Source organism: Gopherus flavomarginatus, chromosome 3, assembly GCF_025201925.1.
Source record: "Gopherus flavomarginatus isolate rGopFla2 chromosome 3, rGopFla2.mat.asm, whole genome shotgun sequence".
Classification (NCBI taxonomy): domain Eukaryota; kingdom Metazoa; phylum Chordata; order Testudines; family Testudinidae; genus Gopherus; species Gopherus flavomarginatus.
The window spans coordinates 49,619,487-50,177,511 of record NC_066619.1 but is presented as its reverse complement, the minus strand read 5'-3'; the positions used below and the strand labels follow the sequence as shown (position 1 = coordinate 50,177,511).

Below are 558,025 nucleotides of genomic sequence, written 5' to 3'. Positions count from 1 at the left end.
AAAGATTATAGAATCTGCCCCACAATTAAGTACAGTGCTGGCTGTACAAGTATAGATCTACAGATGTTGTAAATGAGTACATAGCTCTTAAATATCAATTAGCATACAGACACAGTTAGTCCACAAATAATATTACAAGCTCACAGGTGATGCACATATGTACACAGACATTAGAGTAGTGCTGGACATGTATCATAGTAAGTCTGTGCCCATATAAGTAGCCCAGCATGCATAAGTAACAATTCTTCTCCAAGTAGTGTCCCGATGGGTGCTCCATTCTAAGTGTGTTGGCAGCCCATGTGCTTTTGATCAGAAATTTCATAGTGTCTGTTCAGCCCACCCATACAGGTTACTCAGTCTTGTGCTCTGCATTGTTGCTATGTAGTGTTGCGCAGGCCAAGTGCCCTCAGCTCCTTCTCAACTGCCTTGGCCTGAGATGGAGCCTTCACAGTTGTTTGTGTTGAATTTTACCTCAGCCGTGTCCCCTTAGCTCTTACAGTAGTTTATTATAGTTGTTTCCAAAAAAATGTGGTTATATAGTTTCTCCTTCCTGGGAGTTTTACATTACTAGAAGGGCATGCCTGGCTCTGCCAGGTTTCAAATGCTGTCTGTTGTTCCAGGATGCAATTGTGGTGAGTGAGTGATCCTACTGGTGCATCCATTGCCTCAGGGAATCTCGAAGTGCAACTTCAGTCTGGCATTAAAATCTAGTGGGAGATCAAACTTTGACTCCTTAGGATGGAGAGCTTGCTGAGCCCAGACTCTGATCCAGGCCAGGAGATCCCACAGTTTGCCAGTTTCTGAATAAGTTGGCTACTTCTACTATCTCCAAGCCACACTCCTCAAGGGCATCTAAGAAGAAGGCCCAAGATTCCTGTCATAAGACTTCCAAAGACTATGCCCCAAGTTCTCCAGGAAGGGAATCTACCTCAAAGAAGATGAGGACAACGGTGACTTGAGCCACTTTGGCTCCCATCAGTCTCTGATACTGTATGCGTGAGGCTGTTGGTTCCTCAGTACCAAGAGCACTGTTAAATCTAGAGACTCCAAAATTTCAGGCTCTGATGGACCATTGGTACTGTCAGGGGAGCAAGGCGGCAAAAAAAGCTCTACCCTTTCACTTGCTATCGAAAAAGACTGCTCCAGCTCAACTCCCTTTGGACCATTCAAGATTCACAGTACCATCAACTCCCTCAGCTACCATTATTTCAGCTCAGGTCATGGATACAGTACCGATAACACACTCAGTACTGCAGGTGTTTAATTTTCCTCAAGACCTAGCTGTGTCCAAGATACCTGACTCACTATTGGTCAGGTCCAACTGTTCTTGGTACTGAGGCCCTCCAGATTCCCAGACATGCATCTGGTGCTGAGAATTGTACCTCTCAAGTTTCTTCTGCTGCTCCACCACTTCAGAGTCACTTGGGAGAGGAGGATTCTGATGAAGATCTTGCCTTGGGCTCTCAAATATCTGTCCATAGCGCTCCAATCCATTCCCATAGAGGCGCTTTTCCTTTATTGAGCATCTACCAGAAGAACACAGAGGGCAATTAGTGCAGAAGGCCAACTGTTCACTAGAACATCTCTGCAGGCCTCTCTCAACGCTGCTTATATGCCGCTCATTTGATATCTACAGCAATAGTTATGAAGAGGGCCTCCTGTCTTCAGCTCTCAGGATTTCCAGAGGAAGTCCAGAATACAAGTGAAGACCTTCCTTTCCTGTTCACTGACACCATAGACAAATCTCTGCACATGTAAGCAATCGAGGGCCACTTTATGTTCTCCGGAGATCTATATACACATCCAAAAGAGAAAACTCAGTAGGTCCCAGACATCAGAGAGCCCACCCAATTCTCAAGTTCCCACAGATCATATGAACCTCAATTCAAGAGACAGAGGTTCCAGAGGGAAAAAACCACCCACTTCCCAGCCCTCTGCTTCAAAGCACCAATTTTGATGGAGGGGTGGAGACCCTGAGCTGCCATCCCTTTTCATACCAACTGCATTGTTTCACCTGCCTTCCTCCTTTCAGCAGCTCTTTACCACTTCCAGCATGCTTGCGAATCAGACACTACAGCCAAGTGGGTTTTGGAGATCATCTCCACAAGGTACTCCATCCACTTCACTTTTGCCTGCCAACTCCCCTTCCCCATCCCTCTTCAGGGACCTCTCTCATGAGCACCTTTTAAGACAGGAAATAGACTCTCTCCTATACTTGGGTGCTATAGAACCAGTTCCCATGCAGCACAGAGGGAAGGGGGTTTATTCCAAGTACTTCCTGGTTCCAAAAAAAGAATGATGGTTGGACCCATCCTAGATTTAAGGCTACTCAACACATTTGTGAAAGCACAAAGATTCAAAATGATCACACCTTGAAGCAATAATTCCATCTCTGGACCAAGGGGATTAGTTCTCAGCCCTCAATCATCGGCACATTTCCATACTAATCCATCCATCTCACAGAAGGTTCCTATGTTTTACTGTCAGCCGGGACCATTTGCAGTATAAGATGCTTCCTTTTTGGCCTATCATCTGCTCCAAGGATCTTTTCAAGGGTCATGTCTTTAGTAGAGGCACACCTCCGCAGAAAAGGAATTCTGGTGTTCCCTTACCTAGACGATTGGTTTCTAAAAGGTTGCTCCCAGGATAAAAGTGCAAGGGCAACTTGCAATGCCATACATCTCTTCCTCGCACTGGACCTACAACTGAACATTAAAAAATCCACCTTGATCCCTTACAAAGGTTAGAATTCATAGGAGCTTATCTCAGCTCAATAACTGTAAGAGCCTATCTCCTGATGCAAGATTTGCGACCCTTTCCAATGTAGTCAAGCTATCTAAATGTAGCCCTCAGACACTTGTCAAGAATTGTTTTTGGTGATTGAGACATATGGCAGCTGATACTTTCATTATAGACCATGCAAGAGTGCAGGTGCTTTGCTTCCAAGGATGGCCTAGGACTGTTTATTCACTAAGCAGACAGTCTATCCCCACTACTGTCCATATCCACCTTCATAAAAGAATCTCTCAATTGGTGGAAATACTTTCCCAATGGCTGTGCAGGAGTCCCTTTCACCTGCCCTTCCCTTAACAGTTGGTATTACAATGGATACATGCCTCCTAAGTTGGGGAGCACATCTAGACACCCCTATGATACAGAGCAAATAGACACATCCAGAGGCGACTGTGCACATCACCCTCCTAGAACTCAGGACGGTCAGATATGCTTGCCTCCAATTTCTACCATTGATCGGGGCAAACATATAAAGGTCATTATGGACAACATGTCATGCATGTTCTGTAGCAACCGACAAGAAGGGGCAAGATCTCCCTCCCTTTGCTACAAAGCTGTCAAGCTTTGGAATTGGTGCATACACAATCAGATCATCGTCACAGCAGCTTACCTTCCAGGAGTGCAGAATGTGACTGCGGATACGCTCAGCAGGCACTTCTCTCAAGACAATGAATGGGAGACAGAGTCCATCATACTTCACCACACATTTCAGCAATGAGGTACCTCTCAGATAAATATGTTTGCCATTGCTATGAACAAGAATTGTGTCCAATTCTGCTCCAGAGGCAGGCTGGATCACCAGTCTATGAGGGATACCTTTTACCTTCAGTGGTTGTTGGGTCTAATGTTTGCACTCCCCCCGACGCCTCTAATATCAATAGTTCTACTCAAAATAAAAAAGGACAAAGCTAGAGTGAATAGTTCTGACCTGGTTCAGACAGGCATGGTTTCTCTACCTGATACAGTTGGTTATGTAGTCACCAATCATTCTCCAGGTTACCCCTCATTTTCTCTTACAGAATGATGGAAAGATCCTTTGAGTTCTTTACATCAAAGCAGGGCTAGTTGATGGTTCACAGGATTAGAAACAACCAATTCAGAGGAAGTAAAAAGTTAACATACTTAGTTTGTTATGGGGTTAGTGATGACACCTGGTCTGTGCTTCCAATGGGACTGTGGAAGGCAAGAGGTAAGGCAACCTGAAAAAACAGGAACTGTGGAAACATTAAGTGCCACTCAGTCATATCCCTCAGAACATGCCCATATAAAGCATCGAGCATATCCAAAAGAAATAGTAAAAACAGCTAAGCCGTCAAAATACTAGCTAGCCTCATAGCGAAATTATCAGGTTACTCTAAAAGAGTTTTCAGTGCACAATAACATTGATGTGGATAAAATTAGACCCTCGCTATGCTCTTGAATGAACTCATACGAAAAAATGATAAAAGACAAATTCATCCAACAGTCATAGCTGAACACTTTTCACGAAGTAATCACTTCTTTTCATCCTCAAAGGAAACTTGCACACCACCAAAGAGTTTGAGAGCTTAAATACATAACTTTGCTAAACACTAAAAATAATGAATATAATAAAGCCACTGGATTTATGGTTTATTACAACAATCTGCAATCCACTAGCTCTCCCCCTTTTTGTCCTATGAGTACAAGCAGTGTTATGTGGCCACTTCACCTTGAATGGTCTCTTACAATATATGTTAACTACTTATACTAAACAATCTATTCCACCTTGTATTTAGCTATGACACTCTGAGTACCTTTCCCAAACCTGAAAAAGAGCTCTGTGTAAGTTCAGCTCTTTCACCAACAGAAGTTGATCCAATAAAAAATATTGCCTCATCCATCCTGTCTCTAAAATCCTGGGACCAACACAGCTACATTGGTACTGCAAATAATAGTGTCCGCTCGTCAGAAAATGCAGACGTGGAGAGTTCCAGTACTGGAGGCAGAACTGGACTTGGTTACCAAGGTGACATGCTCAGAGAGAATGAGTATTCATTTACATCAAACAACCCTACACTTTCTCAAATGTAGTCAACATCAGTTGCGCTGATACGTCATAGTCTGACAGTCTGTAACTATGGTCTTACTCCAGCACCTGGGGGCCAAAGTCCACAGCATAAAATTAAATTAAAAGCTCAGATTCAGCCAAGAGGCCCAAAGCTTGAACACTGCTCGAGAATAAGGGTACATCTACACTTAAAATGCTACAGCAGCACAACAGCAGCACTACAGTGTATCTACCTACACCAGTGGGAGGGGTTCTTATATCAGTATAGGTAATCCACTTCGGTGAGAGCTGGTAGCTAGGTCAATGGGCGAAGTCTTCCATTGCCCTAGCACTAGATATACCGTGGGTGTGGTTGGCTTCATTACATTGCTCAGAGATGTGGATTTTTTTATACTCAGAGACCATAGCTATACCAATGTCAGTTCCTAGCATAGATCAGCCCTATCATCCCCAGAGGCAGCTTGTCCATAATATGTGAGAACTAATTTGCTAGACTCGCATAGAGCCGTTTGCCCTTCTGCAACATGTGCTCTACCTGGTCTGAGGCTGAACAGAGGGATGTACAGTCTACATCTTTGGTCTAGTCAAGCTATGACAGGCAGAAAATGGGCAGGGGCCAAAGGTACTGTAACCTGGTTTTTGCACCTCCCCCCCTATTCTTGTCCCGTTGGAAGCCTGAGGTAAGGTGGAGCAGCCTCAGGGCTGCTCTAAATTTATGCTAGATTTCAGCAGCCCCCCAAGCAACAGTTTTGGCAGAAGAAAGCAATGAGCACCCAGCCTGCCTCTGCCATACCTTCCACAGTGGGGAGGCACTGTGGAACTCTTATGCTAGATCATTTTACCTAGAGAACATTGTTATTGCAGGGGACATATGTGCTTTGCCAGTGGTCCAGAGCACTGTAAAGGGGCTGCAACATAGTATCGCACTAGTCCCTGCCCCTCCAAGAGTGTCCACTTTTTAAAAATATTCTCTTCAATATGAGCAAGATAATCATGAATTAATTAAAAGAAGTAGCTTTTCATTCTTCTATAATGTCACTGTATTTCTGTGTTTTACAGCAAAAATTAGCATGACTTATTTCAGAGCTGGGCAAATTATGGCCTATGGGCCAGATCCAGCCCCTCAGGGCTTTGGATCCAGCCCACGGGATTGCCCCCGAGGTGCCATGGGCCCCATGCCGCTCTCAGAAGCAGCTGGCACAATGTTCCTGAGACCTCCGAGCTGTGGGGGCGGGAGGGAACAAAGGGCTCTGTGCATTGCCGTTGCCTCCAGGCACCGCCGCCCCCCCCCCCCCCCCGCAGCTCCCATTAGCTGGGAACAGGGAACCACCTTCGGGGGAGGTACCTGGAGGCACAGCAAGCGCAGCGCACACATAGCCATCACTGCCCATCCCCACCTCCCACAGGCTACAGCACTTCCTGGAGTGTCATGGGGACAGGGCAGGCATGCAGGGAGTCTGCGCTAGCGCGCTTTAGGCAAGTGGCACTGGGCCAGAGCCTGACCCGCTCCTGCCCCCCTACCCACCCACCTCCCTGCCCTAAGCCCTCTGCATGCACCTCATACCCTTCCTGCGCCCCAACTCCCTGCCCTGAGCCCCCTTGTACACCTCGCACCCCTCTTACACTGCAACCCCTTGCCCCGAGCCCCTTCCTGCACACCACACTGCCTCCCACACCCCACACTCCCTCCCGCACCCCAACCTCCTGCCTCAGCCCTGTATACAATTTCCCCACCCAGATGTGGCAGTTGGCCCAAAAAAGTTTGCCCACCCCTGACTTATTTGCTAAAGCATTGCTAAACCTTTTGTCTCCAGTGTGGTCCTATATGCTGCTTAACCTAAAAACAGCCTGGTTGCAAGCACACTTTTAAAAGAAGTCATAGGCAAGATTTCTTTCAGAGGGGGCTGAGCACTTGGGACTGAGACATTGCAACACAGTGCTGGGTTGCCTAATTTCTAGGCACCTAGACCATCAGAGGCCCACCACTGCTAGCCACAAAGCCTGAGTTAGGTGCCCAGGTTCCCAATATGGATGGATCTGAGTTAGACACCTTATAATACGATCCACAAAAGCCAGCACACTAGGCAAGGAGCCACCTAAGCTAGCCAATGGGAGCTGCTGATTGGGGGAGGCGAGTGTGCCGAAAGCCCAACCCCCTTTCTCAGCGATACGTGTCTGTGTACCGATCCATGAATGGGAATCCCTCTCTTGGTGTTAGCAGAGGTGGATTAAGATTTACTGGGGTCCTGGGCACAAAGAACTTTTGGATCCCTCAGGGCCCCCCTCCCATGGGGGCCACACACCCCTGCTTGTCCTCCTCCCCCCCCCCCGCCCCTTAGCCAGGCCATAAGCCGAAGCTGGGCTGTGGTAAGAGCCACACCAGCTGCCCAGGGAGATGGGGCGCTGTAGGGAGGCCAAGACCAAAGTGGTGGAGGAATCCCTCCGCATTGCCCTGGGCCCCACTGCCTCCCGCTGTTGTCCTGAGCTCCCTTCCATGGCCTTGCATCACAGGCCCACCCCACTCCTTGCTTCTTTACCACACATGCGTGTGTGCACACGCACACACTTCACTTGTAGGGCCAGCCCTAGTTTCACCTTATTTCCAAACTCCACTGCCTTCATGGATTATTGGCATCAGGATACGTGTGCCAAAATTAAAACTCCCAGACTCAGAGTGGCATAAGCTCTAAACAGGAGCATTAAGATTTACACCCCCCTCCTCTAGTGGCCAAGATTCATGCCCTCTGTATATTACGAGGCATCCAACAGGGCCATAATGACAAGATTCACATTAGCGAGCCAAGATGAGTGAGGTCAAATCTTTTACTGAAGCAACTTCTGTTGGTGAGTGAGACACGCGTTTGAGCTTACAGACCTGAAGAAGAGCTCTGGGTAAGCTCGGACCCTTGTCTCTCACCAACAGAAGTTGTCCCAGTAAAAGGTATGACCTCACCCATCTTGGCTCTAATAGCCTTGGCCCAACAAGGCTTCAACAACACTGCATACAAAAATGGAGGAGTCACATTAATAGCCCAGAGTGACCATTACACGAGGGCACTATTTTCAGGATTCATATTTCTAGCTTAATGTTGTTGTTGAACCAGGGCACTAGAACTCCCTGCATAATAAGATTTATGTAGCAGGGCATGAGTGCTAAAAATACACAGTACAAGCACATTGGGATCCACACAGTAGGTTAGCAGTGTCAGAATGCATGCGCACAACAGAGTGGTGATGCACTCTATCACTGAGTGAAAGGTTCAGCTAAACACAAGGGCATCTGCAAACAGCTGCACTAACAGCAGGATCTACACTATTGACCCGGTAGGAGTTGCATGACAGGGCACTAATTCACAATGCAATGGGATCCAGGCACCCGGTCTTTAGCACCAGAATTTGTATTTCCAGCCTAGTGTGATGGAATTATAGACTTTAGAGGAGAAAAAGGCCTCTGTGATCATCCCATCTTGGTCTAGCTCCCTGCCAGTGCAGGGCTGGTCCTTACATCATGTTTTGTCCAGGCTCCTTTTAAAAACCCTTGGAGCTTGTCTACACTACTGCTTACATTGCTGTAATGTCGCTCAAGGGTGTGAAAAAGCCACAGCCCCCCCACCCCGAGTGACATAAATTACATCGACTTAAAGAGCTGTCTACACCGCTCCCACCGGCAGAGCTTCCAGCTCTCGTTGAGGTGGAGTATTACATTGATGGGAGAACGCTCTCCCATTGATGGAGTGCATCTTCACCAGACATACTACATCAGTGCAGCTGCATCAATACAGCTGTGCTGATGTAGCATGGTAGTGAAGACAAGCCCTTGAGGTTTCCAGGCCTTCTGTGGGGAGACTGTTCCACAGCCTAAGACAGAGATTGCACTGCCAGGAAGGTATCCCCTGGTAGATTTAAGTTCCCCACTCTTAATTTTGTCCTGTTACTCGAAGTACTGGTTTGTGCACAGCAGGGTAACAGTCTCAGGAGTCACTTTCCTGGTAGCATAAGAGCTGCACATCAGCCCCAGCCACAGGGGATCCTCACCTCCATGGTCTTGGGGGGAGGGAAGGGAAGTGGTGTCTGTTTCACGAGAGGGTAGAGGGAGAAGGATATTGCACCCTGGGCTCATAAATGGGGAGGGGTACAGAGATGCTTGGCTTCTTGCAGGCAATTTAAACTGCAGCAGGGAGGTGTCCCAGGAAGGGAGGAGACACAGGTGAGTGGGGGGCTCTGGGTGTGTCCCGGGAAATCCCGGATTGGGAACTGGATGTGTCCAGGATATCCTGGTCTGTAGAGGATATATCTTCTGGGATGGGAGGATCCCAGCCTCCGGGGCTAGATGTCCCAGAGGATACTGGGCTCTGTGCAGAGGTGCACCATGAGGGGTGGGCACGCGGGGAGGCAAGGCAGAGGCTACCAGAGCCCCAGGCATCGACTCGCTGCACTCCAGCCCCTGCATTCAGCACTGCAGCTGCCACAATCTGCGGCCGAAAGTTGTAAAGTCCCATCCCAGCTGCCGCAGGGAGAAGCACCCAGGGGAGATGCAGCCCGAGCAGTGCCTGGAGCAAAGCAAGAGAGCAGGTACCTGGGAGTACTAGAGTCTGCTACGATGGGGCTTGACTGAGCCACAGATTTAAATGCTGCCTAAAGGGCTGTGAGAGTAGACATGGGCTCCATAAGCATAGTTTGACTGCTATATTTGGGGGGCGGGAGCAGGGTGGCATATGCATGCTGAAGCCAGTTCCACTGGCTCTCTCCCCCGGCTTGGAGTGGTACCTGGGCTGCCGGTGCTGTGGGGGACAATTTAATTTGGGGGGCGGGGGGTCGGATGCTGCAGCCCCTCAGGAAATTCAGATGCACAGTGCCTCTCCCCACCCCATTCCCCCTTCCTCTCCCAACTGTCCTTTGCCCCTAATCCCCCCACAACCCCCTTTCCCACAGCCTCTTTCCCCACCCTACCCCACCCTCCTTCCCCCATTCTTCTCCCCACTCCCTCATCTCCCCCCATGCCCTTTCTCTTCCCCCACCCCGTTTCCCCACTGCCTCTTCCCCTATTCTGCCCCCTCCCATTTCCATCCCCCAACTCCCCACTCACCTTCTCTTTCCCTCACCCCACCTCCCTTCGCCACTGCCTCTCTCCCCACCTTCCTTTCTCACTGCCTCTTCCCCAACGCCCTTTCCCCCATTCTGCCTCTCACTGTCCCATTTCTATGTCCCAACTCCCCCATTCCCCACTGCCTCTCCCAGCCTCACCTCTCTTCCCCCACTTCCTTTCCCCCATTCTAACCCTCTCCCCAAACAGTCTGAGCAGAGCTGCTTTGCCAGTGGTGGATTAAGATTAGTTGGGGCCCTGGGCATAAAGCACATTGGGACCCTCACATCCTCCCTCCCTGCCATGGGGCCCTGCCCCCTACTCCTCCTCAAGGTCATGACCTTGGGCTGGCTAAAAGCCAGGCCATGGTAAGAGCTACCCAGGGAATCTGGGCTGCCTTGATAAGCTGGTGCCTGGAGCCGGCCTTGGCCTTAGGCTATGATAAGAGCCACCCAGGGAGCCCAGGCAGCCGTGGGGAGCCCTGGACCCTCCATCTGCCCTGGGTGGTGCACCGTAAGGGGCAGGGACATTGGCTAGGGGCTGCTCTCAGATACCCTGGCCCCCTGCCCTGGGCAGGTGAAGAGCCCAGGGCTCCACACAGCTGCCTGGGCTCCCTGGGTGGCTCTTATCATAGCCTAAGGCCAAGGCCGGCTCCAGGCACCAGCTTATCAAGCAGGTGCTTGGGTTGGCCACCCCGGAGCGGGGCGGCACTTTCAGATAGTTGGCGGCAATTTGGCAGAGGGTCCCTCACTCCTGCTCGGAGCGAAGGACCTCCCACTGAATTGCTGCAGATCGTGATCATGGCTTTTTTTTTTTTTTGGCTGCTCGGGGCGGCAAAACCCCTGGAGCTGGCCCTGCTTAAGGCAGTGGTCCCCAAACTGTGGTGGGACACAGTAGGGCCTGGGTCAGCCCCTGTGGGGGGTGGGCAGAGAGCATCACCCAGCCCTGCTGTGCCCCCAGCTCCACTCTGGCCTCGCCCCAACACCACTTGCGGCTATGCTTCCGCCCCCCAACTCTGCTCCTGGCCACAGCCCCAGCCACACCTCTGGCCCCACTCCTGACCATGGCCTCTGGCTACACAGCAGCCCCCAGCTCCCTTCTCTGGCCCCCTCCAAGACCCCAGCTACCAGGGGGGCACAACCTGAGTAAGGGCAGGCACAACTGGGGACCGCAGCGTAGGGTGACCATACACCCTGGACAATCTGACTTTTTGGCAAAATTGGGCATTTGTCCCCTTTGCTTTTGCCAACTGATCACAAATGCCTAGTTTTGCAAAAAGAAGGTCTCAGGGGGTGAGTGGCTTGGGCTAGCTCTGCATGGGGCAAGGTAAAGACTTGTGCCAGCTCCAGGCTGGGAAGGTGGAGGAGGAGGGAAGGGAGAGGGGGCTCAGGCCAGCTCTATGCAGAGCTGGCAGGCTAGATCCACCAGAGCTCCTGGCACTGGTAGATTAGCAACAGCAGGGGCACCAGAATGGGGGAGGAGGGTCAAAGGGCCATGGCCCCATCACTTTTAAAGGTCACTTTAAAAAGGCCCCATCACTTTTACCAGCTATTAGGGTGAGTGATGGGGAGAGGGGCCGAGAGAAGCCAGTGGTGGGCGGAGTCTATGGGGAAGGAGGCAGCACGGGTCCAGGGCCTTGGAGGAAGGGGCGGCGCAAGGGTAGGGGCTCAGTGAGAAGGGGGGCAGCATGGGGACAGGGTCTTAGTGTGAAGGGGCAGCATGGGGGGCAGGGCCACAGTTCAAGCACCAGTGCGCCCCCCTCACACTTTTAGGGAGCTTCCGCCACTCCTGAGAAACAGTGGCACATATTAGGGAAAAAAATTCTTGGCTAGACACCAGACAAGACACAACACCTTTTAAAAGCCACAGCTAACAATAATAGTGAATAGCATTTTAATGAGAGAGATCGAGAGAGAGAGAGAGCATGTAATCCACTCACTATCACGCTAATGGTGGCTATAACTCCCTTTCCACCACAAGCTTAGCAGAAGTGCCTAACTAGCCATGCAAGCTTTAAGGAGTCAATTGAAGTTCTTGCAGAAACCCATTTACCTCCTACGCTGTCTGTTAAGCACTGCTTAGCTTATTTAAGGAAGGTATGCCTTGGTTTCTAATCAGATTGACACTGGTTTTCAGCATTGATTTGAAAAATTACAATCTTTAGAATTTAAAAGAGCCATCACAAATATATAAATCTTTAGAATTTAAAAGAGCCATCACAAATATAATAAATCTTTAGAATTTAAAAGAGCCTCACAAATATATAAATGAATGTTCCCTTCCCAGGCCATCTTTCCCTCTGCACCAGCAGCAGCCAGAACGCAGGAAAATTAGCTCTCATCTGAAAGACTGAATTTGAGGAGGTCTCTAATATGCAGGACCCTACCAAATTCACGGCCATGAAAAACATGTCATGGACCGTGAAATCCAGTCTCCCTCTGTGAAATCTGGTCTTTTGTGTGCTTTAACTCTATACGATACAGATTTCATGGGAGAGACCCGCATTTCTTAAATTGAGGGTTCTGCCCAAAAGGGAGTTGCAGGGGGGTCACAAGGCAATACTTCTGCGCTGCACTTCAGAGCTCAGTGGCCAGAGAGCAGTGACTGTTGGCTGGGTGCCCAGCTCTGAAGGCAGAGCTCCCACAGCAGCAGCGCAAAAGTAAGGGTGGCAATACTATACTATCCCACCCTTACTTCTGTGCTGCTGCCTTCAAAACTGGACGGCCGGAGAGTGATGGCTGCTGACTGAGGGCCCAGCTCTGCGGCAGCAGTGCAGACGTAAGGTTGGCAATACCATACCACACGATCCTTACTTCTGTGCTGCTGCTGGCAGTGGCTCGGACTTACATAGAATCATAGATTATTAGGGTTGGAAGGGACCTCAGGAGATCATTTCAGAGCTGGGCTCCCAGACAGCAGCTGCTTCTCTCCAGCTGCCCAGCTCTGAAGGCAGCGCTGGGGCCAGCAGCAGTATAGAAGGGTAGAAGTACTGTAACCCACCCCCCCCCCCACAAACAATAACCTTGCGACTCCGCTACAACTCCTTTTTGGATTAGGACCCCCTACAATTACAACACCATAAAATTTCTGATTTAAATAGATGAAATCATGAAATTACTATTTTTAAAATCCTATGACTGTGAAATTGACCAAAATGGACCTTGAATTTGGTAGGGCTCTAGTTATAAGGAATAACCAGAATGGATTTGTCAAGAACAAATCATGCTAAACCAACCAAATTTCTTTCTTTACTGGGGTTATTGGTTAGCGAAGGGGGAAATCAGTAGACATGATATAGCTTTTATCAAGGCTGAATCCCCACCTCTGGCACTTCGAGTACAGAAGGTGGGGGCCCACAAGGATTTAAAAATTAATAATGGCCACTCCAGGCTTGTATTAGGCTCCCAAGGTTACAGCTTTCTCTGACCTTGGCTTGGTAAATGCTGCCACCACCCAAATGCAAAATAAATAAATAAATAAATAAAACCCACACCCTTGGACCCAAGAAGGAACACTTGGGAATTCCTCCCTGTGGGGTACCCTCAAGCCCTTTCATCTGTTTCCTCCTCCCTACCCCGGAGAAGAGCTGAGAAAGAAAACAAAGGAAATTAGCTGTGCTACCAACTAATCAAATAACCTCTTGGGACACCAAAAATCCAATCCTGTTCTTCAAAAAGGTAAATTTTATTAAAAACAAAAAGGAAAAAATGCATCTGGAACTTAGGCTTTTGCTAGATTTTAAAAGAGCAATTCCAAAAATTAGGCATCCAAACTAGCTTTCTTGGGGATTCAGTTTAAAGGTTACAAGCAAACAAAAGCATCTGGGGTTAGCACAGAGGAGATCCACACGCCAAATAAAGAAATAAACTGATCGCATCTAGCTAAACATTCCTAATTTACTTACATATTTGGGGGGGTTTCAAGTAAGTAATTCTAGGTATAAGCTGATGAATTTTCATACCTTGTTCAAGCCTTACCCAGAATTCCTGTAAAAAGCAACAAAGAGTCCTGTGGCACCTTATAGACTAACAGATGTATTGGAGCACGAGCTTTTATGGGTGAATACCCGCTTCATCAGACGCATGTAATGGAAATTTCTAGAGTCAGGTATAAATATGCAGGCCAGAATCAGTCTGGAGATAACAAGGTTAGTTCAGTCAGGGAGGATGAGCACTCTTCTAGCAGTTGAGGTGTGAACACCAAGGGAGGAGAAACTGCTTTGAATTCCTGCTTACAGCATTGCTGCTCTGTGTCTCAGAGAACAACGGATAAAGGGAAAGTGAGTATTTTCATTAATGATTTGGCTGCTGGAGCACAGAGGCAACAAGATTAAATGCAATAAAGACAAGTGCAAAGTACTTCACTTTGGAAGGGAAAAATCAAAGGCACAACTACAAAATGGGGAATGACTGGCTAGGCAGAAGCACTGTAGTACTCTGTAAAAGCAGCAGAGTCCTGTGGCACTGTATAGACTAACAGACATATTGGAGCATGAGCTTTCCTGGGTGAATACCCACTTCATCAGATGCATGTGCATTATAGTAGAGCACAAACTGAATATGAGTCAACAAGGTGATGTAGTTGTGACAAAAGATAGTATCATTGCAAGGTGTAGATGGGGAGGTAATTGTCCGCTCTACTTGGCACTGGTGAATCCTCAGCTGAAGTACTATGCCCAATTCTGGGCAGCACAGTTTTGGAAAGATGTGGAGGGAGTCCAGAGGACAGCAACAAAAACAATAAAAGGTTTAGAAAATGTGATTCAGGAGAAAAGATTTTAAAAAACTGGGTATGTTTAGTCTTGGGGAAAAAAACAAAAACAAACAAACACCGCCCCAAAAAACCCTGATAATCTTCAACTTGATAACAGTCTTCAAATATGTTAAAGGGCTATTATGAAGAGGGCTATGATCTATTGTTCTCCATGTCTACTGAAGGTAGGACAAAAAGTAATGGGCTTAGACTGCAGCAAGGGAGCTTTAGGCCAGATATTAGGGAAAACTTTCTAACTCTAAGTGTAGTTAAACTCTGCAATAGCCTTCCAAGGGAGGGAGTGGAATACCCATCACGGGAGGATTTTAAGAACAGGTTGGACAACATGTGTCAGGAATTGTCTAGGTTTACTTAGTCCTGCCTCAGTCCAGGGAACTGGACTTGCTGACTTCTTGCTGTCTCTTCCAATTCTACAGCAATATGATTCTGTGACTCTTACGATGCTGCACTCATTTATTAGTTAAATTTCAACCTAGAAGTAGAAAAGGGAGTTTAGTTTAGGGAGGACAGTTGGGAGTTTTATCTTAAATACTCCAAATTCTACCATCCACGCCAAGCAGCAGAACACTGCTCTAGCTCATTTTAAGAAACTCAAACTACCAGTGGCCTAGGAGGAAGTCAGTTGTACTCTTCATTTCTACCTCTTGTGTAGCTGTTAGTAAGATGGGTCATAGAATATAGGTGATACTTACAGGATGGTAGATTGTGTATCCTGGAACAAAGAAACTAAAATAAATGTAGGGTCATTGTAAATAACTAAGTGAAGAAGCACTCACGGCAAAAAGGGTTTACCTGACCCTTGAATGTATAAATGGGAATATCAGCTAGGAATAGAGAGGTGACATTATATCTGTCTACACCAGTGGTAACAATGTATCTAATTCTAGCATCTACATTTTAAAAGGAATGTTGGAAAAATTGGAGAGAGTTCAGAGATGATCTGCAAGAATGGTTTATAGTCTGGAAAACATAAGAGATTTAAAGATTTAGTTTATTGAAGATAAAGTTAAAAGCTGACAATCTCAATCTATAGTTACCTATACAGGAAGAAGAAATCTGATACTTCAGGGCTCTTTAACTTTGAGAAAGCTCCAGTGGTAGGACATTGTGAAGTCACATTGCTTACCGTACTACTGGCAGGCGCTCATATATAACAGTGGTGAATACAGTAGAGCAGTGTTCTCAATGACTGGTCTGCAGAGTGGCACCGATCCCTGAGATCTCCCTGACACAGTTTAAGAAGGCAACAAGCCAGTCCCTGGTATCAAAAAGGTTGAGAAACTCTGCTGTAGAGACCCTATGTAGATTAGAAATGGTCAGAGCTCAAATGAGGAAAAAATACATGTTTTTCCCACAGACAGTGATTGAACATTGGAACAGCTTCCTGAGGGCTGTGGTAGATTCCTCATCACTGAGTCTCTATGATAATGCTCTTGGTCAACAACAAATTTAATAAGATTAAAACAGAAATAAGTGAGTGAACTCCTATGGCCTGTGTTGTGCAGGAGGTCAGCTTAGATGATCATCATGGCCCCTTTGGGCTTTAAAAATAAAAAATCTTTAATAGTTTTTTTTTAAATCATGGAAGTTCTGGACTCCAGGCAGAAGTCCAGCCTTAGCTATAGAAATCCAGCCTTAGCTATAAGTATCACAGTACTGAGAGTTGTGAAGCATTCAGATTAATGATGTTCTACTTGTGGTGTATTTTTCTGATATATGACCCTGCAGATTTTGGTTGTGGGAGTGATTGCCCCCAGGAGATCAAGTGAGTCATCACAGTGCTTGTGACTAAATGTATGTATGTTGGAAGCCCTCAACTGCAGTTGAGATATGGCAGTTGTATGTCTTTCCCAGTAAGCATTGGAGCTATGAGGAACAGCCAAAGTTAAAGAACAGGATAAACAGAGGGAAAAACAGCCATGAAATATTAAAGCAGTTTCCAGAAGCAAGCACCATGGCAATAGATAATTCAAGGCATTTTAAGTGAACCACTTCAGGCTTCACTTCCCAGACCTTTATTCTTCCAAGCAAAGTGTATTCCTTCACATGATGCCCTCTGTTAACCATACACATGCAAAGTTCTTATATAACTAATCTGAGCCTTTGACTTCAAATGTTACCTAAGATCTCTTACAAATTCCATCTCACTTGAGACCAAAGAGAACTAGTGTGTAGCAATGGAGCAGAACAACAACTGTGTGTAGAAGATTTCTATTTCAATGTATTTTCTGTCACTCCATATCAGCCCAACAGATCAGATGTCCTGGTGTCAGATGATGACAAAGGTGGTGCCACTTTACTCTTTTCGGGTGTTTTTTTAGGGCTGGTGGGGATCACTTTCACAGTAATGGGATGGATCAAATATGCTGGCATTATTCAGTTTGAGCGGACTCAGTTATTAGGGCCTATTCTGCTCTCTGTTGGTGTGACTTTTGTCCTGATTGCCATTTGCAAATTTAAAACTCTGACATGAAAATCTTGCAAAAAACGTGATGAAAGTGCATCAGTTACAGACCAGTCTCCAAGTGGACAAGCCTTTGTTTTCACTAGAATGAACCAACCTATAACTTTTCATGGTGCTACAGTGGTTCAGTACATGCCTCCTCCTTATCTATCCCAGGAAGGGATTGCTGTGAATCCGGCCTATCTGCATCCAGTGCTCAGTTATTATGGTATTGCTTCATCCAGTGGATTAACAATTCCTTCCCCAATCTCTCCTCTGCACTCAAACTCTCGTACTGTCCACTCTCTGCATAACCCAGCTTTTACTGAAGATGAAAACTACCCTGCTTATCTGGTAGCAGACACAAGAGACAAGAGGTTAAGTCTACTTAAATGTTTATTAGTTAATATGGATATAGTTATTTGAATTTTTAAAGCACTTCATTAGTGCTAAGTAGTATTGTTATCCAGTCAAATGCTATTGAACCCTAGTGTTGTGGTGCTTCCTGTGTACAGCATTATTCATGTATTTATGTTTTAATATGCATGCTTTGATCTATGTCTATGTGATATCTTTTATTATTTACCTGGGAAATGGAAATGTCAAAAATTTGTTAAAATCACCATCTTGAATGGTGTCTAATAGTTGTTTGGAAGCCATTTTGGCTACCCTTCTCTTTGGAACTTTGGCACCCTTTTATTTGAATTTGGCGGTCTTTTGTGGAAAGACGGGAAAAGGACTGGTCAGGTGGTCACTAATCTGCCTAGAGATAAGAGGATATAAAAGCCCCACACACGGGCTCTAGGGTGCTATCCTCCCTAGAACCACTGGAAGATCTCTTGAGAGAAACCACCACAGCTACTTATCTGAGAAGCAATCCTGATCCTAATCCTGGTTCAGCAGTCATCAAAGGTCCGAGTCCCTCCTGCACCGCCTGTCATCCCCAAGCTCAGTGATAAATTGGATCCAACATATCGAGGCCAAGGCAGATGAACTTTGATCTGTAGAGTATAAATACCTTTTTCTGTCATTTGTAGAGGGATAGGGTTCTGGGCTTCATGCCCACGCATGCCACTGAGATATTTTGTACGTATACTCACCTTATGTTAAATAAAGCACCTTTTTAGTTTACCTTTTCTTGTCCCTTATCCTTATTTGCAATGAGATCAATTAGGTGATAGATCCTAATTCAGGGACAGCTGTACCTGTGACTTCTTAGCAGGGATCAATAACATACTTAATTTCTTCCCCCACATTGATACATGGTAACAATTTGCGACCCTGGCAGGACTCTTTGATTTTGGCCACAGTGTTAATTGATTATAATTTACTCAGTTAAGTCTTGCTAAAGGTCCATTGACCTTGCGGGAGGTGAGCTGCTCTCTCGGCGGCAACGGGAAGGTGATTCTGGCTCAGACCGAGGGGTCCGTAGAAGCCATGAGGTTTGGGGCTCAGGTTGTAAGACCCATGGAAACCACTAATTGGATTTCGGTGGCTCTGGCTTTTTGCTCAGGCTGTAAAAGCCTATGGAAGCAATCTACTGACTCTGACCCCGCAGTTAAGAGCCAAGATTTCTGCTCCAACACAGAGGTCCAGTGAGTTCAGTGTAAGGCTCTGGTGTAGTCAGCCCAGTGAGCCATAGCCCAGTCTGGTCAACAGGACCCAGACAACACACAGTTTATTGTTCCAGGCCTTTGCCTGTGGAGAACTAATATAGAACCAGGACCCCGCGGCTGGTAGAAGTGGCTTCTGCTCCAGCATACGTGGTCTGGGAAGCTGCATTCTGCTTTGGTCTTTAGTAAGACCCAGTGAGCAACATATTCACTCTATTGCTAGCTCTGATTCCACAGTCCAGTAGTTAAGCAGCAACTGTCTGTCTTTCATGGTCCACAGAACACATATTGCCAAAGACAGACACACACTCTGTTTTATTCTACTGTAACATCATAAGCAGAATCATGAACACCAACAAGAAGTATGAATCCCATGGATGGAAAAAGCAGTGCAATAAAATCTTGCTGGAAAACACTGTAAATTTGTTTGGAAAAGGGAAGAACTCATGGGAGGAGGATTTGTTTGCTGGAGATAATTCTCTAAAATGATTAATCATTAATTGGGAAGCCTTTGTAACAACCACTCCGAAACCGAGCAAGAAGCTAAGAAAAGGGCATTAATACATGGATTTGCAATGGTAGCGAAGGAGCTGGACAAATATATCAAGTCTCAGGAGGGTGCCATTTCAGAGATTAAATAACAAATTACATCAAAAAACTCTGAAATGGAGAAATTAACAGTACATGCCAATACACTGTCTGCTCAGGTCCGTAATCAGACCATGCAAATTAATCAACTGGAGCAACATGTGAAAGATCTTAAATATGTTTAGCAAAGAAAGACAAAGATAATTTTGTGCTAGCAATCAAATAGGCAGATCCACAGGCAGCCTTGAGAGAAATGGTTAAAGAGGTTAAGATTGCCAAAGAATGCTCCAGTAATCACGCCTCCTGTGATTCTAAAATCAATTTATTAAAAGAGAGGCTGAGGAAAACCCAGGGGGTGCTGAGTGCCATCCAGATGGATCCCTTGAGGGGATGAGAGTCCCAAAACACCAGTGATACGGACTCAGATGGGGCATAATCCTTTGACAGCATGGATGCTTAAGAGGAAGATAGAAGACCGGTGAAATCAGTATGACCTTCTGCTCCCCAGCAAGATCTAGAAATGGTACCGTATGGGGAAAAGGAGGAGGGAAAATTATATCCTTCACTGGCCCCAATAACAACCATGGTTGTACAATATGGTACAAACAAACCCCCAGAGACCCGGTATGAAACAAAACCATTTGGGCCGGAACAGGTCTGGGCCATGGGTAAAAATTTGGGAGCTCTCAACAAGGAGTCTTCTCTCGACTGGCTCACTAAGATCAGCAGTATGCCAGCTCTAAGCAAGGAGGGGACAGCCTCCTTAATACGAGAGCACATAAATGGTGACGACTTTGAGACATTGCCAGGAGATGTGCAAATGGCAAATGCCAGGGACATTGGGGAGGTATATGATGCTGTGTTCTATCTATATTATCTACATGAAAATATTACTGGCAAGTTTTATTCTGAGAAACAAAGACGAGGAGAGATTAGAAAAATATCTGGCTCAAAAAAGGTTACTTTATTGGTTGGCTGGTATGTCCCCCATAATAAATGGAATTGCTGTGACACCCCTGAGTTTAAATTGGCCCTGGTCCAAGGTTTATCACCTGCCATTAGAATCTCCATGGGCCTGACAAATGTGAAAAATGTAAGTCTTAAGAAATTGGAAAGGTTAATGCAGGAAGCTTTTGAATTACAGAAGGAGGCTTACCCTGGTCATTAGGGTAATAGAAGATCAGCTCCATCGTCTTCTGATAGAGGAATTGTTCAGGAAATTGGCTCAACAAGAAGGAGGTGGTCAGGATCCCATATCACCCAGTCATCAGCAGCAACGAGGAGGCCAAGCTCTCCTTCCTCTCTCTTTTGTAGCACCAATCTCAAACAATATGTAGAGGAGGCCTGTAACTACGGTTACCCTTGATGGAGAGTTTAGAATAGTTAATGAAGTTATGTTATTAGACACAGGCGCTATAACACCCCTCATTTGTACTAGAGCCGCTCCTAAAATCAAGAGACTACCAGTTCAGGAGATCATGTGCTAAAATAAATGCTATGCATCTCGGCCTGGGTTTCCCAACATACTTCTGCCCATACCAGGGTTGGTAGCTTACTCAGAATTAAACTGGCAAAAGTTGATACAAAAGTGAGTCCGCAGCACCAGCTACCAGAAAGGGATCTGATCAAGTCTGAGTCATGCTCCTTAAAAGAATTACACACCAAACTGGTGGATACGCTGTTACATGCCGCCATGCGTTTCATCTCTGACACCCTGCGTCTGACTCCACTTCCATGGCTTCCAGTTCTGAGCAATATTGCTCTTCCTCATATCAGACAAGAGGTTGCCACTGCCAAGTTACTGGAGAAAGTATGCACCAACTCAAGCCTGCCACTGCACAATGACCTTTTGAAACCACCAACTGCACGTTTGCCGGCATGTCACCCATTATGGTCTTGTCCTGGTCCATAACTGGGGTTCCTGGGCACTATGATAATACAAATAATAACAATAATGGTAATAAAATGCCACCATTCTGAAAAGTAAGGGAACGTCAGAAGTAAAAAGAAAAATATAACCTAGCAGAGACCATAATTGCTTGATCTGAATTATCAAAATTGAATTCTTTTGAAACATGAAGGTAAGAATGAAACAAAATACAGCTTGTGCTCACTGGGTGGGTGATACCTAATTTTGCCCATACATGGGAAAAAAGCTGCAGGTCATACTGTCAGCCTGAAAATTTGTATTAACATAGCAGTGATTTGTAGGTGTACTGAGTAAATTCCTTGTATATAATTTATTTGCATAATAGTGATGAGGAAATGTTTTCTTTGGCTAAATTGTTTATCATGTGATATGGCTGAATTTAAGTGCATTCCTGTCTAACAACATATCAGCAGCCACCACCAGTCTATTTTAATCCTGAAGCAACCACCAACAGTCAGAGACAGCTGATACATACCCACACACTCGAGTAATTCTTTCCTTTTCAATTCTTTCATTTGTCGTATTCTAGTGTCACATCATACTTTTATATAAAATAGTAGCGCTGGATACATTTTTCAAACAATAAATGTTTGTGCTGAAAAATGGCCTTCTTTCAAAACAGAAAATTTTCATAAAAAAATGAAACTTTTTTTCAATTAAATCAGAAAATAAGAAAGTTAGCTGGTTTATTTTTTCTCCCTTCCTCTCCTCCCCATTTTGACTAGCTCTATTACATAGGAACAAATAAAATAAAAGGTAGTGGTGTATTATGTATCCACACATACACACACAATTTGTATAAACTAACAGCTGCAGTGAGGTGCTGTCAGTGGGAACCGAAAGTATTCATCACCTCACTAGAGGGTATCAGCCCTGGGCAGGATTAGGCCTAACATAAGACAAGAGGGCACATACTGGGGAAGGTACAAAAATTCCTTCTTACTTAATGTGAGAAATGTCTCTTTCAAATGCCTCCATCTTTACAGCATCCGGTCTATATACTGTACTTAACTGTTAGAGCAATTAGAATTTGTTTAAATAGTAAAAATCCATGATTAACCTTATCATACTTGCCTATTTACTAGGTCAGAACATAGCCTTTCAGGAAATAAATGATGTAATGACCAACAGGGTAACATCTCTAAGGTGTTATTGTTTTACTTTGCACATTGGTTATATCTATTTTTATGTTGTCTTTCCTTTATTTTCATGAAAAACAAGAACATCTGCTTCTGTCTGGTGAAACAAAACAGAATAAAATGAATATACTGAAAAATTGTGTTCCTCACTTTGAAACAAACAACACTTTACTTTGAATAAACATATCTTCATAATCAGAGCCAGGCCTATGATCTAATTTGATGATACCTCACTTCTAATCTCTTCAACTCAAAATGAATGTGTGTCTTCATGGTTGTTGATGCAGGTGTAACTTAATGAATTCAGACTAGATTTATCTGACATTCAGTTGCTCAAACTGGTGTCAGAAGCATAATATCCTTCAATTTTTTGTACCAGGCAATACCAGTAAACTGCCACAGAGCAATGTAAATCAGAAGTTTATCTTCTAGTCCATAAAACATCTGATGTGAATTTTTTATAAAGCTGTCCTAAATAAATGGCTGCCAGAATACACAGCATTCTCTTAGAAATCTAACAAATGGATGATGATTGAACTGAGGAGACATTATGTCACATAGCAATTTTTGACTGGCTGTTATGTATTATTATTTCAACAGCATATAAAAGTGTACTAAGCAAATATAAAAGAGAGACCCTGTGCCCTGAAGAACTTACAGTCTAAGAAGCACGCATCCTGAAAAGGATTTACTTAGTGACCAGGTTCTTAAAGTTTGCAGGTCTGAGGCCAGGGTCGGCTCCAGCGTTTTAGCCACCCCAAGAGAGTGGAAAAAAAAAAAAGCCGCAATTGGTGGCACTTCGGCAGCAGCTCTACCGAGAGGGACCCACCACCAAATTGCCGCTGAAGACCCAGATGTGCCGCTCCTTTGTGTTGGATGCCCCAAGCACCTGCTACGCTGGTGCCTGGAGCCAGCCCTGTCTGAGGACTATATTTTAGATAAAATATATTGTAATGAGTGTGCACAACAGAGAAGTGGAAGGGAGAATAGGGTTTCAAAATAAGAATGTGAGGTTATTAAGATATGTTATGTACCCCTCTTGAATGCTTTGATGTGTGTGAGTGCATATACTTATACACACACTGAAGTATATTATCCATAAAATTCACACAAGTTATTTTAACCTTACTTGTTAATTTCTATATTAAATGGCAGTAAGTTGGAAACAAAAACACATACCTAATAGGCCAAATCTATCCATTATGAATTTTCACTCAAGTCAGTATTATGTATTATTTTTGTGTACTGAGTTACACCAGGGGTCAATACGATCCACTGTATGATAATATTTCAAAATCGGCATGAGAGTAAATGTCTAGAATATAAAATATAGATCCTCCATGTACTAAAGTGTCACTTAACTCCAGTTTAAAAACTGTCAACATAATAATCTTATACCCAAGAATAATTTTGCTTAACCTGGCACACTGGATTAGGAGAAATTTGGACATAGTTTAGTGGAGGATTCCAATTACCTTTTGCTTCTGAAGTCCCAGTGTGGATACGTTTTTCTGAACCTCTACCAAAACTCCTTAGATATTTGTTACCTGAAATACTGGAACAAATTCAGCCCTAGTGTCAGACATCGAGTTCAACTATTTACATTAATGGGAGTTGCACCCACTTACGTTGGGGCTGAATCAGTCCAATGTGCCTGAATTACCTTTATGTCAGGTGTTTCCTGCCAGATGATGACTGCCTGGAGGAGCTAAGGGCCTGAGGTGACATTTTTTAGGCCAGATAATCAATAGCTTCCAGAAAAGGCCCAACCCAGACCACCACTGTTGCTTTTACAAACCACTTTAAATTAGCTGGAGAAAATTATACATCACTGCCACCCTCACCCCATAAAGTCAGAGTTAAAAGTTGAATGGAATGTTGCTGTGGATTGTGCATTTTGTTTACAGCACTAGTCTTTCCTTGCAGTTAAGGTTTGGCAAGTCTTCAAACTTAATGTAGTGCTGAGTTTGTAATTGTAGCTTTATGATCTTGGTTATACCAGGCTTACATGCAACCAAACCCAAGCAACCACTCGGCGCTCTGCGTTTATGTAGACTTTACCCTATACCATGCAAGGTGTGCAATTCCTACACTTCTCCTGCATTATTAATAGTTGTTAAGTATTGACACCATGCTTGGCACTGTATGACACAGAAAAATTTATGGTTGTAGTTAAAAGCTGCCTTCAGGAAGTCATTTGCAAGGTATAACAACAACTTTATTGAACCTACTAATTTATAAACAATAGTACAAATTCTGTGCCAATAGGTGACGCTGTTTATATGCAATATCTGTATATACGCATATCTGGACCTATAACTTTTATATCGCACTCTCATAACAGTCTCCATATTGAGGAGGTTGTAGTCTAAACAGACAGAACATAGCAAGGGAGCTAGAGAACTGTACTAGTTTAGAATCTTTTATTTCCCAATAATGAGTGGATGACCACAGGTTAGCTGAAGTGAGCTATCTTCTGAGAATTTCACAAAAGAAGTGTGTTTTCAAGAAAGGATGAGCGCTTGGGACAATAAGATGGAGAGGGGGCATGGAAGAAGGCACAGAAATGGGAGACAGAAGAAGTGAGGAGGGATTTATTGGTGAAATGAAAGGGGTGGGCACAATAGGAATGGCAAGAAATGAGAACAGAGATGTAGAAAGGAGCAGACCTGTGTTGAGCCTTGAAGATATGGGTGGCTTAGGTTTGATACAGGAGTCAGTGGAGGCATTCAGAGAGATGACTTACATGGTGTGAGCAGCAGATCAGGAAAATGATTTTAGCTTCTACAGAACTGGAGAGAGGTGGCACAGGAATTGTGAAGGCCAGTGCATTTTAGCAATAGGCAAAGGAAGAGTCAGATTCATAAGAGGAGGCTGAAAAAGAACCAGCAGGATTCCGTGACTGCTTGGATGTCTGGTGAGATGACAAGAGAAGAGCTGAAGAGGGGGGACACACAGGGAGGCTAAGGGAGTGCGGACTGATCAGTATCAAGTGTTATAAACGAGCCCAGATGTGGGAGGAATCTACATTCCCCGGCCACCCATCCCGCCACCAGAGGGAGACACAACTAGAGCGGGGTGACATTTTTCATTGCCAAAATGAAACGTTTTGATTTCTTGTTTCTGAACGGCCTCCTTTGGAAAGTCGCTTCCACTTTATTTGTAAGCAGTTTAAAAATACTCACAACAGGAAGTGTTTGGAGATAGAACGAAACATTTTGCTCCCCCACAAACAATTCGTTTTTCTTTTCCCCTTTGTCGTTTATACTTTTTAATTTGCAGAAATCTTCCTTTTCAGGTCGACTGGAAACCATTTTTTTAACTTTCCGCCCGCTGGGAAACTGAAAGATCAAAGTTATTCGCCAAACTCGCTTTGGAACACGAGTCCCTCCCCAATCCTGGCAACGTCTCGGGTCTCCCCTGTGATACTGCCCAAGCTGTAACTGCACCTCGTGCTTTCCCCCTTAGGGGGCGCTCTATCCGCTCGCCGGTCCCGCGGCTCGGGGGAACCTCCCGGAGGCCTGCGGAGGGTCCGCTGGTCCCGCTGCTCCATCAGCGACCCGCAGAGCGCCCCCCGCGGCATGCCGCCCCAAGCACGCGCTTGGTGTGCTAGGGCCTGGAGCCACCCCTGCCTGCACCCCTCGGGAGCCGGGTGATGCCCAGTTTCTGATCCCTGGGGACCGGGCACGCAACCCTGGGCGGGTCAGACCTGGGGCTGCGCTGCGCTGCCTTATCGTGGTTTCCTCGCCTCCCGCGGGGCAGCTGCGCTCAGGCGCTGCCCTGGATCATGCCCTTGCTCGAGTTCAGCCCTGGCCGTGGATGCTGCTCCCCTACGTGGGCACCGCCCCGCAGAAGGCTTGGGTGCCCTTCCACGGCACAGCTACTCAGGAGTGCGCTTGGGGCGAACACCCCCGCGGCAGGATTTCATCCCAGCCCGGCTAGCTGTAACGCTGGGGGCAGGAGGTAGTGGGACCAAGCGTCCCAGCTGGTCACACCGAAACAGCTGCTGTGTCCACTTTCATTGCAACCGTGAGGCTGGCTGCTCCTCGCTACCCTCCCCCCTTGCATTTCCAGTCCTGAAGTCCCGTAGCCACTCACGTGTCTCTCTGCACAGCTCCTCCCCACTGCCTCGGGCATGCCCTGAGGACACTACCGCGCTCCCAGCCGGGCGGGATTGGCCGAGCCCGCCTCGGGGCTGGGGGAGCCCCAGCAGAGCACTGCGCAGGAGCAGCTGGGCTACTAGTTCATCTTTAAGGCATCGTGGGGATGAGCGAAGAGGCACAGGAGCCGGATGCTGGAGATCTCATAGTCAGGTTACAATCTAGGGCAGTTGCATGGTTTATGGGCAGGGCTCCTTATGGTGTCAGACCGTGTTTTACTGATGACACTGCAAAAACAGCCCTGTCAGGGGACCTGGTTACATCATCTCCTCTCCCCCCTCCCCTTAATGGTTTGTACTATAGTAATAACACTTCTCACCTGAAAATGCTTTACATCTTCAAAGTGCTGCATTAACTAACATCAGTCATGACACCACAGGTATGTAAGCAAGTATTATTAGCCCCATTTTACAGAGGTGAAATTTAGGCCTTGTCTAAACCAGGGATTACACCTTTTATGTAGCTGCAGTGATTCAACCCCCATGTGTAAACAAGTAGAGTGAGTTACTATAATCTATTCGTTACATCAGTGCCCTTTATCCTGCTGTCAGACTAGGGGTAAACTGCAGCTGTGCAATACATGGATTACATGGGCTCTGTGTCTACCAGTGGTTGTAACTAGGACTAATTTCCAGTGTAGACAAGGGGAAAAAGGCCAATTTTTCAAAAGTGTCCACTAATTTTGTGTGCCTCTGGGAGGGTCACAAGTAACAGGGTAGTTTAATTTCCATCCTCATTCACTTTCTGGCCTCTCTGCTCAGACTATCATCAGTGTGTGAATTACAGCCAGTTGGGAAGATGGATTTTAGCATGTGAGCACCTGTCCCCTGGGAACTGCACTGGGGAGACTTTACTAGGTAAAATAACAACATCAGGCCTACATCTACAACTTTAAAGGTCATTCAGTGATTTTAGGTGCCTCAGTTTTTGGCACCTCATCTTGAGACACCTTAAAAAGGCCAGATTTTCATCAAGTGCTGAGCACCTATCCTCTGAAAACTGAGGTGTCCAAAATTAAGTCACCTTTGGAAAACTAAGCAATGAAAATAAATTATCTGATACCTAGAAAGTTCATCTGTTTTACCTCCTCTAATCTCCACTTTTTTATAAATCCATCTCATTCCACCTGCAGCATTAAGACGTTTAGAGAGTGGATTTGAAGGGCTATTCTGTTTACAGATAGTGTCTAAAGCATTATTCTCTACCATGATCACTTGTGCTTCTTCTTTAGGAGGGAGTGTCGCATGTATTCCCATTTGCTGGAGCTGCACCTTGCCCCTACATTTTGAGCTAAGTTTTCCCATGATGGTTCTCTTTGAAATGTGTTGTTTTAATTTATAGAGTAGCTAAAGTGTGCTGGACTCTTTGCAATCAAGACATGGAGTGGCATTTTCAAAGGTACCTAAGGGTGGAATCCATGATGGTACTACATCCTGTTTTTAGGTACTACTACAATCTACAAAACTCTTCTTTGGCTGCTACCTAACCCTTTAGGTGCCTAAACTCACTTGGCACTTACGTTTTTTCCTCTAGGCATGCACACTGCAGCCTTGCCCTAGGCACCTAAACATGTACACTACTGCCTCGTGATAGACATCCAGTCACCTATCTCCCACCTACGCCCCGAAGTGATTCGCTGTTTAGGAAAGACAGACATTCAAAAGCCCAAGTTATGTATGGGAACCTGATCCGATAGCCATCTTCCCCTGCACCCCCTTGGGGCTGTTTTGTTTCGACTCCCACATGCAATTTAGGCAGCTGAGCACCTATGTTCCCCCAGTTCATGGATCACTAGCATGGCTAGGTGCTGCTGTGAAGCCCGGACTTAGGTGCACAAATCTGCGAAAGGTCAGGATTTAGCACACCCTCCTCTGGTCTGTGTCGTCTACTGGCTAGCTTAGGTGGCTCCCCCCCAACAAGCAGGCTTTGTGGGTCACAGTCTAAGGTGCCTATCTCTCTCCACTGGTTGTATAGGGAGTCTATGCACCTAACTCAGGCTTTGTGGATCATGGGGGTGTTCATGTTATTTTCTACACATCTGAAAGTCAGGTGCCTTGACACTTGGCATTGGCAATGCCTAACACACTTAATAGATCTCACCCTACATGACTTAGGATCACAAGTCCCTCATCCAAGGATATCTTCCAGTCTGAGTAGACATAAGAAAAACAACATGGAATGTGAAACAGATCAACTGCCCCTCTCCATCACTTCAAGACTAATTTGCGTTTTAAATCACGACAGCTTTCCTCCTCAGCACTGCTGCCACTTGAGATGTTTCTTGTCACTGCTTTTTGTTTGTTTGTTTCTATCTGTATTGTAGCTTTGAGTATGCTTGATATCACTCACATGCTGCTATTTTTTTTAAGCCAGCCATTATTTTTACACGTCTGTTCCCATCTCTATAGTGTGAAGCGCAAACCCATGGACCTGATACAGATGTAGTCTCTTTACTTCACTTGTGTGTCTATTCAATAAACTGGAATTTCAAGGTCATGTTCTGACTTCTCCTGTATCACTGCAAACAAGATGGTCATAAAGATCTTTCCAAGGTAGAACTTTAAAAAGAAATTAAACATCTTCTTGCAAAGCATCCTAATTAAAACACAGGAGAGTCTTGGCAATCTTCGTGATAGTTAATGTCATTTCCTATCTCTTAAACCCAATAATCTGCAAACTAGTACTGCTGTTTTAAAGATTTATATCTACTATAATTTATGTCAACTTAGATCACAAACTTTTTTTTTTTTTTTTTTTTTTTTTAAACACACAATGTTTGGCAGCCTACTGACTGTGGAAACTAGACTGTTTTACATTAGTCAGCAGTACATTTAAATCATTCCTACAAAATGATTTACTGTGGTTTACAAATTCTTATATGGCATTTCCAGTTAATGATTAGGCAAAGTAATATATCACCACAATGATTGGGCACATATGTATTTTACTTACATGATTCTAACTCTGTATATTTTAGAGGGTTTTTTTTTGAATTATTATCATTATTCTTTTTCCAGTTGAAAAAACAGAGGTTTCAGAGGAAAGGGCAGAAGAGCCAATCTCTCCACTCTATCTTTTCAGAGTATTGCCTGACACACTAGGATTTTCTTTTGTATGATGTGCACTCCATCAGTAAACTCTGTAGGATGTCTAGATCTGTATAGACAAGCATTGGCAGGGGTCAGGGATACACAGTATTTCTGCACTTTACTAAGTTTGGGATATATAAAAAGCAAGTTGGAGAAGATCAGTGCTTGTCCATTTTTCAACTAATGGTGAATGATCTGCTGGTAGAGGAAGAACATTCAGTGTTGGATCCAAGGCTGATGATGTTGCCTATCCCTCCAGAAGATGACAACTCCTTCTCACAGACATTTGTGCATGCTCCTAAGTAATTTGATGTGCCACATGTCAAAGGAAATAAGAAATGTCCTAACTCTACCCAATTAATGGGATTTGGAAGTTTCCCAGTCTGAGCACTGATGAAGAACTGGTTTATGGACAAGACTAGACTTCACTAGATACAGTTGCATAAAATAAATTGTTTATCTTATTGTACTCACTGTAGGCCTGGTCCTGCAAACACTTAAGCATATAAGTAACTTTATGCATGTGAATAGTCCCCTAAAAATCAGTGAGACTACTCCCATGTATAAAGTTACTCACGTGCATTATTAGTTGCAGGATTGGCACCTGTGGCCCTCATCCTGTGGCTTGTTGCACACCAGCCGACTCCTGCATCTATGAAGAGCCCTAGTGATTTCAATGGGGCTTTGTATGGATCCATCTGTTCTCTTTGCAGAAGCTGGGCCAATATTTGTAAAAGTAGAAGTCCTGCCAGATATTGTGGGAATATGGAGGATACTCTTGTGTGTTCATTTCAGTAAGAAATACAACAGTAGTAATATTTTTCACTGGTACAGTGCCTTTCCATCTCCAATCTCGAATGACTTATGAATAACAGGTATCAGCATCCTGTGAGGCAGGGAATTACTGTACATGTAATGTTATTTGTAAAATGTACTTTTCTCTTGCTCCAGCTACATAGACAATATAAAAGCAGCTGCCAAAAATGACAGAAGTAACCAATTTTAATTGTTAATTCTTCCTCACTCAACCAGGCTATCATACCCTTTAGTGTACCTACATCCTCTTACCATCTAGGAGAACAGACAGGCCTTGTAGGTTAACAGATTTAGAATCTGTCAGACCACAGGGGAAGTGAGTTCTAGCATCAACTGCCCCTCATTGAAAATGCCCTGATGCCATCTCTCTCCCCTTAAAACCAGGTGGCTGTTAGCATGTGTCTTGGCTGAGCTTAACTGCCAAGGTATCACATAAGATGAGAGGTAGTTATTAAGCCAAGAAGATATCAAACCATTTACAGATTTATAGGTCAAGACAAATATTTTGAATTGCTCCTGGGAATTAATTGAATCAGCTACTGCTGATCACAGTGTGCCAGTGTGAGAGCAGAACAAAAAAAAATTATCAGCATTTTCAGACAAAAAAAGTGTAGTCAAAACATTCCCAGCCAGCTCTATCCTAACCTATAATTGTTAAATAGTGTTTAATGGAGAATTGTCTAAAAGCAAACACATTTCAATAACTGTGAGACACTGATCTCTTTTCGCTCTTTCCCCCCTTTAGAGTAACTTCCTTGACTCAACTATTTATGATTCATTTCATGAAAGACTAGGTTTTCTCTGAGGGTACTAAAAAGGGCTGTAACTATTAAGTGGTTTTAGTGACTAGCACCAACAAGGAATTGTTTTCTTCCATGCTGTAAAACAGACATTGTCAATAGACTACAACCTGCAATAAACTATTTTAAAAGGAATTTATGATGGCTAGTTATTATCCTCCTGAAATAATATTGTTACAAGGCTGCCCTTTTCATGAATCACATAATAGACCACTAACAAAGGCAAAGGCAAAGGCCTAGATCCACAGACACACTGACAGCAAATAACCCAGGAATTGCCCTACATTATACTGGCACATACTCTGTCAGGTTTCCAAAGCTACAGAACAATAGTAACACATCAGCTTGTAATTATTACACAACAGGCACTTGCTTTTAAGGTGGATTTGTAATTACATATATAGAATATGTTTACTCATTTTAATGTCTGTAATATCAAATTATGTGGAAAATGTCTTATTGCTTATAATGAGGAATGGGTGAACCACAAGGGTAAAATAAGAATCGGCACAAACCTCTAATCGATCAGATCCATGTCCTTCTTAGCTTAGAAAATGTTCCACTCAATATCCAGCCTCCTTTTCCCCTACCCTTAACGGTCCCCTGTGCTTTGCTGAAGTCCAGAACAAGATCTCAACCTCTAGCAGTCTCTGCTAGACTGACTATTGACTGAAATGCAGATCTTCAGTTGTTGTAAACCGGAGTAGTACCAAGTGAAGTTAATGGAGCTACACCACTTTACATGAGCTTGGGCTGGCCCAGTGCCTTCGACACCCACAAATGCTAGGCAGATGGTGAAGCATTTTAGCCCAGGTCCTCAACGGCCCTGAAAAAACAATGGGAGTTAGATGCCTAAATACCTTTGAGGATCTAGGCCTATCTGTGGTGCCTCTCACTAAAGAAGCCTTATCATAATAGGTGAGATTTGAACAGAGGAGACTGCTAGAGCCTATCAGAAAATCTCAGGTCTGTTGAGACAACCTAATAGGAAATGTGTGGGGTGTCTGGGTAGTCAGACGGAGGTAGTTGGTGCAGATCAGAAGCCCTGCAGGTGGTTAGACAGTGGAAGTGGTGGGACCCTGGGAACGTGTTGGAAGTCAAGGACATGGAGTTTTGGGTCAGGAGAAGAGAAAGATGTGTTGGAGTTAGGCAGAAGATGAAAGGATGGGAGGTGAATAAATGGGAAAGGAATGAGGGAACAGAATGATTGCTGAGGTTCAGATAAACTCCAAACAGAACAAAAGCATTAACTCTTTGACCTCCATTCCTCAGTCATATAATAGTACAGGGGCTGATTTTCCTCTCATTTTCCCCATTCCTCATTCTCATTGTAAATCAGGAGTAACTCCGTGGAATTCAATGGAGTTACAACCTTGTCAGTTAGAGAAAAATTATGCCTATAGTTTTTTAAATTTTAAAAAAATCAGATATTTTCAGTTTACAAAGTTTACTTTCAAAGATGTACTGTTGATTCTTTTTTAAATCCAGTTTGCTTTATTTTATGAAATCCATGTACCAAACTAAAACTAACAAACAAAAAGCTGCATTGATAGAGAGCTCTCTGCAGCCATTTGAAGTAAACATGGTCCCCTTTGTTACTTAGGAATTTTTAAACAAAATCTCTTCCTAATATTTTCCTTCTGTACTCTTCTTCTGTTTCTAACACTTCTCTACTCTATTTAGCACACTAGAGACAATGAATTAAAACTACCATTGAGATAAATTTTGATTTACAGTGTGCTCAATTATTATTTCTCACCAAAGGAACCATAGTCCATGACACTATTGCCTCCTGCCTGCTGGCTTTATGGTTTACCAACTCAGTTTTCTTATGGGTGCATCTATTTATGTGCAATTAAACATTTACAAGCAATCAAAATATCAGAACAATTATATAAAAACCACAGATGTGGCAGAAACATCTATATAACATTAGACACACTCTCTGTGCATTTCTTAGTATTGACTATTGATGATAATTTGTATTATTATTTTTCACTGTCTTTTATAATAATACTTACTACTACTTTGCACTTCTGTAGCAACTTCATCCTAGGATCTAAAATAACCTCACAAACATTCAGCAATTAACCCTCCCAACACTCCTGTGAGGTAGGTAAGGAATCTCAAGTCATTAGACAGGTTTGATTAACATTTGCGAAAAGCTGGTACAGACTAGATTCTGGAGTTGTTGCTGAGGCAAAACTCCCTGTGTTTTGGGGCCCCAAATCCTTATGCTGGAATCTGTGCAAAAAAAATGTCTCTCTAATTATTTGCTACATCTGCCAGTACTTGAATACTATAAAGTGATAGCATCAACTTTCATTTAGTCCCAACAGTAGCATGGCAGGAACCGAAATCTTTCTTAAAAATGAACCAAAACACCCACTCTTTGAGTTCCACAGGTCACTTTGTATAAGCAAAATTGTTTCTTAAAGGTCCAGTGGAGCAGATTGAAAAAGATGGTGTGTATGAACAGCTTAATTAAATGCAGAGAGAACAGCTTGATTAAATGCAGAGGGGAGGAAATGATAATATACCACATTAGTTCTTGCTTTTTGGTAGCATATCCCTAGCCTATAATTGTATCTAAATAACCATAGCCACAAGCAACTAAGATCAGTGGCTTTCTGGGTGAGCGATGGAAACTTTGACGAACTGAGCTGTTGAAATCTTACGTGAATTTGTCACTGTACCAGAAGAATAAAATCTAATAGAAAACATGGTTTGAGGAACCATTTTTCCTATCATCACCTTGACACGATACAGTTCTGCCCATACAAGTGCAAGTTCTCCCTCCCCAGAACTGAAGTTATGCGAGCCCCACATTTCCGCCCGCAACATGTTCCTCCCTACACAATGTAAAAACCATCAAACTAAATAAGTCCCCTAACTGTAGCTTTCTGAGCTGGGACAATAACAAGGCTGGGGAGAGCCCTGGAGCGCAGCAGAGCGCCAGGGGAGCAGCTAGGAGAACCCTAGCTCGTCATCACAGACTATCCAGGGCCACTCAGACGCAGCTAGCACTGTTGCGTAGAAAGAGGCTTCCTGAAAGATGTAGATCTGCTGAGTGAAATGAGGGGGACCTGCGCTTGTGGTGGCCCTGGTTTCCTCGTGCAGACTGGAGAGTCTGTGTGTTCTGTCAGAGGAGCCTTTGCCAATCACCTCAACAGGAACCATAAGCTTTAGGGTAATCGTTTTCACGCCTGTACAGTGGGATAACAAGCGTTAATATCAACAAACTTACCTGCCTTCCAAGGAAAAGTGGCCCAGGCCAGGTGAGTTTCAGGTGGTGGATCAGAGAAGCTCGGTAGGTACATGGGATGGCAACACAGAGCATCTCCCAGGAAGGTGGGAAAAGGGAGGCAGTGTCATTTGAGAGGCCCTTTGGCTGTTCTTTTGCGTGGTGCCGCAGCAGGCAGGTCAGGGTTACATGGGCTGGCCGAAGGAACGAACCCCCCTCGGGAAAGGTGCGAACAGTGGGGCCCTAGAAATCAGACTAGAAAAGCAGTCAGGGAGCGGGGACGCTAGCGAGCGCACCAAGAGGGTTTCTATCCAGCAAGGGCTAAGCTCAGGGATCTGGTCCTCGCACCAGTTCCTCAGCAACACCTATCGCGAGGCACAGATCCCTTCCTCTGCTTCATCAGCCGCTGCGGGGAGGACAGAAGACCTTGACTGCAGGTCTTGGCAGGTAAACGAAAGCCGAAATGGGCTTTCAAATATTTTGATGTTACCCTGTCTGTGTTTTTAATTCGACACAGGTACTTTGAGGCTGATTTGGAATTTTAAACTTTTTAAATTATTTTTCTTTACGTTGCATTTTGTTTCCCGTTTATCATAGTAAAATCCTATAATTGTGTTGGCAAATACGTTATAAAGTGACATGACTTGACATTGGTCCGTAATGGTTATTGGTTAGGATATACATTAAAATCTAATAGATTAGCAGAGAACATTGACAGTTTATTTTATGAATCAACATTAAAATACCAACATTAGGGTCACATTCTTCCCTGAACGACAACAGTGTAAATCCATTAACTCAACTCACACCAGAATAACTAGGAACAATATTTGTTCGGGGAAATCCAAAGACCAAATGTTGCCCTTAGCTACCCACTTGCACCTACACGGCAGGATCTGGAACAGTGTTAACACATCCCTCTGGTTTCACATTGTAATGAATAGTTTGCTTTACTTTTGACTGTAACCATTTTATCCAAAACGGCTTCTTGTGCAATTCCTGGATTCAAAGCAAAACTTGTCCTTATCAGATTGTTGGTCAAAGCCAGAGTCCTTGTCACTGTTATACTTCGGCTGTTATTTGCTGCTTTAAAAGGGCAGTTTAAACACGTCTTTTGTAGAATGCAAACCTTGGAATCAGGGAATATGGAGATTGTTCCTCCGTTTGTACGTTTGACTGGACAGCTGCCAGGAAATTGATTATAAACGCGTGTGTTTATGCAATATCGAGTTTGGCATTGCCTATTGACTGAGAATAACAGGAAACTTTCGATAACTTGGCAATGCCGATTTCACTCACTGTAAATCCCACGTGTTGCAATCAAATTCTTGGCAGCTGGGAGGGCCAGAGCCATCAAATGCAGCAATCTGTTTCACCATAAATCAAGCACTGCAAGGTGTGAGTGTGAAAGCTGTTCTTTTAAACGGTAAATCGCTGTTGAAATGTACCAATTTAGCAGTGTCAAACTCGGTTTTCCACCAAAAACCTAAAGGGCAAATTGACACAGGCTGAATTATTACAATGTCTGGTGTTGCTTCCTTGAATTGAAAGAAAATGACTCATGCGAGAATTGATTTAGGCAAACAGAGTTGCAAATCTGAGCATAACATTCAGAGTGAATTCTTTGGAACTCTGATATTAGCACTCATGTAAATGTCTTTTTTGCATATTTATACCCAATTTTACAGGCTGAAACCGAGCTTTAAGCATCACATAATTGTAATGCCCCAGAAGCCAAAGAAGGAATAACTTAATTTAAATAATTAATATAAAACCTCCAAATACTATTTTAAACTAAAGTGTTTTATTCCGTTTCCTCCTATATTTAATTACAATGTATTAAATATATGAGAATAGTTGAAGGGGAGGGAATTATGATGTGCAATATATAGTCAACACAAATCTGACCGCAATAATACAAGCTCCTTGATAGCGTTTTCATTTGTCAGTGCCTAGTTCTCTCTTTAAGTCTAGTGTTTCTCCATGTTTATTGTTTTGGTCTCAGCTGTGCATTCGATAGGAAAGCTCCGTACAAGGTCAGGAGTGCGGAGAATAAGAAGTAGATTATAACGTTATTCTCTTTTTATGTGTTTTGTTTTCCCCCATGTTTTCCAGAACTATAATATTTGTGATTCTGGGAACTTATATAAAACAATTATGGACTTTAACAAAATTGGAAATAAGAATCATTTAATATAATAATTATTATTATTGCTAATAATAATAATAATCTAACATTAGCAAATGTATATTTAGTTACAAAGACATTGCAATGCAAAATACTCCAGATATATAGATATTAAAAATAAAAGACAACTAAAATAGCTCTCCTGTGCAGGCTAGGGTCTCTAACAGCGTTTTTCAGCTTGTCAAAACTCATTTGGTCAAAGGAAGTAAAAATGAAACAAAGGAAATGTCATTTTGCACAAGTATTATGTTAAATGGAAAATGGTCTAGGGACAGTTCTAAGTAGTGTTTCCCATTTTATAGCTCTGAATGGGCTAAAGTTCGACAAGAAACGATTACTTGAGTTTAGCTTTGGTTTCTATAAAATTACATAAAATATTTTCATGTGAGAGAGCTATTGATATTTCCCTTTTTTCATCTCCTAAAACAAATATATTTATATGATGCATTTTAAACCTTCGAATCACCCTACTGCTGCTCTACAAGGGGGGTCTCTCAAACATCTTTATAGCTTAGTTATTAGAATTGATTATTGTTAAATGAAAGTATATTTAAGACAGAACATCCTACGTGTTTTGTGGTTCTTTTACGCCACACCAGAGAAACAAAAACTTCGTTAGGAAGAGTGCCACAATTACAACTAAATAGGTCGAGACTCTACAAGATGTGCTCAATTTTAACCCGGGGTGGGCTTATTGCTACATTTTCTACGTTAAAACAAATGGTCTGATAATTATTTAAGATGCTTGTGGCACTTTTATTACATTTCGATTAGCTTGGGAAAAAATAAAGAGGGTCTTGAGGGCACTGTCACTGTGATATTCACCAAGGTACCATATTTTCTCCGTCGCCGCTTCATCTGCTTGGCTTTTTGTTATTTGTAATCTTCCTACTTGCCTTAATATGTCCCCTATATTCCTGCGGGAGAACGTGTAGCCGAAATAAAAGAAGTTACAAATTTTGCTTAAACTAGTGTTTTATCTGTCCTATGTTTGAAAGAAATCAGAAAATTGGTGTGGGCAATTGAGTAACTACATTCTGGAGACTTAAAAACATATTGCAACCGTTTTTATCCTGAACCAAAAATAGAATTTATCGTCTGAAACTGCGTAAAGCCTTAGAACAAGTGTGTGTGTGGGAGGGAAGGCTTTTCGGGTGTTTAGTATTAAGACCTACACGCCTCTGTAGAATATAAAACTGAAAGATAAAATGCTACCCATTTCCCATCTCAATATGCAGCATTAAAGTAATATCAGCTGCTGTTACTCTGTATCTAAAGTCTTTTAGCAGGCATCTCAGAGGCGTAAGTTTTGGAGGAACTATACATCATCGTTGTCATCAACATGTCATTTGCACGGTCCGGTTGATTATGCCTTTCAAACTATATTTTATGATAATCTCTGATATAGTTTAGCCAGCACTAATACCACCCCAACGAAATTAGTACAGTGCCAAAAACATAAGCAGCAGATCCACCTTAGTAAAGGTGATACTAAAGCTCATGTGTATAAAATGAACACATCTGTCACAGAGATACTTTAGGAGAAAACAATTAAATGCCCATTTTCAGCCGAGACTTTGCATTGATTAACTACTAGAAACACAGTCTTTACTAATCCTCTTGATTGCTTGGATCTCTCATTGCCCAGCTCTTTATAGCAACATATTGGCCATTTAGGAAAAAAGTTGACAAATATAATCCTTTGCTAAACATGTTAGAAAAATGGTTATGTCTGGGTCTGCGATAATGTGAGGCAGAAGGAGGGCGGGGAGATGAGAGAGCTTTATTTGATAACTATATTAATCTGGATTCCAGCTGTATTGTAGCGCTTTCCTTTCAAAACTCTTTCTTGTCGGATGTGGGCTTTTCTAATTAATCACTCATGCCATTGTATACACTGCAGTTCCCGAATATAATTTTAGTCGGTTGTTTTGATGAATTTCACTATTCCCATCTGATTTGTATTTGTAGCTTAAGTATACAAGAAACGTAACACTTGCAAAGAAAGTTCTTATATGTAATTCTCTCAGCTAGGATTCTCTCAGAGAGGATTCTTTGAAAAGTCAGATTCGCTTACGTTTCTTCTACCTTTCCCGGCTCGCCCTCTCTTCTTCCTTTTCCCACGGGATGTCCCCGAGTTAGTCGTCAGAGTCTGGAGAGAGATGATGGCATCTGACGTGTTTCCCTTTGCACAAACGCACTTGACTACAGTTCAGACTGAGCCTTGACCATCTCTAACCTTTTCACTTCATCTCACTTGGCAACTGTTCAGCGCCTGACGATCCGGAAGCGCCTGGACCAACAGAACAGTTCTGGTCGGCACAGCAGCTGGCTCGGGCACCAGGCATCACACCACCATCATCATCCTCACTACCTGCCAACAGTGAGAGGCTCGCAGGAACCGGTCCCCATGTTCTGGATCTGCTGTCAGCCAGCCACTTCCCAGGGATCCCCAGAAACACCTCGCTTCTCCCTTCGTTTTCTAGGCAATGTTTTCCTACCTTTAAGGCACTTCATTTACTTAAACTCTACCACAAATATTTAAATCAATTTTTTTTCTGTTTTAAATCTTCTGTTCTAGATATTGAACTGGATTTTCTTTCTAAAAAAGACACAAACTACGGATTTAGCTGGCTCTGTTAGCTCCTCTTTGGATGGAGATTACCTTCGTTTTACTGCCTCATAACGTGCTTGTAACCTGTTATTTTCCACTTAATTATTCTAGAAAGTGCCCGTAATGAAAACAATCAGACTTTAGTACCTCCCTGCTCACACAACACACACGTGCACATAACTCTGGGCATTTGCTTTGGAAACGTGTCTCTCCTCCTTGTCATTCAGGATTGGGTTTTCGTCTGAGGTTGCACTCTGAAGCTACCGAGACCTCCCCGCCCTTGAGTGACTTGACGATGGAAGTGGTCTGACTCACTCTCGATTTACACTGGTATGAGCGAGATCTGAATCAGGCCCAAAGTATATCGCTCTCTTTCTCTTCGCCCTCGTTTTAAACACAACCTTTTAGCTTCCTTTGGGTATTATGGGTGCAGCCAACAGTGTGAGCAAAATCGAGACAAACTGCATTGCAACCTCCCCCCCCACAACCGCACAAAGAACCCCCTCATCTCTTGAGGCTGAAGCCGCCCTGGGGTGTGGTTGTTTTTTGGCTAGGTCACTGACATGACTGCCCGGAGAAGGGGATCTCTGTAGGGTGGGAATGGTAAGGAGGGGATCAGGCAGGACCTGCCTGCTCTCTTAGCTGGAGGGGGAGGATCCAGGCTGGTTGCTTGAAGCTTCCCTCTGTCCTACTCCCCCTTTTCTCCTCCGGGCTCTCTCTGCCCTGCCCTGCGTGGGCTGCTAATGTCTGAAGACGTCTCACTCTGTCACCAATTCTGTTCGCCTGCCCAGCTGTCAAAACAGGGGGTGTCTCTTTCATTCCAGCTCACAAAGTACCAAAGGGGAAAGGGGCTTTAATGATTGTGTTTGGACACAAGCAATTATCCCTAATTATTGTTTTTCTTTTGAGTCTGCCCGTCCTGCTGGAGAGCCAGCAGATGAACATGCCCTAATCCTCCCCAGTCGGTTGATCTCAGTGGGTTTTGCGGGCCAGGCCGGGCGAGGGGCTTCGCGGCTTTCATCTCAATGTGAGTTCAGAGCTGATTCAAACTCGTTGCGATGGGAGAATTAACCTCGGAGCCCAGCCTTTCAGTGGCCTCTGATAAGAGATTATACGTGTTGATGGCAAGCTTTTTTTTGGCAAAATGTTTTCAAAGGACTTGGAGCTGTTAAATCAAAGCGCTATTGAATTGGTACAAGCCCCCTTTTCTGCTCTCCCTGTTTTCTCTGGCTCTGTGTGTTGGTAATTACTGGCAGGGGGAAGGAAAAAAAAGAAGGCCTCTCTTTTACACACACACAAATCTCTCTCTTTTTATACACCCCTCCACACACGCCATAAAACTATTGAGTCCGGGGGACACTGTTGGTAATCACACAAACAGATAATTACATACACAAGCAATTAGGTTTCACAGCAAAACCTGTTTGCTTACAATTTCCCTACTGTCCAATGCCTATGTTTTTTTATTAGGGTAGAGTTGCATAGCAGAGAAGGGCTGCTGTTATTTCCTGAAGAATTCACTCATAAAAATACAGAAGATCTATCTATCCATCTGTCTAGGCCAATCATATTTTGGGACTACAACAACCTTGATGATGTCTCTTTAAACAATGTTCATGTCTCCTTTAGTGGCTAGTTTGTTGTTTTCTTCCCTACATCTAGAGTTCCTACCCCAACTATGGGACTATACATCATTTTTTGTGTGGGCAGAATCATCATAGCTGCTTGTTAATTTTGGATTAAAAAAAAAGATGGGCCAATCATAATCTGTTCTTCAGAGAGACCCCACGACTGTCCGGGAGTGGGATTTTTTGGCTAATCTGCCTATCTGGGACTTGAGCTAAAAACTGAAGTTTGTCTTCCAGACCTGGGAATCTTCTAGTTTATCTGAGGCACTTCATGTCCTGATCCATCTTGGAGTCTACAGGGGAGCATGAATTTGTTAGGATGCAGTTTCAGGACAAAAGCTCTGCACTTCGAATAGGATAAGGTGTGGAAAATGGAAAAAGAACCTTCCCAGCACATCTCAGGAAAAGCCTTTCCCCCTCCCTCAAAAAAAAAAAAACAAAAAACAAACAAACAACAACAAAACCCTCAGAAAAATTACATATAAAGAAATAAAAAGGAAGTAAACATTTTCTGTCTTTCTGCCAGAAAAGAATTTTTTGGGGAGGCTTGTGGATAATTGGAAAGGTTGTTTGTTAGATCTGAGAATTTGAAAATTACAAATATGGCGCTTCACTTTTGTGAAAGTTCTCTTTTTAAAAAAGTGACACCGTAGAGTGATCCAGATTTGCAAGCTCTACATTTGATGTATTCAGTTCTCAGAATACTGGACCTTTCGAATACTGCGGGGAAGCTGGGAAAAGGAATTTTGGAGTTACTTATTCTGATTGTTTAGATTGTCTGAGAACTTCACCACGGACCCTGGGGAGTTTATAAACTAAGCAAGGTCTCAGTTGAGTTTACAAATTCTACAATATCCAACACCTTTGATAAATTCTGACTCTCTAGGTTCCCTAGCAAAGTTATCAACTCTGTTAAGAGCAGTGAGCTGTCTGAGCTGGATTCCTGCAGAGCTTGTCAGTGAGAACTGCAGTGTTGCCTGCCCAGTTTATAACCTCCATAAAGGCAAAGAGTAGCACTGAGACAGAGAAGCTTGTAGATTTTGTAATCTACCCAGGGCCAATAAGAACTGCAGGGGCCCGAGCAGCTGTAGCGTGTATAAATTCAACAGGACTAGAGAAAGCATGTGGGTCTCAGACTATTATTAATTATTTAGGCCCAATCCGAACCACATTCTGTTCACTTGTATTTGCCATATATTATGAAGAGATGGTCCCTGCTCAGAAGACTTTACAATTGAAGTATATGATGAGAGGGCAACTGGTGGACACAACAAACAGATGGCAGGAGCACAATATAACAGTGAGATGGTTATGATTATTATAAGAAGAAGCAGTCACAGCACATCAGCTGCCTAACCATGGTCAAGTGGCATCTACTACAGAGAGCTTACAAGTCCTGTGGATTTTATAAAATACACAAGAGTCCTGGATCCAGCAGCTACCTTTGGCCAAGTGGAAATTTATAAAATAAACATATGAACTACCTTCTCAGCCACAGATCTTCCTTCACTTCCAGAGACTGCTGAACCAATATCACTTCTCGTACCCTCCATGTACAGATACATGAGTTTCCCTTCCCCCCAGTGCATCCTCCCACTATAGCAAAGAGATCACATTGTTACTCTTCGCCATACAGTCCTCAAATAACCACCAGAATTCACAACTTCATCATAAGCCACAAAGACAAGGTAACCAAACATGGACACTTCTTCCCACCCCTTTAGCAAAAGAAACCACCAACACTATAGTTATTTTATTCTCTTTCCTGACATAGGTCTGACAATGTATTATATACAATCAGATATTTAGCCTGACCCCATCCACTACATCATTACTAGGACCCTACCAAATTCACAGTTCATTTTGGTCAATTTCATGGTCATAGGATTTTAAAAATAATAAATTTAATTATTTCAGCTATTTAAATCTGAAATTTCATGGTATTGTAATTGTAGGGATCCTGACTCAAAAAGGAGTTGTGGTCAAGAATAGCAGCTGTTGGCAAGGTTATTGTAAGGGGGGTTGCAGTATTGCTACCCATACTTCTGCACTGCTACTGGCAGGGCACTGCCATCAGAGATGGGTGCCCATCCAACTGCTGCCTTTCTCTGGCCACACAGGTCTGAAGGCAGTGCCAAAGGGTGGCAATGCTGTGACCCCTAAAATAATCCTCTGACCCTGCTGCAACATGCTTTTGGGTCAGGATGCCCAAGTTGACAAACACTGGTGTCCCCCCATGAAATCTGGTCTTTTGTGTGCTTTTACCAGATTTCATTGAGGGGAGACCAGATTTCACAGTCCGTGATGCATTTTTCATGGCTACAAAACAGTAAATAGGCTAGGCAGATGCAGATTTTAGCTATGGCACAGAGGGGGCAAAAGGGAGCTCACATGCAAATGCATTGAATAGATTCTGCAACCTTACTTTGATCATTCTCATTGGTCCTGTTATTTTTTCATTATTTATTATTTTTAAACAATTAAAAAAGTGGTAATAGTTATCATACATGCAAGGTTTTTCATGTACTTAGTGTATAGTGTAGCAAGGATAGAGTTAAGCTTGTATGTGGAACCTCAACTCTGAGTGGTCAAATGTTTCTTTTTCCAACTTTAATTGAATGCCCTGGCTTTCAAATGCTTGGTTTTTATAACATATTCTCATAAGGTTATTTTCTGAAGTAAATTTTGTAGACTTCTAACACTATCTGTATAAAGATTTTGTCTGAGAATAAATGTTTGGGAGTGATACTATTAGAGTAGGCCGTGAAAGATGTGTTCGAGGAAATCTGCAAACACTTAAAAGGATTTTTGTAGTGTTAAGTTTCTTCAGGGTTCTGAGATCCGGAACCAAAAAACTCCAGACTATAGTAGGTATCACAAGCTACTGGAGAGAAAACAAAAACAACATTCAAAGGCTCTAAAGAAAAGAATACGAGTCCAGGTCAGTTTAATGATATTAACCTGTTTAATCCCTCCTCCTCCTAAAAGGACAAAAGGCTAACAGGGATGCCTGGGCACTGTGGATCCTTCAAGTTGGCAACAGGATCCAGAATTATTAGTTATGGTGACAGGATCCTCTGCTGAAAATGAGGTTGGTATTCTCAGTTCACTCTGGCATGCTGCCCATGGGAGCCGTTTTCAGTAAGAGGTTCAGCATGTGAGACATGCTTCTTTCAGCTCTGTGGATGGTTGTCGCACAGTCACGGCTCTACCACCTGTCACCAGTTCAGCTGGGAGTTTTAGTTCAAAAGCTTGATCATTTAAAAAAAAGACAATGTGCCAAACTCTCCCCAACTGTAAATTAGTTAAACTCCTTATATTTTAAATTCTTTTGGTGATTATTTTATGGCAACTATTTTTCTTATTCTTTTGGTCTGGTGTGCATTAACCACACTGCTAATGTACACAGCTCCAAAATAAACAGTACATCATAACAAAATATGTTTCAAAATATGTAACAAAACACATACACAATCCAAAAATATACACCCATATATTCCACAGACAAAATATATCTTCTTCTTCTTCTCCTCCAACCAATGAAGTAGCACAGGAACAAATCTACACAGACACACCCCTACAACCCTGACCAGGTGCATTCTATCTGCTACCCAGGATCCATAAACCTGGGAATCCTGGATGCCCCATCATTTCAGGCATTGACACTCTGACAGCAGGATTGTCTGGCTATGTAGACACTCTCCTCAGACCCTACACTACCAGCACTACCAGCTATCTTTGAGACACCACTGACTTCCAGAGGAAACTACAATCCATTGGTGATCTTCCAGAAAACACCATCCTAGCCACTGTTGATGTAGACGCTCTCTACACCAACGTTCCACACAAAGGTGGACTACAAGCTGTAAGAAACAGTATCCCCAATAATGTCACAGCAAACCTGGTGGCTGAACTTTGTGACTTTGACCTCACCCACAACTATTTCAGATTGGGGACAATTTATACCTTCAAGTCAGAGGAACTGCTATAGGTACCCGCATAGCCCCACAGTATATCAACATTTTTATGGCTGACTTAAAACAATGCTTCCTCAGCTCCCATCCCCTAATGTGCCTACTCTACACTGATGACATCTTCAGCATCTGGACCCATGGGAAGGAGGCCCTTGAGGAATTCCATCAGGATTTCAACAATTTCCACCCCACCATCAACCTCAGCCTGGACCAGTCTACACAAGAGATCCACTTCCTAGATACTACAGTGCAAATAAGCAATGGTCACATAAACACCACCCTATATCAGAACCTACTGACCACTTTACTTACTTACATGCCTCCAACTTTCATCCAGACCACATCAAACGATCCATTGTCTACAGTCAAGCTCTAAAATACAACTGCATTTGCTCCAATCCCTCAGACAGGGACGAACACCTACAAGATCTCTATCAAGCATTCTTAAAACTACAATACCCACCTATTTAAGTGAAGAAACAGATTGACAGAGCTAGAAGAGTACCCAGAAGTCATCTATTACAGGACAGGCCCAACAAAGAGAACATCACTAGCCATCACCTTCAGCCCCCAACTAAAACCTCTCCAGCGCATCATCAGGGATCTAAAACCTATCCTGAAGGATGATCCCTCACGCTTACAGACCTGGGGAGACAGGCCAGTCGTTGCTTACAGACAGCCCCCTAACCTGAAGCAAATACTCACTGGCAACCACACACCACACAACAAAATCACTAACCCAGGAACCTATCCTTGCAACAAAGCCTGTTGCCAACTCTATCCACGTATCTATTCAAGGGACACCATCATAGGATCTAATCACATCAACCACACCTTCTGGGGCTCGTTCACTTGCACATCTACCAATGTGATATATGCCATCATGTGCCAGCAATGCCCCTCTGCCATGTACATTGGCAGGGCTGGTGCAAGGATGTTTTGTGCCCAAGGTGAAACTTCCACCTTGTGCCCCTGCCCTAAGGCGCCTCCCTGCGCAGCAGTTCTCCCCCTCCGCCCTGAGGAACCCCCCGCACCAGCTCACCCCTGCTCTGAGCACAAGCACCTCGAGCACGCCGTCGCTGCTTCACTTCTCCCACCTCCCAGGCTTGCGGCGCCTAAGCTGATTGGTGCCTCAAGCCTGGGAGGGGGGAGAAGTGAAGCAGACACGGCGTGCTCGGGGTGGAGATGGAGCAGGGGTGAGCTGGGACGGGGAGTTCCCCTGCGTGCCGCTCCCCCCCTTACTTGCTGCAGGTGGCCCTCCCCGCACTCCTCTACCCCAGCTCCCTCCACCTAAATGCCGGCAGCCACCAGGGCGGCCGAAGATCCAGCTGCTGTGATCACTGGCGAAAAAAATGGCACCCCCCAAATCCCAGCACCCTAGGCGAGAGCCTAGGTCACCTAAATGGTTGCACCAGCTCTGTACATTGGCCAAACCAGACAGTCTCTATGCAAAAATATAAATGGACACAAATCAGACATCAGGAATTATAACATTCAAAAACCAGTAGGAGAACACTTCAGGCTCCTTGGACACTCAATAACAGACTTAAAAGTGGCAATTCTTCAATAAAAAAATCTTCAAAAACAGACTCCAATGAGAAACTGCAGAACTGGAATTAATTTGCAAACTGGACACCATCAAATAGGCCTGAATAAAGACTGGGGAGTGGATGGATCACTACAAAAACTAATTTTCCCCTTCTGATACTCACACCTTGTCAACTGTTTGAAATGGGCCATCTTGATTACATTGGTCTCATTAGCACAACAAAAGTGATTTTTTCTTCCCTTGATATTCACCCCTTCTTGCCAACTGTTGAGAATAGCCCACTTCCACCTTAACTGAATTGTCTTGTTAGCACTGACCCCCCACTTGGTGTAAGACAACTCCCATCTTTTCATGTGCTGTAATATATATCTGCCTACTGTATTTTCCACTCCATGCATCTGATGAAATGGGTTTTAGCCCATGGCAGTTTATGCCCAGATAAATTTGTTAGTCTCTAAGGTGCCATAAGGACTCCTCGTTATTTTCAGCTGTGTAACATAATATTGCATTCCAGATCATCACAGGTCTGTGAATGGGCACCTTCTGTTCCTTGTACTCTCCCCCTGAGTTAAGTGAAAGGGATAATGGACTTTTTGTCCACGCCTCAGTGAATGCTTTGGGGAGGGTGATTCTGCACCAGGCGATGCTGTCTGGCTGTCCACCAGTGGCTGCAGAGGGACTCTACCCTCCTGCTTCTGTTCCTGCAGTTCAGCCAGATGCCTCAACATGTCTGATTGCTCCCTCATAATCCACAGCATCTCATCCTCCACCACACGTTGTTGCTCATTGGAAGCTTTCCTGCTCTCCATGTTCATGTCTAATGTCTTGGACAATGTAAAAAGAGATGAAGAGTTCTGTGGCACCTTATAGACTAACAGGTGTATTGGAGCATAAGCTTTCGTGAGTGAATACCCACTTCGTCAGAGGCATGTGGTGGAAATTTCCAGAGGCAGGTATAAATATGCAGGTAAGAATCAGTCTAGAGTTAATGAGGTTAGTTCAGTCAGGGAGGATGAGACCCTATTCTAGAAGTGGAGGTATGAAAACCAAGGGAGGAGAAACTGCTTTTGTAGTTGGCAAGCCATTCATAGTCTTTGTTTAATCCTGAGCTGATGGTGTCAAATTTGCAAATGAACTTAAATTCAGCAGTTTCTCTTTGAAGTCTGGTCCTGAAGTTTTTTTGCTGCAGGATGACTACCTTTAAATCTGCTATTGTGTGTCCAGGGAGGTTGAAGTGTTCTCCTACAGGTTTTTGTATATTGCCATTCCTAATATCTGATTTGTGTCCATTTATCCTTCTCAGACAATGAAATCCTCCATGCTCTCAGCTCTGTGTCAGCTGTCCAGAAGGCATTCATTATCTCAGTGAACATGTCCTCCCGCTTTCTCTTTCTCCTCCTTTTAATCAGTGAAAGTCTGCTTTAAGGTGTTGATGACATGCCAAAGGACACATTTCCAGCTGTCAGTCATGGGAAAAAATAAAGGAGCCATTTTACATGAATAAAATGTTTCTATAGCAAGGCTGTGTCATAAACAGATAGCTAAGGGTTAATGTCTCTTTCACCTGAAGCACCTAACCAGAGGACCAATCAGGAAACCGGATTTTTTCAACTTTGGGTGGAGGGAATTTAGTGTCTGAGTCTTTTGTCTGCCTGCCTGCTTTCTCTGAGCTTTGGAGAAGTAGTTTCTACTTTCTAGTCTTCTGTTTCTAAGTGTAAGGACAGAGAGATCAGCTAGTAAGTTATATGGTTTCTTTTCTTTGGTATTTGCATAAATATAAGTGCTGGAGTGCTTTTGATTTGTATTCTTTTTGAATAAGGCTGTTTATTCAATATTCTTTTAAGCAATTGACCCTGTATTGTATCATCTTAATACAGAGAGACCATTTGTATGTATTTTTCTTTCTTTTTATATAAAGCTTTCTTTTAAGACCTGTTGGAGTTTTTCTTTACTTCAGGGAAATTGAGTCTGTACTCACCAGGGAATTGGTGGGAGGAAAAAATCGGGGAGATCTGTGTGTTGGATTTGCTAGCCTGATTTTGCATTCCCTCTGGGGGAATAGGAAAGTACTTTTGTTTCCAGGACTGGGAACAGAGAGGGGGGAAGGGAAAAAGGATTATTCCCTTTGTTGTGAGACTCAAGGGATTTGGGTCTTGGGGTCCCCAGGGAAGGTTTTTCAGGGGGACCAGAGTGCCCCAAAACACTCTAATTTTTTGGGTGGTGGCAGCAGGTACCAGGTCCTAGATGGTAACTAAGCTTGGAGGTTTTCATGCTAACCCCCATATTTTGGACGCTAAGGTCCAAATCTGGGACTAAGGTTATGATAGGCTGTTTTCATAAAAAAAACCAACCCTTTCTTACACTAGGTCAGGGGTAGGGAACCTATGGCACGGGTGCAGATGGCGGCACGCGAGCTGATTTTCAGTGGCACTCACACTGCCAGGGTCCTGGCCACTGGTCTGGGAGCTCTGCATTTTAATTTAATTTTAAATGAAGCTTCTTAAACATTTTGAAAACCTTATTTACTTTACATACAACTATAGTTTAGTTATATATTATAGACTTATAGAAAGAGACCTTCTAAAAACGTAAAAATGTATTACTGGTACGTGAAACCTTAAATTAGGGTGACTAAATGAAGACTTGGCACACCACTTCTGAAAGGTTGCTGACCCCTGCATTAGGTGAAAGCCATAACATGAGCAGAATCCATAACCATTCACTGTGCTATTTTGCTGTTCCAGCCATGGTGAGTAGCCCCTCCCCCCATCATGGGTGACTGCACTTTTAATGAAGTTTATCGCAGGCTCATGTCAGGAACTGAAGTAGCTAGTCGAACAATGGCCCTTCCCCATAGCACCACGGGAATTTGTTTATGAACAGGGTTGGGGGCGGGGGAACATTTTCACTCCCAAATTGCAGAGTCTCCCATGTGGGGCTCCAGTCTCTCCTATCAGATACTTTAAACTACTAGCTGACCCATGCTGAGCACAGTAAAGGCACATTAGCGGCCTCATGGTTTGGTGATCCAGAATGTGGGGTGGGGTGGGTCTACATGCCCTTTATTTTCTTGTAAGAGCAGTTTTAATGAGAACTTCCCCCATTTCCCCTAGGAAACCCTATGTGATATCAGTCTCCTGAGGGTAACAGAGGCTGAAAGGAAGGAGATGCTGCAAGCATTTGGGTATATACCCATTCCTTATGCTGCTATGTTGTGTACCACAATGATGCCAGAACAATTCATTCAGGAGCTGCATTGGAAAGTGTACTCCCATGGTGGAAGAAATAAGACTGCCCTGCCCAGAAACCTTCTGCAAAGGATTGCAGAGTATCTCCATGAAAGTTTTCTAGAGATATCCATGGAGGATTCCCAGGCTATCCCAGTCCACATAAACAGTCTTTTCTGGGGGCCACCCTCTGGAGCGGCCTCTTGTAAGCAGAGAACCACAGCACCTCGCTCTTTCTTCACAGTAAACATGCAATACCACTGAATGTGTGTGCTCGCTAAAGTTTAACTGGACTCTAATTGTAATTGTATACTCAGCAGAGGTGCCTTCCTGGGCATCACGGTCGGTCACCGTGATGTCCTGCGACCTGCAGAGCTCCAGGGTTAAAAATATTTCCTGGTTCTTGGGAGAATGGATCCACCGCTTGCCTGTCTCCCATTCTCCCCCTCCTCCTCATCCACCATATCGTCCTCCTTGTTGTCCCTAGACTCACACACTGGGTGAGGTGTCCACATTGCTTGTAGGGGTGCTGGTAGGGTCATCCCTGAGAATTGTATGCAGTTTGTTGTAAAACTAGCATGTGTATGGTCCAACACCAGAACAACTGTTTGCCTCTCTTGCCTTCTGGTATGCTTGGCAAAGTTCTTTTATGTTCACACGGCACTGTTGTGTCCCCCTGGTGTAGCCCTTCTCCCCCATTCCACAAGCGATCTTTTCATAGATGTCAGCATTTCTTCTGCTGGATTGGAGCTCTGATTGCACAGACTCTTCTCCCCACACAGCGATGAGATCCGCCACCTCCTGTGCAGACCTTGCTGGAGCGCGTTTGGGGCATGTAGTCTCCATGATCAGCAGTGCTCAAGCTGGCAGGCTCCCAATGCTGATCAAACAGGAAATGGGCTATAAAAAATTCCCAGGGCTTTAGCAGGGGAGAGGTTGTTTCCTGTGTACTTGGCTACAGTGCAGTAGAGTTGAGAAGGATCTCCAGGGCAGTCACAGATGGGCATTGTGGGACACCACCTGGAGGCCAATTAAATCGAATTACACAATGCTGTGTCTGCACTACCTCGCACTCAACCCATGAAAATTGAATTAAATGCTACGCCTCTCACAGAGGTGGGTTACAGAAGTTGACATTAGAGGCGGCTTAGGTCAGCGTAAAGGACCTGGTGGTGTAGACATATACATTAACAGGTCGACTTAAGACGGATTCCTTGACCCAACTTTTTAGTGTAGACCAGGCCTTAGGCAATCTTCAAGTTCTAATATAGTCAGAGATGACTAAGAAAAAACATCTTGCTAACAGCATAGTTGAGTGGTTTAGAGAGCACAGGATTGGGAAATCTGGGTTCTAATCCTCGCTCTGGTTTTATCTCACCGTGATCGTCACAAGTCATGTAGAGATTGGTTTTCACACCTGCAGCGCCCATTGCATTTAACTGGAATGTGGTGGCTCAATTCCTCTGTCACACAGGTTCTAAATCTCTCTATGCCTCCTTTACACCACCTACATATATTATATATTCCATCTACTTTCACCTAAAACCATGATGGGGCAGAGGCTACAATTAGCAGAAAGCAGAAGTACAAATGAGCTGAAATTTCAACTGGAGGTGTGCCTGTGCATGTGTGTGTGACCCTGTATGGAATTTGGGGGACGCTTGAGGGTATTATGAATATCAATATTGTAAAATTGTAATGAGTTATGCCAGATATGCCATGTAAGGTATCTACAAAAACGTTATAATTTGCCAGATATGATCTCATTCATGTGTTTCTATTACCTTTGTATTATGAGTTATAGATATGTATGCATGTATGTATGTCTGCATTTCAAACTTGTGCTACACTTCTGGGTGACACCCCAAAACAGTTTGGCATCAGCACTGTCTAATTTGCTTGATGGCTGTCAAGGTTTTTTCCCCCACTTTGAACTTTAGGGTTCAAAAAGTGGGGACCTGCATGAACACTTTAAGCTTAATTACTAGCTTAAATCTGGTATGCTACCACCAGCCAGAATTTAGTGTCTGGCACACTTTCTGTTCCCCCAAAACCTTCCCTGGGGAACCCAGATCCAAACCCCTTGGGTCTTAAAACAAGGAGAAATTAACCATCCTCCTCCTTTTCCCCCCAGACTTTCCCCTCCCTGGGTTGCCTTGAGAGGCTTCACACCGATCCAAACTCCTTGGATCTTAAAACAAGGAGGAATTAACCATCCCCTCCTTTTTCCCCCCCACCAATCCCTGGTGAGTTCAGACTCAATCCCTTGGATTTTAAAAGAAGGAAAAATTAATCAGGTTCTTAAAAAGAAAGCTTTTAATTGAAGAAAAAAAAAGTAAAAGTTATCTCTGTAAAATCAGGATGGAAAATGCTTTACAGGGTACTCAGATTCATAGAGACTAGAGGGACCCCCCCCGCCGCCTAGCCTTAGATTCAAAGTTACAGCAAACAGAGCTAAAAATCCTTCCAGTAAAAAGACACATTTACAAGTTGAGAAAACAAACATAAGACTGATCCGCCTTGCCTGGCTATTACTTACAATTTTGAAACATGAAAGACTGATTCAGAAAGATTTGGAGAACCTGGAATGATGTCCCGTCCCTCTCAGTCCCGAGAGCTAACAATGAACCAAACAAAAAGCACAAACACTTCCCTCCACCAAGATTTGAAAGTATATTGTCCCCCTATTGGTCCTCTGGTCAAGGGTCACCCAGGTTTACTGAGCTTCTTAACCTTTACAGGTAAAAGAGACATTAACCTTTAACCATCTGTTTATGACAATGGCCCATTAAGGACCATCAGCTATACAATTAAGCCATTGAGAAAAGGAAAGGGATACACCTTATGACTCAACAAAGAATGCAGGGACAGGCCTATGGACAGAAAAGGCTTCCAAGCCCATGTGCCCAGCAGTTTGTGTTTAAAACAAAGGACGCAAAAGCCACATGGCAAAAGACTACAAAAGGCAGCTGCATCTTCTCCATTTTGTCTTCAGGCCTGCTTCATACCTCTGGAGGGACTTTGCTATGCTAAAGCTTTGAAAAAAGGACTGAATGACCCACCCCAGCTGTGGAAGTACTCCAGAGACTTAGGCCCTGGCTACACTGGCACTTTAGAGCGCTGCAACTTTCTCGCTCAGGGGTGTGAAAAAAACACCCCCCTGAGCGCTGCAAGATACAGCGCTATAAAGCATCAGTGTAAACAGTGCCGCAGCGCTGGGAGCACGGCTCCCAGCGCTGTAAGCTAATCCCCATGAGGAGATGCAGTACGTGCAGAGCTGGGAGAGCTCTTTCCCAGCACTGGCGCTGCGACCACACTCACACTTCAAAGCGCTGCCACGGCAGCGCTGCCACGGCAGAGCTTTGAAGTTTCGAGTGTAGCCAAGCAGTCAATTTGAACCTGCAGTTTATTCTATCACTGCTACAAGCCTGAACCAAGAACTTTGCCATTACTGTCTGTAATTGATTTCATTTAACCAATTCTAGCTCTCATCTATATCTTTTTCCTTTTAGAAATAAACCTTTAGATTTTAGATTCTAAAGGATTGGCATCAGCGTGATTTGTGGGTAAGATTTGATTTGTATATTAACCTGGGTCTGGGGCTTGATCCTTTGGGATCGAGAGAACCTTCTTTTTTTTCCCTTTTACTGGGATATTGGCTTTCATAACCATTTGTCCCCATAATGAGTGGCACTGGTGGTGATACTGGGAAACTGGAGTGTCTACGGGAATTGCTTGTGTGACTCGTGGTTAGTCAGTGGGGTAAAACCAAAGTCCTCTCTGTTTGGCTGGTTTGGTTTGCCTTAATAGTAAAGAAACCCCAGTCTTGGGCTGTAACTGCCCTGCTTTAAGCAATTTGTCCTGAATTGACTCTCTTAGAAGTGTCCCACCAGAGCCAACATCATTACAGCTTGTGTGATGGATTTGATCTACCTGAATATCAGACAAGAAAACATTTCCATTTGATACTATTATCTTAGTCCATAATCCACAAAGAAATGTTGATGTACAACACTCCACTAATGAAAGTAACATCTTCAATACCAGGAGATCCTGCTATTTAGTGCTAGATGACCATAAAGGAAACTTTGGAGTACATTAAAAACAGTATTCTTTTTCATGGTAGAAATGAGGAAATGATTCACACAGCTGGATTGCTCCTTGCCAAAATCTTCAGCCCTGGCCTTCAGTTTTCAGGGAGAGTTTTTTTTGAAGTATATCAAAGGAACTATGGCATATAGCTGAGCTGGGTGAATAATTCAGAGAAAATAATTTATATGATGAATTTTGCCTTTCCTTTAGATTGCAATATTTTTTTTTATTTGAAATTACTGGTGCCTTTCTTCAAATAATTGTTGAACTGAAGATCATACATGAACAGAGATACACTGGTGATGGGTGATATATTAGAACCTAGACAGACAGAGCATTGTGGATATTTGCAATTTACAATTCTTATCATGTTGGTTAGTTACTTGAATCACATTGCCTGATTCAATGATTTAAGTAACTAACTAACACTGGGTGCATTGTGAATTTTAAAACTGAATATATAATTATTTTTAAGAGAATATGTGATTGTGCAAGCTTAAAATATGTTTATGTTTTTCATTATTATGTTAGTAAAACTGAAGAGTTCTAATGCTAATGGAAAGTGAATATGAAAAGGTTACAAATACAGTCAAATAGAAATTTGCTTATGAATTCAAATGAGCATGTACATATATTTTTTCCATTATTCACTTAGTCCCATTATATAGTTTCTCCTTTAGACACTTATTTAAAAACTACATAGTTGTGTTTGCAGATAAGTAGTTTAAGCTTTCTTGAAAGAGAGTGTATAGAGCCACAGAGCTGAGGATCAGTGAGCAGATCCTGGACTACATGACTGTCACAGGTTATGGTTACAGACTTAAAGGTTTCTGCCAATGCCATGTGGGGCCTTTGACAGAAGGGGAGAAAGAAGCTGGGGACACTTGGAGGAAGAAACTCATCCCTAAAAGGAAGAGAGAGTTGCAAAACAGGGGAGCATAGACTGAAATAAAGGAAGGGAATGAGCACAGAAAGAAGGAAATGGGGAAGAGCTCACTAGCCCCCAAAGTACAGGAGATTGTGTACACCACTTATCAGAGATTTAAAGAACCACCTCACAAATCCACACACTTTTTGATAGAACTTCATGTGTGGTTCACAGCTAACAAGCTCAATCAGAGGTTATAGTGATCACATTCTGAGAGTGACCATTAAGGGTTTGTACCCATATGTGATTGTTTGATAGACCATCTATCACAGACTCATCTCCCAGATGCTCTCAATGCTGTGTCCATTTAGCAAACTCAACTGCTTACCTCCCTGGGTCAAAAAGGGGCAAAAGAGACATTGTTCTTTTGCCTAGCTACTGAAACTGTTATCTGAGGCAAACTATATTTCACCCTTTCAGTTCCAGACTCCAATTAATCCTTTCAATCAGTGTATCATTTACAATAGGGGTTCTCAAACTGGGATCCCTGAGGGGATCGTGAGGTTATTACATGGTGGGCAGTGAGCTGCCAACCTCCACCCCAAACCCTGCTTTGCCTCCAGCATTTATAATGGTGTTAAATATATTAAAAAGTGTTTCTAATTTATAATGTGGGGGGTCACACTCGGAGGCTTGCTATGTGAAAGGGGTCACCAGTACAAACGTTTGAGAACCACTGATTTACAACAACAGTTGGGAACATCTGTAGCAGTCACAGCCAGGCAGAAGTTCTACTCAACATTGTAGAAAAACAATAAGCCAGTCACCATTTTTCTCACTTGGTAAATATGTCTGAAACAATGAAAACTCAGTCTAGTGCAGTCAAAAAGTCCCACGGAGCATAATTTTCAATAGGGTTTTATCACAAATTCTGTCCATCTGGCTATCCTCATTTTTATACCATGCCACCACTGTGGTGTCTGAACACAGCAAATACAGGGAAGATATTTGTTGATCCCTTCAATACATCTTGCTATGGGTTCTTGACATAACATGTCAAAATTCTAATCCCATGGGACCTTGAAATGGGTGCACACTACTCCAGGCTGTGATCTTGTCAGATTTCACACCCTAAACAAGGTTAGGTTGGTCAGTACTTGGTTGGGGAGAATGTCAAGGAACAGCCATTGTGTTGCAGTAATTCAATAGGAAGGATGCTTTCCACTAGACCGAAACTGAACAAATGTGCCAGCATAATACTAAAAGGCACTATATCTGCTAATTTGGGGATAATACACAACAATAACATCTTGATCATTCATGGTCATTAAAGATAATGAAGCAATTTTCAAAAGAGAAGTGTTGGCCTGGTCTCTCCTGCCTCACTGTATTTCTCCTCTCCTATAGTCAGGGCCGGCTCTATTGTTTTTGCCGCCCCAAGCAGCACGCCGAATTGCCGCCACGGATAGCGGGGGCAGTCTGTGTGCCATTAGGGAGGCACATGCATTTCCGCGGTGGCGGCAATTTGGATGCAGCGTCTGTCTTTAACCGGAAGACAGAAGCTGCATCGCCTCGGACAGCTGAACATAGAAGCTGCCGCCAAATTGCCACCACCGCGGAAATGCGTGTGCCGGCCTAACAGCACACGGACTGCCCCTGCCATCCGCGGCGGCAATTTGACGTGCTGCTTGGGGGCAAAAACACACTTACTGCCGCCCCTTGCAGATTGCCGCTCCAAGCACCTGCTTGGGATGCTGGTGCCTGGAGCCAGCCCTGCCTGTAGTTTCAGTTGGGTTTGGTATACCTACTTCTTTCCTGTCCTAAACTGTTGTGTTGTGCCACAACTCACTTTATTCCACCTGAGAAGTGACAGCAGTTTTGTGAAGCGATTTGTGTATTTAATTAACTGGAGGCAGTTTGTACTGAAAACTGGTATACAAAGGTAAACTAGTATTATAGTATTATAAATGTCATATGGGTCACCATTGTTGGATATAGCAGAGATATTCCAGGAACAGAAGGCAAACAAATGCATGTTCCTCTATTGTGCCGCTTGAACTAAAACAAATCAGCAGAACCACAAACAAAGCCACAAAGCCACAGACTTTTTCTAAACAGATTTCTGCAAGATCTAGACACTATTCAAATTACAGTTGTTTTGCTAAGAGAACTGCTCAAATCCAAATAAAAGGCTAGGAGTAAGTGTACTTTTTCCTTTCTCATGTTTTATCTACCTGAGAGGTGTCAGAGCAGTTTCCTTATTCTGCAGTAGAAATCACTTTGCAAAACAGGCTGTCATAAGAACATAAGAACGGCCATACTGGATCAGACAAATAGTCTGTCTAGCCCAGTATCCTGTCTTCTGATGGTGGCCAATGCCAGGTGCCCCAGAGGGAATGAACAGAACAGGTAATCATCAAGTGATCCTTCCCCTGTTGCCCATTCCCAGCTTCTGTCCTTCATGTCTGATGGAGCTCCCTTGTGAAAAAAAGATCATGATAAGTGTTAGCATGTGACTCACAGGAAAGAGGAAGATAGTTGGACAGACTTGGAGCCAAATCCAGGAGTACTTACTTTCAGGACCAGCACCAGGGTTTCTCGCGCCCTAGGCGCACGGCCATTTCGCCGCCCTGCGCTCCAGTCCCAGGGCTCCGGTGGAGCTGCCGCAGCCATTTCTGCGGAAGGTCCATTGGTCACGGCTCCGGTGGAGCTGCTGCAGCCGTGCCTGCGGGAGGTCCACCGGAGCCGCGTGGGACCAGCGAACCATCCGCAGGCATGCCTGCGGCAGCTCCACTGGAGCCACAGACCAATGGACCCTCCGCAGACATGACTGCGGCAGGTCCACCTGAGCCGCCTGCTGCCCCCTCCGGCAAAATGCCGCCCCCTAATAATGCTGGTGCCCTAGGCAATTGCCTAAGCAGACTAAATGCAAGTGCCGGCCCTGCTTACTTGGTTTATACTTAGTCTGTACTCAAACAAAACTCTGACTGACCCTTCATTTAGAGTAATGATTGAGTAAGAACTTCAGGATTCAGCTTAGAGAGTTAAGTGACTTTTGTTCCATCCTATCTGTTTGTTATAGGTCGCACTGCCTACTGTTAAGACTGCCCAAACCTCCTTTTATAAGACCCCATTTTCAATTGCTTATAACTTTGCCAAACTTTAATCATTTGGGCTAAAATTTTCTATACTGGATGTGAGCCTCAGGCTGAAATTTTGGGAAAATTTCTACCAAAACATTTCAGCTCTTTCTGAGGATCAGGCTAAGGAAAAATACATTGTTTTGCCTATATTAAATAATTCTGGCAACCTTTGCTTTGAGAAGCTCTACACCAGGGGTTCTTAAACTGGGAGTCATGAGGTTATTATGTGGGGCGTCGTGAGCTGTCAGTTTCCACCTCAAACCCCACTTTGCCTCCAGCATTTATAATGGTGTTAAAATATAAAAAAGTGTTTTTAATTTATAATGGGGAGGAGGGTGTCACACTCAGAGGCTTGCTGTGTGAAAGGGGTCACCAGTACAAAAGTTTGAGAACTGCTTTGATTTTTGGCAAAGAGGTGGCCCGTGTGTCTGAGATCATGAAAAAGCCTCATGAAAAAATGTCCTCAGGAAAATCTGCCCAAATTTTGCCAATTTATAGAACTGTCCTCTGAAAAACTGCAACTTGCACTTGCTCAGTAGAGACTTGCTAGAGGTTTGCGGTTAAGTTCCCTAAGTATTCTGTCTGCACTGGGCCTGTTTCAGCCAGGGCTATAGGGGCCTGAGCAGAACTTTTCCTGCAATTGCAGCTCTGGACTTGTTGGAACCAAGTTGAGCTGGGCCAGGGACGGGCACTGGACTTGAGACTAGGGAAACAGCCTCACTTGTGCTCTCAATGCCCTTTAAACCCCTGTCTCCTAACGATCACCTGTGGAACCCAGGCAAGTGACAAGAAGGAAGTTGCCTGATCTGAATACATATGGGGTAGTACATTGGGAGAAGGAGCTGGGACTGAAGATTGGAAGTGGGGAAGAGAAAAATTGAGATTGGGAGTTTGGGGAGGTGGGGATGCTGGGACTTGAGGGCAAGGGGAATGTGACTGGGAGCTGGGGAAGAGCAATAAGAAGCCTATGGCTGGTGGGGAGACTGAGTTTGCATGAGGAGCCAGAGGAAGACTGGGAACCATTGGGGGGGGGGACGACAAATCTGATGAGAAGCCAGGGTGCGAGGGGAGAACTGGTCTATCTGGGCAATGATACTGGGACAACGAGCAGGGGAGGGAACACTGGGTTACGATAAGGAGCCCAGAATAGAGGTTGAAGCTAGGAGCCAGTGGGGATTGGGAATGTGGGCAGAGATGGAGGGGCAACAGGAGGGGTGAAACTAGTACTTGCTGGACAAGGAACCTGGGACTGGGATGAGAAGCCTGAGTAGTGGAAACTGGGATTGGCAAAATTAGGAGAATGGGACTGAGACTGAGGGTTCCCAGTGCTGGAGAGGGGTCATTTATTTAGCCAGAGACAACCTAGGTTATATCTCTTGACCCTTCCTTGTAGGAGGGTCTAGAAGACACATATTCACAGGATGCCTCTGCCACATCTCCTCGCACATGATACATAAATGTACAGGTTAATTGTCTCCTGCCCCAGTGGGGTTCCTTACAATGTAATCCTGGTATGCTGGACATGGAGCTTCTCTGTAATAATTCATGAATACTATATGTGACCTGATTGTCAGGATGTTTATTGTCCTACCCTGATTGTCAGTACAGAGCTATTTCCCTTTGTCCCTCTCTTTGTTTTGCATTGTATTGCTATAGTAGCCAGCAGCAGGTAGGTTACCTGAATGCAGTGGTGCCTACCAATGTGCATGGGGAATGTGATGTTTTGGCACTGACATGTTTCAGAAATGGAATTTTTTCTCTAGAAAGGCTCATGAGCCTGATTTTTTAGCAATAGAGACTGGGATGCAGAGACAGTATTTTTTAGGGAGATATTTTAGCATCAGTGACTCACCAGTGATCCATCATCTACATACAGACAACAATAGAGAACCACACAGGGAATTACAATTTATGACTTTCTGCGATAAACGCTCCTGGCCTCTGCCCGCAATACAAACTTCCATACCGGCAAAGTGATTCTAGTGTGGCTGCACCTTATATTGGCAAAACAGTGCTTTTGCTGGTATAGTTTATTCTAGCTTTGCTGAGTGAAATATGGCCATGTCTACACTATGGACCTTACAGTGGCACAGCAGTACCACAGCAGCTGTGCTGCTGTAAGGTCTCTCACGTAGCCACTTTATGCTGATGGGACAGAGCTCTCCTGCAGGCATAATTAAACCACCCCAATGAGTGGTGGTAGCTATGTTAGCGGGAAAGCATCTCCTGCCAGCACTGTGCTCTCCACACTGGTACTTTTGTTGGTGAAACTTTTGTCTGGTAGAGGCATGTTTTTTCACACCCTGACTGACAAAAGTTTTCTGACAAAAATGCCAGTATAGACAAAGCCTTAGCTACATGAGCAAAAGCACAATTTTGCTGGTCTAGCTTTGTCTGCAATAAAGGTTTTTGCTGGCAAGATACATTGGTCAGGGATCAACCCTCATCACACCCCAGGCTGACATAGCTAGGCCAATAGATGTCTGTAGTGTGGACACAGTCCAAGTTAAAGAAGAATCTGCTTCAGTTTACAGTAGCATTGCTTATCTGTTTTTCATAGTCCAGCCTCTAGTGAGTGACCGTTCAAAAATTCCATACAGAAGAGGGCAGTGGCACACACATTACCTTCACACCAATGGAAATCCTCCACACTCCTCTCATTGCAGAGGACTACTCACATTTACTAGCTCTTTTGTATAATTCACATAGTCCTTGGATAATAGAGTTGAAAGACTCGGATGTATCTAGGTTTTTGGCATTAGGAGAAGTTATAACTGAATGGAAATTGCCAAATTCACCTTTAATAGAAAATTCAGAAATATTCTCAAATCAGAGGAACATATATTATGCTAAAATTATGTTTTCAAATAAATCTCGTCTGTCTCTGCCACATGCTCTTAGATGTATTTACAGATAATTCTAATGAGCTGCTTACTTTTCCATGACTGTTATTTCTTGCTTTCTTGCTGACTTGCTCTGAAGCACCTGATAGAATTTCACTTAGATATTAATACAACAGGGGAAGGGACTAAACAAAATTCTGGCTGCTTTTTCCCTCCTATCATTTTCAGAAGGCTTTATATCTTAGTTTATACAATAAATTAAAATATTACATGTGATGTCCTTGAATTCCCATTAGACAGACAACTAGAATGTCATGGCAAATATTCATAATTCCTATTTATTTTCTGTTATTGATAGATGGCAGCTGCTGTGACTTTATTAGAGCTGCAAAACAGTATGATATTAACTATTGTAATGTGCTAATTGACTGTGCCTGTGAAAATGAAGTTTTCTGTTCATAACTATAAACCCCATTCATCTGTTGGCTTAAATACAATAGTACAAAGGGTGAGGCAATTCTTGATTTAGTCCTAAGTAGTGCATGAGATCTGGTCCAAGAGATGAACATAACTAAACTGCTTGGTAATAGTGACCGTAATAAAATTAAATTTAGCATCCTTGTGAGGGGGGAAATATCAAAGTATCCCACCACAGTAGCATTTAACATAAAAAAGGGGAACTATACAAAAATGGGGAAACTAGTAAAAGAGTGAAATGTCTGCAAGCTGCATGGAAACTTTTTAAAAACTCCATGAGAGACACTCAAATTAAATGCATGCTCCGAATTAAAAAAAAGTAAGAGCCTCTTCCCCTCCACAAATGTCACTATGGCTAAATAGTGTGAAAGAGGTGGCTAGAGGCAAAAAGGCATCCCTTAAAAATTGGAAATAAAATCCTGGCGAGGAAAATAGAAAGGAGCATAAACTCTGGCAAGTCAAATGACAGGCCAAAAAAGAATTTCAAGAGCAACTAGCAAAAGAAACAAACATTAACAGCAACACAATTTTTAAGTACATCAGAAGCAGGAAGCCTGCCAAACAATCAGTAAGGCCACTGGATGACCTAAGTGCTGAGGAGGCACTCAAGGAAGATAAGGCTGCTGCAGAAAAGCGAAATGACTTCTTTGCATTGGTCTTCACTGAAAAGGATGTGAGGGACACTCTCACACTTGAGCCATTCTTTTTAGATGACAAATCTGAGGAACTATCCCAGATTGAGTTGTTGGCATAGGAGGATTTTGAACAACTTGATAAATTCAACAGTAATAAGTCACCAGAATCAGACGGTATTCATGCAAGAGTTCTGAAGGAACTCAAATGTACAATTGCAGAACTACTAACTATGATATGTAATTGATCATTTAAATCAGGCTCTGTACCAGATGACTGGAGGAGAGCTAATGTAATGCCAATTTAAAATAAGGCTCCAGAGGCAATCTTGGCTATTTCAGGCCGGTAAGCCTAACTTCAGTACCAGGCGGATTGGTTGAAACTATAGTAAAGAACAGAATTATCAGACACATAGATGAATACAATTTGTTGGAGAAGAGTCAACATTGCTTTTGTAAAGGGAAATCATGCCTCATGAAATCATTAGCAGTTTCTGAGAGAGTCAACAAACATGTGGACAAGGGTGATCCAGTGGATATAGTGTACTTGGACTTTCAGAAAGCCTTTGCCAAGGTCCCTCACCAAAGGTTCGTAAGCAATCATGGGATAAGAGGGAAGGTCCTCTCATATATCAATAGCTGGTTATAAAAAGGATGGGGAAGGAAAGTTGGAATAAATGCTCAGTTTTCACAGTGGAGAAAGTGGCAAAGTTTGCATATGATACAAAATTACTCAAGGTAAGTTAAATCAAAAGCTGAATGCAAAGAGTTACAAAAGCATCTTGCAAAACTGGGTGACTGAGCAACAAAATTGAAGATGAAACTCAATATTGCTAAATACAAAGTAATGCACGTTGGAGAACATAATCCCAACTACACATACAAAATGACGAGGTCTAAATTAGCTGTTACCAGTCCAGGAAGAGATTTTGGAGTCCTCATGGATAGTTCTCTAAAAACATCCACTCAATGTGCAGCAGCAGTCAAAAACGCTAATAGAATGTTAGGAACCATTAGAAAGGGATGGAAAATAAGACTGAAACTATCATAATGCCACTATATAAATCAATGGTACACCCAGACCTTGAATACTGCATGCAGTTCTAGTTGCTCATTTCAAAAAAGTTATATTAGAATTGGAAAAGGTACAGAGAAAGGCAACAAAAAAGATTAGGGGCATGGAACAGCTTCAATATGAGGAAAGATTAAATAGAATTGGAATGTTCATCTTGGAAAAGAGATGACTAAGGGGGAGTATGATAGAGGTTTATAAAATCAATAACAGTGCGGAGAAAGTGAATAGGAAGTGTTATTTACACCTTCACATAACACAAGAACCAAGGGTCACCCAATGAAATTAATAGACAGCAGGATTAAAACAAAGAAAAGGAAGTAATTTGTCATATAAAGCACAGTCAACCTATGGAACTCATTGCCAGGGAATGTTGTGAAGGCCAAAAGTATAACAGGGTTCAAAAAAAGGATTAGCTAAATTCATGGATGTGTGGTCCATCAAAGGCTATTAAAGATGGTGAGGAATGCAACCTCATGCTCTGAGATGTCCCTAAGCCTCTGATTGCCAAACGCTGGGACTGGATGACAGGGTGTGGCTAACTTGATAATTGCCCTATTCTGTTCACTCGCTTTGATGCATTGGACATTGACTACTACCAGAAGACAGGACACTGGGCTGGATGGACCATTGATTTGACCCTGTAAAGCCATTCTTATGTTCTTAATAGCTGGGCTTTGTCAATAAAAAAGCAAACATATCAAGCAAATATGAATTTAAATTACACACACTTGGAAGAGAGGTTTCTTGTCCCCCTCATTACCGTGCTTCAGAGAAATGCACTCCCAAGAAGTTATAATGGTCTTTGCATGGCTGTGCTCTCCTAGGGATATTGCCAGGGAAGGGCAGCTTGAGGCTAGGCTCCACAGTGGAAGCTGCTCTGGGGAGGTGCTGAATCAGCACTTTGTCCGGACACTCTGGCTACACCATGTCTGCCACATTTGGAGAATATGCTGATTGTGTCACTGCAGTCTCCCCTGGGCGGACTTTCCTCTACTTCAGATCCCGTAGGGTCAAGCTGACAGGTGCTTAACCTGAGGGTGAACCACGTCCAGGAACATTGGAAAACTAAACTCTGCCTGAAGTACAGCTCTGGTCTTCTACCTGGATCTTCAGATGTCACTCCTGACATCCAGTAAACTCTGGAATACTTATTTGGGACCCAAACCCATTGCCACTAAAGCTCATAGTAAGACTCATCGCATTCAGTGGGAGCAGGATAGCTACATAGCTCTAAAGATAAAGGCAGAAACATGTTCCTGAAAAAGTACAACAGAGTCACAAGTCCATCTTGGGAGGAACATATCATAGACACAGGTCTGCCCTTACATCACTCACACAAGCACATTTTCTTTGCTTATTGACTAGTGGATACGTGTGTTACTGGCAGTGTCATTTAGTACAATATGAGAAGTAAACAGCTTCAAACAGGCTTTGTATCTTTGTTCTCTGTGCTGAAATTTTTAAAATGACATTTACCTTGCTATCAGATACAGTAGTTATAATTATTTTACTGGCACAAATGTAACAGAATACTCTTTTTTCCTTCTTAAACACACAGAGGACTGAATTTTGTTCTCGTTATACCAGTGTTAATCCAGAGTAACTCTACTGATGTCACTGGAGTCCTCTGGATTTATACTATTGTAACAAGAATGGAGTGTGTCGTAAGGAATGTAAATACAAAAGTAAATATATTAAAAACACAACTAGATAGATACAGATCCACCTGGGGAATTGGTTGTAATAGATAGGGCAGTTTTCAGCCGTATCCTTGGGAGACCTTATTGAATTATGTTTAAATAGCTTTGAGGTCCAGTGTATTAAATGAATGGCTTATGTATTATTGTAGGCTGGGATTGTATGCGGGGTAGGGGGTTGGAAACCCAGCCTGAGAGGAAGGCCATTGCCTGTTTATTACCTGTTCTTGGAGTCTCAAGATCAAAGGCCCAACCTGTATAAAAGAAAGAATCATCTATTCATGGGAGGTAGGCGAGTTCTGATATAAGGCAGTCATGAACTTGCAACCACAGAAAAAATTCTTAGAGTGGGTGGGGGTTGAAGGACTGACTCCTACCAGAGCCCTTGCTGGAGTCAGTCCTAGAATTTAAGGAGTGTAATCCCTAATAAATGTATCAGCATGTGTGTAGATTATTTTAGTGTTTTAATATGTTTTCTCTGTAAAGCTTTCAACTTAAGGATAAAAGTGCTTGCTTAAAGAGTTGTGTGGTAACTTACAATGCTGACTATTACTGCTGTTCATAGCCTTTGGAGAGAAAGCAAAGCACAGACAGTGATCTGCTTAGGCAGTTTGCCTTGCAAGGAATATCACAGTATAGGGAGGGAACAGAGCAGCCTGGAAAAACTCAGTCAGGTGTAAGAGAGAGAGAGATGTGAGAGTTGTTACCCAAGAGAGGTAACATCTGAGAAGCCAGGAGCCTAGGTTGGGTGCTCTTCGTGGACATGGATGGGAAAAACAGGTGCAGTTCCCTGATCTGTGACACTGGTTTATATTGAGCCAATTTTTGAAGTCAATGGGAGTTTTGCCTGAGTAAGGACTTCAGGATTTGACTCAATGTTTTTTTCACTAGTAGTTCTAGAGATATCTTTTAAAAAGTTTATTCAGATATGTCAAGCTGTTTAGAGTGGCTCCAGAGCATGAGTACCAATCTCAGGGCAGACTGTTAAGAAGCAGGGCACATGGCCCAAATTGGCTGTGAGTTCTATATTTAGATTTCACCAACCAAGTATCAAGTGTGAACTCCTCAGGTACTACAACAGTCTTACATGGAGTCACAGACAGTCCCCTTGGGTACTCTCTGTCTTGCCACCCAGATAAGCCTGTCTTTGTGATGGTCCCTTACACCAAAAATATTCAGGTTACTCTCAGTCCCAAAGGATCATCACTTACCTCAGGTAAATTGCACTTTAGATCTTACATCAAAAACAATGTTTGCAGCCAATCCTATAATAAATTAACTAAAGATTTATTAACCAAGAGAGTTATTTAAAGGTTGAAGTAGGTAAACATACACACACAAATGAGTTAATGTCTTAGGTTTCAAAAGGTGATGTATGTTGCTGTAATATTCCAGCTCCATATGTCCTCTAGGGCTAATCCAGACTAGGCAGCTGGGGATCTCTTGCTTACGCTTAGAAATTCAAGCAGCCTAGAGACCCAGTTTCTTTTTGTTTGGGATTTCTATTCCCTCCCTCCCAGAGTTCAAGCTGATGGGATGAGCTCACATGCAGGTCTCCTCGGTGGGGAGGAGGGGCAGGGGGATGAATGCAAATAACAAAGTCTTGTCTCTTTGATGTTTCACAGTGGCTCATTTGGTTTTAATGGGCCTTCTTGGTGGGCAGGATCTAATCTCTTCCATAGCAAGCCAGCATTTTACAATAATTCATGCTTCTTTCCTGTTTGGTGAGTTATGCAGTTACAGAGGTTTACACTGCAAACCCTCAATATAACCTTATAACATGGGGTACAGATGTTTTAAGTGAGATTACCCCTGCAGCATCCTACAAGCATTTCAGAATGTCTAGACACTAAACACATTCCTACAAATTTAACAATCTATTTTAACAATGCTAACACACAGGTGAACCAGATGGTTTCCAGCTATGTATTGTCAGTGTTCAGTTGAGGACTAGGGGCCTTGGCACGAGCTGGCACCAGGTCTGTCAGCATCACAAACCAATCTAGCCACTAGAGTGGGATCCACAAAGGGACTTCGGCATTGCAATGCTGAGTATCACGGCACCTAACTTTTAGGCACCTAGAAAATCACAGAACAACAGTATGGTTCACCAAGCTAAGTTAGGACCCCTGTATAATGAATGGGGTGAGATAGATGCTTAAGAATGTGAACCACAAAAGCTGGGACTCTAGGCAGAGAGCCACCTAAGCTAGCCAATGGGAGATGCCAACGGGAGGAGATGTGCTAAGCTTTGCCCGTCTCTTGGAGACAGGTGCCTGAGTCTGGACAGCGGCGTGGTGCGTAGTTCTGATAGTAATCCATAAACAAGAAACAGCTGCCTGCACTCAGGTGGCTTAGGCACCTAAGGTGTTTCTTGTAGGAATAAGTTAGGCACCTGTCCTGCTCCACCCAAAACAGCCAGAGGAGATGGTGGTGGTAGAGTCCATCTTATAATTTCTAGCCCAGTGGTCAGAGCACTCACCTGGGTTGTAGGAGACTCAGGTTCAATTCCCCCTCTGCTGGAGGGAGAGAATTGATATGAACAGGGATCTCTCCCATTTCAGGTGAGTGCTCTAACCACTGGGATAAGAGTTAGAAGATGGGCACTACCACCATCTCCTCCTCCTCTAGTCAGGTTTTGAATGGGATGCAATTCTGCAGGAGGCCTCTGAGCACACCTACCAAATTGGGCCCTGCATGCAAGATAGGCAGCCAGATGCCTGTTTTCCTGTGGTTTGTGACTCACTCTGGGGCTGAGGTAGATGATAGGCATCCGGACACTCGAAGGGAGGCAGCAGTGCACATGGTCAGAGGCAGATACATAGGCACTGAGGGAATTTTTACTTTAAAAACTTAGGCACTATGTGATCTTAAAGCACCCACAAGATTCAGCAGGAGTTTCATGGATCACAGTGGAGCCCAAACTGGGACCTAGGTGGCAAAATCTGAGAGTTAGGTGCCTAAGTCTGGGGTTTAGCCACTTAAGTGAGAGCAAGTAATGGTCCTTTTTTTCCCCACTCACCAATGAGCATCATATTTGTGTTAAATAGTTTGTCTATCAGCTCCATCATTCAGATTGTAAACTCCCTGCAGCAGATACTTTGTGAGTGCTCTGCTAAAAAATAGTAATAAATCTTCACTAATTAAAGGTCACGTTTCCTGGAAAGCTCCAGCCATTTTGCACTGCTATTGTAACTGCACCAGGACATGGTGTTTTTTTCCTATATGTGTCTTCTTCACCTTTCTGAGATCCTGACCTGTGATCACTGTGATCATGTAACATCCACAGAGAGGATTGAACTGGGGACCTCTTGAGCTTAGCACATGAGCCTCTACTGCATGAGCTAAAAGCCAACTAACTCTTAGCTAAAGGTATAGAGCAGACACATTTTCTCTCTCTTTAGGTAGTCTCAGTGCCGCTAGATGGACAGAACACCACAACCAAGGAGCTGTGTGGGCTACAATCAGGCCCCCTATGCTATTCATTAAAATCTTCCTCAAGGTCATCCAGGTTGGCCACCTTTTTCCTGTGGAAAAAATACTATGTGATCATATAAGCAATGACTGTATCATAATGCACATGCACAAAGGACTGAATTAAGATTTGCACAGGCAACCTTAATTCTGGCATTTCCTAATATCTGACTGCTTGGTTTCTCAACCTTAATGTTCTTTTAACATAGTTTTTTAAATGTAGTAAATAATATTAGTTTTAAAATACCTTTTGTACTATGTGCTCAACCACCCTGAATCTGTGCCATTTCCAATGACTCAGCCAGACTGCATTGTCTGAATACGTAGGAGTCATGACACGATCTGTGTATTTGGTGACTGCATCTCTTCTAATATGTTTTGCATTGTGGGTTGCTCTCATGTATGGGGAGTAGGTGGATTTCCTGTTTTTGTTTGCTGCCAGATTGAGTTTGGGTGGCCTCGAGGGAATATGTGTGTATATAGTCTATTATAATTTCCATCTATGCTGAGTATATCACATAACTATCAGCATCAGTTTGCTCTTGACGCTGCCTTCTCTTGGGACACTGATCAGTTTGCCTAAGAACTGCATGAACAGTCGGAACTATATTTTCATTAAGTGAAAACAAGACAAAAACACAAAGAAGTCAACAGGTTCTGTGACAGTGAAGGTGGAGGTGAGGTGGGGGCCAAAAAGCAAAGGACACAGCAGTCTTCTGGTTTTGCTTCGGGTCTCATCAAGTCTAATACCAACCCATTAACAATATTTGTTTAAAATGTCATTGCGACCAAGCAGCTGAAATCTCACACACTAGTTAAACCTCTCAAAGGGAGGGCAGTTATTTCTATTGTGTCTGACCATATCCACTTTACTCTTTAATTTCTTTCTATTTGGCTTCTGAATTTCAGAATCATCTGAACAAGTAGCCTGAAATGTCTCACCCTTAAGAAATGGAGAAATAATAGTGTTAACAGATATTGTTATAAGAAAGTTGCATATATTTTTATGTGTATGTAGGTGGACAGGTATTACTATGAACAGTAACAGCAAGAGAATGTGCAGCATTGTCCGTAAGTTGGTCAATTCAATAAAGTTGTTTTTATGCTTTGGAAATAGCTTCCTTTGTGCAGCTCATCACATGATGCCAGAGGTGAAATAAGTCTTTGTTGTGGGTAACCAGAGGCAATGAATAACTTCAGGAAGGCTGTGAACAATGTCCCACCACCTGCTGTAATGCAAATGCATGGGGATGGCTATGAAAACTGGAGCTTCTCCAGGGCTGTATGGACAAGCTATGTCAGTGTTTCTCAAACTTGGGGTCCCGACCCAAAAGGGAGTTGCAAGGTTATTGTAGAGGGGGCATAAGAGTGGTGGGTGTTTTCCAGGAGCCACATTCTGAAGGTCGCAGCACCACCAGCAGCAGCAGCTCAGAAGTAAGGAGGGCAATACCATACCATGCCACCCTCACATCTGCACTGCTGCTGGCCACAGAATTGCCTCCAGAGCTGGACAGCCGGAGAGAGAATGCAGAGAACAATATAAGGGTCTGCTCAGTTCCTTGGAGCTGAGACTGAAAAAATTCTGTGCTTCAAAACAGCAATACCCCTCACATTACATGGCCAGAACCTTTTTATTTATAGTGGTGTATAAAGCTGCAAACCTTGGACAATGTTATGATTACCACAAATTAGACAATGTTATGATTATTGCCACAGTCACTGAAAAAGGCTTCCAGCTCCCCAAAGTGTATCTTGTCGTCTATTTCTTTCCAGAAATGTTTCTTAAATATCCACGTATTTATTCCTGAAAAATGTTGATTTACACTCTTTCAAAGGCTTCAGCATCTTTGACTGCCGAGATCATGATTATATGCTTCATTTAGTGCTCTTATGAGCATGTACACTAATTTGCTATCACTTTTTGGGGGTGGGGTGAGGGGGTCATGACAGCCTGAAACATTTTCAGAGGGAGGCCCCTCAAAAAAAAGTTTGAGACACAGACGCTGGCTTCCTCCTTTCTCTGGGGGTGCTCAACCCCTGCTCCACCCCAGACCCTGCCCCCACTCCACCCCTTCCCCAAGGCTCCACCCTCCACACCTCTTCCCACCCCTGCCCCCTCCCCTGACAATGCCCCGTCCCTGCTTCTCCCAGTGTCTCCTGCACACCATGGAACAGCTGATTGCAGTGGGTGGGAGGCACTGGGAGGGGGGTGTGTGGTTGATCAGCCAGCGGACGGAAGACACTGGAGGCAGAAGGGGAGCTGGCTGCCAGTGGGTGCTAGCACCCATTAATTTTTTTCAGCCCTGGAGCACCCATTTGGTCGGTGTCTATGATTTGAGAACTGGCTGGAAACCACAAGCCTGGCAGTCAGAGTGGTCTCACTGAATGCAGTCATGGGTAAGGACTGCTTTCTTACCTGTCAGCACTTGGAGTTAAAGATGAAGTAAGGAAAGATATACCTACATTCTTACATGCTTTTTAAAAATACTTTGTATCTAAAATATAATATTTTCAGTCTGTCTGATCAAATTGAAATAACTGACCACCAGGGAACCAGGTCTTCATCAGCTAGCCCCATCAGGACAATCTGGCACACTTAAAAAGACTGAATTTATTAAAGTCTGAATTTATTAAAGACTGTACAGCTTTAAGAGTTAAACACAAACAAACACAGAGACCAGAACAGGAGTCTTCAAAGAAGGACAAGCAATATGTGTATAATGGAAGAAAACATGAAGACAATTGTTTAGTGCAGTGTTCCACATGTTCTTACTGCCAGAAAAGAAATCATTTTGCCAAAGTACACAAATAGCAACAGAAACAGTCCCATGTATTGTACACCAAGGGGTGAGTGATAGTGTCACGTGCTCAGGTGAGTTTATCTTCACCAATACCTGCTGAGTTTGGGCTGTGAAAAGCAAAGATAAAAAGTGGTTTACACAATTAAAACTTGAATTATCAAGGCAACTAGCTCGGACATTCAAACGTCAAATTGACAGTGGCTCTGCCTATGAGTAATTAGGTTTAAGGATAAGTGCATAATTGTACAAGATAAATCACATGAAATATTGGCAGCCAATTCCTGGCAAAAATTCTGTAATGTCACATTAGTATATCTCTGGCACAGTGCACATTAGCATGCTCACAAAAGAGTACGCTCCACAAAGTATATCAATACCTGAAAGCGTCTTTGCTGCTTTTGACTGAATCAAATGAAAAGCTGGGGATGATACAATGATATGTACATTTCCAGCCACATGCCACTAACAAAGAAACAAATTCTTCACCCATATGACAATGTTTTTAAAGGCCCTGGATGCTTTTCCAGAGACTATCACTTGGAAATCAACCAGCTAAGGGATCTGGAATCTCACATGTCTGATACCACACCATATTTCCTTGCTGACCCAGAAATGTTGCTTTTCAAAGTGTGACCTTACAGTACAACAAGTGGACTAGTAGTTTGTTTAGTAGATGCAGTTTCATCTGATACATAATCGCAGAAAACTCAACATTCTGTGTTAGGGTTGGTAGTAACGGCATCAGAGAGGTAAAATCCTTTGGCGATACACCTCTGTACTCACGAGAGTTTTCTTAAGTGAACAGCATCCTTAGCCAGAGTTAAGAATGTTAAACAAAAACAGCAATGACATGGAGATGTAATAGAAGTCAATTGAAGTGGGTTTGGGTAGCTTAGAAAGTCTGTAGTCTGAATCCTTTGATTTGTCAGCATGTATTTATTTTGTTTTACAGCACTAATGTGGCCTGCCCATGGTCCTATAGTAAACTGGTTTTTGTGTTTTTTTTTTTTTTTTTTAGCAACTGTCAAGCTTAATTTAGCCTGTTTGGATAGTTGAGCCTGTAATCTCCAAGTTATGTTACTGCAATGTGTTCCACTTAGGATACCCTTGAAACAAAAACTTGGGAACTTCAGCTAGTGCAGACACATCACTTGAATGGGGAAGTCTGCTGTGAGCTACCTGTCCATTTCAAGGTGATGTTAAAAGAATTGGTTATGATGTACAAAATCTTAAACAGCACCCACTTAATTGAGAGACAGCCTCTTTCCTGTGTTCTATTATAAGACTATAGGCTCGTGTGGCCGCCCGTCACTGCCAGTCTCTGAGGGTGGCCATGTCTCTTCACTATCACGTGCCTGGAATGACAGTCTGTACAGGGGGAAATTAGCTGTCTCTAGGGCTCAAACCCTCAGGCAAGGTAGAGCAGTGAACAGTTCAGGGGCCCAAGCCCTTAGGCAGGGCAGGGCACCAAGCAGTCTAGAATGCCAGCCCTCAAGCAGGGTAGAGCAGGTAGGAGCCCAGCCTTCAGGCAAGGGTGTGCCCAGCACAATCTAAGGGGCTCCGGCAAGCGCAGGTCTCCTGACCTAAGGTGTGGGGGAGTACTGCCACTCCAGAGGAGGGGTGGCAGGTGGTATGCAGGCCCACCCAACTCCACCAGGTCCCAGCCCAGGTCCCTAACAGTGGCAGAGTGGTCTGCCACTAGGTCAGCAGGGAATCCACCCGCAACATGCTGACTGTGTCTCTGACACCACAGCCAGACGATAGTCTGGTTCCCCTGGGCTGCTTCCTATACTCCCCCTTGGGTGTACCTTCCAAGGATCGTCCTCCATCTCCCCAGGGTACATTGCAAGTGGCAGTCCTAGCAACTCTTCAGCATCCAGTGGGTCTGTCCGTACGGGTAACTCGGGGCCCTCCTTGGGACAGCAGAAATCTTCTGCGGGGTCCTGCATCTGCAGTGGGGAGAACACATCTGTCTCCCATGGCAGCTACTCCCCAGCTGAGTTACAGGGCCCACCTTTTATACCTCCTGTTCCTGTCCCGCCCCTCTGCTTCCATCATGGAGAGCGTGGCCTTCCAGGTTCTGCCGACCTGGGGGCGTCTGGCTGCCCTCACTGTCAATCTCTGAGGGTGGCCACGCCTCTTCGGTTCAAGGACTTACGATCTCTTGTGTGTCAGTTCCAGATTCCAGCTTGCTTTGGCCAGCTTGTGCCTCTGGAAACTGCTCCTTCTTGTGGTATGGTGAATTCATGGCATGGTATTAGAATGATTTTTTTTTGCCAGGATTTTGTTTGGCCTTTTAAATAAATTTGGGGATGGCATGTGGGTTTATTAACAAACTGGGGGACAAGGAGGAGGGAAGGTGCCTAACTTTTTAAAATTTATATTTGATTATTTTTACTGCAGCAAGGTGCCCACATTCTAAGGGGACAGGTGACAAATTACACTTCTAAACTAACACTTGCAAATTCTTTTAAAAGGAAGTAGACTGCTCCTCTTAACTTGGGTAATGGATTTCCTATGGGGGGAAGGACATCAGTTCTATCTTTATTAGCGATAATAATGATACCTAGCTCTTATGTAAGCTCTTTTCATCCATAGAGCTCAAAGCACTTTACAAAGGAGATCAGTGTCATTATTCCTGAGGCACAAGGAAGGAAGTGACTTGCCCAAGTTATAATTTCTTTTAATTGCTAATCTGGATCCTGGTTTGCTATCTGATCAAATCTTTGAAATCATCCTCCCATCTGATGGCCACAGGATGAGGGAGGATTTCTGTTCAATCTGTCATCAGAATTTGACAACACAGGTCATGAGATGCTGCTGATGAGTGAGGGTGTATGTTAAAATGTTTTAATATACGTTTTATTTTGTATCATTTCTTTGTTTGCCCCATGACTGGTGAGTCAGCAGGGAATGGAAGCCTAAAAAGCAGCAAAATCTGACTTTGCCAGTCCCTGTGTCAGTCTCCAGCATGCTGATTCTGTGTCTGTCAGTTTCCAGCTGAGCTCACCACTTCCCCACTTGTTTTTCTGCCAGGGACACCTTCTTAACCCATCAGGGGCTTTTGCTCTTTTGGGGACTCAGTATGGACAAATCAAAACCTGTTAGCACCTGAAAGTATCATCTTGCAGTCATGGTCCCATTGTTCTTAGTTGTCTTGAAGCTCAGTACCCAAGGGCCTCTCTTATCTGTATCATTGTTTTTCCTTTCCTGAATTCTGTAACAACCCCCGTTTACTGTCTCCTTTGATTTAAATCTAGTCATTCAGGCATGGTAATATCACACAGATACTCTGAGGGCCATATGTTGTTTGTAAAAAATATTTCCCAGTTCTCCACACCTGCTGATAATGCTTTTGTTTAGTCTAGCAAGTTTTTCCTCTACATCATCTCCAGGATCCATCTCTTCCTTTCCATTTCGACAGCTAAATCCCTAATCCCTTTGATTGCCTCAACTACATCAGTCTTTTGTTGTCTGGCCTCTCACCTTGTCCCTCTCAAAAATGGAGCTATGGAAGTCATATTGCAACGATGTACAACTCCCTTCAAGCTCCTTGTCTTCCCATGCAAAGTCCTCTAAAGCTCCTGCCTCTTCTCTTTTCACTCTCTCTGTGCCACCCAATGTGCCAATCTTATCATCTCCCTTGTTCCCTTCTCTCATTCATGTCTCACTGCCTTCTTCCATGCTCTCTCTCCACCCTTCCCTCCTTCAAGTCTCTCTTTAAAAACACTATTTGTCCACAGATCTGTAAGCCCTCCCCACTCTTTAATGCAATACAATCTTAAAGAAATAAAGTGAAAGCATCAGGACTTATGCACTGCTACCAAACAATCACATGATCATTTTGTTTGCTAGCATTTCACATCAAAGCATATCTTAGAGCCCCAACCTGCAAACACTGCTTACTACTACTCAGAGTAGTAGGCCCTACATTTGGAAGTAACTGCAGGCTTGTATCTTTAGATTGTCAGCTCTTTGAGGTAGGGACATTGTCTATAAAGTGCCAAGGATCATTATGATGGTATCTAATTAATACATAATAAAATATTATGACAATTAATGAAGCTAGCTCAGTGAATTGGCCTTTGTTTAGCAATCCAGACTTGTATATGCACATTTTACTGTTAGTTGAGACATGTAACTTACATTTTGTCTTCATTTTCACATGCTTTAATTTGTGAAAATCCTGTCTGATCCTCCGTGTATCAGATGTTTATACCGCCTAAAACTTATTACTTGCTTCTGCTCATTGACAGTAGGGAAATGGCCATAAATTAGGTTGGTTTCACAAATTAATCTGAATTATTCTGAGTCATTTGAGGAACCTGTTCTTTTCCCCACTTACTTTTTAAAAAATAACTGGTTTGTATTTAATCCTTTGGTGCAGCCATGATCAGAGCTTCTCACATGTCATTCTATGTAATGTCACCTGAGGTGTTTGTCCTCAGGTGACCTACAACAAATGTAATACTCTTAGATATGAAATCACACACTGTATTTTGTATCATATGCATTGAGATGACTCAGTTGCCCACAAAGAGGTGAAAAGTACTTGTTTCCAGTCACTGAGCAGATTTCTAATGGACAGATTTATCACTAATCTGATTTACACTTTTTTCAAACATGCTTTTTGCTTATCCTTGGTACCATTCATGGCAGCCTCATAAAAATCCACATCTATAATTGTTTGTGACATTTGTATGTTAATAAAATGGAGGATGCATACCAGCCTTTTAAAGATATTCTTTTTTTTATAGTAACCTATATAGATAAAAATAATTGTATTAATTGGCATTGACATGTGAACAACTGTGTAAGGCAAGCGTTACCATGAATATCTGAAAATAATTCTGTCAAAATCCTGTTTAAGGAGCAAACAGTGACGGCTAATATGACCATTATAATTTCCTGCTTTTTCATATTCGTGCAGCAATCTATTTGTGTTTTCAGGGCTGTTCCGAAAGTGAAGGCTCCAATGCTTGGTGTTCCAGGAGTCTGTTTTAGTGCTCTTTAAATGGACTCTGATGACACTTGGGTTATTAGATTCAATGCATCCAACTAATAGTTTCATAGACCCACCACTCCTACGCTAGTCCCATCCTCGCATCTTTGATTATGTTACCATTTTTCTCCTGGTATGTAATGGCATGGCTCCTGGTCATGGAAATGTTTGCCTTTGTTTGAGGGTTGGATGGGGAAGGATCAATAAACTTTTCATTAGGACACACTTAAGCCAGGAGAAGAGCCTTTGGGATGAATTCGGAGGCAGGGAACTTGTACTTGATCTGTCCAGTAGGTTTGACTACAGTCACTTTGAATGATAAGAGAAGGCTAATTCAATTAACCAGAATTTTCAGATGATCAATAGTATTTAAGGTCTTTTAGGTCTTTGAATGGTTTTCATCTGGTAGAAACAGACAACATAGATAACTGGAAATATTGGCTCCTGAGATGTTTAAACATTATGCATTATGTTCTTAATAGCAGTAAACAGTGTACAGACAATTCACCTATTTTAAAAGTATAGGAAACAACACTGAACATCCACGAACTTTTTACTTTAGATCCATTATAGTCTATCAAGAAAATAGTATGCTTTTCAAGAGTTGCCTAAATACACTTTTACATGATAGACCATTAATGATTCGAATATTATTGGGTTTTACAAATAATTTTTATGCTGTGTGCACATGTGACATACTGAGGACTAAACCAGGTTTATTAAGAGTTCAAAGAATGAACTGCTACAGCTTGAGCTAAACAGCCAAGACCTCCTAGTCAGCAGCTGTAACAACACACATTGTCAGAGGATCAGCGCAGACAGGGACCTGTAACAATCACCAGTGCGCTACACGTACACATTTCTATTCTAAAACATACGTCTCTCTGCTATAGTGGAACCTTTTTACAGTGAAGTCAGTGTTTTCAATGGCCTCGTGGCTGACCTCATTACGCCTGCCTTGTAGAAAACCCTCCTGATTAGAGAACCAGCACCTTCAAGTCAGAAAAGACCACACTGAAGGCCCACCCCTAATTTGTTGTCTGATTTAGCCTGAAGGAAAAGTCCTAACTGTATAGTAGGAGTAAGGCTGTTTCTCTTCAGAGGAACAACTCAATGATGCTGTGGCATATACTGTACACTTAATCTAAGACACATTTTGTAAAAACCTCAAGTTATATCCAACATATGGTAGAAGATCATTATTTAACTTTAATTTGAACCAGATATACAGTTGGAGGTGGATCTATCATGATCTGGCAACATTTTATTTCACTGGTTGACTTTAACAAGTGTAGAAAGGAATTAAAACTCAGAGCACAAATTGCAGTGATGTGCTGGAGGGGGGGCCACTGACAACTTCCAGGTGCTCTTTATTAAAATTCTACCACCAAGATGACAGGGAGGTTGGGACGATTTCTCTAACTCTGATGGTGCTTACTCCCCTCTAGATCCTGCTAAATCATGCCTGACAGAGATGATGTACGGGACTCATAAAAGTACTTCTGAAGAGCATTTTTTATTGTTTTTACTTTTAGAACGAACCATTGTACCAAGTATCAGGTATTTAAACAAAGATTCCTCATGCAGGAGACCTACATGGTCTTCATATCCCTTCCCACATTTCATGTTATACTTTCTGAACATTGTGCTATCAATATACTTTGGACTTTGGTCTCATTTCCATTAAGACCCCTTTGCATCACTGTCATGAGGGGTCTTTCACCTTCAGAATGCCTCCTAGTGTCTGAGTGCAGTACTACAGGGATTCTTAGCCTAGCACCCCCTTCAGTCATCCTAGCCCCACCACCGTCTGTCCATGTACATGGCCTCGCCTTCCATTCAGCTCACTGCTCAGTTCATTCCCCTTCCAGAGTTAACAAGAAAGTCCAGAAAATAGGAAGCTTAAAATCAAATGTCCTTCAATCCCATCCTCTATCTGGCACTTGCTGCTTGGCTTCTTTTATTCTTGACACCCATGTTTCACCTCCACACCTGCCCTCTCCTTTGGGTTACTGCTCAGGAAGCTCATTTAGGCAGCTAAGGAGCATTCCTTCAATCCTGCCACCATTTTCCTTCGGCTGCTCCTACCTTTACCTCAGTCACGGGCATTTTCATAAGCAGACTCTGCTGCTCCCATCCTTTGGGACTTTGGAGTTCCTCACAGCTTCCCTTGGGCTCAGCTACAGAAGTGTTTCCTAATAGCCAGTCTTAGCTCTTCCCCATGGCAACTAGAGCATACTGCCCCTTTCCTTAAAGTAGTCAGTATCTCTCTCCTTTAAACAGGAGCTCCCCTCAGCCTTCTCCCTGGGATGGGAGTTGTACCTCTAGACCTCTTTGCCTTAGAGTAATCTGTCCTACCCTCCTTCAAGCAGAAGCTCCCTCAACCCTCTCTCTGGAGCTGGCATTTGTGTCTCAGGTCTCTTGCCTAGGCAGTTGTAAGGCTTTTGCCACCTCCCTTCAGCTTAACATCCCTCTCCCATTAGCCCGTCAGTCTGGAAGGTTCAGCAGACTAGCCTTCTTCTGTCACTGTCTGTCTGCTGTGAAGGAGGAGGCAGCCTTTATGCTGCTCTCCGTCTCCCAACTCTTTTCCAATTGGTGGGGTGAGAGAAAAACTCATCTTGTCTTCGCTGCAAGGTTTCAGGCCCTTAAAGGTGCAGTCTCCTGACTCCTTCCCCAGTCGCCACATTCCCAGGACCCTTAGGTCTCTATATGTCTCTTTTGGACCCTTCTGAACACTTAAAGGGCTAAACCAGGTGGCGGGGTGTGTCTGACCACTAGGTGATACTGCCCTTAATGGCAGACTACCCTGTCACCATGGCAGCGTAAAGGGCCATTAAAAAGCAGGGGGCTCAGGAAAAGAACATAAATACTTCCACCAAGTACATTTAATATAGGTATGTTTGCCTGTAGTTTCGTCTCTCCACTTGTCTGTGATTATAAGATGGCATTTTACTTAAATGGGAAAACAAATAAATAGATTTTCCAGTCTCTTCCATGTCCTCTCTGCAGCATCCATGCCCAAGGGACATGGGCACTGATCATAAGATAGGGAGAAAATGTTCTTGGGCATTTCTTGTTCAAATATTACCAACACATCATTGATAAACTATTTTACCTTTCAGAATCGGACTTGGATAGAAATGAAAACAAATCCAGGCTAAAGAAAGACTTGCAATAGAAGTTTTGCTCCAAAACTTGAGGAAGTTCTGAAATGTATTCAAGTTTAGTCAGGCCTGAGTTGTGAAGTTCAGATCTGGATTTCATTGCGGATTCAAGTTTCTTGACATGTCAGGCTGTTAGGACCTAACTCTTCAAATCCAGTTTGCGTGCAACTCTCCTTAAACGTAAAAACCTATTCACATGCAGAGAATCAGAAGTAGTATAACCTACAAAATGCATCAATTGGCACTGATTACTAAGAAATCACTTGCAGGACATGTTCCCCTTCCTAAAAAGAGACCAACTTTCCTTTCAGCCCACTGTGGTTAGTTCAGACAGTCTTTACTGTTAAACAATAATTTAAACAAAATATAGCTGCAAGCATTCCCAACACTTATATGACAGTATTCGTTTATTTTTTAATAAGGATGATTTTATATCTCCAAATGTTTATTCTCAGATGCTGGACTAAGTATTTGGGGCTAATGTATTTAAATAAATATTTAAAGCAATAAAGGGGTTGGGGGAGTGGGAAAAAGGCCATTTGCAACGGTTGAATGATTTCATCCAACCAGACTCACAACATTCAGTGAACTGAACAATATTTGTTTGCTCCTCCAATTCCATTTAATTTCCATTACAAAGTCCATCCTTTCAACAGCTTGATGGTGAGCAGCACACACAGAGATCTTTTGTCTAGTGGGAAGGTATTCTGTTGTCTGATTTAAGTGCTTTTGCTATATTTGGCTTTTTTTGTCATTTGCACATTTAGGAAGATTTCTGACACTGCATTGAAAATGGGTTTGCTATGGTAAGGAAGAGTGCATCTGTAAAAATTGACATCTTGGTATTGTATACAGTACAGTCTTTCAGGAAGACATTCACTCACATTATGTGCTGTTTTCTATACATAAAACCCAGTGCTCTGTACAATGATAGACATATCTTTGTGGATAGGTGATATTATTGTGTATATATTATAGGAAAATTAATTGCAAATCAAAGGAATCATGGTAATGACTACTTTGAAGAAATGTCCACTTTTCCCTTTTTTCAGCCTGGCCTTTTGTGATCTGGCACTCCAAAATACCCCAGCCAAATAACTGTAAGACCCTCAGTGGAGTTACTGGAGGTTTACTCAAGTAGAACTCAGAGCAGGTTTTGGCCCTAGGACTCTGTGTGAATCAAAACTAGGAAGGTGTGTTTTTCTGATTGGTACAGGCAGACTGGGCTACCAACAGTATAAGCTGAAGGGTAGAGCGGGCACAGGTGTTTTTACCATATAGTGATGTCTAACACCTGTGCTCAGTCTACACTACATTGTACCTAGTTGGTAGCAATGATGTTGCACCATTGCAGAAGAATGTTCACTATTTTCCCTAGTGTAGGCAACGCCTAGTAGGCTGTAGGGAGTAGCTAAGTGCATTAAATAGCTGATTCTCCCAGCTGGAAATTCCTTGCATCCTCTTTTTATTTCAAGTCTTGGTTAAAACAGTGTTCAGGCCACAGACACAGAGAGTGAGTTCAGGCAGGAAAGGAGAGTCAGCTAATTGGTTAAAACAGTTTGTTGTGTCTAATCACCAGCTGGTAGATAACACTATTAAAATAATGTTTTTCTTTTAAGAAACACTGACTTAATTGTAGACTCACTGTATTTAACTTGAGCCTGTCCTGTTCCTCCTCATATTAGTAACATTAATAGGAAAGCATTTTCCCTTTGTGTAAACTACTTGAAATAGATTTGAATTTAAATAATGAAGGTATTTTCCTAGAAAACTCTCTGTTTGACAAAGCTGAAATCCTATCTGCCCTCCATTTTGTTGCACACTTTGGAGACAAACTAGGTTTCAGTTATGTCAGTCAGCCTGAGACAGAAACAGCCTAGGCTAATAGGGCAGGAGGAAAACCCTTACTCACTGAGATACCACTTTTCCCAAACGAACATAGCTGGGATTTTTTTAACTGTGAAAGATGTTATTTAAATATCACCTGGAAAGGATAGCTTTAAAAATGGGCTTGTGTTCTGTTTTGTTTCTTCATGATTATATATCAGTCTGGAGCGCATTTTAAAAATATTTATGTTTGTTTTTCACCTTGGAAATTTTAGGAGTATCAAGTCTGATCTTCCCAGGTTTTGCTAGAGAACCTCACAGAGATGTCAGAGGATGTGTATTTTGAACTCTCAGATCTTTATTAAAGGGGCAGTAGTGTTGAATATTTACCAAAGACAACCTTTCTCCAAAATATGTATTAGGTGTTGAAGTTAAATGGGTGAGCTTGTATTTGTTTGTTGACAAAAAAACCTTTCAGACTTCTTTTATACATCACAAAAAAGAAAAAAGAGCACAAGTTCAATTTACTTTTTATTTGCAAGTTACCTTACCATAAGAATATTAGGCGTCTATGAATAAAATTGGACAGGTAAGCATATTAGTGGGAAGAATGGTGTCCCTTATTAGCAAGAAAATCAGTAGGTATATTTCTTTTCATTTTCTCCTTCCTTTTAGAGTAGCTATTCTTGGATTTGAGTCACCTTTCATTAGCATTGGTGTTACATCTTTGTAAAACTGAGTATATGAGAAGAGACCTGAATCCCTTGTGTCTTTGGCCTACACATAAGTGGTAGAAGGAACTGTGAAAGTGCTCTAAACACTGCCAGTATTAAGCAGACCTTTAAGAATTTTTATTAACCAGTAATCTAACTTTCTTTGAAAACTAACAACATGAGTAGACATCAGATAAGTCTCCTGACTTTTAAAAAGCTTATTCTTTGTTTGACACCAGTAGGTTTGACCCTTTTTACTCCCCTAATTTTCATAATGTGAAAGTCTGTTGGTACTCTGATCAGATCAGTGTCCCATTGTGCTAGGCACTGTACAAGCAGATAGTAAGGGGCAGCCCTGGCCTGAAGAGCTTATATTATAGGTTTAAAAATCAAACAGAGCAAGTGAATTGTAGGATAAACATTCGACAAGACCAGAGTAGAATAGCTAATTATATCTGAGGTTTTTCCCCCTCCTTTTACTAGAACATTTAAGTTCTAGGAGAAATAAAAGGAGATTCTTGCAACTTTGTGATTTTTGTTCTAATTTTACTAGTCTACAGAGCTGATAATTTTTGCTGTTTGATTCTTTCAATCTTCTAATATTGAAAGCACAGAATGAAGAGTCGATTCTATTCTATGTAGGTTCTTCTATTGCTGTTATCACCATAGTATCTGAGCACCAGCAGCACATTAAGCAATGTGACTTAACATCTGTCACATGCTGTTTGTTCTCTCATTCTCTCCCCAGAGAGAGAAGTATATGCAGTGAAGTGTCTTGTTGTTTTTTTTAATAATATACTTGTCTCTATGTACTTTTATTACAAAAGGCAAGGTCAAAGAAATGCAACTTGCACTTGAAATAGGGTGACCAAATAGAAAGTGTGAAAAGCTGGGATACCTTTTTGGCGGAGTGGGGGTATAGTTGCCTATTTAAGACAAAGCCCTTAATATCAGGACAGTCCCAGTAATATCAGGATGTCTGGTCACCCTAACTTGGAGTGGAAAGTGTTGAGGTTTGTGATGGTCCTGGGGGTGTTCATTCCAGTCTCAGACAGCCCTCAAAGAAAAGTTCTGTCTGCTACACATCTGAGATTTGCTCTTATGGTAAAGAGTTCCATTGTGACTGGAATTGTCAACCACAGTCTTCATCCCATAGCTGTAGATGTTCCTTTAGCTATCCTGGACCCAGTCCAGTTAGCACCATGAAGATAAGGACCAAGACCTTAAACTTGATTCAGAATTTTATGGGAAGCCAGTGTAGAGAACAGAGTGCAGGTTTGATGTGCTTATGGTAGCTAAGGAGATGCACGATAGAGTTCTATGGTAGCTGGAGTTTCCTAAATGCTGAAGGCTTCATGCTCAGGTATATCGCAGTGCTATATTTCAGCCAAGAAGCGACGAAGACGTGAATAGCTGAGGCCAGGTATCTGTCTGCCAGGATGGGATGGAGTCTCCTCACCAACCAGAGATGAGAGAAGGCATTACTTGGGGGTGCTGCTATGTGAAAACTCCTAGACTAGGGACTGAATTGACCAACTAAAGGGGACTGCACTATGGCTGCAAACTCTTTAACACTTTCCTCTGCCCACTTTACTGGGGTTCAGCTTTAGTCAGATGCTTGCAGGAGCCTTACAGAACAATTTTGTTACATTTTACAAAGGCTTGCTGCATGAAAAACAACTCTTTGCTCTACCTCCATTGACTTTTGATAATGTGTTACACATTTCTAAAGGTAATATACATCTTAAGAGTGCCGAGACAAACTAATCAACTTTGAAGCTTGTATGACATGTAGCAGATGTCTGAAAATAAACAGATCACAACAGCTTTATGGTCAGAGCTGTGTTGTATGAATCCCATTAACATACAGAAGATAAAGGCAATGGTGCACACACTTTGCAGTATGCATTTGATATATAATATTTGTGTAAGCTTATGTCTGCACATGACATGAGTATGTACTTGAAGGCTAGTGGTCTTTCAAGATCTTTAATATCTCCGTGTGTTTCAAGCCAATCCTAGCATCCCATATATAAGCAGTTGGTAGGAAAATGTAAATATTTCAAGAACTCTGGGATTTTGTTGAAAACAGAATTGGATCAAGGGGGAACAATCTGAAATGAAGGTATTAGTTTGTTGCCTATGAAAGATACATTTTCCAGGCAAAGACCCAGAAAGAAGGGAGAACAAGAAGTATTAGTCACAGGTTTAAAATTAAAAAAAACAATCTTGCTAATTTGGAATGTTAAAAAAAGAAATCCTTCATTATAGAACAAACACTTTTGGCGTGCAACAATAAAAAAAAGTACTTGAAAAGCTGTTCAGAGACTCGACCCTTGAAAAGGCAGTGTTCATGTACCAAGCAGTAGAACAAAGAGAAATGTAAATACAGGCACTAGAGAGAGGCACAGAGCACGACTGTAAATACCACGGTTACACAAGGAAGGAAGCAGTTTACAGAAAATAAAAAGGGAAAGACAAAACACATGCCAAATAAACAACAATGTCAGTGATGTGGCAGCTGGCATGAGAATAGGAAATGTCCAGGGTTTTTCTTTGCAAAAAAGGAAAATACATGGATTGCAGTTAGACTGCAAGGATTCCTCAAGTGAAGGGGAAAAGCTGTTCATAAATACACTTAAAAGAAAGAAGCTGCAAAGTCAAAATAAGGGCTAATAAAAATATGTGCAAATGGTCCACATATGACATACAAAGTTAACACAAGAACACAATTGAGTGTAGTAACAAAAACTGAAACAGAGAGGCTCAAAGAATGTATAAAGCTTGAAAAGTCAAGGTGAGATTGGAAACCTATAATAAGGAACAAATTCCAATCCTGGGTAAGCACCAACTGACACTCCAGTGCAAAAACAAAAAGTAGAACAAGGGTCTCTCTCTCTCTCTCTCTCACACACACACGCACACAGCTTGTCCTTGCTTCTATGAGACAGGTTAATATCTCTGAGCATTGTATGATGATGTTGTAATGATACTGCCTCTGCCAGGACACTTCTGAAAGAATCAGTTCAGGACAAATTGCTTAGAGCAAGGCAGTTACAGCACAAGGCTGGGGTTTCTCCACTTCTAAAGCACACCAAACTAGCCAGAGAGGACTTTGGTTTTACCCAACTCGCTAATCCTAAGTCATACAAGCAATTCCCTTAGACACTCCAGTTTCCCAGTGCCACTCGTTATGGGGACAAATGGTTATGAAAAGCAATAACCCAGTAAAAGAAAAAGGGTTCTCCCAATTCCAAAGGACTAAGTCCCAAACCCAGGTTAATATACAAATCAGATCTTACCCACAAATCACACTGTTGCCAATCTTTTAGAATCTAAAATTTAAAAGTTTATTCATGAAAGAAAAAAATATAGATGAGAGCTAAAATTGATTAAATGGAATCAATTACATACAGTAATGGCAAAGTTCTTGGTTCAGGCTTATAGCAGTGATAGAATAAACTGCAGGCTCAAATCAAGTCTCTGGAGTACATACACAGCTGGGATGGGTCATTCAGTCCTTTGTTTAGAGCTTCATTTTGTAGTAAGCTTCCTCCAGAAGTAAGAAGTAGAATTGAAGACAAAATGGAGGGGTTTTCAGGGCCTTGTATATTCTCTGCCCCTGGAAAGACCCTTTTTGTTCTTCCTGTGGAAAATCACAGCAGCAAGATGGAGTCTGGAGTCACAGGGGCAAGTCACATGTCCATGCATGACTCAATTTTCAGGCCAAGGCCATTGTTTACATGTTAGTTTGAATATTCCCAGGAAAGTTCAGATGTGGATTGGCGTCTGCCAAAGTTCATTGTCAGTTAAGTGTTTCTTGACTGGGCACTTTCTGAGAATAGTCCTGTCTCAAGAAGCTGATCAAATGCTTCACTGAGGCTACTTAGAATCAAAACACATTGAGATACAAGTACATAGCTAATATTCATAACTTCAACTACAAAAATGATGCACACACACAGATAGCATAATCATAACCAGCAAATCATACCCTATTTATAGACACCTCCCATGACAACCTTTGTACAATATTTGCTGCAAATATATACCAGTAGTTGCATCAATGATCTATACAGACACAATTTATGTCAATAATGTCACAGATGTGTGCACAGGAAGGGATTTATCTGGTAATATATAAGAAATGGTTGTGGGAGGATGCAAAGCATGTTATACATGCCACCCAACATGTTCCATAATCCTTTAAAGAACACTAGATGAAGAGCTACAAAATATTTGTAGAATCAAAGAACCAACAGTCTGGGCTCATTCCTTAGGCCTGGTCTACTTGGGGGCGGGGAATCAATCTAAGATATGCGAATAGAGTAGCTGAAGTCAACATATCTTAGACTGACTTACGTCGTGTCCTCGTGGCGCAGGATCAATGATCGCCGCTCCTCCGTCAACTCTGCTTCCGCCTCTCGCTCTGGTGGAGTTCCAGAGTCGATGGGGAGCACGTTCAGGGATTGATGTATTGTGTCTAGACAAGACGCGATGCATCGATCCCCGATAGATCGATCAGTATTCTCCAATCCAGCGGGTAGTCTAGACATGTCCTTAGTAACTGTTGAGTGGGAAGGGAGCAGACTCAGACTTTGCATTGATCCCAAGAAGGTGAAAAAGAAAATTAAAGGGAAATACTTTCACATGCTTACAAGGAACAACATGTGTGCAGAGATGGAAGGAACCAAATTCTCCAGCATATTAGTTGCATTTTGTCAGGGTTTTGGCAGATTTCCCTGCACACAGAAAGCTGCAAATTTTGCATTTTCAGTACACTGTTTGGCAGATGCTGCTTCTTCAGATTTCTGGTGCCAGACATATTCTAAAAAGCAGTGTTTCACTGCACAATATCCCAGATACTGGAAGTTCATCACTGTCATATCACTCCAGAAATCATTGAAAACAAGCTGCCTATATAGGAGTACAGGTGAAGCCCAAAAGTAAAGATGTTAGCCAGGGGCTCAAGAGACCTGGGTTCAAACCTCTGCTCTTCCTGTGTGACATTGGAAAAGTCACCTAGTTTCCCTGTGCCTCAGTTTTACAAATAGGGATATAATACTTCCCTACTTCACAGTGTGTTATGAAGATAATTATAGCAAGGCCATGAAGTGCTCAGTTACTGTGGTAAGTGGGGTATATAAATATCACAGATAGATACAGGAAGAAACACAGTCCTCCTACTTTATCTTCCCAACCCCAAACAGCATCCCCAGCAACCATGCAGATGTTGGGAGAGGACTTTGAATCAACTTCATTTTTTACAAATAAAAGTATGATTAGAGGTTTCCCCTGACTAATGTAACAGTTACAAATAGGAAGGGCCAGATCGTCAGCTGGTATAAATTGGTTTAGCTCCATAGTCTGTGGGGCTATGTCAACTTATACCATTTGAAGACTTAGCCCCAAGAACACTTTGAATGAGGTATTAGCTAGACAATACATTTTGGCTCTTCTCTCTCCTGCTACCCAGGAAGCCCAAACTAGCTGAGTTTGGAATGGGTGGATTTCACTGGGGTGGGATTGCTGGACAGTAGAAATCCTGTCCCCATTCCTCCCCAGAGGTTGGGGATCCGTGAGTGTCAATAACCAGTTGATCTACGTACATCTATATCATGGACTAGCTTGCCAAACACCATTCTTTTGCCCCTGCAGTCTTTACCCCACTGCCCTCTTGCTGTTGCCTGTTGATTAGGTCTTTAGTGGCCGATTCTGATTCAGTTTCAATTTAACTGCCCTGCGTATGTAGCCTGGCAACCTGTTTCTGAGCTGCCTCAGCCCTGCTGTATTCTCCTACTTTGTCTATCTGACACACCCTTTCTTTTTCTGCTTATATAAGGAAGTAACTGTATTGTCAAACTAACACCAAACATTCACACAAACCAGATAGTTCAACTGTCCTGTTGGCTCAATTCACATTCACTTCAGTGCTGGCAAGAAGCATTTCAGTAGCAGGAACTACTGGGTACGGGAGTTCTCCTTATTCACAGAACTAGGCAGCAGCAGTGCAAGCGCCCCCACGCAGCCAGTCTAAGAGACCGCCAGGGTGAGGGGGTAATGTAGCCCCTTGTACATTGAGTCTCTGGTCTCTTTGCTGAGGCTGCCAATTAGTGCCAATTGTACTAGTGGCTTTTGTGAGGTGGACACCTGTCTGCTCAGAACTGAACTGAAATCACCAACTCTTTCACACAGGTCACCGAACAGCCATTAGATGGTAATAAATTTTGGTCAATGCCAACTTGGGCCACAATCTAGCCAGTGACCTGGAGGTGAAAGGCTGTATATATCCCATTACCAATCAGCTAAGCCATCCACTCCCCCATTACTGCAATTTTAATTAACTGAGCCAATGACATGAAAGCTGAAGGGAGCAGGAGCAAGAAAACATTGGCTTTTCATGAGATTTGTTTCATTTGAGTGGATTCTGCCTTCCCCAGAGTAATCTCATCCCAGGCAGCACACTGGACTAGCTGGGGGACACTCACTGCACTATTGTTCAGCACCAGACCTAACCAAACAGCATTGATTAACAACTAAGGGGGTGAAATTCTGCCCCGCTCCCCCAAGGCAAAAGTCCCATTGACTTCAGTGGGGCTAGAACTTTACCTTAGACCTTTCAGTTTTGTATGTTCCTCAAAGTAGAACTCATGACAATTAGAGATGGCCCCAAGACGCAAAATCCTGATCTGGGTTCAGGTTCTAAGTAGTGCCCCAAAGTTCCACAGTATTTGGCTCTAGAGTTTTGGTCAGGGCTAACTCTAAAAAAGGGAAGCATATCTTTGATTGTCCATAGCAAAGATGTCTCTATTGTGCCAGTGAGTGGCAGAGAAGGAAGTCATTGTTAGATGGGAAGTGGTATGACCAGCAATTAAGTCTGTGGAAATGGCTTCACATTTGTTATGTTGTGAAAGGTGAACAAAACAGCTGCTTTAATGGAAAATGAGGGTATCTTTAGCAGTGGAAGAAAAATAGAAGATTGTGACTTCTTTCTTATGGCTTTAACAACAGTGCTTTTTACTTCCACATCTTCCTTCTCTGCTCCTTTCAGTAGCTTTTGGCCAGAATCTTTCCCTATAGCTTGGCACACTGGAGAAAGGATGAAAAGCTACTGTTTCTCACTTACACGTATGCTAGTGTTATCAATAGCTTCTTAGGCACTGTAGCGAGGCAAAGACTCACCATCATGGCACTTCCTGCTGGCCATCTTGGGAATTAGCTCTCCAGCACATGGAGTGCCTCCTACTAGCCAGTGGCTCACCTGCCTCCTTCCCAGACCATGGTGCCCTTTCCTCAGGGTTCTGCTCCCAGAAGAACCCCCTCAGTCTGGGTTTCCCCTCCCAGGGGAACCCCCAACCCTCTAAACCCACCTCACATCAGTGGCTACTGCCAGTCATCATCTAGCCCCCATTCTCGGGACAACTTGCAGTCTGTAATGGCCACTCATCATTGGCAAGGGATTAAGACCTGCTGCCTCTTGCCTAAACCTGGACTGCACCTCTCAGCCCTTGCAGCCTGGGGGGTTTACCAGGCTAGAGCTCCCCAGCTCCTCTTGTCTTGCCTCTGCTCTGCACCAGATATCTTGCCCGTAGGCTGCTAACCCTTCCCACTCCAGGGCTAGAGTGAGACTTCATCAGCTCCTGGCCTACAGCCCTCTTATCAGGACCAGCTGGGCCCTGATTGAGCTGGTCACACCTGTGGTCAGCTACTCACTCAGCTGCTCTCACTGCTTTTCCCAGACCTCTAAGGTTGCTTTTAATCCCTGCCTACTGGAGTGGGGGGACTCATCCCACTACAGGCACTGAGAAACATCTAACCTTTCCTCTGGTCTGTGTGACTAAGTGTATTACTTGAATGATGTGTGAAGCCTCTGCTTATTTACAAACAGATGATTCTGAGTAAGTCTGGACTCCTGAACAACCACACTAACTTCTTCTCTGTTTGCATGCACATCCTGCTATTGTAATGGCACTCTTGTTTGGGGATATTTACCAGGCAATTATTGGTGCTACTCCTTAGGCTCCATCTTGTTTCACTACTATGACCCAGGTATTAGCCATTATCCTCTATAGTCTCCCCTGTTTGTAGTTTCCACCTTGGGCACTAGATTGCAATGTTCCCTTTCCTATGCCACCAACTGACCACCCAGTTGTTGGGCTCAAACCTGGGACCTTTGGAGCTTAGAGCATGAGCCTCTACTGCATGAGCTAAAAGCCAGCTGACTCTTAGCTAAGGCTGTAGAGCAGACTCATTAATCTCCCCATCTCTCTCTCTCTGAGTGGTCTCAGTGCCACTTGATAGGACAGAACACCACACCCAGGAGGTGCATTCTTTACACACCTGCATCTGAAGAGTCATTGCTCTGGCTCCTTTTCTGTGAATGTTTCTTGGATAATTATCCATTACTGTCTAATCCCACAAGACAACATACAGCCAGGGGTACCCTAAAACACAGCAACAAGCAGCAGCTTGAGGCCCAGCATCATCCCGGGAAAGCTCTGCTACTTAGAGGCCATGCCTGTCTCCACCAGTGTGACAAGAGGAGGAGGAGCAGCAGCTCACAGCTTGTTTCTCTTCTCCAGCTGTCTGGAAGAGGGTCTCTTTGCTTTGGGCCTTACACGCTGTCAGGCCAACCCTTCCTACAGTACTGTTTAGCAGCAGCAAAGAACTAAACTGAAAGCCCATCATGAAGATGAGACTGTCTTTGATTCTCTCAAGCAGAGCTTGCCATGTCATTTCAAATGTTTTACATGTGTAATTTATGTAACAGGTCTGGAAAAAAATGAGCAAAAGAAAGTCATGGCTAAATATGTGCCTTTAATTATATCTGTGGTTAGGATGGAAAGAAAAGTCAAAAGCCAAAATTATACATTCCTCCTCTGACTATTCTCCTTTCCTCCAGATGCTGCACTGAGCCTCTCTGACCCTCCTCAAGTACCAATGTGGATGCCCATATCCTTCATCTCTTTAAAACTCTTGTATCACTTGCTGTTTAACCTTCACCCAGTCTTCCTGAATGCAGCCTCACTCCACTCCAATCTCCCATCCTTCTCTGACTCTTCTCTTCTTAGGCAGCTCACCAATCACCATATAATCTGCAGCAAAATGGATTTAAATTCTGCAGCACAGCACTCTGGATTCTGTGGCACCATTGTGCAGCCAGCTGGAAATTCTTTGGCAGTTTTATTTAAAATACTTCAAAATGGAGGTTTTATTGAATTAAATATGGACATAAATAATACAGTCTCAGAATAATTGTCCCTCTACCATTCCTTTTATTTATGGTCTTCAGGTATTTTAAATTTTCAGTATGTTGCAGATTTTAAGTATGGAAAATGCAGAACTGCATCGTAGTAGTGGGGTAAGAGCTAGGTAGACCCTTGGGGCTTTTGATATCTGGGAGGTGAGGGAGATGATGAGGAATTGTGTAATAGCCAAATTAGCTGGATGTTTCTGCTACTGTGATCAGCAAACAGTTGTCAGTATTGACTGTCATCTTTGGATTTCGGAGTTAATAACCCTTTGAGATAAATGGGACAATTCACCCACCTCAGAGCTATTTTTTAGACTTCCACAAACTCAATGTGACAATGATTTATGCTTGGTTCATGCTATGGCACTGGCACACTAGGTACCAACTCAGACCCAGGCTACTGGGCCTCACTGACCACTGACAAATACATAGCTGGAAACCAGTCTGGCTTTCTTGTGTGTTAGTATTGTTGAAACAGATGTTAGAGTTACCAGAACGTGTTTAGATTTTATGAAATGCTTGGAGGATGCTGCAAGTATTGATCTCACTTACAGTATGTGTATCTCATGTTATAAAGGAATATTTAAATGTTTGCTCTGTAACTATAAAATGTTTGTTAAGACAATAAACCCCCCCAGTCAGAGGAGAAGCATTATCAGGTGGTATCTCCTCCCCAACAAAAGAAGGCCTATAGATATCAGACAAGCCACTGTGGAACATCAGTGGACAAAAGACTTTGTTGATTGCTTTTCTCACACCTATGAAGTGGATACATACACAAGCCCTTGTCCCATCACAGCTTGAACACTTGGTGGAGGGAATAAAAATCCCTGTTAAGGAGAAATTGCTATCCCTGTGCTGCTTGAACTCTAAGGGGTGAAGATTTCTAAGCATAAGCAAGGGATCTCCAAGCTGCTTAGCTTGGGTTGGCCTTAATGGATGCTTAGAGATTACAAGCTTCTATTACTTTTGGAACCTAAAATTGTAACTTGTTTGTGTGTGTATGTTTACGTGCTTTAACCTTGTAAATAACTTTTTTTTTCTAAGTTAATAAATCTTTATCTTTGGTGAGATCTAGGGTTACTCCTGGGGGAATTCTGCACCAAAAAATTAAAAATGCTGTGCATAATATTTTAAAATTCTGCAAAATTCTGCATATTTTATTTATCAAAATATCACAGTATAATCATGCCAGTTTCAATTATTTTGGTAATTTATTTCAAAATACCTGTCAGCAGGTATGTCTGTAATAATAAGACAAAAAAAAATAAAAAATAAAATTCAGGAAATGTTTGACAGATTCCTTACCAGGCAAATTAATACGGAACCTTGAGTAATTCATTTAAACTGCAATACAGAAATGTATTTCCTGCATGCCTCAGAAGTAGTGCAAACACCTGGGGGAGTCAGAGGTAATGGAGGAGCTAAAGGAGAGGGAAGGAGCCCTGGAATGAATTTGGAGACTTGTTGGGTGTGGGTAAGAGAAGTATGGAACATGGTTTTTTTGGGGGGGGGAGGAGGGATTGTTAGGGAGTTGGGGAACCTCCCCTATGCAGACTCTGACTGACCCCTAGCCTCTTCCATTCAGTCAGGGGCATCTGTCCCCCATCTCTGTGTGCCCCTGCACCTCTCATTACCATGTGGTCTTGCAGATCCCCAGCCCACACCCCCATATGACACTGCAGCCCCCTCCCATTCAGCTCCTGGTTCAAAGCAGTCACCTCACTAGTGTCTGTGACCCCACCCCCCAGTAGCCCTGTGTGCCCCACTCTATCTGTCCCCTTCCCACATCCCGTCTTCTAACCTGGGCTCCGCAGACAGGGTACAGTGATGAACACAGCTGCTGCTTTCTGTTCTTGCACCACAGCGGCCTCTGGTGGGTGAAAGGTGGAATGGCAGCACTTCTCAGGCAGAATGTATTTTCTGCATAGAAAAAAATTCTGCACGTGTACAGTGGCGCAGAATTCCCGCAGGAGTATAGGGTGCACATGACCTTGTGTAAGTGACTGGTCCTTTGGGACTGTGAGTAACCTGAATATTGATGTGAGTTTTGGTGTAAGGGACCATCTACCCCAAGGCAGGCTTGCCTGGGAGGCAAGTTAGACTGGAGTGCCCAAGAGGCCTGTCTGTGTGTCCATATGAAGGCTGTTATCATGTTTTAGGAGTTCACACTTGTTACTGGGTTGATTAAAATAATAGAATATACAGCCAATTTGGGGTTTGTGCTTTGCTTCTTGACAGTCTGCTCAAATGGTGGCACCCATGTTCGTGAGCCACTCCAGACAGTATGACACACGCTTTTAGGAATGTCTTTGTACTCATTATGATGTTACACCCCATATTCTTCATAGAAATATTGTTATGATATGAATATGGCATAACTCAGATGTCTTTTATGCAAGATGGGTCATGTGAGCTATCATTGAAATGGTTTGATTTACTGAATGTGTTTATCCAATCTGTATGCATGTATCATTTATGTATCCAAAGTTAGGAATATTATCTATGTAACAATTACAACTGTGTGGGTATGTCCTTGGGAAATGCTCACCGGACAGTGAGCAATCAGCTTTAATGGACCATTAGGAAAAGACAACGAGTCTTTGAAGATGTGGATCCCCCATCTTCCCAGGAGTTCCTTGCTGTGGACCTTGTCTCATGGTTGCCCTGATGCTGCAAGATCATGTGATAATGTCACCTGGTCCAAAATACCACCTTGGACTCTGCTGATACTTTTCCACTGGAAATAAAGGCTTCCTGCCTCATGTAATTCTATTTAAGGCTGGGAAGGAAGGCCATCAGGACTCTCCTCTATTGCCTGGCCAGGAAGGAAGACTGCTAAAAACACCTGGCGGGAAAGGCAGGGTTGAGCCCAGGCTGAGACAGGGGTCCAGTCTTTAAAGAGAAATAATTGGAATTCTAAGCTACAGAAACTCTGCAACTTGCCTAAAACAACACTGTGGATGAGAAATTACATTTTGTAACTTGTTTCTTGCGTGTACTAAACTTAGTTTGCATGTTTTATTTTATTTGCTCAGTAATCTACTTTGTTCTGTTTGCTATCCCTTATAAGTACTTAAAATTTACCTTTTGTAGTTGATAAACTTATTTCTTGTTTATAACATAACCCAGTCTATGCAATTCATATCTGGGGGGGAAAAAGCTGTGCATATCTCTTTCCATATTGAGAAAGAGGGTGATTTTTATGAGCTTGCGCTGTGCTGATTTTTCTACACAGCACAAAACAATATTATTTTGAGTTTACTCCCCAAATGGGAGTGCACATGAGTGCTGGGTGAATGCCTGAGCTGATTTGTCCCACAAAGAGCTGATCTCAGTATCTCTGTGTCCATTTGCAGCTGGGTGCATCCCTACCTTTGTGAGTGTGCTGGAGAAGGTTTGAGGGCCTGGGACAGGGTGAGGAAACTCGGGCTGATGGAACAGGCGGAACCAGTGGGACCCCAGCACATCACGTGGCATCCCAGATCAGGCGTCCAACCCGTCACACTCATCACAGCTAGAAACTTATTATAGCTTACCTCCCGGAGCACATTTCTTGTATGAGGGGTGGATTGCACAGGAAATTCCATAGCTGCAGAAGCACAGAACACGCAGGGCTCAGTTTATAATACACTCTCATCCTTCTTACTCAGGCAGACATAAAGTGGTTGGGTTAGATATCAGGATGCTATTCTGCAAACTAATGTCACAATGGACATACCTCCTGCCTAGTGAATACAGACATCCCCAGCACTACATATGCATAACCATGTAGGATAGGATTTTCAAAACCATCAGTAGTGATTTAGGATGGAGCACAAATCCCATTGACTTTTAGGCACTTTTGAAGATTCTATGCCCAGAGCAGAAAGACATCTGCCTTAAGGGCGGGTCCTAAGTGCTGCTGTGCAATCCTGGTTGGTGGAGCTAGTGTAGGTGGGTGGCACTGGTGTTACTGGGTGGAGCTGCTGGGACTCAGGGATTAATACTATATGTTTCTGATAACTGGTTGAACGCTTCTGGTCTTAAAGGGTGTTTTCATGGTCTGTCACAGTGACTCATCAGGACAGAAAAAAAACTAAATGACTCAGAAGCATGGCCATCACTGTCACCCAATTTATTACATTATTTTTTTCCCGTATTTTTGTGATCAATTAATGTTAGTTAGATAAAATAACAACAGTGTCACAAAACAAAGCACAGATACTATATATCCCTTTCCTGGTTCCCTTCCCCAGCAAATTCTGAGAGGCCCTTTCGTACCTGCTGCTGCTGAGGTTCTTGTGAGTTCCTGTTTTCATGTTTGAGGAAAGCCAGAGTGGCAGAGTCCAATACCTTCTGTTCTTCTCATCCCTCCAGGCCAATATTTTCTCCACTTGACATCACATGGCAGCTGAAGTGCCTCTTGAAGCTGGAAACAGGACTTCCTCAGCACAGGGGCCTGTACACAATGATACATCAGAGTTCTGAATAATTTTATAATTTAAAAAAAATAATAAAATACTCAGGGGGTAGTAATTAGGCCTCATTTAAACTGTCTTCTGAGTAAACTTCACCTCCACAAGGTCCTTCATGAAAATTAAGCTCCACATTCCCCTTAAACAGGGATGGTACAGGCACTGGCTGTTTAGAAAGGGTCTTTACTCTGTAGAGGGAGTTCCATGCTAGGCCCAAGTAGGCTGATGAAGATGAGATCTTTGGTGGGAGGCTAAGTTTGGGGCTACTGGATTCTTGTGGCCTGCACAGAGATTGGGGCAGAGTTCCACGCCAGACCCTAAACCCCTACAAAGCCCAGTTATTTGAGCTAGGAGAGGTAAATTTCATCCTTAAGGAGAATTAAATGATATATCTTTAAGAAGATCACTGACGCTGCCTGGTGAACTGCAAGCTTCATTAATGTTCCTAGGACCTCTGCCAAATATAGACTCTGAAGGGGAAAAAAAAAAAAAAAGGCTTGCAGTAAAATCCTTGTTTATCTTCAATAATCTCCTGTTGCTTTGTAGGCTTATTTTAAAAATATTAAATATAAGGCTATTGTTAGACTTTACTGATTTGAGGATTTAACAGGTTACAGTTTCACACATGAATGCTCTCCCAGCCTGTTTGTAGCTAATGCTTTCCCTCAGGAAAATGACTTCATCCTTACCGTTACAGATAATAACATGAAGATCTTCTAGCATTTGGTTACACCTCTAAGAATAAAGCTATAACCTTACATTGCACTCACTTTTACAACAATATCTCATAAAAAACACAAAAATGCAGTTTGAGGCTTTTCTCAGATCAGCTTTGTAGTGCCTCTGGCTCCTATTATCACATCTAGGATAATGAGCTCAAGCCATATAAAGTTTACATTTAAAAATATCTTGTTCAATGGGATGGTTGCCGAGGGAGAGAGGAGTTATGCTTCATTAACTGTACCAATTTTCATGTGATTATTTTGCATTCCATTTTCATAGTAGTTCTCCATACAAAATGCTGCATTTCATAAATATCTTTAAATATGTAACTTACAACAAAGCAGAATGTGAGGATACAGAATATTTAGATACATAGATGCCAAGGGCAGAAGGATCCACTGTAATCATCTGATCTAACCTCCTGTATAACACAGGTCATAGATCAGTGATACTCAGACTTCAGTAGTTCAGGAGCCAAATCAGTGGTCACCATTACCCAAAAGACCCACAGTAGTGTGACTTCTTTCTTTCATTTACTATTATATATATTCTCACATCAAAATGACTGACTAGATATTCTATAATTTGTCAATAACATAATAAAAGCATCCTGATTGGTTAATAATTAAATTGCACCATGTTTTAATATCATGGGCAGCAAAAAGCCAAAGGAGACACATTAAAGAGTCATTGCAGCACCCAAGCTTCAGTCTGCATATCACTGCCATAGAACTTTCCCAAAATAATTCCTATTGCCCATCTTCTAGATAAGTGGTTCTCAAACTGTGGATCGCAACCTGGAAGCCAAAGCCTGAGCCCCACCACACAGAGCACCAAATCCAAAGCCCAAGGGCTTCAGCCCTGAGCATTTGGGCTCAGGTTATAGGCCTTCTGCTTGGGGCTGAAGCACTCAGGCTTCGGCTTTGGCCCCTCCCCATCGGGGCAGTGATGCTTGGGCATGCTCAGGCTTTGGTCCCCCTCATGAGGTCGTGTAGTAATTTTTGTTGTCAGAAGGAGGGTCATGGGGCAATTAAGTTTGAGAACCACTGTCTTAGGGTACGTCTATACTACCTGCTGGATTGGCGGATAGTGTTTGATGTATTGGGGATCAATTTATCGTGTCTCATCTGGACATGATGAATCAATCCTCTAATTGACGCCTGTACTCCACCTCAGCAGGAGGAGTAAGCACAGTCAACGGGGTGCCGCAGCAGTCGACTCGCCGCCGTGAGGACTGCCAGGTAAGTTGAACTAAGATACTTGGACTTCAGCTACGCAAATAGCGTAGCTGAAGTTGCATATCTTAGTTTGAACGCCCCCTCAGTGTAGACCAGCCCTTAGATAATGTAATAACTCTGAGCTTTTCATTTTATAACTACTTAAAGGGCTGAGTCTTCTTAGTAGACTGTTACAACATACTGCCTTTTGTAGCTATTTAAACTTTAAAGCTATGACCGTATTGTATCACTTGCATGTGTTCGCCTTTGAAGATAAACAAATGAGAAAAAGTAAATGATCTTAAAGACAAAAATGTCTGTGTATATAGTGATATTGCTGTCTATGCTCAAGATCTTTGTTAGAGTTTCTGATGCTTTCTTTTAAAAATCTTTTAAGTTAATTTTATGCCTATCAGGGGGCCCAGTCCTGCACTCTTTACTGAAGAAAAATGTGCACTGTCTTCAACAGAATTTTAACCTGAGAAAAGGAGTGCAGTCCTGGAGTGTATGCTGCATCCTTGATCTTGAGAGGCTACGTTCATGGGTGAGAGAAAAAAATACTTCTGTTCTTGACTGATACATTTAGTGGTCTCTCTGCTGAGCCTGGCAGTTTATAGTGTCAGTTGTGATGGTTGTTATTGGCACTAGGAACTGGAATGAGACCCACCAATTTGTTTCACATAGACCATGAAGGGGGTGAAAGGCAGTAATTGTTTCTGACAGGGTTCAGACTGGAAAAAAGTAGTGGCATGCTACTCTAACTCTGCTCACATTCACCAGGTTCACTCAGGGTACAGCTGCACTACGCTTAAAAACCTCTGACTGGCCCATGCCAGCTGACTCAGGCTCATGGGGCTCAGGCTAAGGGGCTGTTTCATTGCAGTGTAGACATTTGGGCTCTGGATTGGAGCCAGGGCTCTAGGACCCTGTGAGGTGGGAGGGTCTCAGAGCCTGAGCCCAAGCATCTCTACTGCAAATAAACAGCCCCCTAGCTTGTCAGCTGGCATGGTGCAGCTGCAGGTGTCTAATTGCAGTGTAGACATATCTTTAATGTCCAGGACTAGCTGCATGTTTCTGCAAAAATGATCAACAATCATAAATGACAACGATAATTTTTAAACCTGTGCTGAAAAAGTTAACAACTAACACCAAACTGAGTTTAGTGGAAGCAGTTCATACTTGTCTTTAAACTACTGGCCAAATTGTACTCTCAGTTATACTTATCTAGATTAAGAGTCACTCCATTGACTTTGTGGAGTGACTCCATTTTGCACTGGTTTAACAGAGAGCAGACTTGGCTCCATTGTTCATATCTTTTTGCAGAATCATGAACACAACCTTTGTTCACATTCAGGAAGTTATCCTGATAACCACAAGAGATCTAAACTTTGTGTTTTTGGAAATGAAAGCTTATATTCTGCAGAAACTGACAGATCCAGTATGAAAACGCCAGCATGATGTACCACTGAGCACTGGCTCAAGCCAGCCCCTGATTTTTTGGTCATTGATAGGATAAACCAGATTTAATAAACTGATCTCTACAGGAGAAGATTCTGTATTAATTTATAAAACTGCTAGTCTATATTGAGTTCTATATCTGTATAAATGCTGCTTTTTTTAAAGTTTAGAGCTTCATTTACAGTGACCAAGCTCAATACTAATGCTGTAATATAAAAATATGGAATTCTCTCCTATGAATCTGTACAGATATAGAGTGTACGCTACTCTCCCACGCAAAACAAAATAAAAATGAAAAAAGTGTCCAGCTTACTTATTACACCACAAGGATTTCAGCCAACACACAATCTAAAAGAGATCAAGTGTTCTCTCCTCATAAATGACACCTACACCTTTAGACACCATGCCTACTTGCATCACTCTTTGTCCTCACAGACTGCTAATGACCTTGGGAAATTATTTGGTTTAAAGAATCTGCCATCATCCAACTGTTCGCTTTTTAAACACACCCTCAAAAGTCACTCCCTAAATGTGACAATTCTGGGATGTCTGAGAGAACTAGGACAACAAAAACTAATGTGGGAAGAACCATATATATTACATTTGCTTTATGGTTTGTGGTATCTTTACCTTATCATATATTAGCTATACCATTCATGGGTACTGGCATAGCTTTTCAATAAATGGCATTTGCAGTTATCAAAAGTCTTAGCTTCACTTCAACATTCATTCCACCAACCTCAGAAGTCAGGTATTGCTTCTTTTTACGTTATGACATGTAAATAGCTTATTATAACTTTAATACAAATACAGGTATTTTACTGACAATACAAATGAAAAAAACCAATTATTGCTGAGAGGCAGTGTCATCCAATGGATAGGGCACTGGACTGGGGCTCAGGAGGCCTGGCTTCTGCCACTCAGTGACCTTCAACAAGTCAGTTTATCTTACCTTTTGTCTATCTTGTGCATTTAAATTGTCTGAGCAGTCTCTTACTGTGTCTTTACAAGGCCTAGAACAATAGAGGGCCCCAACAAAGCTCAGGGCCTCAGGTGCCCCTGTAATAACAATAATAAATAAAAATGATGGTGTGGCATATTCTACAGGCATCACTCATAGAAATGCAGGGCTGGAAGGAACCTCAAGAGGTCATCCAGTCCAGCTGCTTTTGCTGAGGCAGGACCAAGTATACCTAGACCATCCCTGACAGGTGTTTGTCTAATCTGTCCTTATATCTTCCAGTGACAAGGATTCCACAACCTTCCTTGATAACCTATTTCAGTACCACGTGCAGTGGGTAAAACCCTTTCTTCAGGGATGCTAGCTCCCGGTCCGCCCCTTCCACCCAAAACCCCACTCCTACTGCCCTCCCCCTCCCATGTCCGCCAAAGCCCTGAGCACTCTCCCTTCCCCATGGCTGGAGGAGCCCCAGCCAAACCACCCCAACCCCTGAGCTAGCCCAAGCACTGGCCCTGAGCACCCAATTGATCCCTGAAGCAGCCTGACCTCAAAGCACCAGCCGAAGCACTGGGATGGCCCTAGCAATGGTCCGGGCCGCTGGCCAGCGCAAGCACCAGCCTGACCTCTAGGCTGGCCTAAGCAATGGCCCAGGCTACCAGCTGGCCTGAGCACCGTCCGGAGCTGCCCGGGGCTGCTGACTGGCCCAAGCCACCTTGGGCCACTGGCCTGAGCCACCTTCTGTCGTCTGGGGAGAGGGGGGTGAGGAGAGATGTGGTGGGTCACCTCACGAGAGAGGGGTGTGGAGGAGAGGAGGGACACAGTAGGCGGGGTTTTTCACAGGTGAGTGTGGAGGTAAGGAGGGATGCGGCATGTTAAGGACCTCCAGAAGGGAGGGTGGAATGGAGGAGAAGAGCAAGGAGGGACTCACCAAGCAACGGTGGGTGGTGGGGGCCTCAGGGAAGGGGCAAAGAAGGGAAAGGAAGACGTGGAACGCGGGTGGGCACACCCCAGCCCAGGCGTCTGGGGATGGGTCAGCGGTAGCTGGGCTAGGGGAGGCTTAGCCTCCCTTGGCCTATTATAGCCATCACTCATGTTCAGTACTAAACTATCCTTGTAATTACAAAGTTTTTCCTAATATCTAACCTAAACCTTGAGATGATGACATTGCTTAGCAAGATCACAAGTGATCCATCTAAAAGGAGTGACCTCCAAAAGTAGTGATAATACAAAAATTATACTGTACTATGCCAGCATGTATTCTGTACAGCCTCCATATTTTCAAAAAATAACTTTATATAATATCATCTCTAAAACATTTCTAAACACTAAAACTCTTAGTATTCCTCCATCTATAAAGCCAAGTGCTTCAGTTACTATGGTCCTGATTCTCAACTGCCTTGAGCCCTAATCTCTAAAATTGTCTATGGAAAACACTCACCGTTTGAAATCTGTTAGTCCATTCCAAATGTAGAAGAAAGTGCTCTGTAACGTTGGAGATATATATATATATATATATATATATATATACACCCTTGCCCCCCCACCCCCACACATAACATATACATACCATAGGCTGACGGTGTCGAAATTATTTTTATTTTGTGGGGTATATTTTGCTGCTTCATGTTACCAGATGAGTATGTCATTTAATTTTGTTGTGTGTGGGTGTGACGTTCCCCTCTGGTGTTATCTGGACCGGTGATCTGCTAGGTCACTCCAATCCTTGATTCTGGGAGCCAGCCTTACCCTGCTTTGCTGTGAAAACCCCCACTCCTGGGCTGTTCACGCACAGCCTCTGGTATGTAAGCTGCTCCCAGCTACTTGCAACCGAATGACACTAGCCAATATCTCCAGCCCCAGACACAGCCCTAGAAACCTCCATCTTGCAGTGTCCAATTATGCCTGCTGGACGCTGCAAGCTTATATGAGTTTGTCAATTTAACAAATAAATTGATATATACCAGGCTTGTTATCCTAAGGGTAGTCTCTGACATGCTTCAAACTAAATGCACTGCTTCAGTAGAATAAACAAACAAATTTATTAACTATAAAGATAGATTTTAAGTGATAATAAGTCAAAACATAACAAGTCAGATTTTGTCAAATGAAATAAAAAGTAAAACTCATTCTAAGCTGATCTTAACACTTTCAGTGTCCTTACAAACTTAGATGCTTCTCACCATGGGCTGGCTGGTTGTTCTACAGCCGGGCTCTCCCCTTTGATCAGTGCTTCAGTCGCTTGGTGTGGTGCCTGTAGATGTAGGTGGAAGAGGGAGGAAGAGCATGGCAAATGTCTCTCCCTTTTATCATGTCCTTTCTTCCCTCTTGGGGTGAGCATTACCTGATCACAGTTCCAAACTGACCAAAGGAAAGGAGGTGACTCCCTCAAAAGTCTAACAGATTCTTTTGTTGGTGTCTAGGCCAGCATCCTTTGTTCCTGTGAGGCTGGGCTGGGTTTGTCCCATTCATGCCCTGATGAGGTGTGAACTGCCCCTCTAATTCTGGAAAGTTTTTGTCTGAGCTTGTTTCAAGCCACAGGGATACATTTTCAGCCTCAACTATATGCATGAAATTATAATCTATAATATCACTATACCAACAATGTTCAGTACATCATGAGTTTTCCAAAGACACCAGACATGACAAACTTTGCATTGGATACCATACAATCATTTTACAAGGATGAACATGGGAGTGCTGGATATTCCCCCAAGGTACAGAGCATCAGTGGTTTTCTTTTGTTATTGGATAATTATTCTTATAGGGATTGTTCTTTAAAATAATGGATAGTACACCAAGATTTGTGAAGGGACATCCTTTTCAGCATTAAAAAAATGAACAAATAATGTAATGGATACATATCTTCAGCCCTGCATACGTGAATAAGAAGTATGGCATAAGATGTGGCATGTTCTTTTCTTGCTTCATATGTGTTCTGTACATGTTAATGGAAGTTCAAACATGGATAACAAGAATTACCAGTTCTGTTGCTGTTCCATTGCAGATTCCATTGCAGAGCTGAGCAGTGTTAGAACTGAGCTCTAAGTATCCTTGAGTTTCCTTAAAATGGGAAGTAAGGCATTTGACTAATACTGTTGTGGGGTCATCATGAACACAGATAGCAAAGCCTGGAGGGTTTGATGTCACCTGTACGTCAAGAGAGAATTATAGTCTTAAATGCATGATTTTCTTTCTTTTGTCTGTAGCAATATACAGTAACAAAGCACACTATTTTTGGTCTCTGCTATTGTGTAAGATCTGTCTTGACTGGATGGCAGTGGATGGATCACTCATAATTGCCCTGTTCCATTCAGTCCCTCTGAAACATCTGGCACTGGCCACTGTTAGAAGACAGGAAACTGGGCTAGATGGACAATTGGTTTGACCCAGTATGGCCGTTCTTATGTTCTCATGTCTCCACTTCTGCTACACCCTTATCAGGTCTCCTCTCTCTGCTTCATCTCTTGTCTCCTACTCTTCCCAATGTCTGACTCTTCCTTCTTCCACAGCACCCTGATGTTTCTTTGTCTTCATCCATATTTGCTATCGGCACCTGCTACACTAAATGTTTGCTGGGTGTAGGCTTCTTTTGCACTTCGCTGTTTTTTGAAGTGAGACTTTGTTGTTTTTATTGTTATTTGGCATAAGAAGAAAAGGATACATTTGAATATAGCTTTATTTGTGCAAGGGAATAGTTTCTATCACCTAATTACTAATGAAATAAAGGAGTTCTGGACATTGTGAATGAGCTCTAACATAAATCTGGTCTTAGTATATTTATTCTAATTTTTGGCACAATAGTACTGCAAGATCACTGCTGAGACTGAGAAATAATAGCAATACTAAATATAGCAAAAATGTATTAACCTTCTTCAGTACGCTGTTATCTCATTTCTGTACCGTTAGCTGAGCTCCAGTTATCCTAAAGGTCTGAGACTGACCTGAATGAATGTCCTGAAGAAGAGCTCTAAGTAGCTTGAAAGTTTGTCTCTTTCACCAATAGAAATTGGTCCAATAAAAAAATATTACCTGTCCCACCTTGTCTCTCTAAGACTGAATGTGATTTTATCCAATTTTCCTATGATGTCTTTTTTATATTTAGTCTATATTTTGCAAAAATTTGGTTATGCACAGAAAACATGATACAGTGATTAAAATATAGTGTTGAGAGTTAGGAGATTTTGGATTCTATTCTCAGCCTGCTGTGGTCTTGCTGTGTGACGATGAGCAAGACCTTTAACCTATCTGTTCATCAGTTTTCCATGTAAGATGGGTTAATAATACTTATCAATTTCATAGAGGATTTTGTGCAGTTTTATTCTTTAATGTTTGTAACATGCACTGAGGCACTTGGATAGAAGATACAAACGCAATAAAAATCAAATAAAAAATTTAAGTATTATAATGTACAATATGTCATGCATACTTTTGGTGTAAGAATAAATATATTAACTTACTATTAATATTAATAACTAAAACTTTAGATATTTTAATATTTTCATTTTATTTCAAGACAATTGTGAAGCAGCTGAGTGTTTGGTTTCAAGATGAGAGGTGAGTGGCCCATCCACATACAGCTGACTATTTCATGTTCATACTGTGTAATCTTGTTGACTGAAATGACATGTTTTTGAGGGTGGTTATTGATGAGCTGATTGATAGTTGAAGGGGGATTAGAGGAATGCTATATTTTATAGTTGGAGATTTAAGGAATTGTCAAGAAATGCCTAGAGCAACGTGTTATGTTTCTTAGCATGCACCCAGAGAAGTTAGGAAAAAAAAAAAAAGTATTTTTGCTGGAAGGTTGTAATGTAATACTACTTTTTTTTCCTTACAATTCAAAACAATAACCCCAAACCAGAGTGAGACAAAGCAAGCTGCTCACTAAAATAGAGAGGCAGAACTCACTCTACCTTCCTCTCTGCTGGTAATCCGCTAATTGCCACAAGGCCCAGATAACATGCTTCCTTACAGAACCCTACCCTGCAAGCAGGACCGGAAAATAAAACGGCTAAAGTTGAAAGTGACAGCCTTCAATTTTAACACAGTTTTCAATACACCACAGAGGGACAGAAACTTCCTTTTTTTTTTGGACGCATGTATAAACTTATCTTACCTTATGGTTTTGTACTACTGCCCATGACCAAAGTATCTGAGTGCTTTCCATGGAAAACAGATTGGCAATAGCATGTCTCTAGTGAGTATAACAAAGTCTCTTGTTCTTACAGGTGATAAAAATTCTGCTTGTGGTGAGTTTTTTAAATAAATAATTCATTTTTATTTATATATAATAATTTAGTGATTTTTTGTTTGTTTTACATTTCTAAAAACAGCCTCTTTTATAGTGGTGAGTGTGAGCTCACATTTCTGAAATACGATCCCTTCATGGCAAGTTGGTGTCCTTTGCTGGCACTGGTCGTTTAAAGCTCTCTCCTGACTTTACATGCAGAATAGTCAGAATTTGCTGACCATCACAGCTGGGAAGGGGGACCTTTGGGAATGAAGGTGGTAACCATCCCCCTTTTGAAAACAAAAATACAATAGTCAAGAAAAACTCAGCTTCTGCAGCACCTAAGGATGAAGTGCACTCCTGCATCAAGGTCCAGCACTAGGCACCTTTTAACTTTCAGGCCTATTGCTGGCACTCTACACAGAGATGAACGATTTTCATCCCTAATGAATAGGAGTCAGTATGGGGAGATACTTGTTTATTTAGAACAGCAGCACTTTGAAATGGACTCTCTTGGTTACTAGTTTGACACTATATTTTAGCAGTTAGGTAAAGCATTTTCTCATGGAAATGTGGCTAAGTGGTTGAGGGGGTAGGTTAAACTCAGAGTATGGTCACTGGCCATGCTTGGGACCATGATGCCATGAGAAGGAATCTCCACTGCTCCCTCGTCCCCTTATTCTACCCTTCTGTCCTCACTACCACATTTTACCATCTGAGCCTGCTCACTTGCTCTTGCCTGACTTGTTGCCTTTGCCTCTGTTCAGGCAACTGCCCCATAGACTTCTGGATCTGCCCCCTCTACTCTCATTTGTCCCCCTCTTCTCAATGGCCCCTGAGTTTTGCTGCCCCTCCTGGCCCTCTGGAATCTGCCCCATTGCTCCTCAATGTGCCCCTTGCTCTCCCTCCTTCCAGACTCACCCCCTGATGAGCTTTCCTCCCCTCCTCTGAACCTTTAGTGAGTTCCCAGATGGGATTGTCAGTATGAAACTCGCCTGGCTCTTCACAAGATGAGACGACCACCCAGGTTTCAGGCTCGGGCCTGGGGCTGATCTGAGCTGAGCTAGGTTGCTAGCTATACAGCAGAGCCCTACACAGCCCTACACCAAACACCACCACCCAGCCCCAAACATGTGTGTATGTGTAATTGACAGGTCTTTAGGGAGAGTGGGTTCCACTGGGTGACTTATTATGCAATAATATTATAGTTGTGCAATACTTGTCCACTCAGAAAAATAGTTGAAACAAGAACACTTTCAAAGGCCTGCCTGATGTGAGAGGGTGTGTGTAATAAGAACCCTTTTTTTCTTTTTTTTTTTGGGGGGGGAGGGAAGAGACACACCTCCATCTGAGCTGACACGCACCAAACAGACAGCACTTGCTCTAACCTTTTGTGCCAGGGATTTCTTTATATTCGCTTAAGGTGAGTGCATATTTTTGGGGCCTTGGAAATCGCCACCTTGAGCACATAAATGAGACACTGCCTATTTCATAAGCCGGTAGAGTCAAAGGCAGGGGTGTTAAAAGTTTGACATTTCTATTAAAATGTTATTGAAAATTAACTCAGCCTTGATGTTATCTAAAATACTAAGTCCCATTTCTCATTACAGGAGATACACCAGTATGTTTCTTATTTTTATTTCCCCCATAGTCTGTTAAATTGACTAATAAAGTCAACACAGAGTTCTCTGTGTGGCTTCAAAAAACTTGGTAATTTTGTTAGAAAACGTTGAAATCCAACCCCAAAGTATTCAGCCCAAATATTTAGTTAAAGTAACCCTGTGGGTTAATAAACTAAACAAAGGCAAACCATGCAAAACTGCAGCAATGAAAACCAGGCTAAATAAACGAAGGAAAGTTTATAAGAACCCTTTAGTAGGAAAAAACAGCGAAGGAAAACTGCATGAAAGTTTAATATGAAGCATGTGATAGACAGGGGCTCATTTTACAGGTACTGGGCTTTACTTACAACATTCACCATCAACAAGGAATTTCATATTAGTTTGCACATATTTCGAAGCCATATTGATGAGACTTCTGATCAAGATTCCGAAGGCAGATTACATGTGGCTTAAAAAAAAAAAAGTTTTATTCTTGTTTAGTTTTGCCTCCAAAACTCATTACACTTTTAGTTTCAGCATCTGACTGATTTACCTGTTTCAGTTTTAGTAATGTGGTTGCCAAATATTTATCTTTTGCACAAGAATCTGGCTTATTTTGGTTAGAGACCGATGCCCTGCTGCAATGTTTGCTCATTTGCAAAAGTCTTTGGAAATGGAGATCTAACTACAATATCGCATTTAAATCACTACTTTTAAAACTAGCTAATAATAGTAAATCATACTTTTATCTAGCTGGATCAAGTCAGTCTGTTAAAGTGACATGATTAACAGAGCAAAGTTTGTTATTCAATATTACACAGGCGTCAATACACTGACAATTTGGTAATAATTATAATCATTATTATTCTGCAGTTTACATCACGACAGAAGAAAATTTCACCTGCAATTGTTTCTTTGATCAAACAGAGAACATGGGATTGGTTAAATGTTTTCCTGTGGAATAATGGGTTTCCAAAATTATTTTCTTTTGCATTATAACCCCAGGAAGAAGTTGGGGAGGAGACCACTGGAAAAACAAGCCCAAAAATAACAGGAGATTGTTTAAACTTCTCTTAGTTGCTGTTCGTTTTCAAGAAAAGCTGAATAAACAGCCTTGGCCCCTCCTGACACTGCAGAAAACAGGTTTGTAATGAAAGAAATGCAAGGGAAAAGTTATTCTTTTTCAAGCACTTAACGTTTCCCTTTTCAGAAAGTATCTGCATGCAACCCAGGGAGCACTTTATTTACCACGCAGAGGAAACAAGTCAAATTTAAAATTAACCTTCAGTCATGCTGGGAATATACTGACCAAATGTGGGGGCAGTTTCTTTTTTCTTCTCATTCTTTTTTAAATTCCACTGCTTAGCCATCACCCTGTTGAGCTGCAAAGGAAGGGAACGGTCCATTTTGGTGACAAGCCCTGATGAAATTATTTTCTTTTAAAAGATGGACTAAGCCAGCGAGGCAACAAAGCTTTACAAGAAAAAAAAGAGAGAGAGAGTTGGGTAAAATACAACACATTTATCTATCAATTGGCTAGACAAGACAAAGAGGGCTTAACAACAGTTTGAAAAGAGTGGCCTGTGAATGGTTACTATTCAATTTGTATTTTATTCCCCGCTGGTCATGGAATTGAGATCAGAAGAAAAAGTGAAAACACATGGCTGAGGTCAGTAGGATCAGAGAACCACCACATACAGCAAAGGGAAGGAAAAGCAATGGGAACTTGTGTGAAGAAATGGATTATATAAACAGAGTTTACCATCGCCTGCACCCCATTATCCTATAATTTACACTGCATGGGAGCATAGAAATATATTAAACTAGTGATAGGTTTCACCGTTGCTTTACAACCTCGCCTTATGCCAATCAATTCCACTATATACTTTCAGACATGTTTAGAATTCTTGAACTAATGTGTTTATTTTAAATATCACAGGGAAATTATTACATCACCAGCAAATAATGCTGGGGAAGGTTGCCTTCCTTTTGAAGTATGCAGCAGTGAAAAACATGATTTTAATTACATAATCATTTTGAAACTGTAATTATACAATAAATGAGGGGGATTAAGCGGGAAGGATATAGTATATTAAAAATTGCTTAGGTCTTGGGAAAACAAACACCGACACAAAAGAGGAGCTAGTCATGGGGACTGGTTGATAAATTTGAGCGATCACATTTATTTTTTATTTTTGTCCATGGGCTAACCCCCCCCCCCCCCCCAACAACAACTGGGGAAGTTTGCTTTCTTTTCCGAAGTAAGGAAACCCAGGAATTTATTCCATGAGGGTTCAACACAAATCTGTTGACGTTTTGCAAAGTCGAACTCCAGAAATGTGAGTGGAGGGTAGATTCAAGGCGGCAACTGGCTTATTACAGCCTTAGCAGAGTAGGTTTGCTGTTGTGTTACCGAAAAACAAATGCACGTTAGGAAAAATTCCGTCTCAGGGCGAACTAGGAGTTCAGCGAATGAAACCAAATGAAATCGAACAGCTCAGCCTTTCAAACAGTTTTTTCCTTCTTTGCAGAAGGAAGCAGGTCCATCCACCCTACTCACCTCAAATAATCCGCAATCAACAGCGTATCAGCTCCTTCCAATCTACAGGCTCCTTCTATGTATGTATTTTTGCCCTAAGAATTTTATCTTTGTGGGTTCGAGATCGCTTTTAACAGGACGGGGTGGATCTCCTTAATACCCCAAACTTTTCTTTATTTAAAGTTTAGAATAACATTCGCTAGCATCCGTAGCCGTAACTCATCTTCTGCATCTCAGAAGACCGAGGCAGACGGAAATCGAGTTCCAAAAGGAGAATTAGTAGCTCTTCCCTCAGTCTGGAGATGAATTACGTGAAGCCTAATCACGGGTAATGTGCAGTTTAGCTGACGCCTATTTTCCATCTTAGCCTCTCTAATCAAACTGTCACAGAATCTGACATCTTGGGTATCTTACATTAAAAATATTAGAAATAGCCGTCAAACAAAGGATCGCGCGTCACTCAACCCAGAATCCCGGCAGAAAGAGTCCCCTTGCTCTGGGGCTGTATGCTTTTCCCCACCGTAGAAGAAATGCGTTGACTTTATTTTAAGGGATTTATTTTTAACAAATGAGAAATTAAACAGGTCAAAACTAATCTAAGTGAAATCCAGTGGAAGTCTTTTCATAAATGTAAAAACTAATTTGCATTCAGCAAAAGCCTATTTGGAAATGCATCTGGATCACAAAACCACTAGGGATTTAAAAGCAAACAAAGCCAGAACAGAACACACGGGAGAGGTTTGGAAGGGATATGAACTCTACCCTTCAGAGTATGAGCAAATCTCTGACTCCGGAGGGGGAGGAAGAAACTCTGATTCATGGACAAGTCTTCCCATGACTGCCAGTGCCTACTGGGGTTTCTGGTACCTTCCTCCCTGAAGCATCTGCTATTGGCCACTGCCAGAGCCAGGATATTGGACTGGGTGGACCGCTGATCTGACGCGTTGTAGCAATTCCTATGTTCCAGTTTCCTTAGGGAGGGGAGATCATCAGTTCTGTTTTTAAGTCTTGGTGGCAAAACCAAGTGTGCAGTGAGGGAGGGAGCAGAGCTCAAGAGAAAGTGTCTGCACATAGCATTAGTGCAGGCAGCCGATTTATTGGAAGGGGCATCAGGTGCCAAGCACAGCGCACTTTGCTAGGGCAGCTCCTTGGAAGAGACAAATCTTGTTTTCTGAGCGCACAGAAGCTATTTCCCTCCTGAGTGTGTTAAACATTGAGCTATACAGTCTCCTTGTCAACAGCTATTCTGAATCGCACAGAGACGTGTTGATATCAGATCTACCCAAGCAGACCAGAAAGAGAATTTGAAACATCGACGACAACGCTAGGCAAAGAGCCCTGCGGACAGGGGGCTTCTCTCGCCGCTCCCCCTGGCCAGTCACGCAATGACAGGTCTGTGGAAAGGCGGACTGTGTGCCTGGGAGAGCCCCCGGTCCTGTGTTAGAGTTGTGCCCCGAACAGTGTGCTAGGGACACGGCCGCGGCCCTCCCCGAGAAGCAGCTTAATGCGAACTAATAATCCTCGATCACTATAGTCAATTAATGGGCCAACTAACGACTCCCCCTCTGGAAATCTCACGCAACTAGTGTCCCCAAAGAGGGGCAGCTGGAGTAGAAAAAATAATACCCACCCCGGGCAGCACTGATTCAGGGCAGATTTAAAACAGCCCCACAGTAAAGAGCGAGGGGCGTCGCCCTGTGCTCCCCAAACACAGTTAACAGTTAAACAGCGTCCGGCCGGCTGCCCCGAAGGCGCCGAGGCAGAGGCCCGTGTGGCTCGGGGTGGCAGACGCTGCAAGCCGAAGCCCGCAGAAGCAGCAGGCTCCCCAGGGAGACGCACGTGCTGCAGCTCGCTGTTTGGCTGGCTCGCGCCCCTGGCTCTGACCAGGTCCCGAGGCTGGTCGGCTCAGAGGAGGGTTAATAACTGGCCTCCCTCTCAGCCCCGTTAGTCCCGAGACACATGGGAACGTCAGTCGTTTCCAACGGACCATCAACTAGAGAGAAACCCGTAACCGAGGGACCTGTTCCTGCACTGTTACAAGGGTTTCTGATTTATCTGGGTCAGTTCGTGAATCTCGTTTCCTTATTGCAGCCCATTGAGCAAAATACAGCGCGTTATGGGACACCATTCAAGCACAGAAGCGAACCCTGCACACACGTGGGTAAAGTGATGACATGAGTGGCACTGTCTGCACTGCTGACAGTCGATGCTTTTAATATCAGCTTCCCCCAAACTGCATTTGTCATCGTTTCTTTTCTACACTCAGCTCCATTTATTCCACAGTGGGAAAACCGAAACACGGGACAAATACAAACAAACCCTCAATCCAGGCTATTTATCTTCATTTGGGAGGGGCGGCATGAGAGACGTGTGTAACATTCATTCCCACCAAAACAGCCGTCCTACCTGTACCTTCAATAACTGGGACTTCGCCTTCATTTTGATGTAAGCGATGTAAAAGTGACCGCTTGCGTGGGAAGTGCTTTATAAGCGATCTCACATCAAACTCCCACGTTACAAATTGCACTCGCACTCAGGATAGGGTAATCACAATGTGTGCTGTCAAATGATCTGATCTTAATACGTGGCTAACAAAGTAAAGCCTAAGGGACGTCAGAAAGAAAGTCACAAACGAGTAAATATAAGCAATGCCGCAGTCTCCCAAGTTAATTCTCTATTGAAGAATTGCTTCTATTATAATCTCCAAGTCTCTGTTTACATAGAAACACATCTGAATTGCATCAAGAGATGGCGTTTACAAGAGATTTCCAATTACAGGCGATTGTGAGCCCTGTATCAAGGGATTAACGTGGCTAAGTGGTGTAATGCGTTACTTTCTCAATACACACCGAACATGAAAGTGTGTTATTATTTCAGAGTAGCTTTATTACATTAAAGTGGATTTTCTCTTGATTAGCTTTCCTGATGATCTCCGAATGAAATGGTGATTGGATGCTTTCACATATGGATCCTATATGGATCACCAGCTGTTAGACACCTAGCGATACAGACGGCAAATACTTTGTTGATCTGCGTGGCATATTCATATTGGAGACACGCGATGTTTTGAATTTCTGATCAATAAACAAAGGCTTGAGCCTCCTGGGAAAGTTTGCATAGTGGTTTAAACAGCACAGCAGCCTTTGGTTGGGTCACCCCATGCTCATTGCAAAGACCATTCTGGTGTCCCTCGTGCCTGAAATTATTGCCGTGGTCACCGTATTTCCTCTTTTGTGTGCTGGCTGTGGCTAGTCTTTCTCTCTCTCTCCCACCCCCCTTCCTAAGACTGTAAGATGTCCTTCAGTGAGTGTGCTTCTGGTAAACACGAAGTTCAAAGGAAATCGTACGTTCTACCTCCAAACTGATAAGGGTTTCGCCGAGCTGGGGAGATAATTGTGCTGCAGCAATGTTTGCCTTGGTTCAAAGAGCAGGTGCTCTCGAGTCAGTTGCACTGCGTTTGGTAATTGAGGCGGGCAGCCAAACATGTTATTTCCCAGTTCTCCTTCCCCGACAGCCTTGGTGAGAGAGGATCATGGAAAGGGCGAGGGAATGAACGAACGATAATGGTTAACCCGCTAATAATGTCGTCCCACATGGCCAGCGTCCAGCTAGAAACATCTTCACCTCTGTATTTCCTCTGAGTCCCAGTGCCTGAGACCTTCCCTTCTTTGATCACAGAGCAGAGAGGAGAGCACGTGACGGGAGGCTAGCTGACAGTGCTCTGGTATATTGCCAATACACCTGTGCTTCAGTCAATCCAAGCGGAGCAAATCACGTCCTTGCTTGTTCCGACGAAGGGTTTTTTTTAGCTGCATCGTGACATAATCGAAACTAAGGAGCTGCGATATTGGTTTGAATCAGACAAGCGCATCTTATCTTCAGGCAAGAAACTTTTCTTAATGACCAGTACTGGCAACTTCTCAGTGCTTCTGTCTCAGCAAAACCAAGTCATGATCAACACATCCTGCTTCTTAAATTAGTCTGAAGGTGTCTGGATCAACGCATACTCCTTTTTTTTCCAGGTTGTATTGTTTCCAATAAAAAAGCGAACCAAGTAACGCCTCTGGGTTTAGCAAGGTTACAAAATGACATTTCTCGATCACATATTAACAGTCTCTTAGACTGTATTAAGGTAGAACTGGCTGTGGAGTAAGACACCACTCCCGTGAGGGGCTATGGTCTCGCAAACCCCTTTCTAGTCCAATCCACTCACCTTTATAAAGGTAATTCACAAACAAATAAAATAAAAGAGCCTGAGGGGTCGTTGATCTTCCCAATCCCTGACGGTGTCTATAAACTTCACATCCCCAGCCTCGAATCCTGAGAATTGATTTTGATCACGTACTTTGTTTTTTGCTGTATTAAAAGATGTATTTTCCCTTAGACGTGCCATTGTAATGGGTGATGAAGAATGAGACTCCTGTTAAACCTGCGAAGGAGGGAGCTGTGTAAGCCAGAAGCCCATGGAGTACCACAATAAGGATACTGCTCATAAAAGAATTAATACTTTGGCTTTCTATAGGTTCTTTTATCTGAGTATCTCAAAGCACTGCACAGAGTTAATTAGAACAACGCTCCTGCAGAGTATTATTTGTTTGTGTGGCGGTTAATAAAAAGGGCACTCACTGAAACAGTCTCTGGACACATATGCCAAAAAGTTAATACAAAGTACAATACTAGCAAACAGAACGGACACCGCCCCCCATAAGTTCTTACTTACAAGCATGCGTGCAGGAGGGGGTGAGTGCCAGACCTGAGGACCTTCCACTGAAAACCTTGTCTTTACCGTTTAACAGTTAAGCCTACAGATTGTTAATAAAACCCCCTCGTCTGATCGCAGCCGTCCTGGAAGAGTACAGGGAGAAAGATGGTCTCGCAGACACTCAGGACTCCTGAGTCAGGAGCCAAACCGTAGCCTCTGATGGATGCATCAACACTTTGGAATTGCACTCAGGAAAGACAAAAGGAGCGTTAGATGCTTCCTGTGTCTGACATCACTCTCTGTGGGCAGCCACATTCTGTACCCGTTGTAGCTTCAAGAGTTCTCCTATATACAATGTATTGCAATAATCTAATAGAGACAATACAAAGCGTATGTTTACACTACGGGATTATTCCGATTTTACAGAAATCGATTTTTGGAAACAGACTGTATAAAGTCGAGTGCACGCGGCCACACTAAGCACATTAATTCAGTGGTGTGCATCCATGTACCGAGGCTAGCTTTGACTTCCAGAACGTTGCACTGTGGGTAGCTATCCCATAGCTATCCCATAGTTCCCGCAGTCTCCTCCACCCATTGGAATTCACCAGTGCATGATGGGGCCAAAAATTTGTTGTGGGTGGTTATGGGTAAATGTCGTCAGTCAATCCTCCCTCCGTGAAAGCAACGGTAGACAATCATTTTGCACCCTTTTCCCTGGATTGCCCAGGCAGACACCATAGCATGGCAGCCATGGACCCTGTTCAGCCTTTTTTCACTGTCACTGTATGTCTACTGGATGCTGCTGACAGACACGGTACTGCAGTGCTACACAGCAGCATCCCCTTGCCTCTGCAAGTTAGCAAAGATGGTTACCAGCCATACTGTACCATCTGCTGCTTTGCAAGTTGTCAAAGATGGTTACCAGTCATACTGTGCTATCTGCTGCTGTGATGGGTGCTCCTGGCAGGCCTCAGTGAGGTCAGTTGCACCTGGACAAAAATGAGAATGACTCCCCAGGTCATTCTCTTCTTTAAGTTTTGTCTAATGGAGAGTCAGTCCTGCCTAGGATATCTGGCAAACCTACTAAAGAACCAGAGAGGCAAACGGCTGCTCCAGGTCAGAGCCCTAGACATCCCGCAGAAATGATGAGCTGCATGCTATTCTAGGGGGTGCCCCGGCACCAATCCCATCCGTTGCTTCCCTTCTTCCCCACCCCCATGGCAGTTATCCCCCCCATTTGTGTGATGAAGTAATAAAGAATGCATGAATTTGAAACACTGACTTTACTGCCTCTGCAAGCAGAGATCAAAGAGGGGAGGGGAAGGCGGTTGGCTTACAGCGAAGTAGAGTGAACCACTATTCTGCACTTGCTCAACCTATAGGGGAAAATGGGAATCTGTGATAAGCACTAGGATAAAAGCACAGGCAGGACTGAATCTCCATTTATGTGTGGGCCTTTGGTTGACACTGGTAAAATAGAAAATGTCCCAGGATATGTATGTTGGAGGACAGTTCTAAATGGCAGCTTAATTTTTTTAATTGCAGCAAAATGTAGAGGTCTAAGTATCTGATTGTGAGCCCTAGTAGCAAGGGGTAGGCTTGGGTAGGTGCGACCCCACAGTGCTGCTGACTGGGAGAGCAGCCTGAGGCAGAAGCCTCCAGCTGGCAGGATATTCCAGGCAGGACTGAATCTCCATTACCCAAAACTTAAAGAAGAGAATGACCTGGAGTCATTACCATTTTTGTGAAGGCGTCCCCGGCCAACCTCACCAAGGCCAGCCAGGAGCACCCACGGGACGACAATGATGGATCCCAGTCATACTGTATCATCTGCAATCTGGAAGGCAAGGCAAGGAAATGCTGCTGTGTAGCGCTGCAGCACCACGTCTGCCAGCAGCATCCAGTAGACATACGGTGAAACTGAAAAAAGACGAGAAACGATTTTTTCCCCTTTGCTTTCACGGGTGGGGGGGGCTGACGACATATACCCTGAACCACCTGCGACAATGTTTTTGACCCTTCAGGCATTGGGAGCTCAGCCCAGAATTCAAATTGTTTTCAGAGAGTGTGGGAACTCTGAGATAGCTACAGTTGTCAGTCGCCCCTCTCTCCATGAGTGTCCATTTGATTCTTTGGCTTTCTGGTACACTTGTCTCAGCTCCTTAAGTTTCATGCAGCACTGTGTTGAGTCCCTGTTGTGGCCTCTGTCCATCATGGCCTTGGAGATTTTTTCAAATGTTTTGGCATTTCGTCTTTTGGAACGGAGTTCTGATAGAACAGATTCATCTCCCCATACAGAAATCAGATTCAGTATCTCCCATACAGTCCATGCTGGAGCTCTTTTTTGATTCTGGGACTGCATGGTCACCCGTGCTGATCAGTGCTCCATGCTGGGCAAACAGGAAATAAAACTCAAAAGTTCTCCGGAGTGTTTCCTGTCTACCTGGCCAGTGCATCCGAGTTCAGATTGCTGTCCAGAGTGGTCACAATGGTGCACTGTGGGATAGATCCCGGAGGCCAATAGCGTTGAATTGCGGCCACACTAACCCTTATTTGAAATGGTAATGTCGATTTCTGCACTACTCCGCTTGTTGGGGAGGAGTACAGAAATCAATTTTAAGAGCCCTTTATGTCGACAAAAATGGCTTTATTGTGTGGGCGAGTGCAGGGTTAATTCGATTTAACGCTGCTTGTAGTGGGGTGGACTGCCCCACTCCCTGGGAGGATGGGCTGTGGCAGGCCAGGGAGCCTGCGCAGCCTGGGAGCCTATCAGAAAAGGGCTAAGAGGATGCAAACGAGCAGGGAGCAAAGTGGGTCCAGAAATGCCAACCGAGGGCAGAAAACGGATGGGACACCACCAGGAGGGGGCGCTCCAGTGGAATCGAGCTAATTCCCAGAGTTACCAGCAGGAGGCACCAGGTGGTGAGTCCGCACCCTTTTACACTGCTAAATTCGACATAAATTCATAGTGTAGACCAGGCCAAAGGCAAGGATCACTGTGGTGAAGTCTATATATGAGGTCTCGTCAAAGGTGTAATTTTAAACCAATTTCAGAGCAAAAGGCTGGGTGGACACTCTTACTTTGGTTTAATTCAGGTTAGCTTAAAACTAGTAAGGGAAGACAAAAGGGAAGACAGACTGTCTATTTGAGAAATGGTTTCCTGCAACCAGAGTGATTTAATCTGGCATGGGAAGGTGTACCTTACATTCTCCTGCAGCAGTATGGTCCCGTTGTGTTGGAGTGGGGATTTACACTGAGGGAGGACAGGTGGTGTTGCTGCTTCCTATTTTCGCCTGAGGATTTTGCCAGGAAGGGGAGCTTGAAATCATATTGCCAGCTCCACAGGTGCTTGCTGATGGAGGCAGATGCACTGAATCAGTGCATTCTCCACCACCCTGGCCATGCCTTTTCCCTAGACACCCATTTTTGGCTGCACTGGCCTCCTATGTCCACTGGAAGAGGCTTGCATAGACCTGGGGGTGAATGTAGCCATTTGACTGCGGCTAGACCATCCCTGGTAATCAGGACTGCTGCTTGTCTGCTTTCAAGCATGAGGGGGCAGCAATGACGCCATCTTGGAAAGTGCACATTGTTGGACAGAGCCTAATTTTCTTTAAACTTATTCACTGTTCCATTATGAATAGGACAGGAATGGGACGAAACTCTCCCCAGACTTGGTTAAAAGAACAGATCATTAGAGAAACACTTTATGATGCTAAGAGGCCCTGGAAGAGAGTGAGAGCACACAAGTATACCTGGGCCTCAGCTTCCTTCCTTCCTTCTGTAGATCTAGAGCTGTGCATGGCTCAAAGTCTGCTCATGTCAGTGCTACCAACCTATTATTTCCAATCAAGTTTAAAAATGAAAGTTCAGAAAAACACTCATGCTAGTGGCACATCTTCTATACAAGGAATCTGGATCATCAGCTTTATCACCTTCCTTTCATCTTACTTAGTTACCAGAACACATTTAGAAGTGCAGAAGTGGCCCTAAGGTCTAGAAGCTGTACAATGTGATTTCATGTTGGGGGTCAGAATTCAGGTTATTCCTGAGCTCACCAGCTGACAGGATGGGAGCACTGAGTATGCTTAGCCACCCAAGGTGGGGAAGAGAGAAGGGATACAACAATCACAGGCAATACCATCTGCTGCATGTTCTTTAATTCTTATTAGCTCTACTACAGCTCTTGGTGTTGCTCTAGTAACATATCATTCATCTTAATTGAACTAGTGAGTCTGCTGCTAACAGCATCATTGTTTTCCCTGCAGAGAAAGAAAATAGCCTTGGACATATGTCAAGATAAGACAGAAAAAGGACTAATCCAAATAAAGATTTCCAGGACTTCCAGATTTCATGCTTCACCAAGAACTGTAACTGGGATCCATTTCTCAGTGTCCTGTCAGTGCTGGCCATGGCAGCATAGTTTGACCTCCCTGGACATTTAGCTTGTACCCATACAGTCAGCAGCTCTGTTTTTGCCTTAAGGCAAGGGTTTCTTGGACTCCAGGATCTGGGGCAATGACTCCTTCTGTCTGTTCTGCTTCAGGGAGAGACAGGGTTCTGTCTAGGTCAGGTAGCTCTAGGTACCACATCCCTGTCTCTCTCAAACTGTATCTTCAAAATAAACCTGCCATTGGTATCTTACAGAAAGTAGCATTTATTTCACATATATCTATTATTCAGCAGGGCTAAGCCATAATCCAGATCAAACAGTGAAAAAAAAATTTTAAACTTAGCCCTTGCAGGACTACATCTTTACAATAATAATTGTATTTATAAACCACCTCCCTTGGCAAGGTGCTCTGAGAAACACAGCATAACAGAACAAAAACATAGCTTAGAACATTATTAAAACAGCTCCCAGCACTTCAGATGAGAAGAACAACAAACGGGGTGAGGGAGGGGATGTGAGAGGAGCTGAAACGGGAACAAGGGGATGGAGGAAGGCTTGAAGTCTGGGACCAATAGAGGTCAAGCTAGAAAACACAAATGGGAAAAATGATGTTTTTAGTTGTTTAAAAGGCTAAAGAGATAGGCTGAGAAGGAGAAGTGAGTTCCATGCCCACAGCAAAGAGATGACAAGCACATGCAATTGAGGATCCCTAAAAAGGTGTGGTATGGTTGAGCTCAGATCATTATATACAAGGTCCCTTCTTTAAGGCTTTTTTGCGCTCATGAAAGTGTTGGGGGCTTTATGGCAGGGTGTTCTTGGTGGAGTACTCTGGAACTCAGTTCTCTGCTACTCAGAGAGCCAGAGCCACCAATAAGACCAGTTTCAACCAACTGCTTGTCTGCTCCATGATACTGGCAGAGCAGCTCATGCCAAGGCCCCTAGGCATCACTGAAGACTGACAAATGCATAGCTGGAAACCAGTCTAGCTCACTTGTGTGTTAGCATTGTTAAAACAGATGTTAAGTTTATAAGAATGTGTTTAGTGTTTGGACTTTATGAAATGCGTGTGGTTTGCTGCATGCATTAATCTCACTTATAATATCTGTAACCTATGTTATAAGATAAGTTTTTGCTATGAAACTGGGACACACTCAAATCAGGAGAGAAGCATTTCCTAGTGTGAATTACTAGTTTAACATAAGAGGTGGAATCTCCTGCCCAGCAAAAGAAGGCCAGATGAACCATTGTGGAACATCAGTGGACAAAAGACTGTATTAATTGCTCCCCACACGCTCAGGAAGAGCGGACAAGGCTATGTGCATGTCCCATCACAGTTTGAACTCTAGGGGAAGGGAATAAAAATCCCTGACCAGAAGGCTCTGTATCACTATGCTCCTTGGAATTTGGAGAGGGCAACATTTCTAAGCATCAGCAAGGGATCCCCAAGTTGCTTAGCTTGGGTTAGCCCTGAAGGACATATAGAGCTTGCACATTACAGCAGCTTCTAAGACTGTAACTCATTCATGAGTCTATGTTTACTTGCTTTAACCTTGTAAATAACTCTTGTTTCTTTTTCCAGTTAATAAATCTTTTGTTAGTTTATAACAGGTGTGACATTGCACTCCATATGCTTTATGAAAATATGCTTGGAATATGAATATAATGTAACTGGAATATGCTTTATGCAAAAGGCCTCTTGTAAGGTATCATTACAAAGTTTATAATCTACTGAGTGTGTTCATCCTATCTGTATGTATGTATCATTCTTGTATATAAAACTAGAAATAGGACGTTAATTCTAAGGTCCTATTGTAATTATGCAAAGTGTGGGCCGTTAATGGTGGTTTAGAATCTTGATGTCACCCATTGACTAGGACAATTAGCTGTAGATGGTTTATTTACCTGCAACATGGGGACATGGGGGTCAGCCTGTGGCTAATGAAGAATGAGGTCTTACAGTGACATATGACCATGTCACCTGATACTGGAATCCATCTTAAACCTGAGGCTTTTCCATTTAGAATGAAGAGTGGGAACCCAGAGAGAGAGACAAAGGATACAAAAGGAGGTGGAACAGAACAAAGGGGGCTGCAGTCATGAGAAATCCCCTAGTTACCACCTGAGCTGGAACTAACAAGAACTGTACCAAGGGAAAGGATTGAACCCAGACTAGAAGGAGTCTAGTCTGTGAAAGAAGCTTATTGGAACGTCTCTGAGGGTGAGATTTACCTGTATTCAGTTTTTTAATGTATTAAGCTTAGACTTTTGCTTGGTAACTTACTTTGTTCTGTCTGTCATTACTTGGAACCACTTAAATCCTACTTTTATACTTAATAAATCACTTCATTAATTAACCCAGAGTAAGTGATTAATATCCGGGGGAGCGAACAGCTGTGCCTATCTCTCTGTCAGTGTTATAGAGGCTAGACAATTTATGAGTTTATCCTGTATAAGCTTTATATAGAGTAAAATGGATTTATTTGGGGTTTGGATCCCATTGGGTGCTGGAGAAAGAAAACCTGCAAAGTTCTTTCAGTTAAGTCTGCAGTTTTGGGGGTGTGGTTCAGCCCCTGGGTCCGTGTTGCAGCAGGCTAGCATGTCTGGTTCAACAAGACAGGGTTCTGGAGTCTCAAGCTGGCAGTGGAAAATGGGCTCAGAGGTAATTCCAGTATGTCAGGTAACAGTCCCAAGGGAGTCTCTGTGACCGAACCCATCACAACAGGATTGGCTACAAGCATTGTCTTTGATGAGAGATCTAAGGTACAATCGATCTTGGGTAAGTGACTGGTCCTTTGGGACTGGGAGTAACCTGAATATTGTTGTGATTTTTGATGTAAGGGACCATGTATCACACAGGCATGCTTGCCTGGGTGGCAAGATAGATGGGAATGCCCAAGGGAACTGTTCTTGACTCCATATTAAGGCTGTTCTAGAATGGCACGTGTAAGGGAAAAATACATCTTTTAATACAGGCTGTTCTAGTGCTTGAGGAGTTCACACTGGATACTTGGTTGGTGAAATCTAGTTATAGAACACACAACCAGCTGGTTTGTGGCAGTCTACCCTGAGGTTGGCACCCATATCTGTGAGCACTCCAGATGACTTGATATGCTTCTCCCACAAATCTCCTTGCGCTTTCTTCCATGACATTCCTTATCCCTCCCCCACCCCCGCAAATCCTTCCCGTAACCCAATGCCATCATAAAGCCCACCAAAAAGTCAATCTAGAGTAGGAGGGACAGTTGAGGAAAGAGCACTACTTATTTATATAATTACAAAATGTAACAAAACAAATGCATTTACATATAGAAAAGATAGTCTGAGTTTGTCTCCCTCTTCCCCACCTTACATATGTTGCTCATCTACTTAAACTGGAAGCTCCATGGGGACCATGTTTATCTGTATGTTTGGACAGTGCTTAGCACAGAAGTTCCCAATGTGGCCTATGGCTCACAGAGCTGACTAGAAACATAGTGCTGGCTGTCCTCCTTCCAGCTGCTAGTCACATTAAAAGAAGCTAAAATAAGTTAACTAGTTTCCTAATAATTACTTTCCATGTTAGAGATTGCTATAGTTCCCATGAGGCTGTTGTGAAAAACCCAGATAATCAGAAGACTATAGTGAAAGAATATTGAGGTTGCAAAGTCAAGCAGTCAAAAGCTGGGCAAAGCCACACTTAAGATAGCCCATGCAACCCTAATTTGGTCCCCTTGTGCATAACAATTGAGATATGTCTCTTCAATGACTTGATCATACATTTTTTTCCAACAGGATCTCTGCCCCATTTAGTGCACAGGATTGGAACAAATAAAGGTTGTGTAGTGAATGAGGCTGTTGTCTGTAGAACCCCTGGAAAGTGTGTAGTGAACAAAGCAGGGGACAGCAAGAAGAGATTGGATCATCTCAAGGTTAAGGCAGTTGGTACTTTTTTTTTTTGCCCTTAATCACTCTGTGCCTCGGTTCCCCCATCTGTAAAATGGGATAAAGCCATCTATTCTCACCAGGGAGTTATGAAGTGTTTGTGAAGAATTTGGCTACTACTGTGAGAACACCATAGAAACACCCAGGAGGCAATTAATACTCTGCAATCTATGGAGGGTTTGGATGGTATGAATTAAATAAGGCCTGGGGCTACACTTTGGACGAGGAAAAAAAGCAATATTGAACAACTACCTGTTCACAGAATGAGGCAGAATTTTGGGAAAGAAAAATAGTACACAAAGACTATCATAAAACATATGCACAAGGTGAGTGAATAAAAGGTCATACAGGCAGCGTTAATTCTGACATTTCCTAACCACCAAGTGCTTGTCTTTGCAACCTTGACATTCCTTTTAATTAGGGCTATCGATTAATCGCAGTTAACTCACATGATTAACTCAAAAAAGTTATCATGATTAATTTCAATCACACTGTTAAACAATAGAATACTAACAGAAATTTATTAAATATTGCAGATATTTTTCTACATTTTCAAATATATTGATTTCAGTTACAACACAATACAAAATATACAGTGCTCACTTTATATTATTTTTATTACAAATATTTGCACTGTGAAAATGATAAAAGAAACAGTATTTTTCAATTCACTTCATACAAGTAGCATAGTGCAATCTTTTATTGTGAAAGCGCAACTTACAAAAGTAGTTTTTTTGTTACATAACTGCAATCAAACTAAACAATGTAAAACAAGTACACGCAGTCCTATTTCTTGTGCAGCCAAATGGCTAAGAGAAAAAGTTTGTTTATATTTCAAGGAAATAATGCTGCCTGCTTCTTATTTACAATGTCACCTGAAAGTGATAACAGATGTTCACACGGCACTTTTATAGCTGGCATTGAAAGCTGGAAGTGCTAGATATGCTAATCATTCGTATGCCCCTTCATGCTTTGGCCACCATTCCAGAGGACATGCTTCCATGCAGATGATGCTCATTAAAAAAAAAAAATTCAGTTAATTAAATTAGTCACTGAACTCCTTGGGGGAGAATTGTACGTCTCCTGCTCTGTGTGTTACCCACATTCTGCCATATATTTCATGTTATAACAGTCTCAGATGATGACCCAGCACGTTGTTCATTTTAAGAACACTGTCACTGCAGATTTGACAAAATGCAAAGAGATTTCTAAAGATAGATACACCACTCAACCCAAGATTTGAGAATCTGAAGTGCCTTGCAAAATCAGAGGGATGGGGTATGGAGCATGCTTTCAGAAGTCTTAAAAGACCAACACTAAGATGCAGAAGCTACAGAACCCAAACCATCAAAAAAAGAACATCAGCTTTCTGCTGGTGACATGTGACAGATGATGAAAATGAACGTGCATAGGTCTGCACTGCTTTGGATCATTATTGAGCATAACCTGTCATCCACACGGACGCATGTCCTCTGGAATGGTGGTTTAAGCATGAAGGGACATATGAATTTTTAGTGTGTCAGGCGCGTAAATATCTTGCAACACTGGCTACAACGGTGCCATGCAAATGCCTGTTTTTTCTTTCAGGTGACATTGTAAACAAGAAGCGAGCAGCATTATCTCCTGTAAATATAAACAAACTTGTTTGTCTAAGTGATTGGCTGAATGAGAAGTAGGACTGAGTGGACTTGTAGGCTCAAGTTTTACATTGTTTTATTTTTGAATGCAGTTATTTTTTGTACATAACTCTACATTTGTAAGTTCAACTTTCATGATAAAGAGATTGCACTAAAGAACTTGTATTAAGTGAATTGAAAAGTAATTTTTACAGTGCAAATATTTATAAATATAAAGTGAACACTATACACTTTGTATTCTGTGTTGTAATTGAAATCAATATTTGAAAATGTAGAAAACATCCAAAAAATTTATATAAATATTATTCTATTATTGTTTAACTGCACTATTAATTACAATTAATTTTTAAATCACTTGACAGCCCTACTTTCAATGTAGTTTTCTCAATGTTCTATAGGTGCAGACAGAGGGAGAGAGCTCAGTTGTGTCATGTAGGCACATCCTAGAGTAGGGGTCCTTGAGGAGGAAACAGGACTTCTGAGGCTGATAGTGCCTGTTAATGCCATGGTGGGCCTGGCAGTGTGAGGCAGTGTGAAGAAGGTGGCAGGAAGATGCACTGACTCCTCCTTATTCCCCTTAGGGGGCTATGTACCCCACAGGAAATAATCCCTGTGCTCATACAAATGCAGGGATGGTGACTGTGACTGGCCTTTGCACAGGATGTGGAGGGGAGGCTCCTGGTGCTCTGCTCCCACCAATTATGTTCTGGCCCATACTGCATGTAAGTGTCAGATATGCATCCAAAAGGCAAACAAACCAAGGTACCATGATATTCAACTCGATTCCTGTGGTGACTGTCATGTTGTCTCTATTCAGGGAAGAGAAAAGCAGCCACATGAAAGGGTGGAGCAGCACGTGACACGAGTCAGCACAAAGGTGGCAAAGTGGCAGCTAGGCAGGCATGCCGTCATGACAGGCCGCAAAATCAATGCAGAAGCTGCCAAACCAAAGAGGCCCCTACATAGTTGTGTAACAAGAAACCCAATGAATAAAACAACCTATGCTCCTCCAAGTGCCTTACCAACGTAACAAACAGCCAGAAAGCCCTTCATGATGAGACACCTGCAGAAATACCAACAAAGAAACAGCAGGAACTCTAAGGGTGTGGCTACACTATGAAATTAGGATGATTTTATATAAGTCGATCTTTAGAAAGCAGTTTTATACAGTCGATCGTGTATGACCCCACTAAGGGCAGTAGGTCAGCGGAGTGCATCCTCAGTACCATGGCTAACATCGACTCACAGAGCGGTGCACAGTGGGTAGCTATCCCGCAGTCCCCACTGCCCACTGGAATTCTGGGTTAAGTTCCCAATGCTGATGGGGCAAAAACATTGTTGTGGATGGTTTTCGGTGCATGTTGTCAGTTTCCCCTCCCTCCCTCCTTGAAAGCAATTGCAAACAATAATTTTGCACCTTTTTTCCTGGGGTACTTATGCAGATGCCATAGCTTGGCAAGCATGGAGCCCGCTTAGCTCAGCGCTGCTGTTGTGAGCATTGTAAACACCTCACACATTATCCTGCAGTATGTGGCGAACCTGGCTGGGAGCCGTCAGAAGGTGCCTTTGGACGTTTAAAAGCCCACTGGCTCTGTTTGCTGACTAGGTTAGACCTCAGTGCAACCAATATTCCCATTGTTATTGCTGCTTGCTGTGCGCTCCATAGTATCTGTGAGAGTAAGGGGGAAGACATTTATGGCAGGGTGGGAGGTTGAGACAAATAGCCTGGTGGCCAATTTTGAACAGCCAGAAACCAGGGCAATTAGAAGAGCACAGCTAGATGCGCTGTGCATCAGAGAGGCTTTGAAAAACAGTTTCATGACTGGCCAGACTATGGTGTGACAGTTGTGTGTGTTCCTCCTTGATGCAAACCGCTCCCTTTGTTGAATTTACTTCCCTGTAAATCAATCCCGCTCCCCTCTTCGACCACAGTTGGCAAAGGAAATAAAGCCTCTATTGTTTGGAATCCATGCATTCTTTATTTATTTTTTAAAAAGTGAGATCACTGACAAGGTAGCCTGGGTGGGGTGGGGGAGGAGGGAAGGACAAGGCCACATTTTTAGTGTGGTTACAATAAGCAATCAAAGCTGTTTGAATGACAGCCTTCTGTTGCTTGGGCCATCCTCTGGAGTGGAGTGGCTAGGTGCCCGGAGCCTCTTCCTCCTCCCCGCGTTCTTGGGCGTCTGGATGAAGAGGATATGGAACTTGGCAAGGAGGGCAGGCTGTTATACAGTGGATGCAGTGGCGGTCTGTGCTCTTGTTGCCTTTCCTGCAGCTCCACCAGATGCCTCATCATGGCCATTTGCTCCCCCATTAGCCTCAGCATCGACTCCTGTGTGTTCTGATCACACTCACTGTATGCTTCCCTGCCCTCTGCCACTGAATGCCTCCATGCATTAAGCAGTGCCCTATCAGTGCGGGAGGACTCGGAAAACATGTCATCGTGAATGCGTTTTTTTCATCTTCTAATCTGCAATAACCCCAGGGATGGAGTTGATACAGGGAACATAGAAACATTTGCACCTGAGAGAGTAAAATTTCAGAAGATACATTTCTGACAACAAAAAAGAGACTCTTTCACAGTGAATCAAGCAATTCACAGCAGACAGCACATGTGCTTTAGGTACAAGGTCGCATTTTGCCTTTTACATTGAGCGCCTGCTGGTATGGTGACACATCACACATGGCTGGGCATCAAAATTCTGTTTCCAGGCAGCCATGGTAAGCCAAAGGGTATGCGGGGCTGGCTTCTTCCGCCTTCATAACATGTGGGAATGGTTTCTGACTGCAGCACCCTCCTTTCACATAGCAACCAATGCCAGTTGGGTTTGCCTTTTAAAAGGAGGGGCTGCTTTCGGGTGGATGTGCAGTACACCCCTCCCCCCCACCGCATGGCTAGTCTCCGGGATGATCCCTTTTAGCCAAGCGCAAACAGCCCAGCATGAATGGGGTCCTTTTACTGTTCCCTTACAAAAATTCCCCTATTTCAACCAGGTGACCATGAATGAGATCACTCTCCTGAGGCTGACACAGAAAGATAAAGACCAAATGTTGCATGAATGTGACCAAAACCCAGGACCATTTGCTGCCTCGCTTTGTGCTGCAATGATTCCAGACTACTTGCTACTGACTCGGTGTGGTAAAGTGTCCTACCATGGAAAATGAAATAAGGCAGTCCTCCTCAGAAACCTTCTGCAAAGGTTTTCAGAGTACATCCAGGAGAGCTTCATGGAGATGTCCCTGGGGGATTTCTGCTCCATTCCCAGATATGTTAACAGACATTTCCAGTAGCTGTACTGGTCACAAATGCATCCTAATTCTTCAGGGCAAATCAAACATTAAACACAATTGCTTTTAACCCCTGTAATGTAGTTACAAATGTACACTCAGCAGAGGTGCCTTCTCCACCTTCAGGGCCTGGGAACCCACCTTGGAAAGGTATTGGCTTCAGGGCAATGAAAAGGTCCTGGCTGCCGGGAAGAACGGATTCTCTACTTGCCTGCTGTGCATTCTCCTCCTCTTCATCCACAAATCCTCCTCCCTGCTGCGTGAGACTCCCCTCTTCCCCCCTTGAGGGGTCCATGGACAGTGGTGAGGTACTGATAGAGTCCCTCCCTAGAATGGCATGCAGCATGCAGCTGATCATAGAAGTGGCATGTATGGTGCTCTGATCTGGAGTGACCATTTGCCATCTTTGTCTTGTAGTAGGCTTGCTTGAGCTCCTTAATTTTCAAGGAGCACTGCTGTGTGTCCCTGGTGTAGCCTCTTCCCACTATGCCCTGTGCAATTTTGGCATCTGTATTAGCATTTCTTCTGCTGGATCAGAGTTCTGCCTGCACAGATTCTTCTTCCCATACAGCAATCAGATCCAGTGTCTCCCATTTGCTCCATGCTGGAGCTCGTTTGTGATTCTGGGACTGCATGATCACCTGTGGTGCTGAGCTCACCATGCTGACCAAACAGGAAATGAAATTCAAAAGTTCCCAGGGCTTTTCCTGTGTACCTGTCTAGTGCATCGGAGTTGAAAGTGCTGTCTAGAGCGGTCACGTTGGAGCATTCTGAGATAGCTCCCGGAGGCCAATACCGTCAAATTGAACAATGCTGTGTCTGCACTATCCCAAATTTGACCCAAGAAGGTTGATTTTAGCGCTACTTCCCTTGTCAGGGAGGAATATAGCAGTCGATTTTAAGAGCACTTTAGGTCGACGAAATGGGGTTGGTTTGTAGCCACATTGCTTATAAAAATAGACCTAATGTGGCTAAATTCGACCTAACCTTGTAGCATAGACCAGCCCTAAGTAAGTGGCCAAAAGGGAGAAGAGATGTGATTAGATAGAGCCATGCATAGTGCCGATTGCAACAATACTTGATCATCACAGCCCACTTTTGTGACGTGGGCTGCCATCTTTTGCCAAAAAAAACAAAACAGCAAACAAAAAACAGATTATTAGGAGGAAGAATGATCTTTCTTATCATTCCTTCCTCTCCCTCCCATACTAGTCTCCTGTAAGTTCTTACCTTTTTTTGTTCAACCACATGCTTCATTTTTGTTTTGTTTTGTTAATAGATCTGTCAAAGGGCACTCGACTCACTGCTGGATCATCTCCTTTTTAGCCATAGCTGGGGATTAGCTCTGCAAGCCTGACACCCTCTTCTCATGGCTCCTTGGCACATAGTCTGGCTCTCTTGTGCTGCAGCCTCTCTTGTTCCTTAGGACCTGCTGCCTCCTCTTCGTGGCTTAGCCCTCTGGCCAACTCATAATAGTCCTCCTCTTCCTGCATACTCTCAAAGTCTTCCATACAGTCCCAGGCAGTCCTTAAGCCGACTACCGTGGCTGAGCCATTCCTTCAGTGAGTGGAATAAATGATCCCAGACAGTTTTCAAGTTCACTGCCAAGATTGTGACTCATTCAATGGCTGGTACAGGGCAGGCCAGAGTTCCTTTATACTCAGTTCTAGTCCAGGGGTTCCTATCTCCAGCAGCTGAGGTCTGTACTACCCCAAACCTTCCTGCCACTCTCCTGGAGTGCTTCTTACCTTGCCTATTCCAGGCTCACCTTCTCCACCCTTCTAGCTAAACCCTTCTCTCCTTGGTTGGCTAGACAAACCCTTCCTCTTGGGTCTCAATCCCTTTTTTGCCCTTGTCCTAGACAGAGTGACTACCACTCGTCTCCCTGCAGCCTTCCTTTCTGCTACTAGCTCCTTGGTTTTATAGAAACCCTACTTGTTCCTGCACAGGTGAGCTTCCCTTAATTAGGGCTTTCCTCACAGCCTTAATGTCCGCCAGTGTGCTATCTAACAGGTTAACTGGTCCATCTGGCCTAAATAAACCTCTTCAGGGTGAGTGTGGGGAGCACCTCCCATCCACAAGGTCTGGTTTATTATATTACGATACAAAAACAAACAACCAAAAAAAATATCTAAGATCCATAATAATCTGACAACTCACTCATCAGCACAACTTTCCAGTGGAATATGAGAGAAGGGAATATGGCTCATACACACACAAGATACTCGTACTGAGAAGATTTTCAGCTGTATGATTCCAAATGTGAGGAATGATTGCAAATTGTCAAGCCTGAGAGCATGACATATCTGAAATTTATAAGTCAAGAAGAAGGAACAGATCCATTATAGATTTTATATTTTTTTATATTTATTTTATTTATCTAGTGGTCTATATGAAGTGGAGCAGCATACTCTCAACCCCAAAGGATTACTTTAATGATTGAGGTTAATATTATATCTACATTTTGTGATACTAGGTCCTAATCTTTGCCAGCGGAGAGACAAGTGATCAATCAAAATGGTTTACTGTCTAATTTGTTTATTTTCTTTTTTTTAAAAAAACCTACCCATTGGAAAATTAAGACACTGAAACACGAGTCTCCCTCTAACAGGTTGGTGCTTTGTTAGTCTACTGGAAAATCCAAGGAGCGCTACTCCCTGGGATTGGAGGACACACATTGGCACACACAGATTTAACTGAACTTGTCACAAAAATAAGATTTTATGATCCAGACATGCCATCTCTCTCTGTTTAATTATAGCTTCAGTGGTATACTGAAGTTCTGATTGGCTGAGTTCTCATGTCTAGTCTTACCCAAGCCTTTTTAACTTACTCACAACTTTCTCAGACAAATTTCTTTGCCAAGTTAAGGCTAATAAATCTCATGCTTGGTCTTGGCTTCCAAATAATTATTTTTATTATTTAAAGAAAGTTTGAGACAATTTAGTTTAGCAGTTTGAGTTATATGAACAACAAGACATGGCTGCACATGGAGAAGTAAGGCCAGGATACAAGAAGAATGGAAGAAGTGCAATCTATACAAGGTCTGAAGGACCAGATCCATCAAGGTGATTATTTAAGAGATCAGACTACATGTTATAATTGTCCCTTCTGGCCATAACATCTTGGAATTTTAAGATTATCATTTGAGTCCTTAAGTGTCTTAACATTAATTATCCTTATTTTTTGCAATTCATAAATACAGAGTATGAGTCAAATTGTAGCTGCGTTGGTACACTAGAAGAAAGGGAGAGAAAAGTGAATGGCGTCAGCTAGAACAGTGTAATTATCCTCATCCTCTGAGGTTGCTGGAATGCCACAATATGCCAGCTTCCTTCAGATATCAGGAACATGTAACATGTACCACTCACAGCAAGAGGTTAAAGTGCCTCAGCAGCCAGGCCCCAGTTTCTAGCACATGGTTGCTCTGACTTGGCACTCTGCCAAATGCCTTCAGTGCAACACTTTTTCTAGAGCCTTCCAATACCCTGAGGCAGAACCCGAGTGGATATAAATCGCCATAGCTCCACTGAAGTGAAGGAAGTGATGACAATTTAACCCAGCTTATGTACTAGCTCCTATCTCACTTACCCACTCCTCCCGAGCTGTCCTCTCAACTGCCTGGAACCTTCTCTCATGCTGTCACCTCTCATCCTGCAGTCAGGGGAGAGAACAGCAGATTCATTCTGAATCTGAGCAGATGCTTCATGCTGCCTTCTGCTGACATATGTCTGCTGATCAGATTCAGCACACCACTATCACAATATGCACCTGTTTGAGATTGTTGTAAATAACTTCTTCATTATAGTTATATTTACATATGTATTATTTGTATAGCATCAACAGCATGCTTGGCACTGACTGAAAAGAGGCATTCTTGAGGTAATGGAGCTAACTATCACAGTGATCATACGGGAGTGACTGAAGCTGTTCTGTTCAGCAGCCCTTCTTATATGGTCCAGCCTAGCCCTGATTGGCTGTCTCTCTCTAAACCTTCTCCCAGTTGGCTGTCTCTAGAAGCCCTTTCCTAATTGGCTGTCTCCTGCGCAGCCTCCTCGGGGCTCCTTTAACCTCTCTTCTGCAGACGCCCCACTACATAACCTGATTTTTTTTGTGGGGCTCTTTTGGCTCACTCAGGTAACAATAGCCCTTTTAGACCCCTAGTTCTCAACAGTGAGGATTCTCATGTCATTAATTCTAAATCACATTCCTCTTGGAGCTTAACTTTCCAGTAGTTACTATTCAGTCTACTGCTGAGGGTTAAGCACTGAGCATTCCTGGTGGTAACTCCATAGTGAAAAAAAAAACAAAAAAACCCCCAAAACCGCTTGAGATCTGGGGATATCACTTTGGTCTATCTATCCAAGGAAGATCCTTCTGCCTGCTTCAGAAGATGGGTTTAGTGAATGCTTTTCACTTCCTCCTTTCTGGGAACTGCAGCATCTCAAATATTCACTGAAGGTATTTGACTGAAACAATGTTATTGGGTTTCTCACATATTGGTAAGGATTATTATTAGACAAGCCATTAACTTGTTTTCTCCCACTTAGTGCAGTAGAATCCTGATTAGCCGTTAATTGCTTTGGTACTAACTCTCAATTATCCAAACTGATTTAGGGTGTGTCTTTACTGCAGAGTTAACTTGTGTGATTGGCACATGGGTCAGCCTTACCTGGGAGTGAGCAGTCACACCTCAAAGCCCTACCCAAGTTACTGTGTCCTCCCTGCTGCTGCATTCTCCATGTGTCTCATTAGGACTTCTGGGGGGTATATCCCATGGTTCTTTGCTCTTCCAGTAAACGGAGGCACATTCATTCTCAATGATTTGTGGGAGAACTTGTCTGTCTGTTCAGGCACACAGGGTGAACTGTGGGTAGGTATTGGAAGAGTATCAGCACTCAAGTGATTTAGCCTGTGTCCTCACTGCGAAATGGGCAGGTTAACTCTGCAGTGAAGACATACTATCAGTGTCACCAAAGCAATTTGTAAAAGGCCTGATTCAACCACCATTGAAATCCATGGAAAGACTAATTGCCTTCAGTGAAGGTGGATCAAGGGCAGTAACGAGGATCATATTGAATTTTAACAGAGATATTCGTATTAAACTTCTGGGGGACAAATTCAGTGCTGGTATAAACAGACACATTGCTAACTGAAATCAATGAGAATTGTATCTGTTTATGCCAGACTGAATTCAGCACTATCTCTCTTCCTTAAAAGCGTGAGAAAGAGAGAGGGAGAAAGAAAGGCATCACCTTTGCAAGGAGAACAAACATGTCTTATTACATGGCCTGTGCAATCTGTCTAGAATTCTTGATCACACTCACCTGTCTGTCTCTTTTCTTGGATAAACTAAACTTCAATTTAAAGTAGCTGTTTGGAGATTGACATTTTATGTTTTCTCTCTCATTCTGTCAGTGAAACGTCTATTCTACATACTGCCCATAAAAACGTCTATTTTACATACTGCCCATAAAACCAGTTAATGATTTTTTGGCATTATGTTAGTTTGTATAAAGAACATTCCACAAGTTAAATGGACAAAAAGAGCTCAGTACCCAAATGCCAGTTGTTTTGGTGTCTAAATGGGAGCTGAATTAGTCAGAAAATCTGGCCCACAGTGGGTTGTCACAGTTCCTGAGCTCTGACCACTCCTGGTCTCTTTAATGGCTTGAAGCCCCCTCAGTTGCTTGGCTTCAAGCCATCACCTCTCTCTTGGGGTGGAGTCACATGGTTCTTCCACTCTCAGATCAGGCCTTGGGTTGCAGGCCCCAGGTGCTAACAGTTGTTACCTCAGCTGGCTTGATTTATTTTCAGCACCTGCAATTCTGTTCCCTCCAGAAACAATGATAATGGTAACCAGTAACTCATCAGCCTTCTTGAAGCAAAGCATTATTTATTTCAAACACAACATTTAAGAAAAACAGATCTTAAGAACAATCAAGCAGTCTGTCTGCAAATCTGCCTTTCTCTATGGCTTACCATTCCCTGGATCTGGGGAATAGGCTGACCAGATAGCAAGTGTCAAAAATCGGGACAGGAAGTGGGAGGTAATAGGTGCCTATGAGAGGAAAAGGACCCAAAAATCAGGACTGTCTCTATAAAATCAGGACATCTGGTCACCCTACCGGGGAAAGATCCAATTCTTTCACATGCCTGCACAGACCCTCTCTCTGTGTCAGCCTATCTTCCTGACAACTGCTGACAGCTGACCCCTCTTGTTCTCCAGAGAAAGAAGAGCTTTTTAACTTTTCTTTTGATCTCCTGGCCCCCAGCTTTGGTAAAACAAAGCTTGCAACTTGTTAGAGACATGATCCTTGAAATTAACAGTCTGCCCCATTGTCTTTCAAGTATGTGCCTGGACATTCTTATCTGGGGATTGCGTTGTCTTCCGCACAGACCTCACTGAAATCGAACCATATAAGCATATAATAAACATTCCACTACTCTCAGTGTAAATTATACAATCTATCAGAATAACTAAGGGCATGTCTACACTACAAAATTAAGTTGACCTATGTTAGGTTGACTTACAGCCTTCTGTCGGTGGTGTGTGTTTTCACCAGGAGTGCTTCCACCGACTGAAGATGGGCAGTATTGGAGGCTGAGAACCAGGGCTTTCAGCTCCACGCATCTCCCCACTGGGAGCTCAGCTGACCCTGGGCTTCTTGCCTCTGGTGAGGAGATCCACGCCTGGAGTCCAGTTGGCTACTGTGCTCCCAGCAGGGATTTGGGAGCCAGGAACCTAGATACTGATATAGTTAGGCCGACATAAACTGCCTTAAGTCGACCTAACTGTAGTGTAGACCAAGTCTAAGTTGCATCTCAGTATTCTTAGGTTATTATGATTTCCACATCTGTCACATTAGCTATTGAGGAAAGGACTAATTATCTTCTACCTCTCTCACTTGTGAAAAGATCGATGTTCGTTATATGATGTGAAAAACAGGGTTGTATTTTTAAAAAGGAGAATGAAGAAATCTTTGTCTCTTGCAAAGTGATGCTGGAGTTTATCAACATTTTACATGTGGTACCTTCCACACCAGGATTTCAAAATGCCTTAGCAAGAATTAAACACCTATATATAGATGAACATCATTTGTTGAGGAAGAGTCAATGTGATTTTAGTAAAGGGAAATCATGCCTCACCAATCTACTAGAATTCTTTGAGGGGGTCAACCATATGTGGACCAAGGGGATCCAGTGGATATAATATACTTAGATTTTCAAAAAGCCTTTGACAAGGTCCCTCATCGAAGGCTCTTATGCAAAGTAAGCTGCCATGGGATAAGAGGGAAGGTCCTCTCATGGATTGGTAACTGGTTAAAAGATAGGAAACAAAGGATAGGTATAAATGGTCAGTTTTCAGAATGGAGAGGTAAATAGTGGTGTCCCCTAGTGGTCTGTTCTGGGACCAGTCCTATTCAACATATTCATAAATGATCTGGAAAAAAGAGGTAAACCAGGGATCTCAAACTCAGTTTACTATAGGGCCAGTGCTAGTTCTCAAATCCTCCCAGTGGGTCAATAATGTCACTCATGCCACCCAGAACTCACCCCCCAAAATTCCTCCCCCCAAAAACTTCACCCCAAACCTGCCTAAGGTTCTCGGAGGGAGTTTGGATGGGGCAGGAGATCTGGGGTAGGGGATTGGGGTGCAGGGTTCAGGCTCTGGAAGGGAGTTTGGGTGCAGAGGGGGTGAGAGGTTGGGCTCTGGGAGGGAATTTGGGTGGGGAAGGGTGTCTGGAGTGCAGACTCTGGGATGGAGTTTGGGTGCTGGGTGCAGACTCTGGGCTGGGGCAGGAGGTGGGGGTTCAGGCTCTTGGAGGGAGTTTCAGGATGAAGGGTGTGAGGACAGGGGTGCAGGCTCTGAGAGGGAGTTTGGCAATGGGGGGGTTTGGGAAAGGGGTGGGGGTGCAGGATCTGGGAAGGGGTCAGGGGGTGCAGCACTGACCTGGGGCTCCAAGGCAGGGCAGGCTGGAGGCCTCCGTGCACTGCTGTCACCAGGCACCACCCCCGCAGCTTCCCATTGGCTGCAGGGGTGCTCGTGGGGGGGGAGGGAAGTGCACAGAGGCACAACCCCACCCTGGGGCCTCAGGGAGGGTCCGGCAGCCACATGGAGCGAGCAGGCCCAGGCCATTTTATGTCACCAAAGGGACAAGTGCGGGAGAGCATCTGGGGGCAACAGGCGGGGCCAGGGCCGGTGCTTCCATTTAGGCAACCGCACTAGGATTTGGGAGGACGGCAATTTGGCGGCGGGGGGCCCTTTCGCTCTCTGGGTCGTCGTCGGCAATTCTGCAGCGGGTCCTTCACTCGCTCTGGGACCCGCTGCCGAAGTGCTCCGAAGACCGGGAGCGCGGAAGGACCCCCCTCCCGCCACAGAATTGCCGTTAATGACTGGGAGCGCGGAAGGACCCCCTCCTAGGGTGTCAAAAACCCTGGTGACGCTTCTGGGTAGGGCCAAGGGAGAGATCCGGCCCCAAAATTGCTGGAGTCCCATAGACCATATTGGGGAGGTTCTCGGGCTGCAGATGCCCTCAGGCCGGGACTTTGAGACCCATGGAGTAAACAGTGAGGTGCAAAGGATACAAAATTACTAAAGATAGTTAAGACCCAGGCAGACTGTAAAAAGCTACAAAAGGATCTCTCAAAACTGGGTGACTGGGCAACAAAATGGCAGGTGAAATTTAACGTTGATAAATGTAAAGTAATGCACATTGGAAAGCATAATCCCAACTATACATATAAAATGATGGGGTCTAAATTAGTTGTTACCACTCAAGAATGAGATCTTGGAGTAATTGTGGATAGTTCTCTGAAAATATCCACTCAATGTGCAGCGGCAGTCAAAAAAGCAAACAGAATGCTGGGAATAATTAAGAAAGGGATAGATAATAGGACAGAAAATATCATGTTGCCTCTATATAAAATCCATGGTATGCCCACATCTTGAATACTGTGTGCAGATGTGGTCACCCCATCTCAAAAAAAAAAAAAAGATATATTGGAATTGGAAAAGGTTCAGAAAAGGGCAATAAAAATCATTAGGGATATGGAATGACTTCCATATGAGGAGAGATTAATAAAACGAGGACTTTTCAACTTGGAAAAGAGATTGCTAAGGGGAGAGGTCTGTAAAATCATGAATGGTGTAGAGAAAGTAGATAAGGAAGTGTTGTTTACTACTTCTTATAACACAAGAACTAGAGGTCACCAAATGAAATTAATAGGCTGCAGATTTAAAAAAAAATAAAAGGAAGTATTTCTTTGCACAACACACAGTCAATCTGTGGAGCTTCTTGCCAGAGGATGTTGTGAAGGCCAAGACCATAATAGCATTCAAAAAAGAACTAGATAAATTCATGGAGGATAGGTCCATCAATGGCTATTAGCCAAGATGGGCAGGAATGGTGACCCTAGCTTCTGTTTGCCAGAAGTTGGGAATGAGCAAAAGGGGATGGATCACTAAATGATTACCTGTTCTGTTCATTCCCTCTGGGGCACCTGGCACTGGCCACTGTCGGAAGACAGGATACTGGGCTAGATGAACCTTTGGTCTGACCCAGTAAGGCCATTTTTATGTACTATAGATTAGTAGATTTTAAGGCCAGAAGGAATGCTTCTGCATAACACAAGTCATAGAATTTCATCAAATGATTCCTGCTTCAAGCCCATTATTTCTGGTTGAGCTATAACAGTGGTGCCCAACCTAATTACACAGGAGGGCCACATTAACCTAAGCAAGACCTTGTGTGGGTCAAACGGATTCCACATATTTTAATAAGTTTTAAAATTACCTGTACTGGTTTAGCTTTTAAGTTCAGCTTGTTTCAAATGTATTTATATACTGTATGTAATACTGTACATAGAAACAACCTATTTACAGACTTGTGTAAACTAAAATAATGTCCACATGATGACAAAGCACTAGTATACTGTGTTGAAGCAGGCTGCGAGCCTGATGAAATGCTCTGGGCAGGGGGGCAAAGGTTGGGCACCCCTGAGCTAGAACGTCTTTTAGAAAACACCCCATCTTGACTTAAAGACTTCACATGTCTTCCATATCCCTACGTAACATGTTCCAATGCTTAATTACCCTCACTGTTAAAAATGTGTACCTTACTTCTAGCCTGAATTTGTCTAGTTTCAGCTTTCAGCCATTGGATCTTGCTAAGCCTTTGTCTGAGAGATTAAAGAGCCCTGTACTATCAGAAATTTTCTCCCAGTGTAGATATTTATAGATTGTGATCAAGAAGTCAAGCTGTCCTGCAGTGACTCAAGAGAATGGGTACCAACATCAGGGCAGACTGCTAAGAACCAGGGTATCAACCCCAAATTGGCTGTGAGTTCTGTATTTACATTTCACCAGCCAATTATCAAGTGTAAATTCCACAGGCACTATAACAGCCTTAACATGGAATCACAAACAGTCTCCTTGGGCATGCTGATCTATCTTGTCCCCTAGGTAAGCCTGCCTTTGTGATAGATGGTCCCTTACACCATGAATCACAGCAGCATTCAGCCTCCAGTCCCAAAGGATCAGTCACTTACCCCAGGTCAACTGCACTTTAGATCTCAAACCAAAGACAATGCTTGCATCCAATCCTACAATAAACTATCTAAAGATTTATTAAATAGGAAAAGGAGATAAGAGGGTTATTTACAAGGTTAAAGCAGGTAAACATATATACACAAATCTTAAATTTAAAAAGATAATATATGCGTCTATAATAAGAAAGCTCTATGTCCTTTAGGGTTAATCTAGACTTGGTAGCTGGGGATCCCTTGCTTATGCCTAGAAAACTATCCCCCAGAGTCCAAGCAGCAATGAGATCCAGTTCTCCTTGTTAGTGGTTTTTATTCCCTTCACTCCTTCTGTTTTGAGCTGCAAACTCATCTGTTGGGAGGAATTCACTTGCAAAACCCATCTTAATGGGGAGCGGGAGTAAACAACAAAGTATATCGTCCTCATTAATATTCCACTCTAGTCTATCTAGTGCCATTGGGCCTTTCTTGCTGCGCAGGATATAACCCCTTCTGTTGGAGACCAGCATTTCACACTAGTTAATATCTCTCTCCTGTCTGGTGATTTATACAAGTTACAGAGGCTACAGTGTAAAGACTCAGTTATCTTACAATATGGAATACAGATGTTGTAAGTGAGATTAATGCATATAACAACTCACACACATTCCATAAAATCCTTTTGATAAATTACATAAATTGAGCTTTTTAAGTCTCTCACTGTAAGGTGGGTTTTCTATATCTCAAATAATTTTTCTAACTTTTTGCTGAATCCTTCTGAATTTGTCCAAATCCTTTAAAAAGTGCGGACACCAGAACTGGACACAGTATTCCAGTAATGGCTTGTTAATGTTATATACAGTGAAATAATTTCTTTATCTATATAATATATCATCCAGTACTTTCCAGACAAAGAACAGAAATATTTATCAAACACTTTTGCCTTTTCTGCATCATGATTCACAATTTTAACATCCCTATCTATTAGTGAACCTAACCATTGATAGGATTTCTTTTACTCATGACATATTTTACAAATTCCTTCTTCTTATCCTGATCCCTATCAGCCATAGATTTTTCACTAATGCCTTTAGCTGCCCGTAACGTTTTTCTGCATTTCATAAGTGCTAATTTATAGTCATTGCTATAAACGTCCCTCTTTTTCACTTTATTATACATTTAATTTTTTATGCTGTTTTTTGTGGATTCATAGAGTTTTGGGGCTAGAAGGGTCCACTAGATTATTACGTCTGATTCCTGTTTAACAGGTGTAGCGGGGCGACGACTCACCGCTGTGATGCCTCCTGCTGATTGTCCAGGGAATTAGCTTTTCCAGCTCCAGATTCCCCCTTTGTTGGCTGATGTCCCACTTACCGCTGGCCCCCATGTCCCTCCTGGACCCCAGTGCCCCTTTATGTTGGGTGCCACCCCCTGGCAGTACCCCCATAGACCCTCCCTGGGGAACCCCCAAGCCCCTATCCCCACCTCACCTCAGTGGCTACTGCCAGTCACCATCTAGCCCCTGTTTACTGGGGAAGACTGCAGTCTGTAAAGGCCACTCATCGTTGGCAAGGGGGATTTGGACCTGCTGCCTCTGCCTACCCTGGGCTAGGCCTCTGCAACCCCAATACCCTTCTCAGCCTTTAACAAGGCCTGCAGCCTGGAGAGTTTCCAGGCTGGAGCTCCCCAACTCCTTGGCCTTCTCCCAGCCCTGCTCCACTCTAGGTACCCTATTCTAAGCTCCTCAGCAGCCAAGCCCATGTCCCTCCATAGCTAGAGAGAGACTGTCTTTTGGCTTCTGTCCTCAGCCCTCTTATAAGGGCCAGCAGGGCCCTCATTAAACCAGCTACCCCCTTAGCTTTCCCAGCTTAATCCTTCTTACTCTGCTGCAGCCCTCTCCAGGGCTGCTTTCACTCTTCCGGAGCGGGGTGATCACCCCACTACAACAGGCAATTACTTTTCACTCCATTACCCCGTATTGAGCCCAAGAACTTGTGTTTGATTAAAACATAACTTCCAGAAAAAATATACAGTCTTGATTTGAAGACATCAACAGATGGAGAATCAACCACTTTCCTTAGCAGTTTGTTCACATGTTTAATTACCCTTTGGGTTCAAAATTTGTGCCTTTTTTCTACTTTGAATTTATCTGGCTTCAGCTTCCTTCCAGCCATTGGTTCTTGTTATGACTTTCTCTGCTAGATTAAAGAGTCCTTTATACCTGGGATTTTCTCCCCAGGAAGATCCTTATACACCATAATCAAGTTAGTGCTCAATCTTTGTGATAAGATAAACAGATTGAGCTCTTTAAATCTCTCACTGTGAGGCATTTTCTCCATTTCTTGAATCATTTTTGTGTCTCTTTTCTGCACCCTCTCCAATATTTCAGCACTCTTTTTTAATATATGGACACCAGATGCAGTATTGCAGTATCTGTCTCATGAATGCTGTAGACAAAGGTAAAATCACCTCCCTGCTCATACTTGCCGCTCCCCCGTTTATACAACCAACGATTGCACTAGCCCTTTTTGCTACAGTATCACACTGGGAGCTCACATTCAGTTGATTATCCACTACGACCCTTAAATCCTCTTCAGAGTCACTGCTTTCCAGGATACAATCCCCCATTCCTAGGCATGGACTAGATTCCTTGTTCCTAGATGCATAATTCTGCATTTGGTTGTATTAACATGTATTTGGTTTGAATGCAGCCTGGTTACCAAGCCATCCAAATGGCTCTTTATGACTGCCCTATCCTCATCATTTACCACTCCACCAATCTTTTTGTCTTCTGAAAATTTTATCATCAGTGATTTTATATTTGCTGCCAGACCATTGATGAAAATGTTGAATAGCATTGGGCCTAGTGCCAATCTGTGATGATTCCCCACTGAAAACTGCTTTTTGAGAGCTGTCAGTTAGTCAGTTCTTAATCCATTCAACATGTGCTCTGTTGACATTGTATAGTGCCAATTTTAAAAATCAGAATGTTGTGTAGTATTAGGTCAAACGCCTTACCAAATTCTAAGTATGTAACATCTGCAGTTACCTTAATTAACCAAACTTGCAATCTCATCAAAGAATGAAATCAAGTTTGTTTGACAAGACTTACTTTCTGTAAAACTATGTTCACTGGCTTTAATTATATTCCCCTCCTTCTTTATCAACTGAATCCTAACTGACCAATAGTGACCTGGATCATCCTGGTTGCCCTTTTTGAAAATTGGCCCTTTTCTAAGATGGCACATGACATGGATTCCTGTGAATCTAACTTATTTCTTATAATAGATACTGTAGTCTCAGATCCAAGATTTTTTGTATGAATTCTTCAAAGCTGAATGATGTTTTCCCCTCTGGGTTTAGACTACCATATAATTTTTTTCAGATATTATGTCTGTCATAGTATGATCCTCACCAAAGTAGTACAACTGCTTTTGAAAGCTTACATTATCATTTTGTGAGTGCCAAGAAAAAAAATTAGTCTAACTGATTATATAAACCTCAATGAAAACCAATCTTGTAAAGTGGTGTTGTTTTCATGTAAATAATATCTGCTTCTGTGCAAAGTGCATGCTTGCATTTTTTCCCCTTGTACTTAAAGGAGCCTTACTTTTGTTTACCATATCATTATTTTTTAAAAATGAGAGTGATATGGTTTAGTTGTCTGAGAGCATAGGACAGGAAACCTGGAATCTGTAGGTTTGAATTTTAGCTCTAGCACTAACTTCCTCTGTAACCTTAGGCAAGGCATTTAGCCCCAGAATTTTAAAGGTATTTAGCTGTTGCTGATTTCATTGTTGCAACACCCGCGTTAGGAGCCTAAATCTCACTTTCAAAAGGAATTTAGGCACTTTGGAGTCTAAACCCCATCGTCTGTCAATGGGATTTAGACTTAAGTGACGAAATCCATTTTGAAAATGAGACTTAGGCTCTTAAATCAGTTAAATATTACAAAGCTTAGCACAGCAACACCTAAGTACCTTTAAAAAACTGAGCCATAAACCCAAACTCTCAAACTCACAACTGAGAATACCAAATTCAGGATAAACTGCTGAGAAATAGGGCAGATACACCCCAACACTGGTGGTTATTCCCCCATAAGATATACCAAACCAGCAACAACAGTAAACTTCTCTCTCACCACACTGGCTAAGACTAAGCTTGATAAGTTTATGGAGGAGATGGTATGATGGGATAGCCTAATTTTGGCAATTAATTTTGACAATTGATCTTTGATTATCAGCAGGTAAGTATGCCCAGTGATCTGTAATGGGATATTAGATGGGATGGGATCTGAGTTACTGCAGAGAATTCTTTCCTGGGTGCTGGTGGGCAGGGCCGGCACTACCATTTAGGCAGCCTAGGCAATCGCCTAGGGTGCCAGAATAAATGGTGGGTGCCGTTTTGCCGGAGGGGGTGGCAGGTGGCTCCGGTGGAGCTGCCGCAGTGGTGCCTGTGGAGGGTCCGGTGCTCCGTGGCGCCGGTGGAGCTGCCGCAGTCGTGCCTGCGGATAGTCAGCTGCTCGCGCGGCTCCGGTGGACCTCCCACAGGCACGACTGCGGCAGCTCCACCGGAGCCACGGAGCACCGGACCCTCTGCAGGCACCACTGTGGCAGCTCAAGCGGAGCCGCGGGGCGGCGAAATTGCCGTCCGCCTAGGGCGTTCAAACCCCTAGCACCGGTCCTGCTGGTGGGTGAGCCTTGCCCACATGCTCAGGGTTTAACTGATCGCCATATTTGGGGTCGGGAAGGAATTTTCCTCGAGGGCAGATTTGCAGAGGCCCTGGAGGTTTTTCACCTTCCCCTGCAGCGTGGGGCATGGGTCACTTGCTGGAGGATTCTCTGCAGCTTGAGGTCTTCAAACCACAATTTGAGGACTTCAATAACTCAGACATAGGTTAGGGGTTTGTTATAGAAGTGGATGGGTAAGATTCTGTGGCCTGCATTGTGCAGGAGGTCAAACTAGATGATCATAATGGTCCCTTCTGATCTTAAAGTCTATGAGTCTAATAAGAAGTCAGGAAAGCAGTTTCCTTAGGTATTCCAGTCCTTGTATCACCACCAAAAACACTGGATTTAAAGATGAGTGGTTCTTTAAAACCAGCCTAATCAAACAAAAGGTTTTTCTGATCCCAAAGGACCAGCCACACACCCAGGTCAATATATAACTCAGATCTTACCCAAAAATCACATTGATGCCAATCCTTAAATATCTAAAGACTAAAGGTTTATTGAAAGAAAGAAAGAAAGAAAGAAAGAAAGAAAGAAAGAAAGAAAGAAAGAAAGGTGAGAGTTAAAATTGGTTAAAGGAATCACATATAGTAAATGCAAAGTTCTTGGTTCAGGCTTGTAGTAGTGATGGAATAAACTGCTGGTTTAAGTCAAGTCTCTGGTTGCATCCAAATCATTGGAAGGACCTCAGTCCCTTGGTTTGAATGCTCCCACTAATATAAGTCCATAGTCCAGAGGTTTAAGCAGGAAAGAGGCAAAATGGAGGTGTTTCCAGGGCCTTTTATAGTTTCTGCAATGTGGAAGGAAACTCGTTGTTTCAAATGAAGCCCTCAGCATAGCTAGTGGAAAATCACAGGTGAGAAGATAGTGTTTGGAGTCAGGTGGGCAAATCACATGTCCATGCATGATTGCATTTGGACACGGTAGAAGCCAGAATCTGTTCCATTATTGATACTAATGATGACATGGCTTCCTTAGGCATCTGGTATCAAAACAATATTTATCAACAGAAATGTAGCCATTTCATTATGAATTGTTAACAGTATCTTTGTCATGCATCAGTTAACCCTTTCAAGTGAAATAATTTTATGGCAAACAAGGGTTTTTGATATGTGTGCTGTCTAAAAGATGATTTTATTATGAACTTCATTCCAAGGTTTTCAGTTTTGAGGCCCCTGACTACAATGAGAAGGCACTGAACTATTCCTGCCTTCTGTTTTCTTTTTCTTACCCATTGATTTAATAGGTAAAGGACTAAAAGGAAGGAGAGAGAAGTGATGCAAAAGGCAGATTATACTTTAAAGTAACATGATATGAAAATGTATAAGTTTAGTGACTGATAGGATATGATTTAAATTGTCAGCTCTTAAAGTAAAAAGAATGAATGAAATACAAAAATTAATAATATAATAGAATTACATAATATTTTTTGTTTAAAACATTGCCTTTCTAAAGTCTTATGACTACAGAATTTAATACTATAATCCCGTCATTAGCTAACTAGAATAAAGTACAAAAATTGTTATATAGAACTTGAATTCCACAACTTTTGTATTTTGGAGAGGTAAGATGGTAAGAGGTAACGTTACCTGTGTTGACTGATTTGACAATGTGGAAAATAGATATGAAGGCACAGAATAACATGCTGGCCAAGATTAGGAAAATGTTCAGGCTTTTTTACTCACGAGAATGCAAACCTTTAATTAGATTTCCACAATAAGTTCTTTAGCTAAAATACCGTTCACATTACTTTTTAGAAATATTCTCTGGCCTCTAATTATTTTCAGTCTTTAACAGCTTTCAGATTCCTTCAGCATTTGCTTTGGTGTGGCACTCTGTAAATAATTAAAAGGGTTAATTATTGTAAATAGAATTATTGGATTATGCTGTAAGTATTTATTGTTCTGTGGTTTCACTGTCAAAGTTAGGCAAGTCTGTGCTGTGACATTCAGTTGAAGAACTGCAAACTTCATGCAGATACTTGACGGTTTATAGTTTTTTAACTATTAGTATTGGCTAGTTCATTTCTAATGTACAGTATTGATCCTGCTTATTAATTTTATATTGTCAGAAGTTAAAGATACAGAGTGAAAGTCTGATGTTCTTACACAGCCAAGTCCCAAAGTCAATAAGAATTTTGCTTGACAGTAATGAACTATTACAGCTGTTTGATAGAAGGGGTTTAACCCTTATTAACACAAACCTGTATGTCACTTGGAACCCTGATTGATTTGGATTCTATTTAAAGGAACATTCTACACTGAAATTGCTTCCTTGCCAAATCTCTCCCTTGCAGCTAGAGATAATGGGAGTTTCCCCTCCATCCACTTCAGATCTGGGAGTGGGTTGGTTTTTGGTGAACACTTTCCTCCTTTCAGCACCCCATAAGAGCTGAATATGCTTCTGAGGACACCAAACACGAATGAAAACAAAAACAAGAAGGGTTTCTAGTCCACCAGTATTGAAATTGTTTGGAATTTTGCCTAAGCAAGGACTGCAGGAGTAGGTACCACATGCAGAGAACACCTCACAGACTTCAATTTGAAAAAGTCATCGGGATTTAGAGAAAACTTCTGCTCTCCCTTTCGTAAGGGCTGCATCTATCCTGAGAAACATGGTACTTGTATTTCATCACCCATGCAGCTCCCCTGGTAATAGCAATGATAGAAACTGCAGCATAGAATAGGATTCAGGCAGCCTCATGTCAATGTACAATAATTAGAGTTGTGTGAAATGTTTATTTCAAACCACCAAGCATTCAAAACCAGCTTTGATTTGAGTTGGACTTCCATTCATGAAGCAGAAGTGGTTTGTTAGAACTTCTTTTTTTGGGTCTCTCTGAACTGTTCAAAGATCTTTACAATTTTTTTTTGCTTTATGAGGCTACCCACATATGTCCCCAGTCTGCTATTGCTGGTAAGTTTGAACTGTGTTTGCTTAGCAATGTACAGGGATAAGCTGCATGGTGTTCTAATATTGGACACTAATTGCACATGGATTCCGATGAATCTGAGTGAACATGAAAGAACCAGTTGAACACAATCCTGGCCTTTGGGTTTTCAGTGAGATTTTGCTATGGAGAAATGGGTTCATTCAAACCCAACTTTTTCAAATGTCAGGACTTGAGTGCCCATGAAGATACACACTGGAACCTTGTCTACATTACTGGGGTAAGTCGACCTAAATTACTCTACTCCAGCTACATGAATAATAGCTTAGGTCGACTTACTGCGGTGTCTACACCACACTGCATCAACAGGAGATGCTCTCCTGTGGACTTATCTTACACCTCTCGTTCTGCTGGAGTAGCAGAGTCATCGGGAGAGTGCTCTGCCATTGATTTAGCAGGTCTTTGACCCGCGCTGTATTGATTGCAGCAGCGTCAATCCCCGATAAGTGTAGACATGGCCTAGTTGCACAAAACTGAACACCCTAGCCCCGCCCCTTCCCTGAGGCCCTGCCCCCCGCTCACTACATTCCCCCTCCCTCAGTGGCTTGCTCTCCTCCACCCTTCCTCATTTTCATTGGGCTGGGGCAGGGGGTTTTGGGGTATGGGAGCGGGGTGAGGGCTCTACCTGGGGGTGCAGGCTCCAGGATGGGGCCAGAAATGAGGAGTTCAGGCAGAAGTGCTAGAACAATTTTTATAGTGGGGGTGCTGAGAGCTGTTGAACAAAACTGTAAAGCCCTGTATATGATGGAAACCACTTCAAGCCAGGGGGTGCTGTAGCACCCCCTGCACCCTTGGTCCCAGCACCTATGGATTCAGGATGCAGGAGGGGGCTCCAGTATGGGGCAGGAAGTTGGGGTGAGGGAGGTGGTGAGGGCTCTGTAGTGGGGCTGGGTAGGAGGAGTTTGGGGTGCAGGAGAGGCCTCCAGGTTGGGGTGTGGGGCCAAGGAATTTGGTGTGTGGGAAGGGGCTGTGGGCTGAGGCAGGAGATTGGGGTGCAGGAGGTGGTGAGGGCTCTGGGGTGAGGGTCAGGGTGTGGGCTTACCTCGGTCAGCTCCTTGTCAGAGGCACAATGGGAGGGGGGGCGGGGGCTCTAAGGCAGGCTGCCTGCCTGTCCTGGCACCCTGCTGCACGCACCCTGGAAACAGCCAGCAGGTCTGGGTCCTAGGCGGGGGGGCCAGGAGGCTCCACATGCTGCTTTCACCTGCAGGTACCATCCCCCCTGCTCCCATTGGCCAATTCCCAGCCAATGGGAGCGTGGAGTCGGTGCTCAGGGTGGGGGCAGTGTGTGGAGCCCCATGGCACCCTGCCTAGGACCTGCTGGCCTTCTCCAAGATGCAGCATGGAGCCAGCCAGGACAGGTAAGGACTAGCCTGCCTTAGCACTGCAGCACCGCTAACTGGACTTTTAATGGCTCGGTAAGCAGTGTTGACCGGAGCTGCCAAGGTCCCTTTTCGATCAGGTGTTCTAATAGAAAACTGGACACCTAGCCACTTTACCTATGTCAGCATAATTTACACTGCTCAGGGATGTGAATAAACCACCCCTCCCCTCCAGCGACATAAATTACATCGACATAAGCGTTTGTGTACACAGCACTATGTTGGTGAGAGAGCTTCTCCCGCCAACATAGCTTCTGCTGCTCATGGAGGTGGATTTTTTTATGCTGACAGGAGAGCTCTCTCCAGTTGGCCTAGAGCATCTTCACCAGATACACTGCAGCGGTGCAGCTGCATTCGTACAGCTGTGCTGCTGCAGCGCTGTATGTATAGATATGGCCTAATTTAATACAAATGTATTTGAAATCAAGTGCCCAATCCTATAAAGTGCTCTCTGGCCTCCAGCCCCATGTAAGTCAATGGGAATTGGGACTGCTCAGCAACTCTTATGATTAGACACCTTTTTATAGAGCGTTAGCAAAATTCAGCCTCATATATATGGAATAACAGACCAGGTAAACCTCTAGATGCAGTACATACTCTCAGCCAACCAGGCTTCTCTTTGTTATGCAGCTTCAACTTTCCCCATCACACTACCTCTTTGTGGTTTTGATTTGTCAGCGTTACAACAAACTAAGTAGAAAGACTGATTTGAACCTTAGAAATTACATGTACTGTATTGTAAATGATTGAGGACTCCAGAACTATTCCCAGCTGGGTTTTTTGTCATTTTTGCACAAGTGGTTGATTTAATAGGAAGCACATTATTTTTCAAACTTACAGGAAGCCTGTATTTTGTAAAGCTGTTTTATGTGGAATATTAGTATAAAGTGTGAATTATAGGTCCTGGATCACCATCTCAGTCTTAGAAAAATAGCAAGCTGTGATCAAACTATTTTAAAAAATGTATGCAGAACGGTTCTAAGAACTAGCTGCAGACTGCTGGGACAGTGGGGGGGAAATGTGAATATTCTGAAAATTTCGCTGTGGTGTAAGGATAAGGCCTTTTCCTGCAGCCATATTCTAAGGACTAAGACCTTTTTCTGCAGAAAGCAGCAGCCATTAGCTGAGAAGCAGAAAGTCACATCCTCACATTCCATCTAAATTACATTAAAACAATGTACTATCGGGCTGTTAGGAAGGTGATCCTGTCCTAATAGTACCCGTCATCACCAGATAAAGAAACAGAGCATAAGATGGTTAAAGAAAACTTTGTTTGATAGTGTCTGTCTGGCAAGAAATCACTTATCAACAGTTGTGACTGTAAAATCTATACTTCTATTGTTTTGCTTTTCTGGTCCCTACTTCTTTACTGTTTATCTGTATGGTCTGTCTGGTTCTTTGATTGTTTCTGTCTGTTACATAATTAATTTTGCTAAGTGTAACTCAATTAAGGTTGTGGGGTATGATTGGTAAAAGGATTTGTTTTACAATATATTAGGATTGTTTAGAAGATTGTTTAGCAATATTTTAGTAAAATGATGTGTTAAGGTATAGCTAAGCATGTTTCACTATATAAACTGGAGACCAAAAGGAGGTTATTTGGAACGAACTCCAGGACACAGTCCCGAGATCAGAGCTGCCAGACCTCAGTACTCTGCTAATGACACCATGCAGAAGCTGAAGTCCCCAGATGACCTGATCCTGACAGGCCATCAAGAAAAGTTTATCTGCCTTATTGGGAGTTGTGAGCATTATATTCTTAGCATGTGTATTCTCTTTTGGTGATTGTTAATAAATAAAGGTTAAGGAGGATATTACTATGTAAAGCTCTTTCACTGGTAAAAGATCCCACAAACCCACAGAGTGTAGGTTATGCCCTAAGCCCACGGAAGGGTAAGAATGGGTGCCTAAATTAAGAGGGTTACGCCTTGAGCCCTAGGAACTGGGTAAAGGTGGGTGCCCCTAGAGTGTGTGAGTAACAGAGAATTTTGTGTGGGAAACATTGGTACAATTTTGACCATGTTTTGTCTCATTGGTTGTCACAAAATCTGGGATGCAAACCAGAGCACTGAGGGGTTGTGTCACTTTAACTTCAGGCACCATAAATGCTCTACTGCTGTGACTCACAGCCTGGACACTAACAACCTGCAGACAAGCATGCACTGAGTGTCTGTGCATTCAACTGCTCTGACTCAGCAACTCTGATTCCAGCAGCCTGTCTGCAAACACAGCAGCACCACTGTAGAATCTCTCACACAGTTACCTTATGCAGAGGTGACCCCAGCACACTTTCTGTCCTGAATTTCCCCAAAACCATCTGCCCTGAAGTGCCTTGCCCTGTCCTGGAATACTCAGAATACCTTAAAAGAGACAAACTTCACAGCTTATCCCATTGACCAGGGTTAACAAACACTAATTCAAACACAGCACTGTGGTGTTAGGATTAAAAATAAAACAAGTTTATTAATGAAAGGAAATAGGATTTTAAGTGAATTCAAGTATAAGAGAAGTGTTAGAAATGGTTACAAGTAAATATGAGTGAAAAAACGCTGTCTAACACACAAAGCTACAGCCTTTGGAAAGGAAAATACCTTGAACAATGTATCTTCCAGCTAGATGGCTGACCAAACCCTCTGGTAAGTTTCTCCCACAAAGTCCAAAGTGCTCTTTTTCTTTGTCATCTTAGATGAAAGACAACTTGGGATTCTTTGCCTCTCTCTTTTATAGTCCAGGGGACCTTTGAAAATCGATTCTCCTGAAGATTACACTCCAAAGTAAAGTTCATTCAAGCTGTGAGGAAAACAACATATAGTGTCCAAGTAGAGGAAGTTCCAGGCTGGCTTCTTCCCATGCTGGTGTTTGCTAAAATGTACATTGATCTGCTTCCTGCTATCTCCTCCCTGTGCTGTGATGCTGAGTGGTTGTGTCCTCCCCTTGCTGGCATGATGCTCCTGTTTACTTTCTATGTCAATTGTATTCCCATTGTCTCAATGTACCTTAGAAATATCTTCCAGATGGCAGAACTACATTTCTTTGTCTGGGGTGGGGTTACGTTAGCCCTGCCTGGCAGACACACTTTCAGAACATAATTCCCAATGTTTGTCATTTTGAATTTGTCTTCCGTATATACATCATGCAATAATATTAATTATCGTTAAGATATTAGCTTTCTATTGATGTCTTATATAGCACCTTTTAGATAGAAGTTATGACGTTAGTAAGTTGGGGTACATTCAACTGGTCAGGCCAGCTGAAACTCACTACCAGACAGCAGTGAGCCCCTTGCCCTCTTGCATTGGTATTCATGAATGAATTCACAGCACTTCAGAGGTGGTCTGGATGATTTGGTCAAATACATATAATTGGATTCACTAGTGCTGTGAGAAACCAGCTGGAAAGAGATGTTTATAAATCTCCTTCATCTGTCAATTCCCTAGGGCTCCTGCTTCTCTGTTAATATGTCCTGGCAACTCTCTCAAAAAGTGCTCACACTCTCAATTCCACCAGAGACAATCAAACCTCCAAAGAGTTGTGTCCAGCTTAGGTCATCCAATCGTGGACCAGAAACTAAGTCACATGACTCAAAGTTCAAGTTGCCATTTGCTCACTCATGCTGTTGACTGAATATTTCTGAACCGAATAGATGCTCAGCTGATAGGACTGGTTTCTAAATCCCTCACCAAGCCAACTCCTCTCCCGTACATTTACAAATTTTAGTGTTCAATTATCACCATTCAACCAGCTCCTGTTAATATTTCTCCTGTAGAATAAATGTCAATGTCACTTTACAAACACTTCAATTACAATGGACCAGATTCTGATCTCAGTTATGCTGCTTTGAGTAAAACTGAAAGCAAGCCCACAATCTCCATTCTAAAGAATCTATAGTTACTTTGCACATTCACACAGGACGCATGCCATGTTATTTAACTTCCCTTCTACCCCATAGTCCCACTTTTGTGTGGCCATATTATGCATTCTCCCCACATTTTTAAAGTTTAGGACATCCATATTGTTTGGATCCCTTCTTTTCATTATTTGACTGTTTGCAATTATTGTACAGTTCATAGCCAAATAATATATAATATGTTTTGCTGAATATTGCATTAATAGATGGTACTGAATTTTGCAACACTTCTGCTGCCATATGCGTCACTCTAAATTGCACAATCTGAACATATTGGGTAAGATAAAGGACACCCCCCAACTATTTTTCACATCAAAGTGCCACAGTGTTCCTTAGACAAAAGCTCAAATCCTCTGAAGCCCTTCCATTAACTTTGTTTCAAATGTCAGTGATAGTGTAAGTAATATCATTAACAGAAGGCGAAAAGGCAATTAAAACACTCACAATGAATTTGTCAAGAAATGTTTTCCCCTTATATATGACAAAAATATTTGCAAACTTATGAAACAAATTGTGTTCTCAGTTTTATGCCAAACAAAACTTGGACTAACTCCTCTGAGGTATCTTCAACTTCGGTAGAGTTACTCCAAACTTCCACCTGGTTAAAAGAACTGAATTTGGCCTGGTTCATTACTTATAGCTATGGGTAATTGTTATTACATTGTACAACATATTAAAAAAATCTGAACATTAAACTAAGATGAACCATTAATCCAAACTCCATAATTTATGCATAATGAAGTTCTGATAGATCTTAGAACTACTGTCAAGCATCAAACAGTACTGGTTGCATTTTTCTTTTTTAAAAGGACATTTAAATTAGAAGTGGGCCAATATCAAATCTTAGATCCAAAAAACATTGAACTTTGGGAATGTTTGGACCTGGATTTTGATCTTGATCCAATCTCTGTGGTTCAGACACACATCTACTTAAAGGCAAATACAAGGTCAAGAATCAGATGACTGTTTGCTCTCACATGCAGAACCAAACAAAGAATACTACACAGCCAGATGAAAAACAGTCCAAATGAAATATCTCCAAGATTTTATTTCTCTGTGCCTTTAGAGCCAAATTTTGCCACACAGCATGTATTAATTGCATCCACAAAAATTGTGTGTGGCCCCATTGTTCCTGTAAACAGGCATTTGTGTGTGCAAATAGGGTAATTTGCAGTCCCAGTTGTGTTTGTGTGCATCCACTCTGTTAATGATACTTTTGCAGATACACACGAGAGTTTATGTAGGCACAACAGGTGCACATGGGCATTTGGTAGGTGCAAATCCTATACTCACCTTTGGAAAACCTGGCCCATGATGAGTTAGCCCCGTAAAGTCTGAGGATTTATTCTAGCAGCCTCAGCATATATTTCTCCCTCCAGATTACTGTACTGGTCCCACAAGCCAATACAAGTGTGTTTATCTTCATTTTATTATTTTCATAATCTAATGGCAATGTACAAAGAATGGGTCCTTTGTCTTTTGTAAAAGTATTTGCTTTGGGGTGGAGAGGGAGTATCAGTCATTTGTTAATAATAAGGTCAGACTCCTTCCATCCCTATAGTCAGATGTGGCAGCTCAGTATGAGGAAACAGAGCCCCAGGAGTTACTGTTCTCCCCTCGCAGATGGAGAGGAGTTCAGGGTCCTCCCCGCACCCCCTTAATCACAACAGCCATTTCTAGCTCTCCTCCTGAGAGCTGCATACTTTGCATTTTCCCTGTACAAATAACTGCTTAGGCCCTTCTTTCAAAGGGCCTTTATTAAACCACCAACTATTTGCTGTCGAGACATTTAGGATGAAATCATCGTGTTAAACAAATAAACGCAGCTTCATACAGATCTCTGCTCTGGGAGCAGAGTAAGAAAATAATTTCTGTCTGCTTGCCCCAAAAGCGGCTGGAAAGGCCAAAAGGAAAATATTATTTTTACTTCATTGTGTGAAATATCGTTTTGGAGGATCTGACGCGTTGAGCGTTTGAAGAGTTTTTGCTGGCAGGTTTCAAGGGTCCCCTGGGTTGACCCCCTGGGATTGTTTTCTTCATTAATAAACTTAGCATGATGTGTGTTAAAAGGAACATTCTGTTTGCTTTGTAAATAAGGGATGTCAAACAAGAAGCAGAAGCCTGGCAGACACTAGGTGATGTGTTCTTCGCGCAGGAAAAAAAGCCCTGGAAAACTTGGGAATATCAGGGTTGCCTGAACCAAGCTGAGGCTTTGTTGGGAAAACAATTCAGTCTGTGAGCCCAAACAAGGCATTTTCCTTACTCATCCTGGTGGGAAAGCTGAACACTCTGCCCCAAAGCAGCAGGGGATGGGCTTGGGAAGGGAAGCTCCCAAACGTCCATCCCAGGCGTAGCAGAAGGTGCATAATGTATACTCGTTTTTATTTGGAAGGCACATTTTGTCAGCTGTGAATGTTGCCATAGGCTTGGGACAGGGGGAGGGGAGAGGTTTTTTAATGATATGGTTTTTAATATCCTGCCTTATTTCACTGCTACTGGGGTAGTTACCTTGGTAAAGCTCCTGATTCAAGGGGGTCATTTGCAAGAGGGCAATTCTTTCCCTTCCAGAACTGGGGTTCCCACCCTAATGCAAAGCATGATGGAGCAAAAGAAAAAAAAGCCTCTTATTTATCTAGATTTATTTCCCATTGTCTGCCTCCCTGCTTCCTTACTCATATTTCTCAGAGTTCCTGAACTCGTTCACTTTCCATCTGCTGCCTGCCCACCTCAACAACCCTAATGACCCCCAGAAGGCGGCTTTGCTCCTGTCATGCCCAGATGGATTCTGGGATGTTTCAGGACTACTGCAACTGAGAAGAGAAAATAAACAGTCTTGAGAGCTTGGAGAAGACAACTGTATTTGGAAGGGGGAGGGTATTCAGGTAGGAGGGCAACAGTAACACTAAGGGAGGGGCATGGAGATGGGTTGAGAACAGTGGTAGTAGCCCTGATAGCATTCTCATGAGAGAAGCCAAAAACTGAATGGATATGGAGACTGACTTCTCCTTCTGCCCCTGTGTGACCCCTCCAGAGGGCTGAGACTTGTTGTTGAGGTGCCATGTGGAAGTTTGTATTGTTGCTGTACTTGCTCTGTAAGTAGAGGTCTTCAGGCTCTTGCACTGTCATAGTGCCTTTTCACAAGCACTAAGTGCACCATCCTCCACTCCACATTTGCAATGGAAGATTTCTGAGGATTTATAAAGAGTTGATTTAGCCGTATGCTGGCATCCTCAAGACTACGTGCAACACATAGACAGCAAAATAATACTAATGTACTGCCCATACAGGGATTCCAAAGTTAGATTGTCATCACACATGGCATTGGAAATCTCCAACGCCTCCATACAGTGAACAATAGAGTTATGGATGTAATAGCCACCCCACTGGTATTCAGTGTGAAAGCTATGAGAGCCTGTTATAGTGTCAAATCTTAAGGAGCAACAGTGATCTCCTTACAGGAGATGTCTGATATGCGCTGTCCACATAGATTAGCATTGCTGGCTCAGCCCAACAGGCACCCATAACTCCTGACATCATGGGCAGAGTCTCTGTATTGTTACCTGGTTAGTACTGAGATGCCACTCAGATCAAAGGGTTTCAGTGTGCCCACTGTCACTCTTTTCACAGAATTGGCACCAGTCCCAGGTGCACCAGTCCAGCAGGTCACTCCTCTGCTGTGCACACCTGGCAGTAGCTGGATCTCCTTCTGTAGGCTTTTAGAGTGGTAATTATTAAATTATCCTTATGGCCTCCCCACCCGTCCAGTTCCCATCACTGCTCTTCCTCCCATGCCAACCTCTCATACTTCACGCTGAACTTCTCTGGCTCCCTCTCCCTACTTTCAGTGCTGCCACTCTCCCTTTCCAACAAGCTCCTATCAATACTGATTTCTCTCCACCTCTGAATTTAACAAAAAGGAAGGAAAGGGTTAACATTCCTTTGCTGTAGCCATTAGAAACTAGTAGCTCCGAGGTCACTGCACCCTACAGCTGGGTTTCATGGTGGTCTAGTTGGGAAACAGCGTGTTGTGTTACATGGGTGGATGAGCAGTGTGCTGAGATGAGCTCTCTGGGTAGCTTGGCAGCCTGTGCTTTGGCTGCACTGTGTGGGTTGGTAAGACAACACACACTGTTCCATGCTGTTGGGTGGATGGCCAGTCTGTTCTGTCAGACAAATGGAAACCATGCACTGTGTGGTAGTGCCTGAGTCACTAACAAGGGTTGTGTTGTTTTATTTTCTGGTTATATTGGCTCATGCATTTATACAACATCCTCTGTCCAAGAGCCCCAACATGCATTGCAATGAGGCATAAGCATTCTCCCGTTTATAGATAGTGAGGCACCAAGAGGTGAAATGACTTGCCCAAGATGATGGAGTAGGTTGCAAATGAAACACTGGGGTTTTGTCCGCTGGTTCCCTGTTTTAGTCACCAGTTCAAACTGCCTTCCAGCAGCTGAGACTCTTGATTTTTCTAAAGTATTCTAAACCCGCAAACATGCCTGGGGGATGGGAATGTATTGCTATCCACATGGAGAATGGTCTATGGTGGGAATGGTTCTGTGGCAGAGTTCAGAAGATAGTCTCTGACTCTCACTCCTGAGCCTGAAGTGGGAGTTAGAATATTTTTTAAAATCAAAGCTATTAAATTCTCTTTCTATTGTGACAAAGTTCCTTCTCCACCTTGGTGGGTCCTACACTTATTGGCAGATTTGCTCACCTCAGTGATCTTCCCCACAGTCTGGATCGACTCCTCCTGTGTCTGATCAGGAGTTGGGAGGTTTGGGGGGAACCCGGGCCCACCCTTTACTCTGGGTTCCAGCCCAGGGCCCTGTGGATTGCAGCTGTCGATAGTGCCTCTTGTAACAGGTGCATGACAGTTACAACTCCCTGAGCTACTTCCCCATGGCCTCCTCCAAACACCTTCTTTATCCTAACCACAGGACCTTCCTCCTGGTGTCCGATAACACTTGTACTCTGTAGTCCTCCAGCAGCACACCCTCTCACTCTCAGCTCCTTGTGCCTCTTGCTCCCAGCTCCTCACATGCACTTCCTCTCCTCTAGCTCCTCCCTCCCTGACTGGAGTGAGCTCCTTTTTAAACCCAGGTGCCCTGATTAACCTGCCTTGATTGGCTGCAGGTGTTCTAATCAGCCTGTCTGCCTTAATTGGTTCTAGCAGGTTCCTGATTACTCCAGTGCAGCCCCTGCTCTAGTCACTCAGGGAATAGAAAACTACTCAGCAAGTGACTAGTATATTTGCCCTCTACCAGACTCCTGTACCACACTGGCCTGGGTCTGTCACACTATATATTTAAAATTGCTAGGTGAGGTATTTTAAAATGTGCTTATTGTGCCGTAGAGATAGTGTAGTTTACAATCACCAATTCTGTTCAGAAGCTAGTTCAGTGACCTTGAAGGAAGCTAGTCTTTTCCTTTAGCCATTTAAAGGTTATGCATTGCAGACAGAAAGTTTCAGAAGCTCTCGCTCCAAAGTCCTCTACAAAGATGTTTTGCTGTAGTTTTTTATTTTTAATAATGAACTCTTTCCATTGATGAGTTTTTCACAGGGTCTGTTTTGAAACCTTGGTATTTGAAAAAGCTTGCTGCTGTTTTCTTAAATTACATCCCCTTGCAGGTCCATAAACCCCGAAGTTATTACAAATAAATAAACGGAGTTTCTCTTCATGATGTAAACCAGCTTTGAATGAAGTCATTGAGTGGAAGATTGACTTGGATTGCTTCTGAAAAGCTGCTCAGACCCAGGGCAAAGTTCTGCTTTTCCTCCCGGGGCTGAAAAAATTGGTGAGCAGCTGTTCTAAGTCAACTGAGCAGAGCAAATCCCTGTTGCTTAATGTCTTGTTGCAATTTCCAGTGGGAAAGCAAATATCAAGAAGTCCATTGCTCCCCCCACCCCATTTTTCTCTCTCTCCCCGTTTAGACTGGCACTCTCCTGAACACGTTGTGCGCTTGAGACCTAATGAAGGAGAGAGGATTTGAGCGGCTCAGTAACCTTCCTTTCCCCTTATCCCATCCAACAACATAGGGGGCCTAATTCATCCCTGGTGTCAGCAGAGTTTGCACTAGTGTTTAATGACCCACGCTTCTCTTAACTGGGCTACAAACTCTTGGTGCCAGCATGACCAATACAGTGTAAATTGTGAGCTCAAGCTCCCAGAGTTTGGCCTCGTGGAACAAATGTACATTGGATCCTGTTAAATTCTATAAATTGCACCTAGTTCTCCTCTCCCTTTCACTAGCTTTAGACCAGTATGTTTCCACTGATTTCTATAGAATTATTTCTAACTTACTCTTAAACAAGAGGAAAATCAAGCTGCCTGTGTCTACCACCAGATAACACCCTCTGCACGGGATCAGGCCCAAAACACATTCTGCTTCAACCTAGTTTTATTCCAGCATTCAGTTGGGAAAAACTTCTGGGTTCTGTTAATGTGTTCATGACATTTCCTGGGTCCATGAGTTTTAGTACAAGTTATTATTTGTTCACCAATATGTACTGGAAATGCGTTATTCATTATTTGCTATATGGGTTGTGTGATTGTTCACCTAAGTAATGCGGTGTTGATTTTTCTTCCTAATTGGCTGACAAACATATTAAAGAGAATATCTAAAAACAGAAAGCGACTAGAAATTGATCAATGTACTTCTGGTATTGATTTTTGGATGAATAATCAGTTTGTGCTGAAATTTGTGAGACTTTCCAGGTTTACCAACACTTTCCCAAATACTCACCAATTACAGTGCCATGGAAACATCACTGTGACATCTCAGAAATGAAATATTTCCATTTCCAGGCATTGCTTTTTGATGAAAAATGGAAAGTTCCCATGGAAAGCAGAGATATTTTTCCCACAAGAGATTTAATCTAGTCTAAAACTTTGCTTTTTAAATGGAAAATTCTTGACCTTCCCTAGTAGGCGCTGCAACCTATCTTGAGCCTTTTATTACCTTGAGAACCTCTGTTCCACTTAACCCCCACTGTTTTATCTTCCTCCACATAATGTAGAGATTTGTTCATCTCTTGGGGTGTTTAGTCAGCCCCTGGATCCCCACATTGACCACCAAATCCAAATGATAGTTCCAGTTCCACAAAACACTAAGAACGAGAGAGAAAAAACAGGTAAAAACAAAGAAAAATTGTATGTATTGATATTATGGTAGCTCCATAAGGATGCAAGCACACTTGAGCGCCATTGTGCTCAGTGCTGTACAAACAGTAAAAAATAGTCCTTGACCTGAATCACTTAAAAATTTAATTAAGATAAGATTCAATAAGATGGTGCAACAATCAGTCAGTGGGAATGGGGGAAGGAGGATTAGGGGACCAGTAATGCCACACTAGTAGAGCTTACATGTTAGTAGCAGTAATTATGATTACAGATAATTATAATTTACATGTTAGAAATTGTACTTGGTTCTCTTTTCCATTATTAATCCTTGGAGATGGAAGCCTATCTCCTTCCCTGGGTTCATAAAAGGATATCAGTATGTTTATTGCCCCCACCTCCATCTTTGTGTCAATGTTTCTCTGTCATTATAGAAAACGCCTTCCATTAGCTCAGAGGTACAAACTGGACTCATTTTTCTCAATGAAATGTTAACTCTTAAAACATATAGATGACAGTTTAGATACCAACCTTGTTAACTATTTCTCTGTAACCCTTCTGCCAGGTGTTGCTGGCAGCGAAAAGGGCTAGATTCAATTATCTAGGAGTTCCTTCTGGTATCAAATAACACCAGCTCAAGTCCCCTCCCAGAAACCTGGGAAAACTATCCTCCCAAAATCAGGGGAGGCTCTAGACATTTCGCAGCCCCAGCATGTGCTTAGGGCGGCATGCCGCGGGAGGCGCTATGCCGGCTGCTGGGAGGGCAGCAGGCGGCTCTGGTGGACCTCCCGCAGGCGTGCTTGTGGAGGATCCACTGGTCCTGCAGCTTTGGTAGACCTTCCGCAGGTCCACCAGAGCCGCCTGCCACCCTCCTGGCAGCCAGCATAGCGCCTCCCGCAGCATGCTGCCCCAAGCACGCGCTTGGCCTGCTGGGGCCTGGAGCTGCCCCTGCCCAAAATGCCCCCCATGCTTCCCTAAGGCCGAAAGCCCCAATCGTCACCTAACTGGATTCCAAAACCTCCAGCTTCTTTGGCATACTGAAAATTGAAAATGTGAGACCAGCATAAAATACATTGAATATCCGAAGAAACAAGGGAGGGGCTACTGTACTGATTGCATTTTTCATTTGCATGTTTAAATGAAAATTTGTGATTTTTAATTGAATGAAGTTGCCAGAATATTTAAGCCCAGCTTGTCACAGTACAGGGGTCTCTGAACATAGTGTATATGAATACGAATATACAGAAAGTTATAGATAAAGCTGAGTTACAGTTAGCTCTTACAGTAATATAAAGAAGTATGGCAAAGAAGATGACATTGCCTTGGGAATGGTTTATGTTCTCCTTGTGTAGTAATTAGGATACAATTCTGGTCAAATTTTTTCTGTTCAAAACTTGTTTTCAATAGAAAAATGACCTTTTTCACTTTTGAAAACTTACAGAGTTGCAAAAGGAAAAAGGCAAAATAAAGGAAAATGAAAAGTGAAATAAATACCTGGATGTAACTGGTTATGTTATAGTCAGTGGGGAACAGGAAAATATGGAGGGAAGGGGAAGAAAAGGAGAAAACAAAAAAATTTCAAAATTTTTCAACAAAATGTTTCATGAATATTTTTTTTTAAAAAAACCAAACATTCCATTTTGGAAAGAAAACTGAAATTTCCAATTTTTTGGCAAAAAAACTTTTCCTTTTCATGACCAGTTCTCATCACAGCCTTGAGGAGTTGTGTTAATTAGCATAATATGTAATACAACTCTTCACTTCGTGAAGACAGGGACCACCGTATTTAGCCTTGTGCCAGTTAATCATAGGTAATCCTATAAGTTTATCTACAAACATTTGATATGATATCAAATGTGATCATCCCTGCCTATGTTGACTACTGACGTATGCTTAGTGTTGCATTAGTTAACATGACTTCTCAAGGTTATGCTCCAACATGACCCAATTGTGAAGGCAAGCCCTGGGAGATAGTAGTAAGCCAATACCACAGCAAAGGGCGTGGGGATGCTGTGCTGATTCAGAGACACAGGGCTTGTCTACACTGCCTAGTTGTCGACAAAACTTTTGTCTTTCATGGGTATTTATAAAAGCTCCCTTCCCCCAAAAAGATAAAAGTTTTGCCACGGTGCTTTCCTGTCGACAAAGCGAAGGTTGCTTGCAGGACTGGAATTAGGGTGACCAGATGTCCTGATTTTATAGGGATAGTCCTGATATTTGGGGCTTTGTCTTCATATAGACACTTATTAGCCACCACCCCATGTCCTGATTTTTCACACTTGCTAGCTGGTCACCCTAGCTAGCTGGTCGCCCTAGCTGGAAGTATTTTGTCAGCAAAAGTGCCGACAAAGAGCGTTTACACATGCTGACATTTGTCCATGCAGCCTTGTTGCTAAAAGCTGCATGGTGTAGACAAGCCCACAGTTACTCAAAAGAGCTATTAAAGTAATATGATAACTGTGATCACTAAAAGTGTTTGGTCCAGCCAGTCATAAAATTAGAGTGTTAACTCAAGTTACCTGGCTATAGTCCTGTAAAGGTAATTATATTTTGCCTATAAATTTCTTCAAAAAGCTACCACATTCCACCTCAGAGTTGGCTGCATTTCAACAGTAATTGAAGTGATTCTTGTCTACATAGCACCTGAGCTGCAAAACTGACCGGCACAAGTACCTGAAGATTTATTCCTTTTGTAGTCTGAATAAAGGATTCAGAATTGGGGTCCATAGCATATAAAGCAATTTGAGATGAAGGTTGTATATAAATGTAAAATATTTATTATTTGTTGCTGTGGAATTATTTAGTGCTTTACCCTGAATTCATGCAAGCAGGAAGGATTCCCATTTGAACTCCTCTGCCTTTTCATCAATACTTGTTCAAAGAGAAGTGTAAACTGCAAATTGATAAAGTCCACTTTGCAAAAGAATCCTGGAGAAAGTCTTGATCATTTCCAAACAGTAATAACCAGCCCTGCACATGTCTGTTTGTAGGGCTTGCTTTGAGTCTTTTTTTCTTAGTATCTTAGCTCTTTAGGATAACGTTATTGTTCTCTTTCAACAGGAATATAAGATGATACAATAGGATTATAATAATTGCCTTTTACAGTGCTGGGAATCTGCAGGTCTCCATGCCTTTTTAATTCTTTGCTTTCGATTCAAATTCCCATGACATGTTTCTCAAGTGGCTCAGTAGGATTAATACAATCTTACAAAGCTTGTATTAATGGCATGCAGGTCAACTCCTGATTTCTTCACTCAGACAGATGGTAGAAACTATACTCAGAAAATGAGAGTTAGTGCTTTAAAATCTTTTGCAAACTTGTAATTAAGTAAAGTCTATGTTACATTAGCAATCAAAGGTCCATTTCTTTATAAATTGGTAGGATTATATTTTTTAAATGTACAATTTCTCATTGCATGGCAGAGGGTCTGAACATTAAAATATAGCAAGCTCTGAGCCATGTTTTTAGTGAGCTCATCACCCAATAGGTTAAGAGGCAGCTTGATTACAGTCTATAAGTATCTACATGGGGAACAAATATTTAATAATAGGCTCTTCAATCTAGCAGACAAATGATCCAATGGCTGGAAGTTGAAACTGGACAAATACAGACTGGAAATAAGGTGTACATTTTTGACAATGCGATTAATTAATCACTGGAACAACTTACCAAGAGGCACAGTGGATTCACCATCACTAACAATTTTTTCACCAAGATTGGAAATTTTTGTAAGAGATATGCTCCAGGAATTATTTTGGGGCTGTTCTTTTATCTAGGAGGTCAGACTATATTATCACAATGGACCCTTCTGGCTTTGGAATCTATAGTCTATCTTCCCATGAGGAGTGCCACTGAACTAGCTTGGGTTAGTCAGGTAAGGCAAAGTTTACAGAAGTGAGCCTATGATCCTTTAATAAGAGGGGCTGACTGTGAGTCCCAGTTTCAAAAAGGCACTTAAGGATATGCCCAAGTGTCACTGACTTCAGTAGACTTAAACACTTATTTAAATTGAGGAATGTGCTTTAGCGCCCTGCCTGAATCGGGTTCGTAGGCAGAACTCCCACTGGGATTTCCAGCTGCAGGGTCAGGGCCTGAATTATTTATTTTCTTTTCAACAAATATAAAAAGCAGGAATAGAGTTACAATATAACCACAACACTGAAACCGTTAAAAAGCATTTGGACAAAATGTGTTTCTGGTTAGTTTAAAGGAGGATAAACAAGATTTAATAGCTGGCAATGAACATGAATATTTTCCTTCCATAAATAATATTTGGATTCATTCAGACTCATGTGGCTTCTATACAAGTAAGGCTCCATTCAATTTTCTAATTTTTCCATCTTCTTTATTTCCTAAAATGTGATTTGTTGAGTTAGTGAATTAAAATGCTCGGAGGATTGGTTTTGGTTCTGTGTACAACCGTGCCATTTTACCCCATTATTCAGTGTGACAAGTTTATTGCCCTAAAACACACTAGCACACACCTAGTGCAGAAGTGTAATTGAAAAAGAGAGAACAACTCTATTAAGTGGCACATTTTCTACGTATAGTGCCATATTCCACTCATTTCAAATTCCTTAGATTTTCCTCAGATCTTCACCTCTCTTTTTTCTTCAGCATGTTCATCACATGTGTAAACCTGTTGGCTGAATTTGAGTAGTTTAGCGCGTAAAGCAATAGACTGGAGCTGAGACCGTTCATTAGTAGTATTCTAATAGCACCTATAAGCCCCATTACAGGATCAGGACCCCATTGTGTTAGTCACTGTACCCTCATAAAAAAGAATGAGGAGTCCTTGTGGCACCTTAAACACTAACAAATTTATTTAAGCATAAGCTTTCATGGGCTAAAACCCACTTCATCGGATGCATGCAGTGGAAAATACAGTAGGAAAATATATATACACAGAGAACATGAAAAAATGGGTGCTGCCATACCAACTGTAATGAGGGTGATCAGGTAAGGTGAGCTATTATCAGCAGGAGAAAAAAACTTTTGTAGTGATAATCAGAATGGCCCATTTCCAACAGTTGACAAGAAGGTGTGAGTAACAGTAGGGGGAAAAATTAGCATGGGGAAATAGTTTGCAAGTTAATTCCAATTCTGCCATGTACATTGGCCAAACTGGACAGTCTCTACACAAAAGAATAAATGGACACAAATCAGACATCAAGAATTATAACATTCAAAAACCAGCCGGAGAACACTTCAACCTCCCTGGTCACTCAATTACAGACCTCAAAGTTGCAATACTCTAACAAAAAAACTTCAAAAACAGACTCCAGTGAGAAACTGCAGAACTGGGATTAATCTGCAAATTGGACACCATTAAATTAGGCTTGAATAAGACTGGGAGTGGATAGGTCATTACACAAAGTAAAACCTATTTCCCCATGCTAATTACCCCCCCTACTGTTACTCACACCTTCTTGTCACCTTCTTGTCAACTGTTGGAAATGGGACATCCTGATTATCACTACCAAAGTTTTTTTCTCCTGCTGATAATAGCTCACCTTAACTGATTACTCTCATTACAATTGGTATGGCAACACCCATTTTTTCACATTCTCTGTGTATACATGTTTTCCTACTGTATTTTCCACTGCATGCATCTGATGAAGTGGGTTTTAGCCCACGAAAGCTTATGCTCAAATAAATGTGTTAGTCTCTAAGATGCCACTAGGACTCCTCATTCTTTTTGCTGACACCTACTAACAGGGCTACCACTCTGAAACCTGTCTACCCTCATAGAACACAGACTCTGTGCCACCAAGCACACAGTCTAAAAGGCAAGACAGACTGGTGTAGACAAAGCTCAGCAACAAATAGAAAGTACTGTAAATGTCCTAAATGGTCCTGTTAAAGTTAATGGCAAAAACCCTATTGTCTTCAGTCTTGCAGTATCATGTAGGAGCTGACAAATGTCTCTGCACATACTAATCATGCTAAGTACGGTCACATCACTTTAGATGAAAGCTGTCAAGCTGTCCTGCAGCGATTCAAGAATGTGGGTACCAACAGGGCCGTCCTTAGCCATAGGCAGAATAGGCAGCTGCCTAGGACACCACTAGGTCTGGGGGCACCGCTCTGCGAGAGCCTGAACAGACGGGAAGCAGTGGAGCATGTAAGAGCAGGGCTGCTGGGTCCTAGAGAGAGCCGAATGCAGCACAGTCTGAGGGAGGGGATTGGCTGCTGGTGTCTCTGGGAAGGGTTGGGGGAAGGAAATCACCTGTGAGTGTGACTCTTTCCCCTGGCGTGAGGTGAGGCAGGCTCTGCGGCTCTGGCAGTATCCTTTGTTGTCCCCCATAACTTCCATTCTTCTCCCCTGTGCCCCACAGAGCACCCCCCTGTTTCTCCCTCCCCTCTCATGGAGCACCCCTCTCTTCTCCCTCCCCTCCATCAGCGCTGGGTTGGTGAGGTGCTGGGGTGGGAGAGGAGACTGGCTGGCTGCCTGTTGAGGAATGAAAGTGAAAGTGACTCACTTCCTCGGCAGGCAGCCAGGATTGGAATGGTCGCACAGGGTTGGGCTGGGGATAGCCAGATAGCATGTATGAAAAATCAGGACAGAGGGTTGGGGTAGGGTGAGCAAATGTCCCACTTTTATAGGGCCAGTCCCAGTTTTTGGGTCTTTTTCTTATATAGGCTCCTATTCCCCCCCCCACCCCCGTCCTGATTTTTCACACTTGCTGTCTGGTCACTCTAGATAGGGGTAATTGGTGCCTATATAAGACAAAGTCCCAAATATCAGGGCTGGCCCTATAAAATCAGGACATCTGGATCTGATCACCCTAGCTGGGGAGCGCATCTCTCCCCTGGGCTTGCAGTGATCTATCTCATCCGGAGGGAGCTGCACAGGGCAGGATGAGCTGCTGTGGCTCCATGGGTGCCCCATCTCTGAGATCAGACTCTGTGCTAACTTCACCATGGTCCGTTGGGCTGGTGGTGGTGCCCATTGGCGTGTGATCAGACCTGAGGGTTTGCTGCTTCTGTTGCCACTCTGCACCCCAAGAGGTGGATTTTGGGGTCCTGCAGTTTTCCACCTATCTCCTCCTCTACTGCAGCTGTTGGACCAGCAGGCTGGGGGGTGAGCCAAGCATGAAAGCAGTACTGTGTTGCCATTTAAAGTGTCATTTAACAACTTTGTTTGCCAAAAATGCTTGCTAACAATCCTGAATTCAATTTCAATATTTTTTTTAAAAAAATCAATATCTTAGCCAAAAACAGAAAATTAAATTGTTGACAATTATTTGTGACAAGCTTGGTATGGGGAAGGGAGTGGGCCAGTTTTCATCAGAGAAACAAAAAATGTTGACTGACTTTCCTATAGCCCTGTTACTGCTAAATAGAGCTCTCCAGCAACTGTAATATGCTCATCTCCTTACTACTGTATAGAGCAGGAGTCGGCAACCTACGGCACACGTGCCAAAGGTGGCATGTGAGCTGATTTTTGATGGCACGCAGCGGCGAGCTGAGCGGCTCAGCCCGCCATTGCTCTGGGGTTCCAGCTGCTGCCCCATTAGCACCCAGGATCCCAACCGCCGGCCCCACTCAGCACCCACTGCTGGCCTGGGGACCCCCCAAGGAATCCCAGGCTGGCAGCAGCTGAGCAGGCCAGAGACTGAGATCCTGGCTGAGCCACTCAACCCACTGTCGGCCTGGGGTTCCATTCACTCAGCTGACAGCGGGCTGAAGGGACTAAATTCAATGAAATAGGAAAACAAGAGCAACTAATGACAAAGTGCAAGAGCCTAGAGCAATGGTCCCCAACCTTTTTCGTCTGGCGGGCGCCAGATGAAAGACCATGGTGGCGGACAAACATCTGCCGAAATGATGCCGAATTTTGGCTGCACTTTGGCAGATGCTCATCCTCCGGCCAGCACATAGGTGCACTGAGAGGCCCCTGCGGGCGCCGGGACACCTGCAGGCACCGCGTTGGGGATCCCTGACCTAAAGAGCCTTCTGAAGCATGGTGATAGTTTTGATTTAAATGGACTTTACCTGTACGAAAAATTGAGTTGTTGTCACATGCAAAATCGATGATGGACATTGTACAGTTTATTCATACCAGCAAACTTGTTGATATATATCCTAATGTGTCCATTGCCACTCGTATTCTACTAACAATTCCTGTAACAGTAGCATCAGGAGAATGGAGTTTTTTCAAAACTAAAGCTCATTAAAAACTATCTTCACTCTACAATGAGTCAGGAATACTTGACTGGTCTTGCTATTCTTGCAGTCGAACAAGACATCACTTTGTCTTTGTCATACGATGACATTATTACTGATTTTGCAGCCAAAAAAGCCAGAAAGATTGCTTTTAATTAAAAACTAATCCTTGTTTCAATACCTCTTCATAGAAATTTCCAATAAAATGTTGACAAATTAAAAAAATGTTATTATTTGCATCATTCTGTGAAATCAGAATTTTTTCTATAGCACTACTTCTTTAGTGCTAGTCCATCAGCATTACAGTGTGCTTAATTAAGTTAAACTGGTTTTAATAACATGCGTGTGGCAAGTTTTCCAGTAGTGTAAGCTTAAGTTTGTGTTGCTAAGAGCAAGACAGGCACTGGGGCATCAGTTTAATAATCTCGCCTAAGGCACCATAAATCCTAAGAACGGCCTGGGTACCAACCTCAGGGCAGACTGTTAAGAACCAGGGCCCAAACCCCAAATTAAGCACAGAAGTCACAGCGAGATTTCACCAATAAATTATCTACTGTGAACTCCTCAAGCACTATAACAGCATTAACATGGAGTGACAGACAATCCTCTTGGGTACTCCAATCTGCCTTGCTACCCAGGCAAGCCTATCTTTGTGATAGATGGTCCCTCACACCAAAAATCACAATATTCACATTACTCTCAGTCCCACAGGACCAGTGATTTACCCCGGGTCTACTACACTTTAGATCTCACATCAAAGACAACACTTGTAGCCAATGTTATATTAAACTATATAAAGATTTATGAAATAGGAAAAGGAAACAAGCAATTTATTTACAAGGTTAACGCAGGTAAATTTGTATACACACTAATGAGTTCCAACTTTAAATTTCAAAAAGTAATAGTAGCTTATATAATAAACAGGCACTGTATGTCCTTCAGGCTAACCCAGGCTAAGCACTGGGGATCTTTTGCTTATGCCTAGTAACCCCTCTCTTTCCCAAGTTCAAGCATCACAAAAAAATGTTTTTTCTTGTTAGAAGTTTTTATTCCCTTCTCTCTTCTGCTTTGAGCTGCAAACTCAGCTGATGGAAGGAATTCACTTGCATGACTCATCTTCACGGTGCAGGGGGGGATCAGGGGAAGAGAGCAATCAACAAAGTCTTTTGTACTCCTCAGTGTTCCACAACAGTTTATCTGGTGTTGATTGGCCTTCCTTGCTGGCCAGGATGTAACACCTTCTGTTGGAGATCAGCATTTTACAATAGTTAATGTCTGTCTCCTGTCTGGTGATTTACCCTGTCATAGAGACTTGTACAATATGGGATATGGATGTTATAAGTGAGATTAATGCAATTTACAAGCATTCGGTAAAGACTAAACACAAGCACATTTTTATAATTATAATACCTATTTTAACAATACAAACACGCAGGTGAGCCGGAATGATTCCAGCTATGTATTTGTCAGCGCTGCACTGATGGATGGGGACATGGGCGGCACGTGAACCACTGGCGGAGGAGGCTAGCCCCCACCCCACCCCTTCTGCGCCTCCCACACCAGAGCCCAGAGCCCCCCCCCCACGGCTGCCAGCCCTCATCCCGCCCCAGTCTAGTGCCCCCAGGAGTGATCGGAGGGCAGGTGGCATGGCCTCAGCCTTGGAGCGCCGGGCGGGCTGCATGGCCCCAGCCAGGGCTATGACACAGGGACGGGGAACTGGCAGGAGGGGACCTGGAGGCAAAGTGTTGGTGGGAATAGGCCTGGCTGTTTGGGGAGGCACAGCCTCCCACAGCGTATGATACCTGCCACCTGTGGATGGGAATCTTGAGAAGAGCTGGCACCTGGTCTACGAGTGTCACAAATACCTGTTCAAAAAATTGTACTGAGTAAACTACAAGTACTGCTCAAAATAAAAAAAAAATGATAATTTCGGGGTGTACAAAGCTGAGCTCTGATGGGGCTCATGGTTTCTACCTAGCCAATAATCTTTCTATGATCCTAGAAAGTTGCCTATAGAGGGAACAAGATATTAACTGAATAGGTTTTATTATACCAAACCAAAAGCACCACACTGGGATACTCCCATTCCTATTGTCCATGAAACAATGAAACTCTCTTTCCTGAATAGCTGTGAAAAGACTAATTCTTTAAAAGATTTATTTATTAATTGCAGCTCTCGGTAAATTTTACTAGCATAATACCAGAAGGGTGGTCACACACCAGTATACAAACTAACTAGTCATACAGTTTCTTAGGTGAAAAGGTTAATATCCAGAACTGGCCTTCAGTGAGAAATGGTAACTGGTTAGATTGGCAAAAAGCTACAAGTGCAGGCTCCATCAGTCCCTTCTCTTTCAATTACATGGAACGACGTTGCCAAGTAACTAACAAATGTATCTTAGATAGTTTCCCCCTAGTAAGGACTTGCCCAAATTCTTGCTGGCTAGGGGCCCAGAACTGCAAGACAGTGAAGCATCATCGTGTGCTATTAAAGTCAAGGGGAGCTGAGAATGTTCAGCTCTTTGTAGCAGCAAGCGCTATATTTTTTTGGTCTTGTGCCATTCTGCGGTGACAGACATCCTAGCAGCTAACATTAGGCACTGTAGGAGTGAATCTGATTTTAATTTAGGCATTTATGATATTTTAGTGAAGTGATTATATACATGCAGCCGGCATCTGGTCCTAACGTATTTGGCACAGTTAAGAGAAATTTTATTTTACCCAGATTTCATTCCTGATTTTGTTCAATTATTACTAGTGGCAGGAGATGTCAGATTCTGTTCTCAGTTACACCAGTGCAATCTAGTTGACTTTTGTGGTATAACAGAGCAGAATTTAGCTTGCTGCATTTACAAGAAACAAGGATCAAAGCAGCAAAATAAGTCAGCTTTTTCACACACTGTTTTTTCTGATACAATGTTCTTTTACTTGTACAATATTGTGTCTAAACTGGAAAAATATTCATGTATGAAATCTACGTGTTTGTTACAATAATTGATTACTAATATAAAGAAATATCCATAGGATATACCCTGCATACTTTGTACCTATAGAGATGCATGTATGCAGATCCATAAAGACATGAACATTTGCTTGCACACAAGAACAGTATACAGTGGTGATCTCATCAGCGTCGCACATGCAACAATTTCACTAAGCAATTTTACTACCTGGAATTACAGTTTGCATATTGCAATGCACTGAAACAATTTGAGAGTTTCTTTCCTCTTCACTCTAAGCAGAGTTTCTGGGAGATAGCATGGTCTGGGGGAGAGCCAAACGACCTGGATTCTATTCCCAGCTTCTCTGCTGACTTGAAGTAGCAAGGCTTGGCCTAACTCTCCCAGCCACATCAACCAGCAGAGTTGAGCTGGTGTGGGAGGGCGGTGGGAGTGCATGCTGCAATCTGTTGAAGAGAGTAGATGCTGCTGCTGCTGTGTGTGTGCTTCTCTAAACCCTCCCAGAGGCATTATGCCTGCTGTAAGCACACTGCCTCTGGGAGCTTCTGCCAGTGTGCAGCCCCTCCCTATCCACAAAAGTTATACTCTTGGAGAAATATTTATTGTACACATATGGGCTAACTAGGATGAAGGCATAGAAATACTTTTTTCTTCCAATTGAACTCAATTATTGGATTATTTGTATGGAAAGCAACCCTGGAACAATGAGCTATAAATCCTAATCTGAAATAAAATGCTGCTCCATTAATAATGTTGTAGTACTATACATAAAAAGTTGATCCTCAATTTGCAGATCTTTGATTCCTCTTAAAAGAGGACTACAGCATGCCCTGGTAATGCTCCCCAAACCATACGCCTTACTGTCGCTGCAGTGTATTGAATTGTTAACGTGGAATACTGTGATTGGGTTTGTATAATGGATGCCTCTTGGGCTATATATTTGGACTTTCCCAACTACACCATTGGTGCACAACAAATAACATATTTGTTATGTGTCATGGAAACTTTACGTAGGAATGATATAGTGGAAAAAGTGGTCTGGAACTAGTTAAACTACTTGTAAAGTTACAAGCCAAGGCCCTTATCCAACTAGTCACTCAGGCACATGCTTGACTTTGAGGGTGTCAGTAGTCCTATTGAAGTCAATGCCCATGCTTATATCATAACCTTAGTCCCAGATTTGGACCTTAGCGTCCAAAATATGGGGGTTAGCATGAAAACCTCCAAGCTTAGTTACCAGCTTGGACCTGGTACTTGCTGCCACCACCCAAAAAATTAGAGTGTTTTGGGGCACTCTGGTCCCTCTGAAAAACCTTCCCTGGGGACCCCAAGACCCAAATCCCTTGAGTCTCACAACAAAGGGAAATAATCCTTTTTCCCTTCCCCCCTCCAGGTGCTCCTGGAGAGATACACAGACACAAGCTCTGTGAAACTACACAGAGTGACTCCCCCTCTCCGTTCCCAATCCTGGAACAAAAAGTACTTTCCTATTCCCCCAGAGGGAATGCAAAATCAGGCTAGCAATCCAACACACAGATCTCCCCTTGATTTCTTCCTCCCACCAATTCCCTGGTGAGTACAGACTCAATTTCCCTGAAGTAAAGAAAAACTCCAACAGGTCTTAAAAGAAAGCTTTATATAAAAAGAAAGAAAAATACATACAAATGGTCTCTCTGTATTAAGGTGATACAATACAGGGTCGATTGCTTAAAAGAATATTGAATAAACAGCCTTATTCAAAAGAATACAAATCAAAGCACTCCAGCACTTATATTCATGCAAATACCAAAGAAAAGAAACCATATAACTTACTATCTGATCTCTTTGTCCTTACACTTAGAAACAGAAGACTAGAAAGTAGAAACTGCTTCTCCAAAGCTCAGAGAAAGCAGGCAGACAGACAAAAGACTCAGACACACAATTCCCTCCACCCAGAGTTGAAAAAATCCGGTTTCCTGATTGGTCCTCTGGTCAGGTGCTTCAGGTGAAAGAGACATTAACCCTTAGCTATCTGTTTATGACAGCTTAAAATTAAGCATGTGCTGACATGCCTTGCTGAATCGGGCTGAAGAGTTGAAATAATTTTTCATGCCAATAGTCCTTATGCAAATGGTCCCACTGAAGGATTAAGTAAGCAAAGATTTGCAGGATTGGGCCCCAAATTCTTTATCAATTCATCACATACACAAAATCAAACTTTGATTTCAACTGTTTTTCAATGACGCGACTAAAGAAACCAAAACACCATCACAGAGATCATGCCAAGCACTCATTCTGAACAAGTCTCGGCAATATTAAATGATCTGTAACTAATATTTTCATCTGATCACTTAAAAAGTCATAGCATCAGAATGATGCTTGGCTAATTTTCCAAAGAACTCATTTACTATAAATTTCTCTACAGTGCTGTTGAAGTGAGTCAGGAGCAACAGTGAGCCAAAACATACTCTGTCAAGAGAAGTGTTTGGTTGATGAAATTATACACAAGTCATCAAGCAAAAGCCTGATAAAATGAATTTCTATTAGATGCTTCTCTGAATACGGTGTTTCAATTCAAACTTCAAAATAGCAACCTTAAGAAGTTCCTTCCCTACTTCATTCATAGATCTGCTCTTAGAACACATCATACTGGTATTAATTTAGTTAAATTAACGTGCACATGCAGAGAAGCAAGGCTGATGTGTTTTACATAAAGCAGGCTATTGTGCACTGATTTAGAATGTGTAAAGAGGAAATAAGTTTTTACTGCACTCTATGCCAATTGGCAGCAAAATACTCTGTGTTTATACATATAAATACAAAAACTATGGTAAAATAACATTAAGGATCTGGATTCTGACTTACACTAGTTTGCTGTTGCACTGTAACTCCTGTGACTTCAACACTGATTTATATCGATGTAAGCAATATTAGAACCTTTAACTCACTCTAAGGCCACAGATATGGCAGGAGCATCAGAATAGAGGGAGGTGCTACAATAATTAGGCACTAAAAGTATATCTACACAGCAAAAAAAAGACTTGTGGCAGGGAGTCTCAGAGCCAAGATCAACTAACTTGGGCTTGCAGGGTTCAAAAATAGCAGTGTAGACTTTCAGGATCAGGCTGGAGCCTGGGTTCTGAAACCCAGAGACGCGGGAGGGTCTTAAGTGACTTAAAACTGGAGTAGCAGATCTAACTCTACTGTTGCCTCCCTTTAAGAGTTTAAATCAGATTATAACATTAGAGTTTGCCTTGATTAGTGAAATTTGCACTGAGGTAATTACATCCATGTAGGCCCCCTGCACTTAGACTCATAGACTTCAAGGTCAGAAGGGACCATTATGATCATCTAGTCTGACCTCCTGCACAATGCAGGCCACAGAATCTCACTCATCCACTCCTGTAACAAGCCCCAGACGTATTTCTGAGTTACTGAAGTCCTCAAATTGTGGTTTGAAGACCTCAAGCTGCAGAGAATCCTCCAGCAAGTGACCCGTGCCCCATGCTGCAGAGGAAGGCGAAAAACCTCCAGGGCCTCTGCCAATCTGCCCTGGAGGAAAATTCCTTTCCGACTCCAAATATGGCGATCAGTTAAATCCTGAGCATGTGGGCAAGACTCACCAGCCAGAAACCAGGAAAGAATTCTCTATAGTAACTCAGATCCCACCCCAGCTAACATCCCATCACAGACCACTGGGCATACTTCTGTGATATGGGCCAGCAAAATAGTTACAACAGTACAAAGCACTCACTTTAGCAAACATTTTTGTTTAACTTCTACTTTGCAACATCACACTGACATATTGAATCTGTGGGATTCAGCAAGGGTGGCTGGATCACCCTGATCTAGCTATCCTACATTTTATATTGCACTCTTCACGGTAGTGTCTGAGCTCCTCACAGTCTTTAATGAATTTATCCTCACAACACGTCAGGGTGGTAAGGAAATGCTTTTTGTCACCATTTTACAAATGGGGAACTGATACACAGAGCAGCTAAGTGACTTGTCAAGGTCACACAGGAAGGTTGTGGCAGAGCAGGGACTTGAATCCAGTCCTAGGACAAGCCCTAGGCTACTGTCCTGACCACTGATCCATTAACTTTAGTTGTTTTATTTAAAAGATATGCCTATTGTTCTCTACATAAAGAGACAGCTCCTGGAAAACAAACATGCTCCCATCAAGACACCCCCATCTTGTTGTATGCCCACCACATCAAACAACTCTGGTTCTGTCAGAGCAGTTTTAACCTGTGAAGAGACTCTTGACTCTTCTCCATTTCCTATATTTTTAAGAACACATGGACTAGCCAACCCAATACTTTAGCGGCAGCACAATGCACTGCCATGTATGGATTAGAATTCAGGTAAGCAGTTTGGTACCAAGCTTCCTGCAATGGCATAGACTGCAGTGCTTCAGCAGCCATGTGCTAAATACTGACGGAGGGAGGGAGCATGGTCCCCAAGCTACCTCCTCTGGCTGATCCAGGCAGCAGAACTAATGGGCTTCAGAAAAAGGGCCATCCAGCCCTCCTCATCCAAAGGGAAAGTTGCTACAAGGTGCAGACAATGAGAGTGCTGGGGAAAGTCAAGAAGTGGAAAAATGATGGTATCCCAGTGGAGTTCCAAAATACAAACAGTGACTAGACAGTGGAATTTACCTAGAGGAATTGTTGCAGGAATTGTATGTCCAGTATTACTGAATGCCAGGTCTGATGTGTATTAGCTACAAAGAAGTTACAGAAGTGAGGACCATGTTGAATCTTATGCTTCCAGTTAATTAAAGATGATGTTTTTTTCTGATTGCCTCACTTTTCTGTATTATCCTTCAAATGATATTTCATGAGACTTTTTTATTTACAACATTACTGATCATCTGCCTGTGACTAGCATTATTACACTATATAGGCTGAAGAATCATTGCTCCAACAGCCAATCCTAAAGAGCATTACTCTAGACACTCCGTTCCTCTGAGTACATGCCATTTGCTAATTGGATCCAGGATACTTAGTCCAGTAATATTCTTTCAAATTAGCTGTTTATTCTTCTGAAATTCCAGAGCCCTTCAGATTTGATTTACAGTTAGTGAGATGATCAAATACGAAAGAAGTTATCTGCAAGACATCATATGTGTATAATTCACTTTTCAGGCAAACAAAAGGCATGGGGTTCTATTCTTATTTCATGTACAATAGTGTAAATCAGTAGTAACTCAAGTGAAGGGGAGTTAGAGTGGTGCAAAGCTGCTGTTAGAGAGATCAGAATCAGACCCATTGTTCCTGACTGAAAGATAGCAAAGAAATTGCCAGGAAATTTGTTCTATATTAGAGAGCCATAATGAGAGACACTGCACAAACAAACATGCCAGATGAGAGCAGAAGGATGGATTAAAACATTACTATATAAGGCTGGGTAGAAGAGCCAAATGCAGAGACAGAAACCCTGCCCTTAGCCAGATCCAACACAGATCTTCAAAGAAGGTAAAGGCATCAACTCAAGTAAATTGTGCTGCCCTGCATCATGCAGACAGCAACAAATGTTGATATGCATATACATGCAGAGCCTCAAAAGGATGAAATTTGGCCCCAAATGCTAATATTCTCATCTCCATGTATGGAAAATGTACACATGTACTCTAAGTCTCATTAATATGTAATGAGAATTACATGCATAAATCTTTTTGCATCTGCCAAGTTGTTTCATTTTTTAAAAGTAAGCTTTTTCCTAAATATACATTAGAAATAAAAGTATTTGGAACCAGGCTAAAACCATTTTTGATCCTAGATTTGAAAGCAAGTTAACCAATTTAAGCCTTTATTACAAATACAAGAGAAAAATTAATTTATTAATATGAGAATTCAGTGACAATGAAAACAGACATTTTCAACCTCTTACAAGTTTGCATTCATACTGAAAACACTTTAATAGATTAAGATTAGCAGATGTCTTTCTCCCTGCAAAGAGAATCACACACATTTCATCTGCATGGATCCCTCACCCTGTAAGACAAGAAACTTACAATCCACTTTTTAAGGGGAAGATAATAGTACCTGCACCACCATCATGGTGCTTACAGTTTTCATTCAGGCCAGATTCTGATCTCCATTATTCTTGTGTCAATCTGGAATAACTCGATTGGGGGATGGTAAAATACTGGAGTTACTCTGGATTGACACTTGTATAATGGAGATCAGAAAGTGACCTGTAGTCCTTCTGCACAGCATCCTAATTAATGCAGATTTTTTAACACTACTTGGTAAAATGAAGGAGTGGGAAGGGTGGAAGATCTGTATTCAGTCTTCCAATCATTGGCTTTCTAGTGCTGATCAAACTCTACACACGTCTGATATATTATATACATACTATTAAATTAAATATGACTGAAGAAAAATCAGATGGCTTAACATTAACTGTAATGTTTTAATCACATTAAGATGAGCATGAAAACCTAATTCAAATGCATCTGCAAACATAGACATTATTCTGTTAAAGGCTTAAAAGATAAGAGTCCTTATTAATAAAGCAAGCATAGGACCGACTCAGTAGTCTACACATTTTTCTTCCTTGTAATCACCTTTTATCAAGCATGTTCTACAAGTTACTCTCAGACAATTAAATCCTTCAGATTAATCCTTTGTTGGTAGAACTGCTCTGCATTTTCTGCACTGTAACATCTGTTGAATTGCAAGAGAGGAAGCCATGGCTTTTTCATTAATTGATAATCCAGTTAACATTATTTTCTCAAGACTGAAGGTGACAGTATGGGGCACAACAAAATGATGGGGATTTGCGAGCTTAGGGAAATTTTTACAGTATTAAGTGAATTTAGTGCTAGTGAAATATGCACTATTGACACTTCTGAGGAACACACTATTTGTTTATCCACCCAACTGGCACAGTTGCCACCCACCCAGATACAGACCAAGAGACCTAGCTTTGCCCTCCAAGTGTTGACCCTGGAACCCAAGTCCATTCTCTAATTTATTTATATTTTTTTAACTGGAGCTTGACCTGTGCCAGGTCAAGGGCAGACAGGAGTGATAGCTCCCCCACAAAAGGTCTCAGGCTGAGTATTGAGCAGGGCTGCATTCTCTCAGCCTGGTCTAGGATGGAGTGAGCTGAGTGCCAACCGAAGGATCAAGCAGAGTGGAGATCCTAGCATCCAAAACCCCCAGAGGCACTGAAGATACCAGGGTACAGAAAGAGCCATGCAGAGCTCTCACTCCATTGCCCAAGAGAGGAAGAGGGGAGGCGAGACACCGTTCTAGAAGCTAGGAGGGATGTACTGCAGCACCCACCTGAGTGAAGTTGGTCTCCATTTTAGCAATGAGATGAAGGGTGAAGCAGCTGGTATGAGATTCACAAAGGCTTCTCCTTCCAGCCAGCCAAAGGGAGTGAGGAGGAGAGTAAGCAAGTTTGCCTCTCCCTCCCTTGCAGCTAAGAGGACAGTTCCTTTGTAAGTCTATGTGAAGGGAAAGGTCATGCCCAGCTGGCATGGTGGGGGAGAGAGCTTGCCTTAGCCCCAGCTCACTCACTGCTTGACTGTGCAGTCTTCTTCCCCTTTGCCATGGCAATGTGTTTCAGTTCTGAGAGAATAGTTCAGCCTCCAGCCCCTTCCAATACACTGGAGTCCAACAAGGGAGTCAGACTGAGACTTTTGTCATGTAAATACGTTTCCACTGGGAACTGGACCGTGATCACCAAATCATTTCACAAAGGACACCAAACTGCTTGTGGAAAAATGTCCCTGTCTTCAGGTGGCATGGGACTATCTTCATTACTATTTTCCACTGTGATTCTCCCCTCCCTCCCCACCAACTTTACTGTAGTTTCTGCCACCTTGAAACAGACTAAGCCAGACCTCTTCTCTCTTACAGCTCGGGTGCTGGTGTCATCAGTCAAATGCCCTCATCAGTCTTGCTGACACCCAAATCTGAGAGCTGGATTCCTGGAAAGGGGGCTGAGAGATATTCCAAGTTACACTGCTTCACATAGCCTTACTGAACCTAGCAGCAGAGCAGTTAGCCAGAAAGCTTTACCACCAAAGTCAAACAACATCCAAAAGATCAGGATTTACACATGTCAAAGTCTGATTACAGTTTTTCAGACCCGCCAGGCTAAGTGAGGTTAGAATAATTTCTCCAATGACCAGTCTTTTTGTTCATGTGAACCGCCATGGGCAGACACCCTAAGATCACTGTTTCTCACTGCTCCAGCAAGGACTTGGCATGCTACAGAAAGAAAGAAAGAAAGAAAGCCTGTAAGTTCAGACTTCACTGACTGGATTACTTTTGTGAGCCTCGTTACGCAGATGCTGTGCTGGGTGGCTAGCGATTATCATTTTTCTGCAGTGTTAGGGTACTTGACATTTCCATTTCTCAGTGACTCCAGTTAAAAACAAATTGGTCTACCTGCAGTCCACATCTGATCGCCAGATGGTCTCTGCCTACGAAGCCCCCATCTCTAAGTGCATTCAAATGACCTCACACATACATCTTCAAACATTGCTATCTGACCACAAAAGCGTATGGAAAACACAACATCTGTACATGTCTGCATCTTAAATCCCTGTTGTTTTACAAAATATATTGCTTGTCACCCTAAAATCTTGGCTGCTTAATGATCTGCAGGGAAAAATGCAAATAGTAGCTTATAGCACTAGGAGATTGCATGTTGTAAGAAAAAATTTAATTTCAAGCAAAAGTCTAAAGATAGACAACTATATACTAAAGCTAACAAATAGTTCCCATTAAGTACTCCAAATGTTCTTTACTCCCAGTAGAGTGTGTGTGTGTGTGTATGTGTGTGTGTGTGCGATCAACAGATATTACTTGATTTCCAAATAGTTATGATAAACTTAAGATCTAATTTCCTTTATGAAATTTACCATTAAGTCTACATAAATTTATTTTGACATATTTAACAAAGGGTTATTAACAATACAAAAACTATATGATCCAAAGCATTAGTTCAAGGGAATACTTCATCATATCAAGAATCTCGGTACATGTAAACCAATTTTCTCGACAAGAAGATAAACACAGACTCACTTGAATGGCTAGATGAAAAAACATATGGGATATCACAAACATTTTCTCAAACTACAACAGACTTCTAGGCCAATTAAACATGGTTAGCTTTGAATGGGAGAGGAAATAGTTTTCTTTGCTGCTAAATGTCACAAAATTTCACCTTAAGGCATAAAGGGGCTAAGTCATTTCTAGGAAACTTGCTAAAATTAATCAATCCTATGTACAATTCCTTTAAAAATGTAGAAATATAAAGTAAAAAAATAATTGTAAACCAAGGGCGGGGGAGAACAAAATGATCCAGAACTGAAAAGGGGAATGAGCTTGTCCTTGTCATGAAAAGAGTTTCATTTGAATGGCTAACCAGGATGGCAAGACATTTATACATTAGACCTAAAAGAACAGTTGCAGAAGAATATGAGTTTGTCAAAAATGGGATGTGTTTTGGGTTGGGGTTTTTTAATTTGTTTTTGTCTTTGAACTTTAAAATGCCAGAAATGAAAAATCAATGTGACCATTTTTTGCTGCAATGTAAACCTGCAAAAAATTTCCCAATGTTTTTCTTTGGCACTCATAAAGTAATCTTAAATTTCGACACCCAAGAACTGTGATCTGCCTTCTGTGAAATTCATTAGGATTACTGCTTACAAGGGAGGAAATGCCCGTCTAGTTATTTGTCCTTCCTGCTTTTGTATGACTTCATCTAAAAAGGAAGAAATCGCATTTGAAAGCTCTCAGAATAGCAAGCTACTCCAAAGTTCAAGCATGGCAAATTTCCTGCTTTGATACATGTTTAGCTCCTTCGAAAGCCTTCATCACACAGCAATGTCAATAGCAGCCATCGGGGAGAAAAGAAAACATTGGAGAAATTTGGTTAATCTATCCTAGTAGACGAGGTCATGACAGGACCACGTGCATAAATAATAGAGGTATTATTTTCAGATGTAGATGTCCTGGTCAGGAATGGACCAGCCAGGGAAAGCGTTTTTTTCCTCAAGTCCCCTGCCTGACTGAGGGGCAGCTCTGGGCAAGAGAGAGATTTGTGCCAGCTTGTCATCCTTTATATCAGGGTCAATACAAGGGAAAGTGAAGCAAATATAATACAAAAGACACAAAGAGCATCTCTTCTGCCAGACGTGAAATAGGAAGGGGGAGGGAGGGAAAACCCCTGGCTTTTGTAAGACTCCATTTTTTTCCCTTTCTCATTCCCTTTCTTACATCTGAAAGAGGTATATGTGTTTGTATATTACTCAGGCTGCAGTCATTGTGAGGATATATGAAAACTAAGCTCGGCGAGAACTCCTTCAGCCTTCAGTCATGAAATCTGGTTGCTTGTCAGGAAGTTCATTTTTTTGACAACACGAGGACTAACAATCCATGGTCTAAACCAAACCGATGCATCATCCCAATGTACTAAAGCAGCGTCTCTCAATCTTTTGACTTCTATACCCCTTTCAAGAGTTTGATTTTTCTTGTGTACCCCCACTTAAAAACTACTTACTTACAAAATCAGACATAAAAATACAAAAGGGTCACAGAACACTATTACTGAAAAATTGCTTCCTTTCTCATTTTTACCATGTAATTATAAAATAAATCAATTGGAATATAAATACTGTACTTACATTTCAGTGTATAGATAGAGTGGTATAAACAAGTCATTGTCTGTAAGAAATTTTAGTTTGCATTGACTTTGCTAGCGCTTTTTATGTCGTCTGTTGTAAAACTAGGCAAATATCTAGATGAGCTGATGTGCCCCCTAGAAGACCTCTGTGTACCCCCAAGGGTACACATACCCCTGGTTGAGAACCACTGTACTAAGGATATTTCACTGATTCTGCAGCACTTGACATGTTAAGCATTTGGACTGAGATTCATCCCATATTAGCAACTGGGGGGAGGGATAGCTCGGTGGTTTGAGCATTGGCCTGCTAAACCCAGGGTTGAGAGTTCAATCCTTGAAGTGGCTGCCTAGGGATCTGGGGCAAAAATTGGTCCTGCTAGTGAAGGCAGGGGGCTGGACTCAATGACCTTTCAAGGTCCATTCCAGTTCTAGGAGATTGGTATATCTCCAATTATTATTAAACTGTTCCTCATGATAGTTCCCTGCACCATCGTAATTTCTTTCCTTTGAAGCACACATTGTGAACACTTTTGCACTGTTTATCAGATGTGAAGAGAGGCTGATATAATAAAAGCTTTTATTAAAAAAAAAGTCAAACTGACATAATATTGCTAGTAACTTGACAGCTGTATGTAAAGTGTTCCGCAGCAATCCCAAGCTGGTCACACTGCTGAGGACAATCAGAGTTTATAGAGGAGGTTTAGGCTCTAGGACTCCTAAACTCAGTCTTTCAGAGATTCAGCCATATTTAGCTTGACCTTTGACATGACCCAGCCTTAAACAATAGTTTCCTGGTATGCTAAATGACCAAATCTGGCCAGTCACTGCCAAATTAATGAGCCCATGTCAATTTAAGTTTACAGTTCAGTCATAAAGCAGCCAAGTGGAAAATGAGTCAGGGACCGTTAAGAAGCCTCACGCAAATTTTCAAAGGGTATAGTTCCTAATTCCTTACTCCCCCCTTCAGAAGCCTCTAATCATCATTCTTTCCCCACTCTTTGCCTCCTCAGATCCTTTAAATATCCCTCTTCAGGATGCAAAGGAGGGTGTCTAGAAAAAGTAGATGCCAATGGCTCTAGTTGGCTCAATATGAGAGAATCCAAGCTGGGCAAAATGCAGCATACACTTCTGATTTGTACCACAACTGACGCAACGTGAGTACTCTGCTGAAAGACCTCCAGTGGTTCAGAACAAAGCAGAATGCGTGAGTTTCTTAAATAGAGAATGCATAGGCACAAGGGGTATAATATAAATAGAGAGTTGGATTAGAATATCAAGGGAGACCTGTCCAGGAAAGCACTTGGAACCAAGAGAACCCAATTCTCCACACTCCACCACTAACAGCCAGGAGAAACTTTTGCTCTGAAACCCCAATCTCCCTCAAAATAATATTTGCTTTGTCTGTGGTTTGCTCACAAACCCAAAACTCAGGCCTGGTTTGCAAAACTTTCTGCACCTGTAGGACAATATATGTTTCCAGACCATGCTTTCATCCTGAAACCAGGCTAATCTTGCCACTTCTGCAGAGTTTCTCTTTGAATTTTGAGCGACTTCATTCTCCACCTCTTCCACCTCCATTGACTGTTAACTTGGCATAGTTTCTCATTTGGAATCCTCTTTCTCCTTCCACATCTCCCAGATTTGCAGGTCTGCCTGCTCCTACCTCTGCACATTGTACGTGTACTCCACAATGTCGGCTGGACCTGTCCTGGAAGCCTTCATCTCCTGTAACCTGGATTATCACAGCTTTCTTCTGTGTGGCGTCTTCTGCATGTGCAGGATTCTGTGTCTGTTTCTTTTGCAAGTGTCAAAAAACAACATTCACTTCAACTTCAAACAATCCTATAGGCTCCCAGTTTAAAACTGTCCTTTTTGTTATTAAAGCTCTCCACAGAGAGCTCTCTCCTGTAGTCTCTCTTTCTTTCTCTGTTCCTTTCTTTGCTCCTGATCATTCAGCAGTCTGCTCCTTTTGTCCCTCCAGGAGCTAAGTGTATTCCTTGAAAAATTTTCTAGTACAATTTACTTAAATACAAAAATTAATTTACTTCAGCTGTGTTCACACGCCTTTGGCATTAGGCTATTGTGAATGAACTGACTAGCAGGAATGGTCATGGAAGCAGCACATTTTGAGGACAGATGTCAGAACATTCACAGAGGCGAATTTTGAATGCATCAGTATGAGTATTCATGCCCGAAACCCAATTCTGAGAACTATGCTCATCCAATCAGATAACAGAAATGATATCATGTGGCCAACAAAAATTACCAACACATTTCAGATTTTAAATACAGAGTTTCCTCATTGAATCTCTTGCAGACCATCTGTAGAACCTGGGCTAGACTGTGGCATTTAGCCATAAACCCAGCGTAGGGAGTGGGGAAGGGCCACACAGAAGGAACTAAGGAAATTTTGCCTCAGATGCTTCTCTCTCTGTGTGGTGAACATTTACCCCAGGCATTAGCCTAGCACAGAATGCTCCCCGCCATTGTGCTGGTCTCATTCTAAAGTAGGTAAGGAGGAAGTACAGTAATATGGCCCTGCTGCCTCCTCCCACTGCTCTCCTCCTCCGTTTCAGTATCCAGCTTCCTGCAGGGGGAGGCGGAAGAGAGTAGGGACTGCTACTTCCTTTGCAACCCTACAAGGAGCAGGGGGTCTTCTAGTTTAGTCCCCAAAAGCTGTGCAGACACTCAGTCTGTTTCCCACAGGTATTGTGAAAGTACCCGTAAGCAACAGGTGAACTGGAGAAAAAATTGTGGCAGGGTTATGAACAATTCACCAACAGAAGAGGGGAGACATACGCTTCTTGAATAAATAATTAATTACAAACAATTCCCTCAACTCTTGTCTTTCCATCCAAGATCCTTTTTCTTTGCAGCTTTGGACACCTTCTGCGTTCTCCCTGCTGCGCTGACTGTCCAGCTCAGTTTAAAATGCGGCTGAGATAGTCTTTCTTTCCTTACCTTTAGCTCCTAACTGCTGTCTCCCACTGCTAGTGTTTATTACTTCGCTCTGCCACTGCTTTAAAGCAGCTCAGGAAAGGGTACTTCTAATCACTGGTGTGTAAGATTCTATAGAAAATAACATTAGACAGGGTTGCACTGGATGTTTTACAGTAGACAGCTAGTTTTTTCTTCATTTGGAGCCAAAAAGGTCCCACTCCCACAGAAGTTGCTTCTACTAAGTTACTTTTGCTACTACCTTGTGATAGAATAAAACTCCATCATGGGCTAGAAACAGTTAAAGAGCCACGTTCACTCCAGGTGATAGGCTAATTATGAGGCCCAGGTGGCCGTTGAGAGTTCAGTCAGAGGAGGAATCACAAGGACTAGGGGGACTTCTGTGAAGGAACTAGAGGGAAAATACCCAGATACTTCAGGAAGACAGTCTGAGGGGCCAGTGCTCAATACCAGAGTTCAGGGAGAATACTCTGGACTAGCGGGGAAAGGAGATTGAAGACAGAGCCTAGAGGTAGGGCTGATTTGCTGACAGACTTTGGATATTAGTTTGGGTTTTTGTTACCTCAAAAGTGATCTTAACTAGATGCTTCTCAGCTAGAGGGCTGAATTGCGCAGAGGCAGATGGCCTAGAAGGAAGGGGAGCTGGAGATAAAGATGCCGGTAATTCTGGTGGGGAGTTGTGAGTATGCACCATAACATACCCTGAACAAACATCTCATGTATGCAGGTAAATCTTAGCCTGGCCATTTACACATTATGCAAACCCTACAACAACTTAAAAATGCAGCTTTTTTAAGATATACACACATGCTTATTAAAATTACATGAACTGGTAGTCAAGTGACTGAACCTGGATATGGTTAATGGAATCCATTACACTTGAAACCTCACACAAGGCAGAGATAAATATCAGTGGACCAGATCCTCTGCTGGAAACTGACAAAGCCAGTGCTTAATTTGTGCTAGGTCAAGCCCTAGCACCTCCAAGCTTGGCAGTTCATAGCAGGGGCAATAGAACAGGGCAGGTCAGGGGGCCATGGCGCCATTGCTTTTAAAAGTGGGAGGGCATAGCTACTTCTTACCAGCTGTAAGGATTAGTGACAGGGAAGAGAGGAACAAGCAAGCAGAGGGGTGGGGCCTTGAGGAGAAGAGACAAGGCCTCAGTTTGGGAACTGGTGGCCCCTCACTTTTAGGGCATTTCTGTAGCTCCTGGTTCATAGCTCTGTCACTTCTAGCCTTTGCATGTCAGTTATAAAAGTAAAAAAAATTGCTTGAGCCCTGGCATCTCCTTCATTACAAATGAAGCACTGGGCAAAGCCCATTAAGTCAATAAAGCTATGCTGACTCACAGCAGCTGAGGGTTTGACCCAAATATATTTTAAAAAGCAAATGCTCAGAAAACAGCCAACTCAAAATACTTCTGTCATCATAAGTCTGGAAAGAGGCCAATTTAGACAAATTCAAATTATTTGGTGAAATATGTAAACAGAAATTCCTGAATGACAGACAGTTTAAGGCCAAAGAAACTATTCCAAGTTGAATTTGGTAACCACTGGGTTTTTACTCTAAAGCATAATATTAGAGATTGAAGTATGATTATTAGCTTTTATACTGGGTTTTTCTCCTGATACTGGCTCTTCAAATGTTGTGGAAACATTGTACAGCTGAGTATGATCCTTCTGGAGGCATTTTTCCCCATTCTTTATTCATATTGGAATCCCACATGAAATAAATCTGATTATTAAAATTGTGGCTTGGGAAAGCTATTCAGAAAACTAACACATTGGTGCCTCCTTTTTCTCTTTGCACTGGAGACAATGAGTCCCGTGGTGTTCCACTTGTAAAGAGAACTCAAGAGTAATGAATAACCTATCCAAATACAACCTGTGTTAAAAGAAGGTTACTGGGGTTGGAAAGTCAAGCACTCAAAATGTAGGAAGTGGCCATGTAATCCTAACGCTGCTCCCTTGTGCATATGGCTTATCAGAACCCTTAGTTACATTATTGCACACTATTTTTGCCACTGGAACTCTGTCACCCCCTACAGGACGGACATTGAATGAGGCAGGGCTGCATAATGAATCAGGCTGCAGTTCATAGGAAGCCCAAGAGATGGCACTCAGAATTGTTAACTGGGGTTCACACAAAGGCAGAGAATCAGAGGGGGGTGGCCCTGAGCACCACTATGGCTCCAGAACAGCATCATTGACAGACATCCCATGCATAGGGATCCCAGTTGCCCTGTCTCATGTTCTAAAGGTGGCAACCCACACAGTTGGGTGCTCCTACAGCTTAATCTGTCTGAGACTCTGTCCTTCAGCCCAAGTTTGCCAGACATAGGCCAGTGCCCCTGCCCACTTGTTAAGTGGAGTAAATGCCTGTTGCAGCACCCAGCTGGGGAGGGTACAGTATTAGTTCAGCTCAGAACTGCTGACCAAAAAGCCACAAACAAAATAAGAAGCACATACACTCCACCCTCACCACTGCACTTCAGACCTTTACATTTTCCTTTAATCCCCACATCACTTAAAATCAAATTCACACTTACCTCAGACTCACTCAGGTAGGGTTCCTTTAACGTTTCTCTGTATGAGCAAAAAGCCTCACATGTTCTTCATGAGCAACTTCTCCAGCACTGACTTGGCTTCAAAGGGCCATGCAATCCAGTACCTTTCACCTCCAGCATTACCTGACTATCTCTAGCTTTCAACCACTTAAGCATCCTCAGGTGTCCCCACCTTTGGCCACACTTGTAGCACCCACATATTAGGCACAACCACCCCTTACTCAGACAATACTTGCATGGGTTTACATACCCCTCTGAAAATTGCTTACGTCCCATTTTCTACTTAGGTATTCAGTTAGATATCTCTCTGGCCACTTACACTAAGAGTTTTGGCTGTGGAGGAAGGGTCCATGCCTCCTCTGCATCCACCAATCCTTTGCTGTGATATTTAAGCAATGGTTCTGGAATGTCAAAAAGTTGAAGCCCAAAGAACCTGTTCCAAGCTGGATTTGGTAGCCACTGGATGTATCCACTAATCACTTCCTAGGCACATCCAAAGCTATAATTCAAGACTAAATTAAGGTGTGTACACATATAGATCATGCTCTCTCCCCCACCCTTCCTGAAAACTCAAAGATTAATTCTGGAAACCAGCTCAGCAATTTAGAGGTAACATATGACTAGGGAGGAGGGGGAATCTGAGTTCAGGACTCTAGCTTGGTCATTTCTGCCTAGATTTGCAAGACTAGGAGTGCTACAGGCACAACATGCTTTCCATGCCCCAACAAGGAAGGGACAATTTACATTGTTTTTGAGCTGCCCGTTTAACCATCTCAGGAGCTGTATCAACAAGTTCTGAGAAAGCTGTATGCAGCCCTTCTTTACTAAAGTGATGGTCAATCTGACACAGAGTTGAGGACTGAAGGAGAAGTAGTCGGGGGTTAGGAATAGCAGGGAACCTTGGGACTCTGAAAAGACCCCTCTCCCCCCATTTTTAAGGATTTTTTTTTAAATTTACAGCTGAAAAAGGAGTTACTGGAAGTCCATATTTCATAAGTGATAAGAACATCCCTCATTCTTCCCTCCTCAACCTCCTCATACTCTCAATTTTATAGGCCTGGTTACTGGCCTGAAATTACAGATCAGCATCTTGCACTTCCATTTATGAGCACATTTGTGTATTCTGAACAGTGAAACCTGTTAATGGTTACAGTGTTTATGACCTGGGTTAAAACAGGAAAGCTATAAAGACAAATCTCTGATAAGGTGATGCAAACATCAGTGAACTGAGAGATTTCTACTGGGCACCTAGCTCTCCAACCTCATTACTGAGTCAGAGGGGCAAACTGTTCTCAAGAATGGATGTATTATGAGGTAGTTAAAGCTAAATTGGATCGGTGGGTTTAGTAGAGCTAGTTTTCAAGGAGTAAGTGCTTGTTTTGGACAATTCAATGACTTGCTGAATCTGCTTTTTCGTTAAGTACAATTCAAATACATTACTTTTTTCCTATTTACTTTGAAAGAGCCATGGGCAGTTACATGACAAAAATTGCTTGTCTATAAACTATAGTTTACAGCCTTTATCTTCATTGGAGTACACCAGGCCTCTTATTTCTTCCAATAAGTCATATTATAATTGTGGTCTTGCAGAAACAATATGGGACAATGGGTAATTTGGCAAAATCAGAAAGGAGGCTTTGTAATCAAATTCCAGATACTTAGAAAAAAACATGCCTTTGTCTCTAATGTCTTAGCTGAGGTACCCATCTGTACTGAAACACATTGCCGCAGGTGTAGTTTGTTGTTGTTTCTAACATTTTACATCTGTTCCTCTAAACAATCAGACAAGTGTCTTTTTGTTTCTTGGATATGCTGTTTGTTATATTCCCTGCAGCTAAAGCTTTGTACAGTGAGAACTGCATGCAAAGAATGACTGAACTACAAACAAAAGGCTAGAAAACTTAGTTAGCTCAGTGTTGCAGTCACTCAAACTGAGTTTGGAACTGGAGCCCTGAAACCTTTACAGACCAAACTGGAGTGTGAGTACTTTGCAGTTGTGACCTGTTTACCTTCTGTGAAGAGAAGGCAATAGCAGTTGGGTGGTATTATCACTCTCCGAGGAAGCTGTTTGCCCTAAATACAGAAACTAAGTGATCAAAATGAGTGGCTACAGACACTGAATGGGGAAGGTTGCAATTTAAGGATAAAGAGCATAAAAATCCTAGGAGTGCTCTTTTGCAAATACCAGCCTGAATCCAGCCAAAGGCTGAGAGCCCTCCACTTCAGGTGAAGCCAATAGGCCCTGAGGGTACTCAGGACACTGCAGGATTAAGCTAATGGTTGCTGCTGAACTATTCAGATGTTCTGTGTTCTAAGTGCACGGTAGAAAAAAGTTCCAATCAGTGTGAGGCACCAAGAGATAAACCTTTTCCTCAACACTTAGAAGGTACCAAATACTGTGATGGGTGCCTTGTAAAAGCATAGACAGAGTTCTCATTACTGCTGCATAAACCACTGGTAGTCTGAGCAACACCAGCTACTGCATGTGATTCATACAGTACATCAGATTTGTATTAAATTTCTTTTTTTCCTCAAGGTGCCTTTTAGCATTTCTTTCTAATCAAAACACTATGAATGTATGTTTTTGTTTTTGTATAAATTAATATATGTTTGCTATGAATTTCTGTCATGATGATAAAAATAAAAACCACTGATGTTTTAAAGTTATTAAACAAACGCTGGATGAAAGGGAAAAAGAGCAGAAATGTACCTGTACAGTGGAGGATTCCCAGGGACTATATATTGTTCTTAAATATGAACTGAAAATGTCTTTTTCCTGACAAAACACCTTGGACTCATCATGTGAAAGGGACTTTCAGAACATTTACTACTTTTCATCAACATTAACTAAGCGATCCCCAAAACCTCCTGTCAGGCGGGTAAATAAATTCATCTCCCCATTTTACAGAAGAAGTAGAATGTGAGAAACATTATAACTTGGAAGTTCCTGGTCCTATTCCTCAGCTCTGATTACTAGAACGCACTTCACAGTGCATTAGCCCAGCAATTCCTAAACAGTTATCTGTGTCCGCTGATGTTCCCTGATCATTTGCTGGTGGCTGATGGAGAGTTGGCTGACCACATGATGCTTGCTTTCCTTTATGTTTCCAGCTGCTTCTACAGGCCTCCTGGTTCTTTGTTGTAAAAAAGAACTTAGTGCCTAGTCCTCTATAAGACGAGAAAATGAGATAGGAGCCACCCTCTGGGACTGTAGCCACTAGTGGAACTAGAGTTGTCAGATACTAGCAGGAGAGGAATGTCTGGGGACAAGGGAACAAGGCAACCAGGCAAGACATCCAGGGGAACATGAAGACCACATGGCTAGGAAGTCTGTCCAAGGGCAAGGGGAACCATGCAGCAGGGAAACATGGAATCAGAGGGTAATTAAAAGTTTGTGACTGGCCCATGCCAATTGACTGGGGCTCAGCCTAAGGGGCTGCTTAATTGTTGCGCAGACATTTGTGCTTGGGCCGGAACCTCGGGCTCTAAGGTCCTGTAAGGTGGGAGGGTCCCAGAGCTTGGGCTACAACTTGAACCCAAACATCTACACCATAATTAAACAGCCCCTTAGACAGTGGTGGACTTAGAGTTACGGGGCTCTGTGCGAAACTTCATTTTCGGGGGGCCCCCCTTGGGGCCCAGCCAAGAAAAAGAACATTCTCTCTTATCTCCCTGCCTGTTTTTCATTCTTGTTTTCTTTCATCCTCCTCCTATATTATAAGTAATGGGAAGTAGATGAAAATAAAGTGAGGTACCTTGATTGGGGCATGGGGTTGGGGTGAAGGAGGGGGGGCAGGCTCTGGGAGGAAGTTTGGGTGTGGGGTGCAGGTTCTGGGCTGGGGCAGGGGGTGTGGGAGGAGGAGAGGAGTGCGGGTTCTGGGCTGGGACAGGGTGTGGGTGGGGAGGGGTACGGAGTCTAGGAGGAAGTTTGGGCTGGGGCAGGAAGTTGGGGTGCAGGAGGGCAGCTCTGACCTTGGGCAGCGCGGCTCCCAAAGCAACTGGCACACATACCCCTCTGGCACCGGCTTCTGGGCAGGGGGGGAGTCAGGGGGTCTCTGTGTGCAGCTGCCCGCAGGTGCTGCCCCTACAGCTCCCAATGGCCACAGTTCCCAGCCACTGGGAGCTGTGGAGTCGGCGCTTGGGGCGGGGGCAGCGCACGGAGACCCACACCCCAGGGGCTGTGGGAACATGCTGGTCGCTTCTGGGAGTGAAGCGGCATGGAGGGAGGAGGGAGAGTGGGCAGGGAGCCGCCTTAGTCCTGCTGCTGGCACGTCTCTGTGCGCCCCTTGGGGAGGGTTAGCAGAGGGTCTCTGTGTGCTGCCCAGAGCTGAGACAGCGCGCGGAGCTGCCTCCCCTCCCTGTCAGTGGCACGTGCGCACAGAGATGTGCCAGCAGCCGGCCGCTTCCGGGAGTGGCTTGGGGCCACCAGCCATGGCATGCAGGCAGCCTGCCTGCCTGAGCCCTGCTGCACCGCCGTCCGGGACTTGGGGGCAGGTTGTCAGATATTTGTCCTGCATTTTACAGGGTCCTCTGCCATGCCACCGCATGGTTTGTTTCATGGTAAATCTGCTCCTGCCCTTAGCCCCAGTCCCAGAAGCCAGAGCCAGCTGGCACAGGCCAGCCACAGGTGTCTAATTGCAGGGTAGACATACCCATGGAAAGGTAGGGCTAGAAGAGACCTTGAGAGGCCATCAGTTCCACCCCCTTTACTGAGACAGAACCAAGTATACCTAGACCATCCCTAACAGGTGTCTGTTCAATCTGTTCTTAAAACCCTCCAGCGATGGGGATTCCACAACCTCCCTTGCAAGCATAATCCTTGTGCAGAAGAAGAGGAGAAGAAAGGCACTAGGTGACACAGCAGCAAGTACAGAGAGTAGTGGGAGAAAGATGAAGAGACAGGAGGCAAGGGATGAAAGCAATTAAAACCCATAATAGATTATGTGATGATTTTGAAAGTACAAAACACATGCTGCATTAAAACAGCTACAAAAGTTACTTTCCTCCTATTACTGTTCCATGAAAGGTATTGCAGTAGCCGCCACTGGGATGGCACATGACCATGAATAGGATAAAAAATGTCCACAACATTTCTCTATTACATGGATGGGCAAACTTTTTGGCCTGAGGGCCACATCTGGGTATAAAAAATTCTATGGTGGGCCATGAATGCTCATGAAATTGAGGGTTGGGGTGCAGGAGAGAGTGAGGGCTCTGGCTGCTGGGTGTAGGCTCTGGGGTAGGACCAAAAATGAGGAGTTCAGGGTACAGGAGGGGACTCCGGGCTGGAGCAGGGAGTTGGAGTGCAGGGAGGTGGGTCTGACTGGAGGTGCAGGCTCTGGGGTGGGGTTGGGGATGAGGGGTTGGAGGTGCAGGAGGGTGCTCCAGGCTGGGACTGAGGGGTTCAGAGGGCAGGAGAAGGATCAGGGCTGGGGCAGAGGGTTGTGGCACAGGAAGAGGTCAGGGGTGCAGGCTCCAGGTGGCACTTCCCTTAAGCAGCTCCCAGAAGCAGCAGCATGTCCCCCCTCCAACTCCTATGCAGAGGGGCAGCCAGGCAGCTCTGTGCACTGCCCCATCTGCAGGTGCCGCCCCTGCAACTCCCACTGACCGCGGTTCCATGCCAATGGGAGCTACAGGGGCGGCACTTGGGGCAAGGGCAGTGTGCGGAGCACCTTGGCTTCATAGGAGCTGGAGAGGGGGACATGCCACTGCTTCTGGGAGCCTCACATCATCACAGCATGTGCAGAGTGGGGCAAGCCCCTGACCCTGCTGCCAAGCTGGATCATTGGAGCAGGGCAAGCTCTGGACCCTACTCCCCGGCGGGAGCTCGAGGGCCAGATTAAAATGTCTGAAGGGCCGGATGTGGCCCCTGGGCCACAGTTTGCCCACCCTTGCTCTATTAAGATGTGTTCCTCACTATGAAAAACCTTGAAATCCCCTGTGACAATGGGCTATTTCCTCAGGAACAAGATAAGGAGGAGGAGGATGGAGGAAAGGAAGACCTAGTAGACCACACCGACTTGTAAAATGGCCTTTTTAAGGACTTTAAGACTTTGCCAGATATAAAGGGCCATCCCCTCCAAAAGGCCTGATAGGAAAAAAATTCCTATAAATTGGCAAACCTGCACTAGGGAACAGTTAGGAGGAAGTAAGCAGTCACCAAATAAAATGGTTTCTTTGGAAGAGGCAACAGCGGTGTGATACATACCGCCCCCAGAACACAGTCTGCTTGAGCCTGTATGAAGGCATGTATACTGTGTGTAAAATAAGTACTGTCCTTGAGATGCTTCATGGTCTGAAACCTTCATTTTTATGCAGTAAATAAACTGCTTTTGTTGGCAAAATTCCCTTATTCCTTAGTTGTACTCTCAGCCACAAGGCTGGAGCCTTATGTTTGTGCATTGGCCTCAGCAGGGCTAAGCATTAGCACAAGGGTCCACCCACATGGATTTCATTGCAGAACTGGTGCCCTGGGAGGCACAGATACAAAGCTCTCTCAGTGCAGCCTGCCATGGCTTATTGTGTCACTTAGAAACGCGAGCCACAATAAAATCTTATAAACTTAACTGTTATAGAATTATTACATTGTGCTAAAATTGTATATACTCTTTCAAAACCACATAATTAAAATAATCCAAGCATTGTGTTTCAGGGTACATGATGATCAGAGAAGGAGTCAGGAAGGAACCCTTCATCCACGTGTACGGAATTCATCAGTCAACCAGGTGGATTATGGGGGGGTGGAAGAGGATTTACCTGACTTTGAAGCATCAAATACCGACGATTGCCAGGAGCAAGGTATGGGTCTGGTCCAGCCTGGCAAATCCTACATTTTATGGTTATAAATCAAAGGCAGGTTTCTAAAGCTTGACTTGAATGTCTGAGGATAGGAGTTTATAAGCCAAAACCAACGATGTTGGGTTCTGAATAACAAGGGGGGCAGGAAGTGTTCTACAATTCCTTTTTGTACTTCTACACTATAACTAACATGAACTGTAGTTTGCTTATCTCGTTACAGTGGATTTGGCTGTGGGTATTTCAAAACTGGATATTATTCCAATATAACAGAGATATTAGCATTTTTTAGATAATATTCATGCACTAGGAAAACTGAAGGCATTGTGAAAGCAGACTTACTGAAGGCTTAATGTGGCTTAACATGCAACTGATGTGATTTATATCATTTGGATGTGGAAACCATATAAATCATGTACTATGCACAGGTAAAGCAAGTACTACACTCAGTGAGTTCACATAGTAAAACATTTTAATGTTTCTGTCAGTAAATTTAACTTTAGTCTCTGGGCTGCAGAAACTATATGGAATCTTCAAGGAGAAAAGGAAACATGAGGAAATTAACCTATCATAAACTACAATAAAAGAATATTAATGGCCTGGCGTGAAGTTTAAACAGGAAAATAAATGTACCATTGAAGATTAAGCCTCCACTATTTTGCCACAATGGGGTACCATTTGTAATGTAGCCAACTACTCCCTTTTGTGCCTAGAATACCTGACTGTTTCTGAACCCATTTAACCTCCCTTAATGTATATGAATTATAGTTCTGTGCTAGTGATGCTATACTAAAGGTTGAGGAGTTCCAATAAAAAAATTCCCTTTTTTTTCAATTGCTCATAATTTTAGCAAAATATTTTGTCAGCCTCTAACTTGGCATATCTGAGAGAGAGAAAGAGAGAGAGAGAGAGAGAGTGAGTGTGTATGTGTGTGCAAGCAACGTTGTTTATGTAGTTTGCCTGTTTGGAAGATGGGAATACAAAAACCCAATCAATACAACAAAATAAAAGGGTTTAATACTCATTTTTCTACATAAATAACTACCAAAAATTATTTGTAAAAGTCAAAATATGCTTCATGCATAATGAGGCCTGTTTAAAAATATATATTTTAAAAAATGGATTGTGATATTAGTCAGTTCATCCAAGCCAGCATCAGGGGCGGCTCCAGGCCCCAGCACGCCAAGCGCGTGCTTGGGGTGGCATGCCGTGGGGGGCGCTAAGCCGTCTGCCGGGCACGCCAGCAGGAAGTCCACCAAAGCCCCAGGTTCAGCGGACCCTCCGCAGGCACACCTGCGGGAGGTCCACCGGAGCCGCCTGCCGCCTTCCCGGCGGCCGGCATAGCGCCCCCCACCGCATGCCGTCATGCTTGGGGCGGCGAAATGTCTAGAGCCGCCCCTGGCCAGCGTTCTCCTATATTGGTCTGTCCCTGAGTCTGGACCATGCAGTCTCTTGCTCATGCTGCTATGTTCCCTATCCAACCTTTTGGCTGCAGCAAGTCCCCTGGCATGCAATTGCATGCACATTTTTGTGCATGTGCCTTCTGCACCTCAAGCGTACATGAGAGGAGAAAAGAGGGAGATCAGCATAGAGGATAAAAGTAATTCATTCAGTTACAAAAATCTAAAATCAAGATTTTAAAATGTGGCCATGTTAGGCATCTAAATCCTATTGAAGTCAATGAGAGCCGCAGGTTAGGTCACTTATATAGGTACCTAATTCTAGATTTTAGTTGCCAATTTGAAAATTTTGGCTCAAGGTTCTCCGATTCTCTAATGCAGAGTTTCTCAACCTTTTTCTTTCTGAGGCCCCACAACATGCTATAAAAACAACCCACCTGTGCCACACCAATTGTTTTTCTGCATATAAAAGGCAGAGCCAGCGACAGGGGGTAGAAAGCAAGACAATTGCCTGGGGCCCCACGCCACAGGGGGGCCTGTGAAGCTAAGTTGCTCAGGCTTCAGCTTCAGCCCTGGGTGGCAGGGCTTGGAACCCTAGACTTCAGCCCCATGTGTTGGGCTACGGCTTTCTGCCCTGGGACACAGCAAGTCTAATGTTGGTCCTGCTTGGTGGACCCCCTGAAATGTGCTCGGGGCCTCTGACCCCTGGTTGAGAACCACTGCTCTAATGCATCTTGTCTACTGTGTCTGTCTTTTAGGCTCCACTCCTTCAAAGACTTATATACATGTGTAACTTTAGACATGTGAGCAGTTCCATTGGCTTCACCAGGGGTACTCACATATAAAGTTAAGCACATGCGTAAGTCTCTAGCAATGTTGAGGCAGGCCTTAGAAGGCAAATTCCTTGAACAGGGACTGTCTTTATCTTTGTTTTGTACAGTATTAAATATATTGTACTTAACAAATATAATACCACCTCGGGCCTCCAGTATTAATAATGTGGCCATTAAAGGACTCCTTTCAATATTCAGAAAGCATCATTTTATGTCAAATATTAACAGTTGGGCAGCCCCACTGTACTTCTAGTTTGAAGAATGCTGATACAAATAGCTATGTTGGTAAATTTACATAATATTCTTAATCCTCCACCACCAAAGAAAGCATAAAAGAATAATAATAAAATTATCTGAACCACCCAGAAAACAAAATATATTCAGTAACAGCCAGTCAGATATACAGAGAAAAAGACACTGCATGCATAGAACATATCTAGGGGAGTTATTTAAAGTCCGGCAAGACAAAAATGATTACCAAAGCAATCTGCCTAAGCAAAACTGTTAATTGATGGCAAGCTGTTGCACACTGTGCTACATTTTGTTTTACCAATCAGATGTCTCAGTGGTTTAAAATGAATTCACTGAGAGTCTCATGGATTAAACAGGCTAGAATGCACTCATCCTCTCTTCAAGCAAAAGGAGGAGATTTGGTTCAAATGTTGATTCTGCATGTCAAGAAATGTTTTCTTCAATTAAGTAATCTCTTTTTAAAGTTAACTCTGTGCCAGAAAAATAAACAGTACATCTTTCATACATACATACAGTAGTATATGCCGTATAAAATTTTATAATTACTAAGAGGCTGCTTTTGGAAGCCAAACATTTTTTATTTATAATGAGATCTGAACTGCAAAGATATTGGGCCAAATTCTACCTTCCATTACATCCATATGACTCAATTGTCTTCAGTGTTACCACAGGATGGAAACAGATTTGCATTTCATAACAGAGAAATCTTATAGCAGAAGTATCTCATAATGGAGACTTACAGGTGCAGTATGCGTCAGTCTTCAGAATTTCCTTTGTATAACATGCACTATTTAAAAGTCCTTATGTTAAGATTCATTTTAATTCCTCAATCAAGTTTTTTCTTAGTCTAGAGTTGAAGAAATGTTAAGTAGCATAAAGATAATCTCTCTGTTTCACAAGAGTGAGAGAAATTCTGTTTCCTAGATTTAACTAAGAAAATCAGGAATACACTATAATCATGATTTGAAGACTTCAGTAACTCAGCCAGAGGTTAAAGGTCTATTACAAGAGTGGGTGGGTGAGGTTCTGTGGCCTGCAATATGCTGGAGGTCAGACTAGATGATCATAATGGTCCCTTCTGGCCTTAAAGTCTACAAGTCTATAATATATATTTCCAACTCTCAAAAAAACCTGTTACAGGACAAGTCAAGTCTGGGAAGAACTGAGTATGCTACCTAGCTTTGTCTCAGCTTTGTGCTCTGTGACTGAGTTTGGACCAAATCCATCCTGGGTATAAACTTGCTGAAATCGATTGCATTACGTCAAGGACGAATTTGACCCAATGTTAAAGATTTTAGCATTACTTCATGACATTACTTCATGGCTGCCTAAGAATTACAGTACAAATTGTTGTTTAAAGTGAGTGCTTACAAGGAGCTAGACTGGGGAGTGAGCAAGATCCTGACAAAGGTTCAGCACATAGTTCTGATGCATGATGAGCAGACCAGGGACAGAAATGAGACAGAGTTTGCTGCTTCCTCCAGTTCAGCTGCAATGACTGGCATGATGGGAGAGGGATGTAGCCAATGCTCCACCCACCGTTGCCCACGTGTCTGGGAAAGGAAGTAGAGGCCCGGCAGGGAATGCTCTCTCCCCTGCACTGTGACCCTTGGATAGCCCAGCATGGACACATGCCACAGGTCACAATTTGGCCCCCAATATTTTATATATCACAAGTATCCTTTTCGGGTGCATATATAGTAGTGATTGGTTGGCTGTATGACTCATATTCACTTTAGGTACAAATATGTGCAATTGTGTGTAAGGTGTTTTTGGTACATGATTATATTCTGTTAGGAATGTTGCTGCAATTCAAAATGGAGATTAGAAATTCAAGATGGTGTACATGTTAGGGAGGGTTTGAACTCCATCTTGATGCCCTTCTTCATGGCATTTTCCCACCAAAACTCTGTTTCCAGGAAGAACTTGAGGGACTGAGAACTGTTTGGAACTGGTTGGGGGCAAGGCCTATCAGTATGTGTCTGTCAGAGTGTGCCTCAGAAAGGCGCACCACAGAGAGCAAGTAAGGAACTGTCAGCGGCCACGTCCAGGTTCTTTGCGCGGCATCGGATCAAGACTTTGGCTACTAACATCTGTCAAGGACTCTGATACTTACCTGATTCCTACAATCCACAAAAGGATCCAGTGAAGGCTTGCAGTCAGCTCAGATCTGTTGATCTGCTTCGGCAGTAAGAGAGCCAGATCCGTCGATGTTCCAGAGATCCTAAGACGGACCATCCATTGCCGGTGTCCTCCATCTGCAGTTATAAGAGAGACAGTAATTATTTGTAGGCATTTATTAGTTTAGCCAAGGGAAAGTTTAAGGGCCTGGGCTTTATGCCCCCCTTCCTGGAATCTAGTATTTTGTAGTGTTCTCCATAGTGAATCTTCCCCTAGTTGTATCTATCCCTTGATAAATCTTCTTCCTGTTTAAGGTTATATTCTTCCTATCCTTTATTTCAATGCAACACGGGTGGGAGGCACATAGATTTCTAATTCTCCCAGTTGATAGATGCTGGTAGGAGTTGAACCTGTTGTATATGTCACCCACTTATTATTCTACACTGAAATTTGGGATAACATGTTAGTCACTGTACTTATATCTGAGTGCATGTGGACGAGGGGGTGCCGGAGCTCAACCCTCCCTGGGGAGGAGGGGAGCCACACCGGCCTCGTCTCGTCGTCCGAGGGCCTCTGCCCTCGGGATCGCAGTCCGCTCCGGCAGTTCGGATCCTGTGTGCTGGACCAAACAGCTACACCGTTAAATACTAGGGGCCCAGCCCTTGGTTCGGGAGGGGCACCAAACACAGTTATCAGCTCTGGCCTTTTGGAGCAGGGCAGAGCAGTGGCAAAGTCAAAGGGGGCCCAGCCCTTGGTTCCGGCGGGGCACCAACAAACACAGCAACAGTTAGCTCTGGCCCTTTGGAGCAGGGCAGAGCAGTGGCCAAGTCAAAGGGGGCCCAGCCCTTGGTTCGGGCGGGGCACCAACAAACACAGTAACAGTTAGCTCTGGCCCTTTGGAGCAGGGCAGAGCAGTGACAAAGTCAAAGGGGGCCCAGCCCTTGATTCGGGCGGGGCACCAAACACAGTTCAGTTAGCTCTGGCCTTTGGAGCAGGGCAGAGCAGTGACACTAGGCGGGAAGAGGGGGAGTCTGCCACCCGGTTACGGGTGTGTCATAAACAGTTAGCTAAGGGTTAATGTCTCTTTCACCTGGAAAGGAGTAACCTGAAACACCTGACCAGAGGACCAATCAGGAAACAAGACTTTTTCAAATCTGGGTGGAGGGAAGTTTGTGGGTGTGAGTTCTTTGTCCTTTGTCTTGTGTCTGACCCTCTCGGCTCTGAGAGTGATCTTTCTGTCTCCTGGCTTTCTAATTTTCTGTTTCCAAGTTGTAAGTACAAAAATAGTAAGACAATAAGGTTTATATTGTTTTCTTTTGTATTTACATGTGTGTAGTTGCTGAAATGTTTTGAATTGTATTCTTTTTGAATAAGGCTGTTTATTCATTTTTCTTTTAAGCAATTGACCCTGTATTTGTCACCTTAATACAGAGAGACCATTTTTATGTCCCTTTCTTTCTTTTTTATATAAAGCCTTCTTTTTAAGACTTGTTGGAGTTTTTCTTTAGTGGGGACTCCAGGGAATTGAGTCTGCAGCTCACTAGGGAATTGGTGGGAGGAAGAAGTCAGGGGGGAAAATCTCTTTGTGTTAGATTTACTAACCTGACTTTGCATACCCTCTGGGTGAGGGGGGAAGTACTTGTGTTTCCAGGACTGGAAACAGGGAGGGTGGAGTCCCTCTGTTTAGATTCACGGAGCTTGCTTCTGTATATCTCTCCAGGAACCCAGGGAGGGAACACTCGGAGGGGGGAAGGGAAATGGTTTATTCCCCTTTGTTGTGAGACTCAAAGAATCTGAGTCTGGGGGTCCCCCAGGGAAGGTTTTGGGGAGACCACAGTGTGCGATTCCTGGCTGGTGGCAGCTTTACCAGGTCCAAGCTGGTAACTAAGCTTGGAGGTTTTCATGCTAACACCCATATTTTGGACGCTAAGGTCCAGATCTGGGAAAAATGTTATGACATGGTGGCAGTGGTGGGATAGATAGAAGAATCCAGAAGCCAGTAGAAATATATTTTTCTTTTCTCTGCTAGGGGCTTTTAAGCAGAGAGGGTTTGGTTTTAAAAGTAACCAAACAGAATTTTTTTTTTCTGCTCTCTCTTGCAGTTTTTGGCTTGCATATTAAGCAAGGAACCATTAAGGAACTATTAAGGGTCTTTTGTGAGACAATAGCACTCCGATTGTGAGTCAAGTACCAGCCCAATACACATGCAAATAAAGTGGTTTTTCTGGTTTACTTTACATTTAAAAGATTAGCTAGAGGAAGAAAGGGAAAAAGGCATTGTTGCTAGGCAGACCCCAGGAGGCAACAGAGAAGCTGCAGTTCAGACAATAAACACCAGAGGGCGCCTCAGCACAAGAAAGCAGAAAACATGAGTTCCAAGGAAAGCCTAAGGCAGGAGCAAGCACGGCAACAAGCCATAGACAAAGAAAATGAACATAAGAGACGGATAGAACTAATTAATGCAGAACTAGCCAAGGAAGAGGCAGCCCACAAAAGAAAACAGCAAGAAGAAGAGGCAGCTCACAGAAGGAAACAAGAAGAAGAAGATGCAACCCACAAAAGACAGATAGAACTCCAGAGGGAGGCCCACCGCCAGACCCTGGAATTAGCAAAGGCTAAGCAACATGCTCCAGCCAATCCTAACAACCCTTCGCCAATTATGGTTCCACATCCCAAGAAATTTCCCACCTACAAGGCAGGTGATGACACTGAGGCCTTCTTGGAAAATTTTGAAAAAGCTGTCTTGGGTACAGCATCTCTGAAGACCAGTACATGGTAGAATTGAGGCCACAGCTCAGTGGACCTTTAGCAGAGGTGGCAGCTGAAATGCCTAAGGAAAAAATGAATGACTATAAACTTTTTCAAACCAAGGCCAGATACAGAATGGGGATAACCCCGGATCACGCCCGTCGGCGTTTCAGAACTCAAAAGTGGAAACCAGATGTGTCATTTCCCAAACACGCCTACTAAGTTGGAAAAAATTATGAGGCCTGAATATCAGAAAACAATGTTAAATCCTTGGACGAGCTGCACCTCCTCATACAAATGGAGCAGTTCTTGGATGGTGTTCCTGAGAACATAACACAGTACTTACAAGATGGAAAACCCAAAAATCTCACCGAGGCAGGGGAGATTGGAGCTAGATGAATAAAAGTGGCAGAAAGCAAGAAAGCTACTGTCAAGGGGAGCGAATACCCCAGAGGGCACACCGACAATAAACCCTACAACCGAAGGCAACCAAAGACCCCACCTACAGCCCAAGTAAAGCCACAGATGCCCTATTCTTCCACCTCACCAGTCTCCAGTAACCCACCTCGACCCAGTGACCAGTCAGATGGAAGATGCTTTAAGTGTAATGAACTGGGTCATATAAAGGCCAACTGCCCAAAGAACCCCAACCGCGTGCAAGTCATTACACCACCATCACCCAAAAGATCCCCAGGCCCAGATGCCTCTCAAATACCCTTGGTGCGAAGGGAAATTTTGAGAGTGGGCAGAAAGAAGGTTACTGCGTGGAGAGACACAGGGGCACAAGTGTCAGCTATCCAACAATCCTTCGTCGACCCCAAATTCATCAACCCAAAGGCCCAAATGACAATTTACCCCTTCATGTCACAAGCCGTAGACTTGCCTACAGCTGAACTGCCTGTCCAGTACAAAGGCTGGTCAGGAATGTGGACTTTTGCAGTCTATGACAATTATCCCATCCCCATGCTACTGGGGGAAGACTTGGCCAACCAGCTGAAGCGGGCCAAGAGAGTAGGAATGGTTACACGTAGCCAAACCAGGCAAGCTTCCAGACCCATTCCTGTTCCTGAGCCGTCCACAGACACCCCGTCTGTGTTACCAGAGACCCAGACAGAGGTAGTGGACCCGGATTCCATGCCAACCACTGAAACAGCCACAGCACCTCCAGTCCCAGGCCCGGAACTGGAACAGCAACCAGCACCAGCAATTGCAACCACATCTTCAAACTCAACGCCAGTGGGCGCCAGCGAGCCAGAACTGGCAGAAGCAACAGACAGCCAGACCCAAAAGGCTCAGCCAGAGCCAGAGCAGTGACACTAGGCGGGAAGAGGAGGAGTCTGCCACCCGGTTACGGGTGGCAGGGGGAACGCAGGCCCACCCACTCATCTGCGTTCTAGCCAGGGGCCCTAGTAGCGGCTGACACCGCTAGTGGCAGTCAGTGGGGAGGTCCTGACCGAAACATACTGACATAGGTGCAGGGCCTTCTGCAGCCTGACTGTAGTCAGCTGCCCCCGGGCTACTCCCAGCCTCCCCCCTGGTTCCTACCTGGTCCGTTGGGGCGTCCAGTACCATGGGCTCCTAACAGTCCGGGCAGGGCGGTAGGTCCGGGAATACCTCCAGGATGGCAAACCAGGTCTGGTCTGGTGGCTCCTCGGGGCTGTAGTGGGGACAGGGCAGCTCTGGTGGCTCCTCGTCATAGCGACTGTGGGGTAGCTCCCACTGGCCTCGGGCCTCAGTGGTTTCCCGGTGAGGAGGGTCAGCGGGCGCGTCTGCTCCTGCCGGCGGCCGGGCCCTGACTGAGGGCTGAGGCCCGGCTTTTATCCTTCTGGGTCGCCACCTGACTCTTTGAGTGGCAGGACTTCCTTCCAGCGGTTCCGCCCTGGGGGGTGATTGACGGGGCTCAACCCTCCCTGGGGAGGAGGGGAGCCACACCGCCTCGCTACAGTGCATAACAAAGCTAGAAAAACTAAAATCAGGCATGCAAATTACCCACTATTGCCATGGACTTGTCTTTCTCAGTACCAAAATAGATAGCAAGAGAGGCTAACAGTCTGGGAAGCTGTCCTGTATGCTGGTGTTTCCCTAATATTTACACCTCTGAGGGTATGTCTACACTACGGGATTATTCCGATTTACATAAACCGGTTTTGTAAAACAGATTGTATAAAGTCGAATGCACGCAGCCACATTAAGCACATTAATTCGGCAGTGTGCGTCCATGGTCCGAGGCTAGCGTCGATTTCTGGAGCGTTGCACTGTGGGTAGCTATTCCGTAGCTATCCCATAGTTCCCGCAGTCTCCCTCGCCCCTTGGAATTCTGGGTTGAGATCCCAGTGCCTGATGGGGCAAAAATCATTGTTGTGGGTGGTTCTGGGTAAATGTCGTCAGTCATTCCTTCCTCCGGGAAAGCAACGGCAGACAATCATTTCCCGCCCTTTTTCCCTGGATTGCCCTGGCAGACGCCATAGCACGGCAACCATGGAGCCCGTTCAGCTTTTTTTTACTGTCACCGTATATCTACTGAATGCCACTGACAGAGGTGATACTGCAGCGCTACACAGCAGCATTCATTTGCCTATGCATGACAGTAGAGATGGTTATCGGTCGTTCTGTACCATCTGCTGCGCCATTTAAGATGACGGTTATCTGTTGTTCTGTACCGTCTGCTGCTGTCATGGGTGCCCGTGGCTGAGGTCGGCCGGGGGCACAAAGACAAAAATGGGAATGACTCCCCAAGTCAATCCCTCCTTTATGGTATCTAAAAATAGAGTCAGTCCTGCCTAGAATATGGGGCAAGTGTACTAGGAACCAGTGTATCAGAGAACCAGAAAGCACAGCTGCTCTGTGTCAGGTCCTGCAGAAATGATGAGCTGCATGCCATTCACGGGGGGTGCCCCTGCAACAACCCCACCCATTGCTTCCTTCCTCCCCCAACCTTCCTGGGCTACAATGGCAGTGTCCCCCCCATTTGTGTGATGAAGTAATAAAGAATGCAGAAATAAGAAACACTGACTTGTTAGTGAGATAAAATGAGGGGGAGGCAGCCTCCAACTGCTATTAGTCCAGGCAGGACATTAAGCAGTGTGGGGGAGAGGAGCCCAGCATCCCACTGCTATGATAGTCCAGGCAGTACAGAATCTTTTCTTTACACATGAAAGGGAGGAGGCTGATGGAGCTCAGCCTCCAGTTGCTATGATGAAGACAGTTACCAGCCGTTCTGTACCATCTAATGGGAATGACTGGGAGTCATTCCTATTTTTACCCAGGCGCCCCCGGCCGTCCTCACCTGAGGCCAGCCAGGAGCACTCAGCAGATAGCAAGCATATTGTACCATCTGCCACCGGAGAGGGAAGAGGAGCGGATACTGCTCTTTACTGCCGCAGCATCGCGTCTACCAGCAGCATTCAGTAGACATAGGGTGACATTGAAAAAAGTCAAGAAACGATTTTTTTCCCTTTTCTTTCATGGAAGGGGGAGGGGGTAAATTGACGAGCTATACTCTGAACCACCCCGGACAATGTGTTTGACCCTACAGGCATTGGGAGCTCAGCCAAGAATGCAAATGCTTTTCGGAGACTGCTGGGGACTGTGGGATAGCTGGAGTCTTCAGTTCCCCCTCCCTCCCTCCATGAGCGTCCATTTGATTCTTTGGCTTTTCGTTACGTTTGTCACACAGCACTGTGCTGTGGACTCTGTATCATAGCCTGGAGATTTTTTTCAAATGCTTTGGCATTTCGTCTTCTGTAACGGAGCTCTGATAGAACAGATTTGTGTCCCCATACTGTGATCAGATCCAGTATCTCCCTTACTGTCCATGCTGGAGCTCTTTTTGGATTTGGGACTGCACCGCCACCCATGCTGATCAGAGCTCCACGCTGGGCAAACAGGAAATGAAATTCAAAAGTTTGCGGGGCTTTTCCTGTCTACCTGGCCAGTGCATCTGAGTTCAGATTGCTTTTCAGAGCGGTCACAGTGGTGCACTGTGGGATACCACCTGGAGGCCAATACCATTGATTTGTGGCCACACTAACCCTAATCCGATATGGTAATACCGATTTTAGCGCTACTCCTCTCGTTGGGGATGAGTACAGAAACCAATTTAAAGAGTCCTTTATATCAATATAAAGGGCCTCATTGTATGAACAGGTACAGTGTTAAATCGGTTTAACATTGCTAAAATCGGTTTAAACGCGTAGTGTAGACCAGGCCTGAGTCTACCAGGCTGTTGATACCCCACAACCCAATCTGACAAGTTCTGTGATTTCATAACTTGAGGCTGGACCCAGCTCCCATTGATTTCAGGAGGTGCTGAATGGTTTGCAGGATTCACTCTGTGGTATTAATACTGAGGAAGGCTAGTGGTGCACTGAGTTTTTTCCAAAGCTGGTTCTTCACCACCAGAGGATCCCTTATTCTGATTTTCCTGAGGCCACTTACACCAGCGGTGCAGCCAGAACCTGCCTAGGAGGAGGCTGAAAGTGGCCAAGGAATCTAATAGATTCTAAGATGTTCAGCACAGGGATTTTCTCTTTGCAAATCACCATACACAGTCACAACACTGCACAAACATTTAATAACAAAATTATAATAAATAGCATAGGGCAATTGTCTGCACTTTTAAACTCCTCGAATGCTAATGAGTCTTTGAATTGTAAAGAGATCTATAAACAGTTTTTTCTTTACAATGAGCTTTTAAGTAAGGATTCAGCTTGAGGATTGTTCCAAAATGACTGGAAATCTTATTTTAAATGCCTCTGGGCTGCTTATAATCAATAAACTGTCCACTTGTTCTCCACCTACACCTGTACTTTCTGTTACCAACCTTTCAACTTTCTTCTATTATCTACACTCTCTTCTCAGACATTACTGGAATATTCCCATTTTAACTGATGTGGGTGGTAATCTGGTTTTATGAACAAGAAATTGTTGTTTCCCACTAGTCAGTGTGTTGTGTCCCTCTCTGTGCCTAATCTACAGAGGATGTGAGTCTATTACAGGCCCTAGTTACAGAGGCTGACTCTTTAACTGAAGCTGTAGCAATTCATCCTTTTAAGTTCTGGGGTTCCCTGTTCAGTCCCCCACTGCATGGGTCAAGATGGCAGACAGCAACACATAGAATTGAATTAGATGGGTCCTTGTTAGTTACTGTAGTAAATATTGACATCTGTATAGTTACTGGGGTTTTCAAGCAATTGGATTGAAACAACACATTCCTGCTTTTCATTTGTTTCCTGTGGGTGGCACTATGCCATGGAGGATGGAGTAAGCTGCTGAAGATCAGGACACTCAATTCTTATCCTGCTAGCTGCGAGGATTTGGATTAATTTCTCTTTACCTCTCAGCCTCAATTTCACCATCTGTAAAATGGGGATATTTTAACTCCTCTCTCTCCCAAGGATGCTGTGGTGATTAATTGTTCTGTGCAGCTCCACGAAATGCTAAATATTCTCCATTCAAAGGACTGAAGGTTACAGTTGCAGTTAATAGGAGATGTAGGGTCAGATCTTCAGCTGCTGTGAAACAGCTCTGTTGTCTCCAGTGTACCTCCCCTGAATCTGCTGAGTTCTTAGTTCTCTGGGGTTTTATACAGATATTTTCCTACAAACCCAGAGGCATGTATGAGTGACTTTTCCGTGTACAGTTTCATCACCTCATCCCTTTCTCTTGAGATCCCCAATGACTCATTTGGGCCCCTGGGGAAAGTGGAACTCTGCCTTGGTCTTTTTAACTGGTCGACTGCTTGTTATCTTGGGGTCAGTTTCCTGCTCCTTTGACTACAGCTTGGTTTCCAGCTCTCCCTAATCTGTTTTATTCACTAAGATGGATTTCCCTCTTTCCTGTGCTGGGCCGAAGCATCCAAATGATCTGTCTCTTTGGACTTTTTCTGACTCACCACATGTGAGATAATTGTGCCCCGAGGAATTCCTTCCAGAGTGCCTAAACACAAAAGAAAAACACACGGCCAACTTTTTCTCCAGGGCAGTGCAAACATTTCCTTAAACCTAAGTGTCTCATGAGGGGGATTGACAGAGGAGCCCTTTCGCCCAGAAAGTCCACCCCGTGCTGAGCTCTAAATCTCGCCCTACATTTTCACATCGAGGTAGCTACAATTTTGCCAGTAAAAGCAGCCACATCCTCTGACTCCAGCAGAAAGGAGGCCGGAGGTAATGACTCAACTGCTGGGGATTATGAATGGAAAAGAGATGTAGGAGCCAGTAATGCTTGGATTTTACTGACAACCAGATAGTGTCAATAAACGTGCTTGAGGAAGGTACAGAGGTGTAAGCCCCTTGATAAGACTAGACTAGACTAACATCAGGGCAGGCAGTGACAGATCCTGGGGAAGGCAAAGTAGATCTTACAACTGTTCTTGTGGTTTGAGCATCACAAGGAAACTAACCCTATTCTCTGAATGCATCTCACTGAGGAAATGAATTCGATTTCTTCTCTGAGCCTTTTCCTCGGGCTTCCATTGCTGGCCCCTGCTTCGAATAGATGAACTCTGACTGCACTGACTGCAGATCTAGCAGATTTGATTCTTCTCTTTGGGAGTTTCTAAGGAAGCGATCTTACAAGCATTTCAGGCAAATCCCCTCCGGTCAAGGTGTTTTTGTTACAGGGCGCTAACAGACAGAGTCACTTTTACCAAGAAGTAAATGTGCCTGCCCTTTCCCCCAGGTTCAATGTATTTTTGGAAAGAGGTGTCAATTGTGATTTCACTTCACAGAAGAAACAACTTGACTGGGAGCACCCTACCTACCCCACCCCCGTCTCCCCTCTGTCAGCAGGAAACTTAAAATGCTGCCTAAAAATTGGTATCAGAGACTGTCTCAATTCTTGCGAACATCATCTAAATATGATGATTGTCATAGAGGGGCCTACCCATATTCTCACATTGAAGTCTATGGCACAATCCCCTTTGATTCGAATAGGAACAGAATCAAGCCCTAGATTTCTTGTCAAGGATGGCTTGGCTGCATCGTGAGTGGGTATATATGCTCATTTTTGACGGTTTGTCCCTTCTGGCTCTTGCCATTTTTGAAAAGCAGCAACATCAGGCTCAGAAAGAGCGAGTGCCAGGGGCTAGGCTGGGAAAGGTCTGTGAGATTATTCAATCCATGGGGTGGGGGAAGCGGGGAATAGCAATGATTGGCTGGATTGCTGTTATCGCCCAGGTAAAACGATACCAAACTCAACCTGCTGTTGCCATTTTTAGAAGTAGGTTGTTTCCTGTTCACGCTTTGGTTTGAGGGCTGAATGTTGTGGATTTTAAGCGCTGTGTGATGGTTATGGTTTTTATACAACACTCGTAAGTGATATTCACAACCTCACACAGCGGTCAGTTGCTCATTGCCCTGCGGTGTATCCAGATTAACGCAGCAATCTGAGCAGTAGTTTTAGAGGTAGCAGAAATATTGTCCATTAACAAATCCATAATTAAAGGAGCCTCCAACCCCGGAAACGATGTCAATCCTACAAAGCATAAGGCAACACCAAAATGTGCTGCTTTCCCTTGAGGATTCGGCAGTGCAAAATGAAGCAAATAGGTTTTCTCCTCCAAACCCGGATCCTGCCCCTTCTACTCAAGCAAACGCCTCAGTACGGATTGCGAGATCCGGCCCCCCTCTCGTTCCTTTTTATTTTTTACTTGATTGAACAATTAGAGTAATCCAGCTGATTCACACTGGAGGAGTGGATAGGAAATCGGATTTAAATAGAAAACCTTTTCACATACAGAAAACCTGATGGCAAATACAATCAGCGAATCCGTGTGGTTTCGGTGCAGATAGTATAACGGATAGCCCTAGAAAGAGGGATGGGAGATTTCACGGAGCCAGCCTAAGGCGTTTTAATAAACCATACACCATAGCACTATATGTATCAAGAGCTATCGTGTCCTGACATAGTGAAAGCGTCGGCAGAATGACATCTCTGTTGTTCTCCCACTTCCAACAAAATAATTAAGTGATCACAGGATTAGCAACAAACATGAGAAATGTGGCAAATTCTTTGTCAACTTGTACAATCAAACTTGGCTCCAGATTTTATTTCCTCTCAGCACACTCAGTGTCATGCAAGAGGCAGCCCTGCCCAACGTTTATCATAAATGTTACAACTTTATCTATTCTCAGGCAGGCAGTAGGTTAGGTGCGTTGTATCACATTGGATTTTCCACTTCAATCAATAATCTTCACACGTTTAAAAAAAACACTATTTAATTACTCCTGTCTGGCTTTTAGTAATTGGAGAGAGAGAAAAATAAGCTACATCGAAAGTGTAAACCTTTCACCCGTGTTTGTCCAAACATCAAAGGGTTTTAAGTGGAGCTATATAGCTATAAATATTCTCAGCTGCAGAAATCACATTTCAGCCGAGTCCTGGCGAAGGTAATTTTCGGCAAGAAAACTACGCTGTATTCATCTTTCTAAGAAGGAAAAAAAATATTACATCCATCCCTGAAAGCAGAAGTTTTAGGTGCTTTAAAAAATCTTTACCAAATGCATAGAACACCAACGCACAGAAGTAAAGTGTAGAATTTGGTGCGGAATTTGTATTTTTAAAAATACCCCGGGGTTATGGAACGTTTTGACGCCATTGCAAACAGATAAATTTGATTCCTGAAATTTTTGTTGCGGGGGAGGAGGTAAATCCTCAGCCTTTCCAATACGTCATGACACCAGAATGGACGGGTTGTTATTAAAATGTCTGGTTAGGTTGGGTCTCCTTGATTGCAACTGGATTCGCGTGCGTATGTGTTGTTAACAGATTTAGAAAGAACGTGACTGTGGACTTCAGGACATGAGTGAGTGCTTTTGTCAAACCCGATGCAGCGGCAACAACAGGAAATCGCATGATAACGTTGGACTCCTGGCTGGCAGAAGTAGGTTAACCTTTCATTCATGTCAGTGGGTTTAATACGCTAACTTTGTACGAAAAGCGTCTTCGCTGAGCCTGGGTTCATAAAAGTGTTCCTGGTCCTTGATGTTCCCAGTGGAGGATAGTAAGGAAAACACAGCCCTGAATAGCTCACATTGATTGCAGCAAACACAGAGCAGGAGGGTCAGCGCTGTTTCCCAGCTCAGAGCCAGCGCTATAGAACTGAACAGCTATTCATAGTTACTGGACTGGCTCCAAGTCATGAGTGTAAATTTACTTGTATCTTCTTTGCAGAGAGGAACTGTAGTCCCCAGTGCCTCCTGCTTGATTTGGAGAGACTGTTTATTTGTTTAGCCCTGTAATGATATTATCCACAGGGCTGGAGCCACACAGGGAGGATTAGGAATTCCTGGAGGAGACACTGTGTGTTTATTACCATGACAGCCCTTCATGACACAAGCCAACGGTGACTTTCATTTGCTGCTACCCTCCTCTAAAAATGCAGAGTTTAAATTGGGGGAGGAAAAGGGGGACTCGAACTCCAAAACGTACAGTGTAGGAAGCGGTCGGTGCGGGTTAATATCCCAAACACCGGCTTTGTCTCCCTCTGTAAGGAGCTCCACCTCCGTGTGCTTTTACTTTTAACTGAAGGGCGAGGAGGGGCAGAGAGGGGGAGGATGGCAATAAGGTAATGAGGCTGAAAGCTTTAATGCCACACAAACAGTCCCAAACCTGTAGTTACATCTAAACTGGCCTTCAAGAGGATTTAACTAGCCATTCAGCCAAGGCTTTATTCGTTCTGCAAAGAGCTTTGAGTTGTCCCCAAAGCACTTACAAATAAAGCTCGCCCAGCCCCAGCAAAAGAGGGGAAATCTCTTCTTTTTAATAAATATTTAGTCATGAGCAGGGGAGGGAAAGGCCAAGAGTAACAGAGCACGGTGGGTTGTTTAGATTGCCTGGTCTGAGCTGGAACTCCCTCTTTGCAGCTGACCATTGCTACATATAGGTTAATTTCCACATGGAGCTGTAGAAACTCTATCCCTGGTTTGTGAAGTGTGGGTCAGCCAAAGCATGTTAATCTGTTTAGCATGTGTGCTTCGTGGAGGAGCCAGACCACCGCCGTGCAAGAGCAGAAGCAGCAGTAATGGTCCTTGGGGGTAGTTAATAAAGAGTTTAAGGGAAATCAGTTTATAAAGGTTTCAGTATGTGAACTGTGGCAGCTTTGGACATTTAAGGTTTCCAGCCTCCTGCCCCGCAGACCAGAAAGCTGAGAACTCTATGTGTTGTTTATAGCACTTGCACAACAGCGCTCGCATGTTGATGCAATCAGCGTGGTCGGGAAGATGTAGTTTAGTGCTAGGAAATATTGTTGCACGAGGTGCAGTTGTCAGACTTCTCCCCAAACACGCCAAGGAGAAAGCCAGTGCAAATGTCAATTCCCTAACAGACGCACGTGGAAAGTGCTCTTAGCCGTAAAACAATGAGATCTTTATCTCCTTCGGCAGGGTGAGATGTAGTCAGAGGGGCTGGTTTTAATCCGCGCCCTTTCGTACCCTTTAACTGAATGGATGGATTGCAACATCACGAGAACCACCAAATGACATAATAGCAAATAAAACGTTGAGTCTATTCCTAGCGTCTCACACCATGGCGGACTAATCACGGGCGGCTCCTTTCTCTACCGCTCACAGATGGCCTGTGGGCTGGGGTGTTAGTACCCTTCTCTCCTTTCTGATCATTATTATTTTCCATTTAAAATTTAGGTCCTTTAAATCAAAATATTTGCTGATGAGTATTTATTTTCACGAGGTTTTGGTTTGGCTTTTGCCTTCCCCTTAAACAATATAGGCTGCGGTATTAATGGGGCTATAAAACCAAATGTGGTTGGGATTATTCTGCCATCACTCCGGAGATCAGTCATTCCTGAGATGTTTCTCTGGGACGCGGAATGAACATTCACAAGCACATCTCTCGGTATTTTCTAGCACATTTCACTGTCCCATAACCATATGTTCCCGAGAGCAAAGGAGACTGCGAGAGTGCTGGTTGAGAGGAAAAGCATACATTTACCCTCTGTTCAGCCGCTGACTAGGAAACAAATTCACATAATGGTATGTAGAGTTCTTTGGCTTTAGGTGTTTAAAGGGGTGTTAAAATAAGCTCATGGTCATCTACAAAAAAGGAATATTTTTATTTTTTTAAAAATAGACGAGATTTAAAAAAAAAACGAAAAACCCACCCTGATGATTTTACTTGCCTCCTCTTTTGTTGTCTACCTTAAAAGACGCCTGATTTAGAAAACATACCGAACGCTTATCCTCAAATCTTTTACATGCCTTGCTTCTGAAATGCTTGGTCTCCAACTCTACCAAGCCCATATTACAACTTATTGAATATTAAATATTCACTGCAGACTAGGTGGTGAAATATCAGTGCCTCAGCCATAAAATAATCTTCTTGTTTTGTTTCTACAGTGCCAATAGGAGATATAAAATCAACCCATTTTTGTCAGAAAACTAAAGGTATTTACTTTAAATACAGACAGGAAATAGATTTACTGAGGTACCAATTTTTCCAGTCTCTTTTCTCACCATAACCACACTGTCATCAGAGACCATTAAAGCACTCTTCGGGGCTTTTATGGCCTATAGCATATTTTCTTTACCTGCCTGACTCAGTCAGAGCTGTTTCATTTGTAATAATCACTGTATAACCTGATCACTTACCAGATGAGATTAGTACAAGTTGAAAATTTAGATCTGTGGAAATGTATGATCTTCTCTTTAAACGTGTTTGGGATCAGACTGTGTAATTAGGACACCTACTTACTCAACAGTTTTGCTTCCTGTCAGAGATACATCTGCTTACTTTAAAGATAACAGCAAATTTGTACTACCTTTTACTTCTGTTAACATCAGAGTCAATACAACTACAGGAGAAAGTGGCTCATATATCAACACTACATTTGTTAGGTAAGTTCTAATTGAAGAATCTTCATTACTGATTATCTTGTTTACTGAGCCAGAAATATCACATCTTGACCATCAGAACTAGGCTGAATTTGCAGAGCTGGCAAATAGCAGAAACTTCTTTTCGCTTTTGAACACAGCCAGTTTGCTAAGGAAACATAGAGAGACAGTAAACATGGAACCCTGAGACGTCACCTCTAGTCACTTTGAAATATATAATTACGCTTTAAGAGACACAGGGACTGATTCTGCTCTCATTTACTTCAATTGAAAGAGTAGTTCCACTGAAGTATAAAACTGATGTTAGTCAGATCAAAATCAGGCCCATTGCGGGATGGTAACAGCAATATCTGCATGGGCCAATACCAGAAATAGGTCTTGCTTATTGGTGAATACATTCCTGGGCCCCAATAGAAAGCAGATACTCTGACTGGCCGAGTGACACTTCAGCAATGCATTACTCAGTAGTCTGAAATTACTTTTTTTCTAAATCAACATAAAACAAACGTGCCAGAGAATATGGTCTGCAGACACATATAGCCTGCCTATGCATCGCAAGAGGGCGATTTTGGTCCTCATATGCCATCACCCTTCGAGGATAGATTCTGATTGCAGCCCTAGTGGTGGAAATCTGGAGTCACTGTCAATTTCAATGGAATTACTGCAGATTTCCACCAGTGTAACTGAGACCAGGGTTTAGGAGAAGTGACAAAGCCACAGGCACACCACTGTATTGTCTCATACAAGTTCAGAAGACAGGCATGGTTCCCAGACGGGTTCGTGAAATGTTACGGGGCGTTCGCTGGAAAAAAAATCCCTAATGGCGGACAGAGCTGTCCCTTAGGGTCCTCGGGCAGCACAGGGCCTGCAGCCTGGAGCCCCTGGACTTCCAAGAGCTAAGCAAAACAAAGCAAGCATGTCTATCACACTGAGGAGATTTAAACTTCAAGACTCCTTATAAAAATGGAAAGGGAGATGGATTCTTTTTTGCTGTTCTTAAAATTAAATAGGAAGCTAGTATTGTATTTTCAATTATTAAGAAGAACAAGTTTAAGTTTTGTTGTAACATGTGTTGTTTGCCTGAACTGCTTAAGACCTGAATGCTTGTGTAGGAGGAACTCTGAGTTGGCTTCTTAAATACCTTCATTCTGTTCCACATCTGATACTCCTTGATGAAACATAGGAGCCTTGTCTTATAAACAGGCTTATTCAAAGCGATACAAGCTAGGAAAGTGAGATCTTGGAAGAGTGTTACCGTTTTCATAAATGTAATAAATACTGTAATGATAAATAATGTGTGTCATAGGCATGTCATAAAAACAAATTTTATACTCCCAAGAGTATATACTGCTTTTATCATTTATACTCAGGTAAAGGAGAAAATCGCTGGAAATATTCATTTTTAGGACGGGTTCGGGAAACTAGACATTTTAGTGAAAGAGGTTCATAGGTTGTTAAAGTTTGGGAACCACTGGGCTAGAGGAAGGATCAACCCAGGACTATGTCTGTATCCACTGAATTATCGTTCATAGAGGGACATAGTAAAACTTTAAAAAAAAAAACAACAGTGCCCAAATCGAAAATGAGACAATAATGAAACCTAATAGTAAACTTTCTATGATATTTGAAGTCTCCTGGTGGAAGACAAAGCCATCCTCTTGTTATGGCTAAAGAACAGGCTCTCTCTCTGTGCTAACCAAAACAATCATAACATTTGTGGTCAGAAGAACTGGGCTCCGATCGCAGTATAGGAAATATTATGGAAACAGAATAATAAGATTTATAGTCAGTTAAAAAACAGACACAGAACCTGCCCGCCCTGACTATGGGAAAACCATCTACTCTGGTTAATGAAATGGAATCAGTAGTTAAAACTTTATCCGTCTAAAAGGTTAGTCTTCATTAGTGTATGTCTGTTTTCTCTTCTGCTTTTTGGTCATTGTGTAAAGAGAGAGAAAGGAGCAAAAAGAGCAAGACACTTGTCACTAAGAAAAATAATCTTGACTTGAAATAGAGATTTTTACAAAGGTCGTTGTAAAGTATGGGAGACGTATTTACATTTGACTTCCTTCCTCAAGAGAAGGTCTATTTGTGTCTCTCCCCATCACATCTCTCCAAGGTCCAATCAGAATTCCAGACTAAAAGACCGATCAGCCTTGGCAAAAGGCAGAAAGAGATCCTGAGAGAGACACCCTGAAACAGAAAGATCTTATGACAGAAACGAGTTGAATATTCTAGCATATTGCAAGACTTGCTAGACACTGAATTACACCTAGCAACACAACATGTAAACGCTACGTCATATCTTATTGGGATCTTGATAAACCATGTTCTCTTCAGTTGTTTTCTGTCATACTGTGTTTATAAAAAGGTCGACCACAGTTTTAGAAAAAGCAGCAAAGAATCCTGTGCCACCTTATAGACTAACAGGTGTATTGGAGCATGAGCTTTCGTGGGCGAATATCCACTTCGTCGGATGCATAATGACACGCTCATGCTCCAATACGCCTGTTAGTCTATAAGGTGCCACAGGATTCTTTGCTGCTTTTACAGATCCAGACTAACACGGCTACCCCTCTGATTTTTTTAATGGGCTGAGTCCTTCTCCGTGTAGGAAGGGTATTATACTTGTCCATCTCAGACCATTTTTTGGAAACAGGCGTGAAAAAAAATCAAGGATTTTAATCGTATTTCATTAAATCCAACAGAACAGATGGACATTAGATATGTAATTCATGAATTCTCGATTACACTGAAAGATTAATCCTTTCTCCTTCAGAGACTACAGGTACCAAATGTAGCCTCAAAATGTGAAAGAGGTGTACAACTGGGGACATCATGCACGTCTCCTTGAGGTCTACAGAGGGGAGAGAGGTTTACACAAGTGCGGTCCCACTTTCTAACTTCTGGGATGCATACAACATTCCAGACTAATTTCAACCCAGAACAAACGGAGATCTTAGTTCACCGGGATTCTAGTCCTTATGCAATATGTGATCTCCTGGATGGGAGTTAAAGTTCACACCAATATTTCATAGAAAATTCATCATAGGGAAGAATAATATTGAGACAAAGCCCAGTTGCTGTGGCCATAAGAGCACGCACTGTACCTATAACTGCATTGCATTGCCACTTTCCACCCTTCTCCTATGTGGCTTTCCACTTGCTTGCAGAACAGATGTTGGAGGTGGGTGCTGCATCAGATATGTCCGCCCTCCGCCACCTATGCAAGCCAAGGAGAGAGTGAAAAGACCATAGACAACGTTTCACTGAACACCACTAGCTCTTTCTTATCTTCCACACAGAATCTTCAGGCAGCCTCTGCTCTGCTAAGTGACACAAAAGCTAGTTTTAAAATTCATTGACGGTTTTTTGTACCATAAAATTCGGTCGAATCCAACCCATCACAAGCTAGCTCCTCCGCCACCGTCCAAACGCCCAGAGATAACCCTCTGCTGAGGAAGGCAGCAACACTCCTTAAGCCGTAAGTAATGAGCCAGGATGTGGCTTGAATCCATGTACTGTGAGGGCAAATCCTCAGCTGCTGATGTCTGGCAAGTTGCATCAGCTGCTGACGATCTGCCCCTACAGACTGGTTTCTTCCCCTGCAGGCCGTAGGAGAGATGGGAGACCCGAGGCTATTATCACTGTGTAAAAACTGGAATCCCTCTCGGAAGTCTGACGTGATAAGTGCACAGAAGGGTGTCCTGTCCTTGCGCTGATGAGCTCACTAGCTTCTCGGTTTGACCCTGGTTGCCCATTCCACCCGAGATTTGAAAGCGAAAAGGAGGTTTAAATCAAATCTTCACCCACAAGCTCCTGTCAGGATTCAGAAGCACTTGCCGGAGTTTTAGTAAGAATCCGAAGACAAACAGCATTCGAAAATAAAATGCTATTCTCCGATAAATTTCCCCCATGCAATACCTGGTAGATTTCACATTTGGAAATTATCCCACTATACAAAGGTATTTGTGTTGTCTCTGAAATCATAAATTCCAAAATTTACAATCACAGGAGTAACGGACACCTAACCCATTCTAACCAGGTTCCTGGAGAAAATAACATAATCTCTGGCACACTAGAACACATGGTTTTCTTCAGACATGTTTCATTTTGTCATCGCATTGAGTGTACAGTATTTCTCTTTGGGTGCAAGAGTGATTGATATCGTTGGAAGAATTGTTTGTAAGAACATGAAAGTTGCCAAAGCAAACACGTTGGAGGGAAGTGTGCAGAAGAGGGGAGCAGCGGCATTTGGAGTAGATCTGGGTTTGGGGAGTTCATAGAGAGGTGAGACAGCGAGATGTAGAACAAATAAAAACATTCTGCACACTTCATCTAAATAAATTATATACAAATATTGGCCTTTTTGTAGATGTTAACAGCCCAGTTACTGCTCTTCCCTCCTGCCCCTATAGAATGTGGGCTGGAAGCCAGCTTTCTTCAGCTAATGATTTGTAACTTTTGCTCCAGTTGAACAAATCTATTAATATTTAGATCTCTCCAGTTTTATTCCACGAAAGCTTTCAGCATGGTAAAACAAAATAATCTGCTATATGGGTGCAATATTGACTTACATGGCTTGATGATGTACATTAATAGGTTTTTCTTATACTGGGCTGAGTTGGCCAAAGGAAAAACAATGTATTTTGACCTATTTTTCTTTTACAAATAATGTCTGACAGCACTCATTAGAAGGTGCAACCTTTGGTGTGTTAATTTAATAACTTCCATTGCTGACGAGGAAATATTTATTTTAATTTCATTTTTCTCTTTTTACTATCAAATTATAGAAATATTTCTCTGTGTAGCCATATCATAAGGCACTGTACTAACTGAACAGAAGACTGTGAACCTTTTAAGTTCATGGGTTTTTGTCAGTTGGGCAGATAAAAAGAAACAATATAACTATGTAGCGGAGGCATTCTAGCTCCTAAACTCCTCAGAAGTTCCTGCTGCTTGTAGCAACAGGTAAAACCTATACAATATACCTGATGAACTCACGGCGTGATCTAATTCCGAGGCTTTGCTTTCCTCTGGTAGGAAACACGGCCAGTTCTTCTCGCACTGTACAGAAAATCTCCAGGCAATGCATTGGCTCCACACCAACCCCTCTCAAACCTCCTTTGTATGAGGCATCGTAAGGAAAAGTCTGTCTTATGCCCTAGAAATCTCTGATTCCATTGGCTTTTCCAGTTGCTCTGAATTACTCTAGGGACTGGACCTGGTGCACTCAAACCTCCCATCACCTGCAATGGAACATACAGAATTATAGATTGCAGATGGCTTAAAAATCATAATGGTCTTTAATTTTGTCTTCAGGTTTTTTATTAGGAGCAGGGAGACAGAGAGAGAGAGAGAGTCATCAGTAGTAAAAACACAAGAATACGATGTTGTAATTGATTATTTTCAAATACTTTCCCTTCTGCTCACACCTCCATTTTCTTAGAAGACCATTTCTTGCTTTTGATTCCTATGCAAAACGAATTATATCATCAAGGGAAATGAAATGTACCAGCAAGTATTGAAAGGAGGCATGACAGTCCAATGTCTGGAAACCTATATCATTGTCTTGATCCTGTAGTCCTTACTCAGACAAACTCCCATTGATATCAACGTGCAGTACCCGGCCCTTTACTTCAACACTGAACTTGAGATGTGAAATCCACAAAAGCCAGGAAATTAATTATCCCTAACCCATGGCTCGATCCTGGACATCTTTCTATGCAAAGCAGCCAGGGGGAATCCCGTGGTGGCGTAGTGTGGACCTGGGGGTGTGACCAGTGTGGGAGACGGTTTGCCTATAACTAGGGTGCTTGGTTCAGGGCTGTTGAGTTTCTTCTAACCTGCTGTGTATCCTAGTGTACAATAATTACGAGTCTCTCCTCACCTGTTACTTATCAGTAGCTTTTACTCTGCAATGAAATGCACAGAAGTTGGTGGGTTTTTTTTCTTCTTGAATAAAGTGGATGTTTTGATCACTTTTACAAGATGCAGCGGTCCGGCCAAACTACGCTCATTGCAAGTCTGGCAGGGGGCAAAGGTGGTTGATGACCAGGGCCGGCTCTAGACATTTCACCCGCCCCCCCCCAAGCACCGCCGCAAGCTGCGGGGGCCGCTCTGCCGGTCGCCGGGAGGGCGGCAGGCGGTGGACCTCCCGCAGACCAGCGGATCTTCCTGGAGCCGCCCCTGCTGGTGACTGCCAGATCCTTGGAATGGGTTAGTACAGGAGAGGGATAGTACTGACTTGGTCTAAATTATACGTTTTGTATTGTAATTTCACTTTAATTAGTGGAGTTCCCAACTTTGCCTAGCATTTGGTTAAAAATGTTTTCCCCCCAGTGCTAACAAGGAAGATTGACTAGTAACACCCACAAGGAAAACAATCTAAAAGCATGCACAAAACTTAGACAAACATTTCAACCACCTGCTGATTGAGACTGGCTACCAAGCCTGCAGCTGGGAAGACCCTGGATCTGGGGAGGGCGCATCCTAAGCCATTGATCTACTTGTTTTTAGAACTGTAAAGGTCATCAGGCTCATGCCTTTGCGGGTTCTGGCCCTAGGGAAATCCCTGAAGCTCTAAACTCAAGTAGACTCACAGCTGTAAGAAGATACCTCCTTCACCACCTGCTACTACTTGCTTAGCGATTTTTAAAACAGCAGCCCAAAGGAACAAGATGAAAAGTTATCCAGGTTCCTCAGCCCAGAGGAGAAGGTTCAGCACTGCCCAGCAGGATTAAAAGTTCCAGGCTGCGTAGACAGTATACAAATAGGTTGGAATAGTGACCTCAATCCAGGAGAACTCCCACTGACATAGATGAGAATTGTGTATACAGATCTAGGGCATGCAGTATAGGGCCCCGCCCCTTAGAGAGTTCAAGGTCTTTACTCTCTTCTGCACCTTCCCCCTCCTCTTCAATTTACAGAAACAAAATAGGATAAGAAGCATGTTTCCTGTCTTTAACATAAACTGAAAATATTGTGAATGGCCAGTGTTATCTCCAAGCGCCTACTGTGAGCAAAACAACAGCAGCCACTTACAGCTTGAAGTTATTTGGTAACACATCTTTGATGCTTTTGAGGTTATGATGCTCATTTTCATACTTCCTCTTCTGTTTCACACGTCTTCCCGACGGAAATGTAAAGAGGAGGAGCAAACGAATCTATATGAACTTTGCTGGATCGCAGAAAGAGGAGTGCTCCGACTTCTTGTATTGGTCTGCTCTTCCAGAAAACAACTATCCATTTTTAACTTTCACATGCAAAAAGCATAACATGTAAACAACAAAAGTGTCCTCTTAGGGTAGGAACAATTGATGGATTAATCATATTCTTCGTCATTCTTTGGCTTACAGCCGCCATGAGTAAAAGTCTCCGAAAGACAAAAAATCATTGGAAAATACTGACTTGCTTTCTTAAGTGTATCTGGTCTGCGGCCAGTCCAAAAAAAGAATGCCTGAGCTTTCATTGAGCGGTCACTAGTAGGAGAAGCACAGATTACACCGTACTTCTTTCCCTCCTTACAGCTGACCAGAGTCACCTCTAAACGCCCTGCAGACTCATGGTATTTATCAGATAAAAACACCTCCGTGGTCCCTCCTTTTTTAGAAAGATGGAATTAAGGTTCCGTGCCTGTCCTTTATCAGAATTGGTGTATCTGTTTAAAATTCGAATAGAATATTCCACAGTGGTACTGACCTTCCTCTGGTCTAGTTCCGTGTAAATCCGGGGGAGGACGGGACTACATTCAATATCATGGAGTTAAAAAGGCTTAAAACTGGAGCGAGAGAAAAATAAGGTCTAACTTGTTACATGTTCTATTAGCATTTTATATGGATAACACCAGTATGGTGTTCAGGCTCAGTATGCTTTTTTCCTTCAGGATTCACCACAGATTAATTCTTGATCATAAATGCATTTAATTGTGCCTACTCTCAGCCTCTTGTGGAGCCAAACTGGAACACAGAAGCTGAACTCCTTTGAGTTTTTGCAGAAGTCCAGATCTAGTTACAGATCCAAACTTTGTATCTGGGGCATGTCTCCTATTATCACAGGATACCTATGTGTGTATATATATATATATACACACACACACACACACACTTCTGTTTTACTTGTTTAAGGAAACGCTTTTCTCATGGCTTCCGATAGAAAAGAGAACCGTACTGGCCAGTTACTTTAGCTAGTTTCTCCTCTGTAGTCATCACACTACAGCGAAGAGTTAAAGGAATGATTATATTACAATCAGTGTGGCAGGTCCTGCACCTCTTTACAGGCCAGAAGTCTTTAGGCACTTGACCAACCCCATTGTCTTCATTGAGACAAGAGTAAGGATTACGCACATGTGCAGATTCTGTTCTGACATTATTAAATCCTGCAGGGGATAGGGACGGGGGAGAGCCCACACAAGAAGGGGAAAGTTATCCTGGAAACCACATAAAGTTCCAGATACTACAACCTCTCTGCTGGGAGAAGCTGGAGAAGACAGGGAATGAATGCACCCCCTGAAATGCTGAGATCTGAAGGCAAACCCTATGTTTCTTGGTGTAGCCTGGAGGAGTAAATTATCCTTCATAAAACTCTCCTTGCCTTCTCCTCCCGCTGGCAGCATAACTGTCCCGTGAGCCGCCTCTCCGAAGGCGATGAGTAATAAAAGACAGCGAGTGGGAGTTAATACTGAGCCCACCAGAGGCAGTGTCTCCCACTGCCGTTTCCTTGTGTGCCGCAGACCAGACTTCCTTCACTCTGCAGTTGGCCACAACCAGACTAGGGTGGAGGCCATTCGCAGGGAACTCTGCCACCTAGGAGGGGAAGGGGTAGGTTCTACACTGGTTCCATTCCCTTCTTTCTCACAAGTTTGGGACCATCCACCACTGTAGTGGGATTTCCACAACTTTCCTCTCCTTTGTGATCAAAAAACAGATTCTTCCTGGCTTTCCTCTAGCAAAACACCGCTTGATTATATTGGGAGCATATTTGGTCCCGAATGCTTCCCCCCTCTGCCAATGTTTAATGTGGGGATTTGGATTTAACAGGTTTAAATAATGATCCGTATGAATCCATCCAATAATGCATATTTGTCAAACTTCTTCCAAGTCTACTAACCTAGCGTGCATTGGAAATATAATATATCTGGGGATGGGGTCCTGGTAGACCTGCTGGCTTCAACCTTCACCTCCGTGTCGTCTCTTGCTGGGAGTGCTCTACGTTGTAACGTTAACTAACTGTCAGGGTAGTTAAACACTGGAATAGATTGCCTAGGGAAGTTGTGGAATCTCCATCTCTGGAGATATTTAAGAGTAGGTTAGATAAATGTCTATTAGGGATGGTCTAGACAGTATTTGGTCCTGCCATGAGGGCAGGGGACTGGACTCGATGACCTCTCGAGGTCCCTTCCAGTCCTAGAGTCTATGAGTCTATAAGAATGGGGTAAAGGAGGGTATAAAGAGTGAGCCTACGTATTAATTCTGGAGGCAAACACGATGCCCTATGTTGTCAGCTCTGAATGTGCTGGGATAAGGCTGGACCGATAGAAATCCCAGTCCTGCCATTGGTGGCAGCGGAGTAAGTGTCATTTCCCAGTGTAACTCTCCGACATATTAAACAGCTTGGAGAAATATCAGCCATTCGGCTTTATTTCCCAAATGAGGACAATCTTCAAAAACAGCTGTGCATGCCCACTTCCTTGCTGCGCTTACACACTGGAGTCTCAGCTGCCTGTCAGACGCAGGGGAATGTAACTCTTCAAATGCGCTCTAATTTGTTGATTGACTTTTGGGGGGTCGTCTCTTGCCAAGTAATAAGTGAGAGCTTTTTTTCAAGACACTTTGGTCATATCAAGCCAGTAAGTTAAAGCATCTGTGCGCAGCAGGCTAGAGTTAATGAAGAGGAGGTGGAGAGTTTTTTTATTTTATTTTATTTGGTTATATGATCGCAATGTCGCTGTTCTATCCTTGGAAGGATGATGGCAGCAGAAGTGTTTAGAAGATAGAATGATCTGTCTCCGTTGGCACTGGAGAGCAGTAAGAAAAGGCCAGGACTAACCTGAAACCCATGGCTTGAAATCCGCTAGTTGGTTATGAGTGGATTTACTTGGGTCATGGTGACATTGTAAAGTTCGCACTTACTCTACATGAGGAAAGTCATATCTAAAATTATGGTGAAAATAACCAGGGGTAGTTATAGGAGTCCTGCCCGGGCTAAAGGTTAGGGGTAATAGCACATAGTTTACTAAAAGAGAGAGGAAAAGGGAGGGGGGAAGGATGAAAATGATACATAACACACTCCAGGGAAAAAAAGCTTAGAAAGATATTTATGTCATAGGGCTGTGAATGTGCACTAACTCTAATAAATCAGCTCTCTTGTACTTATATTAAGAGATTTATCTTTCAAAAAAGCTCCCAGTAAAAACCATGAGGTAAGGAACATATCCTATTATACACTAACGTCAACTAATAAAACTAAAAGCAAAACTTGCATATCTTTTTACTCCAGAATATCTAACCACGGCAGGAGAGGGACGTTGTATTTTAAATTGAAGACTTAATTACAATGCCATTTCTCAGAACCAGTCGGGAGAACGGTGTCACAAACGGAAAGTGATTGGCCCCGCTGGTTCAATACTGGTTTAGCCATCGGAGGAAGAACTTCACTGTTTAATACTTCTGGCAGCCCACACGGGAGGGGAGGCAGAGCCGCGACTAATCAATGAGCTGCGCGAAGCACGGTCTTTGTGCGCCTTGTGCTTTCTGCCGGATGGGTTTCGGGACAGCTGGAGAGAGGAGAAGGTGCATCGTGCTAATGATCACACAGGCTTTCCCCTGCTTCAGCTAGCACTGCCCGGGTTACTTTTTTCCGAAGTACTGAGCCCCACCTCGTTTACTTTCAAGAGCACAGTGGGCGGCGATCCCGCAGGCCTTTCTCTAGCGAGTAGCTCCATTTATTTTAGTGGGATAACTCGCTTGAAAAAGGGGCTACAGTTTCAAGACTGGTCCCGGTGCGGGGGATGGGTGGTTGGTTGAGAGACTAATCAGGCGTTTCAGGTGACAAGAGCTTTCCAAATCGGAGAGCAAGAGTTTAGATGCACCTGAACTCTCATCTGATCTTGGGTTTAGATTTGCATCCTACACAAAGATGGAGCAAGGCTTTCCAGCTGTGGAACAGAGGGTTCCTCGGGAGTAAGGTTTCCACTGGTTCTGCTGCAGTAATTCCTTTTACTGGAAAGGAGCCAGATGTAAAAAGAAATACCATCAGGTCACTGTTCTTAACCTTGCTAGGTTAGAACATGGAACTCAGCAAAAACTGTTATTAACTGAATGTCAGCCTACGCAGTCTGCAAAACTCCCCGTACCCAAACTGTAAACATAGCCAAAGAGATCTACTGTAGGGGAAACGTGACCTCACAGCCTCGTCCCTGAAACTGGCCTTACTGCTTCCAAACGGCTTTGTTTTAGACTGTTTTCGTGTTATCCTGTACAGGACGATGAGATAATATGTAGCAAGTTTTGTATGTAAAATTCATCGTTACTTGCAACAAAGTGGCTGGGCTAAATGGTTGTTTTCAATTGCACTAGGAAACAATACAGTTTTCTGTATATAAACGTGAAGTTTTTGAAACCTTAAGAAAACGAAGTAGGAATAATTTTCCAGATATGATCTAACAGAAGGGCTACCAGTCTAAGAAACCGAGGCATGATTATTTTGACAAATAACACTGTTCTACAGCCAAAATGCTTCTGAAATAAATGTAGTCCAACTTTACTAATTCTGGGTCACTGAGAACAAAAATGATGCTTAAAATTGTTGATTGGCTCTAGTTTTCAAGATATGCTATTGGGTCAGTATATATGACCCTTGACTTGGGAATGGCGGAGGATAAGTGAGTTAGAAAGGGAAGGGATCTCAATTTAAACTAGAAATGACTAAAATACATCTTTGACTGGATCTATGAATAAATCTACGACTGGGTTTGGACAGTATTTGCTTTTTAGGCAAAACAATGAATGATGCAATCTGAAGCTGGTATTGCATCATACATGAGATGAATTGCATCATGTTATTCCTAGACATCATGGATGATGCAATCATAACAAAGCTTACATCACTCTGCTGAACAAATTGCCCTATATCAGCTCTAGAAATCATACAGTGTCATGCTCTCTTATTTGTCAGTGTTTGATTTTGCAAAGGGACACATTTCTGTTTAGCCAAAGTGAGCAGAGATGCCTCGTACTTGTGTGAACAGTGCAGATAACTTCTGCTATGTTTGTGGTGAAGTGACTTTTGCATCACAAAAGTGCAGTATAACCACTATGGTTAAGAAAGCCTATCACCTTTATCTTGGCTGCAAAATTGGAGATCAGGACAAGAGGTGGGCCCCACATATATGCTACAACACTTGTGCAACAAATCTTGGCCAGTGGTTGAACAGGAAAAGGAAATCTATGCCTTTTGCAGTGCCAATGATTTGGAGAGAGCCAACAGATCATACCAGCAATTGTTACTTCTGCATGGTGCCTCCAGTTGGGAAAGGTGTGTCAAAGAAGAAAAAGTGGACTGTGCATTATCCAAACATTCCATCAGCTATACGCCCAGTACCCCATGGAGAAGGACTGCCGGTTCCTGATGCACCAGAATCATTCTCACTTGAGTCAGACTAGGAAGAGGAAGAGAATGAAACTTCTGGTCCTGAACCATCAATGTCAAAGGACCCACATTTTCTCCCATCCTCCTCCTCTGAACTACACCTCCTAACACAAGGTGAACTGAATGACCTTGTCAGGGATTTGGAACTACCCAAGAGTAAGGCAGAGCTGTTGGGCTCCAGACTACAGCAGTGGAATCTCCTGGCAGGCTATCAAGGCAAATGGAGCCCATCAATGCTTGCAGACTATTGCTGGACAGTGACAAGAGATGCTCCATTTAATGAATACAAGAGACAAGCCAAGAAGCGCTGAGTAGACACTGAATAGGACTAAACTATGTACATAATAGTTTTTTGACATTTGTTTCATAATAAATTTTATTTATGTAACCCTTTTGCTGATTTTTAAAGTGTTACATAAACAGGACAGGTGAAATATTATCATGTAAAGCAACCATAAACACATGAAAAGACCTAGGTTTACAATTTATGATTAAAACTCTACCATCTACACAATAGACATAGACATAAAATGTAAAAAACTTAAATATCTTAGAAACAGTAGCCAATCAGTTGTTTTAATTGTCATATTTGAATTCAGCACATGAAAATACATAATAAATATCACATTTTATCTCTGAAGCAGACGACTTCTAAAAAATTGTAGACCAGTGTAATTGCTAAAACTGCTAATTTTTCTAATAGATGTGAAACACACATGCAGTTAAGTAAAAATCATGTTGTGACTAAATTAGCCTGACATGAAAAGTTAAAGGGGGAACGCTGTCATCTGATGTTGCCCTTTTTCTGTCAAAGCATTGCAGCAAATACCGACACAGTCATCACATACTGGCCTTTGCAAGGAAGGCGAGAGCTTTTGGAAGAAAAATCGAAACTCGCGGCTACCCTGCTTGGTGCAGTACTAACATAAGAACGGCAGTACCAGGTCAGACCAAAGGTCCATCTAGTCCAGTATCTGTCTACCGACAGTGGCCAATGCCAGGTGCACCAGAGGGAGTGAACCTAACGGGCAATGATCAAGTGATTTCTCTCCTGCCATTAATCTCCATCCTCTGACGAACAGAGGCTAAGGACACCATTCTTTACCCATCCTGGCTAATAGCCATTTATGGACTTAGCCACTGTGAATTTATCCAGTTCTCTTTTAGACATTGTTATAGTCCCAGCCTTCACAACCTCCTCAGGTAAGGAGTTCCACAAGTTGACTGTGTGCTGTGTGAAGAAGAACTTCCTTTTATTTGTTTTAAACCTGTTGCCTATTAATTTCATTTGGTGACCCCTAGTTCTTGTATTATGGGAATAAGTAAATAACTTTTCCTTATCCACTTTCTCTACATCACTCATGATTTTATATACCTCTATCATATCCCCCCTTAGTCTCCTCTTTTCCAAGCTGAAGAGGCCTAGCCTCTTTAATCTTTCCTCATATGGGACCCTCTCCAAACCCCTAATCATTTTAGTTGCCCTTTTCTGAACCTTTTCTAGTGCTCGAATATCTTTTTTGAGGTGAGGAGACCACATCTGTACACAGTATTCGAGATGTGGGCGTACCATGGATTTATATAAGGGCAATAATATATTCTCAGTCTTATTCTCTATCCCCTTTTTAATGATTCCTAACATCCTGTTTGCTTTTTTGACCGCCTCTGCACACTGCGTGGACATCTTCAGAGAACTGTCCACAATGACTCCAAGGTCTTTTTCCTGACTTGTTGTAGCTAAATTAGCTCCCATCATATTGTATGTATAGTTGGGGTTATTTTTTCCATTGTGCATTACTTTACATTTATCCACATTAAATTTCATTTGCCATTTTGTTGCCCAATCACTTAGTTTTGTGAGATCTTTTTGAAGTTCTTCACAATCTGCTTTGGTCTTAACTATCTTGAGTAGTTTAGTATCATCTGCAAACTTTGTCACCTCACTGTTTACCCCTTTCTCCAAATCATTGATGAATAAATTGAATAGGATTGGTCCTAGGACTGACCCTTGGGGAATACCACTAGTTACCCCTCTCCATTCTGAGAATTTACCATTAATTCCTACCTTTTGTTCCCTGTCTTTTAACCAGTTCTCAATCCATGAAAGGACCTTCCCTTTTATCCCATGACAGCTTAATTTACGTAAGAGCATTTGGTCAGGGACCTTGTCAAAGGCTTTCTGGACATCTAAGTACACTATGTCCACTGGATCCCCCTTGTCCACATGTTTGTTGACCCCTTCAAAGAACTCTAATAGATTAGTAAGACACGATTTCCCTTTACAGAAATCATGTTGACTATTGCTCAATACTTTTTTTTTTCTCTGTGTCTGACAATTTTATTTTTAACTATTGTTTCGACTAATTTGCCCGGTACCGATGTTAGACTTACAGGTCTGTAATTGCCGGGATCACCTCTAGAGCCCTTTTTAAATATTGGCTTTACATTAGCTAACTTCCAGCCACTGGGTACCAAAGCCGATTTAAAGGACAGGTTACAAACCTTAGTTAATAGTTCCACAACTTCACATATGAGTTTTTTCAGAACTCTTGGGTGAATGCCATCGGGTCCCGGTGACTTGTTAATGTCGAGTTTATCAATTCATTCCAAAACCTCCTCTAGTAACACTTCAATCTGTGACAGTTCCTCAGATTTGTCACCTACAAAAGCCAGCTCAGGTTTGGGAATCTCCCTAACATCCTCAGCCGTGAAGACTGAAGCAAAGAATCCATTTAGTTTCTCCTCAATGACTTTATCGTCTTTAAGCGCTCCTTTTGTATTTCGATCGTCAAGGGGCCCCACTGGTTGTTTAGCAGGCTTCCTGCTTCTGATGTACTTAAAAAACATTTTGTTATTACCTTTGGAGTTTTTGGCTAGCCGTTCTTCAAACTTCTCTTTGGCTTTTCTTATTACACTCTTGCACTTAAGTTGGCAGTGTTTGTGCTCCTTTCTATTTACCTCACTAGGACTTGACTTCCACTTTTTAAAGGAAGTCTTTTTCTCTCTCACTGCTTCTTTTACATGGTTGTTAAGCCACAGTGGCTCTGTTTTAGTTCTTTTACTGTGTTTCTTAATTTGGGGTATACATTGAAGTTGGGCCTCTATTATGGTGTCTTTAAAAAGGGCCCATGCAACTTGAAGGGATTTCACTTTAGTCACTGCACCTTTTAACTTTTGTCTAACTAACCCTCTCATTTTTGTTTAGTTCCCTCTTTTGAAATTAAATGCCACAGTGTTGGGCTGTTGAGGTGTTCTTCCCACTACAGGGATGTTGAATGCTTTTGTATTATGGTCACTATTTCCAAGCGGTCCTGCTATAGTTACCTCTTGGACCAGCTCCTGCACTCCACTCAGGATTAAATCTAGAGTTGCCTCTCCCCTTGTGGGTTCTCGTACCAGCTGCTCCATGAAGCAGTCATTTAAAGTATCGAGAAATTTTATCTCTGCATTTTGTCCTGAAGTGAAATGTTCCCAGTCAATATGGGGATAATTGAAATCCCCAACTGTTATTGGGTTCTTAATTTTGATAGCCTCTCTAATTTCCCTTAGCATTTCATCATCACTATTACTGTCCTGGTCAGGTGTTCGATAATAGATCACTAATGTTATATTTTTATTAGAGCAAGAAATTTCTATCCATAGAGATTCTATGGAACATGTGGATTCTCTTAAGACTTTTACTTCATTTGAATCTACATTTTCTTTCACATATAGTGCCACTCCTCCCCCTGCACGACCTGTTCTGTCCTTTCGATATATTTTGTAACCTGGAATGATTGTGTCCCATTGATTGCTCTCAGTCCACCAGGTTTCTGTGATGTCTATTATATCAATATCCTCCTTTATCACAAGGCACTCTAGTTCACCCATCTTATTATTTAGACTTCTGGCATTTGTGTACAATCACTTTAAAAACTTGTCCCTGTTTATTTTTCTGCCTTTTCTGATGTGCCAGATTGTTTTTTATGTGACTGGTTATCATCTGATCTGGCCCTTACATTATCCTCTTCCGTCCTCTGTTCCTGACTGTAGCCTGGAGATTCCCTATCATCAGACTCTCCCCTAAGAGAAGTCTGTGTCCGATCCACATGCTCCTCTGCAGCGGTCGGCTTTCCTCCCCATCTCCTAGTTTAAAAACTGCTCTACAACCTTTTTAATGTTTAGTGCCAGCAGTCTGGTTCCATTTTGGTTTAGGTGGAGCCCATCTGTCCTGTATAGGCTCCCCCCATCCCAGAAGTTTCCCCAGTTCCTAATGAACGTAAACCCCTCCTCTCTACACCATCATCTCATCCACGCATTGAGACTCTGATGCTCTGCCTGCCTACCTGGCCCTGCGCGTGGAACTGGGAGCATTTCTGAGAATGCCACCATAGAGGTCCTGGATTTCAGTCTCTTCCCTAGCAGCCTAAATTTGGCTTCCAGGACATCTCTCCAACCCTTCCCTATGTCATTGGTACCTACATGTACCACAACCACCGGCTCCTTCCCAGCACTACACATAAGTCTGTCTAGATGCCTCGAGAGATCCGCAACCTTTGCACCAGGTAGGCAAGTCACCATACAGTTCTTCCGGTCATCACAAACCCAGCTATCTATGTTTCTAATGATTGAATCTCCCATTACTAACACCTGCCTTTTCCTAGAAACTGGAGTTCCTTCCCCCGGAAAGGTAACCTCAGTGCGAGAGGCAACCCCAGCACCATCTGGAAGGAGGGTCCCAACTATGGGAAGGTTTCCCTCTGCTCCCATTGACTGCTCTGCTTCCCTGGGCCTTTCTTCCTCCTCAACAGCGCAGGGGCTGTCTGAGCGGAGGTGGGACAATTCTGCAATGTTCTGGAAAGCCTCATCAACATACCTCTCTGCCTCTCTTAGCTCCTCTAGTTCCTCCACCCTGGCCTCCAAAGTCTGTACATGGTCTCTGAGGGCCAGGAGCTTCTTGCAGGGACTGCACACATAGCCACCCACCCACACGGCAGGTACTCATACATGCTACACTCAGTGCAATAAACTGGATAGCCTCCACTCTGTTGCTGGGCTTCTGCCTGCATTGTCTCCTAGTTAATGGAAGGGTGGTTTAAAGAAGGAGGCTTTGAAATGTGGTTTGGATTATAGGTTTTAAGGGAACGACAGGGGAACAGATAGGACCAACAAGGGACCCCCGCTCCCTTCCCACTCCCCTTCCAAACTCCCTTTCGAAACTCCGTTAGCAGCCCCTGTTCACAAAGCTCCCTGGTCGCCTGTGCGCGGCTTTATAAAGCCCTGGCCTGAGTACTCTCCAAGCTCGCGTGGATGGGAGCGGGGAATACCTTAACGTGAATCCTTGCCGCGCGGTCCTGTTGCTGAGTGGGCGCTACTCTTATAAAAACATTCTGTCGAAGACTTTGAAGTGGCGCTCAGCACATCCGGGACCACCGAGGCGCCCAAGGGGGCGGCCGATGCCCTGCGGAGAAAGCTCTTAGTCAGCCGCAAAGAAGGGGCGAAAAGCCGGGGGTTCCTGGAGCCTGCCTTTGTGTGCAGTAAACGGAGATCCTGACATCACCAGGCTGCAGCCCGCTGACATCTTTCTCCTGGGTTTTTAGGCCTGCTTTCTCTTTTAAAACAACTCATTCCAGCGCTAGGGGAAGGCAGAAGCCTGCGCTGAAGGAGTTTCTTTTGAGTGATCAGGCCGATCTATCCAGGCCCTCTAATTAGAGAGGGATCCAGGGAGGCATTAGTTTCCAAACATTTTAATCGAGCCCTAAGCAGGGCTCTTTTCAATGGCAGGGGATAAACGTAGCAACTGTTACAGTCCCACTGAATAGCTGCCTCCCATGGTGGGAATTCAGGGTTCTTTTCATTGCCCCCACGCAGTTTAGTCTATGGGCCCAGCAACCCTCCACAGATCTTCTAATTAGTCTAATTAGAAAGGTGGATTGATCGATGTAAGGAAGACAGAATTGAGTTAGGAAGATGCCAATCTGTACTTGGGAGCTGTTTATTCTCTGTGAAAGAAGGTCGTAGAGTCTGACATGGTGGCAAGGGATTCAGGATGTGCCCAGGACTGGATAATGAAGCTGGCGAAGAAAAAACTCTCCTGAACTTTATTTGGGTTGCAAAAAAATTATGAGAAACTGCCCTTGTTTCTTTCTCCAGATAAGTGTGTTTTCCAAGCTAAGCTCTCTGTCCCCAGTTGTTACCTTCGTGAGAGGTGGCTAAATTCTAGCATTATTTTTTTATGGCGAGCAGCCGGATCTACTTGCAAGACACCGACTCCCTTACAAAGTAGTCAGCCATCAACCCCCCAAGAAAATCTACCCTGAAACGCAACCTACCTCCCCTTTCTGTAGAATAACTCCTGAAAGGAGGAGTCAAAATCATAAACTTCCCGTACGTCAAGTGCCATCAAAACACAATAGAGAACTCGTGTTAACACGTGCATTTGTTCAATAAATGCTCCCTGTGCCGAAGGAGATGCTCCCCCCCCCCCGATTACTGACAAAGCAGTGACATTGTACTATTAAAATACCTACTAAAATGAACAAAAGGTTTGTGCGAAGTGGCCTTGGTGTAAAGGTTTATATCTGTGCCGCAGTTTACCAATTACAATCAGGAAAAGTCTGTTTTTTACTAACTAATCCGAGTCCCAGAAAGAAGATGTTTGTTACATTTGAAGAAGTCGCTGGGCCCGATCCTGCCGTCTCCATTTCAACGAATACCGCAGGATCGAGTCCACTAGGCCTTTTCCACACTTATGATGGCTGTTGGTAGATTAGGAATTTATGGTTAAATAGTCCGGTGTCTATGAATTAGGATTTTGCGCTGTGTAATAGAAGCCTCCCTTCCAACTAAAAGTAGAACTCTATGCAAGAAGAAAGTATCCTGGGCTTTGTAAGAGAGATCGAAAGCGGGATTTAGTTTCCAGTTCCTTGTTCAGTTCTGTTATGGACATAGGACGATACCCTATGTAATATGTAAGGGCTTTTTCATGACTGACTATACTGCATTTCTACAAGAGCTGATTGATGTGATTTCCTCCTGCTGCAGCCTACCAAAGGCTGGGAGAATGAAAGATGAGGCTCTGGCTGACGTTGTGCGCATTCCAGCACATATTCTTGCTGCAGGGAGCAAGAAGATACCGAAGGGAAACTGCGCGGGTGGTTTTGGGAAAACTAAACCTTTAATTGGGCTATAAATCAGCCAAAGGAGTGTGGGGTAGTGTGTGCAGGTGTAAAAACAGAGGGAAAGTCTGCCAATCAGCAAACGCATCAGGGCAAGTCACAACTCCCTCCGAACTGTCACCTTGATAACTCAACTGACAGCAGAATAAACACTGGAGAATTAGAGAAAGGAAGGGACTCGGGATCTGAACACATCCTGTGCATAAACAGCAGCAAACTTGAGCCTGTTTGAATGAGGGGAGTTGTTCGGCTTTTGCAAATGGCATGCAAAAGTGGGTCGGGAATTCCTCCCTCCACTGAGCTCCTCTCCAGGCACAACCCCGCTTCCAGCTGCACTAAAACCGCCTAGTAAGGATTACAACATAGAAATGTAACCAAGTGCAGTGCTCCCATTGCCGGGGCCACAAACGGATGCAAACCCCTTCCGTGCCCATGGGAGAGAGAGTGCGGCGAATTTCCGTTTCCTTTCGCATGAACCAGATTATAAAATGCCCAAGCGTGTAAAAGATCTGTTATCACACACCCCCTTTTCTGCATCATGTCAGCACAAGACCGCATAAGAAACAAATCACAGGGAAACACCCGGTTTTTCCTTTCAGCGGCGCTGATTTTTAGAAGCGCCACTCATTCTCCTCCAGATTGAGATTACAAACAAAATTGCCAACGATTTGAAATTAAATACTCTGCTCAGGAGCAAAACCCTGCCAGGCCTCCAACAAGCCGTTGGCAAAAGCCGTGAAGGGATTCGCAAACAAAGGAAAACAATAGAAGTCTAGTTAGATCATTTTTCTGGACATTGTTTACGGTCTGGAAGGGATCAATCGTTTCAAAATGTTACCAGTAAAAATGATCCTGTATGGAATGCAACTAATCCTCTTAGGTCCCTGTCAACTGCTTCCACGCAAGGAATCCGATTTTTCAAATCAACGATCCAGAACTCAATTGGTGAAGAATTTAGTTTGCACGAGCGTTTTAGTACAGGAATCAGCCTGCAACGCCAAACGTTCTGCTTCTTCCCCCTCCACCCTGTATGTGAGGATCCCAGGAGGGTCTGCAACAATTTCACACAATGCATACGATCCCCCCCGCAAAACTGACTTTCTTTTTACTTATTCTCAATGAAAACGAGAGAAGTAAAAGACAGGTACGAGGCTGTAAACAGGTCCATAAATCCAACGCCTCCTCAGTACAGTCCAGAATCCAAGAGCTAGCCCGGGACATCAGCAACTATTGTATTTCAAAGGATGAAGAGGGAGTCCGGTACATTTGTCTCCTGTTGGGGCGCTCTCGCCATTAAGAGCAGTAAAAGTGGCTCTGGCACGACTGGATTATTTGCAACAGCACCACAAAGGCGTCATGATAATTAAAAGTCTTGCAGTCAAGCAAAATGTTAATATCTATATTACCTTCCTTACTATGTTATTTAACTGAAACACTTTTACTTCTTTCTCTATTATCAGAACAAGCAGGGTTTTTATTAGTTGTTCTTAAACTCTTTGAGGCTTCTTACTAGCATTTTAGATCTCTCTCACACACAGACACGCACATACATACACATCTATCTCTAAAACTAGGAGATATATCTTGCCAGTGATTTTTACCGATGAAGAATGTTCTAGGCCAAACTTAAGCGATTTAAATCACTTCCCTTCTCCCTTTCTTCCTTTTGTGTGCCAGAGATCTTTGGGATTCAAAATCTGAAGAAAGCAAAATAATATATTATTGTTATTAAAGCAGTTTGTTCACTAAAAGACGTTTCAGACCATTCACTCCTAATGTCAGCAAACTTTGAGTGCTCTAGACAATTTGTGTCACTCGAAGGAGATGCTTCTATGCAGGTACAAGGCAGGTGACATTCGCTTGAGTTCCCCTGAGACACAGCCGTGTACTTTGGTGTTTGTTTATAGAGAAAGCAGATAAGACCGAAGTATCCCGAACACAATGCACAAAGGTATTTTCCAGTCCAACACCCCAAACCACCTACTCAATTCTATCTACATTCTATAGCGCAACTTGAGGTACTTACTGACAGAGAACAGCTCAGCAAACAGGATCAGACTGAGGAGGGGGATGTTGGGCTCTTAATATACTTAGATTTTATTTCAAATTAAAATTTCTTCCGGGCTGTAGGGTTGTTTTAAACATGTATGCAAAATGCCTCTCCTAAGGGTCATACTCGTCAAAAAGTTATTGGGATTCTATGTTTGTGACTCTTTAAAGGAGTTAAGCAGATGTTGCTCTTGAATAACGCAGATTAGGTTGCTTTTGCTGGGGATTGAAAGTTTATCTAGTTTGTTGTCGGCCTGTCAGAACGTTCCTCTGAAAAATAGGTCCGGATCAGAAAAAATTGCAAGTATCGTCCTATTAAATACATTATCACAGCGGCAGGCGAGCAAATTTTTTAAATCAAGAAAACAGCCTCAGTACTTTGAGGTGAGTAATGTGCTGAAAGTGATCTAAAGAAGTTAAAGAAAAAGACTCCTTTTGGCCTCGCCGACAAAGCTTTGGGGCACTGTGTTGTTTTGTTTTACTGTAATCAGTCACTAGTGAAGAGATGGAGCAGTACAGCGAAGACTTCACAATGTTAGGTATATTACATTGACATTAACTATCTTCTAACAACCCCAAAGCCGTGTCCGATGGTAAAGTTAGAGGAAGGAATAAAGCTAGATTTAACAATGAGGATTATTTTACATAGGCAATAGTTCTTGTTGCCAAATAGTATTGAAGCAGGTAAATCATCTAGGGAACCTGTAGTCTGGACAGGTGGAATTTCGAATCGTCACATACATATGGATGAAAAAACTATTAGCTTCATGTTGTGCTTGTTAAATATATTAGTCAGAGCTATGGGTCTTACTTTTAAAAGATTACAGGTAGATAGATTAGATTATGTTAAACACACATATAATCAACCTGTAGAAACACATAGATACATAATATAACTGGAAAAGAAATGTCCACTGTTCTTACGTAAAGTATTTCTGTTGAGTGGACATTTCTTTCCCAATCTTATTCAACAAAATTCTCTGAGATCCACACCTATATTTGCAAAAATACTCTCAGACTTAATCATAGACAATTCTTTCCCAGTTTCATCCAAAGGATTAATGCAATTTAAATATCTATTTATCTCTTCTCTTCCAATTTAAATTGTGTGATTTATCATCTAAATACAAGGCCCCGCAGAAGTTTGTCCTTTGTTTTGCACCATCAGTGAAAGGAAACATTAGAATCAGTGCAGTGTGTCTTTCCTGATTTGGAGGAAGGACAAGTTTAATTGTTTTGATAAAAACACTTTCCCTCTGAATTCAGTTCCCTGATGTCATTTCTGGAATTGACTAGACACTGCATCTAAAAACAATTCTTCTGTGTAATCCAGTTCATAATTAACGCTGCTTTCTTGACACCCACAAACTATACTCCGTGGCCTAAATCAACTGTCTATTTTCAAAGCCCAGAAGAAAAGACCACGTGAACTGCAAGAAATACTCCACCAATGTCTTTGTGAGAGCTAGAACCTTTCCATATTTGTAAACATGTGGCCTCATTTCAAGAGGTGCTGAGAACCAGCAGTGCCCTCAGGCACTGAAAACCAGGTCAAATTTTCATCCAAGTGTTAAGCAAATCTATTGCACTGAAAAGGGTCCCCGCGCCTTCCTTAGAGACTATTCACAATGGGAATAGTGGATTTAAGGTGCGTGACACTTTCATGGTCCCCCCACACCTGGTAATTACCGGTTGGGCCATCCCTGGAGTATATATACTCCCTCTTTGCCCTGCTTCAGATCCAGACAGGCAATACTGACAGGCTCCTATCCCTTTCAGCTCAGAAGCGCAATGTGTGTTACAACGAGCATATCTAGAAAACCTCTCCAAGGACACTGCAGCGACTAACGCCCCCCACTTTGCACCCACAGAAGAGGCTCGCGCTCTGGCTCTCTCTTCCCCAGCCAACAGAATTCCGCTCCCTCCCCGGGACAGCCTTCCCCAGCGCCCTGGCCACACGGCTGTCAGGGTCGACTTGCCTGCTCGCGGCAGACCCTCGGAATGCCGAAGGGAGGCAGCTTCCTGGTGCAGCTGGTCAAATGTTCTAGCAGGAGAAAGACTTGCCGGAGTGTGCACCTCAAATAATCAGCAGCTGCGGATGGGCACAGGTGGAGAGTTTCCGCAGGAAGGTATAACAGCAGCTCGGGAAATATTTACACACAACAAAAGATGGAGCAAAGTAATCAGTTCAATAAACCTATGACTGTGAAATATAGTACTATTGTACCGGAGAACAATATTAACAAACCATTTGCAAATCTGTGGCTCCCAGCGGGTATGCCCTTCTCATAAAATAAATCGGAACATAGTAATCATTAGGACTCCCATGCACATGGTTCTCTGGTTTTATCATGGCAGCACGGATGCAAAACGAGTAAGTGTTCCAGGTTTTCTGTGAAATATCTATTTAAGGTGATTGGAGGACAATCAGCAGGGAAATAGGATGTTAGGAGAAGAATGCAGCTGTTTGTGGCGCTGAAAGTGATTTGTATTTGCACACAAACAGAAAGAACTACAGAGTAGAGCAGAAAAGCAGGTAAACAGCAACACGGGGCAGCAACACGGGGGAAAACAGTTCTGGGGCAGGGAAGGGGATATCAACAATGGTTTAAAAGTTAGTTTGTTTGCAAGAAAAAATTAACATGTGTCATAGAATATAGTACCAAGATTACACTTACCTGCTGCAGATCTGGAAAGCCTCTGAGCCGATGAAACTTCCTCCATACGAGAAATCAAAATCTGCATAATTGGTACAACCTCTTTCGAAATTAAAAGGGAAACCGGCGAAACGTTGGATGAGCTGGGAGAGACATGCTGTTAAGAATACTCGAAAAATTGATTTGGTTATGATAGTATAAACCCTGAAAAGCAGGGTTATGATCACAATTTCCATTATTTCTGTCAAATTCAATATTATCGGAGACTACTCAGATACTTACTGTGACTAATGAAGGAAAATATTACACACAGTGTATTGTCTATCATTCATACCTGAGGCCATTAAAGCGCACACATTTTCCACCAGATCCACAGGCCTCAGTCTTAGTGAGAATAACTGCAAGCTACTTCTTGTGTTTAATAGTCTTTGAACTAACGAACCACACCGTGCTGAAATAGATCTGGGAACAGGTGAAAACAGTTTTCCTGTGCAGACAGCCAGGACAATTCTGACACTGAATACTTGAAATAATACTACATAGAAATGGACTGAATCATCAGTAGCAGCAAATCTACTTCCCCAGGCAGTAACAGAAGCAGCTCCTGACTCTAACTCAACCCTCAGCCAAGCCAGAACTCAGAGATAAGGGACTAAGGAGGGAGAGATCCAGAAAAGACAGATTCAGTTGTTCCGCAGGAAGACTTTTTTTAAAATGACAAGAAACAAGTGCATCTTCAAAATAATAGCCACACTACCTCTGGGCAATATTGTAAAGGAGGCAATCTATAAAAAAGAGCCAGGAGTATAATGACCTTCGCTTTCCTTTCTTTCTTTCTTTCTTTCTTTCTTGTTCGTTGACACTAACGTTAACAGCAAAACTATCACAACTTTCAGTTATATCAGCAGAACCTTTGGGTGTAACAGAACCATTGGTAAGGCAGGAAATATGCAGATATGCCAACTACTCAGGTTTGAAATTGGGGAACAGTTTGTTTTTTTAAAGGAGGAGTGGGGAAGGACTCAAAAATTTGTTTTATATCTGAGAGAAATAGTATATAATCTGGTCGAGAATAATTAAAAATAAATAAATTATCCAATAGAAACAAAGCAATACGTTGAAGGAAACATTTCTCGAAAGAGGCACCGTGTGTGGTATAAAAAGCGATTGAACCACATAAGGGCTGCATTAAATTCCCAATAGATAACATTTGGCTAAATCTATCACTAAATTAAAACGCTGCATAATAGCACCATAAACTAAAAAGTTTCTTTTTGTGTGGTCCTTCTGGAGGAACTGTTTGAAACATTAGCCCCCATATAGAGCAATCCCCGCCCTGTTCAGCTTCAGTAACTCGTCTCTCAGCCCTACGGGGATATGAGGAGGAAAAGAGCCTGGTTAATGAACCCACACTTTTGTAGCTGAGAGGAGGAGGAGGCGACACCATCATGTTTGTCTCCCCACCAGTTTGTTTATTAGAGGCCAGCCTATTTAGGAAGAATGGCTCCACTGGGCTCCATCCCTGCAAACACTACAAATGTCCTTCTGTTTGCCTTCAAAGAAAGGGGGACACTGCGCTACATTTGCATGCGAATGGGGACCCCGGCTCAGAGATGTTGTTAGCCCCATCAAAGGCTTTAGGGCTGGCCGGTCGGCCGGCCTTTGTTGCAGCACCTGCTCTGGCAGAGCAGCCTGGACACTAGCTGCTCAGTGCAGCGGGCACAGGGGCGCTGGGCCCTGAGGGCTCTGCAGAGCCCATGGCTGTTTGGAGAAGCACAAGACACAAGAGCTAAAGAAGTTAGGTCTTGCCGGTGGAGTCAGACTAAACAGCCACATTTGTCCCCAAATTAGTGATGGGAAGTCATTTCAACTCTATCTGCCAGCGACTAATTATCGTGTCTTTCAATTTCCAAATGGAAGCCTCTGCCCAAATTCGAGGGAAACCACTGACATGAAATATACAAGAAGTCTTTAATATACCTTTACTCGTGAAAGGTACCCAAGGGGAAAGTAACACGCAGGCACACACACGCATCTGCGTGTGTGGAGACAGCCTTATGGACATGTAACATGGCTTTCTTCCTGGGTTTGGTTGTTATAAAGCTAAAAGAAACAAGTAATGGGAAGTGGACCACCTGAGGCTACTTTCCCTGTTGCACCGATAAAAGGTGGAGATTTACGAGTTCTGTATCTAAAACCACAATCTTGCTAACAAGAAGAATAAAAGCATGAATATTATTCTGTGTGTTTGACAACTCTATTTAGAATGCATAGATATAGACCTGTTTTCCCACTACAAACTTCCACTGATTAATTTTAAATCTTAACTCCTATGGATAACATTTTTAAAATTGGCTATTTACTGTTAGGCTACTAAATCCATTTTTAGACATCTAAATAAAAGTAGCATGATTTCCCAATGTGCTGAGAACTTGCATTCCCATTGGGAGCTTACTAGTCACCCACGTTTGAATACGTTGGCCTGTATTTTTAGAGGGCTGCTATGAGTAGTTTAATTCATAATTAAACCATGAGTTTAAGGATATTGGGCAGCTAATTTAAACTCTATTAGTGCAGTGTTTGCGAGATTTAACACATATTTACTCGAAGTGCAATATATTACTCCATCAACAAACATGTCTTGCAATAGTTGACTTTAAACGTTTCTGAAAAATGTAGACCTATTTCTTCTTCGGGAACTTTTATAAACCCGTATTTAATAGATCATTTGTAAATAATAATGAAGTAAAATATTTTTCCAATCTTCTTACAAGGACAAATATATGATGCCTTTGAGATTTTTCTGTTATTCTAAAAATTAAATGTGACTTTACACACTGTTGTTCTCAGGCGACCCAAAGCGGCCCTTCATCTATATGCTGCAAATAGAACTCAGCGGACACCAGACGTCCAGTCATTCCGCGTATTAAAAACAATTTTAACACCGCATTGCTACAAAAGAATTCCGAAATCATTATTTAGCTGTTCACGAGACCACAGGCCACTATCATTCTGTAAACTGACGAAAAAAAACACTTGAAATGTGAAAGCATATAACTGAAAAAAACTTCCGTTTTCCAGGAAATCCGGATACCTTGTTAAATAAAATTACAGAGGATACCTTTTAAACAGAACTCTCTGATTTGGAATCCGTATGTTTGTATTTCATAATATTCCATTCGGTCACAGGCCCATTTTTTACAAATATGTTTTTCAAATTCAGACTTTGAGTGTCTCAATTTTTGTCTAAATCTGATATAATAACTGCGTATATTTTGTATATTTATATATTCATATTTAAATTACTTAAATATTTAATAAATGGTTTCGACAGAAAAATATTATATATTTAAATGTACCTTTTGTACTCTCTCTCTATATAAAAGTAGCTGAAAGTGCTTGTATTGTCTTTACTTCAGCCTAAAAGTGTAAGGGGAAAATTCCCCATAAGAGCTGTTTATATAGAATTTATTTTTCTTTTCCTTCATACCGTTTGAAAACTAAACTGATGTAGTTATCATTTAAAACACCCTCAAAAGTATTAAAATAGTCTACATTTATTGACCCAAATACAAATACTTTTAATGTTAGAGCATTGTAATTTGCAGGAAGTGGATATCTTCCAACAACAAATAGATTTACTTACTCCCCTCCATTTATATTTTTATTTTGTATTATTTGTTATAGCTGACAATGGCTAGACTATGAAGATCATCATCTGATTTTCTTCTTGGTCAAATCCTTTTATAAATAACTATTTGCTGTAAAGTATCGTGGTTACTGTTGTATTAACTTTTCTATTATTCTACTAATCGCAAATCAGAACACTCACTCTATGGGGGGGGGCGTCTAAGGAGGGGAACGTCCAAAGCCAATTGTATGGGAGGGACTTTTTTGGAAATTAAAAAATTTATTTTCGAAAATGTGTAAAAAATGTACATTAGAATAGTACAATAATACTTGCCAGTAATTTTAACAACATTCCTTGTAAAGAATACGCATAACGTACAAAATAAAAACTCCGCATGTCTATTATACAAACACAGGTTAAAATAAGAAAGGATAATCTTGACTTTCTTCGGTGTAAACATGTTAATTTCCTTTTATAAAAGTACATGAGACAAGTGTACTAAAATGAAAAAGTATTGCTTTATTGTCCTCCCTCAAGACCTTTCATTTCTCTTGTACATTATTGTTTTTGAATTCCTGGACCTGAGAATCTCCGAACTTCAATGGTTTAGAGATATTTTTTTAAGGAATAAGATATAACTTTCCAACAACAAAAGTTTCTGCCTATGCAGCATATAGAATTGGCTTTGCATAAATATAGGTACCGAACAACAAAGTGGCAGGACACAAATCGGCTGCATAAAATGTCCGTTTCAATTCGTGTAGGTGAAAAAAAGATAGACCTCGAATCCTACCTTCTGAAAGACTTTAAATCGTTAACAGTTTGAAATCCTAGCAGTAAAGTTCTCGACATTAGACAAGGCTGTCCCTTGGTGCAGTGCCCCTAAGGCCGCGGCGGCAGAAGAAACGGAGGAAGAGGAAACCAGAGACCTGGCTAAGACTGGAACCACGGCAGACTGGGAGGCACAGCTGCTGCCAACCCCCCCGATGATGCTCTCAATGGAGAAGGGAGACCGGGCCAGAGCCGAGCTGCTGGATTTGGCAGCGTGCAGAGAAGTCAGGGACGGGCTAAGCTGCGGCGGGTAGCTGAAGGTCCTGGCCAGCTCCGCCGCTGGCAGTAAGGAAGCTGGAGGAGCTGCCGGAGCAGCAGCAGGAGGCAGGACTGGGCCGGCGGCGCCCGGGGGCGGCTGCCGGGCCGGCGGGGAGTGGTGGTGAAAGGCAAAGAGAGCGGCGGAGTGGGGGTGGTAAGGCTGGAGCTGAATGCCATATCCACAGCTGTACGGTCCGTAGCCGTAGGGCGCCGGCTGCTGCGGCGGCGGCGGCTGCTGCAAGAAGGTGCCGGGATCCACCCCGCGCAGCAGCAGCTCGGGCGCCGGCAGCTGCTGCCGCTTGAAGCGCTTCCTCCGGCGCAGGAAGCTGCCGTTGTCGAACATGTCGGCGGACTCCGGGTCCAGGGTCCAGTAGTTGCCCTTGCCCGGGTTGCCGGGCTCGCGGGGGATCTTGACGAAGCAGTCGTTGAGCGAGAGGTTGTGGCGGATGCTGTTCTGCCAGGCGGGGAACTTCTCCCGGTAGTAGGGGAAGCGGCCGCTGATGAACTCGCAGATCTCGCTGAGCGTCAGGCGCTTCTTGGGGCTCTGCAGGATGGCCATGGTGATGAGCGCGATGTAGGAGTAGGGCGGCTTCACCAGGCTGTTCTTGCTGGCCCCGCCGCCGCCCGCCGCCGCCTTGTAGGGGCGCTGGGAGGAGGTGGGGGAGCTGCCCGCGTCGCCGCACGCCGGGGACCTGGGCAGCGAGATGTCATCGGGGAGCTCCCCCACCTCCTCGTCGTCCTCCTCCTCCTCCTCTTCCTCCTCCTGGGCATAGGGGCGCCCGCCGCGCCGGGGCTCCTCGTCTTCCTCCTCGCCCACCACATCGATGTCGGTCTCTTCAGCCAGTGCCGAGGCATCGGACATCTCCGAGCTCAGAGTCATGGCTTGTCGGAGCTGCTCATCGGGGCCGGGGAGCCGTGCACGCTGGAGTCCCCCTGCTTTGCTCCAGGCGGCGAATCCGCCCAGACACAGCCAGGATCTGCTGCCCTGGTGCGAACAAGCAACAAACACAGCAGCCAGCAGTAGCCTCAGCCGAGCAGGCAGCGGGAAATCTCTCCCCCTTGGCTGCGCCCTGGAGTTGGTTCCTCTCTTTCTCCTCCTCGCAGGAGCCCTCGGACATTAATGGATCCAGGGAAGGAGGAGAGCGATTAGTATTGGGGGGCGGTGTGGGGGAAGAGTCTTGGGAAAGGTCTTGAAAAGGCTGGGGCTGAGTCCAGAAGAGGGCGGCCTTTCTTCTCTCCTTATAGCGAAAGGGGGCCCATCACATGGCTCCAAACGTCAGCGCCACAACTGGGGAAACATCTTAGCGCGTTCCTCCTTGGAGAAATCAAACCAGCCCAGAGCAGGCAAAGTCCGGGGGCAGGGGACTGCGGGGGGAGGCACGACAAAATCGCCCGCCCCACTAGTCCTGATGCTTCCAAGAAACTCGACTGCTCGCACTGCTAAAGGTCAGGGTTGGGAAAGTGAAATACGCAGTACTTTCTGCTGCATCTCCCAATATACAGTGTGCCATCCTATTGCAGTTCTTCCCCCGCCCTCCGCTCTCCATGGGCCGCAACCCCAAAGTGCACTTCTGTTGCTGGGGTTATTTTGAGTAGTCGCCGGAGAACATATTTGCAACCCAAATCACTGCCCAAATCGCAAGGCATTTCAAAAACAGAACGCCCTCCATGTCTTTTGTAGCTCGAACCTTCCCAAGAAAAGGCGAAATCGCACCAAAAAGGGAGCGAGGCAATCCCAAATACAGGAACCGTCCATGCAAATATCCCACGGGTGGCAGGGAAATCTGCATTTTACTGTTTCATTCATTAGGATTTTGAGACTCTCAGCGGACATGTTTTCTTTTTTTCCCCTGCGGAGGAGAAGTTGCAAAACCATCTGTTTTCACCGGAATGTTAGCAGAACATAGTCGTTTTTGCAGATGGATTTCTTCTGAAGACAATTTGATTTTAATTCAATAACTGCAATTTAAGCCGAAGGAAAAGGAGAACACGCCTGATACAAATATAGACATTATTTTAATATAGGAGCCCTTGAAAATTAAAGTCAGTCTTCGAGTCCAGGACAGGATCTGAATGGAACTTTTGGTAGATAGGAACATTTCCTAACCATCAGGATGGGGGTAGTGGTCTAAACCTCCAGTGAAAAATGCTTCTTAGGCAGAAACTTTTAGAAAACTCTTTTTTTCCTCTCTTCATGGTATTTGTCATTTAGGAGTGGTATCACACATACTGTATAGCTCTAGCTGTCAATCAAATAAAAAATACCCCCACTATTTTTGTATTTGATTTTAAGGACTTTATTTAAAGGAAGAAGTGTAGCCCTTTCGGTTGTAGGAAACACAGAAAACTCCTGCAAGGAAAAACAAAACATAATATTTTAAGAATCTCTTCGCCTTTGAGCTGTGGAGCAAAAGTAATAAGAAAATGAAACAAAATTATATTTCCTAATAAAATCATGATATTTTTCAATGTCAGACGACACACTTTATGATGACAAAAGATCATACTCCTCTCAGAGGGCGCACACATTTAATGGATCACTTCCGACGTTAGAGCACTTCTAAGCACTCTGATATTAAAAAGAACCATCTTAAATACATATTATACATAGTTCTACCGAATTAATTCTAAATGATCATCTGTTTTAATGTAGGATAGTATATACAAAATATATTTTTATTCTGATTACAATTATTTTGAGAAGAAAAAATAACCACGCGCTATAACACATACGCCAAATATAACATTTTATTCAAATACACTTTCAACATATTTTCTAAATCAGAAGTTGCAAGCAAAACCGTTTCAAACTCAGGTTCATGGATTTGCGAACATAATCCTTGTTACTATTTCCAAATAATCCTATTTACATTGTGTTCATTACTGAGAAGCCAAAGGAGCATACCGCAAAAAGCTACAAAAGCAAAAGAATAATTAAAGCAATAGCTATGTTTTGGCTAATAGATTTTGTACCTTTGGAGAAATGATAAAGTAACTCGAGTTGTATTTAAAAATAGTGAGTAAAATATCGTTTATGTGGGAAAATAGTTTTCCGTTTTGGATACCAAGGCAAGTTATTATAGAAAGTTTCCCTGCTTGAAAAGTGTTTACAGTTGGTTTTTGTTTGTTCTAGTTTCTTAATTAGTGTTTTTTTTTCAATTCTCCTTGTCTTCTAGTACCTCTCATTGTGTTTTTATTACATTCCAGAATGTTTATAGTCGCCCAAAAAGAACTAAATAAAAAGAATGGAGTTTAACATTCGTGGGTCGGCACCAGCTTCACAGAAATAAGAATGCAAAAAATAACCAGACCTGCCTTTATCTTGTCTGCCAAAACCCGTGCATGATTCATCTATGTACATTTTATATGCCTAACACATGCAGAAAACAGTGTTCGAATATGACCCGTATCGCAACATTCTATTTCCATGATTTTGACGCACACGCCGATGAAAAACTGAAACATTCACATACCCTGAGTCCCTTTGTCTTAGGTGATTAAAATGTATCTTCCCAACACACTTTGAAAATGTTATAAGTCATCGTCTGTCACTCGAGGAAAGAGAGGCGGGGTTTTCTGAAGGGCAGTGAGTCAGCTCTGTCTACAGACAATTAAGATAAGGTTTTATTGCAGTCCCTCAGAATGATGGGGACTTTTTTTTGTCCAAAAGAATAGACTTCTTTCCTTCCAAACTTATAAAGGCTTTGCTAAAAATGTGTAACAGAAGACAACGAAACAAACAACGCTCATCAGGGAAATAACCTCGGGAGCAGGCCCTGGCTGCAGTTCTCTGGACAGTTCTGCTGTGTTTCGCTCGTGCAGGAAATCAAACAGCAGGTAAAGAAGGAGAAAGCAAAGTCCATTTTCTTGCATGTGTCAAATGAACGACAGTGCTCGGCGTGAAGAACTGTCGGTCCTAGATAGGAGCTCTTTGCTAAACAACCGCCAGCCCAGCGATTTGATGTTTTGCTCTTTTTACAGACAAGACAGCGAAACTCAAAGTTGAGTTTGCTCATCAGAACCGAAATCGCGCTGCTTCTCTGCAGATTTCCTTTCAGTGAGCTCTCTTTGGCGGAGATTCTCTGCGGACAAGGGATGCCACCTACCGGCAAAGATGCTGGCATGCCGGAACACGGGTATTTGTGCGCTCTCCACCGCGGTCGGCCAAGTTTGCTTTTGGAGTTTGTTCAGTACAGTGCGCTGGGATGACAGCCCTAGTCCCCAACCCCAGAAACCTGAGCATTGCCACGGGGTGATTAGCTCCAGCCCCAGCTGTAGGAAAAGACACTGCCGGTGCCTGGGCAGCTAAATGGAATTCTTTGGGCCAATATTGTGCTATCGATTGTGAAATCAATAGGGAGTTCTGCTTCCAGATCCATGGCACAGAAGTGCAGTTTGCATTAAAAAATTTGATGAGAATGCTAACAAGCAAAGATTAAAAGGAAGAACACAGGAATTTATATGATTCTAAGTATCTGCAAATAACAGCAATCCACTGGAGAAAATATGTAGGACTGTTATGGAAACAAACTACCAGACTACATTGTTTATATCCCTGAGTTTTTTCCCGGATTAATTCTGATTGACGTTTAGTGTCTATTCTTTGTACACTTGTCAAATGCTAATTTCAAGGTGTGGAAGCGCTTCCACCACTTCATTCTTCTATTGACAATGCACTTTGTACAAGTTCATAATACTGGAGAGAGTTTTAGAAACTGAATACATTAGTAATATGCAGCATGTTAATATAATTCCTACAGACAGTTATGGCATGTTGTTATTTAATGTGAACAGTAGAGATCCGGATATTAACTGTTAATGGCAATGATTCTACCGATTTGTATACTTCATTCTAGACAGCAGAGTGTGTAAACATAAAAGTCTTCGCTAAAACGATATGGGGCCATATCATGCTATCGATTTGTAACCAGAATTCCCTCAAATTGATGACACAATTAGGCTCATAGAAAATACATTTACTCATTACATTCTTGCTTTCTAGTCTATATTCATGTAAAAGTGTCCCCATTTATTTACTGTGTACATTTATTTAAATGGAAGCATTCCTCTGGAAAACCCACAGTCAATAAAGAAAAGAAAAGAAAAGAAAAGAAAAGAAAAGAAAAGAAAAGAAAAGAAAAGAAAAGAAAAGAAAAGAAAAGATGCAGCCATCAGCGTTCACAGCAAACAACTCTAGCCATTTATTCAATATGGATATTTCAACTGATACAGGAATGTGAATAGGAGATTGCCATTCAGTACATTACACTGAGCAGGAAACTTGTTTTCTAAGCAGGTTTCACAATCGGGAAGAGTTGGTGTCAGCAAAGGTTTAACCGACAATGCAAAAAGGGACAATTATTTGCCCTAACTAAGGAATTTTCATGACTGCTGATAACACTGAACATCCTCTGCAATGAACAGGCCATTTCTGAGGAGAGAGTCTCTCTAGTATTTGCCAACCCTGACATTGTCTAACAAACCAAAGCAGTCGCATTGTGGACAGGTTAATCATTTTTATACCCACCTTCTAGACAAGAGGAAACTATTAGGATTTCCATTCAGACCCCGTCACCAGCCCCAAATTGGGCCAAATTCTACCCTATATTCCTTGATCCTCACTGACTTCAATGATCATGGTCTCAAGGGTATGACTGAGAGCAGAATTTGTCCCAATGTACTTTCAGATTTCTTGTTTAATTTACAAATCATCAGTGAGCTTTTGTAATAAAAGAAACATTTTCCTGGGCTGTATCTGCTGCTATATGACCCAGGGGTGTAAGAGATGGGCCTTTTCAATGCCAATTATATAAGGAGAGAAACTATAAATCCAAACCTGCAAACCTTTACACCTAGAAATAGTTCCATTTTAGTCCATGGGATTACTATCAGGAGGGAGGCTTGTTTTCTTGTTTCTATCATTCATTTTTTATCCAGTCCCCATTTAGTTCGCTTATAGGGCCTTTAGGTTAATGGGAGTTTTGCCACTGACTTCAATGAGGGTGCACAAATAATGTAGGCTGCTAAGTGAGGGGGCGGGGAACAATACAGACAAAGTGGGAGAGATGAGAACGGGGAACGGGCAAAAGCATGATTTAACCTGCAACACCAAAACAACATGAAAATCGTAGTGTGTAAAAAGTTTGTGAAGCCCTAGAGAAGCAGCAAAATAGTAAATGTAATGTATGTATTTGTATTTCCTTTAGGGCACTTCTCCTAAGGCCTCGGCACTGCTACAACAATTACACAATACAGCACAAAAGAATAAAAATGACAAAATCCCCCAATAGTTTCTCACACCCAGACTACAGCTATATTTGCAAAATAATAATCATAATGATCCACAATAACTCAGACTCAGATCATCCTTTGTCCTTCTGTTCATGCAGAGTAAGATTGCCAGCATCATTAGCAGGAATATGCCTGGGCATGAATGATTACCATGGCAGGTATTCTATCCTGGGTTCACTGGCAGACACATAATATGAGACACTTCCTAAAAAGAAACAGAGTCTTTTTAGAACTTTCAAACAACAGGAATGTTTAAAATACCAGAACTGGGAAGGAAGGGAAGTTTGGGTTAAAAGTCTGTAGCTCTGTTACCCTGGGGAGGACAACATGATTAGAATAATGTTGGGATTTTTTTTTAAGTATCCACACACATACACATACTTCTTTTCACTTGCTAAAATGCTTGTATCATATACTCCATAACTTATACCTTAGAGTATGTCTACACTACAAAATTAGGTTGATTTTATAGAAGTCATGGAGATGTCCCTAGAGGATTCCTGCTCCATCCCCACACACGTTAACAGACTTTTCCAGTAGCTGTACTGGCCGCGAATGCATCTTAATTCTTCAAGGAAATCAAACATTAAACACAATTCCTTTTAAACCCTGCACTGTAGTTACAAATGTGCACTCACCAGAGGTGCCTTCTCCACCTTCAGAGTCCGAGAATCCGCCTTAGGAGGGTATTGGCTCCAGAGTGATGAAAAGGTCCTGGCTGCCGGGGAGAACGGATTCACTGCTTGCCTGCTGCACATTCTCCTCCTCCTCTACCTCATCCCCAAATCCTCCTCCCTGTTGCGTGAGACTCCCCCCTTGCAGGTATCCACGGACAGTGGTGGGGTAGTGGTAGGGTCTTCCCCTAGAATGGCATGCAGCTGATCATAGAAGCAGCATGTATGGTGCTCTGATACCTAGAGGCCAATACCATTGAATTGTGTCTGCACTACCCCAAATTCGATCCAGCAAGATCTATTTTAGTGCTACTCCCCTCGCCGGGGAGAAATACAGAAGTTGATTTTAAGAGCCCTTTAGGTCGACAGAATGGGGTTGGTTGTGTAGACGCATTGCTTATAAAATCGACCCAGCGTGGCTAAATTCGACCTAACCTCGTAATGTAGACCAGGGTTTAACTACATACATAGGATCAAATCCTGCTTAGTTTACTAGTGCAAATAGTCCCCTTGACTATTATTCATTCTAACCCATCTTTTAAAATCCCTGTATATCCAAACCACCTTCAAGCACATATTTGATCCAACAGACCAGTCCTATGCTGTTCCCTAAAAGTTCACAGTCTCAAGAAGGCTGGGGATGAGCAAGTTCCAAAGCCAAGGACATTCCCCTGTATCCAATCCCCAGGATTCAAATCTGGAGATGGAACAAGAATTCTTTAGTTGACCGCCACTGTTGGGAAGGATGACTAAGCAGAGAAGCAGTCTCTTAGCTAGTCACAAGCTGAGCATCTGAGGCATTCTAGGTTAAAACCAATACCTTGGATTGCATATGGAAACAGATGTAGCACCTGCTAAATCAAATATGCTTCTTGTAAGAGATGAGTAAATTCCCATCTGACCTGGCATTTTAGTCATCTAGGCTGTTCTGGGTGGCTTCACCGCTATGTTGATGGTGAGCCTTTTGAGTCTTATAAAAAATAATAGCTCAGAACTAATGATCTACACAATAACCTTCCCCAGGTGATTTTTAGTTCAACACATAGCACGGCACCCTTTGAACCTTATGTTTGGATTGGCACTGGAGTCAGGGAATGTGAGCACACTTTGCCAGACATTTAGGATGAGGTCAGACTTTGCTCTTGCTCAGAAGTACTAACAACTACATTATTTTAGGGGAAAATTGGAAAAATCTGCAGGAATTATTTCTGATTTGGAAGAATTAGGATGCCTCTTCCTCATTTTCTCAAGAAGTCAGGAACATGCATATTTTTATTCATTAAGGATGATTTTCTCAAATTAATGCATATTATCTGAATCTGTAAAAGTTGGGAATTTCACCTGTAAATTCATGCAAAGGCTGCTCAACATCAAATTAGATTCACATATTCTCAAACACAGTTCACATATGCATGTACATGTCTGTAAAACTTCCTATTCACTGCTCAAAAACTGGCCGAGTGTGGGCGGGTTGAGCTATAGCTATTGACTTGGAAGGAAGAAGAAATGAAAGGAGGGTAGGAGTGGAAAGGATGTTGTGGAGTAGATGATGGTGAAGAAGGAGGCAGAAAGGGGTCATAAGTTTTGGGACTACTTTCCTTAAGTAAGGCAAGTGAATGGAATATGCCCTATGCAAGGAATATTGGAAGGAAGTGAGCCATGCCTTATTCAGTGTGTACTTTATAATACAGTGAATGAGATGTGCATGATCACTTCACAGCTCAGTTAGGTCACACAAACTTGTGGCTTTCCTTCACTTTGAAGGCAATTCCCCAAAGTACAGGTTGGGACCCTCATGGTTTCAGAAGTGACCTAAGAGGGTCATGGGAAGGTATGCAAAAATGTAGCATTTTGCAAATAAAATAATACAATTAATATGATAAAAACGGATATACAACGTAAGTTTTGGAATGCTATGGTATACTTTAATGCAGCAGTTCTCTAACTGTGGGGCTCAGGAATGTGTGAAGAGAGGCATAACCTGTGTGGGTTTTGGTTTTTTGTTTGTTTTTTTAAAGGGCTCTGACTGTCAGCCCTGGGAGGCTGGGGCATGTGCAGAAGGGCCCTGCACACCCCAGACGTGGGGATAAAGCGGACAGATGGAGCCTGGGCTCGGTCTCTCCCCTCCCACCATTCAATTACCTGGAGGCAGCAAGGCAACAGCTGTTAGCAGCAGTGCAGAAGTAAGGCTGGCAATATGGGCGCTAAGTCTGCTGTGAAAAGTGATATTGACAAATATCACTTTTCACATTGCCACCTTTACTTCTGTGCTGCTGCCTTCAGAGCTAGGCACCCAGTCAGCAGACACTGCTCTCTGTTTTGCCTTCAGAGCTGGGTGGCGGTAGATGTACTTGCAGGGGGAGGGGACATAAATAACTACAGACACAAAGAAGGGAGGCCTGATTAAATAAATTTGAGAATCACTTTTTTAATGCAATCACTGTTAAAAACCAAACCAAATTCAGCTGGGATTCTCAGAGTGGACTGGAATAGCACATGAGTGTGCACAGCCAGCTGTTTGAGCCACTGCTAATAAAACAGGTTCTTCAGTGTGTGCCCAGATTTACCTCACTCAAAATAAAACAAGCCCCATTAAAACACATTATTTATTAAGGATGACACAAAGTGTCCTTTACACAGACTTCTCAAAGCTTGTTCATGAATTACAACATTGACATGCTGGATGTAATTGCTGTGGAACAGGAACACTGCTGAGCTTCACACAATTATGGTATTTGTGTTTACTCTTCATTGGAGCTCAGTTCAGACCAATGGGTGATTTGGAAAGATGGTTTCATTGTAACCCTGCCTGCTCAGAGTGGCCCTCTGTCCCCTTCTGGTGGTGGCTAGGCCAGCTAGTGCTTGATGAGCCTACTACAGCCTTAGCTAAGAGTAAAATATCTTCTAGCCCAGACAGTAGAGGCTGATGCATTTAGGTCCCAAGTTTGATCCCTTGTTGATACCCAGTGTGAGCCAGCAGTTACATCATTAAAAGAACAAGTTGGTTCCAACCATGACAGGGAGGGGAGAGAAGAAATACAATGAAAGAAAAATATGACACAGGTATGGTTTTACATTACTTGTGAAATTTAGAAACTAAATATCCATTGCTGAAAGATAATATTTTCTCCAAGGAATATGCACCCAGAATGTCAGATTAGTCCACATTATTGGGATCCTTTTGCACTCTTCAATACTTCCAGCTTCTCAAATACCTGCAGCTACAACATATGCCTTCTTGCAACGGAGTCTTACAAAACTGTGTCCCATGTTATCAGATGATGACTTGGCCATGGTCAGTTACACCTTCATGTCCTACAGGCTACATCACTGCAACTCGGTATACTGGGCATGAGTACTCTGCATTTTAAAAGCTTCAGTTAGTTCAGAATGCAGCATGCAGTCTCCTCAGTAATATCCATCACTGAGAGCATAAATAACTACGCTTAACTCACTACACTGCTCCCCATAGAATACCTAGTCAAGGTTAAAGTCATGGTCCATTTTCAAGGCTTTCCATGAAACTAACCTTAAGTATCTCACAGAAAGCCTCTCATTTTCTCAGATAACATTCTCCCTTAGCAGCTATATACCTCAGAAACTATTATCCTCAAGGATGAAACTTACGAGACCAGGCAACAGGACTTTCTTGGCACCAGAGCTTTTGAATAACAACTAATTTCACAACCCTCAGAATGAAGTGTAAAACTCACTTCTTTGACTTTGGAAAAGCTAATCCCCAACTACAACCAGCAAAGAAGTAGAGAGGAGGTGGAACAGGAATAAAAAGTTGTGAAAACCAGAAGGAAAAGAAAAAAAGAGAGAAGTAAAAGAAGAGGGAAGGAGGAAATAAAATCTCAAATAAAAAAATTCCCCTACTGTGTTGGGGGAAGTTGAGAGAAAATGTAAGCTATGGGACAGCTGTAAATTTTGTATGCAACTCTTCAGGAGGTATTCAGAGATGACCACAAAGGGTGACATTACAAAAACCTGGACGAACAGATAAACAGAAAGCAAACTCTGGAGGAATCAAAGTTTTGAGGACAAAAGTTGAGGAGGATGGTGGTGTCTTCAACAGTAATGGAGCATAGAAGACAATTTTAGGAGGAAAAATAAGGAGTTCTGGTTTAGCGATAGTGAGTTTGAATTGTTTGCCAACCAACACTTTTTCCAAGATGGCTTGCTATTAGAGGGGCATATAAGGATCAGGGATGCCTTAAGGCAGCAATTTGAAACTGAAAGCCACTAATATTTGTTGCTATGCTTGGGATTGCTGTCCTTGTAATGCTTGGAGGTGATTGATGTACATGATGCAAGAAGGGGCCTTAACATAATTATATGTTGCTTTGCAGTGCACTCTTTCACTTAATAGAATAAAAGATTGCTTTCAAACAAACACAATTATTTTATTAAAAGACAACAACCGGAAGAGAGAGTAAAAAGAAAAAAATTCATCATCAGGGAGGAGAATGGGGGATGAGGTAAGGGGAAGTCTCAAGAGGAGGAGGGGTCCCAGGACAGCTACAGATTTGTGTATGTTCAGGGATCATACCCAACTTTCTCCTTTGGAGTACAATGCAGTGGGTGCTATACTTCAGCAGGGCCAAACTGCAGAGGGATGGGTGTTGAGTGCAGTGGGTAGTGGGAGTTGAGAGTGCTGGACTGTGAGGAGGGAGGAGTGGAGCTGCTGGTAGAGAGTGGAGCCAGGAGGTTGATAACTGTGTGTTGGCGGTGTGTGGAAAGCACATGGGAAAGAGTTTTGCGACAGCAGCTGCAGGGGAGGGCGGGCACAGAGCTGCTTAGTTTGAAGAGCTAGTATCGCCTGGAGTGTGTCCACTTGACACTCCATAATGTTTAAGAGCTGCTCCGTGGCTTCTTTCTGGTGTTTTGCGTTCTCCTTTAGGTCCCTCTTCTCACTGTCCCGCCACTCCTTCAATTCCTGTTTCTCGGTGGCGGAGTGCATCATAACCTCATGGAGAAGGTCCTTCTTAGTTCTTCTTGACCACTTTCTAATTCTGCACAGCTGTTTTGCTGCTGATAACAAAGAGCAAGGCTGGGCTCTCAAGGTCATCTCTGTGAAGTTTACATTTTACAGAAGCAGTATTGTTTGCAACACAGACAACACTGATTTAGTGCTTTAAAACACAGCCAGTACTCAGAACACCTGTCACTAACTGTCTGACCCCAGGCAAGCGCACATGAGCCACAAGACCCCCAAAATAGTGAGTAACCGCAAGACAGGGATAGTGCAGACCTGCCCTGAGCAACAATGTTGTTGCTGAAGTACTGGCAGGCCCTCTCAGAGGTCCAGAGAGGCCTGGACCACTTCCAGCTTTTGAGGCCCAGGCCACTTCCAGCTTTTGAGGCCCCTAGTCATAATAAAAATAAAAGATGATGACACTTGAAAACAAAATAAGGCACCAAAACAAGAGTGAGACATAATTTGAATATTTTTTTATCTAACAAATGCTTTTCTAGCCTTTTTCTGTGCAAATGCACTAATTATTGAGGAAAAATCTAGCTTTCGTGCAATGTCACAGTTGATATTAAGCATGGTGAGCCCATTCAAACGTTCTTGTCCCATAGTTGAACGGTGATAGTTCTTTACCTGCTTCAACACGTTGAAGATGCGTTCAGCTGAAACCACTGATGCAGGCAAACGGACAAAAATACGCAATGCAATTGTGATATTAGGAAGCACCCCAGAAAGTCCAAATTTGAGTATTTTTTGAAGCAATTCCTTTGTCTTGCAATCCAATTTAAAGTTCATGGAATATATTCGTTTGAGGAAGATGACCTTGTCACTGAGATCTTTTGAGATTTCTTTGTTGTACAGTTGCTGAAATTGTTCAGTTGCAGAAAGTAGATCTTCATTACTCTGCCTGTCGAACTGGCAAAGAAATCCCAGAAGGGTACAAATTAGTCGCAGTGACTCAAATCGACGTGTAAGACCTGATTGAATAGAGTCAATGATGACAAGGAAGACAAGGATGACCCTATAATACTGCTCGACATTGGATTCAGTAGGTAAGATACGATTGGTGGAGAACTCAGATGAAATGTCAAAATTCCGTGCTACTAATTTGGACTCAAGTATCAGGGAGTAGCCGTGTAAGTCTGTATCCACAAAAGCAACAAGGAGTCTGGTGGCACCTTAAAGACTAACAGATTTATTTGGGCATAAGCTTTTGTGGGTAAAACACCACTTCTTCAGATGGATTAAGTCAGGATCGCTTCCCATTGTTCACGAATTTGTTGAATGTCATTGATAAAACTTTCAATGTTATCCCTCTCAACATCAAGTGTAGCATTGCATGATTCAATTACCAGATTCGTTTGGTGGATCATTGTAAGTAGCTTCAACCACAAAGATGACATCAGAATGCATTAAAATTTGGACATGTGCTTTTGAATAGACTGAAGTTCAGTTCAAGCCTGTGCAGTGAGAATGAGAGACTCAAGCTCATATAAAGCCTCTCTCACTGAATTCAAATGTTGCACAACTGGTTGAACACCATCAATCCATGCAGACCATCTAGTTTTGGACATCCCATGCAGTGAAACAGGAAGATATTGCTTCAGAATTTCCCACCTTTGTGGACTGCTACTGAAGATATTGTACATTTGCTGAACAGTTCCAAAGTAAGTAATTGCCTCCTTGCATGATTCAGCACAGTCAACACCTACAAAGTTTAGTATGTGGTTTCCACAGCTGGAGAAAATACAATTTGAATTATGTTCAAGCAGAACTGCTTGTATACCTTTGTACTTCCCAGCCATGTTAGATCCATTGTAATAGGCTTGACCAATGCAGACTTGAAAATCTCACTTAAAACCTTCTAGAATTGCTAATACTCAAGCAGCAATTTCTTTTCCGGTTTTTCTCGTGAAATTATCAAACAAAATAAACCTTTCTTCAATTGAAAATGTTGAGCTGTCTAAAATCTTAAAATATCGAATAACCATAGTAGTCTGTTCCTTGTGAGAACAATCTGGAGTGGAATCAACAACGATTGAAAAATACTTGGCATTTTGAATCTCATCAAGAATTGTTATTTGTACAAATGACCCACATAGCTCAATAAACTCGTTGTGTATGCATGTGGAGAGATAATGGACTTGCATGCACTTCTGTCTCTCTTGTGATTCTCGAACACGTTTAACATGCTCTGATAAAAGTGGGTCATCTTTTCTGAAGAGCTCAACTATGCCTAGAAAGTTTCCATTTGCATGATCACCAATACGTTGACTGGAACCAAAGAAAGCCAATCTCCTCAGAAAGAAAAAGGATGACATCCAGGATGTGCTCAAGAAGTTTTTTCCAGTTATTAGTTTCTGTGGAGAGTTCAGTCAAGAGTAAATTTTCAACTGAGCTTTCAGCAGATGCTGCCCTACTGGCTGATTTCATGCAACACAGTTTTCTTTGTGTGACACTGAACTCTCATGTGACGGTATTCGGTCTTTCAACTTCCTCCAATCTCTGTTGATGCTCTATCCTGATTGATCAGAGAGAATTGATGCATTTGCAGCACTATTGTTCAAAATGAAGAAGGATGTACAGTACAGAGATTGTTTTTCCGTACTCCAGCATAATCAGTCTCTTGTGCAGGTCTCATCATTTGGAAAAGTTTTTCTCAGCAGACGAGTAGGGAAAGCATGATTACTTGGATGGAATGTTACTTGGAATTTCAAAACAACTAATTTGAAGAAAAGACTGCATTTGGGTAGCATTGCTCTTATCAATAATTCCAATGTCTGTCACAGTCAAACCTGTAGTACTCATGAATTGTTCTTGATGCGCAAGATCTACATCTTCCTGTTGCTGTTGAGTTTCTTGATCCTACACAGTATCTTCTGCTGCATCTGTTACTGTTGGCACATCTTCTTGACTACTGATATTTCTGTAGCATTGTTTGTTGGGTAAGATGTGTTTTCCAGTGGTTTGAGAAATGAAGTTATTGGCTTTGCGCTCTTAGCTGCTGCTTCACTCACTTGTTTTCGCTGTCTGTTGCTTGCACCACTTTCAAATCTCCTCTTCATAGTGATCTATCTGGTCAATATGTAGCCTATTCACACTTGAAATATTCTGCTGTAAACATGTACACAACTGCTGAATGGTACACAAATGATGAAAAGACTTAAAACGAAGGAATACTAATTAAGAACACAAAATTAAACAGTCAGACAAGTTATTATCCTTATCACTGAGTCAAATCTCAAGTATGCAAGGTATAACATAACAGGCTGAGCTGAAGACAAAGGAATGACATATATATAGTAAACACAGACACGGATACAGACAGAGGGATAATGTCCAAAAATTTCAAATGTGTGCAGGGGTGGCAGGTTTGTAGAAATTTTGGTGGTGCCAAGAACGCCCAGACTCTGCCCCTACAAACTCCTCCCCCACCTGCTTAAGGCTCTGGGAAGGAGTTTGGGTGGGGGGAGAATCTAGGGTGCAGGCCCTGGGCTGGGGCAGAGGGTGGGTGTGCAGAAGGGGGTCTAAGGTGCAGACTCTGGGATGGAATTTGGGTGCTGGGTGCAGGCTGTGGAATGTGGCAGGGGGTGGGGGTACAGGAGGGGGTCTGGGGTGCAGGCTCTGGAATGGAGTTTGGGTGTAGGCTCTGGGATGAGGCAAGAGGTGGGGGTGCAGGCTCTGGGGGAGTTTGGGTGCAGGCTCTTAGAAGGAGTTTGAGGGTGGGAGAAGGTATGTGGGAAGGGGGTGTGGGTGCAGGCTCAGGGACGGAGTTTGGGTGCTGGTTGCAGGCTCTGGGCTTGGGAAAAGAGTGGGGGTAAAGGCTCTGGGACAGAGTTTGGGTGCGGGCTCTGGGCTGGGGGTGCAGGCTCTGGGGGGGAGTTGGGGTCCAGGCTCTGGGAGGGGGTGTGGAGGGAGGGGGTGCAGGCTCTGGGAGGTAGTTTGGGGGCTGTACAGAGGATGTGGGAAAGGGGTGGGGGTGCAGGCTGTGGGGGGGGTGGTGCTTACCTGGGGCTCCTAGGCAGGGCAAGCAGAGGGTCTCCATGCACTGTTACCCCCAGGCACTGCCCCAGCAGCTTCCCATTGGCCACAGGAGTGCTTGGGGTGGGACACAGACCCACCCCGCCCAGAGGCCTCAGGTAGGGGCCAGCAGCCACACAGAGCAAGCAGGCAGGAAACTGCTCAGCTCTGCTGCACTGCTGGTGAGTGTTGGCCCCGGGTGGTTTTAAATGGCCTGGGGAACGCACAGGGGGGAGGGGGCAGAAGGCAGGGCTGAGGGAGAAACCAGTGCTGGAACCAGGCCTGTGGTGCCTGGGCACCTGGTGCCCAGGCACTTCGAGCCCATAGAACTCACTGCCCATGAACATGTGTCCCAACGAAAATCACTGTACAAGATAGTCCTCTCAAATTTTCACCTTGAATCTGAGCCCATAGACTACAAAAATCTATGATGATAGCCAAGCTACCAAGCTAGGGCTCAATCAGCCAACCAGTCACCAATTTTAGCTACCATATGAAGATAATAATGAGGAATTCTCACACATAAATAATTCCTTAGTCAACTAGATGTAAAACTATAAAGACATTAAAATGTAACAATTCTCTACCTTGCAATACACACTTGATCCAGCACCAGCCACTAGTAGTGGTTTCTTTATATAATCAGCTGATCTGAGGACACATTCATCACGGTCTAATCTTATGCCACCAAAACTGACATTTTTATTAATATTTATGAACATTTTAACTCTTTAATATGATAAAATCTATATCAGTTAACAAAAAAAAATGTGTTTTACCAAATCACATCTTCTATTTGCTTAAATTTGCCACTCTAATCTGTGAGAAGGTGTCACATTTTGATCTGATAGGGATGCACAAAAAACACATTGTTAATTTTTTGGCATTTTATAAGTTTAACAAGTGTCTAAATTTGAGGTCCCCTTTGAGCTTGAGGCCCAGGCCAAACGGCCCTCCTGGCCCGCCCTCTGATTGGCCTTGAGTACCAGAGGGAAATATTTAAATACTTAAAACAAAAAATATTCTCATTTTTTAAAACTGATTACATAATTTTATATTCATTTTACTTTTCTGTAGACTTGTTAAAACAAATAAAACTATATTTTGGGGCTAAGTTTTTTAACAGTCTTTTAAAACATGTCTTGTTATAACAACAAATATTAAAACTGTAATTTAGTCATGAAATTCCTAGCAAATAAGTCACCAAAAAGTTATCAAAGTTAAAGGACAAGTTAATATTCTATTATTATTATTAACGTATATAGCACTAACAACATACACTGAACTTTACAAAATGTAGGCCCAGATTCTGCAAAAGCTTATGTATGTGCTTACTTTTATGCAAGGTGATTAGTCCCATTGAAGTCAATCATATGAGTCCCAGTTAATCATGTGACTTGGCCCACTTGCCTCCTCACAGTGAGCAAAGTCAAGTACATTGCTAAGGGCAGGTCTACACCTAAAAAGTTGCAGCAGCAGCACTAGTGCCGCTGTGCTTCTGCAGTGCTTTAGTGAAGACAGTACTACTCCGACCAGCGAGCTTCTCCTGTTGGCTTAGTTAATCCACTTCCATGAGAGGTGGTAGCTATGTTGATGGAAGAAGTCCTCTTGTGGACACAGCACTGTCAACACTGGGGGTTAAGCTGGTATAACTGCATTGCTCAGAGTATGGATTTTATACTGATGTAAATTCATAATGTAGACCTGGTCTAAGTCTGTGCAGAATCGGGCCTTAGATGAAGAAATGGTCCCTGCCATGAAGAATTTACAACCGAAGGCCCTAATCCTGAAAACATTTACACACCTGAATAACTATGCACATGAGAGAGACAAGGTGGATGAGGTCATATCTTTTATTGAACCAACTTCTTTTGGAGGAAGGGATAAGCTTTTGAGATGATTCACTGAGCTCTTCTTCAGATCTGGAGAAGAAAACAAGAGTGTTCAAGCTAAATACAAGATAGGACAGATTGTTAACCATAAGTTCATACATGTTGAAGGAGATCACTTAGAATGAAGTGGCCAATTAATACCTTTGAAGTCACAGGACTATGAAGGGTTAGTAGGCAGTAAGGTGTATTACGAGTTGTTGTAATGAGCCATAAAACCAGTCTCTCTGCTAAGTCCATGGTGTTTAGCATCCAGCAGACTCACGAATTTAAGTTTCCAGGCTCACCTTTCAAAGATGTTGTGCAGGTTTCCTTTGAGGATGAGGACTGAGAGGCCAGATATACAGTGATCACTTAGTGAAAAGTGTCACCCACAGGTGACAAGATGTTTTTGTCTTTTATAATTTTTCTGTGTGAATTCATTCAAGAGCATAGTGCTTGTCTGGTTTCACCCATATAGTTGTGGCTAGAGCATTTGATGCACTGGGTGAGCTACACTACATGTTGTGATAGGCATATGTAGGACCCATGAATCTTAAAAGGTGGTATTTTGAAGTAGTGATCATCGTAGCAATGGAGATAAGTCTTCAGGTTTTACATCTGTTGTTCTGGCAGGATCTGGTGTTGATTTGAATTGGTATATCCCAGTCTGTAGGGAGTTTGCTTCTGATGATGAGTTTAGCAAGGCTGGTGGGTTGTTTGAAGGTTTGGGAAAATTTTCTTTCATGATGTGGTCCCCATCAGGCACAGGTTGTATTTGTTTGGTGATACCTGTATGGGTTCTAGTATGAGGTGGTAGGTGACAACTAAAAGTGTGTGATCAATGTTTGTTTTTTCCTGTATTGAAACAGATTTTCCGCGTATTTGGGTGTCCCATTCCACACATAAGTATTCTCAGTGTGGAGTTATGTGTTTAATGATTTGCAGTATCAGGATCCAGTTCAGATAATACCAAAATGCAGGGCAACAGTCCAGGTAAAGAGAGCGTGAAGAATTATTGATAAAAACACTAACCTAGAGAAGACTCTTGGAGATGACCACAGAGGGTTTGTTAGACAAGAAGTGGGAAACTGTTCTAAGTGTAGGATATAACATGAAAAAAGGTATGAAGCCAAAGAGAGTCTTGAGGTGAGAGGAGTAAGATGGAAAGGGAAAGAGTACCGGAAAATAAAAACAGAGATGTGGGCAGGATTGAGATTATATAGGGCCTCAAAAGAAAATCCAAGGAGCCTGAATTATATATCCTGAAAAACAGGCAGGCAATCAAGAGAGTGAAGGAAGGATGATTTGATAGAAGGAAGCTTGGTGGAGGAGAATGATTTTAGCAGTGGTTTCTGGGGATAAAATGAAGGAGATTAGAAAATAACAGGCACAGAGGCCAGAGGAACAGAGGTTACTGCAATACAGGGAAGAAGCGATGAAAACAACAACAAGGTTTTAGCAATGTAGATAGGAGGGAATGGCCAGAGTTTAGCTGTATGCGAGCAGAAAGAAGAACAGGGTTTAGGGAAATGCAGAAGAAAGCCCACGCGCGTGCCCAGAGACAGAGCCGCAATTCTCCAGCAATCCCGATTGCAGCAGCTAGGGAGGCAAAACACAGACCAAAGGCGGCGACCTGGTTTCGTGCCGCGGTTGCTGCAGGCAGGCGCCTGACAAAGGTGCCCAGCTGAGAACGGGTTTCCCGGACGCTCGGTCCAGCATCCCCCGCCATCTCTGGGGCTGTGAAGGGGCCGCTCTCTAGGCCCCAATCCCAGCTGCTCTCGGGCCCCGGGCTCCCACCCGCCCCACCTGTGTGACGGTCCCCGCGCTGGCTGGGCTCACCCCAGCGGCGCCACACAAGGAGCGCGCGCCGAGTTCCTGGGCTGAAGTAGGAGGAGCGCGAGCGCCGGACATTGGGTGTCGTCGGCGCGTCGCGTCGCGCCGCCCGCCCCTAGCTCCTTCCTGCCTTCCTTCCGGCCACCATCTTGCGCCCCTCCGCGTGTGTGCGCTCAGCTCGGCGCTCCCCGCCCTGTCCTCTGCCAGGACAGAGCCGCTTCCGCCCGGGAAGGTACAAAGGGGCCCGGGGCTGGCCTGGGGGAGCGGGGTCGCGGGGAGGTTCCCTAGCGCAGCGCTCGGGCCTGTGAGTCGGGAGAGACACCGGCGGGTTAGGCCGCGCGGGGCCCAGCAGTCGGGGAGCGATAAGCCGCGGCGGGGGCGCGGCCCTGCTGCTGGGAAAGGGCCGGGATGCGGCTGTGGGAGTTACTCGGGGTTGAGTAAATTGTCCTTCCCCCCCCCCCCCCCAGTGAGAGGCCTCGAGCCCCTGCCTCCGCTCCCTGGTTTCGCCTCCTGCTTCCCCATCCTGTCCCCGGGATGTGGCTGGTGTCCGCAGCGTGGCCTTGCTCCCTGGCTGGCCCTCCCGGTACGGAGCGTGGGGTGGGGGGCAAGGGAGGCTTCCCCTCGTTCCGGAGATAGCCGGGGCCTCCGCCGCGTTGGAGGCGCTGCCCGTCGCGGGGCTGATCTCCCCAGCGAGCAGAGCCGTGTCCATAGTGTCGTTACTGTCCTTCCTTTTCAGATGAAAGAAACAATCATGAATCAAGAAAAACTAGCCAAACTCCAGGCTCAAGTGCGCATTGGGGGAAAGGTAAGGCACAGCTCCGCCATGCAGATGGGCACAAAGTAGCGTACGTGAAACTTTAAATCTGTCTAAACTTATTGTTTTATCTTGGCGAGGTATGAATATGATCTAACCAATGTACTGTTTCTGTTAGTAATATGTTTTCCCACAGTCTCTTGCCTATCAAATCCGACATACTTTCCTTATGACTACATATTACCTATGTATTTATGGTCTTCTGGGTCAGTAGTAAAAATAGAATGGAAATTCTTCTAATTGATTTTTCCAGTGAAATCTGGCAAAAGCGAGGCTGATCAAGTGTCTCATTAAATGTGTGATTCATAACTTGGATTGGGAAACCTTTGGATTTTAAAAAGCAAAATATACATTCAGTTTAAGCATAGGGGTTTTCATAAAAAGAAACCAAAATTACATTTATGATACTGCATACCATATTTCTTACCCAACAAGATTAATTGCCCATATGTATGTTCTAGTTTTCAGACTGACTAGGTTTTCCTGCATTTGTCTGGTATCATTGTATTGAATAGGTAAACTACTTTCTGAAGTATCAGTTCCATGTCTTTAAAACAAGATCCAAATCATTAACAAATCTCTAGACACAAAATTATTTGTCATTTAAAACATTTTAAAACCAGGCAGTCCTTTGTTTGTTTGTAAAGAGGGATTAAAGGTTCTGTGCCTTCCTGCAAGAACTGATATCACTAGTACCAGAACTAGTGCCTTGTTTAGATTGTTAGTGATGTCATCAATTCTTGCAGGGGAAACATTTTCTCAGGGCTTGTCTACATCAGAAAGTTGCAGCGCTGGTGAGGGAGTTACAGCACTGCAACTTAGGAGGTGTACACATCTGCAGGGCACCACCAGCGCTGCAACTCCCTGTTTGCAGCGCTGGCCGTACTCCCGTTTTGTCTCGGGTGTAGAGGATCCAGCGCTGGTGATTCAGCGCTGGTAATCAAGTATAGACACTTACCAGTGCTTTTCTTGACCTCCGTGGAATAAGCAGGTATCCCAGCATACCTGAGGAAGCCTCTGGTAATCAAGCTGGTCTCCTTCCCCGGCTTGCTCTCGCGTTCCCCGAGCAAGCAGGTCTCCTTCCCTGCGGTTTGCAGGGTGGTTCCGGGAACGTGAGAGCAAACCGGGGAAGGAGACCAGCTTCGCCGCGGTTTGCTCTCGCGTTCCGCGAACCACCCTGCAAACCGCAGGGAAGGAGACCTGCTTGCTCGGCGGTTCGGGGAACGCGAGAGCAAACCGGGGAAGGAAACCAGCTTCGTCGCGGTTTGCTCTCGCGTTCCCCGAACAAGCAGGTCTCCTTCCCTGCGGTTTGCAGGGTGGTTTGCGGAACGCGAGAGCAAACCGCGGCGAAGCTGGTCTCCTTTCCCGGTTTGCTCTCGCGTTCCCCGAACCCGAGCAAGCAGGTCTCCTTCCCTGCGGTTTGCAGGGTGGTTCGCGGAACGCGAGAGCAAACCGCGGCGAAGCTGGTCTCCTTTCCCGGTTTGCTCTCGCGTTCCCCGAAACCCCTTGAAGCCGCCCAACAGCGCTGCAGTGTGGCCACATCTAACACCACTTGCAGCGCTGGTTGCTGTAAGTGTGGCCACTCTGCAGCGCTGGCCCTGTACAGCTGTACTAATACAGCTGTAACAACCAGCGCTGCAAAATTTTAGATGTAGACAAACTGTCAGTTATTGTGTTGGCTGGATGAACACCTTTCTATTAGCCTTTGAAATAGGCCTTTATGTAATTTTACATCTACAGCTGTTAACTACTTAAGCTAGGCTTATTTTAAATGATTTCCTTAATGTTAAGGGAATTTTTCAGGAAAACACTACTGCATATTATCTTTGAGATGTGGAGTTGTTGCACGCATGTAGTGTGAAAATTAGAAGTGGTGGAGGGAACCTATTGATGGCTGTCTGCTATACCCACCCTTGAGGGAATAGATTTGTAGTTTTCTTTAAAGGCAAACTTTTGTCTTGTCTTTGTTTTGAAGGAAGGGGGTTATAAAATTGCTGCAGAACCAGGAAATAACAAATGCAGATTGCGATCTCTATAAATACAGATTATAGTGAACTAAACAGGATTTTTCTGCATGAAAGCATTTAAGTAGCATAGTCATTACATAAATCTGGTTTATAAAGCACACAGAAATGCTTTCAGCCACAAATTGAAGTGTCTTGTTAATGAGGCTTGTCTGGTTACATACCTAGTCTAGATAAACCTGATATGGCAGTGCTGGCTATAGACATTTTTATTCTAGTCACGTACATGTGCACACCTAGTTTGCTCCAGATTACAACTTGCTCATTGTAGTGTTGATAAGCGTCAAAACTGGGTGTGTTTGTAGGCATACTAGCTGCTTTGTGACTGTAACCGAAAACAGTGGAGTTTTAATATGGTAGAGATGTTATAGTTCAGTTTCAAATAGGCCTGGGAGAATTGGGGCAGAGATAGTACCTGAATATGCTATTTTAAAAATAGACTGGATTTGATGGTGTCTCATACTGTCAGAAGTACTTTATTGCAGCATTGCAATATCCTGCTCCTCCACTCACTTGTTATAAATACTATTTTACTCATGGGGAAAACTTAAGTTTGGTAATCATGCACAGAATAGAATGTGCCTAGTCTAGAAAATTTTCAAGGCTGTTTTATAAGACTTCTTTGTCAGCTCCATATCTAGCTTTAGCAAAATTTCTTTCAATTCATTTGGGTGGAGTTTCAGGATTATTATGCCACTTGACGATACTATTATCACTTGCTGTTTTTGCCTAAGATATAGTCGTTGCCAGTGAGCAAGGGCACTTCAAATTTTTTTTAATTTTAGGGCAGCGTTGGCCAGATGTGTTTCACAGTATTCCAAACATAGTCTGCAGCAGCCACTCATCTTTAATACATAGGTGGAACCCCAGGAATTGTGCATGTCTCGGCAGGATCAAGGTGGATTATGCGTCAGAAACCTGTAATCTGTACAGGCTTCAGTTCTGTAAAGATGAAAGCTGCTATCCTCTTAATGGAAATTAACTATGAGATTCAGCTAGTAGACAACTCTAACATAAAGACTTAAATCAGTCCAAATGCATTTGACACCTGTTTTAACCTATTGTGAATTGGCAGGTGTCTCTGCAGACACCTGCTCAAAAAAACTTTTTTGTCAGATTCCTGCAAGGCATGACTTTCTAAATGTATTAAAAAGCCGTTTGTTCTGAAATACTAATGTAGTCCTGACAGGCTGATGAGTGATCCAAAAAGAGCTTTTCTTACATGAAAGGTCGCTGTTCTGGTTGTAGTGACTTTCAAATTGCTGAGTGAGCTGGGTTCAGACTCTAGGCAGGCAGAGAGTTTCAGGCTGAGATTCCTTTCCAATTTGGTGGTAGAATTTCACCTTAACTGGGGCTACTATTGGTCTTCCTATACTAGCCTACCCATCCTGGGGGGCCTTTCTCCACACACAACTTTAAAAGGGGCTGGGCTTTTTGCTTTGACTGGATTAAAGCCCATAATGTCCACCCACATTTTTCTTTACACCAGTTCACTGATCCGTACGCTCTCTGAGAGAATTATGTCTAAATGGATGTGCAACCGTTTCTTATTGCTAGGATCTGGCTGGCCTGAAGCAGAACCAGCAAGGTTTGGGACAGCAGGCTCAGGGAGGAAAAGGAGTGAGGTTAATAGAGCCATCAGTTTTGTGCTCTTTTTAGTTCAGGGGATGCCAAAATCTTGTGACCGTAATAGAATCATTAAGTGGCAATGCTGATTTTTGACGTGGGGAAGAGCAGTCTTCCCTGCCAAATAACTGCACCAAATCATAAATCTAGGGCTCTTTGGTTGGGGGGAGTTGGCCCTCAGCAAGGAGAGAACTCATCTCATCTGCTTTGTAAATGGGTGTGACCTAGAATTCAGTTCAATAGTTCCTTTATTGATGTGCAAAATATGAGTTGCCAAATCAGAAAAGACCAATCCCAATCTGTCAGACATAGGTATCATCTGCTTGGGGCAAAGTTTCTCTGTGTTTGAGTGACACATTCCTATTTACTGCTGTAGCATGTCTTATTCTTGGGGTTCTGTATAGTTTTTCTCATTTCTTTTTGAATAGATATTGATTTCTGATAACTTGAGGAAATCATTCTTGTACTTGTTTCCTTTAATTTTAAGTTTATAAAAATATCAATTTGGATATAATTTAAGAAACCTAGAAAGGTTTCCATTCTCCTTTCTAGAAATGTCTCTCTTGGAAAGAGGATTTGATAGACTTTCCATAAAGTATACGTGGCAAATCTTTAAAGTGTGCCAAGATGGGATGTTTCTTTGAAATCTTTAGCGCATGATGTTGACATAGATGTCAAATTTACCAGTTCTTCCTTCTTAACATTTATACTATCATCATCCCCTGTGAGTGATGTGTGAAATAAGAGTACTTTAATTTGAGAACTGCTGTAGTATAAAGGTAAAACATATGCCCTTTCCATAAAGGGAACTGCTCGCCGAAAGAAGAAGGTTGTCCACAGAACAGCTACAGCAGATGACAAGAAACTTCAGTTCTCCTTAAAGAAACTGGGAGTCAACAACATCTCTGGTATTGAAGAGGTAACTGCTTTATTTAATTAATTTTAATTAGTTTTGTGAAATTTGTTATATCTACTTCTGAGTACATTCTTGAGCTGTTAGAAATGTTGGAAGTAAGCCTTGAGCTTGAACAATGCTTAGTAGTTCAAGTTTTCTGTTGACATTAAATTGTAGTCCAAAATTTGACTGTCTTTATGATTTTACTTTTTCTTGCAGGTAAACATGTTTACCAACCAGGGAACAGTCATCCACTTCAATAACCCTAAAGTTCAGGCATCTCTGGCTGCTAACACTTTCACTATCACAGGCCATGCTGAGACAAAGCAGCTGACGGAAATGCTTCCCAGCATCTTAAACCAGCTTGGAGCTGACAGTCTGACTAGCTTGAGGAGATTGGCAGAGGCTCTACCCAAGCAACGTAAGTAGTAACCTCAACGTACTTTTTTAGCAGATTTATACGTTTTTTTTTTTTTTTTTTTTGTATCACAGCAGTAAACTTCAGGAGTAAAAATTTGGTGTTCCACCCATAAGCTAATAAATGTAATCAAGAGAAATTTAATTCTCAGATCCTGTTCACACATCATTTTCCAACATGATATAATAAAATAAAAGAAAGTGGCACACATCCCTTAACCTGCATGTAGTTTTCCAAATTCCAAGAAATTGGAAGCAACGTAATTAATGGTTATTTTACTCCCCTAGGTCAGCTTGCTTAATTTGAGGATACTCATCTGTAAAATAGGTTAGCACATTTGTATCTGGAAAATTTATTAATTTACATTTTTTTTTTTTTAAAAAGTAGCCTGGGCTGTTTTTCCTCTTGAACTGGCTGTGTTCACTTGCACAGAATTTCAGGAGGGGATTTAGAGGCACTAAGGAGCTCTGCTGTCATGCTCCCCGTCTGGTTTAGCAAAGGTAGGTCTGCCTGGCGAAACATTTCAGTAGCCAGGAGGCAATGAAGCAGTATCAGGGAGTTCCTAGAGTTGGTATGGGGGAGAGAGAATCAAGGCTTCCACCTCCAAATTGCTAGGTAAATGAGAAGAGGGGAGCAAGACAGCTCCCACCAGCAGCAGAAGCAATCATCACCGTGCAGCCTTGGATTAACACAGGTAGGGGCTGAGAGAGGTACCATCAAGGCCATATGCCTGAATTGTAAAGAGGAGGTAAGTAGAGATGAGTGTGGGTCCCCTCAGCACAGAAAGGTGCTGCTGCTACAGAGCAGGGTTTGGAGGAGAGGGAATGGGTGGAATGTGGCTAGTTTAACTGTCACTGGGCATCTCTCTTACTGCCTGTGGATGGGGGCTTCCTGGTCTTGCTCTTCTCTTCCAGGTTAAACTTTTGAAATACCTGGGAGAGGAATCACAAACTGTTCGCCCAAGCTTGTCCCCTCTCCTTCGGAGGATGAGGCCTTTGCGAGCAGTTGGAGTGATAGCCAGTTTCCAGCAATAGTGAGCCTAGCTGCAGCTTTCCCTGTTCCAGTGCACCCTACTTAGGATCTAAGACATTTGTTTTTTGGGGGGTGGAGAAATGTTGCTTAGACAGTCCTCTGGCTCCGCCTGCTGCTTTTATATCTGCGGTCAGGTAGTGAATGGCTTAGGTGTTGTGTACACTGCAATTAAAAACCTGTGTCTGGCCCATGCCAACTGACTTGGACTAAGGGGTTTAGATTAAGGGGCTATTTAATTGCAGTGTAGATGCTCTGTCTGGAACCCAGACTCTGGGACCCTGCGAGGTGGGAAGGTCCTAGAGCTCAGGCTGCAGCCTGAGACTGAATGTCTATACGGCAGTTAAAGAGCCCCTTAGCCCAAGCCCTGCGAACCTGAGTCAGCTGGCATGGGCTAGCCACGAGTGTCTAATTGCAGTGTGGACATACTGAGTCTCCTCCAGCATGGCCCTTTTCTGGGTAGGGGAGGCATAGTTGTCTATTCTATGGATGGGAGAGGGTCCTGTTTTCTGCTGTTAATTCAGATGTTGATGAGGAGGTTGCTCGATCCCCTCTGATAGACTAGAGGGTTCTTTATGCTTTCCTATGGCCCAGAGGAATCTGCAGAACATCTTCAGCAGCTGGGCAGCCTGTTCCTGTCTCACCAGAAGTTCAGATCCCTCCCTTCCTCCTGTCATCCTTTTAGGTTTCCTCAGGACAGCAATAGCAAGATTCCTTGGGTCTCCTAAATCCTCAAAAATAAAAGGACCCTGTGACACCATAATGGACCCTGACTCTCTTTTATATGACCAAGTGCTAATCTTGGATACATCAAAACTTTGAAGGTCTAATATTAAAAAGTTTAAAATGTTACTTTGAGCCAGTAAAACATTCTTCAACTTTGAATTGATAAACAGTTGCTTAAATCCACCATGCAATATTGCTTATTGGATTTGGGAATCTGTAATTGTTGAAAAGTAACTTGCCCATGCTGTTTTATTAAAACTGCTCAATTTATAACTGACTGAAATAGCTGATTTCCTCCAGTTTATTGGCTAAGCTTGTGGAGGCCTTACACTTGATGGAGTTTCTCTGTAGAATGCTAGCTTTTGAGTGCTGCATCTGATCAGTAATTTCAGGGAATGTGCTAGACATCATTGGCCAGAACCTTATTGATTTGGGGGAAAATGAGGGACACAGGAAGCTCTTTAGCACAACCACAACTTTGAGTATCTCTGCAGTTGGCTATAGATCAGACTGCTTGGCAGAACCCTTCAGCGCTTTCCAGCTAAAGTGTATCTTATCTCCTGTTATCCTCCCAATAGAGTTTAACATGTTGACACACAGTTCTGTCCCAGACAGAAGAATGGTGGGGGCAAAAGGGGAATGGAGGCATACACACAGCCCCAGCTATGGGGCAAAGAATGGGGGACTTGGTATGTGGAGGGGAAGGGGGCAGAATTGGGGATGCTGGAATAAGTGGAGGTGGGGAAGGGAGAAATAGAAGTGTGCACAGAGTCCCTGCCATGGGAAGGAGAATGGGGGATCCTAGAGTGGGGTAGCGGAATGGGGGGTACACAGAACCCCTGCCATAGGGGGAGAATGGGGAGAGTGAACAAAGGGCACATAGAGCTGCCAGAATGTGGGACTCTAATGTGGGATGAGGGTGGTGCAGGATCCTCTTGGTTGGGAGGCGGGAGCTTGAATTTACTTCCTACCTACCCTTTTGGTCCCCAGAGCCAGGATTTAGTGATTTCAGAAATCTGCTGCAAAGTCATCACGCTCTTCCCAGACTTTTAATGGGAAGGATTGATTGATGAAGGTGTTCAGTCTTCCCAACTCAAATTTCTGGTAAACACACTCACTACTTTTTATAATCTCCAAGATAAGCACAATTAAGCATGCTGTAGCTTATTGTTTAGAGCAGGGGTCAGCAACCTTTCAGAAGTGGTGTGCCAAGTTCACTGTAATTTAAGGTTTTGCATGCCAGTAATACATTTTAACGTTTGTAGAAGGTCTCTCTATGTCCTATATTTTATAAATAAACTGTTGTGTTTAAAGTAAACAAGGTTTTAAAAATATTTAAGAAGCTTCATTTAAAATAAAATTTAAAATGAAGATCTTATCAGTTTAGTGTGATCTTTGTCTGGGGTTCCAGCCAGCAGCCCCGCTCAGCCCGCTGCTGATCTGGGGTTCCATTCACTCAGCCGGCAGCGGGCTGAGCAGGCCGGTGTTAGACTGAGAGGAGCCGGCGGGGGGCTGAGTGGTTCAGTCTGCTTGTCAGTTTGGGGTGCCGGCAGCACTCAGCCTGCTGCCGGCCCCTTGCCAGTCGGGGTCCCAGCCATCGGCTCCACTCAGCCTCCTGCTGGCCTGGGTGAGCAGAACCTCAGGCTGGTAGAGGCCTGAGGGGGGCTGGCGTCCAGGATCCTGGCTGGCAAGAGCTGGTCTGGTCTGAGGTTCTGTCCGCCAGCTCCTGCCAGCCAGGATCCTGGACGCAGGCCCTGCTCAGCCATCTACCAGCCTGTGGTTCTGCTCACCCAGGCCAGCAGGAGGCTGACGGGACTGGCAGCTGGAACCCCAGACCGGCACCCTGCCGAGTGCTGCCAGCACTCCCCGACTGGCAGTGGACTGAGCCACTCAACCCGCCGCAGGCTGAGTGAATGGAACCCCAGGCCGGCAGCAGGCTGAGCGGCTCAGCCCGCTGTCACTCTGGGGTTCTGGCTGCTGACTCCTGCCAGCCAGGGTCTCAGCTGCCGGCCTGCTCAGCCTGCTGCCAGCCTGGGGTTCCCTGGGGGTCCCCAGGCCAGCAGTGGGTGCTGAGTGGGGCCGGCAGCCAGGACCCCGGTTGGCAATGAGGCAGCATCCGGAACCCCAGAGCGGTGGTTGGCTAAGCCACTCAGCCTGTCATTGCGTGCCATCAAAAATCGGCTCACGTGCCACCTTTGACACGCGTGCTGTAAGTTGCCGACCCCTGGTTTACTGTCTGGGATAGACAGAGAACAAATGAATTATCAATAGATCAAGATGCTGTTTTAATCTGAGTAAAATCCCAGCTTTTGCATTTGCAGATGAAAATTGTTGTTCATGCAAGGCACTTAATTTGCAGTGTTGATTGAAATAAGTGTACATTGCTGTAATAAGTTGACCAAGGAAACAGGACATATGCTACAACTATTTTTACTGATGTGCTGGGTGTCTTCTGATGAGACATAATGAAATAGCCAAAAAAAAAAAAAATATACTGCTAGCTGGGTCTTATTTCACAATTGTGTAATAAACTTGCATCACAGACACTTCCCCTGCTGAAAATGTATTTCAAGTTTACGTCAAACTTCAGTTTTGGCTTTATTCCAAAAAATTTTTTGTAAATTGAGATTTTTACAAATAAGCTTGGCATTTAAAATGGACATTACATTATTTGTGGTTACAGCTGTGGATGGAAAAGCACCACTTGCTACTGGAGAGGATGATGACGATGAAGTCCCAGGTAAGAACAAACATAAAATAGAAACTGATGAAACTGTCCCGCAGAGTACATACATAATGTAGAATTGAGGCATAGAATAGAAGCTAAGAATTTAACAGGATTAAAAAGAAAAAGATTAGGTGTTTGACAATGAGAACATCACACACATGAAACAGACTTGGGGTGGGGGGCATGGTGGAGAAATGGTTAGGGGATTAGTCAGCCACTAATAGTTAAATTTCCCTATGGGCAAGTTATTCCATGGTGGACAACTATGAAATTTTTTTGCACCTTCCTCTGAAGTATCTGATACTGGCTGCTGTCAGGATATGAGACTAGATGGGCCTCTGGCTTAATCCACTCTTTTAGCTATTTTGTAGAAATAATAGCATCTGCAGTTTTTAATATTGGTAAACTAAAAATAATACATGCTATCAATAGTGTGAATCAAGGAATTGGCCTCATACGTATCAGGAGAGTGCAGAAAAAACCTCCCCTTCTCTTCCCACCACACTTGTGTGGTATAGCACAGTTAAGTGTGCAGTCTGGCGTTGGTGGTTGTTGAAGATAGGATTTATAAGATACTAGTGGTTCATCTACACCTGTGTCTTAAGTGGCATTTATATTTTTATGTAGAAATTGTATCATTGTAAATGCTAAAGCTTTAACATCTCATAATTAAAATACTTAAAGTTGACTTAAGATAAAAATCTTAGACTCGATGTATTTGGTAAGGTGAAAAAGGTACTGATGCTTTGGTTTCAACATGTACTTTTCTTTCTCTCTAGATCTTGTTGAAAATTTTGATGAAGCTTCAAAGAATGAGGCAAACTGAACTAAATGTCACTTTCTGAATAAAATTAAAACTTGAAAAAAGCTACATGAGCTGCTATTTTATATTGTGACTGCTTTTATTTGTAATTTTTTTGTATTATGTTTACTGATCTGATGAGGTCTAAAATCTGTAATATTTCGAAACTCCTTGAACATTGCAGCTCTTTTCTGTTATTGCTTGTACACAACATTAATAATCTTTGCAGCCTGGTTGAACTGAACAAACCTAAAAATTAGTATAAAATCAAATTGCTAACAATCTTTGCCTATACAGTTAATTTTCTGAGTAACTTGTATACAAGCAAAAACCTGGCTTTAGTGAATTTTGGCATATAATAAAAGATGTAAAATTGAAAACTTGTTTAGTGTGGCTTTTATTAGAAAAGCAAATATTTTTAATTGGGAAATAATCTGGCCTAAATATTGAATAATCGTATTCCTAGAAGATCTTGCTTCTCTGCAAAGCATCTCCCAATTGCCATGTCACAGAACAATGCTGCTTAAAGTTAGTTCTAGAATTGATTGTCATAAGTTTGAAATGCTGATGATTAAGCAGCGAAGCCCCCTGATAGTTGTAGCCCAGTACAATACCTGTTGGGTTTCAGGAACCTTTTTTCTTTTGACCCAACGGAGTTTGATCAAAATTTCTTCTACACTCTGGTATTGCTTTGGTGCTCAGATTGACCGATAAATCCATATTATTGGTCTGTAATAAAACTAAGGGTTGCAGATAACTTGGGAAAACTAGGTATTAGTGTCAAGTGTTGTGTTCAGAAATTACAGATACAGAGAAACCCAATCCAGTGGATTATAGCAAAATTATTTTTCTCACTAAAACTGTCCCAATATCAATTTTCACTTAAATCACTATAATTACTGTAGGAAAGCTAGGCTGTACTATGGAGTTTGGGAAAGGGAAAGATTCAGTAGAGCTAATGGTTGTACTCTGAAAAGTGTTTTTAAAAAAAATAAAAATTACAAACTCACAACAGAACTGTTAACTGTCTGGTCACCTCTGCTTGCTTTAATGGCAAGTTTGTGTTTCTTTGAGCAGCATTTGTTGTAATGGGCTAAGACTAAAATGATTATACTCATATAAAAAGGGTTAGTCTGACTTGGACTAATACCTGAAGGGAGTGGAGCTGAAAGCCAGACTTTGGATTGGAGAGCCTGTTTCTGGTGAGGGATGAGAGAGAACTTTAGTTTGACTTTGAGGTTGAGAATGTAGTCCTGGCAGCTAAAAAGGTTATTTTTTTCCTTTTGTGGATTTCTACAGGGCAGTTATTTCTTCTAAAATAAACTACGTGTACAATGTCATGTTTAGAGTAACTTTGACTAAAACCACACTTCAGCAGTGATCCCAAATATGACACTTTGAAAACTGGTAGCAAACCAGTCTTGTTTCCTCATAACCAAGAAATGGTGGGGCTCCGTGTATCTTGCCAAGCCATGGAAGTCATGCCATGACTTCATTGTGCAACTTGTAACAAGTTTCTCCACTATTTCTTAATGGCCACAATTTGAGTCAGGGTAGAAGTTGTGTGTGTCTGGTCTAAGAATTCAAACAGTAATTGTTGCAGTTTAGTTTCCTACTTTATGGAAGAGGAATTCTGTTTCACAGTGCACACTTACTATATAGCATTAAACTGGAATATCTGTACTGTCGCACTTCCATGCTTCAATTAATCTAGTTTCTGTCAATAATAAAATATGGGGTATTTCAGTAATAATGGACTGCAGTAATGTCTCAAAGCACTTATCAGAAGAGCAGTGGCATAAAGATGGCTGATGGAATGTGTTGCACAAAATCAAGATTTGATATAGGATGCTGGTGAAGAACTGTCCCTTAGCAGACACTTCCAAGAGGTACAAATGGAGAATCATTTTCACAAGACTTTACTTGAATATCTCAGAATAGCAGCATTTCTGCCCACCTGTAGAACTAGGCAGAAACTTCCTTGTAAAAGTTGCCATTTTGTAAATTAACTGGGCAGATCTAATACTCTTAATGGAGTCTTCTGGAGTTCAGGGCATGCAGCACTTAAGAAATACTTGCATTTCCTAAGATAGTCTGACTAATTTAGAGGACTATCCTGTCATAAACAGATAGTTAAGGGTTAATGTCTCTTTTACCTGTAAAGGGTTAACAAACAGGGAACCAAATACCTGACCAGGGGACCAATCAGGAGACAAGATACTTTCAAATCTTGGTGGAGGGAAGCCTTTGTTTGTATTTTTTGGGTTTGGCTTTGTTCTCTCTGGGTCCTGGAAGGGACTAGACGTGCAACCAGGTTTCTTGCCAATCTCCCTGCTACAGTCTCTTATATATTCAGAATAGTGAGTATTTAGTAAGAAAGGCGGTTATAGTCTTTTGATTGTTTTCTGTATTTGCAAATGTGTATTTGGCTGGAAGTATTTTAAATTGTATTTCTGCTGGAGGAGGTTTTTTCTCCAGTTTCTATAAGCTGACAGACCCTGTAACTTTTACCATCTAAATTACAGAGAACTTTTATCTTTTTCTTTTTTTATTAAAAGTTTTTTGTTTTTAAGACCTGTTTGATTTTTTCCCCTTGTTGAGGCTCAAGGGAATTGAGTCTGTACTTAACAGGGAAGGGAGAGAAGAAGGGTGGAATCCCTTTGTTTTAGATTCAGGGAGCTTGAATCTGTATTGCCTCTGGGTGAGGGAGAAAGGGGAGGGGGGGAAGGGACATTCCTCCCTGTTTTAAGATTCAAGGAGTTTGAATCACGGTAATCTTCAGGGTAACCCAGGGAGGGAAATCCTAGGAGAGGCACGGGTGAGGGAAAGAGTTTACTTTCCTTGTGTTAAGATCCAGGGGGTCTGGGTCTTGGGGGTCCCCAGGGAAGGTTTTTGGGGGGACCAGAGTGTATCAAGCACTGGAATTCCTGATTGGTGGCAGCTTATCAGATGTAAGCAGGTAATTAAGCTTACAGGAATTCATGCTGGTACCCCAACTTTTGGACTCTAAAGTTCAGATTGGGGAAAGATACTATGACATATCCAAATATCTATCAAACCATGATTACAGTAGATCCTAAGAAGGTGAGAGGGGGCACACTTTTGTTGTGGTTCATGGTAATATAATTGACTAGCAGATTGTAATTTTTTTCTGTATGTGCTTAGTCTGATTCCATGTTCTGTTGTCTCTACCTCTTGAAGTTAACATTGATTGCCCTAAACATTTAGAGGTTGTCACTAAGTATTTCCAGTTTCTGGAAGTTGAGCTGATTTTTTTTTTTATTAATATGTACTTTCACTCCAGCCCGCGCCATGTTGAATGCAACCATTACAACACTAGGTATAGTCACAGTCAGCAAAGAAAACTTCATACCTTTATTCTGAACAGCTTTGACAATGCAGAATTGCAAACATGTTCACATTTCTGTTTAAAACAGGCCTACGCAAATCATTAAAACTGACCTAGCTTCCCTGTAAACGTCAAATCAAACCTTATAACACCTGGATTCTAGTATAGTAGTTCAGTGCTGAAAGGGCATTCTTTACCAGTTTCTAGGGTCACAGTTTGAGCTTTAATCTAGTTTATTTTAAACTTGCTACCTATTCCGAGCTGTAGCTGTCCTGCTGTCAATCAAAAAATAAAGTTCATAATAAAAACCAAAGCAGCTGCAGAGCCCTTCAGATGGACAACAGCAAGTCAGCAAAACTACCAAACAATCTTTCCCTTTCACAGCTGTTTGAAAGAACCTTCTCAATCCACCTGATGCACAGTCCTCACTCAGCATGACCCTAAATAGCTATTCCAAAAGTTACTCTTTGGAGCATATTTTAAGGATCAAAACATTTCAGGCTATTCTGGAACAGGGGGCATAAGCTCCAAAGTTGAGAAGGCTCTCACAGAGATTGCTTTGTCAGTAGTTTAAATGGGAATTTTAGCTTCAGTGACTCTGCTAATGGTATTAGGAGAGAGCACTTGAATATGAGTGCCAAAATTTTCAAGCTTGTGCCTAGCATTAGATACCCCAAAAATCAATTCTTAAAAACCTAAACGTTTCAGTGGAGGTTGTAGGTACTCTGTGCCTTCGGTGAACAAAACTACTTTTACTTGCCTAAATACAGTTTGTGTATAGAAAATCCTATAGATTCATGCTTCAGCTGGAATAGGTTCCTGTATCTCCATAGCACTGAGTATTTAACATCTTTTCATCTTTGCTTATTAATTTCTCATCATTTTAAATGTTCAGATTATTTTGGGGATATAATTTATTTAGTGTCTAAGCTGTTGATCCTTTTCGTAAGAGTGGAGATTGCAAAACATGGCCATTTAAGAAATTGGCTTATCAAAGAGTGTAAGTGGATTTGTATTTTATATTTGAGATCTAACTAAAACTTAGCAAGGGCACCCAGGAAATACAAGGCACATTTGAATTTGAGTGCTATCATTCTGTCAAGGGGCTTTGATGACAAACCTTGAGAACTGGACTCAAGGCACTAAGACTTTGAGATTAAAAATTTATAGCCCTGTAATTTAAAAATTGCCTATGGACCCAAGTAACTGATCCATGTCCAGACGCCCTCTTGCCCTTCTGTCTCAACCTCTTCTGCTGCTATTCCTTGATCCTCTCTGACTTTCTGTTGATGCTGCTATCTCCCTTCAGTCAGCTACTAATGGCTCCTATCTGCTGCCTTCTCTTTTTTTGAGCAGTCCCAAAATATTTACTCCTACCCTGGCAGTTTTTTCTCTATCCCTGGACCAGATATAACCTTCCACTGTGGCTCTCTACCTCACTGGAGTGACTCCCCTTCCTCTCAAATAGGGACATGCTTATTGTGTCTGAGCCATCTCTCCACACCTTCACTGCCAAAGCCGCTATTTCCAGCTGCTGTTGTGGTTCAGACTGAGGTAAACTGCTGGCTGAATGACTAACTCTGCAATCTATGTGTGGTGAGTCTGTTATATAAGAATTTATGGAAAACAAGCATCAGAAGTTTGCTTCTCTAAGGTCTTACCTGGACAGTCTCTGCAGCCCTTTCTTGCATCTCAAACTGTTTGGAAAGCCAGACCACCTTGTTAGGACACTTAAATATCAAGTGTTGTGGAAGCCTGCTAGGTAGATTACCTGTTCAGATGAGAATTAAAATAAAATATAACTTCTTACTAGAGATATTTACCACTCTTATACAATGACTTTCATCTTCAAAGGGCTTTACGAATTACTTCATTCTCTCAGTTCCCCTTGCAAGGTAGGACTATTACCTCCTTTTTACAGATGGGGAAACTGCAGCACAGAGAGGCTAGGTGACATGCCCAAGGTCAGAGATAGTAGCAGAGCCAGGGGTCAGTATTTATGAGTTCCTAGATCCCAGCCCTGTGCTGAGACCACTGCAGCATGCATGTTGGATCTGATTCAAAGTCCATTGAAGTCAGTGGAGTTTTTCTACAGATTTCAAATGGCTTTGGATCAGGCTTATTGCTGTGACACCTCAAATTTCAACTTGAGAAGATCCAAACACTTTCATGCATAGGTAGAGCTCTTTTATTGGATGTTGAGGTGGAGATCTTACAAGAAAGCACTTTCTTCCAAGATTGCTAGTCCTACCTGGTTTCATCAGGACTAGAAAAACTCTTTAAAAAGCTAGCCAAAGTATTTCTGCTTGCGATTTCTGACAAAAAGGTGTGCAGAAATGCACAGGTTTTAAGTGAAATATTAAGGGAAGATAATGTAGTGGTATTGTACAGGGAACTCCTTCCATGCATAAAGAGAGAGGCTATGGGGAAAAGAAAGAAGGTGGTTGTTGGAAAACTTGACAAATGGGCAATCAATGCTGGCAGTGGTGATAGAGCAAAGGTGGGGTTGCCTTAATAAAGCAAAGGTTCAACAGGCTCAACCCACAAGGGAGTCCTAGTCAGCCCCTCTTCAAGAACTTCAGGTGGAAAATTCCTCTCCCGCAACTGCACAACAAGACTTGCTAGAATTGGAGTTCTGTGATGAGGTATGTCCCTTTCTCTGCAAGGAAAAGGACTAGCTTTGTTACTTTCTAAAATTAAAAAATTAGGTCTCCAGCACTTTTTTCTTTTTTTTTTTTTTTACGTCCTACTCTAAGCACTGATGTTCCATAACAACATTACTAAGTTAAAACCTTTTTGAAATTAAACTTTAATCAATGACATTTTGGCTATGGGCACTAGATCACTGGGGGGAGTTCCGTGAACTAAGACTTATTTCTTTCCTGCTTTCTGGTGGGGCATTTTCCTTTTGGGATTTTTTTTTGGTGACAAAATGGCATAAACTGTTACAAAACTTCTTTAACTTTGCGCCATCCCTGTGTTTAGGGTGTTATGAAGAACAAACACCCTATCCAATTTTCTTCAAATTTTGTAATACAATTCAGTCTCTACCTTAGGTCTAATCATCTAATTTTGAGGCTATTATGTTACTTTGTGGATTTTTGAGAGAGGCTCAAAACAGGGTTTAGAATGACAACTCAGTTGCAACTGTAACTATCCAGCCATTACTGTTGCTTCATAAAACAGATGTACCTGTCCTCAGTTGTGTTTTTTTCCTTTAATTGTTCTGAGTCATAAGTGAATCCTGTGGTGTTTTATAGTAATGAGATACCTAACAGTACAAGTCTTAGCAAGACTATGTACAAAGGAATTACTAATTCCCTCTTCTCTCACACAATACTTCTCTAGATACGTTTCAATATAGTAGTAACCTCTTGTTCCAATAGCTCCACATGTAAGCTACAGACTGTTACAGTTCACAGACCAACTGCTTATTTTATGGTTGCCCTAGTATTCCAAAATGAATTCCTAGGCTGCTAGCAGCAACTGTTACACTGTGTGGCAAGGGCACCCCTTCTGCCTCTCCGGGCTTAATGCTCCCCCTCTGATAGGGCCAGGGCAGGGCCTGGGGTCAATCAGCCCCCTCTCTGGAGCGTGTCTGTCTTCCCCCTTTGGGGTTTTTCTGAGAGCCTTCCTCGTAGGTCTCTGGGCAGGCCTGAGGAGTGCTACCCTGCCAAACAAAGAGGTACAAGTCTATAAAGCACCAAAACAAAAAGGAAATGCCCTTCCCTGGCCCCCGGGTGTCAGTCCTTCCCCTAAACAGACACTGGGTTTTGGTGTCTCTCACACTTCAGAAACCTATCTCCCTGCTGCCACCAGCCTTGCAGCAGTTTGGATCCCCTCTCACTGGGAGAGAGATTTTAACAGGTTTCAGGCAGCCCTGAATTGGACAGGTGTCCCTAATTGACCTGAAGTAACCCCTTTCCAGCTTGTAGGAAAAAAGGCCTTTAGCATTCTAGGGCTAACATACCTGTTTTCCCAGACCCTCCTGCAGCCATCCAGCCTGACTTTGTCACAACAGATAATAAGGACCTATCTCCTAGAAAGAAGCATGACTTCTAATCTAGCATGAAAGTAGAAAAGGGTAGGAAAAGGCTAGTTAAATTGCTTCTTATGCTGTAGATGTTTTCACACTGTAAAGGCATAGTGGATTTAAAAAATAGGATTTCCAGTTACATGTTCAGTGAGCAAAGAAACAACATAAATTAGATTGGAAATGTTTTCTATTGTGGGGGGAAGAGTTTGTAATAAATGACGTTGCAGGTCAATAATAAAGCTTTCTCTTGGGTAGATGTGCTACTGTATTTTATTGTGGTGTGTATAGGCACCATTAGTAAATGGGGCTGTTGTCCATGCATAGTTTAAACAAAACTAACAAAAAAATTCACTGCATGTCACAACTGCCCACCATCATTTGGTGATTCGTGAATTTGTGTTTGTCATTTAAAACTAAATACTCCCATTATTATGGGCCTGGTCTAGAACTCTACTAGGGAAAACTCCCACCAAAGCTAGAGGGAGTTTTGCCTGAGTAAGGACTGGGGGTTCTGGGCTCCTTTTCCACTTATGGTGAGGAGAGGAGGAAATTAAAGTAAAAAGGGAGGGAAAAGCTACCAAAGCATCTGTCCTAACTGAGGATTTGAGGTATCCTGAGATTTTAAAATGAGGTACACAAATACCTGCTGCTACAGTGATGAGGTCTGTATACATTCTGATGGATGGATAAATGGATGACAGAAATGTATGCTGGGGAAGGAGCCAGGGAGCTGACTCTGCAATACCCTGCACTGTTCTTAGTTCCTGGCAAAGCTTTGGCAACCCTCCCCCCCGGAGTTGCATACAGTCTCTGGCTCACAGTGATACATAAACCATTCAGACCCTTAATACAATATGGTCGCTAAAGATATTGCATGTGGTTGCAATATGTGTCTCAGTAATCCCGTGCTAGATCATTTACTTATACAGAAAAACTCGTCAAGGGAAGAGAGAGGACTTTTTAAAACCAGTGCAATATTATTGTAATTTAAAGACCTTTCATTGATGCAAATGTTGGGCACATCTTGTGTTTTCATACATGCATGGAACAGGATTGTGTACTTTTCTAGACTGTTCTTAACACCTGTTTGACACCCCTGACTTAGGGCTTGCTCCAGCACCCATTGAAGTCAGTGGGCATTAGAGCAGGCATTTAGAGCGTAAAATGGGATTTGAAAGTTCTAATGAAATCTTTCTGTGGAGAAGGAACTGAAAGGAAAACTCTCTATCCATGTAATGAGTGATGCTGTACATACAGTGGAAAAATATTGATCTGACTTTGTGAATCAACCTGGATAGTTTTAGAGAAACAGAAAAGAAGGAGCTAATTTTGTAGCTGTGATACTGAACAGGACTTTATTTACTCCGATTCTTTTGTGTACTAAAATCTGATTTTAAGCAGTAATTTATAGGTTAAAATTGTGAGTTATTTGAGCCCCTAGGCTGAAGCACTTAGCAGAGCAGAACAGGTCTTTTTGGCTTTTCTATTGCCATGATAGTCACTCTTCTTCTGTAATTACTTTTCATAAATGGCTCACCATTAGGGAACGATGGTGCCCAGCAGAAAGAAAACATTTTACATAATGATATTACATTTCCTGTTGCTAGATTCAATGCCCTTGTGAAAAGTATGTTTAAAGCAGGAGTGTTTATTGCTGTCACCTATACACCACACTGAAGTTATAGCTTGGTAAGGCAAGAATCATCCTAATAAATAGTCCTCTGTTCTGCAGGGATTAATGATGCTTTTATGGCATTGAAACTACAAACCAAGCCCTTTGCTTTACTAATGATTCTGAACAAATCTTAGGCTAAGTAATGTTTGTAAAGTGCATTGAGATGCATAAGCACTATCATTATTATTCATTGTGTCTCTATGCCAATTATTAATATGTAGGTTTTAGAAATTAGAGGCTCTATCTTCCACTGAGCAAAGTGTAAATTCTAAGGGAACTTTTTGCCTCCCTCATCCCCGATCCTAGGCCAGTTGAAGATCAAAATGGCTTGGAGTAATTTAAAGCAACCTAAGGTAATTATATTGGCTTATGGTATCCAATCATAAGCCACATTATGCCTGTGCTACACTTTCTCAGTTATTCCCACTCAGCCAGAGGTTTGATATGCAGCACAAGGTCTCAGATGACATACAGTGGCAACCTGTGCCTCACTCTGAACCCTCTTTCCAAACACACTGGGTAATGCATTTCTTCTGCAACCATCATGTGACTCTTTGTGCACTGCCTGCTGGTTTCATGCTTAAATGTCAAGTATTCACAGCTGTTACAAATATTTTATTAATATTTTAACATTGCTATTAATTTAAAATGCAGAACTGGTGTGTTTCATTTCATTTTTTCCCAAGTTAAGTATTCAAAGATATTTGAGAGTTCTGTCTTGTTGCATGTGATGGAGTGTTCAGCAGGGGTTAATCCTACTCTGTGGGCCAAGGAGGCCATGCCCCCTCGGCTGTGCTGAACATGCTCCAGTTGGAACCAGGATATAAAAGGGAGCAACTTAGCTCAGTCTAGGTTGACTACCAAAGGGAGTGGAGGTGCGCTGCAGGCTCCTGTGGAAGGACTGCTGACACTTCAGGATTCAGAGGCCAGCCGGATGGTGATGACCCATGACCCCAAGGCTTCTGAGGCCACAGAGGGAAGAGAGACCACGAACCCCAAGATGACAAGCTGCAGAGAAACAGGTAGAAGTAACCCATGGGAATTTAATGGGGAATGGGTCGTAGAACCAGAGATTAGAGTGGCATTTTTTTTGGCAGGATCCCTGCCAAGGTGGTGGTGGGCAACCCTGCCACTGCCAGGGCCCTTGGTTGGGACCCAATGGAGAAGGGAGGGCCTGGGTCCCCTGACCCTGGCCACCACCCACTTTGAGGTGGCAGCCTACCCCTCCAACCCATCAGCCACTAGGCCTCACCACCCTGACAGAGAGGGACCCCTATTGACCTCGGCCATTAGGCCACACAGCCCTGACTGGGAGGGCAACTATAGGGAGTCTGGCCATTAGGTCATACCGCCCTGACAGAGAGGGCAGTCATATTGACTCTGGCCATTAGGCCACACAGTGCCACTTGGGAGGGAAACCGCATTGACTTGGCTATTGAGCTGCATAGGAAAGCCCAACATAGGAAGGCCGCCTTGTTGACCCCAAACATTGAGCCATACAGCCCAGAAATTAGAAGCAGTCATTCAAACTAAGCGGCAGGACCATAATGCCCCTCCACCTCATACCCAAAGGGTGATTGGGTGTACCACTCTCACGACACTGCTGTTGAAGCAGGAGAAACCTCTGGGTCGTACAGGAAATAAAACTGCCGTACAGTTTGATCCAGTGGTTTAAAAAAAAAAAAGCCAATGAGAATATCGAAATGTGCTGACTGTAGGAACTCTGCTAGGTCACACCAGGCTTGAGCCCTGTTATTTCAAGAGAGTCAGTCAGTAATGGAGGAGCAGACTGTCTAAGACCTCTTTTACACTGGCTTCACAACTCCATTTAAACATAGTCTAAAGGTCAGATCTGCTCTGAAAAGTGACCTTTAAGTGGCAGTGCAAGGTTCCATGTTTGTGTCTTAGTGATTTCCATAGCAACTGTACTCCCATTTACAAGTAAAAAGATATTTTAACTGTTATTCCTGAAAACTCAATTGGGATCTAAGAGTTAAGCTGCGGTCTTTGCTTCTCATGCATTAGGACCTGTAAAAAAGGTTCTGCAGGCAAAATCAGTCCCTCAGCAACATATATGAAGCCATATTGTTAAGAACATAAGAACGGCCATACTAGGTCAGACTAAAGGTCCAGCCAGCCCTGTATCCTGTCTACCGACAGTGGCCAATGCCAGGTGCCCCAGAGGGAGTGAACCTAACAGGTAATGATCAAATGATCTCTCTCCTGCCATCCATCTCCACCCTCTGATAAACAGAGGCTAGGGACACCTTTCCTTACCCATCCTGGCTAACCCATCCTGTCACATTATGCCTACAGTCATCATCCCTGGGTGAAACTATCTGCAACTTAATAAATAATTACGTTGATCCTGCACAAGCTAGAATAGAATCCAGCTTCTGTGTCAACTGTGTTGTCTCTGCAGGGCTAACATGAGTAAAAAACAGTGAAAACTCATTTTAGCTACTAACTTATGGTTCTGAATACCCAAAGGACGAAAGTAGGTACCATTTTTACAGTACTTTTTTCAGAATAGAACCCCACTTTAAGTTCCATTGCAGTCAAACTGGTTTCTAAAATTGCTTGGCCTCAGCTGTGCCGGCCACTCAACCAACATTAATATTCTATATTACTGCCAGGGCCGGCTCCAGGCCACAGCGTGCCAAGCGCATGCTTGGGGAGGCATGCCACAGGGGGTGCTCTGCTGGTTGCTGGGAGGGCGGCAGGTGACTCCAGTGGCGCTGCCCTGGTCCTGCGGCTCCGGTGGACCTCCTGCAGACACGCCTGCGGCAGGTCCACCGGTGCCGCGGGACCATCAGACCCTCCACAGAAACGCCTGCGGAAGCTCCACCGGAGCCGCGGGACCAGCTGACCATCCGCAGAAACGCCTGCAGGAGGTCCACTGGAGCCGCGGGACTGGCGAGCAGCAGAGCGCCCCCCCGCGGCGTGCCGCCGTGCTTGGGGTGGCGAAATTGCTAGAGCCGGCCCTGATTACTGCATTATTGCAATTCTCAAAGGTGCCAAACAAAATTGGGCCTTGCATAAGCAGATAGTCAGAGAGAGTCACTGCCCCACATATTTTACAATCGAAGGTCCCAATCCTGTAACGTTACACAGGAGTGTAAGTGTTTGCAGGATTGGGATGAAACCAAAAACCAGATTAAGTGAGGGAGAGCTGGACAAAGTATAATACCAAAGTGATAGGGCACATAGCATGTTAATTCCAGCTTTTGATTGGGCATTTTTATTTTTGTTCCGAGGACAAGGGACAAACAAGGGATAGGAGACAGAGATATCATAAAAATGCTCATCAGTCACCCTTCTGCCTGCTTTGCACTGCTCAAACAGCACACAGGAGCTGGAAAGTTGCCTTACAGAGGTAGCTGGGGCTCCCTCTGGAACAGGCGAATTCTTGGATGGTGTAAAGCCATCATAGCCAGCTCTCTGCCAGCCAGCCACTCTTGTCTCCAGGGTTAGGGATAGGGATACATGATTGGTGCAATGTGGGAATACGATGGGACATGACTGGAGTGTGTTATGCTCCAGTAATCCCTAGCCAGAGGAATGGTCTTCAACAGACTGTTCCTGCCAGTGTAATTTAGAGCAGCCTAAAGGCCCCAGGATCAGTGTAACATAGATTAGTGCCAGTACATTAAACATGCTAAAAGGGCTACATGACATCCATCATTCTCTGGCTGATAATGTTCTGGAAGGGTTGGTTCATTCATACAATATTATCCCAGGATGCGTGCAAGAAAATAACTGAATTTCAAAGATACAGTATGTGAAGGGAATGCCAGCCCTAAGGGCACATTTTGTATCAGAGAAATAAAACTGCTAACATATCATAAAATTGTGCTGGCTATGAAAAGATCTGTCATCCAGCTGTATTTGCCACTCTTTCATGCAGCTGCTCCACAGAACAAATGAGTCCAAGTAATTTACCACCAATACAAGCAGTGCTGCTTGTTGGATTTCTAACAGTTCAGAATTTCTTTGGGGTACCCAGGATTACTTAGCCTCCCTCAGCAGGAAATTCAGAAAACCCCTATAAATACCTGTGTGTGGATAAACTGCTGCAATTCACCTTCCTGGCCCTCCTGCTGCTGTGGCTACTTTGTGTTCCAGACTGTCTCCTTCTTTCCACCTAGTTTTGCTGCTCTCCCCAGATCCTCTAATTCTCTTGTGTGCATGGTTGACTTCATCAGTGCTTGTCTGTTGAAGACGGATGTGCCCTTCAGTCCTGTGCGCCTAAAGAACTGCTAGCTTCATTTGGTGACAAATCAACCTCAACTGAGAGATCTATTCAGACATCTTCCCTGGGAATAACCCCTAACAATATCTTTGATCTTTAACGTTCCAAGTGACTGGATTCTTAATTCACCCAGTTGATACATTCATTGCCAGACATTGCAGTATACTTCCTGAAAGCATACATGTTGCACAGCAGGAGGTGCATACAAGCGGAACTGCTATAACAATACTAATGAAGATCTGTCCATTACCAGGCTATGTCTACACTCCATGGTTTTATACCATTGTTTGGAGAAAAAATTGCTGTCCACAATGGTCAGGGAAACTGTGCTGGAATGGAATGCTAACCATCTTTCTGGTGTAGGAGTGAAGGACTGGAGCAGTCATCAAATGATCAGCCTTTTCTTGTTTCCATCCTCCTGCCATAAGAATGATGAAAAACATTTTCTTTAGTGAGTCATGAGACTATGGAGTCACATGTGGTTCATTTTGCAGTAAATGTGAACTATTTAGGAGGAATAGATTACCTGAAAGTGTAGATAAACTCTGTTTGACTGCATCTTTCATTGGTGATGATATACTGCTTCCAACATGCTTGTCCAAAAATGAAAGCAATCCTAAAATAAAAATAAGAGCAATAAAATATCTTTGTCTCTAGTTTATTGCTCTCTATAAATGTTCTCAGTTGATTCAGGACTCAAAGCTTGCTTCAAAATCATATAAAGGTCATTAAATGATGAGGCATAAGAAAAGAGGCACCTTCTCTATGGAAATCTAAAATTAGTCCTAGTTTGTCATGGCTATAAAAAGGGCAGCTCGTTAATGACTGACAATGAGATTGTTGCTCAAAGCATGTTTACTCTGTGGAGTGTGCTTGAGATGGACCATTATATTTGCACAAGGAAACATAAGAGGTATAATGAAAACAGGCCAAGAATAAAGGATAGGAAGTGGACAGTTTTCAAATCTGGCTCATGGGATTCCTTGTGTGGATACCAAACTACTCTTTTATTACTATTTAATGGCTGATTTTAGTCCCCTCTAGAGATCCGTAATCAGCATGTTTCTTCAGACCTGGATAACATTTGTACACAAATGGTTTGAATTAGCTACACGCAGAGAGCTAGATCATCTCTACATGAGAGACCGCAGAATGGCCAGGGAGTGGGACTCACAAGTTTTCCTTTGCATCAGCCCTTTGGAACACAGCCTACTCCCAACGGTATGGCCAAGGGTTTGGTCTCCCATCCTGGATCTCAAGACAATGTGGAAGCCTGATACTGTGCTGCAGGACTCCCATTGGCTCCCCACCCATACCAAACCTATCCTTGGTTGCGGGAAAGGAGGAGTAACAGCACAGTATGCTGATAAGTTCAAAAACATGATGGAAAATCCACACAAGGGTGAAGGGGAAGAAGGCTGCAGAGCAGCAAATGCTGGCATCAGCCCCTCCGTGCTCAGCCACATCCCCACCAAAAACACCAAGCAGCAAGCACCATGAAGAAAATGGTATATGGTTAAGACCCCACCTGAATCATGGGATGATCTTCAAATAATTGCAACTGAGTTGCAGACAAAACATGGAAAATCGGAAATAAGTAATAATGGACTTTTATTAATAGTGGTAATTTGGGAAAGCCACAGTAGACTTATTTGCTTAAGAAAAAATTGCTGGAATGATATAAACACTTAACTATTGTTATCCCTGTGAAATTTTTTGATAATCAGACAATTTGGTGCATCTATATTACATTCATTACAAACATGACCAGTACAATATAAAATTCAGAAGACTAAAAGTCTTAACACAACTGCTGTAGAAATTGAGCCCAGTCACTTTAGCCATTTACATTTTTCAAGCATTGAATGTTCATGCAGTACACCCTGCAGCAGTGGTTTCCTTCATGCCCTGTCTTTCCTTTGTGAAGACTTGTCCGTACCAAAATACTGCATGCTTGGCCTCCACAGAATTAGGCAAGATCAAAAGTGATCCCTTTGCTCTCTCTGGACAATGCTGTACAACTACAGGTGAATCCTCAAACTGTCCAAGATCATTTTAATGTACTAATGGGGGAAAAAGTGTGTCTTGCAAACCTCAAAATGTGTGCTAAATTGTGAACTGGGCAAAGTAAGCTCATTTAAAACAAAATTGTGGTGAAAACCTAATTGTGAAATCTGCAATTTTCACAATATTGTGAATGAAGTAGGACCTTATATATGGTCAGCCTCAGGTGTAGGAGTTTAGAATACATTAACTGGGAGCTTTTTGAAGGGTATATAAATCATAGATTATTAGGGTTAGAAGGGACCTCAGGAGATCATCTAGTCCAACCCCCTGCTCAAAGCAGAACCAATACCCAAATGGCCCCCTCAAGGATTGAGCCCACAACCCTGGGTTTAGTGGGCCAATGCTCAAACCACTGAGCTATCCCTGCCCTCTCCCTAGGGTTGTGAAAGATCACACCAAGCTGGGAGTGGATGGATGAATGAGACAAAGGAAACTAGCAAGAGAGAAGTTAATTTTGTATCTTCTGCTGCTCCCATTGAAGCCAAATGACAAAGTGCCCACCTGGCTCCAGTAAGAGCAGGGCCCTTTTCTAGTACGGGTCTTTAACAACCAAACTTCAGAGAGACACTTGCCAGCAATCATACATTGCTGTACTGTGCCTTGCCATTTCATCACTGACATCCACTCCCAGCCTCTGTCCTGGTTTTGCCCCCAAATGTAGACAAAATAAAAAAACTAGTAAAATGCAAATGGAATAAGAAGTATCTCTAATCTGACCCTGTTGTGACCCTTTGTTTGTCATCCCAGGTTGTTTTATGTCTAATTTAGGGCCAACTTGTGATCGACCTGTGCATGAGTGCACACGCAGGGTAGCCAGGAGCCACCTTTCCCCCACATGCAAAGGCTAAGCTCAATTGCATTCTTTGCACTGGGGGAATGAAAGGCCGGATGTCTCCAGAGATCCAGGAGGCATGAGACATGGTGGTAGGGAAAGGGTAGGAGAGGTCATGTAGCCAGAACCTGCCTCCAACTCCCAGCTGGCCCCCACAAAGAGTATGTCCACATTGCAGATGGGAGCAAGCCTCCCAGCTCAAGTAGACAGACTCATGCTAGCAGGGCTTGAGATAGTGCACTAAAATTATCAGTGTGGATGTTGAGGCTCCAGCAGTGATTCAGGCTACGTGGCTCAACTCCCTGTGACCAGAGTCCTGGGGGGCCACACTGGAGTTACTCAATTAGGGTGAACTGCAAAGAATGAGGCAGACAATCCCCAAAGCTGGTGAATATTCCAATACTTAGATTTAACAAACCAGCACAAAACAGCTTCTGTACTACCTTATTGGTTACCTAGAAGCCTTAAAGCAGTGATTCTCAAACTTTTGTACTGGTGCCCCTTTCACATAGCAAGCCTCTGAGTGCGACCCCCCTCTATAAATTAAAAATACTTTTAAATATATTTAACACCATTATAAATGCTGGAGGCAAAGCGGGGTTTGGAGTGGAGGCTGACAGCTCATGACCCCCCCCCCATATAATAACCTCACGACCCCCTGAGGGGTCCTGACCCCCAGTTTGAGAACCCCTGCCTTAAAGCAACCCAGACACCCAAGTCAAATATGATGAGGATTACTGAAAATTTTATTCATAATATAAGAAAGTTCTACCAATCCCAAAGGATCAGACACATTACCTCCCAGGTTAATGAATATTCCAGCTCTTACCCAAATACATGCTTACAGCCAATTCTTATTAACTAAACTAAAATTTATTAAAAAAGAAAAGAGAGAGGGTATTGGTTAAAAGAACCATATACACACAGACATGAATACAGTTCTTGAGATTCAGATTCATAGTACAGATGGTGAGCTTTGTAGGTGCAAAGAGTCCTTTCATAATTAGTTCATAGGTTATAGTCCAATGTTTATATTCAGGGTGATTCCAGGTTAGGACTGGAGAGCTCAGCCTTTTGGCTTAAGCTTCCCCTGCATGAAGCATCAAGCAGATCTGAGATAAAAAGGATCAGGACCCCAGACATTCTTGTACTGTTCGGAATCCTCAGGCGCACAATAGGCAATTATGGAGACGTTTAAATAAACCTATTTCCTAAGCATCACTGATAATTAGCTATATGGCTTAACATAAGGCAATCGCCCGTTTTCCACCATTCTCAGGTGATTTGCTATACATTTCAAAGAGAGATGAATACAGTGATTTACTATGTTTACAGTTCATTTAAATGTTGATATTTCCTTTTGATCGCTGAATTAATAGCTATAGGGACACACAGGAACTGTTTGTTTACACGGCTAACATCTAACACGATATACACACACAATTAGTATCACCTCCAATTCTCTAACAATACAGGTTTGAACTTCTAAGTTCTAGCCTGTCTAACATGGAGTGGCCCTAATTACCATTTATATACTTTTCTAACATGGCTCTACAAGTTGACTCTGGGTCATTTAGCCTGCAGGATGCTTAACCCTTTCTGGCCATGTATTACAGTTTGTATAAGATTCGTTGCAATTATATAACAGTGGTAGCAACAATGATTTGTGTGGTCAAATTCTAATTAGATAATGTCACATCCCCCCAGGCTTGGGCGCAGGGGGCTAGCCCAAGTCTCTGCCAGAGCCGCAGAGTCCACACAGAGTCCCAGCTTGAGCCCCACTAGTGCGATGCACCTGTCTACCTCAGTTAGGAGGCTTGTGCAGACATACCCATATGGGCTCACTCCAGCCAGCAACAGGAGTTGCTTAAGAACACAAGAGGAAGCCCCAGAGACTACCTTTGGCTCCTTAAACTTTGGCAGTGTCTTCTGTTTGGCTGGTTGCGTGTACCTGTCTCATAAGCACAAGTAAGGAATTCAGACTGGGAGGCTGATGGACCAGAGCGCAACAGAGTGGAGTCAAGAGAGCAGGGCCCCATAGCAGAGGAGAAGCAGCAGGGTTATATATACTACCTAGCAGTTTTATAAAGTGCCTAGCACACTCTGGACGCTAAATAATAAAGTTATTCCCATTACTAGTGGTTGAGAAGAAATTTCCCTAATGGACAGATTCCCCCCAACCCCCATTAGTCATTATAGGGATTCTTGCATCTCCTTCTGAAGCATCTGTTAGCGGCTCTGGTCAGAGGCAGACACGGGACTGGATGGAGCACTGGCTCTAATTCACATCTGCTAAAAGACTGGATGGTTTCTTTGGGCCTGCCAATCACTACAAGCTACCACAGGGAGATGCATCTGGATTTCAGAAAAACAAGTTCTTAAATTTCATCTGTTGTATAAAACTCTTCACAGGATTGTAATCTCTTGCTATGTAAATTGTGTATCTATTTATATTCTCTTATGAGGATTATTAAATGAACAGACCTTATTTTTTAAATGTGTAAATATTTAAAGTGTTCTATTTGAGGTTATTCTTTATTTTTCATCTTTCCATCAGCTCTGCCTTCTCTCACCACTGCTGCCCCTTTCTCTAATCATGATCACAAGTTAAATAACAGTTCCCCTATCTAGATCATTAACTCTTGAAATGACACGGAAAGCAGAAGTGTTAATTTTCAATTTTTAGTTGATGTAACTCATACTGTCTTCACTGCTGCATTACATGAACAGAGTTTCACTTTTTTCTTTGGCTTTCATTAGCCTGTCTTTAAGATCACTCAAGGCTGTCTTCCACTGCCAAGTGATCTCAACCTGTCACTAACAAAGTAGCAGCTGTCAATGTATTGCAGTCATGTAATTTTAGTTCTAATTAATTTATTATGTGCCCTCCACAAAGTAGATCACAATACACTGCAACTTGGAAACATGAATGAACAGGAGAAAGGCTTTACACTGCTCTGGAAATGTATTAGATACTGCACCACATAAAAGTGTAAAAAGCAGTCTGTCCTTTCTGAGGCAGACTGCAATACATCTAGGATGGAAGAGCTGCTCTGGTGGTAACAGGCCCACGGTATGCAGAGTAGGGCTGGTCAAAAATTTTCTGTTGAAACTTATCAGAAAACTGGGATTTTGACTAAACTTTTTTGTTGCAAATTGTCTGTTTTCCAGGGAAAATGTTGATCTTTTTGTCAGAAAAACAAATGCCCCAAAATTGAAATATTTGATCTGAACATCAAAATATTTCAACTTGGAAATGCAGCTCCAGGGCCTCATGGGAGTTGTAATTTGTGGATATGAGGCAAATGTTCTCCTCTATAGGCGGGACACCCTGGCCACAATGGTACACCATGATACACCAGGGTCAGGGACTCCCAATATACACTACTTCACTTCTCAATATGTGAGACTGTGGTGTACTTTGGGGAACAGTCTAACCAGGGAGCTCAGCATGTAGAGGGGACTTGGAGCATAAGGCTCCTGAACTACAATTCCTGTGATATACCATGGCAGTATTTTCAAATAGAAATTTTTTTTTTTTTAATTTCTTCTGCAAAAATTTTTTTTTCTGTGAAAAAACATTTTTGACTAACTCAAATGCAGAGTGGCAACACTGAATATAACACTTGGTAAAACTGTGCAAGAAAATTGTTTTCTTGTGCCACGAGAATCTGAGATATAAAACAAAACCTTCTCTTACATCAGGATGGAATGTTTAAAAACTTGAAAATTTTTTGCAAAACAAAAATCCTAAAAGCTTTTTGGAATGGGTCAGTCAAAACATTTTGTTTCAATAATTTCCACATTTCCTTTAGACTGACCTTTTAAAATTTTACATTTTTTCTTAATTATAATAAATTAAATAATGAAAAAAATAGGTTGTGTTCAACCAAAAACTGAACTTTTTCTTTCAAAAATGCCAAAATGGGATATTGACAATTTAAAAAGGAAGTCCAAAATGTTTTGAAATGGGAAATTCATCAACACCAAACTTTTCCCATGAAAGGTTTCAGTTTTGATGAATCGGCATTTTCCAACAATAACATTTTGTGGAAAAATTCCTGTCTGACTACTAATTTGCAGCACTTCACAGTATGTTTTGAGCTTGATTTGTTACTCTCTCACACCAGCCTTACTCCATTGATTTCACTGGAGTTTTTGCTGATTTACACTGGAAAGAAGAAAGAAATCCTTCATTTTCAGAGCATTTCAACATCCTTATGAGATAAGTAGGGAAGCATTATTTTCAATTCCTATAGGAAGAGACTGAAGAAGAGAAATCAAGTGACTTGGCCAAAGTCACAGAGGGAGTCGGCATAAGAGCTGCAATCAAAATTAAGAACCTTCTTATTTCCCAGTCCTATGGCCCAATCATAAGATGCGTCTACATTCAAAGACGGAGTTTGGCTCATAGGTAACCAGTAGTACCATCAAAACCATATGACCCAGAAGATGAAGGCTAAAGAAGTCATTTATTCTATCAAAGCTAGTGTGGTGGCCTAACTTTTAGAATGTTAGCAACTGTATCAGGGTTTCTCAGCTTGTTCCAATTTTCCTCCTTTAAGGTACAAAACAAACCCTTTTGTATTTTGTACCACTATTGTATTTTTATACTGAGTAGTGTTTACACCAATAAAAGAGTGCGCTTACATGTGGACTAGGGCCACCCTGTTGAATACAGAACAGTAACAGATGTCTGCACTTTTTTTGATTCAAATGAAAACAGAACAATAAAGGTAGAAGAGTTCCCCCTCCTTAAACTTTCCCTTCACAGTTCTCCTGCTCTTGACTGAGCCTCCCTCAGGATGCTAGAATCATAGTTCATGAAACACTTTTATCTATTCCCTACAGTGCCATCACAATGGCTTCTGAGTGAACTTCAATTCCAGTTGCATTGCTAACAGCAAAAGGTCAAGCTACAGAAAGTGTTCCTGACTTCAGAAAATAGGTAACTTTCTAAAGATGAACATTTTCAACTTTATTCATAGGCATTTGTATGACACATCACTGTAGAGCCCACAAAATGGTTTGAAATTCTATGGCAAAAAGGTGAAGACAAATTGTTTTTCCTACTTTGTTTCTTTCCATTTATTCTATCTTTCATCCACCCAATCTGAAAATCCAAGTTGGGTGAAATCACATTTTAAAACTATTGGATGGCAATAAATTTATATCGATTACATTTATTCAGTACCAACTGAAGGTTAAAACAAAATGTGAAACAGCTATTGAATGCTTATACTTTAAATGACCCCTTTCTATTATATAAATCCACAGGAAAAAGGACTTTTTGTTCTTTATACATATTTATATGCCATATATACATGAAATATATTTGAAATGAAGTATTTGACAGATCATAAAACCATTAATTTCAAGAAAAATTGTTTCTAGTATATATACACATTGTATAAACAGATATGAAAACTATTAAAGACAACTTTAAACATCAGTTAACTTCCCCACAAAGGCTATTACATCTAAATATTTCCAATATTGCAACTCTACAATAATTACCATCTCCTTCAGGCTTTTTTTTTTTTATTAAAGAGTTTACTCACATTACAAGCAATAGATAGATTTAAAAACTTGCTAATACAGTTCTAAAATTATAATAGAACATTTTTACCTTCCCCCCCCCCCGACCTCAGATTTGGTGTTCTTTTTACTTGACGAATATACATAATTTAACTAGAGCCATGATGGGATGCAAGAGATATAAATGTTATGTAAGAAAAAGTATGTACTGTAGTTGTAGCTGTGTTGGTTCCAGGATATTAGAGAGAGAAGGTGGTGACCTCACCCACATAAGAAAAAAGGCAGTTAAAGATGTTGAAAGATGAAGTGGTACACATAATAATAATGCTCAGTCAGCATTAGCTAGGATTTTAGCAAACCATGCAAGATCAATGGCATTCTTCTGTTCAAAGCTCCTTCTTTATGGTTCACTCTAAGGTTTTGACTCTCCGAAAGAGAACTCACTGTCACAGATGTTTAACTGGCTTTCCTAGCAACCAAAATCCAGAGTGTAAATTCTGCCCTGACTTATACCTGGTACAACCTCAATGAAGGTACAGTGTAAGTTAGGGGAGAATTTGGCCTGGAATTCAAGCTAAATTCATGTAGCTATTTAAATTTGCCCCCGGTTGTTTCATTCACTTTGAAACGATGAAACCAGTATTTTATTATATCTCTGGCTCTGACCCATGGACTAGTCTGGGGGTCCATGGCCTTCCCAAGCCCTTTGTTCTGACATTTTACATGTCATCCTGTTATATTTTTTAGGATAATTCTTAAACAGCACAGTGTAAGGGACATGTAGAGGAAAAACAGTGCTAAGAATCCATAACACTCTAACATTCTGTTTCAGAAGCTGATTTGTTGTTTGTGCAAAGATTAAGAATCACATTCTTTGCCTTTTTGAGTTTAGACTTGGTAAAGCAGAGGGAAGCCTACCAGGGAGCCAGTCACCGCTTCCTGATTCTCTGCCTTTCCCCGGTGCAGGTTAAATTGGCCTAATGACTGCTCTAAAACTGCATCAGCTGGCAAGGAGATACTCAAGGGACTATGTCAGCTGAAAATAGCTGGCTGGGGTACAGTGCTCTCTAGGTACTTTTCCCCTCCTCCCCGCCCCACCAATCACTGACATTCACTATGCCAGGCACTTTGAAGAGGGTGGTTTAGGAGCCAGATATGCCGGGTCTAAGACTGCTGGGGACTCCCCCATGCCAGGGGAAACCCAGCTAAGGGAATGCTGTCTCTGCACAACCTGATTGGCAAAAAAGAAGCAGAGCAGACAGTCTGTTTCTGATTTAGGTCCTTAAATCCTTTGGAGCAAACTACTGAGTGGAATTGAGCTCCCATTGCCGAATTGCTTTTTCCCCCCACAAAAAACAGTTTAATCAGACAAATATAGAAATTGACAAAGTATTTTAATTCAACTGCATAAGAATTTGTAAACAACCACACATTGTGCACTTTTTTTGTCCTATAAACAATAAAGACACTTGTCTTCTGTGGTACACACCTAAAAATCTAAAACGAAGTCTATGTGAATACCATATCATTGACACAACCTAGCGGAATACTCTGTAGAAAGTGAACTACTGTACTTATGTGAACATTTACGCAGCTATAATTACATTTTTATTCAAGGTTTTCATGCAACACAGATTAAATTTTTTAAAATTTACATAAAATACATTTACAAAAGGATCAATTATCAGAGATTTCTATGAACATCAGTGAAATACATAAAGTATGCTAAAATCTGACTAAAACCAGCAAATATTTTCACTGAGATAAAGTTAAATAAGTTAACAAGCCTTTATCACTGATTGTGGGGCTAAAACACAGTCCAAATCTTCAGGCCTGGAACAATTTTCTATTATCAGCAGGGCATTACTCCTTGATATTTTGAAGGAGCTGCAATAAATGAGCCTCAATAACCTGTTGAACTAAAGTGGAGAAACAACCTAGTTAATTACTGTTCAATGATTTCCAAATCACTACTGTTGTTGTATTTTACTGCTAGATGCTGACTTGTTTATTTTGATTAGATGATTGTACAAGACGAACTAATGCACTATGGATCCGTATCACCTATGAAAATTAAAACATCATGTAATGCAAAACACTGAATACACTAACAGAGGGCCAGTGTGTTGAGTGAGCATGGGAGGAAGCCCTGATCTGTGGCCTGGTTTGGAAATGTAGATGGGATAGGCTAAGGTAGGGTATGGGGGATTCTAACCTAGAAGTGCAGAGCATGTGAGTACTAGGGGGTAAAATCATCGTCACTGTTGGAAACTTTGTAGTGATTTTCCTCAGTGTTCAGAATTTACACACTGAACCCGCTATGGAGTCCACATCTGAGCCATCCATGAAGTTATCAATTCCAACATAAGCCCAGGGGCTTGCAGCAGTTACATGCCTGGATAGGCTTATCATTTTTTATTCACTTCAGGGTTTAAAAAAAACTAAAGATTTCACATGGTTCAGACACCAGGGTCACCACTGAAGAGGCCCCTTTTTGACTCTGTACAACCATGCAGGACCCTGGAAGAAATGCCCCCTACCACCATGAAATGTTTGTGGTTTTAGATGAAAATACAAACAATTTCAAATAGTTCACAGAGGTAAGTCCAAGAATCCTGTGACTATTTAATGTACATGAGAGCAGATGCCTGGCCCAAGTGCTCAAAAAACCGAACAACAATGTCCCCCTCTCAGAGAATGCTGGACCCCAGGCTGAAAGGCTGCTGGGAGAGGGAAGGCAGCCTCAGCAGACAGGGCTCTTGTGTATCCCAACACACGGTTTAACGCTGTCTTCCTATGGCCAAACTCTTAGAGGTGGAGGGGGTAGTAGTGTCACTGCCTGCCCTCTCCTAGAATAAATCCTCTCTCTGGTACAGTTGTCTCCACATAGACAAAGGAGTTTGTAAATTAGATACACTCCCAACTGTGCCTAAAAGACATGGCTCAAGAACAGTGACTCTTTCACTATTGACCTGGGCTCATGAACTAGAGGTGAAAGACCTGTGACTAGTTCCTTGAACAATCCAGGTCTGTCCTCTAAATTACATATTGTAAGATGTACGCAGCACGTGCTGCTAGAGCTGACATTTTAATAGATTTTGAAAGCACAAGTCAAGCAAATAAAACAATGTGAGTTTAGTCAATTAATATTTACATAATTAAGATGTTTAACTAGCCCATAATCAACTGAAAATAACAGCCCTAACAGATTTAGCAATCTAGAACTATTTTGGGACAGGGACTTTTATCTTCTTACATGTGTAAAGCACTGTTACTGTAACTACACAAACAAACTGCAATAAAAACAGCCAAACCTAAAGGGCTCTAAATCCTTACCACTCCGATGGCCTAGAGCCACAGCCAAATCCATGGAATTATAGCCAGAATCTGTCTCAATAGTTGGATCAGCACCATTTTCTACATAAAATAGAATGAACAAAATCCCTAAATTATGCTGATAATTAGTAGTTCATCATTATCAATAATAAAATTATTTTAGGTTTGATTTCTTAATGTTATCCTTAATGTGCTCACCTAAGAGAATTTTTACACATTTCACATGGTTTCCATGTACTGCATATAGAAGAGGTGTCCCTCCATTCTGCAAAAGAAGAAAAAAGACTTACAGTCTTTAATAGCTGGAGTTCATGTATCTAGTTCAAAAACTGAACAGACTGTATCTGTAATTCCTTCCTGATAATAAGTAGTACACATATGTGACTCCTTCAGATAACAGGGGTCATAAAGTGCAATGAAAAAGTCACCAGCTCTTCTCCAACTATGGTTTTCTGTGTCCCCCATCTTCTATAGGTCTATATTTAGGCCATAATGCTGGAAGTGGGTTGTGTCTGCAGACCCCTGTTCCTGTGACTAGTCCTAATGAACTGAAAAGACCTTTGCATGGGCAAATCTGTCTCTGTGAGTCAGACTGCAGAACCTAAAGTTTGTTGACTCTTCAAGGCAGAAACTGCCCCAAATTGTTTGTGTTTCCATGAAGGCTGTTCTAAATTATAGCAATTGCCAACAGCCCAAAGAGCAGGAATTAGCAGATCAACTCCCACACAAGGGGTGATCACAAGGGCTGGTTATGCCAGTTCCATGCCCAAACTCCAGAGTGGCACAAATTAACCAATCCACACCTCAATTCTGGATCACTGTTTTTACTGCTATTGCTTAGTACTGAGCACACTGTTGATGCAATATAAATAAAGTGGCAACAGACATTTTTACTGCATTAATATGGAAAAATATTTAACTTGTACAAAATCTTCTGAAGCACTCATCACGTACATAAATTCCAGCCACTTCAGAAAACTGTCTATAAATTCAAAATCTGAAAACTGAAACCTTTTCAAATGTGACTATTAACCTGAAATACATTCTCATCTCTCTTATTTATATTTTGTACTGCTGCCATTGTTCTAAAGGAATCCTTATGGTGAAATGTAAATAATTCAACTGTAAGATTCATCACACCATAAAAATTGATTAACTTGACATTTATGTTAAAAAAGGGAAAACTGAGTACGTGAATACTTTTTTAACTTAGACCCTTTCTCTGTTATGTTATCATACAGGCTTTTTTGCCCTTATGTTTCTGACAGTGCAGTTTAATCAATGACATCTCCTTTGAAATGCAAAATTCACAAGAGTCAAAGGCCAGTTTCTGTCTTCTAAAAGCAGCTGCATTTTAAAGGTTATCTTAGATTTTGCCCTCGTCCCAGAGATATTTTTTCCCTGGCTTCAGGGAGTAGCCCTCCCCTGTGCTAATAATATCATAGGTAATTCTCTGTAATTTTCTGCATAAGGAACTCTTCTATAGTAAGTACTGATATAGCAAAGTTTTCTGTGGCAACAAGACCTGGGTAGGGAACACCCCACTAGTTTGGAGAAAAACAAACACTTCACCTTCCCAAAAGGTCCATAGTAAGCCCTGGGGTGTGAGGACAAACACTCAAGGTCCCTGATTCACAGCTATCATGTGAGCCCAGGAACAATCTCATCTAGCCCTCCTATTTCAGCTTAGAAGACACTCCCCATCCATCCCACCAAGAGACTACAGTTGGCCACAGAGACCTGAAAAAAAGTCTCTTGGTCCTGTACAAAAACAGGGACAATCAATTAGTACACCATGTCCTAGGTTTTCCAAGCTTACATTTCTGAAAACTTAATATGGGTTTCAAATCCATGTCTGTTCTAGAGTTAGGAGCAAATTTCTGACCAATGCACACTAAGATAATGTATGTTCCAGTGACAGACTTACCCAGTCATACTCGTTTACATCAACTCCACAATCAAGCAGCATTTTGACAATATCTGTGTATCCCTTACTACAGGCCAATGAGAGTGCACTTTCTCGCCCTTTCCCCAAAATCTGAGCATCTGCACCCTGAAGGAAAAAAAAAGAAAAAAAAAAAAGATGTTACCAGTCCTATTTAGAAACCTTACTGTCACAGGCTGGAGGGCCCTTTAAGGCAAGCTGGGCTCAGACTTGCCCCAATCTAGCCACGAAAGGGCAGTTAGCGATCCCAGCTGGGTGCACTAGAGTTAGAGTGATTAAAGCTGCAGCTGGAGTCTGAGAGAGACTACAGAGGCAGCAGAACTCTACTACAGACAGAAATCTACAGGGATGTGGGGGGCGGGTAGTCCCAAAGACACCCATAGGGAGTAGAGTAGGCTCCTGTGGGGGTGGCCCTGAGATAGGATTTGTAAGTAGAAGACTTCAGTAGATGAATGGAGCAAGAACATTATTCAGATTTGTTTGGATTTTCATTTGGACCTTTTCGTTACCTCAATGGGGATTTAAGCTTGATGTGACTTGGCTGGAGGGCTGAGCCACAGAAGATACTTACAGGAAGTGCTGGAGCTCAGGATACCAATGACATTATGCACTGACATAACGCAGAGCTCCAAAGCAGAGTGTGCCCCAACCACACTGGCCTTTTATTTCCCCTTTGTGGGGCAATTAAAGTTATTACTTTTGCAGATGCTACTACATCTCTAAACTTAGCAATATAAAATGAACTAAAGATTTTGAGAAGAACTGTATTTTCTCCTTACATTCTGAAGCAGAAACTCTACCACTGCTATCTGCCCATGCGCTGCAGCCCACATCAGAGGGGTAAAACCTTCTTCATCTTTATGGTTGATTACATTTTCTGTTCAAAAGAAAAATACAGTTCAATGATCATTTTTGCTGCTGTACTGCAAGTGCTGTTAGAGTAAAGGTTGTGTCAACATTTCTGTTATGAACAGCTGTGTTTATAGTTCTACCATAAAGTCCACTCTGGCCTGACATTTTACATACAAAATCTAACCCTGACAGTGACAGAAATACACTTATCTATTCTGTGGGGGCGGAGGGGGAAGGAAAACCTAGCTTCTGATGACTTTCACATTTCCACAAATAAAGTTTTATTTTTATTCTAAAATATTGCAGGTCATTTAGCCATAATGTTGGCTATGGATACTTTTGGAGATAGTACAGCAGATGCCCCCAAAATAAACAAACATTCTATATTAATAGTTATTAGGCAATCTAAAATGTGTTTTTCCAAGATAATGAGCCATTCTAGTCTCTCAAATAAATAACACGTAAATCTAAGGTCTAGAATAAAGAACTGGCAATTTCATGTATTTGAATGGGGTTCTGTGCAGAGGGTTAAGCGTGTTCCCAGAAATGAAGGGGGGTGGTAAGTGTGTTTTTGTAGCTGATTCATTGGCTGGATGAGTTAATTTGTCCCTGATGGATGTTTGTTTTTTCAATGCTGTTGAGTATATTTACATTGTTGTAAGATAAATTAGGTGTCAGAGTACCCAAAGCTCTTATAAGGGTAACTTTTTTTTTTAAACCATTAGTCAAATCTAAATAAATATATGCTCAAATTTTTAAAAATGAATTTGCTTTCTCTGGATTCCCAATCCTTTGCCTCCTACAAAGGCGAGACAGTTTTACTTGCATGAATGCCAACAAAAAGCAAATTTCAGATTTGTATATTCAAGCATAACACCGCCTTAGGCCAACAAACAGATGTCAGATGGTAATGACTTTCAATGACTGCCTACAACGGCCAGATTCGTACCACAGAAGTTAATGTAAATGCTTGTGTAGCCTGTTGAGCCAGCCAGCGAGTCATCCATATTCACGCTAATATAATTACTTAAAAGGAGTGATGTACAGTACAGTGGATGCTATTTTGCAGTTTATTTTACAGAAAATAATATCCATTATAAAATTACAATAGTTTCACTGCAGGATATTGCATAACTCAGATTTGGAATGATAAGCAGTGAAGAGCTGGCTGAAACTACAATATAATGCTCTATAGTTTAACTGATAAAATTATGAATATAAATACACCCACTTTAGCGGGAATTTGTTTCAGACTATAAATGCAGTAAAGAAGAGTACAGTTAAATCACCTCATAACTAATTTGCAGATTTTTGCATCACTCACTTTCACAGTTTATCTATATGCAGTCTGTAGCGTTTCTTCCCCCTGCTTCAGTACAGAAAGGATTTACATGTCATTCCCATTAAGACTAATGTTACTCTGCACACCTGAACTGCAGTGATGGGAGACACGACATCTTTAAAAGTACAGACAGATATTAAAAAATCCATGTCCATCATGAGTTTATGGGGCTTGTGACAGATCTGTGGGGGGGTTTTCTATGCAGCCGATGCATGTTGGGGGATATAATCTCATGTAACAAGGTTAAAAATCCTCCAAAGAAAAGATGAGGTTTAAAGCCCCTCAGACTCTCACCTTGTTCAATACGTGTGGCCAAATAAAGCATTTCCCCTTGAGCAGCCAGCTGGTGAACTGACAGAGCTGCAAAAAGAGCACAAAGATGTATTATGTGCACATAAGGCATGGTCCTGCTCCACCTGAAGCCAATGACAAAAGGAAGTGCTCATACTGATGTCAGCTTAGCTTCTGAATCAGGTTTGCAGTCTTCTTAAAAGTGGTTCCATTTTTCCCACCAACTCTCATATTAGAAGGGCAAAATATTTTCCACTGATGTTGAATTACAAACTTTATTATGTTCTCAATATCTCCATGAGATGGCTTCTTGCCACCCGGCTTGTAATTTAATGTCACTTTGCCATCAAGATTATATTGCCTTCAAGAACATTTAAAGGAGAAAGATTAAAAATACCGAATCACTGATACACTGAGGACATGTTCTTTTCCGTTTTGAAACTATTAACCAATGTTTCCTCCAATGTTCCTTCCTTTCTGTTTAATTCTTAAGCTTATCTCAGGTTGCTTCACCAGCACTGAATTTTTATAGAGACCGGCTGCTGATAATGGTCAGACAAAGGGAATATTCTTACTTGTTTTAAGACTTAAGAAAGCTGCAAGCACTTATCAAACTCTTTGTTGCATTAGAATATCCAAAATACTCTGTGATGGGTGTCACAGTGTTCAGTATGAATCTAGTTGACTGCTTGTTGAAGTCAATAGCATAACTCCCATTGAGTACAACAAACATTGGATCAAGTCTTTTGTAAACATACACAGCATGACCTACTTTTCTATTGGGGAGGAAAATATTTCCTTTAACCTCCCTCTCCCCACCCCAACCCCCCAAAAAAACTTGGGGATGGAATAGGTTATTACAGCAGAGTGCTTTAATAATCTAAGAGCAAACATTTAAGGCCTTGATCCTGCAACGTGCTTTGTACAGGCACAGGGGGTCGGCCTATGTCAAGCTCACTGTGGGTACCACCATCCTGTCTTGGGGAAAGGCCAGTTATACATATTAATTGATAACACTTCGTGTTGTTTGCCAGTGGTTATCCATTACATAAATGTCCATTGTGCCATTCCAATTCACTGTTAGTTTGATTTCTCAGAAAGGATACACCTTTTATTCAGAAAAGGGCATTGTATGATATACCTCTGTATTCACTAGCCCAGTAGGAAAGAGGTAATTTTATAATTGAACTTCTAAGTTTAAGAGGGGTGTATGCTTAAGATTTCAAATTGTGACCATTTGTAGGGTGAAAATTCTACTAGGTTATCAGTTTAAATTTAAAAAAAAAAATTGTACAGCTTCCTCTGTCAGTGCATCACTACAGAGCAGAGACTGTCTGAATATTTATTGTATAACATCCAGGACATTGTTGGCACTTACTCATTAATTAATAAGTTCTACTTGCTGTACCTACACTGATAACAGATTAATAGGGTTAAAAAAAAATCAAGTACTTTCATTTAAAGACTACAAAGAATCAAAAAGGTCGTCTGTACGGTCTTCAGCTCAAGACTCGGATACTTTCCCTGAAGATGTGCTTAGCTAAAGCATAACTCATTGGCTTCCATACAGAGTGAATGGAGATGCTATGTGCTATGCAGGTCAGGCTAGATGATCTAATGGTCTCTTCTGGCATTATTCTATGAAAGGTCCCAATGAAAAAGTCAAACATCTGACAAGCAATTATTAACTTACAATTCACAACATTTACTATACCACAGAATACTTACAATTTACAAGGAGAGGTGTTGTAGAGACCTCATTTCCCCTATGTTTGTTAGTTAAAGTAGTTGACTGTTTTATGGGCGAAAAATGTTTAGTTGTTGATGGGGTGTAGACATGTCTGACTTGAATTCCAGGAGAAGGGGAAGTATGGATGTTGCATTCAGCTAAATTCAACAGGGAAAAGAATTGATTTTAGAGACTGTAAGAATGCTAAAAGGAAAGCTACAGATTCTAAATCAAACTAGGTTACGCTAATGTTATAGAATATTTAAAACCTGCATTAAATAAGAATGATGGAATATATTTCTTTCCACTATTAATTACATGTACAGAATAATAAAGTGAAAGGGCCAAATTAATCCCTAAATCAGTGATGCTCTAGGGATGAATATGGCCTACAATCATCCAAAGACCATAATAAAAATTTTCTACCAGGTGTCTACAAGAACTATGTTTCCTTATTGGTACAGTTTCACCATTACTTTAGCAAAACTACAACTGCATTGCAAATGATGTTTTATGACTATTGATCTAATAGAAATGGAGACCTCCCAAATTAATTGATGACTAGCTGTTATAGTGTGGGGAAGCTGGAGTCCTAAAGGTCACTCTATGCCATGTTTTATCTGCACTTTGCATGGGCTTATTTTCCTAGCTTTCCATTAGATGAGCATAGGAACAGTAATTTAAAATGATCTATTATATACAGTGTCCTTTGGATTCCAATTCTCAGGAGTGGCTATATTACTTCTGCGAACTTAGATTAGAAGCCAATGAATTAAAAAAACAACAAAACAAAACACTTTAAATGTAGGAAGTCATAAGTAGAATTAAGCTGCATTACTGGCTGAATTGATTTGGCATTAGTGTGCAATAGTAATTAAATGACTGAGGTTAATTAACATGTCCAGTAACTCTGGAGTCATACTGTAAAGAACTTCTGAGTGCAAATTCTGGAAGAGAACTGATTAAAAAAGTGTGTGACCCTGAGGCAAATGTATTTCCAGCAAAATTACATTTTACTTGTAGGTCAAATAGCTGCAGCTGTGGTTACAAAGTTAAATGCCCTAACCTGGTGGCTGAACTGGAGCCCAATACAAGAGAGGGGAAAATGGAAACCCGTAACGAGTCAAAGCTTGTATTCATTATGGCAAATTGATTAGATTCAATGCCATGACAAGACTGATTACTGATTGTTTGATATAGTACAGAAATGTGAAAATTAAGTTTAAAAGCGCAGATATTTAAGAAGTAACAGACATAAGCCTAGTTCTGAAAGCTGTTCTGTGTGAGCAGCCCAATGCCTGCACAGAACCCCCCTCAACTTCAATGGGACTGCACACACAGGTGTTAGGGTTTGCCCACATGGAACAGCTCACAGAATTGGACCCAGAATCACTAACCGCTTTCAAAAATAGGTGAAGATGACTCAACAAGGCAATTATTGCAATGATTGCAGGTCTAGCAGCATCATACTGATCAAACAAGATCAAAAGAGGCCACTGTAAGTGACAAAATAACTTAAAAGTTTGTATCAATATTGGGGAAAAGATAAAACTCTCTAAACTTCCCCCAAAAGTGTATTAAAGCTAACAACTGATCCTGCAATTCTTTCAGTGGGGCACTGTGTGGGTACAAGAGTCTATCTATGTGCAACACATTGCAGGGTTAGGGACTAAGCCATCAAAAGATGATTATATTCTCAATGTGGCAGTAATTTAATTTTTCCAAAAATATCGACATCTGCCTCAGTGTAGACTCATGGTCTAAGTACATTTATGACTTTTCTTCAGTCCTGTTTTTGTTTGTTTGTTTGTTTTTTTAAAAGCCTGAAAGATATGTATACATATGTACTCTCAGGAGGGAAATGAGTTTTGAATTAAACCGTTTTTTAACGGGATGTGTAACAGAAATGTTAGGGAATAAATTATAGAAAATTGCTAATGATTAAAACATCAATAGGCTAGGCAAGATAGTTTTACAAGTCAGCTTGCATGCTTTGCAATGGAACTTGCCTCCTGCACCTAAAATTTTCCACAGACTTTAATGGAAGTTTTGGGTACATAAGGAATACAGGAATGGGCACTACTTATATTTTCCTATGCAATCTTTTGCAAATAGAAGACAGTGACGTAATCATCCTGAACTTTGTTTTTTAGTTTTAAAACCACTCTAGAATGTTAGGAAACTATATGAATTGATCTATAATCTTAAGGATAAGAAGCAAAGAAAAATATTGAAAAGTGAAGGGGGGGTGGGACGGGGAAGATAGTCCACATACAACTTGTACCATAAAGTTCAACCTTTAAATAAGACAGATGCCACTTCAAGGTCAGAGTTGACCTGGTCTTGAATATTTTTACTATCTTCTTCATTCAATGACTTCACAAACCGAGAACAGACATTCATATCAAATCTATTAGGCAAAATGAATTTCATTCCCATGGCGACATTCTGAGCTGGACCATCTTCGGTGGTGGAGTCAAGCTGATGCTCTACTTTAATGTTCGGCATGTGAGAAAGACTATAGCTGCTGGTGCACTCTTCCACAATTATCTGTGCCCCAACATCTAGATTTGTTGAAGATGCCATAATTTCAATCTCAACTATGTAAAATGTTGCTTCATGGTTTCCAGTTGGCAGTGGTTTACTATCATAATTTCCAACCAGTCAAGCAGTCTTTGAAGAGATCTGGACTTCAGAACAATCTACAATTGAACACAAATATTCTTAAGGTTTGAATACAAGGTCACAGCTTCATAATGAAATAAAAATACATTATTACTTCTTCCTTTAAAGTCGCTGCAATTATGTTACTATGGATATAAACTTCAGGCCAAATCACAAAATCGGTATTAGATATTATTTATTGTTTATTCAAACAAAATTCTAATTGAAGCAAACAACAATTGTATCTAAATACGGATTTCAAGATTTGACCTTTTAATTACTAAGGTTACAGCCAGCTCAATGCAAATAAATAAGACATAACATTGTCGATAACAAGGGATTTTGCCTCTTTGACTATCATTTAGCTGTCCCCAGCTATTGCATGGAAAACGTGGTTTGAGGAAGCACTGAAAACGTGTAGTTTGAAACTCTGATTTATTACTATGTGCCTGCCTGAAACACTCACCCTTTTAGTGAATACTTGAGAAGAAAGGATTACGGTAGGTGCATCTTATAACTCATTGAGGTAGGTGGTTCACTTTGTCCCACGTGGACATAAGTGTGACTCACTAGAGAAAAAGAATCAAGACTGAGTAGTAATGAGGTAGGAATCCTAGAATCAGTCACACCTCAGAAGAAGACTTAACCTGAACTCTGTTGTTAATTTCTGTATTAAAGATACCCGAGGGGGGAAGACAGGGACTTGGTCTTTTTGACTCTATATAGTGCATAAAGCATCTCCTCATAGGGCCATATCTTGTAGGCTTCATTAAGAGCTTTGCCTCAGTAAGAACTGTAGGATTTGGGCCTAAGGTTACATGCAGAAGGAAATATTTTTTTCTTTGAACAGTAAAGAAAATTGTTAGGAAAAAAGTACCGTTTCAGTATTTGGTTTTTTTTTTTTTCCCCTCTCTCCCTCCCATAGCATGACTGTGTGTCTCAAAAAGAAAATAATCCTGAGTGTAGCCTGCTGGTTTATAGTGAAACTGCAACACAATTATTAGGCCTGATTCTGATCCATTTATGGTTGTTTTACACTATTATAACTCAACTGACTTACAAAAATGTAAATAAAAAATATTGTTTTCGGATATGAGGACTAGACACAATGTTGTTAAACAAAGCTTTTGGATTTCAATAAGCATGATAATTCATTGACCCATGCAAGTTAGGTGACTTCACATCTCACAGGATTGTATCCTACATCAAAGCCTAAATTGCCATAGACAGGATCCAATTAGTAAGTTAGCAAGAAACAGTTGTTGTCCTTTATCGTACTTTATGTCACCTTGCAAAATCAAGATCTTAACAGAGTTACTATAGGTTAGGTGAAACAAGCGGCCATTCATTTCACTGTACCTAGGAAAACCTTTTCCAGCTAATTTGCTCTAAAAGAAATGTGTGTGAATTGCAATACATTTAGAGCTAATTCAAATCTCTAACTTGTAGACAAAATCCAGGCTATTATTAAACCAGAACAGAGTTCAGGACCCCAGTCATCTTCTTTTTTCTAAATAAATAAATAAATAAATAAATAAATAAATAAAAAAGATAAACTCCAAGTGCTGGATACTATAAGGAGGAAGAATGGTTTATAGGTTAGGGCATTCCCAGTTCTGTGTAATCTTGGGGAAGTCACTCATGTAAGTCTTCCTGTGCCTGTGTAAAATAAGGATATTTCCCTAACCTGCGGGCATATTACAAGGCCTAATCTGTTAATGTTTATGAGCTACTCAAAAACTGTCATGATCACTACTAAAAATGTCTATATGTAAATTAAACTGTGCAGAAGTAAATGTTTAGTTCCTCCAAATTCAGAGTCTTCTTTAACTCAGTTTTTCAGAGAAAACAAAGATGAGGTAGGAAGGAAATGGAAGAAAACATGATGGAAAAAGATTGCAAATGTAAGGACAGGGACCCTAAAATGGCAAGAATTTTTAATAGTCGTATGTTTGTTTTATTAGTATTTAGAATAAATAAAAAAGCACCCACCCCAGATTGAACCATTATTTAAAATTATAAAAAACAAAACTCAATTAAGTCAGCTCATCCTTTGTCCCAGGCAACTAAATACTAACAGCCCCACTGGACAGAACTTTAGTTACTGACTCTCTTCACAGGTCAAATGAAACAAGCACTGAAAGATGGTAAATCCAAGCTATTTCAGACGGGGGCAGAAAGGCAGTCCAGAGTGCTGGGATCCTTGTTATTATACTAAGGTGGAATTGGGATCAGTGCCTCCAATGATTACATCTCCAGCAGTGTATTATGGAGGTACGCTAGCTCTAGGTTATTTATGACTATTTATATAACCTTAAAATCTATCTGGAAGCTCACAGATACCAACTACAGATCCTGAGCATAGAAGTTATCTGATCGCTATAAGGTGTCCTGCTTACTAAGCAAGCAACCGCTTTCTACTCCAGTTCCAGCTTCCCATTCATTTTAAGCAGTGACCTCCTATAAACCAGAGGCTTGAAGCGACAAAGACAGTAGCTAATGGCAGCGCGATCCGCATCCAGAACAAACGTTGTGCTCGTTGGGCCACAGCTTCTAAACCAGCTGTTAAGCTATCAAGACCCCCACGTGACAAGTGCACTTCATTTCCGGATACCTTTGTTGCCTTATTAAGACAACGCCGCTGGCAGAGAGTCACCAAACGCTGCCTGGGGCGAACCTTAGGCCCGCTACCGCCCGCAGCCACTTTAATACTGGGCCGCGCGCCTGGTGTCACCGTTATTCGCACGGCGAAGAAGGGGGTGGGGAGCGAGCTCTAGGCGCGAGCCGTGGCAGTTCTCTGGGGTCGGACCTTCTCACCTGCGGCTCCTCAGTATTGTTACTGGCCTTGTTGTTATTCTTCTCCGTAACGTCACTTCCTCTCTGTTTACAGGATCCGGAGCAATGAAGTGTCTTCCAGCCTCACGGGCGCGCGCGTCCCGGAAGAGAGTTCCCATATACGTTACTAGTAACACTCGGTGTGATTGGACACCCTGGTGTCCTTTTTCTTTTTCTCATTGGGCCTCTCAAGAGGTCACACGGGTCAGAGACGTGGGTGTGAGAGGTGACGCGAAGCGCTGCGTAGCAGTGATGACGCGGTTCTTCCGCGACAAGCTCAACCTGATGCTCCATGGCAGCTTCCGTGGGACGCAACGTGACTTCTGCCTGCTGAGGCGGAACCAGTCTCCTTCATCCGGCGCTGCCGCAGTGACATCCATTTGGGACGGGATCCTGCTGCGAGGTGAGGATCGCGATGGGAGAGAGCAGCGCACCCCCTCCCGCCCCGCCCCGCATGGCCCGGGAGGGAGCCGCGCCGCTCGGCCTGTAGAGCAACCGGGCCCCGGTCTCTCCCGCCCGCCTCCTGAGGCTGGTGAGCTGCCGGCTCCTTCTGCTCCGCTCTACCTTGTAACTCCGCTGCTGGGTAACGAGCCCCTGTGCCTAGATACCCCCGCCCCGTGCAGAGCGCGGCGCCAGCCAGTGAGCCGGGCCCGACCCGCGTTGGGCTGCCCCGTCCCGCGTTCTCCAAGCGGGGCCTGCTGCCGAGCGACGGGGCTGCCCCTGCCCTAGGCACCCGGCGGGGTGCCGCTACTGCGCGCACCGCTCCACACCGGTAACTCCGCAATTATTGGCCAAGCCGGAGTCCTGCTGTACTGACTGGGGAGGGGCTGTCACGGTGGCGGGGTGGGGGGTAGCCGAGGTGGCGTGGGAAGGGGGGGTTATCACAGTGGCTGCGTTGTGCAGGCGCTGACTAGTGAGTCCTTAGTCTTGGTCTGAAATGTCTCTTGAGCAGAGCACTGTGTTACTGACCTGTGTGTGTTGTGATGAGGTGGATGGAAGCTAAGGTGAGCTCACGTGTGATCTGATCCAGCTTCAACACTCTAGATGTAAGGCTGCTGTATTAATCTACTGCATGCCCTGGCCTTATGTTTCACACTGTCCCCTTCATCCTTGGGTCCTTGCCCCCCAAAACTTAAAATCAGGAGGCTGGATAAGATATTTCAGCACATGCATAATGGAATTTCACTTGTATTTTTTTTACGGTTCAAATTTAAAATTTATTGTAAACTCTTGTTTTTCAGCTGCACTTGCATTTAAAAAAAGAAATACCACACTTTTGCTTTACCGAGAGCATAACAGCAGGGGCTGGACTTGCTGCTTTTGGGAACCTAATTATACAAAAAAATGGCTAGTTATAAACCTGTAGTGGTTCAGTCATTTCCCAAACTTGGTGAGAAAATCACGCAAGATACTTTGTATTGGAAGAATTACAAGGTAAGAATGCATAGTTAATATATGGGAATATAACTTAAGTGTTTGTGTAGTAGTTTTTGCTTAAAGATTTTTGTCTTGATTTTATGCAACAGTATAAATGGCCAAAACTTAAAAACAAAAACGACTTTCTTATCCATTGTTGTAACTGGACTCTCTCTTTGTGCACTTTATTAGCTTCAGTAGAGGTGACCTTGAGAGCTTGCCTATGTTTATTTTTAAAATCAAGTTTGAAACTTACTCATGTAATGAGTAAAAGTCAACGTTTCAAGACCCCAGACTGATTTGAATCACAAATTGCTTCCTTTAATATATGCAGATCACTCTAATAAATATGGTCACCTTCATTTATCTTACTGGCAATCATTATGTTTGTTGTAGTAAGTCTCTTTTTAAAAATGAAAATGTATGCCAGACAATTTAGGTATAGTGTACATATGGGTATTTGAAAAGTACATATTTATACAATAGGAACATGTTTTGCATTTTGGCAAATTCCCTAGTAATGAAACAATATAACACTTAAAACATAAAATTAGAAAAAAAAATTCTTAAAGGGGAAGTAAAATTTTGGGAGGGGCAAAAACTTTTTTTTTTTAATACAGCCATGATTTTTTCTGTTCTAATTCTTTAAAAGGATTTTGTAATTCAGTTTAGAAACTAGACAGTGGTAGAGTATCCCATATCAAGCTTTCATGTCTTTGTAAGACTACTGCTAAGAAAAATCTTTGGTAAAGATTAAATTTCTTTAATCTCGCTTCCATTCATTTAGACTCCTGTTCAGATAAAGGAATTTGGTGCAGTGAATAAAATTGACTTCTCTCCAATTCCTCCACATAATTATGCAGTCACAGCCTCTTCAAGGGTAAGTTTTCATATTAAACCCTATTTTGTTTTTCAAGTAGTGTTTTATGAGAATGTACTAATTTAAAATTTATTTTTATTAGATCCATATTTATGGTCGGTACTCTCTGGAGCCAATCAAAACATTCTCTCGCTTCAAAGATGCTGCTTATTGTGCTACATATAGAGATGATGGCAAGCTGCTTGTTGCTGGAAGTGAAGAAGGTGTCATTCGGCTCTTTGATATCCATGGAAGAGCAGCACTGAGACAATATGATGGTCACACTAAGTAAGTAAGACAACATGGTTTTATTCATTGTGTATAAAAGCTTTTTTTAATGTACATTTTATGATTGAAATGCCATGGAACACTTTGTGAAGGTGAAGACATTAACAGAATTCAGAAAAGAACTAGATAAGTTTGTTACCCTAAATTTTACACTCCAATTAAAATTAACATACATTAGCGTTTCTAGTTTAACGAAAGGGAAACAAGGTTGTGGCCTGGCCTAAAAGAATTGCTAGGGTGTTATGGACACAAGCAGAAATTCTTCGAAAACAAAATAATTATTTATTTAAAAGAAATAAGTGGTTACAATATTTTTAATAAAGCAAGAAAGAATACATAGAACATAATAAAACACAATAAAATTACATTTAAAGAATCGTGTAATTAAAGCAGCGCACCAAAATAAAAGACACAGATTATATGGAATATTCCTATATCACATCTAGAATTATTATGTAAGTACATTTAAATGAGGTTACAATCTGATATTACCATTCTGAGGGTGGCGGCCAACCAGTTACAGAATGGGATGGGGTAGATGTCACTCAAACACAGGCATCCGGCTTTATTGATAACCACACCCAGGCACTCCTAAACAAGAAATATTAAAATCAGACTAACACTAATACCAAAATCCCTTACAACTTTTGTATAGAATTACTAGGCTCCTACTCTATTTGAATCTTCTCTTTATATACAAAAGAATATGTAATTGCTCTTGATGGAGGGGTGGAGTGTTATTAATGCATATTCTAAGAAGAAAGTCAGTATAGCCCATATTTTGTGATCTGTGTTTTTAATATAAACTTTGAACTGCTGAAGGAGTATAGTGCCGCAGCTTGCAAGTCAGATATCTTCCATAGCAGATATTTTTGTTAGCCAGTTTATCATAGCACTTCAGATTAAGTGGACATATTTTCCTATAATAACTGTGCACTCAAAGTTTGAAATACTTGTAGTAATCTTGGACATCGTTCATTTTGGTTTCTAGAGCAGTACACGTAGTGGACTTTCTGACTGATAAATACCGTATAGTCTCTGGTGCTGACGATTATACTTCGAAGTTGTGGGATATTCCAAGTGCAACAGAAATTGTGTCATACAGTGAGCATATGGATTACGTGAGATGTGGCTGTACAAGTAAACTGAACACAGATCTTTTTGTAACAGGTTTGTTCTGTAATATACTTGTCTGTCTTGAATTGGTCTCATGTAAGAAACTCAGAAAAGCAGTTTCTTCATGATCTGGGTTCTACATCTAGATAGCACTAATTTCCCTTCCCCTGCACTGGGAGTCTCCTACCTTTCATGTGTTCTCTCTCCTTGATTTTCCTGTTTAAAATATTGATTATCTTAGCATTTATCTTTACAGGATGACTCTTGTTATTACAGTAGGACAGTGGGCTTGCCTCTTATGCCAGTTCTTTTTTTCTGTGTGTTTTTTACATGTTTCATAGTGAGTAGAACATTACACTAGTCCTTTAGAGTTAATGATTCTGCTAAAATATTAGACTTTTTCTTGAGTTTTTAAGAATAAGTAAGCAAGCATTCCACTTTCCTAATACAGGGCTGCCCAAGGGGGCAAGTGAGGCAATTTGCCCTGGGCCCCACAGGGGACCCCACGAGAATACAGTATTGCAACTTTTTTTTAATGGAGGGGGCCCCTGAAATTGCTTTTCCCCAGGCCCCCTGAATCCTCTGGGCAGCCCTGACTTAATACATCAATGCAATTGAAAATTTTTGCTAAGACTTTAGGAAAAGATGGCACCAGTGAACATGGCTTGTGTGATCTAGAAGTTGAAGTTTCAAAATTGGAACAAATGCAGCTTAAGTAGCTATTAGAATCAACTGCTACTGAGTTTCCTGATATTTTCATAATATTCTAGATTAAATACCATGCACTCTTATAGCACAATATAATTGATGGATAACTCTTACACAGAACACTACTAACATAAAGTTATGGTTATCAGACCACTGGTTGGACTGTAGTTATGCTTCATTACACTTGAAAACTGGCATTCCAAGTTTTTACATGGTATAAAACATTGTGTTCTAGCTCTAGTGGGTCTTGTGATTCATATGAATTCAAGGGTGCGTAGGAAGAAAACTGATCTGAATGACATGGTTTGTAAGGTCCAGTGTCTTGGTAGTAGGACTAAAGGTGAGATCCTTATAACATCTGAAAGAGGGAAATTCATTTATGTAAGATACTGGCTATTTAAACTGAAGCAAAATGCTTTTCTGTTGGTCAGCAGTTTCTATGGACTTGGGTTTGAGATTGAACATTTAATCTTAAATGGATGTGTGGAGTTTTTTGGTACTTGAAATATTATGGGTTCTTAAATTGTTCTCTGGGGTATTTTTCAGGTTCATACGATCACACTGTGAAAGTATTTGATGTACGGACAGAAAAAAGTGTTATGACTGTAGAGCATGGACAGCCTGTGGAGAGTGTTCTTCTCTTCCCTTCTGGGGGTCTTCTAGTGTCTGCAGGTATTTGAACAAAACGAAATTTCTTTCCTTTCTTTGCCCTCTTAACTTGCAGCCACAGAGTAGGTATCACATTTGTCATTGCTGAGACTGAAACACCAAGGCTGCACACTTTTACTGCGTTATGAATTAATAATGCATTGAACTCTCGATTGTCATGCAGCCATGAGTGGCCTGGTTCCAGCTGTCTCAGAGATCACTATAGTAGTGAATTTGTGTCTGTCCTAAGAGCTAAACTCAAGGAGTAGGCAGCAGGGCATTCTCAGAAGAGGGTCTTCATCTTTGTAATCTGCTCCCACTTGCTGTTAATCAAAACTTAAAAAAGAAACCTTAGGACTGGAAACTGACTCTCATTGGCGTAGTGCCATAGTGTGCAAGGGTGGAAGAATGGGATAAATTGTTTCGTGGGACAAAGATTATTCTTGAAAGATGTCAATTTTTCACCCTTGATCTGAAGAGCTAAGAATCTTTATTTTCTTCAGGGTCCATCCTCTTCCTTCCCCCCCCCCCCCCCCCCTGCAATTTGCTTGAACACAAACAGAAGATCCCCAACTCCATACTGAGCCTCCATAATGTTCTTATAGAGGGAAATTACACATTTTCTCCTTTTTTAACATTTCTAACAGACCATGATTGACGCCCACAGCTGCTATAACCTGAGTGATACAATATTTTTCTCCCAGTTGCTTCTAGAGGAAGTTCATGTCTCTTATAGAATATAAACTCAAATTGTTTGTTTGACAGGTGCTTATGCCATAATCGTAAGTGGACAAGGGTGGAGGCAGTGAATTTAGTGTTAAAAGGAAACCATGACTTTCTGCTAATTTTGTTCTTTTGTGCTCTTAACTTGAAAATTTATGCAAAGAAACTTAAACATGTACATGTCAAAACTGCTTTGCATGTGTTTCCTGTTTACAGGAGGCCGGTATGTTAAAGTCTGGGACATTCTAAAAGGAGGGCAATTACTAGTGTCGCTGAAAAATCACCATAAAACTGTAACCTGTTTATGCCTCAGTAGCTCTGGGCAAAGGCTGCTCTCAGGCTCATTGGACAGGTTAGTATCTTTCACTTGATCTAACTTTTTAGAGGTTTTTGTTATTTTTAAATTTGGGAAAAACACATTGTAATCGTGACTGCTATAGATCAAGGTGGGAGACTAACACCAGATTAAAAGTAATAAAAACAATATTTTTCATACTACAGTTACTGGTGCAAGTAACTTTGAAACACATTCTGGGGCCTTATTCTACCTTTTAATTGTGCACTTGTAATTCCCATTGACTGACTGACTGACTTAAGTGGCAAATGAATAAATCATTCAAAGGGCCAAACTCTGACTTTCCACCAAATTGCTATTCTGTTTCCTGAAACTCCAAACTTAAGTTGCGCGTTCACCCCCCCCCCCCCCCGCCCCATGCCAGTTGCTCCCATTTTAATATGAAAAGAGAGCTGCACTTACTAGTGCCTCTGATTTCAGTCTAGGTCAGAGTCCTCTCTTGCTAATAATCCTCATTTGCACCTTACATCAAAAATGGTAACCTCCACCCCACTCTTTATTCATATTAGCAGTTGTTCCCTACCCCCAAAAGTGGCTGCCCTGGTCCTTGAACCCTAGATTGGGTCACAGCTCAGTATAAGAGCTCCAAGGGAAACTATCTCCTCTACTTTCTTCTGAGTATTTCCTTCTAACTCACTAGCAAGAGGGGCCCAAACCGGCAGAGGGATGTACCCAGTGCAAGAAGAGATTAAAAAGATAAAAGGTTCAAATGATTGAGCCATTGTTTCTGGCTTTTCCTTTGGTGCCTAGGGAAGGCAGTAGTACCCTGACACTCAGTTCATGTTTGGAAGGTTATTTGAAAGCTAGAAATTAAAATATTATTTTAAGTGAAAGCTTAGTTTCTGCAGAATCTGCATATCATAGATCAACCACGTAAGTATATCGTGGAGGCCAGGTCTGGACCATGAGCCAGATGTTTGAACCACTACCTGATGGTACAGCAAGTGTAAGAATTTGAAAGTATGAAATCTTTCTGCAGGCTAGAGATCTGAAGAGACCAGTAAAAGTAGAATCTGTTGTACAATGAAGAAACTTTTTTATGTAAAATTTGAACTCTCTCTAGACGCATCTGTGACATTTGTAAGAGAGGTGAAATTCCTGTAAAATATCTAGACTGAGACATGGAAATGTGAAGTTGTAAATAAGTTGCTTTTCTATGCAGGCATGTGAAGGTTTACAGTACAGCCTCCTACAAAGTAGTCCACAGCTTTGATTATGCTGCGTCAATTCTGAGTCTTGCTTTGGCCGTAAGTATAATATAAAAATTAATTTTTAGGCTCTTTGGGAACTGGTGTATTTAAAAAATGTAAGTGGTCTACATAATTCATCTTAGCTTTTGTTGCAATCTCTAAATGTCGGATGTGTGTGTGTGTGTCACTAAGTGAATTCTACACATACAAATATTACCTGGAGACTTTGAGTATTATACATTAGGCTGTCATAACAATCCATTGGCTTAACATGCTGTCCCGCAACTGAGTTTGGCACCAGTCTTAGCAGTGTACTCTGAGCTGGGAGTGTGTTGAGCAGTGTGCTCCCCCAAGGAGTGAGTGATTGGGAAGGGAATGTTGCTGTGGTCTGACCTTCACTTTGTAAAGAAGGCTGCACTTTTTCTTATTGCGGAGCCTTCTGCAGCTCCAGCTGGAAATGGACCAGTTGTTGAAGCTAGTCAGCAGTTGTGTGAGGACCTGCCCCAGGAGCCTTTTAGAGCCAATCTGGTCTGGGAAGATATGGATAGAATCAAACAGTTCATCTGCCGAAACCTTCCTCACTCTACAAACAGGCTTCCCCTGTGATGAAGGGTTAAGGATAGAGACATTAGAAACTAGTTTCCATAGGAGGAGCTATGGACAAACAACATCCTGGCAGGGAATGCAGGGCTGGCTTTGCTTTTCTCTGGCTGCCTGACAGCTCGCTCCTCCTGCAGGCAGAGCTAGCTGTGGCTGCTCTCCTGTCAGAACTTTTGCAGAGGAGGAAGGAAATGAACTGCATGGCAAGCCATCCCTTTACCTTCCCTGCCTGAGAGTCAAGGGAAAAGCCAGATTCTCTGGTGGGGCTGAGAAGGCTGGTCAGACCCAGCTTCCTTCTCCCCCCAGTGGATAGTTCAGAGGGCCACCCTGATAGCTGGTAGAGTGTCTGGCATCAATTGACTACCTCTTCTCCCTTCCCATAACACTCCCACTCCCCCTGGCTCTTCTGGAGGTCTCCTTGTCTTGGCCTCTCACAGCCATCTCTTGGGGACCAAGGGGGAAGGGAGGTATTGAGTCCTAGAAGGGTCTGTGGTATTTAGATAAATATGAGCCCAAAGAGTCAAAGATGCTAACGTGACCCTGTCTCTGTACAACATTAACGGTTTTAAACAAAGGTCAAGGTTCAGAGTGTAGAGACCTCAGCCTGTTTTAGTACCATGGCAAACATAAGAACTACCATACTGGGTCAGACAAATGGACGATCAAGTCCAGTATCCTGTCTTCCATCTGTGGTCAGCAGCAGAGCTTCAGAGTGAGTGTACAGAACAGGGCAATTTTGGAGATATCCACCTCATTTTCCCTTCCTGGCTTTTGGCAATCAGAGATTTAGGTTTGTCCTGAGCATGAGGTTACATTCCTGACTATCTTGGCTAATAGGCAGTGATGGACCTGTTCTCCATGAACTACTTTAGTTCTTTTTTTGAATCCACTTACCGTATACTTTTGAGCCTTCACAACGTTCACTGGCAATGAGTTACGCAAGTTAACTGTATTGTGTGAAGTGCTTCCTATTGTTTGTATTAAACCTACTTCCTCTTGTTTGTATTGAACCTGCTGCCACCTGTCATCAGGTGATCCCTGGTTTTTGTATTGTGGGAAAGAGAATTTTTTTTTTCCACACCATTAATGATTTTGTAGACCTCTATCATATTCCCCCATAATCATCTCTTTATTAAGACAACCAGCTCTAATCTTTAGTCTCTCCTCTGGGAGTTGTTCCATGCCCTTGCATCCAAAAATTTTGCTTAGATCAGCAGGCCTTAGTATTTTGGGGTTTTTATCAGACCTGTTTCATACAAAATAGATTAGCAATGTTTATATAACCAGGAATTCTGCCTGCTATGGAAAGCTTCATCACAGCAAAAACACTTTGTTACTAACTCAATTTCTTGTTCGTTTTTAGCCTGAAGATGAAACTATAGTTGTAGGTATGACCAATGGGGTACTAAATGTGAAAAACAGAAAACGCGAAGAAAGCAAAGAACGTTTTCCAAAGAAGAAACGCCCAGGATACAGAACCTTTGTAAAAGGAAGAAACTACATGCCGAAGCAGGTATAGGGGGAGAGGAAGGGGTGTGTGTGTGTGTGTGTGTGTGTGTGTGTGTGTGTGTGTGTGTGTGTTAGCTGCATTCTGTATAACTCTTGCAATTTTTATTTTGAATTTATTAAAAAAAAAAACAAAAAAAACTACACCCCTAATATTAGTATGAAGGGTTTTAAAGGGAATGATCTAACTAGCTGTGCTGACAACTGTGTTTTTAACATGACTTTCCAAATACATCATCCCCCCTCCTCCCCCCCCCCCCAAAAAAAAAAACTTTCGCAGAACTCTGATAAGAACAGAAGGCACCTGGACAGCAAATTGCAGTATCTGGAAAAACAATATAAAGAAAGTGAGAAATACACTGAAAAAATACATATTAAACATGTTTGCTCTGTCCTGAACTGTCCTTTCAATTCTAGGAGGATTTCTTTGTCAGTAAACCTGTGAGAAGTCACTTGAGAAAGTATGACAGACTACTAAAAAGCTTCCAGGTCACCAAGGCTCTTGATGTAGTACTTGAGGTAAGGCCATTACTGCTTTGTGCGCCAATACTCAGTGCCTTCATTTGACGTTTATATTTACATATGGAATAATGTAACTTCTAGACAAGGCTAGAAGGGGAAGAAATCTCTCTTGTGTACATAGACCTGCTTATGCAGGTTTCATTTCATGTTGAAGATGAGCGCTCGTACTAAACTCTTTACATACACTTAGGCCCGTAACAGGACGCCTGAAATTACAGTTGCAGTCATGCAGGAGCTAAATCGCCGAGGAACACTTCAAAATGCACTTGCTGGACGAGATGAAACACAACTTAGCGTCCTCCTGGCTTTCTTGATAAGGTATCACTCACCTAAATTATCTCTGACAAGGCTATTTCATCAGGCAGATGTTTCTTGTTGCCAGCTTTTGCCACACTTACCTGCAGATAGCTCTTTCGAGACTGTTGGAGTGAAACTTTGGCCCTACTGACATCAACAGGAATTTTGCCACTGACCTCAGTGGAGGCACAAGTTTAGAATTTACCCCTACCACTGTTCACAATTACTTTGTGTTCTTAATGAACTTGTGCTTATGTGGTAACTACACTGTCTTTCATTTATAAAATGCATGTGGATCAAGGTTGCTGCTCTCTTTTTAGAGGAAGTCTGAGACCCACCAAAAAGAGGATGAGGTTTCTTTAAACGTGCTGCCTTGCCCCTTTGCCTGCTACCCTCCCACTTCACCTTAATGAGCCCTGTTGTCTGAAGCTTGTGTTTTATCTTCCTTTATTTAAAAAGAATATTGCCATCTTTCCAAGTGCTTTCCTCACTGAGGGGTTGCCACCTGTGACTTCCTGATTATCCCATCCCTTGGACTGCTTTTACCCCTTCATGTGAATGAAAAGTTGTCTAGTTAAACTTTTGTGTGGTAAATTGTACATACGTATAGGAAAACCTGTTTGTTTATTCATACTAGTGGAATGGGAGTAAATGGCAGGTATAAAATTAAGATACTAATCTCATAGAACTGGAAGGAACCTTGAAAGGTCATTGAGTCCAGTCCCCTGCCTTCACTAGCAGGACCAAATAGTGTCCCTGACAGTGGTGTGTGTGTGTTGTTTTTTTTGCCCCAGATCCCTAAATGGCTCCCTTAAGGATTGAACTTACAACCCTGTGTTTAGCAGGCCAATGCACAAACCACTGAGCTATCCCTCCCCCCAGTTTTAAGAATTGCTCTGTCTCTGCAGGTATGTGGTTGAGCCAAGATTTGCCCCTATGCTGATAAAAGTTGCAGAAATGATTATTGGTAAGTAGCGACGAAGAGTCCTGGGGCACCTTATAAACTAACAGATGTATTGGAACATAAGCTTTTGTGGGTGAATACCCACTTCATCAAATGAATGTACTGTAAGTACTGTACCAAAAGGAAACTCCTAGTATTCCAAGCTAAGATTACGGTGTTCCAAAGAGAAAAGTTCTACATTTTGCCTAACCACCCACGGTGGAATTTAAAACTGATATAATAAAAAGCCAGTGGTCAAAATAGAAATCAGAAAATTCCAGGCTTTATTTTTTCTTGCCAGATGATTGATCAGACTGTACACTTTGATTAATGCTCGCTGTACAGAAGAGCACCCATCGCAGGCTCTGAATGCCCTCGGCGCTATTTTTATGCAGTTGTGTGGTATGACTAGCTTCCCCAACTTCTCTCAGTGCATAATACCACAAGTAGTAAACATTTAAACAAAAGTTAAGCCCTCCTCAGGCTTACTAGAATGAAAGTTACTATAAGACTATATCAATAACTTTTCAGAAGGCTATTAAAATATTCTCCATCTTGCCACAAAGCAGACCTTATCAGAAATAACTATATATTTAAAAAATAAAATATATGCTTATAAAATATGAACCAAGTGAAATGGATGTCTGCACAAAGATTAACTTAAGTAACTTTCCGTCCTCCAGATATTTATCTCCCTGTGGTTGGACAATCGGCAGTTATTGATAAACAGTTCTTAAGACTCCAAGAGATCATAGAAAAAGAAATTGATTACCAGGCAGAACTACTTGAAGTTTTGGGAATGATGGATACACTGTTTGCTACCATGACTAAGAAAAAGGCCACTTCTCTAGAGGAGAACAAAACTAATGGTATTTTGAGGATTCTGGAACAAGCTACAAGTAACTAACTGTCTAATTCAATACATCATATTTGTGGAAAATTCCTTGGATTTGAAATCTACGAAGCTTTCCCCAGATAGTATTTTGAAAGCTGCTGCAGAAAAAGAGTTACTTTGCTTCAGGAAATGGAAACAACTCCTGCAGGATGTGTTTTGAAGAGACTGGATTAATGATGACAGAACGGACCTTTTCAAGACAAACTTTCCATGTAATGTTTTGACCACAAAGATTTTAAAGTTTTATTCCAAAGCTATTTAACTACTAAAATACATCTTGCGGATCAGTACAAAGTGAGACTTTGTTCCTCCAAATATGTTTATGAACTTCATTTTATATTGCTCCTCTTTTCTTCTCCATTGTGTCCCCCCCCCAAAAAAAAAATTGTTTGTTTAACTTTAATATACCAATTCTTACAGGAATGATGTATATCTCAGATCTGTGGTACTTGGCCACAAGAATAAAACCAAGTATGACTTTGACATAGCTTGACTGCATTGTGGCATTTTTTTCATTCCCTTTTCATTACCCAGTTCAAATCTTTGGCATCTTAGTAAAAAGCAATTCTCTCTCTCTTTCTCTTTTTTTTTTTTCTCTCTCTCAGAAAATAGTGGACAACAGTGAAGCATTTTTTAGAGGTACAGGAAGAGTCTGAGCTCAGTATCTTTACTGAAATCCTTGCAATGCATTCACTTCAGAAAAGTGAATGCTAACTCATAACTCAATTCTAGGCAAAATAGGTTTTCTTATTTGAATTGAGTTTTTTCCCTTAAAGCAGCTTAGGTTTATTTATTTTTTTTAAACTAACTAAATTACTCATCAGTGAGGAAATCCTCAGTTACAGTTCTAGCATCATATTAACTTTTGCTCCTTCCCCTTCCACTCTCCCCATATCAGTTGAATCCCTTCACTTGCATTGTGCAATGCATTTAAAGCTGCCTTATTGCATATATGAATTGTTTGTTTTAACCTGTACCCACTCTTTAAGCTTCTGTCAAGTGTTGAGGAAGGAAATTTTTGGTCGATATTGCCAGGAGGCTTCTGGTGGTCAATAGTGCATATGTGTAGGTTGCAGTGAGGACACAAGTTGATTTCTAACATGCATCTGCTCTGATCTGGATTTGGAGGGTCACTGGGATACAATATGACTTAAAGCCTACAAAGGGTGATACCACGTGATCTCGGTATCTTGGTCCAATGTGGCAGATACAGATATTAGTGGCAGAAATAAAATGAGACGTTCATGTAGATTTTAGTTAAAATCCTGGATATCTTGCAGTTTAGAGCCCTGATTGAATCTCCAGCCTTCGTACCCGTTAACATGTGCAGGCCAGTGTGTATTTTACTCATGGACACTAAACAGGGAGGGTGAAGGAGAGGTTACAATTAATACTGGAACACTGAAAACTTTGACTCCTATGCATTAATTAATTTGTTTATTTTGAAAAACATTCCTGGAAACATAGTCTGAATGGTGACCTCATTTTTTTTAATTTGGAATTTAATACATTATAACATTAATCTGTTAAAGTAGTTAATCCAGGTTCAATCACCTTAGAGACTTCATGCGAGTTGCAAAGGCTGTTGGCACACAGGTGGTGGGATGTGTAATTTTACTCAGGCCTCTTAGTCCTCTTGCAAGTATGCTCATGTGATCCCTCTGGTGGGTGAATTTGAATGCAATTTTGAGTCAGAGGTGGATGTTTCTCTTAAAAGCCAGATGTTTTACTAGAAACATCTTGGAAAGCTTCTTTGGTGATGACCAGTTAAATCTCCTGTGTAAAGAAATCTGGGCCTGTGAGGCAGGTATCTGGAACTCCCAAGATATGCTATTATATGGATAGAGCCACAGAAAGAGGAAGTGCAGTTAAAATGGTGAAATAACCAATAGCCCAGAGTTTGTAACTTAATGTAAAAAAAAAAAAAAAAAATTGGTCATCTGTGGTTGTCTTAAAGGTGAGCTTGCTAAACTAAAACAGTTGAGGTAGAGTGTAATTAGAAATATATAATTGAAACAGAAGCATGGTTCTCTGGTACTGCTAGTGATATCTGAGACCTTAATTTTAGGAAGATTACTAAATAACCTTGTAAAAGCAGCAAAGAATCCTGTGGCACCTCATAGACTAACAGACGTTTTGGAGCATGAGCTTTCGTGGGTGAATACCCACTTCCTCAGATGCATGTAGTGGAAATTTCCAGGGGCAGGTATATATATGCTAGCAAGCAAGCTAGAGATAATGAGGTCAGTTCAATCAGGGAGGATGAGGCCCTGTTCTAGCAGTTGAGGTGTGAAAACCAAGAGAGGAGAAACTGGTTCTGTAGTTGGCTCAACTGCTAGAACAGGGCCTCATCCTCCCTGATTGAACTGACCTCATTATCTCTAGCTTGCTTGCTAGCATATATATACCTGCCCCTGGAAATTTCCACTACATGCATCTGAGGAAGTGGGTATTCACCCACGAAAGCTCATGCTCCAAAACGTCTGTTAGTCTATGAGGTGCCACAGGATTCTTTGCTGCTTTTACAGATCCAGACTAACACGGCTACGCCTCTGATAAATAACCTTGCAGGCTTTTGATAGAATTTTTCACTGGTACAAGATTGTACAATCCTAAAATTCATGTCATCTTGCTTGGGATGAGTTTCTCTCTAATGGTAGGTCAGGTGGCCATTGCTATTCTGACACAACAGCACTAACAAACTGGGAGTATCTGGGTTGTAATCAGGTTCACTGCCTGGTACGGCATCAAGTTTTAGCAAGCTGGGGGTGTTTGATGTGATGGCTGCACCCACAGCTTCTACTGCTTACCAGGATTGTGTTCATGCTGTCTGTTCTGAAAATTACCCCAGGTCTTCCATAGTTAGCAGGATTTGAGAGATTACATGGTAAAATAAATATATATTTTAATGCATTTACATTTTTCTCTGAGGGTCTGTAAAGATGAGGGTTATTTGTTACCAATAGGGCTTTTGTAATTTTTCTAATTTTAGCGTTATAATGGGAGAGACTATCAAACTGAACAAATGACTGAAACCGATGTAGATATTTACTTGTCTATAATGGTCTCTATATGTATGCTAGCATATGTGCTTGTTTTTTTTAAAGCACTAATGCATTGTTGATTGCAAATGTAAGCATAAGGTTCTCATAATATCATTAATTCTCTTGAAGTGCATGTACTACAGACTAATATTATATGCCTAACAGTCTATTAATCCAAAAACATTAGAATGCAGTAGGATGGCTTTAAATTGCTATAAGAACCTTAACCATGTGTGTCGCTTCTTGAATTTAGCTTTCTGGGTGTATGTGTGGGGTTTTTCTCACCTTAAAGGGGGCAAGAGGAAGAAACCTTTCATGTGAAGGTCACTTTGGTATTACAAGGTTGGTATGTCTTTGAAATGCACAATTAATACACTTTCACCAGTCCGGTTGTTATACAAAATATGCATCTATCTGATATTTAGGAAGGCTTTTGATGGGATGTGTTCTCCAGTTGCCACTTTAAAATAGCTTTTGCATCTTATACCTTTGGTCCTCCCAAACATGGATAATGTGGAAGGATGACGGAAGAGAGGCTGCCAAGTCCCTTCTCATGCATCCAGAAATGATGATGTTGTGTTTGTGAGTAAAGTGTTTTAAAACTTGTCTCTTCCCATTCCTTTGCCACTTAAAGTGCAGGGGAGGAAGAAATGGGTGGGATGCGGCCCTACCCCTCCCCCCACGCCCCCGTTTTACTAGAGCAGGCATTTCTCAATGAGGACTCTAACTTCTCTCTTTTTGCAGAGCAAAATAAACAGACTCCAATGAGAAACTGCCGAACTGGAATTAATTTGCAAACTGGGTGCCATCAAATTAGGCCTGAATAAAGACTGGGGGTGGATGGGTCACTACAAAAAGTAATTTCCCCTCTGCTGATACCCACACCTTCTTGTCAGCTATTGGAAATGGGCCACCTTGATTGCATTGGCCTCATTAGCACTACGAAAGTAATTTTCCCTCCCTTGGTATTCACCCCTTCTTGTCAACTGTTGAATAGGCCACTTCCACCTTAATTGAATTGGCTCGTTAGCACTGACCCCCCACTTGGTAAGGCAATTCCCATCTTTTCATGTTCTGTAATATACATAATCTGCCTACTGTATTTTTCACTCCATGTATCTGATGAAGTGGGTTTTAGCCCATGAAAGCTTATGCCCAAATAAATTTGTTAGTCTCTAAAGGTGCCATAAGGACTCCTCGTGGATTTTGCTAATACAGACTAACACAGATAGCACTCCGAAACCCATCACAAGTGAATATTTCACAAGTACAGCTCAACTTAGGTTACCTTATTAGCCTCATGGTTTTTATTTTAACCCAAATATTAAGACCTTAGATATATCATGCTGCTTGATCTAGAGCAGTTTCACGAAGTACGATCTGTGGACTACTGCTTGTCCAGTGGCCTCTAGAGAGCTAGCTGGTTATGTTTTCAGGAGCTAAACTTCTTTAGGCTAGCTTAAAATACATTACTGCTCCTCCTCTGTGTGAACAATTCCTGTAGTTGCCACATGGATGTGTTATGAGCGCAGTTGCAGCAGTGGTGGTGATTTAAGAAACCTTGGCTTTGAGTTCTTTGTAGAATTAGCAATATTAAGCCCTAGTTTTGTTTGCGAGTAAAATGGTGATGTTGTCACGATGCCCTGAAACCCTGAACTGATACTTTGTTCTCTAATGTGGGCATAGAGTAGAAGCCAGTGGAGAAAGGGACAGGATGGTAGATATAAACTTGGAAAGATGCAGCTCAAGTTTCAACCTGTTGTGAAAGCTTTCTCCCAGTCCATTCTTCCAAAGAGTCTTCCACCAAGAAGAGGAAAATAGGAACCTGATATTTATATGGGAAGTGTTTAAAGCCTGTGTGAACCCAGATGCAATGGAAAAACTATTGGGCAGCAAGGAGGAGTGGAGAAAAGGCCTTGGAAGAGAGGAGGTTGTAAATCTTAACTGGTTTAAGACTGGAAATTAGGGTGACCTGCTTAAATTGTCTTTTAGCTAAAGATAGTAATTGGCAATGACATCACTTGTTTATCAAAGGGTGTAAAAAGTAAACTCTTGAACGGTTCAGTGCTATCTTGATCAAATGCTTAGAAATGTTTGGTTACTGTTTGGATGTAGTAAATTGCTTATTAGTTAGGCTTTTTAGCAGGGCCAGCCTGCACCATTTTGGCACCTGAAGAGGGGAGCTCAAATGACACCCTCATGCCCCCTTGCTTGGGCCAAAACTTTGAAAGGTCTCAATTCTGCCTTCTTCCTGTTCTTCTCCTTTCATGGTACTGCTCTGCTACCTAGCCCAATAAAGGAGAACTAACCATTTTAAATGCCTTGTTCAAATATTTTAAGTAACACATTTGTTGTTCAGGTGTTTTGAAAATTAACTTTTCTTGTCTGCATAGTAAACACTGGCATTTTTATCTGTTTGAATAATCAAAGTGGTGCTTTCCGTGCCTTCTTGGTTGCAAAGATTTGAACTGCTTTGTGCTGAAGGTCCGCAGTCTGGGCCAGCTCATGCTCTGTTGAAATGGTTGCAAGGCCGACTAGCCTCTCCTGTGTCATTGTGGAGCGTAGATCTGTTTTTATTAACTTCAGCTTGGAGAAGATGCATTCTCCACTGGCAACTGTTACAAGAAGTGTTAGAAGTATGTGCAGAGCAACAAAAGCATTTGGAAAGAGGGTGGTCATCTTATTTGTGCACATATATTCCAGAATGGCCTTTGGAGTTGATCCTGCTGAAATGTATCTTGAAAGAACTTCCAGTTCATCACCTAAATTACTTGCATCAATATCGCGCATGTCATCATGTGTCAACACTGTCTCTAGTGTCTTGCATTGCTCGTGTAGGTCTTCTTCAGGTATAGTGAGGAGTTTTGGAATATTATACAACATCCCAAATATACTGCTGTGTTCCTTGAGCTGCATGAAATGTTCTTCAACTGACTGTATTGTATAATCTAGCACCTGGTTAAAGAATTCAACTTTGAATTGTTTGGGGTCTCTTATGGGATTATCCGATGCCTCGTAATCAAAATGTCTTCTTTGGTGACTCTTTGTATTCTTGAATGGGTAGGAAAATAGCTTCAGTGTGAAGTTCCTCTGCCAGCTTCTGTGCACTCTTCTGAATGTTTTGAATTCCCTCATGTGACCAGTAAGACTGTAGGTATGACTGCTTTGTTCCATTGCTCCAGATATATCAACTGGACAAAGTCAGCACCTTGGAGTCTTTTGCTTACAACACTTATTTCAAACAGTATGTCATGCCACAACACTAAGCCACACAGAAATTTGAAGTTGTTTCTGGTGATTCCATTTCCCTTTGCCACTGTTCTCCCATGAACAGTTCCTGTCATAACGTTATCCTCCATAATGGCAACTGTGGCATCATCTATCTCAGTGGTAGGCAACCTATGGCACGCGTGCTGAAGGCGGCATGCAAGCTGATTTTTTTTCCGTGGCATTCACACTGCCTGGGTCCTGGCCTCCAGTCTGGACGGCTCTGCATTTTAATTTAATTTAATTTTAAATGAAGCTTCTAAAACATTTTAAAAACCTTATTTACTTTACATACAACAATAGTTTAGTTATATATTATAGACTTAGAGACCTTCTAAAAACATTAAAATGTATCAGTGGCATGCAAAACCTTAAATTACAGTGAATAAATGAAGACTTGGCAAACCACTTATGAAAGGTTGCCGACTTCTGATCTATCTTCCCAATTTGGTGTTTCATAGGCTTCATCGCCTCCACTCGACTTTCCCATCGTATGGCACTCAGTGGTTTCAGTGTCAGAGAGGATGTTTCCAGATGTTCCGTCAAAATTTGCTGTTGATGAGTTGATGGAGAGAAAAATAAATAAATGCTTTGAATTACATTAAAAAATTCAGCAGCTTCACTAGAAGTCGATGCTGCATCACTAACCACGAAGTTCAATGAATGAGAACTGCATGGGACAAAAAAAAGCTTGAGAATTTAACCCTTGGATCCGTGTCTGCATGCCTCTTTTCTTTCCTCTCATGTTGGCATCATTATTGTACCTCTGACCTTTCATGTCAGCTATCGCAATTCCCTGTCTTCCAGCTTTTTAAGAAGCACATTTTTCATACCAGCTCCGGTAGCTCAATGTCAATAAATTCTTGAAAATGCTCTTTAACAGTCACCATTGCAGGGACACTTTCACTAGGTTCTTTTGTTGTTACAAAACGCTCCATTAAAGTGATTTGTTCCATATGGCTGATGTCAGGTGTGCAGTCCAGAAAAACAGAGTAATATCTTGCTGACTTCAGATCTGCCACAATCTTCTGTTTGACTTTTGTTGCCAGTAACTGTATGATCTCATTTTGAATTGTTTTTCCAAGGTTGTGATGTGTGTACATTTCTTGGGTGGTGACTCTCTTCTTAGATACTCCTGGAGTACAGCATCAAACTCAGCCATCAGCTCCACAGTTTTAAGGAAGTTTCCATTGTTTGGCACATACAGTTGATCTGAAGTGCCACATAGTGCTAGGTTTTGGGTAGCAAGCATTCTCACAATGGCAATGAGCCTTTTCAGAACATTTTGCCAGTAAAGAAACTCTGATGCAATCTTCTCTTGATTTTGACCGTCTATGTTGGCCTTTTAACTTTTAGTCTCATCTCAAGCTCTTTCCATCTATGGAATGCTCTCTGGTGATTTGCTGCCTTCTCATGGCATGCCAGATTTCTAGCCAGATTTTTCCAGTCCTTTGTTCCTGTAGAACCCAATGTAGCTGGAACATTAGACTGGAAGAGTTTGCAACAAAAACAGTATGCAGCATACTGGGTTTTTGAGTACATGAGCCATGGCCTCTCCACTTCATCACCATTGGGGATTTCACGCCAGTAATATGTAGGATGGGAACTTCTATTTTCATTGTCTTTGGGGAACATGAAGTTTTTCACTTGCTGTGGCCCATGCAGTACGAGGAAGACCCTCAGGCTACTGCTCAAGTGGGTCCACAGTCCTGGATCATCTAAACTTAAGGAACTAAACTCAGCAGCAGCTGTTTCTTGCGCCTCCACCTCTGATCTACACTTTTCTTCAGGAATGTGCATGGTTACATCCATTTGAGATGGAGACATGGATGCTGCACTAGCTGCCAGGTCACCTGCACTCTGACTAACTGGAAGATCAGGCATCTCTTCATCACTCGCATCCTCACTGGGGCCAGAAGCCTCACCATGAACATTTTGTGTCTATGTATCTCAGGAGAGCTCCTTCCTGCTTAAACAGAAAAGCTTCCTGTGTTTTCTTTCTTTTTCTGAATGCTTCCCTAGAGGGGCGTTTTCTTCTTTCACTCATGACTGCTGTTCTGTGCCAGCTATAATGGCTCTCAACACTTAATTGATAAATAAGCAGGCTGGTAGCAGGGCCTGAGTGAGGGCAGATATCAGCGTCTTAAGGGCCTAACTGGCTCTTACTACTTCAGTTGACTGCCTGTTCTCCTCAAGTGGGTTCAGGGAAGCAGCAGGAAACAGGAAGCTCCCTGAGAAGCTGGTGTTAAATCACTCCAGGCTCCTGGGGGTGCTAGAGAGGTACATAAGAGGCTCCTCCTCCTCTCGCTCCCTGCAGCTCCTGCTGCTTTCTGTTATTTCTTCTCATCTTTTCTCCTGCCTGCCTCCAGATCACGTTATAGCAGCTCATGCTTTATGTTCTGGAGGTCCCTGGTTCAATGCCTGGTGTGTTTGACCAAGCTGGTGACTGTTACATAAGGATTCTGGGCTTCCTTGGAGAGCAACTCTCACTTCCCATGTCCCTAAGGCAGATGTCCCCAAAGTGTGGGGCACACCCACCCTAAGGGGGCATGGAGGAACATCTACGGGGTGTGGTGGGACCTAGTGGGGAGGAGGGAGCATCACCTAGCCCACCCCTGCCCCCAGCTCTGCTTCAGTCATGCCCTACCCGCATCCTTGGTTCCCAGCCCCATGCCTGTCCCCTGCCTTGGTGCAGCTCCACTCTCAGCCTTATGCCAGCCCCCAACCTTGGCCACTGGCTTCATTTCCGGCCCAGGGCTAAGGATGTGGGCAAGGCCGGGAGCAGAGCCACACTTGGATGTGAGTCCAGCTGCCAGCCCCCACTGCAGCCAGGCTGTGACTCTGTTTCCGCCCCATCCCCTGGCTGCAGCCCTGCTCCCAGACCCAACCCCACCCGCAGCTGTTGCCCACCCTCAGCCCCCTTACCGATGTCCCCTCCCTCCCACCCCAAGCCATGGCCCCGCTCCTGGCTCTAGGGGGAGTGCAGATGGGTAAGGGGGGGGGCATGACCCTCAAAAGTTTGGGGACTGCTGCCCTAAAGATAAGAAGTAGGGTGTGATGCTACTCAAAATTGTGATACTTTGTTTGATGGGAGGAGGTTTCAGGGAAGTTGCATGAAGTTGTAAAGAGTGGGCCAGGTGCGGGTAGTTCAGCATCCTTTGCCTTCATCACAGGGTTGCAATGGAGAGTCTATGAAGTTCCATGCTGATAAAAGGGAAAGCTTAGGGGTGTTGTAGCTGACGGATGAGAAACCAGAGCCTCTTAGCTTCTGGGTTTGAATTTCTAGTAAGAATAGGAGATAACAACACCATTGTTTCTGGGTGAATGGGAGGTCCCCCACCTTGAAGCTTTAATCACATTTTGATGTACTCGAATAATCTAGTCTTGGTTTTGTAGCAAACCGGTGTGGACTGAGAGACAAGGCCTAAAACCAGCTCTGAGGTAAATCAAGTAGGTCAGTTGTTAGCAAGAGAGCAGTGGTATGGCAGAGGAGTGAAGTAGTGAAGCCACATTACTCATTTTTAATGGTGGAGAGCTACATCAGCCTCCCCAGTTCCTGGGATACCTCTCTCTGCTTCCTGCTCTTCTCAGAACATAATGCTATTAATAATGGTGCCCTAAACCTCATATCCTGGATTTAAAATCTCATGCATTCAGTGTGGTTTGCTGACTTTTGAGCTTTACCAAGTGAAGGGTGACTAAAATGGTAGTGCTTTTTAATGAACAGGTTTGCTGTGATGAGAGCTGTTTCTGGAGCACTCTGTGTTGCATCTTTTAATTCCCAAGTGACAATTACTGGGAGGTGTTCTCATTTTGGACCAAATTAGGCCTGTATCTCATGCACAAGAGAAGAATGACCTCCCTACTTGTAGCAGTCCCCTTCTTGCGGTAATGTGCAGATGAAGAAATGATCCTGTCATGCTGGCTCAAAATGATACTTTGGTTATGTAATACTATCTTAAAAATAATAATTTTGAGTAAGGACTCAATTTACATTTGCAGATTGAATCAGTTAAAACTCAGCAGATCAGAAGTTTCAGTTTAAATGACGTGGGTTATTTCATAAGAGGCATCAAAGAGAAAAGCAGAGACAATCAAGCTGCATAATTATGCAAAATTGCATAATAAAAGAAGGATTGTCCATTAAACTTGGCTAACAACTCTTGTTTTCACCCACATAAATATTGCTGTGTGACACCTTTTATTTCCTTGGCTGTTGTTCTCTAAATAGAGACACACAGTGCCTGTATTATGACAGTAACAGATATGAATGACCTTTACTTCCATATTTGCTGTGCAGTAAAAAAGACATTCTATATAGCATGGGAAAAATTAAATAACCATTAGTTAATTACATTTAACTGCATGACAACTCAAGTAACTTGATGCCAGGAACACTGCAAGCAGTGTATTTATCAAATATCCTGGATTTACATGTGATAAATACATATTTTAAATTGAGGAAAGCACTTTTGAGTTACTAATGCTAAAATCTATATTATTTCCAGGTAAACCAACTTGAGCTGTGGTCTATGCTAAGCAGAGAAAAATATGGTCAGCATTTGTTTGGGAGCCCTTTAAAGATACTTAGGGCATGTCTACACTGCATACTTTTGCTGACACAAGTTGCATTGGCATAGAGCTGCTGCAGTTAGTATATCACTTGCACGCATGTGTACTTGGCTTCTTGCATTGGCACTGACTGTACTTAACAGAAGTTCTTGTTGTGATGCACCATGGGTAGGTATCCCACTGTGCAACTTTCCACTGTCCAGCGCCATGACTTTTGGGAAGTTTTGGCAATGCATAGTTGGGCAGAAACAAGTTGCACAAGGGTGACTGGAACGAGAGGTCAAGTTCCCATCATACAGTTTTCTCCACCCCGTAATGCCATCTCTATCCCATAATTTTCATGCCTGTTTTGAAAATTGTATGAACCTGTGCGGGACTTGTCACTGTCCATCATTTCTGACAGAAGCATGGAGCCTATGGAGCTCTGTCCTATTGCTATTAGTGTTGTGAGCACAGAGCTGCAAGAAGAGCTGGGGGAACATGATGATTTCCTGGCGAGCAGACTGCTGTGGGACAAAGTGAAAACCATTTCAAGGTTGTTGGTGGCATACATAAAGCAGCTGCAAAGGGTGGAGTACCACTTCTGAACCCAAGAAATGAGTACAGATTGGTGGGATCGCATCATAACGCAGCTATGGGATGATGAGCAGTGGCTGCAGAACTTTCAGATGCACAAGGCCATATTCCTGGATTTGTGTGCTGAGCTTGCCTGCCCTCCAGCATAGGGACACCAGAATGATAGCTGCACTGATAAGAAGTGAGTGGTGATCACACTGTAGAAACTTGCAATGCTGGATTGCTACTCATCAGCAGGAAATCATTTGGGTGCTGGAAAATCCATTGTCGGAGTCATTTGTCATGTAAGCATGTAGTGCCATTAATTGTCTGCTGCTATACAGGACTGTGACTCTTAGTTCTTTGTGGGACATAGAGCATGGATTTGCAGCAATGAGGTTCCTGAATAGCTGTAGAGCAATAGATGGCATGCATGTCCCTAACTGAGCACCAGACCACCTTGCCACTGAGTACATCAACAGCAAGGGCTATTTTTATATGATTATGCAAATGCTGATGGATCACTGCCAGGGATGCTTTACTGACATCAGTGTTAGATGGTTAAGAAAGATGTATGAAGCCTTCATCTTTAAGAACACAGGATTGTTCGGAGAGCTACAAGCAGGGACATTCTTTCCAAGCGGTGGATTGCAAGTGGTGATGTTGAAATGCCAATAGTGATCCTAGGGGGACCCAGCCTACCCCTTACTACCCTGGCTCATGAAGCCATACACCTGCCACCTCGACAACACCAAGAAAAGACTTAAATACTGGCTCAGTAGGTTCTGAATGACAGTTCAATAAGCTTTTGGTAGATTGAAGGGATGCAGGCATTGTTTACTCACAAGAATGGATCTCAGTGAGAAAAATATCCCTATGGTTATTGCTGCCTGCTGTATCCTGCTTAATATCTGTGACGCAAATGGTGAAAAGCTGCTGCCAAGCTGCAGGATGGGGGTGGAGTGGCTGTCTGCTGAGTCTGAGCAGCCGGATGCAAGTGCTATTATCTGAAGAGCTCAGCATAGAGCTATACAGCTCATGGAGGCTCTAAAAGAGTGCTTTAAGAGAGACACAGTAAAACATTGTGGTGTACTATGCTCTACCAGGCCTTGCAGTTTGGGGGCCTGTTAGGAATTGTGTTGTGCTTGGTGTACATCTATGAATATAAAATTGACAATGCATCTATTAATTTTGTGGTGTTTGCTGTACATTTATGATTATTGCACAGAATGTCACTGATCCTATGAGTAGTATCAAAGTATACAATCGCAGGTAAGTTGGTGCTTTCAATACCACCAGGCAGTCTGCAGCATATGTTGGGAACTTATAAAAAATGACGTGTTTTCCAAACAATCGAGTTCTATTGAATAACAAAAACATTTGAAAAAATTCTGTGCAAGTTAAAAGCAAAGACATTAAAACTTTAATTTATGGAAGAGAGCTTAAAGAAGGGGCAGGAACATTCATGTCCATTTTAGCTACACATGCATCAACCGTGGCCTCTCAGGTCCATGTATGTGAAGCTGTGATTTGTCCTTAATATCTCCCCCAGTGTGTAGTGGTAGGAACAGGGATGCAGCCCCTGATGCCACATGGAAAGTTGAGGGAGGTGCTATTCTGGAGTTCTCCAAGGGCTGCAAAGGGAGGTGAGTCCAGGATTGTTGAACTTGCAGGTCCACAACAGTCTGAAGCATTTGTGTTTTCTGCAGAAGGAAACTCCATTATGTCCTGGTACATCATGTCCCTCTCCAATTCCTGGACCTTTCTCCTGTCTGCTCTTTCCTTCTCCATACAGTCTGCATTATTCATCCTCCAGGCCTTATGTTCACAGTCTGATGCAGCTCTGGCTCGCAGGAGCTCACTGAACATGTCATCCGGAATCCTCTTTCTCCTTATCTGGCTCAGGCGTTCCACAGCTGTGGAAGGGGAACCCCTCAAAGCTGCACTGGCAGCTCCTACAGATAAAACACAGAGGTACCACTGTTAGTATAATCTTCCCTTCTCTTGATCCCTCAAAGTTTTAAACAAGACATGCTGATTGGTGCTTCTCCTTCAGAGTACTTTTGCATGGTGTCACTCACAATACCAGCCGTGGTGAGTACTGCCTGCCAAAGGTGAGGGAATTGTTCAGTTGCATAAAGCTATGAGTATAGAGAATTGGTACTGAATACGGGCATAATTTTCCACAGGCCGAGGTGATTTTAGCTGATGTTTCTTTACAGCATGGCACTGAAAGCAAAGCAAAAGAGACAGTAATAATTTTTTAAATGTAATGTTTTTAAAGCCAATCTTCTGACTTTTTTTTTTCTGCCATGAGAATTAAGTGCTTGGGTTGGCAATTTTTAGGCCCGTTGATTTTACTGGGACTGCTAACAAGAATAAAGTTTTATGCAAGTGCTCCAGTGTTTGTAGGATCGAGGCTTAAGTGACACTTCTCTCTAATTCAGTTATGAACCAATGTCCCAGCCTAATGCTAGAGGCCACTGTATGGTTAGAGATGAGATGTAAATGAAAGATCCTGAGCACTTATTTTCAAGAAAGTTTCCATAGCACTTTTTGCAAAGGGAGCGGGGAAGGGAAAGGAGATCTTCATTTATATAAGTAATTCTTCATTTGCTTCATAAATTTTAATGAAGTGTGCAGGTGCCGGATGGATTGCTTGCAGATGAGAGGTGGCTGGATTTCAATGGCAGTGAAGCAATCCCTCTGTATGCTGTCTGTAAAGCGCATCTAAAAGACCAGTATGCAAGATCACATCCTGGTCCCACTGAAGTCAATGGGGTGTTTTGCCATTGGCCCTTACTGTAACCTGGATTTGGCCCAGAGAGCCATGGAAGTGACAAGCTTGGGGTTAAGCTACAAAGATTGGAGGAACGAATGATTGTCAGCAGATTCTGAAAGCAGGTTTATTTTCCTTGTGGAGGGCAAGGTTCCTGGTCTTACAAACAGTGAGTACATAACCTTGTTCTGATCTCCTTCAGAGATCCAATTCAAACCCCGTGGGGCAGGACTGCCTCTCTCAGCTGTATTTTTGTTGCAGCAGGGTGATAGGTCTGCCTCTTTAAAGGGATGGCAAACCTATTTATTTTTAAATACAAGAAAATGATGGGCAGGTAAGCCAATTATTACATTGAGGGCATCTAGTGAGAAGACCGTAAATGAGAAGCTTGAGTCTTCCATTATATATTTTGAATCTGGTAATAACCTCATGTTCTTAGCAAGGAGCCTCCAGTGTGTTAACATTCTTGGTCACAACTTTTCTATAATTTAATTTAATGTGTGGCTCTTGCTTCTAACACAGACAATTTTGGACCTAATTCTATAGCTGCTCTCAATGCAGAATGTTTTATGCATTCAGACAGCTTACCGAGTGCTGTACTAAATGCAGACCTCCTTGCTGCAAGGAGCTGGTAGTCTGAAAGGCACACAAAGATCAGAAACAATAGATTGGAATCCCTTGAGCCTTGTAGTACATACACTGCTTTTCAGTCAGTGGGTTAATATTGTGAACCTTGCTGAAGTGGGGTTTCAGAGATGATTTGAATGAAAAGAGTGGGCACTCAGCACACTGCGATAGGGAGAGCGTTGTAAGCATGGAAGAAATAAACCTGCTGCATATGCAATATTTATAATGATTCTCCCAGGCAAGGAACCAAAGGAAGACAATTGCTTTCCAGATAACTTTTTTTTTTTTTTTTAATTCCAAGGGAGGCTCCCACAGAGCACAGTAACAACCTCTAACAAAGTGAACTTGTCACATTAGCATCTGTGTGTATTATTGGAATAACAGGTCATGTGAAAGAAACATAAAAATATAAAACTACATGCTTCGTAAGGAACCACTTTCCCAGTTCTGTACCTTTGGTCCAAGCTACACTATAAATTCTACCCTTTGGGCTGATTGGTTACTACAGACTAATGCCCTCATAGGTTTAACACGTGAATTTTGGTCGTACCTGTGTAGATGGGACCAAACCATGTCTAACTTTCTTACCAAACTGTGCTGTAACCCAGCAATATCTGAATTAAGTGGGCACTCTAATAGAGTAATTTTCATACTGTAGAGGGGGCTGTTGACCCATTGCTAGGTCAGCCACTTTGCGGAAAAGTCAACAATCAAGTCTGAAGGAAGGCGGGGAGAGCACTTCGAGGATTTTCTCCTTGTCTGATAGTGACAATCACAAAACATAATGCAAGCATTTTGAATGGGAGGTGAGCAACACCATGGGTAGGCACAACAGGCTCTGTGGAAGATTATGTAGGAAATACTTCCAGCATGATCAAAGAGGTTGTGCATTCATCAGGACCAGCATTTCCAGGAATTCAGGTTAAGACACTAAAACTCAGGCCAACTATATTAACCTTTTAAAACATGTTGCAAATGTAAATTTTGTGCAAACTGTTTGATTATTTTAATAAGAGCCTATACTATATCATTTAAAAATGGGTAGGGAATTAAGAAAAAAAATTCAGCCAATTGGAGTCAAGAAGACAATAGGTTAATTATCATTTTGTCTATTAAAATTGTAAACATTAATAACTGAACTAAGACATCCCTTATTCTGCCTATTCAATGACACTGCAGTGGACCATTTCATTTGGGGATGAGACTTAAAAAAAAAAATACAGGGAAAACTGTTAATGGTGGGCATGTAAGTGGCTATTTTCCGTGAAGTTCTAACAAGCAGCTGTATAACAGAGATTGAGATTTCATTGCCCATAAGGACAGGTGGCCAGGGTTAGTAAGTGACTGTTAACAAAAAGTTTCACTGTAATTGCACCTGTTGTATCATAATAGGAAAATGCTACAGACAAGGACTAGTGTATACCTGAATAGATAATTTATCACATTAGCACTACAAAAGGCATATAATATAATATACTGTACATTCAGGATCGTATGGAAAGCAGAATGTAATGTGATCCTTTCAAATGAAAGTTCTATTCTGTAAAAGACTATACTGCATTATCTGGACTCTAGGGTATATGTTGCAGTACCACTGCCTTGCTGTGTGGCTTTGAGCTAGTCAAGAAATCTTTTTTGTATCTGTTGTCTTGTCTGTGAAGTGGGGATAAGAATATTTATACACCTCACTGGGGGCTGAGGGGCATAAGGATTAAAGTTTGTGTAGTGCTCTCTGTATTATCAGAGCACACACCATATAATGATTAGTAATAGTGTGGCAAATCTCTGGCATTCAAAGAATGAACATTTCTCACTACGCATTCTAGCTGCTCAAAAGGTGATGGCGGAGTGTAGAATTTAGAACTTTGATCCCAAACAGGGGCGGCTCCTGGCTCCAGCATGCCAAGCGTGTGCTTGAGATGGCAAGCTGCGGGGGGGGGGGGGGGCGGCCGTGTGCCGGCGCCGCAGGGGCGGCAGGCAGGGTGCCTTCGGCGGCTTGCCTGTGGGAGGTCTGCTGGTCCCGCGGCTTCGGTGGACCTCCCGCAGGCAAGCCGCAGAACGCAGCCTGCCTGCCATGCTTGGGGCAGCGAAATGCCTAGAGCCGCCCGATCCCAAAGCACAGCCTCCTACAAAATGCGTAAAAGGAAAGAAACGTTGCTAGCGATATACAGACTATGGCATACAGTTCATCCCTCATGCCTTGCGAATCCATCCAGTAGAGGGCAGTGGTACCATCCTAGAGCATGAATTACAAGCACAGCCATAGTAGAAAGACAAGGTGGGTGAGGTAATACCTTTTATTGGACCAATGTCTGTTGGTGAGAGAGACAAGCTTTTGAAATAAAAGATATTACCTCATCCACCTTGTCTCTCTAATATCCTGGGCTGACTTGGCTACAGTAACACTGCATACAAACATAGCAATAGGGTTTGTTTTTTTTAGAAATTAACAGCAACATTTATAAAATAACATAATAGGGCTTCCTGAGGGTTAGATTAAGGACACTGCAGATCATTAAGCTTTCTTTTTCTAGGTTCATGGAATTAAAGTTGTAAGCACTTCAGGGCGGAGACCTCAAAGATATTTAGGCACCCAACTCCCATTGAAATTGGTGGGATTTAGGTGCTTAAATACCTTGTGAGGAACTGTGTGAGTCTGACTATGCATTTTACAGCAGTGTCCCTAACACTGCAGCTTTTGTGTGCTACCATAGTATGGCTGGAGCTAACTATCCTTAACACAATTCCCGACTTCCACCAAGGGGAAATGCCATGGTGCTGCCCCCTGTAACCTCATCTCATGATAGTTGATGGTTTTCCTTAAAGCCTCAGCTTCTGGAGGCTGGTGATTCCCTGAGCCCCTCCAACGTGCAGGTGTGAGGGGGGAAAATAACCTCAGGAAATGATCGCAAACCGGAAGGCAAAGAAGGGACAATTTGGGGCCCTTTTTAATTAATAAAATCTCAGGCTGCATGGCAGCCTGACTCAGGCGTTTTGAAGGTTTGGGGCCCCCATGCTCCACTGAGGGGTGCTATAGGGGCAGCCGGGCCTTCCCCGATGCCTCAGTCCCCCCAGCTGGGCAGCAGCCAAAGCTGCCCAGGAACCAGCAGCAGGGCCAGTCAGTCTCGGCCGCTGGAGAGAGCTGAGCGCGCTCCCCCAGTACACTCAGGCGCGGGGGAAAGGCGGCGGCGGCGGCGCTCACACGCAGCTGCAGGTCCGCTGGGCTGTGCAGCGCCGGGCTCCTCCCCTCGGCTGCCGACAGGGGGGCGGCGCTGCAGGCAGCTAGCCCGGCGGGTGCTGGTCTCTGGGCAGTGTAGGGCGCCTTCTCCATCAGCGCGTCTCCAGCCCGGCTGCCCGCCTCCCCTGCCAAGACGGCCCCGCAGGTGAAGCCTAGCGCCGGCCGCCCAGAGCAGGGCTGAGCCTCCCTCCCCCAGGTAAAGGCTGCAGCCTGGCGTTTGCGCGGTGCCGGGGGCTGGGTGTCCAGCTGTGGCCCTGGGTCAGTTGCCTTTGCCCGAGGCGGCTGTTCTCGCCTCTGCTGCGGGTTCGTGTCCCAGGGCTAGTCAGTCCCCCCTGCGGGCGGGGCGAGCTGCCCCTTGGGCAGTGTGACATGCAGCGTGGAGGAGGGGTGCGGGGGGCAGAACTGACCGCCACGAGTACTGGGGTCCGGCTCCGTGGGGGGCTGCCCGGCTAAGGATGTGTTTGCTGGAGAAATCGCACACCTGAGGAGGGTCTGCTCTGATGATGAGCCCATCACCTCCCTGCCAGGCGCGGCGGGGTTCCTGCTAGAGCTGCGCAGGGAGAGCTCGTGTCTGTGCCCTACGGTGTGTGTTGTAGCCGCGTGGGTCCCAGGCTATTAGAGGGACACGGTGGGTGAGTGAGGTAAGATCTTGGACTGGACCAACTTCTGTTGGTGAGAGAGACATGCCTTGGCGCTACACAGAGCTCTTCTGTAGGTCTGGGAAAGGTAGTCTGAGTGTCCCAGCAAGGTTGAACGGATAGAATATGCTAAACCAGGGGCAGTCAACTATTTTTTGTCCAGGTCTAAATTTCTTGGTCAAAGTGTAGTGAAGGACCAGAATGCCCCCCCCCAAACCCCCAACAATGATGATAAGTACATAAAATTATTTCAGGGTCCATTCAAAAGCATCTGGTGGTCTGGATTTGGCCCGTGATCCACCTGTTGCCTACCTCTGTGCTAAACTAAGGGACGATTCAAGGTGAACTGGCCTATTAACACTATAGGACAAAAAAATCATAGGACAAAAAAAGGGGATTAGTGGGTTATAGATTGTTGTAATAAGCCATAAATCCAGTGTTTTTAGTAAGACCATGATTTCTAGTGTCTAGCAAAGTTATGAATTTAAGCTCTGAGGCTGGTCTTATGAGTGTGCTGATCTGACTGGGCTGTCATCAGGGCACCTGGTGAACCAGGTGCTGGCTTCCAGCCAACAAGTGGATTCCCAGAATGATTCTGGCTTTACTGACCCAGGGTGTGAAGGAAGCAGCAGTTTATGCTCCTGCTATTTTTCCCCCAAGTTTGAGCTAAGCACCAGCACTTTTGCTTATTTTTATAGTATCTCAATTAACAAATGAAGGCAGAAGTAATAAACTGGGACTTTCAGTGAGTCACTTGCATTATAGCTCAGAGGTGGGCAAACTATGGCCCCTGGGCCAGATCTGGCCCACCAGCCATTTTAACCCAGCCCTTGAGCTCAGACTGGGGAGCGGGGTCTGGGGCTTCCCCGCTCTGGCGCTCCAGCTGGGGAGCAGGGTTGGTGGCTGCTCCATGTAGCTCCCGGAAGCAGCGGCATGGCCCTGCTCCGGCTACTAGGCATATGGGCATCTGGGGGCTCTGCTCTACATGCAGCTCCCGCCCCAAGTGCCACCATGGCCAATGGGAGCGGCAGGGGTGGTGCCTGCGAATGGAGCCGCGGCTCTGTGTAGGAGTCAAAGTGAGGACATGGCTGCTGCTTCTGGGAGCTGCTTGAGATAAGCACCGCCCAGAGCCTGCACCCCTGAGCCTCTTCCCATGCCCCAACCCCCCCTGCCCCAGCCCTGATACTCCTCCCGCCCTCTTAACCCTCGATCCCAATTTGGAGCATTCTTCTGCACCCCAAACCCCTCAGCCCTGCCCCAGAGCCTGCACCCCCAGCTGGAACCCTCACCCCCTGTGCCCCAGCCCGGAGCCCCCTTCCGCACCCTGAACTCCTCATTTCTGGCCTCACCCCAGAGCTTGCACCTCCAACCTGAGCTCTCACCCCCTCCTGCACCCCAACTTCAATTTTGTGAGCATTCATGGCCCACCATACAATTTTTATTCCAATATGTGGCCCTCAGGTCAAAAAGTTTGCCCACCCCTGTTATAGCTGGATTGAAAAATGCTTATACTGGTACTTCTGAACTGGAGAAAAGCATTGTTTCAACTGACCCTCAACAACAACAAAAATGAACTGGAGAGCTAAAAGAAATAAAATTCTGAAAGAAAGTAGGAACAGTTTATTTGAGAGACTGATGGGAATGGTTTCTGCCATGCTTGCAGGTATTTTATCAAATTGCCTCTGAGCTTCCAGACTCATACTTGCACTGTAGAATTACATGAATTTTCACCCTGATCATTGATATGATAAAGAGAGGCTTTAAAATAACTTTATCGATTTATTGCTGCTGATATACTGAGCACTGTACAAAGACAAAAATGAAGACAGTCCACCCCTCCCCCCCAAAGTATTTGCATTCTAATATGCAGACACATGGAAGACAGGATGTACTGATAAATCTAGAGGGGGGATAATTGAGAGCCTTTTGTGGTTTTTTTTTAATAATTATTATAAGTTGACTTCTTGTATGCTTTGCAGAAATAGGTTTTTAGGAGGAATTTCTATTAGAAAAGACTTGGCAAAATGGCATAGGGGACTGTGTGAAATAGGATCAGATATGAGAATGGGTGTAGGAACAAGGCATTAAGTCTGGTGTCACTAGTGGAGGGAAAGAAAGGGAAAATGTGGAAGGAGACAACATCTGGCATGTATGATGAGGGAGCTGTGCCAAGGCCTTGAAAGTGAGGATGAGATACTTCAAGTTGGTGCAGTGTACAAGAGACCACGAGTGGAGGAATGTTAAAGGGCCATGTGTCAGATTCCTACAGAGACAAAGAGTTATCTTTGTCTCCACAAAACTGTATATGTTAGCAAGCCAAAAACAAAAATCGGAGACTGGTATTTTCATAAATGTTTATACTAAAGATATGTTTGTTTTGGTTTTCTTCTTTCAGGACAGTTTTTGTGTACTTGATGATAAAATAATGAAATTGATGAGCAGATCCTATGGCCTGGAATGTTTTAAAAATAAAAGGTCAGGTAATTCAGCTGGTTTTCTCAGTTAGGCAGAAATTCTTGAGTTAAAGACTAGATTTTGAAGCCCACAGTCAGTTATTTAATATACAGGACAGTTTTTGTGTACTTGATGATAAAATAATGAAATTGATGAGCAGATCCTATGGCCTGGAATGTTTTAAAAATAAAAGGTCAGGTAATTCAGCTGGTTTTCTCAGTTAGGCAGAAATTCTTGAGTTAAAGACTAGATTTTGAAGCCCACAGTCAGTTATTTAATATACAGAACTTGCATGCTGTCCTAATTCAGCCAAAAATCCTGTTGACACCATTGGGAGCTTTCCCTGTGGAGACTTCAGCATTGGGCGCCAATGACATTTCAGAAAACTATGCTGTACGGAATGGTTTAACTTTCTTTTAATCCAAATAAGAGTTTTTAAGTATGTGCTTCAGTGATGATAGGAAAGATGATCTATGGCTAAGGCACTGGGCTATGATTCAAGAGATCTGGCTTCAGTTCCCACCTTTGCCAAAGACTTCCTGTGTGGCCTTGGGTCAGTCACTTAATACTTCTGTGCCCTAATTTGCAATCTGTAAAATGGGATGATGATAATACTGTAGACTCTTTGGGGCATATACTCTTACTTAGTATGTGTTTGTACAATTCTTAGTAGAAAGGGGCTAGTAGGTGCTATTGTAATACTGATACTAAAAATGATACCTGTACTGCTAGGTTTCATCTTATCATAGTAAAAGGTTATGGTCAAGTGATGAATTTCTGGAAATTATTTACACTGAAAGATCCTTTATTCTAGCAACACTAGTTGGTGATGACATGATACTGAACACAGGTTGTTCAGCAGGCTCTTTAGGTTTATTAAAAATACATCGAACTGTATTTTATTGGTCCAATATGGTTTATTGTTTTTACTGTAGAGATGTAAAGCTTCCCAAGTCACCAAAATCACAGCCATGCTTCTCATTGCTTTTACTTGCGCAAGCAAGACTTTGGAGAAAGCTGCTCTATCTTGTGGCCTGGTGCAAGGTAAAATATAAAAGGAATATAAAACAAACCTTCTGCTGAGTGCCCAGCTTAGATCTGAGCTATGCGTTGCACAGATATAGGGAAGCGGGGCTCAAGGGAGGAATTCTCCTTGTTCCCACAGGCAGCTGAGCCATTCCGGCGCAATGAAGCAGATAGCCTCCATGGGCCCCTACATAGCTGTGCTTGGTGAATGATGGGAGAACTTGCATGCTGCTACACAGGCAGCAACACAGAGCAGAGCTGCACGCTGTACACAGGGTGCACACACGGATACATTTGAAGTCCTTAAAAACACAATAATTTTCCTATTGACTTTTCAGATTGTGCCTCAAAATCTCTCTTCAGTCTGGCACATTAACATTTAATATTCATTATAATAATAAAATCCTTGGAAATGGAGCTGATCAGAGACCCACACCCATTCCCTCTCCATGAATCATTTTCCAACCAGCCATACCACTTCTATAGATGCTACCTGTGTGATGTACTGCAGTCTGCATAGATGCATTGTACTTGCATTTATAGACTGCAGTCAAATGTGATGAGGTCTGATATTTTCATATACAAGACCCAAAATAGGTTACAAAACAGTTTAACAGTACCGAAGGGAGAAGTGGATCCAGCAGTAATAGTTAGAAGGGTAACTTAAAAGGCTCAGTCTCTGCACAGGGCTCCTGTTGATAGCATTTGGAGCATTTCCTTGGAGCAAGAGCAACACATAGCTTTAGGCTTGTATCTGCATCACCCAGACATTTGCACTCATTGTGGAAGTTATATTAACATTCACTAGGCCGAAGTGGATGAGAGAACCTTCACTACATTTCTACAACCTAGATATTTTTAGACAACAGAAAAGATGATTTCTTATTCCAGCTATCAACTAATGTGTAACTCCCTTCATTAATATAAAAGTAAGAGGTCACACAACTCTTGTTGCCTGCTTAGGTGATGCAGGTGTCTGAGGCAAAATTGAAGAGAGAGACCATATAATCAGGAGTGTATGGTAGAAATTGATCTATTTTATTAATGCCTCTAGAGATTGGGAAATGCTATTGTACATCAAAAAGCAAATTAACTGTTGTTGCATTAATCATTTTGAGCTGAGCTACATAGTTTTGAAAACAATGGACTCAGTTTTCAGAAGTGGCTGCCTAGAATGCAGATTCCTTATTTGCATGTGTATATGAACACTTAGGTGGACAGTTCATCATTTTGTACACCCAAGAGCCCATTTGCAAATGCAGACCACAGGATCTGCACATGCATTTCAGATCTACATTTGACAATTTGTGTCTGTCTATACCCAAACATTTAATTTATAGTGTAACTTTGTAATAAAAACTGTATTTAGTATACTTGTAAATCAGCTCACATATACTGCTACAACCACAATTTTTCATGCATCTAAACTTCCTTAGATGTCACTTCTCAATTTTATCTACTGATTATGTTTTACTCCTTTTGGTTCTGAATTGCTTTTCTAAGCATCTTGACACTTTTCAGGTAGTTTCAATATTTTCTTCACAGTTGTACATTGATAACTGTTTAAAAATATATATTGATTTTTAACTTACTACAGACTCTTTGATCCATGTGATCACTTACAGTCTGAGTATCATTAAGATGGATACTGAAAGCCATAAACCAGGGGTTCTCAAACTTGGGGTTGCGACCCCTCAGGAAGTCATGATTTTATTACGTGGGATGTCACAAACTGTCAGCTTCCACCCCCAAAGCCTGTTTTGCCTCCAGCATTTATAATAGTGTTAAATATAAAAATTTACATTTTTAATTTATAAGTGAGGGGGTTGCACTCAGAGGCTTGCTGTGTGAAAGGGGTCACCAGTACAGAAGTTTGAGAACCACTGCCATAAACAACACACTGAATTGTATTTCTGATCAGAAAGAGACAGTTTAAAAATAATGCCATCTTACCCAACCAAATCTGCTCCCTGCGACACTGAGTCATATCTGATGACTTTACTGACAAAAATGTTACTATTACTTACTCCTTGATTGCTCTGCAATGCTAACGTGGCCATGGGAGAGTGAACAGAAATCTGTTCTGCCTCATGCATCATTAACATAATTGTTTAAGCAAGTTTAAATTGTAGAAATGTTATTACTAATGACGGCGTGTGAATAAAACAACCACACCTTGATTCTTAGAGCTCAGGTTGAATTTGCGTTGCTGGCAGATGATGGGGAGGGGGGAGTTTTCCATAGTGCTGCCACATTTTAAGGAAGATAGCAGGAAAAGTAGGTTAGTCTGCTACAGTCCAGGACTGAATATGTATCTTTTGTGAGCCTTCGTACATCTACAGCTCATGCTAAGGAGAAATGGATTCACCTCCAGCCCTTCTTGTGGCCCTATCAAACTCCCACTTGCAGAGCTCATGAGCTCCCCATTGGGAGAGGGAGGAGCAAAGGGAACCTTCATTCTTAAGAAATTGGTTCTGTAAGAGGGGGAAGAGAAGGGGCGAGTGGCTGCTGGAAGAGCTTGTGGATTTTGAAAAACCTGAGGGAGTTTCCTAGCAAAACCCCCCCTTCAACCTGCAGTTAAAATTGAACGCATGTATCGCTTTAGGCTCAAACTCCATTGTACTGTGATCCCTGCATGATTGTTACATATTATGGTATGATCCCAGGAGCAGGGACCAAAGCCAAAGCCCGAGCCCAATCGCAATGGGCAGGGTGGACGAAGCCCAAGGGCTTCAGCCCTGGGTGGAGGGACTGTAGCCTGAGCCCTGCCCACCAGGGCTAAAGCTGAAGCCTGAGCCCCACCACTCAGGGCTGAAATGAAAGTATGCAGATATATAGCTAAAGTTACACAAACACCTTAACTCCGTTCCATAGAGTCACCCTCAGAACAAGGGTGCTGAGACAGAATGCTGAGACAGCCTTATGTCAACATAGATGTATTTCAGCAATTCCTGATTTAGACGAATAAGGTACCCAAAGCAGCCTTTTCCACTGCTCAAAAAAGCAGATGAACTGCAAATTACAAAAGTGTCATGAGACACACAGCTAGTATAGCTTGGTATAGAAACCTCCTAAACTTTATTCATGAAGTTAGACCACTTATGTGGAAAAGTCAAAGGTTGAAGAGGTGATGAACCAACACACTTAGTATTGGATTATATGTTTGAACACAGTTATAAAAGCAGTGTTCTAGGATTCACTTATTCAGTACTCTTACCAGCAAACTACAGGGGCAGAGTTTTTAGGATATCTCCTGCCTATGACTGTGAGCTTTGTGGGACCCTTATGAGAAACGATGGAGAAAGAAAGATTGGTTTTAATGGTGGTACAAAATTATTGCGCCAGTATAATGGCTGCTTTCGTATTTAAAATATCTTCTTCAGTAGGCTGGTGCCTTCTAAAACTGTTAGAAAAATCACTCTTAAAAAGTAACACGGCTTCCAAAACTGGTACTAAAGGAGCAAGAATGGTACACTGGGAGTTTGGCAATGCTATAGGAACATTTAGTTGGTTTGAGTGATCTTATATTTTAATAAATAAGGTGTAACCTTAGCCTTAAATTTTTGAACAACTCCCATTTTTATTTTGGCTCTGTAAATATTTTCTCTGCAATGCAACACAAAATAGTGGGTGCTTTAACTAATGAAAGCATTAGGATGTTAACTGAGCAATGAATTGAGTGATAATCTTCAGGAAGATACGTGATCTTTCATTTTAGCCCCAAATAAGATGAGAAGTGTGTTTCTCTTGTTGATATGAAGAGTGTTGTAAAAGAAATTTTAGCTGAGTTTCTCCAGTTGCTTTTTTTCAAGAGCAGACTAGTGCAAAGTGAGGTGATCAAAACCTATGCAAGCTGCTTCCTTATACATTTGTAGGCAAGGGATTATTTTACTTCTCAATTTAAATAATATTAGAATGAAGTAAATGACTTCAAAGCTGGTAGCTGTTCCCCACTCTTCCCCCACTTCATGCTATGTATCTTCATCAGGATTAGAGTTAAGACTGATTTGAAAAACCTTGGTTATAATGGTACAAATCCATGCATTTTGGAATTAAGTAGTCGTCATATGCTTGCTTCAAATGGCTACTTTTTTTCTGTCACTGAATTATTTTAAAATCTTTTAGTTTTGGTCTAGGGCAGGAAGCTATGCATAAAAGTACATTCTGTGCTGAAAAAGATCTGATCTCTGTGCAATGTGTCCTGACAGGAAACAATGATATTGCCTTTTAGTATATAATGTATTGTGGTTCAGTTGCCACATATGTTGCAATAAAGCAGTTCTGGCCAGCAGTATTTTATTGGAAATCTCTGGTTTTCTAAGCACCACTCAGAATCTCATAATTTTGTATAAGGAGCAATAAGGGTATCATGGGTGTGGGGGCGTGTATGTGGAAGTGGCAGTATTTTCTTGCCTGCTAATGACCTTTACATGGGCCACTATTGTTAAAATATAAAGACCCCTTTTGTTTCCTGTTACTCTTAATCTATCAAAAATCAAATCTGGGGTGCTGGCCTCTAAAATAATAATAGGACTTGTTTTCCTAAAGTGTTTTACAAACATGTATTAAAGTATGGGGCATCACAATCATGGAAATGAGATATACATTCCAGGGCACTCATGGTTTTTAACTGCAGGTTTATTTTTACAGGTCAGCATTTTGATTTCAGTAATTTACACTACAAATTATGGGACAACAATAGGTCTGTGTGGTACAGAGGTGTTGGACTATTATGCAAAAAGGAACATATACATGTTGTCTCTACACTCAACTTTGTATTCTACGTACAGTTTAAAAGACAATAGAAATATGAATTTAATTTTTTATACTATACTTTATTCTGAAAGGCCTACAAACACTAAATGACTGATGCCCCGATTCTGATTCTGAATCTGGTACAGGCAGTCTGTCTGCTTACCTGTGTGGAGCCCCAAGTTTAATGGTGCAGCAGTGTGGCTTTCTTAGCTCACAGTGCATGATTGGGGCCTAAATCCTCTACTTATGTACTTCATTTATTTATCTTATGAGTAAACACCTCATTTTTTGGGAAGGTGAGACTCAAATACTGAGTTGCAGGCCAGCTTATGGGATCAGGGTGTCACGGAGTCCTCAGGTGATGCTCTGGAACTGCTCCCTACGAAGCCAGTCAGGACTCTGGTGAAGTCTCCTCTCTGTGAGCAGACTCTCTTCAGGGCAAGAAGCTCACACAGCTTCCACTTTCCTGGGTCTGACCTTGGAGCATTCAGCATCCTCTGCCTCTCGTGCGCTTCCCACAGTGAGCCCGCCCAGGCGGGGTCCTGGGGAAGTCAGAAGGTCCCGCACCCCGACTTTGCAGACGTGATTCTTAGCCAGCCAGTAAAGCAGAGGTTTATTAGATGACAGGAACACGGTCTAAAAGAGAGCTTGTAGGTACAGAGAACAGGACCATCCTGTTCCGGGTCCTGAGCCGGGTCCATCCTGGAGGCAGCGAGCCAGACACCCAGGTCTGCCCTCACCTCTCGTCCCCAGCTAGTTCCAAACTGCCTCACCCTCCAGCCCCTCCTCTCTGGGATTTGTTCCTTTCCTGAGCCAGGAGGTCACCTGATCTCTTTGTTCTCCCACACCTTTAGCTATCTCCTTGCAGGGGGGAAGGGCCCCGGCCATTAGTTTCCAGGAGACAGAGTGCCGGCCATTTATGCACACTGGCCTTTTGCTTTGCAATAATCTCACCCCCTAGAGACTTAAGAAATGCACAGGGGAAACTGAGGCACCCCTACCATATTCAGAGGAAACATTAAGAACAGACCCATTTCGTCACACAGGACTTTTGCCTTTGGGCCAGGAAATATGTCCTTCTCCATTTAGAAAGCATCTAACACACAATAGGTGCTGCTGCAATCCAAATAATAGTCTCAGAAAATTCTCCTTGAAAAAAACACCATTAATAAAGTAAATTGGCTGTCTGATGATCCCCTTGTCAAGCACGACAAAAGGCATTATTGCTGGAATTTCTCCTGTGTACTTTCCATTATCTAATTTCTCTAGTATGTACAAATGAAAAGGTTTGATAACAGAAACCTTTTCCATTAACGTGTTCTCAGCATGACACACTTCCATTCACATTTTCTAGTGACAGATTTCTTTCCCAGGTCCCTTATTAAAGGTAGCTCCGATACTTGGGAAAAACACAGTTAAAAACTAGAAGTAGTGGTATATTTACAAACAACAACAACAAAACAAACAAAAAAAACCCCACCAAAAAACAAAAAAAACCTGAAATATAATTTAAGATTCTTGTAAATAGGTAAAAATTGTTAAAATATGTCTTAACTACGATAAAAGTAATAAACATTCTTAACTATCTCAAGTAGGTTAGGACACAAAATTCAATTTCCATTGGGGAAAGTGGCAAACTAGACATTTTCAAAACTCTTGTTGGGTAAATTCTATTCTTTTAAACTTTGGGGATAATCACTGATAGAATTTACCTTGAGATGTAATTTACTTACAGCAATTCTGAGTATCAGAGGGGTAGCCGTGTTAGTCTGGATCTGTAAAAAGTGGCCAAGAGTCCTGTGGCACCTTATAGAGTAACAGAAGTATTAGAGCATAAGCTTTCGTGGGTGAATAGCCACTTCGTCAGATGCATGTTCTGAAATTCACAGATTTCCCATTCGCTCCAGCGGTAAGATAGTGTAAATTGATGTACTTGGTGCCGATTTTCTTAGATAAAGCGTAGATATTCAACTATACTGGACAATAAGCCTGTGCCTTGGACTTCTCCAAATTATGGCACATAATCACGCACATTTTTGTCAAGTTCACTACTGAACTGACTCAAATTTGCATTTAATGAGGAAAGATCTGATTTATAGGCTGATCCTGCCACTATTGAAATTAATGGAAGTTTGACTTCAGCGGGAGAAGGCTGAAATTGGAAATGGTGGTATTTTTTAGGCCCAAATCCTTCCCAGTTCTCTCTCCCATCACCCAGATTGACCCCTGACACAAGGGAACTCACGTAGTTCTGCTATGTGGAGGGGTGTGTGTATGCCAGGAAACTGCATGGGCTCTGCACACATTGTGATCAGTGCAGCTGCTCCCTAGTGCCTCTCAGTGCAATTGTGTGCAGTTGGTCTATGGTGGCAGTTTGACTTGCACTAGAGAATCTGCTGTTTCGTGAATCCTCCAGAGATGGTGGGCGATGTGGTGTCAGGACCCTGGAAATCTCCGTTCCTTAGACTGTGACTGCATTCCTTCTGTAGTGACTGAGGAGCAACTTTGTTCTGGTTCCATGGCTGCGGTGGGAGAATTTCTCCTGTAGTCATAGAATGATAGAAATGCAGGGCTGGAAGGGACCACAGGAGGTCGGCTGCTCCATCCTGCCATGCTGAGCAAGATGAAGTACACCTTGACCATCCCTGAAAAGTGGTTTGTCTAGCCTGTTCCTAAAAACTTTCAATGGTGGGAATTCCACAGACTCCCAAGGTAAACTGTTCCAGAGCTTAATAGTCTATTGTTAGACATTTTCCCTAATATCTTACCTGAATCTCTCTTCCTGCAAAATAAGCTGATTACTTCTTATCCTACTTTAAGTGGACAGGGAGAACAATTGATTACCATTCCCTCTGTAACAGCCCTCAATATATCTGAAGACTCTTATCATGTCCTCTTTCAGCCTTCTCTTTTCTAGACTAAACGTGCCTAATTCTTTCAACCTTTCCTCATGTCATGTTTTCCAAACTTTTTGTCATTTTTGTTGCTCTCCTTTGAACGCTCTTTAATTTGTTCATATCTTTCCTACAGTATGGTGCCCGAAACTGGACACAGTACTCCAGCAGAGGCTTCACCAGTGATGAAAAGAATGGAACAATTACCTCCCATGTCTTGTAGGCCAGGGGTTCTCAACCTTTTTCTTTCTGAACCCACCCTCCCCCATGTTATAAAAACTCCATGGCCCACCTGTACTACAACAGCTGGTTTTCTGCATATAAAAACCAGGCCCAGCATTAAGGGGCACCAAGCATAGTAATTGCCTGGCACCCCATGAGACTTAGGCCCCCATGAAACTACACTGGTCAGGCTTCAGCCCTGGGTGATGTGACTCAGGGTCCCAGCCTTCAGTCCCATATGGTGGGGCTTTGGCTCTCTGCTCTGGGCCCCAGCGAAACTAATGCTGGCCCTGCTTGACGGACCCCCTGAAACCTGCGCAGGGTCCCCTATGCGGCCCAGGACCCCTGGTTGAGCACCATGGTTGTGGATAACACTTCTGCTAACATATCCCAGAATGACATTTGCCTTTTTTGCAGCAGCATCACATTGTTGGCCCATATTCAATTTGTGATCTGCTGTAACCTCCAGATCCTTTTCGGTAGTACTACTGCCTAGCTAGTTATTTCCAATTTTGTAGCTGTGCATTTGATTTTTTTTTTCCTTCCTAAATATAGTGCTTTGCATTTGTTTTTAGTGAATTTCAGAGATTCCCAGTAGCCAGGTGAGTGAATTGGGCTAAGCACTGGGGGAAGACTCGGATCATTTGTGCGGAACTTTTTCTAAACAACAACTGCCATCAAAACAAATGTGAAAAAAACAGCAAAGCAGAACTGTTTGCTTAGAACTTACTATAATATATGTTGACGTTAACAAGTTCCTATGCAGGAAGTGAAAAGAGGATCAGTTAAGTGCCCTTTTGTTTCTAAGAAACATCATTAAAAGTTGGTGATTGTAAAGTTTGTTTATAGACAATCACAAGTGTATTTTAAACCAGTAGAGCCAGCATTCTACACCACGTTTAATGTTTTCATAAGGCTAGGCAGTTTGCAGGTTATAGGTATTTATTAGAAGAATATGAAAATACTAATAGAACTGCCTGCTTGAGAAATTGATCTTTGTGTAAATAAATTTAAAATTTAGATTTCATTGAGTTCTGTGAGTTTGTTCTTGTAACTCAGTGACACAGTAGGAATTCAATAAAAATTGTGTGTTTTTTATCTTCATATGGGTATACATCTCATGTGAGCAAGAGCATAGGTCAAATTCAAGGCCTCATTGGAAATGTAATAGCTTCTTAGTATGTTAATTGTGATTTACATTTTTGAAGTGCTATACAAACAAACATTAACCAATTAATGCTAATAACTTGGAAGGCTAGGTTAGTAAACATCATTTATTAGGGGAAATTGCCATTCAAAAGATCTACTGTATTTATATTATTTATCTCTATAGCATCAACATTATGCTAGACACTTTGTGTGAATATGAAGAGCAGATCCCTGTCCTGAAGAGCCTATGATCTAAGTAGCATATAAATAAAGCATGAGGGAACGTGTATGCTAGGTCCATGTTTTTAGTGAATGTTATTTATTGTGTGTGCTGTACACATGTTATGAACTTCACTTCCTAATAAATGAAGAGTTGTACAAGTCTGACCATTTGCACAATCATAATCCCCAAATTAGGTACTAAATTATGCCTCCCCTTGCATAAATGCACTGGAATAGGGAGAGGGCATAGGGAGCCCTGCCTTTCCCATCCCTCTGTGCACTCATGCAGAACGAGAGGGAGTTGGTGTGTATCTCTTGGAATTATATCTATTGTGTGAGCATAATTAGATGCATGTTTTGTTTTATTGAGATGCTACTATTTATGTGAGGGTCAGCGTTCATGTTGTAAAAGAGGTTGTGTGGGTTTAAGTCTGATGGTCTGTGAACTCCTTTATGAACATGGACAATTGGAGATTAATAGATTCCCTAGAAAACAGAAAAGAAACATTGTGGAGATTCTGCTAGCTGGCATGTTGCATCTCAAAAGCAGATGTGACATGCCTTTCATTTCATTGTCATGCATGACACCAAATGATGCAGTTCCTGCTGACTTGTTTATAAATATAACATATTGGTGGCAATAACTATGGCTTGATGAGAGATCCAAGATAGGAGGTAATGGGCTTCATCCTTTCTGAAATACGACACTTTTGGAAAACAGTGTATTTGATAATTCCTCAAGAAACAACTTTTTGGGTTACCTTTCGTACCCCCCTTTAGTCTGCACAAACATGAGTGTGCTTCAGATGTTAATCTCAGATTGGGTCAGATTCAGGGCTGGCTGCAGAATAACTAAAGAACCTTGTCTATATTTGGCAGTCAGAACAAGGCACCTTAAAACCAACTTCCTCCACCCCCTACCAACAAAAACAAAACAAGAGCTTCTATCTGAGTGTAGATATTGACTAAATATTGACTTCATTTAACTACTGTTTGGGAGGGGTTAGCAGGTGATATCTGACCTGTTAATCCAGACGTTGGTTTCAGAATGAGTATGATATAGGGGGAGATCTGCAAAGCTTATGATGTGAAAGACTGGCCTTGGTCTGACGTTTGTGCTCAATGTTCTTGCAAAGGATTTTGCCTTTTTGTCAAAATTGTGTGAAAATCAAAACATAACAGCATGCCCAGTTTTGCTTGTGTGCATATGAAAAGATGAGCTGTATGAGACTAGTATCAATAAACCGTTTGCTAAAGAAGTTTTGTATTCATGGTGGAAACTGTAAGTAAATTTTGCAGTGTGTAAAAGGGGAAACATTCCAATTATATCTGACTCATAGCAGGCTCTGCATATGCATGAACAGGCTGTGCACAACATAATCATATTATTACTGGAAAGGGTTCAACTTTAACAGCACAGCCACATCCGAGATGAGAGAGCCTCCTTTTAGGACAGGTTTTCTTTTCTGTTTTGGTGAGTTGAGGAAGAGGATTTGTAAGTATGTTTGTCCACCTGGGCTTTCTAAAGGCTTGGTTGATTCCAGGTTGATTTTTTCCTAATTTAAAAAAAAAATGTTATTTTTAGGGAATGGTGGATGCATCGGAGAAGGAAATCAAAATATAATACTAGAAATCAGTGTTATCTCAACTATATTAAAATAGTAATAATTGAAATTGATCATCTAAAATACAGTTGTTAAATTACTCTAAGCAGTTGCCTGTCACTTTAGGTACTTTTTTAGGCAACCAATGACAGACTGAAGCCTGTGGGGTTCTTAAGTGAAGGAGTTAAAAAAAAAAAATACCCAAAAACCGGACACTTGATTTTTGATGTTAAATACAAGAGTAGGTGCAACTACATCCCTGGATCAAATTTACAATTCCTTTCTCTGCCTTTGTTGGTATACTCAATAAGTTTTAATACTTCACTTACTGTCAATATTAACATCTTGGTCGCTGGATTCAGAAATGTTCACTGACCCATTTAGTTTAGTTTACTGTGTACAGTATTGAAAAAAAACATGAACACGCAGCATATTAAGTAGAAACAACCCCTCCTCCAGTAATATATATGCATGCATTTCTTTTCCCCGTGAGGTAAGAAATGGAGAAGAACTGCACATTTGATAAAGTTAGTCTCTTAATATCCTCATTCTGGAATATATTCAGACACCATGGTGATTGGCGTGCTATAAGAACCTGAATAGTATCAGTTCCCTGTGATTCAGTGTGTGATAATTACTCTGGTTTATTCTGTTTGTAGATGCTGTAACAATGAAGCTAAGCTGCACTGAAGTACCTCTTTATGTAAGTTCTACAACATTAGGCTTTCACCCTAAGAGGTTCTTTCTTTTGGATAAAGGCGAATGAATGAAACAGAAAGCTGTTCTCTGGTTGACTGAATGTTACTGTTTAATTCAGGCATTTCTGGGGATAGTGCTCTTTGAATATTATGGTTCACATTGCTGAAGTCAGTTTAAAATTATTTTCCCTTTTTGGTCATTATTTTAGATTTTCTTAATTTTAGTACTTAGAAACATAGATAATACTTAGGGAGGGAAACCAATTACTCCATGGTTTAAAGTTGCAACTGTGTTTCTGCTATAAATGCAAATTTTTCATCGTCCCCCCTTTTCCTTCCTCAGCATATACAAAAAAGTCCTCTCAGCTTCAAAATTAGTAGTCTATAGCTGGGGCTAAGGTACAGTTTTTCAACAAAATGTGGAGTGATTGGACAAGAAGTTTTTGCATGACGACACCCTAAAAATAGAGGCACTCACCAGAGTTCAAAAAGCCACCTGACTTTGAAGCAAAATAGGACCTACAGTGAATAATATTTTGTTTACTGGACTCCCTAGCTGTGATCTGGTGTCCCGGATGAAAAGTTAGAGGATTAAACTTTTAATTTCAAAAGTTATTAATGTTCAGATTTGTAATGGTGCTATCTGCTGCAATGAGCTTAGTATTTGGTCATCAAAAGACTGTTGTTGTTGTTAATGAAAGATCAGAATTCCAGCAAAGTCTCTTTTCCTTGCAAATGTAGATTTCAAAATGTTGTAACCTGTTGAGAGCCTTATTGAAGGAAGAAAGAGAAAATGGCTGCAAAAAGGCTTGCAGAGGGAATGATGATCCTTCTAAAGCTCTCCAGGGACTCTCTCTTCCTGCAGACCTCAGAAAGTTCACAAGAAAGGGGGTATCCTTCTGATCCCTTTCTTTTCCAAGCCCCCTGCTCAGTCTAAGGGGCTGTAGAGAGCAGGGTTTGGGGTGGTGGTTAGGGGCTGGGCATTCCTTCTTTCCTGTGGAGCTACTGAGTTTACAGGAGAGGAGACCTAGTAGTGAGCCTTAGGAGGGCTTATCAGCCCCCCTGCAGGCCCTAAGGGGCTTGCTGGGTTAATCCCCCAAACTTTAGAATCAGTGAGTGCCCGTCACTATATTTGAGCTTTGGGAGGCTCATTGAAGGTCATCCTCAACCTCACATAAACCTTAGTGGATTTCTTAGTCCCAGATAAGCCTATTTTGACTATTTGGGCAGGGATGGTGTCCTAGCCTCTGTTTGTCAGAAGCTGGGAATGGGTGACGGGTGGATAACTTGATGATTACTTCTTCTTTTCATTCCCTGTAGGGGGGACACCTGGCATTGGTCACTGCCAGAAGACAGGATACTGGGCTAAATGGACCTTTGGTCTGACCCAGTATGGCGGTTCTTATGTTCTTATTGGAGGCCTCATGAACATAATGTAGTTTGCATTTGGACAGCTGCCAACTCTTCCTCTGAGTCTTGCTGGGGTGGTAGTTGTGGTTTGGGAGGGCACTAATGATCCCTGCCTGGGCTGAGAGATGGTGAGATTTGAACTTCCTAGGATTAATGGAGGGAGTTCCTGGAGCCGCTGGTGTCCTGACGAGTTTTGTAAGTCTTAGAAGCTGGAGTTCAAGACATCCCTGAATAGCCTATTAAGGCTGGCATAGAAGTGTTGGGAGATGCAAATCTTCTAGGGCTCATGGGGGACCCTACAAGCCTCTTTGGGCCAATGGGAGAGAGAGATGGTTCCTGAGGACTTCAATAACTCAGAGATAGGTTAGGGGTTTGTTACAGGAGTGGGTGGGTGAGATTCTGGGCCTGCATTGTGCAGGAGGTGAGACTAGATGATCATAATGGTCCCTTCTGACCTTAAATCTGTGAGTCTATGAACTAGATCATGGAGGCTCCCTGACAAACCTCATGAGGCTCAACAGGAGGTTGATGCAGTTACTCAGGTGGAGTCTATTTCTGTGCACCCCTTTCTGCCCCCCCCTCAGGGTTCATAGGCAACAGGTTTCTTTCTTAAGGATCTTGTCAGTCATGATATTTTTCCCTGCCTGGGTGATTTTCAATTTAGATCTGAAAACAACTGAGAAGTCTGTTCTATCCTCTGTGAAGGAGCCCTTGAGTAAGGGCATTTTCCTTTACCCAGGTCCAATTAGTGTACACGTGTATCTTGCAGGTTCCTTCTATTAGAGCAACTCCTGCTTTATTTGTATGGCTTTCATGGAAAACACAATCTAGTCAGTATTTAAATTAGATGTGAAAGTGCTTCTTTTGTCCACTTTCACTAAGCAATTTTCTGGCTTTTTGAATTTGTCTGAAATACCCTGAATTTTGGTCTCTAAAGAAGACTTTGAAGAAGTGCCTGAGGTGAGTTTTTGCATTAATTCGAAAAATAATGGAATTCATTGAGTTCCCTGTTTTGACGGAGGGGGCAGAGGATGGAGGAAGAGGACACAGAAAGAAAAATGATGATGCTTATATGCTGAGCACATGTAACTTGACAAAATTCAGTGTTACATTGTAAGGTATTGTGCCCAATAGGAGTAGAATGATTTTTAGCTCAATGTCATCTCCACTCAGTCTGTTGGAGAATCTCACAATGAAGACTGGCAGAAAAGGAAAAATGCACTGGTTGTAGTTCAAGACTGACTTATCTACTTTGTATTAGTAGAGCCCTGCAAATATGCAGACAGCCATGGACCATTTTTGCGGCTTGTGGATCAGATGCAGATAGAACCACGCAGGGCTCTATTTGTTAGTGGCACCTGGCCTGCGGCATCCGGCATGGGCAGCCCGGGGGGGCGCAGTGTGCTCGGGGCTGGCAGCCAGTGGCTGGGACTTGGCAGCAGGTTGGAGTCAGGGCTGTCCAGCACCCACTCATTGTGCCACTTCCTGTCCAGCAGCTTGGGCCCAATGGGCAGCACCAGTGTCCCCACCATGGCCCAGCCTGGCAGCACTGGCTGAGCTCCCAGTCCTGGGCATGGCCTGCCAGCTCTGGGCAGCAGGGCCCATGCCTGCCCATGGGGATTGGAGCAGGTGGGGCCCCGGCACCCCATCCCTCCACCCCTCTGTGATGCAACACGCACTGCTGCTGCCGTGTGCCATCTTTCACAAGCTCCTGGGAGCAGCACGCAGTGCAATGCTCCTTCCCTCCTGTCCCCCCCTCGGCGCTGCCCCTTCTCCTTGCGACACTGCCCCCACGCTGACCCTTACCCCCAGTCCGCACCCTCGCACTGTCTCTTTCCCACAAGACCCTGCCCCCCCATGCACTTCCTTTCTTCTCCACCTCCAATCGCTAGACCTTGTGAGATGGCTTGCTGCTGCGGGTATGGATGCAGATACAGGTAAAAGACAGCTAGTGGATTGCGGGTCGGATTGCAGGTTGATCCTGCAGATGCAGATCCACATATTTGTATCTATGCCAGGTGGTACATATGAGGGCTAAAATTGGCCCCGTGGAGTGTTTGTTTTTCAAACTCTTTCCCAATATTTTTAGCATCTGTGTGTACTGGTATCCACTGGACTATATTGCCTCCATAATCTGAGAATATCTGAAGTAAATATAAGACAGCCTCAGTGATGTATACGAAATGTATTCTAATAATAATAATAATAGAATAATCATAGGCTATGTCTAGTATTATGTTCTCCTGCTGTAACTCTAATAATCATGAAGATCAGGTAGGAGATGAATTTTTAACCACCTGGGTGCATGCTACCATTAAAAGCCTTCAAGAGGCTTATTGGGATTGGTGTGTGTAATGCAGTGTTATTTGGAATAGTCACTCAACACCTAAAATTCTTTGCAAGTCTAAGATTTTACAAGCATAGTATAGTCTAATCTAGTCAAATGAATAATGACTTCTGTTTATTTTTTGTTATTTAAAAGGAAATATATTCAGAAAAGTCAGTTGCTGGGTTATCTGATTTTATATGAAGTATAATCAAATACATATGGTCCGTATTATTCCTTAAATTAGAAAATGCATTATTTTGATAAATTTTCCATATACATAATTTCAGTGACAGCAACAGGATCACAATCTTATTACCACACCTATAAACGTCATGGTTTCAAAAATAAATTATAATGAAAGAGAAAATTAGAGGTTTCAAGCACATATTTTTCAGCTAATTGAAGATCCTGTTTCCAGCTTCTAGAAAGCAAAGTATTATTGTCCACGTTACAGAATTTTCCCTTGCAAACCACGCAAATGTTCAGGGTTACTCAAACCAGTAACACATGATTAATAAAATAACATCATGTGATTCTGTGTAGTCCATGTCCAATAATTATGATAAATCATTTGAGTCAATCTAGTTTTAGTTCAAGTAACTTGAACTTACAATAGTATATTTGCTTCCTTCTCTTAAAATTTATTATTTTAATTTTTAACTTGAACAGAGTAAACTGACAGAGAGAAAATAAGCATTTGATGAAACACTTGCAAGATGTTAAAAGTAGGGCTGTCAAGTGATTAAAAAATTAATTTTGATTAATCGTACTGTTAAACAATAATAGAATACCATTTATTTAAATATTTTTGCATGTTTTCTACATTTTCAAATATATTTAAATTTCAACATAGAATACAAAGTGTACAGTGCTCACTTTATATTTATTTTTGATTACAAGTATTTGCACTGTGAAAAAACAAAATAAATAGTATTTTTTCAATTCACCTAATAAACAGATTGCACTACAGTATTTGTGTCATGAAAGTTGAACTTACAAATGTAGAATTATGTACAAAAAAACCTGAATTCAAAAATAAAACAATGTAAAATTTTAGAGCCTTGCAAGTCCACTCAATCCTACTTCTTGTTCAGTCACTCAGACAAATAAATTTGTTTACATTTGCAGGAGATAATGCTGCCCGCTTCTTGTTTACAATGTCACCTGAAAGTGAGAACAGGTGTTCTCATGGCACTGTTGTAGCTGATGTCGCAAGATATTTATGTGCCAGATGTGCTAAAGATTCACATGTCCCTTCATGCTTCAACCACCATTCCAGGGGACATGCGTGATGCGTCCATGCTGATGATTAGTTCTGCTCGAAAACCATCCAAAGCAGTGTGGACCGATGCATGTTCATTTTCATCATCTGAGTCAGATGCCATCAGCAGAAGGTTGATTTTCCTTTTTGGTGGTTCGCGTTCTGTAGTGTCCACATTGGATTGTTGCTCTTTTAAGACATCTGAAAGCATGCTCAGCACTTCGTCCCTCTCAGATTTTGGAAGGCACTTCATATTCTTAAATCTTGGGTCGAGTGCTGTGGCTAACTTTAGAAATCTCACATTGGTACCTTTTGTGTTTTGTCAAATCTGCAGTGAAAGTGTCCTTAAAATGAACAACATGCGCTGAGTCATTATCAGAGACTGCTTTAACAATGATATAAAACATGCTATAACAGGGGTAGGCAACCTATGGCACGTGTGCCGAAGGCAGCATGCAAGCTGATTTTCAGTGGCACTCTCACTGCCCGGGTCCTGGCCACTGTTCCGGGGCCTCTGCATTTTAATTTAATTTTAAATGAAACTTCTTAAACATTTTAAAAACCTTATTTACTTTACATACAACAATAGTTTAGTTATATATTATAGACTTGTAGAAAGAGACATTTTAACGTTTTTAGATGATATTACAGGCACGCGAAACCTTAAATTAGAGTGAATAAATGAAGACTTGGCACACCACTTCTGAAAGGTTGCCAACCCCTGTGCTATAACATGAAATATTTTTAGCAGGTAGTGTCCTGTTGAATCCCTGCTGCTGGAGCCTTTCTGTGCTGCTGGGAAAGGCTCTGGCAGTGGGGAAAGCCTCCATTAGCTCCCTGTGGTGGGGAAAGGCTCCAGCAGCAGGAAGCTGCTGGAGCGTTTGCCTGCCACTAAAAGACTCTAGCAGCAGGGAAGATTCTGGTAGGCAGAGGCAGAGAGAGAGGCTCTGGCAGCTGCTGGAACCCTTTTCCCACTGCCAGAGCCTTTCACTGCTGCACGGAGCTACATACCACAGTGTGAATGCAGCCTGCCTTTCATTGCTGCACGTAGCTACATGTAAGCTAGATGCCACCATCACTGTACACAAGGCCTAAGGCACCATCAACTCACACAGCTGCAGATATTTCCTTGTAGAAAATAACAGTGCCCCAGTTCGTATCATCTTGAAGCAGATTCACCTTCTGTGCTGTGAAATCCGCTTTTGCAAGGCTGTTCTCCATAAGGAGCCATGTTGCTACAGAGGAGAAGAGGCCAGGAGAGCAATATGGAGCCACTGGGTCTTCATGTAGCTGTCTTGATATCCATAAGATTCCCCTACAACCCATAAGGATTGGGTAGGCCTCTCTTCCATCTTGTATGGTAGTGCATCGTTTCTGTCCCTCTCAAAAGAACATTGGGACACTAACCCCAGTTTCTTAAATTTATGACGTTTCCTTGGTGCTTTTGTGGGTTTTTGCCACACAGGAGACAGTTTGCTCCTGCAGTAAGTGTTACTGCTTTGTACTCCTGTAGCATTGCAGAGCCAATTCAGCGTTGGTCAAATGACCTGTTTTCACACATCATTAACAGAATTGTTAAAAGGCAGTGTCAACTTGAAATCTTGTCTTAAAAAAATAAATGGAGTTAGCAGAAGCTTCAGGCACTACATCTGCCCCTTAGTTTCCCTGCCAGTTTTTATAATTTTACAATCAAACTCTCCTATTTAAAAAAAAATAATCCCATTCACTTCTGCTGTATTAAAGACCCATGTAAGCAACAGAGGAAATTGGCTAACAGGCTATACCAGGCTAAAAGTGAAACTGACCTTTAGAGCTGGTAAAAAAAATTCTCACAATAAACTTTTCTGCTGGGAAATGTGGCTTGTATTTAAAAAAGAAAAAAAGAAAATGTAGATTTAAAAAAAAAAAGGAAAAGAAAAAAAAGATTTACCATTTGGATAATTGAAAATGAAAAATTTATTTTGATCTGACACTTTAAAAATAAATGCATTTGTTTTGTTTTGACTACAAAGTCATTTTGTTTTGGATTTTTGGAAACCAAAAAAAAGTTTCCCTTTTTTGATTTTGGGGGCTTTCACTCACTGTTTTACTCCCACTCCTTTAGCTGTTAAAAGAAATTGTGGAAAAGCCCACTTTTTACTTTGTTCCAGCTAGTAAAAGTTAGAAAATGAAGCAAAATATTTAGTTGTTTTTCAAAAGTCTGAAACAAAATGACGTGTTTTGTTTTGAAATATCCTTTTAAATCAAAACAAAATGAAAATTTCCACAGAAACCCCAAAAATTTTCAGAAGAAAACTTTAAAAGTAGGTTTTTCCAATGAAATTTCTGTGGAAGAATGTGGGTTTTCAGACCAGCTATAGATATCTGTTCCTTGGCTTGTCCTTTTGTTTTTGTTTGGGTCAGTGCTTTGTTCTTGGTAAGGTTCTTGGAGGCAGGGCCGACTTTAGGAACTGTGGGGCCCAATTCGAATACCTGGCGGTGGTCCGGTCTTTGGTAGCAGGGGGTCCTTCACTCGCTCCCCGGCACTGAAGGATCCCCTGCTGCCGAAGTGCTGCCAAAGTGCTACCACCGCAGGGTGAGTAAAAAAAAATTAAAAAGGCACCTTAGGCGTGGGGCCCGATTCGGGGGAATCGGCCTAAAGCTGGCCCTGCTTGGTGGTGTCCTACATTTCATTCTTAGGTACTTATGTGGGCCCCATTACCATAAAATCCAAGTGCCGAACAATCTTATTTATATTCGCATCACCCCGTGAGACATGCTGTTATTCCCATTTTACAAATGGGGGCTGAGGGACAGAGAATCGAAGTGACTTGCCTAAGGTTATGCAGGAAGTCTGTGGGTAGAGCAGGTGCTTGAACCCAGTTTCACAAATCCTAGGATAGTACCCTAACCCCCAGATCCTCCTTCCTTTCTAATGTGTCTAGATATCAAGGCTCTGTCTACACCGTCATTTTTCTTCAGATTTCCCACCGTTGCCACCAGTGTAGCTTAGTTTAGGTAGTAGCAATGGTGGAAGAACTAGTGCAGACCAGCAGCTGGAGTTTTACCTAGTGTGCCATCTAAAACTTGCTCAGAGCATATGTAGACAATAGTATGGTTAAAATGCTGCCAGCCATGGGCAGTCTGTCTGATGGAGCTTTGCTGCTAGTGCAAGGGATGGGAAATAAGAAACAAAATGCTAGTATAGCCAAGACCCGCGTTGGCTGTTTTTCTCAGAAGTCAACATACATATAGCCTATCCCTATAAAGGCATCTCTATATTACAACTTACTTCAGTTAATTGTACTTTGAGGTACAATCATCATTTCCTTCTGCAACTGTACAAGCATTTCAAAATTCTTTTGATCCTCTGATAACTTTTCAGAGGATGTTTCCTCTCTCCAGGGTACTTGGGCAAAACACCTGGGCTAGTTAGGTTAATTAACTTCTTAATTATTTTCTTCTTTCAGGATGTTTCTTTCTGGTAGGGTGAGTGGGCATAGTTCCTTAAGACCCAAAGTGAAACCCATTACAGGTATTTGTTCACAGGTACCTTTATAGTATATGGTATATGAATAAGAACATACACAAAATTATGCCTGATTTTAAAAAAGTTAGTTGTCAGATCTTTTCCTAAAGATACAAGGAATGAAAAATGAAATAATGGAAAAGCTGCATCAGGGCTCTGCCACAGCCACCTGGGATAGAGAGTGAAAGCAACAAATTCCTTGACTGACTTTCAAGGTTTTTGAAAGTACAGGCTGCCATACTCATGGGCAATTTTTAACTACCCAGACATCTAATGGGTAAGAAAGACAGCAAAACATGCATCAGCCAAGAGATTCTTTGCTTATGAAAAGGGTTGTTTTGTGATCCAAAACCCACAGCATTATACCAGGGAGAAGTGATAATGAATCTACTCTTTGAGAGGGAGAAATTGATTGAAAAAGAGAGAGTAGGAATTTTGGTACTAGTGACCATGAACTAAATTAATTCATCATTATTTGTGTCACAGTAGCATCTAGATGCCCCAATCAGGGCCCTATTATGCTAGGCACTTTATGCACATACAGTGAAAAGATTTTTCCGTCTCCCCAAAATCTTACAATCAAAGTGCAGTATAATAGGGAATGGATGTTAGATTTCAGGAAAGCAAATTTCCCATTGACTTCAATGGGAATTTTGTCTGAGCGAAGACTGAATGAAAAAGTGCATGAGAACTAAAGGAGATTACCCTTTGGGCTGGATAACCAACTCCTTCAGAAAAGTCACAGAGAAGGAGAAAATGTCCATCAGAAGGAAAAAAAATGGATATGATATAATTCCACACTTGCCAGTAACAGTGAAAAATTGTGTAGGCAGCTTCCATATACTTAGACCTGTTTGGGTAAATTAACTGCTGTTGTACATGTGAATAAATTAAATGTGAAAACATTTAGACACGTGTTTTCATGTTAGAAGTTAAATGGTTTTGGATTAATAAGAGGAGCCCTCTTAGAGTACGTCTGCACTACCCACCAGATTGGCGGGTAGTGATCGATCTATTGGGGATCGATTTTATCGCGTCTAGTGTAGACGTGATAAAATCGATCCCCGATTGCTCTGCCGTCGGCTCCGGAACTCCACTGCGGCAAGAGGCGGAAGCAGAGTCAACGGGGGATGGCAGTGGTTGACTCACCGCCGTCCTCACGATCAGGTAAATCGACCTAAGATATGCTGACTTAGCATAGCTGAAATTGAGTATCTTAGGTCAACATCCCCACCCTACCACCCAGTGTAGACCTGCCTTAGAAGGAACAGAGCCCATGGGAAGGGATGGTGAGCATAGGCGTGTCACAGTTCCACCCAGATCTGCCCTATTGTACTGGGAGGGTAACTTGTGAGATCACTTTATGAGGTGCAGCACACTTCCTCCCACATGTTCACCCTATTCTGTTGGCCAGCACTTGAGAGGACAGAGCCATAACTTTGCCTACTCCCTGCTGCCTTCCTCCTGGGAGACTGAGGAAGGCTTCTCCTTTCTGCTCCTGTGCTCAGCTATATTAGGGCTAGATACAATTCTAGCCAATAGTTTGGATGTTCAACCAGCCCAAAATAACTGTCATATTTAAGGGTAATTTCAAGCTGTACAAATGAAAACACTATTTAAAATGTGACGACCTTTTATAATGTATGTTAATCTCCTATTTACATTGACTAATCCATGGAGCCCCTCCTGTGGGGCTTGATTCAGCTCTGATTGAAGCCAGTGAGTGTTACTGTTGACTGCAGTGTGAGCTGGGGTTGGGCCCTTAGTGGGTAGATACTTTGGTGTGAACACAAAAGTACCTATACAGTTACTGACCTACATTTATATGCAAAGTCACTGCCAAAATAAGACATGCTGAAGAAATATATTTAGAACAATGAGACCTGTTTTAAAAGAGAAGGAATTGGAGCTTACAAACCATGTCCCTCATCACCCTGACCACTTTGCTTGTATGGTGTATTCCTCTCCCCTCCCTTTTATTTGATATTTGGTCTTTAGATTGTAATCTCTGCAGGGCAGAGGCTGTATCTTCCTATGTGTTTGTACAGTGCCTAGCATATAGGGACCCTAATGGTTACTGGGGATGCTTTAAAACTATCACATTATATAATAATAAATAATCAAGGCTATCCATTTACAATGAAGTAAACTGAAGGCGGTAATCTATCTAATAAGTCGTCTTCATTGCTTCAGCTAATAGTAAAAATCAGATGGCGTGTTTCTCTTCATGGCCCTTTTGCAAATAAAAAAAAAATTGGTCTCTGGTTGGCAGTAAAACTGGTGAAAAATAGGGAGATGGGGAATTTTCAAAATTCCTCTCCATTTTGCATTGAATATCATATTGATAGACATTTTCTGACTGGCTGTTGTCAACAGCTCATTCATAAGGTTCTTGAGGTAGCTCTTTTGTTTCTTACATATGGTTCTATAAGTTTTGCATTATTTAGTGTAGATAGTGTGTTTTAGCCTTTATTAGTGTTGCGAGAAAGGAAAGGAGAAATCTTGAGTGATACTTCTAATAATGGACAAGATTTTCTCCAAAGTGTTTGCTGAATGGTGTAATGTTTAAAAACTGGTTTATCACAGACATAAAAATTGGGCTAGTTCCTCAACGGCCTCCAGGTAAGCCCCATCTCCAGCCAGCAGTTCCACTGGAGTTAGGACCTGACTGCCCTCTTCTCCAGCTATATTGATTACATCACCAAGTGGGAGAATCTGAAAACTCCCCACTCCCTTCTCCTCAGACTAGCTGCCATTTATGCCATTAAAAATGTGATTAGTGTTGTTTTGTGCTGGGTTTTTAAAAAAGATTACAAGGAGAAGCTGGTCACTGACTATTACAGAACGATTTGATGGGCGCATTTGTCTGCTTTTATTCTTTAATAATTGTGTTAACGTTTGTGATTGCTGTTTCTTCCCTGAGGCTGGTCCATTGGCCTGTATTTTGATTTAATATAATGCTGATATAAAATGTCTTCTGAAGAGGTCAGGCAACCTAAACAAGTCTGTAAGACACAGAGATCACTTGGCGTGAGTCTTAAATTTGGAGAAGTGGCTTCTGTGGGATCGCCTGTAGGTTGGTGGTTTTTAACCAGACCTTTGTCATATGTTCAGTTGTTCAGAACATGAAAGACATTTGTTTCTACCTTGTTGTAAAAATATCATTTTATGTTTTCTGAGCAACCATTTCCATTAAAGACTATTCCACACAATGACGCCAATTCATATATTACTTGCGGGGGGGGGAGCAAATTCAGGTTCCTTCTGTCCCCTGGCTGGGGGCCTGTTCTGGTTCCTGCTTGTCCCCTTCCCCTCAGGGACCTCGGGTCTCCCTTGGCCAGGGAGACCCCCCTCTCTCTTACCCACACAGTGCATGAGCTGCTGCCTCCAGGGAACAGACTCCCTGTATGCTAGGTTGCAATCTCATTTTGGCCTGGTGGTCTGGGCAGAGGTACAGCTAAGGCATATTTGAGTGTCATTGTGACCACATGCACCAGGTTGTAATTGACTGAAATTTGACGTGGCTGCCTCTCTGTATGGAGGGGTGGCCAGGTCAAATTTCTGTGGCATTGTGACCATGCAGCTGGAGCAAAGCTTTGGACTGCTCTGACAGCAGCATTCTGGTTTAGAATGGGACCATTGGTTAAAAGTGGTCAGGCAATGCCTTCCCATCTTGTCTCCGTGACCTATGGAACTTTGAGCAAACCCAAAAACCTTGGGGTTGGGGAGAGAGTGTTCGTTCCCCTCAGCTCTCTCTAATTGGTTCCACTGATTCCACATCCTGGCACGTTCTACTTTCACTAAGTTCTCCTGGATGTTCAGCCTAAGTTTCTGAAGTTTGTCCTAGTACTCCCTGTTATAGCTCTGTGTATCACAATAAATAACTCCTCTCCACCCTTGAGGATTGCACCTTTTGAATGCTCATAAACTACTAGGTTTCCTTGCCATCATCTTACTTGACACGTGTACAAGTTGTACTCTAGGAACTTAGTTCTCAGTCTTCCATTATGTATTAATCCTTTCAGTATACTGGTAATTTTTATTTCTGTGCTGTGATAAATCAGAAGGATTTCAGTGTTTAGCTGATTGTGTTGCCCAGACTTGAGTGAAATTTTCAGGGTGTCTCCACACCAGAGTCCTATGCAAGGGGTCTTGTTACCTTCTTGCTGCATGACACAGCATCCACTTTTTTCGTGTGCAACCATAATTAATTGTAAATTCCTGTCTTGTTTGTTTGCACAGTAAATCTCTCTCAGCATAACTGCTCTACATGCAGAAGGAGTGACTGAGCAGTGAGGTGGAGCAGCAGCCCACAGGTGGAAGGAGCAGGGTGTAATAAGGGGTACACCAGATGAAATGGGACTGATGGAGTGGAATAGGGCCAGGGCATCCCCTGGTTGTGGGAAGATGGTGCTGTGGAGAGTTAATAGCTGGGTAGTAGTTGGTAATTAGGGAAGGGGGTTTGACAGTTGGGATCAGGACCAAAGAGGGAACTTGGGGGTTGGGTTGTGGGGAGGAGTTTGCTTTTCTTCTGCCACTTTGCTTTCCCTGAAAGCATTAAGTGATCTCATTTGTTGTCTTACTTTTGTTTGTTGCATTTTCAGTACAAATTGTATTTTAACCTCAGACCTTTGATGCTGTGGGACTATCTTCATTGCAGTGTTAACTGGAGCTATCTATTCTTGAGTTACTTCTCTCAAGTTAGCCTGGCTTGAGTGAGGGCAGCTGCACAGAGAAATAACACTTGAGCTGTGGTGTCCACCGTGGTGCTGCACTCATTCATGTGTGGCACTAAGACTTCTAAGAGCTTTTCCTATGAGCTTTTTTGCACTGTGGTAAGTTGAGTGGCTCTATTAATTCTTTCCCAGTGAATTGTAGGAGAACTTGTCTGTCCTTTCTGTGCACATGGAGAATTGTGGGAAGGGTTTGGAGGACTTGTAGCATACTAGCATGTGCACTGTTACAGAGTGGTTGCGTTAGCAGCTGACGAGTTGTGCTAATTACAGCTTTTGCCTATACTAGGAGTTCTCAAACATCATTGCACTGCAACCCCCTTCTGACAACAACAATTACTACATGACCCCAAGAGTGGGGACTGAAGCCTGAGCCTGCCCAAGCCCCACTGCTCTGGGCGGAGAGGCCAAAGTTGAAGCCCAGGGACTTAGGATACAGGGCCCCCCGCCTGGAGCCAGAGCCCCGCCACCCAGGGCTGAAACCCTTGGGCTTTGGCTCTTGGCCCCAGCAAGTCTAACTCCAGCCCTGGCGACCCCAGTAAAACGGAGTCATGACCCACTTTGGGGGCCCGACCAATAGTTTGAGAACCACTGGCCTATACATCCTGCCAGGCCATCCAACTCGAGTTAAAAGCACCATCACACTTGAGTTAAGGGTTTTTGTGTGTGGATAGGAAGTGAGTTGGGACAATACGTGTTATATCTCAAGTTAACTTCGCAATGAAGGCAAGGCCAAAATATTAAAGCCACATTTGCTGGTCCTGGATCGCTTCCATTTCAGAGGAGTTGTATTTGGTTGTGCCATAAATAAATGATATTTTACATTCCTCAAGTCTTCTATGATTTTAATTCCTCCCTCATTGAATCTTCCACATGAAAGGCTAAATTAGTGGGTCCTAAGCTGTGGATCATGACCTCAAGTGGAGTCGCTTCATCACCCGATGGGGTCATGGCAATCCAAAATGTGTGGAGGACACCATTTTATAAAATAACATCTTCCGTATAGTGTGACCTCAGATGCAACGTATAAATGAGGTCACACCGCATGAAAGACGCTATTTTGCTCTACAAAATGACACACTCCATGCAGTGTAACCTCACACACACTGAACGCATGTGAAGTTATGCTGAGTGGAGGGTGCCATTTTTAAATGGCATCCTTGGTACTGTCTGGGGTCACAGGAAGCAATATTTGTGAAAATGGGGTCACACTGGGAAAATGTTTGGGAACCGCTGGGCTAAATCCTGGAGCTCTTAGGTGTGTGAGTCCCTTTCTACTTCTATGAGCGCATGTGAGCCTGTGTCAGCACTTTCTAGGCGGGGTGGCGGGTTGAGCAAGCAGGAAGTACAGCTTGATCTGACACACGTATTGTGAGAATATGTTAGTTCTCTCCACATATCTCTAGGACCAGTGAATGAGTGGACTTCACTGAAGATGATTTTAAAATAAATTTTGAGAAGGAATGAGGTTTATGGTTTTCTTTTGTAAGAACTAGATGTGCTGCTGCTGCTGCCAATCTGATCTTGCTTATTAAACATAAATCATATAGCTTCTTATGTTCACTATTTGCATAATGAGTCACTGCATCTCAGGCTTAAAGAATGGATCTCCGTCATCCCTGTGCACATAAATGCATGCTCTACCTGTGCAAATAAATATTTATTCAAAAAGCCTCTGGACGTGGTGTTAAGCAACTGACATGGGAGAGAGGCGGCAACAGCTACTGCAACATTTATTTTTCTTTTTAATGTGAAATAAATCAAAACCAAACCAGTGAACTTGGTGAAATTCCAAATCAAAGGGCATTTTATGGGCCTTCGGCAGGAAATTCCTCTGATAATGCTTTCCTACACAAGATAATACTGATATCCAGGTAGAGAAACCCTATACATTATGCTCTGAGAATTGTAAGGATCCTCCTCACTCCTTTCTCTCACTGTGTTGACATGAACTGTGAGAACAGCTGTAAGCCTCAGCTGTCAGTTATCACCCCTCTTCCACCTCACCATCTTCTTGTGCAAAAGGGGAATTTTTCACTTGTTTTATGTTTTTGCAAAAAGAGGTTTCTATGGAAATCCTTCATGTAAATTCCATGCAAAGCTTCTTCATTGTGAAAAAGTATTTATTCAGTCCAGTGCTTGATGTGTACAGCTCATGTGTTATTTTCAGAGCAACCCATATGCTTGTAAACAAAATTTTTGCTCAAGGCATTTTTTTTTTCAAAGATGCAAATCTGGAGCATACTTCTTAGTGTCTTATTCACATGCTCACATCATAAACTCCAAGAGTGTGATTGTTAGCTGGTGTAAATCAATGTAATTCTGTTTACTTCAGTTGAACTTTGCCAGTTTAGGCCAGCTGAGGATGTGGCCTTCATACACTCGAATGTCCATTCATATATTACTGTTTGAATTTGTATAATAAGTGCATGAGTAAACTTGTACAATTTATAACACTATTTTTAACACTAGCATACCAAAGTGCATCCCTTGTTTCCAGGATATTTGTGTATCTAGATAATAATGTTTGTACATGTAATTTGGATGTGGAGGAACTTCGTTATTAGGGTTGTCAACCGATCAAAAAATAATCACAATTAATCATGAGATTTAAAAAAATAGTCACGATTAATTGCAATTTTAATTGCATGGTTTATAATAGAATGCCAATTTGAATTTATTGTAGGAAAACATCCAGAAATATTTATAATAAATTCAAATTGGCATTCTATTACAAACAATGCAATTAAAACTGCTATTAATCGTGACTATTTAAAAAAATCTAGTTAATTTGTTTTGCATTAATCAAATGCATTAACTGCAATTAATTATCAGCCCTATTAGTTGTATTTATTAATTTCCTTTTTTAAGCAAAAGAAACAGGAAAAAAACTCTTTTAAACTTTATGTAAGATATTATTAGTCATACTCTGCTCCTAAGTCAATGACTACACAAAGTGTTGGGCTTTTTTCTCTTAATGTCTGGCTTGCTGGTCTGTGTTTTAATTTAATACTCTTCCTTTGTATGTGTAGTTGTTGTTTGAATACTTGCTTAGCCTTGTATCCAGTTACATTCCATTCAAAGAGGTAATCACATGCTTTTTGAACAAATCACCAGCAATTGTTTACTAGACTTCAGCAGCAAAGGAGAGCATGCTAAACATTATAAATGATCCTAAAGATGTCAGGTTTTTATTTTTGTCCTCATTTTTAATTATTAGGTATAGAGCAGACAATATGGTTGGGTTGTGTTAACTGACCTTTGTTACTAAACCTGGACAAGGAGTGGCAGGTATTTGTCTCCTTTTGATGGCTCAGGTTTTGTTCGGGTATTGTTGATAGTAACAGCTAAGCTTCCTTACAAAGGTCTTTGTGATGGCTCATAGCAAATATTTTGACATTTTAACTAATTCTCATCTGACCAAAAATATCACTGAACTAAAAATTTTTTTAAGTGATGTTGCTTTAAAATATTTAGGCTGTCAAACGATTAAAAAATGAATGGTGATTAATCCCACTGTTAAACAATAATAGAATATCATTGATTTAAATATTTTTTGATGTTTTCTACATTTTCAAATATATTGATTTCAGTTATAACACAGAATATAAAGTGGACAGTGCTCAATTTATATTTATTTTTGATTATTAATATTTGGACTGTAAAAAATCAAAATAAATTGTATATTTCAATTCACCTAATACAAGTACTGTTGTGCAATCTCTTTATAACAAAAGGTGAACTTACAAATATAGAATGATGTACAAAAAAAACTACATTAAAAAATAAAACAATTAAAATTTTAGAACGTACAAGTCCACTCAGTCCTACTTCAGCCAATCGCTCAGACAAACAAGTCTGGTTACAGTTTTGCAGGAGATAATGCTCCTCATGCAGGGCCATCCTTAGGCATGGGGCATTCCTGGGTCCTAGGCCAGGTCCACACTACGCAGTTAAACCGATTTTAACAGCGTTAAATTGATTTAACGCTGCACCAGTCCACACTACAACGCACTTTATATCGATTTAAAGAGCCCTTTAAATCGATTTCTGTACTCCTCCCCGGCGAGAGGAGTAACGCTAAAATCGATATTAACATATCAATTTAGGGTTAGTGTGGCTGCAAATCGAAGTTATTGGCCTCCGGGCGGTATCCCACAGTGCACCACTGGCCGCTGTGGACAGGAATCTGAACTCTAATGCACTGGCCAGGTATACAGGAAAAGCCCCGCCAACTTTTGAATTGCATTTCCTGTTTGGCCAGCGTGGAGCTCTCATCAGCACAGGTGACCACGCAGAGCTCATCAGCGCAGGTAACAGTGCAGTCTCCTGAGAATAGAAAAAGAGCTCCAGCATGGACCGCACGAGAGGTACTGGATCTTATCACTATATGGGGAGAGGATTCAGTGCTAACAGAACTGTGTTCCAAAAGACGAAATGAAAAAACTTTTGAAAAAATTTTTAGGACCATGATAGAGAGAGGCCACAGCAGGGACTCAGTGCAGTGCAGAGTGAAAGTTAAGGAGCTCAGACACGCCTACTAGAAAACCAAAGCAGCAAAGGGAAGATCAGGGTCAGGGCCAAAAGCATGCCGCTTCTACGCTGAGCTGCATGCAATTTTAGGGGGCTGCGCCACCACTACCCCCCCCTTGTCCGTGGATTCCGAGGTGAGGGTTATAATCTCAACCATGGATGAGGATTCAGCGGAGGGGGAAGATGAGGAAGAGGAGGAAGAGCTTGCAGAGAGCACACAGCACTCCATTCTCCCCAGCAGCCAGGAGCTTTTTGTGACCCAGACGGAATTACCCTCCCAAGCCACTAGCCCAGACAGTGAAGCCATGGAAGCGACCTCTGGTGAGTGTACCTTTTGTAAATATAAAACATGGTTTAAAAGCAAGCGTTTTTTTTAATGATTGATTTGCCATGAGGGCTTTGGATGCATTAGCAGGCAGTAAAGTTACTGGAAAAGTTTGGTAACATGTCTGGGGATGGAGCAGAAATCCTCCAGGGACAGCTCCATGAAGCGCTTCTGGAGGTACTCCAAAAGCCTTTGCAGAAGGTTTCTGGGCAAGGCAGCCTTGTTCCGTCCACCATGATAGGACACTTTACCACGCCATGCATGTAGCAAGTAATCGGGTATCATTGCATGACAAAGCATAGCTGCGTATGGTCCCGGTGATTGCAGGCATTCAAGAAACATCCGTTCTTTATCTCGCTGTGTTATCCTCAGGAGAGTGATATCGTTCATGGTAAACTGGTTGAAATTAAGGAATTTAAGTAAGGGGACAGAGAGATGGGGGAGGAGAGGAAGGATAGCTTTGAGCTTTTTAGCGTTTGGCCAGCAGGAATCTTCCCAGCTACCAGCCACGCGGTGGGGGTGGGGTGGGGTGCGAAAGGTTGGTGATTAGCAGTGATCTTCCATGATACCAGCCATGCGGTGGGGGGAGGGGTAAAGCAATTCTAGAGAATTGGATTGGGGGGGGAAGGGGTTGGCGTCTGCTGCACCTTGTTAACAGGAAAGAAGCAGCAAAGGTAGAAGGTATGCCTTACCATGACAGCATGCAAGCTGAATTGTGATGCCCGCACCTGCGTCTGTGTTGATCTGTAACACCAGAGCCGCAGGCACTCAATATTAAAAGGTTCCAAATGGGACCTTGTAGTGAAATCACATGTGCTATGCAAGGTGAATAGTGTTGTTCACTGTGAAAGAGTATAACCATTGTTCTGTAAAATGTATCTTTTATAATCCTTCTCTCCCTATTTTCCCCCACTCATGCAGCTGCACATTTTTCAAGCCTCCCTACTCCATCCCCAAGGCTAGCTCAGATAAGGCGGAGGAAGAAGAGGAGGCGAGATGAAATGTTCTCAGAAATCATGGAAGTAACCCGCAATGAAAGAGCTCATCTGAGGGAGTGGAAGGACATGGTAGCAAAGTACAGGAAAGATGTCAGTGAACGTGAGGATAGGAGAGACGCTCGAGATGAGAGGTGGCGGCAGGAAGATCAACGGTGGCGGGATTCAACGCTGGAGCTGCTGCGTGATCAAACTGACATCCTCCGACTTCTGGTAGATCTTCAGGAGGAGCAGCGGGGTCACAGAGTGCCGCTCCAGTCCATGTTTAAACACCCTCATTACTCACCATATTCCATGTCTTCCTCACCCAGAAGTGTAAGAACACGTGGGGGAAGGCTTTGTGCACCAGCCCACTCCACCCCCGTGGACAGTCCAACCAAAAGGCTGTCATTACATTGAAATGTGCTTAATGGCCTTTTCCTTCCCTCCTATCCTCCTCCCAAGCCACTCCCGGGATACCTTATTAATTCTCTTCCTCTTTTTATAATTACATGCTTTTTAAACGAAGGGGGAGGGTGAGTTGCTTATAGGGAATGACTTTTAAGAAAGAATACATGCTTTCTAAACGATAGTGACTTTATTTCCATAAGCAAGCTGTAATCGAAGGGGGAGGGTGGGTTGCTTACAGGAGGAGTCAATAAAGGGGAGGAGGTTCATGAAGGGGAAACAAACACAGCAGTCACACCGTACCCTGGCCCGTGATGAAACTGGTTTTCAAGGCTTCTCTGATGCGCACCGCTTCCTGGTGAGCTCTTCTAATCCCCCTGGTGTCTGGCTGCACGTAATCAGCGGCCAGGTGATTTGCCTCAGCCTCCTACCCTGCCATAAAGGTCTCCCCCTTACTTTCACAGAGATTGTGGAGCACACAGCAAGCAGCAATAACAAAGGGGACATTGGTTTGGCTGAGGTCTGAGCGAGTGAGTAACGTTCGCCAGCGAGCCTTTAAACGGCCAAATGCACATTTTACCACCATCCTGCACTTGCTCAGCCTGTAGTTGAACAGCTCCTGATCACTGTCCAGGCTGCCTGTGTATGGCTTCGTGAGCCATGGCATCAAGGGGTAGGCTGGGTCACCCAGGATAACGACAGGCATTTCAACATCCCCAACTGTTATTTTCTGGTCCGGGAAGTAAATCCCTTGCTGCAGCCGTTTAAACAGAACAGTGCTTCTGAAGACGCGAGCGTCATGAACCCTTCCTGGCCATCCCTTGTGGATGTTGGTGAAACGTCCCTTGTGATCCACCAGTGTTTGCAGCACCACTGAAAAGTACCCCTTGCGGTTTATGTACTGCCCTGGTGCTCCGGTGCCAAAATAGGGATATAGGTTCCATCTATTGCCCCCCCCACAGTTAGGGAATCCCATTGCAGCAAAACCATCCACTATGACCTGCACGTTTCCCAGAGTCACAACCTTTCATAGCAGCAGCTTAATGATTGCTTTGGGCTACTTGCAACACAGCAGCCCCCACAGTAGATTTTCCCACTCCAAATTGATTCCCGACTGACCGGTAGCTGTCTGTCGTTGCAAGCTTCCAGAGGGCTATTGCCACTCGCTTCTCCACTCTGAGGGCTGCTCTCATCTTGGTATTATGGCATTTCAGGGCAGGGGAAAGCAAGTCACAAAGTTCAAAGAAAGTGCTCTTACGCATGCGAAAGTTTCGCAGCCACTGCGAATCGTCCCACACCTGCAAAACTATGCGGTCCCACCAGTCTGTGCTTGTTTCCCGGGCCCAAAATCAGCGTTCAATGGATAGAACCTCCCCCATTACCAGCAGGAGCTCCAAAGCGCAGGGGTCCGCGGTTAGGAAGAAATCAGTGTCCATGTCCTCATCACTCTCGTCGCTGCGCTGTCGTAGCTGCCTTCTCCTCGCCTGCCTTTGCAGTTCATGGTTCACCATAGACTGCACGAGAATGCGCGAGGTGTTTACAACGTCCACGATTGCGCTATTGATCTGAGCAGGGTCCATGCTTGCTGTGCTATAGCGTTTGCTTTCAGTTCACCCAGGAAAAAAGGCGTGAAATGGTTGTCTGCTGCTTTCAGGCAGGGAGGGGTGAGGCTGTACCCAGAACCACCCACGACAATGATTTTTGCCCCATCAGGCACTGGGATCTCAACCCAGAATTCCACGGGGCAGGGGAGACTGCGGGAACTGTGGGATAGCTACGAAATAGCTACCCACAGTGCAACGCTCTGGAAATCGATGCTAGCCTCAGACCATGGACGCACACCGCTGAATTAATATGCCTAGTGTGGACACGTGCAATCGACTTTATAATATCTGTTTTATAAAACCGGTTTAAGTTAATTCGAAATTACCCTGTAGTGTAGACGTACCCTTAGTGTCTATCCTCCTGCCTTTTCCTATCCCTGCTCTGACCCTCCCTGCAGGCTCCCACAGCTGGCTGCTGCAACCTGGTGACTCTTATTTCAGAGGAGACAGAGGGTATGGCTACACTTGAAATTTCAAAGCGCTGCCGTGGCAGCGTTTGAAGTGTGAGTGTGGTCGGAGTGCCAGCGCTGGGAGAGAGCAGCGCTGCACGTAAACAACATCCCTTACGGGTGTAGCTTGCAGCGCTGGGAGCCACGCTCCCAGCGCTGCGGCACTGATTACACTGAGGCTTTACAGCGCTGTATCTTGCAGCACTCAGGGGGGTGTTTTTTCACACCCCTGAGTGCGAAAGTTGCAGCGCTGTAAAGTGCCAGTGTAGCCAAGCCCATAGTATCTTAAAAGTGAAAAAGCCTTCCAGCCTGCCAGACCTATTAGCACAACATTGAAACTGTTAAAGAGCCATTCAAGTGATAATGAAGCCATTCAACAGGCATTTGCCACCCCCTATGTATATATTGTCAATTCCTGAATTTACTGACAAAAACAGTTATGCATTACTGTGATATTTACTCGGAACATGTTAGTCTACAGGACCTTTATTTAAAATTTGCTTTAAAAATATTTCATTAGAAGATTGCTTAAGATTATAAAATCACATTTCTAAAAAATCCTTGGATCTTCAGATATAGTTTTTTAAATAAATCCTTCAAAAGACCACTCTTATCTAAAATACACATTTTAATTTTAATTACTATAGTACAAAAAATTTGCTTCCAAAGTCTTCCTGTCCTTTAGGTCCATCCCTTTCTCCTTTCACCCCCCACCCCCCGCCCCCCGTTGAAGAGAGGCTAGCCCTTAAAGGGACAACACTCCTTTCCTTTCAGATAGCTGGACAAATGAGTTTCCCTTTCTTTACTTCTGACTATTTGATGAACTAGTTTTAAGAGAACCCTCCAGCAAAATCAGTATCTTAGTAAGGTATAAAGTCCTTTGTCATGCCTAACATCTGTAGAAATATATTTTTTAAAGTTGGTGAAATTTCATAAACATGTTGTCATAAACAGATGGTTAAGGGTTAATGTCTCTTTTACCTGTAAAGGGTTAAGAAGCTCAGTGAACCTGGCTGACACTTGACCAGAGGACCAATAGGGGGACAAGATACTTTCAAATCTTGGTGGAGGGAAGTCTTTGTGCTTTTTGTGGTGTTAGTTGTTCGCTCTTGGGGCTAAGAGGGACCAGACGTACACCCAGGCTTTCCCAATCTTTCTGAATCAGTCTTTCATGTTTCAAAATTGTAAGTAATAGCCAGGCAAGGCGGATTAGTCTTATGTTTGTTTTCTTAACTTGTAAATGTGTCTTTTTGCTGGAAGGATTTTTACCTCTGTTTGCTGTAACTTTAAATCTAAGGCTGGGGGGGGGGGGTCCCTCTAGTCTATATGAATTGAAGTACCCTGTAAAGCATTTTCCATCCTGATTTTACAGAGATAATTTTTACCTTTTCTTTTTTTAATTAAAAGCTTTCTTTTTAAGAACCTTATTGGTTTTTCCTTGTTTTAAAATCCAAGGGATTGAGTCTAAACTCGCCAGGGATTGGTGGGGGGAAAGAAGAGGGGGGGATGGTTAATTCCTCTTTGTTTTAAGATCCAAGGAGTTTCGATCTGTATAAGCCTCTCAAGGCAACCCAAGGAGGGGTTGTGAGGTATCTGTGCAGCCTTGTCCATCCCCCACCCAAGTTGTGAGCTCAGGCTGCCATCAGGCATAGGTGCATCAGTTTAATAATACTGTGTATGGGCCCATAATTCCTAAGGATGGCCATGTGCCCATGTCTTGTTTACAATGTCACCTGAAACTGAGAACAGGTGTTTGCATGACACCATTGTAGCCAGCATCACAAGATATTTATGTGCCAAATGCGCTAAAGATTCGTATGTCCCTTAATGCATCAACCACCATTTCAGAATACATATGTTCATGCTGATGACAGGTTCTGCTCAATAACGATCCAAAGTGGAGCGGACCGATATATGTTCATTTTCATCATCTGAGTCAGATGCCGCCAGCAGAAGATTGATTTTCCTCTTTGGTGGTTTGGGTTCTGTAGTTTCCGCATTGTTGCCCTCTTAAGACGTCTGAAAGCATACTCCACACCTCATCGCTCTCAGATTTTGGAAGGCACTTCAGACTCTTAAATCTTGGGTCAAGTGCTGTATCTATCCTTAGAAATGTCACATTAGTACCTTTTTTGCATTTTGTCAAATCCGCTGTGAAAGTGTTCTTAAAACGAACATGTGCTGGGTCATCATCAGAGACTTCTATAACAAAATATATGGCAGCATGTCATTAAAACAGAACAGGAGACATACAGTTCTCCCCCAGGGAGTTCAGTCACAAATTTAATTAACACTTTTTTTTTTTTTAACGAGCATCATCAGCATGGAAGCATGTCCTCTGGAATGGTGGCCGAAGCATGAAGGGGCATATGAATGTTTAGCATATCTGGCATGTAAATATTTTGCAGTACTGGCTACAAAAGTGCCATGTGAATGTGTGTTCTCACTTTCAGGTGACATTGTAAATGAGAACCAGTGAGCAGTATCTCCTGTAAATGTAAACAAACTTGTTTGTCTTAACAATTGGCGTAACAAGAAGTAGGACTGAGTGGACTTATTGGCACTAAAGTTTTACATTGTTTTGTTTTTGAGTGCTGTTATGTAACAAAAAAAAATCCACATTTGTAAGTTACACTTTTACAATAGAGATTGCACTACAGTACTTGTATGAGATGAATTGAAACATATTATTTCTTTTGTTTATCATTTTTAGAATGCAAATATTTGTAATAAAAATAATATAAAGTGAGCACTGTACATTTTGTATTCTGTGTTGTATCAGAAATCAATATATTTTGAAAATGTAGAAAAACATCCACAAATATTTATAAATTTTAATTGGTATTTTATTGTTTTACAATGTGATTAATCACAATTAATTTTTTTAATTGCACTTAATTTTTTTGAGGTAATCGTGTGAGTTAACTGTGATTAATCGACAGCCCTAATACTTAGACTCACCTAAATGGTTCATAACAATGCTTCAAAAGTATCATAATGCTCAATTTAAAAAAAAAATCAGAGACTTCAACAGGGACAGTCTCATACTATGTATATGAAGGAATTATTTGGTGAAATTACATGGCCTGTATTAGGCAGGAAGTCAGGCTGGATTATCAGAATGGAGACTACTGGCCTTGAATTCTGTGTATGTGTGTAGAGCACCTAGCACAGTGAGATCCTGATCTTGGTTAGGGCATCTGTATGCTAGTGTAACACACACAAGTATATTATTATTAATAATAAAATGAGGTGTCCCCTGATTAAATAATGAAGTGAGCTTAATGCAGTCAGTAAACCAGGTTTATTTTAGCATACTGATGGTGCATCAGTGCCTTAGTTGCTGGCTTTAAATATCTAAAATAAATTCCTTTTCAGTGACACTGCCTACAAATCAATCATGGAATGCGGTAGTTAGTATTCCTGTGACTAGGTTGAATTCTAAAGGCTGCTTACAGGAAGGGTGAAAGTTCCACTTCAGTTAAGAACTTACTGAGATTCTCCTCAAGTTGTTGAGTTCTGTATTTGTGGAACAATGAATATGTTCTACTCCCAATGTATCTTTCTTACAACATGCCACTGCAAGTTTACAAGTTCTCATCTCACCTTTATAGGTGAATGTAATGTTGAGAGAATTCTTTCCTTAGAATCTACAAAGTTTATGTCTAATGTCTCAAGCTATGCCTAAAATAAAAATCCTTTTTTTCATGTAGTTCAGTGAAAATATTTGTCGGGTAGTTTTAGGACTCATTCTAGGGGCAGATCAATAGGATTGTAATTGTCTCATTGTCTCCTTATATAGTAAAAGTTAGATTTGTTAAGGCAGCTGGGCAAATGTGCAGGCAGACATGAGTGGGAACCAAATGCTTAATTTCCAGAGTAAGGGTTTATCTACACATGGAACTGTTCCTGATTAACTCCATTTGTGGTGACTCTTCTTCCAAATTTGTTGCATGGGGTAATGGTAAATAAGAAGGCACTCTTGTTTTGGAATAGGAGTGTCCACCCATGAAGCTAATCAGAACCAACTCCAGCGGTAGCAATCCTTTGGCAGATTCAATCTGCGGTGCACACTGAAGGGTTGCTATACCTGAAGCCCAAAAAAAGGGGACATCTGGGATGATCCCATAAAACTAGACAGCTGTCAGTATATACTGAGCACTCCTACATATTTCTTGGGACAGCTATCTCAAAAAAGGGGCAATCTTGGGAAAACCTGGACAGGTAGCAACCCTACTCAAATACAGCAAAGTGGATATCTCATTTGCATTGCATTTTTTTCAACCAAAGAAGGAGGGTGAAGCGAATAGAAAGGAAGAAGGGAAGGAAGGTGGCAATATAACCAAATCAGTCCAAAGATGAAAAACAGCTTTTGGTTCAGTTCAGGATTAAGGCTGAAATTCAAACTTCTCCTTACTTTATGAGAACTTGGAGTAATTTAAGACAAAGTGATGTCCAAACCCGTGAAAATTCTAGTGGTCACTTCTCAGTCCTGAGGCAGTTACTCTTCCCCAGCTCCAGTGTGTTTCCCTTATTTTCCCTCCCCCTTGCTCATGTGCAGGGGCATGTCTGCAGCCTCCCATGTGAGCAGAAGGCCCAGCTGTTCCCAAACACCACTGAGTCTTTGTGCTGACCTCTCTGATCAGTGTGTGGAAGGAACTGACTACTGAACAGCTCACTCAGCATTCTGAGAGATGAGCTGCTGCTCTGACATTGTTGGTGGTAGATGTTTAGAGTTCCCTGGTTTGAAAATTCAGAGGCCTCCACCAAACCAGAGGCTCAGAACTTGGTGTTCCAGGAAGCCTGCTTTAATCCACGGCTGGCAAGAACCAGTTTGCCCTGCCCATCCCTGCTGTAAATTACCATCCAGTTCCTCACACAACCTACATCAATCTATGTGTGTGAAAAACCTGTTTTTCCTATTTGATTAAAAGAGAGAAAATGGCTGGGTCAATAAATCCTGTTAGATGCATAAACCCTTCTAATCTCTTCTTCGGCTCCAGTGTCATGGCAGTATTTTCACTAATATGAGGTGTGCTCTGTTTAAGCCGCAAATTGAGGAAATCAATGACACAATTGCTTAGTCATGGATTTAAAACATTTAGAATTTGGCAAATATCTTTATAAATGCTCAGTAACTTAGCCCAGCCCACACTTTGTCCATTCCTTTTGGTGTCTTAAAACTCTTCGAGCATTATGTACTTGCTTGCACAAGTTGTGAAGCTCTTTGGTTCTGTGTGAAAATCTGTTTGCCTCTGTATTTTCTGCCATGTGTATGTCTGGAGCCAGGTTCTGTTCTCATTTGCAAGGAGGGGAAGTCAATGGAATTGCTCCTGATTAAGGCCTGGTCTACACTATGTGTTTAAACCGATTTTAGCAGCGTTAAACAGATTTAACGCTACACCCGTCCACACAACGAGGCCCTTTATATCGATATAAAGGGCTCTTTAAACCGGTTTCTGTACTCCTCCCCGATGAGAGGAGTAGCGCTGAAATCGGTATTACCATATCGGATTAGGGTTAATGTGGCCACAAATCGACGGTATTGGCCTCCGGGCGGTATGCCACAGTGTACCATTGTGACCGCTCTGGACAGCAATCTGAACTCGGATGCAGTGGCCAGGTAGACAGGAAAAGCCCCACGAACTTTTGAATTTCATTTCCTGTTTGCCCAGCATGGAGCTCTGATCAGCACGGGTGGCGATGCAGTCCCAAATCCAAAAAGAGCTCCAGCATGGACCGTGCGGGAGAGACTGGATCTGACCACTGTATGGGGAGACAAATCTGTTCTATCAGAGCTCCTTTAGAGAAGACGAAATGCCAAAGCATGTGAAAAAAATCTCCAGGCTATGATACAGAGTCCACAGCACAGTGCTGCGTGACAAGCGTAACGGAAAGCCAAAGAATCAAATGGACGCTCATGGAGGGAGGGAGGGGGTACTGAGGACTCCAGCTATCCCACAGTCCCCAGCAGTCTCCAAAAAGTATTTGCATTCTTGGCTGAGCTCCCAATGCCTGTAGGGTCAAACACATTGTCCGGGGTGGTTCAGGGTATAGCTCGTTAATTTACCCCCCTCCCCCCTCCATGAAAGAAAAGGGAAAAAAATCATTTCTTGACTTTTTCCAATGTCACCCTTTGTCTACTGCATGCTGCTGGTAGATGCGATGCTGCGGCAGTGAACAGCAGTATCCTCTCCTCTCCCCTCCCCTCCCCGGTGGCAGATGGTACAATATGACTGTTATCTGTCATCGTCATCAGCCCGTGAGTGCCCCCGGTTGGCCTCAGGTGAGGTTGGCTGGGAGCGCCTGGGTAAAAATAGGAATGACTCCCGGTCATTCCCAGTAGATGGTACAGAATGGCTGGTAACAGTCTTCATCATAGCAACTGGGGGCTGAGCTCCATCAGCCCCCTCCCTTTCATGTGTAAAGAAAAGATTCTGTACTGCCTGGACTATCATAGCAGCTGGAGGCTGCCTCCCCCTCATTTTATCTCACTAACAAGTCAGTGTTTCATATTCCTCCATTCTTTATTACTTCATCATACAAATGGGGAGACACTGCAATGGTAGCCCAGGAGGGTTGGGGGAGCAGGGAAGCAACGGGTGAGGTTGTTGCAGGGGCACCCCTAGAATGGCATGTAGCTCATCATTTCTGCGGGATCTGACATGGAGTGGCTGGTACACTGATTCTCTAGTGCACTTGCCACATATTCTAGGCAGGACTGACTCTATTTTTAGATACCATAAAGGAGGGATTGACTCAGGGAGTCATTTCCATTTTTGTCTTTTGCGCCTCCAGCCAACCTCAGCCAGGGGCACCCATGACAGCAGCAGACGGTATAGAACAACTGATAACCGTCTCTGCTATCTTGCAAAGGCAAATGAATGCTGCTGTGTAGCGCTGTGGTACCGTGTCTGTTAGCAACATCCAGTAGACATATGGTGACAGGAAAAAAAAAAAAAAAAACTGAATGGGCTCCATGGTTGCCGTGCTATGGCGTCTGTCAGGGCAATCCAGGGAAAAAGGGCATGAAATGATTGTCTGCCGTTGCTTTCACAGAGAAAGGAATGAATGACAACATTTACCTAGAATCACCCGCGACACTGTTTTTGCACCATCATGCACTGGGGTCTCAACCCAGAATTCCAATGGGTGGGGGAGACTGTGGGAACTACGGGATAGCTACCCACAGTGTAACACTCTAGAAATCGACGCTAGCCTCGAACCATGGACGCACACCACCGAATTAATGTGCTTAGTGTGGCCGAGTGCACTCGACTTTATACAATCTGTCTTACAAAACCAGTTTATGTAAAATCAGAATAATCCCGTAGTGTAGACATACCTTTACGTCGGTATTATCAATGAATTGAGATCAGATCTCTGTCCATTGTATACGTATGTTTGAAAATGTAACTCTTGCTTCTCAGCTGGAGAAACTATTAGTAATTTTCAGTAATATTTTAATTGAATTTAAACAATGATCCAGCCTAACTCTTGGTGATGCTCTTTGTTATTTTAGAGAGAACATGCTTATAAAATTATAGAGTGAAATCCTGTCACCCTGTAAGTCCAGGGCAAATCCCCATTCACTTAAAGAAGGCCACGATTTCACCCATCTTCTCTAAATGCTATGGCTTTTTCTATTAAGCAATTTTTGGATGACAGCAGGTGGACTGTGACTGAATCTTGATATGTTGGAGCTGATGCTAAGAGGCTTGGAGAAGGTCTGGAGGAGATGGCCGTGTTGGTTCCTGACCCTCCTGCTGTAGTATTTTGCTCAGTCTAATGTGTATCCAAGTGGTTTGTAAGCTAAGAGTCAGCTTTTATCCCTGGCTTCTTCTGGAATTCCAGGTAGCACTGGTGGTCAATGCAGCCTTTTCTCACCTGCATCTGGTTAGGCGTTTTGTAAAGTTTTCTCTAGCTCCAGATACTGCCACAGTGATTTGTGCCTTTGTGGCTTCCATATTGGATTACTGCAGCAATATGCTCTGTATGGAAATTACCTTGAGGACCATCTGGAAGCTATAGCTTGTGCAGAATGTGACTGCTCTTGGGGCTAGTTGCAGGAACCCTGTCCAAAACTTAATTCTTCTGTCTGACTTCTGTGTACACTTCTGGATTCTGATTTTGTTGTATGAAATTCCATATGGCTAGGGCCCTGGTGGTCTGAGATCTCCTCTCTCACAATGTGCTCCCAGGGTAACTGAGGTGTTCAGCTTATCGTACCTGGATGGAAACATATGAAGGATGATGGCAGGGTGTTTTCTGTGGAATGGCCCTTGGGTCAGGCGTTTGCTTCCCACATAGGTCTGCCAGGCCTAAATTTTGAGTATTCAGGCATGATGGAAGGCCCCTTTCCTAGGCATTTGCCTAAGAGACTGAAGGACAAGAAGGCAGGGGACTGAGTTTATTTGGGGGGTGGGGAGGACATGTTAGATATGTTGATTGAACATATTTTTATCCATGAATAAATGAACAATCAAGATCTACTGATACCATGTTCTTCCCTGATAATCAGGAAACAACGTAGACGTGCTTGGCATGGGGAAAGGAAAAAGAGAATTTGAATCGTCAGTAGACAAATGAACTTGTGAAAGCAGTGTCAAGAGGGTATGTGATCAATTTACTAAGCACCATGCAAGTTCCTAGGAATCTGGCCAAGAGAAGTTCTGTGCTGTCCACAGTATCAAAGCTGCTTTGTATTCAGACCACTCGGCCAGTTTTTCAGTAGAGGAGAGATCTGTGTGGCTTTTTAAAGTTTGGGTTTTGGTATCTAAAAAAAACACTAGTAGTTTTAGATCAGTTCTATATCTTAAAAATGTACCCTTTGTGCAGAATAAATAAGGAAAACTGCTCAACCATAGTGTCTGAAACAGACCTTGAAATATCCTTGGTTTTCAGGATGCACATGTGCCCGTGAGTTTAAGGTTTGCAGCAGGGATCGGCAACCTTTGGCACGTGGCTTGCCACGGTAAGCCCCCTGGTGGGCTGGGCCAGTTTGTTTACCTGCTGCATTCACAGGTTCAGCCGATTGCGGCTCCCACTGGCTGTGGTTTGCTGTCCCAGTCCAATGAGGGCTACAGGAGGCGGCAGCCAGCACATCCTTTGGCCTGTGCCAATTCCCGCAACCCCCATTTTCAGTTATATGGTGCATTATGTTTTCAAATCGCTGTATGAAAAGTGCTGACATTAAAAAATAAAAGTCAAGTTTAGAACACATGAGAAATTAATTGGGCAAACATTATGTGAAACTTTTCCTACTAGTTTTGCAGAGCTCTGACACATGCACACTAATTCCACTTACAAGCCTAGAAACCTTCTAATCAAATGCTGTAAAGTAACAGAAACATAGCCATTAGCTGGCTGACATTGCATCACATAGGAACCGCTTTGCATCACAAGTAGTTTGCACTAAATGAAGACATTTCTAATTACCCAAATAAAATAAAATACATTTTGAAGTGCAGCAATAGTCTCCTTTATTACATGTTTTCTAGTCACAAGGTGTAACTAACATCACTTTAGCTTTAACAAAGTTATCAAAGCTAACATGGAAATAATATTAAACAAGTCTATAGTGTAGTAAATGAACCTTATAAAACATAGACTAAATAAGGTCCCTGACTTGGAGAGCATATAGTCTAACGCAGGACAACAGTGCAGATAAAAGAAAGTGTATTTGGTCCTTGATGAGACCAGTAGAAGAGGAGTTGTTTGGTAGACAAGAAGTGGGCAACTGTGCTGTGCAGAGGAGAAGCATGATATAAGGTGCAAAGGCAAGAGCAGATTTGACAAAGGGAGCAGTAAGGAGGAGAGGATTGGGAGTAGCATGGAGTGAGATGGCGAATAAAGAAGGAAATGAACCAAAATGCAGAAGGGACATAATTGTATAGGATTTGAAGAAGAGTCAAAGGTGCTTGTATATGAGGCAGTAAGAGATAAAAAGCAATGGAAGGGAGTCAAGGTGGTGAGTAGGTGATAACATGGATGGAGCAGTGGGAGATTCCAATAATATTAGCAACAGTATTTTGGGTAGAATCAGGTGGGAAGAGGAGAGGGATGGTGTTATTGGAGAAGAGACATTTCCTGTAATCAAGACACACAATTGCTACGGTAGACATGGGTTTTACCAGAGAGAATAAAGACTAAAAAGTAGATTTTTGTGTTATTAAGCAGGAAGATATGAAGAAAGAATCTGGATGTGAAGGGAGGAAAGAAGTTTGAGGCTAGTATATGAAGTACTTGGGTCCAATGCCACACCAATCAGGCATCACCAGAAAATCTGGGGCTCCAGTGCCTCCTCTAAAAGCTCACTTTCCCTAGCATCTTGAATTTTCTGTAGTAACACATAGTGAAGTCGTCTTATTGCAGGATTTTCCAAATGAGTAACCCAAATGTTTTCCAGATAAATGTAGCTGCGAAGATGCCTTCTTCCTGTAAAATCTTTCTTTACAGTATTAGGCAGATTCTTCCTCAGTAAGGTACAGGCCGTGAAAAATCAGTATCTTATCCTACGTCCATCAGCTGCCCACTGCTCTTTCTTCCCTTTTTTCCTCCTCCTCCTTTTTGTTTTAGTGAGTTGTTGTGAAAATTCTGAGTATCAAATAATTCTGAGCATCAAATAATATGATTAGTGTTCCCTATATCTTTCTTCTATCTTTATTTAACCTAAGTGTTTTTAAAGAAAAGAACAATGTTGGCCTCTGGGTATAATAATAAACTGCATTTTAAAATTTTAAAATTAGAGTAGATTGATAAGACTAGAAGTGCTGTCATGCTGCATCCCCCTTGTTCCAGTCTGCTGCTGCAAAGTGGGTAGATCCGGCCAGCTGTCCATGCCTGAGGGGAATCCCCAGGTAGTACAGAACTAGCACAGGGAAAAGAGGCTAGGGAAAAGGGGACACAGCTGAAGTTTCCCTGTGCTCAAGTGATCTCACTGGATCACCCCTTGGAAGACAAAGGCATTCAGGTGTAACTTAGACCCATTCCTGAGGTGCTCTAAGTTATGCCATGGACTGGTTCAGTCCCTATCCTCCCATCCAGAGAAGTGAGTCACAAAGTTGGAGCTCGTGGCTAAAATGGGATGTGGGATATTCACACCTAAACATCAACAGTTTGCTGAGTATAAATAAAGGAGTACAAGCGAAAGGAAAGTAGGAAAAAGCACTTCGCAGGCGCAGTAACGTTTCAGACTCGCCCTCATATGCTAGCAGATTGAGGAACCTGTCAGCATGAGGGTAGGAACAGACATATTTGTTTGTGGGGCATGTGTACGTTACAAACTTTTGGTGACACGAGTTACTTTGGCATAAAGCTGCTGCAGTTAGTACATGGCTTGTGTGCTTGCATACTTTGCTCATTGTGTTGGCACTGCGCACGCTCACTAGGAGTGCTTGTTTCAGTGCGTGGTGCAATGCCGCATGGGTAAGTACCGTTCAACTTTTGGGAAGTTCTGGCAACGCACGGTGAGGCAGAAATGAGTCGCTTGGGGTCACGGGATTGCGGGGTCAAGTTACAATCATGCTACTTTCTCCACCCCATAATGCCATTGCTATCCCATAATTTTCATGCCTGTTTTGAAAAATTCCACAAACTTGAGTGGGATTTGTTGCTGTCTGCCATCTCTGACAGAAGCATGGAGTCCGCACAGCTCTGCACTATTGTCATGAACACTGCAAGCATAGTATGTGCAATCCTCAGGTATTTGCAGAGCCACGGGTTGCATGATGATTTCTTCAAGGGCAGATTGCTGTGGGATGTTGCAAGAACCAGTTCAAAATTGTTGATAAAGTTCATGGAGCTGTAAATAATGGTGTGCTGCAGAAATGAGCATTGACTGTTGGGATTGCATCATAATACAGGTTTGGAATGATGAGCAGTGGCTGCAGGACTTTTGGATATTCCTGAATCTGTGTGCTGAGCTCACCTCAGCCCTCCAGCACAGGAACACTAGAATGAGAGCTGCACTGACAGTGGAGGAGCAATTGGAGATCACACTGTGGAAACTTGGCTTTTAGTAAATTGAAGGGATGCTGACGTTGTTTACTGACAAGATTGGATCTCATTGAGAAAAGTAGTCCAATGGTTATAGCTGCCTGCCATGTCCTGTATAATATCTGTGAAGAAAACAGGAAGAAGTTGCCACAGGATAGAGGGTGAAGGTGGAGCAGCTGTCTGCTGAGTTTGAACAGCCATACAGTGGCTCAGTGGTTTAGGGAGGCTTTGAAACCGCATTTTAACAGTGAGCCACAGTAGTGTGTTGTAGTGTACTATGCTTTACCTAGCCCTGCAGTTTGGGGGCCTGTTAGGAATTATATGGTGCTTGATGCACATCTATGAATATAACACTGTCAATGCATCTATTAATTTTGTGGTGCTTGTTGTACATCTATGATTATATCCTTGCATGTATCGCTCATCCTATGAGTTGTGTCAAAGTATACAAGTACAGCTAAGTGGATGCTTTCACTACCACCAGGCATTCTGCAGCATATGCTGGGAACTAATAGCGATACATTGTTTTTCAAACAATAGAGTTTTATTGAGTGATGAAAATACTTCAAAAATTCTGTGCAAGTTAAAAACAAATATATTAAAACCTTAATAAATTTATATCACAGAGTTTAGAGAAGGGGAAGGAATATTCCTGTCTATTTTAGCTACACGTGCATCAGTTGTGGCTCTCACAGGTCAGTGTGTGTGAAGCTGTGATTGTTCTTAATGTCCCCCAGTGTGGAGTGGTAGGGACAGGGATCCCATGTGTAGTATTGGAGGGAGGCATGTAGAGAGGTGCTGTACTGTAGTTCTCCATGGGCTGCAAAGGGAGCACAAGAGTCTGCAGAATCTGTGTTTGCTGCCAGAGAAGCCCCATTATGTCCTGATGCAGGTCCCTGGCCTCTTCCTCTGGGATTCCTGGAATAGTCTGCACTATTCATCCTCCAGGCATAGGTGCCGACTTCCTCTCTTTCCCCTGGGTGCTCGACCTCCTGCTATCTCCCTCCCTGCCCCCACTCCACCCCTTCCATGAGGCCCTGCCCCCATTCCAACCCCTTCCCCAAAGTCTCCACCCCAACTCTGCCCCCTCCCTGCCCCTATTCCAACTCCTTTCCCAAATCCCTGTCCCGGCCCCGCCTCTTTCTAGGCTGCTCCCCTGAGCACACCACGTTTCCGCTCCCCCTCCCCACTCCCGGGGTGGGCTAATGCTGCAAAACAACTGTTTGGTGATGGCCAGGCGGGAAGTGCTGGGAGGTAGGCGGAGAAGCGGGGACGCGGCGCGCTCGGGGAGGAGGAGGAGGTGGTGGGGCAGGGGAGGAAGGGAGCTTGGCTACCAGTGGGTGCAAAGCACCCACTAATTTTTCCCCATGGGTGCTCCAGCCCCAGAACACCCATGGAGTTGGCACCTATGCCTTCAGGCCCTCTGTTCACTCTCTGATACAGCACTGGGTTGCAGGATCTTGCTGAACAGGTCATCCTGAGTCTGCTTCTTTCCTCTCCTTATCTGGCTCAAGTGTGGAGGGAGAACCCCTCCAGACCGCAAGGGCAGCAGCTACAGATAAACCATGCACAGATACCATTGTTAGCATAGGCACAACAGAAAGCAAAAGTTCAGATTCAGAACTCCCTTCGTTTGCACCCCAAAAGTTTTATACAAGACATGCTGATTGACACTTCTGCTTGGGATTGCTTGTGTATGGCACCACTCAGCGCACCTGCCAGGGTGAATAGTCTGCCAGATGTGAAAGAAATAAGGAGGAAATTGTTTGGTTGCATGAAACTATGAATATAGGGCAATGGCACTGGATACTGGCACCACTATTTAACAGGTGGTGATTTTAGTTGATATTTCACTCAGGTAGCAAATACATAGAAAGCATAGCTGCAGCTGGCATCTCAAAGCTGCCTGCACCTGTATGCTGCTAGTCTGTTGACTGCAACAGTGCCTGCCAAAGTTATCGCCGACTAGCGTGGGGAAAGCATCCTGTTGTGGAGACAGAAATAGGGCTGCCAGCCCTTGAAACCTTTGGCAGAAGATTGCAGAACACCTCCATGAAAGTTTCATTGAGGTCTCTCAGGAGGACTCAAGGGACATCCCTAACTCTGTAGGGGAATGAAAAGCAGATAACACTACTTCTCTATGTTGTATTGCTACCTCTTCTAGTAGGAGTAAATTAATGAAAAGTTGATAGTCATGTCCTATTAAGTTGGGAGCACCGTCACTGCAATAGGAAATAAATGTACACACTTACTCAAGGTTCCTTCTCCTGTGTTGGGCTCACCTGTGCTCATCCGACTGGACTGAGATGGAGTCTCAAATATTTCCTGGCTTGCGGTGCAGCTGGACCCCACCCCACCTCTGGTCTCCCGTCCTCCATCCTCTCCTCCTCCTCTTCCAACTCTTCCTTGTCCTTGCTGTTCATGCCAGGGAATCTGAGACTTGGGCTTCTCAGAAGTATCCATGGTGGTATGCAGGGTGGTTGTGGCATCTCCCCAAGTATGGCATGCAGCTCTTTGTAAAAACAGCAGGTCTTCAGCTCGGCACCAGATCGCCTGTTGGCCTCCCTGGCCTTCTGATGTGCCTGCTGCAGTTCCTTGGCTTTCACTTGGCCCTGCTGCTGATCCCTGTCATACCCTTTTTCCTGCATCCCCCAAGCAATCTGCTCATGGATGTCCATGTTTCTACAGCTGATCCGTAACTGTGCTTGCACAGACTCAGGCCCGTAAGATACAATCTCTTCTGTTTGCTCCAGGCCAGAGTGCATCTTGAGTGTGTAGTGGCATGGTCAGCTGGGCATAGTGTGTGTGTGTGTGTGTGTGTGTGTAATAGGCGCCTTTATAAGAGACAGCCCCAGATATCGGTATTGTCCCTATAAAATTGGGACATCTGGTCACCCTAGCTGGGCAGTTATACACAGCGGTGAAGAGCTGCTAGGTGTGTTCCCCTGATTGGACAGTCAGGAAAAGGCATTTCAAAACATTACATTAAAGTGTAGACACATGCACAGCTAGGTCAATGCAGGTGGCTTAGGTTAACCTAACTTTGTAGCGTAGAGCAGGCTGTAGTGTGCTAGGCTTTAAACTTTGCTCACATTTAGGATGTAACTTAGGATAAATCTTGTATCTAAACAAGATGATGTGTAGTCTGACACTATTTGCTTTAATTTTATTTAATTTCTGTACACTTGTTTTTATTGAAGACACTGTGCACTCATAAGTGCCATGAGCCATTTCCAGAGAGAAGGGCAACAAAGAATTCAGGCAAGTCTGAGTGAGGAGTGGGTGACGGTGCCCACTCCGAAGACTTGGTCAGAGGTGTCATACCATGGAAGCCCTTCCTTAAGAGGCACTTTCTGGATTCTGCTTTTCAACTGAGACACAGAAATAAACTAAAGTGAAAATCAAGAGGGTTGGCAAGCAAAGAGGGGACTGATGTTTATAGGGACACCTCAAGTACTTAACTGCATGCTTCTTCTTTGATAATTACAAAGCACCAGAGGAAGTGTGAATTGAGGGCACAATATACATGTAATATTTTTATTGTATATTGGTGTAAATGGTCATAATCTTTTGAAACTCTTTTGAAAAGTTCTCTTCTGGTTCACTCAGTTAGGAACCTGTTTTGAATAGATGCAGCTCAGATATCCATTTGAAGTATGAAAGATTGTGATGTTTTAATGCAATTTGTTTTCCGTAAAATACATATTTAGTGACATGTTCAGACAATTCTGTCTGTGCCTTATTAAAAGTAATCGTAGCAACCAGCAACCCTTGTGAAGCAAGCTGTTCTTCTCTTTTAGGAAATACAACTTCATCTAAATTTCCTCCCTCAGAAATTGCAGACATTTGTTAGTTTGCTTGCTTTCAGATCCCTTTCCTGTGCTTTTTTTGAAGCTATTGTGCAGTGGATTTTTCTTGGCTTGTTACTTTCTATTGATTATTTAAAAATGAAACAAAAAGGGCAGCTCTCTCTAGGACCTCGTATTTCTTCAATCTTGCACAATCATACTAGAGAGCGATATTAGTGCTTTTTTTCAACCAAGTGTTAACAATAAGATAATTTCATTTGAAGAAAATTCTAAAATAAATTAGCATAAAATAAATTTCAGAATGGAGACATTTTATATTTTTTATAGAATGTTCTCATGAATATTAAAATACACTGGTTGATTGGCCTACTTATTTTGACACACTTATTTATGCTTGGTTAAAAGTTTGATATTTTTCTATAGGTATGAATTGGGAGTACAGGAATTAGTTTAAAAAGTTTTAAAAGTTAATCCTATCCATTACAGTTTGATAAATATAGTATTGCCTTCTGAACAGGGATGAATAATAGCAGATTTTTATTTGAACTACTGTATGTTGCAGAGTTGAAAAATAACCAACAAACTTTTAAAATCTGAAATATATATTAGTAGACTTATTGGCTATTAGAACACTGCTGGGTGTATACAAAGTTATATTCTTTTTTCAGGGACAGATAACTGTATGTGCAAAGTTTGACAAAGATATTTACCTCCCAGAAGATGCTGAATGTTACTTTGTTTACAGTGGATCCACTCAGAGACATATAACGTTTGCTGAGCGAATTAACGATAGTGCTCTTCAGTCCATCATTCCAGGTGAGCACGGTTGTTATATCACATTTTTATTGCTCTCTCCCATCCCCACTTTCCTTTTCGATGTGAACTAAAATCTGATATTTTGACATAGTTGTGTTTTCTTATTAAGTTTTATAATGGGAAACATGGTGTGGTGGGGTGGACTTTGGGGATGAGTTTGAGTGGTTAGTCTTGTTTCTGCTCTCTTGTGCCTTTTGCAACACTATATATTGTTTGCAGTGGGGGAGCAGTACAGTGCATGTGGTCTTCAGATGTGACTTGATTATTAAGTCTACAAAACAAGCCAAGTCTCAGCCCAGGTCTTTTGCTCCTGGACTTCTGAAGCCTGCAGAACCCTTCTGTGTCAGTCTGTGGGCCATCCTAGGATGTAGTGGTTAAGTTCTTCCAGTTCTTCAATCTTGGCTTGCTCTAGGGATTTTACTGAGAATTGTGGATTTGTCCAGGTCTAGATTATGTGTGTGCCGCTCTGTGGCTTGCTGGGTATGTGGCTTTGTGGTATGAGGTTTTGTGGACAATTCCAGCCTGCATTGTATCATTTGACAAATGATGTGAAGAGATTATATTATGGGAGGTAGATCCAAGGAGGCAGGGTTCAGGTTAAGTGCCTAGAGCTGCCTCTGCATTTTAAGTGCTTGTTTCTTTGGGTTGTGGGGGGAGGGAGAAAAAAGAATGGGAAACACACTTGTTGGTGAGTAAGTAAACCCTCTTGTTTTTGGTGGGGTGAGAAATGCCTGTACTTATTTGACTTCTGGAATTAGTGTGGCACCCAGGTGCAGTCCTGGGGAGCATCACTTCTTAATTCTCTCTTCTGATTTGAAGTCTTTTAGTAGGAAGTTGTCAACACTTGTGTTTGGAACATTGCCTAAGCTGATGATACATGTGGAAGGGGAGTGGGATGCAAACGTATGATATTGGTGCTTCACAGTGAAGGGTGTGAACTTGGACTAGCCTAACACCCCACTTACTGCCTTAAAAAGAGATTATCCCCTTGGCTGCTATAAACCGATTGTTGTTTTTTTTAAAATATGACTTGTGAACTTTCCGTTTGTTAGTAAATAGCAGATATAAATACATTTTGCCAGTGCATTAGACTCTGCTTGTTACTCGTTCCTATTTACTTATGCAATAACTAGAGGAGATTTAGATTCTGAAAACTGGCAGTTGATTAAAAGGAAAAATTCTGTGCTGTCCCACGACTGCTTCTTTAATTCATTAAATGGGAAGAGATTATCATGGAATAAAATGAAAGAAATGTAATGTCATGTTTTATTCCAGGGTATCCAACTAATTTTTTATAGAGGAATGAATTTGTTTTTAAATTGTTTGTGGACAAGAAATAAAAACATAGGGCCACAGACTACACTCAACCTGCTACCTATTCCTATAGAAGATAATGGGAGAGTAAAACAGAGATTGAAAGTTGAATAGTCTTTATATTGTAACAGAACTTTACTTAGCAAAGTTGCCAAATAAAAATACTTTGTATCATTTTATGTTTAAAGACCACTATCACTGCTTCTTGTTTACTTGCCCATTTTTTGCGTGTTAACTGATTTGTATGAACAATTGTAGTAGTAGTAGTGGTAGTATGCAGAAATTAGATGCATACCTACATCGTTTTAAAATCTCCCCTTTAAAATAGTATCAGAAGGTTTCAGCGTTCACTCATGTGGGATGTATAAGAACAGTGCACAGCTCTTGTAGAGATATTTCTAAGATGTCCGTATGCCAGCTCAGATTTAGAACCTAACCTTGGGGTTTTCAAAAGAGCCTGACGGAGTTAGGTGTCTAGGAGAGTGGGCTCCTAACACAGCTGGGCACCTGTGAAAATTCCAGCCGTAAATTGAAAGCTTAAAATTGCTTTAAATCAGTGTTGTCAAAAATGTGGTTGCATAAATAGAGACATACATTTGTGGAAAGCTTCTGGGGAGATCAGTGGGTATAAAATCCATGTTAAAAATAAATAAAACCCAGTGATCTCACTCCTTGTCCCTCAGGAATCCCTTTCTTTGCTGTTATCTTTTTTTTTTTTTTTTTTTTGCTTCTGACCCAAAAAACTGCTTCCATGATCGGTGACAACAGTCACAAATAAAGGGCTGATCTTGCTAGGAGAGCAGAATGGAGGTATAGAAAAAGTTGCCACTGGGGGCAACTCACCATCTATACTCGTCCTACGCTGAAAGTTGTAATTTTCCATTCAGATGACTGTTGCATCTTTAATTTACATGCCAACAGCTGCTACCCTGCAGGTGACATCTGCTGCCCCGTCCATTCACTGCTCCCAGTTCTGTTCCCCCCTCCTTACCCCTACTCACTGTGACCTAGCAGATATGCTTTGGGTATGGGGTTGGAGGTACCTAGCTGTGCATGGCCCCAAAATTTGCATGCTGGGATCTGTTCACCTAGCACCCATGCTCAGATGTGGTCTGCCAATGACCACCTACCTGTCTCTCACTTTCTCCCTGTCTCTCACTGCTGATGAATACTGAGGACTCTACAGGGTAGAACCAAGACTGTGAAAGGAATTCTAGGACTCAGATAATTTAAATTTACCATTTCCCATCTCTTTTTTTTTCTTAAATTACTGTAGGTGTTGAAATGCCCTAAGCCACCTCATGCTTTTGAATTGGGGCATTCAGCACTTACTGTAATCTGACAAGTGTTTTTAAACAGACCATGTTAAAGTACCCAGGACTGGAAAGTCTAGTTTTGAAACCAAATACATCAGTATAACTGGGAGGACATTTGTTAACAGTATAGTTAGTTTTAAATTTGTGACCAAAAGTGATTGATAGATTCCCTTTAACAACTGGATTTAAATGGAGGGAAGTAAAATACAGCAACTTCAGATACATTTTCAAAGTATTTCTTAGGTTAAAAAAGAGATGAGGGAAGAGCAATATATATTCTAAAAGTAGCTAATGTGTTAATAATTAATCTATGTTATATTTCAGGCCATGGATGCCAAGAAACCGTTTCAGTCTCTGTGGTCATGTACATGAAGGGTTATTCTCCTGTGACCTTGGGCTGCTGTTCTGTCACTTACAAACAGAATCTGTCTTGCAAGTTATCTCATTTTCTGGTTAGCCACTTTGACTGCGTCACTTCTACTAGTCACCAGACACTACTCAGTAAGTTTGGGCTAACTGTGGAAGATTTCCAGTCATTGGATCATGATTTGATGCTGGCCATAGCTCATGAAGAGCTGCCACCTACATGGAACATCCTTGGAAATTGTTCAGAAGACGGTAGGATTTTTCATTTAAAAGCTTTTAACTGTAATTTTCCTGTACCTGTACAATTCATACTAGTGTTTGTGACCTTTCATAGCAGATTCCACATCCCTATGGTTTATTTTACTGTTCTCTGAACATAAGTTCCCCATCATAAGGGAAATCAAGGCTTCAATTTTTTCCTGTAGCATCACATTGTTATTGTAATTCAGTCTGTCAAAGAACCCTTTGTACATTGACTCTTACTGTGAATTTAGTCCTTTTGATGAATAATGCCTGTCTACAACTGCTGACATAGTTGACACTTCAAAAAAACCAAGGGTTATAATAATGAAGTGTCTCCACCTTGATTCCAAACTGATGAAATATTAAAGAAGAAAAAAGGAAAAACAGATTACACCAACAAAAGAAGATGTAAACAAATTATGATGTCATGGAACAGGCAAAAGAATGTCTCAGTACAGGAATTCTAACCAGTGACTATGCATATTGTTTACCACAGTACAATCAATAGTGATGCCTCACTTAGGATTGCATTAACTCCTTGACGAATAAGTATTCCATAGGTTTCAGGGCCACCCCTGCACAAGATGGACTCATCATTAATATATAATATGCTCTACTAGGGAAGCATGGGATTTTTTAAAAGCAGCAAAGAATCCTGTGGCACCTTATAGACTAACAGACATTTTGGAGCATGAGCTTTCATGGGTGAATACCCACTTCCTCAGATGCATGTGGCTGGTTGTGCGCTGAAAGAACGTAGAATGAAAAATAGCCACAGTACTTTATTTGAACTGTATTACTAAAACTTTTGTAATGAAATCAGGTGAAGCATTGGTTTCAGGTTTCATTACAAACACACAACTGGGGTTAGGTTTGCTGAGGAGCATGAACTTTTTCTTTAGACCCAGCTGATTTATTGCTTTGCTTGTAAGCCATGTGAAACTTGATGGCTTCACGGGTTTTCCACTGACAGTCTGGTACATTTGTCTGAGTTTATTTTGAGTACTTGAAATTGTTCAAAATTTGAGGACAAGCAACCCCATGTGAACCTAAGATGGAAAAAAGACATTTGAGAAACCAAACCACTGAGTTTCACCCCGTTCTATTTATTGAGTGAGAATTGTTTCAAGATTTTTCTAATTCCGCTATGTCTGTAGATAGTAATGGATTTCATCCTGCTTTGGAGTGTTCTTTTCGAAAAAAGGTTTTTCAGGACATTGGAAATCTGTTTTTAAAAAATGGGTTTAATTCATAGGATTATTTTCCCTACAAAATTTGATATTAGGGATATACCTGAAGAGTGTTTTTTTTTTTTAAGGTAGGGTGGCTTGTGTGGTGCATTGAATTAGTGCGCACATGTATGGTGAGTTGATGGCTTAGGCGATAAGAAAGAGTGTGTTCAATTGTTTCCTTCTCATGTGTACTATACATTGGTTCACATAATTAAACTACATTGTGGTTGAGCATAGTTTCTAATCAAGGGCTTGATCCAAGGTCACAGGAGGCAATGGGAATCTTCTCATTACTATAGTGGGTTTTAGTTTGGGGTCCTAGCGAGGACCATGTCTAAAATGTCAGTAGACAGAGCTATATGCTGAGGTAGAAAGCCAGAGCTGTGTTGAGACACGTGCATGGCATCTGCTCACACTAAACTTGCTGCAGCTTCACTTACTTCTACTAGGCCTACTGAGTTTTAAAGTCAGAGGGTCGTGAGACTGTCTCAGCCAGTATTAGGAACTCCTGTGAAAATAGCAGCTTCCATCTAAATATCACTGGACTATTTCTTTAATTTGTAGTTATTGTCCAGCAATTTCACTTCAAAATGTTCCTTTCATTGCATATTGCACTACTCACTACCAGAAGAGTCTGAAAGGGCTTCACTTTACCTTTTGTTTTCATACCTTTTGCACATGCTTTCCACTTTGTTTTAGACTGACAAGCCTCAAATGCAGTGATAAAGCTGGGAAATGTGTCCCAACTACTGCATTAAATGTAATTGTTTGAAATATGGGATCACTTTGCCCCAAATGTGTTTCTTTATCAGTTGTGTCGTGTGGATACTTTCTATGTTTTAGATTTTCCCTGTAACCTGTGATTCTGTCTTAGCCAGTAACTCATAGTCAGTAGGTAGTCCATCCCCCTTGAAGACCACATGGAATCATCAGCATGTGCAGGATACCTCTCACCTATGCAGGGTGAACTGTTCTGAGCACATAACAGCCTTACGTAAAGTTTGGTACTGTCTTCCTGTTTGCTTCTGGGTGCATTTCAAGGCAGTGGTGACAGTCTCTAATGTGGTACTTATCTATCTGTGAAACCAGCTCTCACCTTATACCTGTGTCATGGTTGTTAAAGTTAGCAGTGATTCTCTTGTTGCTGGTTCCTGAATAAAACTCCCCACAACTGGTAGCACAGTTGGTGAGGGCCCTCACTTCTATAGTCAGGAATGTAGCACACATAATACTGCAAGGGCTTTAATTGTATTTATTTGGCATGATAGGGTACATTCTTCTCTCCATAAGTGTGCAGATCTCTTGCTAACACGGAATGATATACATGAGTCAAGAAGAGAATATATCTATTCACTCAGGAAAATGAACTCTGATTACTCCTGCTGATCCCTTCTGATTTGCAGTGTTCTGAACAGCTTTTCTCACAGTGTCACTATTCTATACAGCTGTCTCTTGTTTGTTTTTTTGCATCAGGGTATGTACACCAGTGTAGCTACAGCGCTTCAAACCCCACATTGTAGGTGCACTGCAATGGTAAGTTAAACCTTGCACCAAGGTGACTTGCTCTGCTAACTTACTGGTGTGAATTGCACCGGTGCAATTCCTGTTTGTACTGTTGCAGTGTCTCTACATCATGGACATTTGTATTAGCTACATGGTTGTAGTTATACTGGGTTGCTTTTTCATAACCTATATGAGCTCTTATTCTTGTCCCTTTTTAGCACATGCGCCAATGAAAAATGTCTGAATGGGTCCTGTATTATTCATTATTTGCATTTCATTATTGCCTGGGAACCCCGCTCCAAACATGGATCAGGGGTCCCATTGTGCTAAACTCTGTGTGAACACCCAACCAGAAGGCAGTCCTTGTCCCAAAGAGCATATAATCTCAGTTGTCAGGGAGCATCTCTCTCACACTACTTGTCAAGTTTACAAATTACTGAGCAGGATTGTGTATGTGTGTGTGTGCGCGTGTGTGTGCATAGAATCATAGGACTGGAAGGGACCTTGAGAGGTCATCTAGTCCAGTCCCCTGCACACATGGCATATAAGCTGATTGACTTTATTTCTGTCAACTTCTTTGTCTACACTGCATGTTTTTTTCCTTTTCCCTTCACTGTATTCTTTTCATCTCATTTCTATGTGTATGGTTTTATTTTGTTTCTTATGTTTCTTTTAAAAAAAATTCTTGTATAACTAGTATCTTAACTTCTCTTATCCCAGGTTGAGAGCTACTAATATACATGATTTGTTCACTAATTAGTTGCTTATCAGTTACTATAAGAGTACTGTACCTACATTAGGACCACACATTTATCAGACAAAAGAGCTGTTTGTTTGAATTGTTAGTTTTCAAAGGGCTGCTGTTACCGATTCCCAGAGTGTTTATTCAACGAAAATGACTTTAGAATGACATTGATGGAGGAAATTATTCTACCTTATGGTGTTTTTGGACCTCATTTTTTTAATGAGTATTTAGAGACATATGGTTTGATGGAAATACAGTCAAAAGAATAATTTATTCATAAGAGTTTTGGTATTTGGAACCAGTTCTTGTAATCCCTTTGTAAGTGTATAAAATGGGCTGGATAAAGGGAGAAATTGAATTGGCTACTGAGTGTTCTAAACAATCCAGGAATTTAATACAGTCACACAGGTCAGAACTTGTTAGCCGCATTATTTAAACTTGAAAAATGAACGGTTAATAAAAGCATGAACCTTTCAGGAAGCATAAATTATTATTGTAATAAGTGGTGTTTGCACACACAGAAAGCAATATCACCGGCTACCCATATACATAATACTTGAGGGGTCGTGATGTTCTGCTTCATAGTCGCAACCAGAGCTAAAGGAGACTCCATGTGGTCAAATACCCTTTAAAAAAAAATGTAGCCTTTATTTCTGAAGAAAAAACCCTGCAGGATGCTAATCACTGAGGTGGATTAAGGCACAGAATTTATTAAAACTGGCCGGAAAATGAGAGAATGTTTCCCTTTTTTTATCAATTTGTTTAAAAAAATTGGATTTTTTTTCAAGCAGCTCTAGAATTCATATTTTAAAATACTTCCTGTGATAGGTACTTTTTATTCCCTTTATAGAAAACCCCTGTAGATCAGAATAGAGATTAGGGGTTCTGTAGAAATTGCTGAAAGAAATCTGTCAGCCCAAATTGACCCTCCCATGGGCACAAACCTGTGGGAGAGGTCTGGGCCAGGCAAGAAAATCTCTGCAAGGATCCCTGCACAGTGTGTTCCCTATTTTGTCAGTGGAGTAGGATTTGTGGGGAACAGGCTGTGGCACTCACCCATACAGTTTGCAGACCCATGAGAGAGAGAAGGATGTTTTCAGAGGTCTGCTGCAGGGTGGAGTTAAGATTGTCTGTCTGGATGACTGTAACTGTGCTATTAATGAAATAAGAACATTTGCTACTTCCTTTGTCACAAACCATAATAATTTTCAAGGTAAATAATGTTCTTTAAAGTTTGGAACCATTAGTGGAAGCAACAGCATTTTCTGTTTCTGAATTTTCATGAATATTATTCACCTTGAAAATCAGTTATAGATATAGCAAGGGAAGTAGCCTATGCTCATATTAAATTTTCTATCATAAACAACACTGATTTCCTATTTCATAAATATGTCATAATTATTTCTTAGGAATAGCTCTTATAGGAGAAGCTGGTAGAAAATTCAAACCCACTGCATTTATCATCTACTTTTCTGAACAGTATTCATTATTTTGTGACATTTTAGACTTTATCTATTTTTCTTTGTCTACTGGCGTAATTCTTTTTACTAGTACTTCCTGTGATAATAGTCATTCCTGATAAGTCTCAGCTATTCACACCCAGCTTATCCACATTGTATCCTTGCTCTAAATTGAACAAAACATTTGTGTATATGACTTTCTCACTTAATTTGCATTAAAATTTGGTATTTTGAGAAAGAAAGGTGGGGGAATTGGCAAAACTCGTGTTCTCCTTCAAGGATTTGGGGAAATACTGGATGCATAACTTAGTTAGCATGGAAGCGATTTCTGGTATCCCCCACTCCATACCCCACCCCATCTCAGATTTTAAAGGGCTGTTCAAAAAGGGATTTGACATTTTTAGAGAGAAAAAAAATAATGAAAATATCAGAGGGGTAGCTGTGTAAAAAGCAACAAAAAGTCCTGTGGTACCGTATAGACTAACAGACATATTGGAGCATACGCTTTCGTGGGTGAATACCCACTTCGTCAGATGCATGTGGTTATTTATGCCTGCCTTTGGAAATTTCCACCACATGTGTCTGACGAAGTGGGTATTCACCCATGAAAGCTCATGCTCCAATACATCTGTTAGTCTATAAGGTGCCACAGGACTCTTTGTTGCTTTTTTAAAAAAGTGAAAGTTACAGTTGCTAGTGCTAACAAATTTTGAAACAGGCTTAATATTTCTGTGGTTAAGCCAATCTCTGACTACTGGGGATTAGAAGGTTTCTTGCATCTTCCTCGGCAACATCTGGTACTAGCCTCTGATGGAGATGGGTTATTGAACTGAATGGGCCTTGGATCTGCTCCATTATGGCAGTTTCTGTTGTCTTCTCAATATTTGTTTTTGAGATTCTAAACTCTCCGCATTAGGCACATTTTCAGTGCTCAGTAGAAAATAACAGCAATAATAATAAGCTAGACAACTTTTGAATGTGTTTGATATTTCCCTTCCATTTCTATAGTAGCCATTCTGCTGACAGACCCCTTGTGTTGCCTCAGAACTTGTTGGAATTGCCAAAACAAGCAAACATAATTAAAGCTGTGGCTACACTAGAGAAGGTTTGCTGGCATAGTAGCAAACCCTCCTAGCATAGGTGCAACAAACAAGTGCTTTTGCTGGTATAGCATATATCTGTTCCCTGAGTGAAATAAAATATACAGGCAAAAGAGCTTTTATGTTGGTATAACTGTAGCTACACTAGTGGGGTTTGCTGGGATGTCACAAAGAATGTGTACCTGTAACGACATTGCTATATTGAGAAAAGTTTCTAGGGCAGATTTGACCTGTGTGTGAAATCCCCTGCTGACTGCATGTGGGAGATTCTGTGCTGTGCCTCTATTATCATTAGGACCCTACCAAATTGATGGTCATAGGATTTTTAAAATTGTAATTTTCATAATTTCGGCTATTTATAGTGTTGTAATTATAGGGATCCTGACCCAAAAAAGAGTTGTGGAGGGGTCGCAAGGTTATTGTAGGGGGGTTGTGGTATTGGACAAGCAGAGGTCATCCAGTCTAATCACATTGCACTAAGGCTCTGATCCTGCACAGACTTACTCACCCAGCTGTGATTAGTCACACTGAAGTCAACTCACATGACTATTCACAATGTGTAAAGATAAGTATGTGTGTAAGTTTTTCAGGACTGCGGTATACTGAAGAACATTTTATAAACAATCTCTTATCTAATATAAAGGTCTGACAATGCATTAGGAGTTCATAGGAAGATGGAGCCAGGAAAAACTGAAAAACTGTCGGCCTGTTGTGGTGTCTCTGTCTTTTCTTCAAGTGACAAGTATGGAGTTTTCGGTCTCCTTCCAGGAAATGAATGAGGTTCATAGCCCAGAAAGAGCTTAGTCATTTCTGTCAGAGAGAAATATTTGTTTTGTTCTTTTATTGTTTTGGACAGAGGAAGGGATTCAGGTGCAGTAAGAACAAAAGGATTTATTTAATGTTTAAAACAGATTGTTTGGCTCAGATTTTTATCGCTCGAACACAGTGTTTTGGCAGCGGAATCAAGATCTGATGCAAAACAAGGTCTAGCGGGCATATCCCCTCCCCAACACTACCTTTTTTTTGTAGCATCTAGGCCTTTGTTAAACAACTGCCATACTGTTGTGTTTAGAAATAGTTTAAATCTTTCATTCAGATCTTGGAGGGGAGGGGGAACAGTTCTTTAATGAAAAATGGCCTTTTCTCAAAACTGAAAACTTTTCCAAAAAGCTTTTGCCTTTTCAGATCTTTCCATTTTTTAATTTAAACTTTCCCCAGTCTTGTCTTTTTTTTTCCCCTCTTCTTTTTGCAACTGAATGCAATAGAATGAATGATGCCCAGGTTTGTTTGTTTGTTTTTTGTCCCACCCATTTTTTCATTTTTCTTTCTCTTTTCATTTTTCCTTTTGCCAGTCTGTACATTTTCAAAACTTCCTCAAGTTCTGCCCATGCTGTCATCACTTGATGTGAGTTTTGGAGTGAACCTTTGAGCACTGAGCAGTCAGAACTTGACCCTTCGTATGGAAGCAGATTATCTTTCAGCTTCTAAGAAGCCATGAAAATCCAGGATTATTAAACCTCTTAAAATATACTGATAAAACAGGATTGTGCCCATTTAAGCATGATTATTTTTCAAGGCAGAAAAAAAAATAGACTAGAGGTGGCCATGGCCATTCTCAAGTCCTCTGAGATGTGCTTAGATGATATGGGGTGGAAAGATTTATTTCCTCTTTGTTCTGGGCAGTGTTTGTTGTCGTCCCTAACTTTTCACAAGTGATTAGTTAATCAATTCCGAGTACCTAGATTTCTGGGGCATTTTAAGGGAGCTCAGTATTGTGGAAAATCAAGCACAAGATGTCTCGGGGTGGATCACCCAAAAGTTGGGGAACCCAAGCGCAGTGGTCACTTTTGAAAACTCCCACACAAATAGTAGTAATCACCTAGTTTACCTTATACTTAACGTAAGGGATGATTTTTGTTAAATTTCATTTTTCCTCCCCCAGTGCAATTATAGTGGGCTGAGTTTTTGTTACAGAGCCAGGTGTGTTGTTCAAAGTGTTTTCTTTAAGTGGTATAGCGTGATTAATGTTGAGGCAGTCATGCAGTTTGACTGGCCAAATTATCATGTGATTTTTAAGTAATAAGTACCTTATAATATAAAACATATTTTGATATGTCTTGAAGTTACAAATAAATAAGTTACCGCAATGCCTATGGTAAGTTTATAAAAGGTGTCATCATAGGGCAAGGGACTATTCACTGTATTGATGGTAGAATCTGTCCCATTCTCAATTTTAAGCCACTGTAGTTGTCTGTTGTTACAGTGATTGCACTGGTTGATTCGGCAGTATTCTTGAGTAATATAATTATTTAATTCTTTGACCAGCTACCCTGTCTCTCTTTTGAGTAATCTTTCTGTCACTCTATTTGTTGTAACTATTGTGGTGGGGCATAAATTTTACAAACCTCTGCTGCTCTTTATTAATGGATTATTTACACACACATACACACGCGCACACACACAGAGCTCAATCATGGATCACACCTTTTCATTGTCATCGGTAGAAGGTAACATATTCTAAATGATTGTGCAAATTGAGCAGAATCGTAGAACTGGAAGGGACCTCGAGAGGTCTTCTAGTCCAGTCTCCTGCATTTGTGGCAGGACTAAGTATCATCTAGACCATTCCTGACAGGTGTTTGTCCAACCTGCTCTTAAAAATCTCCAATGATGGAGATTCCCCAACCTCCCTAGGCCATTTATTCCAGTGCTTAACCACCCTAACAGTTAGGAAGGTTTTCCTAATGTCCAACCTGAACCTCCCTTGCTGCAATTTAAGCCCATTGCTTCTTGTGCTATTCTCAGAGGTTAAGAAAAAAAAATTTTCTTCCTCCTCCTTGTAACAACCTTTTAATGTACTTGAAAACTGTTATCCTGTCCCCTCTCAGTCTTCTCTTTTTCAGACTAAACAAACCCAGTTTTTTCAGTCTTTCCTCATAGGTCATGTTTTTAGACCTTTAATCATTTTTGTTGCTCTTCTCTGGACTCTCTCCAATTTGTCCACATTCTTCCTGAAATGTGGTGCCCAGAACTGGACACAATATTCCAATTGAGACTTAATCAGCGTGGAGTACAGTGGAAGCATTACTTCTCGTGTTTTGCTTATAACAATCCTGCTAATACATCCCAGAATGATGTTCGCTTTTTTGGCAACAGTGTTACGTTGTTGACTCATATTTAGTTTGTGGTCCACTATAATCCCCAGATCCCTTTCCGCAGTACTCCTTTCTAGGCAGTCATTTCTGATTTTCTATGTGTGCAACTGATTGTTCCTTCCTAAGTGGAGTACTTTGCATTTGTCCTTATTGAATTTCATCCTGTTTATTTCAGAAAAATGGATTTACTTCATGAGATAATGTTTAAATTGAATTGCAGAAACCAGTGGCCCCAAAATGAGATTTTTGTTCCTTCGGACTTTGATGATTGTTGTTATGAGGACTATAGACTGACTAAACTGAAATATCGAACATATTAATAGTTCTAGCTGTTCATTTAACTCCATGTTGAAATCAGAATGCAAGATGCTGGTCAGAGGAAAATATTTTGAGGAGTTTGCAGGCATAGGTGCAATCTCCTTTGATTGAAGGTTTGCAATTGATAAGTTCAGTCTGTAGTCTTAGATTCCTTGCTCTGCTGAGCTCTCACAGAGCAATGGCTGTGAACAGAGCTTTCATAGAATATCAGGGTTGGAAGGGACCTCAGGAGGTCATCTAGTCCAACCCCCTGCTCAAAGCAGGACCAATCCCCAGATAGATTTTTGTCCCAGATCCTTAAATGGCCCCCTCAAGGATTGAACTCACAACCCTGGATTTAGCAGGCCAATGCTCAAACCACTGAGCTATCCTTCCCTGCCTCCCCAGCATTTCCAGTTGTATAGGACACTCAGTCCCACCCTGTTGGCTGAAGACCTGGCCTCAGTTGTTCATGCCTTCTTCACCTCTTGTATAGACTACAGCAATATGCTATACCTGGGCATGAAACCTTCAGCAGTTAGGAAACATCAACTAGTACAACATGTTGCAGCATGTCTCCTCAACAACACAGGCTACTGTGAGCACATCACACCTGTCCTCCACTCTCTACACTGGCTTCCCATAGAATTTTGAATCAAGTTCAGGGTCTCTCAGTCCTTATCTTTAAAGTGCTCCATGGCTTGGCCCAGCATACCAGTTAAAGCTCTAGGATGAAGACTGTGATCGTCAACTTCACTCCTCTGGCATAACAAAACTCTCAAGAATAAGAGTAAAGCACGAAACTTCTTCAGGCTGGGACTGTGGAATGAACTCCCTCCCTCACAAACCTCACCACTTCTTGCTCCCAGTGCAAGGGATATTTGTTTGATCTTGACCCCCCGTAAACGCTTAGCAACAGGTATGTTTAACAAAAAACAAAACCAACCTACCAAAATCTCCACTACACATGCTTCTCCCTCTGGGTAGAGGATGAGAGAACAACCAGCATGTGACAGATGTGTAGTTACATTGCTGGAAGGAACTCAGATACTACAGTTATAGGTGCACTCTAAAAACCTGTGTAGAACAGAATAGAAGAAAAATCTGAGCTTCAGGCCCACTTTTTTTTTTAATTTGTTGCCCGAGCATTTTCTTTATGAAATATGAAGGTAGGACGTGACAGAAAGAGACTCAGTCTGTCTTGTTCACTGTTATCCTTTAAGCTTCACCCTCCATTGACCTTGATGTTTACATGTTAAAAAGCAGAGAACAAAGAGGCAGGTGAGAGGAAAAACAGGCAGGTGCAGCCACCATGTTGAAAAGAGAAATGAAAGAAATGCATCCTGTACATTTTATCTGCATATCTACATCATTAAGAATCTTCTGCTGTACTTATAAACAGCCTTATTGGGTAAATCACATGCCTTGTAAAGAAACTGCTTTAGATTCTTGGTCCCAGCTGTGTCTGTTTTGTGCTGTTGAGGAAACGCAAAGCAGCTGGAAAGCTGCCTTATTGTTTATAATTTTGTAGCATAGTAGAGCCTAGAGGGCCCAGTTAGCAATCAGGGCCCCGTTGTGCTAGATGCTGTACACAGAGAGAGTTGAGATGTGGAAAATACAGACTCCAAGCATTTTCTTTGTCTTTTGGAATAAGTGGCTCTTTGGACTATATGTATTTTGTATTTGTACCGACTTTGAAAAGATTTATATGATGCTTACTAACAAATACACACCTGTGTTTTTTTAGAGTCTAATCACAAAGAAACGCTGCTTCATCTCACAGGAAGATTGGGCTTGGTTAAACTCTCGCGATTCCTGTTATCTCAGCCTGGTGGGCCATTGGCATTAGCTTTACCTAATGAAGGTGGAGCAACACCATTAGATTTGGCTTCACAGAATGGACACTCCAGACTTGTTGAAATCTTCATGAAGTGAGTGCAATGGCTTGTTACCTCTGTTAAACTATTAGCCATTAAAACTGAAGAGCAAAATGTTTATTTCAAAATAGTTTAAACTGAATGTTTATTTCTGTTTTGTTGGTTGTTGGCAGTGTTGTGGTTTTAGGTGTGAAATTTTGTTTCTTGTTTAAAATAAGGTTTCATATATGTCTTCCATTCTAGATGTGTGGCAAAATTGGTAAAATTTTTAACAGTAATATAATGGCAAACATACAAATCTAAATTTGGTTTAAACTCTGGCTTGATTAGATAAATACATGAGGGATTTATTTTATTTGTCCTTTTTGAGTAAATAGTTTAGGTTTGGCATCTGACTGAAGTCTATTGCTTTAAGAATTAATATTTTAAAAATATCACTGTTATTTTGGACTTGTGGGACCTCAACACAAAATTGTACAGTAGCATGTAATTATTTTTCCATGATTATCTGAGTGTTTATAGTCTTTAATATACTTTTCTAGTCTGAAAAGTGATGTAGAAATGGCACCTTTTTTTAGTCCTCTGAGCTGCTCCCTCTGTATAGTCAGAGTTAAATCTGCTTAATTTAATGACAAAAATATATTTTTACTATTGTTAGTCCTGCGGTATCAATGTGGCAAAAAGGAGGGAGTTGTGTTTTATTCATTTTTGTGCATCGGCAAAATTGTTTACTAAGTCCCAATTACAAGTTTTGGTGGGGAAAAGTGAGTTATAAAAATCTGTTGTTCGTAGAAATGCTTCATGAAATGGGAAGATAAATTGAAAACCGCTTTTTGAGTAACTTTAAACAGTCATCCCCCTGTAGTGTTTGCAGCCCAATTCAAGCATTGCTACGCTGGTCTAGCGCTAGTGCACCCAGAACTAGAAAATGAAAGTGACTGCTCTCAAAAGTGGAAGTTTATTTTCATTGTCCAAGTTCTGGAGATGCAAAGGAGCAGTGAAAAAGTATACACACTGTTTAATTGGTGAAAATCAAAATAACTTCTTACAGGTTTGTGTTTTAATAATCTAAAGTGCTGATAGGAACCAGAGCAAGGAAATTTGTTTTAAAAAGTACAATTGAACCCCACTTTTACTAAGGTCTTGGAGGACTCTGAAACATCTGTAAACAGAGGTTTGGATAAATGAAGGTGCTGAGTATCAACCCAGGCAGGGTTAAGTTTCTGGAGTTGCCAGGGAGCTTCATTCCTGACTGAACTTGCAGGACTGAAGCTTCCAGGAACCTTAATTATCTGAAGTTTCAGATGTATGGAGTTTAGGACCTCCATTGTATTTGTATTTGCCCTGCACTACCAAATAATCATATTCCACCATCAGAAAGTCCCCATTAGAAATGAAAAGCCACAAGTGAACAGAAAAAAAAATACATGCAAGAATTCAGTTACATTTTTGTCTTGGAATGGAGCTCTTTTGTTTATGGCTCTGCACAACATACAGTTTGTGTGAGTATTATGCCTACTTTAATTTGCATGAGAAAATGACTTACAAAGCTGGTACAGTACATTTTGTTATGAATGTCTCATTTGTTTGTAACATCCAAACGGTGCAGCGCTCCCTTGAGAGACTGTCTGTTTTTCACTGTAATCGGCTAGTAAGCCTGCCAGTTCCTTCAGGCTACTATATATGGCAACATTAACAGGAAAAGGTACTATTTCTATTTTACAATAGTAGGGAAAACTAGATGTTGTTTAGTGTTGCTGTTTTATTTTGCTACCATTATTCCTACTGTAACCATTTTTTCATTTTGATGGCTCGAAACAACAGAATTTCCTTATGATGATTGGATTCATTGGTAACTATTTGTTTGCCCAGATATGTTTTTCATGGATGTTTCATATTGTTCGCCTTAGATTTTTTTTTGTACAGTAAGTTAGAATATTGAAGTGCTGTGCACCAATGAGAACAGAAAGTTCTGTGTGTTTGTATTTTCATTAAACCTGTGCACATAGCATATGTTTTGATTTAAATAGTGTGTTATTTCAGTTTTCAGGGCAGTCACTCGTTTGACATTTCTAGAGCTGAGATCAGTGAGTGTGCTTGCCTACAGTTTGTTCATTCATCAGGAACTCTGACACTGACATTTAATCACACTGCAGAACATTTGCTGGAGTCTGACATTAAGCTCTTCAGGAAATACTTCTGGGATAGAACCTTTCTTTACAAGGTTGGTGCCAAATTAGCAGAATATATAGAAGCATATTTTTTTTGACAATTTGCACCATTTGCTATTCATACTCAATATGTTTTTCTTGGGTCGCACTCTTTCTTAGTTTAAACCGTGCAGGTTTTAGGGATGGTAAGTGTGTTGGTGTTGTAGACAAAGGATTATTGTCATTAGCTTTTCATCTGTGCTAAAGTGGTTGTTTTCACGCATGAAACTGAAGTGTAGAAAAAATGTTAAAGGAGTACTTGATAAAGCTCTTGTATTTCCAGAGATGTTTTTAGAATGACCCTATGGTAAATACCTTTCTTGTAAAACTCTTGCTCTCTGATTTTTAATCTTGCCTTTTCCATTTGTGTTCATATTTTGAAGTGGGAGGTATTTTTTTTTAAGTTGCTGTTACTATTTATGGCAGCAGGGAGCCCCAGTCATGGACCAGGACCCAATTGTATGCTAGTCATTGTACAAACACAGAAAAGAAAGATAGTTCCTGCTCCAAAGAGCTGACATTTATATTGTGTTTGTTGTACGGTATTTTGGTAACTTTAGTCTTGATTCAGTGAGGTACGTAAGCACAAGTGTAACTTTAAGCATGGTGAGTAGTGTAATTGACTTCAATGGGAATATTCATATGTTTAAAGTTAGACGTGTTCTTAACTGCTTTCCTAAATTTGGGCCTTTGTCTATATCAGATTATTGGATTAAAAGGTTACATAAAATTATTATTATTTATTGTTTTACATTTTCCTTCTGTTTTTGCTTTATTTCCCCATGTCTTGTTTTTCTGTTGTTTGTTTATTTTTAAGCATTTATCAAAATGGTGTTAGGTTTTTAAACTAACAGTGAGATAAATGATATACTTTGACCTTTACACACCAGTTTTATGCGTTTGATTTATAACACAGACATTCATATTTAGTCATTCTCTAGATTTCTAGGCTTTCCAATATAAAAACTGGTCCCAGATTCATAGCTCTAACTTGTACAACAACTTTCACGCAGGTGTCCTGATTTCCTAATGCAAAAACAAAATCATGACAAAGATGGTAATATTATTTATATCCCTTGCACTTATCAAACCCTGTGTTTTTTGCAGCACTTGTGAGTTGAGGAAGGGAGAAAATGCTAATCGATGTGCCATATTGAAAGTGCCCATGACAAATATTCTTAGATTAAAGGTTGCAAAATTCTACGATTGTTATGATAAGTAAAACATTCTGCCAGTCATCCACGTGGGGTTTCCCTCTTCCTGAAGAGGCAGACACAGACCTGTTCTGTAGCTTAGCTTAGCTCAGCTCCTCCTCATTGGGAAAAACCACTAGAGATCATCCTTTCAGTGATGCAAGATTTTTAATAGTAGGCTTAGTGAAACCTAGCTAGCAGAAACAAGCCACTATACCAAAGCACACAATCTTCTTATTTAAATATTAGAGCTTAGGAAATCAAATTGTCATGAACTCCATTTGATAAATGATTACCCCAAGTGGATGGTCTGATCTAGCTAACTTAGGCTAAGGAAAGTACAGGGTAAAAACACATTCTTCTTTGAGTGTTTGTTCATGTCCTTTCAAAGTAGGTGCGCGCGTGTGCGTGCACGCCAGCTGGAAGATTTTCCCCTAGCAGCGTCCGTAGGGTCGGCCCAGGTGCCCCCTGGAGTGGTGCCACCACAACGCCCTATAAAGGGGCCCACCGACCCTCCACCCCCTCAGTTCCTTCTTACCGCCGGTGACAGCTAGCTGGAACTTCTCTTGCATAGCATTTTGGCAGTGTCCTTTCCTTACCATTTTTAGTTCGTGTATTCAGTTATTTTATAGTTAGTTAGTTAGATCTTTGTATATAGTTTTCGTAGTTGGGGGGGTCCCCCCCCAGAGTCGTCTTCACTCGCTGGGGCATGCCTGGGTCCCCCGGGTTCAAACTCTGCGAGAACTGTGGGAAATTCATGCCCAAGAGTGACCCGCACTCTGTGTGTTTGAGGTACCTCGGAGACACCAAAAGGACCGGTGCTCTATCTGTAAAAGCTTCCACCTGCAAACTCTTAAGGACAGGGCTCAAAGACTTAGAGTCCTCCTGATGGTGGCGGCCCTATGACCACCCTCTGATCCAGAACCGGCCGAGGCGGGGCCCAGCACATCGTCCTCTGTGCGGAGTGCCCCGGCATCAGCATCAGGACTTAGGGCCAAGCCCAAGTCGTCGAAAACCTGGCACTGGCCGGAGTCGGGTCATAGGAAGTCTGCCTCAGTGCGACACCGCTATCCTTCGCTGCTGCCCACCAAGAGAAGGAAGCTGGTGAGGGATCGGTCACCCCACCGGGATCTGAGGCCGACGCCGTCTGCAGGTGTAAGCGGACAGGCTGGGCTGCAGCCCTTGGTGGTTCCGTCGACTCCAGCACCGCAGAGAGGGCGGTCGAGTCTGGGCCAGCCTAATTCCCTGGACCTCAGCGGAGACATATGCTCCCCGTCGACGCCGGAGGTGTTCAAGGTGACCTCAGGCCTAATGGGTCTCCCAGCACCGGCCTCCCCGCATCGTAGGGAGTTGTCTACTGTGGCCTATCCACCAGTGCAATCTAGAGGCAAGCCATCCATGCTGTCACCTCCCTTCCTGCACCGCGCTGTGAAGACAGCACAGGACCAGATGAGAGGCTCCTTGGCACTGCTCTCCTTCGGCACCAGGCGCTGCTCCCCCCAGGTCCTCGTACTCAGACACCTCAGACTCAGAGGCAGACTCCTATCACTCCAGCTGGTCGCGGAGCAGGAGATCGGTGTCAGGTATGAGCCACCAGCATTACCTGCAGTGGCAGCAACAATGGCAGCCGCCCTCGCAGTGGCCGTTTTGGACTCCCTGGGCCTACCATCAGTGGGTAGGCCAGGCGTTTGGCCCTCTGTCACGGTCGGCTTCGGTGTCCTTGACGTCGGTGGCCCCGGTGCAGCTGCCTCCCCCACCGGCCCCGTCGCCGGGCAGGGGTGTGCCATCGTCAAGTTCTGCACCCCCTAACCGGGCAGCGGCACCAGCAACAGCTTTCATTCAGGCTCCGCCGGCACCGCATGATACGCCAAGTCTCTCTCAACCTCAATAACGTGTGCCGCAGGATCCCGAGGGGCTGCATGCACCGGAGGAAGGGCCGCTCCATGTAATCTCCTCGTTCTCCTCCCCGAACGAGGCGGTCTTGGGCATGCTGTGGCACCAGCCCTAGAGGACACTCGAATCCTCCAACAATTGCTTCAGCGAGCAGCTCAAAGCCTCACAATCCAAGCGGAGGAGATGGAGGGGGACGTGGACCCTGTAGTGGACATTCTGGCCCCCCCAGGGCCATCCAGGGTGGCCCTCCCGCTGATAAAGACTATAGCTGATACGTCCTGCACCCTATGGCAAACACCAGCCTCATTGGCCCCTACCGCCAAGAGGACGGAGCGGCGCTACTTCGTCCCCTCTAAAGGGCATGAACACCTGTAAACCCACCCTTTCCCGGACTCCCTGGTAGTAGATGCAGCTAACCAATGGGAGCATCAAGGGTTTCAGGGATCAACACCGAAGAGCAGGGACGCAAAAAGACTTGAGCTCTTTGGTAGAAAGGTGTACTCCACGGGGGGACTCCAACTCCGCATTGCCAATCAACAGGCAATAGTAAGCCGATATGGCCATAACACGTGTTCGGTCATGTCGAAGTTTGCAGAGCTCCTTCCCCAGAACTCGAGATCAGAGTTTTCGGCCCTAGTGGTGGAGGGCAAACTGATCTCTCGAGCCTCCCTCCAGGCTGCCTTAGATGCGGCGGACTCAGCCTCGTGCACCCTGGCCACAGGCCTGGTCATGCGGCGGGGAGCCTGGCTCCAGGTCTCGGGCTTGCCCTATGAGGTCCAGCAGATGATTCAAGACCTCCCCTTCGAAAGGCAGATGCTGTTTTCGGCGAAAATGGACAAACGTCTCCATAGCTTAAAGGACTCGAGGGCCACGCTTCGCTCGCTGGGCTTGCATACCCCCGCAACCCAGTGCAGACAATTTAGGCTGTAGGCGGCCCCTCGCCCATACCAGCCACAGACTCGCCAGGAGCTGGGGCGCAGGCAGGGCAGAAATGACAGGAGGCGTCACCAGCGCCACCCCTCTGGCCGGGCGTCTGGCCTGTCGAGACCACCATCTGGGCCTAGACCCCCTATTTGATGGTACGGTCGAGGGCGACCTACCAATTGAGATTCTGAATCCTTCCACCCCTGCCTTTGGGTCACGTCTGTCCCACTTCTACCGTGCCTGGTCCTGAATTAAGTCGGACAAATGGGTGCTCCGCACGGTAGAGAGGGGTTATTGTATCCAGTTCTCCTCCCTTCCACCTCACCAACCTCCTTCCCCGTCCCTCTTCAGGGACCCATCTCACGAGCAACTTCTAATTCTAGAAGTGAAGTCCCTCACGGAGGCAGGGGCGGTGGAGGCAGTCCTGCGGGAGCTCAGGGGCAAAGGCTTCTACTCACAATATTTTCTCATACTGAAGGCAAAAGGGGGCCTGAGACCCATCCTAGACTTGCGGCCACTGAACAAATTTGTGAGGAAACTCAAGTTCCGCATGGTCTCCCTGTCCTCGATCATTCCCTCCCTGGGTCCAGGAGATTGGTATGCCACCCTTGACTTAATGGATGCCTATTTCCACATTGCCATAATTCCACGGCACTGTTGGTACCTCAGGTTCATCGTGGCTGATATCTATCTGCAGTTCACAGTGCTCCCGTTCGGCCTGTCAGCTGCTCCCAGGGTCTTCACGAAGTGCATGGCGGTCGTGGCAGCCTTCCTGCGCAGGCGGGACATCCAGGTATTCCCCTACCTAGACGACTGGCTCATAAAGGGCCGCTCCAAGGAGCAGGTAGAGACCCAGGTGTGCTTCATCAGGTGGACCTTTCTCAATCTTGGCTTCCTCTTGAATGAAGCCATATCCATATCCATCCATATCCGACGCAACGAATAGAATTCATAGGAGTGGTTCTGGACTCCACACACGCCAAAGCGTATCTTTCGAAATTCCGTGCAATTTCCGAGCTCATCCTCGGACTGAACCGCGCCCTGGTCACCACGGAGCGAGTTTGCCTCTGGCTGCTGGGCCACATGGCGGCGTGCACCTATGTGGTGGTTCATGCCAGACTCCGGCTTCGCTCGCTGCAGTCCTGGTTGGCGACAGTTTATCACCTGGGCAGGGACTCCCTGGACTCAGTGGTGTCTGTTCCCCGCTTGGTGCTGAGCTCGCTACGGTGGTGGCTCGACCCCTAGGAAGTCTGCATCGGTGTCCCCTTTGCTGCGCCACAGCCCTCCTCTCCCTGGTGACAGACGCCTTGGATCGAGGTTGGGGAGCACACCTGGGACGCCTCAGGACGCAGGGCTTGTGGTCGCCGGAGGACCTCGAGTTGCATATCAATGTCAGGGAGCTGAGAGCGGTCTGCCTGGCGTGTTTGACCTTCCGGTCTCACCTGGCCGGCAGGTGTGTTTCAGTCCTTTCGGACAACAAGGCAGCAGTCTTTTATACCAACAAACAGGGGGGTGCATGCTCCTCTCCCCTCTGCAGAGAAGCCCTCGTGCTGTGGGATTTCTGCGTTCACAATGCCACTCACCTGATAGTGTTCTATTTTCTGGGGGAGCAGAACGGTTTGGCGGACACCCTCAGTTCCAGGGTCACAAGTGGTCCCTCCGATGGGATGTGGTGTGCTCAATTTTCCGGCTCTGGGGCTTTCCCCGGTTCGACTCATTTGCTTCAAGGGAAAACAGGAAGTGCCGACAGTTTTGCTCCCTCCTGGGCCGCAGTTGGGGGTCTCTGTCGAACGCCTTCTTTCAGCCATGGGAGGACGGTCTGCTCTACGCCTTTCCTCCGATTCCCCTGATACACAGGGTGCTTTTAAAGGTTCGCAGGGATCACGCCAGGGTAATCCTGATAGCTCCGGCATGGCCGCGCCAGCATTGGTACACGTCACTCCTGCACATGTCCGTTCAGGCGCCTCTGACGCTGCCCCTCCTCCTGGACCTGATCACGCAGGACCGGGGCTCCCTCCACCATCCGAACCTCGAGTCCCTTCACCTCACAGCCTGGATGCTCCATGGCTGAACCTGGTGGAGTTGCAGTGCTCCCAGCAGGTCAGGCAGGTGCTGCTGGGTAGCAGGAAGATGTCAACTAGGGCCACCTACCTGGCTAAATGGAAGTGCTTCTCCATATGGTTGGGTCAGCGGGGTCTCGACCTGCTGGGGATACCAATTCCAGCTGTCCTTGACTATTTGCTTCACCTAAGACAGCTGGGTCTCTCCCTTTCCTCCAGTTGCGTTCACTTGGTGGCCATATCTGCTTTTCATCCAGGAGAGGGGGGTGCCTCGGTGTTTGCGAACCCGCTGGTTGAGTGTTTCCTCAAGGGTATGGACAGACTCTTCCCGCATGTGCGTCAGCCGACCCCTGCTTGAGACCTGAATCTGGTCCTCTCCATCCTCTCGGGACCTCCCTTCGAGCCTCTGGCTTCGTGCTATCTGCTGTACCTGTCGTACAAGACCGCCTTCCTGGTGGCGATAACCTCGGCCTGGCGGGTGTCGGAGCTTCAAGCGTTAACATCTGAGCCCCCTTACACAGTCTTCTGCAAGAACAAGGTCCAACTTAGACCTCATCCGGCTTTCTTACCCAAGGACTTTTCACAGTTCCACATGGGCCAAGATATCTTTCTCCTGGTGTTTTATCCGAAACCACACGCCTCCAGCGGAGAGCGGAGGCTACGCTCCCTGGATGTCCGCAGGGCCTTGGCCTTTTACACAGAGCCTACCAAGCCATTCAGATGCTCAACCCAGCTCTTCGTCGCAGTGACAGAAAGGATGAAGGGCCTCCCTGTCTCCTCTCAGCGAATCTCTTCATGGATCGCGACTTGCATCTGGGAATGCTACCATATAGCTAAGACCCCTGTCCCTCCGGTCACGGCCCACTCCATTAGGGCGCAGGCCTCCTCTGCGGCATTCCTGGCTCAGGTTCCGACTCAAGAGATTCGTCTCACTATGCCATCAAGCGCCAGGCTAGGGATGATGCAGCCTTTGGTCGTGCAGTACTCCAGTCATCAGTGATCTCCGACCCCACCTCCTAAGGTTAGGCTTGTGAGTCATCTACTTTGAATGGACATGAACAACCACTCGAAGAAGAAAAAATGGTTACCCACCTTTTAGTAACTGTTGTTCTTCGAGATGTATTGTTCATGTCCATTTCAACACCCACCCTCCTGCCCCCTGTCGGAATGCCAGCAAGAAGGAACTGAGGGGGTGGAGGGTCGGTGGGCCCCTTTATAGGGCGCCGTGGTGGCGCCACTCCAGGGGATGCCTGGGCCGACCCTACGGACGCTGCTAGGGGAAAATCTTCCGGCTGACGTGCACACGGCATGCGCACACCTACTTTGAATGGACGTGAACAACACATCTCGAAGAACAACAGTTACTAAAAGATGGGTAACCATTTTTTTTTCTTTCTTTGTCACAGTCAGGACCGCTAGTCATCCTAATGGGATTTTGACAGCTTTGAAAGCTGAGGAGGGAAGAAGGCAGTGAACAATTAAATGTAGCTACTTATATTGAAATAGATGTAGAATTTACAGCATTCAACACTTCTACCACAGGATGAAGATTGCATATCTAATGTAGTGTCTTGAGAATGTGTGGATAAATGAGCACATGGATGCTTTATATACCGCTCCACAGACAAAGTGTATATCTGTGACCCAGGAAGCAGACGCGGGCAGAGCAGGATGGGCTTTAATCCATTGTGGTGGCAAACGTCCTTTGGTTTTGTGTGCTTTCCTGTGCATGAAATGGCTACTGATAGCTTTGAGGCTTACTTGAACTCAATTGCTAGAACTAGTTCATGCCATTCTGTCTCCTTTTAGTGAATGGGCTGATGTTGGGCAGAGAAATGGAAGAGAGATTTCCTGAGATGGTGGAATGAACAGTGGACCCATCCTCAGAACCATCTTATCCCTGTGGAAATGGCAGTATTGATACTGCTCCCAATATTTAGATGATGTGATTATATTATAAACAATTCTATGTTGACACCAAATGTAGGGAGTAAGGGGAACCTGATTGGTGGGGCTGAAAAGGAAGCTCTTTTTGTTAGGGAGTCTGGGACAGGGTTGAGTTTTCATCATGAGGGACAATGGGTGTCCTGCAGGCTGAGTAGCCCTACTCCCTTTAAAAGTGTCTGACAGCACGGCTGTTGTGTTTGGGTGTATCTGCTGTTGATACATTAGTGAATGAAACCAGTGTGGGGAAAGAGGACTCTATGGAACATCAGTAGAGAGAACAAATTTTGTTTCTAGTGACCAAATTTAAACCGTAAAACAGAGAAGGGAGAAATGGTGCATTAGGTCATTGCTTCTAAAGGCTCTGCATAAGGAAGCCCTTTTGTTACCTAGCCCTCGTCCAGACTAACCCGCGGCATCGGCGGGTTAAAATCGATTGCTCGGGGATCGATATATCGCGTCTAGTCTGGACGCGATGTATCGATCCCCGAGCGCGCTTACATCGATTCCGGAACTCCATCAACCCGAACGGAGTTCCGGAATCGACACGGAGAGCCGCGGACATCGATGCCGCGCCGTCCAGACGGGTGAGTACCTCGATTTTAGAAATTCGACTTCAGCTACGTTATTCCCGTAGCTGAAGTTGCGTATCTAAAATCGATTTTAATTCCTAGTCTGGACGTGGCCCTAGTATCAGAAAAATCTAGTGGTGTCCCAAGGAGGAGCTAAGCTGAGTTGATGTTTCTGTTCCTTAGCTGCAGGAATAGGAAAAACTCAGACTTGGGTTGACAGTTAATGGGATTTAGCGCCTATCTCACTTTTGAAAATGAGATCTGGGCTCCCAAATCAGTTAGGCATTGCCAATGCTGAGTGCAGCTATACCTAAATACTATTTAAAATCTGGGCCAATTTAAAAGCAGTCCAGCTCAGCCTCATCTAGTGGGGTAGTCCCTGTGAGACTCCGGCAGCTGATGTAAAATTGAGTAGTCCTTAGGCTGCTTGCTCTAAATTATGTGGAAACTATTTTGGCTCCTTGATCTTTCTGGGATCCAGAGACTGTAAAGGTGGCAGTGCAGTGTGCATGTGATTTACTGGCTAATGCTCTTGTAGCTTAAAAAATACTTGGAAACAGGGAACTTTGTGTATTTGTTAAGCCTAGGGCTGTCCTTACCCAAATGCAAAGTACGCAGCTGCGTAGGGCACCAGGAAATTTGGGGCACCAAATTGTCCCAAATTTCCTGGTACTCTACCAGGGCCAGCTCCAGGCACCAGCTTATCAAGCAGGTGTTTGGGGCAGCAACTCTGGAGTGGGGTGGCACTTTCAGGTATTCGGTGGCAATTCGGCGGAAGGTCCCTTACTCCAGCTCGGAGCGAAGGACCTCCCGCTGAATTGCCGCAGATCGCGATTGCGGTTGTGGCATCTTTTTTTTTTTTTTTGGCTGCTTGGGGCAGCAAAACCCCTGGAGCCGGCCCTATGCGCTACGCAGCTGTGTACTGCTCCAGTGGCCAGCCCGATCCCTTGGCCAGCTGAGCCACCCAGGAAAGCTGCCCCTGCCCCTGCTCCGCCTCTTCCCAATGCTCCCCACCCCTGCTCCACCCCAGCCCCGCCTCTTCCCACCCTTGCTCTGCCCCAGTTCCGCTCCCACTCCACCCCTTCCCCTGAGGACTGCAGCAGGAGTCGGGCAAGTCCTGCACTCACTGGGTGGCAGGAAGTGGAGCAACCCAGACCCACCCTGCTCCATTCCGCTGGCTCTTGCTCGGGGGCGGTTTTCCCCCGCCTCCCAAGCCTGCTCCCCACCCCCGCGGAGGCCTGGGGATGCCCCTCTGTGTGGGGGGTGGGTGGGCTGCATAGGGCACCAAAATGGCTAGGGATGGCCCTGGTTGAGCCTTTATTTAATTGTGTAGCATCACAGGTTACAAATTCAAACTGACTATATGACACACACAGTTCAATTCAGTACCATCTTTATATGGATTTCCACAGTATGGTGGAATGAGCACACAACTAAGAGTCAAGGAGGTTCTGAGTTCTAATCCTGGCTCACCTAGTCATTCATTGTATAGCCTTGGGGATGTCATTTCACCTTTCCATCTTAGTTTCTTCAGCTGTAAAATTCTTGTACCTTTCAGGACAGTTTTGGAGGTTAATAAGTACAGAACTTTGAATATATGAAGAGCTATATTAACGCAAACATTTTTTTTCTAGAGAAAGGATGTGCAACATACAGTACAAATCTTAAATCTGATATGTTACACAACACAAAGTAAATTTTCCCCAAATATTTTAGTTTAAAATATTTTATAAATTCTCTCCCCAAATATATGTATAACTTTTTAATATTAACTTTAATGTATGTATTTGACTTTCTTTGTTTTTGCATGTGTGCGCATACATGTATGGGGGTATTAATTTGTATGGGTATCCAAGAAAGTTGTTGTTTGAATTTGGTGTTTTTTAGAGTCTTAATTCAAAACAAGCTGGTACAGTGGAAGGACCACAAATGACCTGCAATTCAACAGATTCTGCAGAAGGTACAGCTTTTAATCTTTGGTTGTAATAGCTTTCTAAAGTCCCAGGTAAGGTAGCATATGTCCTTGTGCCATATATTTATTTAGGAAGATCGCTTAGTATACATGATATCAGAGATCTGTGCAATAGATAATGGTAAAATACATTAGGTATTTCGTTATAAGGGAGGTATGAAATTATGCATTCTACAGACCGTTAAAATCGTTAATTTACCTTTGTGAACCTAAAAATGGTCACAAGCATTTCTAATAATTGAAAGTCTTTTTAAAAGAATGTTAAAAAATTATAACAGCTAAATTACAACCTCACTACAATTCCAGAAGAGGGCAGTGTTCAGCTGAAATAAAAACAGGTCAACTTGCAAGAAGTTCCAGTGAAGTCAAAAAGATCTGGTTAATAAAGATAGGAGTGAATTAAAGAAGAATGAATTAAGCATTTTAAGAACAATTTTAGTGGCCAGTCCTGAACTCTTTACTGTGGCAAAATTGAAATGGTTATAAATGAGTTTCCCATATTGATTTCAATTGCAAGTTTGTATAAGGATTATAGGATATTGTTTCATGACCATAATTACTTTTCTTTACCAGATAGATCATACTGAGCATTGCAGACCTTGTAACAAGAAGGTCCTAGAACAAAAGTTATAAAAATATTCACTAAAAAGTCTATAATACTCTGATGTGGCATTTAGTAGTTGACTATAGACTCATAGACTCTAGGACTGGAAGGGACCTCGAGAGGTCATCGAGTCCAGTCCCCTGCCCTCATGGCAGGACCAAATACTGTCTAGACCATCCCTGATAGACATTTATCTAACCTAGATTCAAGGTCTCGTTGCATGCACATTAGTGTCTATCTGGAAGAAGTGGCTAGTTTGTAGTGGCTAATTCTACAAGATAAGGTCCTGATCCTGTAAAACATGCACATACGCTTAACTTCATACACTCTGAGAAGGCCCATTGAAGCTGACATAAAGTTAAGCAGTTGCATAAACATTACAGGGCCAAGCACTGCATGATGATGTAAATAAGAATTGGATTCCAAAGGTATTACCTAATTATTCCAAGTGAGTTGACAGACTGAGGAAGTGACCTCCTTAATAGACATTAGCTCCAGTTACATAGTTAAGAGTTCCTTAAGTGTGATTGCCACCATTAAGCTCTTGCTGGAAATTTGTGCCCAACTTCTCCAGCAACCCCCAGGCAATTAACATAATAAAGGCAGTTCTAAAGTCACCATCAGCAATAATCAGCATTAACACTACCGGTCTGAAATCTACTTTTGTAAATATAAGCAACTGTTTATAATACAAGGAATTACATATTGTGCTATCAAAAACTTTATTATCTTGGGTGCAGTCTTCTCAGAGTGCCAATGGTCAATGTGATCTTGTACCTTCTGCTGTGTGTCGCTAACAGCAGGTGATATCATAGCAGCAGTTGGGCAATGCATGTCATGCATGGTAGTTTTTCTTAGTGCATGTCCAAGCAGCCTGACTTGGTGCATGCAAATAGCAAATATCAATAAATATTGATTTAGCACTTCAGGAATCATTTAATTTCTGACTATACTCTCTCATTTTGGGTTCAGACCTGCAAACTGATACTGAGCAACTTTGTGTGGTGCCAAATGCCTTCAGCTCCTGGCATTCAACCATTACAGGATTTGCTCATCATCGTAGCAGGCTGAGTACTTGACTTTTGCAGACCTGTATATTTGTACAGTGCCCAGCACGGTGGGGACAGAATCTTGACAGTGGGACCTTTGGGTACTACCACTATAGAAGTATCTAATAATAATGAATCAGTGTTTCTGTATCTTCATATAGTTTAGTACTGTCATCGATGTTCATTTTTCTATCACCTGGCAAAAAGGAATATTTGTAGCTCTAGTTATATGTGTATTTGTTGCTTTTCATACAGTCATTGAACCCAGATACCTGAAAATCACTAATATAATTGATAACTTTGATCCATGTTCTACCTTCTGCTAACAAGAACTAAAAAGACAAAACAAAATTAAATTTTTTGCTGCTACAAACAAAAATCATGTCACAAATGATCCATAAAACTCCTAGAATATTCTGCTAAATACCTTTGTTAATTTAGGTGCTGAGATTAGAGCACAAAATTCTTTGCAGTAACTTCATAAAGGGATGTCTCTTAGAGTTAAAAACGCCTATTGTTCCAATAAATAATACTTATTCACTCCTGGGTGGGCCTAAAGTCAAGATCAACAGACCTTTAAAGCATAATACTATCAGAAGCTCTGAGCTATTATCTACTGAAGGTTGCTATAGCAATACAGCAGTTTGATTGCATTTCACGATGGGCAATGCTGTGGGTCAATGTAAGGTGATATTGCTGGCTTAACAGTGGATCTCCCATAGCAACTTAATTAAATTCAAATACACAGAATGACACATCCTCTATTAAGGATGCAAAATAAAGTACAGATATATTTTACTTTGATTATTTCAGCCATTCCTATGTTATACAAAAATCTTGTGATTTTTCTAATTTTGAAAGTTTGTGGCAAGTAATAATTGTGCAGAATATTATTATTTAGAGCCATAGCTAATTTATGTCTACATATTAAATTACTTACTGCATAGTAAACAGAGTTTCCCCAAGGATTGTAGGAATGAATTACAGTAATGTCAACTGAATGCCAGTAATATTAGAAAAATTTCTAGAGGAATTTAGTGGAGAATTCCCAAGGGTTATCTTAATACAGTTCAGCTCTTTTTCTCCATTTTGCTTTTTAAAATTAAGGTATGTCTCCACTGCATCTGGGAGCAAGCTAATGGAGCTTGTGCTAGCATTAGCAGAGTTCGAGCTAGAGCACTAAACCAGCAACTGTATGTTCTGGCTTGGGCTCTGAAGCCTAGGGGGTCGGGTAGGCTTGCAAGCCTGAGCTTCCACCCCAGCGGGAATGTCCACACAACTATTTTTAGCACGCTGGTTTGAGCCCTGCCAGCACATGTCTGTGTATCTGAGCTGGAAGATTTGTTCTCAGCTGCAGTGTAGACATACCCAGAGTTACCATGGCCATCATTAAAGGATCATTCTTTATCCACAGTTACTACATGGTGGTGTCCGGGATGATCTGTTTCCATACTATGGGTAATTTTTTACATTATCATGGCACCTATTTTATCTGGATGAATTCGTTGTTTTATAGAATTGTTGCCTGGTCCAAAAACACCTTTTGGGAATCTTGCCTTTAGACTTTGGTGGCACTCATGAGGTTCAATGTAACAATTGCAAGATACAGGACCAGTGTTCTGTCTAGCTATTTATATTTGGCCCTTATCCAGAGCATCTCCTAAGCAACAGAGAGTTTACCTCTGTGTGGCAGGAAGATATTGTTGTCCTCATTTGAGAGACAGAGTGGTAAAGTGACATGCTCAAGGTCACATGACAAGCCTGAGGCAGAGGCAGGAATTGGAGTAGAAATGTACTAATGTTTTTAGAGCATTTTCTCACTGGTGGTGCTAATAGCTACTAGCCTGTAGTTGAAATTGCTGCTGGTTGTGGTGCTTGTAACTTGTACCTCTGCGCCATCTGCAGGTTGGTTGGAGCTTGTGCGCTGTGTACCAAGTGGGTCCTGCCTAGCGTGCAATACAGTGATCTCTCTGCAAGACAAGGACTGTCGCATCTTCTCACATTCCTGCTGCATTTCAGCAGGAACCCGCTAGGTGGGGTCGGGAAACAGGGCGAGGCACACATCTGGTGCAACAGAAGATAGTGATGAAGTGATTCATTAAGAAATTAATCAATATGGAGCCAATCCTGTGTAGCTTTTACTCGTACAGAATGGCAAAACTCCTATTGACTTCAGTGGGGCCAGGATTTCATCCTCAGATAGCTTAATTTGAATAAGGATTGCAGGATTAGACCTTATTATTGTTGCTGGAGTCTGCAGCTGAATTTAGATACCAAGCAGCTGTTCTTGTGAGGGGATGGATTGGTACAATGTTACTGGTTTGTAACCTCTCCCTGGGCTCTGCACAGAGTTCAGGATGGGAAAAGGTATAGCAAGCATAAAAGGTCTGTGAATGATATCCCCCAAAATACTAAGATATACATGCTTTTTAAGTATTAAGTTATGGTTAAATTCATGTGCAGTAGCTGATTTTACAAAGATAAACTGAAAATGCAGCTGCATATCTGTGTCTGGCTGGAGGGCCTTGCCCATGTGCTCAGGGTCTAACTAATCACCATATATGGGGTCAGGAAGGAATTTCCCCCCGGGTCAGATGGGCAGAGACCCTGGGTGTTTTTGCCTTCCTCTGCTGCATGTGGCACAGGTCACTTGCGGGTTTAAACTAGTGTAAATAGTGGATTCTCTGTAGCTTGAAGTCTTTAAATCATGTTTTGAGGACTTCAGTGGCTCCGCCAGAGGTTAGGGTTCTATTACAGGAGTGAGTGGGTGAGCTTTTGTGGCCTGCAATGTGCAGGTGGTCAGACAAGAGGATCATGATGGTCCCTTCTGACTTTAAAGTCTATTAAGATATAGGCTGAGTCTGTATCTGAGGGCAGACCTGAATCTTGATTTACAAGCCTCAATATACAAGAAATAAAACTAAATATAAGGAAAAATTGTGAAAATGGGAGGGTTTATTTTAACTAGCAAATGTGACAGTAGCTAACAGTTTTAGGAAGCCCTGCAGATGCTTGTGGTGCTCATTTACATGCAGATTACTCCTGCTCTGTTTGCTATTTTGTACATGTCTGTGCTTGGGCAGATCCTGCAGAGTTTGAACATGTTTTTGTGTTTGCTGTGTCCTTTCCAATTGTCTTGAGAAGAAACCATATAAAAGAGAGTGACAGAAATGAAGTTTTTTATGACTTTTTCTTAAAAATGCAGGGGCTAATTTTTAAAATGCATGACGTCTTTAGGACAGTGTGCAGCAGTTGGGATCTCCCATAGTTTAAGGCACAGCTTCTGATTTGTGCTATTGTGAGGACAAATCAGCAGCCTCATTTATGAATCAACATGTATTTTCACTGCCTGTCCCTTTAAGCTCAAGAGCCTGTTTACAATTGGTCCATAATAACATAACAGCTTGTTGTACAACCATCTAGTATTCTGCCCACTGGTATGCTAGTTTGGGGGGATGTGTATGCTACAAAAGTACATTGTTCTGTGTTGCTTGCTTGCTTGCTTCATTATTTTTTTCCCCTCTCCTAGTTGAAAAAAGAGCAAACTTCCATTGTTTTTCACTAGAAGTTGATAAGAAATCTCGCTTTTACAGATCCCATGAATTTGGCATCTGATGAACCAGCACCTGGAAGTGAAGATGTAAAGGTACAGCTTTATCCTTGTATGAATAAGTAGCCTCTAAGTTCTCCTGCTGTACCTTATGTTGTGGTATCTGAGCATCTTCCATAGTTAAAAAAATAAATAAGGTGACTAATGCCTGCCAAGTGACATTTTCTTTCCATTCCTGCCCCAGGGAAAAGTTATGTGTATGTATGTTTATTATTTTCTTCAATAAATCTGTCATGTGTTGGTGGGCTGGAAAGCCAGGTCAAAGAAGTGAAGCTTACATCTGAATTGGAAAGTCATGATGATTGTGGTCATTCCTATGGGAGTGTGTTCTACAGCCTTGGGACCAGCTGAGGTGAAGCCCTATCTCCTACATGCATCAGCTTCCACCTTGAGATAGAGAGATCCATTGTTCGCGAGGAGTGGAGCTGAGAAGGGCAGTGGAACTCCAGGAAAGTGATGTTTTAGGTAATCTTGAGCCTGGGAGATAACATGAGGGAAACTCTCATTAGCAGTATTTGCAGGATCATACACAGAGCCTGCTAGAGACTGACAATGAGAAATTCTGGCATAAAAAAAGATTGATCCTTCTTGGGATTATTTTTACGTCAATCTAACGTAAAATAGGATGTTTAACACTTGATAGAAGAAAGAAGCTATGGTGCTTGCATGTAATCCCATTTTGATTACTCAGCTGTATTTGTTGTCTGTTTTATATCATGCTTTATATGTATGTCTCAGGTTGTGCCCTAAGACATCCTTGGTCTCAGTTTTACTTTTTCTAGTTTACAAAATTGCGATTTGGGTGTGGACGAGAGCTAGCTGGCTGAGGCTCAGAATGTACAAGGTTGAAGTGATATTTGTAGGTTGAGAAGCAACTGGAAGATATGGGTGGAATAATATCTTCCCCTTTCATTAGGGCCCGTGTCTGTTGTTTGTCAATAGAGTTTGCAGTCTGGGGGTGGTGTTGGAGCTACAGCTGGGTATAGATGATTATAATACTTAGTCCTTCCTTGAGTGCTGGGAACTGGACTAGATGACCTCTCGAGGTCCCTTCCAGTCCAGTGATGATTCTGTGTAGCAATGGTGGCCTTGTTGGTTTTCTTTTTTCTACGTCTGGCCAGGAGACTGACCATTTTTTGTGGACACGGACCATAACTACCATAATCCATGCCTTTGTCACCTTCAGATTAGATTACTGGAGCTACATAAGGCTACATCAACCTGGAACCTGAAGTTGAGGTAGAATGCAGCAACCCACCTATGTTGCTGGGAGCATATGACACTAGTGATCCCTCATCTGCATTGGCTGCCTGTTGATTTCTGGACAGCGAGGCATTAGTTCTGACCTATAAAGCTGTAAATGGCCTGAGACTGCCTCTCCCTATATGATAAGTTCACAGCTTTGGTCATTAGAGATCTTTGAGCTGGACCTCTCTTGTTTTAAACTTATATCCCACTCTGCTCCAAAACGGTCTGTATTTGTTGATCCTCCAAGGCACAATAAAGCCTGATCTCTTGAGGAGGGAGGTCTCCATGAAGACTAGTGCTTGTGAGGAGGTGGGGTATTATCTGGGTTTGATTTTTATCTCTATATGGTTATTTTTTGTCTGGAGGAGAGGCTGCTAGTTTTATCTTTTAGGCAATTGTATTTTTAATGTATGGTTGCCTCTTTCTTCCTCAGCTTGCTAGTCAAAGTTCAGGGGATGTTCCAGTTGGTGGAATCTGGTATTCTCTTTGATGCAGTTTTGTTTATTTCCAAGGGATGTACAAAGTCCTGCTTTTCTGAATTCAGGGGAAAGCAAGAACAAAAGGAGTGTAGTATCTTATTTTACAGCCCCAAGCTCCTTAGACCCAAAAGTTCTGTCTCTTGCTGTTTCCAGGGTAGCACTCTGCTCACAGGCCACTGGTTGGCTTTCTTGCTTTTTGCCTCTGCCTCCTTCACTATTCTGTCTCTTCTCAGTTTCCAGGTGTTCTGACTTGGCTTGCACGCATGCATCTGGTTGTGATGCCCAGTGAAGCTTCCTGCTCATTTCTGAGCAGATTCTGTTAGGCCTTGTTTTAGGTGTTGCCCCTTAACTGTCTCTTACAGCTATCTTAAATGAAGGACATTTTCACCCATCAGTTAGAACAGGGGTTCTCAAACTGGGGGTTGGGACTCCTCAGGGAGTCATTAGATTGTTACATGGGGGGGTCATGAGTTGTCAGCCTCCACCCCAAACCCTGCTTTGCCTCCAGCATTTATAATGGTGTTAAATGTATTAAAAAGTGTTTTTAATTTATAATGGGGGCTACACTCAGGCTTGCTATGTGGAAGGGGTCACCAGTACAAAAGTTTGAGAATCACTGAGGTAAAACAAGGTTTTTAACCCAACCCAGAACAAGGTTTCACCCAGCTCATAACAGCATTAAAGGTTCATAAAGCCTGGGGTAGGCAGTTCTTTATTTTATGAATTTATTGAAATAAATGAACAAATGGTACAGAAAAGATTTTAAGAGAATTCTGGAAGCACCACACACTGTTTGTAATGAAGTTCAAACTTGACCATTCATCTTAAAAATCTAGCTCAAATTTCCTTTTTCTAGCCTTTCAGAGATCCTGTGGTTCCCTTGAGTGAAAATGAAGACCAGGTCTTGTTGGATATAGGTAAGAAATTGTTAGTAGTTTTCCCTCTTCCAAAAGTGATTGATCTGTATGCTACAATGCTATCATAGATCCAAATACATAGCAGACAGACAGGTGTCAGACAGTTTCTCTAAAAGAAGCAGGACAACTAACTTTAATGAGCAGCACCACATGGCTACAACCAAAGGCGCAATCAGCCAAATTTGTGTTATTCAGAAGGAAAACTGTATCAGACTCTTGTTTGTATTTAGGTCCTTGTATCCACCTGTGATGTTCTAGGACCTTCCAGCAACGTAAACGTAAATGAAAATCTTGAAAAGAATCGATGCAGTTAACTTAAATGAGTGAAGATTAAATGAAACACACGTAAAGAAATGTCTAGATAGTATGGGGATGGATGCATTATAGTTCCCATAGATAGATTAAAGATATAGCTAGGTCAGCCCAGCCGCCAATAAAACAATCAAATACAAGCAGAACAGTGAGGAAAAAGCTACAGTACAAAGTGCAAACATCTGATAATACAAAGCAGAACAAGAAGGAAGTGGGCAAAGAGTCAATTAGCTCAGCCAATGAGAGCTGGGGTTCCAGCCAGAAATGGCCAGGCTGTTTTATTTGCAATAAGGTACAGTGGCATAAATGGAACAGATAACTCAGATTGTCGATACTCAAACAACCAGTGTGCAAACTTAACAGACCTTGCTACAGAGATAAGAGTCACTTTTTTTTTTTTTTTTTATGTATCAGAGGGGTAGCCGTGTTAGTCTGGATCTGTACAAGCAGCAGAGAGTCCTGTGTCACCTTATAGACTAACAGACATATTGGAGCATGAGCTTTCGTGGGTGAATACCCACTTGGTCGGATGCATGTAGTGCATGTATCCTCACACACAACTATTTCAAATTTGATGACAATATATACCTCCAGATCAGTGGCACTGCTATGGGCACCCGCATGGCCCCACAATATGCCAACATTTTTATGGCTGACCTGGAACAACGCTTCCTCAGCTCTCGTCCACTCACGCCCCTTCTCTACCTACGCTACATTGATGACATCTTCATCATCTGGACCCATGGGAAGGAGACTCTGGAAAAATTCCACCATGATTTCAACACTTCCACCCCATCATTAACCTCAGCCTGGACGAATCTACATGGAAGGTCCACTTCCTAGACACCACGGTGCAAATAAGTGATGGTCACATTAACACCACCACCGACCGCTATGCCTACCTTCATGCCTCCAGCTTCCATCCCGGGCACATCTACAGCCAAGCACTGAGGTACAGCCACATCTGCTCCAACCCCTTAGACAGAGACCAGCACCTACAAAATTTTCACCAAGCATTCTCAAAACTACAATACCTGCACGAGGAAATAAGGAAACAGAGCCAGACGTGTACCCAGAAGCCTCCTACTGCAAGACAAACCCAAGAAAGAAACCAACAGAACTCCACTGGCCATCACATACAGTCCCCAGCTAAAACCCCTCCAACGCATCTTCAGGGATCTACAACCCATCCTGGACAATGATCCCTCACTTTCAAAGGCCTTGGGTGGCAGGACAGTCCTCTCCCACAGACAACCTGCCAATCTGAAGCATATTCTCACCAGTAACTGCACACTGCACATAGTAACTCTAACTCAGGAACCAATCCATGCAACAAACCTCGATGCCAACTCTGTGCACATATCTACACCAGCGACACCATCACAGGACCTAACCAGATCAGCCACACCATCACCGGTTCATTCACCTGCACGTCCACCAAAGCAATATATGCCAGCAATGCCCCTCTGCTATGTACATCGGCCAAAATGGACAGTCCCTACGGAAAAGGATAAATGGACACAAATCAGATATTAGGAATGGCAATATACAAAAACCTGTAGGAGAACACTTCAATCTCCATGAATACACAATAGCAGATTTAAAAGTAGCCGTCCTGCAGCAAAAAAACTTCAGGATCAGACTTCAAAGAGAAACTGCTGAGCTTCAGTTCATCTTTAAATTTGACACCATCAGCTCAGGATTAAACAAAGACTATGAATGGCTTGCCAACTACAAAAGCAGTTTCTCCTCCCTTGGTTTTCATATCCCAACTGCTAGAAGAGGGCCGCCTCCTCCTTGATTGAACTAACCTCGTTATCTCTAGCCTGCTTCTTGCTTGCATATATATACCTGCCCCTGGAAATTTCCACTACATGCATGTGACAAAGTGGTTATTCACCCATGAAAGCTCATGCTCCAATATGTCTGTTAGTCTATAAGGTGCCACAGGACTCTTTGCTGCTTTTTTTTTTATATGGGGCAGTAGGGGGAATGGGTCTAATTCTACACTGGTGTAAATCTACAGATGCCAGAGATAACATTCTGGCTCAATATTTCTGATAATCTCTAATAATAATCCATTCTCTAATCATCAGTGTCGCAAATCACAATTGTGTGAGAGATGCTGTCAGTTTAGTAACTTTAGCATGTATATGTTGCATCCATGTATTGCCTCCCTGTCCCAGGAATGTAGAAGTTTATAAAGGGAATTAAGAGTATGTTGGCAAAAATAATAGTTTGTGTGTATGTGACTTGGGTGCTTTTGTGCATAGACTGATTCATATTCTGGAATAAGTCTACATGCCCTGCATAAGTAATAACACTGTAAAGGCATGTAAAATGATGGTGTCCACATGATCACATTCTGTTTTGTTAAGCAACACCAGTTATTGGACTGGATCTTAGCACAGGATGGCATGAGCCATCAGGGAGCGATCATGGCTCATTAATTTTGAAGCCACAGCTGTTCTGGTTTCTGCTCTGGTTACACCAACTGCATGTGGTCTTGAAGGAACTGAACAGCAGCAGGTAATTGGAAGATCTGTGCTCTGCCCTGCAACGGACTCACCCCTTTTCACCCTTGATATGCTCTGTCCCTCCACCAGCACGCCATCTACCTAATGGTTCTCAACGGTGGCCTGCGGGCCACTTGTAGCCCAGTCAGCATACAGCTGCGGCCCATGTGACATCCTCAGAGCCATAGAGGTAGAATATATATTGTGTAGGTGTGGCCCACATATCACACAGAGAGCTGCGTATGCGGCCCATGATGGTAAATAGGTTGAGAGCCACTGATCTACACTGAGCCTAGAGGCAGCTGTCTGAGGAGCCAGTTCTGTGGGCTTTACATCAGCTCAGAGCTCCCCCACCCACAGCTGAGAGAGAGAGAATGCTCGATACCACCTCAGAGCTCTGGCCACCTGCAATGTCCCATCTCCAGCTGTGGCCACCTCCTATTAATTTCAATAGGGCCTGGACTCCACCCCTAGTCTGCATTGTATGTGAGATCTCATGGGGTTAATCCATGAAGTGTTGTTGCAGGCTCGGAGAATTGAACAAGGGGTAAAATATAGCATAGAAATAATCCAGGAAAGGGGGGAACTATATCTTTAAAAATATTTTGTATATTAAATTAAGGTGTTTTGATGGGTTTATTTAAGAGTAAAAATCTATGCATGTTTTAACTGGAACCATACCACAATAACTGTCAAATGTCACAATTTTATTGTCCTGTACTGCTTTAGACTGGTTTTTGTTGTGTTTTTTTGGCACTGTTATGTTAATGGCTGTGTTTTTGGCAGGAGACACACGCAGTGGGGGATAAGGAGAGAGAAATGAGAAGAAGAAAAAGAGTGAGATACTGAGGGGAGGTGTGAGGGAAGAAGAATGAATAGAAAAGAGCAAGTGGTAGAGAGTTCTAGGAGGTAGGGATAGGCAAAGCAAAGAATACATTTAATAGTGAGACTGGGTAGTGTTGTTTGATCATTTACATGTTTCTGAATATCAAGCAGCTGATGGATACTAGCTTCTCCCTTCTCTGCTCCATTTTTCCCTCCCACATGGCCCCTCTGTCCAAAACCTCTGTCAAAAATTAATATTAATAATGGCAGCTCTTGAAAGGACTCTCAAGTCCTTTTCTGCTTGCCTGGATTAGCACCCTGCTCTTATACCAAAGCCCTCATGTTCTAGCAGTACCCTTCTTCGAACAGGTATTTGCCACAATGCCCTCTCTGGAATCTTCAGGGGAGCTAGGTCTCCATGCCCCTCCTATACATTTTTTGGGGTGGGAGCTGTGACCACATGGGTGCCTTGTGGGCCTTTACCTTGCGCCCTGCCACGGGCTTTTTCTGTTCTGTTTCTGTTCAGCAGGAGGTAGATTGGCTTCCTGCCTCTCAGCAGCCCCTGTCAGGATGAGAGAGGCAAAGAGCTTTCCGCTTTGTCCCCTGGTCCACTTTCTACAGAGTGAGGGGGCGGGGGTAGAAGCCACCTAATACCCGCTGAGCACCTCTGGGGGCATTTAAGAAGCCATTTGAACTGTGGAGACATCTAGGGTAAAGGGTTTTAAGAATTTTTGGAGGCTGTGTTTACTGTATTTGAGAATTGGTGGGGTAGGTATAAGGTGCTGGGGGAAAGGAACTATTAGGTAAGGCTTAAAATTGGATTATGGGGACTCCTGAATCCAAATACCAGCCATACCAAACAGTCTCTTCATCTCTCTCTCCTGGGAGTTGATAGAGATCTGGACTATGTAATTAAAAACAAAAACAAAAGCACTACCGATACATCTTTATTTATTCAGTGTGAGAGAGAGAGAGAACAAAACTTCAAAGGATGGGAGAGAAAAATGAACAGGGAATTAAGGAGAGTGAGTAAAAGATACAAAAAAAAAAGAGAGAAAAAGCAGAAATGTGGTTTTTAAATTTAATGTTAAAACATGTGTGTCCTCACGTGCATTGTATTTCTCCAGTTCCACAACTCTGTATTTTTGGGAAGGAGTCTGGAAAGTGACAGCTGAATACTCTTACTGTTTGGCATGTAACTGAATTAACAGGGCATGTGTTTTTAAACATTTATAATTCCTTCCTGTTTTGCATAACTCGTTTGAGAAGGAGGATTCCACAAGGCCATCTATAGAGCCAGAAAAGCTACTTTTTCCAATAGAAAAATCCTAGTTTTTCCAGAGAAATATTAAACCTTATAAAGTTCAAAATGTAAGTGTGCACTTTTTTCTCAAAATATAAATTAAAAACACGGAAGCAGGAATAAGTTACAACTTTTCAAAATATTTGTCTTGCTCAGATAGTCATAGTGCGAGTGACCTGGCAGTGGTTTTGTATGTTCCTAGTCTACCCTGTTTGCATTACTAGCAGCAAGAAAATGAAAACAAAAATAAATTAATTAAAATGACCGTCATTCTTCAGTCTACATTCTGCACGTTGAAAGATAAAAACACTGAAGCCAAATTTTTGGCAAAGCTATACCTGACCAGGGCAGCACAAAACTTTTAGTGGATTCTTGTCCTTTGATTTTCATGCTTTCACAGAAATCCTAGTTTAGCCATATATCATCTTAAGGAATTGAACATAATGATCTTTTCTTCTGTATGAACCATGAGGACTACAATGTAATCTGTATAAAATCTGGTTTCAATGTTGCTGTTTAGTTTGTTTTAATTAGCTTTCCTTACTGGAGTTGGTAAGATTTAAAATGTTTTCTGTAGAAAGAAATTGATCTGCTTTCTCGATGTTCTCTTATGCTTAAATAGTATTAGCCTTTAGTACTACTGTTAGGTCTATAAAGTAATTACTACTACTGGTCTGGATAAAATATCTTTTTTAGATATTACATATGTGCTGTCAGAGATGGGCAAACTATTTGTAATTAAGGCTTTTATAATCAAATATGCCTGTTTGTGACCATAGAAAGTAATGTTTTAAAAATATGTAAAAATTTATTAAATATTGTCTATTGAGATGACTGAGAATTTTGTGACAAATGTGTTATTTTTTTCTTACTTGGCACTGTTCATTCCTTTTTTTTCCCCCCACTCCTGCTTCATATTGGAAAGGGACCTTCCTGACTGTCAACTCTGCATGAAGAGTCTCAGAAACGCGTGCCTTTATCCAGTTTTATGAAAGAGGGATGGCCTGAAAATTGCAAAGCAACATCATAACTGAGGAGACCCATGATTTTATTGCCCTAGCAGTCCTTTATTGTCTGTGAAAATTACACACCACTCTTGTTTGCAAGGGTCTCAATGTTCTTTAAGAGTTGTTCTTGGTCTCTTTGCAAAACCCAAGGTGCGTGCTACTGCACAGTGAAAAGTGCTTTAGCCTGTGGCTTCTCACAAAACCTTGCCAAACGCATTCTTTAAACAATGGATAGGTGATCCTAGTTTATTTCAATAGAAAGACAAAGTGTATGTATGCTTATATGTCTATAAACAATCAAATGTCAGGGTTTACTTAACAGCTGAGAGCTGAAGACGATCTGAGAAAAATCTTCCTAAGTATGTGAGCCTCTAAACACAGCTTAACTAAAAGTTCATGGAAAAATCTCCAAGCATAATGTTAAGCTTTAAAATATGCAGGCTTTTGTTCTTGGCTCTCAAAGTTTCTCCCTCTTTCCTTGATTTGTCTCAGACACTGTTATGCAAGTAAACCCCTCTCTCTCGTCATAGGATTGGAAAGGACTTTGTGAGGTCATCTAGTCCAGTCCCCTGCACTCATGGCAGGACTAAGTATTATCTAGACCAGTGGTTTTCAAACTTTTTTTTTCTGGCAACCCAGCTGAAGAAAATTGTTGATGTACGCAACCCAACGGAGCTGGGGATGAGAGGTTTGGGGTGTGGGAGGGGCTCAGGGCTGAGGCAGAGGGTTGGGGTGAGGGTTGTGGGGTGGGGCTGGGAGTGAGGGGTTCAGGGTGTAGGAGGGGGCTCTGGTTTGGGGCAGGGGGTTGGAGTGCAGGAGGGAGTCAGGGCTGTGGGTGCAAGCTCTGGGGTGGGGCTGGGGATGAGGAGTTTGGGATGCAGGAGAGGGCTCCGGGGTTGGGGGGAGACTCAAGAAGGGTTGGGGTGCAGGGTTGGGGCATGGACTTACCTAGGGCAGCTCCCAGTCAGCAGCGCAATGGGGGTACAGAGGCAGGCTTCCTGCTTCTCCTGGCATTGTGGACCGCACTGTACTCCAGAAGTGGCCAGCAACAGACCCGGCTTCTAGGCAGAGGTGTGCAAGTGGCTCCTTGTGGCTCTCACCCGCAACCAATGGGAGTGCGAAGCCGCTGCTTGGGGCGGTGGCAGCGCACGGAGCCCCATGGCCCCCCCACCTAGGAGTTGGACCTGCTGCTGGCTGCTTCCAGGGTGCAGTGACTTACCTTCTTCTTCGAGTGCTTGCTCATATCCATTCCAGTTAGATGTGTGTGCGCCACATGCACGTTCCTCGGAGACTTTTACCCTAGCAACACTCGGTGGGCCGGCAGGGCGCCCCCTGGAGTGGCGCCTGATATATACCCCTGCCGGCCCATCCGCTCCTCAGTTCCTTCTTACTGCCCGTGTCAGTCGTTGGAACAGTGGAGCGCGGCTTAGCTGATCTCCACCTCCCTAGCTCTTGGCTCGTTTATATAGTTATTGTGTACATAGTTCGTTTTCTATTGTTCTAGTTAGCATTTATATTAGTAGTTCTTATAGTAGTTAGAGGGGATCAGGGGCTAGCCCTTTCTCCTCCCCCGGTACCGGGGCCCATGCCCGGTTCACCGGGCTTCAAACCCTGTGCGTCCTGTCATCGGCCAATGCCCACAGGAGACCCGCACGACTCTTGTTTAAAGTGCCTGGGCGAATCCCACCTTGCAGACAAGTGCCAAATCTGCAAGGCTTTCAAGCCCCGGACGAAGAAAGAGCGAGACATTAACCTCAAACATCTTTTGATGGAGGCAGCTCTAACTCTTCCATCCTCGGCACCGGGGACGAGTGCTTCCTCCGCACCGGAGCGCACGGTTCCAGTGAAGACTCCTCAGCACCAGCCTTCACCAGCTCAACCTTCTGGCTGGCACTGATCCCTCTCCCCGAGGAGCACGAGGCACAAGGCTCCTGCAGCACCTGTATCTACGCCGCAGTTGGAGTGTACATCCAAGGCGGACTGCCCGGCACCGTCAACTGCCACGGCACCGCTTGCCTCCGCACCGTTGATTCCGGTCTCTCAGGAGCCGTTGAGTCTGGTGCCTACCAGCTCCCCAGCGCACGCTGTGGTCGAGCTCGTCGTGCCCTTGATGATGGAGACTTTCTCCACGGCTTGGGAACTAATTGCTCTGACGGAGCCTGAGCTGCCCCAACCCCCGGCACTGCCGATGCGGGTTGTTCAGTCATTGGGCAAGCCCGCCATGATGAGGCCATCTTCGCCGAGCACCGCAGAACGCCGCCGGTCCCGATCCAGGTCCCGCCATCGCTCCTGATCCCGGCACTGCTCGCAGTCCCGGTACCGCTCTCCATCCCGGTACCAGATATACTCACGGCACCGCTCGAGATCCTGGTCTCCATCGCGGTACTCTCAGCACCAATCCAGATCCCGGCACCGCCGTACCTCTCGCAGCCGATCTTGGCCTGGAGACGTGAGGCACTGGTCGACCTCCTGGCACTGTGCTGGTTGCCGGTCCCGCTCCCGGCACCGCTACGACTCTCGGTACCGTTCGCCGGTGCCGCACAGGCAGGAGTCCAATGGATGCAGAGACCTGGTCCAATCAACTTCAGCTCCTCCGTGGCTTTGTGTCATCCATCAGTCTCCTCCCATGCGGACAGTGCCTCCTACGGGAACTCGGATACACATGCCCATGGCCTGGACCACGAACCTCATCAGTGATCCTTTTGGACACCTTGGGCATATCATCAAGCCCAAGGCGAACCGACTGGCCCATCATGCTCCGGTCACTCAGAGCACCATGTGCCTGAGGCCACCGTCAGCTGACCTCCCCCCGCTGGCACAGAGGAAACCAGTGCACACGCACTGGACCCGCATGATCTTCCAGAGACGGAGGTCCCCCCGGACCAGGCATCAGTGCAGGACCCACTCGTCCTGGGGCTGTCGTCCTCCTCTTCCCCGGATGAGGCAGTTGTGGGGACGTCATCATCGGGGCCACCTCTGATTGACCTCCTGTCACACCAGGACCTTCTGTGGCATGTCGCCCAGAATATCAGCCTGCCGGTAGAGGAGGTTCCAGAGGTGGAGGACCCAGTGATTAGCATCTTGTCTGCAGAGACACCCAGCAGAGTGGCTCTCCCCTTCATCCGTTCGATCCAGGCTAGAGCAGACACTATCTGGCAATCCCCGGCTTCCATCCCACCCACAGCCAAGGGGGTCGAACGGAAGTACATGGTGCCTTCCAAGGAGTATGAGTACCTCTACGTCCACCCCACTCCCTGTTCATTGATGGTACAGTCCATCAACGAATGGGAGCGCCACGGCCAACAAGCCCCAGCACCTAAATCTAGGGAGGCCTGGCGCATGGATTTGTTGGGACGAAAATCTATTCCGCGGCAGGCCTCCAACTCTGCATAGCGAACCAACAAGCCCTCCTAGGCAGATACAATTACAATACCTGAGAGGCGGTCGGGAAGTTTGCCGAGTTCCGCAGGATTCCCGCCAGGAATTTGCAGCACTCCTGGAGGAGGGGAAGAGGGTCGCGAGGACCTCCTTACAAGCCTCGCTCAATGCCGCCGATTCGACGGCTAGAATGGTCACCTCTGGCATAGCTATGCGCCGTATATCATGGTTGCAGGTGTCCGGCCTGCCACCTGAGTTGCAACATACCATACAAGACTTGCCGTTTGATATACAAGGTTTGTTCTCGCAAAAGACGGACCCCAGACTGCAGAGTCTAAAGGACAACTGAGTAATTATGCGTTCATTGGGAATGCATACGCCTCAGACTCAAAGACGGTCCTTCCGCTCCCAACCTCAGCGCCCTTACCCCCCGCCTCGGCCAAGGCAAGACTTTGCCAGAAGACGAGGGTCGTACTAATCGCAGATGTCAGTCTGGACCTCAAGGGGGTAACAATTCCGGTCCCACCAAACCAACACCAGGACCCAAATCAAAATTTGAGGGTGCGCCCGAGAGCAGTGTACCAATTGCCTCCCCGGATCCCTTTCAGTTCTACAACCGCCTTTCCCCGTTCCTTCCTGCGTGGTCCCAGTTGACATCAGATTGTTGGGTCCTACGTACGGTGGAGCTTGGATACCATCTTCAGTTTTTCACCCCCTCCCTTCCACCACCCCCCCATCCCGCTTCAGGGACCCCTCTCACGAGCAACTCCTCATCCAGGAGGTCCGCAGACTCCTCTCAATCAGAGCTGTTGAGGAGGTACCGGAGGAGTTAAGGGGCAAGGGGTTTTATTCCCGATACTTCCTAATTCCCAAGGCGAAAGGGGGCCTCCGGCCTATCCTAGACCTGTGAGGACTGAACAAATTCATCAAAAAGTTCAAGTTCCGCATAGTATCCCTGGGAACCATTATTCCTTCCTTGGATCCCGGAGAGTAGTACGTCGCTCTCGACATGCAGGATGCATATTTCCACATTGCAATTTATCCCCTGCACAGGAGGTATCTGCGCTTTGTGGTAAATCATCGACACTACCAGTTTACTGTCCTCCCCTTTGGCCTCTCCTCGGCCCCTCGTGTCTTCATGAAGTGTATGGCGGTTGTCGCTTCTTCCCTACGCTGTCGTTGAATACACATCTTCCCTTACCTTGATGACTGGCTTATCCGAGGGGCCTCCGAGGCACAAGTCGTCAGCCGTGTGACCATTATCAAGGACCTGTTTATGCGTCTAGGCCTGATCATCAATTTAGACAAGTCCACTCTGGTGCCTACGTAGAGGATAGTGTTTATCGGGGCAATGCTGGACTCCAATCTTGCAACGGCCAGTTTACCCCCCCACCGGTTTCAGGCCATAGTCTCCCTTGTCCAAAGTCTTCAGAGGTTTCCAACAACCTCTGCCCGCACTTGCCTTGGTTTCCTCGGTCACATGGCTGCATGCACATTCGTCACAAAGCACGCCAGGCTGCGAATGCGTCCTCTCCAAACCTGGCTCATCTCCGTCTATCGGCCGGGCAGAGACGCCATAGATATCATTCTGACAGTTCCGCCGAGCGTTCTCGGCTCCCTCGACTGGTGGTGAGCGTCCTCCTGGGTGTGTGCAGGGCGGCCGTTCCATCCTCCCCAGCCCTCCATGTCCCTAACAACGGACACGTCCTCCCTGGGCTGTGGCGCTCACCTGGGGCACCTGCGCACCCAAGGCCTTTGTCGTCCCAGGAGTTGACGCTACACATCAATGTCCAGGAGCTGAGAGCTGTCCGGCTGGCGCGCCAAGCGTTCCAGTGCCATCTGCAGGGCCGTTGTGTTGCAGTATTCACGGACAACACAACGGCCATATATTATATAAACAAACAGGGAGGGACACGGTCCTCCCCCTTGTGTCAGGAAGCGATCCAACTGTGGGACTTCTGCATAGCCCACTCCATAGACCTAGTAGCCTCCTTCCTCCCAGGAGTCCAGAACACGCTCGCAGATCATCTGAGCAGGTTCTTCCTGACGCATGAGTGGTTCATCCATCCGGACATTCTCCATTCAGTTTTCCGGAGGTGGGGCTTTCCCCACATAGACCTCTTTGCCTCCCGGGAGAACAGGAAATGCCAGGTGTTTTGCTCCCTACAAGGTCACTCCCTGGGCTCCCTGTCGGACGTGTTCCTCATTCCGTGGACGGGCCACCTTTGTTATGCCTTCCCACCATTTCCTCTCGTCTACCGAGTTCTGCTGAAGCTCCGCAGGGACAAAGCCCACCTTATCTTGATCGCTCTGGCTTGGCCGAGGCAGCATTGGTACACCATGCTGCTCGACCTATCTTTGTCAGACCCGATTCCCCTGCCACTCTGCCCAGACCTGATCACGCAGGACTTCGGCAGGCTGCACCACCCGGACCTGCAGTCCCTTCATCTGACTGCATGGCTGCTGGCTGGTTGAGCCAATCGGAGTTGCGCTGTTCCGCCACAGTGCAACAGGTGCTGCTGGGAAGCAGAAAGCCCTCCACACGATCAATATACCTCACTAAATGGAAGCACTTCTGTCACTGGTGCGCCCAGCAGGACCTTTCTCCGCAGTCTGTATTAGTCCCCACCATCTTGGACTATTTATGGTCTCTCAAAGAGCAAGGTCTAGCGATCTCTTCTCTAAGAGTGCACCTTGCAGCTATTTCCACCTTCCATCCTGGGGAGGCTGGCAGTTCCTTTTTTTTCCCAACTTATAGTTTCCAGATTCCTCAAGGGCTTGGAGCGACTCTATCCCCAGGTCAAATGCCCAACCCGTACCTGGGGCCTGAACCTCGTCTTAACCAGGCTCATGGGGCCCCCCTTTGAGCCTTTAGCCACATGCTCGCTGCTGTACCTGTCCTGGAAGACAGCATTCCTAATCACTGTCACCTCGGTTAGACGAGTCTCAGAACTTCGAGCTTTGACTGTGGATCCTCCGAATACGGTGTTCCATAAGGACAAGGTACAGCTGCAACCACGCCCGGCATTCCTCCCTAAGGTCGTCTCTGCCTTTCACGTTAATCAGGACATCTTCCTGCCAGTCTTTTTTCCAAAGCCGCACTCATTGCGACGGGAACAGCAGCTGCATACTCTGAATATCCGCAAGGCTCTTGCCTTTTACATCGAGAGGACCAAACCCTTCCGGTGTTCACCTTAGCTATTTGTAGCGGTGGCAGAACATATGAAGAGCATGGCAATCTCTTCCCAATGGATTGCATCTTGGGTGACATCCTGTATTCGGACATGCTACGACTTGGCTCACGTTCCGACTGGCCATCTCACTGCCCACTCTACTCGGGCTCAAGCCTCATCTGCCACGTTCTTGGCCCATGTTCCCATACAGGAAATCTGCCGCGCGGCCACCTGGTCTTCCATCCACACCTTTGCATCGCACTATTCATTGGTCCAACAGTCCAGAGACAATACCGCCTTCAGCTCAGCGGTCTTACATTCCGCAACGTCTTGCTCCAATCCCAGCGCCTAGGTAAGGCTAGAGAATCACCTAACTGGAATGGATATGAGCAAGCACTCGAAGAAGAAAAGATGGTTACTCACCTTTGTAACTGTTTTTCTTCGAGATGTGTTGCTCATATCCATTCCACAGCCGTCCTCCTTCCCCACTGTCGGAGTAGCCAGCAAGAAGGAACTGAGGAGCGGATGGGCCAGCAGGGGTATATATCAGGCTCCATGGTGGCGCCACTCCAGGGGGCGCCCTGCCGGCCCACCGAGTGTTGCTAGGGTAAAAATCTCTGACAAATGTGCGTGCGGTGTGCGCACACCTAACTGGAATGGATATGAGCAACACATCTCGAAGAACAACAGTTACAAAGGTGAGTAACCGTCTTTTTAGCCAGGCAGCACTGCCAACGGGACTTTTAATGGCCAGGTCGGTGGTGCTGACCAGAGCCGCTACGACCCAGTGCCTTCCATTCTCTGACCCGATTCTGGGTCGCAAGCCATGGTTTGAAAAACAATGATCTAGATCATGCCTGACAGGGATTTTGTTTGTCTGACTTCCTCTTAAAACTCTTCAATGATGGAGATTCCACAGCCTCCCTAGGCAATTTATTCCAGTGCTTAAACACCCTGGGGTTTTTCCAAATGTCCAACCTAAACCTCCCTTGCTGCAATTTGAGCCCATTGCTTCCTATCCTATCCTCAGGGGTTAAGAAGAAACAATTTTTCTCACTCCTCCTTATAATAACCTTTTATATACTTGAAAACTGTTATCATGTCCTCTCTGTCTTCTCTTTTTCAGACTAAACAAACTCAATTTTTTCAGTATTCCTTCATAGGTCATGTTTTCTAGATCTTTAATCACTTTTTTTGTTGTTCTCTGGACTTTCTCCAATTTATCCACATCTTTCCTGAAATGTGGCACCCAGAATTGGACCACAGTACTCCAGTTGAGGCCTAATCAGTGCAGAGTAGAGTCGAAGAATTACCTTTTTTGTGTCTTGCTTACAACACTCCTTCCAATATATCCCAGAATGATGTTCGCTTTTTTTGCAACGTTACACCATTGACTCATATTTAGCTAATGGTCCACTATGACCCCCAGAGCCCTTTCCACAGTACTCCTTCCTAGGCAGTCGTTTCCCATTTTGTATGTGTGCAACTGATTGTTCCTTCCTAAATGGAGTACTTTGCTTTGGTCCTTATTGAATTTCATTCAATTTGCTTCAGACTATTTCTCCAGTTTGTCCAGATCATTTCGAATTTTTAATCTTATCATCCAAAGTACTTGCAGAATGAATGAGTTGCAAACCTATGCTCTCTGGCCTCCCAGAACATGTCTTCCTCCCTTGTCTAAAATCCTCCCCAAAATTTGCTTGATGAAATAATTCTTCAGAAAGGAAGATCCCTTTGTTCTGACGTTTAAATCAGCTTCTTTGCCTGTCTTCTGCCTTATTAATCTCCATTTCACACTAATGTAAATAAACAATTTGGGATCCATAAAATGTGAAATTAGCCATCAAGGTATGAATTATATTCCAGAAATAATATTTATGGAACAGAGTTAGAATCTTGGCATTCCATATATGGACACATACCTCTTCTTTCTCTTTGACACCCAGTTTGACTACTCCTGCCCTTGAAATCTCCTGATAAAACACAAAAAATCCTAATGAAATTGTTATGCAGTAATCTTGTTTACAGTGCTGCAGGTTGTCAATGTAAGCATAGACTTGCTTTCTACTGCAAGTCTATTAGCTAAACTTCTGTGAGGACCAGATCCAATTAAAGCTCCATTTAGCTTTCATGCAAAGCTGTGCAAGCTCTAAATGTTGGAGATTTTTGGGCGTTAGATTGGCCTTCACTGCAGGAGTTGGAAGGAGGCTTTTTTGCTTTGCTTTGTTTTGTTTTCATTTTTATAATCAACTGTAGCCCTTAATACTCAAGCTTTTGCAAGATCAAGGGACCTCTTCATCAGAATCAGGGACAAACAGCTAATAGCTTTCTGTCCATAGCTTTACTATGGACCCCAACTAAGTATATCCTACTGTGCATTTGATGTGAATTGACATTGAAAAAGAAGAGTATTTAGGCAAATTGTATCAGTGCATATATTTTGTTGGATCTGTTTTAACAGTAGGCACAGGAGCCAGTGGATCCTGACCCCTGTCATCTGAGAGTTATTAATGTGTTTGTTGCCTTGATCAATGTGAGGTGAACGGGGCCAGAAAGTAAAGACCAGAGTCAGCCCTAGGCTCCTGTCACAGTTGTCTTACAAACTGAAGGCTCTGGAGCCAAGAAGAGCTGTGAGCTCACAACACTGTTGCAGTAAATTGAGGGGCAGATCCTGAGCTGGTGTGATTTATCATGATTTCTTTGGAGCTATGACAAGTCACAGCAGCTGAGGATCTGCCCCTCATTGTATATGGTGGTCAGTTGACTGCAGCACTGCTTTTCTTCATCCTAATCACATAGATAGTCATCTACCATTTTGGAGCACTGCCATACACATATGAAAAGCTATTGTTCTTAATTTCAGTCCTTGCTAAGGTTAAGCTGCTCTTAAATTTTGTGAGAGAAACAAGACTACTGACTGCAGCTCTTTTTACAAATGTTGGGTTTTGAAAAGAGAGTATGTATGTTTGTATCAGACAGTCCATAGCATACTCATGAGGTTCCTTATTGCTTTTCTTCTCACTGCACTGTCTTTTATTTCTCTTAGGTTATGTCTACACTAGAAATGCTACAGTGGCACAGCTGCGGCACTGTAGTGTGGACACTTACTACAGTAATGGAAGGAGGTCTTCTGTTGCTGTAGTAAATCCACCTCTCTGATCTTTTGGATTATGTATCAAATTCATACATTTAGTAGATAATCTTCTACCAATGCAAGTATATATTTTATTGACCTCTTTGTTCCCCAGCATATTAAATACACCTGTTCTCAGTGATAAGGAGAAAAGGTGTGGAAAGCTGTATGAAGAAGGGACCACATTCACACCAATTTACTCAGATGATGGACTCAGTTATAAATCAATAGGCTGAAACAATGAGTACTTTATTTTTTTTTTTTAAACTCCAGGTTTTGTGGTGTTTCTCTAGTAGGTCTGTAAAAACAGAATCTGCTTTAATGTAAATGTCTGTCAGAAGAACACAGGTATTGCCAGGAACAGAGCAAGTGGTAAAAATATGATGAATAATTGTGAGGAAAACTGGTAGTTCTACTGTGGTAATTCTCCTGTCCCGCAGCATACAGAATATTAAATGCCTTTGTTCTAAGTAGCTGGGAGTAGCAGTAGATTAGAGGTAGCTTTAGTGGGTGGCTTGGTTGGTGGCATTTTGTCAAATAACACTTGCGGAAATTTTGAAATTATTGTTAAAACATAATGTAAATAACTGCAGGTAAGTTATCATTTGCGGGCGTTATCCAGGCATGGTTGCTAATCAGGAGCATTTGGTCTAGTGTGCAAACCAAATAGAGTCAGGTTGGGAAAAGCCATGCACACCTAGAGATTGCAGAGTTCTCTGAAGAGCACATGTAGATGAGCGCCTCACCACTTGTGCACCATAACTCCCTATGCCGTATCCAGTCCTCTCACCTCTGATTTCCCTCTGAGGCTGCAGTATAGATGTGGGTAACTGCAGGCTCTACTGCCTTCTGGACAAGGTGAAGATGGGGAGAATTGCAGCTGTCTGTTTTTTCAGAATGAAACAATATGCCAGTCTTTGTGAGGAGAGTGTGGGGCAGAGAGCTGTGGCTTGGGAAGCTCCTGCCATGCATAAGCAGAGATTTTGAGGTGGGCCCCATCTTCAGCAGTGCTGGTTGGGTCATTCCCTGTTGAAGTGGCTGCTCCATCTTCCATGCCACGTTTACCATTTGTGGGGAAGTGATTTTTGATGTAATGGATTTCTCTCTCTTTTTGACTGTGCTGTCAGTCAGGGAGATGGGTTTCAGACATGCAGTCCATTTAAAAGTTTTCTCATGGTGATTGTAAACCAGAGGAGAGAGAATCCTCCTCCTTTTCTACTCCTCCCTGGTCAGGGTGTCCCCTGAAGTTTGAGAATTTGCACTGTAGATAAAACAGCTGCTTCTGAAAATGCCATTGATGACTTCAATACACCATGTATAAGCTAAGAAAACTGGTTACATTCCTGGACTTCCTTCCCCTATTACTGTAAGTTTAGAGACTTTTCAAACAATAGACAATAGACTGTAATGTCTGCAAAGGACATTTGTATCATGTTGATGTGTCTTGGCAAGTACAGGTTGTAAGAATTTGAAACTTTAAGAAATTAGTACTTGTCATATATTTATAAATGATCCTGAGAAGGTGAGCAATAAGTAAGCAAAATTTATAGATGACAGACAAGTATTCATCTTAGTCAAGACTAGAGGAGACTGAGGAACTTCAAAGAGACCTAACAAAACTAGGTGAATGGGCATTGGGATGGCAGAGGAAAATCAATGCTGGCAAATGCAAGGTAATTAAAGCATGTTGAAAGGAATGATTTGAACTGCTCATACACATTCCTTTGTTCTAAATTAACTCTAATGATTTAGGACAAAGATCTGGGTTTCACTGTGAACAGCTTGGTGGAAACATCTACTCAATGTGCAGAAAAATAAACAAAATCTGAGCATGAAAGATGTAGTAATTCAATGCCATTAAATATATCTGTTGTATGCCATCACTTTGACAGTTGTGTTTGGTGCAAGCAGGGGTGAAAGTAACTTAAAGGATTTACCGGTATGTCAGAGTCCAGAGCAGGGGGGCGGAGGCCTCAACCGGAAGGGGCGTGGTCTCTACCAGAAGAGGCAGGGCCTTTAGAGCCCCGAGCCCTTTAAATCTTGATGCGGTAGTGGCAGCTGGGAGCCCAGGCCCCATTAAATCACCCCCGGAGCTACCAGCTGCGGAGGAGGCCGGGAGCCCTGGGGCTCGGGGACCATTTAAAGGGCCTGGGGCTCCAGCTGCCACTACTGCAGCAGAGCCTTGTATCCTTTAAATCATTGCCCGACCCCCACTGCCAGACCCCCAGGCTAGCAGTGGCGGTGATTTAAAGGGCCAGGGGCTCCTGGCTGCCACTACCGCAGTGGAGCCTGGGGCCCTTTAAATTGCCCTTTAAATCACTGCCTGAGCACTGCTGCCAGAGCCCCTGGGGTAGCAGTGGTGGCTGGCTTCCCCAGGCAGCGATTTAAAGGGCCAGGGGCTCCCGGCCGCCGCAACTGCAGCAGAGACCCCGGCCATTTAAATCTCCGACTGAGCCTCGAGGGGCTCCTGGCTGCTGCCGCTACCCTGGGGCTTGGGGCTCTGGCAGAGATTTAAAGGGCCAGCGACTGCACTGCGGTTGTGGTGGCTGGGAGCCCCTGGCCCTTTAAATCACCACCAGAGCCCCGCCGTCGCTAACTGGGGGCTCCGTCAGCAGGGCTGTGGCAGCAATTTAAAGGGCCTGGGGCTCCAGCTGCTGCAGGGAGCCCCCAGCCCTTTAAATCACCACCTGGGGAAGCTGGTCTGGTATGGCGTACTGGCTCTTGCCGGTATGCCGTACCAGACCGTACTGGCTTACTTTCACCTCTGGGTGCCAGTCACCCATTCTCAGAAGAACTTAGCAGAGTAGGAGTTCAGAGGAGGCTGATGAAAACAAACAAATTCATGGCTTTTTATAATAGTATAGACTGAAAATGTGAAGACTGTTTAATTTAGAGAGAAGATAAACAATGAGACATTGTAGAAGTATGCAAAGTAATGAATGGCATAAAGAAGGGAAATCAAGTCCTCTCATTATTTACCCTTTATTATAGAAATCTCTGCTTACTTTTATTAGGTCATAGAAGAACACTTTTGGTGAAATTGAAAGGAAACAAATTTAAAACTGATGAAAGGAAATACTTCCCCTGATGCCCATTAATCTGCATTTCACCCATGAAACTCACTGCCACTGGGTATCACTGAGGTCAAGAATTAGGATTCAAATTAGGATTAGATACTTGTATGGGTAATGAGAACATCCACAGTTACACAGGACTGGATAATTATATATAAGGAATGAATCGTCTTGCTTCTGAGCAAAAGCCAACCACTAACTGCCTGTGGTTAGGAAAACAAATTTCTTCTGTGGACTAATGAGCACATAAATGTCTGTTTTGTGGTTTCTTGTCCCTATTTCTGAAGGAACTGGTAGTGGCCACTGTTGGAGACAAAATAGTACCCTAGATGGATCCCTGATGTGAAATGATGTGACAGTTCCCATGTTCCTGTATATCTATGGGATTTATCAATGCAATATGAACCTGACGTTCCAGGAGGTCTAGGTATTCCAAAACTGATGCCTACACCATCCATTTATATCCGAGTAACCCTTTTGAGGTCATCCACGACCTGTTCTAATTCACTGGAGTCACTAATAATACATATGATTCAAACAAAATGTGTGTGGTGGTATTTAATATTGAAGTAAAAATCCAACACTTGCAGCCTTTGAGGAAAATGTTCTTCTCTGGCCTAATAAAAGTGAGCAGAGATTTAGTTAAGGCAAAGAACAATGACCATTAAATTACATTTTGCATAAATCAAGCACTTTATTTAGTGCTTGTATACTGCTGTTATTTTCATCCATGAAAATTTGATAATGTTTGTATAATCGCACTTGTGAATTGCATTTCAATTGAGTTATTTTCTTCCAACAAATGTATCATTATCTACTACAAAAATGTGGATTGAGGAATCACTTGAAACATAATACAGAAGTAGTCCTCCAGACCTCAGCAGTCCAAAAAATAATTGAAGTGAAGTGAGGAATGTTAACAAGCTCAAATGTCATCATCTTCCAGACCTGACATTTAAACTGCATCACATATTCACTCTTCTCCTTTATGTGAAATACAAGAACACATACATTGTGGGGTAACTAAAAGAAATGTTTAATGGAGTTCAGCTCGCAAACAGTGGACATGTCATTTTTGTGTTGGCTCTTGTATAGCCACATTTGAGCCTGTTTATAAAATGTAGTTTGTGTAGTGTAAAGATGCTGGGGGAGGAGGGAATAATGAGTTCCTGCTGAATACTAATTGCCTACGAGTTGTTCAGGGAGACTGTATAAGAATGGAGGATTTGTTGTAAATTAGTCACTAGCTCTATTGTGCATTGCTGTGAGGTTAGACCAGTGCTGTAAAGGTGCCAGCCTTACAAAATCCTTATGATTCATTGTCTAACTTGGTGACAGTATGAAGGAGAAAATGCTATTCAGACTAAATATTATTGGAAAGAGGGCTCCCCTAATGCCTGTATAATCTTCCTTTATAACATTTAGGCTTCTAGCTCTTGTAGATTTGGAAAGATGGGATCTGCAGCCTATTGAGTGGGGTTTTGGTGTTTTTTTTCAGCTGCAAGATCCGAATGTCTGCTGAGACTGATGGGGAACCTATTGCTCTGGAGAAATATATAGTCTAGCAGATTGATTACGTAATGTTATTAGCTTACTTCTTTAGATTTCTTAATCTTCTGCTTCTAAAGCTCCAACTTTTAGCATAGCTTTACATGCAATCCTTTTATTAAAAATTATAGCACAGAAATAAGGTTTTGCATTTTTTAAAAAAATGTATTGTGCTAGGGTTGTTTACTTTTGAGACACATTTTCTGGTTCCAAACTTAACTCCTATTGTTTTCATTTACATCAAAATGAAAAGGTGGGTTAATGATTCATTGGCACACAATGACCTTTCAAATAGCTGTGGACCATGTTGTGGCAGCACTACTCTGAGTTCTCATATTTTAACCTCCTTGGGTCTGCCTTCATATTTACAGCTTGATCTGTCTACGTGCTTGGACGCCTGAAGAGAGCAAACATTTACAGCTTCTCCCTCCCCTGCATTTAGAAGGCAATTTGATCCTGCCTTTTCCATTCCTTTATTTTACATCCCTCTTAAACTCAACTTGCTTTTGAATACAACTAAGTGCAATTTTGAGTATCTGCTGTCTGATCTGTTTATTTTGTAAAAAGGATGGACTCAGATTCTGATTCACCTTTCAATTATTCTTGGCCTTCCTTACCTAAAATGAGGATTCGAAGAAGGGGAACCAAGCAAGGTAGAAAAAGCTATCTTCTTTTAAACCCCTGTTCCTTAATAGTTCTACTTCCTTTTCATTGTCTTCTTGCTGATTATGTGCAAGTAGATGTAAAATGCCTTCTGGAATAAACAGATTTTCTAGCTTTTTTTTCACCCTCAGTGTAACTTGTCTTTTTTAAATCAGAGACACTCAGTTTGTTTAGTAAGAGAAAAGAGTTTTATCCATATTACACATTGTGATTTTCCATCTTGTTTATATTTCTTTACATGCACAGTGAATTTTTCTTCAGGTTACAGGAGTTCTTTGACTCTGAGCTGTTCTGACATACTTACAAAACAGTACTGCAGCAACTGTTATAAGCAGATTCTCTGTACATATAAGACCTACATAAAGTCCTATTTTGATTTTAGGGGTGATTTGTAACTGAACTGTGTAGCAGTGGTTAACAGCTAGTAGGGAAATATTTAGTTATAGGCAAAAATCAGAAGACGGAGGAAAATCCTTTTCTGTCCATAAAATAATAGATGACAGGTCATCTTTACTTTGACTTGCAAGAGTTCTTGTTTAATTAGATTTCCTCTTTCCTCTTTGCAGAGAAGACTTTGGTAGGTAAGTGTTATGAATATCATTGTAGCAAGGTGGTGTTGTAGAGAGCGTAATTTCCTAAAAAGAAATTGTAGTTGGAAGGTAGTAGCTTTATGACACAGAAGGTGATCATTGAAAATCTTGCTGGGGATAGATAACTTTTACTTCCTTCTATGAGAAGTGGTAAAATAATTACACCAAAGGGAAATGTATAATCTTTACCCTTTCCTTTCATGAAGTTGATTTTCAGTTTTTTTTAGGAAAGAAAAAATAAACAAGAAAAATAAGGTCCACAACCTCAGCTGCTGTGAATTGGTTTAGCTTAATTAAAATCTGTGGAATTAGGCTGATGTACACCAGCTGACAATCTGGCCCCAAGTTTGTTTAGAGCTAAAAAATATTTATGAAATGAACATTTAAATGGGGGGGGAGGGAAGAAAGGGGGGAGAAGCCTTTTTAGTTTGCTACACTTATTCCTTTCCAAGAATGTAGGTTTTTTGTCGTGTGTGGGTAGGTATGAATTCTGTCAAGAAGGTGAAATGAGTTTTTGAAGTATCATGGGGGTATAGTCTCTGTTCAATATCTATGAAGTGTCAAGCTGTAAGCCCACACTCTTGTCATGGCTTTATAATTATTCTGTATTTTATCAGCTTTTGCCTTCAGACAGTAAAATGTTTGGGACTCCGTTGCTGTATTTATGCATCACATTTTACCTGCTGCACAGCACTGGGTACACCTGCGATGTTATATATGTTATAATTATCTTCTCTCCTCCATAGGTGGTTTTTATCTCATTAATGTTAATAGTATACCAGTACATCTGTCTATCAAATGCAGACTAGGCCATATGTGTGGTGGTTGCTATAGCAAGAATACACTACTTTATAGTGTGAAATGTATTCTACCTGCATAAATGCCAAGTACTCTGGGAGGTTGGGGAAAGAAATCCAAACCAGGACAGGATTTCTATAGGAGGCTACTGGTTTGTCTCTTCCCTATTCACCTCTGGTCAGCCTCCATTGTGTCCTCCTAGGCCAAACCAAGGGGTCCCAGTACAGAGACCCTTTCCTTGGTGCATAGGTGGTGTGCAGGCATCCCTGCCCACTTTCAATCCCAATAGTGTCTCTCCTCAATCCTTATGAGTTTATGGAGCTTAAGTGGTACAAAGAGCCTTGCGCTTCCCCTCTTGCACAATGTGTTAATTCCTCTCAGATTGAATAACAAAGTAAACAGAAACACAAATGGTTGGAATTAAAGCTGTGGACATTTTTTCTGGAAATTGCAGAGACGTCATTCTGTAACTTGAAGATACTTTCCATCTGGCTTTGTGGTGATTTATAAGGGATTCAAAATATAAAAAAAAAAACACCCCAAACCCATGCTTTCCTACAGACAGCTTAGTGTGATCAGATACACTTTCAGCAATTTTTCTTCTGGCCAATATAAGTTAAAGAGAATTACTAATTGCTGCTACCACAACCAGCAAAGCATAAATCATAGGCACACAGCAGGCATGGTGAGACATCAGTAGTAGGAACCGGTGAGGCCTCTCAAGTGTGCTACAGCTACTCTACAACTAACTCGTTTTAGTAATAGGAAACTGCCCTGAACAAGTTATGTAAATTTGGTTCTGCTTATTTTCCAAGCTCAACCCTGCTGAACTACATGTCTCTCATGAAATAAGCATGTTGAAAATTATGATCAAGATTTTCACACATGGGTGCCTAAAGTTAGTCACTGAGGTCCCTGCTATGCAAGCTCCTTAAGCACATGTCTGACTTTAAGCAGGCAAATAGTTGCATTGAAGTCAGTCTGGCCCCTTAGACTCCTCATATGCTTAAAGTTAGACAGAAGCTTAAGCACCTTGCTGAACTGGGGAGCGAGGGACAAATTTTGAAGAGCTGACCACTTCATTTGGATGCCAGTGTGGGAGCTGAGCTCCTTTAAAATATCTCACTCCATTTGGGCAGCTGAGTACTGTTGGAAATCTGGGTCCAAATCTGGATTGAAATGCTTAAGCATCCAGGTTTGAAAAGGTTGGCCAATGTACGTACTTGTCTGATTTTTTCCTTCCTTGTTCCATAGCTGTAATACTTCAAGTTATACATTAATCCATATTCAGATTGCTGGAGGTAATTCTGGTGAGCTGTCTGAAAGCTATTTATTGTATCCAGAGAAAGGAATTAGTCATTTTTTTTCCTGGCTCCCAGTCTGGGCACATTGCTGTATTTCAGTTCTCTCTCACTATGCTTGCTTTTTAAAAACTTCTTGACATAAGCTTTGACTTGAGTGGAAAAAAATCTTCAGTGTCGTTATGTACTCGCCATTCTCTAAAGTAGGTCATTCAAGGCTATACGTTTTTTTGTGCCAACACAAAACACATTTGAAATTAGTATTATTTAGTAGCTCTGTTGTTAAAAATGAACATATTTTTGTTAGCATCCCTGCTTGCTGAAATGTGAGATTCTCAGATAGGATGACAACTTAACATGACGGAGAATAAAGTTAGATGGTGCACTGTGTTTCCAACCAACACTTTTTTAACATTTGGGCATTATTATTTCTCTCATCCAGCAACATTTTTTTTGCTTTTGAATCTAAATAACAATAACATTCTTTACTGTCATTTAAATCTTCATTTACCATGTCAATGATGTTGATCTACATACTCTGTTAATAGAGAGAAAAGGTGGGTGAGTTAATATCTTTTACTGGACCAACTTCTGTAGGTAAGGGAGACAAGATATTATCTCATCAGCCTTGTCTCTCTAGTATCCTGTTAATGATATGGCTACAACAACTCTGTTAATAGAAACAGGCATGCTTTTTTTGATACTAACTTTGCCTATTGTCTTGGTATGGAACATGGCGTAATAGTATTGAGATTTGTCACTTAGAGCAACCCAGCCAGCCCTGCTTGAAAATTGCATTAAAAAGTGAAGGCCTTAATGACCTTTAGGTTTTGAATCTGTCAGATTTTTCTGGGTAAATAAATCACAACCCCTTACAACAATGTATCAGACATATAAACATTTTAGGGCATGTTCACCATCACCCTAAACACCAACTGCTGGATTTTCGTCAGTGTATGTTGGCTTAAAGGTGAAGGGGGGAGCTCTGGGGTGGCAGAAACTGTTCTGAGGTACCAGGTTGTGGCCGCATAAAAAAGCCATAACACTATTTACAGGGCAAGAGAACTGCAACAGAATTGCATATCCTGAAAGCAGGCAGCATTGGAGTGTGTGTGTCTAGGATGATACACAGTGATACCAGTTGAGTGACTCTTCTTAAAGTCTTCCACCTTTGGAATTCGTACTGTAGGCAATGAAAGCTCCATTCTGTAGAACCCACAGTGCCAATCACAGGCAGATGGCATATGCTATCTAAAGGGGTGACTCAAATGCTGTCATAGGGTTGACCATACTCTACTCATCCTTGTGCCAGCTTTGCTAATTTGGCCCATTTTTTTAAACAATGTTTTGTCTTGGGTCTTCAATCATAGCAACAGTGATAGAGTAGATGGGTATTTTTGTTGAAGCCACTCTTTTAATTGGCATTTCTAATTTTTCAGGAACATAAGTAAGGTCTTTCAGCATGTTAGTATTAGCAGCTGAATTGTAATATAATGGGCCAGAAGTTACTTCCATCGAAATCAATAAGAGTTTTGCTATTGATTTCTCTGACATCAGGATTAAGTGCAATATTTGAATTGTAACTGATTGCATGTCAGGCAGAAAGCAGTCAGTGGGGCTGCAGGAATTTGGTGCATAACATGTACGATTGCTATGGTTTTGACAGTTTTAAAAAAAATGACTTGGCCTTTCCAGAGGAAATAAGTTACTAGTGCGGTCAATGTATAATTATTAGTGCTCTCACATGAGTTCAGCAAAATCTTGAAATACTTTTCCTGTTATGAAGTTAGACTGACTTAGTAGTCTTTTCATGCACGTATGAATTCAGTGGGAGGGTCTGCTTTTGTAAGAGCTGCAGGATTGCATTATATTGGAAAGCCTAAATAATCCACTGAAGTTTAATATTTAGTTAAAGGCCCATTGGACTATTCAGAGACTGCAGCTTTAAAAATAAATGAACTGAAACATCACCAGCAAAACACATTATCCCTATTAACTAATAAAATGCTATAAATAAAGATTTAGTGGCTGAAAATATCCCAAAGAATTATATATCTTAATATACCCATGTGTATTCACAATAGCTCTTTGTTGGAGTTTTCTGCATCAGATTATTACTCCCTTATACAGTAGTAAAATCATGCAGTATTGTATGTGGTATTAAAAGTGCCCTATGAATAAAAATATAACATATGGATGTGTCTTCGGCTTGGGATGCATAACTTGTAGCATGGTCGGTTACATGATGGTAGCACTGTGGCAGTGGGGACTGTTGCTTACATGAGTAAACCATCTCAATAGGAATTGGCTCTGATTTGCACATTGATTCAAAAAGGCCTGATACCTAGACTCTTATTCAGAGCAGTATATCAACTCTATCTACTCTACTGTCTGAGTGTTGCCCATGCCAACTGCAATCGAAATGTATATGTACTAAAGGGGGAGCATATTGTGGAAAGTAATAAGTATGTAAGAAGCTGTGCAGGGCTCATTATTTTTATTTTCTGACCCATGGTTCAGAACCAGCACTGGAAAAGTTCACTTGCTATGTACTGGTTTGCCAAATACCAACATTTTCCATGTGATTTTAACTGCCAAGTATCTGCCAAACTGCTGTAGAAAACAATGATTTATACAGTTTTAAAACAGGGATTCCAGGTTTTAGTCAGGCATAAAGAATTGATTTATAGCTCCAACAGTTCTCAAGATGGCAGTCACGAAAATCATTTTGGGATTCAAGCAGGAAGGAAAAGCAAAAGGGTAATATAAAGGATGTGGTTTTGTGGTTTGAAATCTCACGAACCTGCCAGAGCTAGAAACCAAATAGTTTGTTAATATACTATTTAAAAATTGGAATTTTCAACTTCCAGGTGACAAGAAGATTTTTGTTTCAATCCTCATGGGTTGTGAGAGATGAGATTTCACAGTGATGTGAAACCTGTATTTGATTAGGACCAGGACCGGCACCAGGGTTTCTCGCGCCCTAGGCGCATGGCCACTTCACTGCCCCCCCGCACTGATCCCGCGGCTGTGGTGGAGCTGCTGCAGGCATGCCTGCGGGAGGTCCACCAGAGCCGCGGGAGCAGCTGACCATCCGCAGGCATGAGTGCGGCAGCTCCACTGGAGCTGCGGACCAGCGGGCCATCTGCAGGAACGCCTGTGGCAGGTCAACCAGAGCCGCCTGCTGCCCCCTCGGCAAAATGCCGCCCCCTCAATAATCCTGGCGCCCTAGGCGATTGCCTAGGCTGCCTAAATGGTAGCGCCGGCCCTGATTAGGACATGCAGGTGAACCAATGACAGACATGTGGGATGGGTTTTAAGAGGCAGACTACAACTTGATTTAACAATGGTGAGTGGTGTTATGTGCCCCACCCCCCATTCTCACATATCAGGCATTTAATTGGATCCTGGTGAGTTACAGGGCTCCTACCATATAACCAGTAACCCAGGGAATACCTCTTGGCCTATGCCTAGGACCTAGTTTACTTCTGAATCCTTTCCATCCCTCCACGTCCACCCGAGGTCCCATCCCTCCAAGTGGAGGGGTAGTAAAGGATCCAAAGGGAGGACCTCAGTCTGCAAAGACTTCAGGCCTCCTTTTTCTCCCATAGGTAAAAGGACATAATGCTGAGTCTCATTTACCCCTTGGCAATGGTCCCTTTTAGCCTTATCTGCACTGGAACACCGCCTACAAGTAGAGATGAGCTAAGCAGTCCTTCCTAATGTGAACCTTTTAAAGTTTTGAATGCTGTATCCTGACCATGATGCTGCGAGGAAGGTGGGGAAAAAAACCACCAGACCTCTCGCCAGTTTGGTTCAACAGGAAAAATTCCTTCTTGATCCCAAAACAAGGAAATGATTAGACCTGTAGCATCCTAAAAACTGCAGCAGCTACACTGCAGCTAAGGAGACGGGAGTACTGGGTAGGTAGCAGGAGCAAGGGGCTTTTGAAAAGCCTGGGAGAGAGCTGATTGGCTAGCCTGTTACCCCATCCCAAGCCAATGAGAAGGAGGCTGTTTGGGGTGGAGCAACCCCCCACTCCAGCCACACACATGCTCCTCCATTAGCTGCTCCTCTCTTCTCCCAGGCACTGTGTACATCACCTGTGGTCCATTCAGCATCCCTTTTCTGTTAGTTGTGGGGAATGGGCATTGTTCCTTGGTCTAGCATTGCTATTTTGGCACTGGTCCTGGATTTAATAAAGCACGTCCCAGACCTTGACCAGTGTAATTTCCAGTCATTGCCGTCACATCTTCTCATGTCTGTGTGCACTTTGAGGGCCACACAGCATCTTCCAGAGGCAATTATATTGTTTTCTTTGTTTTTCCGCCTATATCCGTAAATCTTTATTGGTTTCCTCCTCCTCCTGTGCTTTGCAGGAAATAGGTTGTAGTCCACAGAACTGAGAGGAAATTCCTGTATAGTTTTTGATGCCAGACAAACTTGGGTCAAACTTGTCTTTACTGAACATGTTTATACTTTTTAAAAATTAAAGAGCCTGATGTGTGTCTCAGTTTTACATCAGTATATTGCCGTTGATTTCACTAGGGAACTCCTGGTTTTACATGTTTTTTTAGAATGTCACCTTTCAAGTCCATGATGGCCCATCCTGCCAAAAAGTGAATTGGCTGGCACTTTGTGCATTGTTGCTCTCTGATAGCTTTCAAATTTAGCAATCAGCTGGTGAGATGAGGCTACATTTACCAACTTGACTTAATATTTAGTACTATCTAATTAGGCATATTGGTCTGCTAAGTGGTGAATTTGTCCATGAGCCCTCTCCTCATAAGCAGCTTGAAAAGCAAGGTGTCTGCAGAACATACTGAAAATGTTTCCATAGCTGAGCTAGGTTTTTCTCTTGGATAAAACGATAGGGTTATGGAACCAGCATCCTGCAACATCCAAAGCTGTGGGTATTTTGGCAGAAACTAAAGTAAAAAATGTGTGTCAGAGGTACAGTATTTTAGTAACCTTTTATTAATTAATCATGAAATCAATAAGTTGTTATAGTTCCAAAAGAAAAACATGCACAGCCTTCACTGGCAGTGTCTTACTGTCAGGCCAAGTCCTGATTTATTACAATAGATGAGAAATGGTCACTTCTTAACTGCATTTTATTGATAAGCATTGTTCAAATGACCTACCATATATTGGGTCTGACAAGTTTGTATATGTTTCAGCACTCGGTTGTACTCCTTTGATATACTTGAGAATGTTCTGAATACAAATATGGTGACTATGGCCAATTATTGTTATCAGTGGCACCTTGCTACCGAGTGGAAGTAAGACTGTGTCAAGTGTCTTCCACTTGCATCATGCACAAGTGGGCAGAGATCTGAACATAGTTCTCAATGGTCAGCGAATAAAGCATGATTCCTACCCAGTCTATCTTGGCGTCACGTTGGATAGAACTCTTGCAGAGTATGACAGTCTTCCAAAGAGAGGTCAAAACGCACAACAACGAGCTTGGAAAACTGGCCAGAACGACATGGGGTGCTAATGTCCAAACTTTATACACTTCAGCCTTGGCACTCTGTTATTCAGTGGCAGAGTAGTGCAGTCCAGTATGGGCTCGCTCATCTCACACAAAGATGATCAATTTACAACTAAATTCCACCATGTGTATTATTTCAGGCACACTTAAATGTATTGCTCTACCATGGTTACTGGTTCTCTGCAATATTGCTCCATCCAGTGTTTGCAGAGAGGAAAACATAGCAAAGCTTGTGACCAAATTGCTTGATATGCCACATCTACCATTAATTAAAAACTTGTTCAATGCACCACATGGTCTTCTGCCCTCATGGTGCCTGTTGTGAATAAGTTTACTGGGTGAGGGATTTACAGTAGAGGATGTATGGCAAGCTTTATAGTCTGCAGAGAAAGTGATAGTTATTTTCTCTTGGACCCCACTCAGTGTCAACCTGGGTTTGATTTACTGCAAAGGAAATGAAGCCTTCTGAACTGGTTTTGTACTGGACATAGAATTTGTGTTGCAGCAGAATTTCGGTGGCATTTCAGAGACAGTCCACTGTGGGCAGCCACAAACCATGACACATTGTTGAGGACTCCAAAATGACTCAACTTCCTGGAGGTCTTCGTGCCTTGAATATCATGGATAAGAACACTGAGGCTTGACTCAACAGGATGCCATACGCCAAATAAATAATTGATAAGCATTATTTATCTCTTTATTTTTCTACCATATTGAAAGTAGCATGGTAGAACGATAGAGAATATCTGAGAAAATGGAGGCATTGTTTGAATGTAAATGTGTAACGTCTTTTTACATGAGAAGTTCAGACCTTATATAATATACCATAGTTACATAAATTCCATCCCAGTCCCAAAATCTTATCTCACCATGTACACCTTTCAAATATGGTCATTGTGCATCAGGAACAGAATCCTAATGCATTTTGAAAATAGAAACCAATCCTATCCAAGGGCCAGGAATCCTTGTTTTAAAATAGCATAAATCATTGTTTTCTGCTTCTAGCAGCTTGTCCAGATACTGGACTGATACATGTGGGAAAGATGGTAGTTTGACAAACCAGTAAATATGTTTTTGTGGTACATAAACTTTTCCCAGTTTTTTTTTTCTGAACCATGGATCAGAAATAGAAATTGCCAAGCTCTGCATATTTATCACCTTCCATAGTATGCTCCTCCCACATCAGGGCTGCCCGGGGGGGGGAGGGGGAGGGGGAAGTGGGGCAATTTGCCCCAGGCCCTGGGTCCTGCAGGGTCCCCCACAAGAATATAGTATTCTATAGTATTGCAACTTTTTTCTGTGGAAGGGGCCCCTGAAATTGCTTTGCTTCGGGCTCCCTGAATCCTCTGGGCGGCCCTGTCTCACATACACATTTTTGTTTAAAGTTGACTTGGACAATATCTATCACAGAGCTAGATTCCTATACCAATGAATGAATTATGCTAATGATTAAATATGGATCTTGTCTTGGAGATGGGAGACTGGAGTACAAGGTCTTTCCAATTTGTATTTCATTGTTATGAAAATAATAATGAAAGGCTTTCTATTGCACCCACAGCAGTAAAGGTGTGGCACTATAGAGTATTTAAAGATGAATGAAACTATGCAGTAATTAATGCTATCAGTCATTTCATTGCAAAGCATATTACTATGATATTTATAAACTGCCTTTAAATGTCCTTCTGCAAAAATGTAAAAAGGAATTTACTATCCTACATAAGGAAAATCCTGGAAGTAATACACTGTATATCTGGCTGGACGGCACACTGGAGTCTATGTGGAATCAGGGAAGAAATCCTTTCTCCAGGCTCTAGCATGGCTGCTGCTATATTCTGGTTTCTCCATCTATAAAATGGTGGTAATAATTTTTATTATGAGCAAAATCTGAAAATCTGTAGAATTTAAGATGATCCACAGTGCCATGCTTGGATAGCTAGCTAGGTAGCTATGACTATTCTCATTTGCAGTTTATTGAACATTAATATATTGCTAGAGCTATGCAAGTAACTAATTTTTTGGCTTGTTGCAATTTTGACAAATTGAAAAAAAAATTCTTTTGGATCAACCCAAAACTGACAATTTTCAGAATTTTTGACCAAAAATTCTGGAAAAAAAATTATTTTGGGTTGAACAAAATGTTTTATTTGGATTTCAGGCATTCTTACTGTTTTTTGATAAAAGCAAAGGAAATTTTGAACTGAAGGGCTCGATTCACCAAAGGGCTTAGGAACCATTCACAAAACAGAGGCAGTGATGGGAGTAGTGATGCCCTCCTTGTACATAGTAGTTCATTGGCCAAGACACTCACCTTGGAAATGGGAGACCCAGGTTTGAGTCCCTGCTCTGAAGAAGGGATTTATCTCCCCAGTGAATGCCCTAGCCACCAGGTTATTGGCTATTCTGGCCTGAGTCTCTCTGTTTCTTCTATTGAAGCTGTTCCAATATGTGTAAATAATAAAATATTAATCAAAGTAGGGAATAGAAACCAGGTGTCCCTGCTCTGGGTGAATGCCCTATCCACTAGGCTCCACCTCCTCTTCCATTTTATCAATAGCATGTAAGTCCCTTCATGAATCATGCCTGAAAAATCAAAATGCTTCATTTGGGAAGTGTCAAAATGAAACGTTTCAACATTTGGGGGGAAATTTTTATTTTTTTTTGACTGAAACAGTTTGGCTTAATTGGCCAAATGTTTTGGAGGAAAAAAAAGTTTTTGGCCAAAAAATGTCACTTAACTGTATTTGTTGCTCACAAATTTCCATTTGACAAATGTCATGAAATCAGATAGTTTGGCAAAGAGCTTCTGCATACAAATGCAGATTTTTGAATGAATGCAGAAATGTAGTCTTAAATGTTCTGGGCATAACTAATAAAAGTCTCTTTAAAATATGATGCTTAGTGACTAGGCTTAGCTATTTTTGTGGCAGAATACAGAAGAGAAGAGAAAAGGAAGTGGTATGAAAAAATAAATTCTGTATTTTCCCATAATATTTCATTCCAGAGCAACAACATTCTACACTTGACGTCCTCAAGAAATCCCCAAATCCACCTACCTTCTTTGCTGCAGCCACACTTACTGCCATGCTGAATGGAAGTGATGAAGTGTATGCAAATTGCATGGTTGTGGATCAAGTAAGATAGTCTTGCATCTTTGTGCTCTCAGTACACTGCTGTTCATTGTCTCCCGGTAAAAATATATTATTTGAATTTTAGTAAAATGTGGTTCAATCGGTAGAGCCTTCCAGTGATTTATGTTTATAAATATTACATATGTTTATTAGGACTGTTGATTGATCAGTTTATTCATGCAGTTAACTCAAAAAAGTAATCGTGATTAAAAAAATTGATTGTGATTAATTGCAGTTTAGTTGCACTGTTAAACAATAGAATACCAATTGAAATTTATTAAATATTTTGGATGTTTTTCTACATTTTCAAATATATAAATTTCAGTTACTACACAGAATTCAAAATGTACAGTGCTCACTTTATATTATTTTTATTACAAATATTTGCACTGTAGAAATAAAAAGAAACAGTATTTTTCAGTTCACCTCATGCAAGTACTGTACTCATATGCTTGTTTTGTTAAAATATTGTATGTTTGCTGTTGAAGAAAGAAATCCAGTGTTGTTTTAGTGAAATAAAACAATTTAAATGTCTGGTGAGGTTCTCCTCATAATACAGCACAGCAAGAAATTCCTCCAAATATTAATGATTAACCTGTTGAATTGGAGATTGTCCACCTCCCAATGACTTCATAAATATCTGCTTCAGTTACCTTTGGTAAATGAAATAACCAAACATTTGTTTTCTGATATAGCTGTAAAACTAATCTGAAAGTTTTCAAAGTAAATCACTTAAAAATGTTTAAGATCTCACTCAGTTCCTTCCAAATTTCAACAGCATCAGCAATAAAACAGCTATTTCTCTGCATTTTGTTCAAGGCTCCAGAAGTAGGCTTCATGGTACTCAGCATGTGTTCAACATTTCTCTTAAGCTCAATGTTGAGAACTTTGGTTGTGACAGTACCATCTATTTTTTCCCAATTTTGGTCATAAACTCATCAAATTTAGATGAGTTCTTGATATAGTGCTCTACCGAGATCCACCGCGTGTCTTGTGGGAGAGTTAGCTTAGTTCCTCCCACTTTTTTCAGAGCAGCTGCTGCAAAGTGGTTCTTATGAAAGTGTTTTGCAATTTCAACAACATTAGCCTTTATTTCTGGAATACTGAAGTCTCTGGCTAGGAGGTGCATCAAATAAGCACTGCAACAGTATGTTGTTAGCTTGGGACTCTCTTCACTCTCGTCTAAATTTCTTTTCATCTTGCATACATTTGCAGCATTGTCTGTGACCAAGCTGCGTACTAGACTTCGAATTTTTTTTCACAGTTTGTTACAGCTTTTACTGCTACTTCTTATAAGTATTCTGCTGTTTGTGCATTTTCTGATGTATCAGTTGTTTCTGTAAGGAAGACATTCCCTTCTTCTGTTGTTACACAAGCACATACAACAGGATCATTGTGGACATTGCTCCACCCATCAAGACTCAGGTTAACAATTTCATCCTCTAGACCTTTTGCACACTGCTCAAGTTCTCTTTCATGCACTTTATCCAGCAATTTACCTGTGACATCTGCTCTTTTGGGTGGACTGTATCCTGGTCTTAATGACTGAACCATGTTAATGAAGTGTGGGTTCTCAATCATATGGAAAGGAGAGTGTGTTGTAAAAACAAGCTGGGCAATTTTTTCATCAATTACCTCTTTTTGTAATCTGCTGGTTCTTATTGCAAACTTATCTGTGGTTTTTTCTGGATGATGGAGAATTTTTTTTCTTTTTGCTTCAGGTGATATACTGTGGCTGTAACATACATGATGTAACTGAAACACTATCATTGGCAGATAACTCTGAAACTATAGAAAATGATGGTGATGGTGGATAGTGTATGTTCAGAATCCTGTATGTTGAGGATGGATTCTCCTAAACAAAATAAGTCAATGCAATTATTTAATTATTATTACCATACTGATCATTTAGTATTACTTATTGCATTCACTGACATTCAGTACAACTTTAAAGGTGAAATTGTAAAAGGAAGATCTGTCTATTTCAGATATTTATTTTTTTTTTATCACAGCTGCATCTAAAGTGATAGTACCATAGAGTAACAACTATATTTTTTGCTCAAACATGAGAATTAAAGAATGGTCCAGAAGGAAGACAGGCAGTCCTTAGGAAAGAAGTATGAAATAAAAAAGTTTACCGACCTGAAGATCCTGAGTGTTCAGACATGTTCCTTTCATCTTCTTCAGCGTAGCTTCCTCCTGAGAAGGAACGCTTCTCGTGATGATGTTTCATTCAGGAAACCAGGCCTTGCATTTCTTTGTTGCACCGTTTGCATTTTGCACACATGTCAGTCTTACCCACAGATAGAGGAACTTCATTAGAATATTCCCAAACTGGGTCTTTTATGGCCTGCGGCCATTATAGGTTTTCCTTTCTAGTGAGAGAATCATATGGTAGATCTCAAAGCAATGAAGGCTACACTCAGAAAGACCTCAAGACTTCTGGAATATGCTGCTCAAACAGTTTTACTTTTGTTTCTACTGCCTGTCCCTCCCTTCTCACATTTATCTCCAGACTTTTTCTCCTTGTCCAGATCTATTCTGCTTCCAACAATCTTCTATTCATTGAACTTTTTGAAACTTTGCACTTTTAGAGAGAGGTAAGGGATTGACTCTGTGTACACAAATTTGCAGAGGGACAATAGGGTTGAGGTCTGTTGTTTCTCACCTCTAAATGTTGTTTATTTAAACACATTCTTGCTGTTATCAAGCATGTTATCTCTGGAGACACAAATCCAGTTTGAGAACTGCAAAACAAAGCATCTCTGATGGTATCTTCTAGACCGAGCACTGAGTCCCATTGGGGAGATAGAAAGATTAACCTAAATAATCTCTACAGAAGCCCCTGGAGCCCCATAAAATTGGGTCCCTAATCCATGAACTATTGGAACTCATTAAACATTACATTAATATATTGTCTCATACTATAAAATTAGAATTTATAATCCCTAGTCCATTATGAGATATCTTTGAGCTATAGTGTATCTTAATTAAAACTATCTTTAGATAGGTTTTTCCCTCAAAAAATCCGATTTCAATTTAAAAAATCCGATTTTTTTAAATCTTTTTAAAAAATAATTGGTTTTTATCCACCCTGAAAACAAAACAATGTAAAACTTTAGAGTCTACAAGTCCACTCAGTCCTCCTCCTTGTTCAGCCAATCGCTCAGACAAACAAGTTTGTTTACATTTACAGGAGATAATGCCTGCCCTCTTCTTATTTACGATGTCACCTGAAAGTGAGAACTGGCATTCATATGGCACTTTTGTAGCTGGCATTGCAAGGTATTTACATGCCAGATATGCTAAACATTCGTATGCCACTTCATGCTTTGGCAACCATTCCGGAGGGCATGCTGCCATGCTGATGACACTTTTAAAAATGTAATGTTAATCAAATTTGTGACTGAACTCCTTGGGGGAGAATTGTAAGTCTCCTGCTCTGTGTGTTACCTGCATTCTGCCATATATTTCATGTTATAGCAGTCTTGGATGATAACTCAGCATATTGTTCATTTTAAGAACACTTTCACTGCAGATTTGACAAAATGCAAAGAAGCTACTAGTGTGAGATTTCTAAAACTAGCTACAGCACTCAACCCAAGGTTTAAGAATCTGAAAGTGCCTTACAAAATCTGAGAGGGATGAGGTATGAAGCATGCTTTCAGAAGTCTTAAAAGAGCAACACTCTGATGCGGAAACTACAGAACCTGAACCACCAAAAAAGGACTTTCTGCTGATGGCATCTGACTCATCTTTCTGCTGATGGCATCTGACTCATGGTGATGAAAATGCACAAGCATTAGTATGCACTGCTTTGGATCGCTATCAAGCAGAACCTTTCATCAGCATGGACGCATGTCCTCTGGAATGGTGGTTGAAGCATGAAGGGACATATGAATCTTTAGCGCATGTGGCACGTAAATATCTTGTGACACCAGCTACAACAGTGCCATGCAAATGCCTGTTCTCACTTTCAGGTGACATTGTAAACAAGAAGCAGGCAGCATTGTCTCCTGCACATGTAAGCAAACTTGTTTGTCTGAGCAATTGGCTGAACAGGAAGTAGGACTGAGTGGACCTGTAGGCCCCAAAGTTTGACATTGTTTTATTTTTGAACGCAGTTATTTTTTGTGTCTAATTCTAAGCTTGTAAGTTCAACTTTCATGATAAAGAGATTGCACTACAGTACTTGTATTAAGTTAATAGTATTTTTCAATCTTTTGCTTTTAAAGTGCAAATATTTATAATAAAAATAAATATAAAGGGAGCAGTGTACACCTTGTTTTCTGTGTTGAAATTGAAATGAATATATTTGAAAATGTGGAAAACATCCAAAAATTATTTAAATAAATAGTATTCTGTTATTGTTTAACAGCACGATTAATTTTTTTAATCACTTGACAGCCCTAATGTTTATGTAATAAATGCAACTTTGTTCCCTTGTCTGCTGTCGTTCTCAACTCATTTATTAGATGCTTTTAATAAACAAAATAAGGTTTATGAAAATGGAAATCTTTAGCTTTTTTTTGTTTTGTTTTCTATGAGCTGAACAGCTCTTCTTCTTTGATTATATGCACCTAAATTCCCTCTTATCTAAAACAGGGTCTTGTTTCCTCATGTTTGTTAATTAACAAGTCCCTCAATGATCAATTCAACAGGAATAAAAAATAAGAGACCAGACAAACCAATGTCCAATTATTGTTACAGGGCACCATAAAGTTGGAAGTGCTTTCTGCCAGATGTGATGTAAAACTGAGGACTTGGCCACTTGTGATTATTAACTGTGCTATATTACTTATCACAAAGGAGACTAGCTCCAGTAGATTCTGGCCAAACTACATTTTAGGTAATTGCATCCTACCTATCCAAATTTTCCCCGCAATCTCAATTCAGAGTTCTGTTCTTCCTCACTTCTTGTCCTACCGTAAACTGTTGTGGATAGATGCTATGTATTGTAAAACACCTGCCAAGTTCCAGCAAGAGTTGACTGCATTTCAGTGGTGGTAGAAGTGATCCTTGTGCAGTAGAACCTCAGTCACAAACACGAGAGTTACGAACTGACCAGTCAACTATGTACCTCATTTGGAACCAAAATACGCAATCAGGCAGCAGCAGAGACCTCCCACCCCCCCAAAAATACAAATACAATGCTATACTGTATTAAACATAAACTACTTAAAAAAGAAAAAAGTAAAGGAACATTTTTCTTCTGCATAGTAAACTTTCAAAGCACTGTTAACTCAATGTTCAGCTGTAAGCTTTTGAAAGAACAATCATACCGTTTTGTTCAGAGTTACGAATATTTCAGAGTTACAAACAACCTCCATTCCTGAGGTGTTCATAACTTAGGTTCTATTTTATATGTATAGAGAGAGTAAAATATATTTACACTCTCTCTCTCTCTCTCTCTCTCTCTCTCTCTCTCTCTCGTAAAATAGTTTGGGATCCTTCAGAAGGAAAGGTAGTATGTAAATGTAAGACATTATTGTAGTCTATTAAGTGAAAATCTTGGAAGAAGGCAGAGATATTGAAAGTGCATCTTCATATTCTTTTTCGTCTCACTGAAACATTCACCCATTGCATTAAAAGCTAATATTGTTCTTTGTGACAGACACAAAACATGTAGTTAAGGCCAAATTTTCTCAACTGAAGGTCAGTCATGACCTAAAATGTCCAATAATGCACCTTTGATTGCCACAATTCTGTATAGAATCATAGAATATCAGGGTTGGAAGGGACCTCAGGAGGTCATCTAGTCCAACCCCCTGCTCAAAGCAGGACCAATTCCCAACTAAATCATCCCAGCCAGGGCTTTGTCAAGCCTGACCTTAAAAACCTCTAAGGAAGAAGATTCCACCACCTCCCTAGGTAACCCATTCCAGTGCTTCACCACTCTCTGAGTGAAAAAGTTTTTCCTAATATCCAACCTAAACCTCCCCCACTGCAACTTGAGACCATTACTCCTTGTTCTGTCATCAGGTACCACTGAGAACAGTCTAGATCCATCCTCTCTGGAACTCGCTTTCAGGTAGTTGAAAGCAGCTATCAAATCCCCCCTCATTCTTCTTTTCTGCAGACTAAACAATCCCAGTTCCCTCAGCCGCTCCTCGTAAGTCATAAAACTACCACTTTTATGTATGCAAATTGAATAACAGCACATGCAAATAGCTAATTAGGTGTGTGAACACCCATTTGTGTTTGTGTTTATCCAAGTTGCACATATTCTCATGATAATTCAATCACAGATGCACTGTGGCATGTGCATATTCTTAGGTGGGGGGTCACAGGACTGAGCTTCTACCCTTTGACAGTTTAACTCATAATAATATATCAGAAAGTTGAATCTTGCTTGGGCCATATTCTCCTGTGGGATCTGTACAACAGGACTTAAACTTGATATTCTTCTCTGCTAATGTATGTGGACTTCTCTGCTAATGTATGTGGAATGCCCATAGCTGCAATGTGGCAGTACTGCCCAGACATTGTATTGAAATGTAGAACTGATGTGTAATACCCGAGAGGAGAATTTTACCCTTCTTGTACATGATTTGCTTAGTACAGCAAATGATAGCAGGTTTCTGACAGATTAATATCTTTGAATATAGAAACAGGACTTCTATAAAAATCTTAGGAGTTCCATTCATGGTTTATTAAGAGATGACTCTACCTTATGACAACCTCCAGAATTGGATGAGAATAAGTCAGTTGGCTAAAACAATAGAGCTTTTCCCTTTTGAAACTCTCAGTGCTTTTGTTCTTTTTGGTTATATCTGCTCTTTCTAGAGGTGCTGAACAGCCAGATGTTGGCTACACATTTATCCTTTCAAGAGTCTTCCACTTCTAACTAAGCAAGGACTGACACTTAACTGTATAGTACTGTCCTTTGCAGAAGTGATACATGAAAATCTACCTTGGTTTCTAAAGGAGTTACATAGTCACCATTACTTACCAAGGTCCAAATCGTGGTCCTTGCACTGAACCTGAGTAAATGTAGCTCCAGCTGCCATTCCCTTCTACATGTGAGGGTAGGGGTATACCATATGCACAAGCTACAGAAGCGACACCCTAGTTTCTTGATGGTGTTGGGATAAAGATTCTTTCCCCCTTCCAAGTCCTGGAGAAGCACTGTGGCAGGTCATGTACAGGGTCTGTCCCTAAACGTACAGGGTTTGTGAAAAGACACATGCCTGCCTTGTAAGCTGCTTTTTCCATATGAAATGACTCAGTGTTTTAACTCTCCCCAAATAACCCTGAACACTAGACTATATTATGGGCTACTGGGCTGCACAATCTCAGCTTAATAAACAAACAAAGCTGCTGTTAAGGAGTAAAGTAAATTGTGAGTTATTGCATATTATAAACCGGATGAAACCGAGTGGGAAATCCATTAGACAAGTGGTTTTCAACCTGTGGTCCATAGACATCTAGGGGTCTGCATTGTATGTCTAAGATTTCCAAAGGGGTCTGTACCTCCATTCGAAATTTTTAGGAGCCCGCAAATGAAAAAAGATTGAAAACTGCTGCATTAGGCTATGAGATTCCAACCCGTTACTCCTGTAATTATGGAAGAATGACCTGGAGGTCTGAAAAACTTATTAGTCATATTAGTTTGTCTCCAGTTTCTGTGCCACAGAAAAGTAATCAAGGAAAAAACGGTGGTGCAGAGCAGTGTAGTTTGAAGAAGGATCAGTATTCTCTAGAGATTCATCGTTATTTACTTTTCACTAGCATTAATACATATCTACCTCATGTTCCAGGTTGGAGATTTGGATGTTAACTACATTAACGTAGACAGTGTCACCACTGAAACGAGCACAGATCAGACCCACTCATCCCTGACACCCAAGAGCTCATCATCTGCCTCACTTAAGGAAAATAACCAATATATTTATGCAGAAAATGAAGATAACCAAATGGCAATTAATAACATAGACAGCGTAGGCTCACAGCCTTTCACTTCACCTTCAAGTCTGTATGCAGCAGGTTCATATCTACCACTCAAGTCTCGTGGGTTTAACAAGGAACGAAGTCAACTGTATGCTGACATGAAAAAAAGAAGGTATGGAGTTGTTTTGAAATATTGTCCGGAAAAGACTAAAATGTAATAATATGTTTTATCTCACACACACGCACACGGCATTGCATGGAGTTGTACTGTAAGGGTGGGTTTCTATTGCATAGAGCAGCTGGGAGCACAGTGCCAGGCATGGTAACAACGTACAGCTCAATCAGAACAGCTAGATAAATAGCTCTGTGGCCTGTGCTATAAACGTTCTTCTTGAATTGGCCTATGGAGTCGCATGAAGACCCATTAAAACAAATTGTAACTAAGTATATTTCAGTTCAGAAAAATAAAACAAAACCTGGAATATTAACATCTCTACTGAGAGAAAATCTAAAGTATCTTCAGAAAAACTGTCCTGTGGTCACTTATATCCCAAATTTTGTGTGATGCTTTATTTAGTTCTGTATTTTTATAATGTGGTTATAAGAGTTATTTTGGTTTTATTCCTGTTTTTCTTTGGCTTTTGTTTCTTACAAATTGTAAGCAGTGTCTAAGCAACTTCATACTTCTTGGCCTAAATTGTGGTAGGTGCTGCAAAATGAGACACCTGCTAGAAAAACAGAACTAGGTAACTATTAATTGTGTGAATTTTCACTGAGAAGTTTTTCATAATGTCATAAACTGTGAAAGTGAAGCATAAGCCAATTTATAATTGTTATTCTCCACTGAGGGCCTGTTCCTTTAGTGTCTGTTTGGAATTGTGCATTCCTGAATGCATATGACTTTTTCAGATTGGCAGTAATACCATGAACCGAAATCTCTGGTGTGTTCGGCCTGCTTTGTGCTGCCCCCCTGGTAAAAAGCAGCGCTAAACTCAACAGGTCCAGCCACTGGAGGATTCGCCTACAAGCAGCTCTATGTTATGGTGGGAATAGGACCTGCTTCAGGATTGGGGAACACAAAGATGGTTTAAAGCTACCTTTACACACGCACCACATTCTTTCTGAGCTGTGCTTGGTGTTCCCCAGCTGCAGCGCAGGATTTGTCCCCTATTTTAATGTCTGCTTCAAAATTATCCCTCCCTAAAACATTCATCGGGAGTTTTTCCTGAGTACAGATTACAGGATCAGATCAGGTATGAAGTAATACTACAGTAAAATAATATAAATTTGCTGTTAAATAATATCCTTATTCAAGGACCTCAGAGTGCTTGGCAAACATTAATAAATCTTCAACACCTTTGTGTAGGTCCTGTCTATATTGGAGAAATTTGTGCCCATGCAACTCCTAGTGCAAGTTACTGTAGTAAGCCAGGATAGACTACGTTCTGCTTCACATGGGTGCAGTGTGTCTACATAAGGTATTTGCATGGTGTAACTTCATCATCATGGTTTCAATGATGATGTTTTTCTCATGTGGACAGGGCCATAGGTAAGTATGATTATCCCCATTTCACAAATGAGGAAACTAATACACACAGAGCCTAAGTAACTTTTATTTTTCCAATATCACATGGCATATTCGTGGCAAATGTGGTGATGGATAACATCCAGAAGTCCAATGATAAAACAGCTTTGGACAGTGTTGAAAAATAAATCTTATAATTAGGTGAACTTTAACGCTGTGTGAAGGAGTTACAATGCTACTATTCCCAGCTTGGATCTGTAGTTATTGAGAAATACCATGCATATTCTAAACATTTTGTCCTGGAAGACTGGAATGTTATTGCAAGCAGTCAGCCATTCACTTCAGTCACATTAATAAAGAAACCATGAGTTTATGTATACAGATAAAGGGATAAAAAGATCGCAGAGAAACACCCCTGTGGTGTTGATGCTGCTAGGAGATCTCATTGTAATGTTATATTCAAGACCATCTGCAAATCAAACATTCTCTAATTGTTTTCATTTTTGATTTCGTGAGTGTTGGGGTTTTTAAGCTTTGTCGTAATCCTTCATTTTTCTATCTTTAAAAAAAAGGAATAATGTATACACCTTAAAATCAGATTTACTCAAAAAGTAGCTTCTAGGAAACTCCTCCAGCATATCTCTGCTTTATGTATATATCCTGGTGGATTTTTCCTTCCACCCTCCATTCATTCTCATATGTTGGAGAAAATAATTTGAGAATTGCCACATTATATAGGCTGTTCGCACTTTCTCTTATCATGCAACTTCTCGCTTAAACTGGACTTTGAAGTTCAGAAGCAAAAGAGGAACAGATATCAAAGTCCCTGTTTACTCTACAAATGCATTTAGGTAAGGACCCCTGGTTCTAAGCCTCTTGTATCTGGGCCTGATTACAACATGACCATGTTTTAAAGTATAGACAAGATGCATCTGGAATAAAGCCATGGGCATGATAAGGGGAGACCACAAAGCTGAGAGGGGACTAGAGCATGACTAATCCAAGCACCATTTACTAGACTGTTCTCTTTGCTTGTTGTATTAAGTTTGAAAGGTTGGTAATTAGATTGCTTTACATTCCATACATTTTGTTGTATGCTTTAGTTCTAGTCTTGATGACCTTGAAGTAGACAGTGGAAGTGAAGGGATTTCTGACAGATCCTATATTCGCTATCCTTCCCTCAATTCTTCAGTGACCTTGGCTGGCAGCAGGCATGAATTAGATTCTTCTGAGACAAGCACTGATCTGGATTATAGCATTCACAAGATGGACTCTAACAATCTGCAGTCAAAGGTATTTGGATATCATTTTGGTTTCGTTTATTTTGCTTTCAACTAAGTTGTTGAAAATATATAAGAATTTGCATTTGAAGGGCCACATTCACCTCTCAATTAAATTAGTATAAATTCGGATTAACTCCATAGAAGTCAACAAAGCTTTTCCCAATTTACACTGGTAAAACAGAGAGGAAAATTTTGGCCCAGTGTATTCTCTATGGCACAAGAGGAAGGTTAGTGCCTTTGCAAACTAGTATTTTTAAAAAGGACAATCATGGAGTTGGATGAATTTTATACGCTAACTAATACAAGCTCCTTTCTCCACTAATGCTTCCCACAGATATTCTGGCTACTGTAACTTCATTGAACCTTTGGCTATTTCTGGAAACATCAAACACATACACAGAGTTCTTCTCTCTTTTATTCAGAGGCATGAGATTTATTTTTATTTTTTCAAACAGATAAAAAGTCCTGGCTCCCACTGGGTTTTACCTGATTTTCATGTAAGGGGAGGAGGAAAGATTATACCAGAGGAAAAAAGGTTCAACTGCCAAACCTAAATGCAAGAGAGCTATTTTTAAAAAACACTGGTTTCTTTCTATCAAGCAGTTTAACAAAATTCTCAGTGAAACATAAATGCTTCCCCCCCCTGAAGTTTTCCAGCCTGCTCAGCAGTATTTATCCTGCAAATCAACATACTGTTTTCACAATATTTTGGAACTCAAGGCTGCTTCAGCAAAGTTTTTTGCAACATGGAACGCTCTTTGCTGCAAGTGCACGATGGAAATTCCCGTTAGTATTTCTAGGTCAGGTACATTGTGAGCAATGCATTTGTAAGGCAATGTCAGTGCTATCTGTGCTAATGATTTCAAATGACCATCCTCAGTAGGGGTGAAAAGTAGTTCAGTTTTCATGCAACAGTGACTCAGTCACATAGTGTCCTCTTTGGAGAAAAGACTGCACTTTATGCTGCGTATACTCATTGTTGGTGTCATGATGCAAGCTTCCATCTGATAGAGTACAGACCATCACTGTTGTTTCTTTCAGAGCCTTTAAAGTTGACTTCAGATCTGGAACTGAAACAAGCATAATATTGTTTTATCTGTGAAGCCACCTATGCACTTAGCATGTCAATAACATATCTGCATAGTAGTGAAAATATAGGGTTTTTTTTAATGCAAGTCCAAGTATTTAATGAACCACAAAAATCAGATGATGTTAGTTTGATTTAAATTCTCAAAAGAAATGGACTTTGCACAGGTAATTGTGACTTTGCTTTCAAGGCATATCAATAACGGATCTCTGGCTGGGGTAGGAGATTTCCACTCATGGTATCCAGGCACAATTAGATAAACATAAGGGAAAGGGAAGAGAGAGGTTAATTCCTTCCTCTGGAATATCCAGGTCATGGCTGGAGACAGACTACTGGGCTAGATGGAACACTGGTCTGTTCTGCTGTGAAAACGCCATGTTCAAGTACTGTCAGAAAAAGGCAGGGGAGATAACTGGCCATCTGATATAGTAGAATAACACCACTGTTCAGACTTTGGTCCACATCAAATTGAAATAATTTAGGATTTTTCTTGCTCTAATTTGCACACATGCACTTTCCTGTAACACCAATTGCCTTTCCTTAACATTAATGTGCTTTTCCCCTTCATTTTGATTTCTTCTAGGAATCGTTACTTTCTGGAATCCGGTCACGTTCTTATTCATGTTCTTCACCCAAAGTTTTATTAGGGAAATCTCGCTTTGCACGTGACTTCACAGTGTGTGATTCAAATGAAGGTGAGCATTAGTTCTACTCCATTTGTGTGTATGGAATGCCACAAACTCCATGCTTACTACAGGCCAAATGCTCACTTCTTTACGCAGGCTCGATTGTCTCCCTGGTATCCATGTGAAGAGTGGTCCCCTAAGTATGCAGCTCTCCATCAGCCCATGTGGAAGTGGGGTTCAGCCGCCTCCATATCATCGCTCCTGGCCCTTCAAAGGGCACTCTGTAGGTCCAGAGCCTGCAGTGTGGGAGGGCATAGAGACAAAGTTGCAAGGGAGAAGTGGGCAATCTGGAGCTGTGGCTAGGAGGGAGATGCACATTGCCCCTGCTCCAGACCTGCAGAGCGTAGTCAGAAGATAAGGCAGCCTAGGACACAATTTTCTTTTCCAGAGTCCAGCAGAGAGGCCAAACTTGGTGCACAGGCACAGGCCCTCTGTGCACAAGTTCCCTGCATCCTGCAGATCCTTGGGAATCTGTGAGGTTTGTGTGTAAGCTGTGGCCTTTTCCACAGGCAGGGGAGCAAACACCACCCTCTTCATGGGATGATGTGTGAATTTATTGTGAGGGGATTCTCACAAACCTGCCTTCCCTCTGTTCCTATTCTGCATGTTTTATCATGGTAGGGATAATCTGATTCTCTGCTCCAATTCAGTCCTAACTCAGACAGATTTATATTGAAGTTAATAGGTGTTTGTCCATCCTTGAGAACTGATGAAAACTTGTAAGAACCTTATAACATAGCCCTGTGTTACATAATTGACTGTTCTGCTTATGTGCTGCCTGCAGGATGTTAAAAATTGTTTCTAGCAGCCTTCTATTTAAGGGTTTTTTTGTTCGTTTGCTTGTTTGTTTTTAAGTTTAGCAAACAACCCAGGCCTTCCTTGGAGAAAGCTATGTAACATGCTACATTAGAAATCCATAAAATGATATAAAGTATGAGATATGTACTCAGACTTATTCATGATCACATCTCTGAAAAACAGTTCATTTTCAATAGAATCCATTTTCTTTGTTTTTTTTAAATTACTTTTGGAATAAGAACAAAAGGAATTCTTACTTCAAGCTATAAGCATGAGAAAATATGGGTTGGAAATGGTTGTGTATTTTTTTTCTGATATGTGCTGCATCATTTAGGTAAAGCATCCTTATTAGAGTCATAGACTTTAAGGTCAGAAGGGACCATTATGATCATCTTGTCTAACCTGCACAATGCAGGCCACAGAATCTCACCCACCCATTCCTGTAATAACCCCCTATTGAAGTCCTTAAATCATGGTTTAAAGACTTCAAGGTGCAGAGACAGCACTTACTTAAAGTTATGCTTATGTGCTTAAAGTAAGGCGTATGCATAAGTGTTACAGGGCTGCCCGTGGGGAGCAGGTGGGGCAATTTGCCCCAGGCCTCAGGCCTCGCAGGGGCCCCCAGGAGAGTTTTTCAGGGGCCCTGGAGCAGGGTCCTTCACTCGCTCTAGGGGCCCTGGAAAACTCTCGTGGGCTTCTTCTGCTCCGGGTCTTCGGCGACGGGTCTTGTTTCGGTGGAATTCGGCGTTGGGGAGGCCCCTGCCACGGGTCTTCGGGTCACTTCGGCGGCAGGTCCCAGAGCAGAAGGACCCCCCCCGCCCCTGAATTACCGCTGAAGCAGGGGCCCACCACCACCAAAGACCCCAGGCCCCCTGAATCCTCTGGGCAGCCTTGCAGTGTTATCCTGAATTGGCTCCAGAAACATCTTTATTTTATTTAGGCCTGTATCCTGGGAAGACTTACTCACAGGTTTAACTTGAAGTACCGCTGATTTCAAAGTTAAACACATGTTTAAACCTTTGCAGGATTGGGGTATTTTTCAGATGATGCTTAGTGGCAGAATGCAAAAAACAGCAGCAACAATCTTGGTTAAAATGTAGGTGAACATGTTTTCAAATTTGTTGTTTTTTGTCCCTCAAATCCACATTAAAGCTTTGTTTCTACTCAGAACTCTTTTATGCACTATCTGCAACATCTGGGGTGTTTACAAGTATTTGTATTGATTTTTTTTTAAATATAACTTTATTTTTAGCAATTTTTCATCCTGCAGATTACCTGAGAAGTCTAAAACAAAGGCGTATGTCTCATAAGATCTAAAGCCCTCAATTCAGGAAAGCACTTAAGCATGTGTTTAAGTCCTGGTAATGTCAATGGGACTGCAGCGAATGCGTAAAGTGAAGCACATGATTAAGAGCTTTGCCCTAATCAGGCCTAAACCCTGACCTCCTATATAAAGTCAGAGTAAACTAGTAGGGATTTACCTGGGGCTTGGGAGAGCTAGAATCGTCCTTCTTCCCAAGCTATGGAACACAAATAGTCACTTTGTAGCCCATCAAGGCTGCGGAAGTGTCTGCAGTCATTGTGTTCTTCAAGCATGGGGCGATTTGGCCAATGCATTTGGGTCATCAGTAGGGCTACAATTATGTCACGGAGGTCACTGAATCTGTGACTTCCAGAAACCTCCGTGACATTTTCTGCCCCAGGGCTGGACTGCTGTCAACAGGCAGCCCCGCAGCTCTCAGCCACTGCTGGTGGAGGCCCTGGGCAGCTCCTAGCCGCTGGGCAGCAGGGCGACCCCAGAGCTCCAACTCCCCATGAGCATCTGGGCTCCCAGCAGGTGCCCAGCTGTGGCACGGCTCCCCCCCCAGCAATACAGCTGCTGGGGCAGCCGGCAAGGGAGGGACGGGAACCATGCAGCAGACAGGTCACAGGCTTCCCTGGATTTCTGTTTATTGCCTGTGACCATCTGTTATTTTTACTAAAAATATCCCTGACAAAATTGGAGTCTTAGTCATCAGGGATCTGTTGAGCACATTGCTGGTCCTCCTGCCCCATTGCTTCTGTCTCAGCCTCTCGCCCCCCATTGCAACATGTTGGCATGGACAGTGCTGTTACATGGAACTACTCTGCAGCAAGCAGAGGAAGCAGAGATTTCCAGATGCAACTTCTCAGCAGCTGGGAACTCCCATGGCTCCACTGCTTTGACATCTTGTTTAGGATTTGGCCATAAATGAAAGTCTTGTAAAGTCTGATCTTGTAAATTAAAATCCAGTCTGAGTTTGCTGATTTGCATTTTTGAGTTCAGAAGGATTAGCCCATAATAAGAGAGTTTCATTCTTGCATCTTGAGGTACAATCTAAAAGTAGGAAATGCGCTGCCTACTGCCATATCAATAACCAAAGTTTTTAATACACATAGGAATTAAATGGCTACATACGTGTTTAAAGGAGGATATTTCTAGTATGTAACTGTAAAGAATTTGTTCCTACTGTGTAGATGGTGTGTTCATGAACAGTGGTCGATCCCTTCTCCAGGCTATTTCACTCTCTAAATCAATGTCTCTGCTCCATCCCTGTAGTAAGTACTGCAATGGCTATCTTCATTTTTCTGTGGGAACATGGCCTTTCTTTCTTCAGAAGAGCATCTTGTTGCACATCTTTGGTCTGACAACTAACTGAAATGTGATTTGATTCTCATTGTGTACATGATAAAATATACTATCTTACTTGCTGAACTGCTGGGTATTTTCTCATATGGGCCCTTATTCAAGAAGGTACCTCACTTTAAGCATGGACCTAACTTTAAGCATGGAAATAGTCCCATTTAAGTTGTTGGGGCTATGTATGTACTTAAAGTTAGGCATATGTTTGCAGATAATCTCTACAAAACTAAATAACATCTGGTCTTGGAAATAATAGAAAAGAATCGTGTATGCGCTTTACAAAGAATCACTAAAAAGCAAAATGAAAGATTGAACCATTTAAAAAAAACAACGAGTTGCTCAGAAAAAGATCAATATTAATTTTCTTTACTTCTTAAAAGCAATTCGTCAGTTTTCAAAGACTGGCATTCTCTGATGTTAACTCAGATCCAAGCAAACTCTGTCAAGTACAACCTGTTTAATAAATGATTTGTATTATCCTGGGCAATACTGCTTCTAATAATTTTTGCTTTCTAAATTTCCAACCAACATGCCAGAGAATAATGACTGAGCTTACGTCCTGGTGGAGGTTATGTGTTTCAAACAAATAAATATCCCAATATAACCACGTTAGTTTTCATTAACTTTTTGTGTTTTGTAGAACAACGAGCATACAGCTTGCCAGAGCAATTGAAGGAAAAAAGGTATTGACACTTGCCACATATGAATTTCTGCAGTGTAATTTTTATCCATCTACCATTATTTACATGTTAATGCTGCTAGTTAAACACTAGTAGCACACATCTTTGTAATGATCATCGTAATTCAAAAGTAGCAGACTCAAGTAGACCAACAGATCGTGTTCTATTGTGGTGCCTTTTACTAATGAAGTTCAGAATGCTTCTTTAGGTTATTGTTATACTCCATACTAGTGTGAGAGTTGGATATAATCTATAAAAATGTTATTTGCAACACATTTGTTGTCTGACTGTGCGACTTTAGAGTTTGGCCTTTCTTAAGTCCATTTAGACTCATAGACTTTAGGGTCAGAAGGGACCAATATGATCATCTAGTCTGACCTCCTGCACAAAGCAGGCCACGGAACCCTACCCATCCACTTCTATAGCAAACCCCTAACCTATGTCCGAGTTATTGAAGTCTTCAAATTGTGGTTTGAAGACCTCAAGCTGCAGAGAATCCACCAGCAAGTGACCCATGCCCCATGCTGCAGAGGAAGGCGAAAAACCTCTAGGGCCTCTGCCAATCTGCCCCGGAGAAAAATTCCTTCCCGACCCCAAATATGGCGATCAGCTAAACCCTGAGCATGTGGGCAAGACTCACCAGCCAGCACTCAGGAAAGAATTCTCTGCAGTAACTCAGATCCCATCCCATCCAACAACCCATCACAGACCACTGGGCATACTTATCTGCTGGTAATCAAAGATCAGTTGCCAAAATTAAGCTATCCCATCATACCATTCCTTCCATAAACTTATCAAGCTTAGTCTTAAAGCCAGATATGTCTTTTGCCCCCACTACTCCCCTTGGAAGGCTGTTCCAGAACTTCACTCCTCTAATGGTTAGAAACCTTCGTCTAATTTCAAGTCTAAACTCCTAGTGTCCAGTTTATACCCATTTGTTCTTGTGTCTACATTGGTACTAAGCTTAAATAATTCCTCTCTCTCCCTAATATTAATCCCTCTGATATATTTATAAAGAGCAAGCATATCCCCCCTCAACCTTCTTTTGGCTAGGCTAAACAAGCCAAGCTCTTTGAGTCTCCTTTCATATGACAGGTTTTCCATTCCTCGGATCATCCTAGTAGCCTGTCTCTGAACCTGTTCCAGTTTGCTTTCGTCCTTCTTAAACATGGGAGACTAGAACTGCACACAGTATTCCAGATGAGGTCTCACCAGTGCCTTATATAACGGTACTAACACCTCCTTATCTTTGCTGGAAATACCTCGCCTGATGCATTCTAAAACTGCATTAGCTTTTTTAACGGCCATATCACATTGACGGCTCATAGTCATCCTGTGATCAACCAATACTCCAAGGTCCTTCTCCTCCTCTGTTACTTCCAACTGATGTGCCCCCAATGTATATCTGTAATTCTTATTATTAATCCCTAAATGCGTGACCTTGCAATTTTCACTATTAAATTTCATCCTATTACTCTTACTCCAGTTTACAAGGTCATCCAGATCTTCCTGTATGATATCCCGGTCCTTCTTTATGTTAGCAATACCTCATCCGCAAACTTTATTAGCACATTCCCGCTTTTTGTGCCAAGGTCAGTAATAAAAAGGTTAAATAAGATTGGTCCCAAAACTGATCCTTGAGGAACTCCACTAGTAACCTCCTTCCAGCCTGACTGTTCACCCTTCAGTACGACCCGTTGTAGTCTCCCCTTTAACCAGTTCCTTATCCACCTTTCAATTTTCATACTGATCCCCATCTTTTCCAATTTAACTAATAATTCCCCATGTGGAACCGTGTCAAATGCCTTACTGAAATCAAGGTAAATTAGATCTACTGCATTTCCTTTTTCTAAATATCTGTCACCTTCTCAAAGAAGGAGATCAGGTTGGTTTGGCACGATCTACCTTTAGTAAAACCATGTTGTAATTTGTCCCAATTACCATTGACCTCAATGTCCTTAACTACTTTCTCCTTCAAAATTTTTTCCAAGACCTTACATACTACAGATGTCAAACTAACAGGCCTATAGTTACTTGGATCACTTTTTTTCCCTTTCTTAAAGATAGGAACTATGTTAGCAATTCTCCAGTCGTGCGGTACAACCCCTGAGTTTACCGATTCGTTAAAAATTCTTGCTAACGGGCTTGCAATTTCATGCGCCGGTTCCTGTAATATTCTTGGATGAAGATTATCTGGGCCCTCCGATTTTGTCTCATTAAGCTGTTCAAGTTTGGCTTCTACCTCAGATGTGGTAATATCCACCTCCATATCCTCATTCCCATTTGTCATCCTTCCATTATCTCTAAGCTCGTCATTAGCCTTATTAAAGACTGAGGCAAAGTACTTATTTAGATATTGGGCCATGCCTAGGTTATCCTTAACCTCCATTCCATCCTCAGTGTTTAGCGGTCCCACTTCTTCTTTCTTTGTTTTCTTCTTATTTATATGGCTATAGAACCTTTTACTATTGGTTTTAATTCCCTTTGCAAGGTCCAACTCTACATGGCTTTTAGCCTTTCTCACTTTATCCCTGCATGTTCTGACCTCACTAAGGTAGCTTTCCTTGCTAATCCCATCCTTCTTCCACTCCTTGTAGGCTTTCTGCTTTTTCTTAGTCACCTCTCTGAGATGCTTGCTCATCCAGCTTGGTCTGCAACTCTTGCCTATGGTTTTTTTCCCCTTTCTTGGGATGCAGGCTTCTGATAGTTTCTGCAGCTGCGACTTAAAGTAATTCCAGGCCTCTTCCACCTTTAGATCCACAAGTTCTTCAGTCCAATCCACTTCTCTAACTAATTTCCTTAATTCTTTGAAGTTAGCCCTTGAGACGTCAAAAACCCTAGTCCCAGATCTATTTTTGTTTGTCCTTCCGTCTAGTTTGAACTGAATTAGCTCATGATCAGTCGAACCAAGGTTGTCCCCTGCAACCATTTCTTCTATGAGGTCCTCACTAGTCACCAAAACCAAATCTAAAATGGCATCCCCTCTTGTTGGTTCTTCAACTACTTGGTGAAGAAATCCATCTGCTATCACATCCAGAAAAATCTGAGCCCTATTATTCTTGTTGGCACTTGTCCTCCAGTCTATATCTGGGAAGTTAAAGTCTCCCATGATCACACATTTCCCGTTAGTGTTTACTTCATTAAAAACATTGAAGAGGTCTCTATACATATCCAAATCAAATCCCGGCGGTCTGTAGCACACCCCAAGGACTATCTCAGGGGAGGCTCTAGTAGCTTTCTTTCCCAGTGTGATTTTTGCCCAGACAGGCTCAGTCTTGTCCATTCCATCACTTCTTATTTCTTTAAAGTTAACCTCATCATTGATATACAATGCTACTCCACCACCTTTGCCTTTATTTCTGTCTTTCCTAAACAGCACATAGCCTTCAATACCTGTACTCCAGTCATGACTACTATTCCACCATGTTTCTGTTATCCCTATAATATCCAGTTTCACTTCCTGCACCAGTAGCTCTAGTTCCTCCATTTTGTTACCTAGGCTCCTCGCATTAGTGTACAGACATCTTAATTTTTGCTGTTTGGCTTCACTGCCATTCTTTACCCTGTTAGGCACAGACATTCTACCACCAGCATCACCTGTTAGTCTGGTATCTACACTACCCTTCCTCCTTATGTCAATTCTTCTGTCCATGGCTGTATCCCCTCTTACTTTGTTTTCTTCACTCTCAAGGTTAAATTCCGGCGTGGAGATCACCTGGACATCTCCCAACCATCTCCCCCAAATTCCTAGTTTAAAACTCTCTTAATCAGTTGGGCAAGCCTACATCCTAGGAGTCTATTTCCCTCCTTACTCAGGTGAAGTCCATCCCGAGAGAACAGTCTTCTGTCCATAAATGCTTCCCAGTGGCCATACATCCCAAAGCCCTCCTTATAGCACCACTGCCTGAGCCATCTGTTGATCGCCATAATCTTGTCACACCTTTGTCGCCCTTCTCTAGGAACTGGCAGAATCCCACTGAAGATCACCTGAGCCTCGATTTCCTTAAGCGTCTTCCCCAGTCTGGCATAGTCTCCCTTGATAAGTTCCAGCGAGAATCTAGCCGTATCATTCATTCCCACATGAAGGACAATCAACGGATTCTTTCCCGCTCCCGCTAGGATCCTTTTCAGCCTCAGGTCCACATCCTGTATCTTAACACCCGGCAGACAGCACGCCCTTCTGTTCTCCCGATCAGCTCTAGTTACAGGCCTGTCTATTCTTCTCAGTAAGGAGTCTCCAATCACGTAGACCTGCCTTTTCCTGGTGACAGTGTGATTCTCCGGTCTATCCCCTGCACCCACTGGCTGCAAGTCCTCTTGATTCCTATTCACCCTTACAATCCTCCTGGGGCTTATATTTGGTGTTGCCTCCATTGACTCCTCCCCTCCTCCTGTAGGACTAACAGCTCTTCTCTTTTTCCTTGCCCTCTCTCCTTCAGCGACCACCTGCTGGTGCCCCTTCTTCATTTTCCAACTCTGCAAACCTGTTCCTGAGTTCTGTTTCTCCTTCACTTGCCTGTCTTTTCCTCTCCCTGGTTCTCTTAGTCACATGCTTCCACCGTCCACTTTCCTCACCCAGCAGTCTCTCCTCTGAATTCTTTGGTCCTGCTTCCATCTGCAAGTCTGAGCTTATCCCTTCAGCCCCCTCGTGTCTGTGCTCCATCATCTGCTCGAACCCCCTTCTAAACTCGACCAGAGTTTCCACCTGCATCTCCAGTCCTTGGATCTTTTCTTCCATCAGCTCTATCAGGCATTTGGCATACACAACCTTAACTCTCTCTGTTTGTGCAATAGTCTTTACTTCGGTAACCACTTACTGTTTGTTGACTATAGTGTCATGCACTTTTCCCTACAACCCTTAAATGTAGGTGGGCTGCATCTACTGTTACTCTATACGTTATTTTGTTTGCCGAACAAATAGACACCATGAGAGCTGTTTATGTACAAGGTGCATACTGAATGAGGAGAGGATTTCCAGTTCATTTACTGTGCACATTAAAAAACTTTAGAAAAAAACCTGAGTGTTCAGGTTAGTAAAGACTGTATTATAATGAATACACACAGGAGAGCAGAGTTACAGGTTCACAGGCAACCTTAACTGGCATCTCTTGACTTTTGAGTTCTTCATTTTGCAACTTTTATTGAAATTTCCTTTTATATTTATTTATTGCAAATAAAAAGTCAGTTGCATGTTCTGGAACTATGTGGCTGGATACCAGGGAACCATCCTGTTCTATGTGAAGTGCAGGAATCCAAATCTTCCCTTTAGTCTGGCAGTGACACTCCCAGCAGGGCCCACTGCTGTGTCATGTGCTCCATCTGATCCCCAAGTCAGGGCAGCATCATGGCTTTGCAGGCTGGCTGAGAGACACCTGTGCTCCAATGCCATCTAGGGAGAGGAGGAGGGAAACAGCACACATCTGTGACCGATTCACAGGCCAGCCAGTGTTCAACAGAGCACCTAAGCATGTGCTAAAATGCTGTGCTGAATTGGGACCTATGAGGCTGGCGCTCATGCAGAAGAATCCCTGGCTGCTGCAGCCCAAGCTGCTTATTTCACAGCTGACTGAGATCAGACATAGCAAGGAAAAGGCATTAATGTGGGAGCTACCCAAAGGAACATGCAAAATATGGGAATATGCATGCTGAGAGGTTTGATAACAGTATAATTATGGCAAACTTGCAGTATAGTTTGCATTACGTGCAGTACCCATGCATGTGTTCATAATCAGTATTATGCAGGGACTAATGTCACTTTTTGGTTTGATGTTGACCATTTTTTTATGGTTTAAACCTGAATAGAATCATAGAATATTAGGGTTAGAAGAGACCTCAGGAGGTCATCTAGTTCAATACCCTGCTCAAAGCAGGACCAACACCAACTAAATACATCCTGTGATTGTTAAAAGCAGTTGAAGCAGAATATCAGCCAGGTGCTGCTCTGTTTTAAGATGTTCTGTCCAGTGTAATGAACTGTATTCACTGATTTACATTTTAGGATTCAGGAGGAGGAATGGGATAAGTATATTATACCTACAAAATCCGAGTCAGAAAAATATAAAGTGAGTCGTACTTTCAGCTTCCTGATGAACAGAATGACTAGTACACGAAATAAGTGCAAGGTAATTTTAGATCTACATATAACTAGGTGCTTGTTAGCGTAACTGAAATGCATTATAGCTTGGGATCAGACCTGTCTGGCCTGTTAGGTAAAGATAAGTGGCTGATTTTTCCAATTATTTAAACTATATTTATAAGACATTTTAAATTTAAAACTTATGACAAATATGTTGTCAGTGTCCTTTTATAGACAAACAATATTGTTCATTTTTAAAAGTAACATTGTTTTCACAGTACTGAATTCCCTTGCCACTTTTTAATTATTATTACTCATTCGTGTCTTGTGATTTAGCTCAAGTTTAAATGTCTGCAGTATATTTGGAAAAAGTTTTCTTACTTGATATACAAAAATAGAAGTATTAGAAAGTGTATGTCTATTTTTCTTAGTATCCACAGTAAGGACTTGATTCAGTAGTCTTTACTGTAGCATTTACTCAGTTGAGTAGTCCTGTTGAATTTAATGCATGAGTAAGTGCTGCGGAGCATATGTGAGTTTTAGAATCAGGGACCAAACAAAGTGCTAAATGTAACCACAAAATTAGTTGTGAAAAGTAAATCAGATACTTTCAGTGTTTCATTTTTAGTAATCTAAAGTCTAGATTGTGCAACATATGTCTATGCTGGTGAGCACTTACTCACATAGTAATTCTATTAATGTTAACTGCTGGGACTACTCATGTGAGTAAGTGTTGCACAATGTAACCATAAGGTGCTATCAGTAACACAGGAAGGGAAACTTGTTTATTTCAAAAATAGATGATTTTTAACCTAGCAATGTCCCTTTGAATACCAAAAACTGAGTTGTAAAAACTAATTTTAAAACCTACCTTTAATTACAGGTGCATCTACTTGTATATCAGATTAAGTTAATGCAGGCACACATCCCCACTGTCTCAATTGTTACCAGAGAGAGGAGATAGATATTTTAAAATCCATTTTTTCTTAAGAGACATATTTTTTAAAGTTATAATATTATGGTGATTATTTATCTATTTTAATCTCTCTTCTTTTGCCTGCTCTGTTGGATCTGAAGACAAAGAATAAGGAAGCCAAAGACAAACTGACTAGACATCAGTTTATAACTGGGAACTTCTCAGGCAGTATCCTGTGTATGGCATGTGACAAAGCCCTCTTAGGGAAAGAGTCATTGCAGTGCTCTAGTAAGTAGCTACTGTCTTTTATGTAGCTTTTATGTAACTTTTGAAAATCTGCTGCAGGATACTTGTTTAATATTCCATTTCAAGAGCGGCATCTGGATTTGAAGATGCATACTTCTCTACCTAGTCAGCCAGGATCCCCAGGCCTCAGGGAGAGGGGACAAAGATGATGGCCACTTGCTTCACAAGAGACTCCTGCTAGTTGATTCCTGAAAGAGCCCTGGGGAAAGATAGAAGAAAATTAGAGCCATATTTGTGGCTATTCAGTATGTGGGCCTGAAGGAGGAAAAATGATGAAGTCCCAGATTAGAGTGCACTACAGTATTTGACCTCTTTCAGTTTCAGGCTTTGAGATCTGTTTTTCCTTTCAGATTGCAATGCAATTGTGCATAAAAACTGTAAGGATTGTGCTCCTGCATGTACAAAGGTAACTTTCTATGCCTTACTGTTCTTACAATGGTATTGTGTATATTCTCCCTCTTTTATTTTTTAAATCAATCTCTGTAGTTTCTTCTATAGTGATTAGCATATGCGGTACTTATTCAAAGCGTTTGAACAGTACTTTGTCTTTGTAGGCTGCTTCATAATAGGTTCGTATTGATTGACTTACTTGTTATATGGAGACTTAGAAATAATTAGTTACTAAAACAAACAGGATGCCAGAAAATGAAGCTGAGAAAGAAAACAGTGCAGAAATGAGCCAACCAAGTGTCTGTACACAAAGGGCTGGGGGAATGTCAAATAAACATCTAACACAACCAATAGCAATAAACAGTGGCCTTGAGCAAATACTTTATAAAAGGAGTGAAAAAAGGTAGGGTCACTTCCTTTATATCTCTGGAGGGTTGCAGGATAAATTGGGATATGTGGTTTGATTTGCATTTCTAAGGTGTACTTAAATGGGGCGACCTTGAGGAACCATTGATTTCCCCTGAGCTATATCATTTCAGTGCTTCTGACAGTAGGCAAAATCATCGAGTAGAGCTGAAGCATAGCGGAGCCCCCTGGAGTGTAATAACCAACATACTTCAGTAGGTAACCCCCAATTAAAATGAGGGCTACATTTTCAAAACTATACAGTGAAGGGGGTTTCTGTTTTTTAGTGACTAACAAGTGATTTGCACTGGAGTAAGCCACACCAATGCAAGTCACTTTTCAAACTGTTGCAGTGCATATAAACAAGGGATTTGCACCAGTGTGGCTATATTGGAGTAGCTATTGCAGTGCACAGATCTTCAGGGTAAACATGCCCAACGTTGCACTTATAAAACATGCATTTTTTATTTTATTTTGTCTTTATCAATGTACACCCACTGAATAGTCTCTGGGCAAACTTACAAAAAGGATCTAAAACATAAATTATAATGCTAAATCAGCTGCCTCTAACAGGTACTACAACTACTAGGACTAATGGATATTTACCAGGAAGAGAGAATATCACCAACCAATCATCCAAGAGGATAAGAGAGGAAAAACTACTTACTTGCTCTCCTCAAATGCAACACTTGTTTAAGCATATGAACCTTGTACAATGTAGCAAAGGACAAACTTTCTGGCTTGGATGGACTAACTTAGAGTCAATTTCCTGCCTCAGGTCTCTTCAGACTCATTTAAGAAGTATAGCCCTACATGTGTAATTGTTTTCTTTAAGCCCTCACAAATCATATGCATGTTGCAAAAGAATAATTCCATAACAACATAGTAATTTGAAAGAAAATAAATTGAATTAATTTTGTATGATAATGTGGCTGAAATTCATTATACTTTCACTTTGGTTTGTCAGTAGCAAAAATTCAGGATCATAATGCAGTTTGCTTGAGGGCTTTACTGACTATTCAGTGTGTAATCAGCTGTTATTTCATTTTAATAAGATGAAATTCTTCTTTACCAGAAACTCCAAGAGAGATATCATATTAAGACCAAACCACAAGCTGTCCTAACAAGTACGTATTATAGTAAGCAAGCAAGCTAATAGTCATAAATCTGTCATTTTAAAGTTTAGTGTGTTACCTGATTAATAAAATAATAGGGAAAGTATTATTCACAATTTTGTGTGTGTGTGTGAGAGCACTTTTCCATGTGAGTCCCATATCTACAGGAAAACAGGTGCATTTGTTAGTATCTAATACATATAAGGTAGGATTTTCAAAAGCACTCATCTCCCATTGAAGTCAATGACTTCACTGCATATTAAGCAGTGGGGGCTGTTGTTTGTCTTGTTGAAAAAGGTGTGTGCCTCTTTAAGGGATAGAAAGTCAGAGAGTGACTTGCTGTGGCAGCTTCATATCCGGTTAGCATAGGGATGTTGACCTATTTATAATAATAGGAGATGTACCTATCTCCTAGAACTGGAAGGGACCTGAAAGGTCATTGAGTCCAGCCCTCTGCCTTCACTAGCAGGACCAAGTACTGATTTTTGACCCAGATCCTTAAGTGGCCCTCTCAAGGATTGAACTCACAACCCTGGGTTTAGCAGGCCAATGCTCAAACCACTGAGCTATCCCTTTCTCTCTCTGTCCTGTGCCCCAGGTGACTGGAAAGGGGTTGGGAATTATTTAGGTCCATGCCAGTGCAGGAAAAGCCCTCTTTTACCTCGACCAGGAAAAGCAGCACTCATCCTCCCACCCCTGGATATAGATAAATACCAGGTTTTGTCATGATCAGCTGTGGGCATTACACTAGTCACTCCTTTCTCTGGGGGCTGGGATGGAATTTTTTCTCTCTCACTCTGCCGGATTGGTCAAGGTGGGGTGGGTTTTTCATCTTTCCTACAGTTATTTGGGGGCTTAGTTTGGGCATAAATTAATTGAGGGTTAGGCTATGATGTCACAACTCTTTATGTATGCCTGGGGCAGATGTCCAGTGCAAGTATTCTCAAAGCTGGTCTGCTGCTTGTTCAGGGAAAGCCCCTGGCGGGCCGGGGTAGTTTGTTTACCTGCCGTGTCCGCAAGTCCAGCCGATCGCGGCTCCCACTGGCTGTTGTTCACCGCTCCAGGCCAATGGGGGCGGCGGGAAGCCACAGCCAGCACATCCCTCAGCCCACACCGCTTCCTGTAGCCCCCATTGGCCTGGAGCGGCGAACCGCGGCCAGTGGGAGCTGAGATCGGCCGGATCTGCGGACATGGCAGGTAAACAAACTGGCCTGGACTGCCAGGGGCTTTCCCTGAACAAGCGGCGGCCCGACTTTGAGAAGCACTGCTGTATAGGGAAGAGATACAGTGATCAGACAAAATGGATTGGTAAAGGATTTAAAGGAGGTATTCTTTAAAGGAGCAGAAACGAGGGCGGGGTTGGGGCTCCTATGACTGATGCAGCAGGGAGTCAACCCCCCACTCCTTTATACCCCCCCATCTCATTTAGGGGATGGTTGTGAGTTCCCAACAGGTTGGACGGGGACCAGGATGGGTGAAAGGGGAGGGCTGACAGCAGCACCCCGCCACACCAACTATGTGTAAATGATTATGGAATTACCCGGACTGCCCAATTTTATCTGCCGGTACTCCCAGACATTTAAGAACAAAATTGTGGCCTAATTAAATCACATCCAATGTCTCCTGTCCTTCCTCCCGCATACCTGCACAATGGAAGTTTTACCACTGTGAGAGCAGAGGAAAACCAGTGTTGAGTGCTTTTGAAAATCCTCCCAATCATGTACCCCAATGTGTGGCTCAACCATGTGGCTGAACAAGGTATGGGTGTGATGTAAGTGTGTCCATGGCTTAAGCTTGTTCTCTAATTGACAGCGTGGGCACCAAAACCACTCAGCTTCACCTTGTGGCTTGTTTTTCCATCTCACTCAGAAAAGAGCACAGTGCTCTTGCACCATAAGAGAATACGCCCAGTGGCCTGTATTAAGCTATAAGAGAATTGTATAGCATTTCATGGTGTAGTCATACGAGGCAATAACATATGAGGTTTTCTATAAGACTTACACATATATTTCACTCCACAGATTCATCATTTAGAGACATTGCTCAGCCCATGTTCTCCTCAATGCATCCGTCTTCCTCAATGCCCATTGGACTTTCTGCTGTAAGGAAAGAAGTCTCACAGCAATCTCACTCTTCATCCAAAAGTGTTCCGAGTGCCAGTTTTGAAAGGTAGAAGGCAGCTACCAGCACAGTATGCTAACTAGATTATTCATCATTCCTAAGTGAGTTGCTGCAATTAAGTGCTTTTCTCATTGCAGAAGATCTATGCCATCTTCAGACCAAGACACTGATAGTAGCAGCTGGATATCCAGCTCACAATCTGAAACGCTGCTACAATCTATAGGGACCCTTCCATCAATGGATTCTTTTGTAATGGAAGGTGAGAAGTAAACTGAGAAATTTACATGTTATAACCTATGCTGCAAAATGCAAAGTGGAATCATTAATTAGTGTGTCTAAGAATACTACCTGCTGCATCAAAAGAAGATACGTGTGTAGTAACTTAATTATGATTCTGACCGCCATTAAAAGGACGCCATCAGATAAATGAGAATTAAAATTTGACCCATAATACCTTGCAAGTGGGTCTAAATTAGTGATGAACTCTTTGCTAATTTTAAGTGTTGTGTTTTTTTTTAATTTTTTGTTGTTAAAAATTAACGGATAAAAACATTTGTCCTGGGCTCTCCACAGCCTTTGCACTAATTAAAAATATAATATAATATAAAAAGAGATTACAAAACCAAAACAGCCTCATATTTCTTTCTGGCGATCAGATAGCCGGCGATCAGATAGCCAGCCCTCTCCTGCCCTCATTCAGCACACACATTACAAACAGTATCACCCATCACTCGTGTTCCTCCCACAACACAAAAATCCCACCTCCCAACTGCCCTCCTCAACCCGCTATTCATGTCTGGAAAGTCAACAGATATGGGCTATTTCTGAAAAGGGGTTGGGGATGTGAATTCCAGAGTTGAAGGGCATTCACAGAGAGAGAGAAAATCTGGCACAAGGAATCTCATGTTGGGCGCACATAAATTTGAGGCACCTCAAATCAGAGGGCACTTCTGAGGGGGTATTTCAAACAATGGATCCAATCCTGAAAAAAATATTCCCTCTGATTCCCAAATCTCTGCTTGCCTCCATGCTATTCTGTTTACATTTTAGTGTGTAAGGCTTTGTCTTTTCATTTTAATCTTTTCTCAGTACTGGTTAGAATCGTTAATTAAGGCTTACCTCAGTTCAGCAATATACTCACTGCATGAATAAACATATATGCGCATGAGGATCTTCCCTCGCTGTGATACTGCCAACCTGTTTGTGCGACCAGTGCTTACAAGGTTTTTATTTTGTCATAGATGATGTGGATGCCTCCCTGTGGACTGACCTCAGCACAGAGGCACAGGAGTTTGAGGCAGAATCTTGGAGTCTTGTTGTGGATCCAGCATTTTGTAGCAAGCAAGAAAAGGATGTTATCAAAAGGCAGGATGTAATTTTTGGTCAGTGTTTTAATTATTTTTTAAAAGTTGAAAATAACTTGGCACAGGCAATAAGGTGGGATACACAAGTCATATAACTGGAATAAAACGCTCAGTGCTTAGATTTTAATATGAATAATGAAGAATATTTAAAGACTATGTTGTCACATATAATAATGTAATGTATAATAATGTAGAGCTAACAGAATATTGAAGACAATAGCCTAAAAATATTCATTTGGATTTGAAAGTTAATTTCAATTTAACCATATTCTTGACCCATTCATGTCCACCTTCTGTGAACAATTGAGTACTGAAACTTTACTAGCATGTATATTCCTGAAAGGTGAATTTTAAACTCAAATGTGGGAACGGTAATGAAAAGCAAATTTTGAATTACATACTTAATTATAAAATTCACAATTTGCACTGTTTAATAGATATGATCCAGTCAGGGAACAGAAATTATACCATATGCCTTATGTAACTAACCAACGCAACATGAAATACAAATAATTGTGATGAATTGTTTACGGATGAGTTGCAGACCAAAGAATTATTTGCTAAAGAAAGTTACAGATAGTTTTGAATAAATAATATATTTGAGAAGTTCACAACTTTTCCCTAACAGTTGGTGGGGGGAAGAGATGAATTCCCTAAATTACTCATTGCAAATTATTTCCTCTGTTCTTTCGTTTACTTACCTTTTATTCTTCAGAAATCAAAATAAAGTTTCTAAAATGATTAAATGTTCAGTAATTAATAAAAAGTGCTTTGAAAGAGAAAGCTAGTAGTTATCTGTAAGAATAAAATATCGAAGATCAACATTCAGACATAGATAAACTGAAAATATTAATATCTTTGCAGAAAATCGATCTTTTTAAAAAAAAAACATTCTGGAGCCAGTTTGGAGATCCTTACTCAAGGTTTTATTCAGTTCTTACTCAAATAATCTTCCAGGGACTTCAGACTCACTGAATGAGTGATGCCTGTGTATTAGTGTGCAAACAGAGCAGGCTAATGTAAAGAATCTTGGTATTCAGTTACGTATGATTCCTAATGTTTACTGCTAGGACTTGAGAGATTTAAGTTTAATATAAGTTGTTAATATTGTAGAGGTTGGGAGTTTCCATGTTTGAGTTGACACACTTTGCATTAGTGCAGCATATTGGTAAGTTCTAACTTTTTGGTGCTAAAGTCAAACTATGGTGAATAATTTAACAAAGGACATGGTTCAGGCAAGAATTGGATTTCGATATTTTTAACTGTGGCTTTGCTGACTTGGTCTGTGATGCTGTATTGGTCAGCATAGTGCAGTAGAGGGAGCCAGCGGAGCTTTTTGCAAAGTAGCTGCACAGAGACACCTGCCTGTGTGAAAATGGTATTCTGCTCTCTGCATGTGTTCCTGCATGCAAACACCTGCATTGTCCCCTTTGTTCTCTGCCTCCTTCAAACCCAAAACTTGTGTCATGGGGCAGAAATGGTAAAAGAGGAAGTGGGCTGGTTGGAGAGCGCATGTAACATAGCTGGGACTGTTTTGTTAGTTTTAATGCTTATCATGGAAGAAATTGTATTTATGTCCATATATTTGAATGTAAAACTATGTGATGCATGTCAAATGTGATGAAAAATATCTAGTTGGATTATTACACTGCACCATCTTCCTTTAAACTACAGAGCTGATGCAAACAGAAGTTCATCACATCCACACCCTCTTCATTATGTCTGAAATATTCAGGAAAGGAATGAAAGAAGAATTGCAACTAGATCACAGCACTGTAGACAAAATATTTCCCTGCTTAGATGAACTGCTAGAGATTCACAGGCAATTCTTCTGCGCTATGAGGGAGAGAAGACAGGAATCGTGTGAGGGGGGAAATGAGAGAAATTTTGTAATCAACAGAATTGGAGATATCCTTGTGCAGCAGGTAAAGAGATCAGCGAAATTAAATTTTCACATATTCAAGGCCCAAAAAAGATATTTGTTGAGTTCAAAATTTTTGTGGGGCAGGGAGATAACTAGATCTCTTAGGATTGGCTAATAGGATGCAAAGATTTTAATCTCTTGGTTATTGCTTCAAATTTTGTAGTGTGAGAAAATTATTGATGACGTGGTAGAAAAAAAACACTGATGACAGTTTTCGTAACCTATTTGGGTATTGATGGTCTGAATCAGGTTCATAGTGGACAGTTGCTTCCATCACTTAATCTACCACCAAAACTGACACTAGCTAACACAGTTGTTAGACAAAGGATTGAAAGAATGAATTATCCTCTCATCTCTTGAGGAGGGTCTTCCAGAACAGTGTCGATATATGTTAGCCAGGATATATGGGGCAGCTTGTGCTCCTGCTGCATGTGTTGACTTGTACTTGAAGGTGGTATCTTAGACCAAGTTCTGCTGGTGAGACAAGCTTTCTTCAAGTCTGGGAAATGTACTTACAGTGTCACATCTAAATACAAGGTGGAATAGATTGTTTAGCATAACGCATATTTTAAAGGATCATTCAAGGTGAAGTGACCCATTAGCACCTCTCCAGTCATAACGGAGAAAGAGGAAAAAAAAGCTGGTGGGGAGTCGGGGAAGATAAATGGGTTGTAGTTTGGATTTTAGACTCATTACAACGGTGTCTTTATTCAGTCCCTGATTTTTAGTATTTAGCTAAGAATCTAACAATCTACCAACCTCTTCATGGACCACCTTGAAGAATTTCTGGACAAATGCACCACAGAACCATTAATACACCTGAGATACATCAATGATACTTCCATCCTCTGGCTAACAGACTTTTCCAGTAGCTGTACTGGCCACGAATGCATCCCAAGTCTTCAGGGCAAATTAATCATTAAACACGCTTGCTTTTAAACCATGGATTATATTTACAAAGGTACATTCACCAGAGGTCCCTTCTCCTCCTTCTAGGTCCAGAAGCCTGCCTTCGATGAGTTGGGAGGGTACTAAATCCAGGGTGATAAACAGTTCCTGGCTGTCGGGGAAAATGGTTTCTCTGCTTGCTTCCTTGCTGTGCGCTATCTTCAACCTCCTCCTCCTCATCATCTTCCTTGTCCCCAAAATCCGCATCCCTGTTGCATGTGAATCCATTGACTGAGTCCATGCTCAGGGCTGGGGTAGTTGTAGGGGCACCCCCAAGAATGGCATGCAGCTCATCATAGAAGCGACATGTTTGGGGCTTTGACCCGGAGAGGCCATTTGCCTCTCTGGATCTTAGGTAGGCTTGCCTGAGCTCCTTAAGTTTCACGCGGCACTGGTGCAGGTCCCTGTTTATAGCCTTTGTCCTTCATGCCCTTGGAGATTTTTTCCAAATGTTTTGGCATTTTGTCTTTTGGAACGGAGTTTGGATAGCACGGATTCGTCTCCCCATACAGCGATCAGATTCAGTACCTCCCGTTCGATCCATGCTGGAACTCTTTTGCGATTTTGGGACTCCATGGTCTCCTGTACTGATGAGATCTGCATGGTCACCTCTGGGCTCGCCACGCTGGTCAAACAGGAAATGAAATTCAAAAGTTTGTGGGGCTTTTCCTGTCTACCTGGCCATTGCATCTGAGTTTAACAGTGCTGTCCAGAGCGGTCACAATGGAGCACTCTCGGATAGCTCCCGGAGGCCAATACCGTTGAATTGCGTTCACACTACCCCAAATTTGACCCAGCAGGGTTGATTTCAGCGCTAATTCCCTCATCAGGGAGGAGTACAGAAATCAATTTTAAGAGCCCTTTAAGTCAACAAAAATGGCTTTGTCGTGTGGATGGGTGCAGGGTTAAATCAATCTAACGCTGCTAAATTCGACCTAAACTTGTAGTGTAGACCAGGGCTGAGAGAACCTGCTTCAGTATGAAATAAAACCCCCATCGACCTCACATCTCTATTTGCCACCTTGCTCTCCACAGTGGAGCCCATGTGACAAGGTGCTGAAACAATTTATATAGCGCGGGTGCTGTGAGCCATTGAACCAAACTATAAACCCTGTAGATGATGGAAACAGCTTTAAGTAAGGTGCAACACCCCGACTTCCAGCCCCTATGCCATATGGGTTATCTTCAGACGGTTACGATCCATACTTGGTGGGGACATTCTGAAAGAAACTTTTCCTCAACCTCCTCTTCTGGCCTTCAAACAACCCCCCAACTTCGCCAAGCATGTCATTAGAAGCAAGCTCCCCACAGACCAGGACTCAAAGTAGCACCTGACCTAGCCAGAATAACAGATGCAAAACCTGCAGCCATATATCCGATGCTACAGCAATCAACACACTGTTCAAGATTCATGTGTCCTATCACAACATGTGGTGTACCTCATCGGTGCACTAAATGCTCCAATAACAACTATGTGGGTGAAACCAGATAATCACTGCACTCTCAAATGAACTCACACAGAAAAATGATAAAAACCAAAAACGCTATATGACCTGTGGGTGAACATTTTCACAGAATGATCACTCTATGGCTGATCTCTTAGTCCTCATCCTCAGAGGAAACCTGCAAAAGATGAGCTTAAATTCATAATTCTGCTAGATACCATAAATCATGGCCTGAATAGAGACACCGAATTTATGGCTTATTACAACTATCCATAACCCACTTAACCGTACCCATCCTCAGCTTTCTTCCTGCACCTCTATAAGTAGAAAGATGTTAATGGGCCACTTCACCTTGAATGGTCTCTTGAAATATGTGCTAACTGCTTATGCTAAACAGTCTGTTCCACCTTGTATTTAGCTGTGATTCTCTGTGTACGTTTCCCAGACTGGAAGAGCTCTGGGTAAGCTTGAAAGCTTCTCTCTCTCTCACCAACAGAAGTTGGTACAATAGAAGATATTGCATCACCCATCTTGTCTCTCTAATATCCTGGGACCAACATGACTACAACAACACTGCACATTGTACTTGAAAGTGACAACACAAATAACGGTTACAACAAGTAGACTTCTAAAATTCTCTGTTTTATTAAACTAAGGTAATATTAATGGCAGATCTAAGGAGATTTGTTTGAGGTTTAAAATTAAATATATGGGACCACATCCAATTCATCCTACTTGTGTGCATAGTTGTTTTTACAGTCCATCTCCTATATATATTCTAGCCTCTATAGGCCTGATTCTACATTCCTTATGCAGATTACGACTCCCATTGATTTATAGGATGCCGTCAAGACCCTTTATGTGGTTTATTTCCATTAACATCAATAAAAGTTACAGTCGATAGTATGCAAAAATCCCTAAACATACTCTTTGCAGTTAGATATATTGTTGAGTACATTTTTATTATTTTCATTAGTTTTCAGAGGAAAATGCCAATAAAATGAAGAAAATATATGGAGAATTTTGTAGTCATCAAAAAGAAGCTGTTAATCTCTTTAAAGAGCTGCAACAAAACAAGAAGTTCCAGAATTTTATTAAAGTAAGTTCTTACAAAAATGTAACTCTTGTTAACAAAGTGGCCAGAAAACATGTTCATAATTTGTAGTTCTGATTTAAAGAACACAGGGCCTGATTGTAGGAGGTAACCTCCCATTTTATTCATGCAATCTTGTGGGCACAAATAATTGTAGGTGCAAAATGGGAAATAGGATTGAGTTCCCTTTCAGAATCAGGTCCATGATATTCAATAGATCTATTGCAATATCTTATTAAAAAAAATAAAAAACACCCAGAATCCTGCGTAATCAGAGAGTTGGTAAATTCCATTTTTGTTTAGATTAGAACATAAATCTGTAATACACACATATTCCAGTTATGAGCCACCTCATCAATTATATCTTTCAGACATCCAGCTAAACCACCTCTGAATGTATAGGAAAGATCTCCACACTGAACAAAGGATTATATATCAAATGAGGCACAGATAATGAATGTAAAGCTTGGTTTTGTGTATAATTTGCACTTTCTCAGCATTAATGGAAATGTAGATATAGACTCAATAGCTGGGAGTATCAGGATGATATCTGACATTTCACTGTGGATAGTGCAGATAATTTAACTTTTTTTTTCAGTTTCAATTTATTTAGCACATGTAGATCTAATGCCTTTTGCTAGTAAATTTAATATTTTAGTGTAACTTTCCTACTTACAATAAAATATGCATAATTATTTTTAAAGCTGCGAAATAGCAATCTTTTGGCTCGACGTCGAGGAATCCCAGAATGCATTCTGCTTGTCACTCAGCGCATCACGAAATACCCAGTTCTGGTAGAAAGGATACTGCAGTACTCAAAAGGTGAGTAATAGATTCAATCTTGCCTCATATCAGAGACAAATCTGGAACTTGAATACATCTCCTGCATAATATATGCAACATAGTCCCAAAGCGTGAAATTTGCAATTGTTCTGAGAGCCAACACAAAGCCTCTGTGCACCACTTAAGCTGTCTACACAGGGTAAATGTCACCCAAACAGTATGTCTGGTGTATGTATTTGTTAGGAATGGGCAGACTTTAAAAGTTTCAGAGGTCAGGTTCAGATAAGCCTCAAAATTCTGAGGAGTCTAATTGTTTTAGCAGAAGATCTTGAATGTCAGATGTGGAACTTTTTTGGGACTAAGCCTGGAAAACTATTTAAGTGAATTCAAGGAAGTTTCTCATAACTAGTGCTGGACAATAAAATATTACAAAATGTTTTCCATTAATAGTCATACAAAGTTGCTTCAATTCTTTTTTTGCCACCTTTGAATATTATAGTGATCAATAAACTGACAGGCATATTTGCAAAGATGGAGAATATGCAACTATTCATGCTGTAAACCAGATGCTAAATTATTTTCATCCAGTCAGGAGACATGACATGCCATGTGATCTATGTGTATAATCTAAATTTTAAATGTTGAATACTGCAAGTGAATTGCTTATAAAGAATCAACAGTATATGAATTATTTGCGGAAACTATTTGGCAAGTAATTCTGACTATTGAATAAATCTGAGATGATTACAAACTGCTCAGGGACATATCACAAATACAAAAAAAGACTATATTTTTCAAATAAATTACTTATCAGAAATTAATTTCCCAGGTCTGTTTACAACATATCAGTTGATTTAAGTCTTGAACTGTGTTAAGCAGATCATATAAAATCAGGAAAAATGTCATCTCTTGAATAGGGTGAATACTGTAATGTTGTCTGTTCTTTGTTTCATACAGAAGGAACAGAAGAGCATAAAGACTTATGCAAAGCCCATTGCCTGATTAAGGACATGATTGCAGCAGTAGACTTGAAAGTCAATGAATATGAGAAAAGGCAAAAATTGCTGGAGATTCTCAGTAAGATTGAAAACAAAACTTATACCAAACTGAAAAATGGCCATGTTTTCAGGAAGCAGGACCTGAAAAAGAAAGAGAGGACGCTTCTGCATGAAGGTTTGGTGTACTGGAAAACTGCTACTGGACGTTTCAAAGGTACCACATCTTTGCAAAGAAATTCCATAGCTTTTTATTTGCAAATAATGTATGAAAATTAACATTTGGGTTAAAAAGAGAAAATCACTTGTAACAATAGTTCACAAATGTGAGTTCGTGAGGTAGTGGAATTTAAGGTACCATAAATGAACAAGAAATGCTGCTAATTGCTGACACGATAATTCTAGATTAGAAAGTGTTGTGGTTTGTATGTGATGCACAGTATACCTAGGCATGGGGCCAAATTCAGACATGACATAACCAATCACACAAGATTCTTGCACTCTGCTGCTATTTGCATTTCTTGCTGCAAACCTCCCTCTCTGCACACTGTCTCGTGACATACTGACATATACATTTACACCACCCAGTACTTCACGTCTGATTTTGGCCCCTGGTGTCAAAATCACACTCACCTGCACTTGCAACACCTTCATTTGAGAAGAAAACTCAGGACCAAATTAGACTGGAGCCACATATGTACATCTAAGTGCAGAATTTGGTGTTCAGTGTTTAATCATACACGGTTTTCTTTTTTGCTGCCATTAACATCCCATTAAAAGCCATCTATTCATGGTTTATCTTATAAATTAGGAAAAAATACACAAATGCTTTTACCCATATTTCCTTGTTCTGTGATTATATCAAGCCTCATAAACATCAACAACAAGGAAATAAATTAGTGTGGATCTGTCTTTGGATGCGATTTCTCTTCTGAAGTGACTCTCACCTAGTCACTTCAGGAGGAAGTGCTGGCAATTTGGTGCTTGTCCCTTTTTTCCATACAAGTTAGTACTTACTGATCAAGTGATGCAGCATTCTGTTGCAGGAAGGTGGCAGCTAAAAGTGCCATCATTCACACAAGCTGTAAAATGGTAGCCTGAAATTGCTTTCGGCAGACTGTGATGGGATGCACATATTTCATACTCAGTTTACTGTAAGAATTCTTAAGTTTCCATTGATCAGGATTTGTCTTCAGGTTAAAAGGAGAAATTGATTGTGATATCTTTCATTAAAACCACTCTCTTTTTTTGAAGATAGTTTAGCCCTGCTTCTAACTGATGTGCTGCTGTTTTTACAAGAAAAAGACCAAAAATATATATTTGCAGCTGTTGTAAGTATATAAACAACATTTTAATACATATTTTAAATATTTTTCTTGTGCATTTCTTAAAAGTTAGCTGCTCTTCTAGGTTTTATTATCCAGTTATACTGATAGTAACATTGTTGGGTTTTTTTATGGTGCTGGGAATCTTGTCTGAGCAAAAATGTATTTGTATATGGAAAACAGATTATTTCCAAAGTTAAAGTCTATGTTCTTCTTCAAGTGCTTGCTCATGTCCATTCCGTATTAGGTGTGTGTGCTCGCCACATGCACCAGTGCCGGAAGTTTTTCCCTCAGTAGTATCCATAGGGGAGCGACTCTGGTGCCCTCTGGAGTGGTGCCCACATGGTGCATATAAGGGATGCTGCCAGCTCCCCCCACCCTCAGTTCCTTCTTGCCGCCAGTGACTGTGCACGGAACGCTCACTGGTCTTACTAGCATTGCTTAGGCTTCATTCGTGCAAACTAGAGTTCTTGTAAAGTTAATGTACGTAGTTAATAATTGAGTTAGTTAGCCCTTAGCAGTAGTTAGTTTTGTTAGTCCTTTCGGGGACTTAGGCAGGGGAGAGGCGTGCCCTGGACCCCAGGCTTTAAGCCCTGCGATCACTGCTAACGGTCCCTGCCCATGAGCAATCCGCATAGTAGCTGTCTCAGGTGCCTTGGTGAAGGTCACATAAGTGTTAAGTGTCGAATCTGCAAGTCCTTTAAATCTAGGACCAAGAAAGAGCGTGAGATCAGACTCAAAGTGCTCCTGATGGAGTCAGCACTCACTTCGACCCCAAAGCAAAGGTCTGACTCAGCACCCAGTACCGGGGCATCAGTGCGTAGTGCCCCACCAGTGCCATTGACAAGCCGGCACTTATCCCCATCCACAGCTGGAGCCAAAAAGTCAAAGAAGGCCGGTAGGGGGCGGTCTCTGATTCTCTGCAAGGGGAAAGACAGGGCTGGGGGCAAGTTAAGACCAGCGCCAGGTGGTTCATCTCCCCCATCAGGAAGTCGAGCTCAGCTCACGTCGAGCAATGCAGCCCACCCCATTCCTTGCCTGCAGGCTTGGATTAACTTTTTGTGGGCCTGATGCAAACATATTTGTGGGCCTCCATGGGGAAAGGTGCAGGGGGGCAGGATGGTGAGTCTCCAGAGTGATGGGTGGGCTGGGGGCACAGCACGGCGGGAGCAGCCCCGCTCTGTGCAGCCCAGCAGGAGGCACTGTTTACAAACCTGCAGTTGCCAGATGCATACTGGCCTGCCCAGCCCTGTGCTGCCAGCATGCCCCTTCCCCTTGAGGGCAGGCCCGCACCACACCACACCACTGCCCAATCCCCCAACCTTATGCCCAGCACCCCTCACCTAGAGACCTCCACCACAGATCTTTATGCCCAGCCCCTACCCTCCCAGAGACCTCCCCACTGGCCTCCTACGACTGCACAGCACCCTGCACAGCACACTGCTTGCCCAGCACCGCCCACCACCTTCCTCACAGTCCCAGCATCACAGCTGCACAACACCCCATATTCCTGAGGGGATTCTGCACCAAAAAGGTAGACATTCTGCGTACAGTATTTTTAAATTCTGCAAATTTTGTCAATAAATAAATGTGGGGGCTCCAACATGGCAGTGGGGACCACAGGCTACTTGTTGCATGGAGGTGGGAGATTACCCTGCAGCCTCCCCCACCCCACCCCACCCCGGGACAGGGACTCGGCAGTGAGGCTGCACCCGACCCTGACACAGTGCAAAGACCAGGCCTGCCCCAGAAACACCCTTGGGCCCTGCCCCCTGTGCCAGGTGCACCAGGTGTGAGTGAGAAGGCTCAGCCTGGTAGCAGGATCCAAGTGCAGAGTGACCTAGTGTGGAGGGATCCGGGGGGGGGGGAAGGGAGTACTTTGTGGGGCAGTCTGGGTGCAGGTGGCTCAGTGGGAGATCTGGATGCACAGAAGCTCACTGAGGGGTTGCAGGGGCAATGGGACTCTGCAGGGGATCCAGGTAAAGGTGTTTGGGGCTCAGCACTGGGTGTGTGTCTAAGTGCAGGGGAGGTGAGGTTCATCGGGAAGGATGCAGGTGGTTGGGGTTCAGTGGGGAGGGTGTCTGCGGGAGCTCATCAGGGTGGTACAGATGCAGGGGAGGTGAGGGTTCAATGGGCCAGCTTCTGCCAAGGGGATGCTGCATGCTGGGGTCCAGTTTCCCCTGCCCCCGCATCCCCCATCCCCTTCTCTTCCCCATCCTATGCCCCTTCCCCACTGCCCCATCTCCTCCTCATCCCACGCCCTTCCTTCACCCCTGCCTCCGTTTCCCCCAACCCCTTCTCTTTCCCATATCATGCTTTTTCCCCACTGATTCATCTCCTCCCCACCCAACCCCCTTTGTCCCCACTGCCTCTTTCCCTCCGCCCCTGCTTCTCTTCCCCATCCCATGCCCCTTCCCCACCACTTCATCTCCTCTCCAGGCTTGAGGGGCAAGAGGGAGCCCCACCCCAGCATGAGCTTGCGGAGTGGGTTGGGGTCAGTTCGCTCCACTTCCTGCCACCTGGTGAGTGCAGGGCAGACCTGATCCGCACTCACAGGGCGGTGGGAATTGGCGTGATCCGGCCCCAGCCCACTCGGCTCTGCTCCCCTGGCTCCAAGACTTTGCGGGAGGGAGAACTGCCCCCAGGCACTCACTGCTGGCGCAACTAGGAGCCGGTGGAGCAGGCTGGGGCCAGGTCGCTTCACTTCCCACCGCCCAGTGAGTGCTGGGCGGGCCCAACCCCTGCTGCAGTCCCCTGGGATGCATAGCTCAGGGGAGAGGGTTTAGGGGGAAAGGGGCGGAGTGGGGATGGGGCTGTGGCAGAGCAGGGATGGGAAGAGGCGGGGGGGGGGGAGCAGGGGTGGGGACAGCTTTCCTGGTCGGCTCAGCCGGCCAGGGGATTGGGCTGGCAGGGGCCCCTTCTGACTCTGCGCCCGGCGCCATGGTAGACCCAGTACTGCTTGCCTGGAAGCCCAGACACAGAGGCGAGCCTTCATCATCTTCAGGTGTCATCGATGCTTGAAGCGCTCCAGGCTGTGCAGGAGATCCTGATGTTCCTAGTGCTGCTCATACCAGCTCTGGCGGTGCCCAGACCTCGGGATAAGCCCACCTTGGGACCTTTCTGTCCTCCCTCGCCTCAACGGTGCAATTCCCCATCGAGGGGGATGTCCCACCACCGCTCACCCACTCTGAGCCATCATGCCTCGGATTTAGGGAGGCAGATGCATCGAAACCCTCTACCTTGGGCCTTGGGCACCAGCAGCAGGATTCGAGGCGGACTTCGCCGATTACCTGGCACAGACTCTCGGAGGCACACACTCCCCGACAGGAACGTTGGGGCCAGCCCTTCATGTCACCGAAATGTCATTACAGATCCTGGGAATGATTGGAGGACTGCCGCCGCGGTTCCCGCCAACAATCCCTGAGACGGGTGTCACCATATTCAGAGAGATGCCCCCAACATCCGGCCCGCAATACCTCCAAGTCCTGCTCCTCATCCCAGTACTGGTCTTGAAGCATGAGGCTTGGATTGCCAGTCTCCCATCGCAGATCTGCCGAGCATCACTGGTCCCCAAGGTTCCCGTGGAGGCGCATGTCCTGCTTGGACTGGTCCTCCTCTAGATGTGACCGTGATTATCGCCAGGCACACAGTCGCCGATCCAGTGGATCCAGGTCACCGGGCAGCAATCGCTCCGGATATGGCATGGCTCTGGTATGGCTCCACATCGTTGGAGCAGCCTCCCAGACCCTCAGTGCTGCCTGCATCTTTGCTACTAAACCCTGGCTTGTGGCCCCAGGCCCAGTGGCCAGGCCTATGGTACCCCTGGAATCTGTGGGAATTCACCCAACCCTCCCAGCATGCATGCTCAGGATCGGGAGCCTTGGACAGACCTGTGGCATCGACAACGCAACTCTGGTGCCTGAGGCCCCGGGGATAAGACCCAGCAAGTCCATGTGGACCAAAGGGAACAGCCTTCTGGACCACCAGTGGGTGTCATGTAACCCACGGTACCAGCCTCCTCCTTGTCGTCACCGGACGAGGCCATCATGAAACCCCTCACTCGATTCCTCTGGATGAGCTGTTGAAGAGGGTCACGTCCAACCTTGGCCTGCAGGTGGAGGAGTTGGAGGAGCAAGTGGACTCCGTATTTGATGTCCTCTCCACAGCCCCTGCTAAGGTAGCCCTTTCCCTTCACAAAGGGGTACTGAAGATATCCAACACCTTGTGGCAAACCCTCTTCTCTCTGCCCTCCATTTCCAAATGGATAGAGCATAAGTACTTTGTCCTGATTAAGGGGCACGAATACCTTTACTCCCATTCTGCCCCAAATTGCCTGGTGGTCGAGGCAGTTAACCACAGGTAACGCCAGGGGCAACCCGGAGCTACCCAAAAAAAATAGACTCCAGGAAACTGGACTTGTTCAGACAAAACATTTATTCCTCATCTAGCTTACAGTTGAGGGTGACCAACCACCAGGCCCTCCTTGGCCGCTATGACTTTAATATGTGGCAGACTGTGGCCAAGTTTAAGAGTGCCCTCCTGGAAAGTTCCTGAAAAGAATTCCGGGTGATCCTCAATGAGGGCACGGCCACTGCCAGGGTGGCCCTTCAAGCAGAATCTGATGCTGCTGAAGGACTGCCCATATACCCTAAAAACTCTGGGGCTCTATGTTCCGGGCCCGGCACATAAGCAGTTCAAACCGCAACTTTGCCAGGGGCAAGGGAGCCAGTCCCAGCAGGACCTGATGCACAGAAATCCCAAGGGCTACAGATGGCCCACGAGCCACCCACCCCGACCCTCTGCCCAGCTGGGCTAGACCCGTTCCAAGCAAGGAGCTAAAAAGTTGTTTTGAGGGTGTGCCTGGGGGTGCACAGTCTGTTTCCTGGATCCTATTTTCCCAATTTTTTTGTAATGCCTTTCCTTTTTCCTCCCGGTGTGGTCGGCAATAACTTCGGACCGCTGGGTCCTCAGTATGGCAGTGCAGGGATACACCCTCCAATTTATTTACACTGCCTCCATTCTCCCTGTCCCTCATTAGGGACTCTTCTCACAAGAATCTTCCTAAGCAGGTGATTCAGGGACTCTTACAGCTGGGGATGGTCCTGCCTCCATACCGGAACAAGGGTTTCTATTCCCAGTATTTTCTGATCCCAAAGGTCAAGGCTGGTCTGTGTCCCATCCTGAACCTGTGAGACCTCAACAGATATCTAAGAAAGCTAAAGTTTCTCATGGTCTCCCTGGCCTCCTTTATCCCCTCCCTGGATCCGGGAGACTGGTATGCCGCTCTCGATCTGAAAGACGCATACTTTCACATAGCAATCTTCCCAGGACACAGACGCTTTCTCTGTTTTACGATTGCCTCGGCCCACTACCAGTTTGCGGTCCTTCCATTTGGCCTGGCAAGAGCACCAAGGGTGTTCACCAAGTGTATGGCAGTAGTCGTGGCCTACCTCAGATGTCGAGGAATCCAGATTTACCTGTACCTCGACGACTGTCTGGTCAAAGGCAGCTCCCAGGCTCAGATCCAACGTGACGTCACTATATTATAAGCTATATGCTGCTCCATAGGACTACTGGTCAAGCACAAAAAGTCCATGTTAGTTCCAATTCGAAGGATAGAATTCATTGGAGCCGTGCTCAACTCGACCCGGTGGAGAGTGTGCCTGCCTTTAGACAAGTTTCGTTCCTTCATGGACTTCATCACAGAAGTGTCCGCGTTTCCCCTGACAACAGCTTGTACATACGTGGTCTGCCTTTCCAGACTCTGCATGCTGCCCCTGCAGCAATGGACCTATTCCCAATCCAGGGACCACCTGGAAAAGATTGTAACCATCCCTCTGCTGGTTCTCACCTTGCTGCAGTGGTGGACTGATTGCAAGAAAACCCTAGAAGGAGTCCCGTTCAACAGTCCCGCTCCATCTGTCGAGCTAATGTTGGATGCTTCGGACCTCGATTGGGGGTGCATCTCCAACATCTCTGGACCCAGGGGATGTGGACTCTGAAGGAGACAATGTTACGTGATAAATGTCAAGTTGCTCAGAGTTGTCCAGCTGGCCTATAGGGTCGTCCTGCCGCACCTGGTGGGCAAAGTGGTGAGAGTTTTGACGGACAGTATGTCCTCGATGTTCTGTATCAACAGGCAAGGAGGAGCATGCTCTTTGGTTCTCTGCCAAGAGGCTTCCTGTCTCTGGGATTCCTGCATCGACCACGGCATCCATCTGGAAGCTGGTCACCTCCCCCGGCATCAGGAACGCCCTAGCAGATCACCTCAGCAGGGACTTCTCCTCTCACCACGAGTGTTCGCTCCACCCAGAGGTGACCTGCATTATCTTCCAGAAGTGGGGAAGCCCTTCAAGCAGAATCTGGCAAAACAGAAAGTGCCATTGGTTTTGCTCTGACAGGGCCTGAGCAAGGACTCCCTCTCCAATGCCTTCCTCCTGTCGTGGGCCGAGGGTCTGATGTTTCCTCCAATCCCTCTGGTCAGGCGGGTCCTAGTGAAGATCAAGAGAGACAAGGCACAGATTATCATAATCACCTCTTTGTGGCCTCGCCAGCACTGGTTTGGCACGCTCATGAACATGGCAGTGGCCCCTCCTAGGCCCCTTCCCTACCGCCCAGACCTGCTGTCACAGGATCACAGTCGGCTCCTACACCCCAACCTGGAGTCTCTACACTTCTTGGCGTGGATGCTCCGTGGTTGAACCTGGAGGAGCGTACCTGCTCGGAGAAGGTCCAGCAGGTCCTCCTCAGAAGTAGGAAGCCATCCACAAGACTAATTTACTTGATCAAGTGGATAAGTTTTTCCTGCTGGACATCAGAGTGTGGCATTTCTCCCTCGTGTTCTTCAGTGCAGTCCATCTTGGACTACTTACTGCAACTCAGGACCCGGGGTCTGGTGCATTCTTCCATTAGAGTGCACCTTGCAGCCATCTCCGTGTTCCACCAGCCGATCCAAGGTCAGATGATCTTTCCTCACAACATGACTGTCAGCTTCCTGAGATGCCTTGAGAGGCTTTACCCACAGGTACGGGCCCCTGTCCCGCAGTGGAACCTTAACCTGGTCCTCTCCAGGCTCACTGGCCTGCCTTTTGAGCTGCTGGGCTCCTGCTCCCTTTCTTACTTGTCCTGGAAGGTCACTTTTTCCTAGTGGTGATGATGTTGGCGAGACGAGTCTCAGAGATTAAGGCCTTGACCTCGGAACCGTCTTACACAGTGTTTTATCAGGGCAAGGTCCAGCTGCGGCCCCACCCAGCCTTCCTACTGAAGAGTGGTATCTTCCTTCCACATGAGCCAGGATGTGTTCTTGCCTGTGTTCTGTCCAAAGCCACAGAAGACTGCTAAGGAGAGGTGTCTGGACACGCTGGACATCCAGAGGGCCTTGGCTTTTTATTTAGAATGTACCAAGCCTTTCCATAAATCGACCCAGCTCTTCATCGCTACGGTGAATAGGATGAAGAGTCTTCTGCTTTCTTTGCAGAGGATTTCCAACTGGATCACCTCTTGCATAAAGACCTGTTATGACCTAGCAAAGGTCTCACCGCCGCGACCGATCGTCAGGGCCCCTTCAACTAGAGCACAGGCATCTTCGGTGGCCTTCTTGGTGCACATCCCTATCCAGGACATCTGTAGAGCCGCGATATGGTCCTCAGTCCACACGTTCACGTCTCATTACACCATCACTCAGCAGACCAGAGATGATGCTGGGTTCGGCAGAGCTGTATTAGAATCTGCCTAGCTGTGAACTCCTACCCACCTCCACAGGAACTGCTGGGAGTCACCTAATGGAATGGACATGAGCAGGCATTAGAAGAAGAAAAGACCTTTTCCATGTTCTTTGAGATGTGTCACTCATGTCCATTTCACGACCTGCCCCCCTTCCCCACTGTCAGAGTTTCCTGCAAGAAGGAACTGAGGGTAAGGGGAGTCAGCAGTGCCCCTTGTGCCGCACCCTGTGGGCGCCACTCCAGAGGGCACCAGAGCTGCACCCCTACGGATACTGCTGAGGGAAGAACTTCTGGCACCACCGGTGCATGTGGTGAGCACACACACCTAATATGGAATGGACATGAGCAACACTACTCGCAGAACAACAGTTATGGAAAAGGTAACTGTCTTTTTTAGGAAGAGGGAGTTGAGCAGAAAAGAGGGGAGAATTTACTTTTAAGTTGTGTCTCACCTGATTATGAAGGTCCATAATAGAAAATTTAAAATCTGTAAAGCAAAAGTGAAGATTTATTTTAGTTGCAAATACAGTAATAAATACATTATATGTCAAATATATAAACTGTGAGTAAATTTTTCAAAAGCACCTACATGAATTTGGAGCCTAAATCTCATAGAAAATCAATGGGATTTAGGCTTCTAAATCACTTGGATGGTTTTGAAAATTTTACCCTTGAGGAACTCTGCACAAGCCTATGCAATTAGACATCAGAGGAAAAGACAGAAACATTATTCCTAACCCAGGTAGTCTATAGGACACTACGGAGTGACATTTTTTAACACAAAAACACTAGTTATAGCCCAATAATTTATCCCAAGGACAGTGTAAAATAAAGCATAATTTGACTATTGAAAGGAATACTTGACAGAATATTTGTTTGCCTGATCATTCAAAACTTGAGCCCACCAGCTGATTTTTGGCAAAATACACTTAGAGTGTGACCATAAAAGTCAAGAATAAGATTAATTTGAAAAGTAACAATTGTGCTTTTAAAAATGCTTATCTTTTGTTAAAGGATAATTTTTCTTCTGCATTTGTTGTGATTATTTTCTATAGGACCAGAAGCCTTCAGTTATATCTCTTCAGAAGCTGATAGTAAGAGAGGTAGCCAATGAAGAAAGAGGGATGTTTCTGATTAGTGCTTCGTCGGCAGGGCCTGAGATGTATGAGATTCATACAAATTCTAAAGAAGAACGCAATAACTGGATGAGGCAGATTCAAGATGCAGTGGAAAGGTACAGGAAGGTGTCTGTATTTCTTTTTACCATGCAAAGAAGGCGCATGTCTTATGGTAGGAATTGTATCTCACTAGAGCTATGCCACGTCTGTCAGTTCAGGCTTGCATGGGGCTCAGCAAGCCATTTTGCTTGTTGGTTTTGTTTCATGTGGATTTTCACCCCGCAGCCAAATTCAGCAATGGCATAAATGGACTCAGGTTCATTTGACGTCAGTATCTGGCTCCCACTATTCTATGTTAGTTCATTGCCAAATACTCACTGGAGTCACCCGTATGTTTCTGTGGTGAAATGGAGTTTTTTTCTTTGAATTGGGGTCTCACATAAACTCCAAAACCTCAGAGTGAAACTTGGCCAAACAGCTGAGTTTCTCTGAGTTTCCATCGGAAGCTGTACACCTTTCCCCTTTCCCTATGAGACCTCATGTGCAAGCAGCTCAGATTCCCTTTCCCTAGTCTTTGGCATTCATGATATTCTGGGGTGCTATAGACCTCCAGACCTTCTCATGTCCTTGGGAAATCTTCTTCAGATCTTCTTGGGATGGCCAGCTGGCCTGCTGCCTCAAGTTTAGATGACAAGGTAAATCTGCTCCTCATAATCCCCCAAAATATCTTCACAGTACCACAGCTATGAGGGGGCCATCCATTCATTCTTAAAGACATTGGAGGGAAGGGTCAGGGCATACTATTAGCCCACAGAAGTAGGTGTGGTCTCAATCTTTGCCCAATTTGCAAATCTCAGTGAACTAAGGTTGGACTGAGTATTTGCCAGGTTTGAAGATCTGTTATGAAATATTTGCACAGCTGTAGTTTTCCTTTTTTTTTTTTTTTTTGGCAGTCCTGTGTGAAGAGAAACACAGAGCTTAGTTTTGAACTACTTAATATTTTAAAAGAGGGTCTGCTTCTCTGTTAGAGCAGAAGTTGCTAACATTGCATTTTATTTTTTATGGCTGAAAAATTTCTGTATGTGTGATATATACAGATTTACTTTATCTGCCTTTGTTTGCATTTCAACATTAAAGTTGCCCGGAGGAAGAAGGAAAAATTAGCGAATCTGATGAGGATAGACGGATAGCTGAGGCCAAAGCAGCCAAGATTCAAAAATGTCAAGGTACAGTGCCTCTCACACTACGCTTAAAATTCCAGTGCCAGAGAGTTAGGAGTGTAAAAAATAATCTGGATTACTGACTAATAAGGGGATGTACAACAGGTGCTCAGACACCATAGTGATGACTTCAGGATGGTTGGATTGATAGATAAACTTCAGACGTGGAAAAGCAAGGGAGTGCTTTGATGTGTGTGACTTGAGCCTAGACTTATTTATTTCTTTGATATTTCATTGTATCCACCTGTTTTGTATTTTGACCTACTGAAATCAATACAAGAAAAAGTATTGAAAAAGCCAAAGAAATCGATGTTTTCAAATAGGCATTGAACAGGTATAGTTCTTTATTTGCCAAAATAGCCTAAACCTACAGTAGTTACATGGATTTGTATTTCTTTATAACAACTCATCTGTTACTACTTCATTGTATATTATCCAAACATACAGCATTTAGGCCTAGGCTGCGCACTTTTGACACGGTGAGATACAAATTGCACATCTTTGCTGCTGCTCCCAGGGATGATTGACTCCAGGGGAGAGCAAGTGGTAGAGTTGCTAATATTTGAGTATTACATTCCAGGGGTGTAATCCAGACCTGTGAGGGGTTGTCACTGCCTGCCCTGCAACCTTGGGTGCCTCACAATGCTTTGCTGCTGTAGCTCCAAACCTGGGTTGCTCACAGACAGCCAAACAGCATGCAAGTCACACTGACTGCCTGTGTGTAGCTGCAGCCTGCCGGCTATTCACAAGCCACGTTCTGGCTTCCAACAGCCTTGGTAACCAGTTGCAGGGTCACCCCAACACACTCCCAGTCCCAAACTTTCCTCAAATATGTGTGTTCTGCATTGTGCAGCCCTCTACTGGACAGTTCCAATATTATTGGCCTGTTGCTCCTGGAAGGTGTCAGTGTACAACAGTTTTCTATATTAACTGCAGTTACCAAACAATTCAGTTTAAACACTACACTGGAGTAGGTTTGATTAAAGAATAAAACAAGTTTAACTACAAAGAGAGAGATTTTAAGTGAATACAAGTACAAGGTATTAAAGTCAGAAATGGTTGCAAGAGAAATAAAGATAAAAAGCTTTTTAGTAACTAAAATGTAACAAACTAGTCTTGGTTCAAGGTAAAATTCTTACCACAGGTTCCAAGCAATACTGCTGATCAAATTTTCATGTCAGGATCTCTCACAAAATCCAAATGCTGGTTCCTTTCTCTTCTTCGGAGAAAGAGAGAGAGAGACACAGAGAAGTCTGGGGTGTTTTTGCCCCTCACTTTTATATTCCAGGCAGCCTTTGAAATGCATTTTCCTGAGGGTTATCCCTAGATAAAGTTCCTTCCTGCTGTGAGGATTGAGACAAGTGTCTCGTGGTGAAAGAAAAGTCTCGTTGTTTGTTAAAATGTAGATTGATCTATTCCAGCCTCCTCCCTCCCTCACTTTGCTGCCAAAGAATGGCCACTTGATGGGTGATTGCCAATCAGATTTGATGACACCTGGCTAGAGGTGCCAGCTTGTATTTTGTCCTTGAAAAACAGGTTTCTCCCCTCCTTCCCCCGATTTGTCTGGTGGACACATTTCACCATGATATTATTGACCTGCAAGTTATTGATACCTCACAAAGCATATTTTGTTCAAAGATTACAATCATATATACAATATGAATACTGCGGTGCGTTTGGTCATAATGGGGAGGACAACTTTAGATCTCCACTGGGACCTTCATGGTGGAGGCTAATTAGAGATGCACTGAATCCTCACTTCCTCTAGCTGCCTTAGCCAGGCCTCCTTCATGGAATTGCCCACTTTTGGGGCTGCATCAAATGGCTGAGGGGCCCCACAATGTAGTCAAGATTACATCATCAGAATTCCTTAACGGTCAGACTTTCTGCCACTGTGGGAACTTTGTCAGAATCTGGGTCAGCTTTCATTAGTGCAGACCATGGATGGAATGACTCTTGTCCCTTTCAGTTTACAAAAAGTATCATGCAAACTGAGTCACTCCTTGGCTTTGTTTGTAGGTGTGTAGTAGCTTTGAATTAGCAATGATAATGTGGCAGATGGATAAGAGGAGGAGTGGGAAGCGTACTTTACCTTCAGAACAGAATGGTATTATTGCTAACATAATATGTCCAAATTTGGTTAATAGAATCTCTGAGTAACCAGGACCAGCAGATCTGCAGTTATTTGGAAGATAAGCTGCATATCTACGCAGAGCTTGGAGATATGAGTGGATTTGAGGATGTCCATGTGGAACCACATCTCCTTATCAAACCTGACTCTGGAGAAATGCCACAGGCTTCCTCATTGTTGGCAGCAGCACTCAGGGAAGGTGAGTGTCTAGAAGGAAATGAAGCAGCAACTGTGTAGATCACAGATGCTGGCTTCCAACTTTCCCCATGTGTGCTCAACCCCTGCTCATCCCCAGGCCCTGCTCCCACCCCACCCCTTCCCCCAAGGCCTGCCCTAACTCTTCCCACCCCCGCTATGCCCCTGCCTAGCTCCACCCCCTTCCCCGAGTGTGCCCTGTCCCCACTCCTCCCTTTCCCTCCCAACACCTCCTGCACATCACTAGATGCCCTGGGAGGAAGAGGGAGGAGTTGATCATCCGGGCCGCCAGCGGGCGGGAGGTGCTGGGGAGAGGGGGGGAAGGGTAGCTTGGCTGCTGCTGGGTGCTAAGCACACGCTAATTTTTTTCCGTGGGTGCTCCAGCCCTGGAGCACCTCCGGAGTCGGCTCCTATGGTGTAGATAGGCCCCGAGGGAGGTATTTGAAGTGAATAATCCATTGATATCCACTTAGTTTGCAGCCATATTGCTTTATGGTATGGTTTAGCAAGGACTCAAAAGCTCAGCAGGTTTGAGCTATGTGAATAGCTGGATAAGAGACCTCCAGAAAATGTCTACCCTAGTGCTGTGGGAGGTGGTGCTGTGGGTTACATGTTTTATGGAGTCATAAAAATGTAGGGCTGGAAAAGAAATCAGTAAACCTGGACCACTCCTGACAGGTCGAACCTGTTCATAAAAACCTTGAATGCTGGGGATTCTACAACCTCCCTTGGAAGCCGATTCCCAGACTTAACTACCCTTATCGTTAGAAAGCTTTTACTAATATCTAACCTCCCTTGCTGCAGATTAAGCCCATTGCTACTTGTGCTACCTTCAGTGGACATGGAGAACAATCAATCACTGTCCACTTTATAACAGCCCTTGACATATTTGAAAACTGTTATTAGGTCCCCCCTCAGTCTGCTCTTTTCAAGACTAAGCATGCCCAATTTTTAACCTTTCCTCAAAGTCAGATTTTCTAACCCTTTTACATTTTTGTTGCTCTCTTCTGGTCTCTCTACAGTTTGTCCACATCTTTCTTAAAATGTGGAACCCAAAGCTGGACACAGTACCCAGCTGAGGCCTCACCAATGCAAAGAGGATTGGGACAGTTACCTCCTGTGTCTTGCATACAGTCAATGCACCACAGAACGATATTAGCTTTTTTCACAACTTCATCATGTTGGTTCATATTCAGTTTATGATCTGCTATAAATCCAAGATCTTTTTCAGCAGTACTATTGCCTAGCCAATTATTCCCCATTTTGTAGTTGTACATTTGACTTTTCCTTCCCAAGCATGGTACTCTGCACTTTTGTCTATTGAATTTCATCTTGTTGATTTCAGACCAATTCTCCAGTTTCTCCAGGTCATTTTAAATTCTAATCCTGCCTTTCCAAGTGCTTGCAACCTCTCCTATCTTAGTGTTCTCCACAAATTTTGTAAGTAAACGGTCCACTCTGTTATCCAACTCATCAATGGAAATGTTGAATAGTACCAGACCCAGAAAAGACCTCTGCAGGACCCCACTAGATATGTTCTCCCAATTTGACAGTGAACAGTTGATCACTACTCTTTGAATATGGTTTTTAACCAGTTGTGCACCCGCCTTATAGTAATTTCATTTAGATCACATTTTCATAGTTTGCTTATGAGAATTTCATGTGGGTCTGTGTCAAAAGCCTCACTGAACTCAAGATGTAGCACGTCTACTGCTTCCCCCCACATCCAACCCTGTCAAAGAAGGAAACTCTGCCTGATGATGGGTGAAATCTATAGGAAAAAACTTGTCCATGTTTTGGAGGTGTTCATGATAGAAGAATATTTTCTTCTAATATTATTTCAAACCAGTCATATTTTAATTAAATATACTGTCTGAGTATAACGTTATCATTCTGTCTACTGAGAAATACATAGATTCACAGTGAAAAGCCCCAAGTTCAAAGTAAGTTCATCTGTTGCCAAGAAGGTATTACTGAGATGCTGGAAAAATGTATCTCCATTTTCATAGTGGAGCCTGACCTCTCTGAGGGTGCATCTTATGAGATAATTATCTCTTGGTTATAGGATAAAAACAATAATGTACATGGGAACCCTAGGTAGGTCACTTACAACTAAGTATAATAGAGCATACACACATCCTCCTTTTTCTCCCCATTTTTAATTTTGATTTTCCTTCCCATCTCTGTTGCTGTTGACGGTGCTGTAAACATCTGGGTTTTGAGGTTAATGTTACAGCAGTTCCCAAGGGGATCACTTTCCAGTACAAAAATACTGTAATTATTTATGTAGAATGTATTTGTTTCATTGGTTTCTGTAACACATATTTTCCTCTCCAGCTGAAAGCCTCCATGTTGCTGTAACATCATCACAAGCAAATGACACAAACCGGTCATCAGAGGAGAGTACTGGAGAACCAAGCTTGACACACACACTTAGTGCCAATGAAATATTTGAATCTCCTACTCGTAAGTGAAACGTGACACTTTTACTTGCCCAGATAACAGTACTAATTGTCTCAGGATGTTTCCCAGCCTTCTGCAATCCATAACAGTCTAGGTTCAATAAAGAACAATATAGTAGTAATAAAAAAATACAACAGAGCAGATCCTCAGCTGGTGTACATTGGCATAGCTTCATTGAAGACAGTGGATAATTTACACCAGGTGAGGATCTGCCTTGATGTGTACCTTCCTCCAGTCCACATTAATATTTCATATATGTATTAAATGCACTATCTTGTCTTTACTGTTGAACTCCATAGCAAGCATATATTCCCTTTTAAATAATTTCTGCTGATTTTCATGAGGCCCTATAAATCAACTGATGTGCAGAGCTTGACATTCCAATTGTTAGAGCTATTATACAGGGTAGATTTCTTAACTAGTTGAAAATTCTGGTACTGAACCTTGTATCTGGTACTGTATCTGGTACTGATACAGTGAAGTTCCAGCTATATTTATTTCATAACGTGGTGTTGGATTTTTTTACAAGTGGGGCATTTCTTATTTTTTGAGATAGAAAAGGAAGAAATGCCACCTTCTCTCTGTCGTATTTCCCATCAGCATCTATATATGGGTTGGGGACAATTTATGTAAAACTGTAATTTCAGCATACTGTAGATTTAACACATGTGCTGTTTGTTTCTCTGTTCAGAAAAGGAGTGTACTGTGTAATGTTTAGCATCTTTCTTATTTTTCTGTCTGTCCCACACATTTTGTTGGGTTTTCATCACTAGTTACAGAAATAAAAAGAGATGAAGACTTCAGTCCCAGGATTTGTCATGCCGTGAATGAAGTGGCAGGCTCTCTGATGGGGGATAAGGTACTGTAAATGATCTATCTTCCTATGTGTTTGTATAGCACCCACCCCAATAGGCTCTGCAATCCAGACTGGAGGTTCCTGCAGTGCAGATAAATAAAGAATAATAACGTGGTATTTAAGGACTGTATCTGTGCCCACAGCACTGGATGGGTGCATTTTATTAAACCCAAATAAATAAATAAATTAAATTAAATGAAGGTCACTGGCGCTAACTGTGGCAGCCTTACAAGCCTGTGGGCTTAGAGCAGCAGCTGCAGGACCACTCTGTGCCGGTTGTGCAGTGTTAAGGTTCCTGGATCCATCCTGATCTGCTACTTAACACCAACCTATGTTGGGAGGATAATGGTGCTCCCTCCACTCCCCTCTCTGACACATGGTAGTGAACGCCCCTGCTTGGCATAGATCTCTGATGGCACAAATAGGACTTGTGCTGGCTGTCCTTACCAGGGTGACTTTCACCTCACTACCATCTCCCATATAGAACAGACTTGGTGTTCTTACACCAAGTCACTTTTGAATTTTAAGTGGACACAAAACAGAACAATTTCAAAATAAGAGAAACTACCAATATTGCAAAATCCCTTAACTCTTTAAACAACTCATGCAATTAATTCCAAACTGTTGGACTGAAAAATCTCTCCCTGACGGAGCATACGTGGGAAACATTTCAGGCAGCAGCAAGATGCTTTTTCAGAAAGTTAGAATGGGGATCAAAATTGGGTGAAAACTAAGGCCTTCCTGTAGAGAGAAGGGGCAAACTGGGAGCTTTACAGAGAATCAGAAAAAGGAGGAAAGTGGAAGAGAGAGGGAAAGATGGGGGAAAATATTAAACATGGAAAGCAACACTGTAAAAATGCTTAGAAATGGCAGGGAAAAGACAAAAAGTTAAAAAAGAGATCAGACGGGTAAAAGTGAGAGAGAATGAACAAAAACTAGGTGAGATGCACCAATCCCACCTGGGGTTTGAGGAGACACATTCAGACCCATCACAGACTTTGGGCTTCCAAGGCAAAACAGCTGGGAACCAGAGCTGCTTTCTGTGTAATAAATCAGCCACCACGAGGTGGCAGAACAAGCATACACAAGACAAGAGACAAGGGATTTCAAGGGCAGCCAATGCTCTCAAACCTTTCTTAGAGGATGGTCATGGGCACGGATTGTCCAATACTATGTTCTGATTGGCCCATTTGGCACTTTTTAGTGATGTCAACTGCCATCCAGGCCCAGCTGTGGTCTCAGTTCCATCTCATGCCCATTATATGGAATTCAAAAGGTTTAATAAGAATAAATAAGGGGGAATGGTTGGTCACCTTTCCCCTCATAGATACTCCTCTTTCTCCATTTAACATAAGAGCTGTAGGATTTTACAGCAATCCCTCTCTGCCCTGCTTTCTGTGCCAACGTTCCCTCCTGTCCTCCTCTTTCCCCTTCCCTCCTCCTTGTCCCCCTTTCTCTGCCTCAAACCAAACCTTAACCAAAGCAGCCCAGTTCCTTCTTCAGTGCTGCTCAGCTCTGCAACCTGCCCAGAAGGGGAGACGGCAGCTCTTCCATCTTTTAGTGCTCCTGCTGCACTGGGATTTCAGCAGGGAATCTGCTGCAGAGCTGAGCAGCACTGAAGGAGCAGCTTTTCAGTTAATGTTTACAGTGGGGAGGGAAGACAAGATGAAGAGAGAAAGGGAGGGGGAAAATGTATCAAGTTTAATGTTTCCACTTCCCCCCTGACCTTGGCTGCATTCTCAGCAGCAGCTTGTGACCTTTCTTTTTCTGTTCTCACTTTTGGTTATCAAAACTAAATCAGGCCCCTAATCTACTTTTTATAATAGAAAGTAAGACTCAGCAGTGAGTTTTGGTCACAAAGTGTTGTTGACGATGCTGCTGTTGTCACAGAGAAGTGAGAGAGAGTCCCGATATTCCAGGTAACCAAAAACAGTGTAACAGTAATCACATAGCAAGTATACTCAAAGTAGTCTAGAAAGGATTGTGTTTGGCTTCTTCTCTATTTGTTTTTCCCCATCCTTCTCATAGGGGCTGTTTTTCATGATAGAAGGCTTGTGAGTAACTTCTCCACCTTGGCCCAAACCCTTACTCCCAAATTTTAAAAAGGTTCTTAGAAAAAAAATGAAATGTAGAATTAATGACCCAGCTCTAATAGCAACAAGCCTTGACGGGATGCATATTAGTAGGCCATTGATGTACTTTTCAGGGGGCTGAATGCACTCACCCTTCTGCTTCATGCCTCATGACACACCTAAGGCATTCACCCTAGTTTGCTAATGTAAATCCTGTTGTGGTTTCTTGCTGTGTTAATACATAGTTTGTAGTTCTTCAGAAATCTGTTACAACTGACTGTAAGTAACACAAGTCACTCTATTGTACATATTGTAATCAGGATACTGTATTTGCAAAATTGTCAAGGAAACAAAGTGTTAATGGAAATATCATTTCTTTGCAGGAGTTTTCCACATGGGGATTAAAATTGTGGATGAAATACTTTTGTTTTTACAGTTGTCCTTGGGATCGCTAGTGATTTCCAAGTAATTTCTGGTGTTGGTGAATTATTAGTCTTCATAGATTACTGTTCCTGTCTTTTGTCACATGACACATAAAAACGTTTGTATTGTATGAATTAGCAATATGAGTATTTGGGCTAGGAAAAAACATTACCTAGAATATCCTATTTCAAAGTTTATAACAGCTATTCACAGCTATATGTATTTATATTTATTGTAGGTTGAATGCATGAATTTGTCACATTCCACACCGACAGAGGTGAGTATAAAGTTCAAATATGAATATATTATTTAGTTAAACTTGATAGTTTTCATAGTTTTGAAAATCCTTCTCTTATTTTCCAGATTGTACAAGCAATCCAGAATTTAACCCGCCTCTTGTACAGCATACAGGTGATTACTCTGTTAACTTCATACAGTAATACATCTATTAATGTTTCCCCTTAGAAGAAGTTTCTTTATCTTGCCCTACTTTCAGACACTGTCACCATGTTACATTCTATTGACCTTTTACTGTTGCATAATTTAAATAATAAAGCAATATAATATGTGTTGGTTTATATTGTGCTATAGTGATATTCTCCTTCCAAGAACTCAGAAGAATGCTTCTTTGGAAAACAATCCAAAGGGCTGCGGAGAAAATAAGATAGAGGATCTAAACTAATTAGTCAAATTGCACCTTATCTCCTTTCCAGATACCATTCAGAATTTTGGAAAATTTGGATATTTAAATTAAAACATTCTCCAGATTATGTAAATTGCACAGCGAGCTCTTGCATAATAGATTCCTGACTCCTAACAAGATTGTGATATGGTTAACCAGTAATTGAACAGTTTTGTCTAATGCTTAGCATAACCTACTGGGAGCGGGACTTCTAGGTTCTATTGCCAGCTGTATGATCTTGGCTGTATTATTTAACCACATAACTGTAAGCAAAGTACAATTACCCAAACTGGTCAAAAACTGGAATTTCCATCCCACAGAAAAATCCTATATTTCAACATTAGTTTTCATCTCACATCAAGACAAAATTGTTGAAATATCAAAAATTTTCTTGGAAGGAAAAGTGCAAAAAAATTTTGATTCAGAAACTTTGAAACACAAAATGTTGACATTTATGATCAAAATGACACATTTTTTACATTTTTGAAATGAAATGGTTTTTTGTTGAAGAAAAATTTAAAAAGAAAATTAAAAATGACACTTTTTTCCATGATTTTTAAAAATTTTGATAAAGCCATCTTTTCCCCTGGGAAATTTTTCAGTCCAAAGATTTGGACCGGCACTAATAATTGCTTGGCTACATGGTGTTGTGAGGCTACATCTACTTTACAAGCGCAACAGTGGCATAGCTGTCTACTCCACAAGCGTCTACATGGCCGTAGACACTTCCTGCATCAGTGGAAAGCTTTTTCTGTTGATATAGCTAATCCATATCTCCAAGATGCAGTAACTAGGTTGATGGAAGAATTCTTCCATTGACCTAATTGTATCTACACTGGGGGTTTGGTCAACCTGTCCTTGGCAATCCGGGCTCAAAATTTATCTCAGTCCTGAGCGACATAGCTAGGTGGATCTAATTTTTAAGTGTAGACCAGGCCTGATACTTTTGAATGAGGGGCCCTGTATACAAGCACAGTTCTGTTGTCATTTATTGTATGGTTTAGGGCATACTGGGCAGGCAGAGCCACTGATCTTTTCCCACTTGCCAGAGTATCTATCTATTTTATCTAATGGCTAAAGAATTTCCTTCCCTCAACATTTCAAAATACAATATTTTGTCAAAATACGAAATTGATAGTTAATTACTTTATCATTTCTACAGCTTCACCATTGTAGACCCAGACTGGGCCTGGCAGTGGGTGAATGTTCCTGGATGAGGGCACTGTGATCTTGCCACCTTTTAAATTTCTGCACAGGGGCCAGCCATAATCATTCCCTCATGTTAAGAACTGTCATAGTTTACTTCTTTTGTAGTAGCAGCCATAGAGAGGAGCCAGGAGAGAGAAGCATGGCCCTCCCCATCTTCCAAACTAAGCAATGCAGCTGAGCCAACACAGTAAGCAAGAGTCAGGGAAACTGGGAAGTGCACACTGCACCCAACTAAAGACTGTCACTGCACTGGGGTGCATTTCTGCGGCAACCTTAGAGGAATTATAATGGAGTCACTTGGAAGCCTCAGGTGACTCCTGCTGGAATGGATTCCCTCAGCAGCTCCAGCCCCAACACAGGCTGTTGCTCAACTGCTTAAGTACAGCTCTTAGTGAAAGAAGAAGTTACTCTATAACAATATAAACAGGGCTTTTTTCAGCTATGTACTTATGTGGACCTCATCCATGTAGTAGCTGAGCACCACACAGTCATTAACGTAGTTAGCCTCACAACACCCCTGTGAGATATGAAGTGCTGTAGGTCCCCATTTTACAATGAGAGAACTGAGGCACAGAGAGGATAAGTGATTTGCCCAAGGTCACACGGGAATTCTGTGGCAGAGCAGGGACTTGAAGCCAGATCTCCCAATTTCTAGGCTAATGCCCTAACCATTCTTTTTCTCTGTGAACTCTTTTGGGACAAGGATTGTGTGGCCTCATGGATAGAGCACTTGACTGGGACTCAGGAGGCCTGGGGTCTATTCCTCACTCTGCCAGTGGCCTGCTGGGCCACCTTGGGCAAGTCTGTGACTCTGTGAATCAGTTTCTCTATCTGTAAAATGGAGTTGAAGATTCTGACCTCCTTTTATAAGGCTCTTTGAAATCTAGTGATGAAAAGCTTCATTTCAGGTTTATCTGCATACGTTCTTTCTCTCTATTGTTATTATTACAATACAGCATCTAGAACAATGAGGCCCTGATCCTAATTTGGGTTTCTGGACATGGCTGTAATATAAAAATTAGATGATAATATTCATCACTAACCAGAAACTCCATGAAAAAGAGTGAAATGATTCAATTTATTACAAAATGTCTCTCAGAACATGCATGAATACAGAATTCTGTACTTTTAATAGGCAGCAGGTTTAAAACAAACAAAAGGAAGTATTTCTTCACACAACACACAGTCAACCTGTGGAACTCTTTGCCAGAAGATGTTGTGAAGACTATAACAGGGTTCAGAAAGGAACTAGATAAATTAATGGAGGATAGGTCCATCAGTGGCTAATAGCCAGGATGGGCAGGGATGGTGTCCCTAGCCTCTGTTTGCCAGAAGCTGGGAATGGGCTATAGGGGATGGATCACTTGATGATTACCTGTTCTGTTCATTCCATCTGGGGCACCTGCCATTGGCCACTGTCAGAAGACAAGATACTGAGCTAGATGGACCTTTGGTCTGACCCAGTATAGCTGTTCTTATGTTCATGATGAATAAACTCGAAAGAAGCACTTGAGTGTTGATGCTTAAGGAAAATAGTAATATTTTTACATAATATTTATTAAAAATAATTCAAAACCAGGTAGAAATTAATATTTGGTTTTGGTGACTAGGCAGCCTTAACCATCCAGGACAGTCATGTGGAGATCCATAAGATACTACTGCAAGAGCATGAAAGGACCAATCGGGGTCACAGTTCTTGTGGAAACCTACTGCTAGACCAGGAAAAATACCGAAATTTGGAAAAACAAAGGGAAGAACTGGCAAATATACACAAACTTCAGCAACAGTTTCAACAGGAGCAGCAGCGTTGGTCCCGTGAGTGTGACCAGCAGCAACGGGAGCAGGGGATAAGAGAGAATCAGCTGCAGGAGAGGGAGAGAGATTGCCTGTGTCAGGAAGAGCTTCTTCACCGGAACCGAGGAGAACTGGAGCTTCAGCTGCAAGAGTTCCAGCAGAACCTAGAAAGGCTTAGAGAGGGCCAGAGGATGGTGGAAAAGGAAAGAGACAACGTGAAGATGCAACAAAAGATATTGTGGCACTGGAAACACAGCCGCCAGAGCAGTCTGCCTGCAGCATTTCCATCTTCAGGGAGCAGTGAGGTACATGATTTCCCTTCGATAATTTTACCCTAAGCCAGTCAATACTATTATGGTGACCTACACTTAAGATGCTGAAATTGCAGAAAGTGTTTTTTGAGACAAGTCTGATACTTCATTTGGCAACTTGTTGAGTTGGTGTGTCTGGAACCTAGCTTTAGGAGCATCCAACGGTTTCCCATAGGCGGGGAGCACTGCAGAATGACACTCGGCCCATGGGTATTAACGTGGGGAATAGAAAGAATCATCATGTCCACATTTTACTCTGCCACTTCTGCTTTCCCATTAAATAGTTGGGGAAATGTTTAGTTTTCTGGAACAAGAGAATCCCCTTGTTTCTCAGAGGAAGGCTATATCCATGTGCGGGGTGCAAACTATCTAGAAACTTCTAAGGGACAGATCCTCAACAGTTGCTCCAGTCCCTTTGCAACAGTGCTGGGGCTTTTCCTGTTGGGTATAAAACCTCCTCTGTGTCACCCTCTCTCACAAACAGCATCTTAGGTGTGGGCAGGAGCAGTTGTGCTTCAGGCCAGTGAACCCTGATGGTATAATAGCCTGGTGGGGGCCATTGTCAGTTGACGCAATTTGCAGAATCCCTGAGACTGCTCTGAGCTATGAAGGGAACCAAATTGCCTTTCCCCCTCCCACCCAACAATCCTGGGAGTTGGGGGCCAGAGAGCGAAAAGTTGGCAGAAAACCACATATGTCCTGACCAGCCCCAGCTGAGGCTCGGTACTGGCCAGCGCTCAAAGTGAGAGGCAAGTGGGTGCCTCCTCCCACTCACCTCTCTATTTGATCTAACCCTGGTGAAAGCAGTGTGAATGTGACTGAATCTGTGTACTTACCAGTCTGAGCACTGGTGCAGCTGAAGATTTTTTCAGTTTCCAATGCACTTTGACTCACTGGGCAGGACTTACTAAAAGGGATGACAAAAAAGAGTCTGCACATCAGCTGTTATGGAGGGGATGGGGGTGTCTATTTGAATGTTCTAATTGGTGAGAGAAATGCTAACAGACTGTGATGGACAGAGAAGAACACCAGAGCGATCTAGGCAGCCTCCAGTATCAAGTTCCTGCTTCCCATTCCTTTAACTAAGATCTATAAGCTCCTCATTGCTATGGCTCAAATTCAGTCTTTGTCCCCGAAGGCTGTCTCAGTGGTGGCCTCATGTATTAACAAACCCTCTCTGCCTGTTGAAAGAATGACACTCTTAAGATCTGCTTGAAAAGAAAAGACTGATGACTTTTTAAAAGCCTCTATGAATTTGCAACTGGAGTGGTTGTCTTGCCATTTCTGCTCATTCTTTCTAAATGTCATGGTCCAATGTTGAGCAGAGGGACAGAGTTTAACCCCTTCAAAGTGAGCAGCAAAAGCTCAGCTCCTCCCTGGATCTGGCCCTTTGTTATTTCCCATTTGGCAAACATTGATTGGTTTTCTTGTGTTATGAACGGAGTTGAGACATTATTTAGCAGGCTCTTGCTGATTATTCTTATACAATACAAATGGCTTAATGTGTTCATCCTGGCACCTGATGAATAAAGTGGGCATTTGTTATGAATTTCACCCTTACTGGCAGCTAGTAGAAGAAGGGGACTTATGTTGTTAGGCAAAGATGAAGTAGTTAGCTACATGTTTTCCTCGTTTTCTCTTGTACAGATAATAGGACATAATCCATCGGAGAACTTATGTGCTGAAAATTCATTCTTCATAAATGAAGCTTTAGTACAGATGTCGCTAAACAGTCTCAACCGATCAAATCCATCTCTAGTGTACCAGGATGGTGTATATGGGATAAACATCACCGGTTCAGATATAACCAGGACTAGTGAAAATCAACCAGCAGTCACCAATGAACTCTGGAAATCTTCTGCTCCCTGCCATAAGGTATCCTCCTCCTGCAAAAGCAACAAGGATGCTTGTAATAATGGTAATTAACGCCTTAAATCTGTATCTAATAGACAAAAAGGAATCCATCACCTCTCAAAGGGATTATTCTTACAAATGAAGGAAATTCTGTAGTAAAAATGAACACTAATAATATTGCAGTGGTGAGTTGGTGCGTGCGTGCCAATGGACGCGTGACTGATACTTGATCACAGTTTGATTGTGATGATGTGTGAGAAGAGTTGCTAATACAGTAGATTTTACTGAGACAACTCTGTTACGCTGACTGACGGGAGAGGAGAAAAGGAAGTCGGAGGAATGAAACAAAAATAGATGAATAACTCAGTCTTTGCGAAAGCTGTCCTGTGTTTTGCATTTGCATCCTGTGTGTCACCAAATCAAGGCCTTTTTTCAACATGCTAAGGTTTACCTGTATTTCACGTTACTCTATAAAATATCAAGGCTGCAGACAAGTGGCTACTGCAAGAACCTTCCTGTTCAATACTTGAAATTTCTAAGTCATAACAGCTTTTAATTTATAACTTCTGATGATTAGTGCTTAGAATAATCCTTGAACACACCCTTTGCTTCAGGACCTCATTGAGGATCCACTGAGAATGGCATTGAAAGACTCACCTTAATTGTGGAAAGAAGATCACATAACTTCTAGGGAATAAAGGAATCTTGAACAATAAGTAGTATGAGTTTGTGAAGAATAGCTGTTACTGAATAGTCCCCTTCCCGCTCCCAAATTGCAAAATTACTGGATGCAGGGAAAGTTGTAGATAAAATGTTTGGATTCTGTTACTGCAGTTGATACTATTTCATGAAATCTCACACTCAGTACAGGTGAGCTTTAGCAAGAAGCATTGTCCTATGAATTGAAAACTTGCTGAAGGATTTAAATAAAAGTTAATGATAAACTCCAAAGTATCAAGTCTTCAAGGAGGCAGCTAGCTGGGGTACCTTCAGGTTCTGTGTCAGCTTTGGTCTTACTTGGTATCTTCATTGATTCATTACAGTTCGTAAGGCACTCTGATGAACCTGGTAGAAAAGCCAATAAGTAAGTAAATAAAATCTAGTAGACGTAGGGGACGAGCTGGCACTGGCAGGGAAATAGATTAAATGACCTAGTAGGGTTTTTTCCTCCATCATTAACTTCTGTGATTCCAAGTGACACACGGCAATTTAGCAATACTGGGTGAGGTCTGAACACATTACCTCCTGCCAGCTCAAAGAATAAAAATATCCTGAGAATTAGATCTGAGCCTACTTCATGGCAGTGCAGAAAGATCACTCTTCCTACAACCAACTATGTAGGTGTTATGTTCAAAACAGGGCAAAAAAACAGTGGAGAGCAGAGCTGGGTTGATCAAAAAATTGAAAACATGCGTACGCACAGGGTTATTTTCGGTAATCTTGGGCCAAATCTTAAAGTTGTTGTTCAAACAAGAACTTCATTGACTAACGAGTTGGCTCCTTAATTGCCTTTTTCATGCATGAAAAGAGAATCAGCTCTAGTCTTGCCTGAGCAAACGTTATCTTTAACACACTTACTTCCCATATAGCAATAACCATCAGTCACCCTATAATAAAAAAAAAATGGGCCAGGCTAGTCTGATCATTATAACTGTTTTACACTGTGTAACAAAGCAAATCAGATTAATTATTAATACATAGGGCCCTACCAAATTCACAGCCATGAAAAACATGTCATGGATCGTGAAATCTGGTGTCCCCCCGAAAAATCTGGTCTTTTGTGTGCTTTTACCCTATACTAGACAGATCTCACAGGGGAGACCAGTGTTTCTCAAATTGGGGGTCCTGACCCAAAAGGGAGTTGGAGTGGGGTTGCAGGGTTATTTTAGAGGGGATCACAGTATTGCCACTTTTACTTCTGTGCTGCCTTCAGAGCTGGGCAGCCAGAGATTGGCGGCTGTTAGCCGGGAGCCCGGCTGTTAAGGCAGCACCCTATCAGCAGCAGTGCAGAAGTGAGGGTGGCAATACCGTGCCATGCTGCCCTTTCTTTTGTGCTGCTGCCTTTAGAGCTGGGTGGCCAGAAAGTAGCGGCTCCTGACTGAGGGCCCAGCGCTGCAGGCAGCAGCGCAGTAATAAAGGTGGCAATACTATACCACACCATCTTCAGTTCTGCGCTGCTGCTGGCAGTAGCTCTGCCTTCAGAGCTGGGCTCCCAGCCAGCAGCTGCCACTCTCCAGCTGCCGAGCTCCAAAGGCAGTGCCATTGCCAGCAGCAGCGCAGGAGTAAGGGTAGCAGTACCACAACACCCTCTGCAATAGCCTTGCAACCCTCCCACACTGCCCCCCACACACAAACACTCTCTCTCCGTTTTGGGTCAGGACTCTTACAATTACAATACTGTGATATTTTAGGTTTAAATAGCTGAAATCATGAAATTTACGATTTTTAAAATCCTATGACCAAAATGCACCGTGAATTTGGTAGGGCCCTATTAATATAGGGTAACATTTTCAAAAATGCGTAAGTGACTTAGACCTGGTCAAGGTTGTTCCAGTTTAACTAAAGCTGTGATTTTTATTCTGATATAGTTAAACTAATGCAACTCAGTGTGTCAACACTTATGCAGGATTAAATGCATGGGAATTGGTTCAGCTTGCACCTACACATTTATCAATGCAAGCTAAACCAATGTAACCAGTATTAAACCTAAAGAAGGGGTTACATGCCGAAAGTTGCACTGGTTTATTTAAATAGATGTTACATTAAACTGGTGCAACATCTGTGTGTAGACAAGCCCTGGGGCTCCTAAGATACACAGGCACTTTTAAAAATGTTACCCATAGTGTACAGCTAGAGCAGGTGGTGTGTTGAACTCCCCAAATGGATATGGTATGATATTCCATTATAATGTTTGTAAAATAGAGATGAAAGGTATTTTGTATGACAGTCGTATACTGTGTGAGTCTGAATGATTCAGGCCTCGCTCTGTCATCCATCATGTGCTGCCGTACACAGAGTACGGAATGAGAAGAACTTTAAACTTCTCTGCTGAAAGACAGATGGCATTCTAAAGCAAAATCAAATGGCTCAGCACATGGAAATGAAGTAAATCTCCCAACATAAAATAAGCTGAGTTGTGTGGCTATTTCATATCAGGAAACTGATTTTTTTTTTCATGCATTTTGCTAAACTTTCAGAGTTCAGGGAGATCTCTAATCATACGCACACATTTCCTGATACTTCTTCAGGATAAAGACAGTTCTGCTCCATAGTGTTCCAAAATTCTGACTGTGACAGGTATGGCAATATCCTGCAATATCTTGGACTGACCTCATTGAATTAAGTTAGATCTTACTGTGTTTAAATTTATGTATTGCTGTGGGCCAGGTATTCTGTGTCATTCCCTGGGGTGTGGGACCCCAGCTCTCCAAGAACTAAGAAAAATGGGGTACAATTAGGCAAATTCAATCAGATTGTAAAAACCTCCTGAGAGGCACCACCACATGGAGAGACTCGCATATACCTGTTAAAACTGGATTCTCTGGAGACCAGCAGACAAAGAATGGACTTTTGGATAAATAAACAGAGTTTAAACTGACTTGGGGCCTTGGTTCTGATCCAGCAAATGGGCAGGATGTATGGTCCAAAGGGAGGACCCCAATCCTCTAGGTGGAAGGACTGACACCAGCCAGAGTCTTTGTGGAGTTTGAGGAGAGGGTATGATTTCTGGTAAGCTTATTAGCATGCACTTAGGTTTTTAAATTGTTTTAATATGCTTTTCCTGTAATGCTTTCACCTTAAGAATAAATGTGCTTGCTTAGAAAGAGCCAGGTCATAACACCTATGGGTAATACTGTGTTTATACCTCTGAAAAGAAGGCACAGTAGGCTTGCTTAAACAGTCTGGCTTGCTTGGGAACTCATAGTGTAGGTAGGAACCTGGTCAGGATAGAGAGAGAGAGAGACAGGCCTCTGCCCAAAAGAGGTGATGGCTGGGAAGTCAGAAGCCTGAGAGTGAGTGCCCTTACTTAACCTTGGATGAGGAATACAATTGCCATTGTTCTTAATTTTGACATCACCCATTCAGAAAAGTAGGAAGGACCATAAGAGTGTTGAAAACAAGAGCTAGTCAAAATTTTTTGAATTTTCTACATTTTGACAAAATTGTGAAAAGTGTTTTGAATTTTTCAACCATTTCTAATGAAAGCTATTGTGAATTCTTATAATTCTCTGAGGAAAAAATACACACAAGTTATAATTATAAGTGGAAATAGAATTAAAAAACAACTGTTGAATATATTTTGCTTCTAGTTTACTGGAAATGGCAATGCACAAATAATTGTATTGCATGTACAGTTCCGATTTTAACAACTGACTGCATTTAGGCAATTGCTTTTACTGCATTATTAGGTGTTTTCTAATAAGTATGTAAGAATACATGAAAACTAAGTTATGAAATAATTTGCAGAAATGAGATATTTAATTACTATAAATATTAACCAAAAAATTAATGGTGCTATCTTCTATGGTTTATTACCTGCCACACAATTTAACTTTATAATTATACCCACATAAAAATAGCTACATTCCTTTACTTAATAATACTGAATTAATATTTTAAAGGGTAAGACGTACGGTTTCTTCACATAGCTGACATGATTACAAAGTGTGTGTGTGTGTGTGTGTGTGCGCGCGCGCGCATGTGCGCATGCTTACCAAAGACATAGGGCAAGTTCCCTTAAGCTGTAAGTGGCATTATCTCCCGTACAGTCATTTAGTAGAAGGAAGAAAATGATTGAAAGAAAAACGTAATAGTTGTTGTCTTCTTTCATGCAGATAATTTAACTACTTTAGCTAATTGGAAGGAGGAATGAAATATAGTTCTGTGTCAGGATAGCTTGAGAATTGAATTAATTATGTCCCGGCATTCAATTGACATGTCTGGGTACATATCCACAATGATGCCTAAGGATTTAGCCATGCACTGTACTGAACCTTTACCTCTTAGATTTGATTAATGTGTACACTTTTAAAGTCTTATATGAACGCTTCAATATAAGGTGCTGTAGTGCATTTTCTATTCAGATGTTATCTGTACAGTAATTGTGTTGAAGTCTGAACAACAGATAGATCTAGGGGGAAATTGAAGTTTGATGTTTTATTTTTATTTTTTGCAATCTCAGCACAAGCTATGTCCATATATGGTGTACTGAAAAGTATAACATAAATATTTCTTGGGAATGTACCAAAAATTATTGATATCATTCCAAACAAGCAAAATATTAAAAAATTCGTAACACCATTTTACTTATATATGTTTTTCACTATTATTCATTCTGACACATTTTGAGAGCACAAAACACATTTTTGGGGAAGGATGAAAACTTCACGTCTTCAGTTGTTTTCTTTAGAGATCAGAGACAATTTTGAATGGATGCACCAATTATTCATCTCATCTCATCTAGTTTATATTATACATGGGTGGGAGGTATAATAGGCTATGGGAGGCTTAGCCTCCCCTGGCGCAGCCGCTGCTGCTGGATGCTGGTTGTGAGTTTGGTGGAAGTTTTTGCTTATTATTATTCCCCATGCAGGTTCTGGGGCGGCCAAGGAGGCAGTATCTGCTATTCAGCTTCCTGGGTTCATCAGTAACCTCTCTGGACTCGTGGGAGATTATTGGTGAACCTGGGAAGCTGAATAACACATACTGCCTCCCCAGCCACCCTGGAACCTTCATGGCGCATATCAAAAGCTCAGGTTCTTCTTCCAGAAGAGAAGAGATGAGAGCTTTTTTCTGCGGGGTGGTTTGGGGTCTGGGAAGGTGTGGCACGGCTTGGGAGACTCTGTCTGGCCCAGGGCTCCTTTGGCCATTGGGGGGCGGGGGAGGTGCTCAGGGCTCCAGTTGGCCCAGGGCTCCTCCAGCTGAAGGGGGGACTCTGGGCAGGCGGGGGAGAAGGCTTGTGGCTCTGGCGATGGGAGGGCAGGGGGTTTTAGGGCTCCAGCTATGGGGGGGGCGGTGCAGGCAGAAAGGGCAGAGCTGGGAGCTAGCCTCCTTGAAGGGGGGCTCCACCCATGCTTATATATTCACATTGCTCCCCTCTCGGTGGCATCTTGATAATTTTCAAATTATTGCCCAATTTAGGCATCATTTCAAAGTCAGAAGCCTAGCCATGGTGGTGGGAACCCTTGGCTTTATTGCAACAAACATGTTTTCAGGGATTGAGTAGTGTGCCATGAGCTGAGTGCCTCCTAGGTAAAATTCATTCCTGTGCAGAGGGCCAGCTCAAGACCTGTGCACCGCTTAAATCCCACTTGTACTCCCCCTAGTAGTGCTAAAGTGGGGTTTAAATCAATGTAAGGCTTTGTGTGCCCCTCTGAATAGGGGTACACTTTACACCTATAATATGCTGAGTGCCCTTAACTCCTCTTGTACTCAAGCTAAGGGCATTCAGCCCCTTCCAGCATTATCTCTTTAGTGAGTTAACCCAGATAGCCTCATAAATACTCAGGTGTTCTAGATTAGAAGAGCAAAGTATGTTGGAGGGAGACTCAGGTGAACCATTGGAAGTCTAGCTGGTGAGTATGTAACGAGCCTGGGAGCTTACATTCATAACTTTGCTAGACATTAAACATCATGGACTCACTAGAAGACACCAGTTTTATGAATTATTACACCAGTCTGTAACCCTCTAACCCTCCTTTGTCCTAAGACTGCAGAGGTGTTAATTGCCCACTTCATCTTGAATGGTCTCTTGCAACATGTATTAAGTCCTTATGCGTAACAATCTGTTCTACCTTGTATTTAGCTAACACACTCTGACTACCTTTCCCAGATGGGAGGAAGAGCTCGGTGTAGCTCCAAAGCTTCTCTCTCTTTCGCCAACAGATGTTGATCCAGTAAAATATATTACCTCACTTCCCTGGTACCTCTTATGCTGGAACCAGCATGCCTGCAACGCTGCAAACTCTATTATTAGGCTTTCTATCCCCATCCAAGGAGGAGGTTTTCCTTTAGTTATTTTTCCAGTATATTTGCCTTTACTTAGTGTCTTATACTTTTAGATACTCTTAAATCCTTTAAAAAAGTAGCTCTGTGAGGCAAAGAAACTGATGATTGTTTTTTTGAACCTACTCATAATGAGCGCAAACCAGTTTCACTTGCTTTAATGTAATATTTAAGATGCAGTATTTAGTAATATGTTGATTTTAATAACCTTAACATAGTGAGATGTATTTACACAGAATTTGCTGCAGTGCGCTTTCCATCCAGGAAATTAAAAATGTACTGAACGGGCATGATTAGAATTTACACTAGTGTAAATCAGAATTCTGTTGAAGTCACAGGAGCTACACCATGTAAAATAACATAAGTATGATGATCAGGTGAAATTCACTTTGTTACATAGTGTTAGACACATTCTAAAAGTGCCCATACTCTCTCGCTAGGGCTCCAAGTTAGCGAAGGCCTGATTCTGAAAACCATCACTATTCACAACAGCACTCAGGTACATATTTATCTTTGAGCTCATGTTTAAGTGCTTTATTGAATAGGGACTCCTTCATCTGTTGGGACTTTCAAGATGTTGAGTAACTGTTACAAAAATGTCATCACAGTTCCTTTATTTGTCTTTTAACTGTTTATTTTTAAATATTAATACCAAATTTTGTATTGAAACATGAACTTTTTGTATATATCATACTGTCTCTTACATAACCCATCAGCAATGAACCAGTTCATTTGAAATTATCAGATTAGGAAGCCATCTGGTGCAGCAGTCAACATCTGCATTTACCAAAAAAATTGCACCCAAGTTATAGTGTGCACTTAACAGGATTTCTGATTTAATTTAGGGAAATCCTATATGACAAACAGCAAAACGGGCTCTGAATATCCCATCTGCATTATTTTGGCAGAGGGAAAAAATGGAGATTAGCATGGAAGAATACCGCCCCCCGCCCCGCCCCGTTTGCTTACTCTGTGCATTTGACAACATATTGTATATGGTCACTTTTTACTGTTTGCCCTCTATTCCTTCATTGCTTTTATAGGCCTTTCACCCAGGAATAAGGGGGAGAAAAACTTTTTCAAATAGAGGAACATGTGATTGCAAAGCCACAAAATTGACAAGGAGACTCATGGACAGGTGTGGTATCTGAAACTACTCTTAACATGGTTTTTGAAATTGACTAGATGCCAAGTTGACGGCATTCAATTAATTCTAAGATGAGTAGTTTGTGTCTTTTGTTCCAGACACATTGCTAGAACCCTAAGTATGGGTGACTGCATCTAAGGTACCCATTGCTCAAAGCATAGTTGTAATTCAACTAATTGAACAAATATAGATATTTGTAAGACAAGGTAATTCCATCAGTTCTAGCACTAATATCGCACAGATGCATTAATTCTGGCAGATAATCTCACAGGCAGAATAGAATTGTCTTCAGTTTTGTAATTGGCAACAAATTTTATTCTTGTCTCATGCCACAGAACACACAGTTTTGTGTTCAACTTTAATAAAGCAACGTTTGTGGGATGCTTGGAGGAAGTGAATCATAAAGGAAGTATGTTTTCCTCTTGGGAATAACATCACCATTTGTTTAAAGCAGATGGCAAAGGGATTAAATCACATGGCAGTGTGACACCAAAGTGAAAAATATGTCATTATATGTCATCTGCAATTAGCATATTTCAACCAACACTTGCTTTTGGTCTCTGTAGTTGTAGGGTCTCATACTTCTGTTACTAATTCTGTCAGTGAAAATATCTTATCTAGTCTTTGCACCACAGTGGATGAAGTGGTATTACATAGCCTTATAATTAAGACAGTTAACTAAGTGTCATTTTTATAACGTTGGCTAATTTAAATAGAGAATTTCTTGTATAATTGTACTCTTTCCAATTTCCAATGTCCCTGTTTGAGGGTTTTGTTAATTAGGAGATAAGTCTAAAATAGCATCATACTTCTGTGGAAGTGCAGTATTCAAATTAGTCATCCCCTTCCTTCGGACATACCACTGGCATTTTATATATTTTACATATGTGGGCACCTGGCTGGGAGGGGTAGCTCAGTGGTTTGAGCATTGGCCTGCTAAACCCAGGCTTGTGAGTTCAGTCCTTGAGAGGGCCATTGAGGGAACTGGGGTAAAAATCTGTCTGGGGATTGCTCCTGCTTTGAGCAGGGGGTTTGACTAGATGACCTCCTCAGGTCCCTTCCAACCCTGATATTCTACAATTCTATGCCAATTTCTCACACAGAAACAGGATAATGGCCAAACCTTTCTCATTTTACTCACGTGTAGTCCCATTGATTTTGGTGGAGTGGGCTTTGATATCAATGGGACTGCTAGAATAAGGAGAATTAGAGGATTTGGCTATGTAGGAATAAAAAATAAAGGCCACCACCAACCTTTACATATAGACTTGTTTTTTGGGGGCGGGGGGCAGATAAGGCATATGTGGTCCTTCCAACAGCATAAATCGAATGGAGACAACATGCAAGTTTTCAATTCATTAAAGTGACTCTATCCCCGTAGTCTGTTAACTGTAACAATGGCTATGTACTTATTTACATTTATTCATTCAGATTTCTGAAATACAGTTGTATGTGTCCAGCCCATAAATTAGAAACCACAAAGTAAATAAAGGACACAGCATCCTTGGAGAAGAGACCAGAAGGACAGGCTTTGTAGCATGCCCAGAAGATTAGCAGAGAGTGGGACAGGGGAGCAAGTTCCAACATGGAGGATCCCCACCCACTCAGTCCTCAGCTCCCTCTTTTTCATGTTAAAAGAGCTCAAACTTGAGAGGGTCTGCTGATTTCGCATGTGACGCTGTGTCCCGGGGAGAGAGGTGGTCTCTCAAGAAAGGGAGCCACAATACAATAGAACTTTACTGATTGCTGTTTGAGGTTAAGAAGAACTGATGGGGAGGCTGTGTTTCTCTTATTCAGTATGATCTATGGGTGTAGGCTTGGTAGGGTGCCTTGTTTTAATACATTATTAAAACTGTTTCATATAAATTTTGTAACGCACTTAGAGCCTGGAATAGATGCAATGCACCAATATGAATAAATAATACACTCTAATGGCCCAGAGTAGCCCTTTGAAGATAATCAAATTTTGCAAAATAGTGAGGATGTAAATACCCCCAATAAAAGTCATGGCTACTGAATCACAAAATGTACCTAGCTTGCTTATTCTGAAAAATGCAATCTAGCTTTAATTATTTATGACAGTACTTTATAATATTCCAGGAAATGCCTTGTAGCAAATTATAGAAAAATAATGGAGTCTTAGTAACATGAGACCTCACAACAGTATCTGCTTAATATTTGCTAAGAAATCTGGGGCAGATTGTCTGTCTGTCTGTCTGTCTGTCTTGTACTGCCACCTATCACCATAGTATCTGAGTGCTTTCCACATAAAATATATTGGCTATAGTGAAATTTTTAGTAAACTTTATGGATTCTCTGGCTTGCCTTCCTTATGTGGTTATAGAAAGCTCTTCTTTGGGTAGGGTGTTTTGGTGTGGTAGTGAGTGACAAGGGGATGTTGATGATGTCAGTGTTCTGTTTATGGTAGAAAAACTTTAGCAAATCAGAAGGTTTTGTAGAATTTTCTAAAGGTATGTCTACCTTTGAGCTAGAAGGCGTAATTTCCAGTTCAAGTAAACATACCCATACTAGCCACCTGAGTACAATTCCATCCAAGTGAGTACTCAGGTGGCTAGCCAAATACTCCTATCACTGTGGCTAGACTGCTATTTTTAGTGTGGTAGTGGGATCAGAGCTAGCACAGGTATGTTTGCTTGAGTTGGAAATTACACCTCCCAACTCCAGTGTAGACATACCTAAAGGTTGGCCAGACTGGATTCATCTAATCTCCTCTGGAAGTTTGTTCCACAGCCAGATCCTCCAAATGTGAATGCTAATGAGAATAAGTGAGGTTCTACTCTACAGTGCAATTTTATTTTGCTTAGAGTTTTTCTTCCAAAAAAAAAAAAACAAAAAAAAAAAACCCAACCCAACCCCACTTTAAAGAGTAACTGTAAAGAATGTATTTCCAGAATTCAATAATACATAGCAGACAAGGCGAGAAATTGGTCTTAATATATGCTGCAGCATTTTCATAAAAGCATAAAAATATGGAAGGCAATTTTGGACTGCCTCTGGAAATAACTGGAGAGACATTGCAGTAGTTTGAGAATGTGACTGATATGGTACCACTTTTTACATTCTGGGAGGAGGTGGCCTGCAGTGTCACCTGATGGTGTCTGGAGAGCTAGCATTTGGGAAGGTCATAAAGAAGGGACTAGCAGTAGCTTGTAAAGCAAGGGAACGTGACATTACAATTGCAGATTACAGCAGAAGTGAAATCGGAGCAGCATCGTACATGGGCACTGCTGCAGGATGTGGTGATAGATTTATAGTTAAGGGAGATGAAGGAAGTGCTGATGAATTCAGACTCAAGGGTAAGGCCAGGGTTATGGATAAAAGAGACAAGTGGGGAAAATGAAGGTCAAGGAGGGAGGAAGAGTAATGTCTGAGGGTGTCCCTTTTGCTCAAGAGAAGCACTTCCCTGAAAGGAGTTGAGAGAAAGCCACAAGTTTATTTGGCAAGTGTTTTTGCTAGCCTTGATGTAAAATATTCCCTTTGGTTTTATGCAAACTGTTTCAACAGCAGTTACTTATTCACAGTGTGTTTATCAAACAGTCTAAAAAGAGCCCATTTCAATGTATTTAATCACACCTAAACTTCCTGTGTCTGAGATGCAGGTGACACAAATTACATACCAAGGTTTAGTTTTTGCAGTATTTTTTGTAAATGATCACAGGAGGCGGAATCATCACAGCATGTTTCCTGCCAGTGCTGATTAGAAGACAAAGCAAAGTCAGCAATGGCCACATTCAGATGACTGTCAGGAGATCCCTCACAGACCAGAAAAAGGGAACATTTCCTTGTTTGTTAATATCAGTGGAGCATGAACATTTTTTCACTCTGACCATCAGATAAGAGGCTTTGATCACATGCTTCCACTTTTAGTATGCCCATGATTTTCCTACAGTAATCAGCAGCTTCTTCCATTAAAGGGTAAGATAAGTATGTAATGAATTTAAAACAAGCACTTGGCATTATTTTAGCTACTGAAATGGCTCTTCACGTTGTTTTCAGGCCTTTTGTACTCACATCACCTTGGGTTTTGGTCTTGTCAGCTTTCATAAGGTAAAAGGTTGAACTTGGTCAGTGCTTAGGAAATCACCAAGTAAAAAGTGTGCATAGTACCTCTGTAGAAGGCACTCTTCCTTCTGTATGGATAATGAATCTGTGACCTAGTATTATATTAGGGCAGTATTAGTCAAAGGGTGGGGCACGGCCCTTGAGCGGCATGTTGAAGGACGACTTTGGAGGTGGGGACGGTGTCTATAGTTCTTTAGGACCTCAGCTTTCATTTTTAAGTAAGTGTCTGTCTTTTATGAGTGCAGAAAAGCCTACAAAATATCAGTTTAACCAATGCATTGATGTCTGTCTGAGTTTGCAGAGAGCCTGAAACAATAGTTTTGAGGGATGAATTGACCCTTTCATTCCAACAGGTGCTAATTCAGGTGTCAATGATCATACTTTAAATGTCTGCATTGTTAATGATTTAGCTGTACATTAACATATGTAGGAAAGGAGAGAGAGATTTACTATGATCATCGACAGTAGCATTGTACCCATCATGGAGTGCAAAGGGTTAGTTGAGGTGGCAGAAGATGTATAAATGAAGAAGTGTAGGCTTTTAACAGTACGTGGCAGTGTTGTGGGGGGCAGATGCGATTGGTTTGTTTTTTCCTGAAGGGGATACAGCTTTCAAAAGTATGGGGAGCACTATCTTAAGGTGTGGTTTGTTACGGATTTCTGTTTCTCCAGTGACAGCTCAATCTGAAGCTTTAGCTACCTACTGTAATTTGTTTGAACTTCAGTATCCTGGCTAAGTTCCAGCTCCAGTGTTTACATTACGTGTGGTATCTACCTGTGTTTCCCCAGTTTTATCAGTTGGATAAAATATTCTTTACTTTCTTTCTAAAGCTGATGTTTGTGTAGTGTGCTGGCACAGGTTGACTACTGTGATGGGTGAAATGATCCCTATACATACAGCTGGTAACATTCTTTGTGATTCTTTTGTATAAAAAAGTGTTCTAAGGTTTTATGATTATTTTCTCTTGATCATTTGGGTGCAGCTGTGTTTAATGAGCTGGAAAAGAAGTAGGTCAATAAAATATGTTCATTATTCACAGACTATCCATTGGACCGTGTGTGTGTGTGTGTGTGTGTGTGTGTGTGTGTGATTAGCCATCTAAGGGTTCAAAGCTTACCACATAGACAATTTAGTAGAGAATTCACACCTAATTAAATCAATATTAAGCAATATCTGACAGCTCGTAGGCAGTGCTCCACACTGAGGTGAGACTATAGGCATTTAATGTGTAGAAGGGTGTGATTTCAAGTAAAACCTGTTTTTAAATCTCCGCTGTTAGTGTCCAATGGAAATACTGTAGAAAGAACGTGTTTTAAAAGCTGTGCACTTTTTAAAGCCAGCACAATTGTTGACACATCTACCTAATAGAATAATAGCCTTCAGCTCAAGTGGCGAAGAGACCTGTGTATCTGATGCTGAAGGCCCAAGACTCGAACCTGGTTGACAACAATGGTATCTGAGAATCTTTGCAAAACTGTTTTTAATGACCCCACTCCATAGGTCATCAACATGGAGTTGCACCCATTTAAGCTAGCCATGGACTTGGTCCAAAGGCTCTTAACTGAACCTTTCTAAACAATTGAGAGGCTAAAACAAAATCCATGCTGCTTTGTTTGAACTAATAATTGCACAGATAATAGGCATATATAGCCCTGTGACATTCCAGTAATTTTACCGTGATCAACAATTGAAGGCAGAGACAGAAAAAAAGATTATGCTGTCACAGACCTTTAATGTCATAGAACCAGAACTCAGATTCCTTTGTTTTAAATCTACTAACAACAAAATATTCAAAAGACTGACAGGGCTAATTAACCCTCGGTCTGTTTTGATCTAATTGCTCATCTGCTTTTTGTGAAAAGTTATCTCAAGCAAGAGGATGCTTATTTGCCTTAGAAATGTAGCAGCTGCTTTCTCTTCTGGTTAAAAGTAAAAGGCAGCATTAAAATTCCGCCGTCGATTTTCAGTCTTATTCAGCTGGTTAAGAAATGGATTAGGCTCCTCTTTCCTCAGTGGTATGAGGGTCAGAATTTTTCTGGGTGTGTGAGAGAGGTTCATAACACTTCCAGTTTCCAGTGTGAAGCCTTTCATGGAGGGATAGTTGAAGTAATGCCAGACCCTCTGAGACCAAAGGCCTGCTGGTGCCCAGCCCTCCGTGGAGAGGGGGAGTTGGGTGCAAGAAGCCTTCCCCCTTCTGGGCAGGGTGGGGGCCAGAGGCACTTGCCTGAGTGCAGAGACTCTGCATCTAGCACTTGCATTGGCACCCAGTAACTCCAAAAGGGGAAGGAGAGGAGCCATGGCACCAATCCACCCCTCAGGCAGCAGAAATGGCTACACACAGGTAGGGGGGCACATCCAAATTCTTTCAAAGAGTGGCACAGTGGCAGTGCTCCCCCTGCACTCCAGCTTTCATTTCATTGCCTCCTGTTACCCCAGTGGGGTAGCATACTTTATCCTGTCCTCTCCTATGGCTGGTTGTTCACAGCCACAACCAAACTCCTAACATATAAAATCGATTTAATACTGGTAAAATACTTTGCATGTAATAAAAATCCAAACATCCCTCAAGTAGAGTCTGCACCCCAAAAAGAGAGAAGAGCCAGAGACTTCATGAATCCCACTAGAGACTTGGCTATTGGCTATTGATTTCATATGCAAGGCACTCAGATAGTATGGTGGTGGGCAGAAATACAGACAGGTGCAGTAGCAATGTAGGCTGGAATTTTCAAAGGAGCCTAAGGGACTTAGGCACTCAATTCCCATTGAATTTAAATGGCTGGTGGATGCCTAACTCCTGCCTTTTAAAGTCCCAGGCTCAATCAATACTTTAGGCTTCTGCCAATGTTTTCCATTATGTAAGAATGCTACTTTCGGGGTTAAATACAGTACCTCTACCATTTCAGTTAGCTTTGGGCTGAACTTGACATGTCAGCTGTCAGTCCAGATGAATGTGGGCTAAAACCAGGTGTGTGGTACAGAAGTTGTTTAGTTGTAAAGGAAAAAATGGAGGAGTTACTGGTTTTTAAAAAGTATTTGATGCAAAAAGTAGCTGAAATGTACACTGGGTGGCTGTAAACATCACAGTAATCCCATTCAGTGTGTTAAACTGGTTCTGCACAGAACATGACAACAGTCGAGATTGGTGGATTGGGGCAAAGGAATTCTATGCCTACTCCATGGGGAAGCCACTGCATATGGACCCTAAGGGGGCCTGAGAGGAGAGAAGGAATCTGGGTCAGAGCAGGAGGGAGCTGTAGGGGATTTTCTGTTATATACACACGTTTTGTGGTAGGATTGCTCCCTAATTCCCTGACACCCTGTCTGTCTGTCCTTCCTGTCTGCTCATTATGGTGTTTGAGCACCTGAGGCTGACCTGAAGAGCACTGTTTCCAGGGCAGAGTGGTGGTCAGGGAGACCATTTGTGGTATTTAATCAATACAGCATGACACTGGACTGAAGGTGGGGAGTCGGTTTGTCTTACACCGTCCTGTTAGTCGTTTTCCCTGCTGCATCACCATGCCAGTCCCTTGAGGTGTCGGTTATGTTAGTTTTGCACATGTGCTGCATCCTCGATTGGTGCATGTTCCATTGCTTTGTCATTTGCACCCATTTTCTGATCACTTTACACCTAAATTAAACCACATTTTATATGATGTCAGCTTTTGGCTCAGACTTCCATGGGAGTGGAACCTGCTTATACTTGCCCTCTGTCGTTCCAGTTTGGCTGTACAGAAACTACATCCTTATGAGTAAAATGTTCCTTGCACAGTTCATTTACATACACTTTAGCCAGCTGGCTAATATCTGCTCTCATTTACATTTAAACAGTATTTGATTCATTTTTAATACTGAAACTGCCTATGTGTTTCTGTGTCTCAATTGCTTGTGGACTTTAGAGCTCACCAGCTATTGGAACAGCCTCCGGCTCCTTTTGACATAAATTGTCATTGAATGGTTTCAGTAACTCTAATTTCAACATACAGGGCCAGATCCTCAGCTGAGAGAGAAGGGTGGTTTGAAGCCATTTTTCCACTGCATTTATACTGGTCTGGCCTGGGCTGAAGCAGCCTGCAGAGTAGCATACAGCAGTCTAGGGCTACTCAAAGTCACCCAGTTCCTACCCTTTCCTGCCTTCGACGTGCCCTCTGGGGTAGAGTAGTTGGAGTAGAGTCTGACCAACCAACTCTCCCCTGCTCTCCTTAGCCCTGCCTAGAAGAAACATGGCACAGCTGAAGATTTGACCTTGTGTGTCTAAATAAGAGTTAGTTAAACAGTTAGATTGTAATGATATATTTTGTTTAATATCTGAGAAGCTACAGGATGTTTTGAGGCCAGTACTGGGACTAATCTGCCTGGGGGCTCCCCTTTGTCAGGAGGAACCCTCAGCTGCTCCTCCAGGGCAACTTTCCATTTGTTTCATGCTGCTGAAATTGGGACCGAGAATCTGGCCCTCAGTTCAGGTTGGCTGCCACGTCTCCTACCTTTCCAACAACATCTGCTTTTGCCAGGGTTAGAGTCACTGGGGAAGTAACATCCTGTTCAGCACAACATGGTTATAGGCAAGAATATTAACGATGTCAGTGAGAAATAACTGAATCATGAAGGGGCTGGTGCAGCCAGGTGCTTATCACATCTTGTGAGGGGCTGAGTAAAAATCAGTGGGAGCTGATGGTGCTCAGTACCTCACAAGAAGTGCTCTGGTTTAAACCATGTTCTGCAAAAGAGGTCTGTGTTGGAGCTAAGCCTCAGTGACCGTGGTAGAGCGGTCACCTAAAATTTGGAAATTTGCTTCAAAAGTTGGGGGTAGGGAGTGGAAAATCAGCAAAAAATGTATTGCTTAATCCTAAATGTAACAGACACACACAAGGAAGATTATGAAACTGATTTTGTGTCTGGTCTAGGCAGGGGAGTAAGATGGTACCCACCAAAAGAAGCTCACACAGATAGCTGTCCTGTACTTTTACCCATAATCTGCAGCAGCTTCTTACCTCCAATGCATATCAATACTAGAGAATAATACTTGACTATTTATTTCTAGCAGTATCCACTGTAGCACTTGACTATTACAGTTTGTTCCTTTTTGTAAAGGAACTCTGTCCCAGTGTGGATACTGTATGAAGAGCCTCAGAAAGCACTGTTCTTTTCAGCTGTCACTACTATGCATAACAAGAGAGCAGGGTGGCATAATTGTAAACGTACAGCAGGCCCCATTTGTTCAACTGTTCCTACACCTGAGATACTTATTTGCTGTTCTGGAGTAGTTCCTTCATTCTTCCCCGAGCAATTGCTGTCATCATGGCATACTGATGCCTATTGTGGTACCAGCTGCTCTCTGGAAAGGTCTCATGGCACTAAAGCATTGAGACAGCAGGCACCCTCTCCAATCCTAGACTGATTATGTCATCTTTGGGACATATTGTGCTTTTATTAGGCAAGGCCTGTGTTCCGGCCTATCCAAATGGCAGCCAAGAATGGCACTTTCCTCATCTGTCAGCTTACACAGAGCATTTATAGGCCAAAAAATACTTGTCACCCTCATAGTGGCTGAAACTTCCCCTATCTGAGACTCATGCTTCCCTGAACTTTGAAAGAGCTATTTTTAAAGAATTCCATAATAAAGCAATGGCTACTCCTAACTGGCTTAATCTACTTGGTCCTTCACAGTTCTCATGTTCCCTCTCCCCCTGCCTCACGCTTTAGACCACAAACTGTGGGCCTTTGGCATAGCATTGTAACATCACAGAGGTCACCTTCCTCTGCAGCATGGGATCACTTGCAGGTTTAAACTAGTGTACATAGTGAATTCTCTGAACTTGAAGTCTTTAAACCATGATTTGAGGACTTCAGTAACTCAGAGGTTAGGGGTCTATTACAGGAGTGGGTGGGTGAGGTTCTGTGGCCTGCAATGTGTTGGAGGTCAGACTAGATGATTGCAATGGTCCCTCCTTGCCTTAAAGTCTGAGTCTATGAGCAGAATTCCATAAATAATTTCTTTCAATAGTGATGGAGTCAGAAGCAGGGCCAGCTCTAGGCCACAGCACGCCAAGTGCGTGCTTGGGGCGGCACGCCACAGAGGGCCCTCTGCCGGTTGCTGGGAGGGCGGCAGGCGGCTCCGGTGGAGCTGCCGCAGGTGTGGCTGCGGACGGTCCGCTGGTCCCGCGGCTCCGGTGGACCTCCTGCAGACACGCCTGCGGCAGGTCCACCGGAGCCGCGGGACCATCGGACCCTCCGCAGAAACGCCTGCAGCAGGTCCACCAGAGCCGCAGGACCAGCTGACCATCCTCAGAAACGCCTGCGGGAGGTCCACCAGAGCCGCGGGACTGGCGAGTGGCAGAGCGCCCCTCGTGGCATGCCACCATGCTTGGGGCAGCGAAATTGCTAGAGCCGGTCCTGGTCAGAAGTGTTTCCATCTGCTGTAAATTTTAATGCTTGCCTCTCATTGTACAAACTGAACCATTTGTGATCAGAGATTCAAAATGTGTTCTCAGTTTTCCAGATGGGGTTAATTGAGGAAGAGAGGGAAGCAACTAGTCCAGAGTAATAATTAAAGTCACTGGCACAGCCAGGATCAGGACTCAAGACTTGCTTATGCCAATACCCTGAGCTGAGTCCTCTGTGCAATGATGCCTTCTCCTTGTGATGAAGGGTGCATATCAGAGGATGTAGTTTCCTTTGGAAGATGTATCATTTTACTGCTATGCTATTTAGCAAAATAGAAGAACATGAGTTAATCTAGAAAGTTTAGTTTAACCAAATATCTTATCCATCACAATGACACATTTAAAACACAGTATCACTATTGTAACAATTGGTTTAGAAAGTAAACGTGGATTGAAGTGTCTTTGCATCACAGGCAGTTACACTGAAGATGTGAACTGCAGAATCACTTTGCTGAAATATGTAGATGTCATTGTTAAACCAGTAAGCCTCTAAAATTAATCCGAGTCCACTGCACAATGTAGTATTATCATAACCTTAGTCCCAGATTTGGACCTTAGCGTCCAAAATATGGGGGTTAGTATGAAAACCTCCAAGCTTAGTTACCAGCTTGGACCTGGTACTTGCTGCCACCACCCAAAAAATTAGAGTGTTTTGGGGCACTCTGGTCCCCCTGAAAAACCTTCCCTGGGGACCCCAAGACCCAAATCCCTTGAGTCTCACAACAAAGGGAAATAATCCTTTTCCCCTTCCCCCCTCCAGGTGCTCCTGGAGAGATACACAGACACAAGCTCTGTGAAACTACACAGAGACTCCCCCCTCTCTGTTCCCAATCCTGGAAACAAAAAGTACTTTCCTATTCCCCCAGAGGGAATGCAAAATTAGGCTAGCAATCCAACACACAGATCTCCCCGATTTCTTCCTCCCACCAATTCCCTGGTGAGTACAGACTCAATTTCCCTGAAGTAAAGAAAACTTCAACAGGTCTTAAAAGAAAGCTTTATATAAAAAGAAAGAAAAATACATACAAATGTGCTCTCTGTATTAAGATGATACAACACAGGGTTAATTGCTTAAAAGAATATTGAATAAACAGCCTTATTCAAAAAGAAGACAAATCAAAGCACTCCAGCACTTATATTCATGCAAATACCAAAGAAAAGAAACCATATAACTTACTATCTGATCTCTTTGTCCTTACACTTAGAAACAGAAGATTAGAAAGTAGAACTACTTCTCCAAAGCTCAGAGAAAGCAGGCAGGCAGACAAAGACAAAAGACTCAGACACAAACTTCCCTCCACTCAAAGTTGAAAATATCCGGTTTCCTGATTGGTCCTCTGGTCAGGTGCTTCAGGTGGAAGAGACATTAACCCTTAGCTATCTGTTTATGACACGCCCCCCAAATTGCAGACAGTGGGGAAGCTCACTGGCGGCGATTTCCTTCTAGAACTTTAAAATAAACAGATTAATACAACACATGCACCTTTACATATACCCCTAAGTATATAACTAACATCTGTTTATGACAAGTATACTTGGACTTCATTTTACACACACAGAACAGAGACACAAGGTAAATTAACTTGTCTTATATCACACTGGAAGTCCGTGGCTGAACTGTGAAATCGAAATAGTTATAACTAGACTTGGCAGAATGTTTATTTTTTAATAATTTTGATGGATATCACTGTTTTCTTAGACTTGTACTGATTTAAATTTTCACAGTTGTGGGAAATTATGGGGAGGGTCAGACAATTATGTTGAGATACAAAAAGTTTTATAACTATTGAAACACAAATTGTCAAGATCACGTGAAAATATACAAAGTAAATATCCTTAAATCAAATTCTAATAAGTTCTCAAGCAGTGTTTTTCTTAAATTTGTCTTTGTGTAAATTTTCAATAGAACTATTTTTGTCCATTTGTGTGTACGTGTAATTGATGTTTACCAACATTTACTGATTACATCTAATCCTTCCAAGCCTCGCTATGTATCTAACTGCAGTTTGCAAGTACAAATCAGATAGACTTGTAACTGCTAAGATTTACTCCCACAATTAGAGTTTCAGTGCTTGGACAAGATCCCTCACCAAAGGCTCTTAAGCAAAGTAAGGAGTCGTGGGATAAGAGGAAAAGTCCTCTCATGGGTCAATAACTGGTTAACATGCAGGAAACAAAGGATAGGAATAAATGGTCAGTTTTCACAATGGTGAGAGGTAAACAGCGGGGTCCCCTAAGGATCTGTGCTGGGATCAGTGCTATTCAACATATTCATGAATGAGCTGGAAAAAGGGGTAAACAGTGAGGTGGCAAAGTTTGCGGACAATGCAAAATTATTCAGGATAGTTAAGTCCAAAGCAGACTGTGAAGAGTTACAAACAGATCTCACAAAACTGGATGACTGGGCAGCAAAATGGCAGATGAAATTCAGTGTTGATAAATGCAAAGTATTGCACATTGGAAAACATTCCAACTATACATAGAAAATGATGGGGTGTAAATTAGCTGTTACCACTAAAGAAAGAGATCTTGGCGTCATCATCGATAGTTCTCTGAAAACATCCCCTCAGTGAGCAGTGGCAGTCAAAAAATCTAACAGAATATTAGGAACCATTAGGAAAGGTATAGATAAGACAGAAACTATCATAATGCCATTATATAAATCCATGGTATGGCCATACCTCAAATACTGCATGCAGTTCTGGTCACCCCACCTCAAAAAAGAGATATTGGAATTGGAAAAAAAAATACAGAAAAAGGCAACAAAAATGATTAAGGGTATGGAACAGCTTCCATATGAGGAGTGATAAAAAAAAAGACTGGGACTGTTCAGCTTGGAAAAGAGATGATGGGTGAAAGGGGAATATGACAGAGGTTATAAAATCATGACTGGTGCGGAGAAAGTGGATAAGAAAGTGTTATTTACCCTTTCACATAACACAAGAAACAGGGGTCGCCCAATGAAATTAATAGGCAACAGGTTTAAAACAGGTTTCAGAGTAGCAGCCGTGTTAGTTTGTATCCGCAAAAAGAACAAGAGTACTTGTGGCACCTTAGAGACTAACAAATTTATTTCAGCATGAGCTTTCGTGAGCTACAGCTCACTTCTTCGGATGCATAGAATGGAACACACAGACAGGAGATATTTATACATACAGAGAACATGAAAAGGTGGAAGTATGCATACCAACAGGAAGAGTCTAATCAATTGAGATGAGTTTAAAACAAACTTCTTTAAAACAAAAAAGTATTTCTTAACACAATGCACAGTCACCCTCTGGAGGTTCATCAATAGCTATTAGCCAAGATGATCAGGGACAACACCCCATGCTCTGCGTGTCCCTAAACCTCTGACTACTAGCATCTGGGAGTGGACGACAGGGGATGGCTCACTTGATATCTGCCCTTTTCTGTTTATTCACTCTGAAGCATCTGGCAGCGGCCACAATTGGAAGACAGGACCATTGGTCTGACCCAGTCTGGCCATTCTTATGTAATTTATCTGCAAGCACACAAATGCACCCACAAATAAAGTCTCAGCCTGGCTGAAAATACATCCCATTATGTGCTGTGTGACAGTGTAATACCTTTACGAAAGGGGTGGGCTCACTAACAAGGGCAAACAGAACATGTATTATGTACTGTATGCTGCCTTTCAAACCCTTCTCTTACAGTATTTCTGCCATTCATAAGTGCACACAGAATAACTACAGGATAGACAAGAACTTCTTTTATCAATACAGTTGCTTATGTTTTTAGTACCATGGTTAAAAAACAATGCCATCAGCCCAAGCCCTTGGAAAGCAATGGAAAGATATCCATTGATTTCACTGGGCTGTGACTACGTTGTGCTTCACTGTAGGGTGCATTCCTATAGTAACAGTTTTTCTTTATGCACAATTACTGTACATACACAGTGGTGGTTTAACAAATTGCCAATCACAAAGTAAGAATTTTGTCTGTCAGTTATGAGTCTGAATCAGCTGTTTATTGTACCATGTCCTCTGTATGTATTACAGATTTAACTGCATCCCAGATCCGGTGTCCAAGAACGCACAATCTGAATCCCGGCTGCATCCAGGCCCAGCCACTTGCTGATGTTTTGCTGGTGAACCCGCAGTCTCACAGCTCGCAGGATGCAGAAAACAGAGCGAGAGTTGAAGAAAATATTGTTTACCTCTGATCGCGCATTTTCTAATACCAGTAGCACTTTGGGATGAAATTGTATTTTGCTTTTCTAACTGTACGCAGTTGCTCCCTTGATGACCAAAAGGCTCTAAGAATAGTATTTAATATTCAGTGCAAGATTTTCCCCATCATAAATATAACAAGTTATTTTTTTAAAAGCATTTTTTTGTAATCGTTAATTTATGACACATGGTTTCCAATGCTTCACAAGGAGCAACAGAAAGAAGGACAAACTCAAAGGTAGGGATGTTTAGAACTGTCGTGAAGACACCACCATAAGACTGTTGATAGGAACTGCAAAGATTGGTGTTGCTTTTCTCTTGAGTTTAAAAATGCAGGTTTCCGTGTTTAGAGATAAGTGCCTGCTGTGTGAGCTTTCATAGTATGAATCAGTAACTTTTTAACACTAGTGATGTGATAGGGGAAGATGGAAGAGTGAGCCTGGCGGGCTGTCATGTTCATAAAAATGTACTCTGCTTGAAGGACTAGCTGGGTTTCTGAGTTACTAGCCTTGCAGCTTCACACATGGTTTGGCTCACCTCACAAAGGAGGCTTTCTTTGGGGGTCTCAAAGTAGACCTTAGCAGAGGTCTGTTCACAACAATCAGTCCACATTTGGGCATGATTTCTGTGCACAGGTGCTGCAGGTCAGTTTGGTGATGTATTGTGGTATAACTATGCCTGGTTACAGAAAGTGCCCTTACTTACATTAGCATTAAAATTCACCAAATGAAGCTTTCCCACAGGGAGGGAAAAGAAGAGAAGAACATGTAGTGTCTTTAGTATAACGGAATCCCATTGAGAATTCACTGCTTTTCCATAAAGGAGGAAGTCACCTTTCTGCTTTCACTCAGTATGTTAGAGAATAATAAACCAGGACCTGTTCTTGGCTTTTGTTCTTCAAAAATATTTGTATACTTCTGTTGGATTTAATAAATATTCTGTACCTCTCTAGAAGGTTTTAACTTTCATGACGTTCTCACACTCTGAACAGAGTTAAAAAACCTCCTTTTAAAATGTGTGCTGTCTGGCCTTGTATTTGTACTCTGCTACTGTCAAACACAGCAGTGACTGAACTCCAAATGAATTACACCAGACTAACCTAAACTGGTAGATTAAACTGATTCACATTTCACATAGGCCTTAGATCAGTGGTTCCAAACTTTTTAGTAAGCAACCCACCAACCATACTTTGTTTTGTTTTGTTTTGTTTTTTTTACAGTCCAACCAGGGGCCAGGGGTGGTGGGGAGGGTCACAGGCCCGCATCCTTCTCCTCCAGCTTTGATCACCTGCAGCACCACCCTCTATCCTAGGCCGGTGTGGGAGTGGTGGGAGCTGGCGTGGGATACTGATTCCACAGCAGCAGCTCCTGTCCCACGGGGCTGGGCTTGGCTCCCTGTTCCAGGTGTTGTGACCTGGTGCACGGGGTCACAATGCTGAGTGATTGTGTGACCATGGTTGCAAGGTCACAATGCCCAGAGCAGGGTCCAGCCCCATGGGACAGGAACTGCCACTATGGGTTGGGTTTGTTCTCCAATCCACCCTCCGCACCAGCCCCGCAACCTCTCCAGAACCTTCCTGTGACCCACAATCCACCATTTGGGAAATACTGCCTTAGATAGTCACAAACCTCTACCAAGGAGTTGATAGCTTTATAGCAGATTTCTATTCTACCTGCCTGCTGACAGCAGGCCAGTCTTCTGAACATAATGCCTGCACCCTCATTGCAATGACTTGCTTACTTCCTATTGTTGTAAACTGTACTTCCAGTGAGTGGGATTAGGAATAGTCCAAAGGTGGCCTTTTTCAAGCTTGACGTCATTGGGCTAGCAGAATGGGTAATTGACTCTCACTTAGACTTAAGCAAACAAGAGGCTTATTCCCCAAACTCATTGGGCCAGCTCCACGGCTGATATTAATTGATGTAGCTCCACTCACAGAAGCTGAGAATCTGCCCATATATCTGTTTTGGGGGTGTGCTAAAAGTCCAAAGACAAACTATTGGACTAGATGGGCCACAATTCAAAATTCAGTATGGTAATTTTTACAAACAGTATCTTCAAGGGGGAAAGATTTTACTTGTCTCATCGAGTTAATTGAGGAGACTGGAAAGCTCCAGAAGTAGCTGGTTTGTGCTTGTTGAAATTCCTCAAACACCCTAACATCAAGCAATGTCTTTCGCTCACCTGTGTTTACAATAAAACTTATTAGACTGAAGAAGGCAAAGGCAGGAAACAGGTGGCGTCTGGATTTAGGTATTTGAAATGAAGAAAGTATTTAAAAAATAGGCCAGTATGCCATAGGCAGGTGGTCTTTAAAACGAGACCTAGTGTGCAACCTGAACTCCTGCCATTATTTAGACATTTCTAATATTTAGCTGAACTAAAACATGAGCTTTTAAAAACTAATGAAAATCAGCTAGCTCAGGCTAATAACAATGAAATCGCCTCCCCGAAACAGCACTGCGCCTTTTCAATAGCCACCTCAGTAGACACATTTTCCATGCATTGTCAGGAGAATATTAATGCTCCCTTGTCCGTTTCTCATTTTTATATGCAGTAGAAAAATATATTTCAAAGAACTAGTTCCACTTTCTCTCTGACCTTCTGCTGCTGTTTAATAGTACAAATCACCCTGCTTGTTATTATGCCATTTAGCAGCAGGTTTATTTTGCAGGTGCCGCGCATTCCTGTCCCTACCATGACTTCCAGAGCAGCTTATCTTTGGCTCCTCAGCATTGGCTTTGGTAATACATTTCAATATTCATCTTATTGAGAGGCACCCACACTGATGGGGTTCTGTTTTCTCTCTGCTCTTTGAAAAAAATATTAAAATGTTCCACAGTCATTTAATAAAGGGGGAGTTTCTTCACATTAATCCCTGGACCATGCCTGGTGCCTTTAGTTTGATGTGATTATGTGATTCAAAGCAAAAATGTCATATAAACAGCTTGGTAAAGTTTGTTAGTTTTTAAGGCAAGACTAAGCTTGTCAGCAAAGCTGCAAGTGCTAACAATACTTATAAACAGCTTGGTTATGGTCGAATGACCTTCATGAAGGGCTCAGTCTTACAAGGTGCTGAGCATACAATCTTTGGGCATTTGGTACCTGGCAAGGCTGGGCTGGAGCATACTAAATACGTTATCTTTTTGTCGTTTATAGCATAAAATAAAATAAAAATCTCTAGCCACCTATTAATGTCTCTAGAGCCACATCATAGCATTTGCCTGTGCACAGAGATTGCATTTTTTAAATGATTAGGCCAAACCGTTTTCCAGGAATGTGACTAAATTCAATAAAAAGTTTTGATTTCTCAGCAGAGAGCAGAACTTATTTACTGAGGTGATTTTTAAAATCTCTTATGAGATTTGACACACAAAAATGGCAATATTTTCCCTTGCCTGCTGCCCCTGGGGCTGCATGAATTTATGTACCAGCCCTTAACGTGCAAAATTGAGCAAGATTTTGCGCTGCATTTCATCAAGCTGGTGTAAATTCTGTAGTAATGTACTGTAACACTTGCCAGCACTTACAGTCATCTAGTTATTCAGTCAGAAAAAGACAGAGAGAGAGCACATGCGATAGTGAATATACACCTTTAGTACTTGTATTTTTTTAATGGCAAGGAAAGGTGTTCCTTATATAATTGTTGTGTTATGTTGAGAGAGTTTTCCACATGGATTGACTGAGAAATCAGGAGGGCAAGAGACTTCCTTGAGATCTTATGATGCTTGGATAAAATTTCAATCCAGGGTCTTCCTGGGTCCCAGCTCTTTACTGTTCTCACTGAACCATACAATTTCCTTATTTTATATATGGAAGCATGACAGCACATTATGTGATATTATTACATTAATTCTCAGGTGAGGGATGAGGAGTTTGGATGTCTCATGGACAAACTACTAACCTTTTTCTTTTTAAATCATAGTCCTAATTTCACCTTGCTTCCCAAGCCTAATTTATTAATTCACTAATCCTCAGTAAATAGCCACATGGAAAAGCACTGAAGATATAACAATTATCTGGCTAAACTGTAATGAGGATAATTACATATTAAGCTCCTCTCTAAAAAGGATACATCCTCTCTCAACAACAATCAAGCCATGGAATGGTAATGGCTGCAAGCTGGTTTTGTGTAGTAAGCAAGTAAAGGCTACTGGACAAGCAGTCGTGATATTTGCAGGCCTGTGCGAAACCACACTGGCTCCATCCCTAAGTTCTCTCTGATACAAACTTTTACTGTTTTCTTACTGCTCAGATGTGACCAACTGGGACAGCTCCTTGCTCTGTACCACTGTATATTCTATTATGCCTTGGAGGCAAAGCATTGAATATAAAACAAGTTCATTTGAATTAATTTATCTAGCAATAAGGAACAGATCCTAAGCTAACAGACTTGAGGCTCATTTAAAGACCAAGAACGACTAAATGGTTCAGAAAGGACCTCACTGATACCTAGTTGGTGGCGAAATACCCCAGGCTTCTTGCCCTGGGAGATTTCAACATTCATGAGTCCATATTCACAAGGCCATAGCTGTAGAACCTCCCCAAAACTCATTTCTTCACTTGCCTCCCTAGGATTTCTGTAGGTCATCCCGGGTCCAGCCCACACAGCTATCTAGCCACTGCAGCGGAGCCCTGAGCCCTTTAAATCTTTGCCAGAGCCCTGAGGTAGCAGCAGCAGCTGGGAGTCCCTGGGGCTCCATCAGCGATTTAAAGGGTCTGGGGCTCTGCTGTCGTAGTGGTGGCCAGGAGCCCCAGGACCTGTAAATCACTGCTGGAGCCTCCGGCTGCCAACGCTACCCCAAGGGCTCCAGCAGTGGGGATCAGGGCAATTTAAAGGGCCCGGGGCTCTGGCTGCTGTGGGTAGCGGCAGCAGCTGGGGGCTCTGATGATGACTTAAAGGGCCCGTGGCTCCACTGTGGTAATGGTGACCAGAGCCCTGGGCCCTTTAAATCACCATCGAGCCCCGGAACTCCCAGCCGCCTCTGCAGCTGGTAGCTTCGGCGGTGATTTAAAGGGTTTGGGGCTCTCAGCTGGAGTCCTGGGCCCTTTAATTGAGATTTAAAGGGCTCAGGATTTAAAGGCCCCGCCTCTTCTGGTAGAGCCCCCACCCCCCTGCTCATTCTTTGGAGGTAGCAAACTTGGCATTACCTGTGTGAGTCTCCAGTAACAGGGACTGGACACCCCGGGGATAAAGTTTGGGAATGAGACTCACAATGAGATGGGTTGTTTGGGTCACCCTGAAAGGAGTAATTGGGCTGGTGGAAGCTCGGGGTGAGACCTTTGTGAGGTGGGCAGGCTGTTGGTGTCAGGGCTCTGAGCCAAAACTGCACAGCCAGAAGCCACCCAAGGTTATAGGGCAGGTGGTGACAGAACCCCTTACTGGTCTGGGTGAACCCCAAAAGCATCACAATACACCTGCTGTGAAGAGAAAATTCCACAGGCAACCCTACCAGCCTAGGCCAATGACTCAACAATTTTACCATCAGCAACCTTACGAGCCATCCCATAAGAGGCAAAGGGTTCCAAAAATCCTGTTTCCTTGCATCTTCTAAAGCCATACCATCATCTGTATCCCAACCTCCTACTAAAAGATATTGTGATGGGCATTTGAGAGCTGCAACTCACCAACAATGAACCATTCCATTCCTATGTATCCTTTGAGGTCATCTAGCACTTTTATTTGCACAGCTGGAGTGCATTACAGTGAACAAGTGGATATTAGACATCATCCATTCCAGCTCTGCTGTTGAACTAATTTCCCTGCCCCCTCCAAAAACTCCATCTTGTCCCTTTTCAGAGGCCATTCTCATAAAGAGAGTCTCAAATAAGAAGTAGAATCCTTCCCATTGCAACGAGCAATAGAGTGGGAAATCTTCAGTACCAATACTTAACATGCTTTTGAGTACCCAAACAGAAAGGTGGCTGGAGACCCATCCTTGATCTCCACCATCTCAACTGCTTTATTCACAAGCTGAAATTTTGCATGGTCACTCTGGCATCTATAATCCCATCCCAGGAAAAGAACATGTGGTTTACATGTACTTTCACATGGACATTTACCCTGCTCACAGATGTTTTTTCAGATTCCTGGTGCACCTAATCATTTTCAATACAGAGTGCTCCCATTTGGCCCTGCAACTGCCTGTAGGGTAGTGGTGGGCCACATGCGGCCCATCAGGGTAATCTGCTAGCGGGCTGCCAGACATTTTGTTTACATTTGCATGGCTGCTCGCAGCTCCCAGTAGCCTTGGTTCGCTGTTTCCAGCCAATGGGAGCTGCGGGAAGCAGAGCGGGCTGCAAGGACATGCTGGCTGCCACTTCCCGCAGCTCTCATTGGCCAGGAATGGAACAAATATAAACAAACTGGCAGCGTGCCAGCAGATTACCCTGATGGGTCACGTGTGGGCCGTAGGTTGCCCACCACTGCCGCAGGGTCTTTAGCAAGGTCTTCCTGGTATTAGCAGCCCATATTAGATGTGGTGACTTCACTGTCTTCCCCTATTGTAATGACTGGCTTCTTGTTGCCTGAAGACATCAAGAAGCCTACAAGTTGACTTTGTTAATGCTTCAGCTCCTGTCTTCTCTAAGGGCCTGGGGTGCCAAAATGCAAGTTTGCACAGGGTGCCATTTTCCCTAAGGCCAGCCCTGTGCTGAAGCCATACAAAACATCCTTATTAATAGCAGAAAAGATTCCACCAGGAAAAGCTACTTAACCAAGTGGAAACATTTCTCCATCCGGGCACAACAAAAACTCATATCCCCAGAGTCAGCAGATATTCCCCTTATTTTGGACTATCTTCTCTCTCTCAGAAGGGCTGGTACCAATCAGTGTGTACCACCCACCTTCGCATGGATACTCAATTTTCGCTCACTCACCGACTAGCACGTTCTGGAAAGGCCAAATCAGAACCTTTCTGCCAGTAAGGAAACCTACTTCTCAATGGACTCAAGCTTTGTTCTTTTGGCACTCACTAAGCCTGCTTTCAAACCACTATCTACATGTTCCATGTCTGTCTTGTTTATGAAGGTTGCACTGCACTGCTTGTGGCCATCATCTAAGTCAGAAGAGCAGGTGAGCTTGATGCACTGATGGCAGAGCTGACTCATACCATGTTACATAAGGACAAAGTCTCATTATGTTTACATCCTAAGTTTATGGCCAAAGTAGTTTCAAAGTTTTACCTGAACCAGTCAATCCACTTACCTATTTTTCTCCCCAAATCACATGCATGTGAAGAGGAGAGGAACCATCATTCCCTTGACATGCAACTTTTTTACCTGCAAAGATAAAGCCAATCAGAAAGTCACCCCGCCTGTTTTTTGCGGTAGCTGAATGAGTCTCGATCAAATTAGATATCCTCTCAGATGATTGCCAAATGGATTTTGGCCTGTACCTTACTCTGCTACCAAACACAGGTGCTGACTCTGTGGGTGCTGCAGCCCTGGGGAAGAGAGTGGGGCCTGGGGCGGAGTAGGGGGGTTGAGCACCCCTGGGGCCCAGAGGAAGCCAGCGCCTGTGCTACCAACTGTCACATCTTCCTCCTCATCATGGAGTGAGGGCTGATTTTACAAGAGCACAAGCGACATTAATGGCATCACTTCAAAAAGTACCTCTAGTAGACATTTTCAAAGCAGCTACATGACGTTCCATCTACACATTCATGAGACATTATGCTATAGTGCAGAACTCCTCTGCTGACATGTCCTTTGGGACAGTGGTTCTTCAAACAGCTCTACTGCCTGCATCCTCACACCCTCCTCCTACTTGCGTACTGCTTGTCAGTCACCCAGAGTGGAATGCATATAGGGACCAGCACTTGAAGAAGAGTAAGTTACTTATCTTATAGTAACTGGAGGTTCTTTGAGATGTGTGATTCCTATCTGTATTATATTACCCTCTTTCCTTCCCCTCTGTTGCTCATCATACTTGGATTCACGGTAGAGTCATAGAAGCTTAGGGTTAGAAGGGACTGAAAGGGTCGTCTAGTCTAAGCCTCTGCCAAGATGCAGGATTTGTTGAGTTTAAACTATCCAAGACAGATGGCTATCCAGTCTTCTTTTGAAAACTTCCAATGAAGGAGCTTCCATAACCTCCCTGGGCAGTGTGTTCCATTGTCCTACTGTTCTCACAATTAGCAAGTTTTTTCTGAGATTTAATCTAAATCTGCTATGCTGTAGTTTGAACTCATTGCTTCTTGTCCCACCCTCTGTGGCAAAGGAGAACATTTTTTCTCCATCTTTGTTATGGCAGCCTTTCAAGTATTGAAAGACTGCTATCATGACTCCCCTTAATCTCCTCTTTTCCATATTATGCATACTCAGTTCCTTCGGCCTTTGCTCATCTGGCTTGCATACCATCCCTTTGATCATCTTTGTCACTGCCTCTGGATCCTTTCCAGTTTCTCCACATCCTTTTTATGCATGGGTGATCAAAATTAGACTCAGTACTCCACCTGAGACCTAACCAGCACCAAATAGAATGCTACTATCACCTCCTGTGACTTGAATGTTATGCCTCTGTTAATGCAACCTAAAATTGCTTTGCTTTTTTTGCAACAGCATCACACTGTTGACAATGTTGAGATTGTGATCCACCACAATTCCCAGATCCTGACAGAAGGAGAGAAGTTGAGAAGGAACCAGAGATGCAGGTGGTCATCCCTGCCCTCTATCTCCTCAGCTGGAGACAAGGAGAGTGAGGGCACATGCACGGACCAACAGAAATTGCTCTCAGGAATTCTCTGACTCAAGGCACATGGAGCACATCCTTACACCCATAGTGGAATACAGACAACATTTTGAAAAACCTCTACTTACTATAAGGTAAGTAATTTACACACCTGAATCCAAACTTCAACCACTCATGCCCATCTCTGATTAAATTAAGTATTTTAAAACTTAGACTACAAACGAGCAGACACAGAAATACACAGGCAAAGATAAATAATAATCAAAAAAGAAAGTGCACTTTCAACATTTTGGGTTTACCAGATAATTAAACTGCTGACTGTAGATCTGTTCTAATCAAATGCTGGAAGAGGATCGACACAGAATGGATTGAGTTTAATAAAGGATGAGCTTAATTGTGTGGTTCCTGGGGGACACACACATTGGAAGAGAAATCATCTTCCTCCAGGGCATTGCCTCTGCAGGGGAGAGGATTCACAAATGAGAAGGGGAGGGAGTAATACATTATTCCTTTCAGCAGGAGTCTACTAAACAATCTCTAAGGATTCCTGACTTCTCTACAGAGCCCTGTCCATGCCGTGAATCTTTTTGTCTGCAAAAAAAATGGGCTATTCTGGCAAATCGGGAGGCAGGTGAGTACCAGTCAGTACATCTGCATTTTGATGACTTTGGCCTCCATCTAAGTACCACCAAGAGCTGGAGCTTTGAGGATCAACCTCATTTTGCAGAAGATCAGAGGGGATCTGTTGGAGATTCTGTGAGAGGCCTCATCAAAGTTGTCCTACACAGTCAGTCTGCCCTGGAGCAATCTGGCCTCATAATATCCACTGGGTATCAGAATGAATGATTCTTGTGTACACCAGAGTGAGTGTGCGTTGTATGAAAAAGTATGTGTGTGGTGTGTACACTTGGTGATCTAACTCACTTTATACTTTTACTATGTTGTCCATTTGCCTGCTGTTTTAAAATGTTTGAGGAGCCACAATGGGTGTCTCAATCATTAATTAGCAAATTAGTGAGATTCTACTGCTACATGAAATCTCATAGAAAGTTCCAAATTCTCCTATGATTTATGCAAAGGAAAAAGGGTTGAACATGGTTATACTAACTAACAACATATGTGGTGTTTAATCTTCAAAGCTAGTTGTACCTTTAAAGATTCATAATCTAGTCAGTAAATATTGTTTCTTGTACTTCAAAAGGAAGCAATAATTAGATTATCCCAAGGCTCAGATTAACATTTAATTTGTATAGGCCCCCAGAGCAGCAATTTTGTCCCAATACAATATTAAAATCCTGTTCTTTTCAAGTCCATGTATATACACTGTAAATGTTTAATGAAAGTTGTAATTTCATATACGTTGAAAAGATATGATTGTTTATTAAATTAAGCAAATGCCAGTTTCACAATACAATGCACCTTGCACTCCAGTGTCATCAGTCTATGCATAATACCTTTGATCTGACTGCATGATCTGTACTATTGTAATTTATAACTTTGCCAGAAGGCAATGTTTTAGGGCTGATTCTAAACAATCTTACATCACTTTTTACACTGATGTAACTCCATTGTCTTCAATGGAACTACTCTAGTGTAAATCAGGGTAAATCAGATTAGAATCAAAGGGCCAAAGCTTTCCATTTTGCTGCTCCCCTTGTGCTGCTTTGGGCAAACTGGCTCAGTCTCCCACGCTGGACACCTTCTGATGGTAGGACTGTCCCATAGAGGGCATAGAGCTAGTGTACCAGGCTCTCAGGACAATCCATCCACCAGTAGCCACTGGTGTGGGAGCATGTTGGGGCAGGGAAAGGCAGAGAGGAGTGTTTCTGGGACACCATGCACTTCTGCTACCCACAGCTGGCATCTGACTCCTTTGGAGTGGTTGCCAGCTGGCACAGTTTAGAGCAGCCTTCAGGTTGCTTCAAACTCTATTGTGACTGGTATAAAACTGGCCTGAGCATTATGGAACCACAACTGACAGCCCAAGGCCTGTGCCCAACATAGACTGGGTTCCCCAGAAAGTCTGGGTCAAATCCTTTATTTCTTAAAGCAATGGCCCCAGAGTGTAACCTTTAAAGGAGTGGTTCTTAACCTTTACTGCAACCTGAACCCCTTTGGTTCTCAAAATATGTTCTCACACCCCTTATCAAAAATTGTTGAAGTAGGTCAGTTCTTTAAACCTAGATATATCAAAACTATAGAATGAAAGAGAGAGAATTATATATTTATTTTAATTTTGCAGTAAAATTAAGAATACAAGAATACATGAATACACGCATGCCTGTGTTTAATTTGTGTTTTTGATGATTTACCGTCTAAAAAAATCTGGCATGTCTTGCACCCCCAGAAAGGGCATCTTGCACCCCCAGGGGGTACGTGCACTCCAGCTTAAGAACCACTGCTTTAACTCAAAGAACTATGAGCATGGAGGATGCTGAGATCGAATCTTGTAGGAGGCACTAACAAAGAATGCAACATTAAGCATGTTGTTTTAGTTTCTTGCACCTCATTAACTTAGCTGGAAAGAAAGGACATGACCTAAAAACAGATACCATGAGTGGACAGGTCTTTCTTTGGCAAACAAACTACCAAAATATGCAGATGATGTAATTATCCTTAACAATCACTGTCACTCATCCCACCCACCCAAATTTGAATTAAAGTACTTCGGGAACCCACCTTAGAATACCACACACAGAACCTAGATAGACGGACATGCAGATACTACTGCAACGAAATTATCCTTTTGTTATTGATTTACGTTTTCATACAGTAATTGCTTTTTTGATATTGGTTGTCGGAATGGCATTGAAAACTATGGCCATTAATTTGGGAATTCTGTTAAGAACAAACAAAAGGTGGTAATGCAATTTTCAATAGCTTTGAGAAACAGTGTGTCTGCTTTTATATGGCTTAGCAGAAAAGTCATTATACATGACAATAAGGTAAAGTCACCTATAGTAAGGATTGATTCCATTTCCACCAACACTGACATTGTGGAGCTAATTCAGAAATATTTCTATAATGACTATAATTTGAATAAAATATGTAGTGTAAGATTTTCTATTGAGCATTTCAAGCCAGCAGGCTAAGCACTGTTGCTATGGTGATGGTGTGAAGACTGAATTAATTAAGGCCTGAGCAGACGCTGTGAAGTATGTAGTGTCATTTGTGCTTTCTGCTTGTAATTAAAGAATGTGTTTGTGTGTGAGAAAGAGAAGAACTTGGCATCCTTAACAGCTTTTCAGGTAAAATGAACTGCTGATGAATGAACAGGTTATTTTTTCCCCCAGGCACACAGATAAAAAGTGTATAAACAAAGGCCTTCAAAAATCAGCTTCCATCTTTTGTTCATTATGTATTGTGTGAAAGGACTAATTGAATGAAAATACAACCCTAATACATATGTAGGTTGATTTATACTTACAATAGCTGTGGGCTTCAAAGAATCAATACACCAGCAAGAGAGACATTAAAACTAAACAATAAAATTGAATTTGCCTAACAAACTCACATGCATCCTTGATCTTTTTGACTGAAGTCCCTGAATCTTGCCATATATATAAGTTTAGGTCTCCATTCTACTTTACTGGAGCATGTAGCAATACTATTGAATTCAATGGGAGCAGGATAGGGCAATTTCAGAGCAAGCACACATGGCAAAAGCTGTCACAGTGTAGCCATGTAGCTATCAAAAAACTGTTGACATTTCTGGGGCAATCATCAGCTACAATTGTAGCTTTGAGGGTTAGGTAGAGAAAATGAGGAATTCTAAGGGAGATGAAACAACAAAAATATTGACATGCCGAAAGCTACTAAAAATAAAATATTTCAGTGTAACAATTCCCATCCTGGGAACTATCTGAAGAACTATCCCATCCTAGGCTCTTTGAATGTAATTTCATATCCAAGTGTGCTGCCCAGATAATAATCAAGATGTTGAAAAATATATTTATGAAATGGAATTATTTGTGTCTTAAAAAGCTGTCTAAATTCTCTGTTTGACTGTGAAATGAAAGGTGAGCTGCAGTTTTCTTTCAGCTTGTGAAAAATAACTGCCAGACAATCCAATAAATGCTGAAGCACATCTCATTCCCAGGTGCTCAATTCCCCCTTTCTCTCTCTAATTTGCCTGCTAAATCTGCTGCATTTCCACCCCTTCCTTAATATTCAAAGATTATCTTGGATACTGTCATGGGAAACACAGCTTCCTTAGAGTTATGGAAATAATTAGAAGAGATTAAGGTCTGCCTTTTGAATGAGTCTAGATTTATTTCTATTTTTCTTGTTGCTAATGAGACACTTGTTTGGTCTTACTTTGATTTAAAATCTATATTTTTTCCATAAAGAAAAATACAATCTGCTCTCAAACGAGAAAAATAAATCTGTGAGCGAAGGCTTAAGAAGACAAAAACTGCCAAATGTTTTTGTGGAGGACTAATACGATTAAATAAGTTTTAAAAAAATCTTTAAATAAAAAGGATTGAAATAGACTGGTGATGTTGACTTGACTAAAGTGTCTCTAGGAAGAATCAAGGGAATCCCTAGTAAAATGTGCTGAGTGCCCTAAAGTTCATGACAGGTAATTTAAGATTGCCTCTGCTCAGATGAAACAACACTTTCTGTTCTCAGCTAGACCCTGATCCTGCACCATTAAAGTCAATGGGAATGTTGCCATTGACTTCCTTGAGAGTAGGATTAAGCCCCCAGTACAGACACTCACTGCCAATTCACAGAGTAATTTCTTCAAACATCTAGTGCAAGTAACCACTACAAATAGATCCTAACACATCTAGTGCAACCAGTTACTTCAGGGAAACAGAATAGATTTCACTCATGTCGAGTGTCATTGTGCCTGTTGCAGGGTATTTTCTACCATACCTAACACAATTATAGTGATCACCATTTTAAAAAAAATCAACAGTCTTAGGTCTTGATTGCATATAAATAATCTGCCTTGTAGAAGATAAAACATATAGCTGCATTGTCCCAGGAGTAGAGTGGGGTGCAGTTTTTTGGCTGAAACTTTTTCAGCAAAAATTGCAGATTTGGTGATACCAAGATGTTTTGTGAATTTGTGTCTATTTCTCCTAATAGTTCATGTTAAAAAAAAAACCTCCAAAAAATCTGATGACCATTGAAATGCTTCATTTTGACATTTTTGAAATGTTTTGATTGTAAGTATAAATCAACCTACATATGTATTAGGGTTGTATTTTCGTTCAACTAGTCCTTTCACACAATACAGAATGAACAAAAGATGGAAGCTGATTTGTACATGGTCAACATTGAAACATTTTGTTTTGGGTCAAACTAAACATTTTGTTCAACTCAAAACATTTTTTTTAACTTTTCAATTTGCTGAAAATTTTTTGAAAAAAAATTGTTTTCAGGTTGACTTGATATGATTTACAACAAAAAAATTCAGAATTTCCAGTGACCCCAAAAAAATCAGTTTTTGCAAAGCTCTATCCTGAAGCAGCACAGGAAAGGCATTGTGCTGCCTGATTCTGTATTTCACTTTCAGCTTCTCAGGAAGTAGAACTCAGTGGCTGGATGGTGCCATCAACATTCTGACTTCAAGAATTCCTTCACAGCCTACATGTTGCATTAAAATATTACTTAAGATAACTGAATATGTG

The 558,025-nt window shown here is 42.7% G+C and overlaps 6 protein-coding genes and 1 long non-coding RNA gene across 11 annotated transcripts; 4 read left to right on the top strand and 3 right to left on the bottom strand.

The window, feature by feature from the left end:
• Window positions 1-16,855: 16,855 nt before the first annotated feature.
• On the top strand, window positions 16,856-17,547 carry TMEM174 (transmembrane protein 174). The gene is given in 2 exon segments (XM_050943751.1): window positions 16,856-16,873; window positions 16,876-17,547. Coding segments are annotated over 2 exon segments (690 nt in total).
• Window positions 17,548-239,247: 221,700 nt separating this feature from the next.
• On the bottom strand, window positions 239,248-241,288 carry FOXD1 (forkhead box D1). The gene has a single exon (XM_050945277.1). It carries the CDS (start codon window positions 240,873-240,875, stop codon window positions 239,721-239,723), a length of 1,155 nt encoding a protein of 384 aa, XP_050801234.1. The 5' UTR covers window positions 240,876-241,288; the 3' UTR covers window positions 239,248-239,720.
• Window positions 241,289-242,186: 898 nt separating this feature from the next.
• LOC127047228 (uncharacterized) lies at window positions 242,187-259,702 on the bottom strand. Its single transcript, XR_007773346.1, has 4 exons — window positions 259,633-259,702; window positions 257,760-257,877; window positions 256,735-256,799; window positions 242,187-242,345 (listed from the first exon to the last, which is right to left on the bottom strand). It is a non-coding gene; the product is annotated as an uncharacterized LOC127047228 (long non-coding RNA).
• Window positions 259,703-259,761: 59 nt separating this feature from the next.
• On the top strand, window positions 259,762-271,101 carry BTF3 (basic transcription factor 3). Of its 2 annotated transcripts, none has more exons than XM_050945284.1 (6): window positions 259,762-259,891; window positions 260,396-260,464; window positions 264,929-265,042; window positions 265,238-265,439; window positions 269,875-269,931; window positions 270,699-271,101. In XM_050945284.1, exons 2-6 carry the CDS (start codon window positions 260,396-260,398, stop codon window positions 270,743-270,745), a joined length of 489 nt encoding a protein of 162 aa, XP_050801241.1. In that variant the 5' UTR covers window positions 259,762-259,891; the 3' UTR covers window positions 270,746-271,101. The 2 variants fall into 2 exon arrangements, with proteins under 2 accessions (XP_050801241.1, XP_050801242.1); XM_050945285.1 differs by having other exon boundaries at window positions 270,352-270,790.
• A 22,721-nt stretch (window positions 271,102-293,822) lies between these two features.
• ANKRA2 (ankyrin repeat family A member 2) lies at window positions 293,823-307,561 on the bottom strand. 4 transcript variants are annotated; one of them, XM_050945280.1, is made up of 9 exons: window positions 307,447-307,559; window positions 304,263-304,667; window positions 301,965-302,123; window positions 300,240-300,305; window positions 298,531-298,628; window positions 297,734-297,859; window positions 296,005-296,071; window positions 295,807-295,887; window positions 293,823-294,389 (listed from the first exon to the last, which is right to left on the bottom strand). In XM_050945280.1, exons 2-9 carry the CDS (start codon window positions 304,549-304,551, stop codon window positions 294,334-294,336), a joined length of 942 nt encoding a protein of 313 aa, XP_050801237.1. In that variant the 5' UTR covers window positions 304,552-304,667; window positions 307,447-307,559; the 3' UTR covers window positions 293,823-294,333. The 4 variants fall into 4 exon arrangements, with proteins under 4 accessions (XP_050801237.1, XP_050801238.1, XP_050801240.1 ...); XM_050945281.1 differs by lacking the exon at window positions 307,447-307,559 and adding an exon at window positions 307,244-307,437; XM_050945283.1 differs by lacking the exon at window positions 297,734-297,859 and having other exon boundaries at window positions 307,447-307,561.
• Window positions 307,562-307,683: 122 nt separating this feature from the next.
• UTP15 (UTP15 small subunit processome component) lies at window positions 307,684-320,021 on the top strand. The gene is made up of 13 exons (XM_050945269.1): window positions 307,684-307,867; window positions 308,706-308,898; window positions 309,668-309,760; window positions 309,843-310,027; window positions 311,019-311,197; window positions 312,398-312,523; window positions 313,439-313,574; window positions 314,740-314,824; window positions 316,731-316,880; window positions 317,291-317,392; window positions 317,586-317,713; window positions 318,601-318,659; window positions 319,319-320,021. The coding sequence occupies exons 2-13, from the start codon at window positions 308,809-308,811 to the stop codon at window positions 319,540-319,542; spliced, it is 1,557 nt and encodes a 518-aa protein (XP_050801226.1). The 5' UTR covers window positions 307,684-307,867; window positions 308,706-308,808; the 3' UTR covers window positions 319,543-320,021.
• A 17,646-nt stretch (window positions 320,022-337,667) lies between these two features.
• On the top strand, window positions 337,668-544,207 carry ARHGEF28 (Rho guanine nucleotide exchange factor 28). Its single transcript, XM_050945287.1, has 36 exons — window positions 337,668-337,808; window positions 353,236-353,279; window positions 391,283-391,430; window positions 394,385-394,678; window positions 405,909-406,092; window positions 408,082-408,262; window positions 418,722-418,794; window positions 424,053-424,105; window positions 426,653-426,713; window positions 458,830-458,960; window positions 466,717-467,018; window positions 469,475-469,664; window positions 471,325-471,436; window positions 475,528-475,570; window positions 481,566-481,689; window positions 482,721-482,847; window positions 483,216-483,271; window positions 484,736-484,787; window positions 486,797-486,944; window positions 487,034-487,155; window positions 488,138-488,278; window positions 489,935-490,185; window positions 493,554-493,676; window positions 494,375-494,492; window positions 495,411-495,665; window positions 496,703-496,779; window positions 505,553-505,731; window positions 506,753-506,841; window positions 508,983-509,165; window positions 511,499-511,627; window positions 512,398-512,483; window positions 515,214-515,252; window positions 515,339-515,386; window positions 518,477-518,965; window positions 520,619-520,889; window positions 543,521-544,207. Exons 2-36 carry the CDS (start codon window positions 353,247-353,249, stop codon window positions 543,682-543,684), a joined length of 5,076 nt encoding a protein of 1,691 aa, XP_050801244.1. The 5' UTR covers window positions 337,668-337,808; window positions 353,236-353,246; the 3' UTR covers window positions 543,685-544,207.
• The last annotated feature ends 13,818 nt before the right edge of the window (window positions 544,208-558,025 follow it).

Bases quoted from the DNA above. Each gene is read 5' to 3' on its own strand.
- FOXD1 (XM_050945277.1), bottom strand. From the start codon at position 240,875: ATGACTCTGAGCTCGGAGATGTCCGATGCCTCGGCACTGGCTGAAGAG.
- BTF3 (XM_050945284.1), top strand. From the start codon at position 260,396: ATGAAAGAAACAATCATGAATCAAGAAAAACTAGCCAAACTCCAGGCT. The intron at 265,043-265,237 runs GTAACTGCTTTA...TTTTTCTTGCAG, and splicing joins ACATCTCTGGTATTGAAGAG to GTAAACATGTTTACCAACCA. The intron at 269,932-270,698 runs GTAAGAACAAAC...CTTTCTCTCTAG, and splicing joins TGATGACGATGAAGTCCCAG to ATCTTGTTGAAAATTTTGAT.
- ANKRA2 (XM_050945280.1), bottom strand. From the start codon at position 304,551: ATGGCATCTTCAACAAATCTAGATGTTGGGGCACAGATAATTGTGGAA. The intron at 298,629-300,239 runs GTGAGAGTCTGA...TCTTTTGAACAG, and splicing joins GGCCACACGTATTGAACAAG to AAAATGTAATCAACCATAAA. The intron at 297,860-298,530 runs GTAAGGAGAAAA...TTTTTCCTTCAG, and splicing joins TAGAGTTTCTGCTTCAGAAT to GGTGCAGATGCTCAGATTTT.
- UTP15 (XM_050945269.1), top strand. From the start codon at position 308,809: ATGGCTAGTTATAAACCTGTAGTGGTTCAGTCATTTCCCAAACTTGGT. The intron at 308,899-309,667 runs GTAAGAATGCAT...CCATTCATTTAG, and splicing joins TGTATTGGAAGAATTACAAG to ACTCCTGTTCAGATAAAGGA. The intron at 317,714-318,600 runs GTATCACTCACC...CTGTCTCTGCAG, and splicing joins CTCCTGGCTTTCTTGATAAG to GTATGTGGTTGAGCCAAGAT.
- ARHGEF28 (XM_050945287.1), top strand. From the start codon at position 353,247: ATGAAGCTAAGCTGCACTGAAGTACCTCTTTAT. The intron at 471,437-475,527 runs GTGAGCATTAGT...TGTGTTTTGTAG, and splicing joins AGTGTGTGATTCAAATGAAG to AACAACGAGCATACAGCTTG. The intron at 512,484-515,213 runs GTACTGTAAATG...TATTTATTGTAG, and splicing joins GCTCTCTGATGGGGGATAAG to GTTGAATGCATGAATTTGTC.